This window comes from Heterocephalus glaber, unplaced genomic scaffold, assembly GCF_053883595.1.
Source record: "Heterocephalus glaber isolate CG9 unplaced genomic scaffold, H.glaber_assembly_v1.0 deba00001610, whole genome shotgun sequence".
Lineage (NCBI taxonomy): Eukaryota > Metazoa > Chordata > Mammalia > Rodentia > Bathyergidae > Heterocephalus > Heterocephalus glaber.
In genome coordinates, this window is record NW_028258381.1 from 26,363,062 (window position 1) to 26,852,530 (window position 489,469).

The window sequence follows — 489,469 nt, forward strand, 5'->3', positions numbered from 1 at the left end:
TTTATTAATACTCAAATACAAACTAAACAAGTACAAGTTGTCTCTTTTTATCTTTTGGGTTTTTTCTTTTTTATATTTTTTATGTATACACGTTGGCAGTGCATAATGATTACATTCATAGTGGGGAATCTGTACATGTGCATAATACTTCTTAATTCTTTTATTTTGTCCCCTTCTCCTCCCATGCCTCCCTGTTCTTGCTCCCCTCCCCTACTGCAAAAGTTCTATTTCCATTTTTTTTTAATCAAGTCTCTTTTTTAAAAAAATCCCTTTTGTCTACCATTGGTGAGAACTGGTGAAAGGAGCACAGCAGTTTGCTGCCTTCTCTAGGTGTAAACTCATATAATCTTTTTAATGAATTAATTTTTAAATCAGTAATCATGAAAATGTTCACAGCCTTGGGCCTGGTAATTCTTCCAAGAATCTATGCTTAGAAAATAAATAAACTGAGACGCATTTGAAACTCTGAGCACAGACTACATTCATCACCCTACCCCATCCTGTCCCTGTCACTGGGCTGAGCTCTCCTAGCTGCCCCCACCCCCTCCCCAGAACCCACACTCTTTTCAAACACACTGAAGGAATCCAGATGTTCTCCTGACCCCCACATGGTCTAACCTCATGTCTAGCCCTTGCTCCTTTAACCTGAGGGTTATTAGCAGGTCTCTGCCTGCGTTTTCTTTGTTTTGGTTTTTGGTTGTTGTTTTTTGTTTTTGTTTTTTGGTTTTTTTGCTTATTTTGTGTGCACATTGCTCCTCTTCCATTTAGGCTGAGGCATGTGTTTGCTTTTTTCCCAATTCATTTTCATCTCCCAGAAATGCGTGTGGCTTTGGTGGGCACACTGCAGCCTTCGCAAGTGTCAGCACCAGTGAGATGTTGCCTCTTGGCTTTCTATCTATCGGTCATTTTAATGGGGATCTGGAAGGACAGGAATTAGACACTTGTGCTGACATCACAGTCTTAACCCAGCAGTCCTGGGATTTTTGTCTAAAACAGAAAAACCAGAGACACAGAAAAGCAAAGAAGGAGGAGGGAGGGAGAAAGCAGAGGAGGAAAGAAAGACACATTTGTGTAGTCTACTTCATAATTATAGACAACTCATTGCAAGTTCATTTATGAATGTGAATTATTTTAAACAGTTTCCCATTTGCTTTAATACTAATGAACAGGGATTTGGTGGGGAAGTATTAGGAGCAGAAAAGAAAATAACTGTAGAACAACAGACTTCTTGAGGAAGACTCAATTAGATGGAATTCTATAGTTCAGAGAGTGGAGCTGGCTGGCTGTTTAGGACTTCCAGGATCTAATCAAGATCACTGGCATCTAGAGAAGCCACAAAGTAAGTGAAATCCATCAGAAAGTAGAAAGAGGATGAGAAAATCTAATTTTGTTCTCTCTGCAATTTTGCCTAAAAATCCAGAGGTGACAATGGCCTCCTTTGCATTCCCTGAGTACCCTGCTCACCCTGATGAATGGCATTGAGGTGTTTACCAACACAAAACCCATTTCCTCATGAAATTTTTAGTTTAGTTGGTCATTTAGAAAGTGAATCTTGGATAGACAAATGCCTTCCCAGGAAGGAACCAATTTGACAGAATACAACAACAGTTTTGCAGTGGCAGAATCAGCATCCCCAACACCATTTAGATCATACTGAACAGAACAGTTGTAGTGATTGTATTTATCTCCATTCAAAGTCTAAATATCTCTTCTTTTCCATGTTCAGTGTGCTACATGCTTTAAATTGAGGTGATCTTGATCCAATATGGTACATCTAAGTAAATACACCCATGCAGAAACGAAAACTCCAGGGTATATATTGCTATTATTTTCAAATCATTGAACACCTTCACAAAATTGCCATTCAATTCCAGAAAGTTTCTTGTCATAACTTTAATGGGATTTGTGTGTGTGTGTGTGTGTGTGTGTGTGTGTGTGTGTGTAAAATACACCTTAAAACCAGGGTGATTGTAACAGGGAAATGCTTGAGAAAAGAAAAAGCTGATCAAGAAAATTTTGGTGATGTTTAACAGCTGTTTCATGGGTACATATCTGTTATATTTTTTAGAGCACAATTAAATGTGATTTTAATAATCATTTGGTATTTAAATAATATTCAATGATTGTCATAAGGAATTTTAATTAAATGCACATTTTCTTCTAAAATATGAAGCGTTATCACTGTGAAAAGACCTTTTCTCTTCTAAGTACATTTTTTAAAAGTAATGTTCCCTGTGATTCAGTAAAGAAAAAATTCTTCTGTAATATTATTTACCCTTCCACACTAATCCAGCATTTGATGAGTCTTGAGGAAATGAAAGGCAAGAATTTTAACTGAGTGTTCTCATAATCTCCTAATGAGGATAATGAAAGCAGCTCACAGAAGGATGTGTTTAAGATAAAACATACTTCAAGTAAACAGCACCTAAGGGCTGGGGAGTTAGCTCAATTGTTCCACTGCTGCCTCGCAAGTGCAAGGTCCTGAGTTCCATCTCCAGTACCAAAAAAAAAAGCAAAACACCACATAAGAAGCAGAAGTTACTTCCATCATCTATTTGGGGCATTTCCTGCATGCCATGTTCGTGGATGTGGTGGAAAGCTATGTTGGCATTCCATCTTCTTTACCTTTGTTTTAGTTTTTTTTAGAAAACTTTATATCTCATGCTCTCCACCTCCCCACCCCCGGCACTCAAAAGCTAAGAACTTGGATCTAACATAAAAGCAAGTTTGTAAATACAGTATAACTGTTCAACACACCATCCACCCTTTCCCCAGTTTCCAGAACATTTCAGTGTTGTATATTCACAAAATTTGCATTTAAATGACCTCTTTACTTTCTATAATTTTCTACAATTATTTTTAAAGTATCATTTTTCTGATGTTTCTTTTTTAACTTCTGTTGTCAGGCTGTCCACCTATTCTTATCTCTGCCTTCAAAATGTCTGTTTCAGGTGAATACAGGCTATGACAGACCCAGGATCTAAGAATTACTGTTCATAAACTAAAAACCTGAGAAAGTCAATGATGTTTTAGCAATAAAAAACTAGGTTGGACACCTGAGCGAGGTCTTGGGTCGCAGGGAACCTACCCCATCCAGCTCGCGTGCCCACGGCAGCGATCCACTTAGCTGCACGGGCACCTGCAGGACCCTCCCCCCATCTCGGTCCTCTGGCCTCATGGCTGTACCACCACCTAGCTCCACACTACAAAGACACAGGGGACACCAGACCACCAAATCCCCGTACTGGGTAAGTTGGAGGGATCATCACCTCCCATCGGAACCTAGACTATCTTCAGGGAAAGGGCAGCTGGAACCTACAGTAGAGCCTTGCAGCGTTCAACCCTAGAGGAGGACAGGGAGCTCAGCTTGGGACTTGCAGCCAGAAATCTGCCTGTATTGCACAGGTCTGCAACTGGCTTGCTGAGACTCATTGACTTATAGCTGCACACTGCTGCCCATAATGTCTATTGTGACAGCAGAGACATACCCTGAAGGAGACCCTTCATTTTCATTTTTATTTTTTCTTTCCAAAATTAGTATTATTGGTTTGTTTCTTCTCTTATTTTTAATTTTTTTTACTTTTTGAAAACTTTTGTGTTTCTCTTCTTTTTTTTTCTTCTTCTTCTTTCTTTTCTCTTTCCATTCCCTCTCTCTCAAACACACTCTTTTGCTGTCCCAGATTGTTCTTCATCTCCCTTTGTGTTTCTGTTCTGGCCCTAATTCAGATTTCTTCTTTATTTTTCTTTTCTTCTCTTTTTCCTTCTCTTTCCTGTGTTCTCTGGCCTCACTGTTAACCTTCCCCTATCCTTCTACCTACTATCCCTCCCTCCACAACTCCTTCTAACTCCCCATCCTGAAGGGTAAAGTTGTTACATTGAAGAGTTTATTCACTATAAACATATGTTGGGTTGGTCCTCGATTTTGATTTAATTCCCACAGTTAAAAATGATAGATTAATAACTACCACAAAATGTCATTTTCTAAGATGTACTTGATGCTATGGTGTTGCTGATTGTATCACTTGGGCTAAAGTGTTGTTATTGATCTAGTCAGTGGTCCTCCCTGGTATAATGAAAATGAAATGCTCTCAGAGCCATTAGAGTCTCAAAACCTAAAGACCAGCTATATCTGGAAGACTCCTCTGAGAAGCAACCATTCCATAAGGGTTCTAATTACAAGCAACAAAGATACTTGCAATAAGTAATTTGAAGTATCAACCCAGGAATTAAACCAAGGACAGTACCAAAAACAAAAATGAGAAGACATTTAAGCAAGGCACAAACCCAGACTTCCACCCCACCAAGGGTAAACTCTGGGGGAAACTAGGTGGAAAAGTCCTATAATCAACCACCTGGACACCCTGAACTGATAGCACAGGAAGTAACAAAACAGATTCATGAGGCTCTAGAAAAATTCAAAGCATAAATAAACTCCAGGTTAACTACAGAGATGGCCAGCAGAATGAAAGACATAATTAGAGGCTCTAGAACAGAAACAGATAATAAAAAAAAAAAAGATGATCTCAGAAACAAGTTGGAAGCCATGAATGCCCAGCATAAGAAAGAAATGGAAACAAAGATCACCCAACATAAGAAAGAAATGGAATCCATGAAGCAGATTCAAACAGATATTCAGGAGATTGAAAGCTCCATTGAAATTATCCACAGCAGATTAAGGGAATCTGAAGATAGACTATCAGATATAGAAGACAGGATCACGGTTAAGGATTGTGAAAACAGAGATTTCTTAAAAATAGTAAGGGACCATGAGAAATCAATAGAGCAGCTGCTAGATGATGCAAAGAAGAATAACATAAGACTGATAGGAGTCCACAAAAAAACAGGAGAAAGTAAAATTGACATTAAAAAAGCTGATCACAGAAGTAAGAGTAGAAAACTTCCCAGACAGAGGTGGAGAATTGGACACATAGATAAGTGAGGCATATAGAACTCCAAGTAGCCATGATCAAAAAAAAAATCTACACCTAGACATATAATAGTCAAGATCCCAGAAACCCAACAGAAGAACAAAATCCTACAAGCAGTTAGAGAAAAGAAACAAATCACCTACAAAGGAAAGCCCATTAGAATCACAGCAGACTTCTCAACACAAACCTTCAAGTCAAGGAGAGCCTGGAGTGAAGTATTTCAAGCCCTAAAAGAAAACAACTTAAAACCTAGACTGTTGCATCCTGCAAAATTATCTTTCAAAATTGTTGGGGAAATTAGATACTTCCATAACAAAGAACACCTGAGAAATTTCATGAACACCAAACCAGCACTAAAAGCAATTTTAAACAATATCCTAGAAAAAAACAGTGAAGGTCACAACTCCATGAGGACCAACAGGGGAAAGCCACCAGGAAAGGTAAGAAAAAAAAGGGATAGAGGGAAAAATAAATAAAAGAGCCAACAAAAGTAAAACATCATGACAAGGATGAATCAATATCTATCAATTATAACCATCAGTGTTAATGGACTCAATTCACCAATCAAAAGAAAAAGACTGGCAGAATGGATTAAGAAGCAAAATCCAACAATATGCTGTATACAAGAAACATGCCAAACTCAAAAAGAAATTCATAGACTGAAAGTAAAAGGATGGAAAACAGTTCTCCACACAACAGGAACCCAGAAAAAAGCAGGGGTAATAATCTTATTTGCAGACAAAGTAGATTTCAAATGAAAAGTACTTAAGAGAGACAAAGATGGTCACTACCTCCCTGTGAAGGGAACAATCCAAGAGGAAGAGATGACAATCATAAATATATATGCACCAAATACAAATGCTCCCAACTATATGAAACAAATATTGATGGACATGAAAAACCAAATAAGCACTAGCACAATTGTAGTGGGGAACCTCAATACCCCACTATCACATATAGACTGATCATCTAGACAAAAAATTAAGAAGCAAATTCTAGAACTGAACCAAGCTATTGAACAAATGGACTTAATAGATGTTTACGGAGTGTTCCACCCCACAAAATCAGAATACACATTCTTTTCAGCTGTACATAGGTCAGTCCCCAGAATAGACCACATGCTAGGTCATAGGACAAGTCTAAGTAAATGTAAAAGAATTGAAGTTACCCCTTGTATATGATCAGACCATAGTGAAATAAAATTGGAAGTCAATAACATAACAAACTGAAAACCCCCCACAAACACATGGAAACTGAATAACACCCTCCTGAACAATCAGTGGGTCACAAAGGAAACTAAAGATGAAATTAAACAGTTCCTACAAGTAAATGATAATGCCAGTACAACATACAGGAATCCATGGAACACAATGAAAGCAGTTCTACACAGGAAATACATAGCAGTGAATGGCCATATTAGGAAAACAGAGAGAACTCAAATAAATAACCTAATGCAGAACCTCAAGCTCCTAGAAAAAGAAGAGCATAACAAATCCAAAGCTCATACAAGAGAAGAAATTATAAAGATCAGAGCAGAAATCAATGCAGTGGAGACTAAGAGAACAATACAAAAAAATCAATGAATCAAAGAGTTGCTTTTTCAAAAGAATAAATAAAATCGATAAACCTTTAGCCAACCTTATGAAAAAAAGTAAAGAAAAGGCACAAATCCATGCAATTAAGAATGAAAAATGTGAAGTCAGAACAGATCCATCAGAAATCCAGAGGATCATCAATACCTACTTCAAGAACCTGTACTCTAATAAAATGGAAAACACAGAAGAAATGGACAGATCCCTAGATATATATGAATTGCCAAAGTTAAATGAAGAAGATATAGAAATTCTAAACACCCCAATTACAATGAGTGAAATTGAAAACATAATAAAAAATTTACCAACAAGGAAAAGCCCAGGACCTGATGGCTTCACTGCTGAGTTCTATAAGACAGTTAAAGAAGAACTATTGCCATTACTCTTTAAACTCATCAAGGAAATTGAAAGGGAAGCAAGGCTTCCAAATTCATTCCTGGAAGCAAGTGTTACTTTGATTCCAAAACCAGGGAAAGATACAACCCAAAAAGAGAACTACAGGCCAATCTCCCTAATGAACATAGATGCAAAAATCCTCAACGAGATACTGGCAAACAGACAGAGGGTCATCACGAAAATCATACACCCTGACCAAGTTGGATTTATCCCAGGGATGCAAGGATGATTCAACATTCATAAATCAATAAATGTAATACACTATATTAACAGAGTCAAGGACCAAAACCATGTGATCATCTCAATAGATGCAGAAAAGGCATTCGACAAAATCCAACACCCATGCATGATAAAAACCCTACAGAAAACGGGGATAGAAGGTCTTTATCCCAACCTGATTAAGGATATCTATAAAAAACCAACAGCCAACATCATACTAAATAGTCAAAAAGTGAAAACTTTCACGCTAAAATCAGGAACAAGACAAGGATGCCCACTATCGCCATTCCTCTTCAATATAGTTCTGGAAACATTAGCCACAGCAATTAGACAAGAGAAAGAAATAAAAGGAACAAAGATAGGAAAGGAAGAAGTGAAACTGTCATTATTTGCTGACAATATTATACTTTACATAGAAGACCCAAAAAACTCTGCCAAAAGACTTCTAGACTTAATTGACAGATTCAGTAGAGTAGCTGGATACAAGGTCAACACTCAAAAAACAATAGCCTTCTTGTACACAAATAACAGACTCACTGAGAGAGAAATTCGGGAAACAATTCCTTTTCCAATAGCTTGCAAAAAAATGAAATATCTAGAAATCAATCTAACAAAGGAAGCAAAAGACCTCTACACTGAAAACTACAGCACTGAGAAAAAATAGATCGAAGAGGATATAAGAAAATGGAAAGACATCCCTTGCTCCTGGGTAAGAAGAACCAATATAGTGCAAATGACCATACTTCCAAAACTACTATATAGATTTATTGCAATCCCGATTGAGATTCCAATAATATACTTCACAGAACTAGAGAAAACAATCCAAAAATTCATTTGGAACCAGAAGAGACCTAGAATAGCAAAAGCAATTCTAGGCAACAGAGACATGGCAGGGGGTACCACAATCCCCAATTGAAAACTATACTACAAAGCTACTGTGATAAAAACAGCATGGTACTGGCAAAAGAACAGACCTGCGGATCAGTGGAATAGATTAGAAGATGCAGAAACAACTTCAGACATACTCAGCCACCTCATCTTTGACAAAGGAGCCAACCACCATCATTGGAGGAAATATAGGCTATTTAATAAATGGTGTTGAAAAAACTGGATTTCAACCTGCCAAAGATTAAGACTAGACCCATACCTATCACCATCCACTAAACTAATATCAAAGTGGTTTAAAGATCTAAATATTAAAACAGAAACACTGAACTTGTTGGAAGATAAGTTAGGTAGAACTCTTGAAGACATTGACATAGGAAAAGATTTTATGAACAAAACCTCAGCAGCACGGGAACTAGCACAAAGAATCAACAACTGGGATCTCTTCCTATTAAAAAGCTTCTGCACTGCAAGAGAAACCACCAACAGAGCTAAGAGACAACCTACAATGTGGGGAAAAAATTTTAGCAGCTATACCTCAGACAAAGGACTACTATCTAGAATATATAAAGAACTGGAAAAAACCAGACCCCCCAAATTCAAAGACCCAATTCAAAACTGGGCATCTGAAATGAACAGACATTTCTCAGACAAAGAAGTAAAAGCAGAAAATAAATATATGAAAAAATGTTCAACATCACTGGTCATTAGAGAGATGCAGATGAAAACAACACTAAGCTTCCACCTCACCCCAGAAAGAATGGCTGCTATCAAGAAATCAACCAATAACAAATGCTGGCGGGGTTGTGGGGAGAAAGGAACCCTTCTCATTGCTGGTGAGAGTGCAGACTGGTGCAACCACTGTGGAAATCAGTATTGAGATACCTCAAAGAACTAGGACTAGACGTCCCATTTGACCCAGCTATTCCCCCTGCTGGGTATCTTCCCCAAAGAATTAAAAGAATCATACCACAGTGATGTATGTGCACCCTTGTTTATAGAGGCACAGCTTGTAATAGCTAAAGCTTGGAAACAGCCCAAGTGCCCACCACCTGGAAACTGGATAAAGAAGATGTGGGTTTTTTATAAAATGGAGTACTACTCAGCCATAAAGAATGAGAAACTAGAGTCATTTATAGCTAAATGGATGCATATTGAGGCCATACTGTTAAGGGAAATAAACAGGACACGTGTGTAAATACTGAATAGTTTCTCTCATATGAGAAACTGAAAGTGTAAATAAGGGTTAAAATGATTAAAATGAATAATTGATAATTTGAAATAGGAAGAAAAGTCCAAAGGAGTAGGGGTGATGGGAGGGGAAGGGGGAAGAAAAGAAAGGAAAGTAAAAATTATGAGAAAAGAAAAGAAATGGAAATGAAATCTATATAAATAGGAAAGGATGGAGGGGGTGAAGGGCACACAGATAATGGGGGAAAAATAAGAACCAAGATACATCATGTACAGGTACAAACACCCAATGATAAATGTAAACATATTGTACACCTAAAATGTACCAATAAAAGAACTTAAGAATAAAAAAATAAATAAATATATAAAAATTTAAAAACATTAAAAAACTAAAATGTGCAACTCTTCCCTTTCAACTAATATTAGAGATTCCAACATTTTTCTTTTAGTCTGTGTGCTTGCTTTTCATGTTCTTGAGTTTCTAAGAACCTCTGGTTAACCCATGTTAACCACATTTCAGCTCAGTTTAAGGTAAAAGACAGATTGTCACATAGGGAGTGAGTCTGCTTATTTCTTAAAACAAGGGTTAACTTAAGAAAAGGAAACCACTGGGTAGTTATTCTGGACATACTAACAAGTTTCTCCCAAACATATTTAAGCTTTAAAAGCCACCAAGAGGTCACCTTGGTTTCTAGTATTTTTGGTCATTTTTTACTAGCACAGAAAGCAGTATATTTTATTATAAGGGTTGGAGAAATTGTATAGAGCATAATTGATGTTATGGTTTAAACTTGGAATGTCTATCAAAAGTCTCATGTGTTTGGAAGAGGGCCTTTTGGAAAGTGATTGGATCATAAGGATGCTATATTCATCAGTGGATTGATCTATTGATAAATTCGTAACTTATTGTGCTATTGTAGGCAGGGCCTGGTTAAAGGAGGTGGGTCACTGGCTTGTGTTTAGGTGTCCCCCTAAAGTTTCATGTGGATGAGGCGGGACTTTCTCTTTCAGAGGTAGTTGAATCTGGAATGTGTAATTCTGGGCTTAAGGCCATGTGATTAAACCACTACATGTGAGTAAATAGTTTGGCAACCACCCTAATTCTGGTAGACTGAATAAGATAAAAGAAGCAGAAAGATGTGTTAAAGTCTCTTTTTACCATTGCTGCCCTGTGCACGCCATGTTGTTTCTCTTCTGGGATGCTTGTTTGATATTCCAGCCTCTGAGCCAGCCGATTATGGACTGAAACCTCTTCAAACTGTAAGCCAAATAAACCCCTTCACCTCCAAATTGGGGTGTTGGGTATTTTATTTCAGCAAGGAGAGAAAAGTAACTAACACACTGGGGATACCTGGAAGGTGTGTTCTTGTCCCTGGATACTCCTTTTTCTCTTTGCTTCCTGGCTGCCACAGGCTGAGCAACTTTCCTTTGCCATGCCCTCCCCCTATGCTGTTTCTGCCTTGGAACCAGGCAACCATGGACTGAACCCTCTGAAATTTAGTCAAAGTAAACTTGTCCTCCTTTAAGTTGAGTGCTAAGTGTTTTGCCCCAGTAAGGGGAAGGTAACTAAAATAGGAAATCAGTGGGTTTCTAATATTTCTGGTCATCTTTAGCAATAAAAAGACAGCATATTTTATTATAAGAATTGGAGTAATTATATAAACTATAATTTAGTTTACAGCCATCAAGTTTTAACCCTTGTCTTACTTTCCTCATCACTGGGTCACAATAACCAACACTAACCAGCTAAATTGAAGAAGTGGAAGCCAGACCCTTCAAAAAAACGTCGGATGGATGGAAGAATCCACTGAGACCTTATGTGACATTGGCATTTATACACTCATCTCCACATGCTCTCCTTGATCGGATCAACAGCATTTACAGGGTCAGTGAAAGGGTAGATAGCCAGTGCTTCCGAAAGTACCATTAATCTTACCGAGTGAAAAAGTGCATCTCAAATGATGGATTTTTCTGGAAACTGTCATGGAGAACCATTGAGGTGATTCTCACTGGAGAAATGAACACAATACAGGAGGCCAGGAAAGGAATGGAATTAATATAAATCAACATGAAGGAGCCACAAGGAAAAAAAAGAAATGGAGACAGTATCAATGGGATAAAAAACATGGAAATTTTTAAGGAACAAGTATTATGGAACAAATATTAATGCAAATGGAAAAATCAAACCCAGGACATGACTTTTTAAAATAATGTTTGATACACTAAGTAGTGGATTTCAACAGTGTTCGTTAGATGGTTTGGAATCCATGTCAGAATCTAAGACAGGGATCCAGCCAAGAGAAGAGCAGGTTTCACTCACACACCAGGGTAACTAATTTTTTTTAAATTTCCCGTTGAACTTCTTAATAGGATTTCATTTGAGGAAGGACCTCCTCTGCTTAAAAAAATGGTAAAAATGAAAAAAGAAAAGGCAAGATTCTGTCTTTTTTAATGAAATATGAATTTCTAATCAAAGCTATTATATGAAAACCTTATCTGGCATTGTTATTGCAAAATCCCTTTTAAACACAATAACTCTAAATTCTCTATGGAGAGCTATTTTTAGGTGCTAAGAACGGATATGGGAAAATGGAGTTAGGATATTCTTTAAAAAGCCCAGATTCACTACGATAGTGGTGTGAAGGTATATTACAATGGCTAAAAAATATACTTCAGGCTATGGTTCCAATATGGTCTATCCCTTCCTCCCCTTTCAAATTCATACTGAAATTTGATTGTCAATGTAATGGTGTTGACACGCAGTGGGTTAAAAGTAAAAGGGGCTTTAGGCTGGTTGGAGAGAATAATGTCTTTTTCAAGGGATTAGTTTAATTCTCCAGGAAGTGAGTGAATTCTCATTCTCTCAGGATAAAACAGTTGCCATGCAAGTGGGCTGTTATAAATGGCAGGTACCTCTTGAATTTTGTCCCTTTCAAACACAGTAACCCTTCCACTTTTCCACCATAAGTTGAAGCAACATGGAGCCCTCACCAAACACCAATCTACCATCAAAGCCATACATTTGGACTTCTCAGCCACCAGAACCATAAGCCAAAATAAGCTCCTGTGCTTTTTAAATTATCCAGCATCAGATGTTCTCTTATACAAACAGCAAACAGACTAAAATACCTGGGAAGAAAAATGAACTTCATTAAAAAAGAAGAAAACATAAAAATTGACTCACATTTCTTCCCCATGCAATGCAGTGAAAGAACTGGTCAGTATAACTAAAATAGGAAATTCTAAGAGGCAAGTGAGGAAGGAGATTATGACTCCAAATTGAATATAATGACATCTGAGGTACTCAAAAGGAGATTTTGGGTGAACAATTGGATGTTATGTCTCTGAAACTTGGAATTGGAATTCTCATAGCATATTCATAGTCACATAGCATAATCCACCCATATAAAGTATACAGTCATTACCACAATCAATTTTAGAACATTCTCATCACCACAAACACAAACTGAACAGCCAATTTCTTCCTCAATTTCCAGGTTATCTGTGGTCTCCCACCCGCTTCTGACCTTCATGATTTCTAATAAGAAATCAGATGTTTATCTTATTGTGACTTCTTTGTACACGATGATTTCAAAATTCTGTGTCTGGTTTGTGACAGTGTATGATGTATTTAGCTGTTCATCTCTTTGATTTTTTTTTCTACTTGGAGTTCATTGAGCTACTTGGATACATGAATGTCTTATCAAATTTGGTAAATTGTAGGCCATTATTTCTTTAATTATTCTTTTGGCTCTTTCCTTCTTTCTTCCCCTTTTGGGTTTCACATTATGTGTTTATTGGCACTCTTTATTCATTTTCCTCATTCTCTTTTCTTTCTGTACTTCAGACTGGGTAATATCATTTGGCCTATCCTCAAATATTCTGATTCTTGCTTTTGACAATTCAAATGCCACTGGACCTCTTTAGTGAATTTTAATTTCCATTATTTTTTCAACTCCAGTTATCCTTTTTTATTATTTGTATCTTTTTATTGATATCCTGTGTTTGAGGAGACACAATTCTTATGTGTTTGAGGGGTTGGAAGGTTGTTGTTTTTTGGTTGTATTGGAGATTATACACAAGGCATTCACACTGACCCACATTCCTTGCCTTTTTTTAGAATTAATTTTTATTTTAAAACAGTGTTTCACTAAGTTACTGAGTTCCTCAGGCTGGGCTTGAACTTGTGATCTTCCTGCTTCAGCCTCTCAGAGTACTGGGATTACAGATATGCACTGCCACACCCAGCTTCCTTTACTTCTTCAGACATGGTTTGCTTTTATCTTTCTTAAAACAGCTAACTTAAAGCCTGTCTAGTAATTTCAATACTTGGTGTTCCTCAGGGACTGCTTCTATTGGTTGTTTTCCTGTATAAAGTTGATGCTTCCTTTATCTTTCCATGTTACATATTTTTGTTGGAAAGTTGGACATTTTAAAAATATGGCAGCTCTGGAAATCAGATTCTTCTTTCTCTCCAGTTTGTTGTTCTTGCTATTTATTGTTGTTTTTGCTCTTCATTTGTGTGTGTGTGTGTGTGTGTGTGACAGACAGAGATAGAGAGACAAAGAGAGATGTCTCTGAAGTAATTCTGTAAATTCTACATTTTTTATTGTGTATGACACTGAAATTCCTCTTGGTTACTTTACTGATAAATTAATGATAGGGAAGGAATCTCCTTAAATACCTGGAAGCAATAGTTCTCCCACATAGGACCCACATGTGTAAATACCGAATACTTTCTCTAGTGTGAGAAACTGAAAGTGTAAATAAGGATTAAAATGATTAAAACAAATAATTGATAATTTGAAATAGGAAAAGATCCAAAGGTGTAGGGATGGTGGGAGGGGAAGGGGAAAGGAAAGAAGGGAAAGGAAAAATTATGAGACAAGAAAATAAACGGAAATAGAATCTATGTAAATAGGAAGGGTGGAGGGGGTGAAGGGTGCACAGGTAATGGGGGAAAAATAAGAACCAAGATACATCATGTTCAGGTACAAACACCCAATGATAAATGTAAAAGTATTGTATACCTAAAATGTACCAATAAAAGAATTTTTTAAAAATGTATGCTGATCAGTTTCGGCAAATCTCCCATGGAGAAAATTGTGGAAGTGAGGGATTTCTGAGTTAGGTCAAATTCAAACAAGCCTTGCATTGTGAAGTTTTCTGGGAATAAACTATATTAGTCAGCTTCATGTTACTATAGCAAAAATACCTGGCACAGACTACTCATGAAGTAAAGGGAGATTTATTTTGGGCAATGATTCTGGAAGTTTGAGTCTAAAATCAGGTGGCCCCATTTGTTTGGGTCTCTGAAGGTGGTAATTATGGCAAGGGTGTGTATTACAGCAACCGTTAACAGCAAGAGCTAGGCATCAAGGAGAAATGAGAGGCTAGGATTTCATAGTCTCCGTCAGGAAAATGCCCCAGTAATCTAAGAAACCTCTTACTAGGCACACCTCTTAGAGGACTACAGGACCTGTCCCAATAGCACCATTTAAGGGACCAAACTCTTAACACTCGGGCCTTTGCGAGACATTCAACCAGATTCAACATTCAACAGCACAATCATACAGGTCAAATAATGCCCTCTGGGAATCAGTTTTTGAAAACTCTCTAACTCCTTTCTGACCCCTCCAGTATCTGCTAGGCTGCTGGTTTTCCAATGTTCTGAAGAAAAGTTGGTTTTAATAATTTCAACCAATTTTCTCCTGATTTTATTTAAAAAAGAAGATTTTCAGAGATCCTCACTCTGCCACTTTTACAACATCTTCCAAATCTCTCTTTAAATCATGAAACCCTTCGGGCACATTTAACAATGGAATTTTTTCACAAACATGGAATATTTAGATTTTAATTCTATGCATCGCACTCTCATATTTGTCTAACAACTGAAACAACTGACTGTAAAGACTTACAATGGATTTAAATGATTCTAAATGGAGTTTATATTGGCAAGTGCTCCTGTGATCTCGTCCAAAAGAGACCGAATTATTCAGAGAGCAAAACTACATAATCATAAAATGAATCACATTTATTACCAGTCCTCAAATATTTTGTAGGATAAATGGTAATAAATAAAAAGTGCAAGTGTAAAATAACTATGATAGGGGCCAGGGATTTAGCTCAGTGGTTCTGCCGCCTGCCTCACAAGCGCAAGGTCCCGAGTTTGATCCCGGGACCAAAAAAAAAACCTATGATCCATAGGATGTCTTATAATCTAATTTCACAGTTAATTTATTATTAGGAAATTATAAATAACATGGTTTTTACAAAGAGATTCAAGTCTGATAATAAAGGTTATTGTGCACTTTGTAAAATAAGCTGAATCCCGATTATTTAATTTGCCGTATCTAAGGTTCAGGATCCAGTGGATTTTCATGGTTGTCTTCCTCTTCATAATTATATACCAAAGCTGCTATGTAAAGATAATTTAACATTTTTCTAGTTTAACATTTGACCCTGGATTTTAATTAAATTGTTCATTTTATAACACTATGACCACTGATTTGGCATCTTTCTTATCCGCACAAAACTTCTCTAAGATGTTTTAATTTTTATTCCACAAAAACATATCTCACCCTCTTTTCCTATGCTAAACCCTATGGTAAGGTTCACCTGTGAAATAGTAATTTTAAAATATAGTATTAAGTCAGAGATAAAAACGTCTTATATAACAAAGAGTATTACAACTCTCTTTAACAAGGTATATTAGCACCTTGCAGCCTTCCCACCTAAATAGCTCTCCCCTTTCAAGCTTCCCAAGGCTTGATATTTTCCTTCCTATGGAAGTGTAGCATCAGCAGGGCTCATGCATGGGCACTGACAGGGGAACCCACCCTGGGAGAAGGAGAGCAATGGCAACCCTGTCTCCCTCAGGCCAGGCCTTGCCCCAGACATTTATTCACATTCACTCACTCATTCCTTGCAAGTATACAGTCTAGGTTGGTATGGATTATCTTCTTTTTAACTATTGCTAAAAGAGGTTATGCAAAGCTGTAAGTTCAGTAAATGTTGGGGACAAAATAAAAACCAGTAACTTTTGACTTCATACTCTCCTAAGATGCCACGCATGTTTGAGCATTAATCTCCCAAAGGCAATGAAGTAGAGGAAGGAGCATCTGCACTTGTTGAGGCCTCATCATGCCACGTACTAGTCAGCGCTGACATGTATTATTTCACTTTCTCTTTCCACCAATATTGTGAAGAATCAGAAATACGCAAAGAAGTTAACTTGGTAAAGTCATGCTTTTAGAAAATGCCTGTAAATGATGATCAACCCGTACTTATTAAAGAAAAGATGAATGAAAGTAAGAGAAACTGGTACTGATCCTGTTACATTGCCTGGTGTATGTCTGCCCTTCTAGGTGACATACAGGCACAGAGCTACATTATAGCTGACTCCTCACCAGCAAACTTTTTTTTGCCTGTGAAAGAACCAGACCCTGAAAGAATTTGATTCTTGCTTTGATAGGGAAAAGGGATAAGGAGAGGAAGAATACTGCCGTGGCCAGAGCAAGAAGCTGGGCTAAGAGCCTAAAAAGCCCTAGGAGATGAGGACAGGGAATGTGGCAGGCAAAGATCATGCTTTCCTCCTACCTCTAGCGCCTCCAGTCTCTTATGAGTCCTAAATTCAAGTGATAAGTTCACAATAATCTCTTCTATATTCATGATCTGAAAAGATTAAAGCTTCCAGAAAAGTTGGGAAGATAATTTCAAATATTCATCTCACAACTCTCTGGGAGCAAATGAATTTTCTTTTGCTGGCCTTGAAGACCCGAAAAATAAATTAAAAGATGCAATATTTTGGAGGATTCTTCATTGTTTGGCTGCTTTTCAAATGCTGAGAAAGGAAACAACACTCCTGACTATTTAATTAAAAGTGTGTCCAAAAACAATGCTCTACTGTGTGGGAGGAGCCTTCTCGGATTGTTAATGAGTGGGACAAAGTCAGGGCAGACTGGCACTTTCACAGATGTTTCAGTCACCGCCAGTCACCTGCCTCCAGCTCCTCCCCTAATCTCCAGGGCACAAATAGTCCCTGAAAGGGCAGTTATTTGATTTACCTATAAAATCAATCTGGAAGAAATTGTTAGAATTTAAAACGATTGATTTTGGAGCAATACTAATTTTTCAGTAAGTAAAAATATAGACTAGGGTAATGAATACAAAATAAGATGGGGGGGGGAAGCCAACAGAGAATCAGAGACAAGGCCCTTCTAAGTCCATATGTGATTTTCAAATGGTAGGACTTCCCTTTTCAAAACCGAATAATATTCCATTGCATGCATAAAGCACATTTTCTTTATCCATTCATACTTTGATGGATATTTAAGTTGTTTCCACACTTTATTGTGAATAATACTGCAATGAATGTAGGAATGTTGATATCTGAGTCCTGATTTTATATCTAAGAGAATATTATGTTAAGTTAAATATATCAGACACAAAGACAAATAATGCATGATCTCATTTTTATGTGGAATCTAAAATAATCAAACTCATAGAAGCAGAAAATAAAACATGGTGTAATGGGGAGGGTATAAAGGAAATAGGAAGAAGTTAGTCAAAGTGTACAAAGTTTCATTTAAATTAAATGAACACATTCTGATAATTTACTGTGTAGCATGGTAATTAGGCTCAATAAAAATGGATTGTGTACTTGAAATTTGCTAAAACAGTAGATTTTAAGTGTCCATATCACAAAAGAAATGGTATGCAAGACAATGAATACAGATGTTCTTATTTATGGTAATGTTTCATAATATATATGTCAATCAAAATACTACACTATATACTTTAAACACAAACAATTTTATTTTTCCATTAAACCTCAATAAAGTTGGAAAAATAATCTTAAAATAAGAAAGATCTATGTCTTGAAAATAAAGCAAAACCCTACTTTAACACATTAGGAAAAAAATTTAAGCTACTCTAAAATCTTCAGAAAGGGGAGGGGTGCAACAATAAGAATAACAACAACAGGAATTAGAATAGCAAAGACTTTATGATAAAAACATAGACTTTTAGACAAAAAAAAAAAAAAAAGTCTTAAGAGATGTTAGTTTCAAATCCAAAATTCCATGGCCAGCACAACAGTCTAGCCTATCTATATACTCTGAAAAGTGTACTGTGGATGTGCTGTGTAAAAATGAAACTGGAATCTAACAAAGAAAATTATGGAATCTAAGGCAGTGTGGATCAGTGCTAGAAATGAAATAAAATGAAATGAAATCTGTGGATAATAGCTGTTCAATCCATCAAAACTGGCAAAAAAGACTAAAGTCTTTGAAAACCACTTCAAGAAGAAATTTACTTTAAGTAGCTGAGAGATCAAAGTAGTATGTTAAAAGTTTAACAAGAAATGGTTCACTGATAAGGACTGCTTTCTCTTCAAGACACAGGCAATTTGAGTATGTTTGTTGTGTGTGAGTGAGTGTATGTGTGTTTCTCAGAATAGCAAGAGAATGACAGAATAGTTCTGGGGAATCCATGTTAGGATTAGCTTAATCTGCAAATTTTATAATATCCTTTAAGAATTGTAAAACCTACTGATTTAAAATGGATTTAAAATACAAAGAATGTGAAATGACAGTGCAAAACACAAAAGCAAGCAGGACAAGAAGCTAATAAGAATTTCTATGTAGACACATAGGAAATGGTGAATATTTATTGAGTACTCACAGTTTATTTTTAGTCACCTTGTGAGCAGTTTTTCAGCCATTTACAGTTTAATCCTCACAATAATATTAGAAAGTGATTACAATTATCCCAATTTTACTTATGAAGAGATTAAATAACTTGCCCCAGGTCACTAAACCCTAAATAGCAGAATCAGGCTACACATATAAGGCTGCTTATTATTATTAAAAGTTCTGGGCTCTTTTTTCTCCATTCCACCCACATGAGGGATTTATAAATCTAAGTTTTCACCAGTGAGGTTTCAATTATGACACAGGAAAAGTACAAGAATCATCTCATACATTTCTCTAAAGACCCAAGATCAGTATAGCTGAACTACGGCTCTTTCCTCAGGAAAAGGGAATATTTCCCTTCTTTCTTTGCAACAATAAAATATCATTGATGATTCTTATCCATGTTCCTCAAGAAAAACTTCATAAAATCAGAGAAGTTCCCCTCCCCAAAAGCAATTAAAATACCCAAGGGGGTTAGATGGGCTGTTATACAGACTTTAAAAAATAAAATTATTGCATTAAAAATCGTAATTGCCATAAACTAGAAGATTCTTTAGACATATTATAGATCTTGAAATGTTTTTAAAAGGGAACATTTAGAAAAATTAATACTAAAAATACAGAAGAAAAACAATCCCTTTTTCAAATGGACAAATGGTATAAAAATGTTTCCAAGGACATACAAGTGGCAAATAAGCTCATGAAAAAGTGTTCAACATCATTAATTATGAGGGAAATGCAAATTTAAGCTAACAGGAGCTACCATTTCACATCCACTCTGATGGTTATAATAGAAGTGACAGACACAAAGTGATGGTGAACCTATGGCACAGGTACTACAGTGGGCTGTTTGTTATCATTGAAAGTTACACCATCACTGGACAATAACAAGTATTGATGATGATATACAGAGATAGGGAACCTCATACATTGTTGGTGGGAATGTCAAACGGTTTACTCACTTTGAAAAGCAGTTTGTTATTTCCTCCAAAATATCAACAAAGAGTTGCCATATGACTCAGCAATTTCATTTTCAGATCTATGTCAGTATGAAATGAAATATGTCCACAAAGAAATTTGGCAGGAATACATACTACTAGTAGCATTATCATAATAACCAAAGAGTGAAAAGAACTCAAGGTGTCACTGATGGATGAATGACTAAAATGTGGTATGTTCATGGAAGGTAATATCTGGCAATAGTAACAAGTGAACTACTGATATATGTTATAACGTGGACGTACCTCGAAAACATTATTCTAAGTTAAGGAAACCAGACACAAATGACAATATATTGTATGATTGATTGCATTTATATGAAGCAGAGAAAAGCATGTTGACTAAGGAAACAGGATACATGCAGGCTTGGGCCACCCTCGGGGCAATGAGTGGGAAGACAGCACACCCCCACCCAGCCATACATGGCATGAATGGAATGAATGAAGTGAAACAGAGGAGACTGCACCAGGTCTGGAAGGGGCCAAATGTACAAGGGATAAGGAGCAGCTTGGGCTATCTCTGGCTGAGGGCACCACAGCAACTGAGAGAGCCATGCAGAGACAGACATGGTAACCCAACATGGGCAGGCCACCAAGGGACATCCAGAAAGCTGCTGGCAAAAGACTGGCCCAAACCCCACATCCAGTACCAAGACCAGCCCCACACCTACCACTAATCCTACTACAGACTTGGTAGCACAAATTTCAGTTCTGGCTCAAACACTACCACAGAACTGGGAGTGCCAGAGGGATTTTTTTGTTCTTTCTTTTTCTTCCTTTCTCTCTTTGTTTGTTTCATTTTCATGTATCTGTCTGGTTTTTGTTGTTGATGATGTTGGTTAGGTTTTTACTTTTATTGCTTGCTTGCTTGCTTGCTTGTCTTGTTTCTCTATTTCTTCAATTATTTTTCTTGATTTTTTGATATTCTCAGGTGAGTGAACATTTTAACTAGTCTTTCTGGTTCATTTCAATATTCTTTTGCTTTCTCCTTCATTCTTTCTCTGCAGTCTTCTGTTTCCCAAAACTTGAGTGATCATCCTTTGTCCTTCAACCTTGCTTCTATTATACTCCTTTTCATTTATCTCTCTGTTTTGTCCTATATACCTCTTAGATACCCCAACACACAGGGTAAAATCATTCCACTAAGGGGAAACTCAATGCATAAAAGTTCCTAGTTTATGTTGGATTTTGTTATATAACTATAGATCTTGCTCCTATGGTTAAAGGTATCAAATTAAGAGATAGCACAATTTCTCGGTTTGTAGGCTGTGCTTGGTGCTCTTGTTATTGCTAATTGTACTACATTAACCAGGATGCAATACTTGTTGTAATCAGTTATTCTCCCTTGTGTGACACCACTGTGACTGTCTGGGTTCATAATCATCACCATAGTCCAGTACCAAAGGACTGGGTGCTGAGCCAAATATCAACTTCTCATCTCTAATAAATTGGCAAGTTAGAATCTTGAGACAGACAAAAAAAACCCAAGAATCAGCTACACCTAGAAGGCATCTCTGAGGAATAGAACTTTCCAAGGGTAACCTCACTACTATTGACACAGCTACCTACCATAAGAAATTTATAAGCATCAAGACAGAAAAAAATTAAAACAAAAAATAGAAAATGACAAGACACAGAAGCAAAATGCAACCCCAGGCCTCCAGCCCACCCAGGACAAGTCCAGGGCACAATGAGATAGAGGAAATCATAAGCCATCCACCTGAATGTTCTAAAATAATAGCAGCAGCAGAAAAAAAAAAGATGCATGAGCATATAGAGAAAATCAGATCAGAAATAATTTCTCAAGTAAAAAAGAGAGGACCATAAAAATAAAGGACTTTCTCAGTAAGTATAGAGTGGGCACAGATTTCAAAAAAAAAAAAAAAGAGGAGCTTAAGAGAACAGTTGAAACCTTGAATGTTCAACATAGGAAAGAAATGGAATCCATTAAGTAGATACCCAGGAAATTGAAAACTCCATTGAAAGTATACACAATCATTTGAACTAAGGTGAGGACAGAATATCAGACCTAGAAGACAGAATTGTGGTTAACAACCATAAAAAAGAAAGATATCTTGAAAATAGAAAGGAACTATGAAAAATCAATTCAACAGGTGCAAAATAATGCAAAGAAAAACAACATAAGATTGATTAGAGTCAATGAGAAAGCAAGGGCCAACACAAATGTAATACAAAACTTGTTCAGAGAAGTAATGACAGAAAACTTCCCGAACATGGAAAAAGAATTTGACATACAAATCAGTGAGGCATATAGAAATCCCATTATCCATGACCAAAATAAATCTACACCAAGGCATGTAATACTCAAGATTCCAGAAAATCAGCACGAGAATGGAATATTAAAAGCTGTTAGAGAAAAGACACAAAACATCTATAAAGAAAAGCTCATCAGAGTCATAGCAAACATCTCAACACAAACCCTTAAGGCAAGAAGAGCTTGGCAGGAAGTATTTCAAGTTCTGAAAGAAAATAATCTCCAACCCAGACCAATATACCCTGCAAAACTATCTTTCAAAATCAATAGAGAAAGGGCCGGGGATTTAGTTCAGTGGTTTTGCTGCCTGCTGCACAAGCACAAGGACCCGAGTTGGATCCCTGGTACCAACCAAAAAAATATATATATATCAATAGAGAAATAAAATACTTCCATGACAAGGAACACCTGAAGAGATTCATGGCATCAAACCAGCTCTACAAAATGCTCTGAAGGATATTATAGAAAGACAAAGCCCACAATTCCAAAAACACTAATAGAAAGAAGCCACAAGGCAAGGCAAGCAATTAAACAGAGGGGAAAGTTAGGGAGCCAACAACAGGAAAACAATATGACAAGAATAAACCAATACCTATCAGTTATAACCATTAATGTAAATGGTCTCAATTCACCAATCAATAGAAACAGCCTGGCAGAATGGATCAAGAAACAAAATCCAACAATTTGCTGCATACAGGAAACACATTTGACTTAAAATGAAGTTAACTGACTGAAAGTCAAAGGATGAAGAACAATACTTCAGGTGATAGGACCCCAGAAAAAAGCAGGGTTAGCTATTCTAGTTGCAGACAAAGTGAACTTCAAGCCAAGACTGATCAAGAGAGACAAAGAAGGTCACTATATATTTGTAAAGAGAAAACTCCAAGAAGACATAACAATCATAAACATATATATATATCACCAAATACTGTTCCACTCAACTGTATAAAACAAATATTAACATATATGAAAAATTAAATGATTACCAATACAATTGTAAAGGGGGAACCTCCATACTGCACTTTCACAAATAGATCAACTAGACAAAAAAATCAACAAATATCAGAACTGAACTGAACTAAACCTGTGAACAAATGGAGTTTGTAGGTGTCTACAGAATGTTCCATCCCACAACATCAGAATACACATTCTTCTCAGCTGCTCATGGGATGTTTTCCAAAATAGACCACACACTAGCTCATAGAATATGCTTAAGTAAATGCAAATGAATTGAAATTATCCCATGTATATTATCAGACCATAGTGCAATAAAATTGGAAATCAATGGCAAAAGAAACCACAAAAACTTCATAAACACATGGAAATTAACACATTCCAGAACAACCAATGGGTCACAGATTAAAGTAAAGAACAAATTAGACAGTTTCTAAAATTAAAAGATAATACTGATACAACATACCAAAACTTATAGGATGCAATGAAGGCAGTCCTATGAGGGAAATTTGCAATGGTGAACTCACATCAGGAAAACAGAGCAAGCTCAAATAAACAACCTAATGTTGAACCTCAAACTTCTAGAAAAAGAAGTCAAGCCTAAAGCTCATATGAGGGAGGAGATTATAAAGATCAGAGCAAAAATGAATGCAATGGAGACTAAGAGAACAATACAAAGAATCAATGAATCAAAGACTTGATTCTTTGAAAGATTAAATAAAATTGATACATCCTTACCAACCTTATAAGAAAAAGGAAAGAAAAAACACAAATGTGTACAATTAGGAATGAAATGAGTGAAATCCCAATGGATCCTGTAGATATCCAGATTATCAATACCTACTTTGAAAACCTGTGCTCAAATAGGATCGAAAACACAGAAGAAAAGGACAGATTCCTAGATACATATGAATTGTCAAAGTTGAAGCAAGAAGATATAAAAATGCTGAATAACCCAATATCAGTCAATGAAATTGAAGATGCAATTAAAAACCAACCAACAATACAAGCCCACGTTCTGACAGATTCACTGCTGAATTCTACAAGAAATTTAGAAAAGATCTAATGCCACTACTCCTTAAACTACACAATGAAATTGAAAGAGAAGCAATTCTTCCAAAGTCATTCCTGAAAGCAAAAGCAGAGAAGGACCCAACCGAAAAACAGAACCACAGATCAGTCTCCTTAATGAACATAGACTCAGAAATCCTCAATAAGATATTAGCAAACAGAATGTAGCAAATCATCAAGAAGATTATATACCAAGACTGTGTAGGATTCATCCCAAGGATGCAGGGATGGTTCTACACACACAAATCAATAAATGTAATATACCATTTGAACAGAACCAAGGACAAAAATCACATGATCATCTCAATAGATGCAGAAAAAGCATTGGACAAAGTCCAATACCCACTTATGATAAAAACCTAATAAAATTGGAATAGATGGTCTGCATCTCAATCATGACAAACCAACAGCCAACATCATACTAAATAGTCAAAATGAAATTTTTCACTCTAAAATTTGGAAGACAAGGATGTCCACTATCACCACTCCTATTCATTATAGCTTTAGAAACATTAGCCAGAGCAATTAGACAAGAGAAAGAAAAAGAATAAAGATAGGAAATTTACAGATGACATGATACTCTACACAGAAGACCCCAAAACCTCCACCAAAGGATTTCTTGATTTAATAACAAAATTCAATAGTGTAGCTGGATACAAAGTCAACACTCAAAAATCAACAGCATTCCTGTACACAAATCATAAATTTACTGAGATAGATATTAGGGAAATCACACCTTTCACAATAGCATCAAAAAAATGAAATACTTGAGAATCAATTTAACAATGAAAGTACAAGAACTTCACATTGAAAACTACAGTACTCTGAAAAAGGAGATTGAAGAAGATATGTGAAAATGGAAAGACATCCCTTGCTCTTGGGTAGGAAGAACCAACATTGTAAATATTTCCATACTCCTAAAATTGTTATATAGATTTAATGCAATGCCAATGAAAATACCAGTAGCATATCTCACAGAACTAGAGAAAACATTCCTAAAGTTCATTTGGAACCAGCAGAGGTCCAGAATAGCAAAAAAAAAAAGCATGGTATTGGCCAAAAAAACCCAAACAGGATCAAAGGAGCAGATTAGAAGATGCAGAAACAACTCCAAACACAATCAGCCACCTTATCTTTGACAAAGGGGCCAAACATGTTCACTGGAAGAAAGGTCATCTCTTTAAAATGTGGAAAACCTGGCTTTCCAAATGCCAAAGACTAAAAGTAAACCCATGTCTCTTGCCATGCACTAAACTAAAATCAAAATGGATCAAGGATCTAAATATTAAAACAGAAACACTAAATCTACAGGAAGAGAGAATAGATGGAACTCTTCAAAACATAGGTAAAGGCAAAGACTTTATGAACAAAACCCCAATTGTAAGGGAAATATTACAAGGAATCAACAACTGGAATCTCATCTTAAAAAACTTTTCCACAGCAAAAGAAATCACCAAAAGAGCCAAGAGACAACAAACAGAGTGGGAAAAACCTTTTGCCAGCTGTTCCTCAGGCAAAAGACTGATATTTAGAACATATAAAGAACTGAAAAAAATCAACCCCTCCAAATTTAAACACCCAATCCAAAAATGGGTATCTGAGATAGACACTTCTCAGATGAAGAAATACAAACAGCAAATAAATATATGAAAATAATTGTTCAACATCACTGTTCATTGGAGAGATGCAAATATAAACAACCCTGAATTTCCATCTCACTCCAGAACGAATGGATACTATCAAGAAATCAATCAACAACAAATGCTGTCAGGGCTGTGAGGAAAAGGGAACCCTTCTCTACTGTTGGCAAGAGTGTAGACTGGTATAACCACTGTGGAAATCAGTGTGGAGATTCCTAAAAAAACTAGGACAAGTGGTTCCATTTGACCAAGATGTCCCCTTTCTCAGTATCTTCCCAAAAGAAGTAAAAGCATCATAAAACAGTGATATATGCACACCCATGTTCATAGCAGCACAGTTTGTAAATCTTGGAAACAACCCAAATGCCCATCAACCAATTAATGGATAAAGAAGATGTTGAGTTTTCTTTTTATATAATGGAATATGACTCAGCCATGAAGAAGGATAAACTTGAGACATTTATAGGTTAATGGATGCACCTAGAGATCATACTCTTAAATGAAATATGTCAGACACATTTGTATAAATATCACATTGTTTCTCTGGTGTGAGAAACTAAAAGTGTAAAAAAGGACCAAAATTTATAATACATAATGTGAAATAGGAAGAAAAAGTTCAAATGGGAAGGGACACTAGGAAGGGGGGAGAGGGAAAGAAATAAATGGAAAAGGGAAGAAATGAGAAAAAAAGATAAAATAGAAACAAAACTTTTGTAAATAAGGAGGGGAAGAAAGGCAGACAGGAAGGGAGAGGAATGGGAAAAAAATAAGAAATAAGATACATCACGTACAGATATAAATTCCATGTGATGATGTGATCATTATGTACATCAAAATTGTACCAATAAACTTAATTAAACATAAAAAGAGAAAGAAGTCAATTGCCTTTCTAGACACCAACAATAAACAAGTAAAACTTGAAATTAAAAACACAATATTATTTACATGAGCACCTCTGCAAAATAAAATACTTGGGCATAAATCTAGCAAAGTCTGTGAATAACTTATACAAAGAAAGCTACTGAATCCTGATGAAAGTAACCAAGAAGTACTAAATAAATGAGAGATATTCCATGTCCACAATACAAAGTCTCAACAATGTGAGGATAGTTCTTCTCAACTTGATCTACAGAATTGAGGCGATCTCAGTCAAAATCCCAACAACTTGTAGAGATATCATCACACTAATTCTAAAATCTATATGGAGAAGCAAAAGATCCAGAATGAAAGGTCAGAAGACTGACACTACTTGACTTCAAGGCTTACTACAAAGCTACAGTAATCAAAAATGTGGGATATTGGTAAAATAGCTAAACACAACCATGGAAAAGAAGAGAGAGCTCAAAAATAGTAATGCATAAATATGTTCAACTGATCTTTGACAAAGGAACAAAAAGATCATATTTTCAATAAATGATGCTGGAAAAACTGGACAACCACATGCATAAAAAAGAATCTGTTCACAATGGTCAAGATATGAACTCAACCTTAGTGTATGCCAGTGGATAACTGAATAATAAAAATGTGGTGTATATATAGAGAACAGAATGCTATTCAGCCTTACAAAGAAAGAAATCTTGTCATTGTAATAACATGAATGTACTTGGAAGACATTATTGAAGTGAAGTAAGCCAGGTACAGAAAGACAAATACCATATGATCTCACTTACATGTGCAATTTAAAAACAACAAACTTATGGAAGCAGAGAATTGTGTTTATAGAAGCAGATAATTTATAGTAGCAGAATCAAAATGGTGGTTCTCAGGGGCTAGGAATAGGAGGTAGACTGGGGAGATGTTGATTAAAGGGTACAAATTTTCAGTTAGAAGAAATAATTTCCAAAGCCCCACTGTAACACGTGGTGACTAGAGTTAATCACAACATATTGTATTCTCAACAAGTACTAAAATAATAGATGGTAAGTGCTACCTCTATAAAAGTATAAATGAGATAATGCATGTTAATTAGCTTGATTTAACTGTTCCATAATGTATACATGTCAAAATATCAAGTAGTACATGTAAACATATACAAATTTTTGTCGTTTTAAAAATAAAGAGAATCAAAACACAGACTTTACAATCTTCTCTAAAACCAATTCAAAATGGATCACAGAAGTAACTGTACAATACAAAACTGTGAAATTCCTAGATGACATATGAGAAAATCCACATGACCCTGGGCTTGTCAATGATGTTTTACATTCAATATCAAGGGCATGATCCATGAAAGAAAGAATTTATAATCTGGACTTCATTAAAATTAAAAATTTCTTCTTTGTAAAAGAACTATCAAGAATTAAAAAGATCAGACAAGCACTTGCAGAAAATATTTGCAAAGGCCTGAGAACTCTAAAAGTATTTATATGCAGATTTTACAGCACAATGAAAACTATCACAGTGCACATAATGCAAAGGAAATATTTTCTCCACATTGATGACACTCTTTATCCCTCCAAAAACAAAACTCCCACAAACATATATCCCTCCAAATTTTTATGTGGGTGGAAAATCAGTTGTTAAGTATGTTTTTAAGAAGTCATGGCAATATTATTTAATAAGGTTAGGAGATGAGCAATTGTTTGTTCAATGAAGGTTTAAGTAGCATAGCTTACCAAAGCTTCTCACCACAGAGCATTTTATGTGTGCACCCCAGCTGGAAGTAAAAATGCACACAAAAGAGAAAAAAAAAAAAACCCACAGAGCTGTTAAGCTGAGACAAGGGAGTAGCAAGGAAAGCAGTCTGGATGATTTTTTTCCCCCTCTTTTCCACATAAAGATACCATTTGGTTGAATAAACAGTGCATTCTTTGCACTTAAATAAACTTAATTTTTAAACAGCAGAGAGAAAGGGGGAAATGAAACTAAACCAAACATAAAACAAAACCAGACAGAAATCACTAAGAAAGGGATCTCAAATTCTCATTTTAATTAAGACAACACTCAACAATAGGAAGCTGGGAAGAATGTTGATGCAAAATGCAACATCTTTTTCTTCAAATTTAATTTATCAGTTTACAAGGATGCCACTCAGGTACCTATATACATGGAAAGGACAATCATAGACCCAAGTGGCTTGATGCAACAAGGGAACGTTTTATGGCCTAGGACTTGTGGTGGTTTCTTACAGAATCCCTAAAAACAATGTGTGCTTCCTGTCTCACTCATAACTAGGACCCAGGAGGTTATAAAAACAAACACACATTCTTTGAGTCCAAACAAACTTCTTTGAAGTATCTCCTGGCACATGAACTGCACCTCTGTTCCCTTCTGCCAAGAGGGCAAAAGAAGATTACTGGAAGAACTCCTCAGCATGGGGAGAGACTTTCTTGCATAATTTAGAAATCCACAGCTGCCTGGAGGGCTGTCTATTATTCTAATCTTGCCAAAGCCTCAGCTGCTTCTCAATCACTGGCCAAAAGGTAAACCTTCTTCAAAATGTTCAAATGATTGGATTAATCTTCATTTATTCAATCTTTGTTGATTTATCACCTCCTTTAGCAGAGAATCAGAACAAGCTACTAGTACAGTCTGCCACTTTTACCTTATGGGGATGTAACTTTCAAAACCTAGACTGTAGGAAAGAAACAGAAAATGTGAGCAACCTGAAGATAGGAGAGGAAAGCACAAAGATCTTCATGACTACCCCAATCCCTATTGAAGTGAGGGGCTAAACAGAGAGCAAGTGTTGGCCCAGGAAAAGCAGCGATCTGAGTTCTCCATTTCAGCTATATGTACTTCTTTGTATTATACCTTTCAGTGTTGGCTAAATCGAAAAGTCATATAAACCGGGATCTATCTAAAGAACAGAGAAATATGTGAGAGGTTTCTTTCTAGAAATACAGACTTGGTTGCCATCTCTCTCTGCACCTACCTTTCTCTTTTTCATATACAGCACTAAAAAAGAGAGGAAGAGATAAGGATTTTGTTAAATTAAGAAACATGTTTTATATTTTTTAACAGTAATGCCCACTAGAGGACTAGATTGTGTGAACCAACTTTCTGGCTGAAATAACTAGAAAAGCATTTCAGAACAAGTTTAAAAATATCCATGAGCCAGCAAGATTGTGAAAAACTATCATGCCAGGATCCAAGAGAGGGTGAACACCTAGGAAGGTAAGCCCAGTAGTGGAAGCATTTTTCCCCTGGGACCATTTTCTAAAAAGGGAGGGAATGGCTTGAAGCTTAAATAGCATTTTTAAGAGCTTGGCAGCATTAGCAAAACAGAGATTGCCATCTAGGGCAAAACAGAGATTGTAATCTTTTTTTAAAATTAATTTTATTGGTACATTTTAGGTATGCAATATAATGACATTCATCATTGGAAATTTGCACCTTCACATAATCTCTCTTGGTTCTTATTTTCCCCCCTTGCCCTGCCCTCCTTTCAACCCCTCCATCCCTCCCTATTTACGAAGACTTTGTTTCCATTTTTTCATTTTCTCATATTAATTCCATTCCCCTTTTTCCTTTCCCCTACTCCTCCCATTTCCCCCTCCCCTTTGCCCTTTTTCTTCCTATTTCATGTTATCTATTATAACTTTTAGTCCTTATTTACACTTTCAGTTTCTCACACTAGAGAAACTATTCGGTATTTACATGTGTGTCCTATTTATTTCACTTAAGAGTATCACTTCAATGTGCATCCATTTAGATATAAATATTTCTAATTTCTCATTGTTTATGGCTGAGAAGTATTCCATTTTATTAAAAAACCACATTTTCTTTATCCAGTGTCCAGATGATGGGAAATTGAGCTGTTTCTAAGCTTTAGCCATTAGAGATTGCAATCTTGAGCAATGAGATGGCTCAGGAAAACTCCCGATGCTTTTCTTGGGAAGTCAAAACTTTGTCCTAGAAGTAAGAATGAACTGATAGAGTTGGGTTTTTACAGGAGATTCAGCTCAGCCTGGAAATGCCATGGAGTTTGTGTGGCCCTGTTTTCTTATAATACAGGCTTTCTAGAGCTATGATAGCCTCACATGTTTGGCGAGATAAATATAAATTCTGCATGGGGAAGAATAGGCTCATTCTGTGAGGAACTACCCTCTCCCACCTTTGACTGTACCCAGTGGATAGATCAGACTGAGGACCTGGAGTGTAGTGAAAATGAGACTTTATTTCTCAATCTTGCAAGAGCAGCTTCAAGACTAACAGGCTGGTAGGGACACCTGAGGTGATTATAGCAAGCAATGTCCCCTGGCACACAAGTACCTTCCAACAGTTCCTCATTGGCTGAGTACTATGAGGGGTACAACCCTCCAGGACATTACCTAGATTTTATTAGGATATACTCTTGGCCCACTCCTTCTGCAAACATTTTGTGGGTTTAAAGGCAAATGATTAAGCCACAGTGGGTAACATATAGGCAGTACTTTTCCAATCAGAATTAGCATAGTGAAGCCACACATTATTGATATTTTAGCTCTTCCCTTTTTGATTAGGGACCTTTTGGAAGCATGATCTTGGTCACATCTGCAGGCAAGTAGGCAAATTTGTCAACTAGTAGCTTTCTACTCAGAGTTAAAGACTTTGTCTTGAAAATGGACCACTTTAAGTTTCTATTTCTGTAGACAATGTTGAAAATACATTGTCCAATATCATTAAAAGCAACCAAACATACAAGAAGAAAAAATACTGTAAAAGAAAGGAAGCAGGAAAAATAAATTGATAGATGATCGGTATGCTGGAGTTATGCAAACCAGACTTTGGGATAATTCTATGTACAAGGAAATAAAAGTAGCATGATCTGTTCATTACATTTGTCTTGAAAAGACACTTTTTATATTAAAACTGCTATCTCCCAGGAAGGTCTGCAAGAGGTCTGGTTACCTTAGAAAGGACAATATTGATGTTTTACATATGACATCAAGGACATGACCCATGAAATAAAGCCACTGATTTCAAAAGCACTATGGAACTACACGCAGTATGAAATTGTAGGCCCATCATAGTAACAAGCTGGAAACTAGGGAAATGAGAAAGCTTTAAAATTTCCAAGGAAAGTGAGAGATGACTTCCTGTGAATAGAGTGACACTTTCATTGATGCCTAATGTCTAAGCAGAAACAAGATCCAAAAGCAATAGCAATACATACTTGAACTCAAAGAGGATGATCTCCAGGACATTAGCCATCTAAATCTGAGACTCTTAATACAGTCCTCTAAAATTAAACAGAATAACAAGGAGAGCAAAATAAACCATCTCTCGTTTTATCCACTGTCTCAAAAAAGAAACAGAGGCTTCTGAAAACATAAAAATTCCATATGAGTTGGAAAACAAAGCCTTCAAATCCAGAGGCATCAGCTCCAGTTTGTGCAGTGAAACACCTCAAAGGACCAGAGGAAGTAATAAAAATTCAGTAAAATGAGAAAGGGCATTATGATGTCAACAGTGATGGGTAACTACTCCAAATGTGGAATGGTGAAATAACTCGGAATGGAGAAATACCCAAAAGTCACATGTGGTGGCTGAAGAGGCCAGGAGACTGATGCAGGAGGATCACAAGTTTGAACCCAGCCTGGGCAACCTAGCCCTTAATGAGACCGTGTCACAAAATAAAAAAATAAATTAAGGCTGGGAATGCAGCTCAATGCAAAAGCCCTGGGTTCAATTCCGATTATAGAAAAGTAAAGAAAGAGAAGGAAGTGAGGATCTACAAAAGGAAAAAAATTTTTTTTAAATACTCAACTTCAGAAGATATATGTACCAATAGTCTCCCAACCAAAAATGGGAACTACACTTTTCAAAGTTGCACTTTGCATATTATATAACCAAAAGAAAAGTGTTATTTTGAAACCTAGAAAGCCACCCAAATCTAGATCAGCTGACCACTATTTGTTCATTTCTTTTTAAAAAAACATTTCAAAATAAAGAGAAAACAGCAAACAACATCCACAAAAGTTAACAAGAAAACAGAAAAAAATAAACGAAATGTTTCAGCTGATAAAAATTCTCACCACAAAAAAGCCATAGAATGACACCTCATTCTATGAAATAAATATCATTAAGCAATCATTTCCAGAGTGTTTTAAAGTTCTCTTGAGAAAATTTTAAAAACAGAAATGAGAGGGGGAAAAACATAAATAAAAGTTTACAAAACTCAGGAAGAAAACTTTAAAAGTGCCAAATTTTCTGAAAAATTAAATAAAATTAGAAGATGTCAGAGGAACAATAGATTCAGTTAAAATATAATAAGGGAAATCAAGGAGAAGATTGACAACAACCAAATAAAAATAATTGCACAAGGAAATAGGATTGAAGTGAAAGAACTGAATATGAAACCCAGGGAAAATGAAAACAATAGAATTAAAAAGTATTTTAAATGACAAAACTTAAATTTTTCAGAACTAAAAGAATATGATATTGAAAGAGCTGAACACATGCTTGGAAAACTTAACCTGGAATGGTGGTCTCTGAGATATATCATAATAACATTATTAGATTTAAGAGAAAAGTGATTCTGCACCCATGGACAAAAAAACCAAGTGTCTTAGAAAAGACAGGTAAGTTAGCAAGACATTATAAGAGAACCATACAGTACAAGGCAAGACAGTACCAGACCAGTATTTTGGAAAAAGAAGGAAGTGGAAATAAAGGATTTTGTGTCTAACCTAGATCTCCTTAAAATACCAAAGCTGCTTCACATATGCAGTTTTAGGACATATTGAACTCACGACTCATTTCTAAAGAACCAATTAGAGAATCAGCTTCATGTAATCAAGAATAGACAAACTTGAGCAAAGGATTGTTGGTGACAATTGAATATACCTAATTCTAAGACTAAAAAGAAAGGAGGGGACAAGGAAAGATACTATAAAGATTTTTGTAAGTTAGAGCAAATGATTAAAGAAAACTAACAATTTTAAATGATAGCCTTAGTACAATCAAAATTAAAGAATTAACTTATAAGATATGTCAAACAAGAATGGAAATAATAAAAGTAGAATGAATGGCACAAAATAGGGAATTAATATAAATAATGAATAAACCAAAGTACTATAGCATTGAAGAAAAAAAGTCAATATAGACATAGACAAACTATCAGAAAATTTATTTAAGATGTGAAGGGAAGGGGGAGGTATAGAGAAGGAGAGGGGAAAGGGATGAAAAAAGAACTAAGATGTGTTACATACATGTACTGACTCCCCACAAGGAATGTAATCATTATGTACTGCAAAACGTGCACTAGTGAAAATAAAAATCGGGGGAAAAAAGAGAAAAGGAAAAATATACAAAATAACAAATGACAAGGAAGGAGTGAGTGTTAAAAGATATGAAATTCTCACAAATCAATGGGACTTCTTTGCACAAATATATGCAAATAAATTTGAAACCCAAGATGGATGAGGTGCATAAATTCCTAGGAGAATACAATATTCCTGTAGAAATAGAAAGTATAAACTTACCAATTTTCACCATGTTTGAAAAGTTAACAAATAACCTTCTATTAAAATTCGAGGCAAGATAATTCCCCAGAGTTCTCATTTCTAGGAATTCATTCTGAAAATATGCTTAGACAAATACAAAACATCTAAATGTCTGATCAAAAAAGAGTAGTCAAATGAAATCATCAGACATCCACACAACAAAATTCCATGAAACTGTTTTAAAAAGAACAGGGCATATCTATGTGCACTTATCTGGACTTGTGACTTTGTTTTATTTTGTTTTTCAAGATATATTAAATGAAAAAAATTGATGTACCAGAGAACATAACATATTGCCTCTTAGGTTAACAAAAATGGATTTCTACAATGAAATAAGAAGTTTTGATTTTTGAATTGGGTGAATATTTGCATATTAAACATAAATGTAAATTGAAAAGAATAGAAAAAAGCAAAACCTAAAACTCTATAAATAGAATTTAACAGATTATGTATTGCATAACATGGAATCGTGAGAAAACACACTATTTTGAGTATATTTTACATGGCAAGAGAGGAATAAAGTTACTGATCCTGGATTATCTGTCTGGCACAGTGTAATCACAAGGAACTTAAAGGATGAGGGGAAGCAGAAATCAGCTGTATCAGAACGAACTGATGTGAGGAAGGCTTGACCAGCCTTTGCTGGCACTATAAGAATGGAAGAGGCCACAAGCCAAGGCTACTGGAAGCTCCTGTGTGCCGAGAAAGGAGAGGAAGGAGACTCTCCCTACAGCCTTCAGTGAGGGCTGCAGCTCTGGGAATACCTTAGTATTGGCCTGGTGAGATCTATTTCACACTCTTCACCTTCAGAACCATAATTTTTTTTTTAAATTGAGTTTCTTAAGCCACTAAATGTGTGATAATTTTCTACAGTAGCAATAGAAAATTAATACAGTCTCCATATATAAGTATCATTCCATAGTGAAAGGGGCCACAGCTTACTGGAGAAACGTCTGATGCCCACAGCTAGACAGGGGCAGTTTAAGGTAAGCCGGAAGATTGTGCTGGTGCAGAGTGGGAACTTGTGAAAGAGGAAGTGTGGCATGTCACATGGACACAAGTTTGAAGGAGTGCCTGTTGACCAAGCACGAGACACTTGACACCTGACAAAATAAATACGGATATGAATGGTGTATAATATGAAAGATAGTAAGAGTATTGATGAGTTCATAGAGCTGGTAAAAAAAATAGAGAAAAGCGTTAACTAATAAATGTAGAGGTAGTGACAGGATCAGAAAATTACTTTTAACAATCCCAGTGGCAAAAAACCCCACAACAATTTAAGTCAATAGCTGCTAAAACAACTTAGTGAAAACTTTAAGGAAGAGAATATTGGTATGATCTCAAATAACCACCTATATATCCCACAGATTACTTATTAATGACATAGGGAAATAGTCCTGACAAGGAAAACAGCATATAATATCAGTTTTCTGATCAAAATGTTTACTCTAAATCTGATCATAAGGAAATAATTAGGCCAACTCAGATTTGGGGACATTTTATAAGACAAACAGTCTAGATTCCTCAGCAATGTACATACCATGCAAGAGAAAAATATGAGAAAGACTGTCTTGGATTGATGGAGACTGAAAAGGTGTGTAACTAAAGGGAATACATGGAATACAGCATCCTTGATTGGATCTTGGACTTTAAACACACACACAAACACCCTCCGATGGACGTGTTTGAGAAAATTAGGAAGTATTGAGTATTATATAACATTAACCCATAATAGTCAATTTCTGGGGAATGATAAAAGATTGTGATTAAACTGGGGAATGTCCTGCTTCTCATAAAATAATCATGCTGAAGTAAGTGAAACATATGTGAAGACCTGTTATAGTATTCTTTCTGAAGGGTGAAATTTCTTCCAAAGAAAAAACTAGTTTAAAAAGGAAGAATAATCAATACCCTAGAATTCTTGACCCAGAATGAATCGTCTTTAAGATTGAATGTGGCCGGGAATTTAGCTCAGTGGTTTGGCCTCCGGCTGCGCAAGCTCAAGGACCCGAGTTCTATCCCCAGTACCAAAAAAAAAGATTGAATGTGCTGCTTAAATCTTTTCGACATAAAACCACCCTGATAAAAATCCAAATGAAGGCGAAAAGTCTAAACAGATTTCTCAAGCTTGTGAAGTTCTCTCTGATGCCAAGAAAAGGGAATTATATGAGAAAGGAGGAGAACAGGCAATTAAGGAGGGTGGAGCAGGTGGCTGTTTTGGCTCCCCCATGGATATCTTTGATATGTTTTTTGGAGGAGGAGGAAGGATGCAGACAGAAAAGAGAGGTAAAAATGTGATATATCAGCTCTCGGTTACCTTAGAAGATTTATATAATGGTGCAACAAGGAAACTGGCTCTGCAAAAGAACGTGATTTGTGACAAATGTGAAGGCTGAGGTGGTAAGAAAGGAGCTGTAGAGTGCTGTCCCAACTCCCGAGGTACTGCAATGCAAATAAGAATTCATCAGATAGGACCTGGAATGGTGCAGCAAATTCAGTCTGTGTGCATGGAGTGACAGGGCCATGGAGAATGCATCAGTCCTAAAGATAGATGTAAAAGCTACAACAGAAGGAAGATAGAGAGAAGAAGATTGTAGAAGTTCACATTGACAAAGGCATAAAAGATGGCCAGAAGATAACTTTCCATGGTGAAGGAGACTAAGAACCAGGACTGCAGCCAGGAGATACTATCATTGTGTTAGATCAGAAGGACCATGCTGTTTCCATTCGATGAGGAGAAGGCCTTTTCATGTGTATGGATATACAGCGGGTTCAAGCACCGTGTGGCTTCCAAAAGCCAATATCCACTCTTGACAGCCGAACCATAGTCATCATCTCTCATCCAGGTCAGATTGTCAAGCATGGGGACATCAAGTGTGTGCTAAATGAAGGCATGGCAATTTATTGTAGACCATATGAAAAAGGTCATCTAATTATTGAATTTAAGGTAAACTTTTCTGAAAATGACTTTCTCTCTCCTGATAAACTCTCTTTGCTAGAAGAACTCCTACCCAAGAGGAAGGAAGTAGAAGAGATGGATGACATGGATCAGGTAGAACTTGTGAACTTTGATCCAAATCAGGAAAGACGGCGCCATTATAATGGAGAAGCCTATGAGGATGACTCACATCATCCCAGGGGTGGTGTTCAGTGTCAGACCTCTTAATGAGGCAGTGAATAATACTCACTGCTGGCATTTTGTGTGCAGTAATGAACACACGAAGGACTATTATCATCATTTGCTCACTACTTACTATTGTTTTTGTTTCAATATTCAATTGTAGTAGTGTTTTAAAAGTTAAATGAAGAATAAATGCAAATATAAAAGCTCCAACTTTGCCCTGTATGATGACTTCAGTGTGCAAGATGAAGTTTAATGCCTGTAAAAAGTACCTAACCCTGTTGTCTGGTAAGCCACACGTTGTAATTGATTGCAGTTGTATACATGGACAAGCTTAGACTGAAATGCTAGGTATATATGTTGACATTAGTGTATGACCCTTCCTTGTTAAGTGATGGATTAACACTGTATTTAACTGGCAATACGAAAAAGGAAACAGTTTGCAGAATTGTTGTTCTGTCTAGTTAATTTGTATTAAGTGGGCCTCATTGTGATGCCTCTGCATTCTATTGCCTCAACTATTACTCGAACATGGCATAAAATATAATTTAGCCTGTGGTATCAGTAATAGAAATGATACCTTTCTGCAGAAGGGGTTTATCATAATAACACTGCTTCTTAAGGGCTTGCATTTCTAGGATTGCATTCCCTTCTATTGTGCCATCTTTTTAAATATATGCATAAAACTATGTTGACCAGTCCTGGTTATATTCTTTTCCCTTCTCTTTGGACCATGATAAGCCCTTGAGTAGTGACTTCAGAGCTTTGAAATAAAAGGGTAACTTTGAAATTCAAGTGAAGAGACTACATGGAAAGCTAATTTGCATGTGTAATATGAGAAAGTGTTCCTTAGGTGTGTTACAGGTTTACTTTAACCCATTCGACTTACGCTCCAAAGTAACTGTAATTTAATGGTAATAGTACAGCAAATTTTGATGAATAGCTTTACTTGTGTGTTTAAGTCATGGTCACATGCTTAAATCTGGGTATCAGAATTTAAGCAATTATTGAAATGTACGAATATCTCCTTAATATACTGATTACAAAGCAAAAAGAATAAATTAAATAATTAAAATAACTGAATTATTATAATACCTAAATGTACAAAATCTATGAGACATCAATTTTATTATATAATTAACCACCCCAAAGTTTAACAGTTCAAAACAAGCCAAGGCATTTGCTCAAGGTTCAACCCCTTGGTTTAAGCCATTACCTGCTTTCTTTTGCTTGTGGCTTGCTGCAGTGTGGCTAAGTGTCATTCATGAAGCTATACCTGGTATCCTGACAAAGGCTGCTGGTTCAAGCAACCTTCTGCATAGGGCTGGCAGTGGGTGTTGGAAGAACAGCGGAAGAGGTGGCCCTTTCTGCAATGTGTTCTGTCTTCCAAAGCCAAGCCAGAGCTTCTGGACATGGCAATGGGAATATTCCAGCAAGCAGGAGCAGAAGTGCAAGGCTTCTTGTGACCTGGGCTATCACTTATGCCACGTTCATTTCCATCAAGACAAGTCACAAGGCCAGCTCTGTCCTGGGAGTGCAGATAAATAGACCCTTCCTCCTGACAGGAGGAGTGAATCTTGCAAAATAGCATTTATAGTATATATCATATACATGGTAAAATGTTAGAAACTTTCCCTTTAAATTTTAGAAGGGTCCACACTATCCCTCCTTATTTAATTTTATTAGGGACATGCTAGCTAGTTTTGTAAGTCAAGAAAGTTTTATGGAAGATGTAAAGGTTTGTTAAGAAAAAGTGATTGTTATTATTTACATAGAGCACATGTGAAATAACCTAAAGAATCTACAAAGAAATTATTAGAAATAATACTTCAGATGTATATATAAAGCATAATTATACTTCTTCATGTCTGCAACAAACAGCAGTTAAATTTATAACATTGTCTCTAATAACATCATTTTTAAATAATGTATAATACCACTGCAATAATATTAAAATGATCAAACATCTAAAAATATATATAACAGGAAATGTACAAAATTCTGAGCAAAAACCTAACAAGAAAACAAAATGTATTTCAATAGATACAACAAACTATAAAGCATCTGCACAAGAGAATATTATTTAGCAATTAAAAATGAGCTGTCAAACCACAAAGAGATATGAAAAATCCTTAAATGCATTTGGAGTAATGAAAGAAACTAATCTGAAAGGCCACTATCTGACACCAATTGTGTGACACCAGGAAACAGCAGATGACAAAAACACTGTCAGTTGTCTAGATCTTGGAGAGGTGGAGGAGTGATGAATATGTGAAGTACACGAGAAACTGAAGGAAGTGAATCTTTTCTGTACCATAATGTAATTTTGGACATCTGACATTATGCATTTGTCAAAACTCATAAAACTATAGAAGAAAAACAGGAAACTTCAGTGAAACTCTGGATTTTAGTTAATAATGATATATTAACAATGATTCATTAATTGCCACAAATGTAATATACTAACTCAAGATGCTAGTGTTAGAAGATATTGTATATGTAGATGTTGGGTGTTAATATGGCAATTCTCTGTACTAGCTGCTCAATTTCTCTGTAAGGCTAAATCTTCTGTAAAAATGAAGTTATTCATTTAAAAGGAAATTTTGAGAAAGAAATAAAGGTAAGCTAAGTAAATATTAATGAATTAAGACTAAATTATAGATTCAGTGCAATGCCAATAAAACCCAACAGTTGGTCTTGTTTGGAAAGAGTTTGTTATTCTGGTTTAATTTGGTTTTATTTTTGTGGTACTTTACAATCTGGTTCTAGAATTTGAGTAAAAATACAAAGGGTCAAAGTAGCTGAGATGATATTCAAATAGAAGAACATTCAACCCTATACCAAGTCTTTCTTTGATCTGTAGTAATTGAAGCAGTATGGTTTTTGCCAAAACAAATTAAAAAATGAAAAGAAACAGTCTAAAAACAGACATATATATATATACACACACACACACACACACACACACACACACATATATGTATACTTAATTGAGAGCAAAGCACTACAAAGTAATAAAAGACAAAGGTTCTTTTCAGTCAATAGTGCTAGGAGAAAATGAAAATCCACGTGGAAATGAAATGCAGTCCCTACCTCACACTATAATGAATACCAGTTCCAAATACAATTGCATGCCTAAAGTAGAGCTTTTAGAACTTCTAGACAATAGTATTTAGCTTAATGTCTATACATCCTTAAAGAGTCCACAGGTAAAATTCAGAAAAGTTGGGGCTGGGAATTTAGCTCAGTGGTGCCACACCTGCCTCACAAGCACAAGGTTCTGAGTTCGAACACCAGTACCCCAAAACAAAATTTCAGAAAAGTCATAAACTGGTTGCGAAAAAATTGGATGTTTATTTTTACTAACTTATAAACTAAATTTAGCATTTCCTTTAATTATGACCATTGACTTTAAACCACAGTAGTAACCAAATGACAACCACAGCAATCACAGGTATTTTCATGTCACTCTAGTGCTGCTGGAGATCTCTTAATCACTTCTGCTCATCCCCACTTCAAAATTATTATAGTTATTAAAAGTCTTTGACATTATTAAAATTGGAAATATATTACACTGCAGCCAAGACATTTCACTTTTGATTAATATTCAATAGAAATGTTGCTCCAAGAGACATGTAGAAGAATGATGATAGAAGCATCATTTATAATGTCCCCAAACTGTAAACTTAATTATCCATTAGCAGTAGATATACAAAATGTAATTCATTCATATACTAGCATTCTGTACAGTAGTGAAAAGGAGTAAACCCAGCTACATGGGCAGCATTGATGAATTTCACAAACGTGATGTTGAGCAAAAGAAAATGCATACAGGATACTATATTAATCCATTTATATAAAGTTCAATTTATGTAAAGCTAAGCTGCAGTGCTTTGAAGGGAACGAAATGCAGAGAAATGATTATCACAGTAGTCAAGATCCTGGAGTAGTGACTAGGCAGGTGCCCCAGGGTAGTGCTGTATGACTTCTCCCTTTGGGCATATCACTGATCGGCATTTTTTCTATTTTGTGTAAATTAAATTGGAAAAAATAGCAGCAGATTGAAAGACTTAGAAATTTGTCTCACAATGAAGATATAATAAACAGCTATATGTGCTTTTGATACAGTAAAGTTCAAGCAGTATAAAATAGTACCTGGTAGCCCGGTATGGTGTACACAACTGTAATCCCAGAAAGTGGGTCATAATTTCAAGGCCTTTCTGGGAAACTTCGTAGCTTAGTGAGATCCTGTCTCAAAATAAAGAAGGGCTGGAGATGTAGCCCATTGTGAAGGCCCTGGGTACGACTGATAGTATCACAGGAAGAAAAGAAAAGGGGAAAAGAAAGAAAGAAAACAAAAATCTCTCTCACTAAAGATGACCACGGGTAACATTTCCTGTTTGGGCTTTCCAAGTTTTTCTATGCATGCATAAGCAGATGGAGATAAATAGATTAGATAGATGAAACATAGTGTATGATAGAGAAATGGCTGGTTGGTTGGATAGATAGATAGATAGATAGATAGATAGATAGATAGATAGATAGATAGATGACAGATAAATGATGGATAAAAGAAAGGCAGAAAGCAATGAAGGGAGCAAAGGAGGGAGAAAAGGAAGATACAGAGGCAGGAAGAGAAAAAGGAAGGAAGGAAGACTAAAGGAAGAGATGAGATAGAGAGATCCTAAAAAAGAAATATACTATACAGAGAGAAACATACTGCATTCATAGTGTTCTGTCATATCCTTTTCATTGCATTAAATATCTTGAAAGCATTCCCTCATAATGACATATTAAACTATCATGTTCTTTTCAACAACAGTATTATCCCTGTATAAATGAGCTATAATTTCTTCTTCATTATTGATGAATTTTGCATTCAGTCATTTGGCAATACAAATAATTCTGCAATGAACATCTTTAAATGAGTTGCACCAATTCATGGGAACATAGAGAGGTCAGTTTCTGGGCAAACATTGCCAAGGCATATCGATAGCTACTGATCTTGAAAGTTTTGAGTCTGTTTATGTCCTACCAACAGTCCATTAAGAAACTTGTTTTCCAGCATTCTCATTAATAGTCTATGTTATTTAATGCTTTGATCTTTGTCAATTGAATATATAAAAATGGCCCTGTAATTTAAATTTATATTTCCTTTGTTAAAAGTTGTTAGTGTCTTTTCATATCTTTACAAACATTGCTATTTCCTTTTCTGTGAACTGTTCATTTATAGCCTTTGTTCCCTTATATTTGCAATAGATAATACATTTTCTTGGTTCAGAAGTCATAATTTCCAAAAGAGACACAGTACAATTTCTCTCCCATCCCATCTTTCCACTACCCTATGCCCTTCACTCACAAGCGACCAATTCCATTACTTTCACATGTACCCTTCCAAAGACATCTATGCGTGAGCATGCAATAATTTGTATATATATGTTTGTGTAGTATGTGTATGTTTCCCTTTTTTCCCCAAAATGATAGCTCAGTGTACGCATTCTTGTCTACATAAGCCAAGAATTTACAAAGACTTTTGAGGCTTTCTCCAATCACACTTGGTCAAGGAGAAGCATGTGATAGATATAATGATTCCTATCAACTACATACAACAAAGAGGCTATAGGGCAGACAGCGGGGAGAAACCAGGCAAAGGAGGTCTGTTTTTAATACATGTTTCTCCTAAGACTTCCCTGAAGCTATTTCTTCCCACCAGAAACCACAGGACGGGATAAACAGCCTCTCCCAAAGTGCTGAGAAAAGCCAACCGCAGATGTATGGCAGTGTCCTGAACTCAACCAGAGGGGCTCAACATAGATGTAGGAGAACAGACAGCAACAGGATAAGGATGGGCCATCCTAGGGTATGGGGGTAGCATGCCCAGGCTGGCCACAAACTGGAAGCAGAACTATGAGCCATAAAAACAGCCACCAGCCCTCTGCCTGGGCTTGGCTGATGCAATGCCAAGCTTGCAGAGGCCACAGAAACAGGATAGGCATTGTGGGAGGGGGACAAGGACTTCACTGAGAGCATGCAGACGAAGTGACTCAGGCACTGAGGGTGGGGCTGAGTCGCACACTGGGAGCCCAACAGAGACTGAGACATGGCTGTAGGCACTGCGATTAACCAGTAGAGATTAGTGATTAAACAAGATCTTACCTGCACTCTGCATATTTTAATTAGCTATGTGTATGTTTAAATTAATTAGGAAATAGATTTGTATGCTTCTCACTCATAGGAGTTCTGCTTAACTTAACTCCCAGTCTTGTTTCCAGTATCCCTACCCATCAGTCATTGGAGGACTAAGTCTCTAAACTAACATCCAAACTGACTGTCCAGTTGTGGTTAGCAATACTTCTGTGGGGCCAACTTTATACGAGTTCATTCACCCTTCATACATTGATCAGTATCAAGCTCCTTCTATGCTCCAGGCAAAGGGGCAGGAACTTGGAGCCTGACAAGTAAAGTAGGCACAGTTCCTACTCTCATGGAATCCAATCTGTTATGGTAAAAGAGACAGGGAACTAAGGCAGATCATTAAAATTCAGCACAAAAAGTTCTGCTGTAAAAATATTTTTTTAAGAGTGGGAAGAATTTATTGAGAGAAAGAAAGCTTCTGTCTAATAGACACAGAAGGGGGACCAGAAAGTGGGTTGCTGGCCCACCCCACTTTTCAAAGATGTTTTATACAGCAAAGCCATGTGGTGAAGTGGGTACAAAGTGGGACAACACTATAAGACCCAATGGAAATTTACAAGGTGGGCATGAGGTGGGACAAAACCATGACCAACTAATAAGATTACAAGTACAGTCACCCAGGTAATATTGATTAAATGGGGATCAAATGGGAAGAGAAGTCACATACAAGGAATTTCCCATTTAGAATATCAGTCACTGCTATTTATCTCTAGGGGAAGTAGTACTTCTTTTCCTTTTTATAATGCTAACCAGTGAATGTGCCTCAGTTGTTCTCCATGTTGGTTCCTTGCTGTGTTGGCTCCTGGAGAGCTGGCACCTTAAGGCAGGCCCTGTCTACCTGCCAACAAGATATCTAATTAACTTATCTATCTATAATATTCCCCCCTCTGAAGAAGGACCCCTAACTGCTGTCGGGGGCCAAAAGGTGAAGACAGTTCTGCCTCTTCCAGCTGAAGAGGGTCATAGTTGTGATCAGCAGTTAGAGTTACTCTACAGTCTATCTAAAGGACCTCAATAGGTTCCAGGCATTGTCATCTTGTAGCCGTGTGGCTTTAAGTCTGGAGGAGACAAAGACAAAGAAACAGTTAATACATGGGCCAAATTATAAGGTCAGCAGGAGTGCTATGAATATAGCCAACAAGGGTCTCCACCAGGAGAAACTAGTAATAGCCTCACACAAAAAGGATAAGGAGAAGGTCCAGGGGACTTCAAAATTGAACATAGGAGTCATATTGTATAGTTTAGCAGTTATGAGCTGCTTACAAGGTCGATCTGGTGAATCCCGGTAAAAGAAGTCTCACACATGTGTCATTGGTTCCATTTGTATGACTGCTTGGAGTTTGGCAGACTTTAGGCAAGAATAAGCAAAAACTTTTAAGAGATTGGAGCGTGTATAATCTAAGCATGAGCACACTAGAATGGAAGGGGAGGTTGGGAAGAAAGTCACACTTAGAAATTGAAATAGTGACAGTAACCTGCTGACTCTTAGATTCTTTTATTGATAAGAGGTTATCTATAAGTCTGATACTTTGTCATAAGTCTCTCTAGTTGCAGCTGTAGGAAGATGAGACAATTTGAAGAACAAATTTCACTAATAAATATAAAACTCTAGCTGAGCTCTTATAGATTTTACCATAGTTTTTTTTTCTAATGATCCATAATCATGGTCGGCTGCTGGTAGAGCTGGAAACTGCCAGAAGGGGTCAACGACTGGAGCCCCTTTTTACATCTAGCTTTATTACTATGGCATTATTTTATACCTCTTTTGGTTATTCTTTTCTGCTGGGTCTTTAAGACCAAGTTAAAGTGAGACCTGTCAATCAGTATGAACCTCTTGCTACCTATCAAGGTCAGTTAAGTCTCCTCAGACATTACTTTGGAATCATGCATAGAGCCTCTCAGCTCCTCTGTCAGTGTCAGCCGTCAGGATGGGTCATGGCCTTGCTTGACCACGTTACTTTCAGTGAAAGCATGAGAGACTTTTCTCTCTTGGTGACACACCTTTGGCACATGGTACATTTGTCCTCTGATGCCCAGCAATCTCCCTGCTTAGGAGGTTGAGTGACTTACCAAAGATGTAGGATCCTATAGGAAAGGAACCTTTGTGTCCTGGATCTTTGTTGACCTTGAGGGGCCAGGGCCAAAATATTGGCTGTCCTCTTAGCCCAGTTACCTTTTTAGTTTTGGTCTCCAAATTTTAGTTGTTGAACACCCAGAAGAGAAGATCAGTGACATAAGTATTTTAGTAGGAGCAGTGAGCTTAACTATTATAATAGTTAAGACATCAAGCACTTTTGAAGTATAAAGCACAGTTAGAGGGCTGTTATTTTTTACCAACCATGGTTGTTTTAGTAGCTGAATCCCTGTAGAATGTTAAAAGACAACAGTTACATATTATAGAGAAATTTAAGACCAAGAGCCACACATAGTATTTTAGCATGACAATCACGATGACATTGTCTTTGTAACATTTACATGTCTATCTTAGTACAGAATAGTCTTTCAGCCAAACACCTTCATCTGATTGCAAGACATTAAATGACATAAAGAAAACTCTTATTTGTTATCCTTTAGTTGGATGCCATCTAAAGAGAACATACATATAAAAAATAAAAATAAAGAGAACATACATATTGGCCTATAAATGTCTCTTAGGAGTTCATAATGTCTAGCCTCTAATTTTAGTGTGACATTGTTCTGACTGTTTGGTGACTGAGCATCCCTAAGTGTGGTGACACATATAACATATATCACATAAGTTTTTAAGATAACTATTATTTGACTGGTTTTCTCATGCTGGCTTGACATGAACCTCTTATCACAAGTAGCTGGAGTGTAAGAGAAAGGCAGACACCTGAGTCAAAAAAGATCATTACCAAAAACAGTACCTTAGAAGACCTGTACACCCAGAAGGCATGAATGATATTTAGTGCACCATGAAATAACAATGAATATCAGTTACGTGAAACCTCTTGTCATTTAATTTTGGTTTGTACCAAGAACATTTTAAATAAAACTTTATTGTTTTTTCACAGAAAACTTGGCCCATGACCAATGTATACCTATCACAATGATATGTTTAGCAATGCATTTCCCACAAAGCTATGGAAATTACTGGAATCCCCTTTGTGAACAAAGGCTGGAATAAATTTTTTCCAGCCAGCTACTCCTTTATTTACCAAGGGGAGTCCTGTCCCATAGTTTTCCTAAGCCCAAGAGTCTTTAATTATCTTAACAGATTTTTAGATGACCTGTGAGAGCCAGATCATAACAATTAACACATTATTTTGACCAATGATAGAGTCCCAAGTTATACATAGACAACAATATGTACTGTATTTGTAAAACCAGTTGACATTATTTGGATCATCTGGCAACCTGGGGGAATCATGTCTTTAATTACATTTATCTATAAGCCAACTTGAGTTACATGTAAACATCTTAAAAAATCCAAAATGCCAAAAGAAAGAAGCTCAAACATAATAGCTGTACATGATGTAACAAATTGAACAGACAGACACACATAAGACAACTTGTTTATAAACCAGAGTGCACTCAGATGTATTTGGCCAAGTTGAATTATAATAACTTTTATAATTTTTAGGTTTATAATGATAAAAAGACTACTCAGAACTTAGTAGATCAATTAATAGAGATCTCTTGTAATAAGAATCAAAAGGAATAAGAATCTTCTACACCTATGAAAGCAAAGACCACTTTCAGATGGGCCCTAAGCTGATGATTTGTCTTAATAGAATACCCAGCTACACAGGCTTCTCATGGTTGCCTTTATAGCCACCGTTGTTTAAAGCCACATGTAATTGTTCCCTCTAAAGGGACAAATTGTTAAAGGTAATTTTAACTATTGCCAGTGGGGGTCCACCCAGTCCAGGTTTACATGTAGAAGAGACTAGGTGACACTCTTTGGAGCTAAGTATGAATTCCAAGCAGTGAGGGAAGAAGGCCTGCCAAGGCTCCATCATGCTGTGCTGCAGATGCCTACTTATGACAGTTTTTTTTATTTAGAAAAGAAACAAAGGAAAAGAAGGCATCCCCATCTATCCCTCTTGTTCTGTGCCCAGTCTAAGGTGCCCCTTAGATTTTATCTCATCCAGTGCCAGTGGCGGCTGACTAGAGGTACAAAGAAGTGGCCAGAGCTGGGTTAGCTCTTCTTATCATTCTCTAGTTTTCCCTGAGGGCTGAAAGACAGATAAATCTGAACTAAAACTTTCACATTTATCTTTTGAGAGTTTCAAGATTAAACCTAGACCAGTTTTCTATATTGCCCAGTGATAAATGAAGGTTGTTTTACTCTGGAAGGATTCCAGGGAGGGGAAACTCACCATTCTGGAAGATTTGTCTTGAAATCCAGCAGCCACAGAAAAGGGAAGTACCTTGAATCAAACTGCATTATTTCTCAGGAGCAGGGCAGTGGAGAAGGGACAGAAGAGTGCCTATAAGTATAGCACAAGAACTAAATCTTAACCATCTCAGGTGTAGAACAATTAAGATCAGGAGCTTTTCCAGAGTGGATCTGCCATCCTTAGCAAAACATGTCTCCAGAGACAAAAGCTGTGATTGACTCCCACTGCATTGCCAAGCAGAAAAATCAAACCAATAATCAAAGAACCCGAATGGCTGCTTTTTCCCTCTTGAAAGAGAATGAAAGTGTTTTAACTATATTGTTTAGGGCTCACCCTTTTAATGAATTACTCTGACTCTATAATATCAAATTTATGATTGAAATACCCTACAAGCTGTTGAGCAGCTCCCTGATGTTGTAGAAACACTCCCAAAGCCATGTCTCACCTTTTATTAACATACAATCTGAAATAGTGTCCTGTAGTTAGGCACTTAGAAGTGCTTGTTTGAACTTCTAGAGTGCGGTCTGGGAATGAGGTTCCCAGGTGTCTGTCTCTTGGGTTTTTCTATAAGCTAATAGAGGGGTCCCATAATCTCACTATATTCTGCTATCTGAAGGCCACAAAAGCCTCTAATTTCCAGGAATCTCCTTAACTGCTTTAGAGTCTTGGGCTGTGGAAAGGAAAGAATTGGTTTAATTCTTTCTTCCCCCAGTCTTTGGGTTCCCTTAGATGTAATAAGGCCTAAATATTTTACCTCAAGGCTTCAAAGTTGTGCCTTAGATCTAGAAATATTATAACCCCTGTCTGTTAGAAAATTCAGCAGAGCAGATGTCTTGGCTAGAAAGCTCTTCTGAGGGGGCACATGACAGCATACCATCTACATATTGCAAGACTGTGACTTGGGAAAAACTATAGTATTTCCTTTTATCAAATCAGGATGTAGGGATGTCCTATTTTTCCTGATAAATAGTTGGCAATTTAAAATAATTGAAGGACTTAGTTCTCATGTTTCTTAGACCTTCAAGAATACATGCCTGAAAATGTCTTCTATTTAATTTCCTATCTGATTGGCAAGCCAGTGGGGGTCATGTATAGGAACTGCTTGTGTGCTAGTAGAAACCAGTTCTTCCCCTGGATGCCTGTCTTTTGAGCTTCAAAAATTAAGATAATATTGGTCTCTACATGTAGCAGCAGCTTGTAATACTACTTGACTCTCATTAGAAATCAATATTTAATTTTTTTATTTATATACTAATTGGTACATTTTAGGTATACAATACATTTACATTTATCATTGGGTGTTTGTACCTGTACATGATGTACCTTAGTTCTTATTTTTCCCCCATTACTTATGCACCCTTCAACCCCACCACCCTTCTCTATTTACATAGACTTTTTTTTTTTTCTTCCTCATAATTTTTCCTTTCCTTTCTCCCCTTTCCCCTTCCCCTTCCACCACCCCTACCCCTTTGGACCTTTTCCTATTTCAAATTATCAATTATTCATTTTAATCATTTTCATCCTTATTTACACTTTCAGTTTCTCACACTAGAGCTACTATTCAGTATTTACACGTGTGTCCTATTTATTTCACTTAAGAGTATGGCCTCAATATGCATTAATTTAGCTATCAATGACTCTAGTTTCTCATTCTTTATGACTGAGTAGTGCTTCATTTTATTTTAAAAAACCACATCTTCTTTATCCAGTTTCCAGTTGATGGGCACTTGGGCTGTTTTCAAACCTTAGCTATTACAAACTGTGTCGCTATAAACACAGGTGCACATGTATCACTATGGTATGATTCTTTTAATTCTTTGGGGAAGATACCCAGTAAGGGAATAGCTGGGTCAAATGGGACCTCTAGTCCTAGTTCTTTGGGGTATCTCTATACAGATTTAAATAGTGGTTGCACCAGTCTGCACCCCCACCAACAGTGGAGAAGGGTTCCTTTCTCTCCACACCCCATCCAGCATTTGTTATGGGTTGATTTCTTGATAACCACCATTCTTTGTGGGGTGAGGTGGAATCTAGGTATTGTTTTCATCTGCATCTCTCAAATGACAAGTGATGTTGAACATTTTTTCATATATTTATTTGCCATTTTTACTTCTTTGTCTGAGAAATGTCTATTCATTTTGGATGCCCATTTTTGAATTGGGTCTTTGAATTTGGGGGGTCTGATTTTTTTCAATTCTTTATATATTCTAGATAGTAGAGCTTTGTCTGAGGTACAGCTGCTAAAAATTTCTTCCCATATTGTAGGTTGTCTCTTAGCTCTGTTGGTAGTTTCTCCTGCAGTGCAGAAGCTTTTTAATAAGATGAGATTCCAGTTGTTGATTCTTTGTGTTAGCTCCCATGCTACTGAAGTTTTGTTCATAAAGTCTTTTCCAATGCCAATGTCATCAAGAGTTCTACCTAACTTATCTTCCTGCAAGTTTAGTGTTTCTATCTTGATATTTAGCTCTTTAATCCACTTGGATCTTAGTTTAGTGCATGGTGATAGGTATGGGTCTAGTTTTAATCTTTGGCAGGTTGAAATCCAGTTTATCCAACACCATTTATTGAACAGGCTATCTTTTCTCTAATGAGGGCAATTGGCTCCTTTGTCAAAGATGAGGTGGCTGAGTATGTCTGGAATTGTTTCTGCATCTTCTAATCTATTCCGCTGATCTTAGGGTCTTTTCTTTGCCAGTACTATACTGTTTTTATCACAGTAGCTTTGTAGTATAGTTTCAAGTTGGGGATTATGATACCCCCAGCCATGTCTCTGTTGCCTAGAATTGCTTTTGCTGTTCTCTGCTTTTCTAGGTTTCTTCTGCTTCCAAATGAATTTTTGGATTGTTTTCTCTAGTTCTGTGAAGTATATTGTTGGAATTTCAATCAGCATTGCATTAAATCTATATAGTAGTTTTGGAAGTATGGCAATTTTCACTATATTGATTCTTCCTCCCAGGAACAAGGGATATCTTTCCATTTTCTTATATCCTCTTCGATCTCCTTCTTCAGAGTGCTGTAGTTTTCAGTGTAGAGGTCTTTTGCTTCCTTTGTTAGATTGATTCCTAGATATTTCATTTTTTAAGATGCTATTGTAAAAGAAATTATTTCCCGAATTTCTCTCTCAATGGGTCTGCTATTTGCGTATAAGAAGGCTATTGTTTTTTGAGTGTTGACCTTATATCCAGCTACTCTACTGAATCTGTCAATTAAGTCTAGAAGTCTTTTGGCAGAGTTTTTTGGGTCTTCTATGTAAAGTATAATATTGTCAGCAAATAATGACAGTTTCACTTCTTCCTTTCCTATCTTTGTTCCTTTTATTTCTTTCTCTTGTCTAATTGCTGTGGCTAATGTTTCCAGAACTATATTGAAGAGGAATGGCGATAGTGGGCATCCTTGTCTTGTTCCTGATTTTAGCGTGAAGGATTTCACTTTTTGACTATTTAGTATGATGTTGGCTGTTGGTTTTTTATAGATATCCTTAATCAGGTTGGGATAAAGACCTTCTATCCCCGTTTTCTGTAGGGTTTTTATCATGCATGGGTGTTGGATTTTGTCGAATGCCTTTTCTGCATCTATTGAGATGATCACATGGTTTTGGTCCTTGACTCTGTTAATATAGTGTATTACATTTATTGATTTATGAATGTTGAATCATCCTTGCATCCCTGGGATAAATCCAACTTGGTCAGGGTGTATGATTTTCGTGATGACCCTCTGTCTGTTTGCCAGTATCTCGTTGAGGATTTTTGCATCTATGTTCATTAGGGAGATTGGCCTGTAGTTCTCTTTTTGGGTTGTATCTTTCCCTGGTTTTGGAATCAAAGTAACACTTGCTTCCAGGAATGAATTTGAAAGCCTTGCTTCCCTTTCAATTTCCTTCATGAGTTTAAAGAGTAATGGCAATAGTTCTTCTTTAACTGTCTTATAGAACTCAGCAGTGAAGCCATCAGGTCCTGGGCTTTTCTTTGTTGGTAAATTTTTTATTATGTTTTCAATTTCACTCATTGTAATTGGGGTGTTTAGAATTTCTATATCTTCTTCATTTAACTTTGGCAATTCATATATATCTAGGGATCTGTCCATTTCTTCTGTGTTTTCCATTTTATTAGAGTACAGGTTCTTGAAGTAGGTATTGGTGATCCTCTGGATTTCTGATGGATCTGTTCTGACTTCACATTTTTTCATTCTTAATTGCATGGATTTGCACCTTTTCTTTACTTTTTTTTCATAAGTTTGGCTAAAGGTTTATCGATTTTATTTATTCTTTCAAAAAACCAACTCTTTGATTCATTCACTTTTTGTATCATTCTCTTAGTCTCCATTGCATTGATTTCTGCTCTGATCTTTATAATTTCCTCCCTTGTGTGGGCTTTGGGTTTGTTATTCTCTTCTTTTTCTAGAAGTTTGAGGTTCAGCATTAGGTTATTTATCTGAGTTCTCTCTGTTTTCCTAATATGGGCATTCATTGCTATGAATTTCCCAAGTAGAACTGCCTTCATTTTGTCCCATAGATTCCTATATGTTGTACCGGCATTGTCATTTACTTGTAGAAACTGTCTAATTTCTTCTTTAATTTCCTCTGTGACCCACTGGTTGTTCAGGAGGGTGTTATTCAATTTCCAGGTGTTTGTGGAAGTTTTACAGTTTCTGATGTTATTGATCTCCAATTCTATTGCACTATGGTCTGATAATATACAGGGCATAATTTCAATTATTTTACATTGACTTAGACATGTCCTATGAGCTAGCATGTGGTCTATTTTGGAGAATGACCGATGTGCAGCTGAAAAGAATGTGTATTCTGATTTTGTGGGGTGGAACACTCTGTAAATATCTATTAAGTTCATTTGTTCAATAGCTTGGTTCAGTTCTAGAATTTCGTTGTCAATTTTTTGTCTAGATGATCTGTCTATTTGTGATAGTGGGGTATTGAGTTCCCCCACTACAACTGTACTAGTGCTTATTTGGTTTTTCATGGCCATTAATATTTGTTTCATATAGTTGGGGGCATTCGTATTTGGTCCATAAATATTTAGGATTGTCATCTCTTCCTCTTGTATTGTTCCCTTCACAAGGATGTAGTGACCATCTTTGTCTCTCTTAATTAGTTTTGGTTTGAAATTGACTTTGTCTGCAAATAAGATTGCTACCCCTGCTTTTTTCTGGGTTCCTGTGGTGTGGAGAACTGTTTTCCATCCTTTTACTTTCAGTCTATGAATTTCCTTTTTAGTTAGGTGTGTTTCTTGTATACAGCATATTGCTGGGTTTTACTTCTTAATCCATTCTGTCAGTCTGTTTCTTTTGATTGGTGAATTGAGGCCATGAACATTGATAGTTATAATTGAAAGATATTGACTCATTCTTGCCATGATGTTTTATTGTTGGCTCTTTTCTTATTTTTCCCCCTTTCCCTTTAGTTCCTTACCTCACGTGGTGTCTTCTCTCTGTTGGGCCTCATGGAGTTGTGACCTTCATTGTCTTTTTCTAGGATATTGCATAAAATTGTTTGGAGTGCTGGTTTAGTGTTCATGAAATTTCTCAGGTGTTCTTTGTCATGAAAGTATCTAATTTCCCCATCGATTTTCAAAGAAAATTTTACTGGATACAACTCTCTAGGTTGGAAGTTATTTTATTTTAGGGCTTGAAATACTTAACTCCAGGCTCTCCTTGACTTGAGGGTTTGTGTTGAAAAATCTGCCATGATTCTGATGAGCTTTCCTTTGTATGTGATTTGTTTCTTTTTTCTAACTGCCTGTAGAATTTTGTTCTTCTGTTGGGTTTCTGGAATCTTGACTATTATATGTCTAGGTGTAGATTTATTTTTATCATGGCTGGGTGTAGTTCTATATGCCTCACTTATCTGTGTGTCCAATTCTCTACCTCTGTCTGGGAAGTTTTCTACTATTACTACTGTGAACGGATTTTTTATGTTAATTGTACTTTCTCCTATTTTTTCGTGGACTCCTATCAGTCTTATGTTATTCTTCTTTGCATCATCTAGCAGCTGTTGGATTGCTTTCTCATGGTCCCTTACTATCTTTAAGAAGTCTCTGTTTTCATGGTCCTTAACTGTGATCCTGTATTCTATATCTGATATTCTGTCTTCAGATTCTCTTAGTCTGCTCTGCATGCTTTCAGTGGAATTTTTAATCTCCTGAATATCTGTTTGAGTCTGTTTCATGGATTCCATTTCTTATGTTGGGCGATCATGGTTTCCATTTCTCTCTTATGCTGTGCATTCCTGGCTTCCAGCATGTTTCTGATCTCATCTATTTTCTTGTCTGTTTCTGCTCTAGAGCCTCTAATCATGTCTTTCACTCTACTCACCATCTCTGTATTTATCTGGGAGATTATTTCTGCTTTGAATTTTTCTAGAGCCTCTTGTATCTGCTTTGTTACTTCCTGTGCTATCAGTTCAGGGTGTCCAGGTGGTTGATTATCAGACTTTTCCACCTCATTTCCCCCAGAATTTCCTTTTTGTGGCATGGTAGCCTGCATTTGTGCCTTGCTTAAATGTCTTCTCATTTTTGTTTTTGGTACTGTCATTGGTTTAATTCCTGGGTTGATATTTCAAAATTGCTTAATGCAGGTATCTTTGTTGCTTGTGTTTAAAACCCTTGTGGAATGATTGCTTTTCAGAGGTGTTTTCCAGATATGGTTTGTGTTTAGGTTTTGAGGCTGTAATGACTCTGAGGCTATTTTATTTTCCTTATACCAGGAAGGAAAACTGATTAGGTCAATCACAACATGTTAGGCCAAATGTTACAATCAGCAATACCATAGCCTCAAGCACAGTTTAGAAAATGACAATTTGTGTTAGTTATTAATCTATCACATTTAACTATGTGAAGTATAATCCCCTGTGCCTCTTTAGTGTGGGACCAGGTAGTAGAAGAGCTGGAAGCTGGGGGGGAAGGGGTTGTTGGAATTGGGCCTTGTAAGCAGAGCACCAGATGAAGGTGGGGCTCCAAGCTGCTCCTGGGACCTCACCGTGCCATGGGCAGGAACCGGAACACAGCTGAGGATCTTCACATTGCTTGGCTAGGGCTGGGAACCACTACCCTTAGGAGTTACATGACCGCCTTGGGAGAAGCCCGCATGGGGACTGGGTGCATAGCAGCTGATGGCCCGCAGGTTCCCGGCGCATCACTGTGCTCGGCCTTGGCTGACCTCCTCAATATTTGATTTTAGAGCAACATTACATCTTTCTCATCTACTCCATAAGTCTTGAGTAAGTCCTCTAAAGACTTCATTGTACATATCAGAGTCATCTGAAAACTTTATTAGGTCTCATTTGATCCATCCTAGATCACTGAGAGAAAAGGATACATGAACACAGGCAGTCCCATATTTGCCATTTACTTCCTGCAAGGGATGTTGTCTTTGAGAGAACTGAACAACTTAGCTAAGGATGGATATAGCCTCATAGAGATTAATTATGGCTGACCTAGAAACTCCACCCTCAGCACCTGGTGGTTTAGGGCAAGCAGTAGCCTCAGGCTTAGAGGTACTGAAGGTTTTAAGGGTGAGGTGTCTCATTTTTCTATGCCCCAAATTTACATTTGAACACAAGCAAGAATTACTTCTTAATGTAAAGAAAATCTCAACAAAAGATGATTTTGACCATTTTCTCTCTTTTACAGTATAATTCTAATTGTGAAATAGTATCATAGTACTTTCCTCTGTGTATGTGGCTTTAGGAGGTAGGCACAACACACGTGGGTGTAGAGAAATACTAAATTGCTCCTTAATATATTCCAAAGAAGTGACAGGTTCACATATAGAGTCCCAATTTGAAATAAGAGAAACAAATATGTCATCCTATAAGTCTCTGCTTGATTCCTGTGCCCCCTAGGGTGTCCCCAGGGCATCCCCCAAGGTTTATTCCACCCCAGGGTAGGGAGCTACCATCTGGAGAGAGAACCAGAAAATAAAACTGGACTGGACTATCTACCCTTTACCAGCGCATGATCTTATCTTCCTCAAGGAACTCATATCCTTACTCTAGTAGGTACTCTCAAAGCGCAAGTTAGAATTGACTTCAGCTATAAGAATCATGTTTAGAGAAGGAAGTATTGCTAGCAAACCAAGAGATTTAAACCACTGCTATCTAGTTCCTTGAAAGAGAGAGGGGAAAATAAGTCAACAGTCAAATTAGGGCCCTTTTCCTGCAAAAGAGATCACCTCCAAAGATGGTAAGTCAGAGATTCTGCCCTGGGCCCTAGGGCAGAGAAAGCTACAAGAAATTTCTGTTGTCTATCCAGTCATTTAGGCAACTTTTATTAGCAGCAAGACAAGGCTACTCCTTTAAGGTCCATTTTAAATTCACTAAGTATTTGAAACTCATAGGACCTCCTAGCAGCCACAATCTACATAGTTAAGGCACTCTTATCAACTTCCTATGCACTCATGAATGAAGAGAAGGGCTGGCTAAGATAGTTCCATATTCTAGTTAAGGAGGAAAAACACAAATACAAGTTACCGATTGCGATTGCTATTTTCCCTAGTGTAAGACAAAACAGTTGTTGCCAGTTGCCTTAGTCTGACTTTCTGGAAGGAGGAGTGGTCTGACTACAAGGGATTTTCAAATGAACTTCCAAAAGTTGGAGAAAAATTTAAGTGGAGTTTTTAACTCACTAGCAGAGAGAAAAGGTCCAAATAAAGCTCAATCTTGTTAAACATCCCAAAAAATTACCATACAGCGTTTTATAAGTTGACAATCAATGTTCCAAAGTCCATAACCTATCAGAAAAGACATTTTTCTCCTCTACACACATAAATGATGAAGACCATGCCTAGATGGGAGAAAAGGTTCAGGTATTTTTACTCTATCAAAGATTTGCTTTGTACATTTGTCTAGAGGTCTTACTAGTAGTAGAGAAAGCAGTCCAAACCTGTAGCTCAACTCTTAACGGAGGCTTAAGAAAGGGCTCTGACAGCATCATTTCAGATCACTCTGAGACAGAGGATATCTGATGATCACTGACAGGGTTCCCTTTTCACCTCACTGAGGAGTCCAGATAGGGACAAGATATGGAGATTTTCTGCTGATTACCCAGATGGGCTGTCAGGAGCTAGTTTCTTCTGAGGGACCTTTGAGTATCTGCCAGAGAGTAGCCCTGGTCATAACCCCTCAGTTGTCACCTCAATTTCCACTAGTTCCAGGCAATCAGAGATCTGTCTCTGAAAGGAACCCAATTGCCTATCTGGTCAACTTTCCATCTGCCACTGGTGTCAATTGGAGTGGGGATTTACCAGAGGCTGCCATAAAAACATTAACCGAGTTCCATAGAAGTACAGAGGCATAAGCCACCAAATCTGTCCAGAGTTGTCAGGAAAAGATTCCCAGAGGAAATGACATCTGAACTAAGAGAATTTATGGCAGTTTTCTAGGCAAAGAAGTGAAGGAAGGCATTCCTGACTCCAAGAACAGTGTGCTTAGAATTGCAGAGGCAGAGCTGGCATAACATTTCCAGGGAAGAATTAGAAGCTCATTGTCACTGAGGCACAGGAATATGGACCAAAAAAAAGGTGAAAGGAAAAAGTAAGACTCAACTTGCTAAAACATTTGGGAAACCCACAACTCCAGGCCTATGGATCTGAATGAGAGGAGCTAGTCACCTAGTAACCAATTAGGAAGGTAACGTAGTGAGCCAAGAACCATGAGAGCCACAGTACAGTCCAACCAGGACCTAGCTGCAATAGGATTTTGCAAGCCATTGGATTTTACAGGACAGTACCAAGAAGAAATGATCCCTTCCATCCTTACCCTATACTAGTGCTTCTCAACAAAGATCAAGCAGGGCAACATTGTCAAAGTAAGAGAGTGCTACAGGCATCTAGGGCATAGAAGCCAAAGATTCTGTGAAACATTCTCTCATACACAGAACAGCCACACAACAGGGAAGTATCCAGTCCAAATGCTAACCATGCCAAGGTTTCAAAAGCTGGCTTACATATAGGACAAATATTTTACCCAAAAATGTATCTCACATTGCAGGCACTAATGAATAATAGTTATATCATTTTAAAATCCAACAAATGTATAATAATCAATTTTATTGGCTTACTTCTTCAATTTTCCTATCATTTGTTCACTGCTTCTCTCTCTTCAACTTCCTGAACTACAATTTCACCACCTACTTCCACTATACAGCACCCTCTTAAGTTCTTGGCCTCATTCCCCTTGACTCCCATAATAACACCTGGCATTTGCGTTTGGCATGCTCTCACTTGAATTTTATAATTTTATCCTCACAACAGTCCTGTGAAGTAAACAGGATAGGTACAGTTTGCTTGTGAGGAACCCAGAATCACATGGCCAGCAAGCCTTTCATCTGTAATGACCCCTAAGTCCCACTCCCCACCTCCAACTCCAACACTAGAGCAAGCACCCTTCATACTTTTTAGTTGGGGGCTAAAAATGCCATAAAACTCTGATCAATGTGTGAGCAAGTTCAATATTCAATGTACATATATATTTAATGATTTTTATTTATACATTTGCTATGTGCCACATCTTTTATAGCTAAGAATGACTCTCAATTTCAGTTTCCCTTCACACCTAAAGTCACTGATGCTTTCTGCACTAACCATTGTTGTGCAGAGAATGACTAATGAGTACCTCCTCAAACCCAGGGAGATCTTGGTGGCCATGATTGACTTCCCTGGTATTGTCAATGAGTCCAGAACCATACACCCGAACCAAGTTGGACCAGTCCGGGTCCATTCGCTGAGAGTTTGACATTGAGAATACAAAGAGGATTTAGTTCTACCCAAGTAGCTGGACTCACAACATGTAAACTTAGGAACTACTGGCTATCTAGTTCTATCTATTTCTAACAGGTGGACAAACATGAAAACAGCAGAATTAGTTTGTAAAAACAAGATAATGAAGCAGGTGGCTCAAAATAAAAAAATGGATATTTATATTCAAAGAACCAAGTTGAACCCATTCTTTACACCATATACAAACATTTACTCAAAGTGGATTATACATTTAAATGTAAATTCTAAAATAATTTTTACAGTTATTAGAGGAAAACATAGACATAATGTTTGTGACCTTGAAATGGGTGACATATTGTTGCATATGACAACAGAACAAACAAAAAAGACAAATAGATAAACTGTACTTCACCAAATTTAGACTTTTGTGCTTTAGTGGATCTTAGAAAGTTTAAAAAAATAACCTACAGAAGGAAATAAAATATTTGTAAATGATATTTGATAATGGAATTGCATTTGGGATATATCAAGCGTTTACTAACATAGTAATAAAAATATAACCAAAATGAAAAATAAGTAAACCATCTTAACAGAAAATATTCTTTGTCTCCTACAATATATCTATGGAAACAAATCAATTACCAAAATTAAAAATCCCAGGAAATAAGATCAAGGATATACAATTGACCAGAAAGGTCAGGAAAGAAAATTATATTGGAGACTGGTTAAAATCACAATAGACTACAACATCACACCCATTAGAATGGCTATAATAAAAAAAATAATAACAAGCATCGGCAAAGATATAGAGAAATTAGAATTTTGGTGAGAATGTAAAATGCCTCAGCCACTGTGAAAAACAATTTGGAGGTTCCTTAATATGTTAAATATGGAGTCACCATATGTGACCATTAATCCTGATATGTAAACTTCTTTGGATTAAGAAACACCTAGCAGATTAGTAGCGCACATGCCTGAATGTGTCTGGGTGGGTTGAGGAAGCATGGCCTTGGGTATTATATATGATCCCTTACCCCATCCTCTCTGGAGCTGTCCCCCTGCTCTGCTCCCCAGCCACTTTAAACTAAGAAGCTTTGCTCTTCCATGCCTTTCCATCTGCCTTGGAGCCAGCTGACTGGACTAAATTCCCCCAAGCCATGAGAAAATTTAAGCCTTCCCCCTTTTAAATTGTAGATATTGAGTATTCTGTCTCAACAATGAGAAAGCTAATACAAAAAATTGGTACCAGAGATGTGGGGTCATTGCTGTCACCATATATGACCATATGGTTTAGAAGCTTTTAGAAATGGTTTATGGGAAGTTTGCAAAAGTTTGTAAAAGCAGACTACAGAAGCCCTGGGATTGTGTAAATAGAGACTGACAGGTGATTTGGGTCAAAATTCAGAAGCCCAGGATGCTGACAGGAATGTGGACAGTAAAGGCCAGGCTCAAGAGATTTCAGTTGGGAATAAGGATTCCATTGATAATTGTACTAGAAGGCATATGTGCTACCCTCTAGCAGAAAATTTTTTATATTTTGTGCAGGTACTGAGACTTTGAAGGAGACTGATATTAAAAATGGTAGACTAATCTGGTGGAGAAAATTTCAAGACAACTCCAAATTCAGGCTGTGGCTGAGTACTGCTGACTCCTCTTATCCAGATTTATAATGAGAATCAAGGGCAAAAGGCGAAGCATAAAAAAAATCTTTACAACTTAAATTTGGACTCGGAAGTACCCATGTGTAAATTTGGGGTGCAAAGAAGTAGGGCTGCTAAAGAGATTAGTGCTATTTAAAAGATCAAGTTCTTTGTACAGACAAGAAGAAAGATACCTTGAATCTTCCATTCAAGAAGAGAGTCCTTTGGACACCTGCTCAAGAAGGATCTCCTAGGGAACTGGTTTTCCAGAATTTATTTCACCAGGCTCAGCATTTCATGCACTCAGAGGCCAATGCAGCCACGGTCTACCTACAGAAGAGCTTGGCATCATCACATGATGGTGATTGTACTACCATGCAGAATGCAATGGTTGTGGGATCAGGAGTGTTTCTGCCCAGATTTCAAAGGGAGGCCTAAGTGACCAGGCAAGGAAGCCCTGAGAAAACAAGCTGTGAGAATGAAATCAAAGATACAGTGGAGAATCCAGGAAGTCAGAGATGCCAAGAATAGGGAATGTCTGCCAAGGAAATCTGTAGGCCATGAATGGAGCCATCTCAAGAGAGGTTGTAGGGTCTGAAGCCAGCAAGCCCATGGGGTAGGGCTGCCCAAGACCTTTGGAACTCACATTTTACCACTGTGTGCCCTGGAGCCCACATATGGAGATACAAGACTCAGTGCTTACCCTGCTGGGTTTCAATCTTGCTTTAGTCCAATTCTTTCCTATCCCCACATTCTTCCCTTTTGGAATGGGAATATTTATCAAATACCATTGCACTTTGGGATTATGTGGCTTGATTTTGGGTTCTATAGAAGCTCACAGCTAAGTGTTTGCTATGAGTGTCTGAAGAGACAGGGGCTTGGACTTTTGAAAAATGATGGAACTATTGGGACTTTGGGGAAGTCACAATTATTGCATTTCCAGTTTTATCCAAGATAGTTTTATTATTTCAGGTGATATTATGAACTTTCTATCATCTTTATTTGGAGATTAGGTATGGTTTAAGGAGATGCATTTGGATGTGCAGTTCACAAGGGATGGAATCTGACAAGGTGATTGTTAATCAAACTTCATTTGGTCAAGAAGTGCCTAGCAGATTAGTAGAGTACACTCTTGGTTGTGTCAGCATTGGTCAAGGAGGCATAACCTTGGATACTGCATATGGTCTCTCGCCTCTTCCTCTCTAGTGCTGTTCCCCTGCTCTTCTCCTTGACCACTATTAACTAAGTAGCTTTGCTTCTCCATGTCATTAAAGCCAACTGAAAATAGATTTAATTTCCGCAAACTGTGAGCTAAATCAAACATTTTCTTCTTTAAATTGTGAGTGTTGGGTATGGTGTCTCAACAGCTGGAGTGCTGATGAATATACTATATTATTCAGAAATTCAATCACTAGGTGTATATCCAAGAGAAATGGAAGCATATGTCAACCCCAAAACTTTTACCCAAATGTCATAGCAGAATTATTTGCAATAGCCAAAATATATAAAAACCCAAATGTCCATACACTGATGAATAGATGTAAATGTGGCATATTCATAGAGTAGAATGTTTTTACCAATAAAAAGATAAAAAAAGTATGGATAAATTCTATGATGGAAAATAAGCTTTAAAATATGGCGAGAGAATTCAAATAGAAATCACATGATTCCATTTGTTTGAAATATCCAGAACAGGCAAATCTATAGAGACGGAAAGCAGGTTATGGACCATCAAGAGTGGATGGGGTTTGAAGGAAAATGGGAAGTAACTGATCTTAAGCATATGGAGCTTCTTTGGGGAATGATGAAAACGTTCTGAAATTGACATTGGTAATGATGAACAAATACTATTGAATTACAAACTCAAAATGGATCAATTTTATGGCATGTAGGTGATACATAATAAATCTTATGAAAATTGCACCTTAATGGAGTCCTAGGTTTTGGCCCATTCCTGAGGCCCAGCTATACTCAGTCCTTAAGATTTGTGAGACATTGCTGCATGCTAATAATTAAGTTCCCCTTTTTGGGCATAGCTTTCTCAAGTGGATCTATATTATTTGCTAACAAAAGTATGTGCCAAACAGGATCATATGCTAAATATGAACGTTTTTCACTCCAAAGAAATACAGTAAATATTACACTTTTTTCTGTAGCTGAGCTGCTCCAAATTCAGCCTTTAACTTCAGCTTTTGTTTTCCCTACTTACCCCATAGAGTTGTGAAAATCCAGTGAGATACTAGATATGAAAGCTTTTACTGTAGACTCAGAGAAATATCCCAATGCATGATATCACCTAGTTCCTGGGATTCTTAATTTTAATGATACGTCTTTTTTTTCCCCCTTAGGTGTATTATGCAAAGCAAAGAATGCTTTCATCTAACAAACAAGATGCACATTCTTCTGTAAATTGATGACTCCATTTGTTAAAGGGATATCCTAAGATCTGAGATAAAAAATCAGAGTCTTCTAACCTTAGAGGAACTTATGATGTTCACAACAGAACCACATTTAGAGCTTAGTAGAGAGGCCACACCAGGCTCCAAGAGATCCCTGACTGAGACCATCAGAGAGAATCAGCAATGGGTCTTTTCCAGTGGTGTACAGTACTAACGGGACCACCCAGGACTGTCCCTCTTTTGTTTGAAGGTCTTTAGGCTTTTAGGTTTCATTAGGATAAGTGTAGCTTTCAAACTTTTTGGTATGCTTCATCAAGGCACTTCACTTCTGGCCCAGAAATCGAGCCCCTCATCACACCTGGATTTTCATGTACCTTGTGCATCATGGTAATAGTTGACTAGGCATTTCCTGTCTGCGTCGAGTTCATTCACACTATCACACTTCTGCATACGTAGTAGCTTCCCCTAGACTCACATGCAAGAATGAAGCTGCTCCAGGTTTATTGCTCATGTGAATTTTCCCTAATTTCCTCACTGGTTGTGACCCTTTTTTCTACACTTCCATCATGCCTTGTGCAAATCTCCGCTGTAACACATACCATATTGTTTTGTAATTATCAGCAAGAATACCAAACCTTCTAGATGGTGAGATTCCTTCTCCAACTCTCCTTCACCAGGGACCTGGACAGGGACGGCCTGGTGTTCCAGTCAAGTGTACCATTTCTGAGGAATGGATGTTGGGCCAGAGCTTGGCCAGAGAGTTAGTTTCAAAGCCAGTATGCACCTGTGTAAAACAGTGACTATGTAAAATACTTGGGCTGGGGATTTAGCTCAGTGCTTCCATACCTGCCTTGCAAGTGCAAAGGCCTGAGTTCGATCCCCAGTACCAAAAAAATAAATAAATTAAATAAAATACTTGGTACCCATGCAATACTTATATACTTTGAGTGTCAGCGCCGGAATTGATTACTCAAGTCAGCTTGGGTAGGAAAAGCTACAATCTTGTGATTAACTAAGTGTTCAAAGAGAAGTCAAAGGTTTAGAAATAAAGTCAATGATCGGAGCCAGGAGTGGTGGCTCACAGCTGTAATCTCAGCACTCTGGGAGTCTGAGGCAGGAAGATCACAACTTGAAGCCCAGACTGGGCAACTGGGTATCTTAGTAACATTCTGTCTCAAAATTTTTTAAAAAAATTAAAGGGCTGGAATGTTGCTCAGTGAAAAGCCCTAGGTTCATTTCCCAACCCAGTACTGTAGAAAAATTAAAATAAGATAAAATTAAACACAAGAATGGAGCAAAACACCAAAGGGGCAAGCACCAAAGTAAGAGGGTCCAAGTAGAGAGAACATGAGGGAAACAGAGCACAGGCTTTGGGTTTCAGTCCCAACTCCAAACACCCTTCTGTTTATATAACATCTGTTTACAAAAGTCAGCCTCTCAGCTTTCTAACTGTAAATTGCTGAAACAATAATTTTAAAATCTATTTTCCAGAATTGTGGAAAAGAAACATCTTATCTTCTGTAGAAAGGTATCAGCCATGTAAGGACAGAGGAATTGTCTCTCTTATTTACCAAATGATTCTAGAACATGTCAAAGAACAAAATAGGTTCTCAACAACAAAAAGTAGCTATCAATTATTGCCCCATGATGGCTCTGTGTCTCGCATATACTGCTATCCATGTGCTTCTCAGGTGTATTCACATTAATTTGTTTTTTTTCTCTCCAGCAGGCTGTGAGTTGTTTGAGGGTAGGGACTTTATCCCAATTACTTCACATCATATTTGTCTTTCCCATCTATAATGGTCCATAAGGAAATAGTGAATGATTTCTGTGAATTTATTGAATAGACTTTGGGTGAGATCAAGCAGAAATGGCATGAGTAAAGTTTCGGTGGCAGAGCAACCAAGAAAATACAGAAGTTACAATTGTAATAGACTTTCCACGCCTGGAATGCCAAGGAAGAAATGGGAAGTATCTGTACTCTGTCTTTACTCGAACTTAAAGGATAAGTGGGAATTCTCCATGGAAACAAGATAAGGAAAAGAATCAAGGGCAGAAGGAACAGTAGTATGCATAAAAATGTGAACAAATACAAGATTAGTGTTTGTGATGTATTTAAGGGAGTGAGGGGAACAAGTTTGTGGTCAGGAGAGAGATTGCTAAGGACTTAAGACTTAACAGCTGAATCAGGTGTTTAAGCAGAGAAGCAGAAAAATTGCTATGAAAGGAAGACCAGTATGGAAAACAGAGTAAAAAAATAAGATATAAAATGGGAAGCCGGGTTACAGTACTCTTTCAGAGAGGTGAAGAAGGCCAGAGCAAAGCTAGAGGAGTAGACATAAAGATGATGGGGCCAACAGGAAAATTCTCTGATTCAGTAAAGTAGGGCTGTGTTTATAAGCACAGATTTTTGACAATGGCAATGAAGATAATAGAAAATTGTCTTATTTAATGAAGACCATCCTTTTTGAATAGTTACTATCAGGACCATTTTAATTGAGGTAGATCTCATATGGTAGAACATACTCTTTTTATTGAACAGTTCCATTAATTTCAAAAAATGTGGACGCCACAATCAATGCCCAACAGTTTCGTCATCTCATAAAACTCCCTCTACACTTCCTCTTGTTAGTTCTTATCCCCACTCCCAGTCCCCCACTCCCAGTCCCACCAATGTTCTCTGTCTCTGTAGTTTTGCTACTTCCAGAATGAAATACAAATGGAATGTAACTTTTGAATCTGGCTTCTTTCACTTATTGTACGTATTTGATATTCTTCCATGTTGTTACAGGTATAAATAGCTCCATACTTGGCCCAGTAGTATTACATTGTATAAACACATCATTTGTATCAATTGTCTTTCCCATTGCCAAGACATAATACCCTATATCAGTGATAGTGAACTTTCTAGAGCTTTCAATGATACAAACAGCCTACTGTGGCATGAGTGCCATAGATTCACCACCATTGCCCTATACTCACAATTTAAAGGAGGAGAGGTTTATTATGGCTCAAGTTTCAGGAAATACAGTCCATGGCTAGTTTGTTTCTAGGCAGGAGCATCATGACAGAAGGGCATGATGGAGCAAAGCTGCTCAGCTCATGCTGGCAAAGAAGCAGAACATAGGGAAAGAACACTAGCAGGAGAGCAACCCTCTGAAGTCACACCCCCAGTGACCTACCTCCAACTAGGCCCTACCTTCTAATAGCACATTCAGCTATGAACATAAGTGCATTAATCCGTTTATGAGTATATGGCCCTATGATCTAATCACCTCTCTGAGAGTCTCTTAATTCAGACCATTAAGCTTAACTAGCACAGTCTGTTTGCTTGTCTATATACCTGTTTAAAGACATCTAGGCTATTTCCAGTATTTGATTATTACAAATAAATAGTCAATCCTATATATGTTTAGGGTTTTTTCTGTGAACATAAGTTTTATTTCTCTTAGGTAAATACTAAGTGGTGAAATTGCTGGATGGTATGGCAAAGATACCTCTGAGCTTATAAGAAACTGTCACATCATTTTTCAAAGTGATAGTAGCATTTATATTGTCACCAACAATGAATGAGAATTCCAGTTGTTCCCTGATTCTCTCTCCAACTCAGTACTGTTAGCATGTTCCTCCCCCCAACTCTTGTTTAAATTTAGTTGATTGGTTTTAACCATTCTGATAGTATATATGGTTTTAATTTGCATTTCCCTCATAATGTGGAAAATTGTGTGCTAATTTACTATTCATATATTTTCTTGAATAAAATGTCTACCACAATTTCATTTTTGTTTAAAATTGTGTTATTTTCTTATTATTGAGTTTTCAGAGTTTTCCTTACATATTCTGGCTCCAAGTCCTGTCAGATATGTGCTTTGCAACATAGCTGTGCATTGCTTGACCACAGGGGCACATTCTGAGAATTGTGTTGTTAGGTAGTTTTGAAGTTGTGTGACCACCAAGGAGTGTCCTTACATAAACATAGACGGTGTGTGCCAATCACTCAACATGGCCTCTTGATCCAACAAAGAGATAGCAAACACAAGATGGATGAGGCTACTGCTGGTGTCACCCAGCATATTGTTTAGACTTAACTCTTTTTTAAAATATATAAGTGGAAGGGATATACTATAAAATACCAGCAAAACATAGAGTAGATACATTGATCAATAACAGTTCTCTATTACCAAGCTGTATATGATTGTTGGTGTCATACTTTATACAACTGGTAATGTGGTACATTTGTTTACACCAGCACACTAAAAACAGATGTGGGCTGTTGCACTATGGTGTTACTACAGTTCCCACGTCAGGAGGCCATAGGATAATGTCAGTTCCACTGTGTTTTAAAGGACCACTGTCATACATGAGGTCTGCCATTAGCTAAAATATCAATATGCAAGCATGACTCTATTCTTTCCTTGTCTGTGGTCTGTTTTCCAATCTTTTAACTATGCCTTCCAGAAAATAGAAGTGTTTATTATTAATGAAGTTCAATTTATCATTTTTTTCTTCTACAGATTGCAATCTTGCTCTCATAAACTAAGAAATCTTTGCCCAATTCAAGGTTACAAAGACTTTGTCCTACATTTTACTCTTGATGTTTTTATAGTTTTAGATTTTATATGTATGTTTTAGCTAACTTCAGTTTATTTTTATAGTTTTAAGTTAATTTTAGTTAATTCTTGTATATAGTGCCTGATAGTAGGTTTATAACTACAACCTAGTAAATGAAAATTTGTAGTTCTAGTCCCAACACTTTATCTACAAACTAAAGAAGAAAATTCTTCCTCTCCAAACTTGCTGCAAACAGATCAAAAGTAGAAGAAATAACATGTGGCTAGATCTCAGATAACCTACAGAAATACTTTAAAGGATTCTAAAACAGTAGAAGATTAGATTTCCTAAACATTTCATTGTTTATCTAGAGTAAATAATCAGTAAGCTATGCTTTATCATTATAGTTTGTTTTTATGATTCCTATAAAAACATACTAGTATAATACTTCGCTTAAGATGACTCTTTAGTTTGTTTTTTTAACCTCCAATTTAAGAGTTAGAGTCTAGTGGTAAGTTTATCTTTCATATGTCCCTATGCCTTTCCCAGATAAATTATTGGTAATTAAATTAAAGGCCAGACATTCCTCACAAAAATCAAATGTGGTTTGCTCCTCTGACCCCAAGTTCTTAACCCTGGTCATACGTTAATTAAGAGGGTTGCTGGTTGATTTTATTAGCAAAGTGGTTAATGTTTTTGATAAATAATTCTCACCCTTTAAGCTAGATTGCAAAGTAGATAACGGTGATGGGTTTGTATACACAGTCAACAATAACGTCTGAGGTGTCCTTTTTGGTGTTTTCTTTTTATTTTTTTACAAGATCGAACTAAGTGCTTTCAAATAGATGAGGTGATATTTGACCCTCAGGCTGAATTTTTATGTTGTATATTTGGACCAGTATTCACAGTTGAGGATGCTGTCTAAAACATGTGGCTGAATTTATTGGACTGAGCATGGCAAGGGCTTTTAATTAGCATTGCCATTAACAGAGCTAAGACTAAGGGCAGACAACAAGGTAACTAGCATTCCTATCTATGAGGGAGAGACAAACACTAGCATGACCTTAGACCAGGCTAGAAATAGAAAGAAGTAGAGAAAAATCTTATTGCATAGGGTTCTTCTCATAGAGAAAATTGTGTGTGATTGGAGGAAATTTAATGGACCACTTCAAAGGTGTCCAGGAACTAAATCCCCAGGAAAGGAGAAAGGTCCAGTGATAATGGGCTATAAACTGTCCTTTAAGACCAGGAAGTCAGACACTTCATCTTATTTCCTGGGAGGGGCATGCGTATGAGATCTTCGGTCCTTCCCAATGACACCCACAGCTACCCTCAGCCTCCCCAAAGTGGCCACCCAGTACTCCATTTTTAAAATGTCATACTAATGTCATACTAAATGTCATACCACCCCCCGATTATTACCCTACCTGAAGGCTCACATATCTGCGTCTGTGTTCCAACCCCAGATTTGTAGATGACATTGCTAACACCTCAATCTAGGCAGCAGACTTTGGGGAGAAGTAATAAAAACATTCTGTCATTCAAGTTCAATGGTTTGAACTTGACCTCATCCCTGAACCTTCATATTTTTTAAGGCATTAGTGAGAAGAAATGTTGAATTTAAAACCAAGGGGTGACATTGGCCGGTTTGTTGATTCTAGAGTTCTATTGTTATTGGAAGAGAGGAAAAGGAGTCTACTTCCAGCATCCCAAAAGTGATTCTCTTTAAGGGGCAGATCTGTATGCAATTGTAAGAGCTGGTCTAAAAGAATAAGTGGAATAAATGAGGAACTGTTCTCACCCTGCTATAAATTATTATTAAAATTATACTCATCTCGCCAAGCTCTGGGGACTTGAGGAGGAAGTTAACATTGCCCTAGTTTACAGGGTGGGAAATGCTGTGTTCTAGAGGACATCTCTCAGGAATCGCTGCCAAATCTCTCCCACTAAAACCCCAAAGTCCCCCAGCTCTGAGGGAGAGAAAAGTTGATGTGTTTATCCTTGCCCCAAGCCCTGCAGCACCAGAGGAAAAATGACTCCTTAAGTTATGTGGATCTTTGAGCCAGGTCCCCACTACTGTAATAAAAACCTGTGATAATAGAATTGTAAAGAGAAAGGTTATTTGGGCTTATGGTTTTGGTAGTTTGGGTCCATGATCAATTGCCCCACTGTTTTTGTCCCTTAGTGAGGTGGCATGTAATGGTGGAAGCACATAACTGAATAAACTTGTTCACGTCATGGCAGGGAAATGAAAAGAAGAGGAAGGAGCTGGAATCTCATGATCCCCTTCAGGGTGCAAGGGTGCACCCCCAGTGACCAGAAGATCTCCCACTAGGCCCCACCTCTTAAAGTTTCTACCACTTCCCAATGGCACCAAATTGGAGATCAAGCCTTTAACACATAAGCCTTTCGGGGGCACTCCTGACCGCCCCCCCCAATAAAGGTGGACCAGGACATTCAGTAAGGAAACTGAGAGGTCTAATGAGTGGAGGGCTACAGAGTTCTTCCCGGACAGATATTTCCTGAAACCATTTAGTACTGGCTTCAGACTTGGGGTTTCAATTAGATTCCAATCTACATCCTATCATATTTGATAATCTTGGCAGTAGGAATTTTGAAATACTTCTTTGTGTTTTAGGTTGGCTAAATTTCCTGTGAAGAACTTGGAGAAATACACATGACAATGTTAAGAATGACTATGACCCAAGTCATTGGGTAAGGGGACAATCATTCTTAGAATAGAAGCCATCTTGTATTTGTTGTCCATGTTTCTTTTAATTCTGTGAGGCAATGTAAACCATGTGCTCATATTGTATTTAAATGAATCATTCCCATGACAAGAATCTGAAGGTATTGCCAACCCCTGACCGTCGAACTGTCTGTGCGCTACCACAGAAAGCAACTTTTGGGGTGTGCAGCCCGTGGGGTCCAGATAGGGCTTCAGCAAATGCATGCTTCCTGATGCCTTTTGGTTTTGTTTTTTGCCCCTGTGGGTACTGTTTAAGAGAAAATGGGTAACATTTGCTACTCTTGCCCCACACCAACCCCTACAAACACCCATAAAGCAGGCTCTGAAGATAATGCTGTGGATCACTGGGTTGAGAGGTATAAAAGAACATGAAGGGATTTAGTGAGCCTGTGAGCCAATATCCCACCCTGCGAAATCCACCAGGTCACAACTAAGAACTCGTGATTATGAAATACTATTGTACTGGGCAGGAGCCAGAGTACCCAAACCTCTTCTTCTGTAGCACCATTAAATGCATGAGAATCAAAAGAAGGCAATTTCCCAGCTATAATCAGCCCTTCATTACAAGCTAGTTCTGAGGGTAATTAGTCTCTTCCTCAGAACTATTTCCTCTCCTTACATCAGCCCTGCCTTACATCTTCGCTATGAGTTACCCTCCAGGAAGCACAGAGCTCCTCCCCTTCACCCCCTCCATCAAGAGATCTCTACATTTCTGAACTTCTTTGCTTGTGATAACAGCCATGATTTACTTCTGTCTTTTTCAAACTGTCCTTTAAGTGCCAATTGTTGAAGAACAGAGTTCTGCTTCTAAACACATCCGCTAATGGACATAAATCTGTAAGCAGTTTTTGGAAGTGATTAGGAAGGAAGATGTTTAATTTGTTGCAGTGGCAATGAGGCAGAAGATAGAGAGGCCTGTTAGGAAAGCCGTCCAGCCAGCTGCTCAACACCGCCACTGTAATGGGCTCCACATGTTCCAAGAGATAGGTCTTAGTGGATGAGAACTAGAAAGTAGATTTGTCAGTTTTCCAAAGTGTATCAAACTCAGGGAAAATAACTCAGCTAATGAAATACACACACACATATGCACACCCCCCAAAAAATGGTTGTAAAACCAGAATTTCTGCTCACTATTTTATAGGGTAAAGGGGAACATCCAAGTAGACGCACATGTTTCCCTGAGCTACCAGAACATTTTCTCCTCTTCAGAGAATCCTCCCAGGAAGATGAATGATAAAAGACTGCTAGTTAATGCAGTGCCTGATGAAGTGTGTGTTTAGACTGGCACTCTTGTGAGCTTTGGCATGCTGATTAAGCTCTCTGGAGATACAGCCCTGGAACCTATGCTTTAGCCAACCCTTCCCCTGATCAGTATGCCCACAGAAGCTTGGCATTCACCGGCTTACTGGGCATAGAACTGAAACAAGAAGAGGTACACAGAGGACACATTCATCTAACAAGCACTAGAGAGTCCCTCCTCTGTGGGATCACAGAGATTAAAACATTCTTCTCCTAAAGCAACTCACCTTACTAGGAGAAAAAGTGTGAAAGGATCTAAATCCAACAGAGTGGTATGATCAAGCTAGTACATGCTTCTATTAGAACACCTGGGACAGAAATTTGGTCTTAGTTTAGAAAAAAAAATTTAATGAAAAACAGAGTCCCTATGGAGATAGAAGATAACACCTGAAAGACCTCTCATGAAAAATTTCTCCACCAGTCAGCTTTCCATTACCATAACAAATACCTGAGATAATCAATTTATAAAGAGGAAAGATTTTTTTTTGGCTCAGAGCTTTGGAGGGTCCAGTCTGTGTCAGTGGGCTCTGCTTCTTTTGGGCCTGTGGCAGCACCTTGTACAGGATGGAGCCAGCTGCTCACACCATGGCCAATTTCATGCATGAAATTGAGAAGGCTGAGGTCTTACTGTCCCTTTTGAGGGCACACCTCAAATAACCGGAAGACCTCCCAATGGGTCCCGACTCTTAAAGTTTCCACCAGCTCCAAAAAGAGTCAAGCTCAAGACCAAGCCTTAATACATGGGTCTTAAGGAGACACTTAAGAAGGAATCTACGCCTAGGAGTGGTGGCACATGCCTGTAATCCCTACACTTTGGTAGGCTGAGGCAGGAGGGCTGCAAGTTGGAGTGCAGCCTGGGCAACGAAGTAATTTAGTTGTCTCAAAAATAAAACTACAAAAGAGCTGAAGATGTAGATCAGTGGAAAGGCCCTGGGTTCAATTCCCTAGTACCACACACACACAAAAAAAAAACTATATCAGGAGAATATGATTAAAGAGATAGATAAGATGGGACTGGTGTTTATAACAAAGTAGAGGTCCTGGGTTCCATCCCCAGTGCTGTAATTTAAAAAATTATATACCAATGGATATTAAGTAAAATTGGTAGCAACATAAATACCCAGCAATTTTTTTAAAAGTTAAGTCATTCAAATTGAAATTGATAAGTGCATTTTGTTTTGTTAAGATATGGATTCTTCCAGTCATAAAATATTAAGCAAAAGCCCAACATGTAAAGCAGCTAAATGTGTGAAGCTGTTCTGTCTGAAAACAAAGTGAGGGGTCCTCAGCTCCTTCCTCTGCCACCTATGGGACCCTCTGCAGGAACTCTGGTCAGCCTGGTGTTGGTGGCTGTGTCAAAACAATTATGGTAAAAGGAAATGGAGCACTATGGGAGAATCTTCACTCTGTGCTCTTATGTGAAAGGAGAGGGATAAACCTGGGCAGTATCTTTTCAAGGCCATCTTCCAAGGTCATCCTTGGAGGAGGCAGACAGCACATCCCTAGCCCCAGAGAGTGGACAAAGGCAAGTGTTTGGGGCTTAGGATGAGAGGGGACATGCAGGTTCTGGTAGTCAAAAGAGCACTCCTCAAGTCCTTCTGGGAGGGAAAGGGCAGGCCTGGCATGCCTAGGGTCATGAGCACCATTAGCCCAGTCCTGACTCATTCCATCATGGAATTCACAAGGAATTCACAAGTACTGGAATTCTACATGTGACCCTACCTTAAGGTTGCTTTGAAGGTATATCTGTAGGAGTAGGTGCAGAGAACATGTTTCATGTAACCCTTGGTTGGCTTGACTTTGAACTTTCAATATGGAGGTCTATGGAGTGTGGGCCTCCTTTTATATTCTTACTCAGGTCTTGTAAATATTGACGGCTGACTGGCTGACTTAGTTTTTTTTAACTTGGCTTCTCCACATATTTGTTGCTGAGGTTTTATTTATTTGTTTTGGTTTGTAGTTTTGATTTCATTTTTGTGGTAATAAAGCATTGACTATAGGGCCTCATACCTATTGGGCAAGTGCTCTTCCACTGAACAACAATATTTGGGTAAATATTTAACCTGTATGTGTGTATGCTTCTGCATGTGTGTACATGTGTGGGTTAGTACTGGGATTAAACTCAGAGCCTTCTTACTGAGCTATATCCCCAGCCCTCTTATTTTTTATTTTAAGTCACTAAGTTGCCCAAGCTGGGCTCAAACTTGTGATCATTCTGCCTTAGTCTCCCAGAGTGAATATTTAACCCTTTATCTGAAAATTTCTGAATAATTACAGTTAAGTTGTCTTCTTAAAAAAAAAAAAAAAAAACATGGCTCGATGTTGTTCTTTATACTACTAATCTGATAAATTTTTTTTATCTTACTCAGGGTATTTATTTATTTAGTTTTATTTTCATGGCCAATGATTGTTCTTATATGTTATTTTCTTCTATGCTTTTTATTTCTTATGCTTACTTGCTTCTTTTTACTTTCTTTGTTTTTTAATATACTTGTTTATCCTTCCCTGACAACTCCAAAGGTATACATCCTATTTTAATCCTACTTCATATTATCTTTAAGTTTAAAAATATCCTTATTCCTTCATCAAAATTATGAAGTACATTCTGATACCCTATTGCTTGAAAAAGAAACTTATTCCAGTTTTATTTCCTTCATTTTCTTTCCTTGTTAATATGAAATGAGATTTTTCAAACCCAATTATTAGTATTTTCATTTTGCAGAATCCTTTTCAGAAAATTACTTTTGCCATTAGAATAAGATTCTACAAAAATATTTAGTCTTTCTACCAAAGTATGTTGTTCTTGAAATCTTAATTTGATTAAATCTTCAGGAAGGAGAGTATAGCTCAAGTAACTTTTTATTGCAATTTTAGTTGAGATGATTATAGATTCATATGCACTTGTAAGAAATAAAAGAGAGACCCTGTGGACTTTTTACTCAATTTCTCCCAATGTAACATCTTGCAAAACCATAGTACAATATTACAACCAAGACACTGACCTTGAAGCCATCTCCAGATCTTAATTAGAATTCCCCAGTTTTGCTTGTACCCATTCATTTGTGTCTGCCTGTATGTTTAGATGTATGCATGTTTACCTCATGTGTCAACCTACATATCTACCACCACAATACATCTACAAGGCAGTTTCCCCACTGCAAAGACCCCTCATCTGGCCCTTTTCTGATCACACACTCCCTCCCTACTCCTTGTCTCTAACCATTCACTAACCCTTGGCAAGGACTAGTCTGTTTTCCATTTCTTTTTGCATTTCCAGAATGTTCTACAAATAGAATCACATAGTAGATTACTTTCAGATTTTTGCATCACCATAACTTTCCAGAGATTTATTGAAGTTGCGTGCATTAACAGTTTGCTCTTTTTATGTGGGCAAATCAAACCCCAGTTCTTGTGAATGCTAAACACACACCCTACCACTGAGCCAGATCCCCAGCCCTAGTCTGTTCTTTTCTAGTGCTGAATACTATTCCATGGTATGGCTATATTTCCTTTTAAACAAGTATCTTTTGAAGGACTTAGGCTGTTTCCAGTTTGGGGTTCTTTGTAATAATGAGCTGTGGAGATTCATGCACAGGTTCTTTATGCAAATAAGTTTTCATTTCTCTGGGATAAATGCCCAGAATGTAATTGCTAGCTCATACGACAACTGCACTTTAGTTTTATAAGAAACTGCCAAACTGTTTTCCAAAGTCGCCATACTACTTTACTCAAACAATTATAGGAAGAAAGAAATGAATTTATTTTATATTTTCTGGGATCTTACTTATAAAGTCTTGGTGTTGCTTCACATATATGATAAAATGGCTGGGAAAATAAATATACTTTTTCCTTGATGATTTTTTTCTTAAAATTCTACAAAATTTTTTCCAGGATCTTCTCATAGTTTATGCTTCAGAGAAATGTGTTTCTAGCCTAATTATTGTTTCTTTCCAGGCAACCACTCTATCTTGTTTCAATACTTTATATATTGTCTTTTTTTAAGAAAGTTATCATGTAATTTCTGTTTTGCTTTTTGTGGTATTGGAAATTGACATCAGGGCAGTTGCATTGATGTATATTCCCAGACCTTCTTTATTTCTTAGTTGGAGAGAGCTAAGTTGCTCAGGCTGGACTCTAGCTTGTGATCCTTCTGCCTCAGCCTCCCAGAGTATTGGCATTATAGACGTGTGCTATCATCCCCTGTTTATATGTGGTATAGTTTTAAGTTTCTTTTCAACAATGTTTTATGAAATGTTGTACTTTATCTCTTGCACTCCAGATTTAGACTTTTATTTTGGCTCAGAACAGTCAATTGTGGTTTCATTACTGTGTTGTTCTGAACTCTCCGACTCTTTGTCCACCCTGTTTACTACCTACACCCTCATCATTTTCTATTTGTTCTTTCCTTTTGTATTCTGAGAGAGTGTCTCAGTTTCTTTGTCTGCTCCAGTGATGCTTCTTTCCACAGAGTCAGTCCAACTTTTGATCACTTTCAGCTGGATTTAAATTCTGCTATGCAATTTTAATTCTATTTCAAACTTTCCATATCTCCCCTAATTCCCATTTCACATCATTTTCTTGTCCTAACCACAGAAAATGGTCTCCTTACACCTCTCTGCACCTGCTTCCAAGACCATGGCTTTTCATATTCAAGGTCATTGAGAATCTCTTTTTAAACTATTCTTACAATAAATCATATTCAAAGACATGACTTTTCCTGAATTTTCCAAGTGACATTCTTTCTCTTGTACTGCAGGATTTTAAAATATTTTTTGATTGCAGAATCATTCACATAACATAAAATTCGCTATATTCCCCTTTTTAGGTATTAACAATGTTGAATGGAACCACTGCCTACTTTCAGAACATTGTTAGTACCTCAAAAAGAAACCATGTACCTGCTCAGCAGCCACTTTTAATTCTCCCCCACCACCTGGCAACTCCTAATCTGCACTCTGTTTCTACATATTTGCCAATTCTGGATGTTACATATGAATACTATCATACAATAAATGGTCATTTGTGTTTAGCTTCTTTCACTTAGCATAACATTTTGCAATTTTTTAATAACAGGTTTTATGTTGAATGAAATTTGGGTTCACAGCAAAATTTGGCAGAAGATACCAATATTTCTCATATATAGTAGTCCCCCATATCCATGGGGTATATGTTCCAAGATTCCAGTGGATGCTTGAAAGCATTGATAGTACTCAACTCCCTCTGTATATCCTTATTGTTTTCTATATGTAAATATCTATGATAAGCCTTCACCTTTTCAATTAAAGAATGCACTTCACATCTTCTCTTGGGCATATTCAAAGTGCCAGCATCACTACTGGCAATTTGTGCTTTGGAGCAATTATTAAGTAAAATAAAGGTTATTTGAGCAAAAACACTGTAATAACACAGCTGTGGCTCTGATACACAAGATGGTTAAGCGGATAACAGGAGGGCAGCATAGACAGCAAGGATATGTTCGACTAAGTGATAACTTATTTCCCAGGAGAGATGGAGCAGGAGGGCAGGAGATTTCATCATGCTACTTGGAATGGTACACAATTTTAAGACTTATGTATTGCTTATTTCTGGAATTTTCTGCTCAACATTTTTAACTGTGGTTTCCACAGGTAATGGAAACTCCAGAAAGACAAACCATAGATAAGAAGAAACTCCTGTACTCCCCATCCCCATGAATGTAGAGCCCCTCCATTATCAACATCAGGCACCAGACTGGCAAATTTGTTGGAACTGATGGGCCTATACTGACATAATGTTATCACCCAGACTCCATAGTTTTTAACAGGGTTTGCTCTTGACATTGTACTTTTTAGGGGTCTGAACAAATGTGAAATGACACAACCATGACTATAGTGTTACACAGCTTAGTTCACCATCCTAATAAGCCTCTGTGCTCTGCCTGTCGAAGTGTTTCTTTATTATTAAATCTTTGATTTGATCACTGTTCTCTCCAACATGAATTAACTTGGTCACTGTGCTTGTCAAAAGATAGCGTAGCTGCTCATGGACAGTTAATGAGTACTAGTCAACTGCATGAACGAATGAATAAAATGTTAACTATTAGCCCTGCCTATGTATTGGGAATTTGGTGAGCACCATTTGAAAACAGGTGGGTCAAAATGTTTTACAAAATGAAGGATATCATTAAAATGTATAGTATTGTTATTATTAATATTAGTAAAATAGTAATCTAAAACTGATGACATAAGCAAAAAAGTCTTTTTGTTTTTGTTTTTGTTTTTGGTCCATCTAAAGCAAAGGCTCAAAATCCATGCAAGTCTTTCCAATGTATTTTCATAAACAAGTCACAGTTTTAAAACATTTTACATACAAAGGTCCATACATACTTAGAATGTTTTAAAACATGAGAGTTCTTTACAAGAGAGTAGATTTTGGTTCAGATCAGAAGTAGTACTTTAGAAGTCTGGCCAAGATAGACTGGAGAAGTGAAAATTGATAAGCTGACAGTAGGAAAAAGGAATGAGGAAAAAAATCTATTCAAACTCTGGATTCATGAAATAGAATATGATTATATAATTCAGATGCAAGTATTCTACTCTTAGAAAACCCTATGGGTATCATTTTATTACAGTGTTTTGCAACAACTAATATTAATAGTGATGATGAAGACCACTTAATTGGTATGAGTATATTCTGGATAAAAGGCAAGGAACTGATTAGTAAACATCTTCAGAATCATTTTCACTAAAAATTATTTTTTAAAATGTGCTTTGAAGAACAATTCTCAATTTGTGGTAGAGGGATATTACATAATTCTGTATCTCATTCCTCAAGGTCAGGTTTTCTATGCCCTCAAGATTGGTGATGAGTGTATGTCTACTGGCTGCAGGCCTCCTAAACTGAGGACATTGCATTCAGTGTTTTTCAAAGCATAGTCCTTAAGGTCCTGCCAACATGCCTGAAAGTCTGTGTGTGAATTCTTTTAGTTGGGTAATTCATAATCCCATAGATCTTTATCACTTACAGCTATTTATTTATAGCTTACTAATTGAGATATTAAATAAAGCTAAAATTTGATATCCATAGATTAAACCAGCAAGTTCACTGAACATAGCAAAGATTCTAAGCTAGTATTTTCCTAAAAAATACGGCCATCACAAGAGGGTCTGACTTCACTAATATCTTACTGCACATACACACGTAGATTATAAAATTTACAATCAGGGAGGGCACTTTATTAGTTTGTCATTTTTGCTGTCTTGAATCAGCTGTACTTTTTAATTGCTGCCATTTTTGCTTTTCAAAATATAAATTACTCTTTAAGCTGTTATTAATTCATTGTGTTGTGGGTTGACTAGTTAATCCTACAGCATGGTGAGACATAGTAGCTTCAAGATTTCTGACATAAAACTTCCAAGTACTGAGCTTCAACACATGTGTGTATTATATTTCAAACATGACTCATTCTCTACTCCTAAAACATATATAGAAAATCATCCCTATTTTGCTTTGTACAATGCCTATCTATTTGCAGTATTTATACTATCAAGTTAACTATAAAGAAATTACTGGACTATTTTTTAGGTTTATAGAGCATAATTTCATAAAATAAAGCTGCCTAGAAGATAATGATTTTCCTCTGTACTGTAAATAATTTGTGAATTTATCTTTTTCTAATTCTTTGTTACCCAAAAGTTATTTTCTACTCAAAATTGGTAATGGGAGTTAAGAGTCTAGGGGGGATTTTTTCCCCCATCAGAGAACTAATGTTGGGATACAGAGGGCAAGAGTCTTTAAGAAAAACAGGGAGTCCTGAAGGGATAATCCTCTAAATTATCCAAATCATATTGTTCTCCAGAATGAATCATCTTGTGCAGATGCCAGATAACTGAAGTAGTGCTGTACATGGAGACCCATCCAAAATACTTTGCCTGTGAGCTTCATAAACAAGCTGTCAACAAACATGTGTGATTCTGTTTGCCTGCAAAGGGAATCTCCTGACTCCTCTGCCTGGTCATCTGACTCTGCAGAGAACTTACTTCTGGACAATTTTAATCAGACCGAGCTTCTCTGTTGGCCAAAAGAGTGTAAGAGTTTTCATTCCCTGGAATGTGCTGTTCTGCCCTTGGCACAGAATGCTCCAAGCAGCTTGCTTCCCACCTCTGGGCTCGATTCATGCCTTGCCTCTGCTCCCCAGACCCTTCATAGGAGTCTCTCTCAGGCAGCCTGCTCTCTCTTGCAGTCTTCAGCTGCAGCACACTACTTTCTGCCTCATTTTTGTCTCTCAATCTTGTCTCTTAACAAAACAAAACATCTTTGACTCATAAGCTTCATTTCAGCTTGCAGGCTACCTTCAGGATCATTAACTTTTTAATCCATTTTCATACCGCTGGTGGAAAGTCTGGTTCATGGACAGAGCTTCCTGGAAGGGGCACTAGTGTTCTGGGACTAAGCCAAAGAGCCACACAATCCTATGGCTGATTCTTTGAAAATATGAGTCATGGGCATCTACCATTCTCCACCTGCTGTGGTTCAGATTTCGTTTGAGTGTGTCCCCAAGTTTCATGTGCTGGATGCTTGGTCCCCAGAGTGGTGGTGACAGGAAGTAGTGAATATTTAAGAGATGGGACATAATGGAATGTAATTAAGTCACTGAAAGCATGGCCCTGAGAAATGATGAGTGTAGCTCTTATGGGACCCTCATTAGCTGCTATAAGAGCAGGTTGTTGTAAAAACAGGAAGCTTGGTCCCTTAATATCTCTGGCTTCCTGTGTCACCATGTGGTAGCCTCTGCACATGTTCCTGCCATCGTGATAATCACCTGTCACAGTGCCCTCACCAGAGGCTAAACAGATGAGGCTGTCCAATCTTGAACTTTCAGCCTCCAAAACTGTATGCAAAATACAACTCTTTTCTTTATAAAGTATCCATCTTCTGATATTTTGTTATAGCAACAGAAAACAGACTAATACACTATCCTATTAAATTTGTCCTGGATATACTTACTGTACCACTGCTAGTCTGCCCCTATTCCTAACGAGCTTCAAGAAGAACAGTAGAAATATATCACAGGAAGGGGCATCCATATAGTAAAGAGATGACCACTAGTTTTATAGTTCAGTCAAATCATGGCTCTGAGTCAGGAGTCAGAGCTTGGGGGAAAAGAGAGGAGATGAAATATCTTGCTTCCTTACTTCTACCAATTTTTTGAGCAGGCATGCTGTATCTTGGTAAAGTAATAGAGGAGTGAGCTACTAATTTTCACTCTCAAATCCATCTCCATTAACTTTGTAGTTTGTGAAAAATCCTCAAAAATTATGTTGGATAATTGTTTTGAGATACATTTGTGTATTTCTTTATGATTTTAAAAAGTTTAGTGATAAGTTAAGAAAGGTCAGACACCATTATTTTAAAAAACAAAAGCATATTCAACTAAGCACTTATATTGAAATTAGGGACCTCTAATTTTTTATTTCACAGTTCTTTTGCAACATCCAGAAAATAAAAACATTAAAGCAGCTCTAAAAAATAAAGATCACAAGAAACCTTTGGAAAGTCCTTAGAGGAATTCTTAAAAATTCTTACCAAGAATATTTAGTTAGAACTGGATTGAGAACGAGTTTCTACATGCTGTATCCTTTGAAATATATGAATACATTTCACAAAGTGGGTATGAAGAAGTTTTAAATACCTCCTGCTATCTGTTCCTGGATGGGGCATCCATGATCTAAAACTGAAAAAGAAAATGAAAGCCTGTATAGCCATCACTAACAAGATAGTGATTGAGGGCACGCATATTTATTCTCACCAAACCCATTCACCAGTCCACTCATTCTTAGCATTCTCAGTCTGCACTAGTCCACAGGTTCTATCTTAATGGTGAAGAAGGTCTGTTCCGTGGGCCTGGTTTCCTGAGCATTTGTAGGGGAGCTGTTTCTAGTTCAGCTCTGGTACTAAGCTGAAGATCCATCCCAGCCTACAGTTCATTCTCTGATAATATCATAGGCATCTACATAAACCTAGCCTGGAAAGTGGACTCTTCCTGTGTGTGTTCTTTGGCACAAGTAAAAAGCAGAAAAGAATAAATTTTATCCATAAGTACACAGTTCCTTTCTCATAAAATGTTACAGACAGGATCCAAGGTAAGAAGAGCCCTAGGAGATTGCACCAGTATATCTATTGAAGAAAACCTCTATTTATATAAAATACAGGTGTTCCCTAATACTGGGAGGATTGGGCAGAGAACAGGTTCCCAGTTGAATCCAGAAGACACAAACAAGATAAATGCCTATTAGAACAAGGAACAAATGGAGTACATGGACCTCCAACACTTTCCATTGAGAGAAATTCTCACTGACTCAAGGGCAGGTGCATGGGGCCAAAGATCTGGGTGAAGGTCACTGAAAGAGAAGATGCCCACCCTCACTGGATGGGATCTGTGGTGGAAGCTCAGCACCACAAGGAAAAAGAGGAGTAGCTGGGAGCATTGAAATAATAGTACACCTCTGAAGATTATTTTTGACAACAAATACAAAAACATTTCAAAGGGCTGCTTGGTATTCTCAATAAGATATGGGAATTGAAAGCTCCAGGGAAAAGAATAGGTTGGGTAGGAAAAGATCAAAGATAAAGAAAAGATGTAAAACCAACAGCCTGAGAAGCAGAGAGGCAAATTAAAAGTAAAGCAATGTTAATTAAGAAAAAGTATAAGTACATATACATATATTATATGTCATATAACTGTGTAAAGAAGAGTAAAGCAAGGTAAGTTAAAATACTAATGACAGTATTAAGGTTAATCTCATTCTTCCCACTTTTCTGCATTATCTGTATTTTCTGAAGTAAACACTTTCATAAATAGGAGAAATAAAAGAAATGAATATAACGCTACTGTGTTTTAATTATAAAAGCAATATAATAATGTAATAGAAAAACAATGATAGGAAAGATGTATGATTCAACCACACTATTGGCATTTTGGGAATGCTCTTCTTTCTTTTATATTTACATGTTATATGTATTTTATAATGCTATGCATACATTTTCTGTCACATTTTTAACGTACGTTATTTAGAGATTTCTGTTCATTTTATTTTGCTGCATAAACTATAAGAGTGTTGGTGAAATAGATGCAAATCGTGTCGCCAAAACATTAGCCAACAACGTGCTTCATGATTCTCTTAAAGATGGACATTTATCTGACTTTCAAATTTTCAAATTATGAGTAATGGTGAAATAAACACCTTCGCCTAAGTTATCTTTTGACTCTTTTTGATTATTTAACATAGATTCCCTAACAACACTTGTTATATATTAGATACTAATATCTTTTTCATTTTGCAGGAGAGAAAATTTAAGTAGCTTGCCCCAAGTCTCACCATTGGTGAGAGGTAGAATCACGTTCACACCAGGAAGCCTGCAGGATCAGCTCTCATTGCCCTCTAGATTTCAAAAAAACACTGGTTCTTGACAGATTAGCATTTCTTGGTAGCCATGCCTCACAGTTCACATTTCATAGATCATACTAGCTGTTGATTGTGTAAGTTATATTTTGAATGATTTTACAAACAAGGAGGACAAATGTACCAAATTTTTGTCCTAATTTCTGCATACTACACAATGACATTTCTTTCTTCACTGATGATTAATAACACTGTCTAAATATAAAGCCATGCTTTTTAATTGGGGAGTAAATAGGCTCATTCCTGTTTCCAGATTATAGACTCCTACAAGGAGGATCTATTCAAAACAGTAATCAAAGCAAAAAAAAATAATCCCAGCTCCAAAGAGCCTAAACCAAAGATTAAATTTATCCAAGATTAAAATTAATGCATTAAAAGCAATCTATGTGCCATGTGAATGCAGTGTTCTAGGTATAACACAGTAGACTAAAAAGCTTCTTCCAAAAGTCTCAGGAAAGAAATACAGGGAATTAAATGCGCACAAGTGTTGGCATCAACGCTGTAACTTGAAACTACAGGTTTCTACATAACAGTAATCATAACAGTGCTTCACATCTCCTAGATCACCTTCTATATAAATTGTACAGGTTCCCAAGGGGAAAAGGGAGAGAAAATATGTAAGAGATTACCAAAATGACTTCTTAGAGGGTAAGGCATAAAGTAACTGCTCTGTTTCTGCATAACATCCAGATTACAAAATACATATTTCACCCAAAGTGTTCATTTTCTGATTGTTGGACACCATGGCCTTCGAGTGACTTTATTTGCTATAAAAATGAAAGACTTTTACAGTTTGGGTTGAGGACAACTTCTCAAAGTAGACCCCGTTCATTGGCACCTACCTTCCTAGTAAGCCTCCCTTCCTAGCCCATCCAAATCGCCCCATGGAGCCTCGAAGTGGAACAAGATGGAAGGTGGGGCTCAGGGCAGGCACAGAGGCCCTGATAGGAGTTGGGTGAACAAAGGCAGACTCACTCATCTCCCTGGGGCACAGATCTGAGAGGCAGAGCAGGCAAGAGGGCTCAGCAACTTGACATCTCCATGCTTGTGCACAGATACTCTGTCTGCTTCCCAGTTGCCTCTTTGCCAATTTCATATTGTTGGTTATTTGCCTTGGATGCAATTTTTGGTTTTCAAGCACTTTTTGGACTTGACATTTCAGGTCCCATCATGCTCCCAGGACTGTTCCTCACCCTTTTCCCTAATACAGCAGCTGTATCTCCTCCCACTTGGAGCCCTGGCTCAGGGAACCAGCTGCTGAGCCTAAACTGAACTTTCACTTTCTGACTTGGCCTGGAAGGTCTGAAAACCAGGATCATGTGCACTGTAAGTTTTAGGCAGAATAAATAAGATCAAGGAGTTAGAAAAGTTCAGAATTCCAGAGTCCAATGGACAGCCCAAAAATATCTAAAAACTTTCTCCCAAAGTTTGTTGAACATATATATTTTTAGGACAACAGTATTTGCAAAAATGCAGAAGGCATCTGTGTTAGTCAGCTTTCAACTACTGGAATAAATACTGAGATAAATCAAGTTCAAAAAAGGAAAGGTTTATTTAGGCTCATGGTTTCAGAGGTTTCAGTCCATGGTCAGTAGGCCTCACTGCTTTAGGGCCCTGGGCAAGGCAGCATATGTAGGAGCATGTGGCAGGGGAAGCTGCTCACCTTATGGCAGCCTGGAATCAAAAGGAGAAAGAAAAACAGACAACACCAGGATTCCACCACCCTCTCAAAAGCCAAGTCCCCAGGGACCTATGTCCCCCAACTAATACCCAATTCTTAAAGGTTCAATCATCTCTCAAAGGCAGCACACTAAGGAACAGGTTTTTAACACCTGAGTCAGAGGAGAAGAGGAGGAGATTCCAGATCCAACCTGTAAGCAGGTATCAAATCACAGTAACACATTTCAAGACATGATGGCTTTTACTGAAAGAGTAGAAAGAGAGAAGAACTATGAAATAGAACTGAGAGTCCTGTTAGCACTCCTGTGTTTCCTTTATCTGATTTTTAAAATGGTCATAACACTAACAATATCTTCCTGGTACATAGAGTTATGTGATTGAGTAACTATGTGCAAAAAACTTAGAATAATATCTGGTACAAAGTATGAGTTTTAGCTATACAGTAGATAGGGCAATAGGTAATAGAGGTATGGCCAACCGTTGTCACTTAAGTATTGTTCAGTGACTACTTTGTATGGGTATTCCCCATGATATTAAGAGTTTTTACAGGAAACCAAGTGATTTATGTTTCCCTTGGACTCACAAGTATAAGGTTTTTGCAGTAAATCCAGAAGAAACTCACCAATATTTCTCAAAGCAACTTAATATATGTGCTTCTTTGCATACTCTTTTATTTTTGTCCTACATGTCTTTATGGCCTCACTGGAATTCAAGGCCAGGACATTGCTTTTCAAATTCATGCTGTTGCACAATTTTTTATTTGGTTTAGGCTTTTTCATTGTTTGGATGGAAAACAGAATATTCTAACTCAATTTTTGAGAGAAAAAAGGAAGTAAACAAAGACAATAGGCAAACAAATGAGAAGGAAGTTTGGGCTTGTATATATGCGATTCAGTGACAACATATATAGTAAGAATAAATCATCAAGGGTGCTTTGATTTTATTCCAGAAGTAGCAGTCTCTACCATGGTCCTTGAGAGAAATTTAAAAGAAAGCCAGGCCCGCAGATACTGGATATGTATCCAGGGAATGAAATTAGGGCTGTGGAGTCCTTGGTTTGGGAAGCCCAGAGCCGCCCAACACCAAAAAGAAATTTGTACGAACAAATTCCACAGAGGAAAATACCTTAATAATGATAAAAAGCAAATGGTAACATGCAATGCATTTATCCTGTGTGCCAGGCTTTGTGCCAATGCCACCTCAATGCAAGGATGAGAAAGCATCTTTGAACACAAATCCCTGTACTTTTCCTTTCTTCTTCTTGTACAGCTCCCACAGAACCTAAAGGAGAATGAGGACAGTGGAAACACAGACAGAAAGAAATAGTCAATGTTCAGTGCTCGCTTCCAAAATAAGCGCTGGATCCCAGCTCAGAAACAATACTCTTGAAAGCCAAAGTTTTTGAAATGCAAGAGGAAGGTTGTTCAGAGAAGAAAAGGCTATTAAGAACCAAAAAGAGAGGGCCTTGGAGGAAAGAGGGCAGAGCATCTGTGCCAGGGAAGAGGTTGAAAAGAAGGTGGGAGAAGACCAAACTCCCACGCTCCCCCAAGCCAGATGGCACAGATGACATTCAGCCAGACTTCAGGCTGGAACATTCAACCAGAAGAGCAGGAGGAGCCCGCAAAGGGGCCAGCTGTGCAGCCCAACCAAGGCCACAGACCACAGTGACTCAGTAGCACAATGTGTGTGGGAGGTGAGTGACAGCTGTCCCTGAGGGCTGCCAGGAGGGAGGGTCCTGCTGAAATGGGACACCTGTACTGGGACACTCCTGACCCCATCTACTTGGACAGCTCTCTCAGCAGTCCACCTTGTGGCAGTTAAGAGAGTGGCTCCCCCATCCTGTCAGCAAGTCAGCTAACCTATGGGTCTTAGAAGCAAAGCTCCTTAGAAGAACCCATGGGAGTAAGGAAGTGGGACAGGATAAGATGGAGAAGAGGGGCAGGAGCAGCTCAAGTGTACCCCTAGGGAGATGCCATCCCTCACTGGCTGGCAGCTCCAGAAGACACCATAAGGAAGATGGCCAGGAGATAGGATTTAGTGAAAAACCATACAGCTTGAATTTACCAAAATTAAAGAAAGTCATGAGTCTTCCTGGGAAGTGTGCATTGTGTGCCAACAATATCTACAAATTAAATCTATCTTGGAGAACCTTTAGGATTTCAAAGATTAAAATAAAATGTTAAAATCTAACAGAGAGGAGAAATCAAGTATTTAAGTACTTATAGGTACAACAGATTTCTTACAAGCAACAACTGAGGCCAAACATCTAGGAAGTAATATCTTTAAAGTGCTGAGAAGAGAGAAAAAAAAAAAAAGAAAAGAAAACTATTAATCTTGAATTCTGTATTTCACTAAACTACTATTTAGGAAAGAGAACAAAATAAGGTCATCTTCAATTCAAAGATTCAGTTCAGTTCAGTTCAGACTACTATCCCTGGGCTCTTTCTGAAAGAAGTATAAAAGGATGGACTTCAGCAAAATAAAAAATAAACCAAAGGAAAAAAGATGATAAAAGCAGCAGTGACCGACAAATCTAGCTCACATAGCAGTAAGTTTGATCATTCACCAAAAATATAAAAACAATATAAATCTGACCCAATTTTTATATTAATCAAAAAGTTAAAACTAAAATTCAAAGTAATGGTACTAAACATCGTACAAGAGAATTTGAAATACAGTTATAGTGCTAAAATACTTGGATTTTCTCAGAAAACACAGAAAGCAAATTACTTTACTTACTGTTAGAATATATTAAGTATTTGTGGTAAAAACTAAAAGATAACTTTTAATAGGAAGACAAGTTATGATTGAAATTAGCAAGATGAGTAAATTTCATTAATCAAAAGAAATAGAAAAATAAACGGAAGCAAGGAGAAAAACAAATAAAAAATAAAACGTGGAAATCACTCTGAATATATCAATAATTAAAATGAATATAAATAAATTTTTTTTCTTGGTACCGGGGAACGAACTCAGGACCTTGCACTTGTGAGGCAGGCAGTGGAACCACTGAGCTAAACCCCTGGCCCAGTATAAATAAATTTGACTCATCCATCAAAGACACACTATTTATTTGGGATGGGAAAACAGAAGCAAGATCTAGATATGTTCATATATGTCTTACATAAAACACACTAAAAGCAAATAATTAAAATCCATATTAGTGAGATAATAAAAGATACCCTGGAAAAATACATACAAAAAGAAAACTAACTAGAAAAAACCTTTGTATTGATATTGAATAGTATAATCAAAATGAGAAATTCTAAGATAAAGAGATACTCTACAAAAATGATTAAAAAACCAATTTTCTAAGAAAATTCAGTAATCATTAATCTGAATGCTCTTAAAAACAGAATCTCAAGGTATATAAGGGAGAATTATGAAAACAGCAATCCCACAATCAAAGTAGAAGATTTTAAGTTATCTCCTTCAGAGGGTGATACATCAAAAAGACAAAAAGATTAGTGAGATTATAATCAATTGGAGAAAATGTGATTTAAAATCTTGACTCTGAAAAAAAAGAACATTCATTTCTTTTGGAAACATACACAAAACTGATCAATTTTAAAGCCACCAATGAAAGTTCATGAATTTCCAGGAATTAACATTCATGGCTAAGATTTTTTTATCAGAAGCAATTAAATAAGATCTGAACAGTTAAAAGAGAGGTAAAAGTAGTTTGTAAACGAAATCTAATTTTATTTTATTTTATTTATTTATTTATTTATTTTTGGTATCAGGGATCAAACTCGGGCCCTTGTGCTTGCACAGCAGGCGGCGAAACCACTGAGCTAAATCCCCGGGCCCTTAAATCTAATTTTAAATAAGCCATGAATTAAAGAAGAAATTACAGTTAAAATTGCAAAATACCTACAACTAACTGTAATCCAAGTGCTACAAAGCAAATCTTGAGCCATGTTCTAAAGCAATACTGACAGAGAAAATTTTATCCTTACATATACGTACACAGGAAAATATAAAAATGAAAATAAATGACCTACGTGTTCAATCCAGGAAGTTAGAAAAAGAATAGAATAAGTCCAAAGAAGGCAAAAAGAACAAATAATGATGATAAAAGTTTATTTTTTAAAAAAAACATAAAACAACAAATAAAAGACTATCAACAGAAATTTCTAATGAAATAATTAACAAGATCCAATTATCAAGAAAAATAGAGAAGTTAAAAATAGAAGGAATAAGAGAGAAAACCATGGAAGTAAAATCTTCGCTCTCCCCTCAAAAGTATCAGGCCTTGATGGTTTCACCATTATTTCACCAAATCTTCATGAAATGATCCTTAATACTTCCTATGTTATTCATATTGCTTCTACGAATTATGAAAGAGTGACAGTTTCATTTCTGGAGCCATTTTAACCAAGATGCTAATATTTAACAAAAAGAATGCAAGGAGGGAAAATTAGACCAACACGTTTAAAAGTCAGACTGGTCACACATTTAACTCTGGTTCCTCTCAAAACCTCACTAAAATGTGAGGAAAGAAATGTTTCCAAGTCATTAATCCACAAGAGTAAAAGGAGCAAGGAAAGACTCAGCAGACAAAAGAAACTGCCAAAGTGACACAGTTCTGGAGAGGTTAACTTGGCATCAACACAGTTGCCTGCAGTCGTCTTGAGGCCCTGCTAAACACAGCACATCTGGCTGGAAACCCTGGACTTCCCTCATCTGGGCACAGTCAGGGCCCTTCATGGCCCCTGTTCTATCCCCTGAAGGAAACCAAAGCTCCTGACAAAGGCGTCTAAATACTCCACAGTAGTCTGTTGGCTTAACCCATGGACATTTCTTTCTCAAAGATCTGGAGGCTGGAAAGTCTCTGATCAAGGTGCTGGCTGATTCACTTCTACTGAGGCCCTCTTCTTGCTAGGCAGTGGCCTTCTCACTGTGTCCTCTCATGGGGCGGTGACACTAATCCCATGAGAGGGGTCCCACTCTCGTGACCTATCTCCTAAAGGCCCCATCTCCATGCTAGCATCACTTTGGGGGTTAGGACTTCAACATATGAATTTGGGAGCGGGGTACAAATATTTAATTCACAAAATGTATTTCCCAAAAAAGAAAACTAAAGAACACATACAACTCACCTTCCCCTGATTTGAATTAAACTCAGAAGTCCTCAGATGCAAACTGGTTGTAGAAAATGAGCCTTTGCCATCTGAAATGAATATTATCAGATTCCTTACTCCTTCTTTACTTTATCTTGTGTTTTAGCTTACAGACTGGCAAAGAACTGGGTTGGACTGTGTCCATGCCCCAGAGTTCTATGTAACGCAGAACTTCAGAGCAATAACTTAAGAGTATCTGGAGAAAGAAATATCTAAGCAGCAAAGCATTCAGGATGCTGTGTGGCTACTTCTAACCACTCATATTAAACCATGACAGGGAAAAAGTGACTTAAAGACAATTTATGAGCAATGAGAGAAGATTTGGAAAACTCTCAGCCCGGCCATGTGTAGACTGAAAGAGCATTTTCAGGAGAAACCAAAAGCGTGGTCAGGGGACCTTTTGCTAAAAGGATCAGTGTGGACCGAGGGACAAACAAGGGCATGGGAGAAGCCCAGAAAGCATCATGGAGATCTCGGAGGCTGCTCTCAGCGGAGGCCCAGAGCTGCTGGAGGGAAAAATGGTTTCAGGGGACAGACCAAGGGCACTGTCCACAGGCTCCCTGTGTGGAGCCACCTCCAAGCTCTGCTCCCCGCATCCCAGCACAGTGCTCTTCCACCGCTCAAAAAAGAAAAAAAAAAAAAAAAAAACCCAGGTGTGACTCAACCCTCTGCTCTGGAAGGTGCAAATGGTAAATCATGGTGGTGATGTCTTCAAGGCGCTAATTCTGCAGACAGACAGCATTCAAGGGCTATGAAGGCATGGCCTCTCCACTTAGATGTGAAAGGACAGACTTGAGCAGTGCAGGGCCACACAGAGACTTGGATCAGGAGTGGAGCCACCCAGAGCATGCCCACCTGGTAATACCTGGTGGAGCTGCAGGGGAACCACCACTAGGATCCCAGAACTGTAGCGAATCTACGATTGTGAAGTTACAGTGTGCAGTGCTAGCCAGGGAGAGCTGTAGCCATATGACTCCAGCTTTTGAGAGAGCTGATGCTTAGGCTGAGGCTTGCAAGCTGGGAGATATGGCTTCTCAAGGCTTTAGGGACCCAACCCCACACCACTGCGCACAGGAAGCAGGACTTGGAGTCATCAGGATTATTCCAGAGCTTGAAGACTTGGCATGGTTCTCCTTGTTGAGCTTCGTATTTACTTAGTGTCTTCTTTCTTGGGTTACTTCTTTCTCTTTCCCTATCTCCCTTCTGGAATGGGTGTGTCTCTCCTATGCATTTTGGCCCTAGGTAATTTGTTTGGTTTCACAGGCTCATTGTTGGGGTGAATCTACCAAGGCATGCTTTGAGTCTTCCCCATATCTGATTCAGATGACACTTGGGCTTTGCTTTTGAATTGGTGTTGGAACAAGTTAATGCCCTAGGACTACTAGAATGGAATGGTTGTATTTTGTATGTGGAGAGGACATGAATTCTAGGAGCCAAGGACAGAATGCTATTGTTTAAATGTGTCTGTCCCCCAGAATTTCTGTGTTGGATACTCTATCCCCAGAGTGGTAACTAGGATTAGATAAGAGCATGAGGCAGAGGCCCAGAGAGGGTATTAGTGGCTTCTTAAGATTAAAGAGGAGAGACAGAAGCTAGCACAATTGCTATCTGGCCACTTGGTAATGCAGCTAGAAAGCCCTGCCAGGTACCACCACCACACAATTGGAAGACCCAGCCTGCAGAAACTCGGGCCACATAAACCTCTCCTCTTTATAAATTATCTAGTCTCAAGTACACTGTAAAGGCAACAGAAAAATGGACTGAAACACCTGACAAGGTACTGCTATGTCAACAAAGAAACACTGGCTCTTGTCTCCTGCCAGCCTGTACAAAATGTAGAGAAAACAGAATCCTGCCTTGGTATAAAGATAAATAAAATATGGATTATATTGTAGAAATAACTTATCAGTCATGTTAAGGAAGATTCTTAGGAATAGATAAAACAACAGAATGGCATTTGACTTTAGCTAAAGATTACTTCCCTTGTGTGAATTTGTTTAGTTTAATTCATAAAACCCCACTGTTATTATTTATACTGTTATTATTTTTAGTGTCATAAAAATGTTTTTGCAGTACAGAGGACTGAACTCAGTATCTTCACAATGAGCTACATCCCTAGCCCTTTTTAAATTTTTAATACAAGATAGAAGGGTCTCACTAAATCACTAAGTTGTCCAGGCTGGACTTAAGCTTGCAATCCTCCTGCTTCAGTCACACAGAATGCTGGGATTATAGGTTTACACCACCACACCATAAATAACTTTTAAACATTTTGAAGCCACTGAGAATTCTTCCCAAGAAATTCTGAATTCATCCAATGACCAATTAGACAACAAAGACTGTAAGCTCAAGATGCCAGTATCAGCTCAGAATACAGCTCACTTTTCCATTCATTCAATGGAATGAAATGAAAGAATATCTTCTATCCCTATCCTGAAAGAATATCTTCTCAAAACCAAACCTCTTAGCAGGGCATGTACAATTAGACATGCCTCATTCTCTAGCCTGTAGCTTGCTGAATAGTGAAACCTGGTAAAAAAAAATGCTCAAATGTGTTCATTATCAGGGAAATGCAAATCAAAACTGCAGGTACCACCATGCACTCACTAGCATGACTGCAAACCCAAAGACAGACAACACTGAGTGTGCATGATGATATGGAGACACTGCAGCAATCAGACACTGGTGATATGACCACCTCTTTGGAAAGGTGTATATCAGTTTCTTAGAAGGTAGAATGTGATTTACCATACAACTATGAAATTATTAAGAATCTAACCAAAAGAAATTAAAACATATATCCACTCACAGCCATATGTGTGAATGTTCATAGCAGCATTCTTCACATAGCTGAAAGCTGGGGAAAAAAAGTCGAATGTCCTTCAGTTCATTATCACATAAACAAAATGTGGGGCATCCACACGATGGAACACTATTTAACAATGAAAAGGAATAAATATGCTACAACATGGGTAAACCATATTTAAGTAAATTAAGCCAGATGTAAAAATCTACAAACTACATGATTTCATGTACATAAAGTGTCCTGAAGGAACAAGTGCAGCTCAAAAGAGCAGGGATTGAAGTAGGAATGAGGGACTTTTATGAGATCATGGAAATGGTAAAATGCTTTTGTAATGATGGCTACACAGCTACAAGTTAATAAAATATTAATAAAGCATGTACCCACAATGGGTAAATATTATAGTATGCAAATTATCCCCTCATAAACCATTTAAAACATAGTAAGGCTGAAAATGCTAGAAGAGAAGGTGACAGGAGGAGCAAATTAGGCAGAGAGGTAAGGAAAATCATTTTCCTTTTCACTTTTTTTTTCAATGCTTGGGATCCAACCCAGGTTCTTGCACATGCAGCAAGCACTGGAGCACAGACTGAGCTACATCCCCAGCTCAAGATATTTAATTTTTTTTATATGAAAGAAGACAGATTTTGCTGTGTGACTTGGCAGTGCAGAAGAAGGAACACTAGAAGCCAGGGGGAATGAGTAGCTCTCCAGCTGGAAGGAAGCTTGTGTCCAGGAATCTTTGGGTACAAGCGAAACTAGCGGCACGCATTGGTAGGAAAGGCAGTGGAAAGGTAACGTGAGATAAGTATGGATGTAGCTTTCCCTTTGAGGACATATTTCAGATTTTGCTTCAAGAACAATAGGAAATCATTGAAAGATTTTAAACAAAACAACAATGGGATCATATCTGGGTTTTAGGGAAATCACTCTTGTTAACTCTAGAGATAAAGGATCAGCCAACTTTTTCTGTAGGAAAACATGCCAGGCTCTGCAGGCCACGTGGTCTTTGTTGCAACAACTCAGAAATAGTTGGCTGACCCTTGATCTCTAACAGGAAGAGTGACTTTCCTAAGCCCCAGACATGTGGAGCAAAACATGCCACAGAAAATATGAGGTTCCTGGGTTCTAATAGAGTTTATTGACAGAAGCAAAGAGTGGTCAGTGTTTAGACCTCAGGGGTTCCATAATGTGCCAAGGAGAGCAAGCAGATGAAAGGCTGTAGCACTGGTCAAAGCATAAAGTTATAAGGTACTAGGTTTAAGTAGACCATGAGTCAGTCAGTTACTTAATACTGAGGGCTTATGTTGTACCCAGCACCCTGGTAAGTGACATAACACTGAGAATGGATGGATTTAAGAGGTACTTTGAAAAAAAAAGTTGAAACAACTTGCTGTTTGCTTAGATAAAGGAGGTTTTAGATGAGAGGAATAATGTTAAATTAATTTGAGCCACTATGATAAAAACAGCATGGTACTGGCAAAGAAACAGACCTGAGGATCAGTGGAATAGATTAGAAGGTGCAGAAACAACTCCAGACACACTCAGCTACCTCATCTTTGACAAAGGAGCCAACCATCCTCACTGGAGGAAAGATAGCCTCTTTAATAAATGGCATTGGAAAATCTGGATTTCAATTTGCCAAAGATTAAAACTAGACCCCTATCTTTCACCATGCACTAAATTATAATCGAAGTGGATTAGAGATCTAAATAGTAAAACAGAAACACTAAACTTGCTGGAAGATAAGTTAGGTAGAACTCTTGAAGACATCGGCATAGGAAAAGACTTTATGAACGATACTTCAGTAGCACTGGAACTAGCACAAAGAATCAACAACTGGGATCTCATCTTATTAAAAAGCTTCTGCCCTGGAAGAGAAACCACCAACAGAGCTAAGATACAACCTACAGTGAGGGAAAAAAATTTTATCAGCTGTTCCTCAGACAAAGGACTACTATATAGAATATATAAAGAACTCAAAAAAATCAGACCCCCCAAATATCTTGATTTTTACCCAATTCAAAAATGGGCACCTGAAATTAACAGACATTTCTCAGACAAAGAAGTAAAAGCAGCAAATAAACATGAAAAAATGTTCAACATCACTGGTCATTTGAAAGATGTGGATGAAAACAACACTGAGATTCCACCTCACCCCAGAAAGAATGGCTGCTATCAGGAAATCAACCAATAACAAATGCTGGTGGGGTTGCCGAGAGAAAAGAACCCTTCTCCATTGTTGGTGGGGGTGCAGACTGGTGCAACCACTGTGGAAATCAATATGGAGATACCTCAAAGAACTAGGACTAGAGGTCCCATTTGACCGAATTATTCCCCTGCTGGGTATCTTCCCAAAAGAATTAAAAGAGTCATACCACAGTGATATATGCACACCCATGTTTATAGCAGCACAGTTTGTAATAGCTAAAACTTGGAAACAGCCCAAATGCCCATCAACTGGAGATTGGATAAAGAAAATGTGTTTGTTTAAAAAATAAAATGGAGTGCTACTCAGCCATAAAGAACAAGAAACTAAAGACATTTAGAGCTAAATGGATGCACATTGAGGCCATACCCTTAAATGAAATAAATAGGACACACATGTGTAAATACTGAATAATTTCTCTGGTATAAAAATCCAAAAGTCTAAATAAGGATCAAAAGGTGTAATTGATAATGTAAAATAGGAAGAAAAGATCTAAAGGAGTAGGGGAAGTGTGAAGGATTGGGGAAAGGAAAGAAGGGAAAGTTAAAATTATGAGAAAAGGAAAAAACGGAAACAAAGTCCTTGTAAATAGGGAAGGGTGGAGGAGTGAAGGGAGGGCAGGGAAATGGGGAAAAAATAAGAGCCAAGATGCATCATGTAAAGATCCCATCATGTACAAAATCCCAATGATGAATGTAACTGTATTGTATACCTAAGATGCACCAATATACTTAATGGATAAAATTTAAATTAATTTGAAATCATGAACTTGAGTGACAGGAAAATTCAGAAAACTGGCTAATGTAAAGGTGCAGGAGAAAAGATATTACATTCTGGTTGATTTTTGCTGAATTTGGGTTCCTGACATGTTGGTTTGGATCCATTAGCAGGCATTGGGTGTTCGTTTTATTTTATTTTGTTTGGATTGGTTTTTTTGTACTGGAGGTTGAATCCAGGGCCTTCACACTGAGTTACAACCCCAGCTCTTTTCTTACTTCATCTTTTAAAACAGGATCTGGATAAGTCCCTAAATTGTCCAGGCTGGGCTGGAATTTGTAATCCTCCTGTTTCAGCCTCCGAGGGCTGGGATTACAGGTGTGTGCCACCACACTCTGCTAAACTGATGGATTTTTAAAGGGAGTGTGAAGACAGAAAAGAAAGGACTCAAGGAATTTCCCTCTGCAATTAAGCTGTCTTGCTATGAACCCAAGGGCAAGAGGAGGAAGGCCAATGGAACTGAACATAGAGCAAAGCACTTCCCTAGGTGCAGCAGGAGAGCGCAGTCACTGGAAAGCCATCCAGAGCTTCTTACATAAAACTTGTTTCTCCTTCAAATGCCTTCTCTTTTTCCATCGTGGCTCCCTGGTTTGGGCCATTGGCATCTCCTACATGGATCTGACCATGTCATCTTAGCTGACCTCTGAGCTTCCAGCCTTCTGTGCCCATCTGACCCCAGATGCCCTTCTCCACCTTCCCCTTCACTTCATGGGTTAAGAGGAAACTTCTAAGCAGGACAGGTACTTCTCCCTCAGGAACTCTCAACTATGATCCAGCCCATCCTAAATCATCCAGTTTGTGATCATCACTAGGAATTTGTTACTAATAATTAAATTGTGAAGATTGTGAAAATTTGCCCTTTCAATTAATAGGAAAGGTTTAAAACTATCTCCATAAATCTCACTCTCCCTTATTCCAATATGCTGTGCTTTCTGACTAGGAAGGGAATGTTCGTGAAATTTGGCATCAGACATGGGGTTAAAGGAAGGGACAATGAAGAGAACACTGATGGAGACCATGTACTGAAATACACAGCATTCCACTCCTAGCCATTCCCAAACTCAGAATTATTTATCTGTTACTCCTACTCTGAGTGTCTGAAGAGCATGCACTCATGTCTTTTATCTCTGCCCTGAGTAGTTTCAAATGCCTAATAAAAACAGAAAGGATTCTTTTCTTCCTCATGTTAAATGAAGTCAGAGATCATGGGGCTTCTCAGGGAGGCTGCTTGTGATGCCTTCCAGAAGAAGGAACCAGATTTTTGCCTCTGTATGTGTGTGTGTGTATGTGGCGTTTGTGTGTGTGTATGTGTGTGTGGTAATTGTGTATGTATGTAACTGAGGATTTAATCCAGGCCCTAAGCACTGAGATAGATCCCTAGGTTTCTCTTTATTTTTCCTTTCTGAGTTTTGAGACATACTCTCAGTAAGTTGCCTAGGGTGGGCTCAAACTTCTGATCTTCTTGCCTCACCCTCCCAGGTGCTAGGATTACAGAAGTGTACCGCCACACTTGGCTAAGGGAAAAGCCCATACGGTGAGGTTTGGCTGTGGATAGAGAAGGGAATGATTGTTTAGGAAATGGAGACAGCAGTTGTAGGCCATGATTTCAATGATGTTGGCAATAATAGGGAGGAGAAAGCTAGAACAGTGTGTAGAAAAGAAAATAAATCAGAAGGATGTTTTGGGTTTTCCTATTTTTTTATCTTTCTCCTCAGTCTGGCTGTTTTCTAAACATGTGACCGAAACCGTTCTGCCTGAGGTATGCTCCACCGAGCTTGGCTACATGACTTATTTTCTCAAATCCCACTAAAATGGCACTACCATTTACCTACTTGCTCAAAACAGACACCTGAGAATCATAATTCCCTCCTTTTTCCTCACCTTACCCACACACCCAATTTTTAACCAATCCCAGTTTATACACTTTCAAAATGTGTCACCATTCATCACTGTCCCTACACTTCCACTGCGACCATCTGGATGAATCCACCACTGTCTCTCACCCTGAGCTCTCAGCTTCCCTGACTTCCAACCCCTTCTGCAGGCACAAAGCTTGAGCATATTCCACACTGCTCAGAATCTCTGCTCAGCAATATCAGGCTCACACCAGTCTTGACTTCATGTCCTCCCTCTGGAAGTACAACCAACTCGTTTCTCTATTTGTCACAGATACCCAGTTCCCTGCCCTTCCACACTGGATTTTACACATGGGATTTTCTTACACATGGGTCCTACACATGGGATTTTCTTAGTCCAGAATTAATTCTCAGCTCCTGCCCGTGTTCTTGACAACTCTTACTCCATATGCATGTCCCAGCTAAAATGTCAAACAGCCATTCCCTGTCACCTTTCAAACCAAACTAAGTAATTCCATGACACCATTACATTCTTTTTCAGTGTCCTGTATTTTCCTCCCTGGCACTTGTCACAATTCTCTCCATGCTTATTCGTTCACCACCTTTCTTCCTTACTAGACTGTAAGCTCCATGGACGTAGGAACCTAGCTCAGGGGTTGTGCATAATGAGTGCTATAATGAATGTTTGTTAAATGAATGGATAAAGAAGTAAATATGGAGAGATTGTTTGCAAATAGAAGAAATAAAACCCTTGGAGCTTAAAGACTTCAACAATAAAACCCATATCTAAATAAGTGATGTTCCACTTATGGATTGGGCCATAGTAACCATGGCTCACATTTACTGAACACTGAGGACAGGCTTAAAGCACTTAATGAGCTTACAGATGGGAGAGCCAGGGATGTTAACGAATGTACCCCAAAGACACAAAGCTGGGAAGAAGAGAAACTGGGTCTTAAGCCAAGGCAGTCTGGCTCCAGAGGCTTTATGCTTAGATGTTATTCAGTGCAGAGCTTCCCAGATGTGCTACCAGAAGCTGTTACCTGGAGCTGGTAGCTCCTGAGCTGTGAGCAACCTCCTGCAGGGCTCCTCAGAGGGTGGTGGGTCAGGTCTGATGCCCCCTTCTCCCACCAGCAGGAGCGGGAAGTCTGATGTCTGCTGCTCATATGAGCATGTGCCCAGCACCCCAATCTTGGCTGCAGAACAAGTCCTTGTGCTTGGCCAATGAGGTTCCCTGAAGGCACAGAGAAGTTGTCTGGTGCTCCCAGAGCAGCCCAAGGTGTTGATGGTTGTACAGTGCCACAGAGGATGCAGGACAGGAAGCTGTCTTCATATGCAAAAGGTGATGAAAAATTACAGTGAACAATTAAATTAAAATATTTATCATAATAGCCGGATGTGGTGATGTACACACACCTGTAATCCCAGTGCTCAGGAGGCTGAGGCAGAGGATCACCACAAGTTCAAGGCCAGGCTGGTCTACCTAGTGGGATCCTGTCTCACAGCGATATCTGTGCACCCTTGTTTATAGCGGCACAGTTTGTAATAGCTAAAACTTGGAAACAGCCCAAGTACCCATCAACTGGAGACTGGATCAAGATGTGGTTTTTCTATAAAATGGAGTACTACTCAGTCATAAAGAATGAGAAACTAGGGATATTTAGAGCTAAGTGGATGCACATTGAGGCCATCCTCTTCAGTGAAATAAATAGGACACACCTGTGGAAATACCGAATAGTTTCTCTGGTGTCAAAAACTAAAAGTGTAAATAAGGCTCAAATGGTATAATTGAGAATGTGAGATAAGAAGAAAAGGTCTAACGGAGTAGGGGAAGTGGGAGGGGTAGGGGCAAGAAAAGAAGGAAAAGGAAAAAAATGGAAACAAAATCTTTGTAAATAGGGAAGGGTGGAGGAGTGAAGGGAGGGCAGGGGAATGGGGGAAAAGTAAGAACTAAGATACATCATGTAAAGGTACAAGATCCCAATGATGACTGTAACTGTATTTTATAACTAAAATGTACCAATAAACTTAATGGAAACAAACAAAAAAAATCTATCACAGTAAAAGATACATTATCATGAATCTCTCTCACAATACTCTCCCTATCTTTGAACATATTTAATCTCATCATTCTTGCCTCTCCAAAGTAGTTCCAGAAGCCCTCTTTCAGGAGTGCCTTTACCCGGGGTCAACAAAAATATGTTGAATGCTGCTGCTGAATGCCATCCAACAGAAAGGCAGGCTCGTAAAAACATCACACTCTGTCTTCATCCACCTTAGTCACCAGATTTGGCACCACGTGACTTCTGCTCTTCCGCAAAGTCAAAATGATAGTGAAAAGGAAGCATTGCGAATCAGTTCAGGACATGGAGGCAGCCAGGACAGCAGAACTGAAGACACTCACAAAAGAGGACTCCCTTAATAGCTTCATAAAGTGTCAAGAACAATGAGATGAGTGTGCTTCAAGTGACAAGGGAGAATTTTGAGGGGGGTTAATGGTAATGTGTCTTTTACTACAATTTATTTTTAAATTTACACACACACTGTATTTTTTGTCACATCTTGTAATTGAGGACATCTGCCCAGTTGTGTTGGACATGTTCTAGGTGTAGCTCAGCTAGCTACAAGGTGACAACCTTAATACTGCACATGAATTCTGCTAATGTGAGATCCATCATTATCTTAAAATGCTTTATTTAAAACTGTTTGATTGCTTTGGAAATCCCTTCTTATTTCCTCTTTTGTCAGTGAAAGAAAAAGAAGAGCTTTTGGGCACTTCAATATAATTTCAACTTTTGTACATTTTGAATGGTTGTGAAATAAAATGTCTAAAATGTTCTATTACCTGTCTGTGTGAACAGTTTCTCATTGATGGCGACTATAAAGACTTTAGAGAAATGAGTATTAAAATATTTTAATTGGAAACTCTTTGTAGCCATATGAAGCATAAAATCTATTATATAAAAGTTACGTTCCTGGAGGAAGGCTCAAGTTTTTCACCAAAAATATTGAAAGGATATTTTGTAGAACTTTGATATAAATTTTATATTTGTATCTTCAGTACTTTTAATTTTATCTTTCTTGTCATAATTACATAATGTAAGGAAAATGTGCTGGGGCAGCAGCACGTAATTATAATCCCAGGAACTCCAAAGGATAAGGCAGGAGAAGTTTTAGGCAAGTCTGGTAAACTTGGTAAGACCTTGTCTCAAAATAAAGAACAAAAATATAATAAAAGGAAAAGAAGAGAGACAAAGGAAATGTAACTATTTTTTCACCTAGCACAAAGAAGAGGCACCAATCCTATCCCCCTTACTGTAAACATGAGTTTGTCAAAATCTTTTCATTTGTTTCTTAATTAACTCACTTGTGCCTTAATTAATCTCTGTCGATCTATCTATATAATTTTTCTCTACATTTGGATTGCTGAAGATGTTGCATTTTTGTTCATTTGTTCTGGTGGTTTGTTACCACTGTTTTTGCTTCTCTCTTTCAAAAAGTGAAATTAGCAAGGAGAAAAGAAGTGGACCACATTACAGAGAATACTGATTTTCCACCCATACAAAGACAAGTCCTGGGAAAGCCTTCACAAACTTCAATACCCACAGAGGGTCACTTGGGAAAGGAAGAATAGACGTAGGAAGAAGAAAACCTTTGTTTTTAAATAAAATTGTATGTATGCCTATGTGGATAAACTTGTATAGGAGTTAGGAAGAAGAAAAAGGAAGACTGGAACTAACATTTATTAAATATTTCCTGTCCTCAGGGTCTTCACTGGGACACTATGAATGTTAACTCACCCAGTCTTCAAGCACTTGGTGGAGTAGACAGAATTACCACATTACAGACGGTCACACTATAACATATAAGAATGAAATCACAACCTTAAGCCATGAACAAATTTTGAAATTGGATCTTTCTAACTCAAGCCTCTCCCCCCCGCTTTGCTTCCAACTAAGAAAGGGTAATCAACCTACAGGCCAATGGCCCTCCACCTATTTTTGTAAAGCTATAAGCTAGGAAGTAGGAGTGGTCGTTATACTGTATATTTTTTCACTTCTTAAATTTTTTATTTTATTCTTCCTGATTCTGCTGTAATTTAATTTTCAGATTGTTCACTTCTCTGCAGTACTTAAAAGTAAACAGGCTCATATCATCCATAAATACTTATGTGACATTGTACTATTTACAGAAATAGTAAAGCAGTATCTCTAATAAAGTAAAGCAGTGTCTCTAACTGGGAAGTACTTTCTCCTCCCTCCTTCCTTCTCCCTTTCCCTCCTTTTTCTCCCTCCCTTCTTTATTTATCTTTCTTTTCTTTACCTACCATGCCACTGTTGGATCCATAACAATGGACAAGAATTCCTTGCTGTCTTCTACTACATAGTGTACATTCAGAGTTCTTTGATTATCTCTTTTTTTAGGTGGTTGAGAAAAAGCAAAGGAGGAATAATTTTTGTAATGCATAAAAATTATGAAAATTATATGAAATTCAAGTCACAGTCTTCTTAAATATTTACCAGAACACAGCCCTCCCCCATTCTTTTGTATATAACATCTGATTAAGTTCAGACTGTATGACTTGGAAGGTTTTAAATATTTCCTACAGACTGAGCACTGCTAATCCAAAAATCCAAAATCCGAATTGCTCTAAAGTTAGAATTTTTTTTTGGTACCGGGGATTTAACTCGGGACCTTGTACTTGTGAGACAGGTAGTAGACAAAAAAGTTTTGAGCACTGTTATAATTCCACAGTTGAAAATTTCCCCACCATGAAACTTTTGTTTCGTGCACAAAATTATGGAAAATACCATATAAAATCACCTTCAGGCTATATGTAGAAGATGTAAATGAAACACTAATAAATTTCATGTTTAGAGTTGGGTCCTATCTCCATGATATCTCATAAAGTAGGCACAGATATCCCAATCTGAAAAAAATCCAAAGTCCAAATCACTTCTGGAAGTCTCAAGCATTTCAGACAAGGAATACTCAATTTAGATATAGTCTTCTATAGAAACACTTTGTCAATTCCTGTAAAAAGGAGTAAGTATTTTGCTTAAGGAAGTTTATTAAGGATAAAAAGAAATCATTTTTTCCCTTAAAAATTCTCTTAACTAAGAAGGATAAGATCATTAGCTGATGTCAAATTAATATCTTATTAGAGTAAGTATATTAATCTCTGGCCCAATGGATCATGAGATAACATTTCTGCCTTTTATACATGTTTCTACCCTTTTCTTTTCCGTATTTACTTGTGGTGATTCGCAGGCTACTACTGAAGAGGAACTTAGCAGAAGGACAGGACAGAGACAGTTCTTTCTTGGCTTTGCTTCTAACTAAATTAAGCAAATCCCTTAATCTTCTTTGATTTAAATTTTCTTATCTCCAAATTGTGGGCTGGACAAGATAATCCCTATCGTCCCTTACAGTAATAAAATTGTAGGCCTCTTTGACTTGGAACGTAATTTTTGAAATGTTAATAATCACTGTGGTTTATAGCAGTTATGGTTTTGCATTTATGGCAGATCAGTGACCGTATTTATGATTTATTTTACTCCAGATCCTTAGTCTGTGTCTCAACTGCCGTTATGGCTGTATCCCTATAGGAAAGTACAAGCAACTTTATGAGGATTTGGTTCTCAGGAAGATTTCCAGGGACGCACCAAGGGGAAACTATATAAACCAAAAAAAAAAAAAAAAAAAAAAAAAAAAAAAGAAAAAAAGAAAGAAAGAAAGAAAGAGGACTCAAAAGTACCCCGGTATGATTGTTAAATGGTCACTTATTTTTTTAAATTTAATAATGTACTTCTGGTAATTAACAAGAATGTCGAATCCCTTTTCTAGAATATTCTGTCTGTTGACCACTCTGTTCTTAGTGGAACATATTGCCAATGGAACCGCTGGTCTGTTCTGAGGGGTGCTTCTCAGGAAAGCTCAAAAGCAGAATTGCAATTCTCCCTAGGGTGAGTTCATTTTATTCTGCATTGCCACTGTGTTGCTCTTTCCAAACAGACTTAGAATGCCTGCAAAAAAGCCTGCAAAAAGAAATTCTCATCCAAGGAGTCTACCAGAGCTGAGGCTCCTGAGCAGAAGATGCTACTCCTATCTTTCCTGAGGAAGAAGCCAAGTTTTAAGAAACTTGAAAGTTTTCTGTATTCCTTGCCCAAGATAACATCAGAGATTTCTAATTCCTATTCTATGGGTTTTATGTCAACCAAGCATAATATTAAGTACAGTACTAGGTGAGGTATCACACTCTTTCTATATGGAAATAGAATACCAAGTGGAAATCTGAGGATGGGCTGAAAAGAAGTAGAATATTTTACACTCTTGCTTCTCCCTTTTCTTTCTTTCTTTGAGATCTTGGGACATTCACAGCTGGGTGAGACTTATAATCTCTCAATACACAAGAAGATGACTATTCTGTGTTACAGTCAGAAGTTCTTAATCTCCAGGCATGGTGGTGCATGCCTGTTATCCCAGGACTCTGGGAGATCAAGGCAGGAGGATCACAAGTTTAAGACAGCCTGGGCAACTTAGCAACATGGTGAGATCTGTCTCAAAATAAAAAATAAAAAAGGGCCAGGCTGTAGCTCAGTCCAAAGGCCTTGGGTTCAATTTCCAATATTGGAAAAGAAAAACAAAAAGGTTTTAGTCAACAGGAAGCCTTCACACCGATGAGTCCACGTCAGTTCTGGTAGACTTTGGTGGCAAACTTAAACCACCTCCAGCCCCACGCAGCTGGAGACTGGAGAAAGGACACCACTGGATGAAGAAGGAAGATTAAAAGATTCTTCTTCTCTCTTTCTTCCTCTCACCTCAAAACACCTTGCCAACATTTGTCTCAAAATGAAATGACACAAAACAATGTAAGCAACTGCATCTGCCCACAAACTCCGAGAAGCCAGACATTCATTAGGCCTGCCCCTGTACAACCAGCTTAATGGAATCCATCAAGATTTATAGTGCAAATAATTTCAGACTAAATTAGCCAAAACATTAATGTTCAAACCACTGGTCCAAGAAATGGACATTCCAAATTTCCAGATGCATTTTTCTTGCTAACATTCCAAGTCCAGCACTCTTGTTTTAGTTTCCATAATTATATTCCTGGAATAGACCAAATGTTAAGTAATATGTCTGCTCACAACTGGAAGGGCCTCATGGCATATGGCATGTTAAAAAAAAAAAAGTGGAAGTGGAAGGGATGGTTGAAGGACAGAGATGTTATGTGGAAAATCATCCTGCTGGATGGTTGTTCAATCAAATAGAAACACATACAGCCAGAGATTCCCATTTTGTGTTGCTACCAACTCAAACTCTCTTTCCTTACATGAATTCATCTCTAACTCTGAAATTTCTACCCAAACACTCTTCACCCCATGTCTACTAACTTCAATCTCATGTTCCCAAGAATCCACTTTGAGGCACTGATAGGTCCACTATTTCCCTGAGAGTCAAAGTCAACTCTTTATCACAAGCTATGGCATCATATTCTCTAACCCTTGATGCTGAAAGTGGTATCTGCAGCATCACCTGGGTAACCGCTGGCTTGTTACAACCTTGGGGGGTGATGATATGCAGTACTGGGACCCCAGAAACCGGGATGTAGAGTTTAAAGTTTGTAGACACCACATTTACCCTGGCTCCTTCACCCTCTCCCAGCATCTACAAGAGTTCCCGCTACATATTACATGCTCAACACATTTTTCTTCAGGAAGACACATCACCACATCTAATATTGTTTTAATCCACAGCTAGCTTAACCTCTCTTAGCACTTGAACAGTGGCTTCATTCTTTCCCAACCTTCCTCTTTTGCTTTCCTTCACTCCGTTGCAGCTTTGCTCTGTTGGTCTTATTCAGTGAATCATTAGCCCACCACATAAGTGCAGTCATTGCGCAAGATTATGTAGTATTGTCTTCTTCTTTGGATCTGTATGTTCCTCTTGGTGAATCCATCCTTTCTAACTCTTTTTTCCACACAGACTTCAAACTAAAAATACCAAACAGACACATATTTTCTCTGTCCCGCCACCCACAGCTTTTCATCACATCCACATGCTCTTCAGGACTGTGCCCTACAATAGATTTGAACCACTGCCACCATATCACCAGTATGAGAAAGTAACAATTACCTGGTACTCTCCTTTCCCCTAACAAATTAACTAAACCAAATCTTAACACTTACCTCTGGGTTTATCAGATCCATCCCATGGGATCTGGGAAATAACTGTGAGGTACAGAGTCATTATCTCTCCAGTGTCTGAAGCTGTAACAGTATGCCTGCTTGGTATCTACGGTTATGTCTTCTGCAATGTGATTGGACAGAACCAGTCCTAAGCAAGGCACTCTGGCCAACACCAGGATAAATCTAGAGCTGGAGATGAAGAGAGGATCCTCATAGAGATTCTTTGATGGTCATCTCTATTCTCCCTCCCTGGAGCTTGCTCTTATTTTATCCTTCTATGGAACAACACATTTTGACTTAAACCACTGCAGATCTGTGACTTGAAAATGGAGTCCCATGAACCCCAGCTCTCTGAAAGACCTCAGCAGCAACCACCATGTTTAGAGGCCAATGATTATAGACTGGCTTGCTTGGGGCACTGGCACATGAAAGACTTTTGTAAGATGCCCAGAAACCCTCCCAGAAAGTTTTAAGAATTTCATAAACTTTTGTCAGATAGTCCCAGCAGAGTCTTTAAAAATCACTCTACTATTTATAAGACTAACTCCCAAGGACTAAAATACTTATCAACTGTTGATGATAAGATTTTATCAGTTTTGGGCATCAAAATATTATCTAGGGAGGGAAACATAACATTTGGAATTCCCATAGGTACAGGAGTCTTGGGTCCAATGTAGTCAGTTTGGCCATATGTGCAGACAGTGCTCCAAGACGCCCTTGTCCAGTAGAGCTCATACAATTCCAAGTAAAGAAACAAAAGAGAAGCAAGAAGTCACCCATATGAGTTTATTCATAAACTGAGATACTCTTTCATATTGAATAAGTTGAGAGAAACTAAAAACTGGGGAGACTGAACAGCAGTGTTTGGGTGAATCCCACGAGAGGGTCAAGAGCAGACTGGCATCTGGTCTGGCAGTGTGGCTGCCTAGTCCCTCGTGAGGAGGAATGGCATGGTGTTCCCCAATCCCCGGCACCTGGGGTCATCATGGCTGAACAGGTGAGCCACCTGGGTGGAAGCTGGCAAGGGGGGTGCTGAGGATGACAGGAGGGGCCCAGTACGAGGAAGTGGCCATAAACAGCTCTTTAGTGAGAGCTCTTCTGCCCAGTCTGTCACCTACCAAACTTGAACTGAGAGCACTCTATCCAGATCTCCAAGGCCTCCATGCCACATAAGCCCACCAGCTCCTATTTGAGCAGAATAATATCCACATTCATTGTCCCGTAGTCCGTCTCCCATTGTGGCACTTTATTCATGTATATAATTCATTTTTTAAATGTTTATTAAGATCCTGCCCTGGAACTCTCCAGGTACGATTAAGGTGAGAGAAGGGGGTAAAAAGATGAGTTTGTATGCCAGGCATGGAATAAGTATCATCTTATTTAATTCTTTTTTTTTTTTTTTTTTGGTACTGGGGATCGAACTTGGGACCTTGTACTTGCAAGGCAAGCTACAGAACCACTGAGCTAAATCCCCAGCCCTCATCTTATTTAATTCTAAATTTTAATAAATTATTTTATAAATTAGTTCTCAGGATTCCATTTTACTTAGAAACTGCAGATCAGAGGAGTTGTGTAGCTTGCTCAAAAATATACGGCCAAGAGGGGGTAAAACTAGCTGGGTACTGTGGTGCATGCCTGTAATCCCAGCACTCTGGGAGGCTGAAGGAGGAGGATAAAAGTTCAAGCCCCGCCTGGGCAACTTAGCAACTTAGTGAGACCTTCTCTCAAAGTTTAAAGAATAAACAAGGGCTAGAGATGTAGCTCAGTGTGAAGGCCCTAACTTCAATCCCCAGTACTGAAAGGGAGCAGGGCAGAAGTAACACAACATTGACTGTAGTTCTTTGCACCCAATCCTTGCCACCAAAGCTGAGCTGAATCTTAAGGGTAGAGGAGCTTCAGAGTTGAGTGCACTACATACTTTCCATCCATGGCTTCTGTCACTAGGATCTTCTGCAAGTGGGGCGAGAAGAGGAAGGCTCAGTCCAGCAGGAGCCAGTAAAGCCCTTTGTGAAGCCTCAGGAGAAGCCAGCTGTTCGGGGTGGCAAGTGGGGAATGACAGACCTCTTTGCCCATTCCCCCCAAAGCATGGTATAGTTCACAATATTTTTTTAAAAGGCTCCAACCCCCCCAAACTTTTCCCTTAGTAGGTGACCTAGTATGAAAGGTGCCTTGTCCTGGGCTTTGGGAAATACACAGGAATTTAATTAGTGCCCACGTCTCTCTTATTTGGGCAAGCTTGAATGGATTCTTCATGGCTGGGCTCCTTTTTGGGAAGACTTTAACCTTGATGGCTATCTACCTGGCACCTTTCCAGTCAACACCATGATTATTTAACATTTTAAAAAAAGAAAGATGCTTTATAATGACTTTCTGATGCACCCTTCTGATAAGACCAGAATTAGGATAATCCAGGCTAACTAACCACTTTTGGCCTTAATTGCCTGGCCCATATAAAGATAATTTACTCAATTCTGCACTTCATTTTTCATGGATAGATGAAGTCTGACTGTAGTTGCTCAGGCACTATTAATTCAAGTTAACAAGCAACTAAGACTGCAATAAATTTGTATTTCAGGTTCAACTTTGATTTCACTTAAAAATTTTCATAAATACGTGTCTGTTTTTGTGTCTCTCTTTGAAAGGCACTCTGCAGGTAGAAACCACATGTAACTGTATATATTCATGCTCTAAAACATCTAATATTGATAGACTGTAAGTAGTTAGCAGAAGGGATATTTTTATTTGGTACTTTGGTGAATAAGTAGAGTGGATGTTTCTCTAGCTACTATCTTGAGAAATTAAACAATGTTTAATTTCCCATTGGGAAATACTCAATGTTTTTGAGTATTACATGAAGCTTTAAGGAAAAAATAACAAAAGTGATGTGTGATTCTTAATTTTCACCCAGGAGTAGAATTAGGAACTAAGTATATACTGACTCTTCATTATTATAACATGCCTTTTAAACAAGAATCTTGAAACCCTTTTTTAGCATTACTTAAGGCTATGAGATTAATTTCATGTATCCAGTGGATGAACAAAGCCAATATTGACCTTCTGTTCCTAGAATCCGACAAGCTCTGCCTACTTCAAAGCCTATAGCTGAGCTGCTTCCTTTACTTAGACCTTTCTTCCCACACTGTCTGCCTCATTGCTGCCCTTCATTCCGGGATCTCAACCTCAGTTACCTCCTCCTATCCTAAATGTGATATTGGACATCCTACCTACCATTGGTCCCCAATTCTGAGATATGTCCTGTATGACCCTGTCCTTTTCCTTTATGGTGCTTATTCCAACTCATGTGTGCATGTATGTTGAAGGTGTGAATGTCCAGGTATGTGTATTCATGTTTGTCTTCCCTCTAAACTGTGTAAAGATAGGAAATGTCACTATGTGTCACCACCACATGTCCAGAACATGTGCAGCCTGTCACACACACCATGTGCTCCATATCCAGTTGTTGAATGAACATGTGATTAAATTGAGAATTGCTCTGAGTCCCTCACATTGGAGTGGGTCAGAACTAGGAAGATGGCCCCGTCTTGTCACCAAGTACTCTCCCATCCTTCAAGCCACAGTGACTTGTGACTTGGTGTTAAAGAAAACCTAGTGGGGCTCCGGGCCAGAGGCTTTTGATCTTCGCTTTTTTTTTCTGAGTGGCAAATCAGTAAATGACTTCTGAAATGGTATTGGGCACTGAGGAGTAACAAGTTATCCAGAGTTGGCAAGTTGCTTCTTTGGGGACACAATTTTGCTTCAATGAGCTCTTTGAGGAATGGAACTTGACATAGTTTTGTGATGCTGTATATTTCAGTAGAAAAACCATTCAAAATGAGTCACCCTTTCATAGATTAGGTAGAACAGAGACTTAAATCCCCACATCTCCTGTGCCTTGCTTACTAAGTATGAAAAGCTGCAAATGGCGACATGGATTCAGTTGGCATAGAGAATAGGGAAAGGGAACTTTTGCTTTTCTTGGGATTTACTCACCAGGCAGTGGGCTCATCTCTTCATATTTACCATGTCATGTTCTTTGCACAGTCACTGTGAGATGGACATCCTCACTTCCAACGGACAGGTGGGGAATATGAGTGAATTGATTTGGCAAAGGTACAGAGCGAGCAATGACAGAGAAAAGATTTAAATCCAGGTCTTTTCTTTCCTGAACACTTCTAATCAATATTAAAACCCAAAAAAAGTGAGATTCTTTGTCATTATTACACAAAGTAGAACCATATGCTATGCATTATGGATAGATGGATAAGTAGATAGGCAGATGACTCTCATCTTCCTCCTTATTTGTAGAACATGTACTCTCTTCTCAGCCATACTGGACCATGAAAGAGGTGGGACAATGGCAAAGGTATAAAAACACTCACTGGTCTGAGCTCTCCACTTGCAATCATGTACTACAGGGTTCCTGTGTCCCACTGTTCTTCTCTAGAATATTCATTTTCGTGTTCATTAACATTCTCTCCATGCCACTGTATTAGTCAGCTTTCCTATGGCTGAGATACAATACCCAACATCCACAGCTTAAAGTAGTAGAGGTTTAATTTGGCTCAGAGTTTCAGACCTTTCAGTCCATGGTCAGCTGGATCCAAGGTAGAAGCATCATGGCAGAAGGGAGTGATAGAGAAAAAATGCTTAGTTCATGGTGGCCAGGAAGCAGAGCAGGGAAACAGCTCCAGAGAGGAAGAGGCAAGAGACGCTATATAGTACCCAAGGATACATCTCCATGACAATCCAGACACATGGGAAAAGGTGCTTCACCAATCCCCAGGCATTTCTTATTCCAATCAAGTTGGCATATCATGATTAATGGTCACAGTCTCGGGGAACACGGCTCTCTCTACCAGTCTTGCTGGTCCTGGCCAGCTCTGTTGTTGATCTGGGCGTGTGCCCCATTGTTTTCCAGTCATTGTTCCTGTTCACTTCTCATGCTGAGCTCAGAGCTCCTTGTCTGAATCCTGTAGCTCTTCACTTTGGGGGGGCACCTCTTCCCAGGAGTGTGAAAGTTACCAAGCACACAGCCACTGCTTCTTGCCTTGTCTTGAAATATCCTAACTCTTCATTATATCCCCAGGTGTGTGGTCTCCATCTTGTCCACTTCTTAAGTAACAAAATAGAGGAAGTTCTGGTCAGAAGAATTCCTCATTGGGATTTCTCAACTTGTTTGGAAAGAACACACTGACTTGTTGCTGGGGGTGCATGAGAGGAGGTGGAAAGACAGAGATTCAGAAAACAGATAAATTCATGTAAGAAGTTCTGAACTTCCTTCTCAGGAAGGAGGACTCTGCTAACTGGAAATGTTCTGTGTTGTGACACCCTGGCATGTCACAATACTTCCTCACTTTGGTGGTCTGGGAGGCTGAGACAGGATCAAAATTTCAAGCCTAGCATGTAATCTGGCAAGACTCTGTCAAAAAAAAAATAAATGGCAGGGGATGGATGTAGCTCAGTGCAAAGGCTCTGGGTTCAACAAAATGAAACAAAGACATCCCACTTTACCTTGGTGGAGCAGAAGTGAATTGCTCTGCCAGAGACAAGAGAAGTTCCTGGTGCTAGACCTCAAGTAAAAAAGCAGAGTGGGGAAAAAAAAATAACCTAGTGGAGGTTATTTTATATAGCTGGAAAAGAGTCGAAGAGAAACATTCTGGTGGAGGATGCTGGGACTGTTGGCTATGTTGAGTTTGTTTAATACCTCCTCCTCTGCTTTCCGCACTAAAACCCTCAGTTGGGGTGCAGTGGATTTGAAGGGCAGAGATAGCCAAGGCAGGAGATGTAGGAGGAAAGTGGGCTGTGTAGAGCACGGAGGCTGCATGTGGAGGAAGTGGAGACCCGCACAGACCATGACTGCAAGGGAAGTCCAAGCTCCCTCTGGGGGTGCTCAGAATTTACTCAGGCACACTAAATGACATGCACTGCCAGATGACTTTTGTCCCATGGGCCACTGCTCATCACCACAGCTTTAACGGAGCTCAGAGACAGGCCGGGGTGGGTGATCTCAGGGACATGGGGCTCCAAGAGTCCAGGGACACACGTGTGTCACACCAATAAGCTCTCAGAGAGGCAAGGAGAAAACGCTGGTCCCTCAAGTGCTTTGTACGAGACCCAGAGAGAAAATGACTTTATTTTCAAAAGAAAAGGATGGAGAGAATCATCCCCGGGCTGGCCAAATCTTCAGTAAAATCTCCCAGCTCGGCCCTTGCCCACGGCACCTGGGGTTTCCTGTGCAGCAGGCCAGGGTCCCAGTGTGTCAATGTCACGCACCAGCCGCAGCCTCTGAAATGTGCTGCAAACCAAAGAGAAGCTTTTAGATCTTCCTAACTTGTGGTATTGGCTGAGGTCCAGGCCAATTATAGCTACATCTCCAAGGTGAAGAGGGACACAGCAGACATCTGGGTTCCATTTATAATCCCAGCGCTCCAGGAGGATGGAAGGACTTGTGCACGGGTGCTGAGTGTGGAGCCCCTTGAAGGCCCTGTGTGGAAGGCTCTTAAAGGCCCTTTCTTGGCTGTCAGCCACCCAGTGGCAGGGCAGCTCAGGTCTGGCCACTCTACCTGGCCCGCAGGAGTGCTCCCTACCCTGCAGCCGATCAAAGGTATCCCAGTACCTTCCCTGCATGCTTATATGCAGGATCTGGGCAACCTGCAAATCCAAGAAATCAGCAGGAAACCTAAAGAGTCGTGCTCAGGTATGGACCTGGTGCTGCCCATGGGCAGTCATGGCTCTGAGTGTGAATGTGGAAGACAGCACCCAGGAAACTGGGGGGGAGTTGGGGAGCCCTGCAATTGTCTTGTCCAATCTGAGTGGAATTTTCATGGATACCTCCTTGATCTTAGGTTCAATTAGGTTCTATTAGTTCTGAATGCAGTCTGGACACTAGGAGATAGAAATGGAGAATAAGGGCGATTGGCCTCCCATCTTCTCTCAAGGTTTTGGTCCTCTGGTCACAGGAGAGGGATAGAATGGGGAAAGGGAAAGGAAGACAGAGAAGTGGGGAATGAAAATGGAAGAAAGCATGGGAAAGAAAGAAGAGTTGGGGAGGGAAGTGATAGAGATAGAGATAAAGAGAAGAGAAGAGAGAGAGAGAGAGAGAGAGAGAGAGAGAGAGTCCCCATGATAAGTGTTAAGTCCAAGGAGCAAGGGCATCTTTCTGTTCACATACATGTGGGGTACACTGTGACTTCTGGGCACTGAGGACCCCTGAGAATGCAGTGGGCAGAAGGCATTACCCCATGGAGAAGTGAAGGAATCCAGAAGTCTGCATTACAGAAGGGGACCAGCCTCCAAGAAGAGAGTCTTGGCATTCATAGAAAACACAGGTTGGGCTTTACCTAAGACTTGTGTCATGAAGGGCAATGTTAATTGTCTGCCTATATGCAGCTGTCCTTCTGGACTGGCCAAGAGGAATATGCATCTTTTTGGACAAGGTGATTCACCTTCGGGAATGCACACTAGGAGATAATTCTGTGGCTATAACAAAATACCCGAGGCTGAGTACTTTATAAAGGAAAGAAGTTTACTTAGCTCTCAGTTGTAGAAGCTGGAAGTCCCAGATCAGAAAGTCTTATCAGTTTGGATTCTGGTGAGGGCCTCATATTGAGAGCAACTGCTTGGGTGAGACAGGAAACCAGAGGCAGGGAAGAGGTCAGCCTTGCTTTTTTCTAGTAACTGGCCCTTTGGGGACAAGTGGGGTTCTAAGAGAAGTACCTTCCAAGGGCACCCCTCTCCTGCCAGTGACCTAAACACCTCCTAGGCTCCACATGGTCAAGATTTCACACCTCAACATTGCCAGTCTGGCAACCATGCCTCGAACCCATCAGCTTCTTGGGGAACAGTGCTATTCTGGGGTGAACTGTGTCCCGCAAGGAGGTACATCACAGCTCTAATCCCAGGGACCTCAGAACATGATCTTCCTTGGAAACAGAGTTAAGATAAATTCATGCCAGAGTAGAATGGTCCTCCAACCCAATATGACTTGTGCCTTATTGGAGGAGACAGACAAGGGAGAGGCGACCTGGTGACTAGGGGTCAGGCTACAGAGAAGCAGCCCCAAACCAAGGGTCACCAAGGACTTACAGCCATCAGCAGCAGCCAGTAGGTATCAAGGAAAAATTTTTCTCTACAGATTTCAGAAGGAATGTGGCTCTGTGTGACACCTTAATTCTGGACTTCCAGCCTCCAGAGAAGCAAGACATGAAATGTCTGTTGTTCGAGACGCCTAGTTGGTGTGGTTTGTTAGGGCAGCCCTTAGGGAACTAATAAGAGTACCTTCAAATTTCCTACTTCATTGTTGACAAGAAGGGGGGAAAAACATAATCCATTTGCTTGTGAAAAATATTGGTGCTAATAGACAGTAAGTGAATTTCTGATGGTGGAATTTCAGATTTCAAGAAGGGTATCTCTGAGTGCCTGCTTGCCATGACCACTGAAAGGCCAAGTTTAGGTAGACTTTGAGACTGTTAGAGATAGCTCAGGAGTCTCTGAAGAAAGATGGCAGTGAAGAGAGTAATCTCTCTTCCATATATGTACATATATACAGTATTATATATATATATTTATTTACTCACTTGAGAAAGAGCTCTGTAGTTAACACAGACTGAAAGTCACTAGGTCTTGGCAGTATTTAACTCACACTAAAGGCAATATTTTGGTTCCTCTATCATTTCTGCAAAATGTGCTCATTACCATCCATGTTTACCCCTAAAGCATAGAGCTGGACATTTCCACCAAGAATCTCAGGTGAGGAAATCTGAACACAAAGCAGAAGACAGCATTATTTTTCCTCCTTTGCTTTTAGCTACTCTGATGGGCACAGGGGAAAGATTAGCTGTCTTTCTTTGTGCAAGTCTTTTTAGAATAGAAAAATCAAGATCTTTGTGTCTCAAAATGTGCTAGAAGACCGAAGAAAGTAAAAATATCTAGTTTATTCTACTTGTGGATTTATTGGCTGTCCTTTTTACTTATTTATTTTTTGCCATCGAGTGAACAGCGAGTATGATTTGCACTCATGAGATCCATACAGAAACACTCTTGAATATAAAAAAGAGAAGAGAAAAGAAAAAAAAAAAGGCTGATGCTGAAGAAGTAGCTTGCAATTGCAAAAGCAATTCCTCCTCCACCTTTATAGGTATGATCTCACTGGAAATCCGTAGCTATCCTGGGACACATGAGACCGGGTATCCCTGACAGATACTCTGGCCTCAGAGTATAAAGAGGCTGTGAGAATCCTACCAGCCTGAGGCCAGCAATGAGGGAGCTGGGGATAACCAGCCTTCTCAGACTCCTGATTTCTGTGACAAATGAGTAGTGTTTTGGTTTTTCCTTCTACAAAGTGGCGAGGTAGAGAGCAATCTTAAAAGGTCAACAAGTATTTCTGCTACTTCTACCATAAAAACTTCAGTCACTCTCAGCTTTTGTCCTGTCTTTGTGATAAGCAACAAGTCCCAGGAAACACTGAATGCCACCTTCAATTCCCTTAAAAAATTCTCCTGCTAAGCATTTGAATCTCAAAATGCTCTTCGAATCATAATAGCTAATCACTCATCCACCCACTCTCTTCCTCCGGTGGAGACACGCTGTGACTCCCCACCAGCGTGCCCTGAGCTCCAAGCTCCCTGGGCTGGGTGGGGGGCAGACTCCCAAGCCCGGGATTCTGGAAGGTCCCAGGGGCGGAGGGTGTCTTTCCTTTCCTTTGTTTCCCCTTGAGATCTCATTTTTCTAGTTACAGGTCCAGCACGATGGCTCCACCGAAAAGGACCAGATGAATGTGGACTGGTCTGTTTAAAAAAAAGAAAAAAGAGAAAAAAAAAAAAATATATATATATATATCCCCCCCCCCCCCCCCGCTCTGGGCCTCTGAAAGTAAATTAAGGAGAGACACTTTGTAGCCTAAGGAAAAGCACCACGTCCAGGCTCCAAGCCCGGGGTCTTTGTTTTTGCGTCTAAATGAGTGGCTCGCAGGGACAGCAGGCTGTGTTGTAAGAGCCCCGCTTCCAGGATTCCACCCCGAGGACAGGAGTGTAGCCTGCAGGAGTCCCCTGAACTTCCAAAGCAGCATCTGCGCGCGGACTTGCTTGGTCGGTCCGACGAAACAAGGACAGCAGGAGCTAAGGTTGGTGTGTGTGCGCGTGTGTGTGTGATCTCAGAAGCCTGTGAAGAAGGGGAGTCCAACTCCACAGCGAGAGAGAGGGAAGAGCTGAGGCCAGGGAGGGGGAGACGGGCGCACCGCACCGGCGCTCGCGGGCCGGGAGGGCGCGGCTGACATCAAGCCGGGCCCCTTCCCCTGCCGGGTGGGTGGGGCCTGGCGCGGCCGGCGGGCGGGCGGGCGCGGGGTCACGGAGGGGAAGAGGAGGAGCGGGCACGGATGTGTCTGTGTGAGCACCGGGGAAGGGCGTGGGCGTGGGCGGGGGGGGGAGTGCACGCGTGGCTGGGGCGCCCGGGCCGCCCCGGACCCCGGCCTCCTCGCGCCCGTGTCGCCCCTTGGATCCGCTCCCGGGACGGGGACCCGCCGGGCGCGGCCTACGAAGAGCGAGAAAGCAAAAGTAAGGCGAGAGCGGCGCTCCAAGTTTTCCCAACTTCGCCCCCTGTGGCGGCGGCGGCGGCAGCGGCAGCGGCAGCGGCGTCCTCCTGCTCCGCGCTTCGCCTCCGAGCTGGAGAGTGGCCGCGAGACGGGGCGAGACGGGGCGGGACGGGGCGGGGCGGGCGGCGGGGGAGGAGGCGGAGGAGGCGGAGGAGGAGGGGGGAAGAGGGGGAGAGGAGTCCGGCCACATCGGTTAAAACTTGGGGGAGGAGGAATGCGGGGAGGAGGAGGAAGAGGAGGCGGAGAGGCGCGGAGAAGCGCGCGGGAGGGGAGCGCGCAGCGGGGACAACTTCTGCACCCCGTGAGTAGCGCGGGCGGCGCGGGTCAGGGCGGGGGGCGCCCGGCGGGATGAGACCTCACTCCGGAAAGTGGATCGGAAGCCCGCAGGGGCGGGCGGGGGGGGGGGTCCTTTCTTTCTCTTCTCCCCTCCCTCCTGTGGCGGAACCAAATCAGAACTGTCACTCAGGGCCTGTGAGTCAGAAGGGATCGGATTACAGGATCCCCTGCAACTGATGCCCGAGCTGCAGGAACGGGCGGGAGCGGGCTGGGCACACTCGCGCTCGCGCACCCAGCCGCCTCCTGCGCGCCCCGCCGCCCGAGCCCCCGCACCATGCCCGCGGCGGGCGCACCCCGCGCCCAGCCCCACCGCTCGCGGTAGCCGCAGTCGCCCGTTGGCCCGCGCCCGGGACCGGGTCTATGGGACGCTCGGGGACTTGACAGCCGCCGCAGCGCCGCAGGTACGTCCCGCCCGAAGTTCTTTGTTTTGCTGCCCCGCAGCCGGGTCCCGCGGCCGCGTCCCTGGCCTCCAGGTCCAGAGGTAGTCCCCAGCCGGGGCGCAGGATGGGACGAAAATGGCTGTCACCAGGCGCCCAGATGGAGAGAGCCTCCGTAAAGGTGGCAGCAAGTCTTTCATTCTCTTCCCTCCCTCTTGGAGGTCCCTTCCCAAGCGTCTGCCTCTCCCGCCGTCCAGACAGACTGCAGAATTGCACATCCCGCAGCAGGCGCGAAGTTCGCATTGGTGGCCACTGCGCCCCTCGCCTCCACTCCTCAAAGAGTTAAAAAGAGCTCTTGGAGACCCCGGGCCCCGGGCTCACTCCTCTGCTCTCCAGGGTCCGGGGCGGGGCGCGCACGGCCCTCGGACGCGCGGAGGAGGCGGCGGCGGCGAGGTGGGGACGCGCTAGGACCGTCGCTGCGGGCACTTTTGCAGCCGGGGCTTCTCTTCCGAGGGCGGGGGTGTGGTGTGAGCGGATGCAGAGACGCGCCTCCGTCTTCAGAGAGGAAAAGTGAAAGTTGCACCATCTGTGTATGATTTGGGATTCTCTTTTATTTCTTTTCCTTTCTAGGAGCACCACACACACACACACACACACACACACACACACACACACGCACACACACCCCGCACGAACAAAGTAGCCGTGGCCTTTGCAGCAATCGTTTGAGCGGTTGCCTTCACATAGAGCGGAATGGGGAATGCATCTCTGCAGGGATAGAGACTTTCTAGAGTTGCAGCACGGAAAATGAGCGGGAGGAGGTGGAGAGGGACCAAATATTGATCCCCGAATTTGGAGAGTTTGTGAAGCGACTTATAAGCAGATTGCTGGATGCAGACGCTCCACTCCATCCCCGGCTTGGCTTTTTATCCTTTTGTGAACTTTGTGCTCACGTGCCCTTTTCTGTAAGATGCCATCCCCCAGGAGGCAGAGGACCTGGGCTTCCCGAGCGGACTCTGTGTGCAGAGACTGTAGAGGTTTCTTCCGCTGCTGTTCCGATCCCGCCCCCAAGTTCCTATCTCCCTGGTGTAGACTGCCGGATAGATTCTGGCCTTGGGTACAGTGCTCATGGCCCTCCGCCAGTTTATATGTACATATATTTATGTAAAACATTTTCTCCCAGCTCTCTGCCAGCTGTTCCACATTTTCCAGCTGCCACATCAGTTTGAAATGATGGACTGTCCGAGTCTCCTAGTAAAAAAGCCCTTTCCTTAGAGACCCGGGGGGCCGGCCCCAGCACACACATGGGCAGTGCCATTAGTATATTTGTTCTAAAAACACTTTAGGCTCTCCTCTCCCTCTTCTCCCCAGTTAGTCTTTGCAGAGCACAGAAACGACACTCGGCTGAAAATTTCAAGTAATGGGGCTTGTCCCTCCTAAATGTGATTTTAGCGGAGGTCTTTTTTTTTTTCTTTTTCAGATCCTTGAAATATGTGTCTGGTGGAAATAAATTAACTTCAGAAAAGAGTTGTGGCTGAGTGCGTTGGGTATGGCTGGTGGGGGGCCTTGCCGTGGTCATCTGAAATGATCTCATTCCAGTGTATTGAAGGCAGGGACGATTCCTCCTCTCCTTGGCACACTTTTTGTGTGGTTTGACTTCTTCCCGTGTTATAGACCAAAGTCTTCAAGAATTGGCCTAAAGTATTAATTTTGGGTATTTATGTAATTGCTCTGTAATTTGAATAGGTGCCTTATTGATTGATTCCTGTAATTATTTCATTTAGGTTTTAAATTAAAAATTAATAATAGTCTGACAGTTTCTTAATTATATGTGTCAAGATTATTTTGAAGGAGGAAAATGCTATGTTTTAAAGTAGTGGAAATAACTCCCAAATTTCTTCATTTTTCTAAAGCAGTGCAGAATTTCATTTGAGGGGATTTATTAAAGCAATGGTGATTGCTTTTAGCAAAGGGAACTGTGTGAAGTATCCTTAGAATTTATTTATGTTAGGAAATAGCTGTTCTTAACGTGATACACAAATACATGGCCAGTTAGATGATAGTCAGACCTAAAACAAACATGAAATAACATTTAAATTAGTTGGAATAGCATATTTATACAGAGCAGAGAGTTTATTTTATGCTAAAAGCTATTTAATTAGAAACTCTCTGCCTAAGGGGAGATCCTTTCAGGAAATATAATTCTTAAAGTCAGCCTAGGGAAGCTTTGGTTTAAGATGCGTGAATGAGTTCAATGTGAGACCTGTCTAGTGAAATTTCACACAAGCAGAAACACTTTAAAAGGTATAGATTGCACTATTGCTAATAGGCTGGTGGCTTTGGCCCTGATGCCTACCAATTCCTTGTGCTTTTAAGATGCTTGTGTTCCTTGATTGAACCCTGATACACACATTTTTATTGTCTGTGTCTCATTTGCAGAGGACCACAGACAGAAATGAGAAAATTCAGCACTGATGAAAAATGGCCCTGTTCAGTTATTTCATTACTTATTTAATGAAAGAATCGTTAATTTATCAATTTGATGCCCCAGCCTAAAAGTTGGACTTGCCTTTGTTTCTTCACCAGTGAAATTTCCTTAATTACCTGTATGCTGTCTAGGTTTCAGACTTCCTCTGGGCTGGCCTTTTAGAGGTCCTTGCTCCTATGTAAGGTATCCTGCTTCTTGAGATCCCCTCCCCCCTAAGCTGAGCGCAGAGTTTGGGAGTTTATGAAAGGAAACAATGTCATGATCCTCTTTGCCTGCACCCACATGGAGACAGCAATGCAGTAAGAAAAACCAGTCTTGAAGGAGAAGTGAATCAATGAGTCATGAAATGTTCAAGAAAACCTTAGTAATGGAATGTTAATGCTTTTAGACTACAGTAGATTATCTTAAAAGTCAGATTTTTCTTCTTTATGCAATTGTTGTAAATCCCCAGCTAAAGAAGTCTTTGAAGGAGGTTTTAAGTTCGGCTGGCATTCGTATTCTCGGGTCATCTGGTGTGTTTTAGAAGATTCAAGAAATTTTCTGCGAACTTAACATCAGGAGAGGCAATTAAACGGCTGAAATGACTACAGAAGAAACAAATACATATATATTTGTTGAGCAAACGATTCTACTCTAATAATGATTTCAGGTTGTCTTCTCATTAATGCCTGGCAGAAGCTGACACCCTTCACTTCACGTTGTCATTTTTCTAGATGAAAATTGATCTGTTCTAGTTTCAAAGCAAATAAAGGGAGACAGAATAAACAACAACAGGGGCAGGAGTACTGCTGCAAACTTTTTCAAGTACTTTCAGTGTATTTTTCATCTTTACTTTTATTTGATGGGCCTGTGAAATAGAGCTGTAGACTGGCGAAGACTTTAAATGAAATTTCACACTTTGATGATTTTTTTTTAACTTTGATATATTGACAGCAAAAGGAGCTGCAAAGCTTTTATATAACTTGAGCAGTAACGCCAAGCAGCAGTCAAATGTCTCCCTGCATTTGTGTTTAACTGCAGAAGAAAAACATGTCCATGGGCAGTGGAGGTTCTTATCAACCCCCTAATCCCAGATCCCAGTAAACCTGGAGGGCATGCCTCAGATCTCACTGAAATCACTGTGGACTCTCACAGTTTGCAGATTAAATATGCTATGTGTTCCTGGCTCCAACAACAGTTTTATGAGCTCTCTAAGCTTCCTGTTTTAAGATCCTTTTCTTAAGTTTTTAGGACGTGCTGAAGGCGATGCTGTGTGGAGTAACTGGCACTTGTTAATTTAGAGACACTTTAGATATTTCGTTCTCTCTTTAAGAATTGCCAAAATTATTATTTCTAAATGGAAAGGCTAATTAATGCCAGGAAGAGGGGAGAAAAGCTGTTTGAAAGAAATCGAATGTTAAATGTGTTTGTAAGTGCATTTGATTGCAAACTTTTACATGGTGTCTCTTGTTTTATGGCATTTTCCTTTGCCCAACCCCTGAAAATTAGACTTTTTCTATTTGTAATTCTAAATATATTATATTTTAGTGCCAAATTTTTAAGTTACTCATTACCACTGTATTTTTTTGTCGTTGTTTCTCCCCCCCGACACACTTCTTTAATGTGAATGTGTTTTTTGTTCTGGGTGTGTATATTTCAACCCGACAAAATGTCTCAGAAAATCTATGGCTTTCTAAAGGAGCTGAATGAAAAAGCCATTACATAGTTAATAAGGTAGCACTGGAACATTTCAGCCCCCTCCTGAAAGGCAATATTGTGTTGAGTTCTACATCTGTGGTATCTATAGCTGTGTCCTTGTATATGGTGCTTTTACAGTTTGCGTAAGAGTTATAATTAAAAAAGAAAATACTTACATCATTGTCCGGCAACATGTCATATCATTCCCAAGAGAACCGCAGCCAATTTTGTGCTTAAAGGTTATTCAATGAATGAAATCGTGAAAGCCCATTTGTCAAAGTACTGTATGGTTTCTGTTAGTTTTCAAGCCCCAAATTCATTGTCTGCTTGGGCCCCGCCATTAGTCATCAGTGTATTAGTGCTGCCTACAGGCCAGGCTGCCCAGCACTTCTTCACACCATTATAGCTTTGAAAGCATACTCTGTCGACTTGTAGAATTACTGCTCCGATTTCCGCTTGGCTGGGTTTGAGGTAAGTCCCCTCCCTGCCTTCTAGTTGACTGTAATCCTTGCTTTCTTTTAAAGCTCCTTTCCAGAGATTTAGGGGAAAACTTTCTTAAGGGCTGTGTTGGTATCACACTGTGGTTTTGTTGTGGCATGCACTGTACATATAAATTGTACCTGCAGTAAATTGGATTGATTGCTGGCCTGAAAGAGCTGGAGGGGCTTTTCTTTTCTTTACATTTTCTTTTCGGTGGGGGGGGGCAGGAGTGTGGAGAGGGGGCTCGAGAGTTAACATTTTACAAGCATCTTAATTGTGTATAGTGTAATCAGATGCCTTGGAGTTAAATTAATTAAATAATGGGGATAAGTGCAGTTTTTAAGAAGTCTCCATCAGTATGACTTCACAGTGGAGTATGACATTATAGTTGCTCATTTTCACGTGGAAATTTGTAGACTTAGCTGCTTCAACTTTGTTTTTTGAAGATTTCATAAAATGCCTAACAAGACTCCAAAGTACTTTACAAACTATCAATTTTTTTTTGACCAAAAAAGATGGAAATCTCACCATTTAGATGAAAGATAAGTTTCAGATTTCATTAATGAGGGAATGGGCTGGTTAAGCACTGTTATTGATTTCATTTCATGATATTTTTAAAAAAGAATTAATTCATTTTCAAGAAAGTAGTATGTAGAGAAACTTCATCCAGTAGCTTAAGAATGAAGCATTAATGACTCAGATGTATGGAAACCTGGAATCTGGTGCATCATACCAGCCATCCAGGACTATGTCTGCTGTTTGAACTATGGATGTTAAAAAGAAATTCCACACCACAGTCTCCCTGGGACGGGGGTGTGTAGTGTGGCATGGATTGGATTGGCGTTTTGAACATGCAAAGGGTCAAAATTAAGACAGCGGGAGAATGGTGTCTGTGAGTAAGCTAAGTTGATAGGATAAGTGGGCCGTGGGCCATTTTTACAAAATAAGCCTTCATTTAAAAATCCTTAAATTCTGAAAAAGAGGCTATTACAATTGCATGTATGATTTGAGAGTCAAAAGTTTAAAATCAGGAGGATAAAGGAGGGTGAATAGTACTTCACAAAAAGTATGTTGAGTACCTTTGTATTTTCTGTAGCAGATTTTAGCCTCCAACAGGTACTGGTCTAATATTTCTAACGGTTTAAAATTCCAGTACTACTCAGAACAGACAGCCCTTCCCTTTAAGGGTCATTGTAAACACAGGCAGGATTCTAGGAATCCAAAGTTATATAAGTGCTATAAGAATAATTTGACAGAAAAATTTCTGAAAATATGTGAAAACTTTTAATTCCTATAAACTCAGTGAAGAGAGACAAGGGACACATTTGATCGGTTGTGATGTTTTTGTGAGATATGTGGGTTTAAGGGGAATATGGTTTTCATGAGCTTAACTGATCTATGAACTGATAACTGACTTACAGATCTAGGTTTCTGTCTGAGGATTGTCTGTATCCAGCTAACCTTCAGAAAGTGGGGTGTCACTGTGTTCTGAGGTGTGGTTCAGCCTTTCATGGTACCTGCCATGCAGCTTGCTTCCTGAAAGTGTTGCAGGACCTGGAAATGGTAATGAATGAATGTTAAATAGAGACCTCATACCCCCCTAAAATGTTTGCCATTAAGTACTTCTGGCAGCTGAGAAAAAGTAGCTCATGATATTTTCTTTTAAATACACAAGGCAGAAAAATAAAATGAGCATCCAAAGCTGTCATTTGTGATTTTACCTGTAATAGCAATGATTACTCTTATGTCCAATAGGCTTTTCAGTGGTTGAAGTTAGATGTATGGATTTCTTAAAAGTTCACGTGTAGGTAATTTATGGAAACCAATTTCACTTAATTTCATAGCAAGGCAATGATTTCCTCCCAGAATAATTCCATTTGGGGATGTCTGTTTTGAACACTGCTTGTCTGCCATCAGAAACATAGCAAAGAAAGATTGAAGATAATAGGTGAAAGATTCGGGGACCCCTCTGCCACCAGTGGCACCTTGTACAGACAGCAGGTTTTTTTTTTTTTTCAGTTAAGGCTTTAGGCTTTCCTGCCCATAGGGGAAAATAATCCTATATAAAGGTAAAAATAATTGTGCATTAAAAATACTGTAGTTAAAAATTCATGAAGATTTCATTAAGAACTTATGAAGGTGGGCGTCTTTTCCTGCAGAGAGAGGAAGGCAATGCAGACAGGAAGGGAAAAGAAGCCTTAGAAGTCTTGGGAACTGTTAAGTGTGTCACAGAGGTTATGCATACCTAATTGATTTTCAGTTCAGTAAGATATTTTGCATACGAGGAGCCATCAACCACATCACAAACCTGTGAGGTTTTTTGCAGTGCACAATTTCGTGAAATCCACTGAGATGATTTCAGGTTCCTGCAGTTTGCTACTTGAACCTCAAGATTATTTCTTCCTTCCCAAACTGATCAAAAAGTTACAATTAGAATTAGCTTTGTGGTTCTTGATTTTGTAAAAAATAAAATGTCTTCCTAAAAGATTTATTTTCTTTAAGAAATGAGTAATAGCTACAGAGAGGTAGGCATTTTTATAGGAATTTTACCCCCAAAAAATGTTTAACAGGAATTTTAACACAATAGGAGCTCCAGGAGAAGTATTCTGAAGTAGCAGCTGATCTGGTAGTAGTAAAGGATGAGAGAAATGTCACTCTTCAGTAATACAAGGGAGGCTGCATTATAAATTCTACCAGGCTGGTTTGTTTTAGAATTTTACAACATGAGCACATTAGGGAGACCATTCAGCTGATCAATCTCCAGGCAGATGTGCATAAATGCGATTTCTCTGAGGAAAGCCTCACTCCTCTGGAGCAGTAGTTCCCTGAACTACCCAGAGTAATTTCTCACTTCAGGCGTAATCATGGTGCTGCAAATAGCCTTGTTTCCCCTGTTGCAAAGTCTCCTGTTTTTTGCCTCTCATGGCCATAGCTGTTCTAACCCATCAGAAGCACATCAGGTTATCACTAATCAGGCTTTCTAACTTTTCTAACTTAGTTTTTAAAAATCTTTAAAGGTATTAAAAAATACACTCAAAGACTTACTGCCCAACTTCGGGCCAACTCCGGAAAAAAAAAAACCAACCCCAAAAACAAACAAAAAAAATCCCAACTGGAAGTCCTGCAGCTGTGTTTCATCCTAGATTCCATTCAGTTCAAACATAACCTTAAACGTTGGCTTTAGCACTGGTACTCTCTTTGGGAAAAAATGTAAGTGTTTAAACAATAAAGGAATCCTGCTTGCCTGTGGGTCAGAGGCTTTGAGGCAGAGACCTGCAAGGAGTGAGAAAGGGTGATTTTTGCATGTGTTTCCAGAATTTTAATTTTTCATGGTCTCTATTTACCACCACTGCATAAAGCCACTGTGGTGCTACAGGTTAAACTCTGAAACTTCACGGAGGGCTTCCCAGGGAGAAAGACAATGAGGCCCTGTATCTGTGCTTTGGCCACCTTTCGCTCTTTATGGCTGCTAATGAAGAAAACCACATTTGGGGGCCAGTTTAATGGTGAATGGATTTTGTGAGTGAAACACACACCCTTTGGTTTCCTGGAGCCTTTTCAAGTGTTCCCAATGTTTCTTTATAGTGATGAGCGCACGCGCGCGCTCGCACACACACACACACACACACACACACAAACACGGTGCTTCATTGCAAAGTTGCATCCAGCTAGTTAAAACAGCTGTATGAATACCACTAGGGCCAACTCTGCTGGACATTTTGGTGGGCCACCCAGAGAGAGACATTGCAAATGCCCACGAATATTCCAGAGGAGTAGGATAATGGGTCTGATCCAGACTGGTAAGGGCTGCATCTCTACCCTGCACAGGCCCGGAGCCCCGCCTTCTCCTGGGTGTTTTCCCCTTTCCCGCGGCGGCTTGGCCGGCAGACTTGCATTGTCTCCAGAGGCAGCTTGCAGATCAAAGTGGGTCCCTGAGAGAGCACCGCCTCTGCCCCCAGACACAGTCCTTTCTGAGAAATTCCCGGCGCACTGTGGAGGCCCGGGGCAGGAGCACGCGGTGTGGACGTCCTCGCGCTGATGTAATGATGATGGATGCGGCGGCGACACTGCGGCACTTCTAATGAATTGGCCTCTCGGAGCGGGGCGCGGGGAGCAGCCAGGACGCAGGCGCAGGGAAGAGTGCTGAAGGGTGTGAAAAACGTGTCTTGCACCGGCCTGAAATGCCGGGACAGGAAAGCTTGGAGTGGGACAGCTTTCAGGCCACGTGGACTAGAGCCACGCAGCCTGACCAACATCATGATCGTAATAAATGGGTCACTTCTTTCCTTTGTGAAGATGAAAGTTCCCCTTTTGGACTGTGTATCCTTCCCCCATCGCCTCTCTAAGTAGCAGCCCCCAAAAGAAGGATTTGAGGCTATTGAAAATGTAGGTCCCCCTTAGGAATCCTCCAATTTGGTAAATACTGTATTGCCCCCCTCCCCCACTCCCTCGCTCACTTTCAGATGCGACTCAGTGCTGTACCCTCACTTGGTCAGCGGCTCCAGGAAGCTTTCTGTACTCTGTTTTATAGGAGGTTGGTGCAGGTTCAGATTTATAATTTAGAAAGAAAAGACCCACCTGCAGGCAGGTTGCTATAGGGAGAGAGATTAGATTTAAAGAGAGTCGAATTAATTGTGCACTGGGTTTTGGCCGCGGGAAAATCACTAAAGGTTTAGAGGTAGTTGAATGGGGAAAGCCTGTGCTGTTTTCTGGAAGGAATATTCATTCCTTCCCTTTTACCTGTGTGTGAAACCTCAAGCCTTAGAAAGCCACGTAGCAAGAAAGCAGTTTTCCTTGTTTTTGTTTGTTTTTCTTCCCCAAGTACTCAGGCTGCTGGGACTCAAACTCAAGGAGCACATCAGCACATCTTGCATGTAATGTTTCAGCAGTGAAGGGATTCAAGGGGGACAGTATGGCATTTTAAGGAAGGAAACTGTATCGATGGGGGAAAAAGTCTCATTTTGCTCACATCCAAAAAGCAGTGGCAAGTTTTCCTCAGAGAAAAGTCCTTGAAGTGAAGCAGAAGTTAAAATTTTTCCTTGTGACCGAAGTTCTAAATAAGTCAGATGTTATTATTTCCCAAACCCCTGCACTCTAGGGCTCCTGTACTTTAGGGGCGGGGACTCCATGAGGAATGTTTGCTGGTCAGTTCTGACCTAGGGCTTTAACGATCAGCTCTCTTCTGAGTTTCAAACCCTCTTCCTGTCCTGTGAAACCTGTCACCTCAGCTAGAAGCAGCCACCCCTTTCTGCCCTGTGGTTCTTCCTGCACAACTTGATGGGGTATGGGTGTCCAGAATGTTAAACCTTTCTCGATAATTGGCAGGGACAAATTTATGTTTTATCGGTAAAATAAGCTGATAGAAATCATAGGGATATACCGGAAGCAGATGTCTGCGTTGGCAGGTTGCCATTTTTATAACCACGTTCTACTATCAACCACACTTTTAAATAATTAGTTACTAACTAATGAGATCCAAAAATAAGTTGTCAAAAAGAAGAAGAGGGTAGACTCTTTGGTGACCAAGGGCCTACTTTTTTTTAAAAATCCATTTCATAGAGGGGTAAGAATTAGTATTCACTAAGACTACTAATTAATGCGATTGCAGGCAGCGCCTGGAGCTTTACCTCTTCTTGTTGAAGCCTTTCCCTACTCACATGACTTTGGGAGGGTTGCATTGCTTTCTTACAGTGAAGTCCTTTGCCTTGGGGGAAAACCCAACAACTCTACAAAACCCGAATTTGTCAAGGAACTTCTGTGACTTGTCTTTTGACTACTGTTAATTAGTTTCCTCTGCTAAAAAGAAGACTTAGTTTTCACTAGGAATCTCATCTCTTAATGAGATTTTCTGGTGCATTTGTATGCTTCTGTGTGAAGTTTTAACTTAACCAGCTACCCAAATTCAACTGGTAAATGCTACCCAGATACATAAAACTGGATAGTATAGTAAGTGCCTATTTATTTCAAGTGGTTAAAAATGGAGTGTTTTGGTTAAGTATTCCTTTTAATTTTTGTTTTTGTTTTTGGTGGTGCTGGGAATTGAACCCAGGGCCTTCATATTGAGCTATATCCCCAGCCCATTTTTAATTTTGAGACAAAGTCTTGCTAAATTGCCCAGGCTGGGATTTAAAACTTGCAGTCCTCCTGCCTTGGTTCCCCAGAGTGCTAGGATTATAGCTAAGTACCACCACACCTGGCCAAAAGATTTAGTTTTTATATACTTTGCCAGTTTTCAGAGAAAATCCAAATATAAAATATAATGTATGTAGATAACTCAGTAGGCCTAAAACTCAAGACACTGTAGACTCATAGAGCCACAGGGTCCTGGATGTAATAGATTATTTTCTCAGTCACAGCCTTCTGTGTACTAGTTGCTGGGAAGAAAGAAATCTTGTCCACAGTCTGGAGCGGGGGATGGAAGTTCAGTGAAGACCTATCTAGATGAAGACCTGACTATCCTTGTGGTGGATGCTGAGGGAAATTTGGGAAGGCTGTGAATTCATTATTTTGGAGTGCACTTTATTCATTAGTCTATCCAGTCAACACAGACGTCCATGAGACCCTCCTGCCTGGTATATAGTAGTGAGCAAAACCTAACAAACATAGAACAGTTGTTGGAAAGCGTTAGCAAGCCTGGCAATGAGTACTGCTTATTAAAATACAGGTTCCCAGGTGCCACTCCCGGAACATAAGCATGGCCTCAGAAATTTGACTCAGGAGCCAGAATGCCTAGCAAGCAGGCACTCAAGCACCCCTGGTCCCAGTGGTTCCCAGGCCACTCTGAGAAAGTGATGTGGAGTCATTGTGTTCTTGTGGCATATCACAAGAGTTACTTAAAGCAGCGTTGGGGAGCATTAAAAACCAGGTCCCTCCTGAGATTTTTTTAAGCTTTATCTGGATTCATGGAAAAGCTTTGGAGGGTCTGTGATCTGCCAGAAATTAAATGTACATTTTGGTGTTTAAGGTTGTTTTCTGGAAGAAGGTCCATCAATTCGCACGCATTCTGAAAGAGGATGCACTCTCCCTCCTTCATTGTGAAGGATTAAACGCTACTGTCTGATTCTGTCATTTGACGATAGTGCATGGGAGGCTCGGCAACAGGTCGCCTGAGTTAGTGTGCTGGACAGCTCCAGGGCCACTGTTCAGGTGGCCCTGGTCTGGGGTTGGACACACTTCCAGCCCTGCTAAGGACATCTGCATTCTTCTCCCTTTGTCAATGCCTTTAAGGGATGTTTCTGAATTTGGAGTGGATCTTACAATTGATATGTAAATTTTACTTGGTGCTTTTTCTTTCTTTTTATTCCCCAAAAGCTGTTCTTAAATAACTTGTGTGTTTTACACTGAATGACACTGGATAATCTCAGAAAAGAATTGGAAGTTAGTGGAAAGGCTGATGCCCACATTACCATGCGACTTTTGTTTCTTAAGACTTCTGTTTACTTGAAATCCAGGTCAAGGGGAGTTTATTGTACCTTAAAGAATTTGCAGTTCCCTTGCAAATAGAAGTTAAAGGTGACTAAACTTATTTCATCTGGTATTTTAACTCTTTTAGCTGGTGAAGCAGTTGCTTGCTTATCTTATTTTAGGAATCATTGTTTTTATTGAATACTACAGAATCTACTAAATGCCAAAAAATGAGTAGTTAAGATCCATAAAATGCCCAACATGGTGTTGCAATCTAGATAGCTTGAAGAAAATATGCCAGAGAGGGGACTGTTCATCTTTTCTTGTATTCTTTGTAGGTGTAGAACAGGACTGTAGAAAGGAACATGGACTAAAAAGAGTGAAAATTGATGAATGACGAGTTAGGGCGATTATCCCATGAATGAAGCCAGTGAAAGATGGGCGGACTGAGCTTGCCTTTAGTGGAGTTTTCAGGTTTCCTTAGTGACCCCTGCCTTTGCTGTTGGTGATCTTTCCTGGCTTTTCCTTGTGGAATTGGAGGCACGTTATTCTATTACCTTGTTTCAGAAATGGAACCCACATAAATTGAAGGGTTTGCCTGTTTTAAAATACGGTTTACCTGAATGACTTTGGATGAAGAAGCATATTGCAGCTCAGATATCTTAGTGAAAGAAGCAAACATCATTGGTTGCTTAGCTTAAGTTATTCCCTAATTCAGAACTTTGAGTAAAAGGAGTGGATGTGAGTGATTGTGGAATGCTCTTTGAAATGTCTAAGCAAAACCACTTCTCTGTTTTAGAAGTTTTCCTAATGTCCCTTCCTATACAGTTGGCTACCCAAAGAGATAGTTGAACACGTGGGTTAAAAGATTAATGTGACACTTGGGTTTCACATTATGGATGAAGTTGAGAATGGAGGTATTTGGACCATTTGATGGCCTGTGCCTCGGCAGAACTTAGGAAAATGTCCACATTATAGAATTCAGCTGTTTTCCTTTTGGGTGTGTGGGTAACATTTGCCTGGCTGGTTAATACATCTTGGAGACTTTTTCTTTTCCCATAAAACCTGTGGAGAAACATGGTTGAGATTTGAATTTTTGCTGAAACTTTGGTCTCTTACTTGACCGGCATAGGGGCTTCTGGGTGAGGTCATCTTTTCCTACTCTTACTGGAAGTTGATGGTGCTGTGGTGTTTTGTAGGTGTTCCCCCTAGAAAAGAGCTGAAGTAATGAGAAGACACCATGGAGGCTCAGTCCCACAACTCCTCTGCAACCACTGAGAAGAAGAAAGTTGAGAATTCCATTGTGAAATGCTCCTCCAGAACAGATGTTAGCGAGAAAGCGGTGGCCTCCAGCACTACTTCCAACGGTGAGCAGCCACCCCACAGCCAAAACTGCAGTTATCTTTACATCCCCCGCCTTCCTTAGGAATTGAGGTTTCCTCCCTGGACCAGTGCTTGTTCTAGGAGAGGCTGAGGGAAACACATGGGGCCGAGGATGAAGGGGGCTGCGGAATGGGCAGTCTTCAGTAATCTCCATTTTGGCACTAAACCTACACGTTTTCTTCCAGATTTTCTAATTTGAGATGTAAATGTGATAGGTTATTTATTATAGGAAGTTCCTGTTTTGGCATTTTAGAAATCAACTTGATTAGTCTGGCAAGAGTTCAAAATGCTTTGCATTTCACACGGAAGTTCTATACTCTTTGGAATAATTAGCTTTTACAAAAGATGCACAAGTTGTCTTTGTTAAAATTAGTGGCAAAGCTCCTCCCCCCAAACTTTAGGTAGTCTGCTCTAAAAGATTTTAAAATATAACAGCTGAACCCTACGGTAGCATTAGGATCTGAGATTGGTTTCATGGTTAGCTTACACAAATTGAATTTACTTAATTGTTTTCAGAGACAACATAGACTTTCCTTTTCTATGTGCTGCATTTGTACATTCTAAGCAATGTACAGAGGCATTTTGGTTCGAGAATGGGGTAGTAGTCAGTTCCAGAGCCCCCGGTGGTATAAACAGACTGGATGAGTTAGTGGTAACCTTTGTGTCTTTGCTGGGAGACGGTTAGTGCCTTTGACTTTTGTAGCTTGCACAGCCATCCTGGCCTCCCCAGCTTTCAGTCCACTTTTTCCACCATCCAGCTGGCTAGTTCTTGAGTGCTGTGTGGCTGGGCTCACTGATTTGCATGAGCCAACCTGCTCCCTTCCTCCTCTCTCCCCATGGGCTTATCATTTATTTATTCAAGGAAAGGTTGTACTAGGACGATTTACAGCTTTCTTAAATGTAGAGTTGGAGACTTGAAATCGGCTTTGCAGGGGAGTTGCAGCCCAGAACTTTGGCCTCAGAAGGCAGGGATTCTTGAGGAGTCTGGGTGCCCCTCTGTGACCGCCCACACCTGCCCAGTCTGTCCTTCTGGCTGCCCTCCCCCGCTGATGTCATGAGCGGTGATCCTGGCTGTGGCAGCCAGAGAGGGACCTGGCTGTCAGATCTGCTGGCTGATGAGTCCAGATTGGCGTTTGTCCTTAGGGAGATAGATTTATGTTTGGGTTGAAATAGTGAGTTTACATATAAGTATGCAAAAATGTATCTGCATTACTCTGTTTGTGGTATTTCAACTCAAATATGAAAGTCAATGTGGTGGCTCATGCCTGTCATCCCACCACTCTGGGAGGCTAAGGCAGGAGGATCACAGGTTCAAGACTAGCCTGAGCAACTTAACAAGACCCTTTCTCAAAATAAAATAAAAGGGTCTGGGGATATAGCTCAGTGTGAAGGCCCTGGGTTCAGTCCCTACCACTGCAAAAACAAACCACCCTCAGCACCAGAGCCAGAATATTTCCATTATTTTTCCAATGTGGTCACAGGAGGTGTATTTTCCCTTAAAAAAAACATGTCATCGTGGTTTCTTTTTTCTGAAATTTGTGAAAATTAAGCCAATTTATTGCGTTGGAAGTAGAATCAATGCATGCAGTATTGGTTATTTGGTCATTTTCATAGTAATTTTGCAAGAATAAGTGCTTTCTGCACATTACGTTGGAGGCAACATCAACTTTGGGCTGTCTTTAGGGTGTGTGTGAGCAGGTGTGTGAGAGCATGTGAGCATGTATGTGTGGTGTGTTGGGAATATGTGTGTGTGTGTGGGTGTGCGAGGGAGGGAGGAAGCCAGAACCGTGCTGCTGGGAGAAGGTGCCACTGTAACATGTGGAGTCGGCAGAAGCCCCATTCTAGCCACCAACTTGCAGTCACCCCCTCCTCCTTCCTTAGGAGGGTGCGGCTGCCACCCCAGGACTTGTGCCTAGGGGGTTTGCTACTCTTGCTCTGGGTCCTGAGCCACCCTCTGACCTCAGGACCCCTTAGGACAGTGTGAAGGGTGACTGGGAACAGAATTAACCTGACCAAGTGGAGCAGTGATCAGGAATCCTGGAGAGAAAATGAGCCAAAGAAGGAGCAGTTGTTATTTACAAAAGTTAATCCTACAATGGCATGAGTGTGGAGGCCCCCATCTGCCATCCTAGCACTCTGGGAAGCTAAGGCAAGTTCGAGCCCAGCCCGGGCAACTTAATGACTTAGAGAGACCCTGACTCAAGATAAAATACAGAAAAGACTGAGGATGGAGCCCTGTACGAAGGCCTTGGGTTCCATCAGTGAATCGTATGGTTTGGAGTAATCACAGATCTGTTTCCTAAACCCTTCTCCACTGGCTCTGTGCCCTTGAAGCCCACATCCCCTCCTACGTGTGTACAGATCCTGTCCCATTTGGGGTCAAAAGGCCCGAGTGAGAGCTCTCCAGAATCATCTGAGCTCTGACCGTTACCAAACACGATGGAAATGGTGTTTTTAAAACATGGATTTCCACACAACAGGAGGAGTCTAGAAAAACAAACACATTTAAAGACAGGCAAAAGTAAAGGCGAGGAAAACAAACTCTTCTTTGTTTAAGTGAATGTTAGTAACTATGATCTTTTTTTACAGAGTTCTCTGCAGTTTGCATCTAACTAGCTTAATGCCTCCTCCAGGCCCAGGTGGTAGTAAGGGCATGGATGGTGGCACTGCAGCCTCTTGGTGCTCTCTGCCTGGTCCTGCTTGTCCCAGTGCGCTCTGCACTGGTCATGCAGGCCAGTGCATGGCTTCAATCCTGTGCCCTATTTGGGTTTAGAGTTTGTAGCCTGCAGGCCTTCAGAGATCAGTGCACCGAGTGTGTGCTGGCTGGAGGCTGCCATCCTTATGGCTGTCATCCATCTGTCTGTCTTTCTACAAATATTTCAGAAATGTACGGAGACCTGCATGGAAGCTATTCACAGACGGGAATATACCATCAATGGGATGCTGTAACAGGTAGTACTGATTGCTCCTGTTTTCACAGACTTCTGAAAGTTTCTTTCCAAAGCTCTGCCATCGATTCATAACTGGGCAGTTAAAGAATGAGTTCAAGTCGGGCATTACTGCTCACACCCGTCATCCTGATGCCTTGGGGGGCTGAAGCAGGAGAATCACAAGCTGGAGCCCAACCTGGGTAACTTAGCAAGATCTGCCTCAGTATAAAAAAATAGTAAAAAGAAGGGTGGGGATGTAGCTTAGTATGGAGGCACTGGGTTCCCTAGTACTGTAAGTTAAAAAATTAATAAAATATAAACAAAATATAAATAAAGAGTTCAGTATCAATAGTCAGATGAATGTCATATATACATCTTGTCCCCCATTCAACATTTTATGATTGAAATCAAACTAAAATGTTTTGTTATTAGTGAAGTTATTGGTGAAGTTGACTTAATTAACTCTTCCAACCATCATGTGCTGTAATTCGTTCTTGATTGTGAGACTCCCAGCCAAAGCACGCACATTCCACAGCATGCCCTCACAGGTCTGTTTTCTTGCTTTTCTTGCTGGGTCTCTGCTTCTAGAATAACATTCATATAGAGTTTTGTTTAAACACAACATACATATGCTTCAGAAACCTCTAACACTATTGTAAACAGGCATTTGCTCTATAAGATTGAGATTTAAAATAAACACAAGTAAAAAACTGTGTTCTAGATGTTGTATGCGAACAAAGGCCACAGATGATTTTTGTAACATTGCACGGCTTCTATCTACATATAAAGCCTTTGATAGTTTTTACACGGGAGCCATGATATGTCTATGGTTTAATGGGTCCGTAGTTCAGTTTTAAGTTTCAGTGTTATTTATGAAATGGAAATGACAGAGGAGTTTTCTGAACATTTTAAAGTGCACTTGTGATTTAAGTGATCACTTTTGACATCAGTAAAGTGGTGACTTTCCCATATAAAGTGTACATTCAGATATTAGTTCTCATTGTGTGTTTAATCTGTTAATCTGGTAAGATTATAAGACACCTTAATAAATGTGTGTTTCTGGTGTCTGTTACCTTCTAGGTTAGATGTTGTGTTTCCTAAATAATATGAGTTTTAAATTTATATCTATTCATGATTTACACATTCTCATTATCCCATACAATTTCTATTGCTTGCAAATGTTGACACTTCAATTTGAAGCGTTTGTCTCATTCTTGGCTTTTTTTTTTTTTTCTGAAGGAGTAATGTGATAGTTCTTATGAACCCACTATTTTGATGTTAAAAAAAACTCACCATAAATGATGTAACTGTTGTCCTGAGGATCTTTTCTCGGATCTGAAAGTTGTTCTACCTGAAGGTGGTAGAAAGATGAGATTATTATCCTACTGGTGATGCAAGACAAAACTGAAGTTGATAGATGAATAATAAATAGAAAGGAAATTCCCTGTTCACTTTGACTGTTTCAAAAGGAAGAGCTTGGTTCTCTGCTGAAAAATTGGTGGAGGTCTGTAAAGGGAGAGAGCTGTGGTCAGTAAATACTTCAGGAGATTTGTCTTCTCTTTTCACTTTTGGTCACTTCCTGGCCAAGCCAGCGTCCATCCCATAGGTGTTAACTATGTCTTTGGTCCCCTGACTGAGGGGAACATGGTTCTGAATTGTGTGCAAAGTTTGAAATTCTTTGCTGCTCCATCTTCCATGAGCTCTTGATTTCTTGACCCTCTCGGTGTTGAATCCTTGTGCCTAATTCTCCTCAGAAACGGGCAGACAGTTTGCACCACATTCCCCCCTTTAGGTGTTCAACTCCTCTTTTCCTGGCCACGTAGCATTTTCTGGCACATGACAGAGGGTGGAAGGGACTGTGAGATAAAATGGGGTGACATTATAGGGTTCTGTTTAGGAACATGCGTGGGTTTGGGGATCTGAAAGTCGGATTGAGTTGTGGTACTGCCAAGGATTGTTGATGAGGGTGTGGGCGGTTAGCTTCTCAGTGCCTCAGTTTCCTCATCTGTTAGCAGGATGATAATTAGACCTCCTTCCCAGGGCCCATCTTGGGAGGATGAAATCCCACAATGCCTGCACTGTGCAGTAAGCACATACCGTGCAAGAGCTCTGCAGTGACCAGTGTTGGGATTAAAACAAAGCATGCTGATGAGTTTCAATGTTATGAATCCCAAAACAAAAGGATTGTGTTTTCTTGAAAATACACATAGGTTTTCAAATTAAGGGAAAAATGTTTGGCAAAAATAATGATGGATTTGTTGGACTCAGATGTTTGAAAAATAGTTCAAGATGTTTCACAAATCCCAAATGTGACCAAACTTGCTCATCTTAAAGGAAGACAGACTTGAAAAAACCCAAAGTTTCTGTACCCTTCATCTAAATGCCTCCTTAAATCAGAAAATAAGGAGGGATAATTTTAAGAAAATGTATTTAGATTTCTTTGGCCTTGAAAACTAACATTGTGCTGATTATATGTTGTGGATTGGAAACAGCTTATATACATCTTCCCTTTTCTTGATTTTTTTTTTTTTTTCACCATTTCCGTTCAGGTTTTGTTGCCCATTTGAGTGGTTGGTGCTGTGTCAGAGTTAGATTTTATTTTATGTTTTAAAGAGTTTCATCTTTTAAAACCAACTCACTCCTGATGAATAACCTGATTCACATAGTAACTCCAGCTGTCTTGGGATCTGGACTCCTGGACCTTCGACCCCTGGCTACCACTGTGCTCTTTATTTTGGTTAAGTATATCACCTTTCCTATGGTCATCCAGGCTTGAAACCACAGTGTCACCTCTGACCCCTTCCTCTCATGCTTCCTGTGTCCTGCTGGTTTTGAGGTCCTCCTAGATTTTCCTCTGTAATTACGTACCCATGTGCCCCTCCACCCCCAGAATAGCAGTATACCAAGTCCTCACTCCTTGGAGCCTAGACCATGAGAGTGGCCTTCTCTCCTCTCCTCTTGCTCTTGGCTTTTTCTCTTCTCATGCACTGCATGTGCTTCTACCAAATTAATGTCATTATAAATCTAGCGATGCCACATTCCTGCTCTAGGATCTTCAGTGACTCCTAGCTTCCTAAAGATGAAGGCTCAAAGCCTTTCACTTTCACTTAACATTTAAATGTCTTCTGAAATCTGACTTCAGTCTGACTTTCCAACTTGATATGATACTCTTTTGTCCCATCCTATAAATGGGAAGGTTCTTTACTTTTGTGCCTTGTTCTTCTATAAAGTGACTATTTTGCTAATATCATTGTGTGTTTCTGTGCTTTTCAAATGTCTGTCTGTCTCTCTCTCCATATGGTCTCATATCCTTTTTGGGAACTACCTAGTAAAACTTGATTTTATTTAATTTTGTTTTTTAAATTGCTATAATTAATAAACTTTGTACTATAGAGAAGTTCTAGATTGATAGGAATATTGAGCTGCAAGTTCAGTGTTCCTCCTCCCGTTTTTGCTCTTCCTAACTTTAGCCAGCATGGGCATCTTGCTGTTAACTCAAGTTCACACAAGGCCACTCTGTGTCACACAGGTCTGTGGATTGGGGCAAATGGGTAATGCCACATCCACCATTGAACTGTCCTATAGAATAGTGTCGCTGCCCTTAGAATCCCCTGTGCTGAACCTATTTATCTTTTCTACCTCTCATATCAGTTAATTTTTATGTTTTCATTGAACTTGAGAATTGCACCTGGTTTACTTACCATCCCCTCTATATCTTGCCCCACTTCTGTGCAGCATCTGTGGAATCAGTCTACAAAGTCCAACCCAGACCTGCCTGACTTGGGGACAGTGTGACGGGCCACATATAACATAGTACCCAGTAGTGTGTAGCCGGAAGCCAGGGTTTGAATGCTAGCCTTGCCAAGAAATTGTTGTGTGATCTTCGGCTAATTATTAACCTCTCTGTCTCTGGCACCCTGAGTCCCCGAACATGTTAGCTATTGTTAATTACAGTGACAGGCTCTTCTGGATATAGTTTGACAGGATGTAATTCATTGATATGTTTCACTCCCCTCCTTTTAGCATAGCATCATGTGTTTTTAATCTCCAAATGGATAAACTTTAATCTGATGGAGAGAAGTAGAAGATATTCACTAACAGAAATCCTGACACATGGTGATCAGGTCAGTAGATGATAGAAACTGGGAGGGATCAGGGCTCCGTACCTCACATCACTGGGCCTGGAGTTGGTACAAGTTCAGATTTAACAAGTCAAATGATTTTTGGGTTCACTTCTCATTCATAGGCACTGAAATCATCAGTTGAGCTCTAACTTTGTATGAGGTGCTTATTTAAAGGCAAGGCTTGGTCCATCCCTTGCATAGAGCTATTGGATTTCTCCTCCAAAAGAACAGTTTCTGGTGCTCAGGTAAATCAGGATTAAATATTGCTTCCGTTTTGCCGCAGTTCTGTAAAATGGGGAGTGGAAAGAAGGCGCCCTGTGTTGTGTTCTGTTGCAAAAAGTTGCTGGGCCCCTTTGATTACTCATGATCCAGTGGTTGGGGTATTTCCAATGTCCAGAGACAAACTGATCAGAATCAGAGACAGCCACTGTGTAGTGGAAGCTCGAGGGACGAAACTGGTAATGGCAGAAAAATCTCCTTCTGGGGAAGAAGTGTCTGGGGCTTTCCCTCCCTTGACACTCTGACCCCCATTGCTTCTCCAGGCAGCCTCAGGAGACCGGGTCTTTGGCAAAAGTGAAAGACCTCCCCGTATTTTATGTACATGGAAATATTTGCAGATCCATCTGCTTTAGTTTACTTTTATTTAAACAATTTGCATACAGTAAAATTCACTCTCAGTGGTGTGCAGTTCTATGAGTTCTGACAGATCCGTAAGGTCATGTAGTCACCAACACAGCCCAGACAGAACAGTGCCAGCACGCCCCAAAATTCCAACAAAGCTTTGTGCTTCAAATGCAGCTTAGCACTCAGAGTGCATCGTGAGCCACTCTAGTGATAATAGAAAGCGAAGAAACTACAGTAGCTGCTTGACGTGATATTTATTTCAGGCTTTCAAAAAAATCCATAATTTTTTAGGTTCTGTGAGCAATACTTAGCATTCGTGTTTTTTCCTCTTCTGTTTAAATATCTCATGTTGAATTTGTAATATGATGAAAATGTTCTTGAGGCTGCTCACAAATATACACCCCACTGTCTCTGCTAGTTTGAGTGTTGTTTTTTTTCTGTGTCCAGAGAGTGTACATTTTAGGCTAATTTAAAATTCCATTTTATGTTTAAAACTATAAGCAGCCACAGTAACAGGGGCATTTTGTTGTTGCTTTGTTACTTTGAATTAACTGCATGAGAAAATTAGAATCTGAGCATGTCGTGCAGCTATAACCTAAAGGAAACACGCAGCGCTTTGCTAAATCCAGCCAGTATGCTTCTTCCTCTCGCTTCTCGCTCTCTCTGTCCCTCTGTCCCTCTCTCCCCCCACCCCCCTTTCTTTCTGACTGCCTGTCTTTTTTGGAAGCCTCTATTCCTTTTCTCCTTTGCCTTCGTAGATGGGATTTTGTCTCAGGTAAGGAAATTTGTTATATGAAAGTTATCCCTAGTACAACCCAAGCTAGAATGCTATTTTTTTCCTGTCTTGCACTTTTTTACTTTTTCTTCCACCCTTTCCTCTTCTTGGTCTCTTCCTTCCTTCCTTCCTTCTTCTTCTTCTTTTTTTCCCTTTCGCTGTAGAAAGTTGAGTTCCATCCCAATTATTAAATCTTAGGAGACCATTCCCACATGGTTTCGTAAATGGTAGCTTCATCCCTGCTCTTTCATCTCCCGCTCTGCTCTCCGCCTTGACAGCTGAAAAGGTCTGACTGTGCCACACAATGGTTTGATTGGTTTCTCTGGGGGAGACTTTCCCCTGCCTCATCATGCGCCAGGCAGGTGGACCAGAAAGTCTCTTGATTCTTTTGTTGCCTCTCAAAGTCCGAGGTCTTTGACTGAATAAATCCGCCGTCATGGGATAATTTGCTAAAAGGAGCCTGAAAGATGTGAGAGAAAAGCCTCTCGACTTGGGTGCTGCATTAATGAAATAACGGGGCCTTGGAGTTTGCAATTGAAAAATCACCAGGAATGCAATGGGTGGAGACGGATTTCTTTTCTTTCCCATAATAAACTTTTAGTCCTGTCATTGAAAGCATGCCTGTCCTTCGTGGCCTGCAGGCCTGAGTGTTTGCATTTGTCCCCTGTTTAAGGGTACAGCCCTGCCCGGCTGAAAGGCTTTGGGGTGCTGTGTCTAGTTAGTCATTAGATTATTGCTAGTGGGTGGAAGGAATTCCATATGACAGAACTAAGGTTGAGTTAACACAGGACGAAAAGTAATTTACAGATAGGCTGTCCCCAGCCATCTTCGTAGGCCCTGATAAGGTTTCATTTCAGAATGGATAGGCGACATTTCCACTTACGGGCCCATTCTGCGACACCTGTGATAACAGCTTCTGGATCCTAATTGAAATTGGTCTCAAAATGGATTTTCACTTTTCTCTGTCTGTGGAAAATATTGAATGGACTCAGAGCTGCCACAGAGAACCCCAGACCTTGGGAAATGGAGCGGGAAGCTGGGGTCATCTTTCATAACAGTGTCGATGGTATGACAGTTTTGTTATCTGTCTTATTAATGAAATCATTGATCACCTGATGAGGGAGATAATAAACTACATTCTGCCAGTCTTCCCGAAGCTCAATTAGAATGGGGTTACAAGAAAGAAAAGGAGGACCACAAACAGCAATAGCAGCAAAGTGGTGAAGATCAGTTAGAAGTTTTCATTCCCCAAAGTGACCGTTCCCCATCAGGACCTGGCGTGGTGATTTCAGGCCCAGTGTCTGAACACTGTCCAAGTCAGCATTCCCTCAAGACTTTCTCTTGACCCATATAGAGTTCCTAGCAGTTCCATTAAGTAAAATTTTAAAAATCAAGTGAAATCCATTTTAAAATATGACTTGTTTCACGAAGTGAAATCCAGAAGTAGAAGTGGAAGTTCTGCATTGTAGAAGTGCTTAGTAATGGGGAGAATGGAAAAAAGAATTCCGCAGCCACTTTCTCTGCCTCCATGAGAAGGGATTTGGCTGGTGGGTGCACTGGGGAGGAAGACCAAACCAGTGGGTTCATAACCTGAGTTCTTTGAAAGAAAGTAGCTTAATGCCTTTTCCTCTCTTAATACTCTTTGGGAATCCTGGTCAGAGGGGAATTCGGTTTGGATTTAATGAGGTGGCTCTATTGTCTGGGGCCGGCTGGACCTGGAATGTGCTCTCTATCCTCTGAAGGGAGGGGAAGAAGGGACGATGGTGACTTCTCCTATTTCATGGGGAATTGTAGTCCTAGGTGTGTCTCCATTCTCAGTGCCAGCCAGGATCAATCCAGTCCCCTCTGAGCTTGAAAGAGGAGCTGTGATCAAAGGCACTAATGATGTCGCTGATCTGTGGTGATTGATTAGGAACAGAAGTTCTAGAGAATTCAGCCTTTCCTTATAATTTCAAATTCATTTGTGTTACTATGAATATAGCCTGTGCTTAATTAGCAAAATTGCTAAAATGAATAATACTGAAAATATTATATTTTTCCTTTCTCCCTCTTTCCTCCTTTACTCTCTTGTCAGTGCTGGGGATCAAACCCATGGCCTCCTGCATGCTAGGCAAGTGCACTACCACTTAGCAATACCCTTGGCTTTATTGCCGTTTTTAAGCTTATTGCAACAATGATCATATTTTATAATCAACCTCCCTTCATTAGAGAAATTATTCTCTATGTAAACTGGGTGAAGTATTTTCGAATTCTACGTATAAATTGGGAGATACATGTGGGAGCAAAGATATTTACGTTGTTTCCAAAGCAGTTTAATCATATACAATTCACTGCATGTAAGGTAATCATTACACGTACTTAAGGGTTTTATTAATTTGGAAATTTGTTTCTGCAGATTTAAAAATCCTGCATTGTTTTGACGGAGCAAACTAACATTTCTCCCTTGCCATTCAAGAGGATGACTTATTTTTGTGTGCTAACTTATCTTTGAAAACAAAAACAAATCTGTTTCATGCCAAGAGGTGACAAGTCTTATAACTGGAGAAGATGCAACTTGAAAAGAAATAATACTTGAAAAAGAAAACCGTGAGAGAGTGAGCCGTCCCTTTCTGGTACAGTTACCATTTGTACTGTAGCCGTTGGCTTAGATCCACTTAGAGTAGGGACTGATTGCAAAAGCATAGGAAAAAATTCTGTTTTGGAAGGCACTGCATCCCAAGGAAGAAAAGTTGAATGGAAAATGGAGAATGTAAATTTCTTTGAAGGTTACTGTTATCTTTTATGGTTTGCTGTAGGTTGTCAAGGACTCTTGGCTCATGCTGCTTCTAGCTGATTCCTTTTGCAGAAAACTTCATTTTGAGGGCTGCTTTTGGAGTAGGACTGAAAAATGTGTTTATAGACCAGGATGAGTATAAAGAGAAGAGACTTTACCAAGGAGGCTTGGGGAGAAGATGGTGTGGGAATTATGAATACTAATCTTTAATAGATGTCCCCTTTTGTGTCCCCTTTAATAGACTCCCCCTTTTGTGGAATGATTTTTGTTCTCTTGGCAACAATAAAAATAATTGATGATCCTTGCCAATAACTAAAAGAGAACATCTAGAAAGAATAGAACAATGGTGTGCTTGAAATAATGAAACTTCCAGCAATGTAGATATTTTCAGGTAAAATGTGGATCTGATGTTCAATTAAACATTTCTTCCAAGTATTTAGAAACTAGAAAACACACAGTGGCCCATTTCATATTAAATTTAAATCAAATCTATCTTTAAAAAATTCTGAGGTTCCTATCTAGGCTTATTTTCAAATCCTGGCAAGTTTCAGAGCAGTAGAAAAGTTCCTTTCCTATAAATGTTGACAGCAGTTCCTGTGTAGGCTAACAGTGTTTTATAAACAGAGTTTACTTAGCAAAAACCATATGTATGCCCAGTGAAATAATCTCACATTTATTTATGTTTTGATTTATAGAAAACACGTGCCCTTTGACAAAGCCTTAGGGCTCTTTTCCACAATTAAATGGAATCATGTTTGAAAAAATAGCTACCATTCTTAATGGGAAACTTTTTCACATAAATTCAAGGCGCTTTCTTTGATCAGTTTTCCACAAAATCAGAGTACTATGTTTTCATCCATTAGTTTGACCCCAAGAGCAAGGTGAAGTGGGGAAAAAAGTTCTATCTACCTGTCATGGCTTGTGTCCAGATGTCCCCCTCAAAGCCTCATTCAGTCATAGGTGGGGTTTTTTGGAGGCGGCTGGACCTAAACTGTGTGATGCTGGGATTAAGGAAGGATGTGATGCTGGGATTGATTCATAGTGTGATGCTACGATTAAGGCTGCCCCACCCGAAGTTTGAGGGATATAAGGGACACAAAGAATGTTGCTGCTTGTCCTTTGCTGCTTGCTCCTTTTGTTGCTTCCTGCCTTTCGTGCTATGAACTGTTTTTTCTCATCTGTGATGCCCCTCTGTCATGCCACCCTGCCTTGTAGCCAGCCAACTATGAACTAAAACCTTTACAAACTGTGAACCAAATAAACCTTACCTCCTTTTACATTGGGTGTCAGGTATTTTGTCTCAGCAACTAGAAGAATAAACACCATCCATCTATCTATCTGTCTAATCTACCTGCCTGCTTTCCTATCTACCTATGTGTATTCACACACACACACACACACACACACACACACACAGGAGCTTATAGACAGTGGTTGAATATTAAAATCCACAGATCAACAAGGCTACGTAATATGGGAGTGACAGTGCAAAAAGATGTCTGTGGTTGCTTCTCCATGCAGGTGTTGGTGCTGGTTTAGCAGGAAATAGTACTCCTGCTTAGCTTGGTGTTTTTAGACCGAGGAGAACATGGTCTTAAACGTACCTGTTTCCAGGCCTTCATTTTGAAAGCTGCAAAGTATTTCCATGTTGATTCTCTGCATCAACAGTTAATCATAAGGAAAGGGATAAAAAGGTAATTTGTGTATCTTTTTTTTTTTTTTTTTTAAGAAACATACTTTTCTTTAAAAATACATTCCTTTTGTTTAGGTTCAGGGTTGGGAGTGAGGTGTAGAGAAGAAAAACTCTTCCTTAATAAAGAAGTGGGTACATTAGCTGGGGTCAGGTTACAAAATACTGTTTCCTTGCTATTCTAGGCTAGATTTATGACATCAGTGTGCTGGAGGGTGCAGGGGACAAGGAGAAAGTCACTGTTTATTGAACATAGAAACTTCATAATACTGATGATCCAAGCCTACAGATGAAGCCTATGTGTAAAGGATAGTGTAGTTTATATATCTTATCTTAACTTGTAATTTTTCAGAAAAACAAAGAGAATGGTTAATCTTTTATAGAAACGCCATCTCACCAAGGTAGTGTCAATTTTCTGCGCTCTAGAAAGCTCAGTTCCTCTCTCCTCACAGTCATAAACTAGACCCCCGCTCCCTGGAGGCAAGTAAATAAGTGTATCTTGAGAAGAACAAGTTAACATAACCTCAGTTTAAAAAAGGAAATTTAGAATTCTCTTTAAATTAAACAATGTAGCTGGGTGTGGTGGCACACGCCTGTAATCCCAGCACTTGGGAGACGGAGGCAGGAGGATCACTGTAAGTTAGAGGCCAGCCTGGGCTACATAGTGAGTTCAAGGCCAGCCTGAACTATACAGTGAGACCCTGTCTCAAAATCAATCAACCATCCAATCAATCAATAATAAATTAAACTGTAAATCCCATATGTGGGTCCATCTTGGGTTAAAAACTACCAAAGATTTTATTTAGGCCAAAATGTTGAGTCCAAAACAGTTCCCGGTGTTTGGAGGGTTAGCCTGTACATAGATGTTAGCTTTAGGTGCCAGTCCCAGGAGATTTTTGCCCAGTTTTGGCCGAAGTGCTGCTGATTGCAGGTAGTTGCCGCCACACAGTTGATTCTCTGAAATCTGACCAGGAGCTGGTGTCATCCCTGAAGGACCCTGGCTTCCTGGACTACCTCTCCTGGTGTCTGCGCGTGTGGCTGCCAGGAAGTGCACAGCAACTTGTGTGTGCCTAACACCTCCCAGACCATGTTCATCTCCAACATCTCCACGGAGTGCTTCACACAGTCTATTTGGCATCTGGCTTTATGTAGTTATATTTCATCATGGCTTCACTTAAAGCTTTTGCAAATTTCTTTGATGCTAATTTAGTTGCTTTAAACTTTTTGAAGTGGAAAAAAGAAACAAAACCAAGAGTACAATAAACTTTGATTACCAGACCCCTAAACACTGAACCTCTCAAGCAACCCATATTTGTAATTTATTCTTTGAGTGTGGAATTTATAGGCCGGGGGGAGAGCACTGTTGTTGGAAAGCAAGGCTGTAGTGTTGAGGCCCGGCCAAGGGAAGAGTCTAGGCTCTGCTCTTCATAAGGATACTTGGAGAAGATGGGACATCTTCTAAAGAAGATGAGGTGGCTCATTATATAGCAGTTATTAAAATCACATTCTTTCACTCTCTTTCTCTGGTCATTGTCCAGTTGGCCATCTTCAGAGAGCTATTTTCCATGTCATGGACCAATCTTCTCCATCTTGGGCCTCGTGGCTCTGATATTTTTTCAGTGAATTCTCCATCATTGGACATTCACATTTTTCTTCTTTCCACTTACAAATAGCAGTGTGATGGAAATCCTTTGAAACAATTCTATGTGCTTTGAATTCGTCTTACCAAATTGTTAGCTCCAAGAACCACAGCAACTTGTGCTTCCATCAACCTTGATGTGAATGTTCATTTTTGGAAGTGATGATCAATATTTGCGAAATATTTTTAAAGAAGATATGATAGGTGAAAGTCTCCCTTCGTCCTTTACATTTTTAATTGACTTACAATACGCAAAAAAGTGCATGTGGTGCAAGTGAGCAGCTTGATGGATTTTCCCAACATGAAAGTTTGCTTTTTCCCAAAGCAAACAGTGCCCAGATGGAGAGGGAAACACAACCCCTCATTGGTGGGCAGCTGGGTGGTTGCCAGTGACTGGCTGTTAGGAATACTGACTGTCAGGTGGCTGTCTTTTGGTGGCTCTGAGAACACAGTTATGTGGGGCACAGCCTTAAGAGTGGAATTACAACTTCAGTTCCACTTGTTTAGCTTCATAGGCACTAGCAGTTCTTCTAAATGGTTGTGCAGGCTTGCTTTTCATTCTTGTCCACATATATTTTCTATATTTTTGTTTTAGCTCTTCTATTGGCAGTGCAGTGATGTGCAATTGTATTGGCTATGCAGTGAGGTGCAATTATGGTTTTAATTTGTCCTTGAGGGGTGAAAACTTAGACATCTTATTGGCTGGTTGGATGTTCTCTTTTGTGAAGTGTCTTATTAAAGTCTTTTTTTTTTAAGTTGTAGTTTTGGGGGTAGATGATTATTTGCCAGATGTTCTGTCACTGATTTGAAATGTATTTTTGTCTGCATTTTATCTTAATACCTATTTTAGTTTCTTTTTTGGATCTGTTTTATCCTGTGGATTCTTCTATCTGTTCTTTTGCCAGTACTAGGTTCTTTAAGCTGCTGTACATCGAATATGTTTTATCTGGTAGTGGATATTACTTTTTGTTATTTTCTCTTTTCAAATGGTTCATGGGTCTTACTCGTTTCTTTTTCTTATACATGAACTTTAGGAACATCTTTTTAGAATTATATAGTTTATGAATTTTTATATATCTAGTAAAAATATAAAAACTAGGATGGATACAGTCAATTTTTTTTTCTGATACAGTCAATTTTAACAGTAGTTGGAAAGTGAAAAAAGAATAAGATTTTGAGGTTTCAACTATATCTATACCATTTTATTTTCTTGAAAGAGAAAAAGTTTTAAACATTGGACAAAATATGAACATATATTAAGTCTGGGGGTGAGTTATCCGGATGTTGCTTATGTTACTCTTTGAAATATGTCAATGCTTAAAAGGTACCTCTTTGGGATTTTGTTTGGAATTATATTAAGCTAATGTATTCAGGCTTTATTGTAAGTGTACTCGCTGCAGGAAACAGTCTTAGTTGTTTATCTGCCACATTCTTACAAGGCTACTTTCTTCCCAGGAATACATCAAAGCCACACAAATGCACACTGGCTTTGGTGTCCACATTCTGCGTTCATCTTCAGAAGTGTTTCTTTTTAAAAACCTGTCACTTATAAGAAAATACAGAGGAAATAACAGCTGGCAAGACCTACCGGGTGTTTGCTATATTTTCACCTTTTATACTATAATATGTTCTGGAAGCAATTTAGGTTTATTTTTGTCTCATCTGTCTTGAATTGAAAGTTGCAGGTACATCACTAAGTACTTTTGTTAATGTAAATACTTCTTGTATCCTCTCAGGAAAAATAGGATTCTCCAGGTTCTCTGCATCCATCTGCATTATTATCAAGTCACAGTAGCTGCCCTTTATAGTCTTTGATAGTGTATCTATTACTTGGTAGCTTTTTCTTCTGAAGTTTACCAGTGCCAGGGTCGGGGATTAGGAGTGTATCCAGGCTGGCTGTTTCATATCAGAGTTACATTGATAGCAGTGACTAGGGCAAAGGACTACTGGGGCTCTGACTTTTGGACCTTAAGTTATCCTAACTCCGAGTTGACTTTATTGCACAAATAACTTAGGGACACTAGACTGAAGATGGATTTTCTTTTCTTTTTTTTTTTTTGTACCGGGGATTGAACTCGGGTCCTTTCACTTGTGCAGCAGGCGGCGAAACCACTGAGCTAAATCTCTGGCCCTGAGGATGGATTTTCCTTGGCCAAGTTGAAGAGAGATATGTGAAGGATATGGTCTCAGTTCTGAATGTCATGTTTTCCCATCATGTGAAACTCTTACAACAAGCATCTTTCGGAATTCTAAGTAGCAGGATGTACATCCCTCTGAAGGCAGGAAGTGTTGCCCTCTCTGGTGTAATTCCAATAGTTACTTGGAGCCTCAACTTCTTACCCTTGAAAGCTTGCCCACAGCTTACTCTTGAGAGCTTTTGGAAATAATTGAGAGACATGACTCTTGTTTGTTCTCCAAATTTCAGATCATCCACCTTTGAGTGGGTTGGCCTTTTGTCTAGTGAGATATGAATTATTATTATTATTGGCCATGCTAGTAAGTACAAAAGATTTGCCAGCCCACTGAGAAATTCAAACTTCCTTCTTTCCTTGCAGGAGTGTCTTGGGGAAATCATGCATACAATAGAACTTTTCATGTCTAGACCCTGTCCAGGGGATTTCTGTCTAATAAGAACCGTTTCTTTTTTTCCTTAACATACTTAAATGGAACAAAACTCAGGAAGAGGTTGTGAAGAGAGTGCAGGGAAAGAAAATATAGCAAACCTTGGATCATCATATTTTCCCAGCTTCTTTGCTCCCAACTCCATGAAATTTTAAGTGCAAGGATCTTTTCTTCCCGTGTGCTGCCGTAGTCAACAGACACTGTTGAGGCTCTGCTTAGTGCCAGACACTAATATTTGATCCTGTTGATTAATAAAATATGGGGCTTGCTCTAAATATACTAATAATTGGATGAGTAAACAACCAGATTATAGGGCCGGGGATTTAGCTCAGTGGTTTCACTGCCTGCTGACCCGAGTTTGATCCCCGGTACCAAAAACAAAAACAAAAACAACCAGATTATAATATACCTATTAAATGTAATATAAATCTACCGAGTCAGGGAAAGTCTTATGGAAGAGGTACTATACAAGATAGCTCCTTTACATGACATGGTAAAAGCAGGAGAAGGCTGGCTCCAAGGCAGGAGCATCACGATGAAAGGACTTGGTGGAGCAAAGATGCTTAGTTCCTGGTGGCTGGGAAGCAGAATAGGGGAACAGTGCCACAGAGGAAGGGGTCGGGGACCAGATAAAGATCCTAAAGTCACCTACCCATGACCCACCTAGACACACTCAGAAGTGTGTTTTACTGATCCCTTGGGTGGCTCCCAAGTCAATTAAGTTGACACAAACTTAACTGCCAGAGCATAGGTTGAGATAGAGTGGTTGGTTGACATTATGAAGGGGACCAGGTCGGGGAGCCCTATTAAGACAGTGCTGAAGAGTCTGGACTTTTTAGCTGAGTGGGAAGAAGGAGTGATAGGATGTCATCTGGCCCCAGTGGGAAGAATAGGTTGCTGTGGAGAGAATGGACACACAGAGGTTGCAGAGGGCCTGGTGGAGAAGTGAAGGGCAAGAGGAGACCATGTCAAATCGACGTGTCTAGGAGACGGCTGTTCTGCCATATTCATTGCAGCATTGTCCACAACAGTTGAGACAGGGAACTAATCTCAGTGTCCATCACTAGATGCATGGGTAAAAAAATGTGGTCTAGATACAGAATGGAATAATATTCAGCTACAAGCAAGGAAATCTGTCATTTGTGGATGGCCCTGGAGGACATTCTATTAAGTGAAATACGCCAGGCACAGGAAGGTAAGGTCTGTGTAATTTCACTCTTCTCAAAATGTTGATTTCCTAGTAGTGTGGAGTGGTGGTTACCAGGGGCTGTGGCACTTGGGGGAAGGCTGGGGAGATGTTCACCACAGAATGCAAAATTGTGAATGGATAAGAGCATCAAGAGATTGCTTGTTCAGCCTGTGATTATGGTTAATGATGATATTTAATATTCTTGAGCAATGCTGAGAGTGGATGTTAAATGTTCTCACCACACAAAAGACTGTATGAGGCAATGCGTATTTTAATTAGCTGTATGTAACCTTTCCACAAGGATATATATTGCAAAGCATCCTATTGTGCATATTATTTTATCTGCCAATTTAAAATGAGCAAATAATGATGGTGTGGTGGTGCATGCCTGTAATCCCAGCACTCTGGGAGGCTGAGGCAGGAGGATCCCAAGTTTGAAACCAACGTGGGAAGCTTGTGACTTAGCGAAACCCTATTTTAAGATAAAACACTTTACAAAGGGCTGGGAATGTAGCTCAGGGCAAAGGCTCTGGGTTTAGTTTCCACTATTGCCAAAAAAAAAGAAAAGAAAAGAAAAAATAAAATCAGGGGGCAAGAGGAAAGTCTCTGCTGAACATCACAGCATCTTACCAGGTGGCCTTCACAGTGAAGGCCACCTCTTGAGGCCCAGGGGCGAAGGTGCCTTATACTTTATGCCTTCCCAGGTTGGCAGGGAACTAGATTTCTCCACCTCTGCTCGTATCGTTGCCAAGTCCCTTTCATTAATCCTCTTTAGTTCCTAAAAGGGAATAAAGGTGACCAGGTCAGAGGCAAGCCCAGAGAGGCAATGAGATTGTGGATGCAGAAATGGTGGGACCCTGAGGGGTCGTCGGATGTAGAGGAAGAGTCATGGGAGGAAGTGAGGCTGGGGTGGGAGGAAGCAGTTTTGTTTAAGCATTTTCGACATTGACTTCAGTGTCTGACTGCAGCTCAGAGACAGTGGGGGTTGAAGATGAAGATTGGGGATTCAGCCCTGAGGCAAGGGGTCCTCCAGGTGGACCCAAAGGGGGATTTGGTGAGCAGGAGCTGCTGGGGGAGGGGGGAAAACAGCTGCAGGGGAGCCCCCGGAGGAGCTGGAGCCAGAGGCCCAGTGCCTTGAGAGGCCGAGGTTTGAGGAGGTGGAAAATCATAGTTTTTTTAGACTGGAAAAGAGGGTGGAAAGTTGAGGGTGGGGACAGGGCATGGGATTTGGCTCTGGAGATTTGGAGAACTTTTTGGGAGTCAACAGAACCATGGGCTCCAGAGGGAGACCCTGTGGGTGGATCTTGGGACTGTGGGCGCCTGGGCAGGGAGGTAGGAAGTGCAAACAGTTCTTGAAGAGATAAAAGGGAGGGAAATGGGGGTGCATGCAGGGATGACAGGGTCTGAGTCTGGCTGCAGTTGGAGGGCAGAGGAGGATGAGAGCACAGGGTTCAAAAACAGAGACATTCACAGAGAGGTGATCAGCCGCCCCTCAGTTCTGCCATAAGCCCCGCCCCGGGTGATCCAGTGTGCACCAGGCTGTGAGTGCCTGCAAAAGGAGAGCAGGCAGGCATCAAGAACTCATAGGAAGGGACTGGGTGCCCAGGAAAGGGAGCCTGTCATCTGAGAAAGGCGGGAAACCTTGGGTGAATTTATAAATGAAAACCAGAAAATGGGCTGACCACGGTGGTGCACATTTGTCATCTTCCCACTCTGGGAGGCTGAGGAAGGAGGATTACAAACAAGTTGGAGCCCTGCCTGGGAAGCTTAGTGAAACCTTATCTCAAAATAAAAATATAAAAAGGGGCTGAGGATGTAGCTCTGCAGAGGCCCTGGGTTCAATCCTCAGTATTGGAAAACAATTCAGAAGTGAAGAGGAGGACAATGAAGATTCTGCTCTGGGGTTGGGGGTGGGAATAGCTCAGTAGAACACTTGCCTAGCATGCACCAGGCCTGGGGTTCCGCCCGCAGTGCACGAAACAGGGGCACTCAGAGGTCGTGCTTCCTCTTCTGTCTTTCTGGGGAGGCCTGAGAGTAGCAGGAGCGGGTTGAGGAATTGTGAATGTGTGAGCTGTTTATGCAAGGAATAGAAAGAGAGCTCAATGCATGCAAGTGGGACTGACTGTCCAGGAATGTCAGTGCCCAGTTGGGTCAGGCACCAGCATTTTATGATCACACCAGTGAAACCTCTCTTGGTGGCTTCCAGCAGAGCAGAGAACAGGAGGCCAAACTAGGGCTAGGGGTGGGGGCCTTGGGGTCTGGAGGGCACTGGTGGAGGGGAGTGTGTCTGTCCTGTCCCCCTCGCCTAGTGATGCACGTGTTTGTGCAGGAACATTTGTGCATGGAGCTGTGTGGAGATGAGCCCTAGAAGCCTGCCTTCATCTGCAGTGATGCCGACCGATCCTAGACAAAAAATGACTGCAGTACTGGGGACTGCCCTGAAGGAATTACTCACCTTTGGTGGAATTACTGCTGTCTGGCAGGGTTTGAGAACTAAGATGTTTGGCAAGGCCATGGAATGCGCTACTTTGGGCTGTGTGTGTGTGTGTGTGTGTGTGTGTGTGTGTGTGTGTGTGTGTGAGAGAATGGGTGCAGGTATGTGATTCTGTGAATTTTAGATGAAGTCAGATTTGGGAGAGAACGCTGACCGAAGATGGGTCAATGCGTTTATCTTTGGAATTCTATTATTATCTGATCTACTACAAGTTTCAAATATTATTATTATTATTATTCTTTTAAAAAATTGTCCCCCAGCCCTGCTGGCTCTTTTCTATAGTGTGTGTATGTGTCTGTGTGTGGTCATCTGTATCATGACTGGTGGCCACCCATGAGCTTTGAGTCTTAGAACGAGAAGCTTACTCTGCCTCTAAGCTGTGGCGTAACAATTTCTACCTCCTGCATTGTCCACCACAGTTTTGGACACTTATTTACCCACTGATACTAAATACTACAATGGGTATGACTTTGTTCAAATCTTAGATCATGCCTCCCAGAAAGGGTTCCTGCATTTGTGTTTTAGTCTCCTGTGTCTTCCGATAAGACCATCAGTAATGGATCCAGATAGAAATGCCTAGTTTTTTCCTGAAAAGCCTGGGATAAGGGAGACTCTTCTTTCTCGCTCGTGACTTGCCCGTAGTCCCAGGAAGTCACAAGAGAGCCAAAGTAAGACCCAAAGCCTGATGTTCCTCTATCACCGGAGTATCCAGGCCAGCTTGTCTAGAACTAGACAAGTCCTTTCAGTCATAAGAAAGTAGTTCTTTCTAGCTTTATTTCTAAGTGTTATTATCAGTCTGTCACCATTATTTAAAAAAAATACCACATGTGGTCCTTGGGAATTTTTTTTTAATTTAATAATTTAAAAAATGCAGCTAATGGTAATTTTTAATTGGCTAGCAAGTTTTAGAAATAAATTTGGCTGGTGACAATGTGGAATAAGAGAAGTGTTGACTTAACCTTTCGGGACCAAAGCATGGTGAATGAGACACAGTTGACTTTGACAGAGTTAGGGGAGTCTTTCAATCCCTTCCAGGCCCTTCCATCCTAAATTGGTGTGATTCCTGAAGAGGCAAGAGGATGCTGAAGTGATACCGAATTAGCGTCACAATCTGGGCCCTGCTGGGTTGGGAACAGTGGCAGGGCACATGAGCATGCATGAGCTGTGCATGGACGGGCCCAAGCTGTGACCATGTGGTTGTCTTTCTCCCTGCTTGGGAAAGGTCACTGCCCAGACCCGGCATCCCCCAGCTCCCAAGCCCGTTAACGAGCTAATGCCCATTGAAATTCACCACTTTTAAGATCCCTTGGGTGTAGAAATGGGTCATTGGAGAGCCACTCGTCTAGTGAGTACTGCCAGGTGCCTTAGATTCATTATCATTTGTCTTAATCACCCACAATTTAAAGGAGAAAAGGTTTACTTTGGCTCATATTTCAGTCCGTAGCTGGCTGCAAGGCAGCTTGGCATGATGGAAGTGCACGTGGAGGAGAGCTGCTCATGGCATGGTGGGAAGGAAGCAGAGATGAGAAGGGAGAGCCAGGAGCAAGGGAGATAAACGGTCTAGGCCATGCCCCCAGTGACCCACCTCTTCTGACCAGACCCAACTCCTAATAACAAGTCAGCTGCAAACCCCATAATCCAGTCATCTTCCAGGCTCCGCCTGTGAGCACATGAGGCCTGCAGGACATCTCGATATAAACCATGACACCATTGTGGTTGCCAACATTAAATGGCAAATGTCAATCTCCCCTCCCTTGTCCTTTCCCTCCTTTTTCTTACCCTTTCTCCTTTCTACTCTCATTTCTCTAGTTTTTACCAGAGACTAAGAGCACCAATGCATGGTCAGAGAAATTTTTAGAGAGCCATTGCCTCCTAGAGCTGGGGAAGACTTCATAGACCCTGGAACCCACATCCCTTCGGGGATGTCTGAATCCATTGGGAAGAGCCTTCAAACGCACCGCTCTGGCCCCTGCTTAGAAGCGGGGAAGTGCTTGGGAGGTGTCCCATAACATTTCCAGGGAATTCCAAGTGTTAGAAGGTCCTTCCTTGGCTGCAGTGGAAGTGCCCTTCTCTAGAACATCAGCACTGTGTGCCTCCTCCTGCTGCGTTGCTTTCCAAAGCTCTAAAATCATGGACACTGGGAACTAGATGATCCTTTGGCCTTCCAATTCCATCCAAGTTAGCGCTCAGTCCTTTTCCTTGGTACTGCACTTGGAGATTTTTAAATAAGGTCCCAAGGTTTCTTTCTTTCTTCTTACATTTCTTCTCAGTTGGGTTGGCTTTGGGTGTTCACTCTCTACCTGGGCCTAGACATGGGTCACTGTATGAGGTCCCTTCCCTCCCCTTACCTCCCCTCTCTTTTCCTTCCCTTCCATCTTCTCTCTTTCTTTCTTTTTTTTTTCTTCTTTTTTTTTTTTTTGTACTGGGGAATGGAACTCAGGTCCTCGTGCTTGCACAGCAGGTGACGAAATCACTAAGCTAAATCTCCAGGCTTTATCTCTCTTTCTTTATCCTCTCCCTCCATCCTCCCTTCCTTCCATTCTTTTTGGCAATACTAGGCATTGAACCCAGGACCTTCACACTGAGCTATATCCCCATCCTTTTACAATTTTTTTTCATTTTGCAACAGAGTCTTGCTAAGTTGCCCGGGCTGGGTTTGAACTTGTAATCCTGCTGCCTCAGTTTCCCAGAGTGAGAAAACTACAGACATGCACCACCCTGCCCAGCCTGAGATTCCTTCTGAAAGTACAAGCTAGCCGTGTGGCATGGTGGTTGTATAGGTGGGCAGACCACTACCATTAGTGCATGAGATTGAATTAGGTTGGAGAAGCCATGTTTTGTAGCTCATTCATTCTTCATAGCTTGGAAAAGTATCTCTCGATACCTGCTTTATCTGCTGGCAAGTCACATTTATGCCAGTTGGTACAGATAATGACTTGAGCTGCAATATTTTGGCTCTAGATGTAGGTCCTCACATTTATCCTTATTAAAGTCCTTCTTCCAAGCCTCGGTGTGACCTCACAGGAGGAAGTTGATAGGATAGAGTTTCTCAAGAACTCACCGCCTTGCCCCCGTCCACAGCTAACGGAGGAGGACACACAGGCTCACGTGCACATGTGTGATCTTCTGTTCCTGTCTCTTCTGCTTTTGCATGATGATCATGACATAAAAACTCACTTTAACACCCCCACCCCACCAAGCTGCTCACTTAAGTTGTTGTGTCCATCACAATAAAACCGTTGGACATCTGAGGTGGACTCCTTCCATGGCTAATGCTGGGCCTTTCTGGGTGTGACAGTGGACTCGAAGTGGGAAGTGACATTATCTACCCCCTCTGTGTGGAGGTAAATCATAGTTCCGATGGCTTTTCACATGCTTACTGTAAACTTATTAGGAATGGTCATTTTGCCCGATTCCTTTTATGTACCTTGCATACTAACTAATGTCTGTGTATTAACAGTGGAAAGTTTTCATTTGCTCCCAAGTAGGCTAGAGGCCTGAAAATCATTTTCAGAAATTTTAGAAATGTTAGTAACTCAGCTTTGTGGTGAGTCTCTAAAACCACATCTAACATCTGGATCAAACTTGGTGCAGTTTCAAAGTCGTGCTGCCTCTTGCATGTCTAACTGGCATTTTTTCTAGCTCTGTTCCTAGTATTTACAGTGTGTCCTTTTGTTTCTGATTATTGACTAACTCTTCATAGATGCCATTTGTTATCTATCATCATAGTAAATGTAGGGCTAAAAAAATGCTTTGTCATTCTAGTTGGCAGTGAGATTGTCCCCAGCCTCTTCCTTACTGCAGAAAAGAGAAGAAACTTTCTCAAAGAGGTTTGAGACTCCCATACTATGCATCTGTGACACCACTGATTGCATTCTGTTGCATTCTTTCCAAATCACAACCATCTACCATGCTTTCTGCAGGAGAATTCATCTGGGGTATGTGTGTGTTTTAAAGGGTATCAAAGTCATACCCCAGGGAAGTAGTGACTTTTAGGGATTTTAGATCCTAAATCAGTCCCTTGAGGGAATTCAGCAGTCTCGACATCTTTCAAAAAGCTCCAGCCATTTTCCTCAAAGGCCTTCATTCCAGGTCCTGCCAAACCTCCCTGAGATGACGTAGAGGACCTTGAGGCATAAACAGAACTTGTTCTGGCCTGCGAGCACAGCACTGCCATCCTACCACAGCCCTGGAGCTCAGCATCCCCAGCACTGGCTCCCCGCTGAGGTCTCAGGGAATGCTGCAGGCAGTGATGCAGCTGGGACAGATCCCATCACAGAGTCACCGTCCTGCCCTTGTGTCCCTGGCTCCTTCTCTCAGGTCCAGGCTCAGCTACTGGCCCAGGCCCCTTGTAGGTTGTAGGTAAAAAATGGATAGCTCGGGGCAGCTATCCTGTTGTTTACATCTGTCTCCCCTCAGGACACATGAGCAGTGTTGCTCTCCTGTCTGTCGCACTGGACTGAGTGCTTGGAACGGGCTGGGAGAGTGCATGGGCTCAGTGTAGGTTTGCTGAATGAATGTCTAAAATGACCGCAACACCTAGAAGGATTTAGGATAATTTCCCCTCCCTTTAAAGAAGAAAATACTGCAGATTGCTCGTGGGTTAAGATGGGCCTCACTCAATTTGCAGAGTAGGTATAGATACATGTGCCATTTATTTTCAAGAGCTACTCCTATAATTTTCCAAAATCGCTGTTCTCTGCTATCCACCTCTAGTCCATCTTTACTGTTGTCAATTGGTTTCCTTCAAAATATTAATATAGCTGGGCATGGTGGTGTATGACTGTAATCTCAGCACTCTGGGAGGCAGAGGCAGGGAGATGGAAAGGTCCAGTTCTGCCCCATAAAAGAGGGTGGCAGACTGGAGATGTAGCTCAGTGTGAAGGCCTTGAGTTCAATCCCCAGTACTGAAAGGCACATATACATTATGGGGCTTGGTGCACACCTGTAATCCCAGTACTGTGAAAGCCCAAGGCAAGAAGTTTGCAAGTTCAAGCCTAGTTTGGGCAACTTAGTGACTTAGTGAGCTCCTGTTTCCAAATAAGATTTCTTTTAAAAGCCTGAGACTTGGCTCAGTTCAAAGGCCCTGAATTCAATCTGCAGTACTGTAACAAAACCAAGAAACAAAAATCCCTTCTAGTAACCTTCCTGAAGATTATGTGGAGCAAGCACTTTCTACAAGTATGGATTGCATGCTCAGGGATTTGCACAGTTCTGTGACACCCAGGGAGAGGGTTTCTTTCAGTCCAGAGTACAGTGGGCAGTCACTCATCTTGCGCCCAGGATAGTGAAGACTGAAGTCTCTTCAAGGCACGTGAGGAGTGAACTTGGTTGGTGGTGACCAGGACACTGCAGAGTGGTGACTTCCTGTGTAATTCCGGGCCCACTCTTTCTCTGTATACTGGTTAAGGGGACTGTAGTCCAGAAGCAGGATATTTGTTTTTGCTTTGAAGTTTTATAATGATGAATAATTCAGTGAGCATTTGAGCATATGGCTTCAAGGCTATGCAGTGGTCACATGCCTCTGTTCTCTCATGAGTCAGTAGTTTTAACTTTGCTTGTGTTAGTTAGAGAATAAAATTAAGAAAAGGGAGCTTGCATGATAGTGCAAGCCTGTAATCCTAACTAGTCAAGAGGCTGAGGCTAGAAGATCACAAGTTCAACTGTAGCCTATGCAACTTAGTAAGACTCTGTCTGAAAATAAAATTTTTTAATTAAATAACTTTATTATCAAACACACACGTACAAAAACTTAAAACCATTCAAAGAAGAACAATGCAAGGGGAAAAAACTACAATAATAAAATTTAAAAAAATAAAATTTTAAAGAAGCCGGAGATGTGGCTCAGTGGTAGGGATCTCGTCTAACATGCGTTAAGTCTTCACGATCTACGCTTAGCTCTCCAGGGATGTTGCCATTAAACAAGGAGCCATGTTAACAACTACTCCGTTTTTAGGTCTTACCTAATACACCAGTATCAGAGAAACAAAGGGTTCAGTGCCTGGTGCACACACACACACACACACACACACACACACACTCACTCTCCTCCAACTCAAGATCCCTGCATTCTTTAACAATGGATCCTTGTTTTAGGACTTTGCCTCAGTTGAGGGATCTTCCTTACTTGGTATCACCTTGCTTTTTTATGTGCAAAATGAGTCTGTTGTAAAACTTACCAACATGTTTTAGAAAAAACTTGGAATTTTCACGTGAAAACCAGTATCATCTTCGTCAGGTCCACACATTGGGGCTAAGGTTAAAGTGTAGTGTTAACTTGGAGTGATGAAGATGTTCACCTCTTTAAAATCTGTGTAAATCAAATTTTAATACTAAGTTGAATGTCGGAGGATGCTTTTATGTAAGGTTTTTTATTGTTGCACTTAAGTGTGGATTTTTGAAAGGTCTTTCATGGGAGGCACACTTTCTGCAATGAGGTGTTAATCTGGACTCATTTGTGGGAAGATAAACTATTAGCTTCTTGTGTATCTACAATCTCCCATCCTGATACTCTCATTTAATGTTGGTGAAAGTCATTAGTTAAACCTGTAAGAAAGTCTGACATGTTCTAGCATCGAAATCCGTGTTTCCTTTCTGCTGAGAGATTTATAGAATATCTACAGTTCAATGTAAATCTCTTGAAAATATTCCTTACATTTTTTAAGATCATGAAAATATCTTTAATTATAACTAAATGAATGAAGTCAACATTATTTTCAGAGGCATCTTGGTGAGCTCCCTTAGTTATGTACTTAGTTATGGATATTGGTGAGGACAAGAGAGACCGTTTTTGCTTTTCTAACCCATTCACTTTTTGTATTTTAACTTTGTTTAGTTTAATAGAGATGTTTTGCCTGGACACCTGGCATTAAATTCATGTGTGGAAAATGATCAAAAAAGGAAATACTTTCAATTGTAGCATGACAGTTAGAGCCAAGATACATAGAAGCTGACATACTGTGTCTGTCCACTTGGCTCAGCTGTCCTGTGAGAGGAAGACAACATCCCAGATTTATTGAATACATGCTAATCCATCCATTCATTATCTCTCTATCCATCCATCTATCCATTATCCATCTACCCACACACCCATTAATTTATTTCTTTAGTAAATTTTTTTTTAAAAAATGATCTGACTAGCAAACAGTGCACTAAGTACTGAGTTATATAATTCATTTGTTTAAAAGTCTGGTGCTGAAGTCTGATTATTAAATGAACTACACTAATAAACTGTGGTGATTACTGTGATACAGCAATCCTGGGGTATCCTGGCACTGATCTAGGCAGCAGGGGACACTGTCTGGAAGAAGATATAATCAAGATAAAACCTATAAAACAAAAGAATTGGAGAAAGCAAGGTAAAAATAGAGTTGAGGAAGTAGGTATGGAGGGAAGCTATTTTCCAGACAGGGGACCGTTGGTGAGATTTCCCAGAGGTGAAAAGAATCTTTGTATATCAAACACTAGAATCACCTTAGAAGCTAGAGAATAGGGTGAAAACTTTGATAGAAGTCATTAAATATGATCTAATGCAAAGTCCTGTTACCTTTTATTCTAAGGGAAGCAGTGAAGGTGTTCAAGCACTGTATCAAGGTAATACAGTTATATTTGGGTTTTGTCAGTCTAGCTGTGGTGTGTACAGTAGATTAGAAGGGGCAGCACAGAAGGTAGGAAGATCTGTTAGAATGCTCCTGCAGTAACTCAGGTGTACACTGATAGTGCTTTAGGCTTGATTGTTGTCATCAGGAATTAGAGAATTGAACGCATTAGAAGCATTTTAGTTTGAGCTTGACAGAGTGTAATAAGACTATGGGAGGAACGGAGGGAGAGCCCAAAGTGCTAAGCAGTTCTCTACTTGGGCTTTGTGAATAGTGTGTTAACTTTCCATTTTTGTGGTAAAGTGGCTGAGATGAATTAGTTTAAAGGAGGAAATGTTTATTTTGGCTCACAGTTTTGGAGGTTTCAGTCCATGGTCAATTGGCCTCCTTGCTTTGAGCTTGTGTACGTCATAGTGGGCATGAGTGGTGGTAAAGGAAGCCCATTTCCTAACAGCCAGGATTCAGAAGAAAAACTTGAGACCCATATGACACAGTCCCCTTTGAGGGTATGCCCTCAGGGATCTAAAACATCCCACTGGGCTCCAGCTGTTTAAGAGGTGGTTTCACCACGTCCCAGTAGTGCAAAGTTGAAGACCAAGCCTTTAGCACATAGGCACTGGAGCCCATTCTAGATTCACACCATGGCAGGTAGATGGCGGTGCCATCTGTTGAGGCAGAAGTAGAGCAGATTTAGTAACAACAATGGATCTTGATTTCACAGGGTTAGTTTGACAGCATCCAAGTTGTTGGATACAAAGTTCAGAAACTGAAGAGACCTGGGTTGGAAATGTTGATGGTAATTGGGAAAAAATACAGACTTAGAAGCAAAGCAAGAAAAGATAAATGTAGGCTGGAACCCCTGAGCCAAGAAATAGAAGAAAGTTGGCCAACAGAATACGATGGGTCTCCTTAAGACTGGAAGCTTCAAAGCTTGGGCTTATCCTTTCTGATGGTAAATATTGATGATTCTATTTCCTTTAATTAATTCTTCCCTAAGTTTGTTATCCTCATCTTGTTATTGCATAGACAAGAACACATCTATAAAGAGATTGATCAGTCCTGAGACACGTGAGGCTGGGTGTAGCTCAGTGGTAGACACGTATTTGCTTAGCATATGGGGGGCTTTGGCTTGATCTCCAGGGAAACCTGCCCCCATACATATATTGAGGGGAGCCCAGAGAGGGCAGGGAGTTCAGTTCTTCCTCCAAAGAGTTTGTTGTACTAAATTGATGCTGGCTGGAAATAGGGCAAAAGATTGTCCTTTATTCATTTTTAAAATGCAAAAAATAGTACTATTATCATAGGCAAGAAGTAAGAAGAAACAACAAATCCACAGGGAACATAAACACCCACTTCAATTCTTTGCTATTTTTATATTTCTGGAACGAGAAGGAGGGAGTAAGTTTTGAGGGGACAGGGAGAGGGAGAATTTAGCTGTAACTCTTTTATTCCCTTAAAATTAACAGAAGCAAATACGGGAACTTGAGTAGGTTTTTTAAAATCTGGATTGCAGGTAACATGGATAATTATCATAACATGCCTAGTATTTTTTTTAACGTGTTGGAAACTTTTCTTAACCAAGTCCTTTGAAAGAAATGAAAATAAGATGGGATGGTGTACATGCTGACTGTCTGGGTATTAGTTTAGTAGTCAAGGACAACAAGGTAATGCTAGATTAAGAGAGGACCACATTCAGAAACCCAGCCTTCGCAGGGTGTAGGTGTTCAGGTAGTTCTCTGTAAAAGTTGCAAACCCCCCAAACTGCTGTAGTTTGCTCTGTGCAGGGTGTGTGTGTGTGTGTGTGTGTGTGTATGTGTGTGTGTGGTGTGTCCCACCTGAGAGCTAATGAGTTCTTTGTGGGGCCTTTGATTTTGTCTCACCTTTTGCTATCAATAGAATTCCCGAGTAACTTGAGTCAGGGCTTTTTTTCCCCCTTGGATCTCCTAAATCAAAGGTTTTCCCCTCCAAAGGTAGGCAGAAAGGTCTTTCTGGAGGTTGGGTGTTCACAAGCAGGAGAAAGGGGTGAGAGACCCTTTGGGTTGAGATAGAAGCTTCCTCCAGGGATTTTTTTTAAGCCCCCTTTGAATGGGCTCATTGTTTATAAGAATAGCTCCTTAATGGAAAAACAAAAAGGCCCAGGGTCTATAATGCTCTCTCTGCTTCTCTTTGTGGCCTCATTGTTTATTTGATTTATCAAGTCTCAAGCAGTTGCGCTGCCCCCAGTGACCTTCTTTTAGCTGTTTCTCTGGGGTATCCATTTACTTTATTTAGAAACATAATATTTAAAAAAGCTGGAGCTCAGTCAAAAAATCATCACCTTTTTGATGTGGCTGTTTTCTCCCCTTTTTTGAAACCTTAAACTTGCTGAGGACCATGAAAGCTGAATTGCAAGTCCCTTAATCAGCAAGTCTTTCTGGGTGCTGGGCTCCAGGGCCTGTGGTCTGCAGGCCTGCTGGGCAGGTGGCCTCAAGTCTTGCTCACTCCCAAGCCTCGCTGCACAGAATTAGAAGACACGAGGCTGTATAATTTGGCACTGAGTGGTATAGAAAAGAAAAAGGTGATGGCAGAGGTGGGGCTGGAACTGGGAGTCGGGAGACCTCGAGGAGCAGGTTAGCCCTGGAGTGGCACCGCAAGGAGAGGCCAGGGTGGTGTTTATGTGAAGAGATGACAAGTAATAAGAATGCAGATTGACATTTCTTTGCATTTTAATACAGCCCTTGAATTATTGCTGAGCCTTGCTTGGCTCCGTTAAAACATTCTCAAGATATTGGGCCGGGGATTTAGCTCAGTGGTTTCGCTGCCTGCTGCGCAAGTGCAAGGACCCGAGTTCGATCCCCAGTACCAAAAAAAAAACATTCTCAGTATGAGATCACTTTTTTAATATTTGTTTTTCTATGTACCACTCTTCTCTCTCTCATTCTTCTGTACCACTTTTAGCTTTTTGAGATAAAGACTCTGAACTCCATAGTTTGAAGACCAAAGGGTACATGTCAAATATAATTTCATCTCTTTAACAGACGAGCAGCCAGGGCAGGTGGTACATGCCTGTAATCACAGCACTTGGGAGGCTGAGGCAGGAGGATCACTGTGAGTTCAAGGCCAGCCTGGGCAACATAGTAATGAGTTAAAGGCAGCCTAGAATATATAGCAAGACCCTGTTTTAAAAAACAAAACAAAACACCAAAAATACCCCAAACAAACAAACTAACACCCTCCCCCCAGAAAAACCATATGGGATCTTTCCTTCAGACTCTTCACCTACCTCTTCCTGTAAGGCCTTGTTGATCCTGTTGTACTTTATCTTTCGCTATACCAAGCTACCACCAAAGGTATACCTGGAGCTCTGTTAGGAAACTGGTCATAGGGAAGAGGAGCTGCCTATCCAAGCCCAGGTGAGGAGAGTACAGTGACTCGAATGTAAAAGAACATTTTGATTCATATTATCGCAATATCCAGCTGGCTGTTCACTTTTCCCTACTGCATGAACTTCAGAATCACAGTATTGAACTCTTCTTCCCCCGAGGCGAAACACAACATCCAGGAACAGTGATGCTACCTCCACAGACTGTGACTGGAATTGCATTATATCTGTTTGTTATTTTGAATCTAATTGATGTTTTTGTAAAGTACATCGTTCTTATTGTGAAATATGGTACATAGACTGTATTCAAATAGGATGTTGTGACTTTTGGTCATAGCTATAATCCCAGCACTCGGGAGGCTGAGGCAGAAGGATTGCTGTGAGTTCGAGGCCAGCCTGGACTACATAGGGAGACCCAGTCTCCAAAACAAAAACAAAAACAAATGCTGTTTCTTTTTAAACTGGTAATTGCTAGTAAATTGAAAAGCTATTGATTTCTGGATATTTATTTTCAAATTCACAGCTGTACTAAATGTTGTGTTTCTTCTAATAATTTCTCTGTTACATTTTTTGTGCTTTCTCAGTTAGATATAAAGCCAATGGCCAATAGTAATATTTTTTCCCTTCTAATTGATGTATGCTGGGTTTCTGTTTTATATAACATTGAACTGTCTTCAACTTTTTGGATAATAGTGATTAGTACTGATGATAATCATCTTGGCTGTAACTTTAATATTATTTTAATCAGGTTAAAGAAGTGATTTTCTAGTTGGATTTGGTCTTTTCTAAAGAGCAAAAAATGAGTGTTAAAACTTTTGAAACACTTTTTTATTATCTTTTTGTGACATATGGTTGGTTTTTGTCCTTTGGCTGGTTGATGACTTTCGCATGTGTTCTCATATTCCTAATCCTGTGTATAAAATCTACTTGATTCTAGACTTTTGGGGGTCACTTGGTGTACTACAACTGTGTTTAGGAGCTTAGTATTTTTTTTTTTTTTTGGTACTGGGGATTGAACTCGGTCCTTGTGCTTGCGAGGCAGGTGGCAGAACCACTGAGCTAAATCCCCAGCCAGAAGCTTAGTATTTTTGCTGTGTGTCTGCACAGTTTTGATTCTTAGTTGTCCTTTTCATCCTTACAATATTAATTTTTTTTTTTTTGGTACTGGGGATTGAACTCGGGTCCTTGCGCTTGTGGGGCAGGCAGCGGAACCACTGAGCTAAATCCCTGGCCCCACAATATTAATTTTTGATGGTAGGATTGCGTTCCTTTTTGAAGTGATTGGAATTTTTTCCAAATGTTTTAATCCAGACAGGTTTTCATCCTAGGGAACCGTCTATATCTTGCAAGTTTGAATAAACTCATACAAAAATACCAGCATCTAAGCCTGGAGTCTTGGTTGAAAATAATTTGGAAGCCTTTTCAGTTTCTTCCATTAATTGCTGGGTTATTTATATTTTCTACTTAAGTCAGTTTTGTTCCTTTATATTTAATGAGGATCATAAAATTTTTTGTGTGGAATTTTAGTGGCTTCATTAGGAAAAAGCCTAACAAATAACACTTCCTTGAGCTGAGGATGTAACTCAGTTTGCCTAGCACGGGTGAGGCCCTGGGTTAATCCCCCAGTACCACAAACAAAACAAAACAAAACAAAACAAAAACAAAAACAAAACACAACACTTCCTTATCTATGTTTATACTCCCTTCTCTTTTTGTGCTTGTATTTTCTGTCCTTTTAGTTTTATGCAGACTTGCCAGAAATGTTTTCATTTATTGTTCCCTCTGCTCTGCTGACCACCTGCTTAGGAATATATTTATAAATGCTAATGGTTTTCCTTTTGCCAGTTCATCATTTGTTTTTGCTATTATCACTTCTTCCTGTTTGTAGCTTTTCAACTTCTTAGATGTAGAATGTGAGTCCCCACCTTGGATTGTTTAATAGTAAGGTGGTATTCATGCCACCACATCTTGTTACTGTACACAATGACCACTGGTGATGTTATTTGCAAATGTAAATGCTTTTAAAATTTTATCCTGTAGGTTTGCAAACCATGAAGTTCTGTGTGTGCGCCAATGTGTGTGTGTGCACTTGCACATGTGTGTGTTTGTATCTACCCTAGAATGCATGTATTGCTTGGCCATGAATGTTCAGTATAGGACATACTTGAATCTATTATAATGTAAGATAATATTATGTGATAGCTTTTGAAAAGACTCCAACAGTAAGTTGAATCAGGCATGCTTCTTATAATCCAAGAAAGGAAATGGTTCATGTTGTTAATAATCAGTGGGGAGCAAGAGAGACTTCTGTTATCCTTGCTAATTTACTCCAGTACTCTGTAAAATTTGGGGAAAAAGATTTTCACTTGTGTGTCATCAGGTCTTAGTTGCTGTGTTTTTGAGCCTATTTCCTCTTCTTTATTCTTCAAAGCCATTAGACTACAAAGTGGGTGTTCTTAGTAATCCTTTACATGCTTGAGAAAATGTGTTAAAATATCTGAACCTTCCATGTTTTAAATTTCCCACCAATTGTTTTATTTTGGTTTTGGCTGATTGTAGCATGTCCTGGTTAGCTTATGGAGACCAAAAGACTTTCACTTTTAAGAGGGTATGACTAGTACTCGATACAGGAAGGAGCTCTGGAATTGTCACTATCAATTAGAATGCTCATCTTAGTGGTTTTGTGTCTGTTTCTACATTGTTCTTACACACAGTAACTCTGCACTGTTATGGTTTAGATCTAAAATACCCTGCCTCCCATATTCTCATGGAGGCTCTATACTCATCAGTGGATTCACTCACTGATTAGTTCAGTAGCCGAATGTGCTCTAAGGCGGTGGAGCCTAGTTGGAGGTGATCAGTGGAGTGTGACCTGGAAGGTACATTCTTATCCCTGGCCCTTCCTTCCCTTCTCTCTCTCTGGTTCTTGGACCATGGGATGATCACCTTTTCCTTCACCTGGTCCCTCTCCCAACCTGTTCCTGTGTTGAAGCCAGCAAGCTATAGACTGGAACTGTGGGTATTGAGTATTTTGTCTCAGTGATGAGAAAATAACAAGTACCCACTCTGTGAAATTGTGTTTTCAAGTTGTAGGCATTACTTAATCTCTTGGTTGATGATTATTCTGTTTCTTGCCAAACATCCCATTGGTTTGTTGGACTAAAACTAATGGATCTAACTTATTTTACCAATCTTTGTTGTTGTGTAGTTAGGATATTTGTAGTAGATTCTATTTTTAAAGAAATATTAAGTTCATAGAAAAACTGAATGGGAGGTAGAGAAACTGCCCATATACTGCTTACCCCACACATGTATGCCTTCCTCTGTTATCAGCTTCCCCAGCCAGAGTAGTACACCACTTGTTACAGTTGGTGGGCCTACATCAGCATATCGTTATTGCCGAAGTCCACAGTTTACATTAGGGTTCACTCTTGGTCTGATATGTACCAGGAGTTTTGATATATGGTATCATAGCATAGTGTATGGCATTATAGTATCCCAGAGAGTACTTTCACTGCCCTTAAATTGGCCTGCACTCTTCCTATTCATCCCTCCTTCTGTCTACTCATCTCTCCCAACTTTTGGCAACCACTGACATCCATAGTTTTGCTTTTTCAGGTTTTCATGTAATTGGAACCACACAGTGTATGGGCTTTTCAGCTTGGCTTCTTTCACTTGATGATGATATGCACTAAAGTTTCCTCCATGTTTCTTTGTGGCCCTCATAGCTCATTTCTTTGTAGCATGGGGAAATATTTTATTGTCTAGATAGACCACTGTTTATTACCCATTCACTGATTGAAGGCCGTATTGGTTACTTCTAAGCATTGGCAATTATGAATAATATTTAGAAGGCTAAATCAGCTTACCCTCCATCAGCAATGTGTATGTTTTTATTATGAGCTTTTACAAGACAGTGAATGAGAACATAGAGATTTTTCTACCTAGGTATTGAGGTTGCTGTAAGAGATTACCACAAACTGGGTCGCTTAAAACAACAACAGAAATTTATTCTTTTACATTTCTGGAAGCCGGAAGTCTGAAATCAAGCTGTTGGCAGGCCCTGTTCCTCTGAAGGCTGTAGGGCAGAGCTGTTCCTTTTCTCCTGCACCTTGGTGGTTACACTCGCCCTTGGCCCTGGCTGGTAGACAGATTATGCAGTCTCTGCCTTGATTGTCACCTGCCGTTGTCCCCTTCTGTGTGTCTGTGTGTGTATGCCAGCCATCTGATCCGGACAGCACTGATTGGATTAGGGTATGCCTTTCCATTGTGACCTCATCTGAACTAACCCTCTCCAAAGACCCTATTTCCAGGTAAGCTCTCTTTCACAGGTTTCAGGCAGCCATGAATTTTGAGGAGAGGAGCACTATTCAGTCTAGTAGAGTTGCTTTAACTTTCCTGTTGTGGTTATTCAATTTTCAAAAATATAATGAAACTCTTATTTAAAAAGTAACAATACCAAACAGTGGCTATAGGAAGGATTGCTTAACCGATTTTACCTTTCCCCCTGACTTTAGGTTGGTATCATCTTCAACGCTAAACTTGATAAGCTTGCTCTTAATTTCTTCTTTGTTAGTAATTCATAATTAAATAGCCACATTGTAGATTAATTACACTTTATTCTCACATGTTAAAAAAAAAGAAAATGTGTTAAGGATTTGCTTACTTATGAGATGAATAGCTTTATTTTTCATTTTACTGCTAATTCTGCTCCTAAGGATAATCTTCAATGCTACTGCATCATTTTTATTCTAGATAGCTCAGAAATACGTAAATGTTCACTTGAGGCTTTTAATCTCAAAATGAGGTGTGGTAGCTTTCAAATGCTGATCTGGTGTAGAGATAGAAGTGAAGTCAATTTGGACTAATGGAAAATTGAGATGTTTAGATCTAGGACTTATTATTTTCAAAGATGATGCTTATCTAGGCTTATTAAGTAAGTTGGACTCTAATGGCTGAACGAAATGCAGGACGTTGAGTATACCTTCGTAGCTGGGTTACACTGATGGGTCCCCCTGTTGTCCCAGAGCGGGGAGGTGTCACTTCACTGCGGCTTCCTCTGGGTGGCCATGCAGTTTCCCAGGTTTCCTCTTCTGTGTCTGCTTGTTAGCTTTTACTGTTGCCTGGAAAACGTCAAAACGCATTAAAGTACTTTTGTTTCCACCCAGCAGAATCAAGAACGTTAGTGTCTTTCCCATAAATCTCTTTGGAGTGCCTTGTGTAGAAGCTGTGCTGGCCACGGGGAATGAAAACCAGGATGGAGAGGACAGATTTTAAGGAATTCAGACTTTGGGTAAAACAGAACACAGTACCTAAAAATTCAGTTATAATGCCATGAATTGAGTAGTGTGGTTAAGCAGCTTGACAAGTACTTGGAGGAGGTGGAAGAGGGAAAGATCAATTGTGTGATTGGAGGCGGGTTGTCAGGGAAAGGTGTTAAGGGGGGAAGATGGGCCGGGGCTTGTTTCTGATAGGAGCATGAACCTCAGGTTTGTGCGGATGCTCCTCCGTTCTGGTGGGCTGAGCCACATTTTCAGGCTGAATTTCCCACCTGGGATTGCTGATGATATGCTCAGGCTTGCTTGATCATTTGTTTAATGCATGATGACACTGAGGCTAAGTTCTCAGGCCCTGCTCCGGTTAGGCCTGCTCTACACCAGGGTTGCTGAAGTCACTGCTGTAGCCTGGAGAGGGAGCTGAGTATGGGACACTGTGACTGGGGGGACGGTCTGCTCCAGAAAGCAAATCCTGAATTCTGCTGCCAGGGCCTGTTTTGTTTATTTTTACTTTTAAATGACAATCCTTCATCCTTGACACTAAGAGCGCTTGTGGGCTGGGGAGTTGCTGGTTGGCCGAGCTCTTGTACCCCGTGGAAGCACATTCGTAGTGTGCAGGATTTCACAAGGGAAGCTGTGGCCCCTCTGGGCAGCTCCAGAATGTCACGAATGAAGTGTTTGGACATTTGGACTTCCTGAGAACCGCGGGACAGAAGCTGCAGCTTTTCTGCAGAATAGGAGGATTGCATGAGAAATAGCTCTGAGCATCTTGCCATGATTATAAGAAAATGTGGCCCAAGAGTGTGAGGCTCCAGCGCTGGCTTTAAAGGTTTCTGTGTGTTTCTCAATTTTCTCTGATGGATATGAATGATAAGGGGTAAGAAATGAGGGCTTTGGGGAACAGAGGGGAATGGAAACAGATTTTAGATGGTCCCTGAACTCCTTCCTATGAATATGCCTGGAGTCTGATGGACTCGGGAAACAAGTCCAAAACCTTAACAGTAAGGGGGATGCCCAGGTGGGATGGGAGCCAGGATTCACCTGCACAAGTTCTTGTACGTGGCAGGTTGCCCTGGCCAGCAGTAGCCTCTGAGACCAAGGTCGATGTGTGGCATATTTGCTAGGAGTGCCCTTGAGGTCTGCTCCTGGGAAGGGAGAGGAGGGAGTGGCACTGGGCACAGGAGATGCCCAGATGCAGCACTGGCTGTGAGCCAGTGTCTGTTGACCCGGCTGCTTTGCAGCTGGAGTGCCCATAAGATGGATTGAGATGCTGCATTGAGGTGGTCAGGCCTTTGTACCCCTGCAGAGATGGGTTCTCAAGTGAGGGCAGCCTCGGGCCTGTCATGACCTTGAGCAAAGCAGCTGTGTGTGGCCCGAGCTGACTGTTGGAGGGCATTCGCCAGCCACTGGTGAGGCAAGCAGTGGTTCACTAAAGGGCATCACGATGTCCACTACAATCTGCACCACATGGCTTCATTCATTCATTCATTCATGGAATCCATGAAGTGCACTTACCAAAGCCAGGCCCTGGTCTAGATCCTGTGGATAGAGCCTTGAATGAATCAGACCCAGACAAGGTTCCGGCACTGCGGAGAAGCCAGCCAGTGAACAAGGGAAGCTGGATGCCAAGTGTTCCAGAGCAGAAACAGGATGACAGGAGCCTGGAGGAGCAGAAGGAAATGAGGTCCAGGCCAGGAGTTTGGATTTTATTCAAAGTATGGTGGGAGTTAAGGAGGGATTTGAAGGCAAGAAGATGCTCTTCTCTGAAAGAGAGGGTGCTTCAGGGAGAGGCTTAGACAGCCATTCTACCCCGAGTGTTTGACGAGAGTGCCTCACTTCATCCTTAACGATCTTATCCAGGATATCTGCTGTTATTTCCGTTTTGTACTTTATGAGGGACCTGAGGCACAGAAAGGTGAAATGACTTGTCTGCGACAGGTGACAGAGCTGGGGACCCAGATGAAGAGGTCAGGCTTCCAGCTCTCTTCAGAGCCCGTGTGCAGGAAAGACGTGGTGGTGGTGGGCAGAGAGGAGGGACTCGGGCTCTGTGGGAGGTAAGGAAAAGAGAGAAGAATCCAGGATGACTCACAGTTTCTTGATTTTGACAGATACGCAAAATAAATATAGCTAGAAAATAGTATACCATGTGTGATTTTCTTAATTTGGGGCCTGTGTAGGGGAAGAGAGAAATCTTCAGGCTGTTCCAAATCCTCCAGTGACCCGGAAGGAAACTAAACTCCTGGAAAGAACATGGATTTCTGACCAGGAACTCCTTTGTCCCTGCTGTCCCCAGAAAAAAACTCATGACTTCAGGGCTGGATAGGCCTAAACCCATGCTGTGGGACTGGCTCGGGTAAGGTGATGACCAAGTACCGCAGGTCCCTTTGCCTTCACCCCCTCCCCAAAGAACAGCCTGTTCAGGAGAGATAATTAGCATCCAGCCTGTTGCCGCGTGTCCTAGTGCCAGCTGCCAGCACACAGTGCAAGGTAATTACAGACATTGGCACCGCCGGTGTGGTGGTGTTTATACCCCCACAAGGATGGCGAAGCTGATGTTCCACAGGGATTTGTTTGGGGCTTTGTTTGCCAGCAATTTAATTCCGATGCAGAGAATCTGTTCTTCATTCGATGTGGGGCTTTATCTTCCACTGATTGTGGGAAGGTTGGTTAATAACCTTGGCTGGTAGGGAGTGAAATGGGAGTTCCTTTTGGAGAAACTATTGAGGGAGAAAGTTTGTTTGTTTGTTTTGCCTAGGGAGTGTGTCTTTAGAAAACAATTATTATTACTGTTTTAAAGCAAAGACCATAAAGCAGGGTCTTTGGGATGTTTTGGAGTTTAGACAGCAAGATAAGAAAGGAAAAGAAAGATAAGCAAGATAAGCCTGATTATGTTTCATTGTCATTTTTTCCTTAGTGTTGTTCTGTCAAATATGGTAGCCAGTAACATATTTGTCTACCTAGATTCAAATGTAAATGAAGTTGCATAAAATTAAGTCTTAAAATCCCCAGTCATACTATCCATATTTTAAGTGCTGACTAGTCACATGGGGTGGCCGGCTAGCATGTTGGACAGAACAGATGCAGAACATTTCAAACCTCACAAAAAAATTCTTCAGGACAGTGCCGTTCAGAGCCATGGACTCCGAGATGCCTGGATTGTTGGCATTGCATTGAAGATTGGGGTGCCCCAAGAAAGAAGGAGTTCTTACAGAAAAACAGAGTCACCCCATTTAAAGGACCACTCTGATGTCCTGCACTCTGAAGGTGGGAGTCTTTAGTTTTGTGGCCTAGCCAGTAACCAGAATACCAGTTCCTGGAATGTTGAGTACCTGGATTTTTCTGGCTGGTTTGTGCTTGTTTTTGTTTATTAAGATGTAGAGGGCCCCATTTCTCTGCCCAAGCACTTTATCTTGAGCCTTTATCTGTGTGCTGTTATCTGTTTTGCAAATGGGTATGATCATCTCAGAGGAATGCAGTGTGGGGGAATGGAATGTTTTCATTATACTTTGAAATCGCAGTGAAAGATACTTGTGGTGGTATATTAAAAGAACTATATGAACCAGCCTTTGGAAGGTTTACCTCCACTTGGAATTTAAATCCTGTTGCCTCTTAGGATCTGAATTTCATTTGGACCTTCATTTTGTTAGATAGGTAATAATATTTTTAGTGTTGGTGAAAGATAAGATGCTCTAATATAATTGTTAGAAAATCATTGCGTTCTAGGTCACTGGAGTCAGTAAACTACAGCTTAAGTGCCAAATCCAGCCTACTATCTGTTGGTGTAAATAGAATTTTATTGCAACATCGCCACAACCATTTTTAATGTTTACTGATTTATTTTTTTGTGGTACTAGAGATCGAACCCAGGAGAGATTTACCATCAGCTACTATCCCAGTCCTTTAAAAAAATGTTTCGGAGGCAAGGTCTTGATAAGTTGTCCAGGCAGCCTTCAAATTTGCGATCTTCCTGCCTCAGCCTCTTTGAGGAGGTCGGAGTACAAGCATGTGCCACTTGGCCCGGCCCATTCTCTTATTATTGTCTGTGGCTGCTTTAGCTCTATGATTGCAAAATCGTAGAATTGCAACAGAATGACCTGCACAACTGAATATATTCAAAGGCTCTGGCCCTTGACAGAGGAACTTGCCACTCTCTGCTCCAGAGAACAGCAAATGATAAGACTCCCTTTCTAGGAAGAAAATGCCCATGCAGGCCCCGGCTTGCAAAAGGCTTTTAGAAGTTGCATGAGATTTCCCTGTGCTTCTTAAAATTTTGAGGCTATATAAGTAGTTGACAATTGAAAAAGTTATACATTATGTTTCTTTGGACCTCAAAGCTAGAATAGCTTCCCCAGCTTTTTTACTTTCCCGTAATTTCTGGAAGAGTGGTTCGTATTTTCTGCCATTTTTTTGTATCCCTTCTTCCTCTTTATTTCTCAGCAGATAGCCTTACTTTCTATTTTTATTAAGTAATTGGAAACTGATAGGAGGGAAGCTCTTTTATGCTCATTACTACGTTTGGTGGACATAGTGATTACATTCATCGTGGGGACTTGGTACATGTAAATAGCACGCATCTTAGTTCTTTTTACACTCCCTTCCCCTTCCCTTTCCCTCCATCTCTAGATCCATTTACCATTTGCATAGGATTGTATGTCTCTATTTTGCATTATCTTTTATTTTGCTCTTTATTTATACTTTGGGTTTCTCATATAAAAGAAACCATATGATGTTTAAGCTCATGTATCTGATTTATTTCCTTTAGTGTATGGTCTCAAGGTGCATCCATTTTCTTACAAATGACTCAAGTGTGTCCTTCTTTATGGCAGGGTAGCACTCCATTGTGTGTAATACCACATTTTCTTTATTTATTCTTCTGTTGATGGGCATAAAGGCTGCTTCCCAGATTTAGCTATTATGAATCATGCTGCTGTGAACACAGATATACATACATTACAGTGGCATGATGTCTTTAACTCTTTCAAGAATATACCTAGGAGGGGAGTATCTGGGTCAAATGGAATTTCTAGTTTTAGTTGTCTGAGGAATTTCCACACTGATTTTTATAGCAGTTGTACTATTTTATACTCACGCCAATAATGTAGAAGGGTTCCTTCTCCCCACAGCCAGCACTTATGATTTGATTTCTTGATGATGCCCATGACATCTCCACCCCTGTCCCTGGTCACCTCCTGTCTCGGTGCCCACACACAGGTCCCTGTAGATCAGATCAACCTCCTTGTGACTGTCTCAAGCCAGATGCACCCTGGGAATCATCCTCAGGCCATCATGCCCCACCCCTGCCACTTCCTGCTTCTTTCTGGTCTTTCTTCTAGGTGGCTCCATCAGCACACATATCACCATCCTCTGAGAGAAAGTAGAGCTCCGTGTCCTCTTCTCTCCTGCTGTGGCCGGTCCCTGCTCTGTCCCGCTGTTCTGCAGCTGCCCTTCACATCCTCCATTTTGGATCCCCTTCTAGCTTTTGCCCTGGTCCCTGCTCCCTGGAAACTGCTTTGTCAAGCCCTCCAATGACACTGCCATTGCTTCGGCCAGTGATCAGCGTTCGGTGCCCAGGAGCAGACTGGACGTGGCTCTGTGCTCCTTCCTCGCGGTGCAAGACGAGTGCCTTTTGTCCTTTTGTTCCTCAGTCATTGCTCTGCCCTGCCAGAGTCCGCTGTCCCTTCATGGGCGACTCTTCTCTTCCCCATTATGTGAGTGCTGTGGTGCCCAGAGTTCAGTCCTGGGCTTACTGCTTTCTCTGCTGACTTTGGTGACAGCCCAGGTTTATGGACTGAAGTGTCATTGCTTTGCTTGCAGCTCCCATTTTATTCTTCTAGTCCGATCTCTCCCTCCCACTTGTGTGTCAGTCCTCAGCTGTGCCACATACATTTCTGCTTTGATACTGGATAGGCATCTTTTTCTAGTGGTTTGGTTTTGTTTTATCTGAGACCAGGTCTACTCTTGGCCTCAAGGGATCCTTCTGCCTTGTAGCTGGAACTACAGTCATGCACCAGTGCACAGGGCTCTCATAGACATCTTGAAGATGACATGGTCAAACCGAGTTGATCTCCAACCTCCTTCAGATCTTTGTACCTCTTCTAGTCTAGTTGATGGCCAGGGTATCTTTCCAGGTGTTCAGGCCCTAGATTTTGGAACTCTAGTCCTTTTTGTCTCTCCTATCTCTTCTCTGTTTTTCTCTTTCTTTTACAGAGAGAGAGAGAGAGAGAGAGAGAGAGAGAGAGAGAGAGAGAGAGAGAGAGAGATAGAGAGAGAGAGAATGCGCTCCCAAGTCTAACTTACCAGGAAGTTGCCTCCCAATGCTGAGTTCATGTTCCTGTTTCTGATTTCTTATATAAATTCCCTAAAGTAGAATTGCTAGATCAAAAAATACTCACATTTTTAGGGCTCAGTACATATTGAGAAAGGCCAAATCAACTTACCCTTTCACTAGCAATGTGGGCACACAGGTACTGGCCCTGGTATACAGTAGGAGCTTAATATATATTTGCCTAATGATTAAAGAGGCCCCAGTCTGTTCTGATGGAGTCTTTCTGTGTGTTATGTAGGAGTCTGTCTCTTTTCTTCCTGACAGGGGACAATGAGTCTCTTGAGATCACAAGCCAGATCTCAGTTTTCTTTGGCATTTCCGTAGGTGGTGTGGCTGGGCTGTCTTTTGAAAGCACACATTTCAGAGTGGTCAGTACAATGGCTCTGTCCGGTCTCTGCCTAAGGGACTTGCACAGTGACTGAGGAATTCAGCACCTGCACCTTGGTGGCCTGAAGTTTGCTGTCACTGATGGGACTGTAAACTGGGGTCCCAGCAGAAGCACAGCCAATGTCTTCCACGTGGTCAGTGCTTTGAGGGATGCACATTTGCATCCTGTCTTCTTGGAAACTGTATGCTCCAGGGACAGCCATCCTGTGGGCTGCTTCTGCTGTGGCGTCTGGTACGAGCTGCCTTGGACCAGCATCCTCCCCGCTGGGCCACAGCTGGGCTGCCCCTTGGGACCAGAGGCAGTGCATCTGTCAGCCTCCGAATCTCGCTGAGTGCTCAGCAAGCAGATGCTGAGGGCCATGAAGACGGAGCTGTCTTCCCTGCCGTCTTCGCTGTGGTCACTCTGAGCAGCCCAGGGAGGGAAGGGATGTTTATGGAGGTGTGAATGCCTTGATCCTCCAGCCTGTGTCGTGGGGAGGACCGTGTCCGGTAGGTATAGTGCGCATTCAAGGGGTGATCCAACAATAAGCTGAATGTTAAAATGAAAACAGTTTATTATAATAAAAGACACATTGCCATGAATCCTCCTCACGATACTCTTCCTTGCTTCAAGCACACTTATCTCATTATTCTGACTGCTTTCCGGAGCAGGTCTGGAAGTCCTCTTTCCTAAGTGTCTTTACAAGGTGTAGTAAAAAATACAGTGCATGCTGCTGCTGAGCACCATTGAAAAGAAAAGCAGGCTTGTAAAACATAACGGTGTGTCCTCACCCACCTGATTCACTGGATCTGGCATCAGTGAATTCTGGCTCTTCCTCAGAGTCAAAATGACCATATTTTGAATCAGTTTAGGACACTAAAGCAGCCAGAACAGTGAAACTAGAGATATTGTACTCACTAAAGAGGACTTCCAGAACTGCTTCAGAAAGTGGCAAGAAGATGGGATGTGTGTGTTCAAATTGAAGGGGAGCGTTTTTAGGGAAATTCATGGCAATGTGTCTTTTACTTTGATATATTTTTAAAAATTTAAACACACTTTGTGTGTTTTGATCACACCATGTACTTGTCTGTGTTTTATATGGTCACAGCCTTCCCTTGCTTGTCTCTACTGACTGATCCATGCTTTTAGCATGGATTCCCCCTGCTGTTGTCTTCCTTCCTCATATTTCTTTAAAAAGCTGCTTATCAATGATCCTCCTTCCATCAAATTCATCAGTTTCCTTACCTGCAGACTGCTGATCCTTTACCTTTCCTCCTTTTTTATTTGACCTTCCGATTTCACTTCCTGAAGGAATAGTCATCACGGGTCCTCACCATCTGCATGGACTTTGAGTGCCCAGAAGAGTCTGGCTGCACTGAGCTACATCTTCGGCTTTTTGTAAAATTTTGAGACTGGATCTTGCTAGGTTACCAACTTGCTCAGGCTGGACTCACTCAATCTTGGCCATCCTCCTGTTTCAGCCTTCCAGAAAACTGGGATCACAGTTCACTTCCATACCTGGCAGGCTGGTGGCTTGAGATTCTGTTTTCTACTGAACAGCTTGGCTGCTGCCTGAGGGGTGAGACTCCTCCTGGGCTGGGCCCTTCCTTGGGTCCCAGGGTTGCCTGATTTCCTAGGAACCATGCTCAGGCAGTGCTGGGCTGAGGACTGGGCTGGGATCCCAGCTCTTAATCTGTTTCCCTTTCTCCAGCTGTGGCCCAAAGGAAGTGCCACTGCTAGTTGCAGATTGAAGTATGGGAGCTCCTCTGAGGAAGTGCTTGGGGAAATGGGATTTGATCTTGTATTTCTCTGTAGCGTTGGGATGAAGAAGCTGAGACACATGAAAGATGGGAGGCAGCTGCTACACCCTGGCCCCCTCTGAACAGCTTGTTTTCTTGCCTTTCTTCCTAGGAGCAAGAGATCTGGGCCAGGCACCTGGGGACAGGACAGGGAGCAAGGAGGGAGCAAGAAGCCCAGGATTTCTGTGCCCTCTGGACCTGGGCAGGATTTTCAGGACCTTCCGGCCAAGTGCTGTGCAGACTGGTAGCAGGGACATTCTGTATGCTTTGGCTCGACCCAGCAGCCTTTGGGCTTCTCGATGGATCTTTGAGGCTATCTTTGGGTCAGCACCAGAGTACGTGGGTTAGAAGTAATGGGGTCAGAGCCAGTGTTTAGCCAAAGTGAAATAGGACTTCATGACAAGCTGGCCCAGCCTTCTGCCCCTTGTCAGTCACCGTCACCCTTGTGTGACTGCCTCCTCCCATCATCCTGTCTGGGACTTGGGGTCCAGCTGACATATTCAGACTTTGGACAAATAAGAGGGTGGTTGCAGAGCCTGGAGTTTCCCGAGTTACCTGTGTGGGCTGTGGGATCCCATAGGCCCAGGCTGAATGTCTTTCTTTTTCTTGAGGGCTCCTAGGGGTTGAACGCAGGGCCTTTGCACGGAGCTACATGCCCATCCCTTTTTATATTCCCAGGGTCTCACTAAATTGCCCAAGGTAGATTTGCACTTGCAGTCCTCCTGCTTCAGCCTCCCAGAGTGCTGGAATTACAGGTGTATACCACAATGCCTGGACCAAGCTTAATTTCTGATTCTGCTCTGGGACCTCAGGAGACTTTCTTACCTTCTCTGAGCTTTGGTTTTTCTTACTGGGAACATGGGAATAATAATCAAGTGATAAGAATTTAAAGGAATCAAAGATATAAAGGGATTTGTGGTTTGATCTCCAGTAGCTGTTGCTGTTATGTATCACAGAATGCAAACTGGAGTCTACTTACTCCCATAGAGCAGTTTCTGGGTTTTTAACAGTATTTCTGCTTTTGTGCATAAGTTTGTGGAACTTAACTCATTTTCAGAGTCCTGGGGGAGAGGAGCATTGGCTTCCTCAGCTCCCCGGGGAGCTGCGTGTAGGCTGCAGGTGTCTCAGAGCATCGGCCCAGAGCATTTCCTTCACGTTGGCTGTCAGTGTCACCAGCAAAATGACAATGTGAGAAGCATTTATCACTGTGCTGGTAACAGATGCACAGGCTGACCAAGTATCACTTTTTTTTGTTGTTTTTTAGGGTTTTTTGGTGGTACTGGGTATCAAACCCATGGCCTTTGCAGACAGCTACATCCCCTGTTCTTTTTACATTTTTTTTTTGTACCGGGGATCGAACTCTGGATCTTGCGGTTGCGCAGCAGGCGTCGGAACCAAATTCCCGGCCCTTCTTTTTACATTCTTAAAGTTTGAGACAGGGTCTTGCTAAGTTATTAAGTTGCCCAGGCAGCTCTCAAACTTGCTATCCTCCTGCCTCAGCTTCCCCAGTGGCTAGGATGACAGGCGTGCACCCCCTCCCACTCTGTGGTGTGCTTTTGATCCGCTCCTCTCAGGGTTTCTCAGAGAATAACGGACTCCAGAGTTGCACAGGACTTCAGAGCTGGGTCAGAGGTGCTGCTGAGCACTGACATCTTAGAGCCCCCTCTAGTGCATCCTCCCTTAATCCTCCTGCCAGCCCTCTGCTTCGTCCCTTGCTGCATACAGGATGCGGGGGACTTCAGTGACTCGGGAGCCCTGTGTAGTGGTGAAGCCCGGCCTTGAACCCTGGCAGCCAGACGCTGGCCCGGCGTCACCCTCTGTGCAGCCCTGGGGGGTGGCCGGGAGCAGAGTTCATCAGAACGCGCTGTGATCGCGGGATGAAAGGGGAGGTCTGTGAACCTGTGAATATCCTTTTGTGAACCCAGAGCGCGCCTGTTTGCTCTGCGTGTCGGGGACGAGCCACCGTGCGCCCTGCTCCTGGCCCAGCTGATTTATGAGGATTCGCTCAGCTCCATCAGCTGGCGAACAACACGGAGCTTTGAACGTTTCCAGGGGAGGAAATGAGTCTGCGGGCGCGAGGAGGAGGCGGGCGGGCGGAGTCTGTGGGGGCTGGCTGGAGGCGAATTAGTGCAGCCTGGAGAGGTTTGGACGTGCAGTGCTCACAGAGCTTGACCCACTTTCCAGCCAGAGTTCCCGGGGAATGAGAGATGAGCAGCAGGGTTAGAATTTGCAGGTCAGTTCCCTATTTCATGGAAATAAAAATTGTCCAAAGAAATTTTTATTTCGGGGGGAGGCTACCTGTTTTGGGTGGAATAAATCAGACAGATGGAAAAGAAGAATATAAGGTTACATTTGATTTTTTAAGGAATTGAACCTAAGGCCTTCAGATTGAGCTACATCCCCTGCCCCTTTTCAGTTTTTAGAAAGGGTCCCACTACATTGCTAAGTTGCCCAGGCTGGGCATGAACTTGTGATCCTCCTGCCTCAGCCTCCCAGAGGGCTGGGATCATAGGTGTGTGTCGTCACCATTCTCAGCTGCCATTTGAGATTTTTGAGCAATTAGAATGGTTACATTTTATATTCTAACATTTATACCTAATACATCTTAGCGAGTCTTTTATCCCATAGAATACATGAAACAATGCTGCATTTAATTTTTTTAAGTCAAATACCATAGGGAATCTATTCTCCATAGACTTCTTTGAAAAAACATAATTATGAGGTCTTTGTACAGTTGATATAGCGGGACAAGAGTTTTATACTCCTTCATCAGCTTTGCAGAAACAAAAGCCCATGGAAGGGGCCAGGTGTGTGCCCCGCATATGACGACTAAAAGCTGCAGTGACCCGGAGGCCTGAAAGGACAAGCCCTCCTTTTGCTGTCTGGCTCTCCCAACTTTTACTTTTCTTCCTTGTCTCCCACGGTCACCTGTCCTTTGGAGGGAACAGGGACCTTCCTGAGCCCAGCAGCTGTATTTCATTGTCCAGTGCAGTCTTCGAGCTTCCTCTGCTTTGGGGGAATGAGTTTGTGAAGGCTTCCAGTCTGCAGTTTCCTAGTTGGTCCTTTGGAAGACCTGCTGGGGATGCAAGTAAGGACAGGAGCACAGAGCTGGGCATGGTGGTGCACACCTGTAATCCTTGCATCCAGGAGACTGAGGCAGGAGGATCACCATGAGTTGGAGGCCAGCCTGGGCTACGTAGTGGGTTCAAGGGCAGCCTGGACTACATAGCAAGATTCTGTTTTTTAAAAAGAAAAAGTAAAAGTGAAAGGGGTGTGAGAAAATACAGGGAAAAGTGGCAGGAGAATGTTGTACTGCTGACTTGCTTCTGCCTTAGAATAAATGGGCATCTGACCGCTGAAAGCCAAGTAGACTGCCCTGCTGTTGCCTAGCTCTGTGTGCTCATCACTGCTGCAGGGTTGACTGCAGAGTGAGAAAGTAATGTTAATGCAAGTTTTAAAAATTAGTCTTCGAGAAATTAGGGCCAGACCTGGGCTTTAGAAATTAGCCCCTGAATGTTGCTTGGGCTGTGAGAGAGGAAGAAGAGAGGGAAAGGATCTGTGTGTGTGTGGCTGGGGGTGGCTTTTATTTTATTGGGGGGCTGCTTCTTGTAGAATAGCACCCCCCAGTGTCTGTCCACCACAGCGTGCTCAGCCTGCCTGGTGCCCCATCTCTCCAGATCAGCCAGGCACACGTGTGTCACCCGCACCCACACTGCCCTTGCGCTGCCCTCCTCGGGTCCGGGTGCACCGGCAGTGGCTGCGCTCCTCCTCCTCCAGGGCTCAGTGGTCCTGCGCCTTCTCACCACTGTGCCCTGGAGAGAAGATGTTGAGGAACAGATGCTTCATCTCTGGAGCCTCAGTTTCTGCAGCTGTGAGATGTGCATGGCTATGCCAATGAGATTGCATGGAAGGGGAACGGCGGGCTCTTTTCTGTTTGTGTGCGGTAGTGGAGATTAAACCCAGGGCCTTCACACTGAACTGCACCCCCAGCCCTATTGTATTTTTTGAGACAGGATCTCGCTAAGTTGCTAAGTTGCCCAGGCTGGGTTGGAAGTTGCAGTGCTCCTACCTCGGCCTGCCAGAGTGCTGGGATTAAGTTGTTTTCACTTTCTGATGTGACCATCTAATTCTGCTCTTGGCAGCAAAGCCAGTGGCCCATGCCCTCCACCTCTGGGGGTCCTCGGTGGACACCACCTGAGATCATCCTCCATCTCCTCCACTGTAGGTTTCAGTGGGGCAGGCAGGGCAAGAGGTGATAGGGCCTTGGTCAAAGAGGAGGTGTTTGAGCTTGCCATGTGTGGGTGAATCCTGCAGGAGTCCCTCCCTGCCTTTGGAGCTGCAGACACTGTTATTCTTAGAGGCGGTGTGAGGACACAGTGTTCAGTTTTTCCAGGTAACAGGACCTCCACCCCACCCCCACCCCCGCCAAAAGCACCACTGAAAAGCATAAGGAAAACAGGTAAAAGCAGGTCATGCCACGAGCTTGGATTTTTTCTCTTTTCTGCTGTATCGTCAGCTTCCCTTATGGATAATAAATGCCGAATGGTTTTCTGCAGTGACAGAGGGGATTTTCACAGGATCAGTTGCCTTAACTTGGATGCGCCCTTGGAAGGCGGCTTTGGGAACAGTCTGAACTTGAGCAAGTTGAGAGACGCTCTGGCCCCCCGAGCCTTTGCATCTTTTCCTCCCCACATTTTCTGTGCCCTGTAGCATTCGATTCTGGTTTTCTAATAACACAAGCAATCCTCAGTCAATGTAGAAAATTTGAAAGATGTTGAAAAACATTGCAAACAAAAATAAAAATCACCCTTTAAAAAATATTTTGTGGTGCTGGGGACTGAACCCAGGGCCTTTGTACAGGGCTGGCTTTTTTTGAGACCAAGTCTCTTAAGTTTCCCAGGCTGGTCTGAACTTGTGATCCTCCTACCTCAGCCTCCCAGAGTGAAGGAACTGCAGGAATGTGCCTTCACGTCTGGTAGAGATGGTTAATATTTTTTGTACTTTTCCTTCTAGTCTTTCTTTACACACATTGCTTAAACATAATGCCATGGGAACTGGCATTTTAATATGCTCCTTCCCTGCTTAAATTCATTATCTCCTACTCAAGTCTCTTCCTAGGAAAGGTTTTTTAAGATCTTGACATTTTCACTTGGGACAGAGGTTCTTCCTCTTACAGAAAGCAGAATATGCATCTGGTAAATCCTGTGGCATGATTACTTACACAATAGAAAGAGCCGCCAGAATCCCATCTCATCCAGACTTTTGAACAATCTTGAAAAATTTTCAGTCAAGATGGCTTTTGAGTCTCGCGCTTCTTAGAGGCTCAGGAGAGAAGCAGGGCAGAGTGAGCCGCTCATACAATTCCTAGGGCTACCTAGACTTGGGAGAGCTGGGAAATGGTGTGCGTGCACAAGAGAAGGCATTGCGCCATTGTGACAGGGCCCTGTAACTGCACGCAGAGCGATTAATAAGTAACTGTGGACTGCAGAGAGAAGCAACAGCTGGGGCCTGCCAGGTAATACTGTGTCTGAGGACTTAGGGTTAAACTGGGCAGGAGCTCTCTCAATGCCTAATTCTGTTCCCACCCTGCAAGAGATTAAGGAAAGAACATAAATGCTCAAGCAGAAACTTGATTGTGGCAGCCATAGCTGCGGGGAGAGTGCTGGCATCCTTTACTTACCACTAAATGGTATTTCACAACCACTCGGAGCTTTCTTAAAAAGTCAGTACGCTTTCTAGAAGAACTACAATATTTCATCTTGAAACAGCTCTGAGAAAAAGCACATTTATTTTCTAAAGTGACCGTTCCTGGATTTTTTTTTAATTTTAGAGAAATATGAGAAAATGCAGCAAATAGAAGGAAATACAACATGGAGGTAACCACTGCTGCTGACACTTTGGTGTCTGCTTCTGATCCTTCTTCCTCTCTTTCTTTGCTTTTGCCTGTCCTTGGTTGGGCTTGTGGGTGTTACTAGTTGCCTGTGCTTGGTCACTTAGGAATTTGAGCTCCTGGTTACAAGTAATGTTGCAGTGAAACCCTTGTAGTTGAGTTTCCGCGCAGAACATGAATGAATTCTTTGGGGAAGCCCAAGGGCGTGGTCAGGTGGTCCACCCGTGAGACTTGTCACACCTGTCACCTACCTGATGTTCACGGATGCGCTGCTCACAGTAGCCCACGCTACATGTCCCAACCCTGACACTCCGTCAGGTGATATCCAGGCTAGTGGTCTCAGGTGTCCATGGAATTTGTTTCCTGATGTAACCAAGTAAAACTAGGTTTCACTTTCCTATTGCACATTTAGATTTCTTCTTCAGTGACTTAGCTGTTCCTTATCTTTCCCTGCCTGCCGCCCACTCTGATATTTCTTTCTTTTTTTTTTTTTTTTTTTTGCAGTAACATTTTGTTATAGGTACCAAATGTTTGAATATGGTTGTGTTGGGCTGTCTAAAATACACAGCTGTAAATTTTATATTCAAGAAAATAACGACACTCTCGAACACAACAGACAAATCCAAAGCAGGTGTTCAGGAACTGTCTGTTTTTAGACTTGACATACTGTTGTTTGTTTGTTTGTTTGTTTGTTTATTTATGGCAGTACTGGGGATTGAATCCAGGGCTTTCACCCTGAGCTACATATTCAGCCCATTTAAAAAAAAATTTTTTTTTACTTTAAGAAAGTGTCTTAATAATCCAAGTTTCTCCAATTTAGTATCTCCTACCTCAGCCTTCCAAAATTCTGGGATTACACAAGTGTACCACCCCACTCTGCACCACACACCCTTTTCTTACTGAAGTAAATATGTCAGTAGGAAAGTGAACATATCATAAATTCTAGAGTTAGTTGTGGAGGATATTTGTGAAACTCAAACCAGCCTGTCATTCGCATCTTCCAGCCTCCCTTGATCTCTGACCTTTAATGGCATCCATTCATTCTGGCTGTTCATGGTCTTTGTGTCTGTTGTATGTTTTATGTCTGGCTTCTTCTCTTTTATTTCACTTTATGCTTACAAGTTAATCCACATTATGTGTAGTTGTTGGCATTCATTTTTCTTGCTATATAATATTCCTCTATGTGACTATATTGGAATTTATCAGTTTATCCTACTGCTGGTGAGCATTTGGCAGTTTCAATTTTTGGGTTACAGAGAATCCTTCTGTGAGTATCCTAGTACATGTCTTTTGGTATTTGGTGTGGGGAGTACAGCTGACATTTTAAAAACCTTCATGAACTGCAAGATGAAGAACAGTACAGTTTACAATGGATGATGCTTTTTTTCTGTCTTTCCTTGGCATTGCTTTTGTTGTGGGAGTAATGAAGTTCTCCTAACAAGCTGCTGGGTTATGATTTAAATTGTAGATAACGACTTTTGCCTTCAGGCTGGGCTCTCATTTTTAAATGAAGAATTGCTTCTTACATCCTGTCATTTTCTTCTTGATTTACCCTATGAAATAGAAGGCTCAAGTTGTCCTAGGAGGAAGGAGTTGATTAACTTATTGGTCTTACAGGCAACCTCCTTGGGTTTACTAGTTTAATGAAAACCATATCTTTGGGGTAAAAATTTGGATTTTGCCAATGTATGTGCCTGAGATGTACCTGATCTGGATCGTACTGCTGTGTGATCTTTTGGTAGAATTAAACAAGAGGCATTAAAAATATTTATAGCTGCCTCTTACCAGCTTTATGTCTGATTTCTTTTTCCTCTCTAGATGCTTTGGCTGACACGGGTTTGAAGTTCTGCCATAGTCACTTATCAGCCTGTGGCGGGAAACGCAGTCCTCACCAGAGTCAAGATGAAAGGCTGGTGGTTTAAAAAAAAAAAAAATCATGTGCTACATTAAAATACCTTACCTTTCGGAGGAATTGCTGGGGTTACCTTTACCCCCCTTCCTGGCCCTTTCTTTTTCTCCCTGCATTTGTAGTGAAAAAGCAAAATTCTTAAATTCGGATTCTTTCCTCCTTCAGTATTTGGGCATCCACTTAAAAGTTATCAATATTCCCCCAGTGCATCTAAACTGATAACTCCAGGACTCTGGAAGGGGCCAAGTATTTGCTGGCGCATTTCCAGTTTGATGGGCATCTCTGCAAACTAAGAATCACTTTGTACTTATCTCATATACATGGGCTAAATGTTTATCTCCACGGCAGCTCCCGCAGGTCCAGAACAGATGAAAAATTGGTGTGAAGGAGAGGAAGTCTGTAGTATAGTGGTTCCTGTCCATTTTCCATGCCCTTCATCTGTTTATTTTACTTCTTATTGCTTTGATGTCCTTTAACATTTTATCTGTCATTAAGGCACATTATCTTTCAGTTAATGAATAGCAATATCATGTTCCCAAATGATAATCTGGCAACAGTTAACAAGGGGAGGAAAAAAAAAAAAAAAAAAAAAAAAAGGAACCAATGCTGGTCACGTGCTGGCCTAGGAGGTCCCTCTCAGCCCCGTTTGTTTCCCTTTCTCTATTTGGAACTCTGCACTTTCACTTCTGGCATCTTCTTTATTGGGGCTTCATTGCCAGGGCCCATGTGGACACCCCACTGTTCTTTCCTTTTGGGATTGATCCTGATAATCAGAAAGGTCCTTATTTCCAGTTACTGCTACCCCTGGAAAATAACAACCGTAGTCAACCTGTCACTCAGTATCCCAGAGTCTGAAGTCCCACCTCACCAGCATCCGTAATGATTTCATGCCTCTAATGCTTGCCTGTTGTGTGCCAGGCCTAAGAGATACCACTGTGAACGAAGGCCAGCCTGTCCCCAAGAAGCTGTGTTTACTGGTGGAGACTTGCATGAACAGCTGACCAGCAAACTGTGAGGGAGCCTGGCCTGGGCCTTGGGTTGGAATCTGAGCAGGCTCTGAGGATTAAGATGATTCCTTCCTCTTTCCTTCAGAGCCCTGATCCAGGAAAAGCAAGTGGGAGCTGGTCTTGGAGGTTCTGGGCCTCAAGGAAGGTTTGTGACCAGAAATGTGATGTGTGCTTCTAGAAGACATTTAAGGGGGACAGTGTAAGAACGCTATCACTTTAACATTGTTTATTTTTAGTACTCTAGGAAGAGTGGGGTTTTTTTTGGTACTGGGGAACGAACTTGGGTTCTTGTGCTTGTGGAGCAGGCAGCAGAACCACTGAACTAAATCCCTGGCCTCAGGAAGAGTGTTTTTGAGCCCTTGAGGTCAAAGACAGATACAGATGAGGTGCTGGACTTGAGCATCTACATCACAGTGTTTTGGGGTTTCCTCTGTAGATATGTTACCAGGCTTTTGGTGTGCTTCTAGAGGTGATTTCTGAGTTCTTTCTGTCCCAAACAAAAATTGAATGAAATGAGCATGAACTGTGGTAGTTTCACATTTATTAAAGATGGGAAAAACAGGGAACAAGCTTGGGCCAAATAAAAGTAGGAAAAAGGGAGAAAAAAATAATTAAAAAAAATACATAATATAGGGTAGGGTGGGCTATTGCGAAGAGATAGCACAGCGAAAGCGCTGAATGGCCACGGTCACTTCACTTTTTTATATTTCCCACGCTAGCGTCACGTGAATTTCATCCTATCAAAAACCGGCTCGAGTTCTTGTGAGAAGTCCACATGGCTTTGGGAATGATTCTGCGCATGTGTAGGGGGAATTTCCTCACACTTCTTTTCTCAGCCAGTTTTAGCCAAGCCATATCTTCCTGTCTCAGTTCAAGCCTTCTTTTATGAGGCTCAGTTCTATATTTCGACTGACTTTTTCAGAACATTAATGTGCTCAGGTGACAGAATCAGCTCGTTCTTTTTTGAGGGCCTTTTTAGGTGTTCCTTTCTATAGTCAGCCTCACAGGGCCCATAGCACAAGCCTTGGATCTCCAGCAGCCAGTCTTTAGTGAGGCCAGGCCAGGGCATCAGCACTGTGTGCTGATTTAGTGCCACAGTAAACTGTGTGCCCCATCATGTCTTTGTAGCCTGATCGGTGAAATTAAGCTAATCCCTTAACTCTGTTTTCAAGTATTCATGTGGAAAGTGAGCCGCATATTTGGCTTTCAGGAATACGTGTTTCTGGGGAAGATATTTTTAAAAGTTATTAAATAAAAATCTTCTCAGCCCCTGTGGAAACCCTGGTACCTTTAAATAGGAACATGGCCAGACAGTTCTCAATGACTAAGGGAGTATTTTACCAAAACTTTTGGTGTTTTCTGTGGTTTTTATAGGACAGGTAATCTAAAGTCACGGATTTTCAGTGTTCTTGCACAATTTGCCAGAGAACACATGCATTGAATAATGATTTAAAAGTCTCTTTCCTTCATTATGATTTCAGCATTGCTTTCTCTTGCAACCAAAAGAAAGTTCCCTGAATGAGAGTTTTCATTACATGAAAGCAAAACTTCTCTTTAGATTTATTAAATGGATTAAAACACAGGCATATATAATAATGTGTATTTAAACACTAGTTTGAAACTAATTTGTGAAAGGCATGTGTATTTGTACAGGGAAGGAATTTTTAGTGGTTATTTTCCTGCTTATGCCAATGAAGTCAGAGCTTATATTTTGACACACTTTGATATTTTTTCTGCAACAATAAATTTCACATCTGTGTAGGTAGGCCCTTGAAAAAGGTAAAAAGAAAAATAACAAAAACCTGTAAATGAATATTTTGAAGTCCTTCAGATTTAAGTGATAGAAAAAGACTGGTAAGCCAAAGATCAATTGAACAGAGTGGAGAGACACCAAAGCTTCAACACACCGGAATTCATCAGATTGGTTGGAGAACAGTCCTTGGATAAATGATGGGAAACTTCATGGGGCAGAAGGAGAGACACAGGGGTCATGAGATTTCCATTTTCCCTAGGGTCCTGATGTGTAAAGAAGAGAGATGGCTTATCGGATGCAGGAGGTGTTGGGTCCAACAATAACTAGTTTTCAAAGAGAGAGACAACTTAGCTGTTGGAGAAAAGGCAAGTGAGAGAGGTAGCTACAGAGCAGAGCCAGTGGAGATGGGATGGTGTTCTTCAACAGCAGGTGGACGAGTGTGACAGTCAGGTATGAAGGAAGCGTGCTCTGATTTGTACAGAGGAAGGGCACCGTGCAAGGAAAAAGAGGTGTCTAGACAAGCATGTCGTTTCCATTCTGAGTAGTTGATGAGGCCCTGGACAAGGAAGACAGTGTCTTGAATATGACAGAAAGAGGTCAGGATGGCAAAGACTTAATATTTGGATGGCAGATCTACAATGAAGATGATTGTTACTTGACAGGAAAACACCAGTTTGTGGTGCTGATTAAAAGGTTAAGTTGAAAATGTGAGAAAGCATTTCCTGTTCTTTCTCCTGTACCCTGCTCCCTAAGACTCCGGAGCCATTAACACCCAGGAAGTGAACAAAGATGAGTTTTCCTGAGGCAGGAGGGCTTTGAGAGGCTGAGCTGCTTCAGAGCCCGGGGAGGTAGCTTCTGTGACCAAGAGGGACCGAAGTTGTAGTTGGTGATATTCTGCAGATACATTGATACACTGGTTTTAGAAGGCCTGTTGCATTGCTAGATGGACTGTAGTAGGATTATTCTTGGTGGGGGAAAGGGATGCCTGCATATCACAGTGTAGAGAGTTAATAAAATTGTTAGGCACAATAAAATAGCATGGATTATTTGTTTTAGTTGCTGTCTGTGCCAGCTCAGCTTGAGGATGTTAGTAGAACTGGACCGGACAATGAGATTAGGGTGGAAGAATTCTTATTTGAATCCCTTGGCAGCAAGGAATGTGATGTGAAATTTATTATTATTCCTCTAAACCTAAACCTTTTCTGCCAAGAAATGTAAATTTCCATTTGTGTCAACAAGACATGAATTAAAGAATAAAAAGTCAAAAAAATAAAAAAACAAAAAAAAGCAACCAGATGTTTTTAACTTCAAAGATGCAACATTTTGGAGTATCAGAGTGATTATTGATACTGTGTTATTCTCTCGAATGTGTCCCTGGGGTGTGGGGTGAGGTTGAGCTTGGCCTACTTCATTGAAAATTTGAATTTGAAACTTTCCCAGATTGGGTGTTGTCCAGACCTCCCCTAAGAAAGTCATCCTGGTCTGTACCCACACACTCAGTACCTGAGGAGGAAGACTCCTTTCTTCTCTCTAACCTTCTCCCTTTCTACTTACCCTGCTCACCCTATAACTGGGTCCCCTTCTCTGGTAGTTCCATGTCTAAATAGATCAATCATAAGGGCCCTGGCAGCAACCTTGGTTTTCCTCTTTGTAGAAGGTCAGGTTTTGTCTGGGACTTCCCGAGTCCTTGGCATAGATATGTCCGTATGAGCTGAGCCCAAAGAAGGATCGCCTTGGGCCAGTTTCCACCATCTGCATTGACTCAGGCTGCCTGAAACTCCGTGGATCTACTAGTTCACACAAAGTTCAGAGACGTTCCTTCTGACCCTGACTGCCTTTGCTTCTGTATCTGATCAGGGGATTACTAATTTGGTGGGAACAGGAAGTCTCAGTGCTATATTCTTGGATATATCTCTCTGTTCCCTTTTAACAAAAGTATATGCCAGGCCACATCATACAGTTGTCAGGTTTAGAATCATGGGGAACTGATTTGATCCCTGACTTAGCAGCTTTGTGACTCTGGAGGAGTGAATTTCTCTAAGCCTTTCCCTTTCTATAGAAAAGGCTATTTTTACACACTTCACAGTTACTGAGTTGGGAAACATTAATGTGAAGTATTCTGGAAATGGTAGTTGCTTTATTTTTGTGTATATTTTCCAGATGTGTTTCCAAGTTTGACTCTGAAATGAGTGTTCTTAGCATGACTGGGCTAGGCATATCAGAGGGATAGCACACTTTTCTGAAAAACTCCAGTGTTATAGTTTGGATCATAAATGTCCCCTAAAGGCCCATGTGTTAAAGATTTTGTTCCTTGGGATGGTATTTTTGGGAGATGGTGGATGTTTTAAGAAGTGGAGCCTTGTGGGAAATCTTTAGGTCATTGGAGGCAGAGTGAACTGGGGACTCCAGCACCTTCCACTCTTTTTCTCTCTTGCTTCCTGGGCATGTGGTAGGTATAGTAAAACCTTGGTTTGCAAGGATAATTCATTCTGGAAGCATGCTTGTAATCCAAAGCACTTGTGTATAAAAGCCAATTTCCCCTTAAATAATTGAAACTCAGATGATTCCACAACCCCAAAATATTCATATAAAAATGATTATAATATTATAATACAAAATAATCAAGAAAATAACAAAATATAAATAAAAATAAGCAAATTAACCTGCATTTACCTTTGGAAACCTTCCTAGCTAGTGTCAGGGAGACAAGAGAGAGGAGGGTTATTGTGTAGGATGACTTTCATTGTCACTATTGGAATCACTGCTCTCTATCGGCTCAATGGAATCTTTTTCTTTCCCTGCAACTTCAATGAGAAACCTATCCAATGATACTTGCTTTGCCTCCTATTTAGGATTGCATGAAAATGTGACACTGCATTGTGGTGAACAGATTCACACTGTTTAGAGCCTTATTTGGATGGTGCTTTTCTACAACATTTTGCACTATTTTCCACATTTCCCTAATCTCATTTGAAGTGAGGGATTCCTCTGCTTTTTTCTCCTTCTTCTCTGCAGACCAGGTCTCTTCCATAAGGTCTTGCTATTGAAAGACAATTACCCATGATCCTATAGAAGAAGGGGAGGGGGAGGAAGAGGGAAGAACCATTGGCTCATTTGTGATCATGTGACATTTGGTGTCATGTACTCCTCGTATTGCAGGATGTCACTTGTTTATCGAGTTAAAATTTATTAGAGATGTTTGCTCATCTTGCGGAACACTCACAGAACAAGTTACTCGCAATCCAAGATTTTGCTATAGTTTTTTTCCACCACATGGTCCCACCATAATGTGTGGCCTCACTGCTCGCAAAGCAGTTGGCCAACTAGTCAGCTCTAAGACAGTGAGCCAGAATGTGCCTTTTCTCTTTGTAATTGATTGTCTCAGGTACTTTAGTATAGTGATGAAAAGCTGACTAATACAATCAGCTAGTAAACAGTTTTGGGTTTGCACAGGCTGCATGGACTGTGACACTACCTATCTTTGCAGTTGCAGCTCAAGAGCAGCTGTCGATGTGAAAATGAGTGAGCCTGATTGTATCCTAATAAAACTGTACTATGGACACTGAAATTTGAATTTAATCTAATTTTATGTGTCATAAAATATTTTTGATTGTTTTTCAGCCATTAAAAAATGTAAAATGCAATCTTAGTTCTTAAATCATACAAACAACTATCAGGTTAACAACTGTCCAAAGAGAATTTGCTTGATCATTTTTAATAAATGTTGCTTAAGGAGGAACATAGAATGGGTTGCTTGGGAAAATTAAAATGTCTCATGTCATTGTAGAAAACTAAATAGAGAAAATACTGATATCTTCAAGAGAAATTTGAAGAATTAGATGTGCTTGTGTGATGAATTTTGATTTTGAGCTTGACCCGAGGTTCATCAGAGAGGTAGGTAAAAGAGATGTCTACAGTGATACCTCGGTCCATGGACTTTATTCTTTCCATGATTCTGGTCACAGACCAAATTGGATGAGAACTGAATCAAAAGGTCAACATTGAACTTAACCATTGAATTTGATTCGATTCTCTTCCAATTCAGTTTGGAATCAGAATCATGGAAAGAATTAAGTTCATGAACTGATATACACTATAATCATAACGACAGGCTATTAAGAGGACTCTTTCCTGCATTCATGAAAACAGGAGCTCTTTTCTCCTTGATTCTTGGTGAAGGTGTAACTGGTTTGTTCCTTTAGAGGAGCATCTGGGATAAGTTGGGTGGAGTGGAGTTGTGATGTTGCATTTATGTAAGGGGAAGCAGTGGCCTAGGTGAATTCTATGAGTTGCCTAAGGTGGAACCTTTTTGGGACCAGAGCTAGGTCTGGGAAATCAGGCTTCTAGCCCCCTAACTGGGCACTTCCGTATTTCTACCTTGTTTTGCATTAGACAGTATCTAGCATTCATAAATGCCAGCTTATAAAAATTCTTTTCATCTACTATTACATTTAACCCCCAGAAAACCCCACAAAGCAAGAGTGTCAAGTTTTATCATCTGCCTTTTATAGAGGAGGCAACTAACAATCTGATACATTGTAAGGTACCCTGAGCTGAACGCCAATTAAGTGCTAGAGGCAAATCTCTAAGCTAGATTTTCTAACTCCTTTTATTATACTATTCTGCCTTATTATACTACATGGGCATTGATGTCATTAATACTTAAACATTTAAAAATAAATTGAAAAAAGAATAACATCCTGCTATGGTTTCAGCTCTTGGCAGTGATTTTTAAGTGGAGGTTTGTGTTATGAGAATTTTTGCTTTCAAAATACTGCATGTGCCTCCTGTAAAAGGGTGAATGAAATGATTTTATTTTTGGTAAGTGGCCCATGTAAGTTTATTATTTATTTATTTTGGTCCTTTTTTTGCTCCAACTCCTTTGGCTCAATGGAGCAGTGCTGCACTTCTATGGCATATGCCGTCATTAAAAGAAATTGAAAAGACGCTTGTTAGTTTTCATATTGCACGGATAGAAATATCTCTGGTACTTTTAGGAAGAGTTACAATTCCTAATAGTGCATTTTGAGAAGTAGTCTGGATTTGTTCTTGATTTTGAAAAAGAGAAAACTTTCTTAAATTTGCTGAAATTTGGTAATCACCTTTCGCTGGAGAGGGTTGCAGTATGACTCTGATTTTACTGATTTATTCGACATTCCTTTCCTGCTTGAGGGAGAGGGGATTATACTCTTGGGCCGCTTGAAGTCTCTTTCATTTATTATTGGTAAATAATCTCAGCAAAACTGCTTCCAAGTGCAATTTTTTTCCTTTTTTTTTTATAAATGATATGCTTCTTTAACTATTGGACATATGCCCTTTTCAGTAAACTACTTGGGTCTTTCATTGTTGAAGCTAAACACAAACCAAATACTCAGATTGTTTTTTTGCGTCTAAGCCTGCAGCAGTCCCTCAGGAGACAGTGTTAAATATTCCTTTGGGAAATGGCACTTTGGAACCTGGAGACACTATCAAAAGATATGTTGTGGTAAGAAAAGGATGGAGAGAAAGTAACAAGAAATAATTCAGCTTGAGCATGGGAGATGTCATTTGTACTGCAAGATGCTAAACCTGTCCAAGACCCAATGTGGCAACAACAGTAGTGGAAGAATAAGAAATTTAGAGAAATTTCTGAACTGCTTTTCATAACTTTGTTTTGAAGTTCACACCTAAGTTCATTGAAGTTAAAGCCTGAAGTCGCCTTTCCTGATTGCCTTTGTAGGAGTAGGTAGAATAATTGGAGTAATGAGAATAATCTTCATGGATACTTGTAGAGAAATCACAAGCATATTGATCTTTTACAGGTTTTAGATTTTCTTCGCAGAAGATACTTTGTGGGGGCCACAGGGATGAATTGTAAATTGCCATCCATGAGGAAGTCATACCTAACTGATCACTTACTCACCTGAAGGATGATGCCTTAGTCTGTTTTCTGTAACAGGATTCTTAAGACTAGATAATTTGGGCCAGGGATTTAGCTCAGTGGTGCCGCTGCCTGCCTTACAAGCGCGAGGTCGGGTTCGATCCCTGGTACAAAAAAAAGAAAAAAGAAAAAGACAATATATTTTTTTTAAAAAAATAAATGCTTATTTAGCTCACCAAGGCCAATATCAGGGCACTGGCATCAGCTCAGCATCTGCTGAGGAGTTTCTTGCTGTGTTGCAACTTGGTGTAGGGCATCGCATGGTGATACAGAGTAAGCTTGCCAGAGAGCTCACATTTTAGAGCAAAGCTACTCTCATAATAACCCATTCACTCATCACTCCAAGGGATGGTTCATCCATTGATAAGGGCAGAAGCCTTTTGATCCAGTGGCCTCCCAGAGATCCTACCTGTCAACATTGCTGTGCTGGGAATCAAGTTTCCACCACGCAGACTTTTGGGGCACACATTGACCCCACAGCAAATGACTTTAAACATTTTGCTTAACCCTCGTTAAGCCGCAGGACTTGTACCTGAATAAGTGGGAGATGATACTGCATACCCAACAGACCAGTGAGGACTGAGGAGGATTAACATATCTGGAGCACCTAGAGCTCCTGGCATTAAGTACGTGCTCAATAAATATGACCAAATTAGGGTTTCTATTGCATTTTTCTCTTTTATAGCTTTCAGGGGTGGCCTGGTGAAGGCTGAGTTCACAAGTTTGCCAGGAGAGACATTAGAACATTTATGGTACTGGTGTGAAAGGCATTTGTATATAGATGTAGAATAATTAAAATGATAACTTTTGTATGTATGTGTATGTGTGTGTGTTGGTGGAGATTGAACTCAGGGCCTTTGCACTGAACTACATCCCCAGCCCTTTTTAAACAATTTTTATTTTTAGACAGAGTCTTGCTGAGTCACAAAGTTGCCCAAACAAGGTTTGAACTTGCAGTTCTCTTGTCTCAGGCTCCTAGAGTGATGGGATTACAGTTGTACATCACCATACCCATATGATAATTTTAAATAAGCTGTTACGTGAAAATCTCCATAAAGCCTATACCAATGTGGACTATACCGATATTATTGGTATGTGTAAAACTAGCCTATTTCTTAACTTTATCCTGTAGATTTAGAAGGTAGAATAAATAGTTTAAAGCAAGACTTCAGCATATAAACTTGTGGAGAAGTTTTCAATTTGTGTGCACTTCGTTTGGATTTCTTTAGAGAATTATAAGGGTCACACTTCAAATAGAATTAAAATGAAAAGTCAAACAAATTAATTTTATCTGTATTCTAAAAGGATTGGGAAATAAAAAAACATAAAGAAGCAATCCGTAGAAATATTTTCATGTTATTTTGGAACATTTCCTTAATTGTTTTTTTTTAAACTGAAATTTTCTATAAGAGACAACACAAAAAATAGGGAGACAGTACAATGGATATTCATGAACCCATTACCCAGTTTAAAAATAATATCAGTGTTCTCTCATGCTTGCTTTATTTCCCTATTATTTTTTAACATAAGAATTTAGTTCAGAAATTTCAGAAATGATTCTGTATTTTTTGTCTTTCCTCCTTTCTCCAAAAATTGAATACTTAAAAAAGTTTAGAGGCTTAGTAGCTTCGTGAATAAGTGGATGCTAGATTCTAATCTTAGCTTTCCTATTTTCAAATTGTGATTTCGTAGACAGTTATGTCTCAGGTTTTTGTGTCTGTAAAATTAGGATTATAATCATACTAACTCCATCGAATTGTCTCACAGGTGCTTACAACAGTACCTGGTACTAAGTAAAGGTAGGTGTAATGAGTGTATCTCTTACTTTACTATGTTCATTAAGAACCATGAAAGAACTATAGGTATTTACAGTCATAATGTTGCACTATAATAAAAAAATCAGATATTTATTTTAACTTATTTTCCTTATTATAAATAACACTGTGAGGTGTATCCTTGAACATAAATCATTGTCTTTGCTGTTTTTCCTTAATACTATATCCTAGAAATCCAATTGCTTGAGACACCTGGCCAATTATGGAACTATTTATACTTTTTTTTTTTGTTAAAGGGATCGAACTCAAGTCCTTGTGCTTGTGCAGCAGTTGGCGAAACCACTGAGCTAAATCCCGGGCCCTATTTATACTTTTAATACTGAGTGACTTTCAGTCTCTCCCCATATCCCCTCTAAGACTCAGTATTATGTCTTTTATAATTTTACTGTAGTGTTCCTTACTGTTCTCAGATTTCAAGCCTTATACCTAATGTGTGTATGATCCTTGAAGGCAAGGGTGGCAGTTTGCAGCTGGCCACCAGTTGGACCACATCCAGCCCACTACCTACTCATTATTATTGTTATTACTGAAATGAATTTTATTGTATGTATTAAAGACATACAACAGAATGTTATGGAATTTATACAGATGATAAAATGTGATCCATCATCTCACGTAGTTACTGGTTCTGTTAGGAACGTTCCCATTGCTGGGAAAAAAAATACCGCTGAGGCTCACAGTTTGAAGGAAGAGAGGTATATTCTGGCTCACAGCTTTTGAAGGATTCAGTCCAAGGTTGGTTGGAGTCAAGACAGAAATGGCTTGGCAAAAGGGCATAGTGGAGGAAAGCTGGCCAGCTCACGGCAGCCAGGAAACAGAGACGGGAGGAGCTAGCGACAAGAACACACCCATCCAGGTCACGTTCTAGTGACTGCCTCCAACCAGGCCTCACCTCCTGACAGCACAGTTGCCTCCTGAATCCAGTGAGTGAATCCATCATTGAGCACAGTGTCTCCATGGTCTAATCAACTTCCAAAGCCCCACTCTGTATACATGAGACTTTGGAGGGACATTCTAGATCTAAACCATAAAACCAGGTATTTTTTTGTTTTTGTGGCAGGAACAACTGGAATCTACTAATTCAGAATGGTCCCACATAGAGTACAGTTTTATAAATGTGGTCCTTATCTTACATATTGGATCTCTAGATTTATTCATCCTGCGTGTCTGCCACTTTGTATCTGCTACCCTCCTTGGTATAATACAGGAACTAAGAATGGTTCTTAACGTTTTTAAATGTGACATGCGAAAATTACATAACATCCAAATTTCAGTGTTCATAAAGTTTTATTGGAACACAGCCATGCTTGTTGACGTCCATCTTGTCTCTGGGTGCTGTCACCCCACACTGGCAGAGGTGAGTGATTGTGAGATTTGCAAGGCCCATTCTTTAGAGCCATGACCAAAATTCAAGTCAAACGTATTTTATATTTCTTGGCACCAAGAAGGGAGGTCTGATAGCCAAGTATTTAAGTATAGGCTTTAGTCAGATCGCCTGGCCTCCAAGTTCCACCCAGACCCAGTGGCAGGACCTGGCCAAGTCACTTCCTTCTGTTCTGAGTAATGAGGTTAAGGGCAGTGCCTTCCTATGAGGTATACTGAAGATTAGGACAGGTGAGGCACTTCTCTGCACCTCATTGGTATGTGCTTACTAGATTTTAGTTGTCAGGCTTTTGAAAATGACTGGCAGGAAGAATGAGCGGCCTGAAATTATTGGTATTTTAGAATGATAGATGAATTTGATCTCCAATTTATTTCCTTAATTGTTTTTATTGCTGCTTATCTGAAATAAATTACATTCCCCCTGGCTTCCAGACGTTAAGTTCTTCTGAGTGTTCCTGGAAAGCTGGAACAAAGGTCTGCCTTCCAGTCTCACTGTGGAGGTTGCTATTATCACTGTCCCTAGCCTGTCTCTGTCCTGCCCAGCTGGCCTGGTGTCTGGCCCTAGCAGAGGAGACCTGCTGCTGTGCCCAAGCCGCCTGCCTTGTCTGTGACCATGAGATTAATTGGCCCTTCCTCTTCCTTGGTAGGTAGTGTCTAAGTCATTACCTCTACTACCTGAGAGTTTTCTAAAGTTGTAGACTTTGGTGGCTAAGTAGGAGCTGATTGCCTAGGGAAAATTGTGAAGAATGAAAATGTAGTCTTTGGTCTTTGCATTTGGAATTCTCAAATGCATATTTCATAGCGCAGGTCACAGTGGACTATAGCCTGAGGGGGTCTCTGTTGTAGAAACCTGAGCTATGGACAGCACCTGGCCTTCGTCCAGCAGCTGATCAGCAGAGGCAATTCCTGCTTACTGTCCCTCAGGGTGACCTCCAGCTCATTTGGGTACAATAATGGTATTATCTTGGTATTTAAATGTACTCTCTAGGAGGGTCTGATTTCTGCAATGGAATCAGTATGGTCTGTAAAATTTTATTAAAAATATAATACCACCATATGCTCCGGCTTTCTCATTAAGTAGTCATCTAAAGACAAAAACATGCAACATAAACACACCAGCTGAAACCAGTTAAGTGTGTGTTCATTTCTGAAATTAAAAAAAAAAACAGTAGAAAGGTTCAGAAACGGGACTTCACTGTGGAGGGGGAAGGGTGGGACCTGGGAACCATTATTTGAACAAGCTGCAGGTAGGAGCTGCTACCTACAGAGGCTTCCGGCCTGCAAGGAAAGCCAGGCTCTAAATCCTGTTGCCACTCAGGGTCTGAGCTGGAACTCCAGAGTGAGAGGGTCCTGCCTATCTGGGGGCGCAGCCAGCTGGGAGGAAGCAACTGGGACTCCCAGGTCTTGCCAACAAGCTTTTCATTGTTTTCGTTAAGTGGTTGGCTGTGGATCTCATTATGGAATCTTAACTGCTCAGGTCTCTGTGTGCAAAATTAGGAGAGACCCTGCAGTTCTTTGCTTAAGAAAGGCCTGAACTAGGTGGGCCTGGCAGCACAGGCCTATAATCTCAGCACACTTTGGACACTGAGGCAGGAGGAGCAGAAGATTGAGCACAGCCTGGACTCTTAGGAACTAAGCAAGAGTCTGTGTCAAAATAAATAAATAAAAGGGTCAAAATAAATAAATAAAAGGGCTGGGGATGTACTTTAGTGTGAAGGCCCTGGGTTCAATCCCTAGAACTTCAAACAAAACAAAACAACCCCCCCCCCATTAAGACAAAATAAAAACAAACGAGAAAAGGCCTAAAGTGAGTTCTCAAAGAATTCTGCGATACCTGTGTGTTCAGAACACTGTTCTTCAGGGATAGGCATAACTGTGCTATTAAGAAGAAGGGACAATTTTTGACCCTCCTGGGAATTTCTTGTATACTGTATAAGCAGCAGCTAGCCAACTGTTGGCAGACTAACAGAAGAAGTTTGTGAGATTGTAGAATTCTTAATCTAAGCGAGTGTCTACAGAATCTCATGGAAAATAAGGAAGAGCTCCCCTTTCCTTTTCAAGAGGAGCCCCCCAGGGCACTGTGTATCTTCCTTTCCCAGATCCCCTCGGGAGGGGGCTTGCTTGGCCTGTGCTACCTTTCAAGAGGTTGAAGATTGGTTAGTACCCTTGGATTTGCACTTAGAGACCTATTGAGTGTAGAGTCCTTACAGATCTTGGAGATCTTGCCACCAACCTTCAGGATTTTACCCCCTGTGAGGTTGTGGTTTAGGTCTCTATTCTCTTGGTTCAGGGGCCTGAGGAAAATGAAGGGGAACTCCAGGCCACAGGGGTTGCTCGCTTGCGGAGGCCTCGGGCAAGCTGGGCATGTCATCTGCTCCTCTTGTTCTCATCTTTTCCCAGTTCATGGAGCTGCAGGCTCTGCTTGCCATCAAAGCTCTGTGTTGCAGTAGGGTAACAGCCTTTTCAGAGTTTGCATTTCAGTTTATCTGCATTCTCATCTTGCTCTATCTGCCTGCTCCCTTCCATCCCAGGGACCTCTTTTGAAGTTGAGTGGAGGTCTGTAAACTAAGCAGTCTGGCTGTGAGGTGGGAATCTAAGCCTTGGGTTGAGCAGGAACCTGCTTTTGGAAGCGAATCATTCCAAGAATGACCAGTGAGGTGTTGGTCAGCCCAGACCAGGTTTATGTCCTTGGCAAGCAGATCATGCCAACTGCTGAAATAAGGAAGAAGTCACTGCTGTGTTTCGGATGGAGGGCATTTTCCACTTTCTCCCCTTTCACCCTGGAGCACCCATCCTGGTCCATGATGGTGGAAGAGGGAGCTCCCTATCACCTTGGGGGAGGATTGTCACTGGAAGCTTCTCCCAAGCTGCCCATCCTGGGGCAGCCCCCTTTTGAGCTGCAGGCCTGGCCACACCGTGTAAAGGCTGCAGACAAAGCCAGCACTCCCTCTTGATCCATCTGAGCCCCTCCCTCTGCCATCCATCATTGTCAATGGGAGATGGATGTGTGGCTGCACAAGGGCAGCGTCTGACCCCAAGGGGATGGGCGGTTCTCATAGTGAAGGCATTGTTTGTTCAGACTCTTTGGAAGCCAAACTCCAGGCATTCTAGGAGCAGGGCTCAGGCAGGACTGCAGTCCAGGTGGAGAGAGGGAATATTCTGCCCGGAAAGGCCCCAGGAACTTTATTCCCCCTGCCTAACACAATTCTACCCTGCTCATGCGCTCAGCCCCTTCTCTCTTCCATTTCTGGTCTCTCTGTGGTCAAAGTCATAGGGAGATTCTGAAGCAGGGAGGCAAGGACTTGGATTACCTGGTTTTTATTCTGAGAGCATCAAAATGTAAATGACCAAAGAAATAAACGCTGATAAGATAGAAGAAATGCATAATAGGGGAAATATGAACTAATGCCCTTTCCAAACACAGTGGGGCTGTTCCCTGGGAGGAAAGCAGAAACCGATGCTCTGAGCCTTGTGCATGACAGCAGGGCAGGGCTGGAGCTCCAAAAGCACAGAAAACTTCAGTACCGCACAAAAGCCACCACCGAGCTTCTGCAAGTGGGGATTGGACTGACCAGCAGCGCAGAGTGAGGCCCGTGTGCGTCCCCACGCCTGGGAGGGAGAGGATGGTGCCGGTGCCTTTGGGCCACACTGGCCCAGTCTCAGCATAGATTTGTCCTTTGGGCCTTGCTCAGTGTTTCTCAGAAGCGAGCTGAGGTTGAGAGAATCTCAACGGATCAGCATCTAAGTTTTGAAAAATTTTATACCTGACAATGCACTTTTTTCCCCCTTGCCTTTATTGGTGGTGCACATCCAGGTATTACTGCAAAAAACCCATCCCAGGACCAGACCTCTTGTTAACAAGACTGTGTGGATTGGAGTTTCCTCTGCATCATTTACTCACTTGGGACTCTCGACTTGCTATCTGGAACCTGGGCCTAATACCTTGTCCCGCTGCCATCTCTCAGGGGCAAGAGATCGAATGAGATGGATGCCCTCAGTGGTGGTAAAAGATTATTTATTAAAGAAGGGTGAGGCGTTTTCTGGTGAAGAGTCAGCACTAGGCTTGTGCATATTTATTGAGCCTCAGCCTGTGTTTTAGTTCATTTCAAGGTGACTTTATTTTATCATTGATATCAAAATTACAAGGCCTCATAAACTTGGACCTTTAGGATGGAAACATTATTTTCTTATTAAAATCCCATTCACCTAGAAAGCTGAGTATCAACTTTTTTCTTCCTCCCCCCTTAATATTTTGTTTCCCCCTCCCCAGCCCCCTCCTGCCCTCCTTTTTTGGCTCAGTGCAATCTGAGTACCACTTTTCTGGGAAAGCCTGATATTCTGACTTGAGTTTTGTAATTTAATGATGGAGAATTTCCTTAGTAAACCAAATTTAGAGTCCTAGAATGCTTATCTTATATCCAGACCTTGAACATAAAAGGCATTTTCTACCCGCAATTGTTCATTTAATGAGCAATTGCAGAGTGCAGGTCGGTTGAGGGATTGAGCTATATGCACTATTATTGCAAGAAGTATTCCGAAATACCAGAAATAGGACGTAAGCTCTGATCAGGGAGACTACGAGCACAATTACCTTCTTTTCAAATCCTTCTGTGACACTGCGGGAGGAAAAAGGACTTTGAAACTTGAAAGGAAAGAGCTTGCTTTCAACCTCAAAAGCTAGGAGGAAGGGCTCTGAAATTTGCTCAGAATTCCCAATTCACCATTAGCCTGTTTCTTCCTTTAGCCTCAAGGCATTCTCTGCTTTTTGAAAAGATGTTAAGAAATTCAGTCACAATAGAGAGCCTAGTTTTGAACATGTTTCACTCGGTCCATTGAGGTCTGGGCTCCAGCCTTTGTGTGGGGTGAATTGAGCTGAGAGGGTAGCTGGTTGGAGGGAGGCGAATGAGGAGTGCAGTCGCAAATTCTGGCAAGGAAAAAAAGCTCACCCCTTCCTTTATTTTACAATATGCATTCCTGTACAATCCTGCTAGTGGCAATATGTGGAGCCCAGCCTGTCCCTAAGTCAATACGGAGTACTTGGTTTATAGCAACTCTTGTGAAGTTTGTCTTGTAATTGAAGCTGCTGTTGACCTTGCTTGGGGACCATTTGTAGAACCATTTATTTAGCATAAACTGAAATAATAAACCCTCCTTCTCCGGGGCTGATTGTGATAGGGTGACATTAGTTTGATTTAATGATTAGCCGCCTGACCCTTCTGCTGGAGAGAGCCGCTTGAATAGGGAGAGTTCACTCCGAAGCACTCGCAGAGAATACTAATGAGCTTGTTAAATTTAGCATGGCTCCAACCACTTTTAATTCCTCTAATGGGAGCCTGGGAGGAGAGGGAGAAGCAGAGAGAGAGAGAGAGGCTGAGATGAGGTGCATACTCCTAGAGGGTCTGCACAGCTACAGAAAGAGCCCCAAGAGAAGTTTGCAGAAAGTAGCTAGCCAGAGCTTGGGCACTGAGTTGTAAGTATGATCTGCTCTCTTACCCTTGTGGCTTCCAGGTCTGGGGCAAGACAGGAGTAATGGTATTAAAATGGGATTGTAACGGGGGGTGGGGGGGTGGAGGGGTGTCAGCCTAGCATCGATGTTAAGGGAAAGGGTGGCGAACACGTGTGCCATGAGCACCTCATTAGCCAGTTTATTTAAGTGACAGGAGGTGTCCCTACTTAGCGATGCCTGGCAGCATTTGGTTTTTACATTGGAAGAATTGTTTGAAACTTTTCTCTGAAGTCCTGTGCAAAAAAGAACTTGCCTCCTCAGTTGCAATGACAGACTGCACAGGCGTTTAGAAGCCAGCATGTAGGAGTGTATGTTTGAGTCTTTCATCGTGCAACAGGATTACTTTGTCCAGACCTTTTCGATCAACATCTCTAAGCACTGTCTGCAATGAAGCGGCTTTTAATTTTTCTGAGTTGCTGGCACCAAGGGTGCCTGAATCCATGTCTGTTGCTTTTGGATGAGTTTGGAAAATCTGGGGCAGCTCCTAAAACGTGATGCTTTGGGCAGCTGTCCCTTTGCGGGCAGAAGTTTGTTCACTTGCACTTGAACAAGGATATACAGAAAAGAGGAGGTAAAAAGTGGGATTGTGATGATGGTATTTCAAGCCCATTTTTTTCCTGGAAGTTTTTAGTGAATTGCACGTTTCGGTTTGACCTCCGGGTTTGCAGCTGTTAAGCAGAGAAGCTCGAACAGTTGCCCTGTGTTTGGCTGTTAAAGTCCATTGGCAGATGCTCTTGGAGCAGTGGGCTGTTTGCTTACATTTTTGCAGCCGACTTCTGCTTGTTGCCATGGTGGACACTATGTTTCTGTCAATAACTTGGCCTGGCTTAGCCTGTCTGCACTGATTCTCAAACTGTCTTGAACAGCTCGGCTCAGCTGAACAAGATGAGACAGCTTTCGTCTTTTTGGCTTGCTGCATTGGTTGCTGAATTCATAAGAGCAGCAGGAGTATAGTTTGCAAAATTTCTGTCTCCCTGTATGCCCAGTGCTTTCAAGACTGGTAGCTGTTTGTATTCAGAAGCATGCATACTGTCAGGTTTTTATCTTGAGTGCATCAAAAGCAACTCTGCACAAGGTAAACTTCATGCAGTCCTTGTCTGCTGGAATTTTCTTTTTGAGGGGAGCGTTAGATAGAAATGTCATAGCACCAACTACTGTAAAATGGACTGATGAATGTTTCTACCTTAAAAAACATTCTCGCCTGCATTTCATTTTACTAAAGGGAATAACTTACTTTCTGTATGAAATATTTGAACTTTGGTTACTTCTTGTTATAACTTTAATATTCGCACAGGTTGGGATAACTCTGGTGGAGAGATCATGTGGCTAGCAGGCACTCCCATTTCCACCCCTTCTCCCATGTCTCCTACTTCCTTCTCCCAAGGAGGTTGGGGGAAGGGTTGGAAAGGAAGGGGAAGGCTCTCTGGTCAGACTGTACTGATTATTCAATTATTGTTGAAGTTGAATTCAAATACTTACTTACATAGAAAGATATCGTTTCAAAGAAACTTGAGTTTATTTTTGGGATGCAGTTTTAAGAGAAGAAAAGTTAATTTCTTCTAGGAAGATTAAGTCAAGGAAATCCTGTTTTAAACCTGGAACAGATTAGTAAAGCTTGGTTATTCATCTTTCCCAGAGAATGCTAATTATGTGTCAGAGCCAGGAAGGGTTTCCTAGCTCCCAGATGAAGGTCCATTCTACAGAACTTGCAGCTCTGCTCGAAGTTCGCTTCAGGTTGGAATTTCAAACAAAGGTTTTACACAGAGTGCAAATTAGTGGAAAATATGACTTGGTACATTTGTAGGTAATAGAAATTTTTATAAAACTGACATAAGTTTTAGTGTTTTTGACACTTGTTTGCATTTATGTAACTGCAAAGCTCCATTCCTGTTGTCTGCAACTTCACTGCTAATGAAGTACGGGGTGAACCTCTGCCTAAATGTGTTAGAAGGGAAAGTAAAAATGTAGGGATTTTTTAATGTAGTTTGTTTTAAAATTACCAAAAGCACAATTTGAATTGCTTTTGGAAAGATTAATGTGAAAATGTGGGGTTAGGCCAACTTTTATGTTTTTTTAGTTGTTGCTTGATAGATTAAACTTGTAATGTATGCCTTAATTATAAGGTTTTAGGTGAGGATCTGCACAAAACAATACTAAAATAATATTTCACAGTTACCTTAGAGTAGTCAGCAAATTAAGCATAAAGACCTAAGTATACCTCATTTCTGTTCTGCTTTGCAAGCCATTTGCTAGGCTAAAAATTCACTGCTTGTTTTTCAAGTCCTGCACATGAGCAAAAAGACTGAAGTTGTTACTGGCTTTAGGTAGCTCAAGTCCTCAGTCGACACAAGATAGTATTTGTTATTTTTAGTCTATATTTTTATGGGCTGTCTGTGTGTGTGGCTCTACTTTCTTCTGAATTTGAAACTATTAAGGCCCAGTTTTTCTGGTTTGGGGAGGCTTTTAGCTGGTCATCTCTGCTTTGATGTTTAGCCTGACGATAAGATTACCTGGGGTAAGGTGTGTTCAAACCTGAAATGGACAACAATATTATTATACGGATCCTCCACATATAGTTTTTGGTTTTTATTTTGAGGTGAGGACTGTGAAACCAGTCTTGAAGCAGATGTTTAAAGTGATACCTGGACATCCTTGTGTCCATTAGCCCTTACTGCCAGAGCATAGCCTGTCGGTTAAATGCAGAGCTTGCTTGGAAGTACAGAGTTTAAAGTGTGTGCATGACTAGTTCAGATGAACTGGGCCACGTGCCCTAGGCTTACCTATCAGATTTGGTTGAATTTTATGGATTGGTCACATTTGCAAAAAGCCATAGTGGATAGACCAGAAGTTCTTACAGATCAAAGGGAGCTGAAGAATTAGAGAGCTGGATAGCAACTCTCCATGGAGTTTTGTCCATGTGTTTCTTACCTGTTTGAAGAAATGTGTGGACAGGTACCAACATCACTGGAACCTTCCTCCTTTGCCCCCAAGAGTCCCAAGCCCAGACTTCTGGTCTCATTTCCTTTTCCTGTTGGTGTCCTGGTGTTGTGAATGAGCAGAAGGAGGAAGCACCCCTCAGGAGGTTCTGTAGGTTTGCACCATTGGCATCTTTATCCCTTGACACCAATGGGATTTCCATTTCATTTCTGCCTCTGTTACATCTCTGTGGGATATAAGTCTGACTACCAAAAAACAAAAAACAAAACAAAACTGCACAGAAACTCCTGGACCACTTTCTGATAGGTCATCCTCTGAGGAACAAAGCAAAGGCTGGGCACTCCCCAGAGCCACCAACAGCCCCACCGGGCAACTGGACTTCTCATCATCCCAGAGACTCTGTTTCCTCAGGGTGGACAAAGGGCAGCGTGACACACATGTGCTGAGGCTGGAGAGACTTTCAGCCCCACGTGGGACCTGTGGGACCTGAGGGATATTGGGATATCCATGTGGAAAGCTCCCTTGACTCCCTTGTCAGCCCTGAGCCTGAAAATGGTTTGGCCACCCCCTGGGTCTTGGCCTAATAGGTTCATTTCCTGCTTCATCCCTCCCTGTGTGTTCTGGACCTTCACTCACAGGCACGTTTGTCTTACAGATATCCCATCATAGGTGTGTAGCATTCACAGTTACCAGAAAGGGGAAAGAGGCTTCTCTTTTGGGGCAAGCAGAGAGAGAGAGACTGAACTGATGATTGAGGGATCTTTTTTCTTTATTGCTCCTTAATATGGCTTTTCAAATCTTTCATTCTCCTTCTTTCTTTAGAGGATGAAAGTCCTGGACAGATCTATCACCGAGAGAGAAGAAACGCCATCACAATGCAGCCACAGAGTGTTCAGGGGCTCAGCAAAATCAGCGAGGAGCCTTCAACGTCCAGCGACGAAAGGGCCTCGCTGATCAAGAAGGAGATCCATGGGTCCCTCCCACATCTGGCAGAGCCCTCCGTTCCTTACCGCGGGACCGTGTTCGCCATGGACCCAAGGAATGGTTACATGGAGCCTCACTACCGTAAGTGCTTCCTGCCTCTGGGCATCTGCTCAGGAGCCGTGGGGAAGGCTGTGAGGGGTGTGTGTGTGAGTGTGTGTGTGTGCACGCGCGCGCTCGCTCACGTGCACGCACACGTGTGCTCCTATGAATTACTGGTCTTGTACAATCTATAAAAATGCTTAACTTTCTTTCCACCTTTTTTTTCCTACTTCTACTCCTTGTCCATTCTTCTTCTTAGAGAGAGACATTTTCTTACCTGCAGAAGCCATTTCAGCCCCACCCCCTTTTCATTTCAGGCCCTTTTAGGGGTGGCCTTCAGAAAGGTGAATGGTCGTCCATTCATCTTAAATGCACGTGGACCTTCCCTGAGAACCGGAACCAGATTGGCTCCGTTCAAGGAAATGCTGCAGGAGAAAAATGGGTTGGTAGGGAAGTAATTAAAGCAAGCTGCATTAACAGTCTTTAATGACAGCTGTTTTCATTTTTAATGGTTTTTGATTTAATGATTTTGGCTATTCCTGTATTTAGTGGTTTGATAAAACAAACCTCTTTTAGCTACTCAGTGCTAAATTGATTAACATGGAAGAATTTTTTCTCTCACCAGAGGCTTTGGAAGCTCCTTTTCCAGCCCTAACAAAGTTGAAGAAACTGACCAGGACTTCTGAGCACAAGTATACAATAGTTTTCTCCAAAGAAAGGATCCAAGGGAAAGCATTCAGTTTATTTCTGGCCTGTTTCTAGTTTTAAAAAAATACAGTTTGGTTGTGGGATAATGAAGTTCATATTGAGGTGCCAAAGCACGCAGCTCTTAATTACAGATGTCTCACCTTGCCAGGATTCAGACTTGCCATTTAACCTTCCTGGCTCCAATTCCAGATGATCCATTGAGGTCCAGAGAGGGCGACTGGTTTGTGTTTCCCTTTTTCCACATCATTCAGAAATTTTAGTGTTTTAAGGCAAAAGGTCATTAGCCAGATGACTGATCAGTGAGGACAGCTGATTAGTGCATGTTTTTTTGCTCAAGAAAAGTGCCCAGGATAAAAGCTAATTTCATCCCTTCATTAGTTGGCTTGCAGCGAAAGGGAATGCACACCCATCAGATCAAAGGGCCTCGTCGTAGCAACCCTAAGTCTCAGCAACTGCCTCTCTCCCCCTACCAGATTATATTGTTTGGAAAATATGGGAGATACGTTATGTTTTAAGTAGCAGGGGTGGTTTTTTTTTTTTTGGTTTTTTGTTTTGGTACCAGAGATTGAACTCTAGAACTTGTGTTTACGAGGCAGGTGGCTGCACCACTGAGCTAAATCCCCAGCCCTGGAAGGGTGTTTTTTAAAGAAGTGTCAGAAGTATGGAAGCAAAGGTCTTGTGGATTGTTCTAAGGTTTGTTTTTTTTTTAACAGCTACTGCTTCTTTATTTGAAAAGTGCTTATCAGTCTTATTGCTGCAGAGGTTGTTTCTATAGACATGGAAATAAGGAGGAGACATCCGGGCCATGGACTCTTCCTTATTTCATTTAGGGTTTTTGTTGTTGTTGTTGTTTTCTTTTGTTTTGTTGTTTTTCTTTTTTTTTAAGAATGAAGATTTAAAAATAGTGTTGATGGCTTTTTCTCTAAGCACATTCTGAAGTTTCCTACGCTATATTTTCATTTGTGAGTCTCTTTTAAAATCAGGGCTTTTCACTTCCTTTCTACTTGTATTTACATACCCTGCTAGCACACTTACTGTTTTTCTTTTTAATCAAGTCTAGCTGCTTGCCCACAAGCTCTCTGTATTGTTTCTGCCCTTCTGTGTGAGCACAAACTTTTCCCATCGCACACTGATGTTTTGTTTTCTTTTCCAGATGCCCACTAATTAGTGAGGTATTTAATTAGTCAGGACAGCTGATGAGTACATCTCTTTTGGCTGCAGGTAGTGGGCAGAGAACCGTTAACTTTATCTGTGCATACAATTGGCAGCGTGATCTTGGTTCATTTGTTTTAACGGTTTCCGGCTCAGTCCTCTACAGGTCACCAGAGTGGCTGACTCTCTCTCCACCTGGAACCCTCCTCCTCTTTAGTGGTCTGTTGTGACTCACCTCCTGGGTGGAATATCAACTAACACTGGGCACTGGAGAGCTGGTAGTGGAATTTGAACTCATTTATCGTTTTGAGGGCACAGCACCCTTAAATGGTAGTACTTCAGTTTTCCCCAGTATATTGTTTAAGTCAGTATTAAGATTATGTGGTAACTTATAAACAATGTAAGCTGTCTGTAACCAAATGGCAAGTGCGATTTTTTGCCTACTATCAATGTACTTCCTGAATTGACCTTAATAAACTGGATCGTTATGTGGTTAATAGGAGCAGGAGTCCTGCACATTGCACAGATTGGCTCAGGATGCAGGTAATTTGGGTTCAAGTTCCAGTTTTTCACTTACTACCTGAGTGACCCTAGCCAAATGTGCTGACCACTCTAAGAATCATTTCCTGTCCCTTGAATAAGGGTCCTGGGCATGACTGTCTTCGCCCTGGTGTTCTTGTGTAATTTGGGACAGTGCAAATGAAGTCTTCAGTAAAATCTGTGGCACATAGTAAGCGCCCTAGAATTACTGCGGTGTTCTCTTCCTCCTGCTTTCTCCCCTTCCTTTGTTTTTTCTTTTCCATCACCACCATCACCAGTGCCACCATCATCAGGTGGTTAGTTCATGCTCTAAACCAAGTGATTTCTGAGCGTGTGCCAGTGATGACTGGTTCAGTGTAGCCTGGCTTTCTGCTGTCTCCCATAAACACAGATTAGCAAACAAGCAGGTTGGAAACCTAAGGAAAAGACTTGGGGTTGTTAGAATTCTGCCCTCTGACTTTTGCAGAGATCATCCTTCCTTGTGGAACTTGAGGAGAGTGATTATAATTGTTTTCTATTTTGTAAGCAAAAACATCATAAAGCTTATAAATATGTGTGAGAAGTCTTATCATTTTCAGTGCTTCGCAGAAAGTGTTTTATGTAACAAATGCAAACGATAAACATAGAAAATAGAAAGGTGCAGTATTACTTATATCAAATAATGTAAAGATAGCTAAAACTAAGCTTTTAGATTCAGATGGAATATGACTTGACTTTTTTTTTTTTAGAGGTTATAACCTCTAAAAAAGATTGTTTAATCTTATACCAGTATCACAAGCATTTTTTTTAGGTACTTGGTGATAAAATCTACTTACTTCATATGGATTTAATTAGCCAAGCAAAGCTAATGACTGATGTGAGCTGAAGGTGATCAATTTCCTAAGAATTTTTTTTTTTTTTTAGTGTATTTGAAAAATACTCTCTGTTTAAAAGTCATCAAATTCTGATCAAATCTGTCCTGGTCTGTGAGACTGACCACAGCCGATGTGCACTGCAGATCTTCAGACATTCAAGGTAGAGAAACATCCCCTCCCTCGAGTTGTTTGCCAGCTCAGTTAGAAGAAAAGACTCCTCTAGCCCTGTGTCCCTGACTCTGTGAGCTCGCGCCGTGATTCCTTCATTTCTCTGTGGTTGGAAAATGTAGACTTTTCAAGATGCCTAATTTGTGCTTCTATATATACTGACTTTGTATTTCTAAAGTGTGGGTAGGCTTCCTGTAAGACCGGAAAAAGAGAGAAAAAAAATCCCCTTTTATTTTTCTCCTTCAGAAGGACATCTGTAAGATTTTTATTGCTCAAGATTTTTGTTATACTTGGGTATGCAATGTTGCATCTTCACAAATTGCAGTTAGGCAGAATTCAGTATATTTTAGGTTTTTCGGGTTTAATTTAAAAAAAAAGAGAAAAGAAACAAAAAAGAAAACTGAAGGGATAGTGGGCACTTCAAACATCTGCCACATATGTTCGGAATAAAATCCTCAGAGGGGCACGGGGGTGTTCTCATGAAGGGTCGCTGTGTGTGGACAGGCTGTATATCAAGGCAAGAAAGCAGAGGAGCCTGAGGCATAGCTCAGACTTGGGGTGGGCTGTAGAACCACTAGTGGTTTATAACTCCGGAGACTGTTTAGGGGCCTGCATTTGGGGGCCTGATACGCTTCTCTTGCAGTCAGGGAGAGCGAACCCCCATCTCCTGCCCAAAGATTTCTCAGTGGCTTTTTCTACTCCTGCTCCATCTGTAGCCAGGTATTTCAAACTCTCATCATACCCTGCTTTCAGTTACTGCTATGCATTTATTGTTTTATAAACTTGCAAAGGCAGGTGACATAATAGTTAAAGCATTCCTGTACCCTGATCGACACTTAACTTTTATTCTCTTCCCGTGTACAGAAATCACGTGCTTTAGTGTCTTCCCTCTTACTGTGAAGAGTCTAGTTTTCAAGCTGTCCCTGCAGGGATCTTTGTGTGAAGTTCCTCGTATCCCCTAGTCCTGTCATTCAAGGCCTCTGCTGGTTTGGTTAAAGGGGGCCAGAAACGATGCCTGCCTTTCCAAAAGCTCAGGTCCCTTTTACAGTTTTATGGCTGTGTGAAGACTGTTTTGCTTCTGCCCCCAACTGCTCCCAAGCAGTAATTCCTTATGGAAAATGTGATTCATTCCTCCATGCAAATGCTTTGATTGAAAACACACCACTGATATTCTTCCTTATGTTCCCCAGCTCAAATGACAGAACTATTAGTTGCTAATTAGCAAAACCTGAGGAATTAGCTGAAAGAAAAGAAACTGAATTTTTAATTGGCTTGCATTTATTTTCAGTGGAAAGCTGTTGTGCTGAGCCCACTTGGATCCTTGTGGGCTAAAAAAATGCACATTTTTTTTCTCCTACCTGTCTGTCTTTTTATTAGGTGACGTTCTACACCCCTTAGAAATACATCTTGTGAGTGAGTAGAAGAGGATGTGAATTTTACATATTTAATAGGTGCACCTGCTCACATTTCTGTTACCATCCCAGTGTCATCTTGAGACTGTGAGAGACAAAAATGCCCACAAGGCACAAGTGAAGAGTTTGGCGTGGACCAAACTGCAAAGGCAGTGACAGTTCCCTGAGCACATAGTTCCATCTCATCCAGACTGTCTGGACCTCTGGAGAACCACTGATGGGCCAAGCAGGAATTGTTTTTTCCTTTGAATACTAGAGTGTCTCTCTAGGAACTCTGATGTTGGGTCAGACTCTAGGGCTTTGCTAAGCATTTTGCTTGGCCAACTCTTAGTCTTGAAATGTGCGGGGAGGTGGGATGGGGTGAGGAGGTGGCACACAAGCCTCTGGACCTTTGCAAAACTATTATTGTGAGTTTAAGAATAGTTTTTTGCTTGTCTTTGTCTTAAAAATTCAATGTAGTGACCTGGCTTTCTTTCATCAGCCCAGAGGTAATGTTTTAAGACTAGAAACAAGCCAGGCATGGTAACATACGCGTAAAATCCCAGAGCTCTTGGCACCTGAGGCAGGAGGATTACAAGTGTAACCCCAGCCTGGACAACTTAATAACTTGCGGAGACCCTATCTCAGAATAAAAAATAATAAAGGGGCTGGGGATGTAGCTCAGTACAAAGTGCCTGGGTTCAATCTCCAGTACTGAAAAAAACCAAAACCCTAAAAATAGAAACAGACACAGGGAGCTGCTTTGGTGGGTCTTTAAAGAGCTCCACTGCATGCAGACTTTGAATATAGTAGAAATGTAGTGTTAATCCTTGGGTTCCAGATTTGAGCTCTTCTCTTGCTAATGAGTCCTGACTAATCCTGTGTCCAGTATGATTGTGATTCTGGGTATTTCAGTCTTGGGAGACAGTGAGTGGATCTGGGACCCACATCACTGGGACAAGTACTGAAACATTTAGAAAAATCTGTTATTGAGTTTATCCCTGAATTTTGGGGATATAGTCAGTGGAGAGGGCTGGGGGAAGCTTGAAGGCCACCCCAGTGAGACAGAGAAAGAGAGGTGAAGGAGACCCTGTTTTCCAGGAAGATCATGTAACCTGTTGGCAGGCTGCTCCTACCTTTTTTCTGGGACTCCCAGTGTCGGTCCCCTTGTCCCCTTCTCAGGCAGACTTGACTCCCTTTGGCCAAAGCCCAAGTGCTCTGCTCATGTGGTTGCCTCTCATGGACTGGTCCTTTCCTTCCTCCCTCACCTTCATGTTCCCCTTCTTCTTCACGGCCTATGTAAAGTACCATCTTTCAAAGATGCTTTCCTGTTCTGGGAGCTGAGGGCTTGTGTCGTTCCCATATGGACACATCGCTGCTGCTACCCTGTGCCATCCCTGTGCAGCTGCCAGGTCTGCTTGAGCACAATGCCGTGAGCCCCAGGGCAGTGTTTGGATTTCATGTCCTCTAGAATCCCTGGGCCTGGCTTGCAGGGAGGAGGCTCCCTTATGCTGCCATGCTGTAGGTTGCCTGAGCATGTCCACACCAGAGAAGATATTTTAGATGGTCTTCATCTGCCTCCTGCCCAGCACAGGTGGCTTTGGGGCAGTCAGAAGAGATGAGGTGCTTCTACAGACCTCTCCTACCAGGCATGACTGAAAACTATGATGTGTGTTTAAATAAAAATTCATTACAGTAGAGACACATTGCCACAAATCCCCCTCACTTCAGACACACTTACCTCATGGTTCTTGCTACTTTTTAAAGGTGTTCTGAAAGTCCTGTTTCTTGAGTGTCTTTTTATAAGATGTGATAAAAATATGGTGAATTCTGCTGCTGAGCACCATCCAACAGAAAGGCCGGCTTATAAAAACATAATGGTATATCCTCTTCCACCTCATTCACCAGATCTGGCATTGTGTGGCTTTTGGCTCTTCCCCAGATTCAAAATGACTATGAAAGGGGAACATTTTGAATCAATTCAGGACATCGAGGCAGCCAGGACAGCACAACTAAAGACATTGGTAATTAGTCACTGTGCGTAACCTCTGATCTGAACTCAGCCATCTAGTCTTTTCTGAGTGTAGACAAGACGCAAAATACAATCGATACAGTTGTACATTTATATGTGGTACATTTTTAAATCATCAGAACTATTTGCCTCCAGACACGTGCTGCCGTTAAAGTTTCTGGGATTCTCCTGAGAGTTGTACTGTGTGTCCCTGTAGGATAAGTTCACAGTTTACTCATAGAACTAGAAGAGGACTCCCTGTGCATATCCTGTGGGATTCACATGGGCGTGGCACCTTACCCATGACTCCCTCTAAAATGGGACAGAGAGGTATTTTTCCTGTAGTTAAGGTTTGTTTGCCCCTTTCCACATTTTCGGTGGTTTATCTTCTCCGGACCGTTCTTGCTTCTGGTGGCATCGTCCTAACTTGTCAGTGACCCTCTAAAATATGCAGTCTATATTTGGGACCTTTCATCAACAACTCAATTTAGGATCAAGAATCCAGTTGTTGGAAGATTCTGCATAGCTGGGCGTGTGGTAGTGCATACCTGGGAGGCTGGCGGGTAAAGGATGCGGTTGTAGCTCAGCGTGATGCCTTGGGTTGAATCCTCAGTACAGCAAAGCAAAAAAAAAAAAAAATTGATTCTAATTGGGACCCACCAAAATGGCACCTTTTAATAGTTCCTTTTGGTTTCTTTTCCTCCCTCTTTCCTGTTTTCCCTCCCTCCACTTCTTCCTGGAGCAGGCATGGAAGTGCAGCAACTCTTGCCACGTCTTCACAGCCACCCGTCTCCTAACAGCTTTCCCTCCCGTTTCCTAATGGAGGCAACACTATCTCAGGCCCACCTCCTTTTTCTTGTATAATTAAAGAATGTTACCTTTGATGTCTCTTGAAAATTGCGTTGCCCATCCTCCTTTTGATTTCTTTTTTTTTTTTTGGTACTGGGGATTGAACTCGGGTCCTCAGCTTGCGAGGCAGGCGCCAGAACCACTGAGCTAAATCCCCGGCCCTCGATTTCTTGATCTCGTATCTGTAAATTTGCGCTGTGCCTTCGTACTTCTTAGCGGAAGGGCTTGATTTTCTCTCTTTGTGCCTTTTGCAGTTTGGATTGGTACGGAGTAACCCATCTGACTTTTGCCGCTCACCCTGCTACCCCTCTGTGCAGATACAGCTCGGAGTCTCATGGTGTCTTTTAAAAGCATCCAACGTCCTTGGTTCTTTTAAGTGTTTCAGTTTGGGTCTCTGCTTTGGTCTCTCCTAAAGTGGGTGGTTCTTAGCTTCCTGTCTTCCCTTCATCTGGGGGTGTTTTTGATGAGTTTCTTCTTTTAAGAGTCCACTTGATTTACTGCACTATTCATTCTTTTACTGTTGTTCTTCCCATCATTCATTTGTTAACTGAGGCCCTGCTTTCTGAATTGCCCAAGTGCTCAACCAAATAAGCAAGTCCCTGCTTTTGTGGCTCAGCTTAGTGGGATGCAGGGACAAGTAGGTTAAGCCCAGAGACACAGGCAAGCAACACAAAGGAGGTCTCAGATAGACAGAGTGCCGGGTCCTTGGGTTGAAAAGTGTTCCACTCCACCAGGACCCTGCAGAAGGCTTCCTAGAGGAGGAGACAGGGAAACTCAGCTCTGTGACTCAGAGCTGAGCAGGGTATTCCGGGAGGAGAGGAGTATTTGCCAAGACCAAAGGAAGACCTGACCCTGTGGGATCCAAGAGGAATCTTCGTGGGTGGAAGTGGGTTTCAGGAGCGGAGTGGCAGGAGACAGGCCAGGAGAGGCACAGCCAGTGTCCATGGGGACCTGCAAAGTCCAGATGATTCCTAATACCTGTCTTTCGGCTTTGGGGTTTTTTAAATTTTGTTTTGTTTTTGGTACTGGGGATTGAGCCGGGGGCCTTCACACTGTGCTGTATCCCCAGGCCTTTTTATTTTTTCTTTTGAGGGAGGGTCTCGCTGCTTTGCTAGTTGCCGAGGCTGGGCTCAAACTTTCGATCCTCCTACCCAGCTTCCCAGAGTGCTAGCATACAGCTGGCTTTTGGAATATTTAAGCAGACCATAGGTAGCTATTTTTCCCATCACTTCCTCAGAGCTTTCCATGTCTCAGAGAGTCCGTTCACCTCCACCTTTGGGTTTGCCAGTGTGGTTCCTACCACTGGGCTCCCCTCTCGGTCTTCCTTGCTTGGCTGCTGCATCCTTGATCTTCCAAGATATGCTGATGGATCCTCTGTTTAGTGGGCCATATTTTCCCTTGAAAACAGTGGAACCCATCTCTACTTCTATATTAGGGAACCCCCAAGCACCACAGTACTTGGATTACAAACTATAGTTGGGGAACAAGGGCAACGAATGTGGCTTCATTTCTAGTGAACTAAGAGCCTTCTGTACAAGGACAGGTTTGAACTTCAAAATGTAATATTCACCATGAAAAACCTCAGAGCTCTCTGAGTTTTTATTTTGTTGGAAAACTCTCAGGTCCTCCTGTACCAGTCAAGCCAGAGAAATAGTGCCAGGGACCTGTGCTGAGGATGGAGGCAGGGGTCAGAGAGAAGAGTGAGATTCACTTGGAAACCAGGTGATGAAGCCCACGCAGAGGGAAAAAAAAGAACAAAGACCTGCATTAGTGGAAAGAGCTGCAATCCCAGGTTTGGACCCTGGAGGAAAAGGCAGTGTACTCTCAGTGGGGGGCTGCAGCCCAATCAGTAGACATTGTGTGGGTACAAGGGAGCCCATTCTAGGAAGCTGAGTGTTTACCTTGTCCACTGGCAGGACCCCAATCTGCATCCTGATTGTGCTTCTGAACTGTGAGTGGAAAAATGGAGGCGCCTGTTTCCTAGGTAATGTCAAGAGGAGCAGAGAGATGCTCGCAGGGGTGCTAAGAAACAAACACCCTCTCTTCCTCTGCTTTTCCTCCAAGGAATAAGCCTGCTTTCTGATGGGCAAGATGTCAGGTGTCCTTTCTGTGCTCCTGTTTTCCCCTGAGTAAGGAATATCGTGCCTTCCCGTCTCCATAGGGGCAGGAGAGGGTGACACAGTATGTGGTTTCTTGTAGCCTCACTTGGTTCCTGTCAGAGGCTCTGCCATCACCTCTAACTCCATGTCTTGGTCCCAGCTTGCAGCTTGTGCCTCTTCAGCCCTGGCTTCAGCCACTCTGCTACTAGAGTCCACCTTCCAGCCACAGGGGCTCCTCTCCAGTCCTTGAAGGGGTTGGGTCTTGGTTCGCCGCCCTGCCTTTGTGAATGTCCCTCTCTGTGTAGATGACTTTGTCCACTGCTCTTTACCACTGGGCCTAGTTGAGATGTTCTCTCCTCTGGAAGGCCTTCTGCTCTGACCAAATGGGTTGACTCTTTGGATCCAGCATGCAGTTTGCATCTAAATGTAATGTCTGTATGTATGTGTGGCGCTACATTTTCCTAGAGCTTCTATCTTTATTATTAGTGATTTAAACATAGTGTCTGTCAACCACACTGCTGTAGATTGATGATACGGAGAGACATTGAACAATTGGAGGCACCTGAATGCCTCCTGAGGACCCGGCCCTTCCAGTGACAACGCTGATGTGACCTGTTGCAGATCTCACCTCACTGGGTGCACAGGGCCTGATACTTACTCTCATTTCAAAAGCTCCATGCATTTTTGGAGAGCTTGCCATGACTTAGGTACTATTCTGTTCCCAGGGTGCCAAGACAAATTAGGTCCTTGGTCTCAAGGCCAACATTCTCGTTGGAGGAAACATACACCCAACACCAAGCCAGGCTGCAATACGAAAATAGCAGGGGTTACCTGTATTAGTCAGTTTTCCTGTCGCTGGGGCGCAATACCTGATACCCACGACTTAAAGGAGGAGGAGTTTAATTTGGCTCATGTTTTCAGTTCATGGTGGCTGGTTCCAAGGCAGGAACATCATGGCGGAAGGGTGTAGTAGAGTAAAGCTGCTTATTTTGTGGTGGCCAGGAAGCAGAGCAAGGGAACAGTGTCAGAGAAGAATGGATGAGGGACCAGACGTAGACCCCAAGTCCATTCTTTCATGACCCACCCAGACACACCCAGAAGGGTGCTCCACCAGTCCCTTGGATGGATCCCGGAGCCAATTAGGTTGACATCCACCCTGCTCACCACAGTACCCCAAGAGTGATACAGAAGGCCATGTGCTAGAGAAGACTCCAGCAGAGGGGTGCTCTTGGATTGGGTGGTGAGGGAGGGAGGGCCTTGCTCTGGAGGTGTCTTTTCAGCCAACCAAAACCCAGCCATGGCAAGATCTGCAGGGAGAGCCCAGGACTTGGAGAGCTTTGCTGTGGGCATCCTGGGAGCAGAAAGAAGCCTATGTGGGCCAGGCCAGGAGGTAGGATCATTGGGGGCATAGGGTTGGCAAATGGAGGGAGTGATGCCATTCAACTTTTGTCTCAGGACCATCACTCTGGCTCATGCAGAGTGGCTCTCATGAAGTGGCAGGACATGGGAAGGATTTAGGGGGCTGCTGTGGGAGGTGGCTAGGAAATTATCCCTCTCCTTTGGCTGTAGCCAGCAGACATGGAGCCTTCTCTGCACCATGTTTTGTGCTGTGGGCTTTGCTCTTGACCTCGTTAAATCCTCATGACATCCTCATGAGAGGTTGTCACGATCTTCCCCTCTGACTTATGAGGAAACTGAGGCCTAAGTGGCTAAAGAGGTTGCCTCTTTGTAGCAGGTTTGAGCCACAGGCAGACCCTCTGGCTCCAGAGCACAATTATTTGGCTTGTGCCTCCTAAGTGACAGGACCCCAGAATGACAGTCTTTTCTGTACAAGGGCCAGGTGTGCACTCAGCTGGCAAGAGGAGCCTTGGAAACACCATCCCAAAGCCCAAGGGGTGGAAATGCTAAGTTCGTATGGGCAAGAGCTCAGGGTAGGGCTGCAGTCATCTCTGGGAGGGCGAGTCCTGCTCCCACATGGGGTGTTGTTCAGTAGCATCCATGCAGGCAGGTCTAACTGGTCACTGCCACCTGTGCACTCACGTGGGAGCATCCTCCACTTGGGAGAGGACCAGAAGTTTCTGGTTGATCAACATTTCCCCCCAAATTGGAAGTTCCTTATAATTTAGTTGTGAGAAGCTCTTGGGCCCCCAGTGCCCGCACTGGGGAGATATTCAGGAAGCAGTAGCAGTACAACTACATGCAGAGTACTCAGTGCTATCAAGCGCTGGGGTGAGGACCTCATGATATGATCACCTTGGAGTTCCACACAAACCCATTTAGCATTTAAATGAGCCAAGATGGAGAAGATCATGCTGCCTTCCCAGGCTGCTAGTTTTGGTGAGGGCTCCAGGACCAGGTTTAGGGGAAGGAGAGAGGCCCTAGGTGCATCATGAAGTGTAATCGAAAATAAAGTTGCTGCCAAGTGCCGTCCAGCAGAAAGCAGGCTCTTAAAAGCATTACTGTGTGTCCTTTTCATCAGACCCGGCACTTGCAACTCCTGGCTCTTCCCGAAAGTCAAAAAGACCATGAAAGGGAAATGTTTTGAATCGATTAAGGACATCAAGGGAGCCATGACATCAGAACTAAAGACACTCATGAAAGAGGACTTGCAGAACTGCTTCAGAAAGTGGCAAGAACAATGGGATAAATGTGTTCAAAGCAACAGGGAGGATTTGGAGAGGGATCCATGGCAATGTGTCTTTTACTATAATACATTAACAACTTTTTTAAATTCACCATATTTTTGATCATAGTGCATAAACAATTTGTTGTCTCCTGCCTTTGGTGTCTCAAGATACAAAAGGAAAGAATCTTAAGCATGATTAAGGGGCTGGAGGAATGATTTATGAGAAAAGATGAAAAGGACTGAGTATGGATAACAGGGCAGTGCAGGCTGAGGACAGAATGGCAATGCGTAGGGATTACTGGAAGAAGCAGCAGCTAAGGAGGGAGGAGTTTGACACCGACAGCTCCACATCGGGAATCTGTGCAGATGATCCAGCTGAGTGGGAAATCCCTTTCTGACGCAGAGATCCGCAGGCAGGACTAACTAAAGACAGGTGTGAGATACCAGCTCCTATCTGTATGAAGTTCTGTTTCAGGGGACTTGATTTGACCCAAGATCTATCTAGGTGTGTGCAATAAAGACACGGTGTAACAATGCTCCTTCTGTACTGTATCAGGAAAATAAGAAAAGTTAATGTCGAGACTGTGATCCCCTGAGAACCCTGTAAGTACAATAGTCTAAAAATTATGGAAAATTGTTCCAAGGCTTGGAGAGAAAGCAGAGGATGACTTCTTAGATATTTTTATTGGTTTCTTTGACGTTAATTCAGCTCCACACACAGTAGAATAAAAGATAGGAACCTGGCTCTTGATTTTATATTTTGGGAAGAGAAAGCATAAACCAGCATATGCAAACAATTAAGCCACATATTGACAAGTATAAAATAGCAAGATGAAAGGCTGGGCCCAGATCTAGCCAGGGTGATTTCTGATTCCAAGGCGGTTTTTACAGTAGAGCTTTGATTCCATGGCAAATTTAAATCCAGTATGAAATTTCTCCTAATTAACATTCCCTTCTTCTTTCCAAATATCAAATTTATGGACTCTAAGAAATTGACATAACACATATGCCGATGCTGCCTTTTCTTTCTGCCTGATCCATCCTGGCTGCTATTAACTTTAATATCTGACTTTCATTAATTTATGAGGAGTTCTGAACTGCAATCTGAAGTGCTCCCCCGAATTTTAGATTTTTGGGGCAGATTTCATGTGAGATCATTCTGAGCCTTGCTAACATTTCAGCCAAGCATGGGGGGTTATTAACCTTCTGTGACCTCTCAGGGATGTCGCTGGCCCTGGCTGTGGGATTCTCAGGGTGGCGCCAGGTAGTCTTTATCACCCTCGTCATTGCTGATTTTTCTGTTTCTCTTCCCTGATGAATTCAACCTGAGCATCCTTAGCAGGCCCAGTTTGGCACCCAAGTCCCTACCCCTGCAGTCCAGTTCATTCACAAGCAGTGGATTTACTGGGTGTTCATGGGCTTGTGCTCTAATCTCCAGGACCTAAAAGTTTTAGGGAGCATTTAAAAACTTATCTGTGAAGGCTGCTGGAGAATGTTTTTGTTTTGTTTTGTTTTGTTTTGTTTTGTTTCTCTTCTGCGTCTTGGGATGCTCGCGGTAATAAGGAACTGATCTTGGTTGTGGAGTGTGCAGAGATTAGTCATCCGTAGTAGATTTTCCTTTGCGTGCCTGGTTATTGGACGTTAATATTTCACATGGGTGACCATGTGTTCTCATGTGTGGGAGCTCAGCCATTGGACCGCAGGACTCAGTCGGGATGGATGTGAGTGACCGTCCCTGTCCCTTGAGACTGCCTGCCCCACCCTCAGAAAAAGAGTTCAGAGTCCCACTTTATAGCTCCTTTCGGGAAATCTGCTCCAATAAGATACTTTTTAAAAACTTTTTTCCTTTTGGTAGCAGCCTTATTCTTTTGATGCCATGCACACTCCTGCTGCTAATCTTCAGGTTTTCTGAAGCAGCCCTCACATCCTGAGCCGCCAGGTGAGCAGGTGACTCTAAGACACAAAGGCTTTTCTGCTGCTTTCGGTCCAGCATTTTAAGATTCTCATTAGGAACTCTGATGTTACGGCTGTGATCGGCCTCTCTTCTCAGAAGAGTGGAGATCCTAGGGGGTGACAGTGTCATGTCCAAGCAGGTGCTGCCCTCGTGGTCCTGACCCATGTATACCTGGAGAGGACTCGGCACCCTTACGAGTGAGACTGTTGCCCTGGCCGATTGAGTGTTACAAGCTTGTGAACTTGGAGGCTTAGGCAACACGGATGTGTGAGCATGTTGTATTCTCCCTTGTCGTTATTCATTTGTAATCACATCCGAGACCGAGGTAGAATATTTATTTCAGCGTTCCATGCACTGTTCTGATGCCAACCTAATTTTGCTAAGAGCCAGGGTAGAAACGGAAACATTTAGAAACGTGTAGCTTTGTTTTCTTTTCCCCTAAGATAGGCGGATGGTATTGAGGGGATATGTCTTTGTGGATATTTTATTTGTAGTTTTAAATAATTCTATTTCTTAAATATTCCAAAAAAAAGTATTTCAGTGCAGGCATGGTGTGCATGCCTGTCATCCCACCAGTGTGGGAGGCTGAAGCAGGAGGATGACAACTTCAAGCCCAGCCCGGGGAACTTAGCGACTTGATACCCGGAATTGGGTGTGTTGTGGGGAAGCCACTTTCTGTTCCCCAAACACATGTGTAGAAGCTGCATTTTTTTCTTATGCTGTGATTATTTAATTATCCTGCTATCAGTTTGTTATTTCTCCAAGGAACAATCCAGAATGAAACACACCTTGAAGCTCTCTTTCTAATGCAACAATTTATCATATCTTTAATAAAGTTATAATTTACAAGTAACACATGCTCATTTGGGAAATCATAAATACTGATGACTTTAGGATAGAAATCTGCAGTGGCTTTTTTTTTTTTTTGTTTCTCCTATCCCAGTTCCAAGAACATTTGTCACTCTTGCTATTTTGTTCTTTTAGTGACAACCATGACAACTTCAGAACCTGTACGTTTATTTTCTGACTTGATCAACCCCAGATATTTTGTACTCAATATAATTTATTGACTCTCCAATATGAAAGGTTCACCTTTACTTTTCTAATGCTATGCCCTCCTGTCCTTTTAGAATTGAAATAAAGTTCTTTGTGTATTGACTACATTCATTACTTTAAAGAGTGTCTTAAGCCCTTATTTCTTCATCAACTTTCCATAGTAACTTTTGATTTTCCTGTTTAAAGATGAGGATATTAGGTCCCCTTCCTCCATCCAACCCACTTGCTGGGGTTCAGCTTTTCTATAATAGTGTCAAGGTTGTGACTATTTTCATGGTATCTTAAAATCAGAAGCACATCTCTGCTAAACTTTGTCCATAGATGGATTTTAAATATTGAGTGTTAAGAAATGACCTCTAGCATTATGGCTGTGGCGTTTGTCTTCTGCATTGACCAGTAGAGAGTCAGGATCACATTTACCTGCCTGAATCCCTAAATCACTCAATAGTGATATAGCTAGTGTTAAGGCCAAGGGGCTTATCTATTCTTGCTCTTCCTGAATTGCTTACTAACCATCATGTTATTTTTGGTAGTTCTTTGAGCTTTTCATTTATTATTTATCATTACAGTATCTTTATTCTTTCCTCCAAACTCCCATGCATATCTTTTGCCCTAAGTGGAGCACACACATCCTTCCTAGGGATTTCATTCTCCTCAGCAGTTGGCTCCAGGAGACTGCAGACATTCCTTGGTGACTTAGGAAGGAACCGCTATTTCCTAGGTCTTTTGATTTTGCCATTGTTGGTTTAAAAATTTTTTAAATTTTATTTTCCTAGGAAAATAAATACATCCAATAACTTTCCAACAACAGAGCTGGCACTTTCCGAGTCTTTGAATGTGGGGAAATATCTTTGTTCTGCCCTTGCTATTTGTTGCTTGGTAGTTTATCCAGAATTCTAACTTAAAAAGCCTTTCCTGAGATTTTTTGGAGGCGTTGCTACATTTTCTGCTGTGGGAAATCTGATACCTGTTTGGTTTATTATATTCCTGTGTAGATGACTTATTTTCTCATTGAAATTTTGGGGTCTTTTTGCCCTGCATGGTTTGAAAACATGTCCCTAGATGTGTTTTTGATTCAGCTGAACTTTATCCTATTTCATACACTCTTCTCATCCCTGGATGGACTATTCCAATCTGATCATGTGTTCTTTATCTCTTGGGATGATTTCTCTTCTACTGAAACTTTAATAGTTTCACCCACTGAATTTTCTCTGTTCTTTTTTTTCTAGAATTCTTAGTCGAATGTTAGACCTCCTGAGTGACTTCGCTGAGTCGCTTATCTTTTCTCGCACATTCTCCTTTTCTTTTGATTCTATGTTCTAGGAAATTTACTTAACTTTATCTTTAAGAGCTTTTGATGATATTTTAATTTCAGCTGCTGTATTTTTTAATTTGTAAGAGCTCTAAAAATTCTTGCTCTGTTTCTTAGCATCTGCTCTTGCCTTTGGTGTCTGATGCTTTCTCAAAATCTCTGAAGTTTCTTTTAGGGTTCATTTTTCCTGCTAACTTTGGCCATGCTGTTCTTGTTTGTGTCCTTCCTCTCCCCCTAAGCCTGGTGACTGTTGGGTATCATTCATACTGGAACCACGGGGAGGGAAGGGATCTTCTGCTCAGGCATACGCAGGCTTGCTTTCCCTGGAGCAAGCATTCTGACCACATGTATGAACAGACAGGACTTCCTGTAGGGGAAAAAGGCAGGGCCTCCATCCTCCAGAATGATGACGATTTGGTTCTGTAAGAACTCACATGGCTGGCATCCCCTGTTGGAGCCCATGCAGACCTGCTGGCACCAACTCTGGAAGTTTGGGCTCCTGTGGCTGTCATGGTTGAGTACATTTGAGTGGTAGGCTGGGAAGGAGAAGATACTAAAGCCTTCCTGTCACCAAAACAATTCATTCCATATTTTGAAGGCAGATGTCAAGATGTTGCTCAGAAGTGCCAGCTACCCAGTCTCTTGTGCTGTGGGGCAGAGACAGGCTACACCTCTGGGTAGACTCCCACCTCTTTCTTTGCCCTCTTCAAGAATATTCTAGGCCAGTGGTGGCAAACCTATGGCATACGTGCCACAGTGGGCTATTCATATCACTGAGAGATCTAAAAGGTTCTTCACTGTTCTAGGCTGTTGCTTCTCTACGTCTTATCCACTTATAATTCCAATGTTACCCACTTTGTATCTATCTTGAAGAAATGAATCTAAATTTGTTGTGCTGATTTTGTTGCATTGACTGTGCTAAACATATGGACTTCAGAGACTGTGTGGACTCAAATTCTGCTTCTGGTGTGTGGCCGTGGGCAACTTCCGTAGCCTTTCCAAGCCTCTGTCTTGTCATCTCTACAACAAAGCTGCTAAGAGCACCTGCTTCTTGGATTATTAGAGGATCAATAAAATAAGGTCCTTAGAAGTATCTAGGGCAGAGTAGGTGCTTAGACATTTTATTATTATTTTTGGGTGTGTGTTTTTGTCATTACTCCAGTCCCTACTTTCATCTTTTTATTTCAAAGAGATCTTAAGAAGGACAGGTGAGAAATGTTCTTGCCCAGACTGCCATCTCGATGTGGAAGTGATCAAGTACATGTGCTGCATTGTTGGTACCTGGAAAGAAGCCTGGAGTCAGTTAAACTTTGGATGGAGGTCCAGCTCTCCCACCTTCTAGCAGAGTGACCTTCAAACAGGCCTGATTTCTGTTTCGTGTTGCTGTCACACAATGCCTGACGCTGGGTGCTCTAGAATGAAAAGATACATACTCAGCTTACAGTCCTGGAGGCTCAAGGGTCCAGTGCTGGTGTCCTGGCCAGGCTTCCTGGCTGCATCACAGTCTGTTAGAGACAGGGAGTGGCCTTGTTTTATGACAACCCACTCTTGTGAGAGCCGATGAGCTCTGGAGACCAGCATTAATCCCTTCCTAGGGCTGTGCCTCTGTGACCCGTGACCTTGTCTGAGGTCCCATCTCTTAAAAGATTCCACTTTCTCAACACTGCCACCATGGGACCAAGCTTCCAGTACAAGAGGCTTGGAGGGACACAGGCAAACCAAAGCCAAGCCATAGCAGGCCACATTGCAGTTTAGTGACAGGGAGTAGATGAGATAATGCTGAAACCTGGGTCTCCCGACTTCCACCTTGGCTCTTGTGCCTTGGTCCTTTCCCAAAGGGCCAGTCCTGACGCACCGGGAGAGAGTGGCTTGGTCCCTGGTTGATGATCCTGCCTCTTCTGATGCCATTGAAACCTTTTTTATAATTTCCTTTCCTTTCAGCCATTAGAGTAGATTTTATTCTCTTTAGGATTTTATGAATCGGAGAGACCTAAAATCAAGGAATTTAAACTTAAGCTCAACCTAGATATGAACTAGACATGGTAATCATCTCATATTTTACAGAATAACATACAACTTCCTAGAGGTGACCACCATCCTAGCCAAAAGTGTTTTAAAAGTCTTACTTCTTGCTATTTCCAGTAGCAAGGGCTGAAGGGCTGGATACTCATTTCCTGAGAAAAATGTCCCCTGCTTTATTTTTTTACACAAGTAGATTAAAAACAACTCACAGGTGGTAGTATTCAACACAAATGGATGGTGCTTCTTCAGAAATTCACTCCAAAGAATTAAAGTCTGGCTAACATCATAGCAAATAATTAAAGTGGGCAATTTCCTCAAATTATACCTTCAATTGAGTGCCTTTTTAGGGTAGACTTGCTGCTTAGGAAGATTTTTCGTCTAACATCTGTATATGTAAGTGTCTGTTTTCTTTGATCTTATTTCTTTGTTGCGTGCTAAATATATTTTTAGATAATTGGTGAATGCACCCTACTTTAAATTTGTTTGTTTATTTTAAGGTACTGGGAATTGAATGCAGGGCTGTCACACCTAGCTACCTCTCTAGTTTCCCTTCCCTCCTTTTTGAGACAGGTTCTCACTAAGTTGCCCAGGCTGGGCTGGAATTTGGGATTCTCCTGTCTCAGCCTCTCACAGTTCTGCAGGGTTTTTGTTTGTTTGTTTGTTTTTTTAACATGGTTTATTTTAATGGCCATTGCAAAATATTTTTTTTTTAAAAAAACAGAAACATGAGCTTGGAGAAATCAATAACACTGTATAAAACTTAAATTGTTTTTAAATTGGGAAAGCTATTTTTAGCCTGTCCTGAATGTTCCTGGGGTTTAAAGACCTTAAGTTGTCTGCTCGGTTTCGGAAACTGGCTGTGTTCAGATGACATGGGGGGATGTGGGGAGGGTGCGCCTAAGTAGAAGGCATTGGAGCCTGCGACAGTTGGGCAAGTCGAGTCCCACTGAGAAGGAGGAGCCAGAGAGGTTTGTGAGCCCCAGCTGCAGGCTGACTGACGCCTCAGCGGGAATGCAGGCCAGTGCGCTCCTGTTTAAACCACGCAGCCCTGCGCAGCTCGGACCGCTCTGCAGAATCCTGAGGTACGTCTGCCTTGGCTTGGCCAGAAGGGCACAGTGAGGCTGCTCCATGGTCCCCAGCAGAAGAGGCTCCTTAGTAGAAGGGCTGCGTGCTGTGGGGAGCCACGCCAGAGTGGGAAGGTGGGCGGTCCACCAGAGTCAAAGGCGTGGCTGCAAGGTGGTGTACAGAAGGAGGTGGGGGAGCCCGGAGTTGGCTAGGCCAGGCTGGGAGAAGGAGTGGAGGGAGGTGTGGGCAGATCCAAGGCTGGCCCAGGATCAGCCCGGGGTGTGTTCACTTTTTTGGGTTGGAGGCAGCTCTGTAAACCAGAACCAAGGTGGTCACGGACTCCCAGCCTTTTCTGCTTACCTTCTTCTGAGTGAGAGAATTTTGGGACCCGGACCACAAGAAAGTTATGACAGCAGCTGGTTTACTTCAGGAGAGGCACGTACATGTTTGAAGCTTCAGAATATTATACAGAAGGAACATGTAACTGTGACACAGGAGAAGGAATTCAGACGACTTCCTGCGGTCAGCATATTGCTGACTTTATTTCCCCTTTCACGTTGGCCACCAGGAAACTCAGATTGAAATTTATTGCTCAGTGCTTCCAGATCTGTTAGATACATGGCCTGTATGATTTTCCATGTCACTTTCTCTAGTTCTTGACCATTATTCTTAGATGCTTCTCTGTCCAGGCTTTTATATAGTTAGCATTTTCTCTCTTATGAGTTTTAGTATTCTGGGTGCCACTTTTAGTGAAATGAGACAAAGGATTAAAGCAGTACTCTTAATCAGTTGGTAAGGAGCATGAAGATTTCAGTAGGTGTGAGAGAGAGTCACGGAAGCGTCCTTAAAGCAGTATGTGGAGACAGTGTGACAGCAGAAGTAGGCTGCTGAGAAATCTTGTGCTCCATGACTGCAGTGGTGGCAGCTTTCATGCCCCTGAATGGCGACCTTTTCGAGAACTGCAGGCTTCGCCCAGCCTTCGCCCAGCCTTCCAGGATGATCCGGAAATGTCAGCTGCTGCCAGCTCCCCAGCTAGGCTCCGGAGGGAATCATTTTGGTATTTCAAGTTTTAAACTCTTCTCACCGACACTGTGTGTGTGTTTTGTATATCTCTCCCATGAAATGTTTTAAACCTTTGAAGTTGAACCAATTTGGGGGACCTTTTGCTTGTTTTATCCTTCTCTTTCCAAGACATGCAGTGTGGTGAGTGGGTAAGCCTGCGTTAATATTTTAGTCTCTGTATTCCTCCTGTTAAAAAATGTGATTCTTAATCAAGTTGCCCCCATCACTCCCTGTGTTTTCAAGTTATCTCCGATACGCAGCTTTCCTCTCTTGGCCCCAGCTCTGCGGAACCCCATTGTAAAGCACTTCCACATCCATGCTGTCTAGTTAGACTCTCACAAATAAGAGGCTTGTCTCCCGAGGATGGCTCTGTATTGCGGGCGAGTCTAATCCTCTGCGTTGTTTTTCTTTGCTCTCAAATGGCTGGGGACAGTGAGTCAGAAGTGAGAACTCCCTTTGTTTCATGTCGTGTGCGTGGCAGGGGGAGAATGTCGAGGGGCAGAAAATGAAGAAAGACATAAAAGGATCTCAGCTCAAGGAGGTCAGATCCATCAGAGGCTTAGCGTTGTCTTCAAAGATGCCTGGGACAGGTGGCAGTTCAAGACAATCCCAGGCACGGCGTCCACTGGCGCGGAGATAAGGGATTGCTGCAGAAGCCTGCTATCTGCTGCCCGGTGGCTTTGATGTAACTCTGCTTTCGGGACTTTGGGGAGCGGTGACTGCCTTCCTGCGTGGTCGGCTGCTGTTGCTCAGCCTTTTAAGGGCTCATTACAGTGCTCCTGGAGGATTAATCCTCTTTAAGGTTTACATGCCATGGTTTTGTCCAGGGCTCGGCCAGGGACCTCGGAGCCACCTGCACGAGGCACCACAGCTGCCCCTACTTTGTCTCTTCCTCCCCAGGTTTTAGGTACTGAAAAGCATCTGTCAGAAAGAGGGCTGTCTTCGGCCTGAGCAGTTTGCTGGAGGCCCCTGCTGCCCTGGGCCCGGTACCTTTAGTGCCAAATGGGTAGCATCTCTATTTTGTGTTCCTCCTGCTCATCAGGATTTTTTTAGATCACCATCACTCTATTCCCACCTCTGATGCTTCTTGGTTCCAGCTTCTTTGTTCAATCCTTGGGGCCCCTTGCACTTACAAACATGCTGTTTGTCAGCAGAGACTCAGTAGGTGCCTCAAGGAAACTAGTTGCATAAGTTGCATATCTCTGGAACACTTAGTTGAAAAGATATGCTATTTTTTGTGTGTGGTACTAGGGGTCCAACCCAGGACTTTCACACCAAGCCATACCCCCAGTTCCTTAGCTCCCTGTTTGTTCACTTTTTATTATGAGACAACATCTTGTTAAGTTGCTCAGGCTGGGCTGAAACTTTCCATGCTCTTGCCTCAGTCTCTCATAGTGCTGGGGTTACAGGCATATACCACCATGCCTGGCTTAAAAGATATATTCTTTCAATGAGTAAACCAAGTGGCTAGTTTTCTTTTTTCCCCTTTCAGTAGTGGAGATTGAATCCAGGTCCTTGTGTGTACTAAGTAAATGCTCTATCACTGAGCTAAACCTAGAAATCTAGATTTGCTATTTTAAATACTATCAGGAATAAAAGAGCTACAAATTTAATTTGTGGCTTGACACACCAGCAACGACAATAGATACAGCAACAACTGAAAGGAAACTCTCTCCTGAATTTCATAAGTAAACTTCATGCCAGCACTTTGGACATTGGGTGAATACAGCATTTCACTGCTTCTTCAGAACTCTCAAGTGACCTTGTGGGTGGGCAGGTGATGGACCTCCGAGACCGGCCCTGGATTTGGTCCTCCTATGCCACCCTCAGCTTTTTGGTCTTGGGGATGGGGTGGTTCTGTGAATTACTGGTTGGACCTGGAAGCCTTTTATCCTTCACTCTAGTACATGATGACTTTAGTTGTCAGTGACCAAAAGGTAATTAACATCCACCAACTGCCTATACTCAGCCTGTGTTTGTCTGGATTTTTTGAAAGAGGAACGTTTGTTTTATGGCTTGTATCTAGATGTCCCTTCAAAGCCTCCTGTGGTCATAGGTGGGGAATTTCCAAAGTGGCTAGTTAGAGTGTCATGCTGAGAGTAAGGGTGTGATGCTGGGATTAAGGCTGTGGATAATGGAAGTCCCACCCTGAGTGTGGGTGGCACCAACAAATAGGCTTACTGCCTGCATGCACTATAAGAGGGAGAGAGGGAACGCCGGTCTGGGGCTTGCTGCTTGTAGCCTTCTGCCTGCTCTGCCATGGACTGTTTCTCCTGTGATACTCCTCTGCCATGCCTCCCTGCCTTGGAACCAGCCAACAGTGGACTGAAACTTCTACAAACTGAGCCATAATAAACCTTTCCTCCTTTAACTTTGAGTGTTGGGTATTTTTGTCTCAGCAATGAGAAAGTAACTAAGACAACTTAGTATTGAAACAGGTCTCACTGCTGGTTATAGGTTGGACAGTAAATATCAGCTCTGTGTTAATTTTGTGCAGGTCAGAGTCTTTCCAAACATGAAACAATCCTTCAGATAGCAACAGTGAAGGAAGATGTTGTCCTAAGGGCCACCTATCATCCTAGAACTGTTCTACAAGGGGTTGTTTCATTGTGTGTTTAGGTGGATTGAAACTTATCCAATTATCAAAAGGGGAATCGTCCTCTGGGATGGTGTTTTCTTGGGATGACTCCCTCTCCGCCATGAGTGAGTGTTTAATGGAAGGCAGGATGGGGGAGGAGGCATGACAGGAGGCAGGGGTCACAGAGAGAATGATGACTTGATTGATGGTGTGGGGGACTTTGCCTCTGAGGCTGACTCTTAAAACTGATATCAAAACCAAGCTTGGGGTGGTGTGTAGCTGTGTAGACTTCCTGGTTCTACCTCAGGACTCCTGAATAAGGATTTTTCGATTTGGGGTTCTGTCTAACCACCCCCCCCACATGCTTGGGATTGAACCTAGGGCTTTCACAATGAGCTACATCCCTAGCTTTTTAAAAATTTTGTGCTTTGAGATAGGTTGCCAAATGTGGGCTCAAACTTTTGATCCTTCTGCCTCAGCCTCCCAGAGTGCTGGGATTACAGCCATTTGCAAACATGTGATTTTAATAAGTTTTTATACAGCAGTGCATGAGAACCAGTGCTTTTAAAGGTCAGATGTCAGCCTCTCTTTTTTTTAAATTCCCAAATGATAAACACTTAGGTTTCTGCCTAAAAACATCCTATAAATTTGTTCATCTGAATATTGCCCTATTTGATCTGAATTTGAATAACGCGTTTCTTTTGAGTTATTTAAATATAAATTTGAATGTGATGGAATCAGTCTACTTTTCCTACCTAAGTAGGTAAGGAAATTGGATACCAAATTAGCTGATGTTATAGAGAATATTTATTTTATTATCTTGCAGGTACTACGCCAAAACTGATTATTAACAGACAGTAAGGATGATTTGTCTAACTTTGCTTCTGTATGTCTGAATTTCTGTGTTTAAGGAATAGAAATGTACTGGTTCTCCCTTGTCAGAAGGGTATGTTCTGACACGGCAGGGGAGTCTGATGCCCCAGATCACGTAGGACTGTATATGTCCCGTTTTCTGTACATACGTAACTAGTATGTACAGTTACATACATAACTATGATAAAGCCTAGCTTATAAATCAGGCACAGTAAGAGATCAATAACTAATAAATAACTAAAACAAAACAATTCTAAGAATATATTATAGTAAAAGTTACATGAAGTTATATGGGTGCTTTTTTGTTCAAAACACCTTACTGTATTTTAACCTGGTCACCGAAAAGAGAGGCCTTTGTGGCTTCTCTTTGGCATGGCCGAGTCAGCTGCCTTGTAACACATGTGCTTTGGAGCCAGTATTAAGTAAAATCAGAGTTTCTTGAGCACCAGCACCATGATACCAGGACAGTTGGCCTGATAACTGCGAGGGTGAGTGGCTCATGCGCAGGTAGCCCATTCTGGGTGTGCACACTGGATGGGGGAAGCGTCTCGTTTTCAGACTGTGCGAGATTTCATCGTGCTATTCAGAGTGGCATGCAATTTAAAGCTTACTGTTTATTTCTGGGATATTTCCCGATTAATATTTTACCAGGTAACTGCTAGTCATTGAAATTCCTAAAAGCAAAACCATGGATAAAGAGAGGCTACTGTGTATGTCTTTCTGCATCTTAATGCATATGCATTTTGGTGTGCGTTGTCAACAAAAGTGCAGAATTTACGCAGCATGACGTTTGCTGGCATAACCACCAAATTTATTAATTATTTTTCTGTTGTTATTTTTTTGGTCAAGACTAATGTTTTCAAAGCAAGGTCTTAATGCTGAAGTGAGTACATTCACTATTTAGAAATGTTGCCTGAGCTCGAATCTTTCCAGAAAGATGAAATTACAGCCTTGCTTACTGAAAAAATGTTTGGCCTGGTCTGTCCAGTGGTCCCCTAAAAGTGAAAGCTGCTAAGCTGAGAGATGAGTTATGTATCCATCAGATATGTACATTTATAATAAATGTCACTAATGGCCCTGCCAGCTGATTTTCCTTGATAGGAATGCTAACATTTTGTTAACATTTGTAATAACCACAGGAAATCAGTCAGAGCGTGGAGAATAGTACAAAAATTTGACGTTGTACAGATTTTGTATTTCATATCAAATTTTGTCCATTGTGTTTGTAAATCTATAAGAAACTTTTATGTGTTTTAATGAACATATTCCACAGCCAGTCATTTCCTACCCTCCTGTGGTTCTAGAAATAAACTGATCAGAGAAGTGAACTGTCTTTCTGATTCCTCATTGGTACATCTGAGATTAGTAAGACAGGGTTTCCTCTGACAGTTTTAATAACTGATTATCTTTTAAAATATGCCTATTTTATTCATGCTTCTGATAAATAAAAGGTGAGTGCTGATGGCTTGGTTGTTTTAGAGGAAAAGCAGGTGTGATTTTGGAATCAGAAAGATTAGGATTCTCTTCCCCATTTGCTGGCCAAGTTACCTTGTATAACGCACTTGCTGCCTCAGTTTGTCTGACACCATGGACCTGCTGGGGCTTCTGTGAGACAGAGGAGGTCTGGGTACCTGGCTGTCATTGGCAAATGGTAGGTACTTGGGCCCCCAGAGTCATAATCAAGCGATTGAAGTGGCATACTTCAGGTACAGACAGTCTCATTTCCTGGCCCAGAAGTATCACTTCTGTCCAATTTGTTGTCTTGCATGTGGGCTTTGTGGGTCTTCTCTAATACAAATCAAAAGATTTGATTTTAAGTGAGCAGGCGGTGATGGTTTTATAATTGGACTTTTTAAGTTAAAAAAAGAGAGAGTGTGTGGTATCTGATTTTCTTGCCTGGCTTATTTTTATTGAATAGCATTTTTCATTTCAATATTCCTCCGTGGTCACTAATTCCTTTGTCTTCATGTCACAGACATCGGGTGATAAGTCCGTTTTGAAGATACAGGTGCTGATGTCAGGAAGTATGGGACTAAGAGGAGAGGGGACAGACTGCTGTCTGTCCCCATCACCAGTGACTGCTTGGGACCTTTGTTTTTTAAGATCTGGGGCTGATTAATGGCAGATGGAAAAATCAAGATAATCAGAGTTGGCACACTCAGTTTTTCTTAGCCTTCAGAGAATGGAGATGCACCTACAGCTTCTATGATTGCACTGATTTTACCTGAAAGATAGTTGTTTTTAAGCAACAGTAGCAAGTATCCAGTGAGTCCCTGTGGCCTCCCTTACGTGCCACCAGGGACTGTAGTGGAATCCCCTCCCCACCTGCTTGTGAGCCTCTTGTTGGTGGACAAGCGGGAAGTGAGCATGGGAGGTCTTCACTGTTTAAAGGAACAAATATTCAAGCTGGAAGTTGTCACCTTTCAGCCTGGCAGACCCTTCCAGATCCTAAGGGGACATCATGTGGAAGGAAAAGACCAGTGTGTACAAGGGCCAGTGTGGAAGAGGTGGGAGGTCTTGGGAGTCCTACATGGAGGTTGTATTGTCAACCACATATTTAAGTGGGTGTAAATGTCATTTGTTGGCTAAAGTAATACACATTGGTATTTCATTTCTATGTGAGGGGAAAAAGATGGAGTGAATCTTTATTGGCTATATAAAAATTTTTTGTTGCCTTTCATCTTCATTGCATCAAACTTGCCTACTTACCTGCTTTACCAGCAGCTCTCAAAGTGGGATCCACAAATCAGCAGCATCTGCATCCCCAAGGAGCTTGCTAGACGTTTGTACTGTGGAGCCTGCCTCACACCTACTGAACCGGAAACTCTAGGGCAGAGGCCAACAGTGTTGTTAAGCTTTTCAGGGGAGGCTTACACAGCTGAAGTTGGAGACCCTTGTATTGGAGGGTTCTGTCCAAGGATTTGGGTCTGTTGGTAAGATGGGCACAGATGTGGATGAAGAGCTGATGTCAAAGGGTTTGCAGTCTGCACTGTAAGAGCAACCAGAGACATTCCATAGGAAAAAGGGTGATTGTCCATCTGCAAATTACGGATTCACGGAAACTTATGAATTTTTTTTTTAAAGTTAAGCTTTACAAGATGAAGTCAGAACAACAGATCTTGAGCCATTTTTCCCATTCCATTCCAAGTTAAACAAGAAGCACTGGCTATTCAGAGTCTGTGTCCAATTTCGGCTTCTTCCTTACATCGTCTGAAATACTGTTTGGGCTCCTTAATTTAAAGAAATGAAAAGAGCCAAACCCTATATTCCACTCTACAAGGCATCAAGGAGAAAAGGTAATAAACAGTACCTCACCGATGTACTTTAAGAAATACTGTTTCAGTGCATCTCACCATGGAAAGCAAACACATGCAATTACTTGCAAATTTCTTCAGTGTTTGTGCTTATAAATCTCTGCCTAAACCTTCCCAGCTGGGAGTTCGGTTAGTCTTTCTGCTGTGGAACTAGGGCTTTGTTCTCCTGTTCAGCCTCAGCACAGTCTGGAATAATTCAGAAATGTATTAGAGAGATTGCTGCTCCCCAAAGCATAAGGAAATAACCTTCACTCCTGGCCTTAGGGAAATCAGCCCAATCAGAGTTCGGGCAGATTTCTCGATTAAACAAAGAACTAACTGTGCACAAATTGTACCTTGACAATTTGTAAGGGGTCCACCTTAGAAATTTCTTGCAGGTGGAAAGCTGATATTTTTTAATCAGGGCAGTGGCACTGCTCAAGTCAAAAATGTCACCAGCATTTTCCCACTGTTGCATAATTAGCATCACCTCCAAATTAAATTTAAAGTTACATTCATCAGAAGTCCTGGGCTTGTGACCCACAGTGCTTGGGTTGTCAAGCACCGATAGAAACAACTCCTTCTGTCGGTGTGTGGGGTCAGAATGCGTGTGCATGCGTGCGTGTGTGTGTATGTGTGTGTGTGTCCCCGTGTCCATGTGTCCGTCAGTGTGTGTGGATGGCTCAATTCATCTGGAACACATCCCAGGGAGCTTTGGGCTGTCAAGTTTTATTTCAGCAAATTTCACTCTGGGAACCAAAAAGGGGGTGGAAGTTATTGCACTTAATGTTGTTGTGACTTTACTTGCTCCCAGTCAAATTATTCTGACATCAAAGTCAGGAGCGTGTGTTGCTGTGGACAGATGTTGTGTGGAGTGGGCCTTTTGGGGTGGGATTTAAGAGATTGCTGCTGATTCTAAGAGATGCTTATGCAAAACCGCCATCCACAGGACATGTTTTAGAGAAATGACAGGTTTTTCTCTGGGAAATCTGGGGAGGTTGGAAGTACCCATCTAAGAGCAGTACTTCTATGTTTTAATGCAGGAAGGGGGCCAGACACACCTCATTTTTCACACCCAATGCAAGGACATTCCCAAGTCCCTGCACCGAGTTCCTTACCACAGGTCTAGTTACCTCACTCTGGTGTAAATTGGGCGGCTTCACATCCTGGCATAGCAGAACAATCAAGGATGCTAGGAAGTATGGTTTGGGTTGGTAAATAGTATTGAGTTTGGCTTTGGGGTGAAGAAACTGTAGAGCAACATCGATCTCATAGAATTTTGAGATCCCTTAGGTGCATCAAAACCCAGTTTGAGAAAAATACTTAGCAGGGGAACTTAGTCCACCCTTGGACTAGGGTGAATTTTAGGAGGCTGAGGCAGGAGGATTGAAAGTTTCAGCCCAGCCCGGGCAGTTATGTCACTTAATAAGCCCTTGTTTCAAAAAATAAAATGAATGGGAAGGTAGCTCAGTGCAGCAGCCCTGGGTTCAACCCCCAGTACCAATGAGAGAGAAGGAGAGGGAAGAAAGAAAAGCATGCCTTCTCTTGCCTTACAAAATGGTTTCCTCACGCGCTTTTTGCTTTCTGTTTTGGTTCACATAGAAATGCAGGCACAGGACACACAGGTTGGCAGAGTCCCTTCCCTCTCCAAGTCTAAGGAACGAGTAGTCAGAAAACCAGACCTGATTCTCACCTGTCTGGCTGGTGTGCTGTGTCCTGTCCCTTCCTTCCTCTGCCCCATCCTTGTCATTTGTCCGAGAGGGACTTTCAGGCCAGCCCCGCCTGCCCCAAGAGCAGGTGGAAGGACCCTTGTGTTTCTTCTTACAGGAAGAAACTCCGGAAATGTTCTTCCTTTTAGAGATCCAGTGGAACTATGTCACAGTGTGGGTTTTGATGTTTCTCGGTCAAAATAGTGATCATTTTGGTTGGCCCCTGTCCTTTGGACTTCAGGAACACTTAAATAGGGATGTCACTCTATGCTTACAGGGTAAAAGGAGCAAGATAAGCTGGTGTGTAGTTAATTGTGGGACTCCCAATAATACCCAACTAATAAAACCCTGTATTACAATTAAAAATTTTTTAAAAAGGGCTGGGGATGTAATTCAGTGCAAAAGCCTTGGGGTTCAATTTCCAGTACCACAAAAATCAGATAAGTAAATAAACAAATAAGAAAGAAAAGAGAACAAAGCCAATTTGGTGGAAGAAGGCCGATTTCTGACTCTGCCACTTTCTGCCGTGTGACCTTGGGCAGTTGCTTCATTTATTTCCTCTAAACTGCACAGCCCTTACCTGGAGGCTGGGGATAAGTATATTCTCTTCCTAAACCTGCTGTGAATAGTTAGTGAAATAGGAAATGTAAAAACCCCTTAGGCCTTAGGTAGGGCTAGGCACTCAAGACTGCAGTCAGCAGAAGTTCTAGGTAACATTCATGGAGAAACTTAAAAAATAGTTGAAAGATGAAAAATCCCTTGGTGGTATCTTATTGTGATTATTAAGTTTTAAAGGAAGAAGAATATTTGCAAACCTGTGGTTGGTATTTTGAGCTTCTTTTAAAAAAATAAATCAGTATGAATGGCAAATTCATCTTATCTTTCCCTCGGTGGTGCATTTGACAGGACCTTGTGACAGCGCTGGCCCATCGTATATATTCTGATAACTGCGCTTGCAGGGTTAGATAAGGAACTTTACTGTTGAAGTGGACATTTAATTAACTGCCGCCCTTTGTGGAAATAGCGGCAGCCAGGCAAGGGCAGTGTCTCCCGGACCATGGAATCATGGTGGCATGCAGGGCAGGAAAGGCCTGCCTGGGGTTTCTTTTAAAATGGCATTTCAGTGTGCCCCAGCTCCTCATCCATCACCTAAATCTAAGCTCCACTGTAAGTTGCCATGTATGGCTGCTGAAATCACACCCTTGACCAGCAGGACTTGCTTGTACCCTGGAAGCTTCAGCCTCAGACATCATTTCTTTCTTTTGCCAGTAAAAGTAGGCAAAAATCAAGTCACAGCTATTTTCAGTAATGGGTCCTGGTCTTTATTAAAGCTGGAGTTTCCCATGACTCTGGCATCCACTTCCCTGAGTCAGAATCGCACCCGTCGGCTGGGAACGCTCAGTGTTGGTCATTTTCCGTAAAACTGAGTTATGGCAATTAGTGTCTAAAAGACTTGTCATTCTCCAAACTGTTACTAAAAGGCATCTGGTACTCAGTTCTGCGCCGTGTAAAACTACCTGTCAGAGAGCTGATGGGGTTATAAACAAAGGCCTGGCGCCATATAAGGCTGCACCTAGGTGGTGGGAAGGATAACATTGCTTAAAAAGGCTTTTGTGGGAGTGGAGCTGTTCCCTTGTGTTGCTGTCGTTCCTCTTTTTCCTTGTGCAAGTTGTCTCTCTTCTTCCTGCTCCTCTCTCCTGTCCTTCTGAGCAATATAGTGAAGTCCTGGCAACCTGCATTGTCGGCACACTCATTTCAAAATGTCAGCGCCAAAAATTAACATTAGATTAAAGAATTAGGACTCCCCACCAAAATAGGAACTCGGGCAGGTTAGGCATTCACCCACCATTTAAAGTGTGTGCCAGGTTGGACGTGGTGGTGCAGGCCTGTGATCCTAGCACTCTGGGAGGCTGAGGCAGAAGGGTCACAAGTTTGAGCCCAGCCCGGGCAACTTAGGAACTTAGCAAGACACTGTTTGAAAAATAAAAATGAAAAATAAAAGATTGGGGATGTAGCTGCATTGCAAAAGCCCTGGGTTCAGTTCCCAGTCAAGAAAGAAAGAAAGAAAGAAGGAAGAAAAGGAGGGAGGAAAGAAAGAAGTAGAAAGGAAGAGTGTTGGGATGTATAGTCCTAAAGGAAAGGCAGGTCTGTCTCCCCCTGTGGTCTTCCCTTGTGGATTCTGAATGCACGTAAAAGGGAAAAAGTGAGGAATCAATAGCTTGGTAGATTGGCGACGCGGATGACCTTGGATTCATCTCATTAAATTATGGGATGTGAGAAAGGATGGAGCTTTAACTATCCATTTTTATTCATTCTTTTAGGGCTTTGGTGTCTTTTGCATTAATATTCCCCAAAACATATGGCCAGATGACCTCCATAATTGCAATGTGAAACTGAATGTGGTTTGGGACTTTTTTGACCAAATCTAATGGGGCCACCCACCATCTCTACAAGATGATCTCTTGGGAAGTTTTATGAATGAATTGAAGAAAGATCCCTACATATTTAGGAAGGTAATAGAAAGTTTTGGTTTGAGTTTTGTGTAAAACTAAAACTTGGACCCGAACCTTTGAATATTAATGAAAATTTTTTGGTTTATTTAGCTCATTCACCCAGTTTCAAAGGCACAGCATTTCTTAGCATAAGTGTAGTTTTCCTATTGTTTATCTTGGTCCTTCCTGCTGTTTCCTTGGTGAATTTTAACCACCACACACATTGGATCATACCAGATTAATCCACATAAGCTTATGTGCTGCTATTCAAGATTTAGAAGTTTTAATTGAGCACTTACATAGAATTTCAGTTGGACACGTCCCTCGAAAGCCTAGACCTTAAAAACTGCTCTTCTCCTTATTTGAATTAGAGTTTTCCATAAACCTGATATGTTTGGGATCTGGTAGTTTGTGTCAAGACAAGTTTTACAGAATTTTATGTTTCATGGAAAGGATTTTTTGGTGGTTGCACCTTGTGCTTTGGAAATGTTCCTGGTAGCTTGAGATTACCCTGCATGTAGATATCTGCCATACTTCCTTCCTTGGGACTTTGGAGTGAAAACCCAAGACAGCCCCCAGCAATCTTCGTTGCAGTCTTATTTTTAATGTAGTCGTGGGTAGGGATGACAGTTGTTAGCACTTGCCACCAACCCAAGATTATATAATGTGCTATGAAAATAAAAATCACAACGCCAACTGCTTCCCACTCTCAGGTGGGATAAGGAATCATTTGGGGCCTAACATTTTTTATTGATACTTGTGACCACTATAATATGATTCCACTCAGGGAAATTTTTGTTTCTCGTTGCCACGCAACTCGCTGGTCCGCTCTCTGTTGCCTGTGAGCTCGGCTCTGTGAAGATATCAGCTCTCACCTGCAGGGAACTCAGGGCAGAATCTGGGTACCACACGGGGCTTAATAGCAACCATGGGGCCTGTGGGAGCTAATACTGCATACATCACCAGAACCGTCAGGTGCCTGATAGAAAAGAAGAGAGATGATTTATGTAGCATTCTGTTCTGGAGAGATGAAAACACAGGATGATTTGAAGTGTGTGAAAATGTAGCAAAATGATTTGGAGCTCACAAGGATCGAAGGGCTCACTTTTTTTTTGTCTCTGGTCGTGTCTGTTCCCTTCTTCTTTTTCGTTTCCTCATTATTGCAAGGGCTCTGACTGTGGTTTACTATTTCCACCCCTCCCCAGTATACCCATATGTTCACATCTGCACGGGTGGATTTCTGCAAAGACTCTTTGCTAAAACGTGACCCAGGGGTCCTTGGGCCTCCACAGCACTGTGTGGATGTGTCACTTACACAATGGCTGAGGAACGCCTTTATTCTCCCGTAAGCCTCTCTTTTCACTTGCTGTCTCTTCTCTGTTAGCCAGGCAGGAATCCATGATCTCAGTTTCCTCATCTAGGAAATGGGGATAACCACTGTATGTTCTTCCCAGAGGTCACATGTTTATAACCCTTAGGCTTTCTGGCAGTCAACAAATTCCATGATCATCATCATCATCATCATCATCATCATCACTGTTATTATGTAATAGAATGTTACACAGTTGGATTTGAAATATATTTTGCGGTCATATAATCAAATAAAGCTAAGTAGGCCACAAAGAATTGAACCTCAATTTTGTCCCCTTAACAGTGAAGCTACCTTGTTGGCTTCTTGCACATGACAATAGCATCCTCAGTCTCGTGGTGTCCAGATATGACAATGAATGAGGATAATCCATTGGAGAAAAAAACTTCATGATATCTCTATAGTCCCCGGATGCCATTTGGATCACACTGTTAGTCTTGGGTTAAAGTTTTCCCAATCAGTGTTTGAAGCTGTCCTTGGCATCTGGGACAAGCTCTTTTCCTTTGCAGGCTCTGTGGTCATCCTTGGGGGCTCTATTTTCCATTGTTCCTGCTCAGGCTTATATTTCCTGGAGCTCCAGGGCATTACAAGCCAGAGATGGGCACTGGGATGGTCACACTCTGGGTCTTATCTTGTATTCTTCATCTGGGTATACTGCCTATAGTAGGTCATTGTGTCAGCCAGCTTTCCACTATTGTAACAAATACCTGAAAGGACCAACTTATGAGGTGAAAAGGTTTACTTTGACTTATGGTTTCAAAGGATTCAGTCCACACTCACTTGGGTCCATCGCCTTTGCGGCGGTGGTGCCAGAGGACATCATGGTGGGGAGGATGTGTTGGAGCAAGTTGCTCATATCATGGTGAATCAGAAGCAAAGAGAAGAAGAGGAAGAGGCTGATACCCCACAGTCCCCTTCAAGGGCCCATACCCAGCGACATAAGAACTCCCAGGAGGTCCTACCTGTTAAAGGTTCCCCTCCTTTCAGTGGCCATAGGCCTTGGGGAACATTCCAGATCAAACCTGGGCACTTATCCAGATAGGCTCTTTCTTGGCTTCCCAGTCTGCCCATTGTGTTCATGCTCTTTCAAGCCTATACCTGAAATGGTCTCCGTTTGCTTTCTGTGGTCATTTTCCTAGACTAAGGCGTAAGAGCAGAGAAATGAGCAGAGCTGTGTGGACTGGCCCCATAGAAATGGTGCTGAACTTTAAGGATACTTGGTGCTGTAGAAGAATAGTTCTGTTGCCATGTGTAATGCAACATTGGTTATTGCAGAAATTCCCTACCCTCTTTATGTCTCCTTTCCTGCCCTTTGCCTGTGGAAAATGATGGTTCTTTGAAATTTTTGCCTTCATTCCGTTCCTGGGGCCATGTTTGTGATTGTGTTACTGTAACAATTTCAGGTTTTCTGTTGTGTATAACCTATTTCCTGCCTTGTTAATCTTCTCAAAAGGCCCATGAGATTAACCTGTTGCTCCCAGACTGTGGCTCTCCATTGATAGTCTCCACTGCCTGCAGCCTGGCACCTAGTGGAACCCCCAGCTGTCATCAGGTCACTCACTGTGCCACCCCCTGGTTGGGTCTCCTGCTTGATGCTGGCCGTTATCCGCCTGTGAAATGCCCTCTGATTCTCACACTGTGCACAGTTACCCTGCCTTGTGTTTTAGGCCTCAGTCCAAGCTTCCTCGTCCCTGGAGCTTTTCCTGCAAACCTGGATAATAGTTGGTAGACTAGTCATTACATCTTATTCCTGCCAACTCTGTAGTAACTTTTGTTTTATATTCTTTTGGAGATAGTCTTGCTATGTTACCCAGGCTGGGCTCAAACTTGTGACCCTTCTGCTTCAGACTCCCAGTGTGATGGGTTTACAGGTGTGTGCCACCACACTCAGAAACAAAGTGCTTTTTATTTAGCTTGGGAAATAGAAGATTTGGGGTAGGGCATGGTTAGGGGTGTGTAAATATTTAATGAGCCATCACCTGGAAAAATAGTTAGATGGAATGCAGGTGGCTGCCCAGTACAGAGCTAAGATGATTGTTGGGCAAAAGTTAGGGAGGCAGGTTTGGCATGTAGAAGCAATAGGAGATCTTGTGTGTACAGCACTGGAAAAGCAAATGAATGGCTTCTTCAGCCCCCAGGTTCTCGGACACAGGGCTTGAGTATTTCAGTTCAAGCTGGATGACTGTGGGAACAGAGATAGGAGACACTAAACATGAAGGATTTTTGCAAGGCAGAGTTATGGTAGATAAGCAAGTGACTTAAGATGCCGTCCAGCCTCCCAACACCATAATTCCATGGCTAAATTACTTTGGTGAAGTTTCTTTTCTTCTTTTCTTTGGTACCAGGGATCAAATTTGGGACTTTGAGCTTGCAAGACAGGTGGCAGTACCACTGAGCTAAATCCCTGGCCTGATGAAGTTTCTTCTCTCTCTCTCCCCAAGTCAGTTTTTTTTTTTTTTTGCTCAAGTTAAGGAAGTCTTATCATGGGCAATTTCTTACCCTCCTGCTTTGAAATGGTCAGCCTTGTGGCCAAGATTTATCTAGATGCTGTCGAAGGAGACAGAGTCTCTGTATGGAGTTGTACAGGCTGCTCACTGCCCAACTGACCCAGCTAAGAGGGCTAAACTGGAGCATGTGCCCTGCTGGCCAGGCTGTGTGCCCACCTAGAGGAAGGCTCCATTTTTCTAATTTGCAGAAAGACATTATCAGCTCACCAAGCCGGAGGAGGCAGAGTTTTCTAATCGGTTAGAATCAGTCTGTTCTGACTCAATCTGAAGATGCTAGACATGATAACATTTCCTTCCTGGTTCATCAGGAGTGACACAGTAAAGCCCAGACACATCTGGGAATTGATTAGTGAGCTGTACAAACATCGTGCTAGCCATTGTGCTGTGGCCACTAATACTGCAGAGCTTCCTTAAGCATGCAGATATTTTCTCTAACTCTCTAGGCTTTCGGATCCTTGGAAGCCTTGGGGCATTGGCTGAAGTTTATCCCTTTTCCTTCGAGTATCTGGCACAGTGTGGACTCTTCCCTGGTGCGTTCTCCTCTGACCTAGAAGATTCCTCTGGACCACCCTCTCTTAGGAGCAGTGAATGTAGTGGGAAAGCAGCAGAAGATTCATGAATGCTAGGGCCAGTCAGTGCCTCTGGGCTCCCAGGCTTACTCTACCTAAACTGGCGAGTTGTGCCTGTGACGGAGAAGAACAAGAAAGAGCCCAGGACATCACAGGCAGGATTGGTTAACAGAGCAACAATAAACAAAATGACAACAAAATCCATCTCAGGTTCTTCCATGGAGCAGCTGGTCTTTGAACTGGCATCTAGAGATGCAGGGTTGCTGTGTCTTTGCAGAAGGTCTCCAGGGACAGAGTCTTTGCGCCTTCTCCTGATGTTCCTCCCTTCTCCGAATGTGGAAGAAACATGCCATGACTCTCTATTTATAAAACCCCTGGAAAAGAGCCACCTTCTCTGTACTTCTCTCTGCTGCTCTTGTCCCTGGTCCCTTCACCTCCATTCAGGTGCCCTTCCAGGCAGCAAGGAATAGGAACCTACTTCCTTCTGCCTTCTGAGCAGCCTCACCTCTCTCCTACCCTGACCTGTCTCTTATGCCCAGACACCCTCAGCCTTCTGATTTGTGAGCGTGCTACTGGGGATTGAACCACAGCCTTCAAATCGAGCTACATCCCCAGCCATTTTTATTGTTTGAGATGGAGACTCCCTGGTCACTAAGTTGCCCAGGCTGGGCTTGAACTTATGATCTTCCTGCCTCAGTTTCTCAGAGTGCTGGTATCACAGGCGTGCACCACAGTGCCCAGAGTAGTTACCAGATTTTTAAGTGCAAAATAAAAAATTACTATATAGAAGAAAAAAATGAAGATGCTGAACACTTAGTTGTCCAAGTACGGACACGGGGCCCTTGATAGGTTGGGATGCTAGAAAACAGAAAAATGATTTCCAAAGCATCATCTGTCATGACCATTGTTTCACTATAGAAAGGAGACTTTCACACCATAAATGGGAAGCAGAGATTATTAGGCAGAGGCTGTTCTTTTAAAGTAATTTTAGCTATATGAAACATTTACTACTTTTATCCTTATTTTCCTCATTTTTCCTCTGCTCATTCAATTTAATTACAGATTTTCAACCAGAGTCTGGCGGCCTTTGCTGCAAAAGCTTCCCAAAGAATACAAGAGAAACGAAGCCACCAGGAAGCCGCCAGATGACTAGGCCAGGCTGTCCTTGGTCAGAGGCCATAAGACCCACTGTGACTGGGGATCCTACTGCTCCAGCTGCTGTGACCTCAGAGCCAGCAGCCTGAGGGTCACAGAAAGTTTTATGGGCACTGTCCAACACTGAGTTGTGCTAGTGTTCCTGAGGTGTGCATTGGACTCAGCTTGTGAGCTGGGATAGAGCCCAGTCCTGGTTAAAGTGCCCAGCACCTATGAGCATGCCCAGCCTTTTGATTCTTTTCCTCTAAAGTGCATCTATCAGACATTTATGGTTAGCTGTCTGGACACAGCAAGCTGTAGCAGGAAAGTGCTCCTTGGACAGGGAGGCGAGCTGTTCAGTAGCTATTCAGACTGCGCACCAGAAGTGCTGCAAGATGGGCTCAGGAAGGTGCATGCTTCTGCCTGCTTGCCTGGCTCTTCCTCCTCTGCCTCATTTGGCTGTTAAATCTTTCAGTCTGGCTCGCTGAAAACCAGATACACGAAAAGCGTGAGAGGCTAAAGAAGGCTCATCGTGGAGGTATGTCCTGAGAAATCCGGTTTCCCAGTGGGGTCCCTTGGTCCCTTGGGTGAGCCGATGGATGCACCGTGGGTGTGACCTCACAGCTTCTCATAAAAATTAGTCTTCTGAGAGTGTAGACATGGAGGGATCACTTAAGATGACACTTTCTTACAGAAAATTAATATCGGTTCAACAGATGTGTGCTGGGAACAGTCACTCTCAACACTAGCACTGGATATACGGTTTATTAAGACCCAGCCCTAAGTGGAAGGACTACACCTAGCAAATTATGTTTGTTTGCTGAAGGGGAGCTAAGAGTGTTCCTTTCTAATTCAGATAGATATTTTCTGAAGAGATTTTCTAATTTACTCAGGTGAATTTTATTATCTTTTAAACATTTCTTACCATTTTCTTTCTCCTTCTCCAATCTCCTCATATCTATACCACTGATTTTCTTTCTACTCCTTTTCATCTGTCAATTTTCTCTTTCTGCTGGCATTTTTCTTGGCACGGAGTTTTTTTTTTTTCCTTTAAAATAATAAACCTAACTAATGCTTCTCAGAAACAAGAGTCTTTCTGAAGAAAGTAATTTGAGGGATAAAAATGTAATCCAGTTTCCTATCTACATGTGAAATATGAAGCAGAAAAAAAGCAACCATTTACCGTCTGATTATCTATTTACATTGAAGTGAATTTAATGCCCTCTTCAAACTGCCTTCCTGAATTCAGGGCATGTAGGTGGCAGAAACATGCCAGACTGAGTTAAAAACATAGTGCTTCAAGTCTGGTCTCGAAAGACTCAAGGCAGGTTATTTATCCTTTTTTAAAGTTCACCTTTCTTATTTATAAGATTAAGATAGAATTTCACAGTATGGAATTTTTAGGTCATCTTCATTAAACTTGGGTATTTCATACTTATCTAGGAATCTGTCTATTTCTTCTGTGTTTTCCATCTTACTGGTTTATAGGTTCTCGAAGTAGGTATTGATGATCCTCTGGATTTCTGCTGGGTCCATTATAATTTCATCCATTTCTTTCCTAATTGCATGGATGTGGGCCTTTTATTTCCTTTTCATGATAAGGTTGACTAAGGGTTTGTAAATTTTGTTTATTCCTTCGAAGAACCAACTCTTGGATTCATTGATTTTTTTGTATCATTCTCTTAGTCTCCATTGCATTGATTTCTCCTCTGATCTTTATAATTTCCTCCCTTGTATGAGCTTTGGGGTTGTCCTGCTCTTCGTTTTCTAGAAGCTTGAGGTTCAGCATCAGGTTGTTTAATTGGCCTTGCTCTGTTTCCTAATATGAGTATTCACTGCTATGAATTTCCCTGGTAAGACTGCTTTCATTGTGTCCCATAGATTCCGATATGTTGTATTGTCATTGTCATTTAATTGAAGGAACTGTCTGATTTCTTTTTTAATTTCCTCTGTGACCCATTGGTTATTCAGAAGTGTGTTGTTCAATTTCCATGTGTTTATGAAATTTTTCCAGTTTCTTTTGCTGTGGATCTCCAATTTCATTGCAGTATGGTCTGATAATATACAGGGGATAACTTCAATTCCTTTGCACTTACTTAAACATGTTCTATGTGTGAGTATGTGGTCTATTTTGGAGAATGACCCATGTGCAGCTGAGAAGAATGTGTATTCTGATTTTGTGGGGTGAAACACTCTGTAAACATGTTAAGTTCATTTATTCAAGAGTTTGATTGAGTTCTAATATTTCGTTGTTTATTTGTTGTCTAGTTGATCTATCTATTTGTGAGAGTGGGGTATTAAGGTCCCCCACTACTATTGTATTAGTACTTATATGATTTTTTCATGTCTGTTAGTGTTTGCTTTATATAGTTGGTCACACTAGTGTTTGGTGTATATATATATTAATGATTGTCATCTCTTCTTCTTGGATTGTTCCCTTTACAAGGATATAGTGTCCTTCTTTGTCTCTCTTAATCAGTGTTGGTTTGAAATCCACTTGATCTGCAAAGAGGATAGCTACTACGGCTTTTGTTCGGGTTCCTGTGGCACAGAGTATTGTTTTCCACCCTTTAACTTTCAGTCTTTGAGTTTCTTTTTGAATTAAATGTGGTTCTTGTATGCAGCATATTGTTAGATTTTGCTTCTTGACCCATTCTGCCAGTCTATTTCTTCTGATTGGTGAATAGAGTCCATTGACATTAACATATCAATCAAAGAAATTGAAAACGTAACTAAAAAATTACCAACTAAGAAAAGCCCAGATCCTGATGGCTTCACTGCTGAATTCTCTAAGACATTTAGAGAGGAGTTACTGCTACTACTGTTTAAACTCTTCAATGAAATTGAAAGGGAAGCAATACTCTTGAATATATTCCTGGAAGCAAGCGTCATCTTGATCCCAAAGCAGAGAAAAACCCAACTGAAAAAGAGAACTATAGGCCAATCTCACTAATGAACATAGATGCAAAAATCCTCAATAAGATACTGGCAAATAGAATGCAGAAGATCATCAATCAGAAGATCATACACCCTGACCAAGTGGGATTCATCCCAGGGATCCAGGGATGGTTCAACATATGCAAATCAATCAATGTAATACACTATATCAATAGAGCCAAGGACAAAAAAACATATGATTATCTCAATAGATGCAGAAAAAGCATGTGAAAAAATCCAACACGCATTTATGATAAACACCCTACAAAAAATTGTAATAGACAGTCTCTACCTCAATCTGATAAAAGCCATCTATGAAAAACCAACAGCCAATATCATTCTAAATAGTCAAAAACTGATATCCTTCACACTAAAATCAGGAACAAGACAAGGATGTCCACTATCACCACTCCTGTTCAATATAGTTTTGGAAACATTAGCCACAGCAATTAGACAAGAGAAAGAAATAAAAGGAATAAAGATAGGAAATAAAGAAGTCAAATTGTCATTATTTGCAGATGACATGATACTGGATATAGAAGACCCTAAGAACTCCACCAAAAGTCTTCTAGACTTAATAACCAAATTCAGTCAAGTAGCTGGATACAAGGTCAGCATACAAAAATCAATAGCTTTCCTCTACACAAACAACAGACTCACTGAGAGAGAAATAGGGCAAACAGTTCCTTTCACAATAGCATCCAAAAATCTGAAATATGTAGGAATCAACCTAACAAAAGAAATCAAAGACCTCGTCTCTGAAAACAATAGCACTCTGAAAAGAGTGATTGAAGATGATATCAGAAAATGGAAAGACATCCCTTGCTCCTGGGTAGGAAGAATCAACATAGTGAAAATGGCCATACTTCCAAAACTGCTCTATAGATTCAATGCAATCCCAATTGAAATTCTAGCAGCATACTTTATGGACCTTGAGAAAACAATCCAAAAATTCATTTGGAAGAAGAAGAGACCTAGAATAGCAAAAGCAATTCTAGGCAACAGAGATATGGCAGGAGGTATTACAACCCCCAACTTGAAACTATACTGCAAAGCTACTGTGATAAAAACAGCATGGTACTGGCAAAGAAACAGACCTGAGGACCAGTGGAACAGATCAGAAGATGCAGAAACAACTCCAGACACACTCAGCCACCTCATCTTTGACAAAGGAGCCAAGCACCCTCACTGGAGGAAAGATAGCCTCTTTAATAAATGGTGCTGGAAAAATCGTATTTCAACTTGTCAGATATTAAAACTAGACCTATATCTCTCACCATGCACTAAACTAAAATCTAAATGGATTAAAGATCTAAATATTACAACAGAAACACTGAACCTGCTGGAACTGAGGTTAGGTAGAACTCTTGAAGACACTGATGTAGGAAAAGATTTTATGAACAAAATCTCAGTTGCCCGTGAACTAGCACAAACAATCAACAAGTGAGATCTCTTCTTACTAAAAAGCTTCCACACAGCAAGAGAAACCACCAACAGAGTAAAGAGACAACCCACAATGTGGGAAAAAATTTTCACCTTGCTGCTCCTCAGACAAAGGTCTACTATCTAGAATCTATAAAGAACTTAAAAACTTCAAGCCTCCCAAATTTAAAGACCCAATCCCAAAATGGACATCTGAAATGAACAGACATTTCTCAGACAAAGAAATAGAAATAGCAAATAGACATATGAAAAAATGTTCAACATCTCTGGTCATTCGAGAGATGCAAATGAAAACAACACTGACATTCCACCTCACACCAGAAAGAATGGCTGCTATCATGAAATCAAGGAATAACAAATGCTGGCGGGGCTGTGGGGAAAGAGGAACACTGATCCACTGCTGGTGGGAGTGTCCACTGGAGCAACCACTGTGGAAATCAGTATGGAGATACCTCAAAGAACTAGGACTAGAAGTCCCATTTGACCCTGCTGGGTATCTTCCCCAAAGAATAAAAAGAATCATACCACAGTGATGTATGTGCACCTGTGTTCACAGCAGCAGTTTGTAATAGCTAAAGCTTGGAAGCAGCCCAAATGCCCATCAACTGGAGACTGGATAAAGAAAATGTGTTTTTAAAAAATAAAATGGAGTACTACTCAGCCATAAAAAGGAGAAATTAGAGACATTTACAACTAAATAGATGCACATTGAGCTGATACTCTTAAGTGAAATAAATAGGAAACACATGTGTAAATACCGAATAGCTTCTCTAGTGAAAGATACTCAAAGTGTAAATAAGGACTAAAAGGTGTAATAGATAATGTGGAATAGGAAGAAAAGGGGAAGGGGAAGTGGGAGGGGTAGGGGAAAGGAAAGAAGGGAATGGAATTAATATGAGAAAATGAAAAAAATGGAAGTAAAGTCTTTCTAAATAGGGAGGGATGGGGGGGGTGGAAGGGAGGGCAGAGGAAGGGGGAAAAATAAGAACCAAGATTATGTAAAGGTGCAAATTTCCAATGATGAATGTTATTATATTGTATACCTGAAATGTACCAATAAAAGTAATAAAAAGAAAAAAATAAAGAATTTCACAGTACGTCTTTGGAAAAATTCAGGTTAGAGTTGTTAAAGTTCCCCGCAATATCTGTGTCTTAGCCTGTTAGGACAGTTACCCCAAAACACCACAGATGGTTTATAAACAATTAAAATTTACTGTTTGCAGTTCTAGTGGCCAAGAAGTTGAGCATCCCCTCTCTGCTCTTGCATTGCTTGCTGTGTCCTCACATGGTGGATGGATGGAAGGCCACCAATCCCTCTAGGGAATCTTTTATATCAGCCCCCATTTTTGAGGGCCCCTTCAAAACTACCTCACTCCAAATATCATCTTGTTGGGAAGTAGGATTTCACACATCACTATTGAGGGACACAAACATTCAATGTGTAGCAATCTTGAAGATTTCAATGTTTCCTTGAAACCACCCATCTTTTAAACATCTAGAAGCCAGAATTTGCACTTGAGAAATGTATATTTTTTAAATGATAGTTAATAATCTCACACTCAGTACCCATGGTAATCTCAGGAATGGTTCATTAATTCAGTAAATATTTGGGAATGCCTACTATATGCTAGATTCTTTTGCTGGGTCTGTGGGACTCAAAGATTAACAAGACACATTCTCTGTCTTGTATGTTTATCCATGTTGGCAATGAGAAGTGGAAAGTGTAAGAATGACATATTCAAAGGGCTGGAGTATGCAGATGTCAGACCAACTCTTAGAATGGAGGGGACATTTTGCCTGAGTATGAAAGGATGTTGGGTACTGAGTATGTCCAGGTAAGTTTTATGTGACATATTGTCATCTTTTTGGACATCAGTATTTGATTTAGATGTAAAGTTGACATAAAAGATGTTAAGTTCATGGTGTTGCTGAGTATGATAGATTTTTAATTAGTGGCTTGGCCGATTTGGCATCATTTTATTATAGAGTGCTTTTATCTCCTTCAAGTAGAATTAATAAATATCCTCTATAGTTGATGTCTAGGGGACGAAACCAAGTGTGTAGCCCTCACAGTTATTATTGGGAACAATAAAAATTACTGTGGTTTGGATAAGTGTTTCCCAAAGGCCCTTCTGGTAAAAGCCTCATTGCCTGACTGTGGTGTTTTTGTAAGGCCTGGGCACTAGTGGAGTGCAATTAGGTCATTGGGAGCACACCCTTGAAGAGGACATTGGGATTCCCAACTCCTTTGTCTTTCCCTTTGGTTCCTTGCCACCATGAAGTGAGGAGCTTCTCGTACAATGTGTTCCCACCACAATGTCCTGCCTTACCACAGGCCCTAAAGCAATAGGCCAGTGGATCTTGCACTGAAACTACTAAAATGCTTATAGTTGGCTTACACGACACAACATTTTCCTCTATTTAAGTTGATTTATCAGAGGCATTTTTTCCCAAGAATAAAAATCTAACACAAGGGTGCACAGTAAATATTAGAAAGTTAACCAGCTAGTCATGTGACACTAGCACTGTGTCAGCATCATTATACCTATGATGATCTCTTTTTATTACCTCTGCTCTTAATTATGGTTCAGGGTAATGCTTTTTCAAATCATAGTGTTTTTATTTCTACATTTTTTCTTTTAATGCCATTGTGTCTCTGCATCTTGATGGGCAGATTTAGAGCCCCAAGCTGTCCCTGGATGATCTTGGATAAGTTATTTAATCTCTTTGTGCCTCAGTATCCACAGCTGAGAAATAAGGATTCAAAAATTTGTGTCATTAGAATGCATGAAGGACTGTGTGAGATCATGCATGTAGAGGAGAGAACTTGGCTGGAGTGTAATAGTTGAAAAAAATGGACTTGCAGAGGGGTTCCCCAATTATGTTGCAGAACCAATTATCTTGGCTCCCCAGTTACCATATTGTGCTGCTATCAGAACTTGGATCAAAGCCACACTATTCTGGCTCCCAGCTCTGCTTTCATTTTAATGGGATGCATTTGATGTTTCCAACATTTCACTGGATAAGTTAGAGATTACATAAGAAATTCAACTGTTTATGGCACTATAGGAGGATTTAAGAATATGTCTACAGATTTTTAATACTCCTGTCCTCAGAAGGTGGGGTTTCATTCTGCTTCCTTTAAGCATGGACTTAATGTTTTACTCCTGACAAATAGAATACTGTAAAAGTGATGGGATGTCCCTCCTAAAATGAGGTTATAAAAAGACTGCGACTTCGTTTGAGTGCTTCTCCTTCCTTCTTCTGTGTCACCCACCCTGGGAGTTCATCAGGACACTCAGGTGGCCTCTGGAGTGGTTAGTGTGGTAGGGAACAGAGGTTGGAAACTTAACCTTCTCAGCCAGCCTTGAGATGACTGTGGCTTCCTGAGGGAGCCTGAGCCAAATCCACCCCCACTAAACTGCCTGCAGATTCTTGACCCTGAGAGACTGTGAGATAATAAATGTTTATTGCCTTCAGCTGCTCCATGGGAGGTCATCTGTAATGAATGCAGTTGAGGAATGGAGTTCGGAGCCTTTTAATTTTAAAATCTGATGCACATTATAATATACCTCCATTAGGCATCTCTAACTGTTGTAGCCAGGTCGCAGCTCTAGGTACATATATTCAGGTGGTTTTAAGGACGAAACTTTCAAAGGACTCCATTTGACTTCTAGGCAAGCCAGAGCAGGATTGCTGTACACCTGGAGTTTAGTTCAGCACTTCTGAGTCTTAGATGATTCACTGCCTTAGCGAAAACATTTAGAATCACAGACATTCTAATCCTAGGCCTAGGAAGAAAAGGTGGCCTCATGTTCCTCACGAGGCCCTGAAGTCCAGGAAGCTAAGTAACTGTCCTCAGAGGCTGCAGCTGGTCAGTAGCTGGGCATTGAGGCTTCCTCTTTCATCAGCCAGGAGTATTTGGTTATAAGCAAGAGAGACTGAGTCCACCTCTTTTGCCAGTAGCAATGGCTGGGATGAAAAGAGGGACATGAAATTGTCCAAAAATCTAGATAAGTAGTTGGCTGTTAGAACCAGGTGCTCTGTCTGTCCTTCAGCGTGAGACTCATGGTGTTTTGATTTACTCCCTAAACCTAGTTGACTACTTACCAAGTACACCTACTTACCAAGCCTAAGTGCCATAGTAGAGAAATTAATTCTTCAAGGAAATCAGAGTTCTATAGGAAGAGGAAATAAATGCTTCACAGGCCGAGGAGGAAATGAGATAGGCACAGGGTCTGGTGCTCGTGCCTCTCTCAGATTTTTCTGAGAACTTTCATTTTCTTCGCTTCCTGTAAATATTCACCAGGACTCCAACTTACCGGAGTAGACAACATGGCCTTCCTTCTACAAGTTGGCGGTGCATAATGGCCTTCCTAAAGCAGGGTTGTAGGGGAGCCCAGGGAGATGTGTTTGCTTGGGTTTCCATAACAGGGTCCACAAACTGTGTGGCTTAATCCCACAGAAATGTGTTACCTCAATTCAGGAGTCTCCAAGGCCATAATCAAGGTGTGGTCAGGGCTGTCATCCCCCTGAAACCTTTAGAGAAGGATCCTTTGCCCCTTCCAGCTTCTAGAAGCCCCAGGTATTTCTTGGCTTGTGAGATCATCACTCTGTCCCTGCCTATGTTTTCCTGTGGATCTCTCTGTCCACATTTCCCCCTTCTATGAAAGACAGTAGGCATATTGATTTGGGGCCTATTGTAATACCCTGGCCTAACCTGATTACTTCCTCAAAGACCTTATTTCCAAATGTGATCACATTCCCATATGGCAGAGGTTAGGGCTTCCGCCTCTATATTCAGGGGACACAATTCAACCCGTTCCCCAGGTGACCACATATCCTCCCTCTGCTGTGTAGGTGAGCACAAGCCATTGGCTTTCCCAGCCACTGAGTGCTTTATTTGTGCTTCAGCTCCACAGGGCTGTTCCCAGAGCTTTGCTTTTAGCAGCGTGAGAAAACACTTGGTGGGCCCTGGTTTGGGTTGACTTGGCACGTGTGCTACCTATTGGCTTGAGAAAGCTGCCCCTGTTTAGGCGTGATGAGAACGAGACAGATTTTAAACACATCCTCTAGTGAGTTCTTCATTACAGAGGCATGTTGATGTTGGTTAAAAGAGAAGAAAGCAGATTAGCACTCAAGTGGATATCCTGCTCTTGGAGAGAAAAGACTGGTATCAGCAGGCTTCTGCAGAAACTTCTAGTGTCAGACTGTCCTTGGAAAGAGGGCTTCGTTTTAAATTTTGAAATATATGTTGTTTGTATGAAAGTTTCAAGTTACAGAAGAAAACCAATCTAGTAAATAACATGTGGTTGCTATAAACTTAAAAACTCAAGTATGCTCTATTGTCCTGTATATTGATTGATTGAGCCATGGATTTCTTGGTAGATTGATTTTCTGTTTTGAAAACAACATGGGAGATTGTGTTGAATTCAAAGGAAGTCATCACTGGAGGTTAGCATTACCACAGAGTGTGAAGTCTGGGCTTGTGTTTGTAATTCCTAATCCTAAATATTGGCCGTAAACTAATCAGATACGTCAAGTTACTGTTGACACAACAACTGGTTTCTCTGAAAATGGCATGTTTCAGGGATCCCCTCTGTGGATAATTTGAAAGCCAGCTGTCTAGTCCATTTTCTGCTGTCACAGAATATTGGGCTTGGTGAGTTCGCAAACAATAGAAGTTTGTTTGGCTCGTGATTCTGGTTCTGGAAAGTCCACGATCCGGGGCCCACAGGTGTTGATGTCAAATACGGTGGAAAGTGAACATGAATGAAGAAGAGAGAAAGGGCAAGAGGCCTTGTGATTCCAGCACTCTGGGGGGTGAGGGGCCGGGGCTGAGGTAGCCTGGGCAACGTAGTGGATTAGAGAAATCCTGTCTCAAAAAAATTTTTTTTTCAAAAGGGCTAAAGGTGTAGCTCTGTGTGAAGGCCCTTGATTTTGGTCCCTAGTGCTATTTAAAAAAAAAAAGAAGAAGCCAAATTTATCACAGACCCACTCTAAATAACTAATCCACTCCCGAAGTGACAGCATTGCCCTGCTCATGATGCAGTCACATCTTAAAGGCCACACCTCTTGACACTGTTACGGTGCGCAGCTCAATTTCAACATGAGTTTTAGAGGGGAGATTCAAACCAGAGTACAGGGTCCCTGAAGGGTCTGGCACAGCCTTTCCACTCTGTAGATTATGCTCCTTGAGGTCACCACCCTCTCCTCGGGGTAGGGAATGAGGCAGGGGACAGAGCCATGCTCAGAGGCAGATCTGTCCCTGGTGAACGGCCAGCCGTCGCTCATCCTTTCACGGGTGTTCCGGTTGTCCCGGTATGTGAGTCCCCGGATCACTCAGTGTCACCCCTTCTATCCACCCACCTGTCAGTTTGTCAGGGTTCCAGCCTTCCTACAGGTAGAGAATGATTAGGAAGTGGGTGGTGGGGGCCGGGGATTAACTCAGTGGTTCCGCTGCCTGCGTGGATAGTTTACAATCTGATTTGTTAGAGAATTGGGAAGATTTTTGGTTTGGGTAAAAAGCACAGGTAAAAACGGCCCAGGTTGGGGCATAGCTCAGTGGTAGACTGCTTGCCTAGCAGGTTCAAGGCCCTGGGCTGGATCTCCAGTACTGCAAAACAGCAAGAAGAAAGTGAAGAATCACTGTGGTTCCATAGGACAGGGTAGAAGTCATTCTAAATAGACCCATTGTTTTCTGGTTTATAGACCACTGTTCCATATGTGGTCTTACTTGGACTTGGAGTCCTGAAATGCCCTGTGTGTGGCTATGGCAGTATGTACCTGAGAAGCAGATGAGTAGAGACCTGGACCATGTATCCCAGGTTATCCTGGGAGCTCCCTTTGCTGGATGTCACATGGAGACCTCTCCATTTCGTGGATGAGGTACTTGAAAAGCTCCAGAGGCCTCCTTCGGTAAATGGCTGAGTTGGGGTCAAACTTTGGTTCCTCCTTCCCATTTGTCTGAATCTTTCTTTAGTGCACTGCAAAGGGGAGTGACAAGGGGAAAATGAACATCTTTTGGCACGTCCATACCAGTCCCAGCTTTCTGATTGTCATGCAGGGAGCAGTGAAAGACACACAAGCTTTAGGGCCCTGAGGTTCTGAGTTTAGATCCTTCCAGTCTCAGGATCAGCTGAGAGACTGTGGGCCTGTTTCCTACGCTCTCTGACCATCAGTCTCCTGACCTGCAAGGAGATCACATTACGCACCTTGTGAAATGCTATGGGATTTGAATAAGGTCTATAAAGTTCTCAGAAGAGTGCTAGGCACATAGTAAGTGTTCAATAGATGGTTTTCCTTCCCTTGCATGTCTGATGTAGAAACTATGACGCGTGTCCACTAGGGGTGTCCTGGGAGGACATGGCAGGAGTGGAACTGAAGGCCTTTACCCAAAAGTTGTAATGAAAGGTGTGTGGAGTCATCAAGACCATTTCTATGAAATTACATCATTACCTCAAGATAACATGATATTTTCCAAAGGTTAATTTTTCTTCTTTCAGATCTGCCTGGAGGCTTGAGAGATACGTTCTAAAAATTTAGATCAACAAATGCAGCTTGTAAAATAGTCCAAGAGGGGAGGTTCCAGGCATCCCTGCGGACATGTGAGCCTGGGGGTCCCTGGCCAGAGAAAGGAGGGAGGGGCGCGCCCTGGGGTGTGCTCTGGGCGACTCCTCTCTTTTCCTGCTGTTTAATTGGAAGCTGGGCAAGGGCCTGTGAAGCCTGCCCTGTCTGGGTCTGATTCCTGCTGAGCCATGTCTCACATCTCCCACCCTGGGATTCCCCATCTTCCAGGGGGAGCAACTATCTCTAATAGGGTGGCTGTGACAGATACCGTGGGAATTCTGATTTTGGGATAATGAGCTGTCATATGTCATTTCACTTAAACACAATAATACAAATATTTTGATCAAACATTTTCTCCAGCTGTTGAGTGAAAGCAATAAAAGCAGCGGGGAGCGCCAGAGAATTCACTGTTTCTGAAACGCTTTCCCCTTTCAAAGCTGTTGCCTGTTAACTCTTTCTGTCTCTTGTCTGTCTCTCCTCCCTCCCTTTCCTTTCCTGGACTCTCTGATTTTTCACAGCATACTGAGTCCAGGGGGAGTGAATAAAGACACTAAATTTGGGAGTGTGAAGCCAGTAAAACTGACCACACCTTTTATTAGTGCCTTGTCCCAACCCAACTTGTAAAACCCAGCTTAATCTGATCTTTGCGGCCAATCCCCAAGGCCCCACACCAGCCTGGGGTGCAGACCTGCTGAGCCTAACTTGATCCTATGGCCTCCGACGATCATACATCCAACTTTTAGGCAAGTCTTTTGAGCCTATCTTGGTACCTGGTCCTTGAACCTTCCTCCTGCTTGGAGTGGGTTTTGATGGTTAGTGTCTTGTCCTGCTTCTTCTCCTTGCCCTGACCTGGCTTCTGCAACCTCTGCCTTTCTTTTTGCTGGGTAGAGAGGGATGTGGTCCCATGGTGAACATCCCAGCTGAAGGCAGGCCTGGGAAGGGTCAGGTCTGCAGGGACCCCACCCCAGGATGCATTCTTCTGGTGGTCATTATCTGGATTGCAGAGGTTTGCTTGCTAGTGGAAACCAGGGTACAAGCATTCTGAATGCATCCTTAAAGCTTAAACTGCTAGGGGAAACCGCCCACAACCCTTTAAAAGGGCGGCCTCTGACTACCATGCCACCAGGGCTATCATTTGGCACATTAGCTGCAGTTCATGGGTGGGAGCAGATCAGATGCATGGACTTCCTTTAAAGCCAGTCACTTCCAGTATTCTCTCTCCCTTCTCTTCTGTTTGGAGGAGCAGAATCCTGAGCTAACTTGCATCTCCTTCTGAGTCTCAGGGACGCTGGTCCCCTGGACTCCTTTCTCATTATGTCCTTGAGCCCCAGCTGTGATCAGCACCATCACATCTTCTACCCCGTGCTCCAGTGTCTTCCACTGTGAACAGAACCTTGTCCCGCAGACCCGCTGTCCCTTCTCCGTGCACAGCCTGACTTCCCTGAGCATGCCAGTGTCCCCTCCCGGCCCTCCTTCCTGCTTTTGCACCCCACAGGGGCCCGGGCTGTCACCCCAGTGGCCTCTTCACATTATGCTTGAAGCCGTCTCGTCCCTTGGGCTCCTTGGTCACTGTTCCCCACTGCTTCTGCTGTGTCTCTTTTTCCTCCTCTTACAGCCTGCCTCTGCACATCACTCATTTCAGGCTTCTCTGCAGGTGTCATTCTGCACCCTGTGCCTTGGCTGATGTCACTCACTCCCTGTCATCCCCATTGGCCCTGTGACAGAATCCTCACATTGAATTCCAGCCGTGGCCCTGGACTTCTAGACCGGTATCTGTTGCTCTGCAGATGTCCCCTAGCTGGAGCCTGGGGACCAGGGTTCCCTCAGGCTCCATGCATCCGGAACTGAACCACTCCTGTGCCCCAGCTCTGGGGACAGGGTTGACACTCCCCTGGGTCAGAGCCTCGGGAGTCGGCCCAGCCTTCTTTCTTTTTCTGTACTCCATGTCCTGTGTCCATTGTTTGTTCACCCTGAAACTCCTTCCACTCCATCCACCCCTACTTCCATCTCCCTTCCTGCATTTCTTTACATCTCCTGCTTCCCACCCAAATGTCACCACCTCCAGGTGTTCTCTCTTTTTCCAAAAGGCACTGCAGTCCCTGCATGAACCCTCGCAGTGGGCTGCCACAGCCTGTGACACCCTCTGTGACCTGCTCTCATTTTCTTCCAGGACTTGTAGGGAAGCAGTTCCCCAAGCATGGACCCCACAGCACCAGCTGCTGGGAACTCACCGGAAGTGCAGTTTGTAAGACATGCCCCCCTTGGGTCCACTGAGCAGAGGCTGTGGGGTGGAGGGCAGCAATTTGCAAATTTTTTTCTTTGCAGTGCTGTGGCTCGAACCCAAGGCCTAGAGCAGGTGTGTGAACATTATGACTTGACTGCAGAGATACTTTTCGTGACTGCTACACCGTGCTCTGGCGTGGACTGGGTAGGCAACCACAGAGATGTGTGGAGGGCAGTGTTAGCCAGGGCTCCCTGTCTGCCACATACACTCGGTCCAGGGGAAACCCACATGTTTCAGACGTCACACACGCTTGTGCAGCTTGGCCAGTAGAACACAACAGTACCGATGATTGTATTCCAGCTATCTTACCCGTGCGCCTGTGAAGATGGGCACTTACTATTGTTAAGCAGACATGTGAGCTTTCTTCTTTAATTATTACACGTGGGCCTATGTTACTTCATTTTAATGTGATAATAAAAATATAAAAATGAAGGAAGTGGATCATTTATATACATTAACCAATCATATGCTTTTGTATACAGCCCAACACAATTCTCTTCACCCACTGCGGCCCAAGCCAGCCGTAGGGTTGGGTCCCTATGGCCCAGACCCCTGCACAAACTGCACCACTGAGCTACCCTGGCTCACAGTCTGTAGGGTAACAAGAGTTCCAGATGTTTTGGAGACCTGGGCCCCCATGACCTGCTGAGGGTCACTGAGCTGGACATTTCCTCTGAGCAGGCCTCTGTCTGCTGCCTCCCTCACACCCCTCGAGTCTCAGCACAGCCTTTCTGTGGGCCTTGGGGCCCTCTGACCCTTCCCCTTGCCTCTGCAAGCCTGTCCTCCGCAGTGCCCTCTTTTATCCCAGGACACCTTCCGGCTGTTGTCATCGCTGGTCAGGACCACATGCTCCCTCCCTCTTGGAACAGCCCTGCCTCTTAGACTCAGGATTCAACCACTTCTTGAATCTTGAGGTACCAGGACCCTGGCAGCCTGGAGAACGGTTCCTGAATCTGACTGTCTCGTCTAAACTAAGAGTCAGAGTAGCTAAAGAGCTAAGCGCAGTTATTTGCTATGGAAGCAGTGATTTGGTTCAAGAGGAGTTAGTAACATCATAAACACTGCTGTGGCTCCTTCATGAAACGTCCTTGAAGGCCCAGGCACTGCTGGGCCACTGGGCCTTTTCCCCTAACTATAACTCTCCACCGTGTTTCTGTTTTCCTGAACAGAACAGTGCAGGCTGACTTGATTTTTGGTACCTTTCTGCATTGAAGAATGGAGTAATATCCTGAGCTGTGAGTCCTGAGTTTATTGGGAAGGTGACTGTTTCACGATTTTTACCTCTTTAGGGCCTCTGGCTTTGGAAAGGAAAATAGATTTTATTCTGTGGGCACAAAGATTTCTCTTAAAGCTCCCATCGAGGACCTTTCCCTTACTCTTAAGACTCAACATGATTGTGTGTGTTTTTCTTTTGTAGATTTATTACATTAGCATTTAATTACTCTTCATGACAGTATTAAATTTCATGAGTGATTTATAGTTTTAATAGAGACGTGTATGATTTATTGCAGTTGGCATTTGAGGTTTGCCAAATTCGTAAGAGCCATGAGTGCTGGAATTGCTTAATCTGACCCTGTCCAGCACAACCACAGCATGGATGAAACCCCAAATTCAAGTTATAATAGGGACAGTGGCACTGCCCACCCCAATTTTATTGGCATTAACTGTCAGCTCCTGAGATGTGCAGTGGTGGTGGTGGGTACATGTGTGTTCTTAAATAGATAAGAGTGACGCCTTCTGTTTTCTTAAAACTAGGAGCCTCAAGTAGTTTCCTGGGTCTTGGGTGGACAGTTGTGACCCGGCCCCTATTGGTCACCAGAGGAGCTGCCCTGGTGAGTCTCTGGGTATTACTGGAGATGCATTGACCTAGAGGAAGCTGGTGCCAGGCATGGTACAGGGGTTACAAGAGCAGGCAGTGCCTGAGTGTGCACTGGACAGAGTCTGGTTTGGGTGCTGTCCCACAGATGGCTTCAGGCTTCAGTGGGCTTCCAGCTCTGCTGCCACCCAGGTCTCTGCAAAGAGAAGCCGACGTGCTTATCTGCCCATCATTTGTCCCCCCCCCCCCCCCCGAGTGTTTTCAGCGCACCTCCATCCTTGGAAAAGCATTGATTCCCTGCTGCTGAGCTGGAATCCTGAAAAGACTGCAGGCTTTGCACACTCCTCTGGTTCCTGATTTGAACTTTCTATCCCTGGATTCACCTGTTGATCTGGCCCAAGTGTTTTTCCCAGATGCATCCAGCTGTTGCTAAACATGACTATTGTTTCAATGAGCCGTTGTCTCGTTATTTTAAACAGAGATGGGAGCTAGAGGGTAGCAGCTTACTTTCCTGTTTTCTCAAATGACTTGATCGACTTGCACTTCTAGGGGGAAAAAAAAACAACGTGTGTTGTAGGGCTGTGCCTTCTCCCTCTTGGTGGTGTGGATAATCCTCTAGGGCCCTTGGCCCAGGGGCAGATAATCTCTCCGGGGTTATCTGTTAATTACCAGTGAATGTGTGAAGTATTTGTGAAAAGGCTTTTGAAGAGAGCTCCACGCGCTGCTGCCGCTGCCGCCAGCCTGCCCAAAGGCCCCAGCTTCCCCTGCAGAGGGTGTGCAGAAGCTTGGTTCCCCTCAAGTGCTAGTGGTGTTCTCTTGCTAAATTGTTTGCCTTTCTAATGAAGTGAACTGTTTGTTTGACTCCACAGAGGAAGGTATTTAACCAGCCACTAAAGTAAACTTTGGAGACATTCAAATAAGCTATGCATATCTGCTTTGTGAAGGGAAGGAAAATAGTTTGGCCTCCCTCACCTCCGGGAAGAGTCGTTAAGGAACTGTTTAAATAATAAACTGAGCCTAGGAGCGGATATTGCTGCAGCCCCATCTGGGGCTTTTGTGCTCTCTGGGCTGGCCAGGGAATTCCTCTGCACTGCCACAAGGGGAAGAGAGAGCTGCTCCATGCGTGCACTTAGTAATTGTGATTTATTTATGTGTAGAGGGACTTCTGCTTCATTCATTCTTGATTGAAACAGCCCAGTTATCCCACAGGATGGTTAGCAAGTGGTCATGTGACTTTGTTAGTCAGGACAAAGGCCCTACTTGCAGCAAGTGCCATCCGGGGCTTCTGGCTGAGTCCTGTTGGTCCAGCTGGGGGCTCTTGCCTGGGGAGCTGATCCTAGGTGCTTTGGAGTATCGTCTGAGGTAGCAGGGTGTCAGGACATGCAAGTCTAAAGTAAAGCCCCATAGAGATGGGGTTCTCTTCTAGTCCAGGGCCTAGGATGCACTTGGGGTATGAATGCCAGTGGTATGTAACCATGAAGATGCCTTAATTTCGGCAGTACTAGGGTTTGAACCCAGAGCTTTTGCACTGAGCTATATTCCCAGCCCCCCCCATATATGTGTGTGTATATATATATATTTTTTTGTATGTATTTTTTAATTTCTTATTTTGAGATAAGGTCTCACTAAGTTGCCCAAGCTGGACTCGAACTTGGAATTCTCAGTGGTGCCTTTCAAAGCAGCTTTGAGCGTCTGTTGTAGAGGAGGGTGAGGCAGGCAAAACTGGAAACAGACAATTTTTTTTTTTTTTGTACCAGGGATCAGACTAGCACCTTGCACTGGCGAGGCAGGCGGCAGAACCTCTGAGCTAAATCTCTGGCCCTGGAAACAGATTGTTTTGTGAGATGTATAGTTTTACTCAGAACTACTGCATTGTTTGTGAAGCCCAGGGTAAAAAAACAAAATGGGACCTTTGTTCAAAAATTATTAAGAATTTCCATATGGGAGAACATTAACTCAAGCTTGGGCCCTTTAGAGGACTGGCCAGGGCTTTCGGTCCCCGCCTGCAAAGCCATAACTCTGGACAAGTTATGTCCGTCCCTTCCTCCCTAAGTGGCTTTCCCTTCTTAGCTTCTTTCATCCCTGTTTTCTCTTTTTAAGATAGGGACCTGAATACTGCCTCCTGTTGTCCTGGCGTGTAAATAAGAGCACAGAGAAGTGTTGAGTATGGTCCTTGGGACACAGGAGCGCTCACTAAATGATAGCCATGCACTGTTGAAATCTATCCGTGGCTGCACAGTTTTTCTGTCCCCAGGTGGTTGAGTGGAGGAGAGTAAGTAGATGGTTACTCCGAAGTTCAGGAGCCAGAGTCAGGGGCCGGCCTTAGGACTTACTTAAGGACAAAGACATGGAGAAGCCTTCTTGTGGGCATGATCCAGGAGGGCGTGAGGACCAGGGCTAGATGGCCTGAGCCCTCAGCCCTGTGAGGAGTTGCAGATCCCTGTGGAAAAGCGTTGAGTCTCCCGGTAACTGGTATTGGAGGGAGAAGAACTTAGAAATAGCAGTAAGTTTTTACATGCGCATACTGTGGGATTTATGGACCGTTTTCATGGGCATCATTCGGTGCTTTGCACAACTTTGAATAATAAACAGTTCGAGGTCTTATTTGCCTTATTTTACGGATGAAAAAAATCTGTATCATTGATATATGGGGAAGAGATGTAACTCCCAAACCTATTAGATATCTGAAACATGAGTTTGTGCTCTCTAAAATCGAAGAATGAATTGTAGGAACAATGGAGGTTAAGAGTAGGAAAAATTTATTGAGAGAAAGAAAGCTTCTGTCTAAGAGAGACAGAAGAGGGACTGGAAAGTGGGTTGCCTGCCCACCCCACTTTTCAAAGATGTTTTATACAGCAAAGTCATGTGGTGAGGTGGGTACAAAGTGGGAGAAAACTATAAGACCCAATGGAAATTTACAAGGTAAGCATGAGGTGGGACAAAATCATGACCGACCAATAAGATTACAGGTACAGTCACCCAGGTAATATTGATTAAATGGGGATCCAATGGGGGAGCAAGTCTCATAGCAAGGGTACAAGCAACTGAGCAAGGATTTTCAGTGGAAAGGGGTGGGTCAGGGATCTTTCTTGGAAGATCTTTACCCCCCCATTGATACCTATTTAGAATATCAGTCACTGTTATTCATCCTACCTGGGTGTGTAGTTTCTCTCCTTTTACAATTCTGGCCTTCTGCAAATGTGTCTTGATTGTCTTCCCTGTTGGCTCCTCCTGGGCTGGCCCTAACTGCCTATATATATATATAATTAACTTACCTATCGGCAATAATATGACTGTAGTTGTTATTGTAATTTGTTTCTCTTGACAACTATAAGATATAGTTTAAGATGGGGAGTGTTTCCAGCTGCTGAGGGGTTCCATGCTTAGCAGATGGGGGGCCACAGCAGCAGCACCCAGCTCCAGGCCACAGCACGCATCCTTCAGAGTGCTGAATGTTTGGTTTTCTTCTGCTTTTGGAGAAGGGGATACCTGGTAGAAAGCATAGCTTCTCTGAGATTCATACTGAGAGCATGGTAAATTTTACACAACTATGTATTGGTGCCAGATGACCAATGCGACACCACCAGTTGGTCTCTTGCCCAGGATCAGTTATAAAACCTCTGCTTTGTTCTAAATGCAGGGAGGTCTCCTGTCACCATACTTTAGTTGTTAGTAACATTTGCAAACAGCAGAGGAGTGGGGGGAGCAGTCTCGATCTATAGAAATGTGTGTCCACTCCACCCTGACCAGTGGCAGCTCACTGAGGAGATACAGGTTGGTGTCATTTTTGAGAGTGAGGCCATTGTCACCAGGAGCAGAGGGGGGTGTGCAGTAGTCCCTAAGGCTCTAGAAGTGCAGCTAGAAGTACAGACTCCAGAAGTAGCCAAGTTGTCTGTCCCTAAATGCCTGAGGGGGCAAATGGACGTCAGCGAGTTTAGATGCCTACCTAGTATAGTTGGTGAAGACCAGGGCCCGTATGACTGGCCCAGAAAGCAAGGGTCACCTGGGGGAGAGGAAGGATGCAGATGGAGATCATGTAGACAGCGTGTGGGGCAGGGCCCTGGCAGAGGTGCCTTGGGAGAGCTGGCTAGCGAGGTCACCCACTGGGTGACATCAGGGAAGTGGCAGGAGAGCCCAAACCTCAGGAGACACAAGCAGTAGACAACCAAAGCCCTCTGCTCTTTCACCGAAGTCCCAGTGTCATTGTCTGTCCAGCAAGAAGACTCCATAAAGCTCCTGATGAGCAGACTAAAGGGTTTGCTGACACCCTGAATTGGTCACCCCTACAACCCCAGTGCTCAACCAGAATGTCGGCTGTTGGAATTCCTCTGGGGTTTCTGAATGTTTTTGTTCACTGGGACTGTAGGAAACACACAAGGAAAGGATAGGAAACGAGTGGCCTCTGGCCCCAGTGGGCATAGTGGCCTGGGGCCCAGGGCGAGGGGCTTCGAAGACAACCAGGCATGCCCTGGGAGCAGGAGCTGTAAAAGGCAGCAGGTCAGAGGTGCTCTGAAATTTACCCCATGTTCTACAGTTCAGCTGAGAAGCCGGGATGTTGGTGCAGGCCTGTCTGTCATCCCAGCACTCTACACTTGATCTTCGCCAAAAGGCCAAGAAGTTGATTGTCATCTCAGCGCTCTAGGCGGCTGAGGCAGAAGGATTGAAATTTGCAGCCTATCCTGGGAAATATAGCAAGACCCTGTCTCAAAATAAAAATTAAAAGAGAGGCTGGGGATGTAGTTCAGGACGAAAGCCCTGGGTTCAGTCCCCCGGACTGACGAAACAACAAACAGTTAAGCTAAGAGTCAAGATGGGTTAGCAGGTGAGACAGCAGGGAAGGATAAACTGAGAGACAGAAGTCACAACCAAGAGAGAAGAAGTTAAAACCAAGAGAGAGGAAGTCACAGCTGGGACGCTAGGGACTTGTGAACCAGCATGCAGGCAGCTGTGGGCTCCGAGTCTGCACTTTTGGGAAAATGAATGTAGAGTGGGTAAGTGGAAAAGCATTTTAGAATCCCTCAGATGCTGCTATGCGCTATAAGCCCACATGGCCAATGTCTTCAAGGACGTGTGGAAAATGTGTGACTTGTGGCTAATACAGGATTGCAGGGAAGGGAAAAAAAGAAGAAAAATAGAAAATGTTTTCCTACTTACATTCCCTTGAGCCAAGATCTGTGAAGAGGACTTTTTCCCCTATGCAGTAGGGAATTCTCTCTCCTCTCTCTTATTTCCTGTTCATTCTTACAAGGGAACCACTTCGTGTGCTTTATTATTTTACAATCGTGATGAAAGAAGTACTTAAAATAAACTCTTTGCTTTAAAGCTTTGTGTGTTCCTGCAAACAATGATGCTTCCTAGACAGTAGAGTTCAGAGTTGAAGGGCAAGAAAGTAGAGCCTTTTAATGCTCACAGTGTGCAATAAACATGCTGGAATTTCAATGGACTCCAAAGGGTAACAATAATAGCATTAAGAACAGGCTGGCGCCTTTGATGTTATTGACAAAAAAACGGCGGGGAGGCAAGGGCAAAGGGGCCCCCGTCATTTCTGTCAGGAGCTTTTAAACTTTTGACCTCCAACCTTTTGTGTCAAAGAGCTTTCTCCTTATGGGCATTAGCAGCCGGCCCAAGACTCCAGAATTCACTGGTGCAACCACATGTCCTTGGTGGGAAAGGACTTGGGGAGTCTCGGACGGGCCCCAGAGTGGGGGTGTCATCGTTTGCCCTGTTGTAGGGTTTGTAAGATGCCCACAGCCTCCGCAGACTCCTAGGTGAACTTCCAAGCGCTGGGATTTGGGCGGTCGGCCCTGTCTGTGCAGGCTCTAAACACAGGGAGCTTGTAGAAATCTGCCTGGAATTCCAGAGAGAAGGCGGCCTATCCTCTGGGTTCCTGCATCTTGCCTGTACTAGAGGCCCATTAGGTAGTGTCCTGTGGTGCCCAGGAAGGAAGACTGGCCTGGGATACTGCTGCCATTGCATAGCCTCAGTTTACCCTTCTTCCTTCTCCCCAACTCTTCACCTTTTCTATGATAAATCCTTACTGTGTTCCCTCTGGGTATCCAGTGATGTGAGCCTCTTCCGCTGTCCCAGGCCAGGAAGCCAGGAGGGAAGGCAGGCAACTGTGGTCTGACCTTGTGTACTGGGCGAGATGGTTCAGGATGCTGTCCTCAGTATGGCAGGACACAGTGGCCTGCTTGACCCTTTGCCGCACTCACTGTTTGGTGTCTGCAAGGCATTCTGTGTGCAGGTGAGTACTCCAGGACAGACACAAGGGCTTGGGGGCCAGGGGCCAGGAAGGCAGCAAGGACAGGGTGCAGTGTGCACAAGGAGCTTGCAGTTGTCCTGGCTCACGCGTGCTCTACACAAGGGAGGGAGGAGCACATGGTCTTGGGGGACCTCCAGGGAGCATGGCGATGACTCTTACGGGAGAGACGTGGTTGTAAAGGAACTCATTTTCCACTGAGCCACACACAAGCCGCTGCCAGAGGAGCACTTGGTGTCAGGCAGCACGCATTCTGGAGGAGCTGGGTTACTGGGGACAGGACAGAATGTAATGGTGCAGAGGTTGGGCTGGACTGGGCAGACTGTCTTGGGCACTACAGATTTGAGGGGAAGAGAGTCCAGGGTTTTAGGCATGTAAATCTGGGGAGTACATTAGTCCCCCTTATCCGTGGAGGATACTTTCCAAGACCCCAGTGAATGGCTGATACTGGGGATAGTACTAAACCCTTCAGAAGCTGTTTTTCCTTTACGTGCACACATACCCATGATCAGATTAAATTTATGAATTAGAGTCGGGCATGGTGATGCACACCTGTAATCCCAGCACTCTACGAGGCTGAAGAAGGAGGGTCACAAGTTTGAGCCCAGCCTGGGCAACTTAGCGACTTAGCGAGAGCCTGCCTCAAAATAAAAAATAAAAATAGAACTAGGGATACACCTCTGTGTAAGGGTCCTAGGTTCAGTCTCTAGTACCACAAAACAATTTTTTAAAAATGATAAAGGAGGCACAGTCAGATGAACAATAATGATTAATAATAAAATAGACAATTATAACAGTATACTGTAACCCAAGTTGTGTGACTGCATTCTCCAGATAGCTTCCAGTACTGCATTATATTTTCAGACTCCAGCTCACTGTGGGTAACTAAAACTACAGATGAGAAGGAAGTCCTATGGAGTTTATGTAAGAAATTATAAGCCTGACCTCTGACAGTGGTGTAACGACAGATGCACATGAGCGTCCAGGAGTGGCAGCTCTGTGGTCGAAATGACCCTGAGCTCCTGTAATCCCAGCAGACAGAGAGGCTGAGGCAGGAGGATCTTGAATTTGAGCCCAGCCTGGGCAACTTAGTAATTCAGTGAGACTCTGTCTCAAAATAAAAAATAAAAAGAGGCTGTGATTGTAGCTCAGTGGGAAGACCCTAATTTCACTACCCCGTACCATAAAAATAAAAATTTAAAGAAGTATTCTGTGAATTGTGTTTATCCTCATAATTATTTTTGCTGTTACTGTTTTTGGTTTTGGTTTTTTTGGTACTGGGGATCGAACTTGGACCTTGTGCTTGCGAGGCAGGCAGCAGAACCACTGAGCTAAATCCCCGGCCAGTCACTCATTTCTTATTGCTACAAAGTTGTCAACCTGCGAACTCCAGACACTGCTGGCTTTCCACTTTGGAAGGGGTGTTGGAGTGGGCATCTTGGAGTGGCGGCATCATTTTCCTTGTGGAGCTTGAAGACAAAGGTCAGTGCTCATGGCCTGAGCCTCATCTCCGGCCCTCTCTGAGCAGGCTTTGGTGTGTGTTTCTGAGAGCTTGTGGGGCTCTTGTTTTAGAAACAGGATTTGGGGGCAAAACTGGACACCATGTCAGTGCCGGATTTCTGTCCCTCACAGCAAAGGATCACTGTTGAGTGCTCTCTCTGGTCTGCTCTGGTATTGGGTAGAAAGAGCATCCGGCTGGCATTAATCATAAAGCTTCAGCTTGATGGAACTTGGAGTAGATCACTTAGCCCATCTGACCAGATGATGGAATTTCCCCTCTTTAGTTCTCAGAATTGTTTTGGTAATAGGAAATAAAAAGAGGTACAACCGAGGGGCACATTAATAAAGCTTTGGAAATGCTGATTTGATGGTTGTCATGAGGATTCCATGAGAAAATATATGCGTTTTAAAAAATGTAAAGCACTGTGTACTTTGCTTTACATTTCACTACCTGTTCCTGCTAGTTTTACAGCACACACACAAAAAATGTTTGTTCTGGAATGAGTTGGCTTATTTTGGATCGAGTATACATCTAGACCTCACCTTGGCTGATCATCGGTTTACTAATTAAACTAAGCAACTTCTGAGTCCATTGACTCCAAGGTTGTTGGACTTGAGATACCAGATGCTTTGTAAGGAACTATTTCATCCCCTGCTTTCATTTCATAAGCATCAAGAATCCCAGTATAAGTCCGGTGCAGTTGCACATGCTTGTAGTCCCAGCACTGAGAAGCTGAGGCAGGAGGATTGCAACTTCAGTGGAGCCTGGGCAATTTAGGGACTTTCTCAAAATTAAAGAAAAATAATAATTTGTAAAGGATTGGGGATGTGGCTAAGTGCTAAGCTCTGGTTTTGATTGCCAGCACTGCCAAAAAAAAAAAAAAATCCCAATTATATCTTTAGACCTATGAATCTGACTTTTGAATCATTCTGTACAAAACTGCGGTTACTGTATAAAAGAATTTATCCCTGGGCTGGGGATTTAGCTTAGTGGTGCTGCCGCCTGCCTCGCAAGCGATCCCCTGGGTACCCAAGCGAGTTCGGTCCCCAGTAGCGACCCCCCCCCCCCCGAAAAAAAGAATTTATCCCTAGTAACTGATTTCTGCCTTCCAATTTCCAAGCATATTTATTGTTACTAGAATTATACTACCAGCATATTTATTTCAAAGTAAATGGATCTGTCACTTTTGGTGTACTGGTTCTTCATGTTTTCCTGGGATTACCCGCAGAGTTCTGCAGTTTAGACAGAACGGCTGTGAGCCTTCTCTTCTTTCTCTTTGCAGCCTTCCTCGCTGGTTGTTTTTTTCTTTTATCCTGAGGCAAAAGCTAGAAGTAACAACAGTGTCACAGGACACATTCTGGAGACTGGAGATGAAAGACTTTGATTGGTTGGCCTATGGGAGATGTGGTTTGCTTTCTGCCATTGGAGATCCAGGAGATGTGGTCTTTAGATGAGAAATGTGAAGGTTTGCTGACAAAGAAGCTAGAAGTTTCCAGAAAAGGGAGAGACCAAGTTTTGGTTCACTACTCAGAACACATTTGAGGTAGTGAACAGAGATTTCTTTTGTTAATTCACTTGCAAAGGGCCATTTATCACTTTCTTACAGAAACCCATAATTATGCTTGTTAAAGAGCATAGCGCAGATTCGACTATTAAAAGGAACATGAATTGTGGTGTGACCAGAGTGTAGCTGTGGGTAGCACTTAGGTCTGAAATATTAATTAAATTAATTTCACATACATGCGTGGTGGGTAATGCCCGTCAAAGTTTATGTAAGAGCAGCCAGGACTGTCAGATAGTTACCAGAAGTAAACATTTATTGTGTTTTGGAAACAGCAGGCTGAGTGTGTGCTGCCCACCTATAATCCTAGCACTCTGAGTGGCTGAGGCAGAAGGATCAAAAATTTGTGTTTAGCCTGGGCAACTTTTGAGACCTTGTCTCAAAATTAAAAAGAAAACAAAAAGAATTTTTTTAAATGACTGAGAATGTAGCTCAGAGAAAAGGCTAGGTTCAATTCTCACTGCAAAAAACCAAAACAGAACAGTATGGTTTTGTTGTTAATTTTCTGTGTAAATTTGTGTATGTTCTGCTTAATTTATAAGATAAATTTATAAACAGTAAGTGATTATTGCTCTGATTTGTTAGATCTTTTTCACGTGTTATCTTTCTTACTTTAAATTCATTTCTGCTTTATAGGTTTTACTAAAATCAGATTTTTGTTTTGCTTGCTTTTTGAGACAGGGTCTTGCTATGTAGTTCAGGCTGACCTTGAACTCACTATGTAGCCTAGGCTGGCCTTGAACTCCTGGCGATTCTCCTGCCTCAGCCTTCCAAGGGCTGGGATTACAGGCGTGCAACACCATGCCCAGCTGATGTTTTTCTTTATTAATTATTAGTATGAACACTTTTACCCTAAGGGATTATTTTTGAGGCATGCAGACATACAAGAAAGGCTAGCATTTTAAGTATTTTACACACAGCATTATCACTCAAATAATAGATATCCATATGGAAAAAAATGATGTGTGTTTTTTTCTGACATATAAAAATTTTTGAAAATTAATTTCCGGTGGTACTCTAGCACAAAGCTTATCAAAAGTTCTCAATGTAGGGCCAGGTAGTAAAAATGTCAGGCATTGTGGCCCCCAGGTGGTGTCTCAGCTGGGCTGCCCTGCCACTGTTGTTCGATTGCACACATGAGCATGGCGGGATCCCGTGACACTGCATTTTCCACAGCTGAACCATGTGTAGTAGTCTGCAGATCCTTCCTGTAGCACATGCTCCCCAGTTAAGGCTTCTGCTCTGGAGTAAAATGACAAAGTAGCAACTTTTTAAGAATGCAAGTCATCTAGATTTCTAGAACAGCAGTCTGTAATGTTTTTGGAAGAGAATTTTTTAAAGGGACAGGACAGATGGTTTCGATTTTGGGGTGGTTGAAAGGAACATGCAGTCTAGATCCAGCTCCTGTGAAGTTGACCAGCTGACCACAGGGTCCATGCTCCAGTGAGTGTCCAGTGCCCTGCTGATCTGACAGGAGGCAGAGCTCAGGTGGTAATGTGAGCAATGCCCAGCGGCTGTAAATCCAGATGAAGCGTGCCTGGGGGAGTTAGCAACCCAGGTTTTAGAGGATGCCAGAACCAGTCTCTTAAATCTAGGTCACCTTGTGGAGGTTCATACAAAAAAGTTGCTCTGTACTTCTGACTCTGGAGGTTTGCAGCTCCACAGGATATGCAGGTAAGACCAGAGCGAGGATTCCCAATGCCCCACTGGGTGCTGTGTGGGACGAGGCTGTGGGTGTGCAGAGTATGTCCATAGCTGTCCCTCAGTGGTTCCTTTGATTCCACTCACAGCAAACTGTGGGGCCACAAACTGCCTTGCTTGAGGCTTGTGGCTCTAATCCAGCCCTCTGGTCACATATCTTTGGGTGTCGTCGGGCCAGATCAGCTTCCTTCTGACACTGTGCTGTCCACAGTAGGGACAGCAAGGGGGTTATTAGGGAGTCAGCCCACCTGACCATGTCTCCCTAGGGCCACTGAGCCCCGGGAAGGGTTTTGGAGGCACTGTAGTGATGACTGGAAATGACTGGAGCCTGGGCTGGCTCTCCCCAATCTGATGTGAGTGGTTTTCTTGGCATGGGACAGGGGGGCCTCCCTCTCCCTCTCTCTCTCTCTCCATTTTTTTTTTCTGGTACTGGGGATTGAACTTAGGACCTTGTGCTTGTGGGGCCCGCACAGTGCCATTGAGCGAAATCCCTGGCCCTTTGAGACTTCATTTCATATAAGATTTGTTTTAGTCACTTTACCGTCAGTGGGGCAAAATACCTGACATCCACTACTTAAAGGAGGCGAGGTTTATTTTGGCTCATGGTTTCAGCCCATGGTCAGAAGATTCCAAAGCAGAAACTGGATGGCAGAGGAGCTGGTGGAGGAAAAGGTGCTCAACCCACGGGCATCCAGGAAGCAGAGAGAGAAGGGAAAATCTGGGGAAGGATATATACTCTTCCAGGCCACGCCCACTCTCCCAGTGACCCACCTCTTCTAATCAGGCCCCACCTCCTAACAGCACATTTAGCTCTGTGCTCTTCAGTGGATAATCCACTGGTGAGCATAGCACTCCCAGGATCCAGCCCTCTTCTACACATATGAGAATTTTGGGGGACACATCAGATTCAAACCATAGCAAGATAAATAACTGTTCAGGTTTTAGTATAGTGGCTGTTGTACTCAGGACCCTATGGGTGTTTGTTTTTGTTTTTGTTTTTGAGACAAGGTCTTGCTATGTAGATCAGGTTGGCCTTTAACTCCCTATGTAGCCCAGGCTGGCCACAAACTCACAGCAATCCTCCTGCCTCAGCCTCTAGAGTTGCTGGGGTTACAGGTATGCACCACTATACCTGGCCCTATGGGCGTTTTTAGTGATATATTGTCAGTGAGTGGAGCTGATGCTAACAAGAGGAAAATATTCTCTGGCTCCAGTCTAGAAAAAAACCCCAGGCAGTGTACAGACTGCTCCAGGAAGCAGATCAGCTGGGAGGCCTGGCACCCAGGAGATGGCTCCAGTGTGTCCCTCCTGAGCTGTCCCTGGGCATGGTCAGACCATTCAAGTATCACTGGGTGAATTACTCCTCCAGGGCACTAACTGAGCCCACTTTGATTTCTCTTTTTTAATGTACAATTTTTGTATGTAAATTTCAAACCTCAAAAGATAGTTTCCCAAGGATAGCATCCAAGAGATCTCATAGCCTGAGGATACTAAAACCATTTCTTGATAGAAAGATGCAATGGCAAATAAACCTCCAAGTGTCCTTTTTGATTATTTTCTGGCTACAGGTTTTATGATCAATGCAGTTGGTTGTGAAGAGACCTAAAAAACAAATAAACAAAAAAAAAACAATGCCTCTCGCCCCTAATGAGACCCTTAATGCTGAATGTGATGATGGCCAGTGTGAGACTGAATACTGACAACTCTACCCAGCCTAAATATTTCATTGTGCATTTCACTTTAAACACGTATCAAGCTGGTTACCTATGTACAGGGTTTAAAGACTATGGCAGGCAAGGCTTGGGTATATGAACTCTTCAAATCCCTGTTTTGTATAAGAGGACTCTGGTACAATAGTCAAGCCTCCTGGAAGTCTGTAATAAATCATCTTTGCAACCATAAGCATGTACAGTTGACTGCTCACCACCGCCCTGCAGACCCACCCTACCTGGTGGAATTTTAATTCCCTCAGGAAAATTGATCCCACCAGTTGGGCACATTATTCTCCCTGTCTTCCATTTAGCCTGTTAGTTTGCTGACAGTAGAGTACACAGCACTTAGCAGCTGGTTTGTGGAACCATCAGTCAGGAAATTGTATGATAAATAGGAGGTAGCCAGGTTTCGTGGCACTTCCTTCTGCTTCAGCAGTTTTCTCTTGACTTTGGAGAAGTCATCATGGGGTGTTTTGTCAAGGGCCAGATCAAGAGATTGCCGTGGTACGGTGACTTATTACACATACACTTGAATTATGATGCACTGTGTAAATAATAAACCACTGTGAGGAGGATAATTATGGTGGCTGCTGACGACTGGGGCCTCTTCTTGTCATATGGGTTTTCTTGAACAGTTTTTTGGGTCTGTGATGGAATATGCTGCTGACCCACAGAGAAGGGATGAGCCAGGATGCGAGGCAGTTGCCAAGCTTTGAAGATTGCAGAGCATCTTTAGAGAAGCAGGTCAGGACCCATGTCACGTGAAGCCATGTATGTTAAAGGACCCCCAGCTCATGCTGGGTTTTACTCTAGCTAAATTTAGCGCTTTAAGCTACAAGCACATCTTAAATTGAAAGAGGCGTGTTCCATTGCCTTTTCCCCAAAAAACAGCTTCAGAGGTGTGATTTCCACTAATAAGCAACACAGGCTATAATTGTTATGTAGATTTCATCAGTCCTGAAAAGTTATTTTAAACTTAATCAAGAGGAAAACATAGAAACTGTGAAACACATAAACTAAAACCAGATGGGTGCATTCATTTTCTGTTCTTTATTTAAACCTAATTCCAGAATGCAGAATTCATAAATTTTCTCAGGACGTAATAAACACTTTGTATAAACAGTGTAACGAGATGCGCCACATGCTTTTCAGTCAGAATTAACTTTTAAACTCTCAAAAGACTATAGACTCATCAGTTGAGAAATAGCTACTAAATGCCCTAGGATTTGTGTCTTATATCTTCCCTTCAAATATTTTTTGCAGTGCTTGGTCATTTTCTCTTTCATTCTGAAAGGAGATGAAAGTGAATCTGACTCCTGGAAGAATAATTTCTTGAAAATGAAAAGGTGGCAGAGCGTTTGCAATGTCAGTGATAGGGCTGTAGGTTTTCCCAAGGGGAAGAGTTTTTTGTACTGCTCTGGTACATGCTTTCGATTTTATACGATTAACTGGTTGGTCTTCGTCTGGGTGCATGTAGCCACAGCCACTTCATTATAAATATGCATATAAAAGATAATGCCTATTGTTTCTGGGATATGGGAAACATATATTAAATGTGGAATAGATTGACACATTTTATTTCTCTGCATGTGTGTGTGCATGCGTGTGCATGTGTGTGATGTGGGTTTGTACTTCTTTTTCATGGTTCCTAGCTACACAAATGAGAAAACCAGGTACAGTGAACATGCATTTAACCTGGTGGAGAGAATTTAATAAATACAACCAAGAGCCAAAAAAGTAAAGAAGTAAAACTTTGTATCTCCTAACTCTTAGTTATTACAATGTCCCTGGAAAGAGCCATGTAAGGGGATGTGTGAGAAGCCCTTAGGAGGTAAATTGTACTTTATTAATGCTTAAGTTGCACACAGTTCTTGAAAGCTTATTTTTCTGATTTCCAAGAGCAGATGGCATATGTTAAGTGAGACAACTGCAGGAGGCAAGTAGGTTTGCATCCAGAGCCACAGGTAAAAGGTATGGAAAGGAGCTAAGAGCCACCCCAGTGTACTTGATGGCCATGGTGTGTTTGTTGTATTTGTATCTCCTTACCCCAGATTTGGTTCTAAATAGTGGCTTTTTTTCCGAATTTAAGATCAAGAAACATTCACTGAGTATGCAGCAGACATTCAAACTAGAGTCAAAGGTCACTCTCAATTTTATGATGTCTTGAAGATGAATAATTTTCATCAGAAATAGTTAAATCAAACAGAATGTTTGGGCTCCCCAGGGGGTGGTTTTTAATCATCAGGATCACTGAGTGGGACGCAAGAATGAATTTCCCAGCCTTGCTGGGTAAGCTGTTAGGTTAAACTTTGGAACTTAGCAAATCAACTTAATATTTGCACTACAAAAGAACCGACTTCCATGTCATTCAAATCTTAATGGATGAACTTAATTGATGTTATTGATTTTTTTACATGGACTCTCTGACATGTCTGAAGTGTGATAAGTGATCAGGTAGTTAGTATGCCCCTCACCTGTTGAATTTCCAGCATTGTCACAGTGACCGTGATTTGTTTACTACCCAAATGATTCCTTCCCTCCTTTTATGCCACTCACTCCCTCCCTGCCCCACCTTGTAACAGTACATGAAGAGTAAGTGACATTTTCAGTACAATATTCCTGTTGGAATTTTTTTTTTTTTTATACTGGGGATTGAACCCAGGGTCTCTGCACTGAGCTATACCCCAGCCCTTTTTTATTGTTTATTTTTTTTTTGGTACTGGGGATCGAACTCAGGACCTTGTGCTTGTGAGGCAGGTGGTGGAACCACTGAGCCCCGGCCCTTTATTTTTGATTTCCAGACAAGGTGAGGCTGAGTCACCCAGGCTAGGCTCCATCATGCAGTCCTCCTGCCTCATCCTCCCCGAGTGTTGGGATTGTTGGCATGTATCACCATGCTGGCTTATTTTCTAGATTCTAGATCTGGTAAAATACATGCTGGTAGGACTACTGCTTCAGGCTTCTCCCTGGTGGGCCACACAGCTTCTACTCATCAATTTTTCATTTGTTATTTTATTTTTTCTCCACAACTGTAGTCTTGGATTGTCATAGGAAGGCAACAAGGACAGAGCTTAAAACCAGGGAAGTCATATATTACAAGTTTTAAAAAAGTGTTTATTGTGGGTCCACACTTATCAAAGAAAAATTGGAAAATAGAAATGTGTAGGGGAGGAAATCTCAGCTGTCTGAAGCCAAGAGGTAGAGATGTGATAGTCATCCAGAGACACCTCACAGTAGGGTGAGTGGCTACTGACCTCAGGGGTGCAGTCCACATCCTACCCTGTGTTGGCTCAGCCTTCCAGGCCCCCAGCCTGGTTCTGTGCCTTCTTTCTGTGTCCCCAGAGCCTTTCTAGTACTGTGACAAAGTCTTCAGACCTTTGGAAGCAATGCTGGGCCTTTCTGAGGCTTGTTTTGGGCAGGCAGTGTTCCAGGAAGGGCAACAGCTGAAGAATACCTTTTTGCCCATTTGTTGTTAGTATAGCTTTCTTAGCTGGGGAGCCAAACCTCCAGGTTTTGGCTTCCTTGATTTTGTTTATTGGAACATGAGGAAAAGTTTAATGTATTTACAGATTATCAGCCATAGTCCTAAATGTAAAATCTGTTAAAACTCTCTTCAAGCTGGTCTCAAGAGGGGATGCTTATAATCCCAGACCGAGGCAGGAGAATCACAAGTTCAAGGCCAGACTGGGCAACTTAGCAAGATCCTATGTCAAAATACAAAATAAAAGGGCCATGGATATATTCAGTGGTAGGAAGGCCCTGGATTCGATCCCCGGTACTGCGAACAAAATAAAACAAAACTTTTTATTTGGGCAGTGAATCACTATTTTTTTACATAAAGTTTATTTTTTTATTTACAAGAGATAGTAGGCATAAGTTACTAGGAATAAATGGGAGCAAAAGAGCTACTTAAAGGCAAAAGACCCACATGGGAGGACCAGAGGAAGAGCAGGAGGGAATGGTAGGGCCACCCTGGCAGGAATTCTTTCGATTTGCTCTAAAATCTCCCTTGTTGAGCCTGAGTGGATCTATTCATCTTTGTCAGACTTAGCTTTCTCCTGACCAAGGAATAAATTTGTTGCCCTGACAAGGTGTGAGGGTACACACCAGTAGTTTTAGCACTTCAGGAGGCTGAGGCAGGAGGATTACAAGTTCAAGCCCATCCCAGGCAACTTAGCGATTTAGTGACACCTGTTTCAGAATTTAAAAAAAAAAAGAGCTGGGTTATAGCTCTGTGTGAAGATCCTGGATTCAATCCTTTCTACCCCGAGGGAGGGAGGGAAATTGCTGTCTTGTGTTTGGGATAATGGAGGCCCAACCCAGGCCAAGAAATTTAAATTTAGAAAAAATTAAAATGTGTGTATGTATTTATTTACATACACATAGAGTCTAGCAGAAACTTTAGAAAAGGCACCCTTAAAAACACCAAGGGCAGGGCTGGGGATTTAGCTCAGTGGTTCTGTGCAAGCACAAGGTCCTGAGTTCGATCCCCAGTACCAAAACAAACAAACAAACAAACAAAAACACCAAGGGCATGGGAGACATGAAATTAGCACTTATGTTACAATGGCGTTGCCTGAAATTTACTAGGCAATATGATTGTTTCCTTCTGGTTTCGAGGCTTTCCTTGTCCTTCCCTTTGGGCAGTAACCTGTCTTCCAGAGTAGGGTGCTACACTAGGCCTCTCCGCTTTCCAGTCTCTGCTGAAACTGCATCCTAAGTTCTGCTTTCTCCAGAGCAGTTTTGTATGATCTACCCTGGCATACATCTGCTGGTGCCTTGATGAACTTCACTTGTAGCTTTCAAGAGTTTGTCCCCAAATTCCGGAAGCAGATTCAGGGTTAGTGGTGAAGAACCCGGCAGTGTTGCCCCATGAGTTGCAAAGCTGTTTCACAGTGTTCGTTTTATACAAGGTGGACTTTCTTTCTGTTTCAGACCCTCCTCATCTATTTCCTGCCTTCCATCCTCCTGTCCCAATTGATGCCAGACATCACGAAGGCCGTTACCATTATGACCCATCTCCTATTCCTCCGTTGCATGTGTAAGTATTAAAACTTTACCTATTAATAAAATGGAGCAAAATACCGGCTTTGATGGTCTTGGGACCTTTTGAAAATGGGACATCTACTGAGGTTTGAAGATGTGATAGAAGTATAAGATTTACCTCTGAGACACAGCGAGCCTGTCTTCCTGGATTCACTGAAGCAGATCCCTGCTGCTTCCTGAGGAATGCCTGTCACCCAAGGTAGCCGGCAAAGATTCCCTCTGTATTTTGCTGACGTGTGTTCTGTGGGCTGTAAATACAAAATTAAAAAGTAGAAACTTAGCAGAAGATTACTACTTAAGATATGTATTTGTTGGAAGTAGGTTTGAAGTTTGTCATGCTACAATTTTTTGTTATGTGAAGGTTGAGCCCTGGGGATCCCAGTGAATCATAATGAAATTTTTGTATGGTGAATTTTCATGGCCCCCATGCTACGTACAACAAAAGTCACTTGATTGATGGGAGTGTCAGCCAAACAAAACGGCACATGTGGCGGGACCCAGGGTTTACACAAAGATAAAAAGAGAGAATGGTGGTGATAACATCCATTAGGAGAGGAAACAGAATATCTCCTGGAAATAAATATCATCTTCCTTGGTTTGAAGGAAAAGAGAAACAGTGGATTTGCAAACTAAAACAGTATTCTGTCCAAAGAACTGTCATATACAATAATAATTGGAGCCACTCTCTGGGAGGAGCTGTCCCATGCTAATGGCCTTGAAATACACATTTAGTCATATGTAATAATCACCCTTCATTCTGAGACAGTAAAGTTAGAAAAGCACAAATAATACTTTGAAGAATAATGCTGGTTATTTAGATGGTAGATTGCATCTCCATGGCTATTAGTTACAGCTGTGTAATTACACATTATGCCGAAGAAAAATGAAGTTGTTTTAAAACAAGTCCTCCTCTGTGAACAGAATTAATTGATATTAACAGTCCTAACTACATGCCCAAGTACACATATAATATTTTACCCATAGTTTTTTGGATCCATCTTCCATTACTGAATTGTAATTTCAACGCAGATTTGCCTGGAGGTAAGTAATAAATCTGTGTTGCAGACTTCTATGAGCATTAAAGGAGAAGTGGGTATTTATAGAGAGAGAATGCAAAAACTTGTGACTTATTCTTTGACTTTTCACTGGAACACAAGTAAGTATTTGGAGGGTTCTGAAGCATGCTAAAAATACACTCACATAAAAACCAAGAGGCCAATTTAAGATCCCTATACAAAGGGAAGGAAATTCCAAATTCAGTCTGCAACATGACATGTAATTCACCCCATGATGCAGAGCTTTTATGACACAAATGGGACCACATGGACCTCAGATGAGGATCTGCCCCACGGCAGAGGGGGCGTGGCGACAAGGATGGCTAATTCCTCCCAGATTTGAGTCTCTGGGACGAAGTAATGTAAATCAGATTTTCTGTGGAATTTTAGAGTTCCTCACTCTTTCCAAAATCATTTTCTAGAGAAAGTTTTTAAAATGAAATTTAAAAATAAGTTGGAACTGTTTCCTCTAGGTTCATGATAGTTTGGCTTGTAATTAAATTAAAATAGGAAAATCATTCATTCATTTCATTCATCAGTGACAATCCCAAGTCTTGGTTCTTTGGCAGGATGTGATAACAGCAGACCTTCCTGTTGACCCTACTGTGTGTTCTGGGCACTGCTGTATGTTCTTCATGTTCTTCACCACAGCTGCTGAATCTGCTTTAGGAATTTTTAGAGGAACTCGAGATTTTTATGTTTTATACCACTTCTGACTTTTACAGCCAAGCTTTGAGATACTTTAGCAACAATTGACTAAATAGTTCGTTAGCAGTCAAATATATAACTGTCAGATTTGGAGTGTAAGGCAGTAAGTAATCCTGAGCCTCAACACAGAAGTCCTCAGGGGTTAACATGGGGAGCTCATGGGTCTGCAGCCTCCTGGCACTACTGGACTTCTGACTCATTCTTGCGGGACCCTGGGGGTACACTGAGCTTATAAAGTCGTCTCCAAGGAGTGGGGCAAGTCATACCTCCTACCTCTATAACATACGGTCTCTCTGCATTGCCCTTACTGGTGAGCCTTCTCACATGGTGAATTCCTGCTTATATTTTCCCTTCTTTCCTTTCTTTCCCCTTCCCCTCCCACTTCCCCTACCCCTTTGGACCTTTTCTTCCTATTTCAAATTATCAATTATTCATTTTAATCCTTATTTATGCTTTCATTTTCTCACACTAGAGAAACTATTCAGTATTTACACATGTGTATCCTATTTACTTCCCTTAAGAGTATGGCCTCAGTATGCATCCATTTAGCTATAAATATCTCTAGTTTCTTGTTCTTTATGGCTGAGTAGTACTCCATTTTATAAAAAAAAAACCCCACATCTTCTTTATCCAGTTTCCAGTTGATGGGCACTTGGGCTGTTTCCAAGCTTTAGCTATTACGAACTGTGCTGCTATAAACATGGGTGCACATATATCGCTGTGGTATGATTCTTTAAATTCTTTGGGGAAGATACCCAGCAGGGGAATAGCTGGGTCAAATGGGACCTCTAGCCCTAGTTCTTTGAGGTATCTCCATAGTGACTTCCACAGTGGTTGCACCAGTCTGCACCCCCACCAACAATGGAGAAGGGTTCCTTTCTCTCCACACCCCCGCCAGCATTTGTTATTGATTGATTTCTTGATAGCAGCCACTCTTTCTGGGGTGAGGTGAAATCTCAGTGTTGTTTTCATCTGCATCTCTTGAATGACCAGATGTTGAACATTTTTTCATATATTTATTTGCTGCTTTTACTTCTTTGAGAAATGTCTGTTCATCTCAGATGCCCATTTTTGAAGTGGGTCTTTGAATTTGGGGGGGTCTGATTTTTTTCAGTTCTTTATGTATTCTATAGCGATTTATTTTTAATAGTCGCTGTCCTTGATAGTTTAGTGGGCTCTGCCAGTGCTCGGACAGGTGCTTTGTAAAAGGCTTGGTGGACAGTCACGCAGGTGCAGTCTGAGAGCCATCAGAGCATGTCAGTTCCCCTCCACTTTGTCACCCTCTTGTGCTGTGGTGGAAACTTCTCCTTGGTGTGTTGGTTTCATGACATGGAAATGAAGGTTCTTTGCCTTAGCCACTTCTTGAAATTACAGGAAGAGTTCAATAAAATGAAGTTCATGGAAGTATTTGGAGAAGCATGGAGATCTTATCAGATGCTGAAGGTTAGCAGATGGAGCAGCTACCCTGAGTTTCTCTCCTAGCTTACCTTAGTGATGAGCTTTTGCACCTTCAGAAAGGTGATAAGTAGATGCCTGTGATCATATTGGAAGTAGAAGTTGATGCTGGCAAATATGACTCAGTTTATTGAAATCTTCCAAGCACATCTTTGCTGTGGGGTAAAGCAGTAACTGGGAAAAAATAAAGTGATTTCATCTAAAACTTGAATTCCAAAATGCTTACCATATAATTGTCCTATTGAAAATGAGATCAAGTGAGCTTACTTGGCTTTAGAGTGAATAATTTTAATTATAAGAAGACATAATTTGGGGATATTCGCATTATTTTGTCTACACGATTGTTCTTCTGTAGCCAACTTTTGGAAATAAATTATCAGTCATTGGGAAACCAGGATTTGTGCTGATGGAAATGCCAACAGATCTCTGTTTATAGAAGGATGGCAGGCTCTTCGATAATTATGCTATCATAGCCCATCATTAAAGATTCTATTGAAAGAGGTTTATAAATTGCTCCCCTTTTTAGATAAACCACCCTATATTAAGGCATCAACGATATGGTGCAGAATTAAATTAAAATCTCATAAAATGAAATATGTTCTGTATTAGCTGTTTGACACTTAATTTGCCTCTGAATGAGTAGAGGAAATCACAAATTAACCTGCCTTTGTTTTTCCAACCATGGCTTATTAGGTGTTAGAACAACTGCAATTATAGCCTAATAATAACCACTAAGCCTTATAAATATGTACGGAAATACCTCAGCTCTTGTTAAAGAGCCCAGTTTGTTAAATGGAAAGCCTTTAGCTACCCTGCTCACTCTGTAGCGTTAGCTACGATTTATGATTAGGCAGTGTAGATGGAGTATAGTAACTTAAATTGATTCAAATGTGGTACTGGAAATAATATCAGAATTTATTAGTATTTCCTGTAACTCAAAATGACGAATATAGATTTAACACATGTAAATAGGTATCATCTCTCCCTGCATCTCATTGCAGTTGTCTTATAAAATATAGGATTCTGCATTGTGTTTATTTAATTCAAACAAGGGATATGGGGAATCTTTGCTTATCTTCTGAGTTATTCTCCATTGAATTCACTGGGACTTATGCTCAGCATACAGTTGGAGTCTCTTTCTCTCTCAGAGCATTTGTTATGACCACAAATTCCAAGTTAAGTCATGTAGCAAAAAATACAATGTTTTAGATAAAATAGAAGAGTCTACTTAATTATATTCCTGAGATTCTTTGGAGCATTAATGATAAAACCTGATACTCATTTATGTCAATTTTTACTCGATCTTTTACGTATTTCTTCCCTTGCATCATGAATATCCGGGGTATGTACTTGCATACCTGAGGTGGTATTCTGGTATTATATAGATATTAATGATGTTCTCTAGACTGACAGTGACTACCAGTTTTAAACATTTCATTTAGATTCTTAGACAACCAATATATTACATCCTCTTACCCCAGAATACATTTATATTTTTAAGTGACTTCTTTCCATAATAATGAAGAAAGGACTATTTCTTGCATTTTTGGTGTTTTCCTTTGTTTTTAGTGTTAGAACTAACACTAAGCATTCTGAGAGTTGACATGGTGTCTTTGTGGAAACCCAATGTACGAAGTAATTTTAAATCCCAATTTGATTTCATTTCTTCTGGATTTATCAGTGGGGGTGTATGGGGGTGGAGAGAGAAAGAGACTGATTGATTCGAGGGATGGTATCTATTCTTTTTTTGTTTGTTTGTTTTTTGGTACTGGGCCTCCAACTCGGGTCCTTGCACTTGCGAAGCAGGCAGCGAAACCACTGAGCTAAATCCCCGGCCCCAGTGGTATCTATTCTTTACACACAGCCTTTTTGAATCAAAGTTTTCTCATTCATAGACTGAGATGAACTGGGTTTTGGATGATCCCTTTGGTTCATCCTGAGGTCTGCAGTTCATTTTTCAAAGTGGGGTCCTTAGTTCCTAATCCACTGTAATACTTCAGGCCCTGTAGTCGCCTTGCCAGGTGCTGGGGGTGGGACAGGACAATTTGCACACTGCATGCCAAGTGAGCATACGCAGAGGCCTTGTACATCCTCATCCACTTCACTCCTTCATTTTTAGAAAACCAGCTTTATCTTTTCTGTCTTGCGGGAAATGACTGCTCGAGGTCTGTTCTTTTCCTTCCCTCACTGTGACTCATTCCAGGGCTGCTTGGCATACTGGAATCACACCTGCTAAGTAAGGTGAACTGTCTTCCCATGAAAAGCGGTCCCCTCCCGCTGCCCGGAGAGAATGCAGTATATAGGAGATCACTGATATTCGCTGTGAAATAGAGTGCATGGGTGATAGCTAGGCCTCTGCTCCAGTGATTAGACTGCCTTTTAGGAATGAGAGGAGGGAGATGAGCAGCAAGTTTGGAGAATGACTACATTCATTACTTCCCAGAGAGAGAAAGCTCTAACAAAAGATACCCCATTATTATTGTAAATGCTTGGTGAAAGAAATAGTAAGTGGATGACCAGGGCTGCGACTGAGTCTCCCTGTCTCCTTGGATTCAGCCTTCCCTGAGTGGGAAGTGTGTTTATTGAGAGCTCCTATAATATTTATCCAGAAGAAACCTCTAGCTTAGCCACTTCTTAAAACTTAGGGTGGGCAGAATAATGATTTCATTGCTTTACTTTCAGGGAAACCTCCAGTAATGTATGGAAATTTAGCAAAATCTCACCATGGTATTGGGGGCATAACTAATTTGGAATATCTTAAAGCATACTTTAAAATTAACAAAGTAAAGTTTATCTTCCTCTGGTGTTTGAGGCATACCACAAGCATCACTGAGACTGGTCAAGTGTAATGGCATATCAGATTACATCAAATACTGTAGCTGATATTGATACCTCCTTCCAAAAACAAAAATAAAATGGGAAAAAGAAAGGAATGAACTGGATTATAATTAAATATCTCAGGGTAAAGGCAGTCTGCATTTCTTTGCATTTGCTATGGCAGGGCTATGCCATGCAGGTGACTACTAAATAAGTTTAGGATTCTTTTTGTTTGTTTTTTGGCACCGGGGATCGAACTCGGGTCCTTGCGCTTGCACAGCAGGTGGCAAAACCACTGAGCTAAATCCTGGGCCCTAAATAAGTTTAGTTTTTAATGATAAATGTTAGGCTACTGCTACTGCCCTCATTTTTCTTTTATCTTTGTTTACTTTGGTTAGAATAAGTCATCTCATCCCAACAAACCTAGCACATTCAGGAATAAAAACAACAACAAAACCACAACAACAAAACCAGCAACAAAAGCTCAATTGCTGAGATTCTACTGGAAGTACCTATTGCAGAGGCAGTAGCTATACTGCCAAACTGATTTCCTGATATCCAGCCAGTTAGTATTGTAGGGATTTGTTGTCATCTTACATGACCGGGTACTATTTCCTTTATATCTTAAGCTGCTTCCTAGGCTCTTTACAGAGAAATAAATTTTATGAAGTTAGCAGTCTTAAATGGACAACTTAAGAAGAGTGTCCAAGGCCAGGGATTTAGCTCAGTGGTTCTGCCACCTGCCTCACAAGTGCAAGGTCCCGAGTTCGATCCCTGGTACTAAAAAGAAAAACATCTAAAATTTTCGGGCCAGGGATTTAACTCAGTGGTTTCGCCGCCTGCTGTGCAGCAAGTGCAAGGACCCGAGTTCGATCCCCGGTACCAAAAAAAAAAAAAAAAAAGGAAGCATGTCCGAATTTCAAAGCTAAGGAAAAAAAGAAATGTATAAACAGTTCACATGAAAAACTAAATAATGAACATAGCTAATGTTGAATACTTACTCTTGGCTAGGCATAATTTTAGAGGCTTTCCATAATTATCTACTATAATACTTAGAACAACCCTATGATGGGCCTCAGTTTAAAGCTACAGGCATCTTGACATGGAGAACTCACCTGACTTAGGAAGACATGGTGCCTTTATTTTAAGCCAGACAGCAGGAACTCCACCCCTTGCCTATGACCTTAACGTTCTGCTAGTGGAAATAAATACCACCCACTCTGCAGCTTGGTTTTGTATCTACTAGAAGAGCACAGTTAATTCTAACAACACCTTCCTGGGAGTGTTCAGTGTCATTGGGTGTCATCATCTTCCACAAATGGCCCTGAAGAGCCATTAAAAGCCACACTCGGGCCTGTTGAACTACTGGGTTTGTCTGTAGCCAGAAAACATGTATCAGTGCTTACTGCTGCAGAACTTATGATGCTAAATGAGACAGTGACATAGCCAGCCACAGGTGCACTTTGATATACTGTGATTGATTAACTCCTTGGATTGTGCCACAGCACTTAATTACATTTGAGAAGAATATATTAAAACATGGCCAATACCACAAGTTTAAATATTGCATGGCTTCTCCTCTATGATAAACTTAAACTACAAATAAAGAACAAAATAAAGATAGATAATAGGAAACTATGATAGACCTCTTTCCAGTTGGAAGGGGACCTAGAGATGAGGAAAGGGGAATACAAAGAATTAAGTTGGGGGCTGGTGATTTAGCTCAGTGGCGCTGCGCCTGCCTTGCTGGCACAAGGTCCTGAGTTCGATCCCCTGTATGGAGGGGGGAGAATTAAGTTGTATTATGTACAGATAACAACTCCCCATGATGAAGGCATGTAATCATTATGTGTTGTAAACATGTACTAATAAAAATAAAACTTGTAAGTCATGGGTAAATAGTGACTGCTGGTTTGGCAGTATACCTAATAGAATGTCTATGCCAAGGACAGATCCCAGTGTCTACCTGGAACCTTCTTCATTTTCTACATTTCTCTGCTCAGATGTCTCCGTATCGGAAGGTTCTACTTTGAATGATCATCTGGAATAGTTTGTAGCCAGGGGACAAATGTTTTTGTCAATAAAGTTTTATTGGAACACAGTGACACCAGCTGTTTTCTATCATCCATGACAGCTCAACAATATAATGGCAGTGTAAGCCATGATAAAGTGAACATGAAGCCAGCAGCCTAAAATATAAAGCTTGCTAACCTCTGATCTCAAGATGTTATAAGCATGTACTAATTTTCACAAAACAAACATCACTATTTTGTATTGTAAACATACATTTCAAATGAAGAAATAAACTCAGAATCAAGCATCTAAGCCACATCTAGATTCTCGATTCGACACCTTCAGAAAGTGCGATAATAAAATAATAATAAAAATTTATTATTTTAAGCTAAAAATAAACATTAAAAATTATAATAGATTAACACCCTCTCTCAAGCCTCACTTTTGGCCCTGTTTTCTACTTTATTTTTCTTTCTTTTTTTCTAACCAGTGCCATGCATCATATTTTATGTTTTCAGGCTTTTCTGCTACTTTTCCTAAGACAGTTCATTCATTGTTTGTCATCTCAGTTCAAAAATCTAAAATAAGTTATTGTTTGGTTACGTTTCTAGCAATTAACAGAAAAAGAAAACAAAGTTTGTTCAGTTTTCAAGAACTCCCTTAAAAAAAAAAATCTCCCTTAAACTGTCTCCCCGAATAGTCCTTACTGTAGGTATGAACAAGTGGTTGAGTTTCACTTCCTGCACTTTGAAAATTTTGATAAGCTGGCAGCCTAAATCGAATCAACTGATACACGTTTCACTCTGCAGTAAGAACTGAACACGATGCACACTGAGGCGATACTCTTAAGTGAAATAAATAGGACACACGTGTAAATACAGAATAGTTTCTCTAGTGTGAGAAACTGAAAGTGTAAATAAGGACTAAAAGCTACAATAGATAATGTGAAATAGGAAGAAAAGGGGCAAAGGGGAAGGAAGTGGGAGGGCTAGGGGAAAGGAAAGAAGGGAATAGAATTAATATGAGAAAATGAAAAAATGGGGACAAAGTCTTTGTAAATAGGGAGGGATGGAGGGGTTGAAGGCAGGGCAGGGGAAGGGGGAAAAATAAGAACCAAGAGAGATTACGTAAAGGTGCAAATTTCCAATGATGAATGTCATTATATTGTATACCTAAAATGTACCAATAAAATCAAATTTTTTTAAAAAAGAACTGAACCCGAAATAAACAAATTGTACTCAAAAGCCGTAATTCTTCCTTTTTGTTTTGCAGTATTGCTAATGACTGCAATATTGAATTCAGTCCTGGGTAGCAGAAAAAGTGGGCGCTAATTATAGTGCATATTCAGAGAGGCTGAGCCCCAGCGTCTTGGATAAAATTCCTGTGTTCATTGTGCTGGGCTCCACAGCAAGGTCCCAGAGCAGATCCTGACCCAGGCTTTCGCATCCACTGAACCGGAAGCCAAAGCCATCTCTATAGAGGCCGCCGTCAAACCTGTTGCAGGGGCCTGGGAGGTACTGGACTGTAACCGACTGTTTTCTTTGACTACAATGCTTCCACTCATGTTAAGTCTGGCTTCAAAGAAACAGAAATTTATTGCCATCATTTTGTTTTATTTTTCAAAATATGCATTTGAGAAAATTGAACTCCAGGGGAAGACCCGTGAAGGTGAGTTTTACAGGATAACTCTTGCCCCAGGCCAAGCCACCTGCAGTGCCTCCCATTTGGCCCTCTCCCCTGCACTTAGGTAACAGAGCCCCCTTTCACTAAACAAAGATATGCAGTTTCCTATAGCCAGCCCAACAGCAAGCTGAGTTCATTTCAAGCAGAGTTTCCCAAGCAAACAAAGGCCCAGAGCACAGGGCTGCCTGTCATTCATTCTTATTGCTGCGTCCTTTCCCCCCAGGGAAATGCAGCTATCAAAAAATACAATGTCAGTAAATATGTTTCCAGGGACACCTCTTTACCTCTTGGATGTGCCCAGGCACACTAAAAGGAAGCAAATAGCAGAAGAGAGGTGGGTTTTGAAACTTGCTCATCCAACAAGCCCTTACAAAGGTAGGGGTATATTTTCACAATACTCTGGGAGTAAGTATACTGAACAAATTTGGGGCTGAAGGACAAGAAGCTGTTGACCATTTTTAGTTTTGCTGTGATCTTTGTACAAGGTGTACCAGGATAGTAATGGATATCACTACGGTACAGTTGGCTAAAAGTTAACATCGGATAGTTGATTGACCCTTGTTGCTTCCTGCTCTGATCCAGCCAAGTTGGCGAGATTGCATTTATTTTTATAATGCTGATGTTAAACATCAAGTGCAATGCTAGATCTAGAGGCTTTCCTCTGCTTGCTCTGTGTCTACACCACGCACACACTGGAGGAAGAAAGAATTCAGGACAGGGACCGCCTTAGGGCACGAGTGTGCATTTATTTCCAATAAAGAAGTAAGTGAAAGTGTAAAGCCAAAGGCTGCGTAAAGACCTGATAATCTGGATTAGGCAGCATCTCACATGTGTAAGAGTGACAGATGTTTTAAAACTTCCCTATGCAACTGCAGGGAGGTGACAGATTCAGGTAGCACATGGCCCCAGTCACTCCTGGTAGCGATGGTCAGTCTGCCTGTGGGATGCCTTGCAGTGCATGAAATGATCTTCCTGCTTGATGAGGTTAATGTGCGTTTCTCACTACCTAGGAATGAGTTAGACACCAGAAAAGAACCAATAATGCTTGGGGCCGGGGATTTAGCTCAGTGGTTTCGCCGCCTGCTGTGCAAGCGCAAGGACCCGAGTTCAATCCCCGGTATCCAAAAAAAAAAAAAGAACCAGTAATGCTCCTGGAAAGGCATTCAGATAGTATCCAACTCTTGCAAATTTCTTTTTAGTATAAGGTATCTTTATCATGGAGGGGGTAGAAAGAACAAAGCACTGTGGGTTAAATGATTACCTTCATTTGCAAAACAAATCACCAAAGCACGTTGCTTGGATATGATTTACATTTTTAAGACAGCCCTGAAGGAAGCATTCCCAGTTAACTAAAATTCTTGTTTCCATTCAAAGAAACACCTGGCTCCTGCTTAGAGCCACATCCCCACATTCTCAGCTTGCACTGGTTTCAACATACGCCTTCCATGTCCGATAAAGCTTATGGCTGAGATGCAAGTTTATAGTTGTACATCAGAACAAAGGCAATCAGACCCTTAACAGTCACTTTGATTTTTCATATTTTATTTGCCAGGGGTTTGACAGATTAATATTAGAATTATGTGGGATTATATTACTGTTGAAGTAACACGTTGCATTATTTGTTGAAAGCATTTCATGTTGCTTTATATGTCTTCATAATATTACTGGACACATACAGGTGCACTCACTACACTCATTGTATATTCCCTGTGGTAATTTCTTGGTCTTAGAGTTAGCCAAGACTGTACAGTCTTCATCAGGAATAGAGGAAAAGAGAAGATCCGGCCTTTTTTTTTTTTTCCGGGTACTGGGGATGGAACTCAGGACCTTGCGGTTGTAAGACAGGTGTGGTGCCACTGAGATAAATCCCCTGTGCAAAGTATTTTAATCGTGTGTTAATCATTCACATCTGGGCACCTCTCATTTCAGCTATCAGATCTGCAGTGTTACATGTAAGCATTAGATTGAAGGAAGAATAATTCATCTCCGAATTTCCGAGAAATAGTGAGGCTGGGCTATAAACAGGGATACCACCTGCTGCAAAAAGTTGCTCTAAGCCTGGTGGAGGGGATCTGTCCAGATGAAAAGTTACAGTGCTGTGGATGACTTGGAGTGTCTGTGAGAGACTCCTTGGCTATTCCAAGAGTGGCTTTCATTTTCCTGAATGTGCGTGGTGGGTGGCTGGATTGGATTTATGTGGCTCGCATACTTCCAAAGGCCTTCCTGTGAGCTGAAGGACAATTGGAAGGTACAAGGTACATTACAGCCGGGCATGGTGGTGCACACTTGTACTCTTAGCACTCTGAGAGGTTGAAGCAGGAGGATCTCAAGTTCAAGCCCAGCCTGGGCTACTTAGACCTTGTCTCAAAATAAAAAAGACCTTGGGTTCAATCCCACTCCCACCACCAAAAAAAAAAAAAAAGTACATTACACTATATTTGATTTGTTCTAACCTCCCATCTTTCCCCAGTTTTTAGCCCAAGCAGACAAAGGACTTTTTAGTTGTGCAGGTTATTTTTCATCGTCTCTGGGTTTGTGGGGATGAGCTGAGAGGGAAGTTGACTGGAAGAAATGAAAGACAGAGCCCACCCTCCCCCCAGGGGATGAGGAGGAGCCTCCTTCCTTGGTCTGTTTGCTCTGCAGGGGCTTTTTTGATGGGTCTTTGTTGGAGGCACCCACTGAAGTCTCAGTGTACTCAAGCTTTAGAAAAGGCGATTGGCCCGCCTTTGTTTTCTTTGTTGAACTGTTTATTTTGCTTTCTTCCCACGAGGTTCCTTGGCCGGGCTCTGACCACGCTTTTCTGCATGAATTGCATTCCTAGGAGCCACAAGTCCCCTAATTTTTCCAGCCCATTTGATTCCGGCTTGTGTGATTAGTCCATGGTTTCAATCTGCCGTGGATCTCTGCCAGGCAGAGAACTCGCCAAGTGCCCCTAACGTGGGGACCTAAGGACATTTTCTAACCCCATTAGTGAAGAGAGTCATGCTTCATTCCAGTTTAATAATGTGGCTACTCTTGAGTCATTACTAGCTTTACAGTCAGGGAAGGAGCTACTTTGGTTTCGGTTGAGTGTGAGTGAGACAGGTGAAGGGGGGTAGCTAGGTTATTATGTCCCCTGTCCAGCTTAGAGGCACAGATCCTGTGTAGGGTGGAGGGGAGCCCACACATTCCACTTACGTTAATTTTATATGTTAAAGGCATCTCATAATTTCTTATTTCTGAACTTTTAGAACTTCACATCTAAATCATAATTTCATCATTTACACAAAGTGTGTTGTCCTCGTAGAACTAGTGAGCAAAAAAAAATTATTCAGATATTCTTAATCTTAGCAGTTCTTTTTTTGACATGTGCTGTGAAATTTATAACCGGGACAGAGATAAATAATTGACAAACTTTAAAATGAAGTTGTTTTACCCAGACATAGTGGTGCACGCCTGTCATCCTGGCACTGTGGGAGGCTGAGGCAGGAAAATCACAAGTTCAAGCCCAGCCTGGGCAATTTAGCAACCTAGTGAGACCCTGACTCAAAATAATAATGAGAAAATTTTAAATGGCTGGGGATGGAGCTAAGTGCAAAGGCCCTAGATTTAATTCCTAGTGCTGAAAAACAATTTTAACCTCTGTTAATATAGAGTAAATATTTGATTTTTAAATACATTATATCCTCATTTTAGGTACTGGTAAAGCACTGTCATGAAACTCAACAAAAATCAGCTGTCTTAAGGGCAAAATTTTATAAGGAATATTTATAAGGCTATTTGCAAGTGTGTGTGTGTGTGTGTGTGTGTGTGTGTGAATCTGGACTTTAACAAGGAGGTGAAATGCATTTTGCCTAACTGGCAACTCGCATTCATGGTTAATGCACCTGGAATTGCTTTAATGTGGAACTTCCTAAGACAGGAATGTCAGCAATAATGGAATATAGTAATGGAAATCATACAGTTAAAGACCTACTGTGACACACAAAAAAAATCTTCCTTCAAGAAAAGAGGAAGTTCCAGGCAGTGCGCCAGGTGGGGCATGTTTTTGGTTTCTTTGGAATCTTCTTGCTAGGCCTGATTTGAACTGGGCTCTTGGCATCTGATCTTTGTGATTTCTTAGAATGGCTGAGTATCTCAGGGCACTGGCTTTCTGCCAGGTTTCAGGGTCTCCACCAGCATGCCCTTTGGCAATAAAGGCTGTTCCCCACACAGGAGGATTTATGAGGAAGATGAGAGTTAAATGTCCTTGGCTAGAAGAAGCTTTTCTTGCTTGGAGAGGGCTCTGGAAACAAACCCCAGAGTTATGCAGTGAAAGGTTCCTCATGAGTGAGCCTGGAATTGAGTTTTGCTAGGTAATCGCTTCATACCCAGTATGACGCTGGCTACATCAGTCCATGATAATGCCTTTTTCTTGGGTATCAAAGTGTAATCCCAGGAAGTTCACACATAAAACCATTGGCACATGGCTTCTGGTGACCTTCTTCTTAAAACCTGCTAACCAGCTGTTTTCCTGGTAAATACAGGCCTTGGTCAGGTTTGTTTGGGATCTGCCACAAGTTAGATAGATCCTCCAACACTTTCCCTAAACTCAGTGAGCCCTGCTTCCATGGGTGAAGTAGTACAGTTAGAGCAAATGATCACTGGGCTCCCGTTTAGTTCCTAACAGTGCATGGGTTCAAGGTGTTTAGATTTGCTCATTGTTTGGTCCTTGTGTGTGGACCCTGAGATTGGAATTTTGTGAAAACACCATGGCTCTAAGCCATGTGTGAGCCCACTGCTATTTCCTGAGCCATGAAGCTTCTTGCTCCCTCTTCCTTGCAGGAAGGCCTGGAGAGAAAGCCACGCCCAAAGCTGGCCATGGTGTCCCTCCCTTCTTCCTTGTTCTCTCCCAGTGACACTTAGGGCCACCTAGAGTCGCCATGGTACTACCTGTACAAGTTGAGCGTTTACTCAAATAAGGTCCTTTGGCAATGAAATGGTAGCTGGGAAACTACACTGCCCCATTTTATTGAAAGCCTCAACAATGTTAAAAATATAAGCATGTGGAAGAATATTTTATGTACTGGCATTTGACTTGGGATTTTCCTTTGTGTTTAAAAACATAGATTTAGTGTAGGTTTGAAGCTAGTCCAGACATTTACTGTCAGAAATAATCCATCCAAGTTTACTTTCATCATCAATCTCATTTTATATCAAGGAGATACACACACATATGGATACATATATATGTGCATATATATATTCACTTAACACAGTGTCATAGCATGGGTGTTTGACAAATGGAAGAATTGCCTAATATGTATCTATTCCTGTATTTAAATGACCAATTTTAACTTGTAGATCATTTTTTTTCACCTTTTAATAACTCTAAAATTGACAAATATTTTACATTCTGTAGCATTTTACAGTAATTTGTTGCTGAAGTAGAAGTCATGAGGAAGTTTCAGAAATAAAACTTTTTTTTTGTTACTGGGGATTGAACTCAGGTCCTTGCACTTACAAGGCAGGCGGCGGAACCACTGAGCTAAATCCTTGGCATAAATAAAACTCTTAATGAAATGATTTTGTTTATATTTCCCTTTTCATGCATGAATCATGGAGTGACAAGAAATAAAAATTCAGTGCCTGAATAATGCTAAAAGAGCTCTTTTAATAATTTAAGTATAAAATGAAGACAGAGAAGTATTGTCTTTCTCCCTGGCATCTAATGTCACATCTTCAGATCAGTTTCATTTTAGAGCCGATGAAATACTGAGATCATGTATTTTTTTCATGTATGTATTATATGTGTGTACATATGTATTCATAAAAAGGGATCCATAGAAAAAGAATTCACATTTCCCAAAATGTTACAATAATAGACCTAGTTGCAGGACTGTGAAGTTAAAATGAAAAGAGAATGTCTTCAAAATGCTATTGCTGCCTAGATCCTAGAAAATGCAAAACGAGGGCATCTCCAGCCTGGAATGGTATAAAGAAGGAAAGCATGTGTCGCGTGTTGGTTCTGCTGGGGTATTTGTGCAGATGCATAGCACAGACCCTGAGAGGGTAAGACTTCATGATTAATGGTGTTTATTCTTGACAGAAGCCTCTTTTATTTATCTGCAATACAGTTTAGTGATTTTATCAGGGCCCTGAATGAAAAATATTCAGTCATACCAATATTGCAGTGTAAATTGAGTAGAGTCACTTTTTATTATATCTTTCCGCCTTATCATCTGCACAGTAATTTTCTAGCAGAGGTTTGATATGGAAAGGCTGGATTTAGCTGTACTTGACACAAAGCCTCTTCAATTTCCCCTAAAAGTTCACGCTGCTCTTAGAAATGTGTGTGTGTGTGACTGTGTGTGACTCTGTGTGTGTGTGTGTGTCTGTGTGTATGTGTCTAATATATAAACTCTCTCTTATCCAAGCAATTTCGGGATTTGAAAGAATAAAGATAAAATGCACAAACCCGGATAGGAGAAATGTTAATATAAAAATACCTAATAGCTGTGAACTTGCCGGCGAAAGCTCCTTTGGTGTTTGAGCTTGGGGCTCAGTACTGAACCTTTTGCTTGGCCACGAATCCCACTTTCTTCTAATCAATCACCAGCCAAATCCAATCAGCATAAAGCTGGAGCCTATCATTGCTCCTGGGAATGATATCAAAGCTGAGTTCTGCAGAGGCCCAGAGAAGACAAGAATCTGTGATGAGGGCAGTGCTGCTCTAGAGCAATGGAGAGAGAGCAAAAAGAGGCTGTGGGTAGAAGACTCAAGGAATGCTCCACTAGATTTTAACCAAGAGTTTGTTCAAGCTCTGGACTTTAGAACATTAATTGTTAAAGTTCTAATCAATGGCAGATCAGAACAAATGATTTGAATTCTAGAAGTCGGTGAATTTTAGGATTGTCAGGGACTTTAAACCTAGTGGATGGACTAGAGATTAGGTAGTCTAAATCTTTTAATTTTTATAGATGAAATAAGTGAAGCTCAAAAAAGCTGTTTCCAATAAGCCTCTGGTCCTGTGCACAGGTTTTCCAAGAGTAATATGAACATGAAATCCCCGCACATCATTTCTACAGCTCCAATCCATTGGAATATCTCCTCACTTGTGGTACCTGGAGACTTGTTTCTCTATGAACAAGGAGGTCCTGAGCTCCTGGACAAGTGGTCGGTTCATTTTCAGTCTTCCATAATGTTGTTCTCTATGTGCTGAGCAGGGTTCTCTAAAGCCATGGAAACAAAACCCCTAAGAAAATTGTCTTCTTGAGTGGAAGTTAGGGCCTCTCCTGTGTTGAGTAACATAGAGAAAATGTTCTCTAGTAGAATAGATAGACTCCTTCTCCATATTTAAATTATTTTTGAAAAGGCGATAACCCTGAAAGGAATAAAATCCTAGAATATGAAGAAGTGTGTTGAGAATGCAGAATCTTAGTCCACAAGTAGTAGAATCCACAAGCTTTCTTTCCAGCTAACTCCAAAGAGCCTGCCACTTAAGTAGGGCCCACCTTCTTCACCTCTGTTGACCCAGAGGAGCTGGGAAATCCTGAAGATTTCTTTCTAAAGGGCAGATATTGAGATCATTAATATTAGTTCCTTGTTGGACATCCCTACTCTCTTAATTAAAACAAGGATAATTTAAAGAATGAAGGAATCCAGAAATCAGATGTATCCTGAGGGAATACAAGAATCATGAGGGAAAATCCAGAAAACAATTTGGTTCCTAGTTAATGAGAATAATTACAGTGATGATGTAGAAAAGGCCACACACTAGCTACCAAAAGATGCACCTGACCCAGTGATCCAGCCTTCAGTTGACTAAGGATTTATTCTGTCTGATTCTTGATGGAGCCTTACATTCACCTGGCTCAGAAATTCCAGGAATATCCTGCTGTTGGTACAACTATCTTCCAGAACACCTGAAACTGAACTCACCAAGAAACAAGGATTAATTTGTTGGAATCCAACTTTATGTTTCTAATTAATTATTTCCACCCATTAGCTGCTGCCTCTTGCAGGGAGGGTTCTCACTTAAATCAGATCCTGGCTTGGTGTGTCCAAGAGTTTAAGAATACCTGTGTAGTTTAAGTTATTTAAATTTCCAGTGAGTGATACATGCATAGGAGGATTGTGTTTTATTTAAAAAACATTCTAATTGAATCTCTTTTGTGTACTTTAGGGTCATTTTTCCCTACAGTTAGTGGGTATCAGAGCTCAGACTCAAGAGTTTCTATAAAAGGAAGTGAAGATGGATGGGATTCTGTTAGACACAGAAATGTCGCACTGCCAGGGCTTTTCTAGACTAAGTTCATCTTCAGTGGGACTTAGTTGTCTGATGATACACTCTATCGCCAGTACTGTTTCAACTTTTTAAATTTTTGATGTGTATTTTCTTTTGGAAAGGATGTTATTTTGCTTATTTGAGTGCTGTTTTGGGGAGGATTGGTATTTCATCAAATTCCGGAAAATAGGATCCATAGAATTAGTGAAAAATTGATAGAAGAATCCCAGAGATCAAACTTACTTGAAATTTTTGTTTTCTGTATCTTTAAAGAATAAAATATTTTCTTTTTTTTAATGAAAATGAAGTTCCTGAACTAAAATTTCAGGATAGCTGTACTTTGAATTTACTTTGGGGAAAACAACACATCAGATTTCCTAAGGTGAAATCAAATGAACTCACCTGTTTGTTTTGTTAGAATTAAGAGTGAGATGGGGCAGCTGAACTTACCATAGCTCAGAACAGCTCATCCCCTCTGAGGTCCCAGAGGCAAGTCGTTCCACAGGGAGGCAGTGACAGCGAGGTGACTCTGGCCTTTGCCCACCTGTAGCTCTGTGGCAATAGCAGCCACAAGAATGAAGATGTTGATGGTAAGGGCCCACATTCACTTACACCATGTGACAGATACTAGGCTAAATGCTTTCTGTGTACAGTCATCCCCCTCCCCCTTTACTGGTTTCACTTTCCGAGATTCCGAAATATTAAATGCTTGGGAGACTTGGGCAAGAGGATGGCAAGTTTGTGGTCAGCCTGAGCAACGTAGCAACTTGGTGAGACCCTGTCCCAAAGTTAAAAAATAAATAAATTCAAGAGGACTGGCAATGTAGACTGAGGCCCCTGGCTTTAGTCTCCGGTACAGCAGTAAACAGACAATTAAATAGAACATTTCAGAAATGAACAGTTCTCAAGTTTTAAACAACTCTCATTATATTTTTATAATTGATTTTATTGTTTTTGCCTGAGTCACTTTCTTCGTCTCTGGGACACAGTGCCCAACATCCACAATTTAAAGGAGAGAGACTTATTTTGGATCACAGTTTTAATCCATGATCTACTAGCTCCAGTGCAGAAAAAAAATGGCAGAGGAGCCAGGGAGGAAAAGGTGCCCAACCCATGGCAGCCAGGAAACTGAGAGAGGAGGGAGAGCCAGGGACAGGAATACACCCTTCAGGTCACGTCACAGTTACCATCTCCAACGGGGCTGCTCCTCCTAACTAAACATTTAGCTCTGGACTCATCCATGGATGAATCCACCAGTGAGTGCAGCAGCCTCATGATCTAATCACCTCCCAAAAGACAAGCCAGGTGGGGATGGGGGGGAAGCAGAAGTACACATGAACTTTGGTCCTAGACAACTGCAGCTGTTTTCTCTTCAGAGTGGTGTCTCTGGACTTCACACAAGTAAACCTAACATCAGTTCTTCTAGTAATTGGTTACTATATTTATACTAATAAAACTATATATATAACAGTACAACACATGTGTATATGGTATATTAAGATCTATATTTCATATATTAATTTTGTTGGTGATCAATCATAAAAATTGTGTAACAATTTTTAAGTTTTATACAAACTCACAGTAGTAATAATAATATAAATGGGCAAAGAGGAAATAGAAGCAAATTTTTCCTCTTATTACATATTGCTAAAAACAAGGATACTTTTGTATGAAGTATTTGAATTACATTTCCATGACACCACAGGCTGCTAAAATGAAAATACTCAGAACAGATCTATCTGTCATCTATCTATCATCTATCTGTCATTTACTTATTTATGACACTGAGGATTGAACTCAAGGCTTTGCAGTGGGTTCCATCCCCAGCTTTTCTGAACCAGGGTTTCACTAAATGGCTAAGTAACACAGGTTGGGCTTCATCTTTCCATTCTCTTGCCTCAGCTTCCCAGAATGCTGTGATTATAGGTACATGCCCCATACCTTGAAGAAATGATGTTATTTAAAACAGGGCTTCTCAGTTCTGATGATGATGCATACCCATCATCTTGGGAAGTGCAGGTAGGAGGGTTGCAAGTTTGAGGCCAGCTTTGGCCACTTTGCAAGATGCTGCCTCAAAATAAAATAGAAAAAAAGTGCTGGGGATGTAGACCGTTGGAAGAATGCTCCTGGTTTTAATCTCCGGCACCTCCAGAACAGGGTTTTTCAGCTCTTACTTGAATCAAGTATGCTTTCTTTCCCACTAGTTTTCCCTTTTCTGCCTTTGGTTCTAAAGTGTTAGGAGGTACATATTGAGTTTCTCTATGTAAAGGTTAATTGAGGGAGGAAGTGGACCATATTGTTGATGTGGCCATCTAGCTCCAAGTACTTCTTTGAACCCATAATATGTTCATTAAAAGCTTTTAAAAAATAATGATATGGGCAACCCATAAGGTCAACATTGAACCTAACCACTGAATTTGATTCATTTCTCATCCAGTTTGGTTCGAGGACCAAAATTGTGGAAAGAATTAAGTTCGTGAACTGAGGTGCCACTGTACTTTACATGTTGTAGTTGATCTAATGGATTTTCTTTTGATTCTTTGTCCTTTAAATTTTAACCTATTAATATAAAGATATTTACAGTGAATATTTTTGGTAAGTTCCTCTTGAAGTTCTTCTCTTGGAAGAATAAAATCAATTTTAATTATAAATAATTACCCTGCTTTTTATAATACAGTAGTTATGTAATTTTTTCCATTAGGCAGAAGGACAGGACTATATTGTGACTATATGCTTGGCTTCTCCATTCACAGGAAGCTCCTCTGATTAGCTTAGCAGTAGCTTCCCCGGCCCCAAAGGTAATTTACAGAAGCCCACCTTCCATTACTTACTTTGAATTTAGACCGATGTGTCAGCTAGAATATCTTGGTTTAATAGCAGTAAACATGATCATATTATTTAGGGTACTTTTTAATAGGGTCTGTATTTTATAAATTTTGAAAAATACAAATTGGCTTTCTGAATTTAATAGAAAGGATTAAGACTCCTGTGAAAAGCCTCCGTATGTTTGGCACACATACTATTTGTTTATCCCTCTTTAAAAAAACGATTAATGAATGATATAAGGGTTACATGAAATATGCTCAGATAACTCAGTGGATTAGAATGAAGTAAACCATGAAACAAGAATTGAAATAGAACATTAATGTACACTGGAAGCCTACCGTATACTCTCTTACCCACCCAAAGGTGCATGTTCTCTTAATGCCAAAGTCAAATTTTTTGTTTTCATTTCAAAGTTGACTTTTATCTGTTATTAAACTCTGTGGATCAGTGGGATCATATAGCATGTTATATTATTTTGCTGGGCTTCTGTTAACACTATGTTTGTGAGATTTCCCATGCTGTCATAGCTATCGGAGAGGAAAGGAGGAAAATAAATTCCTGACTCCTCGGCCCCACTGCCAGTTCCTGCCAACACGTGCCATTCCTGGAAACACAGTTGGAATGAGCAGCTGATTTAGCCTGTAGAGACTCCCCTCTAGGCACATTGTGGCTGTGGGGGAAAGAGGTACAAATGAAAAGTTGCCATGGGAATATCTGCATCCCAGGGTTACCTGGTGATCCCAGGGCCAAGGTCATTGAGGAGCCCAAGTTGAACAGGAGAAGAGAGGAAGTGCAGGATCCTGCAAACTTCTGTTTGTGTCTAAAGTATGAATTGTGACCATTTCAGCTGTTTGTTTCCTCTGCTATATGGAAAGCAAATTTCGTTGTACAAATTTGGGTTTATTAAAACTGTGCTTCTAAAGAATAATTAATTAATAATACACTCTGAGGGGTAACTCCCCTTTGATCTCTCTACCATTTGAATATGAAGAAGAGTATTTATTCTATAAAGAATAAAATTAAACAGAAAATAAACCTGTTGCATTAAAAAACCCACACGCTAGTCTTCCAGTTGTTGGAGCACTCCTTCACGGAAATAAGGAATGTGTGTACATTCCTAGCATTCCAAGTAATGTGAAAGTAAACTGTAATAATCTGGTATGTAAACCTTGCTTAATGCTCTCATAATGGGTAATGCAAATGATTAAATACTGTGATTTTAATCTTGGCATTTTAGTAACCCAATAAGATAGATGAAAAGGCAGTAACAAATTAGATTATATAATGATATTTCAGTCTAACTAAGGAGTCCAGTTAGTCTCTGCAGTGTGCATTTTTGCTTTTAAGTTTATCACACTATATTGTTTAAAAATGCCATAATGCTCTTTCCATTGTCCTCTATTTTCATGAACTTATTAAAAAATTAATCTTAAGTCCAAATGGGACCACAAACAAAAACAACTTGATACTGTTTTATTGTCTTTTGAGGAAACATCCAAATGCCTCTACCTTCTTTCTTGTCTGAAATAATGCTTCGTGTTCAGTTTCTCAGTTCTACTGGGCTATCAGAAACCAAATGGCAGCTACCCCTAAGGTGTTCTTGGCCTTGAGTGTAAGGCACATGGTTAGAAACAATACAGGGAACAGTGTCCCTATGTGGGGACTTAAGTGCCCTGAGATCCAGAGGTAAAGGGCAAAGGCTCATCTTCTATGCCCAGCCTTGACAGCCCACGTCTCTACAATTTGGGAATCCTTGTTCCCAGATGTTTGCATGACTTTCTTTGGAGGGGCCTCAGGTTTATTTCTAGAATCTTTTGCTACGGCCTTAATAGCATGGAATGCTTGCTTTTCTGTTCTTTGGGTTTTTTTAGACCGGTTCTAAGTTTTGATGTTTTCCCCAGAAAGTTTATTTGTTGTCTGGTTTTTTCCTCACCACAGTTTGTGCCTGTCTTCTACTCTTGAGCACATATAGACCCAGAGCAGAGAGGATAGACAGCCACACACACAGACCCATGTAACCTTCAGTTCTAGCCCAGTGTGTATCATCTAAAAATATAAATGGAGAGAGATACCTGTAATTTTTCCCTTAGTGCTACTTTAATTCTCAAATGAAAATTGTTTTCAACAAGCTTGACAAATATTTGTCAGGTCAAGTTTATGATCGTTGTATGTGTCATTTATATGGAAAATTTGGTGGCTACCTTCCCCACACCCCCTTCTATTTCTGTAGATTTCACCTCTCCCTTCATTGTAATCTTGAATGGTTACTCCACACAACAGTGGACACACATCTGCTTGTTAAATTTAAGGAGCTTAACCTTTCCTCTCAGATTTTGCTTTACAGTTAAAAACATAATAACTAACAAATAATGCAGCTGCCATGAATTTGAACATTAATCTGTTAGGTAATGTTTAAAGCAGCTTTAGCGAAAGACTCTAATTTATATAGAGTTCATCAGTGTCAGATGGCTGTTTGAGTCATTGTAGTTCAAGGTCGGATGCTCAGTATTGTTGGCTTAGAAACTCATTTTTGTCAGCACTAGAGACACATCATGTTAACTCAACTCACAAGAGCCTGAGGTGCAAACATAATGAATGTTAGAAACTTTCAGTGAGAAATCACAGAGCCAGGAGAATGGGACACCAGCCACTGCTCTGGTAAGAAACCAAATTGCCATGCAGACATTTGTTTGCTGAATTTGGAATTAGAAAAGGAGTTCTGTTGGCTGGTTTCACAAAATTATTTATTGAATTCACTGCACAGCAGGCCCCCAGTTCCTGCCTTTGCACACATGGGTTCCAGCCCTCAAAGAGGCACGGGAGGAAGCTAGTATTGTTCCCATCTGTGTATAAGGAAACATGCCCGAGTTAGGGTGTCAGAGCCCGAATATAAATCCTGTTCCTTGGAAGTCCTTGCATTTAATTACTGTGTTCAGTTCTCAGCAGCGTTGTGTGGCTTTGACTTTTTAAAGAGAACCTTGGGAAATCCAAGGATGTGCTTCCAACATGCTCTCAGGGACAGGAACAGAGCAGACTCAGAACTTCAGATTTGCTCTGCAAAGAACTTACACAGGGATACTTAGAACCGCTTTATTCATAACTGCCAACACTTGGAAGCAGCCGAGTTTTCCTTCCTAAGGTAGGTGAATGGATAAGCTAACTGGTACATCTAGACAGTGAACATTACTCAGTGCTATAAAGAAACCAGCTTTGAAGTCATGAAGTGAATGCATATTCTAAATGAAAGAAGCTGATCTGAAAAGGTGATATATTTTATGATTCCAACTATATGCTATTCTGGAAAACACAAAAATATGAAGATAGTGAAAAGATTAGTGCCTTTCAGGAGTTAGGGTGGTGGAGCAAGGAGGGGAGAGCTGCAGGTCTGATGCTTCAAGGTGGCGTGTTTGGACTCAGCTTGGGCAACCCAGTGATTTAGCAAGACCCTGTCTCAAACTAAAAAATAAAAGAGGGCTGGGAATTTAGCTGAAGGAGAAGGTTTGGGGTTCAAAGTCCAGTACTGCAAACGAAAATGAACAAAATGTTCTCCAAGTAAGAAAATCTTCCACATCCCCTCCCCCACCACATTTCAACCTTTTTTATTTCCTACTGAGAGAAAATATGTTATCTGATCTTTGGCTTCATTTATTCCGGTGCCTGTGCAGTGTGTGTGTGCACTTTGTGGAGCTGTTTTCTACTAAGATTCTATTCTGCCAGGGTGATGGGCCAGGAGGAGAAAACACATTTGCCCGCCCTTTTCTTTCACTCCTGAAGCCCGTGGCCGGAGAAGAATGTGCTCCTCTCACTTGATCTGTCTCTATCAGGGCCTCTCCTTTGTACAGCCATGCCCTTCATGAATGAGGGGAGCAGACAGCAGGAGTGCTTAACCTGTCACAGCCAGTTTACTGGATTATCTACCCCAAACACCTTCTGTGCCAGGGCTACACAGACTGGCCATTCTACACAGGGGTGCCCTGGGGACTTCAGGTGGCCAAGTCATGAGTACGTGAAAGAGTACAGGGAGCATGTCTCCAGGACATTGCGGTAGCAAGGTGCATTTTGACATTTATTTGCATTCACCCAAAGCTTACATTCTACCTTAGCTCATTATAACCAAGACCTCATTCCTCGCCAATTTTCAAACCCGGGGACTACTTAGTTGCTGGTTGCTTGTTAAACATGGTTAATCAGAGTGCCACATGAAAATGGGCATAAGCAGGAAGCTGATTCCAGGCACTGCCTCATGGAGAAGAGAAGTGGCCCTCGTACCAGGACAACCTAAACCTATAAAGTGGTTTTCATTCACCACTGCGAGACCCTTGAACGTCAAATGTGCATATAGATGTGGATATAGAGAGAGACTGATTTCACATTTCTTATAGACTTGTGATTTGTCTTCTCGAATATTTATGGGCACCCCTGCCATGAGCATACCTAGATATTGAGACCGGATAAATTTGGGGGTGTTTCTTTGCAGTACCATGATGATAAGAGGTAAGTTTTAAATTGTGTCATTATTGTCTGAGTCGAATGGAAAAATCTAACCCTAATAACCACTTGAAGTTCAAATACCTGTTATTTAGAATTTCTTCTCATTGGGTCATCCAATGGCTCATCTTTATTTGAAATGCAATAAAATTTCTCAAAGGTCCCTTTTCTTTACCCAGGTAATTAAGTGGTGGTGTCCTACCTGCATTACATCGCCCTGATTTTAATTTAATACTACTGCAAAAGTATATGCCTTATCCTTTTTTTTTTCAAAGACACCTTAAAACTGCATGTGTTTCCTTTCGTGGACAACCGCTAACTATGGACATGTTCAGCTCACACGTACCTCTTGTTTCTGTGTTTCTCTATACCCAGGCCTTCTGCCTTATCCAGTAGCCCAACATATTCGGACCTGCCCTTCATTAGAATTTCCCCGCACCGGAACCCTGCCGCAGCGTCTGAGTCTCCCTTCAGCCCTCCGCACCCCTACATCAACCCTTACATGGACTACATCCGCTCCCTGCACAGCAGCCCATCCCTTTCCATGATCTCAGCAGCCCGGGGGTTGAGCCCCACAGATGGTGAGTCCCAGACCTGCTCCTACCGCTTCCTCCCTGCACAGCACCTGGGACATAGTACAGGAAGTGATCAGAAAATAATACGGTAAATGTTTACATCTTAAAAAGTTACCGCAGTAAACACACATTACCATTCATTCCCTTCAACCTCTTTTTGAACACACTTAACCCATTGTTCTTGCCACTTTCTGAAGCAGTTCTCAAAGTCCTCTTTCTTCAGTGTCTCTTCATGGCTGCTTCAATGTTCTGAATTGATTCAAAATTTTTATCACAGTTTCTGCCTAATGAAAACATTATAGTGTGCCCTCACCCACCTTATTCACTGGACCTGGTTCCTCGTGATTCTGACTCTTCTCCAGAGTCAATGGGACCATGAAAGTAAACAATTGGAATTGATTCATCAAGGCAGCCACAGCAGTCCAAGTAAAGACAATCAGGAAAGAGGACTTCCAGAACTGCTTCAGAAAGTGGCACCGATGATGGATAAATATTTAAAGGAAGGGGGAGTATTTTGAGGGGGATTCATAGCAATTTTTCTTTTATTGTAATTTTTTATTTAGATGTACACCAAAGATTTTTAACTATATTTCATATAAAGTAGATCTAGTGTTTAGTGCATTCCGCATGCCAGACACCAAACCAAGAGTTTTAAGGGCATGATTTTATTCCAGGATCTCAACATTTCTGTATGGATGGTGTTATTACCTCTGTTTCCAAGTAGAAATAGCAGAGGAATAGCAGAAGGATCGCTTACGAACTATTAAGTGGCAGAGATGGAACCCAAATCCAGATCTTCCTGTCTCCCCTGTCCTTGCTCTTCACTGTTGTTCTCTTTTGCTACTTCACATGTGATTACTGGCTATATAGCTGTTTCTGCATGTGTATGAGTAACTGGAGTGTTGTCATCACCTTCTGGTGAATGCGTTTTTGTTCTGTATGTTGAAGAGACTCATTTATACAGAGGTGTTTATGAGAGCAATGTTTCACAAACTAATGTGCACACATAAAATATGATACAATATGGTTCTGCATTGAGTGGGACCTGAGATTCTGCACTTCTAAAACCCTTTTAGGTGATGCCAGTGGCTGGTTGGTCTATGGGCTATGCTTTGAGTTGCAAGGTCCAAAAAACCACGATGGTCCAGACCTGCTGGACCATCTAGTTTCTAAAAACTAGAACAAGTGTCAAAAAAGAAATGAACTCAGGCTTTATTTCTATTATACTTGATGTTCCTTTTAGGGTCTAGGGGATTAAATTCGTGTTGATTCTGTTAGCTTCTTGATTAATTACATGTTGCATGGCTTTTTTTAATTGGAGCCCTGTAGTTCCTGAACTGTCAAGGAATATCCCATCCCTTCAGTTCAGGAAAAATATTTCCCATCTCTTGAATGCAAATGCAAATCCACCTACCCATAATTGCTGGACTCTCAGTTAGAATCTGAAATTGCATAATCCTTCTCAATTGCAGATAGCAAATTATGAGTTTCATACAAAGATCTAAGTCACTGGTGATTGTTTTGGAGCAACAAGAAACACGATGCCCTTCTTCACTAAGCAGCATTTCTTGTGATCCCTGTGCACCATCCTCCTTGTGCTCCGGGCTGAGTGCTCCCTAGAATTACAGTGCATGATGGGAAGCTACATCAAGTTACTTGGGAAGCAGTTGCTCTGTTGCATTTCCAGGGATAATTCTTCTCCACCAGCAGCTGCTGGCTCTTTTGTTTTCTCCTGACTGAAGGCAGTAAATAAACTTGGAAAGTCCTCAAGGGATAAGTTTTGCTATTTGAGCAAGATTCACATTTTGAGGGGGTGGGTACTGGGGATCGAACTCGGGATCCTGTGCTTGCGAGGCAGGTGACACACCACTGAGCTAAATCCCCTGCCCAAAATTCACATTTTAAAACATAACATAAAACTCTAAGAGAGTCAAATGTGGGTTAATTTTACTGCTTGTTATTTGATTTTTCAGTAGAAGAAATGAGGGTCATCTTTAGGAGGGCTTAGGAGCTGGAGGAAATGAGTAACAGAGGGAGCTGGTAGAGGTAGTCTGAGAAGCTAGGAATTATGCCTAGCTTACAGAAATGGGAATGGGGTAAAGTGGTACCTGTGTGAGGTGTGATCAAAACACAGTGAATGTTTAAGTAAAAATTTAAAAATGTATTTCAGTAATTTTGTTGTTCTTGCTGCTTTCTGGAGCAGTACTGAAAGTCCTCTTTCTTGAATGTGTTCATGAAGTAAGATAAAAAATATGTGAGTGCTGCTGCCAAGTTCCATCAAAGGAAAGGTAGGCTCATTAAAACATTATAGAATGTCTTCATCCAACTTACTAACAGGATCTAGCCCTGTGCTATCTCTGGTTCTTCTTCAGAGTCAAAATGACCACAAAAGATAAGCGTTTTGAATCCATTCAGGATATCGGAGCAGCTAGGAGAGTGCAACTAAAGACACTAGAAAAGGAGACTTCTAGAAATGCTTCAGAAAGTGGCAAGAACGATGGGCTAAGAGTGTTCAAAGCAAAGGGTGGTATTTTGAGGGGGGAATAGCTCAAACAATTTATCTTTTATTGTAATAAAAATTTAAAACTTAAACATACCCTATAGTTTTCAATCATGCCTTGTAGTTGCTGTACTGAAAGCAACATTCATCTTCTGCTTTTCACAGCATTTGGTGAGTAGGAATAAAACATTCTTTGGTTGATCTAGCTCCCTTTTCCTACCTCCTAAGACTCCAGTTAATACCCTAGCACATAATAGTACTAATATTTTCCTCTTGTTTTCTAAAGGTTTTTATTATTTCTATCTTTACCATGTATCATGCATAGAAAGTATATGGGCACACATATAGCACCCACCAAGCTATTGACCAACTGCTGGTGTTCCTTAAATCATTGTAAAAGTGATGGTTACTGATCAAATGCTGTGTATATAGCAAAGCACTTCACATGCATGGGTTGACTTTTTGCTCCTGAAAACCTCATGGAACCTGTTTGACTCCAGATCTCCACGAATCTGGAGGCCACCCTCAGGACTGCTACAATATCTTGCTGCTTTTGCACATAAATTGGCAAGGGGAAACCGATTATTATCCCACTTATGGAAGGCTTACTCTTGCCAGTAAATTGCTCCAGATTGATAGGTATATTTTCTTTTTGATTTTTTGTAATGAAAAAAAAAGAGGGAAAGAGAGCTTTTAAATTATGGAACACAAAATTGCAGCTTATCATTCCCTTGTATGTCATTAAAGTCGCACTGCCTTTTTCTTCTCTCCTGTAAACCCTGACTCCTCACGTTAGTGAGCGTTAACTCAGACACCCCTGTCATGAGCTTAGGGAAGTATTTTAAGTATGTCTGGAAAGATCACAGTTGTCTGAGTCGTCTACTGTTGTAAGAAATGTGAACATACAGTGATTTGGTATAAAAACCACTTTACTTTTGGGTTTGGGTTTAGACTTGGCTGTATACACTCCCCATGTGCTGCATAACAACATTTTGGTCAACATCGCAGGAGCAGCAGAGACCCCTAAGCTTATATTGCATAGTGACATTGTTGCCAGCTTAGTTTAAGTACATACTGTGATGTTTCAGCATGGACAGAATCACCTAATGAAGCATTTCTCAGAATGTATCCTCTTCCTAGGGAATGCATGACTATATATATATATATATATATATATATATATATATATATATATTTTGGTACTGGGGATCGAACTCAGGACCTTGTGCTTGCAAGGCAGGTGGTGGCACCACTGAGCTAAATCCCTGGCCCAACCCTATGTATTTTAATTCATTTCCATTTTTGTTGGTATAAATACACTAACAGCAAAACTTGGCAATGTTGTTTTATTTTTTTTCTATTCCTTCACATTTACTTTCAAAAAATATATTTAAAAGGGAGGATAGAGGGGAAGGGGGTATAAAAATGATCCAGGTGCCATAAGTGTATGTGCCAGTTTCCTGAGGTGAATGCGATTATTATGTATCACAAATATGTACTACTAATAAAACATTTTTTAAAAATAAAAGTTATTTAATGTCATTGAAAGCATTTTGAAAAAAAGGAACTTGACTGTAAGGAACCACAAAATAAATAGTGTTGGAGGCATGCATGAGAAGTAGACTTGGAAAGCTTCCAGAAAAGTGTCCAGTTGACCTTCTTCTGGTTGTCACCACACCCCTGTCTTGTCCCCAGCCCCCCATGCTGGAGTCAGCCCCGCGGAGTACTATCACCAGATGGCCCTGCTGACTGGACAGCGCAGCCCCTATGCCGACATCCTTCCCTCTGCGGCCACTGGTGCAGGGGCCATCCACATGGAATACCTTCACGCCATGGACAGTAAGTGAGGGCACTGCTTCCTGCAGCCCTGGGGAGGGGCGGGTGCTAACTCACGTACTAGAGGGGAAGATGCAAAGGTTAAGTAACAGTCTACCTCTTTGGTGCAGAGGAGGGGAATCCTCTGTACTTAGTGCTCTGTTCCCTTGGTGTCTGAGGAAGCTTCTACAGACCTGACCTGCCTGGGCCTGTTTGACTCAAGGATACCTGTGACCTGGAAATGTATTATGCTGCCCGGATTTTTTCAATAGAAAAATAAGAGAAAGGATTTGACACATTGTCTTAGTTACTTTTCTTGTTACTGAGATAAAATACCCACCACACATAGTTAAGGGAGGAAAGGGTTTAGCTCATAGTTTGTAGAGGTTTCAACCCTAATCAGCTGGCTCCAAAGCACGGTGGCATTGTAGAGGAGAAACAGTTCATGGTGGGCAGAAGGTAGCGAAGCAACAAAGAGGGAGAAGATAAGCCTCTTTCTGTCCCTTATATTGTACTAGGCTACTGAGATTAGGGTGGAGCCAAACCAATCAGTGGACTGATCAGTTATCACACACCCTTAATCCCAGCATCATACACTCTAGATTCAGCCAGCTCTGAAAAAACTCCACCCAGGACCTCATGAGGCTTTAGGGGGACATCTAGACCCAAACCATAACACACATGGATGGACTTGGCTCTGTAACTCTTTGGTTTCATGTGTTTATTTTTGTGCCTTAAAAAATAAGTGAAATAAAGAATGCCAGGTGTGGTGGTGCACTCCTGTAATTCCAGCACTAAAGAGAGGCTGAAGCAGAAGGATCACAGGTTCAGGCCCAACCTGAGCAACTTAGTGACTTAGACCCTGTCTCAAAATGAAAAATACAAAAAGGGGTTGGAGATGTAGTTCAGTGCTCTGGGCTCGCTCCTCAGTACCACAGGGAAAAAAAAAAGTCAAGAAAGAAACACAAAAAAAGGTGTTACTTTTTTTACATTAAATGATTTATTTTGCCCCATAATCTTTGTATTAAAAAATTATATTTCACTAAGGCCTTTTGTAGCTACTGAGTGTTTGGGAGGCTCAGAATAGCTACATGAAAAATATAAGAATCATTTCCAATCTACTTTAAGAAGATAGCAGTGGAAGAAAATGGGGTCATTTGACGTGTATGTCACTTATTTGGGAGTCTTTAAGGCATAGGGTGACTCCTTTGGATCACAAATGAGCCTATGATTATTGCTGTTCAGAGCATCTCAGAGGTCTTCTCTCTCCAGAAATGACCTTCTCAGTACATGTCCTTTGGCACAGTCCTAAGTAGTGAACCCAGAGTATCACCCGAGTCACGCATCTGCAAAAGCCCCTCGCTCTGAATTTGATAGTGCAACTTTGCGTTGGGCATCCACCTGGAGCTTTGTTTCTCTTAGTTCCTGTGCTTATCTTACATGTTTGCATCTACCCTCCATTGGGATTCTTCTGTGACAAAGGCGTACGTTTGTCAACTGGATAGTTCAGTTCTCTGGTAATAAAAGAGAGCAGGTGATCGGTCCACACTGGGGTACTATCGACAGTGTTAGTGTCTTTTCCACCCAGAACAGCCTTGCCGTACCTCGCAGGAACATGTGCTTGTATTGGTAAAAGAAATGTGTTATATCTTCTGCTGAGGTTGTGTTGTTCAGTAGTGAAGAGAGCACACATTTCAGATTCATCATAACCACATTTCAATTAGTGATTGTTGAGGGGGAAAAGTTCAGTGTTATTATGCAAATCAGTTATTTAAAATCTGCAAATAAAGAATTAAAATAAGAGAGATTCCTTGGAAGGTCAGCCCATGGTACTTTCCCTATTTGATGAGGATGTGTTTAGTCAGGCAGTGGTGGTTTTTATCTAAATAAAGGATGACGCTACCCTTTTACTTTGTAAAAACTAATTAAAGGAATTTTAATTTGCCCGAATATATGGTAAATTGATTGTCATTAAGTAGGAATTTAGATGTCCTGTCATTCATCACATAAAAAGAAACCTCCTTTTCCTTTGTCAGAATTTTTTTATTAGACTACAGAAACAAAACAATGAACAGAAAGCCAGATTGGAACTCCCTGTGTTGGAACAATAGGAAATCTCTGGCTTCTGTTTCAGAAAGAAGTGGCCTGATCAGTCTGCTTCTTTTGAAAATGCTCACCTTGTGTTTCTACAACTTCCTTCATCGAAAATCCCAAATCAGTGTCCCCCAGTACTCCACTGATGTTCTTTTTTTCCTCTTGATTATGTGGAGTTGAGAAGGATGGGGAAGTCTTTCAAGTTCTAGATTCCTTTCCTCTAAAATAACTGCAGTAGCACTTAGTTAGACAGAGTGTAAGACAGTAATGGCAAACCCTTTAGCACTTTCAGTGATGGAAACAGCCCCCTGTGGCAACCGTGCCATAGGTTGGCCACCACTGGCGTAAGATAAAGAGTACTATAAATTTAAGTCACATCCAACAGAGAATGGAAATCTCAGTCTTAAGTCCCTACATCGGCACCTGCAGTAGCAGATGCAAACTGGGACCCAGCTGGTCACTCCAGTCCCTTGTCATGGGTCCCTGGGACTCTCACTGGTTGATACCACCGTGGGCACCTGACTTGTAGATGTGCTAACCGTGGGCACATTTGGGTTTCAGTGAGATGAAAGTAGAATATTTTCATGTAGTGAGTTAGAATAAACAAGTTTGTCTGTGGTTCTAATTACATCTCTTGGGGTTGGGGTTAGAGTGACTTTAAAGGACACATGAGTATGTCATCTCTGTGAGAAACATCTTAAAGGTTAGGGTGCCTGAAATGCACAGTATTTTTTTTTTGTTTTGAGACAGGGTCTTGCTCTGTAGTTCAGGCTGTCCTTGAGCTCACTATACAGGCTGGCCTCAAACTCAAAATCCTCCTGCCTCAGCCTTCTGAGTGCTGGGATTACAGGCATGTACCACCATGCCTGGCTCACACACTATTTATATTGGCAAAAACCAACTTCAATAAGAGCCAGTGTTGGAGGGAAAGCCATGAGCAGTTGTTCCAACCAGGTCATACATGACCCTGAGGGTTCCATGGACAAATAGAAAAGGTCTTGCTTGGGCCCTGAGCTCAGGCTTTGCATGACATGTGGGAGATGAAAGCTTCTAGTATTTCACTGGATCTTATCTCCTGTTACTGGTGTTCAGGAATGATCTCTGTCCAGCATGTTTTGCTGCTTCCATTTGTAAATCCCACTGCAATAGTCTATTGTCAAAGATTACATGGAATTTAACAGTAAATCTGCTTTGTCTTTGGAACTGTTTAAGAGTGGTGTGTGTTTCTTCGTTAAAATTTATGATGAAATTAGTGTTTCATAGTGAGTAAATGGGAAATATTATGTTTAAGGCAGATGCCATAATATAAGTAAGCAGCTGATTTAAACATTAACAGATGTATACATTGTTGGGATTACTGTTTTGTATGAACATACCCTAAATTAGGCTAGTAATGAAATATTCTAAATGAAGGAACTTATTTTAAATATGCCTTAACTCAGTACTCTTGGAGACTTAAGACAGAAGGAGAGCAAGTTTGAGCCCACCTTGGGCAACTTAATGACTTAGCAAAACCCTGTTTCAAAATAAAAAAGGACTAGGGATATAGCTCAGTGAAAAGGCCCTGGTTCAATTCCCAATACTGCCAAATAAGTGCTTGGAAGAAAATTTGAGTAGGTACCACATTTGCCATTCAAATTGGTTTTCTGGTTTCATACATGGATATTAGTTTCAGTCTTTGGTTACAATATTAACTATGAAGGTTTTCATATTAATCTATTCTGTTTCATTAAATTATCTTGAGGCATGTTGATTATCTTACGTCAAGATCAATATCTGCTGAAGAAAATATTCCCGGTGAATTTTCTGGAAACCAAATGCCTGGAGTTTGTTCTGTAAAGAAAGTTTAATTCCACTTCTGTTTTCTGGATACTGCAAAAGTGCCACATTCCTGTAAGCAGGTGTATCCATGCTGTGAAGCAGGAAGCCCTTAGTTTGTGCTTACAGCTGTTCCTGTTTGGTCTTGCCACTTTCCCAGTGGATTATGTTCTCATTCTTTCATTAAACTTTGGTTCTATGATTCTGTAATGTAAATGCAGCCTTCAGAAAGGCAGGAGTGTCCCAATGGGTTACATTCAACTTTATACCCTGAGATTCTGGTCTTAATACCTACCAAATTTGAATGGAAATGGACATTTAATTTTTAACTCCACAGGCAGAAAACATTGTGTTAAATTGGCATGTGTCTAAGTTGAGTTACCTATCTCCAGCTTAGGGTTCCATTGGTGGACTCTTCTTGAAGGCTGAAAATCCTAGTAACTATATTATCTTCTGTTAGTTCTGAATGGAGAAGCAGGATCCAGAGAAGAATCAGTACTTTATAAGCACATGGAATCTCTTTATTGTGCTTGTGGGCCCCACCTTGCAAAATCTATCAGCAAACAATGCCCCAGTTCTGGAAGTGTTTGTTGGAATTTATGATCTTAGATCATGGGAAATTTAGGGCTGTGGTCCCATCCTGCTGCTGTTGAGCCGGAAGAGCTTATGGTGGGGGCTGTCCTGTGCCCCGTAATGCGTTTAGCAGAACCCTGTCCCCCACCCTCTAGATGCCAGTAGCACTCCCTAAGTGGTGACAAATCAAATGTCTCCAGATGTTGTCAGATATCCCCTGAGGTCAAAGTCACCCCCAATTGAGAGCCATTGATTTAGGGTAATGGATTTATAAATTGTTTGAGGGATGCTTTAAGTATGCCAGGCAGATAACTGCAGATGTCATGGGGGAAAGGAGGGAATTGCTAAGCTGGATCTTTTATTTTAGGATGCTTTAATTCACTTTTTACTTTGGCTCATTGCCTTATAATGGTGTGTGTGGAGTGGGGAGGGTGCTGGGTGGGTTGCCACTGTAGGAGCCACTGTCTTTGTCGCTTGTGGTGAATTAATGATGGGAATATCTAAGCAGCCGTCAGATTCATAAATCACTAGAAATGAGAGGGATAACACATAAAAGTCTCTCCCTTTTGTTTAGCAATTTATCATTTTGCCTGCACATTAATAAACAGAGCTTCCCCGAGGTAAGCCCCCGGAAGATAAATATTTCTCTCTAATTTCCTCAATTGTAGCCTGTAGGTCCCTGGGGAAGGAGAGGTGGCTTGTCACCACGTTGCTGGCTTCTTATCCCGCACTTCTTTTGCATGGGTGAGTGGCAGTCAATAACAGGTATAGAGTTTGGTTGCAGGTAATCAGGTTCTGTTTTGTCTCTCTAACAGGCACCAGATTCCCCAGCCCTAGGCTGTCAGCCAGGCCGAGCCGGAAACGCACACTGTCCATATCACCACTGTCAGATCATAGCTTTGACCTTCAGACCATGATAAGAACATCTCCCAACTCCCTGGTCACAATCCTGAATAATTCCCGTAGCAGCTCTTCAGCGAGTGGTTCCTATGGCCACTTATCTGCAAGTGCAATCAGGTATGTATTTCCCAAATCCAGGATGTATTTTTCTAATAAAATGTCAGCACCTGGTGCATCGGTGGTGATGCATTCACCAAGTACTGACTCCCTAAAGAAAAATAAGATGTGTGCCACTGCACCTAGAGCAGGGTGCAGGTCAAATAGCATGACAGTGCATTACAGAGTGAATTACACTTACTGGGCCCAAAATGTATTTCACATACATCAGTCAGTGGCCTGTACACAGAAATACAGTTATTCAGCTACGATGAAATCCACCACCCCCACCACCCCGTACTGGGAATTGAACTGAGGGCCTTTGCACCTAGCTACATCTTTTTTTATTTTTTATTTTGAGACAGGGTCTCACCAAGTTGGTTAAGTTGCCCCAGCCCAGGCTGGGCTCAAGCTTTCAATCTGCCTGCCTCAGCTTCCTGGGGTGCTGGTGTTACAGGTGTGTTCCACCACACCCAGCTGAAATCCACTTCTCAGAGACAAGGAGTGTGACAAATCTTTATATCTAGGCTTTCTCTTACTAACAGTAGTTCTGTAGAGCAAAACTGACTTCATTTCTGGTTGTGTGACATGTGTATATGACAGGACAAAAATTAAAAGGCCAGTCATGACCAGAAGTCTTGTTCTACAGGTGATCAGAGGAAGTGATCAGTTGGGAGGGAGGAAGAAAAAGCTGTGATTTGAATATAATGAAGAATAAATGAGGAGGCCAGAGTGGGCTTGTCCCTGATCAATTGTCAGAGGAAATCTGGCCACAGAATTACATATTTTTAGTTAATTTAAAAGATCTCAACTTTGTACACCCCCCCACACCCATACCGGCAATTGAACTCAGGACCTTGCACTTTTGAGGTGGGCAAGGTACCACTAAGATAAATCCACAGCCTTCAACTTTGTAGCTTTGCTAAATAATCAAAGCATTTTGATCCTTCCTTATGTGAAAGTAACGCATGTAAACATGATCATAATATAATATGAAATTTTTGTTAATGATCAAACTTGGACTGATACCAGTAAGTACAGTATTAAAATAAGCCTAATTCAGAATTTTAAGTGTATTTAAATTGCTTTTATCAGCTCATCCTTTCTTGTTTTAGCTGAGCTAGATCAAAAATCACAGAGATAGAATTTAAATAGTATTCTAATTAATGAATTCAGCATCCCTGGTTATAACTTCCAGTTTTCCTAAAAATTTAACCAGAGATTTAGCAATATTTTAAAATTATTTGTGAACCACAAATTATTCCTTGCATTAAAAGCACAAAGTAACTGGGTGTAGTGGTACACACTAATAATCCCAGCAACTCATGAGGCTGAGGCACGAGGATTGCAAGTTCAAGGCCAGCCTGGAATACATAGTGAGCCCCTGTCTCAAAAACTTAAAAACAAAGAAAGTATAGATTAAAGGCTGTTTTCACTAGCCTTCCTTTTGATAGAGGCAATAAGTTTTTGTGTTTATTTCTAGGAATGGACAAGAGCTTTATTTGTAAATTGATAGATCTTCCCTGGTTGGTATACATATAGGATTAGGGTAACCTCAAGAGCTGAGAAAAGGAAAAGAGATTGTATCAGTAGTAACATAGTCATATTTGCTAGAAAGAGTGAATCCCGTTGTTCTTCCATCATGTCCTGCATTATAGTTTTGATTCTTTTCTAGTTCAGTTATCAGCAATGCTCCTTGGCAGGCAAGTTAATGTTTAAATGTTATAAATTTCCATTTTCACATGATGCCATGTTCAACTGCCGTGCTTCAATTTTTTCGTACAGTTAATAAGGTTTGTAAACAGAGTGAAGCAGGTAATCGTTCTTTGTACTTACATGACAATAGCAATACAGAGAGAGGGTTCTGGGGTGTTTCCAAGATCAGCCACGTAGTCACAAGTGGAGGCTTTGGAGTTGCATGTGGGTAGAGTCAGAGTCCAGCTCTGCCTCCAGTCAGCTGTGTAAACCTCCCTTACCCTCTGTTCTGAAGTTCAGGGTTTACTTTGAAAGCTGCAGCTAAGACACACAGTGAACAGGAAAGTGACACAGTTTGTTAAAGCCCTTCTGGACCTTCAGCGGTGGGGTGTGATCCATTCATGTGGAGGAAGTCCCATGAGAGCTCATCTGGGCCTGTCCTTCTCAGAGAGGACCTACAGGGGCCTGGCTGGCTGCACCAGTGAGCGCCCCTGCTCTCTGGCCCACGTCCTGGCTGTTCTTAAACTTTAGGCAAATATTCCTGGGTCCTGGGTCAGAGAGCCTTGAACTATACCTCACTTTGCTGAACATGTGCAGTTTCTGTGTGGCCCATGGTGATTTTCACACAGATGATGTTCACACAGAATCACTTGGTGAGCAGTTGTTTCTCAGCCGTCTTCTAAGTTTTCTTCACTGTTGCTCTCTGCTCAGCTACCTTGACTTTGTCCACATCTCAGGGACTGTGTTGTAATGTGGCACATAAATGGCCATGGTGCTCTCTTTCTTTGTTCTTAAACCAGCAGCTTCATGGTTTCTTCACTGTTGCCCAGGTAAGCTTTGCTAGTGCTTGAGAGACCGTCAGTATCCGGACTTGGAATGGCCATTTTCCCTCCTACCTCCAGGACAGACCTCTTCTCATCAGAAGTGGAAGAAGAGATTCTCTGTGGAGACCTATGATAGTCAGGTGACCTAGCATGGTCATCTGTTCATTTTCTTTCTTAACTCTGAGCCTTTCCATTGCATATTCTCTCTTGCAGTAAGTAAATCTCACTCTTTAATATATATCCATTGTATGTTAGAATAATGCGTCCCTCCTAATAATAGAAGGTAATCTAGATAAACCAAGATGTGATCAGCTGGCTACATAACATTATAATTATAATAATTTTTATTACCAATAACACCACCACTTGCTGGGCCTGTAGCTAGAGCAATGTCAGTGCTTTGCTTTTCCCTATTTGAAGTTTAATTTTGTAAGATGTAAAAATTGACTTCAGAAATTGGTAAGTAGTAAGAGGAGTGGGTAGCAGGGAAAGGAAAGAAGCAAAAAGACTTCTGAAAGGGCAGCTACCTTTCTCAAGAGGGAAAGACACAAGCGAAAATGTGGACAGCAGTTACATTTGATCTCTGTTGCATTAATTCACAAGGCAGACTCAAGGCACACTTGCCATTTCCTCTCAGAGCAGGTTTGGAAGGCAAGTAATGTTATTCTTGTTTCAGGCACAAGCATTGTCCTTCTTTGCAAGACGAAGTATGCCAATCCTTTGCCTGTTTATTTACTCCAGATATTAAGTCCTCGATTTGCATTTGGCATTGGCACTGAGTAAGAAAATGATATCATTTAAGTTAAGGAGGTTATTAAATTTTAAAGATAGACATACAGATTTCTTTTTTTAAAATATATATATTTATTGGTACATTTTAGGTATAAAATACATTTACATTTATCATTGGGTGTTTGTACCAGAACATGATGTATCTTAGTTTTTATTTTTTCTCCCATTACCTGTGCACCCTTCACTCCTTCCACTCTTCCCTATTTATACAGAGTTTGATTCCATTTTTTTTTCATAATTTTTTCTTTCCCTTCTTCAGATTTCTAAAACGTGCTGGAGCTACCTGCTTCACATTTGTGCATTGTTTACATGTTATTGTCAGAGACCAATTAGAATATTTATTACCATTGAAATCTCTGTATTGCTCTTTAAGGAGTTTGCTGTTTCCCTCCAGTAGAACACAGCTGGAGAAAGCTCCCATCCCACCTCTGCAACACTTGTGTCCTCTCACATTGACACCATAAAACAAATAGTTCTCAAATTAATAAATTAAGTTGGTTTTGGTTTTTTTTTTTTTTTTTTGGTACTGGGGATCGAACTCAGGTCCTTGCGCTTGCGCAGCAGGCGGTGGAACCACTAAGCTAAATCCCTGGCTCAAATGAATAAATTAAGGACCCCCCTTATGAGTAATCAGAATGACAATTACTACTATTATTAAAGGATGTTTCTGCTTTGTAGATGGATAATCTTGGTGTTCTGAAAGTTAGTCTATATGAATGTTATATTCCCATATATTGATACATAGAGATACATGGATATGTAGAGAATATATATCCATATAAGGATTATGGATATATAGAGAATAAAAGGATCAGTACAAAATAAAGGGTTAAACAGGCAAATGTCTATCCTGATATTATGTATAGTTTTTAGACTTTTCAGTACATTTACATAATATTTCAGACTGCTCTAAAATACCATATAGAACTATTTATAAAGCCCATTGGCATGCTAAAACATTGTACTTAGTTTTCAAACACATTTTCCAGGTATACATCACAAGTCCTTTTTTATCTGATACCTCATATAACTCAATAAATGACTATGCCCATGGGAAAGTATATTAGAAATATTTCATATCTTGAAAAGTTGTAAGTTCCCCACCACTCTGAAGATTCAAATCTAAGTCTATATGATTCACATTATCGAATAACCTGCGGTGCTTGTTCCATTTAGTTAAGGCTAATGTTATCAGTAGGCAATCTCTCATATTCAATTAAATATAATTTACCCCTACTTATAGTGTTAAGGTTTGTGCTCTTAAAAGTCTCATATAATCAGAGGTAGGGCTTTTGAAAGGTGATTGGATCATCCAGGTGCTCTACTCATCAGTGGATTGATTCATTGATCAGATCATAGCTGATTTTGCTATTAAGGAGCAGGACCTTGTTGGAGATGGGCACTGGGGATGTTACCTGGAGGGGTGTATTCCTGTCCTTAGTTCCTCTCTTCTCTCTTCCCACTTTCTAACTGCCACAGGCTAAGCATCTTTCTTGTATCATGTTCTTCCATGGTGCTGCTTCTGCCTTAGGATCAATCAACCATGGACTAAACCCTCTGAAGTCATGAATCAAAATAGACCTTCCTCTTAATTTGAAAGTACAAATACTTTCCTATAGATACTGAGCTACCATTGGAAGAAAAGGTGTTTCAAATGATTCTCATCTTTCTATAGTCTTTCAGCAAATGTAAATACAGTGGAGCCTTGAATAACCCTGTCATTTCAAAGCCATCAGGTATAGCTTTCACACTTTCAGTGTAATGGCTGAAATGAAGATGATTTCCTCTCCTTAGTAATTTTATGTCTGATATGGGCAGGAAAGATATCTGAGTGAAAATGACATTTCCTATTCCATGCTACCCTCTGAGTTGGCTGCCAAGATCTACGACTTCACAAGTCAGTACAGGTTTTGCTGTTGCCAGAGCTCAGCCTGATGACCAGAGAGCAATGGTGTTTTCCGTTTTGTGCACCATCAACCCTCTGTGACAGTGGAGTCCTGGATTAAGGATGTCCTAGGCAGGTCCATAGATGCTGCCTGAAGGGCGGGAGGAACCAGTTTTACCTCCACAGTTCCTTAGCTCCCTTTCTTCCATTTATTCATCTCCCATATAGTTAGCTGGGTTTTATTATATGCTATTCACTGTGCTGGGCATGGTGGCCACAAAACTGAGACAGGACTCTCACCTTTATGGTGCTTCAGGAAAGGAAAAGCTTCCAAGCAGATGTGAATGAAAAAGTCCATGAACAAATCTGTGAGGATTCTGGTCAGTGCTATAGAAAAAATGACCCAGATGCCAAGAAAGAATAATACAGAGTCTTGTTCAGGTGGGCTAGTAGCAGGCTGAGACCAGGAGGAGGAGGAGGAGGAGCCACCATGGGAGAGCTTTTGACAGCTTCCTGAGAAGAATGAGCAGGTGCAGACCCTGGGTGAGAAGAGTAGGATGTTCACAGCACTGCCAGTTACCAGAGGACAGTAAGCAAAAGACATCAACCAGAAGAAACAGTTGGAGACGTGGGATAATGCTGCAGTGTCTGGGACCGGGGATCCAAGAGCAATGGAAGCCCAGGAGCCTCTCTGTGAGTCTGTTTAATTTTATGGATGGGAAACTGATGCTCAGAGAGGTGAATGAGTGGAGTCAGGTGCACTCAGCTGGGTATGAGGCAGAGCTCAGCCTCTGACCTTTCCTCTTCTGTTCCCCAGGCCATACTTCCTCCTCTCTTAGCAATCCTCAGATGAGAAGCATGGCTAAAACAATGAGGAGAAATGCTACTTACAGTGGAGAAATAATAATGATAGTTGATGATGTTTTGAAGAAATTGATTGTGCTTATACTGACATGATTTTTCTCACCATGACTACCTGGGTGACCAGTTACCTGATTTGAATCCTTTGAGCCAAACCTCTGTGAAAATCGTGTCATTGTTATTCATGGTCGTGGGGGTGGGGGATCTTACCTGTTTGGCTCTTGAATGGTAAATAGCTTTTAGTCTTTTACAACATTTCAGTGACAGAATGCCAAAGTTATTTTCTCCAGAGCTCTTCAGAGTGTGTATGCTGGAATGTAAGTGTTGAAATGTTTGTTTTGTGCTTGTGTGGGACTTTGTGTGTGTACTCTGCTTCTCAGGCTGGCTGGGTTTTTGAAAGTGGAAGCTTTATCTTGCTGCTGTCAAATAGAAGTACTTGGTGCATGTGCACACGCCTACACATACAGCAGTGGTCACTGTTGACCCACTCTCTGCAAAATAGCAAGAATTGTACTTCGAGTGGCAGCTGCTGAGCAGTCAATTCCATAGCTATAACCAGGCTGTGGATGCCCTGGGTTGCGACTGGGAAGTTTGGTTTTGAATAGAATGTGTCTCTACCTGTCCCCCATCCATCCCCCTCTCTCTTCTTGAAGTCCGCTTCTCAAGGTGGGGTGCCCTTATGTTAGCTTGGTGCTGCCTGACTTTACCTCCAATTCTAGTCCAGGGGAAATGGGCTACCACAGAGCAAATGGCACCATTGGATTCTTTATCCTGTAGAAAACTGGGTATATTGTACCATACATTTCCTAATCTCATTTCCCCGACTTAAAGTAATATGTCCTAATATGATCACATGGGTTTCTTTTAAGGGCGTTTCAACAATTCAAAACTGCATGAAATTTAGCAGCCAAGACAATTTGTTTACAAAAGTATTCATAGGTTGCCAGTAGGTACAGTTGACTTTACACTTAAAGCAAAGCATTTCCTAAGAATCCACAGGGGTCACCAGTTCTTCACTTTTCCCATTGCGGTTTAAGGCTACTGTCTACACCAGGCTCTGCTGTGGTTTGGTTCACTGAGAGATTCCAGAAAGGAATCCCGATACCCATGAGCCTCTGTGCTGAAGCAAATGTAGATTGAAGGTGTAGAGCACTTCCTGCTTAGTCACCCACATCCCTCAGACTAAGTGTGCATTCACATGCATGTGTGCGTGCATGCACACACCTTTAGCACTGTGATTATGCAAATGTGAGCTGTACTCCATGTCACATTTAAGGAAAACCAGTTATATTAGGGGAGGGTTCAATGCCCTCTGGATTGAAATCATTAAACAGTGAAATACTAGCTGTAAGTGTCCAGTGGCTGGGTGATCATAGCTTTTTTATTTTTTCTCATTTTTTTTTCATTTTTGCATAACATAACCATTATTAAATCTTGTGCTACAAAGGACAACAGTAAGCCGAGTCGTGCTACATTATATAAGGTATGGTTATTTAGGAGTTCCTCATATCCCCAATCTTCTTCCCTCCCATAGTATGCATAGAATTCCTGAAGTGCTTTTAAAACAGATTATGGACTTATCTCATGTGCTATTTCAGTTGAGTTTTATCCTTTGATTGGAATATTAATAACCTTGAAGTGCTCATATTTACATTAGGAATGAATACATGCTTAATGAGTGATTTTTCCACAACATGAACTTTTAGTGTCCCCCACCTATACATCGTGTCATGAATTAAATAAGAATTTGACTTACAGATTAATGCTAAGGATCTCTGTACAAATGTTGACTCACGTCACTTCCTTGTGGTAAAAGAAATTTTTATGAAAGTAAAGATAATTGTGCATTTTAATGTTTTATGTATTGGTTATAATTAATATATAACTTTCTGGTTACTAATTCTTTGGAAATTTGGAGTCGTATTTATTCTTTGGAAATGTAATTGGGACATGCAGAAATTACTCAGGTTAAACTTGTTGAGTTAATGAAGGAAAAGCAGTGTGCGATTTAATGACATTGGTTTCGTTGCTTTGTACCCTGCCTTCCTACTTAAGCTTCCGGTTTTTCCCACCTGGCAATTGTGGTTGAGATTTCCCACAGGAGACTTCCCTATTAGTGAGGAGCTACTGTAATATTTCCTGAAATATTAAGAAACAAGGCCCAATTTGCAAATTTGGGGAAGAGGGTGGGAACTGTTACTGGGATTTGAACCCAGGGCCTCACACATGCTATGCACACAAGCTATACCCCCAGACCTAGTTTGCATACTTTGATCAGACTATGAAAGAAGGCTGATAAAACTCTCTGATTGTAGAGGCAAGATAAATATATAGAACTTTCTTAAAGGCTTGCATTTTTTTGTTGTTGTTGTTACCGGGGATCGAACTCAGGACCTTGCGCTTTCGAGGCAGGCGGCGGAACCACTGAGCTCAATCCCTGGCCCAAGCCTTGCATTTTGAGAATTATGTTTTCAGTCTTTGGAAAACAGAAGAACTGCTTTTTACTTGGACAGCAGGTTGTTGATCACTTTGAACTTGGCTCATAGCTGACTGTGCGGGTGGAGCAGACTGTGAGCTGTTATCCGTGTGTGGATGTGCCCGGAACCCTGTCTCGGACTGGAAAGCCCCTTGAGCACACAGTCCAGTAACCATAAATCAGTTCTGCCTGCTCAGCAATCTAAGTCTACTTTTTAGTAAAATAAAGGGAAAATTAATGAATGAATTCACTTATTCTGGGTTGTTAATTGATGTTGTAGAAGAGAATTTCTCCAAGTGCGTCCCTAGGAACACCAATCTCTAGAGCCTTCTCTAAATCCTGCTGTCAAAGGTGTCCGGGCAGGACCTTGGGAATGCACCTCCATGTGCGACAGCTCCTCCTGGGCATGAGCCTTGGCATTTCTTTTCCTTCATGACATTTCTCATGGACCATGTGGCCTCAGGTGGCCTCATATGATCTCATGTGTCCTGTGATCATGCTAGCTCATGGCTTGGGAAGACACTTTCTTCCTGCTGATCTTATTGATGAAATAGACATTAACAATTATGTCCCATTTTTGTAAATGTACCTTGTGGTTCTCTTGGGTACCAAGTCTGAAAGAATGGACTGCGTCCTTCAGAGGAGATATTGGAGAGTTATAAAAATTTTCAACAATATTAATATTTTCTATTTCTAGAATATTGTGGAATGAATATATGAACTGTGAAGAGTTTAATTTTCAGGGCTTCTGAAGGTAGAATTTACTTTTCCTTTCTTTTTTGTCTGTTATTCATTCATTCATTTTGTGATACTGGAGACTGAACCCAGAGGGCCTCTACTGCTGAGCTACATCTCTGAGAATTTTTGTTTCTAATTTTGAGACGGGATCTCACTAAGTTTCTCAGGCTGCCCTCCAAATTGTGATCCTCCTGCCTTAGCCTCTCAAGTTCCTGGAATTACAAGCATGTACCACCACACCTGGCTCTTTTTAAATTCTGTTCTTTGTAAGCACCAAAGTCTCTGATGAGCTACTTAAGTGGCTTGGAAAAAAAATGAATGTAGACACTAACTGTGATAAAATACTATTTTATAGACATGTTGTGTAATTATAGTTTTTGGAGGAAACTTTCAAAAAATTCAGTTTTTTTGAAGTGATTTTCTGAGGGATAGGTAGACTAATGGCCCCCAAGGATGTCCATGTCCCAGTCCCCAGAACCTGTGAATATGTTACCTTGCATGCTAAAAGAAGTTTTGCAGCAGTGATTAAACTCTAGCTCTTGAGATGAGGAGATCATCCTGGATTATCTGGCCTGAGGGTAATCACAAGAGCCCTTATAAGAGGCAAGCAGGAGGGCCACACTTAGTCAGGAGACAAACAGATCTCAGAGCCTTTGGGAACTGCAAGCCAGCCAATCATTTTAGACCTCTGGCTTCTAGAACTGTAGGATGATAAACATGTATGCTGTTTGAAGCCACTAAGTGGACAGTCATGTGTTGCAGCAGCAATGGGAAATTAATACACTGATGAGGGATTTCAGTCACTTGTGGGCTGAAGATGAGTGGCTGCTGTGTGCAGCTCCGGCGCCCAGCTCATCTGGACCTGACCTTCTGGAAGGACAGAGAGAATCTGATTTCAGAGAATGCTGATTGCTGCTGTGTGAGTAGGACCCTCCAAAAGACGACAGTAAGGAAAGGGCAGGAAGGTACAGATGAGACTCCTTTTCTTTGGGAGGTTGGTCCAAGAAGGCCTCATCAGGTGACGTTTGATCTGGCACCTGAATACAGAAAAGAAGCAGCTATCCTGAGCTCTGGGAGCAAAGGGTTTCCGGCAGGCAGGGGACACAGGAAGTGTCAAAATGCAGAGTGACCAGCACTGAGCCAGGAGGCAAGAGCTTCTCAGGATGTGGAACTCCTCTGTGCTATGACCCTGCCCACTCAGATTTAGAGTTTACGGGGCACAAAGACCTGGATTTTCTTACTCCCAACCCCAGAGGTGCTCAAGAGATTCTTTTCGTGCATTGTTCTCACCCAGGAGGGTTGAGGATGCATGTTGGAGGCATCAGTTAATAGAAAGGGCATCTGTCTGTCCTTCCTGACATCCTGTATGGTGGGGGACTCACAGCCTGTCCCCTGCTGCTTCCTTAGTAAACTTCGTTCCAGAACTCAGTAGGCAGCATCCTGAGCCAGCTTGATTCCCAGGGCCCTTCACACAGCCTGTGATGGAGCGAGGACCTTTCTACTCCCTCCCTTACATTGCAAACAGGTTTTTCAGTGTGGAGCTGGGCAGCCCTGGTCTGCAGCAGCAGGGCAAGGCCAGCCCTCCTGGGACCTCTGTGTGCCCAGTTTTTTGCAGGCAGAGAAGAGAGTATTTCTCTTGTTGGATCATTATGAATAAGCCATGCAGCCCCGAAATTGACAGGGCTATTTCTGCTCCCTCATAGCCCCCACCATCAGATAGTTGATGTGTATATTATTTTATCTGGATTTCTCAACAGAATAGCATTTCCAAAAGAGGACATTGCCAAAACATGGTGAAAACCTTCCCAGCCCCCCCCCCCCCCACCTGTGCTTCCTGGAGACTCAGGACAGGGGCCTAAGGAACTGCTGTGGGAGTACTAGCTTTGCTCTGTCTTCCCTCCTGCATCTTTAAAAACATGCACCTACCTTGTCTGACTCTTAACATTTGTGAATTGCTTATAAATAAGCATTTTCTGTCTTGTAAAATGTTTTCTTTAATAGTCTTAATTCCTACTCAGGTACTGGCTTTTAAAGCCCTCATATCTCATGCCCCCCAGAATTAGAAGTGCCAGTGACCTTCTCTGTCCCCTTCCCCAGCTTGGTGGCCAGGTTAGGCCCCTGGACTCTGTAAAAGTATGCGGAGGTCCAAGCAGAGTCTGTAAGACCTTGTAATTATATGCGAAGTGGGGTCTTTTGGTTTTCATTTCTTTAATGAATAGAATATAGAATAAGGTAGTTACACTTAGTAATATCCATTCACCTAAAGAAAAGGGGGGTGTTAAATCATTGCGTTTTTTGATGAATGGCTTGTACACCGAAAAATAAATTGGACAAACTGGCATAGAGCTCAGTGAACATGAAATCAGCTATTAGAAGAAAGCTTGTGAACAAATTCTGAGGCAGATATGCATCTTTTGATTAATGCCCTATCAATCATCCACACAGCTACCTTAGCTAAGTTTTGGTGTAATCATTCATGGTTGCTTTCGGAAAATGTGGCAGAAACTATAGCGCTGCAGAGTCAGAATATTATTACTGATTCTCCCTAACTTACTATGAACAATGACTGTTTTCAACCTTAGTTCTGCTTTCTTTTATTAAAGAAATACAATGCAGAATGAAAGAAGAGTTCCTCAAAGCCTGGTGGAATTTGCCTAGGGTATTCTTAATGATATTCAGTCTTAAATGGGCAAGCCATTGTACTGGAAGGTTCTCTGTAGGAATAATAGTAATATAACCCCATTGAAGCTGCCTTTTATGGATTGTAGTCAAATAGGCAGAAATGTAGAGCCACATTAATGAACAGAGTATATCTCTGGAATTATTACTTAAAGTTGTTGAAATAGTCTGAATTTTGTGCTTATAATTATTTTATTCTCAGTTAATGGGCTTAAACAGCAATAGTAATTAACCCACCAGATTGAAAATTTGCCTGCGCTCTACCTTTGACATTAGGAAAAACTCTGATTCTTTCTGTGTATTACACAGCATGATAAGAAGCAATCTATGTATAATTTCTTTCACTGATATTTTTATTAAAAAGAAATTTCCATGAATGCAATTATTAGTTTTCCATGCATTTTAAGCCACTGGCAAAGTCGTCAAAAGCACGTCATTCTTTTAAAATCATTGGGTTCCTAGTCTGTGTTGCACAAAGAACAATTTGGTGCTGCCTACTACTTGGGAAATCTTCAGGTAATAGCAGTGCTTCCTCTGAACTTACTGTAGCCTGGGAAATACTGCAGCGTAATAAAGTGGTGACAGGCATTAGCATACATAATGGGCTGTAATAGACATTTAATGCTGTGGAGCTGGAGGGGGGAGCTGTGGTCTCCCATCGGGATATTCCTCCATCGAAGCCCATTGATCACTGATTTCAGTAGGGATAGGTTAATCCATCAGCTTCTGTAACCAGATGGCGCTGATGGAAATTCTTTAGGTGGCATTCTGGATGAACCAAGCTTTCCATCTTTACAAACAAATGAGTGATATGACAAGCATGGTGCTCAAAACACATTTAACCAATTGATTTTCCTTCTCCTTGTAATAAGATCTGGAGACATATGAAAGCCTGTGGTGTGAGCTAAGATTAAAGGAATTGTTTTGTGCCCGGGAACATGTGGAACTCAGAGCCCATAAAAGTACTATAAAGCATGTAGTCACCCATTCTCTTTCTTATATCAAGTTTGTTATTGCAATAAATAGTTATTATTGAGCTGATGCCTTTTACTTCCGCTTTGCAGAATCTTATCTCAGGTCTGTGGGTGTGTGTGTGCGCACACGGGTGGCTGTCCTCAGTAGTCATCTTACTCTTGGAAATTTTCAAGATGTTTGGATATAATTGTTTCTCCCTTCCCAGTTAAACAAACAGACCCAATATGATTTGGGTTGGTAACATTGTTGGTATAAAGCAGCAAATATTATATATCTTTGATAGTCTCTGAGATCAATGTAAGTGATGGTTGTTTATTTTTTATCTCCCACATACAGCCCTGCCTTGAGCTTCACCTATCCATCTGCACCTGTCTCTCTCCACATGCATCAACAGATCTTAAGCCGACAGCAAAGCTTAGGCTCAGCCTTTGGACACAGCCCTCCACTCATCCACCCAGCCCCAACTTTTCCAACACAGAGGCCTATTCCAGGGATCCCCACAGTTCTGAACCCCGTCCAAGTCAGCTCTGGCCCTTCCGAGTCTTCACAGGTGAGAAAGACAGCTCTGTGAGCTGGCTTGTCTTGGTCCACCAGGAAGGGCCTTGCCACCATATCTCCACTAGAACTACAGTACCTTGGTGTTCTCAGGGCTTCCTACTGGTATCCTGTCCTCCTGCACAAGGTCCATTCTTCAGTTCTGGTAAAATGTCCTGTGTCCGTGGCCATCATTAGACAAGAGCATCTTCCACCGGATCATTTTCTCACGGGTGGAAAACAGGCTTATGATCAGGCCTTATTGGGACCTGGCACCGTCTATAAACCACATATTCTGTAAAGACTGTGGATGATTGGGTCACTCTCATCAGGTTCCTGTCCACTCCCTCTGCTGGACCCAGGTTGCTACTGAGCATCATGCAAGACTCTAGAGTAAGAACGAAGCTGTGAAGCTGTGCCACTCCCTCTGTTCTCATTGCCACTCCAATATGTTTTAAACACAAATCTGGATGCTCTCACTAAAGAGTTCCACAAATGGTTCCTTGTGGCCTCACAATGAATGGGAGTACAGTGTTGGAGCCATTTAAAGCCTAGCGCCCCAGCTCTATTCTAGCTGTTAAAACCCTCAGAGAGTTTATTTATACTCATGAATGAAAAATGAGGAGCAGCCTCACGACTGTGTCCTCCAGCTCTGATCACATATCTCTGTTTCTAGGAGGTTGGGGCACTCTCAGTCGTTGCTGTATGGCCAAGTAAGCCTGATGTCTTGAGTTGCAGGTCTTCATTATGGTCCCATTCATTGATCAAAACCTAACTTTTGTCTTTGGCTGCACAGCAGAACAAGCCCACAAGTGAGTCTGCAGTGAGCAGCACTGGTGACCCAATGCACAACAAGCGATCCAAGATCAAGCCTGATGAAGACCTCCCCAGCCCAGGGGCACGGGGGCAGCAGGTAGGAACCCTCAGGCTGTGCAACCAGTGCTTCTACCCCTCCTTGGCTGGGGTCTCCTCACACTTCAAATTCTTTCACAGCATTTTCTCACCCATGGCCTTTTCAGCCCTGGCCATACCCAGTGTGATGGATGCAGGGCCATGGATAGAGTGACTATTGTTTCTCTAGCTCCGAAGCAAACAGGAACAATTTATGAAGCTGTTCGTGATGGTTTAGACCGCTTAGGAGTTTAGGCTGCTAGTTCATAGAGTTTGGCCCTAAGAGTCTGATCTGGCCCTAAGCTTAAACTGGAGCAGAGCAAGTAGTGTTCTGTACGCTGATCTTTTTTTTCTTTCTTTGCTATTTCTCACTTGTGTGGAGAGCTGGGAAGGATGGGGTGCAGTGAACCTAATGCTATTTAGGTTCTGGACTCAGCTGCTCACCTTCAGGATCTGTGCTCACCTGAAGAATGTGCACACAATGCCATCTCGTGAGTGCTCTGGGTATCTTGCTCCTGATACAGGAAGTGGCTCGGTGAATGTTAATTCTCCAAAATAGGTGCTAGACAAGTGTCTAGACAGCTGTGTAATCTCAACCTTGGATTCCACGAGACATCCATGGAATCTCATCCACGGCCTCAGCTCAGGTTGCTTCAGCCCAAACTTGAGGCTGCTTTAGCTAAAATTTCCTTTTCAGTGAAAACTGTAGCAATGGAATGAACTGGTAATATGGATTTGGAAATCCATCCTCCTTCTGAATTTTGCTTGAAAACCATCTTCCTGGTCTCACCTTAATGTGTAAATACAGTTTTGATCACCCGACCCTAGATTAGAACTCAAATCTATACACCTAATTATTTTCCAGAATTCTAGAAATTCTTGGTATTACATTGGTCCAAAGCTTCCATAGAAGACTAGAAAGGTGGGGTAGGGAGGGAAAGCACTTGGCTTAGCAAGCAGGGGCCCTGCATTCAATGACCAGCACTGCAAAACACAAACAGACAAAGAAAATCTGAAGAAGACTAGAAAGGACTATAGGACTATGCCCTGCAGCGTTAGAGGGTCCTGGGCCTCAGACCAGGAGTATTCTTGGAGACTGGAGGCTGAACCAGGAAGATAGTATCCCCAAGTAGTCTACAAAGTGCCTCCAACAGCAGGGAAAGCAGAATTGTTAGCACTCATGAATCATTTCTCTGAATTATAAATATAAGTATAGACAAATCAGTACACTGAAAAGTATTAAAACAACTAAACAAGTTAGAAGGACCTGTCTTTGGCCATATTTAGTTACTTCTTTTATGGGTTTTGTTTTTTGTTTGGGCTTTTTAAAAAGATCACATTTTAGTGTATTTTCAGCTTTATATTTATGGCAGCAAAGTTCAACTTTTTTTTTTTTTTAGTACCAGGGATCGAACTCAGAAACTTGCTCCTGCAAGGCAGGCACCAGAACCACTGAGCTAAATCCCTGGTCCTAGTCTTCAGCTTTTTAATCATCATTACTACTTGGGTTTTTGCTTTGAATCACAGGTTTAAAAAAAATCTCAGAAGGCATGTTTGGGAAATCTGAAAATTGTTTGTTTTTTTTTTGCGGTGCCGGGGATCGAACTTTGGACCTTGCACTTGCACGGCAAGTGCCGGAACCACTGAGCTAAATCCCTGGCTGAAATCTGAAAATTGTACCCAGATGACTGCAGGTGCTTGCCTTCTTCCATTTACAAAACCCAGCTGGGTGACCTGAGCTCTGTTTTATTTTTGCTGAAAAACTGCATTAGGAGGAAGGCAAATCTAAATCAGGTTGCTACTTTCTCTTCTTCTCTTGCTTCCCAACATGCCTTATTTCCCCCCTCTGTATTCCTTTCCTCCACCCCCTGCCTCTCAGGAACAGCCGGAAGGAACAACCCTAGTCAAGGAGGAAGGGGAGAAAGATGAAAGCAAACAGGAGCCTGAAGTCATCTATGAGACAAACTGCCACTGGGAAGGCTGCACGAGGGAGTTCGACACCCAGGACCAGCTGGTGCATGTAAGTGACCGGCGCTCGGGGCCTTGGCATCAGCTGTGTGACCTTTTCTGTGGAGGTCAGCTTCTCTGACCCTGGCTGGGTCAGGTTTCTTCGCGAGCAGTACTGCAGACTAGAGAGCACTTTATGACTTTCTGAGCATAAAGAAAACTCTGAGCCACAGTGCTTGACCTGTTCAGTCAGCTAAAGCTTAGTGTAAAATTCAATAAAGTCTTCAATAGAGAGTGTAATGACTCTGATCCTGTAAGCCTATTTTGAGTTAGCGAAAACACTATTTTGAGTTAGCGACTTTGATGGTTACTGAGTAATAGTAAGCTGGACATGAATTATTATTAACCTTTTATCCAAGTTTGATTCCCCTTCCAAGACCCAGTAACAATACAAAAAATTGTAGGAATGAGGAGAGAGGTTCCTTTTTATTTTTTTCCTCCTACGAACAGTCCAAGGAATTTCCCATTATTCTATAGAGCAATTACTACTCTCTATAAAGTTATGTAGATACTTGGGGTAAACCATTACCATAATTTTTGATTTGAGGGCAACTCCCGTGGGATTAATAGCTTCATGGAAAAAAATGATATGTGTTTTTAGATGTGTTTAATGATGTACTTTTGAAAACCACTCGTTGGTCAGATTGAGAACCACACTTTCTTTTACCAAGCCTGGTCCGGCTGTCTTTCTCTAGCTGTCCTTTCTGTTGTTCCAGATAATACAAGTCACCCCCAGCCCTGCCTTACCTCTTAGCTGGTGCATTGTAGGTCCTGGTACTTTCTCCAAGGCCAGTGTAGTCTCCCTGGCTGGTAGAACCAAGGGAAGCTGGCACAGAAGGGCATTCAGTGCATCCAGAGTAAAAAGAGACAGGCTCAGACAACTTCTCTGCTGAGGTGCATGGTCCTATGAAAGCATTAAGGAAGGTTTCACCAAATAGGGCAGTTTCTTAAGCTTTTAATAGGATGGAAAATCTGTCAGAGCAGCCTTTGCTGTGATTGCCTGTCACACACATTCATTCCCCCTCTCTCTCTCTCCCTCTCTCTCCCTCTCTGTCATTGTCCATTCTTTTATAGTAATTTTGTATTTTTAGATGGTCCCTATGTCTTGATAACTCTTTTCCATTTGGATTAAACATGAAAATTATAAAGTTTCTCTTGCATGCTTCCTAGGTTTCGTGAGTTTTGAAGTGTCTTTTGCAGCTTAGCCCAGACTGTATAATACATCTCTTCATACAGCAGGCACACAGCAGTGTTATGTACAGTTTGCTGGGTTGTGAGAATTGTTATATGCAGAATGTTTTGAGGATTTACCATGATATCACCAGGGTCCACACTCCCATTTCTTTATTAATCATATCTCTTTGTAATTGTATATGAGGAATTATAGGTTTCCAGGCACAGAAGAAAAAAGAAAACAGAAATTCAAATGTTTTAAATTAAGGTATATTTAAAAATTTTTCCATGAACATAATTTGATTTTTTTTTGTCTTTAATTTGATGCAAGTATTATTTTTAAACCAAGCCAGGCTTAATGGGCCTTTCTTCTTGCTGACTACTTTAATGGAAACCACAAAAACATAGTAAGACTATGGGGCAAGGAGAGTCGGAAATTTTTTTTAATATGAAGAAATACTCTCAAAGAATAGCAAGCATATGCCATGAGTATTCTTGGTGATATAATTAGTGAACAATGGAAATAAAAATTGTTGGTGTCAAAGCTTCTGTCTGACAAAAGGTGATTGCAGGGCTACTTTCTTTAAAGCATCTCTCCCAGGGGCCATGGGTGTGGTTCCATGGTAAAAGGTGTGCTTAGCACCTGCAAGGCCTTGAGTTCCATTCCCAGGATTGAAAAAAAAAAATTCTTCTGAGGGAAGAATAAATTTTTGGAGGCTGAGTCATTATAGTTTCCGAGGAGTGCTGCGTTACTGGTTCCACCATTAACGGATGAGGGATAAAATGGGAGCTTTGTCTAAGTCCAGGCTTCTAATGAGTTGAGCGCATCATGACCAGGTTTAAGGTAACATTTTTAGAGTGTGAGAGCAACTTAAACTTTGCCCTACCTCAGTGATGTGAAAGCATTTATGATAGTGAATATTGCAGGTATTTTTCTTTCATCTCAGAGGCAAGAGGTCCCTGCGGCATTTTCATAGAGAATTCTGAATAATTTTTAAGGGAAGGCTGCTTAAGCCAACACCTGAATGATCACCATGTTTTTCTGTCTTAAGAAAAATCATCTTTTTAAAAAATATGAATGCACACATATAAGGTAGCATTTTTCCCCCAAAATCAGCTAGAAGAAATGTCAGGATTAGAAGAAAATCCAATGCGTTAACCTTTCTGATATTAATTTTGTGCTAAATGATGAGTAAGTACATTTAATTAAATGAATTAAAAATCATAATTTAAAACAACATAAAGGCACTAGTTCATATCACTTTTATTCTGGCTTTTTATAAGTGTCTTAAGTGTAGAAATCCCAGATTTGTACATTGAAATGATTTCATATTACAGGATATACATGGATCTTCCTGCTCTTGGCTCTTGGGCATATTTGGTAGTGTTAGCAGTGGCCTGGTATGGAAGCGGGGTGCTTTCTGTTTTGTTGACTGAAGGAAGAGCTACTTCAAGTCCACCTAATTACTTTGGTGGCAGATGGGATAAATACCAGCTGCAAAGCCCATGTTTTTAGGGATGGAGAGAGGCATTAACCGTTTCTGCTCCTGTGGCTTCCTTGGGCAAGAGGTTTTGTGAATTAGTCGAATTTTCGTGCCACATACAACCAAGAGGCAAGGTGTTAAACCATTCTGTGCTCTGCCTTATTTATAGCCATGACCCATTCTTTTTTCCCCCTCTTACAGTTAATAGAAAGATTCATGATTCTTCATGGTTGTCTATCTAGTGTCTGACAGTCCTGACTGCCTGCTAAAGCAGGTCACTATCTATAATTGATATCCTTCCGTGGAATAGGGTGCTGGCTGCAATTGAAGGGCTTTGCTGAATGCTCTTAAATCCTGACAAGTTCTCCCCTTGTTCTGGTTCAGTCACTGAGCTACACGGTTGGAATTCTGGAGTTATTTGAACTTGGTGCAAAAGGGAGACATGTGTTTCACATTAGCAAATCACAGAGTTGAAGAGAATTAGGAACTTGTCTGACTTCGCCCGCCAGGTAGTTTCATTTCCAGTATAATGTGCTCCGTGGACTCTTGAAAACATTACCTCCTCCATTACTGTCTGAACAGATGGGCTAAATGTGATCTCTCCCTTCTTTTCCCCTTGATTTCAAACCTTTGCCCTGTTGCAGCAGGTCTTTGTTTTAGGCTTACTGCTGGGTTCTTTATCACTGGGATGTTCAATTACTTTCTCTCTTTTTTAATTTTATTTATTTATTTATTTATTTATTTATTTATTTATTTATTTATTTATTTATTTATTTATTTGGTACCAGGGATCGAACTTGGGTCCTTGAGCTTGTGCAGCAGGCGGCGAAACCACTGAGCTAAATCCCCGGCCCTACTTTCTCTTTTTAGCAGTATAATTATTACTACTCTCAAGCTAGTGTTAAATTGGCCTTATATTTACTTTTAGGACCAGAAGCTAAGAAAGTAGATGTATATTTTTATTAACTGAGTTTTGTTGAGCTTTATTCCTGTCTTGGTGTCAGTTAAAACAGGATGGGATAAGAGAGCAAGAAGGGGTATATTGTGCAAAAATTAATTTTATGTACACAGTATTGGATTGACCAAGTTTATTATTGATTTGTCAAAATGCAACCATTTTCTCTTCCCCTGACCCCTGAAAGATGAACATTCTAATGTCTCAAAATAAGTTGAAAGTCCACATTTTTGCTTAATATCAAGTTAACCAGATTCTTTGTTGTGCTTTATGTTAATAAAGACATCAATGTTAAATTTAATGTGTTTCTGAAAGTTTCAAAGTTAGTATCAATTTCAGAGTGTGTTTGGCTTTGGTTTTGCTATTCTTCTATTTCACTTAACTTGTGTTACTATGTAAAGCAGCTCAGCCCGGCTTCTTGCATGGAGGAGAGGCACTTCCTGGCCTTGCTGAGGTCCATTTCTCTCTTGTTTTAATTTTGTCCAGTGTAAGTTCTATGTACGACTGTTTGAAGGTTGAGGAGTCTGAAATATTCATATCATGCTGCACAAGTTCATCTCAGGTTCTCTGAACCTTGCACACTTCAATTGTGAATGACATCTTGTCTCCACCAATGTTTTGTGAGGCTCTCTGGAATAAATGTGAAGAATGTGCAGCTCAGAGTAGAGTCACCACCACTGTGTGGTTGGTTATGCTTGAAAACATCACTGCTGAGATCTGAAGGAATAAAAACAATGAGATCACCATACCTTTTTTTCTCTTTTCCACCTGTTTGCTGTATCCTCACAACTCTTTGCCCTCAATTCCAAGCATTCCACCCTTTATTTCTGTTTAAGAAATAACACATATAAAAAATCTTCCCAGTGGTCTTTTAAACGTCAAATTACTTTTCAACAGTTTTATTCCCCAGCATGATCTCTTGCAGAATGGCTCTGTGGAGGGCCTGGCCAGTACACCGGGCAGTGTTGACTTCTCCCTATGGGGATGAACTGCACAGAATATGGAGTGTATTCCTCATAGTAGCACCCAGCTTCAACTGGGTGGCATTTCAGTCTTTGTAATCCCCCATTTGTATCTTTTAAGCATGGTGTCAAAAATTCTCCTTTTTGTGGAGTGATTAACCACCTACTTGGATTTTAAATGCTTTCATATGCTGCAAATTTTGATCTCTGAAAGCATGCTGAAGTTTCCTTTATCCAAAGAATACAGTTATAATCACCTTTCCTGCCTCTTAGAAACATTCTCTTCTATACATCAGCAGCATGAGAACGAAGGACTTTCTTTTTAATGTCATAGAGATTTAGGTATAAAGAAAGCACATCTAATTTGTGAAGAATTGATGTATCCGTAGAAACACAAGAGAGTGAGGGTGTGAAGACATTATTTTCATATTAATACCATGATCTTAAATTTGCATTTTAAATGTTTTCCATCTCATTTCGATCCCTTTGCCAAAGTTGTATAGTAAGTCCTTACCTAGGAGAAAATTGGGTTTAAAATGTGATGGAGGTCTCAGATATGAGGCAGAAATTAGTTTTGTGTGCACATAAAACCTAAAACGAATGAGTGAAGATTTTGATCTTATTTGCCTCTACATGAAGTTGCTAGTTAATTTAGTTACTCTAATTATTTGGAGACATGGCATGTAAAATATAGGCAAAGAATGACAAACTTCAAAGCTATCCTTTGACAGTTTTGCCTTAAGGATCATGTTCTTTGTGAAACTGCTGACTAAATTGCACCTGCAAAAACTGTTCTCACAAAAAGACACTCTACAGAGAGGATGGAGGGCCAGGGTGTGAGGGCTGTGTGGTCCCAGCTCCAGCGCCCTCAGGCCCAGCTGGAGTTCTGAGTGGCAGCCCCATCTCCGCCCTGACTCTTGGGGTGACCTCCTCCGAACCATCTGAACCTTTGGAACGTTATTTTCTCACTTATCATACTGTGAAACAGCCGTGAAAATAAACGCTGTCCCCGATGTCCAAGGCCACGCGGAGATCACATGCAGTAGGCCTAATGAGAAACAGACAGGGGGTCTGAACGAGGTCACTCCGTCTTGAGTTGTTTTATGTGTTTGTTTTTTGCCAGGGAGAGTGGGGGAGGAGAGTGGAGTTGGGCAGACGTCTTTGTGGCTTCTGGGGTGTTAGCTTGAAGGCTTATTTTATGGTAATCGTTGCTCAATTGGGATGTAGACGTGACTGAAGCCAGCAGACCACCTTCTCCTGCCTGGTGTGTATCTGATGGCTCAGGCAAGGCGTTTCAACTCCTTGAACCTCAGTTTTTTGTCAAACCAAGTGAAGGTGTTGAATAGGAAAATCCTTAGGACAAGGAGGGCCAAAGGGTCTCATCCCAAATGCCACATTGGCTGGCAGCCACCTGGAATGCTGTGTGAGTTCTCTCTCCCTCTTCATCCTGGGAATGAGACTGGTGGGATCATAGTCAGATGGGGCCTAGGAAGAGGTAATATATGATATGACCAAAATATACAGACAGTGTTTAATAAAAGACACATTGTAGGGGAAGTGGGAGGGGAAGGGGAAAGGAAAGAAGGGAAAGGAAAAATGATGAGAAAAGAAAAAAATGGAAACAAAGTCTTTGTAAATAGGGAAGGGTGGAGGGGGTGAGGGGTGCACAGGGAATGGGGAAAAACATAAGAACCAAGATAAACATCATGTACAAGTTCAAGCACCCAATAAGTGTAAATGTATCATATACCTAAAATGTGCCAATAAAATAATTTAAGAAAAAAAAAGACACATTGTCATTAATCTCCTTCAGAATGATCCCCCTCACTTCAAACACACTGATCCCATTCGTCTTGCCACTTTCTGAAGCAGTTCTGGAAGTCATCTTTCGTGAATGTCTGTACAAGTTGGGATCAAAAATATGGTGAACACTGCTGCTGAGTGCCATCCAATGGAAAAGGCAGACTCATAACAACATTACCGAGTGTTTTCATCTACCTTATTCACTGAATCTGGCACTGTGAAACTTCTGGCTCTTTCCAAAGTCAAAATGATCATGAAAGGAAATGTTTTGAATTAATTCAGGACATGGAGGCAGCTAAAGCAGTGCAACTAAAGACTCTCATGAAAGAGGAATTCCAGAAGTGCTTCAGAAAGTGGCAAGAACAATGGGGTATGTTTGAGGCGACAGGGAGGATTTTGAGGGGAGATTAATGGCAATGTGTCTTTTAATGTAAGACATGTTTTAGAAATTTAAAGTCACCATTGTTTGTTATCACATCTCATTAGTTATTTCCACTGGTTTATCCACTGTATGTCTGCTGAAATAGTTCATCAAAATCTTTACTTGAGTCACTGATTCTGCCATTTGGGGAGAATTTTCCTGTTGAAAGTTTGCTGATTGATTCAGAATGATCCTGAAGATAAGATTCGGGATTGTGCCAATAATTCAGCTTCTAGAATGCTGGGGGTGGACACTCCTTATACAAGAGGTCCCCACGGTCACTCTGAGCAAAGCTGCACAGGTCATTTAAAGAAACTTGCTTATAGTAGGTGTTGCTGCATATTCCTCATGTTGATTAGGAAAACTGGGAGCTGACCCTAGCAGAACAGCCTTTTGTGCAACAGCTCTTTACTAGAAGACGTGCAAAGCCATGGCAGCACCCAAAGGACTGGACATAGTGTAGTACTCACAGCCCTACCACTGGCTGAGCCCATAACAGCATGACTTGGACCCTCAAAGACTGCTCAATCCAGGTGGATGAGGGAGATAGGGAAGGAAAAGCATAGTGAACAGGATGAAGCAGGACAGAATAATGCCCTGCTAGTGTAGTTCAAGCTCCGGCCCTGGCTCTGGCTTGGGGTGGGGTGGTGCCTGAGAGATACTCAGAATAACCCTGGAAATGAGTGAGGTCAGAGCACATCATACAGGTAGACTCTGCTGCAATCATAAGAAGAAAGAACATCTGATCTGAGAGAATACTTTGCTTTTGACTGTTGTCCTGCAGTAGCACTGTGAGTTTCAAAGCCGAGAGACCCGGGCTTCAAGTTCTGAACACATCCCATTACCTTTCTGACCTTCAGTTTCTTCTTCTTGTAAAATAGGCAGTGTTGACCTCATTAAATGGCTGGGGAAATTAGCTACAAAACTAATACTGCAAAAGGTTAGTGATTCTCCTTATAAAAGGCAAACATGTGAAAGTACTTAGAGGTTCCTCTGCGACACCCCCTTGTCAGAAGCATGGTTTTGATTGGTATTCAGACGGTGTTCAGGTGAGCACATTAATGTGAAATTGATGATTGCTTGAAGGTGGTGTCTAGAGTCCCAGTTCAGAAAACCCTCAGACAGAAGAAGACTGCAGCATCCCTGTGGCACCCCTTGCTCTTGCGGCATTGAGATTCATAGTCTCGTCCTCTTCCCGTGTACTGGAGTTCTGACAGGCTTCTGGAGACCATTCAGCAATGAGCCTAAGCCTCCGTCCTGACCTCAGCTCCCTGGGGTGAGCCATTCTCTGTGGCAGGGCCTGTGCTGTGCGTTGTGTTTCCCAGCCTTCACCTGACCCACTGGAGGCCAGCTGTATCCACCCCTCATTGTGACAATCAAAAATGTCTCCATGGGGCCAGGGATTTAGCTCAGTGGTTCCGCCGCCTGCCTCACAAGCACAAAGACCCGAGTTCAATCCCCAGTACCAAAAAAAAAGTCTCCATATTGCCAACTGTCATACATATAATTTCCATAATATCTTTTATTTGTGAATAAAAGAAAATAACTCTCATACTTCCACCTACTTTAGAATGTCTAGGTTAAAAAGGAAAGATAATTTGATTTAAAAGCCTCTAACAAAAGGCTGTTCAAATGTATACGTGGTGTGTGTGTGTGTGTGTGTGTGTGTGTGTGTGTGTGTGTACATCGGCAGAGTTTAGTTTAGAAACCACGGTTGCCAAGGGTGGCCACACAGTAGGTCTCTGCAAGGCCCATAACCATCCGAGCCCTTTTTCTGGTTGGAGAAACCCTGTTGTTTTTTTTCTTTACTGCCCAAGGGAAGTCACTCAGACTCCAACTTGTGAGAAGCAGGGCTGGAGATCAGGCACTTGATTTGACATAAAACAGAACTCCAGGAACAGAAAGCAATTTCAAGTTTCTAATGCAAGGACTTTTTGAAGATTCAGGGACATTTAGGCTTTTGTGGGATTAGCCAAATACTGCCATGGGTGAATTGTTTCTCTAGAGTGACTAATGTCAGCCAGAAAGCTGTGAGTTTTTATCTTCAAAAGACTACGTATAGGCCAAGGCCTTCAACTGAAACCACCCCACCCAGTCCCTGGTGAGTGGGGCTTGGGGAGATCTGTGGACTGTGTGTTCTGAGATCTGTTTTATTCTTACATCAGTCAAACACTGTGTCTAACTTTGAGTGAGTCACCCTACAACTTCAATCTCAGTTTCTCATCTATAAATAGATGATTTCCTCAAGGAATTTTTAAAATTTGTTTTTTGTTTGTGAGGACAGAGTGAGATTGTGTAATGGAAGTGCTGAGTGAACTGGAGAATATTATTCAAACATGAGGGAAAATGGAATCTCTGGGAAGTAGTACTGATAAACTCAGTTAGGGTTGGAGATGTAGTTCAGTGGCAGAATGCTTACCTAGCAAGCTTGAACTTCTGGTTTCAATCCCTAGCATAAATAAATAAGTAAATAACTGACTGCAGAATGGAAAGATTAAGAAGACTTTATGAAAATTATACAAGAGTAACAAGCATGTTACTGATCCTCTATAGCACATTACCACCACCTTGTGGCTGCCTCACAAATTGCAGGAATACTCTGTCTAGAAGTAAATAGCCTAGTGCGTGTCAGACCTGGGGAAGTGGGGTCAACGGCACTGGGGAGAACAAGACAGGATACACTCATCTTTATGTCTGTCTCTTGGGGAGACGAGACCCAACAAGACAGGTTTGCAGGAACACTGTAGGTGTAGGAGCAGGAAGGGAGACAACACATCAGGTGAAGGTGTAGAAGAAGGAAGGAAAGAAAGGGAAAGGAGCTCTATTGGATTTAGACGAGATCTTGAATAAACAGATGGATTTAGGGAGAGGAAGACCTTGTAGGGACGTGTTGGGTATTCTATGTTGAGAAGACAACAGGAGTCAATAGCTTAGGAGAATTTTATCTATGATAATGGCTATTATGGAGCTGTTGATATTTCCTTGGATTAGCAATATAATTACATAATAATTCACTTTATATTTTTTGGTCGACCAGTGGCAAGTCATGCCACATGGCAGAGCCAAAAAGCATGTCTGCCTGGAAGGTAGGTGGGTAGTCGGGGTGAGAGTAGCATCTTGCTTCTGTAATCTGAGGCTCATTGTGTAAGGGTCCTAAGATTCTGCTGTCCCTCTTTAAGTGCTTACCAGCGCTTGAGGAAGAGGATTATCTCTGATACTTTATGGAAGATGCTTACCTACTACACTGCTAGTCAAGTTTTTAGGACCAGTAAGTAATGGTGTTTCTAGGATTATTACCATTTTTCTTTTCCTAGTGTTTTGTTTTTTTGGTGCACCTTGTTTTCTAGCTATGAATGCGTAAGCTTGAGTTCCAAAAGTGTCTTCCTGATCAGGATAACAAAACTCCACCAGATGTCTTCTGCTCCATCCCCTTGAGTGGGCATCTCTAACATCACTTGCCTGTGTGTCATGTCCCCAGAGAAGTCCTGAACAGGCAGGAGAGTTTTGGCTCAAGAGAAGTGTGCAGTTCTACTGACTTTTCCTGAAGGTAGCAAAAGTCCTCAGACCTTTCTCTGGTATACTTTTCACTACAAGATAAAGTAGCCATGCTGCAAACGAGGCACTGCATTCCTCCTTGTGTTTAGTAGAGATAAACTTCAGTGGAGCCTCAGCACTGAGCCATTTGGCTTCTGGCAGCAGCTTTAATTGGTAAAATGCAGATTTTTTTTTTCTTGATCAAGAAGGGATTATTCCTGTTATCACTCCAGAGCATCTTATTTCAAGATGAAAAGCCTTTACGGAATTACAGATGCCAGTGCTTGTACAAAGCTTTTTTGGCGATTGACAACTCAAAGAGAAAGTATGATTTATTAGCCTGTAATGGCTAACCCTGAGCAATGGTCTAGGTCCTCCTGATTTGTGAAATTGCTTAATGTGCACCACCTTTTTATGCCACCTAAGCCCCACATTACGAAAATAAATGTGGAGTCTACATTACATGAAATGGTGCAGGAAGGAACAAACAAAAGGAGGCGGGGGGGAGCAAAGAGGTAGCCTCTAAAATCCATCTTGGTGGTGCCTTTTACAGTACTTGGGCTGATAAGCCGGCAGAGGAAAGATTAATAACAAGGCTTGTCGCTATCAGTACCTGCTTGTCGATTCTCTGTAACAGGGCTGTCTGTTCAGCATGGAAATTATTGATTAAATAAAAATTGCTATTAGATTGTGATGTGATCCATAATCACAAACAATGGTGGACATTCCTCTTTTAGATCCTCAGCCATGCATCAAGTTGTTTCTTTTTTTCCCTTGCCGTAATTTATATTGCGCTGACACTTGGGTTATTTGGTTTATCCTTCCTGTGTACAGAGGCAGCAACCATGTGACCTGCAGAGGTGGAGGAGGGAGGGAGGGGACAAGGACAGCCCAGGGTAGGGGTCTGGCCGCCGAGTGCCCTGAGCTACAGTGGTAGCGTGGTGCTTTAATGCACATTACATAGAGTGTGCCACGTCCACCTTTTAAATGTGCACTGTTGAGCCAGGTATGCTGGTGCACACTTGTAATCCCACGATGGAAGACTGAGGCAGAGGCAGGAGGATTGCAAGTTCCAGCCCAGCCTGGGGAGCTTAGCAACTTAGGGAGGCCTTGTCTCAAAATCAAAAAGGCTGGAGAAGGGCCTCAGTGTGAAGGCCTTGGCTTCAATCCCCAATGTTGCAAAAATAAAAAATTAAAGAAGTGTACAATTCCACAGCAGTTCCCACATTCATGGTGCTCTGCAAACATCAGTTCCACTAGTTGCACAACCTTTCTGTCATCCTACATGGAAATGTGTACCCACTGAACAGGCCCCTGTTGTCCCACTCTCCTAGTGCCTGCCAACCACTAATCTGCTTTCTAGCTCTGCAAGTTTGTCTGTTCTGGATATTTTCTGTGCGTGGAACCATATGACATGTGACCTTTTACATCTGCCTTCTTTTGCTTAGCGTACTGTTTTCAAGTTCATTCATGCTGTGGCATGTATCAGTGCTTTGTTCCTTTTTATGGCCAAGCAATATTCCACTGTATGGTTTTAGCATAGTGTGCTTACTCATGCATTTAAGTTGGAATGAGCATTAGTGTTGTTTCTACCTTGTGGCTGTTGTGTCACTCTGAACAATCATGGGCAAGTTTTTGTTTGAACACCTGTTTCCAGCTCTCTGGGTGTAGCCCTCAGGGTATGATGGCTGGGTCTCCTGTTAATCTTGTGTTTAACTTGCTGAGGAACTGCCAAGTCTGCTACAGGTTTTAAGCTGTCCTCTGCATGCTCTTCCTTCCTAGGGAGTGCCACACCTCCACCTTCACTAGCCTCTTGGAAGCACTTCTGGTCCAGGCTCCCTAGCCCTGCAGTTCCCCTGGGCCATGGTGTCACTGTGGCTTTGTAGACTGTCACAATGCTGCCCTCTGTAGGCTGGAGGATCACTCGGGAGCCCAGTGATCATAGCCACTTTTCTCCAAACAGGGTGGGACTGTTTTGAGCAGATGCAAAGACCTAGTATTCAAAATCTGAGGTCCAGTGGGCTTCGACAAGTAAGAGAGAGCCTGTCAGTTGATGGAACTTTATTGCTAAGTGGCAATTCTGAGGAATGCGGATGTGGTGCCCTGTGAGGAGGAATGAGCACATCTGTGGTGCTGGCTGGTTTGAGCGTCCTCTTCATTGGACAGTGTGGTTGGGTTCCCTCCTAGCAAGTACAATGAGGGACAGAAGGGAGAGAAACCCACTTCAGGTCATGGACGGGTTAGGGTGTGGTGTGTCACCTATTAATTGGTTCACTTATCACAAAGCATATTGTTTGTTTGTTTGCAGCACTGGGGATTGAACCCAGGGCCTTCCCACTGAGCTACATCTCCAGCCCTTTTTAAAAAATATTTTTTGAGACAAGGTCTTAATGAGGCTCTACTTTGCCCAGGCTGGGCTGAAACTTGCGATCCTCTTGCCTTCTGTTGTTTTAAATGGTTGTTTGAGGCACACAAGGAAGGTTTGGCCTTCAGCCTGCATTCACTATTCAGCTTTTGCATTCTACTGTTTCCCATTCCACCCACCTCACCTCTTCCCCTAGCAAAGACAGCCTCCTCCCTCCATTTCACCCTAAGCTGCCTTGGGTTCACTTTTTTGTCTGCATAATTGTTGCATGTTGGATATCCTTGACAATACATGTAACTCTTTATCCCCAAGCTCAGATTTGGCAAAGCCCAAGTGACAATCAGAAGCCTGTCTAGGACTCAGCATGAACTCTGGAACATGCGTATTGTCCTGTGCCATTAAAACTGAAATCCTGGACCCTGCATTCACCCCACCCAGCTTAAAACAGAGAAAGGCAACGATGGGCCTTCTAGGTTGGATGGGCAATAGGTCAGCCCCATGGAGCCTCACATGGTTTCAGCTACAGAAGTGCAGCCCTAAGTCAGAACCCAGACTTGTTGGTGTGTCTGCTGAATAATAAGTGAACTTGGAGAAGGTCGTGGAGGAGTGGAGGGTCACACAAGAAGGGGACTCTGAGCAATCGCAAAATATCTAAGCAAGCAAGAACAAACATGAAAAATGCAGGTCCCAGTGAAACTGTTCAGTCAAGTAAGATGTAAATCATTTATACAAAAGATGGGAAGTATAAGACATAATAAAAAAGCATAGTGAATGTTTAAATAAAAATTTTAAAATTTATCACAGTAAAAGACATTGACATTGGTCCCCCACACAATCTTTCCCCTTGTTTCAAACATACATATTCTATCATTCTTGCCACTTTGGGAAGCAGTTCTGGAAGCTCTTTTTCCTGAGTGTATTTTCATGGCCGACTCAATATCCTGAATCAGTTCAAACCATTTACAACTATTTCAGTGAAATAAAAAACATTACTGTGTTTCCTCATTCACTTTATTCACTGGATCTGGCACAATGTGATCTCTGGCTCTTCTCCAAAGTCAAAATCACCATGAAAGGTAAAGGTTTTCGATCTATTCAGGATATGAAGGCAGCCAGGACAGCACGACTAAAGACATTCAGGAAAGAGGACTCCAGAACTGCTTCAGCAAGTGGTGAGAATAATGGGGTGAGTGTCTTCCAAGTGAGAGAGAGGCTGTCAAGGGAGATTCATGACAATGTGTCCTGTACTGTAGTAAGATTTTTAAAAAATTTAAACACACACTGTATTTTGTGATCATATTTTGTGCATATTGGAAATAAGCGATAATGATATGGACTGGTCAGAGCACATCCAGGCTGCTGGGAGTGTTGACTCATGCTCAAGGCCACAGAGGGGCTCAGAGGGACTCAGGAAAGAACAGACTCGATTCTTGGAACTGATGGTTTAGAATTGACAGATGAGGGTGAAAGCCAGCAGCTCGCATCCTGCTGGATGCTTGTCTGTTGTGTCTGAGTGAACATTCACTCTTTCATGTTTTCATTCATTTGGAACAAGGCACTAATGTACATCCGTAACACCCATGAGACCTGTTCTCCTGGGATTTCCCTTCTGGAATGGGAACAACAGGAAGATGAGCAGGAGTGCCTGTCCCACCGAGCAGGGAGTAAGACCAGGAAGGCACGAAGGGGACACAAAGCCAGCTGAGTGGCAGCATCTCTGGAGCAGATAGGATTCTCTGACCCTGGAGAATGGAAGTTTCTTACCAATGTCACCAGGAACTGATATCAAAAATCTTTAATCAATTATAAAGAAATAGGTGAGGTTCTGGGAGATAAAAAGTGGTGAATGTCATTCTGTACTATGGATGGCACGAGAAAATGCATGCCCAAAATTCTAAGGATGGGTTTCAAGTCACTTCTAAAGAAAATGATACACTTTAGTTGTTAAAGTGTGTTATCTTGTAAAAGGAAGTGGCAATGACCAGGACCCTCTGAGGTTCACCAACAAAAAGTCACACTAGACCTGGTTGGTGCTTTCTTTGTCAGTACCATTAGACTGATTAGTCAAGAAAGGGCAGTAAACATGGTGTGCTGGGACTTTAGCAAAAGCATTCAATCAGCAACTATGGCCAAGGCAGAGAAATATGGTAGTGTAAAACAGCTGTTAAGAGATACAGTCATTGGATGGATGATAAGTATGGCTTGGTGCCAGCCAAGGAGGGAAGTGTTTCCTGCAGTGTGTTCCTGGGGTTGGGCCCCAGCTCTCATTTGGTTAATGATTTGGTGTGTTTATCTCTGGGGGGATGAAGTTCTGGAAGACAATTATCATCCAAGGTGTTTATGAGGAATTTTCATATCCAGTCAATGACAGAATCACGATTCTCAAAGATTCTCAAAATCAGAACATTGAAATAGCTCCAAGGAGATTAAAATTATGATAATAAGATAAAGCCTTTAATTCATGAGAAGATCACTACTATTAGGAAATGAGATTTGCCACCACAGCTAGCGAATGTGATTCTTAACTAGAGAAACAGAAGTATACTCTTAGAATAATGCCCAAGCCATTTTTAGAAAATAGCCTTTAGCTTGGTACTCCACATTCTAAAAATAAACTGACCTGTAGCATGGATCATTCAGAGAATGACCAAACATGCCTTGGTAGTAGTGACTGATAGACTTGGGGAAGAGAGGTTTCAGGGATTGAAGTGGACATGATAACTGCCTCCCAGGATTTGAAGGAGGTTGGCTTTCTTATGGAAGTTAGATTTGGCTTTTATTTAATGTGTGTGGTGTGATTGAAAAACATGGTGAAAAAAGGAAAAACATGGTGAATGTTTAAATTTTTTTAAAAAATTATTGCAGTAAAAGACACATTGCCATTAATCCCCTTCTAGATACTCCCCCTTGCTTCATACACACTTGTCTCATTGTTGTTGCCACTTTCTGAAGCAGTTCTGGAAGTCATCTTTCTGGAGGGTCTTTACCTGCACTGTGCTCACCCCCTTTGTGTCCTGAATTGATTCAAGCTATTTGCCTTTCATGGTCATTTTGATGTTGAGGGAGACCCAGAAGTGACACAATGTCAAATCTGGTGACTAAGGTGGGTGAGGACACAGTGTCTTGTTTTACGATCCTGCCATTCTTTTGGATTGTACTCAGCAGCAGCATTCACCAAATTTTTTGATCAAACCGCATAAAGACTGGAAAGAGAACCTCTAGAACTGCTTCAGAAAGCAGCAAGAACCATGGGGGAGCAAAGAGGGAGCATTTTGAGGGGGATTCATGGCAATGTGTCTTTTTACTATAATAATTTTTTTTTTAATTCACACACCCTATATTTGATCAGTCCTTGTATGGACCATAGGTCTACAGCATGGAAACCATAGGGAGATGGTTTTAGGTTTTCGGTAAGGAAAACTGAACAGTGAGAGCTAGCCACAATGCTGCCCTGGGAGAAGGGAGTTCCAGGCTTGGAATTTGAGATACATACCTTGACGTCCTGGCTGTGAGAGACTGCACAAGTACTGCCCAGCATCTGAGGGGCTGCTGGAGTAGATGAACTCCCAGTTCCACTCAACCTCGGGTGAAATTATTTTCTTCTGCAGCAGTTTCTTGCAAGGCATTTACATGCCTGTGCTCTAAGGAGGAGCAGATTGGCATTTGTTCTCAACGAAGAATACTGATGTCATCTCAGTTTATAACACGTCCAGCTCTCCATCCTATCTAGTTCAAAGTTTCCCTTTCCTATTTTCAGAGTTAGGTTATAAAGTATGTTCCTAATGAGTAGATTGACCTGCTGTTTGAAAAGACAAAGCTCTGCATCTCTGGGTAAGAACTTGGGTGCTGTGAAACCTTGTATCGCAGAGCTGCCTCCGTTCCAAAAACTTCTTGGATTTTTTTTTTCTCATTTCATTGATGAGACTTGCCTTGCTGTGGATATTAGAAATGAGTCTTATGTGCTAAGTATTTTTGATCCTGCATTTTCTTCTGAAATATTTTTAGAAGTACTGGTTTTAAGCCCAGGGAGATGTAAATAAACCACTTTTAGAATACCAGAAGAGGGAGTTTCTTCAGTAAATACTTTCTGTCCTGGGCTTGTACTGTGGGTAAGTAGACTAAGTCCTACACAACTTGAAGGATAAACTTAGCCTGATTGAGTTTTTAAAAATCACCTTTGTTTTTCAGACTATGAAATATATTTCTGTCTTGCTTTGTATTAACACGTGAGAGATTATATAATAACCTTCTTACTTTGCTGAATTTGTTCTGATCCTTTCTGTTGAGTGACAAAATACAGTTATTCCTGGGTTCTCCTCCCTCCATCCTTCCTTCTTTCCTATTCCTGACCAGACCCCACCTCCTAATAGCACAATCTGCTATAGATTCATCCGTGGATTAATTACTCATGAGCCACTCACCTTCCAAAAGCCCCACCTCTGAACACAGAAGCCTTGTGGGGGCTGTTCTGATCTCAGTCATTACAAGAGTCTGTGAGATAGCCTGGATTTTCATGCCACTGAATGGATGGCTTCTTTCCTCTTCTTGGTATAACCCTAAATAGGATGTTTTCTGTCCTGTTTGGTTTGTATCTTTCTCTGGGGCCGTCCCGGTTACCTATGTGCTCGTTGCTCCTTGATGATTGGTTAACACCACAGTGCAGCCCAGGTATCACCTGCATCACAGTCACTGCTTGTTTCTGAGCCTCATGCAGGACCTGGTGGAGAGATGGAAAATCTGCATTTGTAACAAGCACCAGGATAACTCTGTGCGTGTAGAAATCTTGAGAGCCACTTCCCTTGATTGGCCTTTGAAATATGGGCAACATCAGAGGCCATGTGCACTGTGAGAACTTGAATCAAATCCTGTAGATGCAGTAGAGCTTCAGTCCAGCAAGATTGCCCTTGCAGCTCCAGGGTCTCTCACCTACTTTTTTAAGTAGAGAGGAAGCTGCATTCTAGTTCAGAATCTACTGCCAGCATAATTTCCTAAACTTTTTTTGCATCTTTTTTGCAGTGTTGGGGATGGAACCCAGGGCCTCCCACCTGCTAGTCAAGAGCTCTACCACTAAGCCACACCCCCCAGCTAGGGAAGAGATACTCAAATTAGGAATAAGTGGTAAAAGAACTAGATTTTTGCGGTAGGAAGCCTTACTTGGTTTGGTTCTGAGAGTTGTAACATCATTTTACTTACAGAGATCATACTGAACTCGGGACTTTGACAGAAAATTGCTTTGATTTATCCAATGCTCACTCCCCAAATCTCTCAGCTGATTCTGTCTTTAGACTTTGGAACTAGAGATGATTAGAAGAAGGAAAGGGCACTTGAACAGGAAGCCAGAGCAGTGGTGGGAAAATAAGTACCCTTGGGCTTCACCCCCTTCCCACCCTCCAGCCCTTGGGACTGGTTCCCTGACGGGACAGGTGGGGGCAGTGGTGTTCAACAGCTGGCCCTTTGTCTAGGAGGCAGGTATTGATTGCTTCTTGATGCATGTGTGTAAAAGAACAGCTCTGTCACCAGTCTGTGAGCCCACAGGACTTAGAGGAGGCCAGTTCCAGACATGGCTCTGATTCACAGCTGCATCTGCACACTGGAGCCATTGGAACATGACCTGTGGGCGCAGCTGGGGGCCTATGGAAGTTCTCAGTGCTTCTCCTTGGGGTGACTTCTTGGCCATTAGGCACATGAGCCCTCATGTGTGTCACAGAAATAACCAGCGCAGCAGGTTATTCATACATTCCTCCCACTAAGGGCTTGTAATGCAGTGGATAATTACAGAGGATGGCATGGGCTTCGGGCTGCAGCATTGGATTTTGGTTTCAAAGCTCCCTCGCTTCACCGGAGCTCTTCATTCCATCACCCTCGTGACTCTTGCAGACCTGTAATTTGGCTCTTGGGATTAAGCGCTTTGTCTGTACTCATAAAGTGCTCTAAAGCTGCCGGCCTCCATACATGCATTTAACTCAAAGAGTCAGTTGGCTCCAATGTGCTGGAAGTTTCTTCCAGATTTTTAAATTGCAGGGCAGTGTAAAGTTTAAGGGGATTTGGAGGGTAATTAAACATATGCAATTAATGAAGTGTATGATGGCCCTTCCTATTAATTTTTACAACCCAAATACTGTTTTCCTTGCATATTCTTTCCAGCCCCCGGGCCCCTTTACTGTCACTCAGACATCAAGGCTGTGCCCTCTGTAGGACCTTGGCCCTTGCCTGGCCTCTGCTGGGCTCTGTCTTCTCACAGAACCCACAGATCCCCACTCCGCTGGCTGCTGAAGTTTTCATCCTATCCAGGGGCTCCCCTGGACAGTTTGTAGAAATGGACACCAATGTGCCCACCACGGCCCTGACCTGGCTCTTGATCTTATTTATTTATTTATTTGCTTACATAGCTCACAGCCTAAAACATTACATTTAGAAAAATCATTGTATTGTCTGCCTTCTACCGCAAACCTATATGCACCATGAAATTAACATTTTTATTTATTGCTGTATTCCTAGGACCAGAGTAGGCTGGCATATAGTAGACATATTGTATTTATTGTTGAATGAATATTGATTTTTCTCCTTAATACAATGGCTAGAAATGTACATGTGGCCGAGTTCAGGGTGAAGAATGATTTTTTTTTCTTTTATTACTGGAGATTGAACCCAGGGCCTTTGCACTGAGCTACATCCCCAACCTGCCCCCTTTTTCTTTGAGACAGTGTCTTGCTAAGTCTTCAGGTTGTCCAGGATGGTCTTGAACTTGCAGTCCTCCTTGTCTACTTTCCAAAGTGCTAGAGTTACAGGTATGCACCACCGTGCTCCTGTGAGGAGTGATGTTTTAATCAGTTAAGCATTGTGCTGCCCATTCATCTGTCCCATATATAGATAAACCTAATGGTGCTTTGCCACTGAGCTATGTCCTCAGCTCCCTCCTTTTAAACTTTAAAACATGTCTCCCTAAATTGCTTAGGTGGCGCTTGCACTTTCAGTTCCCTTGCCTCAGCCTCCCCAGGTGCTGTGATTGCAGGCTTGGGTCACCATTCACAGCCATCCGTCCAGTCTTCACGTAGATGAGACTTGTAGAAAACAGTGAGCATCACGTTAACATACAGAGGAGCCCTTACAGAGACCACAGTGACAAAGCATTAAATGAGGAGAAAGCACCAAGGATTAGTAGAACAGGGAAACATTAAAGATCAGAAAATTATTAAAGAAAAATGAAAACAAATAATTCATAATGCCTTCAAAAGCAGCAAAACCAAAGGCAACTTTTATCAGAGCTTTAGTATTTGTGGAAGAGTTTCTCTTCTTAATCTGTTTTTTTTAAGTAAGACTATGCTGTGTTGGCATATGAATTATATTTAGCATCTTGCATTCATCGTATGGTTTTCCATAATCATTTAATCATTTTTTGTCATTTAGAGATTGACCCGACATTTTTTCACTATTACAAATAATAAACAGCTTTGCCTCAGAGTCATTTCGTTCCTAATTTGGATTGTTCCCTTCAGATTTAATCTTTAAAGCAAAATAACTGAGTTAAACAAATGTTAGAATGAATTTAACTAAACTTAAAGGGATATACCATTGGGATTTTGCCTGAAATTTTATTTAAGCTTTAATTTGGAAAGAATCTACGCTCTTTAAAAATTCAGTTTTCTCATGTAACAATGGGTATATTTTTTTCATTTACTGAACTTTCTAGTTTGATACCTTTTTTTTTTTAAACACCTTATATTTTTTTCTTTGTTCTTTTCTAAATATTTTTCCCTCACTGGTCGTTGTTTTCAATAGAGAAGGCTCTGAGTTTTTTGCTTGTCTATTTTTGTTTTGTATGCAGTCAGTTTCCTAAATACGGTTAATGTTTTGAATGGTTTTATATTTTATTATCTTAGATTTTTAAAATACTTGTATACATCTATCATCTACAGGTAATAATAATTTTACCTTCTTTGGAACAGATACATATTTTGTATCTGTCTCATGGTACTGGATAGATTTCTTGAAAGTGTTAGGTAATTCTGTTGTAGCTGTAAGCCCCATTTTGTATCTGGTTTTACTGTTTACTGTTGAGTTTGTTCATTGTTCATTTAAAATGGATAATATTGGGGCATGTGAATGGAGTGCCCTTCTATTTCTAAGAAAGTTCCAGTCTAAAAATTTTATCTCAAATGATTATTGTTACTTCATTAACGTTTTACCACCTAAAGAGATTACCATGTGATAGAATGCATTCCTAGGTCTTAAATCATCTTTTCATCCCTAGAATTTGTCAGGTAAATTATTCTTCTGATGGTTTCTAGGTTCAAGTTGTCCTTGTCTATTTATAATTTTTAGATTTTATGATAGATATTTATATCTTCTTTGTTTCTTTTTGTACTGGTTTGATATCAGAATCATGGCTAATTTTTAAAAATATTCTGTATCAATTCTATTTTTACTATCTTCAGAGTGGCCTTACAAAGCCCAGTAATCTCTGTTTCTCAAGTATTTGCAATAATGTACCCATAAAGTTTTTGAGTCAAAAGCTTTTTGAGGGCTGGGGATTTAGCTCAATGGTGCCTGCCTCGCAAGCGCAAGGTCCCAAGTTCGATCCCTGGTACCAAAAAATGAAGCTTTTTGAGTATAAAATCTTTTAATAACTGTCTTTTAAATTTATTTTTTGTAATTTGAGACATATTTAAGTTAATTTGAATTATTTTTGTTTTTCTAGAAAATTCGCCATTTCATTATTTTCAATTTATTATGAATTTTGTGTTTATTTACACTCTTTTGTAATGCTACCCATACTCTTCATTGTATTATCGTCTTTGTTTTATTTATTGCCATTTATATTTTTCCCCGTTTGCTTCAGTATGTCAGTGGTTCATCTTTTCCAGGAAAGAGTGTCCAAAATTATTAATTCTACTAGGTGGAAAAATGAATTCTTCTCTTTTATTTCTGGTTTTCTTGGGCTTATTTATTTATTTGCATGTTTTTCTCCTATAGCTTTTAGAATGAAAAGCTTGGTGTTTTTTCTTTTTAAATAATAAATGCATTTAAAGATTTTCTCATGAACTTTAATTCAGTTTTGTCTCATACATTCTGATAGTCTTCATTCTTTTGACATTTCAGAATAGGCTATATTTATGGTTTTATGGTTTCTTCAGTAGATAATAGGTCAACTTACTCACCAGCAAATACTTGTAGAGCTGCTGCTGTATGGCAAGCCCTGTCCTTGGTTCTGGAGGTTCATGAACAAACTGTCTTTGTCCCTGTCCCTAGGAAGCTTGCATTCCATTGATAACCCAGCCCGTGGGATTCATGATAGCAGCTAACGCTTCATTTGTGTTCATAGATTGTGCACCACACTGTGTTCTAACATCATTTACTAGGTTTTTAGCTCACTTTACAGTTGATGGAACCAAGTCACTGAGGGTGTAAGTAACTTGTCCTTCTGTCACACTGCCAGAAAGTGGCAGGGTCAACCTGGCTTCTTAATCACAGTGCCAACAGGTGCACCACGACTTCATATAGCCCCTAAACATGGAATTGTGCTGGTTAATATTTAAGATTATGTCACTGTTTTATAATTTTATCTTGTCAGTAGAGGAGTGGATGTTTTATTGAGGTTACTTTCATGGTGTGATATGTGTTCCTTTCTTGAAAAACAGAGACTCAGGAAATAAAGATTAGTATAAATTATTCATCAACCTCCTGATGCTATTCTGATTCTTTTTTTTCTATACTTAATTCTTTATCTATTTATCCTATCATAAACTGGCATAATTAAATTAAATCTTACGTAGTTATGTTTCTTCCTCTATTCTTCCTAATTTTAACAGGTTTTACAATAAATATTTTTATGCTCTTTCAATATTAAGGTAGTTTGTCCTTAGTGATTACACTTCTATTAAGAGAAAACTCTTGATCCTCCACCTATCTTTTTGTCCTAAAGTCTAAGTTGTTTACTATCAAGATTATTATCACTAATAATTCTACCTGCTCATTTTATAAAGCAATTCTTTGTTTTTGGTGAATCTTTTACAAGGTCTATAATTGTGTCTGTCACCATCAGAAAGACTTTGTCTTATAGTTGGTAGGTTTGAATTATTTTTGTTTCAAATGTGAATTTTATGTGCTCTCAGCTCTTTATTTGTGTGTGTTTTAGTATTTTCCTTGTTTTTACCATAGTCAATTGAAAGTAAACATAGTGTTTTAAATGTTAATATGTTTGCCTATCCATTTGTTAAATGCATGCTGTGTAATTTCTAATTATAGAAAAATAGTTTCCATACCCTAAATCCCACACACATTATTTTGCAAGATAAATAATTTATCATTCAAACGGATTCTTTCCCATTTAGTCTCTGCATAATGAAGAACAGTGATTACTAATGGTTGGGAAGGGTAGACAAGGGACACTGAATTTGATCACTGAATGCTGTATGGATGCCTTGAAATATCACACTGAAATAAAATGAAAAGATGGGGAAAAATTCTCTCCCTTCTTTCTTCCTACCTTTGTCAATTTATAGATTGAATTTTTACCTTTACCATATGAATTCTGCTTGTGTTTTATATGTTTACTTTTATAACAGCCCTTTTCACTTTTTCAAATGTTTATTTGACATCCTGTCATTCAATGGCTTCTTTTTTTTCCTGCAATCTTCTTTTTCCCTTCTTTTGTCAACAGAAAAACTCAAAAAAGTGCTGCCTTTCCCCATTAGTAAGAACTTCAATGAGTCAAGAATTTTTGTGGAAAAGAACCTTCATTTTCTCATATCATATAGTTTTATGTTTCTAACGTGTTCTGCACTGGCTCAATAGCATGTTGCTCAGTGTGAAAACTGAAGTAAATTAAGCCGATCACTTCTTGCTGAAGAATTTCTTCAAGCCTTTCAGGTGTCACTGTGTCCTGACTCTTCGAGAGGATGTAGTGAACTTGGCCTCTGAGAATCCTATGATTCCAGAATCCTGTTTCTGATTGGCATATGGCAAAATCATCTTGTGCTTTCCTCTTTGGAAGGATACTTTCATATTTTAGTTCTCTTTTTTTTGTCTTGAAAATCTTTCATGATGTCAAATATATGTCGGCCTTTTTACATGGAGCACAGGTCTGGTTTATGCTAAGAAAGCTTAATTTTGTCTGTCCTTTTTTCTTTTGGGACACATGTGGCTTTTACTCTGCACCTTGATCTGATCTGATTCATTTCCTTGCTATCCATTCCAGTCCCTCCTACTGGTACGCAGCTTAAACCTGCTTCCTTTCTCCCTCAGCCTCTGCCTACCTGCTTCTCCACTACACTGCTTTTGCATGATTTTTTTTGTTATTGTTTCTTTCTTTTTTTTTTTTTTGTTGGCTTGTGGCTTCTTTTATCTGAGAACAATAGACAGATATTTCTACTTTTTAAAAATCATTTTCCAATTTATTGCTTATACACTCTGTTATTACTGTCTGACAGTCCTTACCTCTGTTCAGCTGGAGAAGCATATTCATGGACATCCTGTGAGGTGGGTGGGTTTTGAGGGTAGCTGCCGGCATGGAAGGTGTGGTACTGATCCTATTTGGTGGTGGCAGATTTATCATCTGAACTCACACAGTTTTTTCAATTTTTTTTTTTCCCTCAGTACTGCAGGTTGAACCCAAAGCCTTTCCACTAATGTAGGGGACAGGGGAAGGGGACGTTACCAGAACCACTGCAGTGAGTCCTAGTCTCCTGGGAGCCACGGCAGCACACGGCGAATTACAGGAAAGGTAGAAAAATGAGACTGAGAAGAAGCTGAGCTTTGGGTCTGATCAGTGCTGCTCTGGGCGGCAAAGACAAAAGCCCCCAGTTTACTGCACCTTTTATTCCGTACCTCGTAACAAATGACTTGCAGAGCATTCAGTACATCGGGAGAAACAAATGTAACAAATGACTTGCAGAGAGTTCAGTAGTTCACATTGGGATGAACAAGGTGTAACAAAAGGCTTGCAGAGAGTTCAGTACATCTCGGGTAAACAAGATGTTAACAGTCCAAGAACAAGGAGGAACTGAGCAGATGTTTGTTCTCCCAGGATGTTTCTTGTCCTGGAGAATCACAGCATCACTGGATCACTGAAGTCTCAGTTGTGACCGGAGGCCAAACTGGAGTTATTCTGTAGCTGGGCTGTAGGCAAGAGAACTAGGCTAACCAAATGATTTTTCCCTAGAATTATGTAGCATTGCTCCCAACACACTAAAGCTACGATCCTCAACTGTTTTTTTTTTTTTTCCTTGGTTTTTATTTTGAGAAAGACTCTAAGTCACAAAGTTCCCCAGGCTGGGCTGTGAACTTATGATCCTTCTGCCTCACTTCCTAGAATGCTGGGATTATAGGTGTGTACCACCACACCAGGCTTATTAGTTCATACTTACTAGTTTATTTAACATTATCTTTATAGAGTTCTGAATTCCAATTCACATAGTCAAAAAGAAAATCACTATAAAGTGGTAAGAGGCCTATGTTGAAAAAAATCTCTCTCTTTTCATTGTCCCACTTCTGCCTAATTCTCACTTCCCTGTGCAAATTACCTGTTTATAGTATCCATATCTTTCTGGAATAATTCCTTTTTGGCTGCACAAGGGAAAACAAACATAAATTCTAGCCTCCTTCGCTTTTTTACCATAAGAGCTTCCTTTCTGTGCTTTCTGTAGTTAGCACCAGAAGCAGAGGAGTGTGCTTGCTCTGAGCCTGAGCAATTTTCTGTGACTGGCAGGCGTGGAGGAAGCTCCTTTCTTACTCCCGTCTAGACAGGGCAGCATCCTCTGCTTAGCTCTTGTTGGTGCCCTGTGTCACCATGAGGGTCCCTGGATGTGGGACTTTCCGCTGCAGGGCTGAATGAGGCACCCACTGTATTGCTGACCCTCTCTTCTTTGTGTTGCTGCAGAGCTGTAGGGCTGGGAATGCTCCATGGACACGGAAGCAACATGACCCATTAAAAACCTTTATGGCATTTGACACTGCCACCAATCTGACATTGAAGAGTATAATCAGTAGTAGTTCCTTCCACTAAATGGGTTATGGACTCTTTGGGGGTGTTGTCAAATGCGCATGTCCCCAGCTGTGTACTGGATACCTGCGGCAGGACCTCATATCCATCAGCAGCACATGGCCGGAGGTGGAGTGGTCCTTCATTGTCGTTTCAGAACCGTGAATGTGGGTTCTTTGGAGACACCGTGCCTAGAATATGGAGAAGAGGGGACCCCCTGAAGGCAAGAAGAGCCACTCTAGATAGAAGACTTTCAAGGAGTTGTAGTTAAAGGGAGTGGACATTTGCCTAATGTAGTCATGGCAGCCATAGGACCCAGAGCCAGTGGGATGCAGTTCTGGTAATCACAGCCCTTTCTGTCTCTGTGGAAGACTGTGGAGATCTGGTTTAGATGTTTCTAGAATGTCGCATAACATAGTGATCATGCACTGCTGCTCGATTGAGTGACACATCAGTCTGCAGTGTGAGCTTTCAGAGCTGCTATTCTCTAACATGAAGGCAGCTCTTGGAGGTCATTTTCATGATAATCCAAATGGTTCCAGTAATTTTCCAGGATCATTTTTGCCATCCAAGTTGACACTAACTTCCTGTCATTCAGTTTTGCCCAATGGAAAGTGAAGAACATGGTTTAGTGCCATCTCTCCAACAAGAAACCCCACTCATCTCCTTAGGAATAGAAGAATGATTTCCTTTACATACTAAGGAAATTTCTGAGTCTTCGAATATCTCAGTACTAAATGAAACCTTGGATTTTCACTTGGACAAGGTTTAAATTCATGTCCTCATCTTGTCCTCAGAGACTGAAAAGCCACGTGAGAGAAAATGCAGAAAAGTAAATAGGACATTGAAGTAGTCCAAGGCGAAAAATCATACTTTTAGCAGAAGAGAAAGAAACAACATAGTTGAAAATGTTAAGTTCATATTTACTTCCCAGCTTTGCCTAACAAAGAAGTGTTTTGACTGTTGATGTCCGAAGTTGATGGATAATTTTCTGAGTAATGTTGAGATGAAAATATCCATAGTTTAAGTGTTAGGTCTACTGTGTAAGTCTACTTTGTATGGAGCCAGTATTATGTTAACACCACCAGAGACTCTGCCAATAAAATTAAGTACTCTATTGAAATACTTTAATTCAGTATGTTACCTTCTTGCTGAGAGTAATGACATTTGTACTTTATAGTCTGATGAGAGGTGTTGAAGTTCAAAGTGAAATTTAGTCATGAAGTTTTAAAGAAAGGAAAAATTATATAACTGGTGGCCGTGGATGGGGGCCAGTTCATGCTTCATTACCTATTTGTGTGACATAACCCAGGTCCTGCCAGTGTGAATCTTGGGTTTGAATGGATTTTACAGATTTTCTAGACACACCGGATAAGAAGGAGTGAAAGAGCTATTTTTAAAAAATAGTCTAAAGCAAATACAGTGTTCTCTGACACATGCCTGGAATTTGCGCTTGTGGTGTGAACACCTGAGAAGAGGTGCCATATACGGATTGCCTCAGCCATCTCCATTTACTTGTAAAATAAATGAAGTCAGCACTTGGCTCCTCTAATCCCAAATGACCATTTCCCATCATTCCTGTTTCCAAGCATTACCCTAGAATGACCCAGTGGAACCAGCTTAATGACAACAAGTGAGCAAAAAGATTCCTAATCCTTTTCCCTCACACACACAAAAAAATTTTAAATGAAAAAGAAAAGTTAAAACATCTCTGTATTCACCAGGCATACAAGAGATGTCTGCTTCCTTAGAGCACAAAATTCCCTCTGAATTATAGCAAGAAAACACCAGCAATTGAGTTAGGCTGAGGACGTCTTTTTGGTGGATATGCATGGATGGACAGTCCAGCGCTGGCTACTGTGAAATATGAGGAAGCAGATTATTAGGGCACGTTCTGTATTTCTTGTTCCACCGAGTGATGGTTCCTAAGCACCTGCTGAGTGGAAGTCAAGGTGAAGTCCCGAGGGGGACCAGGATAATGAGATGAAGTCCCTCTGCTCAGGAAGCCGCCTAGAAAAGGTCAAAGCTGTGTTCATGCAAAACAAATCTAAGTGGAATGCATAGCAGAAGGCATCACTGGAGAAATTTTAACATTCTTAACATCCAGTTACCACACCTGCTCATTCTTTCCTACTAAATTTGTTTCATTGTACACTTTTTCCCCCTCTTGCTTCTCTTGTCTTATGATACAAAGAGATTAGTGGCTCTGGTACTCAGATCTGGAATAATCGTTGTCTTCTGCCCACATTGGCAACAGCATTCATTTTAATAAAATGTGAATATCAGAATAGTCTTGGTCACAGACAAGCTGAGTGTGAAAGAGTCAGCCTGCAAAGTAGACGAAATCCAGCCACCACATAGTGACTTGTAAGGATAATGTAAAATTCTTTCCATAAAAAATGTTACAGGCTGAAAAAAAGTAGCTGAACTTCTCTCAAAATGTCAACTTTCTTTACCAACCTTCCAACTCATCAGCCAGGGATGCCAGTGTTTCCTGGAAGATGGTGCCCTAGGGTTAGATCATATCATGTATGGAAACATCAAGGAAAGAAAAATAAAGCCCTGGATAAAAGAATATATACTTTATATAGTTGTAAAAGGAAAATGCTGAACGCACACACCACTCAAGGCTGAGATTATGGGAATGTATCTCCCAACACTCTTCCCTTATGAAGAAATAAAAATCCCAGTTCTTCTGCCCATTGTTTTATAGCCACCCTGACTTGCACAGGAAATCAGGGAGGAATTATAAAACACTCCCTCAGAGAGCCCCTTTTCGCCTTTCCACACTTGCCACATACAGATGTATCAAATCAAATCAGAACAAGATGTGATCTTACTGAGAAAGAATCCCTGTAATATCAGGACCCCCCCCCCCCCGCCAACGTTCCCCCAAGCGTGCATAAAATCAGGAGACCTAAAGTGGAATATTGAAGAGAGCCTTTAAGGCCAAGAAAGCAAGCTGCCTTTACCTTCCTTGTATCATATTATATGTACATATTACAATTATGTCAGCGATTAAAAGCACTGTCATGCCACATTAGGAACTGTTTTCATGTTTAGGATTAGATAACTCGCCCCTACTCCCCTTCAGATTCCTTTTATGTCCTGAGGCCAAATCCTTTCTCTGGGGTCAGGAATGTAATAAGGTAGGTTTTTCTCTTTCTGAGATATTGTATCTGTCTCGCTGTGTTTAAATTGATGCAGAAAGCTCTTCAGAGCAAAATACAGTATTTTCTTTGTATGTGAGCCAGCAGTTGACTAACCCATAGGGAATTCTCTGTGTTGAGCATTTTAAAGGTAAAGTTTGTGTCGATTCGCTCTGCTGATGTTCAGCAAAGATCCCCAGGGAAGTGGATTAGCTGTGGCCCTGAGAAGAGAGGCCTTCTCTCCCTCTTCTCATGTGGTCTTGCAGAGGGGAATAAGTGCTCTAACCAACAGCTTCTAAGTGATAAAATAATTCAGGGAAGTCACCCAGCTCATTTTAATAATAATGATTCAAGACCAAAATAAAGAGGAATTATAGTTTATGTAAATTGATGTGTATTAAGTGAAAGGCATTTAACTACCATAAAGGAATTTCCTAAAAACAAAGGTTCCTGCCCATCAGATCCATGAAGTCTTAACCCATCTGTCCTGGGAGTTGAACTATAGGCCTCAGACCCCATAAACAGCAAATACCACACTTGAACCACAGAGGAAATTCTCTTAGATCTGATGGTTTTTTTCCAGACCACCAGTTACCATTGCCATCCAAAGATGATCTATTTAACCCTTGTAAAGTTAGTTCTTGGTTTTGATAGTACCCCAGATTCTAGGATCCTAAATGCATATGTGTGTATGTCTGTCTGCCCCTGTGTGGATGCTGTATTCCTTGGTTTCCTGTTATTAGAATGAAATACATGAGGCAGGCTACTTTTTAGGAAAAGAGGTTGATTTGGCTCACAGTTTGGGCCTACAAAGCTCCACACAGCATTGCACAGTTCCGGTGAGGGTTCCCCGTGGCCACATCAACTCATGGTGGAGGTGCATGTGTATCTATCTGTGTCCTGTGCTCCCTTCCTCTCCTTATAAAGCCACCAGGACTCATTGATGGAGGCTCTGCTCTCTGCTAGTGATCAAATCAATTATAATCTCTTTCCAAAGTCCCAGCCTTGAAACATCATAGTTTCCATCCTGTGAATACAGTTAATTATATGATTTTGGGGATTAAACTTTTCCATGAGTTGGGGGGATCATATTCAAACCATAACAGATGCATATGGGACCCTCCCTCCCTTCCTTTTCTTCCTTCCTTTCTTTTTTATGGGTACACATTACCCCGTGTTGTCTGTGCTTTTTCTGTAGTATTTTATTAAAAGGGACTTGGAAATTTTCTCTCCTGGCAAGCCCCTTGACTCAAAGGAAAAGACTCACTTGATCTGGAATTTACCGTATTTTCCTCTCAGTCTTAGCTCCATGATAGGTAGAAAGTTGGTTTCTGTCCTTATCAGAGTCATGAGCTCACGGTGCCTTCCTGAGATTCTGAGCCTCTCTGTCCATCAGCAAACCCTCCTGTGGGGGATAAAGTACCAGCAAGAATCAGCCAAAGGAAGATGTTCCACAAGCAGGTCAGGCAGAATTGAGGTTGAACAACGGCCCAGTGTGGGTACAGCCTACATGGGAGATCCCTGGGAGCAGATGAGCTGGGAATGGTGACGACACTGATCCATCATGGATGGTAAAGTCCTGGGTTTAGATGGCCTAGTACCAGGGTACCCATCTCCGCTGCTTCCTGATGAACTGTTGTCTTGGTGCTTACGTTGTGATTGTGCTGCCTGAAGATTGAAACATAGCAACATCATTTTGCAGCAAAATTAAATAACAAATAACCCACTTTTACTTTAAATATCCAGGTGACAATATTTAGACCAAATGTTGCCTTTTGGTTACCTTTAGTCTGGTGTATTTTGTCAGTGCATTCATTATTTTTTTCCCTGGAGAGTGCTGAAATTCACAAACTTTTAACCAGTTGCTGTGGTATTATAACCACACTGTATTAATATTGTGTTCATACGCAATGTGGAGACCATTATGAAAGCCACAGATATTTTGGAAGCAAATGCTTGAAGGGTCAAAGGAAAGCCTTAAATGAAACTTTTTAAAAGTTGAATGTTTCCGCACTATATACTGGCCAAATATTCCTAAGAAAGTGTGCTTATAAAAATAAGTTTTATGGAATCAAGTCCTAAATTAAAAGCATATTTTTAGGAATAAATTAGCAAGTCTTGAGGAATAAATTTCTTACTTTGGTGGGGAGGTAAAAGGCAAAGCAAAAAACAAACAACCAAAAAAGAAATGGCTTAAATTCAAGAGAAGTTCCTTTTCCCTAAGAGTGACTTCATCAAGCGAAGAAAAGTGCTTCCTTCAGGGCAGGCTGTCTGCCCAATTCTCCTTTGGAAGGACCACAAATCATTCTCTGTTCACACACACTCCTGCATGCACGAGCACATATGCACATCCCTATTTGTTTTTTTCAGATTGCTGAGCTTCAACCTGTGTTTCTCTGTAAAATGGCTTCCTTCTTTATTTCTCCAAGGGAAACCCTATAGGCCAACCTTGCTTCCTTGTTTTGGTCTCTTCAAACACTTTAGTCATGGTAGGGGGCAAAATTTCCATTACATTAATGAGATTTCCACAAGCAGATTAAAGAGGAAATATGCCCTTCAGTCCTTTCTTACTTAACAGCATTGCACTGGGAAGAAATTTCTGTATAAACCATCCATGAGAACAATAGCCAGGGGCCCAAATTCCAGTGAGATAAGAGTGTAGCTTAGTCACAAGAAACTTGCTCTTTTTTTTTCTTCTGTCCTTCATCTGAAGCTTTATTGAATTATTTCAAGATAAATCTATTTTAAAATGTCAGATTATTTGTTTTCTGAAGCCAGGGACATAAGACCCTGAGTTGGGATTACCATTTCAATGTTGGAGCCTTATTCTAAGTCGTGTCAACAGTGTCGTGGTGGACAAAAATAAATTTTACAATTCTCTTCATTTGTAATGAACAGGAACCAACTAAGGTAACTCTGAATTATGTCATTACTAACTCAAAAGTTCAATCTACAATTGCAGTAGTAAAGGAGGCTCTCCTGAATGGGCCCCAATGGCATCTGTGACTCTGGGTTGATCAAATTGTTAGAAGTAGAACCATCACAGGAAGTTGCTTCCCTTTCCTGTGGCTTGTGGTTCTCCAAACACAAATATAAGACAGACAGTGGATTGGAAATGTATCGTGATCTATCTCCAGTACACATTTCTAATAACATTTTCCTCCAGCAAATATTGATTGAGTTCCTACTGTACACTGAGTGTTGTTCCAGACACTGGGAACACATCATTAAACAGAGTTGATAAAAAGCCCTACTTCTGTGAAATTCATATTCTAATGGGGGTCAGGGGAAGCAGAAAATAAATATTCAGCAATTTCTGTAAGTACATTTTGATGTGTTAGAAGTGATGAGGGTTGTAGAAAAAAGAAAAGAATGGCAGGTTAGAGGGATTGGTCTGTAAGTGGGGTCTTCAGGATCAGGATCAAGTGGGGTGATGAACCTCAATAAAGAGGAGATGTCTGAAGGAGGTCATGAAGGAGGTCAAGTTGCCTTAGCTTAGTGACTTTCATCCTCAACGTGACCCAGGTGTCTGCTACTGAGGACCTCCTTGTTTCCCTGTCTTAGGGGTGTTTTTCTTTCTTTTTTTTTTTTGGTACTGGGGATCAAACTCGGGTCCTTGCGCTTGCGCAGCAGGCGGTGAAACCACTGAGCTAAATCCCCAGCCCAGGGGTGTTTTTCTTTAAGGCACTAGCTCTGCTCTTTCTCCGTGGAAAGTCAGGTGAGTCCCCTGGTCCATGGAATCCTCTGGGTCCCTCTCATTCCACATCCTTTCTTGCCAGGTGCTATGTTAACAGTTGATCTCCCTGCTCCAGCTCTGCAAAATCCATGGCTGTTACACAGGCTGAATTTTGCACTCAGCGTGGGAGAAACAGAGTTCTCACCACAGCAAACAGCTTAAAAATTGAGATCTATGGATTTGTCTGCAGTTTCTCGTTCCCTTCTGGCACGGACACGCCAAATGGGCAACCTTCTTTTCTTAAGCTCACATTCTCCACCATCCTGCTGGATGTTTTCTCTTTTTCCTACCTGATTCCTCAAAACTTACTGGAACTGATAAGCTACTAGGGGCAGAGAACTTAATCTCTCCATTCCTGAACCTCTTCCGTGGATGCTGTACCAGAGGCTCCTCCAGATATTCCCTGTGGGATGATGCGACCCTGTCCACTGCTGCTTTCTGTCTCCTTTGCTCTCTACTTACCTTTTTGTTTCACTGATACTCATCCTTTCTAATTGGTATTCCTTTTTATCCTCTGTACAGTGTCCATAACTCAAGGATTTTCAAATTAGATTTTCTGAATTTGGTAGTCATTGTAAATGCTGGGGAGGGGGTAGGGACCGAAGTTTAACACAGGGCCGGGAAGGAAAGGAATGGGATCATACTCTTCCTTCAGCTAAGTCTTTCTTAGATGCTTACATATTTTTTTAGTCACGCTAGGCATCAAACCTAGGGTCCGTATGCATGCTGGACATGTGCCCCACCCCTGAGCTACACCCCATTCCAAACACTTAAATCTTTATGTCCAAGCTTGTGTTCCCCACTGGATCTCTTTTCAGAGATATCCTAGAGGCATCTCCTGTGTCCTGTCCTACACAAAACCATAACTCCTTCCAGTTCTGTCAGGCCTCCAGCGCTGTTATTTTCTCAAAATCTTTCAAGCCAAAAAGTTCAGTGTCTATCACTACTCTTGCTTCATCTGAGTCCTCATCCACATGTTATACCAAAATGTCTCCCAAATCTGGGTCTGCTCTCCATCCTCGTGGCTGCTGCCTTGGTGTAAGCCAATAGCTCTCTTAGATGAGTATTGTGGCGCCCTAAATGGATTTGTTTCTCTGTCTTTTCTCGGTTCCTCTGTGACACAACTAGAGTTCTCTTTTGTAAGCTCTGATCTCATCACTGCCTTGCTTAAAGCCTTCTCTTGATTGCCTGGAATCTGGGTACCTTAGAGTATATTCAGGACTCCTCGGAGCTTCCCAAGCCTTTCAACATACTGTGCTCTTTTTTGATCCTGACCCTCTTATTTTTTTCCCTCCTTCTACAATACACTTCTCTCTTCCTTCTGGATTTAGCTCATGTCCTCTGTTTATGAGGTCTTCCCTTCTTTCCCCTTTTATTACTATCTATCCCATTGAATTTTAACTACTTGTTTCTTCCTTTTTATTTTTTTGGTACCAGGAATCGAACTCTGGACCTTGCGCTTTTGAGGCAGGAGGCGGAACCACTTCACTACTTGTTTCTTGTTCACCTCATTTTGACTCTTATCTGGGTACAATGTCTTACTCATATTTGCTTTGTCCACAATACACAAGTAATTAGTCTGTACAGCAAAAGTCTGAACCTGCGCTCTTACTATGATCTAGGAAATTACAAATTAGTTGTGGCACAATATTACTGTTTACTCATGCTGTGTAAGAAATTTATTCCTGTCTACTTAGATGTACCCGCAACAACAGATGTAGACATTTAGGAAGGTACGGGACACCACGGAAGCTGGTAAAAGTTGATTGGAAAATGGTAGAGTTAATACTTTTCCAGGTTGAAAATCTTGCTATAGCAGAGATGTCCCCTGACTCCCTTCCCATCTCGATTTGCCACAACAAACCTGAACAGCCCAGGGCAATGGACCTGTGAGTTTCTGTGATGTGAAAACACCAGAGAAGAAAGCAACCCGTGCATTCTCCCAAGTAGCTTACTGTTTAATTGCAAAGCAAAGGTGTCCGTGATGGGAAGGCTAATTTTTAAACAATATTCCTTTCTACATTCATGAAGCCAGTCTTGGATAAGATTCAGTGGACATGTCTCACGCCGTCTTGCATCTCCAGTGTTTAGCACAGTAAATGTCACATCCTGAATAAGCTCTGAGTTCATAGTGAATGAATGAGTCAGCTCAACAAGGGCTGTGGGCAGATTTCCAAATGGATAATTTTGCCTGCTTGCCTGCCTCCTTTCTTTCTTCCAGTTGTTCCTGAAATCTGCCTGTGTTTCTATCATCGGCAGTCACTACCCTCCTTTTTACACACACACACACACACACACACACACACACTCACTCACCTGATCCCATATAACTGCTGAAAGAAGGTTTTCCCAGTGCTTTTTGTGTAAGATCGGCTTTTAGTAACATGATTGGCAGATCTTCAGGGAGAGGCATGGCCAGGGATGTAGTCTGGACGTGGCTGGTACCAGGTTAACTTTTCTGCCTCCTCTGTTCAAAGGAAAGATTCTTGACTTTTCTCCAAATATTAAAAATAGATTATCTGAATCAATTTGAAATCTAGATACATTCCATTCCATGTAATTATTTTAAGAAATATTTTAGTCATCAAAAGTATGATATCAAAATACAGTGATACTTTGATTCATGAACTTAATTTGTTTTATGATTTAGGGGAAGATAGGACATTTATGTTTGTGTGGGGAAGATGGCCGCAGTTGTGTTTGTGTGAGGAAGATGGCCACGGTTGTGTTTGTCACCCGATGTGGAGTTTGTGAATGGGTGCAAAATTTCGTCGAATGCTTTTGTTTGAGAACCGAATTGTTTGTGAACCGAAGCGATCGTGAACTGAGGTGTTTCTGTATGGAAACCAGTATGCAGATTCAAGGACTGATTGTTTTAATGTTTAGAATCAGAATTTAGTAACAGGGAGGGAGGCTGGTTGCTTTTATAGAACAACAAAAGCAAAGACGACCTATTACAAGTGAGATCTCCTTTTTCACTCACATTTAAATTTTGAATTTTCTCATGACACTGTATGTTCAGGCCTTTTACAAAGAGTAATGCATGTATGTTCAGCCACCCTGCAGACTGCTGAGATTATAAAAATTAGGAAGTCATTAAAGGCTAACATTTTGTGTACTTTCAGATCATGGAACCCTTGAGTGTCTTGCATTTCAAACAGGAAAAGTTTGTGTTTACCTTAGCAATCAGGGACACTTAAAAAAAAACCTTCCCCGTTCTTTTTAGGGATAGTCTTTGCACGTGCAGGTGTGGGGTGTGTGGGTGTGTGTGTGTGTGTATATTAAGCACCTTAAAGTTAGAAGTCCAACATGTGCTATTAAAAATATATTTAATCTCTCCAACCTACCTTTCAGAGTTTTATTAACAAAGTAAGAATGCTTTCAACAGTAGATTGAAGAAAGTAACTGCAGTACAGACACCGGTACACAGGGAAACTTTTTACGCTCCTTCTGCTCCTGGCGGAAATCTAAGTGTACAACGTGGGAGGATTTTAATGCTCTGGGACACATTTGGGCTTCTGAAATCTTTCCCTTGGAGATATGTGCAAAATTGCTAAGGATGGTAATGCTTTCCAGATATGTTGGATTCGTGGGAATGATCCACGCATACGAATGATGAATCCACCTGGTCCTTGGGAGAGATTGGGTTTTCTGGCCACTTTTCTGACCCCACTGGGCTGGCCATTCGGCTCAGTGTAGGAGCCAGTGGAGAGCCAGGAAGCAGCCTGGTCCTGCATCTCCTTTCGAGTTGGTGTCTGGGTCAGGAACCTTGGTACCATAACGTTATCCACATTGGTTCACGGCAAGGACATGAATAGGTCTTTTTGCAGATTGGATTTGCAAATTATTTGATTTCATGACTGCACAGTTAAAATTATGCTGCATGTCTATGTTTTCTTTTGCTTCTTATTTCTGGAATTTTTATTTGCTTAACTCTGTGTGTCTTTCTCTTTGGTAACCAAGCCACCAGTCAGTTTGTTTAAGAAGAGTTTGTGTTTGTCATTTTGGCTGAAGCCAAGTTGGTAAATAAAGGGACAGAATGATAAAAATTAAATGTGCCCGGCCACTTGTAGAAATGATGCCAACTTTTTAAAATATTTTACCCGTTTATGTAAAATCTCAGTGGATTTTTATAATGGTCCTTCCAGAAAAAAGAACTCTGCAATTGTCTTTAACAGTCACCTAATTAAACTACATGAGAACGCTTAAAGAGAAGAGTCACATGTGTGTTTCAGCAAAATAAATAATTCAGAAAACAAAACTGTAAGAGAAAAAGCATTTTTATAATCTCTACAAGGAATCAGAGGCCCTTGCTGTACTTTCAAGCGTCAAACAGTTTTCTTTTTACCTAAGTAATATAACTAACACGAACAAATATTAGTGGTATCTGCATTTTGCTTCTTAACAATGTCCAAAACTAAAGTTTTATTAAATAGTAGGCCATCCTAATGTGGTCAGTACACTATTATTCTACCTGAATCAGATCCTAAAACACAAGCACTCCTTGGGGTGGAGGAGCAGGACCAGATAGATAAGTTATACATTTACATCTAATTACTTTATAATTCAAAGTAGCAGCAAATTGAAATATACATTCTAAATTTAGTGATTGAATTTTGCACAAGTTTTAGTGACTTTTAATAGAAAGCATCTCCTCTGTGTGTGTGTGTGTGTGTGTGTGTGTGTAATGGGAATTGTAACTAACATGTAACCTTGTGTTTTCACAGAAAGTCACGTGTCAGGCCCAGGCCCAGCCTTCTTCTTTCTGAAGAAGGAGAAATGCCCTTTTGGGGAAAGTCACATCCCATCTTGTTTCAACCACTTTTCCTGTTCCCCTACAGCCTCTTCAGGTTCCATCACCAAATTCACATTTGTGGGTTTGGGGAGAAAGATGTAACACCTTTTGAGATACAAAACATACACCATGTAATTCACCTATTCAAAGTGTACAACAGTTCGGCCTATTTGCTATATCCCCAGGGTTGGACAACCTCCACAATGAATTCTACATTTTGTCACCCCAGGCAGAAGCCCTATATCCTTCAGGTGTAATTCCTTAATTTCTCCATTCAGCCACAGTGATAGGTAACCATAGATTTGCTTTCTTTCTCTAGACTGGCCCATTCTGGACATTAATATAAATACTTAGTCTTTGTCCTTTTCTCACTGGCTTCTTTCACTTACCATGCTGTCAGGGTCCGTCCGTGGTATGACATGTGCCTGTACTTCATTCATTTTAATATGCTGCTGTTTCTAAATGTGAGTGATAATAGATTCAGCTTAACATGGTTGGTTAGGGAGATAAGGGGTTGGCAGTTGTATTTTAAGTTGGTTAATTTCTGTTCTCTAAATTCTGCATTAGACAGCCTTTCATTCAAACAAGACATTTGTCTTGTTAAAGAACTTTGTCTTTCTTACACATAAAAGAAAATAATTCTGTTACACTTTTGTGTCTAGAATTCAGATAGCTATCAGAGGGGCTCCATTTATTTATTTCTAATGAAGAAGTATTTCTTTCGTTTTTCTCCTGCTCTCATACTTAATGTGCACAAATTGGACATAGAAAATCGTTTTATTTCTATAAACAAAATGCTATTTTGTACCCGAAGACTTGAGTCCCTTTTATGTATTTATGTATGATTTTATAGTTACATCAAAAGAGCAGAAAAATGCTTCAGTATTTTTATTAACCAGCTTTAACTAAAGCCGTCATTCTGTGCAGTCTCTTGGAAGATCCCTCCCACAGCAAGCTGCTATAGCTTTTTAAATAATCTGTTAGGAAGATTGATGGGCGCCACCAAAACGAATTGAAATTATTTTATTTATCTAAAATTAAAGTGCATTTTGAGATATAAGTCCTATTTCAGTCCTGATAGTCCGTGATTCTTGCTTTTTTTTTTTTTCCTCTTTCTGTCTGGTGCAGTCTTTAGGAATCCAATCACAGTGTGTCCCTAATATAATCCATGTCATGACAGTTGTAAAACTTTAAAAAAAAAATATTGTGTGTATCAAATAAACAAAACAAGACGTAAGCCTTATTTCAAATGGAAAGTATTGAGGGATTCTTATGGAGCGGTTTCTTTTAGGTAAAGTATTTCAACTTTAATGTTCTAATGTAAATTAAATTTCAATAGATTCTGAGTCATTTTTCTTTTTCTCCCTTTTAGAAATATCTCTAGACCTCCAAGTAAAGAGATTGTAATAGGTTTGCACAATCAAAAAACAAATTGAAAAATTGACATTTCTTAAGATTGTTTACTTCTTTACGTCTGTCTTAATGCCAAAATAGAAAGCTTTCTTAACACACTTCTTCACCAGACCCTAGAAGTTTCAAGTGATTGTTTTCTGTTAAATGTATTCACATACTCAAGCCCCATTTAGGAGCTAAGTGGGTGGCAATGTGAAAAGACTCAGAAAAAAAATCAAACATACCCAGTTTGACATGCTGAGAAGGAACTCTTTCTTTTTATTTCTTCCCTTTTAAAAATATGGTTGTGGTATCAAATGATGGCCTGTTGGAGGGATCTGGATGCACAGAAGGACAGCCTAGGTGTGAGTCAGAGACAGAGCAGAGAGCAAGCATTTCAGCCTCAGCCAGCGCCTCTTAACCAGCAAACCCGCAGGCCCATTGGCTTGGATATTTATATGTGAAAGACGCTACTCTCTTGGGCCTTATTTACTTTTCTGTTAAAGCAGCAAAACTCTCTCTGTGTGCATGGGGGTGGTATTTGCATTCAGATGCTCTTATATACTTGAATACTATTCTGAGGACTAGAATTCTTGCCTTCATATGGTACTTTTTTTTGGAGGGGTATGGGTGGTCGAACTCAGGACCTTGTGCTTGCGAGGCAGGCGGGCAGAACCACTGAGCTAAATCCCCAGCCCCCATATGTACTTTGTGCTATGAAAAACTTGGCTGGATAATTTGCAGTCACCTTTTGAGTTGGTGGGAAAGTTCTGTGCTTTTTGGCAAACAGTAGATATGTAATGTACAAGGTATGATCAAAAAACACTTGTGAATGTTTAACTTTTTAAAAATTATTACAGTAAAAGACACACTGCCATTCAATCCCCCTCAGTTTCTTCCCCCTCTTTCCAAACACACTTATCCCATTGTTCTTGCCCCTTTCTGAAGCAGTTCTGCAAGTCCTCTTTCCTGCATGTCTTTAGTTGTGCTGTCCTGGCTGCCACAATGTCCTTAATTGATTCAAACTGTTTACCTTTCATAGTGATTTTGACTGTGGGGAAAAGCCAGAAGTCCTACCATGCCAGATCCAGCACACAAGGTGGATGAGGACACACAGTCGTGTTTTATGAGCCTGCCTTTCTGTTGGATGGCATTTGGCAGCAGCATTCCTGGAATTTTTTATTCCACCTCATATAGATACTCAGAAAAGAAGACTTCCAGAAGTGCTTCAGAAAGTGGCGGGAATAATGGGATAAAAGTATATTCAAAGCAAGGGGTAGTCTTTTAAGGGAGATTCACGACAATGTGTCTTTTACTGTAATTATTTTTAAAAATTTAAGCATTCGCTGTATATTTCCACCATACCTTATATATGTGCAGGGAATATCCACAGGGAAGCTGTGGGATATTGTGTTTCCTGTTCACTCTTTTCGGGTGTGTTTAAATGGGCGTTTCTCATGATGGTCCTGGAGGGAATTTGCCTTCTTGATTTAGGGAGCAGGTGGATGTCAAGGGTGAGCACACTTGGGAGGCAGCCAGCGTTCATGGGTTAGTGAATTACCCAAGGCAGAGTTCGGACGCAGATGAGCAGCACATTGGAGCCACACTGGAAGGAAGGAAGTCACCTAGACTGGAGGCTGCTTACCGATTCAGGATTCAGAGGGCTGTGTATTCCGAGTGGGAATCAAGAGTCTCGCCAACGGATAGCGAGGCGGAGAGGCAGAAAGAAAGCAGAAGTGAGCTTCCAGGCTGCGCGAGCCGCTTGAATAGCAGCTTTATTTACTGCGCTTTTGGCCGGGAGCATGGAAGGACCTCGTGTGTGCGTCTTGTCTGAAGGTTAGGAAAGCCGCCTGCTCTGAGCTCATGGTGAAATAACGCAGGAAGAAGAAAAGACCCTGATTAGCTCAGTGAAGTCTATTGTGGGCTTTCATTCTGCAGCTCGTGAAAGAAGAGCATCACTCTCCCTTCTCCTGGGGTCTTTCTTCCTGCCCCTCTCCAAGCTGCCAAGGTTGACAATCAAGGCCCAGCTTTCCAAAGAGAATCCCTTAATATAGAGTTATCCCCCGCCTCCTCGACTGCCAAGCCCACTGGAGCTTTCTCCCGCATTCCTCGGCGTGCCCTGAGCTGGGGGGAGTTGGAAGAGATGCCAAAGCAGGGTCTTGGCTCATTTTGCTGCAGACATGATCACAGTTGGGAAATAACTTGGTTTGCTCTGGTTTGCTTCAGCAGCCATCAGTTTCCAGAGGCAAATGCTTATAGCCACAGTAAGCATCGTAGGTGACTCAGACTTTACAGGGGGATTGCTGGTCCCCAGTGTCCCTGTCCTGTTTATTCACACAGTGAGACTTCTGAGTGGCCCCATGAGTTGCCAAACAACAGCGTAATTTACGACATCTATCTCTTTCTGGCTCTCAGGGCCTCTGGCGAATTGCATGTCTTTGTGTTGGATTAGTTTGGAATTTAATCATGCGTTATTTTCCCTCCAGTTCAATTATTTATGTATTTGCTTAACGTTTTCACTGTTAGGAAGTCAAATTTTAGTGAAACCACAAATAAACTCAGGCCTGTTGGGTTGTGGGACCAACTACCTACAGGATCAATCTGTCTTCTGAATGTGAAAAATTCGCTGTGTGTTACTCTTCTTACCTTGGATTTTGGTGAGAAAGAGTGTTTTCCACGCAGTCCTGAAAATGATGTAGACAGTACGGTATCTGACCTAACTCCCTCCCCTTTTTAACCCAGGTTCCTGAATTTTACTCCTTTCTGGGGCTGTTTCTTCTCTAGCAATATATCTCCTTCTAATTTCAGTTTCTCAGGTTCGAGAGCTAACCTGACAAATATTAGTACAAGAACGAAGTGAAATCAGTTATTCTGGGGATGAACCACATCTAGCCCTTTGCTTGCTTTTGTACAGCCCCTGAGCTTAGCTGTGAGCTGAGAATAGTTTTCATGATTTTAAACCGTTTTTTAAAAATGTTAAGGAATGATGGGCTGGGGATTTAGCTCCGTGGTGCCGACGTCTGCCTCCCAAGTGCAAGGTCCCGAGTTCGATCACCAGTACCCCCCCCAATTAAAGGAATGTTTCATGACATGTGAAAATTTTCCGTATCTCTAAATGAACAGCTACTTGTGTTGATTTATATACTGTCTACAGCTGTCTACGAAGGACTTTGGACCACAGAGCCTAAATATTTACTGTATGGTCTCATACAGAAAATATTGGCCCTACCGAACCTTCTCGGGTGATCTCACTGAGAAGCCAGTGCAGTTTTTTGTTTTTTTAAGGAAAGCATATATTTAGAACATGTAGATATATTAAGTCTCTGATTTCTCAGGATTTTAATTTTCACTTAAAATGTAACTCTTGGGAATATAAGTTTAAAACACATTTGAACCACCTAAATAGTCAGAAAGATGGGGCATTAAAGATAAGCAGGATGGACCCTGTCCCACCCCTCCAAGGTCCTACAGTTTCCTTTACAGAAAAGTAACTGCTGATCTCAGTGTAAGTTTGAATTCAAGAATAGTTTTGGAAAATGATAAAAGCATATCAGTTGGAATTCAGGGCTACTCCAACAGCATGAAAAGGAAAATCCCCGTGACGGTACCCTTGCTGAAAGGGAAACTGCTTGGAGTGTCCCGCACAGATTCCTCCCTACCCTCCCCCATGGACAGGGGTTCCCTGCATCAGATTCCCACACGTGGTACACAAAGCTCAGTGAGGTATAAATGTGAAGTGCTTTGGATCTCTGCCCAACTGCCCTCATGAGCAGGTGCCCGCTCTCCCTTCCTGCCACACACACACACACACACACACACACACATACACACCCCACTGCTGGCAGATCCTGGGCACTTGTGTTGCTAAAGTAAGTCCAGTTTAGGCCTCTAATGTCATGTCCAATGCACAGCCCACCCCTCCCTATCACCCAGGAGGGAGGGAGTCTTTTCTCTGACACTTCCCTGAAGGAGCCAGGGCCCAGGTCCTCTGCCCTAGAGGCCAGCTCCCCCACCGTGAGTGTTGGCCCTCACGGGAGGACAAGGCCAGGATCTCTTACCTCACTGGCCATTACTGGCACTTCCCCCCACCTTGGTCATGCACTTCCCCTAAGAAGCACCAGGTTCCCTGATGTCCTCCATCACGGGAACAGGCATTCAAGGGTGGGCTTTCTAGATGGTATGATTGAAAAACACAGTGAAGGTTTAAATTTTTTAAAATACGTATTACAGTAAAAGACACATTCCCATTAAATCCCCTCTGCAAAATACTCTGCTTGCTTTTAAAAAAATGTATCCCATGGTTCTTGCCATTTTCTGAAGCAGTTCTGGAAGTCCTCTTTCATGTATGTTGTCAATTATGCTGTTGTGGCTGCCTTAATGGATTCAAAACATTTACCTTTCATGGTCATTGGCTCTTTGTGGAAAAGCCAGAAGTCTCATGGTGGCAAATCTGGTGAATAAGGTGAATGAGAATGTCGCGTTCGCCTTTGACCAGCAATGACGACGCAACACCAACGCTCTTCTTCTAGCAGTTTATTCAGGAAAACTTAACATTCTTTTTCTTCTACCCCAGGGGAGCACCCGTCCCTAGAATAAGTACCCCTGAACCAACCAATCACGGATAGTCATGTGGCGAATGCGGATAGGTACACGTAAGAGGGGGCAGAGCATCAGACACATCACAGCCAAATAAGGAGTTGTTTATCATAAAGAGCTCTCGCCGTCGGGATGGCGGAAGGCGGAAACCAGCGCCATCTTTAAGGCGCGGCACACGCAGCTCTCCACATGAGAACACCCCTCCATGTCTTTAGGAACCTGCCTTGCTGTTGGATGGCACTTGGCAGTCCCTTCACTGAATTGTTAATCCTACCGTGTAAAGACACTCAGGAAAGAGGACTTTCAGAATTGCTTCAGAAAGTGCCAAAAAAGATGGGATTGCTGTGTTCAAAGTGAGAGGAAGTATTTTGAATGGGATTCATAACAATTTATCTTTTACTATAATAAATATTTATGTAAATACCATGTTTTTTTTTAGTACCTGGGATCGAACTCAGGACCTTGCATGCTAAATCCCCAGCCTGCTCACCCTGTATTTCAATGGCACCTGTGATTCTGGGTAGCAGTGGCCCCAGGCCGCACTGTAGGGCGCCTCGCCCAGCACGCTGCACTTTAGGTGAGCCCTGGCAAGCTGGCCCAAACTAGGCCACCTCAGCAGCAGCGTCCACAGGACTCCTGAGAAGTGGGTGCCTCTCACCACATGCCAAACAGTGGCAGAGCCCGAGGCCACCAGGTCTGCCTGGCCAGTTCTCTCCAGCCATTTTTGGGGCTCACACTCATCCTCAGCGCCCCCTGCCTTCCATCTGCAGATGTGTCCCTTTTTCCTCCACTCCCACCTTACCTGACACCTGTCTGGTCTCCGTTCAGCTTCTGGGTCTCCATTCAGCTTCCGGGTCCTGCTTTAAGTGCAGGTTCAATTGCAAAGCCACCCTGAGTCCTGAGGCTCTATCCTGACTCAGGAGCCCCTGCTATATACCTCTTTATAAAACCCATGATTTCCCTTCATGATGATTATCACAGCTATAATTATACAGCAGTTTTAGTCATTATCTGTTTTCCTCCAGTGGACTGTAATTTCCTTAGGGCAGGAATTATGTCCGTCTTACTCCCTAGAGCAGGACCTGGTGAGGGTGTTGCTCAGCATATCCTCAGAAGTGCATTTGAGAAAAGAAATGTTGCAGCTGAATGAAGTGGACAGGCCTGTAATCCTGGAACTCTGGGAGGCTGAGGCAGGAGGATGGGAAGTTTGAGCTCAGCTTGGGCAATGTATTGACATAGCCAGACCTTCTCTCAAAATCAAAAGTTAAAAAGGGTGAGGGAGAGAGGGACTGGGGAAGCATCCCAGTGTGAAGGACCGAGGTTCAATCCCCAGTTCGAGAGAGAAAAAAGAGGAATGAGGAAGAGGACAGAAGGAAGAAATGTTGCAATTGAGTGCATTTTTTTCCCCATCTAGCAAGAGAAGGCTCATCTTTGGGTATTTTTAGAAAATTTTTGAATTCTTGAGTGTTTACTATTTTAAAATAGTGAAATACTAGGGGTTAAATTTTTATTAAGTACCAGGTGAAATGAAGTTGCATCAGGATAAAAGCATCCAGTGTAGCTTCTGTTGCCCAGTGAAAGTTTACTCTACTGTATGGGTCAAATCAGTTCAACAAATATTTACTGAGTATCTGCAAAGAACCAGAACACTCTGGCTGAGAATAGGAAATTAAAGACATCTATGACGAAAAGACTTCTAGGACTTGGCTCAGCACAAATTGTGATTCTGTTTTCTAATTTTCATTCTTTCCTTCTTCCTCCTTTCCTTCTTTCTCCCGTCTTTCCTTCCTCCTCAAGAGCAACTTTTACGGAGTGGTTTTGTGCCATCATTTGTTTTTCTCCCTGCAAAAGAGAATCCACAGAAGTCCTCCCACCGTGTGGACTTAATTTCAAAGCTTCGGCTTCAGCACACATTTAGGACTAGGTGGGGCACTTGAGACCCCAGGGCACTGGCTATAAAGCTGTACCGGAAGGACAGATTTAAGGATCATGTGCTGTCGCTGCTCAACACATCTGTTCTCTTTACAGACATGAGTGCACCGCCATGGCTTCTAAGAAGCTCTGCCCCATGAGGGGCAGTTGGTTGTGATAGGAACCCACGTTTGCAGGCTACAAGTTTGTCGTACATTAACGTACCTGAGTGATTCTTTCGGGGCCCCTGTCGTTTACGCTTCCCACGGGATCACCGTGGTCCCCCTGCCTGCTGTGATATGCCAACCACTGTTTTCTGTTCATCCTGCTTTCTGAGAGCCATTCAAGGAGAGGGAAGCGAATGATGATTTGTTTTCTTTGCTCTCACCCAGTTTTAAGCTCCCGAAACAGCACGAAAAAACTTATTTTTGTATAAACTTCTTTTCCTGAAGCAGTCAGCCACCTAGTGGAGAAAGCGGGAAAGGTAGGCTCTGATGGTAGAATTTTGCCCTTAGGTCCTGGAGACCCCTCCCTCTGGAGCCAGAGTCTTTAGCTGGCAAGTAATTAGATGTTATGTCACAGCCGCGGAATGCAGAGGACCGAAGGGAGCGTTCAGTGACTGGTCGGGTTTTTTTAATTGATGTGTTTCTCTGTGTTTGAGAAAGTTCTCCCAACCGCCTTAAATTAAGGCAAACAAAATGCAGGATTACCAGAGAATCAAAACAGGATATAAATCCCCCGATAGTCAAGAACTGGACATTTAAATACTGTGCTTGGCTTACTGAGATTGACCTGCTTGTGATGCAGAGGAATATCTTCCTCTTCCCCTGCACGATGGATATCTCCTTTCTCCTGTTAGAAGGGCACTTGTCATGTTCGTCCAGGAAACCAAGTACAGTGTGGTTGGTTCTAAAGTCCTGAATTGATGAAGAATTTGAGAATGTTCAGCTTCCTTCTAAAATCTGAATTAACAGTATGTTAAATCTGGAAATGACCTTAGAAACTAGGGAGCTCATTCCTTGTTTTTTGTTTGCTTTTTATTTTTGTTTTTGTTTATTAGGGTTGGGGATTGAACCTAGGGTCTTCCCACTAAGCTACAACCCCAGCCCCGTTTTCTTTTTAATTTTAAGACAAGGCCTCCTTAAATCATTCAGTTGCCCAGGCTGGGCTCAGACTTAGCCTTCCAGAATCCTGGGATTACCGCCATGCATCTCCAAGCCTGGCTTCATTCCTTTACTCTGTGCATGAAAAGAACAAAAGCCCTGAGAGGCTGGATAGATCACTTGTTGACTAGATCACTTGCTGACTGCAGCATACTTCTCTCCTTTGGTAGCCAGCTCTTCTTTCTGTGATTCTTACCAAGAGAAAATTACTTCAAGCCTGAACTACAGTTTAATTTGAAAGGTGCTTTCAGTTTTCTTATTACTTATGACTTGTTACAGATGTATATGTGCATACCTGTGCACCATATATGTCAGAGCTGCAGAACACCTTTGCCATCCTTTACCTGTGATCCTCCCCACACCCGCTTGGCAGATGAGAATTAACAGAGGCCCAGAGGAGTCAAAAATGGCTCACCTTATTTCACAGTTAGCTGGGTGCAAAACTCAGAATTGAATGCAGCTCTTCAGATGCCCATCCTAGTACTTCTTCTGGGACATCAGGGTTCCTCTCCATAGCGTCCTCTCACTCCTGCTGGCCAGGAAGCATGCAAACCCAGTCAGCAAGAGTAAATTTGACCAGGCAATCTACTAACTAGAATTTCTCAAAATCTGTACTTTGGTCAGGTCATTCATTTAATGGTTAGGACTTAAGATTAGGCCATGTATTTTAGTTCCTTCCATTCCCTTGAAATGAGTACTCCTTCCCTCTCTTTTCCCCCAGCATATCAATAATGACCATATCCACGGCGAGAAGAAGGAGTTTGTGTGCCGGTGGCTTGATTGCTCCAGGGAGCAGAAACCCTTCAAAGCCCAGTACATGTTGGTGGTGCATATGAGGAGACATACGGGCGAGAAGCCTCACAAATGCACTGTGAGTACAAACGTGGGCGCCAGCCCTGGGCTCCCTTGGCACCCATGGGTGTTGGGCTTCACCTGTGGGTCCTTTCTTGTACCCTTCAGGGTCCAATTTAGAGCAAGCATGGCTGGATGGCATCCAGAAGAAGGATGGGGTGCCGTCTAGTGGTAGATGCCCTTGTTTATTTTACATTTTTTTTGGTATCGGGGATCGAACTTGGGACCTTGCACTTTAGAGGCAGGCGGTGTCACAACTGAGCTAAATCCCTGGCTCTGCCCTTATTTTTTAGCTTACCCTAGTTAGACAGGACAACTGCAAGAGTGGTGAGCAGGCCGCAGGTCCCAGCACCAGGAACTGTTCATGGCTACCACCTTTGCCCCAGCTCAGCAGCTTATTGCAGTAGATGATCCAGAAGGCAAAGGGATGTGCCAGCCTCCTACTTCTGTTTGTTGACTTCTTTTTTTTGGTACCGGGGATCGAACTCAGGTCCTTGCGCTTGCGCAGCAGGCGATGAAACCATTGAGCTAAATCCCTAGCCCCTGTTGACTTTTTAAAAACCTGACTTCTGCACAGGTTGAGCACCCCCAATTAAAGAAGTCTAGCCAAGCAAGGTGGTGAAGGCTTATAAAATCCCAACACTCTGGAGTCTGAGGCAGGAGGATCAAAAGTTTGAGCTTACCTTGAGCAACTTAGTGAAAGAAGAAAAAAAAAGATAAAGAAAGGTTGGAGATGTGGGATGTAGCTCAGGACAAAGCTGTGGGTTTGATTCCCATTACTTAAAAAAAAAAAAAGAAGGAAAAGCTGCAAAATCTGAGACTTTTGAGTGCTGACCTGATTCTATAAGTGGAAAATCCCACACCAGGTATCCTGTGACAGTCAAAAATATTAAAAATATTACATGAAGTTACTCTCAAGCTATCTATATAAGGTATATAGGAAACATAAAGGCGTTTCATGATTAGATCTGGGTTCCTTCCCAGGGATATCTCATTATATATATGCAAAATATTCTGTAAGTTGAAAAAATTCAAGATGCTTCTGATCCCAAATGTTCTGGTTGAAGGAACTCAACCTGTGTCTACTCACAAAGGTTTCCTTTCTGGCCTGCCCAGGGGGCCAGGGCTGCCAGAGGCTGAGCCTTCTCCTAGCCAGGTGCCCGCTAAGCACCCTGGGCACTGCTTGGCCCTGGTACTTTACATCTTAAAGGCCCTTCACAAACGTGATCAAATCCCCTGTCTTTGTATGGACACAAAGCCATATTAATGAACTTTGTGCTGAATCTGAAATCAGTGGGAATTTGAGGCGATCAATGAGCAGATAATGAAACCCATTGTCCACAATGAGTGAACTATTAAAAAAAAAAAAAAAAACTTCAGGACTTTTACTAGCCCTGAAAAATGCTTTATCTTGAACGGCCCAAGCCACATCTGAATCCCAATTCATGCAGAGTTTAGTGGAGTTTTTGTTCAGTGGTTTTCAAAAGCTGCTGACCCTTTCGATGTGAAGTTTTTATGCCCTTGGGCAGCGGGTTAGGCCTAAGTGGTGGCAGGGGCTATTGTGTGGAGTAATCCAGATTTACCTGTTGTCCACAGTTTGAAGGTTGCACAAAAGCCTACTCAAGACTAGAAAACTTGAAAACACACTTGAGATCTCACACTGGAGAGAAACCGTATGTCTGTGAGCATGAAGGTTGCAACAAGGCGTTCTCAAATGCCTCCGATCGTGCCAAGCACCAAAACAGAACACATTCCAACGAGGTAAGCATCCTCCCTGGGCCATGTCCCTGGAAAGGAAAGGATCTTCTGTTTTATTATTTTGTTGGCCCTTTCCCAGTATGAGTGGGCTCTGACCCTGCAGGCAAAGGCTTGAGCCTCAGAGGTAGGGCTGAAAATTAGGCCTCCTTTGGAGAGTAATTCAGATGGAAAGGGAATTTCCTAAAACTCCCTGTGAATTTGGTTTCATGTTATTGGGAAGCGCCACCTACTGGTCAGAGGAGAGGCGTACTGACTTGGAATCCCATCCACTTGTGCTGCCCAGAAGAGCATAAATCCAAGCGCAGGCACAGTGGACAGCCGCAGCACACTGGCAGGTGGCAGCTCACTCAGAAACACCCTCTTGCATTTGCTTTGGCCAAGTGGCATCTTCAAACGCATTATATCAAGAAAGAGTTTTTACAGAGCAGTCAGCCATGGCTTAAAAAGCGCTTCCAGACATTCTCCATTCTAAAGGACCTTGGAGGATATTCTAGAAACCCAGTAAATACTGAAGGTAATCTTTGGAGGAAAGCTTCATGGCAGTGAATGGTTTCTGTGGTGTTGCTGTTCTGTTGAAGTAGTTATGTCCCACAAATTGCAGGGAAGCACAAGAATGAAAAGAACTCCCAATTCATTTTGCTGATACTTTTTTTTGCCTCCAGACCCCCAACTTCGTGCGTGTCTGGCTCCAGCGCTGGCTTGTCTGGAAAGCCTTCGCTTGAGGGAATCAACAAAGTAACGCCAAGGATTCCAGTATTTGGGGTACAAATTGGATGGTTAAACAGTTTCACACCACTCTTCCGTTCAGCTCTGCAGATTCTGTCCTCTGCTTGAAACGGGCTAGAGGAGGAGCAGTTGGTGCACATAAGACCTTGGAGAGTCCCTCATGATCTCTCCAAGATGCCACCTGAACTCATGCATGCTCTTGCAGATAGAGCTGGGGAAAGAGCACCTGGTAAAAACAAAGCAAGCCATTGCACTCAGGGTCCTTTGACTGTAAGATAGTGAAGATGGTCCTCACTCAAACAGAGCAAAACTGTGTCTAACCGGATGAACCACACTGGCCACAAAGCACACTCAGACCTGCAAGTCTAGGTACACAAGCTCTTTTTGAAAAGGTCCTGGTGGAATACGGTAGTAGGAGTCATTTGGAATGTATCAATATTGACTGACTGAAGACATTTCAGAGGAGATGACAGATTCAGATTTTTATGTAAAAAATGCCTTTCCTGTGTGCAATAGCTATAGTTCCATCCTTTGCACTTGTTTGTACAAAATTTTAAGGAGTCTAAAATAGGCAAATCCATAGAGACAGAAGGTAGATAAGCATTTGCCAGCAGCCAGGGAAGGAAGGAACAGGGGTGAGTGCTGTTGGATATGAGGTTTCATTTTGGGGTGATAAAATGTTCTGGAATTAGATACTGGTGATGATTGCACAACATTAAGAAGGTACAAAGTGCTGCTGAATTGTGCAATTTAATAGCCTTACTTTGCTTTTCAAGTTTTTCAAATTTTTAAGGGGCTTGATTAACTTCACTTACAATATAATTACTATATGGCGTGTATTTAAGTCACTAAAAGGGGATATTCATTCTTCTAGATTGTAGGCCAACCTTCTCTCTTGTTGTGGAGAAATTCAAATAATGGACAAATTAGGATTATCAGTGCCCACATATAAGTCCTTACTGAGCTTTTTATCTTTTTGTGGACTTGAAATATGTGCATGTGTCTGCTTGAATGAAGCGTATTGCAGTTGAGCTTGTGATCTCTTGTGAGGTAAAAATCAGTGTTACATGAGGATTGAATATCTTATGAGTTCAAAAGATATCTTGGTCAATACCGTTTTTCACCAAGATTGAGGAACTTTCTCAAATTGCTAACCTTGATCATAAGCACATCATTAAAATTTTACTCACAAACATGTAAGTCATTTTTATACACATGTTCTGTACACAAGGTTTCAGCCTTGCACTATGAAACCATGGACAGTTTCAGATACACAAGTTAAGTTTGTCCAGGAAATCCAGAGTTGCATAACCACACCATCCTAGATAAATCAAGGGATTGGCCTCACTTACTTGCTGTCTTATTTGCACCTTCCTTTATTGACTGGGCAACTGTTGATAGATAGCTAGTCGTGCACCAGCTCTTTGCCATCCTGGCTGTGGCTAGAACATAATGGCATGGGCCAGGAAGGGAACCTAACCCTAACCCTTTGGAGGAAGCTGCTCTGGCATTTCTCCATCTCCTAGGCTGTCCCTGCCTCTCTAGGGCCACTGGAATGAAGCAGTGGCCGGTGACAATACCTGCTACTTCAGAAACCCTGTTAGACTGTCATGCTGACGTGTGTGATGTGGTCCTCTGCTGGACCTTTGCTTGGGACAATTCTTGTTTGCATCCTTTTGCACTTATTTTGTCTCCCAGAATCTTATCCTCCTTTCAGTGCCCAACTAAAATGCCTCCTCCTGATAAAAGCTCATTTACTGAGTGCTTCCGTGTGTCGAGCAGCATTTCTGGATGTGATCTTACTTGACACTTGGCATAACCCCAGAAGCTGAGCATTCAACTCAGATACCAAAATTTAATAACTGATCCCTCCCAGGACCATCCCAAATGAAAGCTGATTCTTCCTCTGCCAACACCCTCAGCAGTCACGCTTTATATTGTAGATAATTAAATGCTCTTATATTTTCCCTCCCAGAAAGTAAGATTTTATATACAAAATACAAGGATTACATTAAGGATTTTTATATTCATTGAGATTAAATCCCATCATATACAATTTTGTGCTCGCAAGCTCTTCCATGGATTGGGATCACTAACTGTTTATTGAAAAAAAATATTTGGAAAAATTCTACAAAATCAAAAGACTTAGCAACTGCTTTCATAGAGCCTAAGTGCAGCGAGTCAGTGGTGACAATCATGTCAAAAGTTGAATACCCAGGCGACTCATGTAAGTCTCACATCTGTCTTGGCCTATAATTATATTTCATTGGAATCACTGGGCCAACAAAATTTGAAAGCCAAGCTACATAATAGAATTAATGTGTTTTGCTGTGAAGTATAGATTTCCTGAACAGAACTGTGTTCCTGTGGATTTCTGTAGGCAGATAATGTATGTGTTCACATGCAAAGGCACATAGGTACTGGTGTACCTGTCTGTGTGTGCTGTGGGTCTTGAGCATGCAGGTGCTGGCCAACCTCTCTGTGCTCATGACACAGCACTCTAGGCTAATGTAGGCTATTCACATGCATATATTTATAGGAAAAGGAGCCCTTCAGAATGCCCTGCAGCTCCACCCCTGGAGTGTCCTCTCCTCTCCCCGTGGCCACCAACTGCCCCATACATTCCTTTCTGCTTGTTGAGGGAAGGACCTGACACAACAATGTCCTGAGCACACATAGGTCAGATTAAGGACTCTGTAATGATACTAAACATCCAGAACCATTCTTTGTCCCTAATGCATAGAATTTGATGTGCTCATTTTGTTACACACAGACACACACACACATACACATGCACGCACGCACACACACACACACACACACACACGCATGCCCATGCTGCAAATTGCACAAGTTTCTGAGTAGACATAATTCAACTTAATGGGATTCAGTTCTGCCCAAAGGAATCTCAGATTTGGAGGTGAAGTCTTCCAGGATAATTTTCAGAATCTTTGCTTCACTGCATTAGGACATTTCGCATTTTAGGTTACACTCAGTCTGTTCTGGGGCTTTTACTGAAAAAGCGTCTTTTAGACATATATTCCATAAGGCAGGACATATTTTAAAATATAGTAGAGACATTACATGAATCTTGCTTTTTATGAGGATTGCTTACCAAATAGCTCATCTTCTGGTATGCATAGATACAGATGTACACAGTCATCTCTTATATCTGCAAGAAATTATTTTCAGGACCCCTAAAGAACCAAAACCCAAGAATACTTGAGTCCTTTATATAAAACGGTATAGTATTTGCACATAATCTACACACACCCTTCTGTAAACTTTAGATCATCTAGACTGTAGATTACTCATATCTAGTGCAACGTCAATGCTATGTAAATAGTTGTCATACTTATTGTTTAGGGAATAATGACAAAGTCTACATACAGAACTCAGTACAGTTGCAGTTTTTGAAAATATTTACAACTGGTGGTGGGTCAAATAACCCTTGGATAGAAAGGGCCAACTTTACTCATGAGCACCTATGAGTGTATTATTTTGGAAGGCAAGTGAACAAAACCACAATTTTGATGTTGGTTATGAGCAGAGGCCAGCAGTCCTATGATTTGAGTAAATACTCAGCGACAGCTGTATCTGGAGGCTTGCTCACTACACTTATAGAAAATAAAATTAGCCTGAAAGAATTTATAGATCTAGAGACTTGGGAAAAGAGCACAGATCAAAAATCCTGGTTTCTAGCACACTTTCCACCAGCTCTGAGCAGTGTATGCCATGCATTCATGGACACTGTGGGGTTATTTTGAGCCCTGAATACCCCCGCATACACTTGGAATGCTACCCAGAGAAACACATTTTAGTGGCATCTCACATGGCAGAGGCTATAGGCAATTTTTCTATTATGCCTGTGTGCAAATAGCACATTTGCGAAGTGCCGAGTGACATTAGATCAAAGAAGCAGTATATCCCTATGAAATGTCTTTACACACCCTCTCCTGAAAGGTGTGCAGCATTCTCCTGATTAGATGATGGGGTCTTTTAAGTCTCTATCCATCATCATCATCATCATCATCATCATCATCATCATCATCATCATCATCATCATCACAGTATCCTCAAGTATCTGTTGAGCACCTAACTTTCACGGCACTGGGACACTTCTTCCCACTCAGAGCACAAATGCTTCCAAGAACATAAAGGCAGTTTACACCTTCTTAGCTTCCTGGAGCACTCTCTAAAATAATCATCTATTAAACTAGATTCTGTGGACCCTGAACAACATCTAAATGGCCTTATTAAGCTGTTAGCTCCTAGAGGTATTTGAATACCTCCAAGCTTTGTAAAAGTGTTTTGAAAGAATTAAAAACGTAATGAGCATAGGGCTGGGGCATAATCACTTCTGTAATCTGTTGTCTCACTCTTGTGGCATTTGGCAGAAACCATATGTGTGCAAAATCCCAGGCTGCACCAAGCGCTACACGGACCCCAGCTCCCTCCGGAAACATGTGAAGACTGTGCATGGCCCTGAGGCGCACGTCACCAAGAAGCAGCGAGGGGACATGCACCCCCGGCCCCCACCCCCCAGGGATTCTGGCAGTCATTCCCAGTCCAGGTCCCCTGGCCGGCCGACTCAGGGAGCCCTCGGGGATCAGAAAGACCTCAGTACCCCTACCTCAAAGCGGGAGGAATGCCTCCAGGTGAAGACAGTCAAAGCTGAGAAGCCCATGGTATGTCATTCGCTCTCCTGATTTTCCACAGCCAGCCTGGGGTCATTTAAAAGAGCTCAGCAGGGATTTAGAGGGACCAGATGCTCCTATCCTTACTGCATCCAGGCCACCGTGATTCAAGGGGGTCCTACACAGTTGATCCATGTAGGATAGCTCCACCCTGAAAAGAACTGCCAGGTTTCCTAATTCATTTTAAAATTGATCAGTGTGCCCATCATGTGTAGAAAATCATTCACGGAGTCTTCCCATAAACAGGTTTTCTGCCTTCTTTGCCTGGTAACCCCAAGATAAATAAGCTACAGTCCTTATTCTTTAGGGGTTTACATACAGTCCAGTGGGATAGATGAAAAATGCTCACCAAGCAGGTTGATAGGGGCTTAAAGAGGCCTGTGTGAAGTACGTTCGAGAGAGATGTGATTGACCGAGCTCTCAGGGCAGAGGCAATGAGGACAGGAGTCCAGCAGATGAGGGAGGAGGGCAGGCAGAGAGGCCCCTGCCCAGGCGCCTGACCTATGGAGGAGCTGTGGAGGGGAAGGGGGGGGGTTACTGGTGACAGGGAAAGGCACAGCGGGGTGGAATTTCAGACACAGCTCCAGTGTCAGATTCAGCACTATAAAACTGGAGACCATTTGTGCATTTGTGCCTGAGCCCACGAGGTAGAAGACAAAGAAGGATTTCTAAAAATTCTTAATAGGCTAACACTGATTTGGTTGGGGTTATGCTACTCTTCCCAGCTGCTTGTGAACTGAACTTGATGATTTTGTTTTGTGGATATGCTCTGATCAAACACCTAAAGATTTCAGAGGACAATGAGAGAAATTAAAGGAATCAATACTAGAGGAGATGGAGTCCATTTCTATTTGATCATGTGTACAACACATTTAACTAAGTGAGCATGTTGGGACTCAGTTGGTCACTCTGACCTGTAGAGGGAATGTACCAGATAGGATTTGCATGCTTAGATTTCTGGGCACACAGAAATGCTTGGAGAGGCAGATTTATACTTGGTTTAAGGAAATCAGAGCAGTCTAGCCCAGGGACCGGCATTGTTCGAATTCCTGAGTGATGACATCCGGGTGAAGAGGCCTCTGTGGATTGGAAGTCTGGCACAGGCCCCTCTGGACTGGCTGGGTGGGGAACTGCATTTTAATAATTTACTGGGTTTGTCTTTGAACTCTTCTGAGTCTTACAAAGTGACATGAATTCTAGCCAGAAATAATGCAAATAAGCCGTCCAGCGTCACCATTAGATCTCAATGTGTAGCTGTACTTTGCTTTTATAAAGCATCTTAATCAATATTTATATATTACGACTGATCCCTGTATTTTTAAATTAATCAGTTCTTAAGCTGCATTTCATATATTTTTGGAGGTGACCATGTATCTATTTCCTAAAATAAAGTCATCCTGTATAGTAGTCATGCAGAACATTCAACAGTTTATTCTCAAGTGTAGAACGAAAGAAGGGAAAATGAAAGTGTGGTCTCCTAGATTATGTCACGGAGAGACGATGACTTATCTTCTCGCAACATGCTAAGCACCCAAAGTCTCTCGTGCCTTTAATGTGTATCCCTAGCTCAAGAAAATGTATTCTCTTCTTTCCTGATGCCCATTGTTCAAGAAGAAAATTGATAGGAATAAAAATTTATAGTGATTTGACTCACTGGCAGTTGGGGCACCCCAACTGAGATGTCTGAAATATTTTCTAAAGTAATCATATCGTAGAAATAAAGAGCTAAAGGGAAACTACAGAGCTCGAGACTTAGGCCTCATGTTTTCCTGAAATTGAAGCTCCCTGAGGTTATAATGTAACCCCATCTCCACGTAGACCATAATGTGTGTTTATGTACTCACACATTTAAATATAAGTAGAGAGCTTCATAGACTTTACTAGTGACCATGAAATTTACATTCCTAATATTCTTTCTTTAAAAACATGTCTTTAATTTGATCATCATGCTATAAATTAAATTCTTTCTTCTTTTTTCTTATTGCAACATCTCTTCTCTCTAATGCTTCTAAATGTCTTGTTCTCACTTCCTAAGGACAGTGGGTAATAAGGTGAGGGAATTTTGTCTTCTGTGTTCTTTTTGTTCTGTTTTGTTTGCGTTTTAACATTCAACATTTTTTGTTTCATTTCATTTTCTTTAGTTTTTGTGGCTTTGTGACATCTTTGGTAGTGAACATCACTTGGCCATGTTTGAAATATAAAAGCAATGTGTTTTGAATGTTCAGCATGTGGAAAATGTGGCAGTAGATGATGAAATTCATTGTTCTCTTTGTTTAGGTTTTCATAATAGATCACACTGGGATCGACCAAGCAGACGTTGTCAAATTTTGTTAAATTACTAGTATAAATTCATTCTTAGACCAGATATTCTCCACCTTCTTTGAGGAAACTCTAGATATATTTTTTGTTAACAATGTAATCTCTGTTTAAATGTGTGAGCTCATGAAGTTTTCTAATTGTAGGTACATGTGTACCTTCTTATACTCAATACGGAAGTATATGTCTGCACTTGTGTGTATACTCATCCACACAAATTCACACTCACACACATTCTGAATTGACAGTCCAGGAGTGTAAGACATCCCAAGCTCTGGAAACTCTGAATGCCTCAGGAAGGAGAAAGTAGCCTGCAATTTAGGGCTCTACTGAGGCAAAATATTCAGCTTCCCAAATTCAAGATTTGCCTGTCTTCCTTTGCTCTGCTTGGTTGCCCAGGATGAAGTTAGCATCCCATGGGGCCCTCACTTAGAAAATGTTCATTGCTTGGATATGTGCACCGTGACAGCAGAAAAGGTATAAAGGGCTCCAGAAAGAAGCCTTATCTCATAGACCCCTTCCGGGCAGCCTTGTGCATCCCACCTGAGATTCACTGTACTGTCTCCCTGAGTGGTGAACTTCCTGGAAGTATTCTTTCTGCTGCGTCCTTGGCTCCAGTTTTTGTAGTATCAGTAGAGAAAGTCCCAGCCGGTCACCCCCTGCATTTTGTGACTTGGGGCAGCCATAAACTTCCCTGGACATTGTTTTCTTATCCTTGTAAAAGGATTTGTCTGTTTATCAACCAGGCGATCACTGGAATTTTAGGTAGAATGGTTAGTTAAATCCTGTTCCAACTGTCCTCGAAATTGCAGACTCTTTTGTAGAGTGCTCCCCAGACACTGGGATAGCCAGGCTTTCTTCCATCCCCTATTTCCAGGAGTCCTGGAGTGGGAGCCCTGATCTAGAACCAGAGACTATGTTCAGTTCCCATTAGTGGCAGACTTTTCTTACAGAGCCCCCTCAGCTGTGGGTATGGGGACCATTTCTCAGTTCTCCTGGAGAAATGCTAGGGGCACACTAAGGCGAAGGGTAAAACTATTCCAGAGATCCAGGGCATTGCATCTCCAGAAATGGCAGAAGCAAAGTGACCTTTTACCTCTTACCCTCCCTTGATCTTCAAGCTGGTTGAGGTTGCACAGCAGCAGGAATATCTAGGAGGAAGAAAAGGTTACAGAGAGCTTGGGTACCAGCACTGGGGAGCCTAGAGAGGACCTTGTTGGAGAGAAGGTGATGTGTTCTATGGAATATATTTTACATTTATGTTTTAGACCCCATAAAATGAGCCCTAAGATTAAAACACCTAGATAGTAATAATTGTTAGTGCCTTGTCGGCTAATTATTACTATTACTGTGGTCTTTTTATACTTGCATGCTCCCTGAACTTCACATTAATTCCCCACAGCAGTACTTAAGTTAAAAGATGCCCATTTTACAGATAAGAAAACTCAGGTTTCGAGTGGCTAAGTAATTTGCTCAAAGGTGAAAGTCCTGGAGCTGGGATTGAAAAAGAGGAAGTGTATTTGCAGAGTTGATTACTTGGGACAGGATTCCATGGCTGCTCACGTGCTGGTCACCTCACATCTAGCATCTTCTGCTGTCCATTGCCTCCCCCTGTACATTGGCCTGGTGGCCTCATCAGTCATTCTGGTCCCAAAGGCCACCGCCATCCACCAGAGCCTGGGTCTTGATAGGCATGATCTGTCATCGTGAGCGCCCTCCCTTCACCCTTCCCGGTGACGTTTCTTTCCTTTCCCTTGATGCCCGCAGACATCTCAGCCAAGCCCTGGTGGTCAGTCTTCATGCAGCAGCGAACAGTCCCCCATCAGCAGCTATTCCCACAGTGGGCTCGAGCTTCCTCTGACCGATGGAGGAAGTGCTGCAGACCTCAGTGCCATCGATGAAACCCCGATCATGGACTCGACCATTTCCACCGCCACCACAGCCCTTGCTTTGCAAACCAGGAGGAATCCAGCAGGGACCAAATGGATGGAGCACGTCAAACTAGAAAGGCTGAAGCAAGTGAATGGAATGCTTCCGCGACTGAACCCCATTCTACCCCCCAAAGCCCCTGCGGTCTCTCCTCTCATAGGAAATGGTGAGTCCCCATAGGATCACGTGCCTGCTTAGCTTTCTTTTTTTTTTTCTGGTACCGGGGATCAGACTCAGGTCCTTGCACTTGCGCAGCAGGCGGTGAAACCACTGAGCTAAATCCCCAGCCCAGCTTTTGTTTTTTTTTCTGTTCCTTCACATGGGTCCAGAACCTCTCAGAATGTTTCTTCGCTTTTCCACCAGTCCCAACAGTGTAACATAAACCCACCCATGCTGAAATTGAGCACACTTGAGTTGCCTTTCTGGAGAGTTCAGAGAGACAGTAACAGAATAATTCTTGGAGTTTGCCACTTGTAGTTTGCCAAGTCGAAGGAAAGGACAGCAACCTTTCCCAGAGATCAGTCTTTGCTTCTGACATGGTACTGGGGGAGTCAGTGACCTGAAGCACAATATCTGTATCCCGTTCTAAAGGTGCTGCTCTCTGCCACCTGTTCATGGGCTGTGAAATAAACAGGAAGCCCTGTCTGTGCATGTGAAACACAGGAGCCCTTCTGCATAGAACTGGGGCACTGAGTATATGTCCCAAGAGTCCTTTTTTGTCCTTGCACTGTGCCTGTGCAGGAGCTTAACTAAATTGACAGAGCAGTTGACATTCCTTTGTTTAAGCCAGGGGTCAGCACAATACAGCCTGGAATCCATATGCAGCCTGCCACTTGTTTTTGTAAAGAAAATATCATTGCATCTGCTGCAGCCATTCATTCCTTCTCTGTTGTCTGTGACCGCTGGGGCTCAGGACTGCAGAGCTGAATGGTTGTATCAGCAACCACAGAGGCCTGGGAAGACGAAAGTGGCTTCTGCCTGGCACCTTGCACACCTGGTTTAAGGCACCGTCGGGTTCACAACCTCTCTCCCTCTCTTCCCTGCCCACTTCCTCTGCAGGCACACAGTCCAGTAACAACTGCAGTTCGGGCGGGCCTGTGACTCTTATCCCAAACAGAGGCGACTTCTCCGGGGTGGACCTCACCATGCTGAACACGCTCACCCGGAGGGATAGCAACACCAGCACCATTAGCTCAGCCTACCTGAGCAGCCGCCGCTCCTCGGGCATCTCCCCGTGCTTCTCCAGCCGCAGGTCCAGCGAGGCATCGCAAGCCGAGGGCCGGCCCCAGAATGTGAGCGTGGCTGACTCCTATGACCCCATCTCCACTGACGCCTCACGAAGGTCCAGCGAAGCCAGCCAGGGCGATGGGCTGCCCAGCCTGCTCAGCCTCACACCTGCCCAGCAGTACCGCCTCAAGGCCAAGTATGCCGCGGCCACGGGAGGACCACCACCCACGCCGTTGCCACACATGGAGAGGCTGAGCCTGAAGACCAGGATGGCCCTGCTTGGAGACAGCCGGGAGTCCGGGGTGACCTTGCCTCCCGTGCCCCCTCCCCGGAGATGCAGCGATGGGGGTGCCCACAGTTATGGCCGGCGCCACCTGCTCCCACATGACGCCCTGGGGAACAGTGTAAGGAGGGCCAGCGATCCAGTGAGGACGGCCTCAGACAGCCTGCCACCACCCAGGGTCCCACGCTTCAGCAGCCTCAACAGCTTCAGTCCTCCATCTGCCGAAAAGCGGAGTCTGGTGCTGCAGAACTACACTCGGCCTGAAGGCAGCCAGCCCCATCCCTTCCACGCGTCCCCCTGTCCTCCCAGCATCACGGAGAATGTCACCCTGGAGTCCCTGACCGTGGACGCTGATGCCAACTTGAACGATGAGGATTTCTTGCCTGATGACGTGGTGCAGTATTTAAATTCCCAGAACCAAGCAGGGTACGGGCAGCACTTGCAGAGTGCTATCTCAGAGGACAGCAAAGGACCCCACAGGCTGGGCGACTTTGACCCACCTGGGCTGCCAGACAACCAGTTCCATTCCCTGGAGCAGACGGGCACAGAAGGCAGCAAAAGTGACCTGCCCATTCAATGGAACGAAGTGAGCTCGGGAAGCGCCGACCTGCCCTCCTCCAAGCTGAAATGCGGCCAGCGCTCTGCAGGGCAGCAGGCTCGGGGCTTCGGGCTGTACAGCAGCATGGTGGTTCCCCCACAGAACCCTTGGAGGGCTGGCCTGGGCCTGGCTGGGGGATATCAGGGCCTCACGGACAATGGCAGCACCTTCAGTAGTGGCCCGGAGCATCTGGCCATCCCTGGTGACACCAGCACCAGTCCCGGGGGAAATCCCTTCCACGCACAGCCCTATAAGGCCCAGCAGTATGTAAATTGTCTGGCCAGGCAGCCAGCTGCCCCTGGGTCACTAGACAGTGCCTCCGGCACTGGGGTTCAAGGGTCCAAGCTGAAGAGTGCCACCATGCAAGGGAATGGGGGTCCCCTGGATTTTGATGTGCCGGTGGCACCAAATGAGTCAACTCGCATCACAGTGAGCGGCATGCAGACCCCAGACCCGATGGGACAGGGCTGCCTCCCTCACCAGCTCCTTGGGGATGGCGTGCAGCAGCACCAGGGGGCAGGCCGCGCCGGGCAGCAGGTGCTCCAGCAGGTCAGTGCTACCTCACACATCAGCTCCTACCAAGGGCCAGAGGGCTGCCTGCCCGGGACCCATGGCGTCAGCTGCCAGCCGTCAGGCCTGGTAGGGGTCAGGGGCTACCAGCCCTGTGCCGGCTATGGGGGCAGCCGGCGGCAGGCTGTGCCAAGGGCCAGCCTCACACTGCAGCAAGGACAACTCAGTGACAGGAGTCAGACCTGCAGGGTGAACGGCATCAAGACAGAGATGCCTGGGCAGCCCTCGCAGCTCTGTGCAAATGTGCAGAATTACTCTGGTCAGTTCTATGACCAAACCATGGGCTTCAGTCTGCAAGACACGAAAGCTGGCTCGTTCTCCATGTCTGGGGCCAGCTGCCTGCTACAGGAGGCCGGTGCCGAAAACTCTGAGTTACTCTCCCCAGGTGCTAACCAGGTGACAAGTACCGTGGACAGCCTCGACAGCCATGACCTTGAAGGGGTGCAGATCGATTTCGATGCCATCATAGATGACGGGGACCACGCCAGCCTGATGTCAGGGGCCCTGAGCCCGAGTATCATTCAGAACCTTTCCCATAGCTCCTCCCGCCTCACCACGCCTCGAGCCTCCCTCCCGTTCCCAGCTCTGCCAGTGAGCACCACCAACATGGCGATCGGGGACATGAGCTCTTTGCTGACCTCCCTTGCGGAAGAAAGCAAATTCCTTGCGGTTATGCAATAGGCATTAGGCAAGAAGGACTGCAAACAGATGTAAAGCTGTAGGAGTTGAAAGATTGAACTGACTTCATTTTGGCTGGGTTTTTATGTGTGTGGCTTTTTTTTTTTTTAGTTCTGTATGTATTTTAGCAATCTCATCTCACTTAACTGGGATGTGTTTCAAGTATATTCCTTTTATGCAAAAGGACTCTGAAAACCCCTAAGGTATTCTAGGGAGAAACTGTCTTCCATTTCAGTTTTGAATCAGTATTGTTACACTAAAACCACCCTCTTTTCTTTTTTTAACTGTAAACCCACCCTTTTTTTAGTAAACCTATATAAATGCATTATGTGCAGGTTCTTTCTTTTAGAAGAGAGGTCAAATTTGAAAGGGTTTGACACGGTTCTCTATTACTCCAAGGAACTAGGAGTTGTGCTTGTGACCACAGGGTTACATGTCCAGGCTTTTAGTAATTTTCCTTTACATATGCTCAATGTCTTGGGTGTGTGTGTGTGTGTGTGTGTGTGTGTGTGTGTGTTTTGAATTCCCACATTGGGCACAAGAATCAGAATATGGATAGTGAGTTTGAGAATCGTTTCAGGATGGACAGATGGATTTTATGTGCTCCCATCCGCAGTGTAATTCAGGGCGTACTCTCGACAGTGGCACAGAAGTGGACAGTTGGGGCTCTTGCAAATGAAATCCTTAGCTCATTCTTGGTGTTTTCAGTTCTTCGTGTCTGTAAGTGTGCTTTGGGTGGGTTTGTCGATAAAATCAGTTCTCAGTTATCTCTCTTCCTTCATTCTGTACCTTGATGAATATTTGGGGCTACTTAGCACTGCAATGAGGGGGGACAGGCAGTTGATGACAGTCATGTTGCTACTTTTATCTGTTCTACTAAGAAGTTAGATAGATGATAGATTGAAGCAACTGGGTAGAATTAGTTTGGGGAATATTTGTGGGTTGGCTGTATTGATTAGTTTCATCTCTTTCCCATCTGACCTCAATAACTGAGAATTGATTATCTGTAGCTCTCTCTCTATAGGTATTTAAACAACCCCACAACTGGCTATACATTAATGTTTATTAATTCCAGTATCGTGAAGGAGCCTGTCTATTCTAAGTGGCTTATTTTAAGGGATCTTTAAAACTTAGTTGTAAAAGGAAAAGCTCATATACATTGATATTGAGACTAAATCGGTTCAACCAATTCTAGCATTTAAGAACAGGAAGGAAGATATTTAGTAGCTGTGCAGGTACCATTGTTTACATTCTATCCACTGAGCTCTGCATGCATTTAGGAGTTCAGTGTTACACACAGTTCTTAATATGGACTGGTATCTGTGCTTCTGTTTTAGGTGGAAACATTCAAAGATTCAAGAAGTACAGCTACTTCCCATGTGCAGTTAATACACACGAAAGCCATGCTGTGTGTGCACAAAGAGTACATGGATTATCCAGCACACTACTTTAAACATGTGTAAACTATTAAAGTATTAATACTCAAACTATATGCAGTATTCAACCCCTGTTAATCCTTGGAGTTCAATTTATCCAGTGATTCATGATCCAGTTGTGTGGGTTTTTCCCCCTTAATTCCCACCGTTTAATTTACTAGTAGACAAAAGTCAAGTGAAAGAAAGTGCTACAGAAAGACTACTAGCAGCAGCCCATTTTTCTCATGTTTACTTTCTCCAGTTTGAGCCAAGAATCGCAGCATGGAAGTAAAGTTGCCATGCAGGACTCTGTGGCTAAGACTGTGAGGTTTGCTTTCAACTCGATTCTCCTGGCTCCAGCAGAGTTACTCTGCGAATCTTCCTCTGCACCCTGCCGTCTTCCCCAGGGAGCCCCTTTTAAATCAAAGGATGTAACCCATTTGGAATAGTTCACAAGCAAAAGGCAGCACTGATCTGAGCTCCTGAGAGTAGAATCTCTACCACTTTTCATCTAAAAAGCAAGACTTTTCGTCTCTTCTTCAAAACATGTCACCTCTCCATAGTATCAGCCCTGCACCCCTGAATGTCATTGTCCCAAGTATCTCGAGCTCCTGGCTCTCACATGCTGTTGGATTTGGCCCAAGCTCTTTCTTACCCTGGGTTTTCCCCTCTGGTTTCAGGTTATCCTCCAGGTTTGTCTCTTTCTTTAATTTTTCTTTCTCATCCTTGTTTACCTTGCTGCTGCCCTTTGGATTGCAGGAGACACTTTTCAACTCGATACTGCCTTTTCTCAATGTGGACATTTCAGAAGGAAACAAGAAAGGAGGGAGGGAAGAAGAAAGTGAACTTTCCCTGGATTTCAGCGATCTGCATGGCCATGCATTGGAAGTAAAGTCTTTTGAGGTCACTTAGGAGTACCCATGGGGACATGGGATCTCTGTACACCTGCTGCCTCCTATCATGAGACCCACCCATGGCCTCCAGCCTTCTCTCCAGTTCTCTGACCTATGCATTTAGGAAACTACATAGCACTGACTCACTACGGTCACTGTTTACTCTTTAATAAAAGATGCAGGCTCATACATGGTACTCTTGTTTAACATCTGTTAAACTTGTTTTTATCTTTGCAGCCATTTTTATTTTTATAAAGAATGGATTAAACCACCCCCTGCCCCTCACACATTGGCTCGTCATCTTGAGCCACTGAGTTTTGATTCTTGCGATATATGTGCCTTATTTTATGTTAATCTTGTCAATGAGCGGGACCAGTTGGTGTCACCCAGCCGACACTTGCAGGCCGTGTGCCTGGCGTCTGGCGAGGAGAGGGAGGGCGTGCAGGATCGGAGCCATCTGAGCTGTCCGTATCCTGGTTTCCTGTGTTGCTTTGAACTGATAGGAGGATGTTCTTTTCTGACAAGCTACCCTTGTGGATCCTGCAAATGTGTAAGATAAAATAAAGTTCCTTTTTTTTACCTTTTTTAGATTAAAAAAAAAAAATGTGTAATCCTTTTTAAAAAGAAACACATGTAAATACATTTAAGTATTGTAGGCATAGTGTTTGGATGTGACCAGGCCGGACCTTCCTTGGAGAAACCTGCAGCCCCCGATGCTGTGTGCCCAGCTCCACGCTGGGGAGCTGCAGCCCAGACACACGTGAACTTGACTTTGGCTTTCAGAACCACTTAGTCCTTTTGTAACAAAGAAGAAAGAAAAACAATGTTTCTTACAATGTCAATAAAAACTCTTTGTACTGAAATTTCACTTGGATTGTGTATTTAATTCGTAGCTGGACAGAGAAAGTATTTTCTTTGGAAAAGTCCAAGGCCTATATTTGGGTCCATAGCCCCCCTCATGCAAACTGGGGAGTTTTGCCCTGGGACCTGGGTTCCACCTCCCCCAGATGGAGACTAAGCTGCTAAGATGCAGCACTTGTGGTATTGTGAGATGTGTACTTCACACATGCAAGAAGGTAGGGGTGTGCCATTGTAATAGTCATTATCCTCTGTCTTTTTGTTTTGGGGTTGCTTTTTATTATTACTTTTGTTTTGGAGGCAGTACTGAGGATTTAACTAGGGGATTCCTGCATGTTCGTGTCTCTCTCTCTCTCTCTGTCTCTCTCTCCCTCCCTCCCCCTCTCTGTGTGTGTGTCTTCCTGTGTTTCCCAGTGGCCTTGATCTTAGATAGAGCCTGGGTTGGCCTCGATCTTGGTGATACTGGTTCCTCAGCTTCCTGAGTGCTGGAGTGCACAAGTATGTGCAACCACACCTGGCTCTGATTATTGTTATTTTCATCCCTTTTTCAAACTAATAAGAAGGTAGTCACAGAGTTTAAGATCTAACAACCTAAGAACCTTTCATGTATATTAACCTGTCACTTTACAGATAACCTACCTAGAACACTGGAAGAAAATCTGTGATAAAGACTTACTTTAATGTTGTGTTTAATGATCAACCAACTACCTCACCTAGGTCAGAAATATTAGTTGTTTTGTTTGCTTTTCTGTGTATGTTAGTCACTTTTCCCATTGCTTGACACAATATTGGACACTCACAGTGTAAAGGAGGAGAGGTTTAATTTGGCTCATGGTTTCAGGTGATTCAGTCCATGGCTCCAAGACAGAAACATGTCAGAAGAGTGTGGTAGAGCAAAGAAGCTTAGTTCATGGTGACCAAGAAGCAGTGAGGAACAGTGCCAGAAAGGAAGGAGCAAGGGACCAGACTATACCCTAAGGCCATACCTCAATGACACCCAGGCACACCAAGGAGCATGCTTTACTAACCTACTCAGCATTTCTTAATCCAATGAAGTTGACATACCAGAATTAAGGATCATGCCATGTTACCTTGCAGTGTTATTTAGAACATCATAAATGACTCCGGACCAGGTTCCTTTCTTTTCCTCTTTGTCAACACATCTCATCTTTGGAGCCACCTTCTTAGGTGGATGTTGTGGCTGAGAAGGGTGAGGGTCCAGTCTGGGCATCTCAGAGTCACAGGAGAGGTGGGGCCCTTGTGCAGGAACACATGCACACGTGCACATGCAGGTGCACACAGGTGCATCTGCTCCCTTCTTCTGGAGGCCTTAATGTCCTATGCACAACAAATGCTTGCTTTCCTGTCACCTCACAGGGTTCCTCCAATCATAAGAATGCTTTCCTGACTCGGGAAAGAATTTCCTCCTATCCATCCAGAATGCTTTGTTTTCACACCAAGATCCCTCATGGAAGGTGTCTAAATGAATTCAGAAAAAAATAAGAAAATACAAATTTATATGCTGCCTCAAGTATAAATTGTCAGTTCCCAAAGATGCTTGTCTAATAGTGTGTCAAGCTGAAAGAAATCAAGAGAAATGAAGCTACTAAAAAGAAAAGCGGAATAACGGATGTCCCCAGGAATGAGGCATAGAATGTAGATGCCTTTAATCCCCTTGAGCTGGTGGTGGGTATGGCTCATGGCTTTGCTTTAGAAAATGCCTCTGGTGGTGGAAAGGGGAAAGAAACAACGAGAAAGCTGCAGTGTATCTGACAGTTCATAAAAAATCAATTTTTTAGTAATTTTTGGAATTCAAAAACATAATATAATAGAAGGTTAAAATGACCCACTACTAAATATTCCTCTTTTCTCCCTCTAAGGTTTTCTAGCCATTTATTGATTGATTCATGGGCTGATTGACTGCAGTTTCTCCTTCAGTGTAACTTCAGAGCATATGTCCAACTCCAAACACAACTTGGGCTCATCTTTCCTTTAATATTAGTTTTATTTTTCAAAATTCAATTTTACCCACACAGATCTTGTTTATGCCTTCTCTGTCTAGGTAGTCAAACTCTTTTACAGTTTTTAGAAATAATAATAGAATCTAAATGGTTTTGTTTTCTTTCCGAACATTTTTGGCCATAGTCACCCAACAGAAGTATGGGATCTCAGGTCTTACTGATTTTCTCCCCTCTGAGTCTTCACCTCCTGCACCTCCATCTTTCCCAGCACTAAGCTACTGGTAGGTTATGATGGTTTCTGGAGTATCTGGGCTGTGGAACAAACAGTGCTGACAGGATCCCTTAATCCACCCATTCTGCCATATCTTATCCCATCACATTTCTTTATGACTGGAGATAGAAGATGAAGAAAACACAGTGTGCTGTCAGCCCCTCCCCGCTGGGGACAGACAGACATACAAACACAAAGGTGGCATGTAGTGACAGAGGACGTTCAAGGCAAAGTTCAGCTCCAGACATGGCCTGTCAGAAGTGCTTGCTGCAGGGACCCTTAGACTTGGTAGTATTGGCATTTTGGGGTGGCTGTTTGTTTAGGACCCTACTGTGTGTACTCTAGGATAGTCAATACTCTAGAGATGGCTGGCATCCCTCCAGGTTATGATGCCCAAAACATCTCCAGCTACTGCCGAATGTCCACTAAGGAAAAATTCCCTCTGGATTGAAAACTCCACTTTATGGAATGTAAATACACAGATGTACTGCAGGCAGGGACCCAGGGAGGGATTCTGGACTTGGGAGGCTTTGGTCTTCAGGTGATAGGGAAGGGTAAGAGCACCATTGCTGGACATAGGAGTAGGATGGAAAGAAGACTGAGGAACCCCAATCTCAGGGACCAAGAGACAGGCAATGGACATTGAGAAAGATGAGTGAAGAAGAGAGGAGGGAGTTGAGAAAGGAGGACAATGGGAACTTAGTGGTCTCTTGCTAGCAGCCTGCCACATTTCATAGCACTCAAGATGCCAGCCGTAGGGAGATGCAGGTTACTTCTCCATGCTCCTACTATGAAGGAAAAGCCCAGCCAGTTAAACCATGGCACGATGCTTTTATGCTCTAGGAGATACATCACAATCTCAGTAGTCACCAATGAGGAGAGATGTGTGCCTCAGAGGGGATGACATATGTTATTTCCTAATGAAAGAGAAGAAATAGTAGGTCAAGGACAGGGAGGGAGGTGGAAAGGCTGAATTTTTCTTACAGTTGTCTCCTCCCCCTCCCCCTTCCCTTCCTCCTCCTCCCTTCTACTCTTCATCTTCCTCCTTTTCTTTTTTCCCTCCTCCTCTTCTCCTTTTCCTTTGTCTTCCTTTTCCTTGTTGCTCTCTTCTCTTTCCTTCCTCCTCTCCCTTCCCCCACCCCCACAGTGTGTGCAAGGGACTTGACTGTGTCAATCAGCCAACAGGAAAGAAGCAGAGGAGAGGAAAGGTTGGTGCTGCAGTGCTCAGAGCAGGCACAGGAACTACCGGGATCCATGATACAGAACATCCAGGAGATGAGGGCAGGTAGCAGAGACCAGGACAGGTGTACATGTGCTACAACAGGAACAGGTCATGCAACAGAGAGAATGCAAGAGAGACTTAGATCTATGAGGACAGAGCCGAAGGCGTGCAGGACAGGGGCTGCAGAAGGCACAGAGTGCTGTCCCTGTGCCTCCCCACCCTGGCCCCTACAAAGGAAAACGTGAGCACTGTAGTGGGGCCCTCATACCACCAGCAGTGAACACAGCAAGTAAGCCAGAAACTGCATAGAATTCCTAGTTAACCCTGTCTAAAGGCTATTGTTATATATGTTTTTTAGATTCCAGGGAGACATTAATAAAGCCACATCCTGGGTCTCTCCACGCCCACCCTCCCACAGCTCTGGGCGCTCAGCTCACACTTGCCTCTTGTTCCCACATCCTTCCTCCACCTTAAGGCTTCCCTGGCTGTGGCTGAGTAAGTTAAGAGAGAGGTGGCATGGCCAGTGTGCCAACCACACCAGATGGGGCCTTGTGAATGTGCCCCTAGCCTTGCCTGCAGCTTCCCTCCAGGATAGAGGACTTCTGGTTTACCAAGATGGCGCAGGGGAGCATGTGTGGACTATGGGTTTTCCCAAACTGCTTATGTCTCACCAGGGTACTTTTTCATTGCCCTATCTAAAGAAAGGTTCTCAAACGAGAGACAATGACTACCTGATCACATCCTCACTTTGGTAAAAGATCGAACCTTGGAATGAGAGTGGAAAGAGGGGTACCCCAGCAATCACACCCATCCTGGTTCCAGGTGCTAGAGTAATCGAAATAAACCCAAATATAAGGGGTAATAAAAAAATACAGTATGTATTTAAAAAGTTCTTTCAGTAAAAGACAGGTTGCCATGAATTCCCCTCAAAGTACTCCTTCTCACTTTAAACATACCACCATCCTTGCGACTCTCGAAGCAGTTCTGGACATTCTCTTTCATGAGTGTCTTTATGTGTTCAGAAATGCAGTGAATGCTGCTGCCCAATGCCATCCAACAGAAAGGCTCCTAAAACATGACAGTGTATCCCCATCTACCTGAGTCACTGGATCTGGCACTGTCCCACTTCTGGCTCTTCTCCAAAGTCAAAATGGCGATGAAAGGTTGGGAGTTTGAATGGATTCAGGACATGGAGACACCCAGGCTAGCACAAGTAAAGACACTCACAAAAGAGGGGGTTCCAGAACTGCTTCAGAAAGTGGCCAGAAGGATGGGGTAGGTGTGTTTGAAGTGAGGAGAAGTTATTTTGAGGGAGATTCATGGCAATGTTTGTATTGTAATAATTTTTTAAAATTTCAACATACACAGTATTTTCAATCATGTTTTGTATGCATTTTGTTGTATTTATGAGCCAGGCCATCACTCTTGGCATTTTACTAACACCCTGCCTGACAACTGAAGAGCTTATGTAACAGAGGGCTCCCTTTTCTGGGATCACAAGGCAGGAGAGGCGGGAAAGGGCCAAGAGTGCCTGTGGTTTCCTTGCTTCCCTACCTGCAAGAATCTGCTCCCTGAGGGCCCCTAAGGAGTAGGGGAAGAGAAAGTGCTTGCTTGTTCCAAGGAGCAGTGCACAGCCCATTTAGAATACTGCTCTGCTCTGGATGAGTGCTCTTCCCCTGCAGCTGGGAAGCCTCCTGCACTGAGAAATTCCAGGGGTCAACATGATCTATGCTCAGAAGTTGGTCTCCAGCTCCGGGTAGCTGGCAGACACAAGCCTCCAGCACTTCAGGGCTTGCAGAGCCAAATGCACTGCGGAGGTGTGATTCACTGAGTTCCCAGAGGAAGGGGACGAAGCCAGCTGGCACAGGATTACTGAACAGCCAGGCCAAGGAATTCTGTTGCTGTTTGGATAGAGACAAGCATTCAGCTACCTCCCTTCTCCTCCTCCTGGCTGGGGCGGGGAGCTGGACACCAGCCAGGGCCTGGGGGGAAGGAAACAAGGAACAGATTGGCTTCACTTAGGATGGAGAGAAGAGGTCTTTGGCTGCTGTCTCTGGTGACTGAAGGCAAGAAATACTTGTAAGTCCATTTGAAGATGATTCTGATGCAAACCCCCCACCAAAAAAAAAATTTACCCTGAATACACTCAAGGAATTATTTTAATAAGCAGCAAACTTGTTAAGCAAGAAAAATAATATTGGCTGAAAAATGAACAAAATGATATGATATATGATATATATCATAGCTCAAGGATGATCTATGTGCCCAGAGTGAGATGTCTTTTCCCCATACCTTGGGTACCTCAACATCTCTGGGTGATAAGTTACAGATTTATTGCTCAACTGTTCTTAACCATGCTGCTCTTAGAAAATTCTTTGGGCCATGAACTCAGGCCCCATGACACCTCCCATTTGACCCTCATTCTTCCAAAGATGAAGTCATGAAACATCATGATAAACATTTCCATTGAAGTTCATGCGCAGAACAAAAACAAAGGATCCTATCCAAGCTTCTTCCCCCATAAGCTGAGATCAGTGTGTCACTTGAACTGAGCTAACAGCACTCTTTGTCACCTGCCACTGACTTTCTCTCATTCTCCTTCAAAGCAGAGGGTAGAAGAGCATGTCACTGACCTACAAGGAGAAAGGTCAAGGAGCAAACTTCCCTTAGGTGGCCCTGACCTTTCTCCACTTCCTGTGCACTTTGAAATAATTTGTCCTCCCAGTGTTGTTCCTGAATATCCATCAGCTTTCACCACTGTCATGATTCCAGCTTGTCTGAATTGCATTCTGAGGCTACCCTAAATCAAAGCCAAAGGAAGACTTTGAAAAAAAGCTGATTGTCATCCAGCCTTACCAGTCATATGCAGCCCAATCCTTGCTTTGTTCAGCCGAAGGGTTTTTCCTCCTAAGAAGGAATGCAAAGAGGAAGAAGCCAAAGGGCTGCTCTGACACCAGCCCCAACTTGTGTCCTGCCATCCATCTGGACAACAGTGTGACCCCACAAATTAAAATAATCTTCCACAAGACTGACCCACATTAAGATGCCAAGTCTGGGGTGGTGATCCATAGGCCATTCACACTTCTTAGCAACTGGCTACAAATTCAGGAGTTCCCATGACTCCCTCAGGTTGATAACTCTCTAGAGTTATTCACGGAACCTAATAAATAACTATCCTTATGTTTACAAACATTATAAACACTACAAGTAAGGAGCAGTCAAATATAATGGGGATGTAGTACAGTGGAACCATGCCTACCTCAGAAGCACAAGGTCCTGAGTTCAATCCCCAGTACAAAAAAAGAAAAAGAAAGAGAGGACCAGTCAAATAAATTTGAGCCCATTTCTGGCTATGTCAGTGGGTCATGGAGGCATGACTTTGGGTACCATGTCCCTCCCTGGGCCCTTCCTCTCTGGCATTATTCCACTGCTCTGCTTCCTGGCCACCATAAACTAAGCAGCTTTGCTCCACCACAAGCTTCTGCCATGATATTCTTGCCTTGGAGCCAGCTGACCATGCACTGCATCCTCTGAGACTGTGAGCCAGATTAAACTTCAAGTTGTGGGTGTCAGGTATTGTGTGCCCACAAAAGGAAAGCTAATTTATACAGAGAAAATGCATAGGGTGAGATCTGGGAAAGCCCTAAACTCAGTTTCCAGGCCCCCTCTTTGTGGAGTCAGGTTGCAGCACCTTGGGGTACCTCACTGTGTTCACCAGCCAGGAACCTCCAGGAGTCTTAGCATCCAGAGGTTTTATTGGGGTTTTATTTTGTAGGCACAATTGATTAAATCACTGGCCACATAAGTGAACTCCATCTCTAACTCCTTCCTCTCCCTGGAGGTCAGGCTTCCTCACTATGAAACTCTCCAATCCCATGGCGACCTCTATCTTGAAACTATGTAGGGGCCCAGTGTGAGTCATCTCATTAGTATTATAAACTCAGGTGAGATCTGAAGATCTCTTACTAACAAAGGTACTGCAATCACTGGGGAAACCCCAAGAGTTTTAGAGTCTCTCTTCCAGCAGCTAGAGACAAATTCATTATACCACGGAAGGCTTCTCCTTGGAAACAAACTTGGCCAGAACTGAGAGAGGAGAATGGATGAGAGAGAGAATGTTGCTTGGAGCTATGGGGTGCAGCTCTCTGGAGAAGACCCAATGGTTGCTGGCATCTGCAGAGGGTCAACACCCTCCTCAGCAGCGGGATAATGAGATTTACTTACTCCTTGAGATTCAGAATTCTCATCTAGGAAACAGCATTTGAGATGGCAGTTACTAAACGCCTGGCATACACTGCTATCAGAAGGTGCTCAGTGCAAGTCTTTATTTCTGCTATTTATTTCCCCTTACTCTAGAAGTGATTGTGCACAAATAGAGTATGGAGAAAGTGGTCCACATGAAACAGAAAAGCAGAGGACTCCTGGAGCCAGAAGCCCTAACAAAGCTACCAGCATTTAGGCTCATCCTCACCATTCAGTCTCCCTGCAGGTCTGCTCTTGAACTTGCATTTTAAGAGGTAAGAACCGAGCCGGGTGTGGATGGGGGTGGGGTGCACATCTGTAATCCCAGCACTCTGGGAGGCAGAGGCAGGAGGACTGCAAGTTTGGCCCAGCTTGAGGAATTTAGTGACTTAGCCAGATTCTATCTCACAAATAAAAATGAATAAAAAGAAAAGGGCTGGGGATGTAGGCCAGTGCAGAGGGTCTGGGTTCAAATCCCCAGAACTACAAAAAGAGGTGAGAACAGCACACTATAGAGATATCTTCAATCAGATGTAGCTTATGGAAATAAAAAAGTTCAAAGAAGTCAATCCCATAGATGATATTTTATTCTAATGCCCAAGGTATATTTGGTTCCTGATAAATAATAATTCTAGGACTTAGATTTCTTAATTCAAAACTAACAAGAGTCAATGACTTCTGGAAGGTGTTTTACTATCCCAGCCAGATGTGTATCTGTTCTTACCCAGTGCAGATGCACTCTGCAGCAGTCTGCACTTTGTCCATGCCCCGCTCAGCCTGTGTCCCACTTTCTGTCACCACAGAAGGAATTGTTAATCCCTATTTCACTCCATGGAACATAACAACAAACTCTTCCTCAGTTATTTAATTGGGGTGGTTTTGAAAATGCACAATCACTTAACACTTATGTATCATAAAGTTTGGTTTTGGATGCTTCAAGTATTTTCAACATAGGATTCATTATCTTCTCCAGAATTCAAGAATATTATCCAGTTGCAAGTCTGGTTATAAGAAATACAGAGCTTTGTGCAACCACTGCCATTCTTAATATTTTGGTGTGTTAACTTTCAGTCTTTTTCTTGAAGCATTTTCCCCAAATAGCATTAGTTTTCTTTTCATAGTATAAATATATAATCCTTGTGAAACTAGAGGAAAGTAGCATAAATAAATAAGTGTTACCTGACATTCAATCACCAGAAATAAATGGTTTATATTGTGTGATGAAGTTTTGGGTCTTCAATTACAAATAACATTTAATGAGTATTTTTTTCCATGTCATGAAGAATTCTTCAAAGCCGTGTGGGTGATATATCTTCAGATTTGGGCTTACGGTGACTCCTGCTTTGCTTTTGTTGATCAGGACTGCTTTGGCTATTCTGGATCTCTTCTGGCTCCAAATGAATTTTGGAATTGTTTTTTCTAGTTCTGTGATGAATGTTGTTGATATTTCCATTGGGATTGCATTAAATCTATATATAAGTTTTTATAATATAGGCATTTTGACAGTATTTCCTATGCCCATCCTGGAATAGTGGATAATGCTACAGTGATAAAAATATATGGTACTGGCACAAAAACAGACATGCAGATCAACAGAACAGAAGTGAAGATGCAGAGACAACCTCAGGAACATTTAGCAATCTGATCTTCCACAAAAGGACCCAAAACACAGGCTGGGGAAGAGATAGCCTTTTAACAAACAGTGGAAGAGGGGAGTTATCCACATGCAGAAAAATGAATCTAGAACTGTATCTCTCACCTTGTACTAAAATCAAATCAAAATAAATCAAAGACATAGATATTAAAACAGAAACACAAAATTTACTTAAAGATAAAACAGGTAATACTATTTTAACACATATGCATGGGCAAGGGCTTTCTGAATGGAACCCCAATTGAATTGCTTAAGAAATACTGGTAACATCAAGAATCAACAAAATTAAAAGCTTCTGTACATCAAAGAAAGCAAACAATAGAGTGAAGAGACAATCTACAGGACAGGAAAAATTTCTGGTTGCTTCTCCTCAGACAGAGGACTAATATCTAGACTATATAAAGAACTAAAAAAATTAGATCCCCCAAATAAAAGGTCCAATCAAAAATGGGCAATTGAAATAATAAATATTTCTCAAAAGAAGTACAAATGGCCAATGCTTACATAAAAAAATGTTCAACAACTTCGGCTAGTAGAGAAATGCAAATCAAAACAACACTGAGTTCCCACCTAATTCTGGCAAGAACAGCTACTATCAAGAACATAGAAAACAACAAATGCTGGTGAGCTTGTGAGAAGAAGGGGAATCCTACATTGTTAGTGGTAATATAAAGTAATAGATACAACTACTATGGAAATCAGTATGGAGATTCTTCAAAAAAATCCTAAAACTAGAAATTCCACTTGACACAGCTATGCCCCTTGTGGGTATCTTCTTGATAAAGTTAGACATTATGTTACAGTGGTACGTACATACCTATGTTTACAGCACCATGTCTCATAATAGCTAAATCTTGGAAGCAGCTTATATACTCATCAACAGATGAATGGACAATGAAAATCTGGCTGTTATGGCTTGTGTCTAGATGTTCCCCCAAAGCCTCCTGCAGTAATAGGTGGGTTTTTTTCAAAAAAATAGAGGAGCTGAGGAACAAGATGGAATCCCGACCTAAGAAACAAATTGAATCCATAAAACAGATGCAAACAGATTTCCAGGAGATTAAAAACTCCATTGAAAATCTATGCAGCAGAATGAGCCAATGTGAAGACAGAATTTCAGATATAGAAGATAAGATTGCAATAGTGACCAGGAAAAGAAAAAATTCTTTAAAATACTAAGGGACCACGAGAAATCAATCCAGCAGCTGCTAGACGATGCAAGGAAAAATAACATAAGACTGATTGGAGTCAATGAAGAAACAGGAGAGAGTGCAGATGACATAAAAAAATGGTTCACAGAAGTGATGGCAGAAAACTTCCCAAACAGGGCAAAAGAATTTGACATACAGATAAGCGAGGTATATAGGACTCCAACTAGCCTTGATCAAAAAAAATCTACACATAGGCATATAATTGTTAAGATTCCAGAAATCCAGCAGAAGAACAAAATTCTACAGGTAGCTAGAGAAAAGAAACAAGTCACATACAAAGGAAAGCCCATCAGAACCACGGCAGACTTCTCAGTGCAAACCCCCAAGGCAAGAAGAGCTTGGAGTGACGTGTTTCAAGCCCTAAAAGAAAACAACTTCCAATCCAGATTGATGTACCCTGCAAAACTATCTTTCAAAATTGATGGTGAAACAAGATACTTTCATGACAAAGAGCACCTTAGGAACTTCATGAATACCAAACCAGCACTCCAAAAAATTTTAGACAAAAATCCTAGGAAAAGACTACTCTATATATGATACTGTATATAGAAGATCCCAAGAACTCTACCAAAAGTCTTATAGACTTGATAACCAAATTCAGTAAAGTAGCTGGATACAAGGTTAACACACAAAAACCAGTGGCTTTCCTTTACACGAACAACAGAGTCACTGAGAGAGAAATAGGTCAAACAATTCCTTTCACAATCGCATCCAAAAAATGAAATACTTAGGAATCAACTTAACAAAAGAAATCAAAGACCTCTTCTCTGAAAATTATAGCACTTTGAAAAAAGATATTGAAGGGGATATCAGAAAATGGACAGACATCCCCTGCTCCTGGGTAGGAAGGATCAACATAGTGAAAATGGCTATACTTCCAAAATTGGTATATAGATTCAATGCAATCCCAATTGAAATCCCAGCAGCATACTTCGTAGACCTAAAGAAAACAATCCAAAAATTCATTTGGAACAAGAAGAGACCCAGAATCACAAAAGCAATATTAGGTAATAGACATGGCAGGGGGTATTACAACCCCCAACTTGAAACCCTACTACAAAGCTACTGTGATAAAAAACAGCATGGTACTGGCAAAGAAACAGACCTGAAGACCAGTGGAACAGATTAGAAGATGCAGAAACAGCTCCAGACACACTCAACCACCTCATCTTTGAGAAAGGAGGCAAACACCCTCACTGGAGGAAAGATAGTCTCTTTAATAAATGGTGCTGGAAAAATTGAGTTTCATCTTGCCAAAGACTAAAACTAGACCTATATCTCTCACCATGTACTAATCTAAAATCTAAATGGATTAAAGATCTAAATATTACAACAGAAACACTGAACTGGCTGGAACAGAGGTTGGGTAGAACCCTTGAAGACATTGGTGTAGAAAAAGATTTTATGAACAAAACCTCAGTCACCTGTGAACTAGCACAAACAATCAACAAGTGGGATCTCTTCTTACTAAAAAGCTTCTGCACAGCAAGAGAAACCACCAGCAGTGTGAAGAGACCACTCACAATGTGGGAAAAAATTTTCACCAGCTGTCCCTTAGACAAAGGTCTACTATCGTGAATCTATAAAGAACTTAAAAAAATCAGACCTCTCAAATTTAAAGACCCAATCCAAAAATGGGCAACTGAAATGAACAGACATTTCTCACACAAAGAAGTAGACATGGCAAATAAACATATGAAAAAATGTTCAACATCACTGGTCATTCGAGAGATGCAAATGAAAACAATGCTGAGATTCCACCTCACTCCAGAAAGAATGGCTGCTATCATAAAATCAACCAACAACAAATGCTGGTGGGGAAAGAGGAACCCTGCTCCACTGCTGATGGGAGTGTAGACTGGTGCAACCACTGTGGAAATCAGTATGGAGATAGCTCAAAGAACTAGGACTGGAAGTCCCATTTGACCCAGCTATTCCCCTGCTGGGTTATCTTCCTCAAAGAATTAAAAGAATCATACCACAGTGATATATGTGCACCCATGTTCATAGCAGCACAGTTTGTAATAGCTAAAACTTGGAAACAGCCTAAATGCCCATCAAATGGAGACTGGATTAAGAAAATGTGGTTTTTTAAAATAAAATGGAGTACTACTCAGCCATCAAAAATGAGAAATTAGAGACATTTATTGCTAAATGTATGCACATTGAGACAATATTCTTAAGTGAAATGAACAGGACACACATGTGTAAATACCAAATAGTTTAGGGGCAAAGTGGAGGGGGAAGTGGGAGGGGTAGGGGAAAGGAAAGAGCGGAACGGAATTAATCTGAGAAAACAAAAAAATGGAAACAAAGTCTTTGTAAATAGGGAGGGATGGAGGGGTAGAAGGGAGGGTAGGGGAAGGGGGTAAAATAAGAACCAAGAGAGTATGTAAAGGTGCGTATCTCCGATGATGAATGTCATTATGTTGTACACCTAAAATGTACCAATAAAAGTGTATACAAAAAAAAGATATTTAGGCTTATTAATAGACTTTTTGGGGCCAAACTAAAAAATTATACTAAAGAAAGCATATAAAATGTGTGAAATAGTATATTCAGAAGCTTTGCTGTCCATTACAGAATGCTGGAGTATATCAGTTTACAATTACGCATGTTCTAGTTTTCTATGTAAAACAAAGATTACCAATTATAAAATTAATTATAATAAATATGTGTAAATGAAACTACTAGAAATCATAAGGATGACAGAAAATGGCATTCTTTCAAAACTCTACAATCAATGTAGGATTTATTTTTGTTAAAAGAAAAAGAGAAAGCAATGTTGTCCTAATGTGAACCAATGGGGAGTTCCAGAATAACAAGGAGAGAACAAAATCTGAATGGATACTGGAAGCTGTAGAAGGTTTGTGAAAAAATCGTTTTGTATTATGTTGTCAAAGCTGGCTCGGGTGGGATGGGATTGTTTATTACAGTGTTGAATTGGAAATCTAAAGTTTTCTTTTCTGTGTGTTAAAACAGTACAGTTTTCTTGGCTTATCAGTCTGCTCTTTTTTTTTTTTTCTACTGGGGATCAAACTTGGGACCTTGTACTTGTGAGGCAGGCAGCGGAACCACTGAGCTAAATCCCTGACCTTCGGTCTGCTCTTAATAAAATATTTGAGAAGGTTTTCCTTCCTTGTCTAAGTGTAGTAATTTCATCTCACCCACTTTGACTTAACCATGTCCTTGGTTAATTGAGAGAATGAGAACAAGACTTCTCACTTGCTCAAAGAGCCAAGCTTTTCTTTCTTTTACAGTCATAATACCTCTTAGATTTACTTTTAAATCTTTTATTGTCACTTCAATTAAATAGATAACTAAATATTATTTCACAGTGATTTATGATCCTATTTAAACAAATATTCAACCCTTTGGACATTTTGCTACAAATACGTTGAATATTTATTTTATTTTTATTATCTACCTATCCATCTATGTATACTGATTTTGATTTTCTGAGATAGGGTCTTGCTGCCCATTGCAAGCTGACCTTGAACTCAAAGCCACCTTCCTCCCTCAGCCTCCCAATGCTGGGGTCACAAGTGTGAGCCACCACATCTGGCAAATGTAGTATGTTAAATATTTTAAAATACAAATATATTAATATTGATATTTGCTTTCCTAATAACCCCTAAATGAAATATTTATTTCAGACTGACTTTCAGATTTCCCAAAGAACCTCTGAAAAAATCTTAAAGGAGGTGTTATTTCACCCTGGGAAAAGAGAAGTGTTAAAATTAATTGCAAAACATTGATTACACCGGTGAAACTGTTAGAAACATTGCCAGATGAGAGATGGATAACCGTCCTTGGTGATATTTGCATGGGTAGAGGTTATGAATATAAACATTTCCAGGTTATACAGTTAGTTCCCAAAGTTTGTCACAGCCGTGTGTGCCTGGGATATGTCCTGGAGTAAGATTATACCCACGGCCCAGTTTGTATTTGAAATGTTAGATGTCCCCAGAATGACCCAATTTCCTTGTCAATTGTGGATGTTTATAAAAACTCTCATTAGTCCTTTAATCGTGGCCATTGGAAGGTTCTGTCCACAGTAGCTGCTGTCTCACTCTGTCGGTCCCTGGAAACCTTCATCGTTACCCACAAGGCAGAGGTGCTCTCTGTCATAGAGGGAGCTTCTGAGAGTCCAAGGCGGGAATCACAGAAACTACTCTGGGGCCCAGGGCTCGAGGGCGATGCCTCAGCAGCTTTAAGATTGTACCATCAGCCTGAGTGAGGTTTCTAGAATCTGGTGCAGAAGCTGAGGAGTTGCAGTTCTGCCAGCGCAAGAGCAGGCCAAACACGAATTCCTTACAGGAAATTGAGTGTGAAAATGAAGGATGACCACAATTTTTATGGCTTTGTTTGGAATATTGCTGGTTCTTTAAAATTCTATTTTTGAGGACCATAAGAGACTCTTTCTCTTCTCTTAACTAATAATAATTTATTAGATTATACTCTATAAATAAAAGTTAAACATTTATCATTCCTCTCTTCTTATCTGACCCCTGTGGAATCCAGGGCCCTGACAAAGTAGTCCTGTTTTCACAGTAGTATAATTATGTGTGCAGGTTCACCAAGAATCTTTTCCTGTCATCGGACATAACTGGAGACACTGGGTGTACAACCAAGGCCTTGATGAGAATGTCGTATTTGAGAGTGAAGTACGTAGAATCAGATGGGACCAGTTTTAAGAAACTATGGTTGACACTATGGAGACAATACCTACAAAACTCTCTTGGCTGAACTGGGTGGTCTGCCTTACAGGAGACTTAGGAAGGCCCGGAAAGGCACAAGCAGAGTAAGGTACTGTGGAGGTCTCGAGGGGAGAGGAATTTACCCAAATCCATAGGTGCTGCAGATCCTGGCTGGGCTTCCTAGCCTGGAGTGGCTTTTTGAAGTTCAATCTGAGATTCTTTATGAAAATCCCAGAAAAGCAAACTTCAAAAGACCTGTGTGGTCAGTTACCATTTTTACTAAGTTTATGTAAATACGCTGGCGGCCTATCTCGTGAGACCAGACTTAGTTTGTAACAATAATAACCATACTTTGATTATCTTTGATCTGAGAAGGAGGGGATTGTGAAGAGAAGTCTTGTAGGTCAAAAGAATGCTAGAACACATCTCTATGAGTTATCAGATTCTAGTCTTGCTCCTTGTCTTTGAGCTTTCATTATGTGTCATAAATGGCACTGGATCCTGCCATTTATAATACTTTCTGTTTTTGCTAAAATTCACATTCTCCTAGATGCCTCCCATAGCTGGCTACAACCCTGCAAGTTCATGTTTCCTAATTCTCCCAAATGCCAGACTTGGTGTCTTTGAGAGCTAAAACCTGACTTTTCCAGGTCATTTAGGGACTCGCTATCATCCTGTCTCCAAGAAAAAGATCAAGAATAGAAACAGCCTTGTGAGCCAAAGCCAGGCAATGCCACAGTTTGTATTAGGCATGATCAAAACCTACAGTGAATATTCAAATCTTGAAGTGCTCACTACAGTAAAAGACACACGGTCACAGACCCCATGTAAATATTCCCCCTGGCTTTTGTCTTTCTGAAGCAGTTCTGCAAGTCCCTTTCCTCAGTGTCTTTGATTGTGTGGTTGTGGCAGCCTCGATGTCCCGAATCGATTCAAAACAGGTACCTTTCATGGTCGTTTTGACTTTGGAGACAAGCCATGAGTCGCACAGTGCCAGCTCTGGTGAATAAGGAGGATGAGTGAGGATACAGCGTCATGCTTTTCAAAGCCACCCTTTCCACTGGATGGTGCTTGGCAGCAGCATTCAGCAACGTTTTAAAAAATCAAAATTCATCAAGGCACTCAGGAAAGAGAAGTTTCAGAACTGCGTCAGAAAGTAGCAAGAATGGTGGGGTAAGTGCGTTCAGAGGGAGGAGCAGTATTCTGAGGGGATTCGTGGCACTTTGTACTGCAATAAGTTCAGAAACAATTTAAACATTCACCCTGGGTGTCAGTCACCGGGCTGCATATGGACAGTCTCTCTGTCTCAGGCGCTGTCTCATGGGCCACTCCCAGCCTTTGCCAGCAGCAACCCTTCCTCCTCCACACTCTGCTCCAGGAAATCCCCAGGCCCAGAGCTGGCTCCTTGTAATCAAAGACAAGAGAACAGCGCACTGGGAATGGCACTAAATGCCCTGCTCTCTCTCGTGTCACTGCCTAAGCTCTGTTCCAACACAGTGTTTACAACTGCCTGCCTCCCATCAGAAATTGACTTTAGTGTCCACTCTTTAACAGCAATCTTTTTCTTTCTTTACTCTGATCCAGGTTCCTCTTTCCCTTTGCACACATGGTCCCCTCCCAATTTCTGGCATAGCAATCACCCCGAAAATGATGCTAAGGAGGTTTATTAGATCTGTCACCCAGGGAAGCCCTAGCCAAGGTGGTAGATAAACTTTATTTTTTTTAAAGTTTTTTTTTCCTTTAAGAGTTAACACTATAAAATTCTTTTGATAAACTTTAATCTCCTGCTAATCCAGAGTTGCTCTTTCCTGAGCGCTCTTGTTCATATCTGAACAGACTTTCTCTTTGGTTCCATTCATCCGGTTGCTGACATTTGATTGGGAGGCCCCAGCCCTGCAGCCATAAAACGGTAGGGGAAAGGGTTTGCAGCCAACGGTCGAGTTTGGAGTTTACACATCAGAAAACTGTGACGAAGCTCACACCCACGGTGAGGTACAGAAGAGGTAGCAAAAGCTGCTAAGTGCATGGCAGCTATTCATAAAACACTCAGAAAGGGAAGGATTTGGTGCTGCTGAGGCTGCGCATTGAAGGTGAAGCCCGGGACACGGTTTGGTCAAATTCTGCAGGTGCTACAGCTCTGCGGGAGACAGACAGTGCCGAGAGCAGCTGATGAATGAGCTCAGCACGCTTGCTGTGAGCATGAGACAAACGGCCCAGGAAGAGTGCGAGTTTCAGATTCTGCAGCACTGGTGTGTGAACCAAGGCTGGTGTGAACCACACTTGCTGAGTGTCTCTGAGCCAGTTACCTAAGGTTACCTAAGCTTACCCCAAACCCAACAGCAAGTTGAGAGGTCGTGTGTCTTCCCTGAAGCTACGTCGGTAGCACTGGGCTGGGGTTGTGCAGCGCTGGCACAGGAACCCAGACCTTCTAGGTGATGGGAAGCAGTGACCTGTATTCCTTACGCTGCTGCCCAGTGCCCACCAGGGGCGCACAGGGCTCTGCCTATGGCTTCCCGGCAGGGGGCGCTCTGCCCCACACCCGCTTCTGCAGTCCTGGTGGCCGGCAGAGGAAAGAGGTGGGTGATGGCCATGCTGGTACAGGCAAAAGGTCCCGCTGTCGTCATTCTCACTCCTTAGGTCAGAGTCCTAACTGGAAACCTCCTGCTCTGTGTTTCTTTCTGGCTACACTAGGTCTCCACCTCGAGTTTGGGCAGTGGTTGGAGGATGGGCTGAGATCCTGGCAGAGGGGTTGGTCTGGCTCCTGGATCACCCAGGATTGTGTGTTTGGGGGATCCTGAGTCCCTTAGCGTCTGCCTCTGATTGTAGCCTTCAGCCCTGTTACGGACGATTAGAAGGGCTGAAGACGCTGAGGAGCCTTACTTGGTGTACAGGGGATAATGGAAAAAATTATGGTTTAAATTTTTAAAAATTGATCACATTATAAGACATATTGCCACGAATCCCTCTCAAAATGCTCTTCCTTATTTCAGACACACCGATCCCATCATTCTTGCCACTTTCTGCTGGAGTTCTGGAAGTCCTCTTTCCTGAGTGTCTTTATATAGTGTGATTAAAAAATACAGTGAATGCTGCCACCAAGTGCCAGCCAGTGGAAAGGCAAGCTGGTAAGAATATTACAGTGTGTCCTCATCCACCATATTCACACACACGGTACCCTGGGACTTCTGGCCCTTCCCCAAAGTCAAAATGACCAGGGAAGGTAAACGTTTTGAATTGATTCAGGACATCGAGGCAGCCATGACAGAGTAACTAAAAACCCTCATGGAAAAGGACTTCCGTCCCCTGGAGAGAGTGGTTTTTCCTCAGCCCCAACTGCAAAATTCCCGGGAGAAGGTCCGGGAATGGTTCCTCCAAGTCTGGATGTTGGGACCAGCCAGCCGCAGGTGTGGGTTTGACTCATGCAGATGGAGGTGACTGCCAGGTCCGCCCCATGTGAGGGCAGAGTCCCCCGGAGCCAGTGAGCACCCTGGAACCACTTCGGGCTGGGAAGTGAGGGTAAACGGGGTCTCTCAGAGGGAGGTGTCCTCTGAAAACCACAGGAGGGAGGCTCCTTGGACCCCAACTGCCTCCAGGTGAGCTGATGAAGTAGCCATAGGCAAAGATCGGAGCCAGCCCCAGGGCTGCTTCTCTCTCTGGAGGTAGTGTCACAGAAGGGCCCGTCTAATATTTCTTAGAAGTTTGAATCCTGGGCCTCCAGTCTCAACCTCTCCACTCCCAGCATTGCAAGTTACGGTGTGTATTTGAGAACTTCAACAGAACCCTTGAGCTTTGGGTGCATGTATTTATGTTTCCAGAGTGGCCAAAACAGTTCCTGGCACTGGGATTCCATGATAGAGAGACAGCTACCAAGTCCACCAACTCTACAACGTGAGTCATCATTATTATCCCCCTTTTGAAAATGGGAAAGAGGGAGAGGGAAGAAGGGAGAGAGAGAACAAGGTACCTGCCTGGATTCCCTCTTCCAGCAATTTCAGAGTGGGGGTTGTCAGATCGTCTCCTTTACTTCTCCATGTTTCCTGTTTGGGACAGGAAGATGTGGTCATAATTGGTCACAGAGGAACACGGTGCTGAAGTCCCATTCACTCTCCCAGTTCCCGGGCAGGAAATGTGTGGTTTTCTCAGGGACAGCGATTTGCTGTCCCCTTCCCCCAGGACTTAATTTAGCTTCGGGACCACAGTGCTCTGTAATCGAGCAAGATGGCTGAGGCTCTGGGAGCAAGCAGCGGGCAGGCCTGTGAATGCTGCCAGGTACCAGATGAGGGTCACGTGTTAGGATTAACTGTGCAGATGTCGGGCCAGGGTTCCAGGACGCAAGTTAGATGTTGGGATAGGGTAGCCAACCTTCAGAAGCAGTGGAAGAGGCAGGTGAAGGGAGCTGGGTGTGTTTGGAAAGAGCACCCGGATGAAGGAGCAGGAAGGTAAGGTGACCTGGCAGGAGTGCATGGGCAACTGCAGGTGGTAGGGCTGTGCTTTTAGAGAGCGTTTTATTTATTTATTTAATTTTAATTTTGGTGGATCGAACCTGGGCCTTCTCCCCGAGCTATATTCCTAGCCCTTTATATTTAAAAATTTTGAGACAGGGTCTTGGTAAGTTGCTCTAGGAGACTGGAGTTTGCAACCCTCCTGCCTCAGCTTCCACAGAATGCTGGAATGAAAGGCTTCACCACCACCCCCAGGATGAAGAACATTTTTTTAAGGGGAGAGAGGAAGGAAGTCCAAGGAAGCCAGAGCTGCCTCGTCCAGACACCCTGGCTGCTGTGGAGAGGGAGCCCCACACAGTGAGAACAGGCCTGGCCTTGTGCAGTCTTGGGCATAACCGCAGCGCCTGTACCGTCCAAGTGAGAAAAACTCCTGACCTTCTGTTTTCTGTAGTTTCCGTGTCTATGAGACGAGGGAAAGCCAAGCATATTTCTAAAACATTCAGTTATTCCACACAAGCTCAAGACCTGACATCGCCCCTGTCGCTGGTCCAGCAAGGACCGTGGCTTCCTTCTGCGTACTGCTGCTGCCACCGCGTGGCGGAGACGGGGAATTGCACCTGCTGTCTCCAGTTGCTGTCTGGGAGGGTTTCGGCAGGAATCCCCTGGATCCGCCTCCAGGCGGGACATTTTCGTTTTACTTCGGTGTAACAAGGGAATTGGACGCCAGGTGAAAAAGAGTGTCTTTGGAGACGAGCTCAAACAGTTTAAATACGCGAGCGATTGTACATTTTAGAATCAGTATGGAATTCCTGTAGAGAACGTTTCTTGCTGTCGTGGCTTCCTTGGATCTGAGCCAGACACTGTTTAAAATTATTATTAAATATAAATGAACAGGAGGGAATCCTGGGCAGCAGAAGCAACGTGCATGTGCGCTGACCGCTGAGCTATTACCTACTGCACCCATCCAAGCCCTGCTAATCCAGTCAAGCATCTTCCAGCAATTCAGCAGGTCCCAGGGTGTCCCGCTGTGTGTGTAATTTTGTTTCTCTTTTCAAACAGGGGTGTGCTTTATTTTCAAAGGCCCAACAGGAGGCCTTCCACCTGGGTTTTCATGGAAGGCGCTGCATGAGTTCCTGGGTTCCCTGTGACCCCGTTTCCTCATCTGTACAAGAGGCCAAGCTGTCCCTGGCAGAGGGGAGTAAAGGTCAAATGAGGTGTCCTAGCCCTTTATTCTACTCCACCCCATTTGTAAAAAAACAGTGCAGCTCACTGCCAAGTTTCATTTCATTTTCAGAGACTGAGAACTGCTGTACTTTGTAAATGGAAATAGCACCACTAAAAACAACGTGAACAGAAGATGCCTTTCGTTTTCCAAGACAATGACTGTACTAGAGCAATGCAGAAATGTATTTCATGGCAAACTTGGACTGTGACCCTCGAGTTATCTGGGGGTAAATACTGCAGCTGCAAATGTCTCCCTGAGGACGCTTGGGGCCAAGCAGAAATGGGTATGAATCGTGGGGTGGGGACCCCTGGATCCATGCCCAGGGAGCCAATGGAAATAGGGGTGCCCAGGGACCGGACGCTGGGATCTGAGGGGCAGAAGGGGAGAGAGCTTGAGGGGGGTGTCCAGGGCCGTCCGCCTGGTCAGTGGCAGAGCTGGGATGGGTGAACGGCAGCCCTAGGCTCCCTCAGAGGACAGCAGGGTGGGCGCAGGGTTCCTGATTCTGAGGGGAGGAGTCCTCTTCTGGGAGCCTGGATGGGGGGACAGGGACCAGAGCCAGACAAGGGCACGGGCAAGGGGTGTGACAGCTTCATGCTCTTGATGGGAGGGGTGGGGTCACGGCCTGAGCAGGATGTGCTGAACGCCGGGTAGCACCCTGTCCGTGTGCAAATATCCAGGAGCTTGGAATTTGCTCGCCTGTGCTGGGACGCCTATATTTGGGGTTCTGATGGCCTCGATCCATTTCCTAAGCAGAAATGATTTCCTTGTTGGTGAAAGGAAGGACAAAGACAGAAGAGCGTAACAGAGTGGCCCAGAGGGTACTCGGGGTCCTTGGGCACCCGGTGTCCATTCACGGTTAAAGTTCTGTGACTCTGATTCTGTACCATCCAGGCAGTAAATGCAGTTTCCCTGCCACGAGAATCGCTCAGACCGCAACTGGTGTGAGCATTAGGTGAGCGAATTCGGTTTATCACTGCCGGCGCGTCCTCGTGGAGAGAGAGGCAACAGAGGCTATGACTTCAAAACCAGCTTTTCTGGAAAACACTGCTTGTAGACCGTCCGCAACCTGATGAGAAACCGCGATCACACACCTCCCCCTGGTGTTCCCCAGAGTTTACTGCACCCTGGCAGCTCCGCCGCGTCTTCCCTTATAAACCTCCTCCTTCCCTTCCGCGCTTTCGGGTCTCAAGTGCTGTTTACCGACATTTGGACATTTGCACACTTGGCTACACTCACAGAGGGAAAATATCAAGGGAGAGAGAAGGGTGCTCAGGTCTCCTCGCTGCCCTCTCCTTGATCTACTGCAGCCCACCTGGGAGGAGGTTTGTGTGCTGGTTACAAAGCACACAGCTTTCATATCAGGGCGTGGTGGTTCAGCATCGGCCAGGGCTGAGGTAGGAGGATCAGGAGTTGAAGCCCAGCCTGGGCAAATGAGGAACTCAGGTCAAACCCTGTCTCAAAAACTAAAAAAGAAGGGTTGGGGAGTTGTCTCTGTCTGATGGTCTTGGGTTCAATCCCTTGAACTGAAAAAAAAAAAAAAAAAAAAAAAAAGCAGTCACAAATCAATAAAGTGGATATGAAAAAAAGCATGGTTTTTGTAGACAGATCAAGCCCACATAATAGCAGTGTGAACAGAGTGGGCGGATCAATCAGGCTTCGTAGGACTCCAGAGTCGACACCCAAATGATCTCCATCCTTAGCAGCTGGGAGGTGGGTGAGGACTTTGGGCACAGGGGCCGTCTCAGTTTTAAGAGCTTCAAGAAAACCAAGCACTGAAACAAAACAAAAGGACAAAACTTTCAGGTCTTAGTTACTTTCTCATTGCTGGAACACAATACCCAACACCACAACTTCAAGGAGGAGAGGCTTATTTTGGCTCATGGGTTCAGTCCATGGTCCACTGGCTCCTAGGCAGAACCAGCATGGTGGAGGGGTCTGGCAGAGGAAAGCTGCTCAGGTCGTGGTGGTCATGAAACAGAGAGGTAGGGAGGGAGATATATTCTCCTAGGTTGAGTCCTCATCAATCTGCCTCTCCGGACCGTACCCCACCTCCTAACACCACGGTCAACTATGGATTACTCACCAGAGAATTGATCCATCGACATGTATAACTCCCATGTGACCCAATCACCTCCAACACCCGATCTGTGAATACCTGAGACTTTTGGGGGAACAGTCGAGACGTAAACCATAACTTCACTAGAAGCAAGAATTGGGGACACTTAACCATTGTTCCATGAGGGAAGGTATGAGCCCAAAATGAAATAACATGGATAAATTATTTAGTGTAGTGTCTGCCACACGAGAAGCAATAAATGAGTGTTATTAGGGTTCCAAAGGAACCTTTCTGATCGGGGGCATCACCAGGTTTGGGGACAGGGTGCAGGAGGTAAGTGATGCTCTATGGGAGGGATTGTACAGACCAGCAGTCCAATGGAAATAGAATGAAAAACATAGATTCAAGCCAAAAATGTAATTTTTAATTTTCTAGTGGACTCATTAAAGAAGTTTAAAGAAACAAAGTTAATTTTATGGTACTTTTTATATCCTATACATCTAAAATATTTGCAGTAAGTAGTCAATGGCAAAATTGTGTTCTTGAAATCTTTTACTTTTTTTATGGTGGGTGTATTGGATAATGCAGCTCTAAAACGTGTTCCTGAGCTCTAAAAAATGTGGGAGAAAGAAAGACAAGACACTGATTTGGTGCCTCAGTCCTGTGCATAAGCTGGGGTTTATCTCACTGGATCCTGTGTGTTTCACTCCAGGAGATGTTAAATCAGGGTTACCAGGGGAGGTTCTGAGATGGGAGTGGGTCACTGGTGGAAACAAAGTGGCAAGTGCAGATTTAGGAGTTCAGTGATGCGTGGCGTGGGGTGTCCTCCTGATGTCTGAACTGTGTATTGTTAAATCACTGGTGTCTTCAATTAAGATAGCAGTCACAGGAAAATAAAATTTTAGAGGAAACGTTTTTGACAATTGCATTTGAGGTACTCCTAGGACATCATGGTGTCCTAGTGATTAGTGAGAGGGATGAGGCTTGGATATATCCATTTAGGAACTAACAACATTTTATAGGTTGTTAAGACTAAGAATACAAAAGCTGTATCTCAGGCCAGGTCTAGAGTCTGAAGCAGGGATCTGTAACCTAGGACACGCCTGTCAACCTGCAGCCAAAGTCCACCATGGAGCAGAGATTATTCCTCATTGCAATGAGAGAGAACAAGTATCATGGAAAATTGTGGGGTGTGTTCATAAGAAAGTTTTAGAAAGGGTTTATTACAGGTACTTGGGCTTTTGTGGGATGAATTTGAAAAAAGTTTAAGAAAGCAGAGTTCAATCTGGGTTGAGTACTATCAACCCACAGGTCCATCAACTGACAAATGGATAAAAATGTGGTTTATCCATACAAATGAATATTATTTTTCCATAAAAGAAATGATGTATTGATGAATGCTACAAGAATAATGAACTCGAAAAACTCTGCAATAGCTGAAGAACTACAGTCACATACACCAAGAAAGAATTTATTGTATATATAAGATTGATTTATGGGAAAAATTCAGAATGGGAAAACCCAAACAGAAAGGAGATAAGTAGTTGCTTAGTGATGGAGAAATGGGCAGATCAGTGGTGACAGATAAGATGCAGAGGGCTTCTTTTTATAAATGATAAAATTTTTCTAAAATTGATTGTTATAATGGTCTCAGAACTCTGAATATACTAAAACTACTGAGTTGAACATTTCAAAGAGGTGAGTTGTGTGTAATGCAAAATATTCCTCAGTAAAAGTAATACAAGATACCTCAAGAAAATAATAAAAAAGAAAGTAGGGTCAATTCTATGGTTGATATCTAAAGACATCCTCTGTACAAATGAGAGATGAGAACAGGGATGTAGGTATAGCCCATAGAGGTGTAATTAGAGTGCAGTCATATTTATGGAGAGGGGCTGGGCAGTGCTTGTTAGTGACATCGTGTCCTTGTTTCTGTCTGTGCTTGCAACAATATGGTAGACTGGCTTTGTCTTCCAGCAGTGAGCCTGGCTCCACTGGTTGTAGGAATCCCCAGGTGCTGGGGCTGCTTTGCTTTTTCAGACATCAGTTCCCTGCATTGTGATGAGGTCACTTCAGTGGACTTACATTTCCCAAGCTTGTGTGCAATATTTCGGGTGGCCAGTGTGAGTTCTGCAGTAAGAAAATCCGCAGAACCCATAAGAAGTAGGCTCTCACCAGACAAGGTTATAAATCATGGGTCTGAATTAAAAAGTGGAAAAGACTAAAAATGCAACTGTAACTCCAGAGATATTAGGAGCAGTTGGCAAAAGAGGAAAGTGGGGAGAGAAAGATGAGAGAAACCAAGAGTGATCAGTTATTACCTGAAGACCCCGGAGGAGGCTTTCAAGATGGTGGCGCTGTGAGGACCATGGAAAGGTTAAGACTAAACTGAAGTCATTCAACAGTCAGCTCTTGAGGCTGAGCCACTGAAGAAAAAACTATCATGGGAGCTATTTCTGTCAGAACGTAGGCATTCATTCATTCCCAGAAGAGTTTAGTCATGGACCTGCAGCAGGGAATATCTAGGCTTTGAGGATGCCTTGGGTATGAGAGGCTGTCAGGACACAGGGGTCTGTGGTCTCTATGAGTTATTAAGAAAGCAAGCGAGAGTCTGCGAGCCTTCCCCAGGTCTGCTATCCCCAAACCAGCTCCCTGATTCATCCCTCTGTGTGCTCTGGGGACTGGAAATGAGTGAAAAATTTTTTAATTCCCCACTGCATGTTTTCAGAGACTTTCACCAAGGAAACAGGAAGTTGCTCACCTCATCAGCCTGTGTCTCTGGTTTATGAATGTACTCTCTCCTCTCAGCTGGGAAGAGTTTGCTCACTGCTCTGCTGCAGCTGGAAAAAGCCAGAGATGACTTTTCCTGAAATATAGTGGGCTCTTCCTGTTCCTCCTCACTGTGACACGGGTCCCTGCTTCTACCTGCATCCAACTCCCACGGGGAATGTGTGGATGGGAAGAGGGGTGGTGGGATGATTAGTCACCCTCATGACTGTAGCTGGAACATTTCGTCACCAGCTCAAGGGCTCCCACTATGGTTAGAGATCCAGATTCCAGGTGGGAATCTATTCCTTAAACTCAGGATATGAGAAAGATTCTGCAGAAATAGTCACGGTGGTAGCTAATATTGAATGAATATTTGCTATTTTCCAAGTAAGTAGTTGACAAATACTAGCTCATTTAATCTATACAATTCTATTCTATAAGTGCAGTTATTATTGTCATTGTACAAATGAGACTGAGGCATGGATAATTTAAGTATTCATACTACTGTACTTATTATCTGTTCCACAGATATTGTAAAACTGTTTAATAAGAAATGCCATTACTGTAAATATTCTGCTGCTATCTGTTCAATAAATGCTATTATCATGCCCATTTTATAGAAAAGAAAGTGAGACACAGGGAATTTTATTGACTTGCCCAACATCACACAGCAGAAGCGCTAACAAAAAGGTAGCTGCTGTCCTTTGGCATCCAGATCTTACTTGTCACAGTAGGACCATGTTGACCTTTACTAACTTTTGCACCAAATACCGGAGGTTCAAAATAAATCATGAGTGCCTCTGGTCAGCTGATCCATGGCTGGATGGAGAAAAGATACCATTTGTAATCTAAAGAGAGCTCCTGCATGTTCGAGGAGCTAAAAGATTGTGGTCCTGGGGAGAGGGTATAGGGGCAAGGTTCATAGGATGGATAGGCTGGGAGAGAGGCTGAATTTGCAGAGTTCTAATTTGATTCATGGTTGTACAGACCTTGAAAGGTAGACAGCATTGAGGAGGCCAGAGTTGCCCACTGGAACCCATAGGTTCTTCACAACTGGGCTCAGAGTCCATGGTGGAGAAGACAGTGAATACCGTTGACTCTTTGGTTTTCCTCATTTTTCTGACACCCCTGGGCTTATGGGCCCCCAGGTCGAGGTCCCCTCAACTGTGCAATTCTTCCTATTGTTCTGCAGCTCTTGGGAAAATATTCAGTGTTATCAAACTGCAGGATCTAAAAAACATTTTATATTAGATCAAGGAAGTTGTCTTCCTGGGCCACTGACTCTATCAGTATTAAAACATGATTAGTCAGAGGCATCCCGCCTCCCCAAGCAGAGTCATCCTGTTATCTGGGATGGGTGATGGTCCTGGGGAGTGTGGGTTGCAGGACATCATCAAAGCACCCTCTCATCCTGTTATCTTCCTTTTGCTCTGCGTAGCATGTCTCCGTGTGAGTGGAAGGGGGGTGGCAACCATTCCAGTGAATTTTCCATTCTATTTTTTGATCTGTTGAGTGTTACAATTATATAAACCTTAGCTCAGCATCTAAAAGCTGTTAATAAACCTGTCAGACATAATAATAATACTGACAGCTAAGTGTGTGTGTGTGTGTGTGTGTGTGTGTGTGTGTGTGTGTGTGATGATGCAGAAATATGCATGGACTCAGGTTTGGTCTGAAAGTCCTGTGAGTCTAATACTGACTGAGGTATCAGGATATGAGTATAGGTGCCTGAAACAGACACCTTTTGGAAACAGACGACTTGGGGAAAAACATACACACATAACATATATGGAACGTGTGTGTCGCATAGATAACATATGTGACATATATGTAAGCTGCTATGGAAATGTAGAGAAAAAGTCAATAGCTTGTCAAGATCACCCAGCAGAGTGACATATTTTCCTAAGCACAGTACCAGTCCACTTCTACCTGTTAATCCAGGTGGACAGGTGTGACAGAGGCCAAGGGGAGTGTGACAGGAGAGATATTTGATATAGAAAATTTTGATTTGAAAGCTTCTACCCAGAACCATGTGGAATTCTGGGTGTCATTTTCAGCTCACTTAAGTTTCTCCAATCAAGGTAATACTCTTTTTCTTGCTTGTATCATGAAATTTTGAGTAATAGCAGATGAAACCAGGTTAGGACAGAGCTTGGTAAATGTGAAGCAGTGGGGGTATTATGACCCCCTGGAAACCTCTAATTCTGCCTCCATGAATGCCCAGCCTAGATTAAGACCACAGTGTAACTGTCATAATAGCAAGAGACCTGTTATCGTGCAGTGAAATTATCATAAATTTATGTGTGCCTATTCCAAAATCCTCAAAATATAGAAATTCTAAATTAACAAAAGCAGAAAATGATGGAAAGCCAATGAAGAATTTAACATAATCCTATCAGTAATTGATAGTTAAAGCCTACAAATTACTAGTTAAGAGGGAGAATTTTTTTTTTTTTTGGTACTGGGGCTCGAACTCCGGTCCTTGCATTTGCCCAGCAGGCAGCAAAACCACTGAGCTAAATCCCTGGCCCAACACTTAGGACTTTTAAATAGTGTCTCTTTATCTTTAAGTGAATGTTGCTTGGGCTGTTTATTCTTTTGAACATATGTTTTCCCCTATTTTTCACTCCTATGCACGCTTTATGACTTATGTCTTCCATGTGTCTACTGAGGAGTCACTGAGCTGGTCTAAGGGCGTCTGCTGTGGGTATGATTACAGACGGATGTGTCTCCTGGGAGCATCCCAGCTTGACCAGTGTCTTCCTCCACCGCCTTTGAACAGTCATCAGCAGAAAATTTAGTCACCCTGATGGTCACAGAGCATCAGCTTGTGGCCTCGGGTTCAGAGGCACTCACTCCAGCTTTCTTAAGAGAAAAGCTTCCACCTGGGACCCTGGCTGGCTTTGGAGCGAGATGCACAAGTTCGATTGTTATCTGAGCTATTCGGAAGTCTTCCTGAGAGATAGTGCCAGGAATGTCGTGGAAGAAACCCGAAGATGACGGACATGCACCAGGGCCTCTAATGCTGTCACCGCTTCTGAGGCACTTAGCCTTTTACGGTATTTCCCAAAGACAGCGTAATTGAGCTATCACAATGGGCCAGGGCAGATGGAGCTTTGACCCAAGCCCATCATCCTAGGCATCCATATTTCCTGTCTCCACTGTCGCAGTGATGTAGAAAAGTCAATATGCTGCCCAGAAAGCATGGCTGCTATCATGGAATCAACCAATAACGAATGCTGGTGGGGTTGTGGGAAGAAAGGAACCCTTCTTCATTGTTGATGGGAGTGCAGACTGGTGCAAACACTTTTGAAATCAATATGGAGATACCTTAAACAACTAGGATTGGAAGTCCCATTTGACCCAGCTATTCCTCTACTGAGTATCTTCCCAAGAGAATTAAAAGAATCATACCACAGTGATATATGCACACCCATGTTTATAGTGGCACGGTTTGTAATAGCTAAAGCTTGGAAACAGCTCAGTTGCCCATCAACTGAAGACTGGATAAAGAAGATGTGGTTTTTTTCCCCCCCTAAAATGGAGTACTACACATCCATAAAGAATGAGAAACTGAAGACATTTATAGCTAAGTGGATGCACATTGAGGCCATACTCTTAAGTGAAATAAATAGGACACACATATGTAATACCAAATAGTTTCTCTGATGTGAAAAACTAAAAGTGTAAATAAGAATAAAAATGTATAATTGATATTGTGAAATAGGAAGAAAATGTCTAAGGGGAATTGGGAGGGGAAGGAGAAAGGAAAGAAGGGAAAAGAAAAAAGATGAGAAAAGGAAAAACATGGAAACGAAGTCTTTATAAATAGGGAAGGGTGGAGAGGGTTAAGGGAGTGCCGGCGAATGGGGAAAAAATAAGAACCAAGAGAGATTATGTAAAGGCACAAGATCCCAATGAGGAATATAACTGTATTGTATACTTAAAATGTACCAATAAAATTAATGAAAAAAAAAAAGAAATACTAAAGGAAAATTTTCAAACTGAAGAATGAAAAACTAGTAAGAAGAAACATCAGAAAGTATAAAAGTCACTTGTAAGAGTAAGTATAAAGGGCTGGGGATTTAGCTCAGTGGTTTCGCCGCCTGCTGCGAAAGCGCAAGGACCTGAGTTCGATCCCCGATATCAAAAAAAAAAAAAAGAGTAAGTATAAAGACAAATTCAGGATGCTCTTATCCTATAAATATGGTGTAAAAATAATTTATATCTTTAATGTGAAGACTAAAAATAATAATAAAAATGATATTAACTAAACCACTATATTAAGAGGTAGGGAATATGGAAAGACACAAAATGAACATCAAAAATTTAAAATGTGGAGAGAAATGGAGTACAAGTTTACAGTTTTATATTAGTTTCTTTTCCTTTCTTTTCTGTTTCTTTTTCTATTTTCATAATCAATGGTAAGTGACTGTCATTTTGTAATAACTTTTATAAATTAAGTTTATTGGTACATTTTAGGTACACAATATAATGACATTCATCATTGGGAATTTGTACCTTTACATGATATATTATAATAGCTTTTTATAATCAAAAGGTTTTTGATTAAGCCTCCTAAGAGTCACCACAAAGCTATTCTAGAAGGCAAATAGCAAAAATAATACGCAAGCAAGGAATGAAGGCATGAAAGAAGGCTACAAGGAAGGGAGGAAGAAAGAAAGAACTAGAAAAAAAGTAACAAAATGGAAGTAACAAACCTTAGATAACTACCTTAGATGTAAAAAATAAAAGAGAGGAAAAAAATCCCAGATAACCCAACACTAATAAACAGTAAGACTGAATAAATACTAAAATACCTCTTCTCAAAGAGAAGCTGATGATCAGAAGGTATCACTGCAAAATTCTACCATACATTTAAAGAAAAAATAATATTAATTCTTCTTGAGTTATCTAAAAAATTGAAGCAGAGGAAGTCCTTCCAAATTCATTCTTTGAAGCTATCATTATCACGATACCAAAACCAGATAAGGACACACCAAAAAAAAAAAAAGTCCAAGAAGTATCCTAGATGAACATTGACACAAATATCCTGAACAAAATACTAACACACCAAGCCCAATAGCACATTGAAATGATTATTCAGCATGATCAAATGAGATTCATCCCGGGGATACAAAGATGCGTCAACATATACAAATCAATAAAAATGATGAACAGCAACAGAATGAAGGAAAAAAATCACATAATTGTCTCCAGACATGTAGAAAAGGCTCTCGATAAAATTTTACATCACCTTCATGATTAAAACTCTCCAGAATTTTCTATAGAGTGAAAACACTTCAACATAATAAAGGCCATAGATAGAAAGGCAACAACTATCAGTGTCTAGAATGGGGAGTGCAGAAAGCTTTTGTTCTAAGATCTGGAACAAGACAAGGATAAGTAATAATGTCATTTTACTGAACATAGTGCTTGAAGGACCTATTCAGAGCAAGCAGCCCGGAGAAGGAAAAAGAGGGCATCTAAACTGAAAAGGAGGAAGTCAAAGTATCAGTTTGAAAATAAAAAGTTCTTATGTATAGAAAACTCTAAAGACATTCTTTTTTTTTTTTTTTGGTACTGGGGATCAAAATCTGAGACTTGTGTGTAGAAAACTCTAAAAAATATTACAACTAATAAATGAATTTGGCAAGTTTTAGTGTAAAAATCAAAATACAAAAATCTAGTGCTGTTATATTGCCAATAGTGAATAATCTGCAAAAGACATTGAGAAGGTAATGCCATTTAAAAAAAGTATAGCTATTAAAAGTATCAGGTTTAAATTTAAATGAAAAAGTGAAAGATCTTTACAGTGAAAACTTTAAGATATTGATAAAATAAGTTGAGGAAGACACACAGAAAAAAAATGGAAAGATATCCCAACTCATGGACTGAAATAATCAGCATTGTTAAAATATCAATACTACCCCAAGTGATCTATAGATTCAATGCAATTCTTATCAATTATATCTTGAACAAAACTAGGAAAACAATTCATTTGGAACCACAAAAAGACCAAAATAGTTAATTCAAACTTGAACAAAACAGAACAAAACAGGAACCATTGTCATACCTGGCTTCAATATACACTACAGTGTAGTAATCAAACAGCATGGTATTACCATAAGGATAGATATATAGACAGAACAGAGAGCCTAGAAACAAATCCATAAATCTATAACCAGCTGCTCTTCACAAACAGTATACGAAGTCATACAGGAGAAAGAGCAGTGTCCCAGTAAATGATGCCAGGAAAATCAGCTATCTGTATGCAGACCTATGAAACTACACCCCTGTTTCCCTCCATATATAAATGTCAACTCAAAATGGATTCAAGACTTAATATAAGATCTGAAACTATGAAATTACTAGCAAATAAAATAGGGGAAATGCTTCAGGACTTTGCAATGGGCAAGGATTTTTAAAAAATTGATTCCAAAACACAAGAAATGAAGCAAAAATGAGCAAATGAGATTATCCCCAAACTAATGAGCTTCGCACAGCAATGGAAACAACAGAGAGAAGAGACAACCTATAAAATGGGAGAAAATATTTGCAATCTATACATCTTGCAAGAAGTTAATATCTAGGACATATAAAGAACTCAAATCAATTGCAAAAGAACAAATAATCTATTTTTTTCTTTTTGATACTGGGGATTGAACCCAGAACCTTGTGCTTGTGAGGCAGGTGCAGTGCCACTGAGCTAAATCTGATTTTAAAATGGGCAATAGATCTAAGTAGACATTTCTAAAAGATGAAATACAAGTGCTCAACATCACTAATCATCAGAGAAATGCAAATCAAAGCCACAATGAAGTACCACTTCACTCCATCAGAGTGACTGTTATGAAAAAGAAATAAATAACAAGTGGTAGTGAGGATGTGAAGAAAGAGAATTTCTATACACTATTGGTAGGAATGTAAATTAGTAAGAGTCATTATGGGACAACAGTATGGAGGTTCTAAAAATATTAAAAATAGATTTATCATATTATCCAGCAATCTCATTGTTGGATATACAGTATATCTAAAGGAAATGAAGTAAATATTGAAGAGACACTACACTACCATGTTTATTGCAATGATATTCACAATAGCCACAAAATGGAAAATAAACCCTATCTATGTGCTGATAAATGGATAACAAAAATGTGATAAATATGTTATAGATATAGGGATACTAGAATAAAAGATTCAATACATATATACAATGGAATATTATTCAGCCATAAAAAGAATGGAAGTCCTGTTATTTGTATCAACATGGGTAGAGGTGGAGGACATTTTGTTAAGTGAAATAATCTAGGTACAAGAAGAAAACTACTGCAGGATTTCACTCATATGTAGAATCTAAAAAAATTGATCTTGTGGAAGTTGAGAGTAGAATAGGGTTACAGAGGCTGGGGAGGTTAGGGGTGTGTGTGGGATGGGGAAATGTTGATTGCTAGATATTAAATTATAGCTAGATAAGAGAAATAATTTCTGTCCTTATCACATAGTAGAGTGACTATAGATAATAATGTACTGTATATTTCAAAAGAGCTAAAAAAAAAAGATTTGGAATGGTTTTCACCACAAAAAAATGATAAATGTTTGAGAACATATATTTGCCCTGATTTGAGCATTATACAATGCATACGTGTATGGACTCATCACATGGTACCCCATAAATATGCATTTATATATATTATATTTGTCTTTGGCAGTGCAGGGGGTGGAACCCATGTTAGGCAAACATTCTGAGTTGCACTGAGCTACATCCACTGAGCTACATCTCCAGCCCAATAAGTGTAATCTTTACATGTTAATTAGAAAAATTGAAAATGAAAACAAAAACCACCCAACAATTCTGCAAGATCTTTCCCAGTCTCATCAGAATTAGCATTTCCATCCCTTGAATTCGGTAAAATTACAATATATTGTAATTATCTACTTCCAAGTCCATTTCTCCAAGGAGAGTTTCAGAGCTTTTTGAGGGCAAGAAATAACTGTCTCTAGATGTCAAACTTTCAAATCATTGCCTGTCAAAAGTTGTCATGAAATGTTTTTTTGGATGAATTTTCAATGACATAAAGAATTCATTATGGTTTAAAACTAATCTCTCCTTTGAAGTTTTTATCCTGGATCGCCCTCCGCTGACAGTTGGAGCTGCTTTGATTTGGTATTGTCCAATTTTTTTTTTTTTTTTTTTTTGCTCTCCCAGAAGGTTGCAATCATAGCCTGCAAAAAGGGACAAGAAGAGAAAGCAGCTCTGCACTCTCATTATATGGACTCTGTGACATCCTTTTACAAATGACAGGGTTCAGCAAGTTCTCAGCCATATCCAGCAATGGCACTTCCTCTGCTGCGTTTTGAAGCCAACCCAGGAAAGACAAGCTGTCTGTATTTGGTTGGTTAACACTTAACTCGTCAAAAATATGTTTTATAACACATAGTCCAGGTCCAAGAGGTCTTGCAAGATTTCCAAAGCTTTTCCCACACTCTTTTTCTTCTCACCCTCAAAAAAAGAAACAGTATTTTGCCAAAAACAAATTATCCCAATTCTCAAAAAGGACTGTTCTTGCATAGGAATCTTCAAGCCACAAGAGTTCATTTTAGGCCTAATCTTGGCCAATACTGCCTCCGTGGAGTTTGCACGTAGTATCTAATTTGCTTCCTGTACTACCTCCTCCCCCTGACCCCCAGGCCTGTTGGCCTTGAGTCAGAGTGGGCTGGAGGTGGCCCACTTGTGGGGAAGAGTGATTTGGGAAAAGTTTGGGATTTACATACCATGCTTCCCAAGCCAGCTGAGGTCAGAAGCTGTGACAGGGAAGGGAAAGATTCTTTCCTTTTTAAAGCAAAACTTGGCTGGACTTTACCTCCAATTTTACCTTGTCACCAAGTTGAACTGGACTGAAGGACCAGAGAGGAGACAAAACTCAAATGAAGAACTTCCTATTTATTAATGACTGAAGCAATTTCCTGTAAATTCTGAGGTGAGATACTTCTTGTTTGAGCAAGGAAATGGCTTTAAAATGGTTTTGTTGGAAGGAAATAAAAATTTGATGTAAAACTGTCTAAGGAAGAACACACACACACACACACATGAATTGGAAATGTATATAACTTGTAGAAATCCAAAAAGCGATTTAACCATCTCAAATATATTTTAAGTATTATAACTTGGATTCTAAATACTTCTTTTTCTCTAAAGAAGGTCCAGCAGGGAAATACATTGTGTTTTGGCCATTCTCACCCACCATGCCAGCCCTTTTGACAATGTCAGAAAACATTTTCTGGAACATTCCATGAGCCTCCGGTAATTTGATCTCTTCTTACCAGAGTCATTGTACCAACTGCTGTCAGGGAACTTGATCTCAAGTGCAGACTTGAGAGGTCATACTGGCCTAGTATTAGTAACTTTTAATTGTTCCTCACTTAATATGTCTTACCTTAAGCCTGGGGCTCATCACACTTAGTTGTGTCTCACACAGCGTTCCACATGCAGCTAATCTCCATTCTTGACAACAAAGATACAGAAAACAGCTTACCACAAGACTACTAACAAGTCAAGTTAGTATAGCTAAAACAGCAAAGGAAGGAATAGTAAAGGGAAATATACAGGGATGTTTACAGACAGAGATGACAAGTATAGTACCTAAATGAAGCCCTCCTTAAACAGGCTAAACGGCAAAGACTGGTGGGAGAATCAGTGAGCTGAAAGACATACCAGACCTCACCTAGAACAAACTCACCTAGAAAGCATCACGAACAGATGGAGAAAAGATGTTAAGAGACTGGGGAAAGAGAAGATTCCACATTTATTGATCTAGTAGGAGTTCTTACAAGAACTATTATATGGAGAGAGTTAGGGGGAGGTAAGTTTGAAAAGACTGAGGTTGATGAAGTCCCAGAATTGAAGGGGGTGTACAAATTACTGAGACTGAAGGACCATGGCTTTAAGAACGTAAACAGAGATACATTTTTAAAAAAATCATACATATAGATATTATAATAAAGCTATAGAATCACTAAAAAGAAAAATTCTAGCAACAGAGAGGGAAGACACTATCTAAAAAAGAAGAAAAATTGGACTAAGAGAAAGCTGTGCATCAGCAAAATGGAACCAATGAATGAAAAGAAAGCTTCTTAATACAAAGAGAAAGTAACTGTCATTTTAGAATTCTACACCCTATGGCATCGTAAATGTGACAGAGAAAGGCGTTCTGAAAAAAGACTGAGATAATTCGACTTTTGACTGAATGTACTTTAGCAAGAAGTTAATGTAATTCAAAGGAGATGTCTAGGTAAACTGGAAAAAGACTTTAAAAGTAGAAATTACATTTCCTATAAAAAGAAAGTCACATTAGATAGGAGGCAAACACACTCTTGGGAAAATTTATTAGAAATTTTGGTTTCATTTTTCTCCTATCATTGTTTAAACATTTTGTCTATGATGACCAGAACTGAGTGAGAATTTACTCCTCTCTTAGCACACTGACTAACTGATTTTCAGCAGCTCTCCCAAGTAAGATTTTGGAATTAATGAAAATAGGATGTTTTGTGTCAAGGTACGCCCTGAAGGGCTTATTTAAATTCTGTAAATATCTTAACAGAATCCATTTATGGTGAAATTCTGGTTCTTCTTTTTTTGTTTCTGTGTTCTAAATTTTATAATCTACTTGTAAGCCCTGCAAGGATTATTTCAGGGATCATTTATTCATTAACAGGATGTAGAAAAAGCATGAATAAGCAAAGCTATTTCAAGTCTCTGGATATTGGCAAGTGGCTCAGCTTCTATGAACTATAGTACTTTTCATCTGGAAAATGCAGACCATAATCATTTCCTCTCTGAGTTATAATGGTGACTAAGGGGACTACTATAAGTGCACTTCTCAGCTACATGTCATATCAGAAAAGATAACAGTGGGGCCAGGGATTTATCTCGTGGTTCCACTGCCTGCCTCGCAAGCAGAAGGTCCTGAGTTCGATCCTGGGTACCCCCCCCCACCCCGCAAAAAAAAATTAGAAAATGGCCGGAGATTTAGCTCAGTGGTTTTTTCTTCTGCTGTGCAAGCACAAGGACCCGAGTTCAATCCCTGGTACCAGAAAAAAAAATTAGAAAAGATAACAGTGCCCAGCAGGAGAGTTGTTCCCTGGGATATAGAAGTATGATAGCTTCAACTTGACCTTTGTATGAATGAACAGCAGCTCCCCGTCCTATCCACCCCTTTCAGACACCTGAGATTTCAGCTCAGCAGGATTGGATGGATCACAGGGCACCTCTGTTGACTCTCTATGGAGCTAATCCTTAATGCACAGTCATGGAATCTACCAAAGGAAGGAAGATCTCTTCTGCAGTGAGCGTGGTCAGACAATTTCTGGTCATGGGCACTATTCATCCTAACCTGAGAATCTCATCCTTTCAAATGTATCATAGAAGTGTGGCTGTCCTTTTTCTGGTCAGTGAAGTTCCTCCATAGTGTCTGTGGCTCATAAAAATACCACACATGTTCCTCTCACAAGAAGTATTGTTCACTCAGTGCCCTCAGTTGTACTTTGGCTAAGCTGATGATTAATATAAGCATCTTAGCTTTTTGAGCAGAAGCAAGTTAGATAACATATAGGGGAAGACATTCTCCTGGACCATGTTTTTGCACCATGAAAATGGCCAGCACCATGGAGAAACTATCTGGAACCCAAATAGTCCTGTAGGTGTGATGTATAAATGGTATTGGAAGGGTTCATTTGCCTCTTTTCTTGCTTCATGATGACAAAAACCCCACATTTTTTATGTGATGCCAAAGGAAATGAAGGAAAAAGGACAGAGGGAATGAAAGGAAGAACCCAGTGTATATTTTGTGCAGTTTGTGTTGGGTGCTCTGCTCCCATTTTACAGGTGATGAATCAGCCACTGGAAGAGGTCATGCAACTTTCTTAATGCTATATATCCAGCACTTTAAAAACAACATTTAAACACTCTCTAGTAGCACCCAAAGTCCTCCAAGAAGGAGGCACAATGCTGTGTCGCCTGGGAATCCTTCACTGATGGACGCCTGGTGAGAGTTAGTATTTTACAGTGACCTTGAGATCACCTTTGCCATTCTTCCCCTGCAGACAAAGGGCTCATCTCCCCACATCTGCAGTCCTCATGATGGTGGGAGCAATGGCCAGCACACACTGATTTGTGTGCTGAGCATGAGTCTATGACTTTGTGCGGACTCCAGCAACACAAAGAGCTATTCCATGGAGCAGGGAGTGGACAGCACAGGATGATTAGGAAAAGTCTGCCAGAGATATCCTGGTGGAATGATGTGGCCAGCTGTGTGGCTCTGGAGAAGTTCAGTCTGGGTTTGGGGGAGAGACAAGTGCTTCAGAGCATTAGGGTATAGAGGTGAAAGGGATGTTGGATTTTATCCAGTCTTATACAGCATCACCTGTTTCTTAGGGCCCTGGTCCCACAAGATACTCAGTGATAAGAAATCTCCAGTCAATGTTTGGAAAATGCTGAAAAGTACATTCCCCTAGGAAAGTATACCATAGCAAAGTGCAGTTCAATGCATTTAGGAAATCGTATGGTAAAGACTCACGTTAACTGGGATTTTCCAAATACAGTGTGACCAGTGACCATGCCTTGTCATCGCACAGAGCTAATGTTCTAGAGAACTCACTTTGACAATCAAAAGTCTCATCTCTATGTATCACCAAGGGTAAACAGGCTTCCAAGTGTGGAGAGAAACAGAGCTAAAGACCTTAATGCTGACGTCAGTGTACTTTACAGAGTAGCCTTTACCACTTTGTATGTTAAAAAAGAAGATGATATATAATTATTATCTTTGTAATGTAATTCAATATTATTTATCTTATTACTATTTACTCATCAAAGCATTAAACCATATACTTGAGAAAGACATTCAACAATTAAAAGATTTTTAAAAACTACCTTTCGTTCCAGTAGCAACTCCCATTCCTGCACATATTCCAGATACCAACGTTTCAGTTGAGAAATTTGTTCTCTCAGCTTACAATTTTAGCATAGATAGTTCTATATTTACTTTATATATAGATCTACGTTTGTGATGTGAAAGTTATTAATTAAACCTGATGTTTCAGGAACCGTGTGAAGGGCTTTGTATACATTGCTCAATTAATTTTAATGACAGGTCTATGAGTCAGTTGACATTACTGCCGCATTTAAAATTGAAGAAGCTGAGTCTGGAGCGAGGTCAGGAAACCAGCCCAAGTCACAGAGTTCATGGGTGAGGAAGCTCAGTTAGGGACCCTGGTCTTGCTGACTCCAAAACTTATAATCTTAACCACTGTGTTTTCATAACATTCAGGAAACTGTGTGGATTTAGAAGATTCCCCACTGACATCTCCAAGTGTTCCAAATCATCAGCCCCTATTAGGAAAAGTAAGTGATTCAACAGCTAAGGAATTCATACTAAGGCAATGAGAACATTTTGAGTAAATCTCCAGCCTTATATTTATTCTACGGCTCTCTATAAATCATGAAGCTTTAAGAAAGAGGCAGGACTCGGTAAAGTCAGATTTGAAAATGTTCACAGAGCTCAGAGTCACATCATCAGGTTGGGGCTGTGACTTAGCATGCATGTGTCACCACTTGAGTAAGATGGGCCGTCGGGGAGGACAAGACAGAGGAGACGGTGGGGCCCACAGACACCCATGCAGCCCTCTGTTCTCTTTCCCTCTGGTCTTGGTAAACTCTTATGGAATGTGGTGGGAAAACACTAGATTCCTGAAGTTCCCCTGACTGCTGAGACAGAGATCTTTGAACTAACACTTGCTAAGAAACCATAATTCACCATGACGCAACCTCTGCCATAATTGCATTTGTCAATTTCATTAAAAAATTTTTTTTCCCCTAAGTGAAATTGCCTCAGAATACTGGAAAGCCATCATACTTTCCATGGGTAGAATTTATGAGCTATGACAATAATTTATCGAGTTATAGGTAGAAGCATCAGTTCACCTTTAAGGAAAACTGATCTCGGAATAATAAAATCTTCCATTTGCTAAGTGCTCTTTCACCTAGAAGCTATGGCAACATCTATTTGCTCTTTCTTCCCAGAAAACCAGAAAGTGGCAGGGCTGCCAATAGGAACCTTTTTAAAATCCTCCCTCCTTCCCTCCCTCCCTCTCTTCCTCCCTTTCTTCCTCTCTCACATATTTATTGAGTGTCTATTTTGTGCCATGCTCTGCCAGCACACTGATAAACAGGTAGGCAAGTTCTCTGCCCTCCTGAAGCTTGTATTCTACCGAGGTGGTTGGCAATGGAGCAATAAGTAATTAAATGATGAAACAATAATTGAAGAATCCTAAGTAATATTCAGAGAAATAGCTGGCTGTAAGACAAAGGGCCTGGCAACTATTTCAGATGAGGTGGTCAAGGAAGCCCTCTCTGATCAGACAGACAGGAACTATTCCTGAAATGATTGGGGAAGAAACATAAATTAGAGATAATAAAAGTAAGGTTCAGAGAGACTGAGTCACTCAAAGATCATACAGTTAGCCCTATGATGGACTTGGATTTTCACCTTAATTTTCTGAGTCTGAGACCGGTGCTATTGTCTTCTCTCTCTTCCTTTCTTTTCTTTTCCTCTCTCCTTCCCTTTCACTTCTTTTTCATTATTGTGTATTAAACCGAGGGACTTTGGACTGAGCTACATCCCCATCCCCAGTCCTTTTAAATTTTGAGGCAGAGTCATGCTAAGTTGCTAAGTTGCCCAGGCTGGGCTTGAACTTGTGATTCTCCTGCCTTAGTCTGCCAAATGGCTGGAATCACAGGTGTGCACTACTGTGCTTGGCCAATCAGTGCTACTGGTTTTACTCACCATCTACCCCAACAGTGGATGTGGCAGAATATGTAAATAATGCTCTCCACAGCTTTTGCACCCTGGGAGTTCATTATCATCCACATATATATATATATATATATATATATATATATATATATATATATATATATATGTTATTTTTTCCATCTAGAATTTTTACAAGATCTTTTTGATTGTTCACAGGAAAAGAGCCAATTAATGTGTGTGCATTTAACAAAATCATTTGGTTCTGGGACTTGAAACTAGGACAGTTACAAAAATATCATGCCAAAACTCCTCATCTAAATGATAGTTATCATGAGCCAAAAAGTGTTTAATTCACTTTTATTGATATGTGATTTATAGACCATAAAATTGACCGTGTTAAAAGGGATATCTTAGTATTTCTTAGTATACTTAGAGGTTGTGTGACCATCACCGTTATCTACTTCTGGAACAGTGTTATCATTCCCCAAGGAAACCTATACCCATCAGCAGACTCCCCCTTTCTTCATTTATCCAGCCACTGGCAATTGCTAGTCTACTTGATTTCTATGTGGACTTAGCTATTTTGAGCATTTCATATGAGCAAAACAAAACAATATGTGGCCTTTTGTGTCTGGCATCATTTACTGAATATAATGTTTTCAAGATTCATCCACGTTGTAGCAGGTATCAGCACTATGTCCCTTTTTGTGGATGAATAATATTCCACAGTAATGATACATCTTACTTGCTTGTTACTTCAAGAGTTTATGGGCCATTGGGGCTATTGGAAATTCTGGTGCCATGAATATTTGTGAACAAGTTTTTCTGTGGAAATATGTTTCATTTCTTTTGGGTTTATACCAAGGGATGGGATTGCTGTGTCAAACAATAACTTTCTATTCAACTTTTTGAAAAACTCCCCAAGAGTTCTGGACAGCAGCTGCACCATGTAACATTCTTGCTAAGAAGGATTCCAAAATTTCTTCACATCCTCACTAACACTTCTTATTTTTGTTTTGTTTCGTTTGTTTGTTTTTAAGTGTAGTTATTACTGTGGGTACAAAGTGCTATCTCAAAGTATGATTTGCATTTTCCAGTGATTAATCATGTTGCACTTCTTTTCATGTGCTTCTCGGGCATCTATACATTTTCACTGGAGAAATGTCTATTCAAGACTTTTGCCCATTTAAAAAAAATTCGTTGTTTTTCTTTCCTTTTGCTGGAACAAAGTATTTGACATCCACAATTTAAAGGAAGAGAAGTTTATTTGGTTTATGGTTTCAGAAATTTAGTCCATGGTCTTCTGGCGCCAAGGCAGAAATATCCCAGCTGAATGGCATGGAGAAGCAAACATATTTACCTCTTGGAGGGTAGAAACTGAGCCTGGGGATCAGCCACAGAGAGGAGGGAGCCAGGAGCTAGATATAGTAGGGGTCCCCAAACCACAGCCCATGCATGGGCACCGGACTTTGGCTTGTTAAGAACCAGGCTGCACAGCAGGAAGCGAACAGTGAGGGCCAGCCGAGTGACCAAAGCCCCTCTGCCTCCTATTAGACCAGTGGGACATTTGCTTTTCATAGAAGCACAAACCCTGCTGTTCACTGTGCATGTGAGGGATATAGGGATATAGCTCCATTGAATAATCTCAGACTTCACCCTCACCCCTGCTCCACTGGCTGTGGAAAAATTGTCTTCCAGGAAAGTGGTCCCTGGTGCCAAAAAGGTTGGGAACCACTGAGATACAGTACGCAAAGTCACACTTCTATGACCCACCCAGACATACCCCAAAGTGTGCTTTACTATTCTTTTAGGCAACTCCCAAGCCAGTCAAGTTGACAGTTTAGCTTAATCATTACATCTGCACATCATTCCATCTTCTCCTCACTTTATCTAACAATAGCACTTTCCTTTCCCATCTATGAGTTTCTAGATAATCCACCTTAATTCGATCCCCAGGGCCCTGTCCCCTCATTGACCAGAATGGGCTCATGACCCACATTAGATCATTTAAAATCCATGGGTTGGAGGTTAAAGATCTCTGTCCTGTTGGCAGAGCTCTGAGTATGTAACAACTGAACTTTATTCTTCAGATTCCCCTCATTCCAAGAAGTCCTTGGGCTATAGGGGAGAATGGTGTCTGCAAGCAGAGAAGCAGAGCTGAGGGGCTCAGAGTTGTGGCAGTATGAAGACCCCTGTTCCATCTGCCCACAGTTATACCCCTGCTTTCTTTGTTATGTGAGCTAATAAAGTCCTTTTTAGGCTTGATTGAGGTGGAGTGAGATTTCTGTTACTTCCTGACTAATGCAGTTTGGACATGGCTTATCAAAGACGTTACCAGTAAGTATCACACAGGGAGTCTTTGTAATCATCTGTGGGAAGAAATGCAAGGGAAATATAACAACTGGATCAAATTTGGGAAAACACAGACTAACACCTCTTGACAAACAGGATAAAAATGTTTGAGTTTATGGGAAAGAGACTTGCAGGGGAAAGATTCATTCCAAAGTCATTGCAATGAATGGAAGATGACAATGAATCACACCACATGAATCTGTGATCTGACATGACAAGGGAGATGGCCTTTGAGGTGTGGAATAGATGATAGACAAAGGTATCATGATGCATAAGTCATCCCTGTGGTGTATAATCTGCAGAGCTCACCATGGAGACGTTGTCAGAATCAGCTGGTATGTGACACTGGGGACATGACTGGCTTGTCTCTATTTCTTTTCTTTTTTGGTACCAGGGGTTGAACTTGGGACCTTGCACTTGTGAGGCAGGCAGTGGCACCACTAAGCTAAATTCCTGGCTCTCTCTTTTCTGTGTCACCTCTCTGTACCTTCTCTGTTCTTTCCCCATCCTTTCCTAACAGTCTACCTTTGGTCCTTGTAGATTGTGTCAATATTTGAAATTTCTATAAGGGAGATTTGAAATTCTAAACAAACAAATGATGTGTCATTTGTAAATTACACAGACGGTAAGCTCTGTCTTGGTCACCATCTTCTGCTAAGACCTGAGATCAATTTCTGATCTGTAGTCTTGCCACTCCTTAGAGTCCCTTATTTTTCCTTCTTGAGGTTGTAGTTCAGGTGTATGGAGGCTCTTCATCAGTGAGCTCTGTCTCTGAAGTAGGTAAGTAAATCAAAGGACAAGGAAGAGAAAAATTTTAAGACACTAGTCATTAAGCTGTTATATTTTAACTTGCAAATGATTTAAGGAAAGATGCTAGGGCTTGAATAAACTAAAATAAATCTTATGAAAGTGTTAAGTATTCTTGTAGCACTCTTTGCATAATCTGTGCTTCGTAGCTGACCTTCATTTCAATCTGGGAGGAACTCTCAGTCATCTCTACTTAATCCAATGTGTTCCAGTGTCTGCAACTGGACTCGTTCCTGTGGAAAGACCAGGTGGGCCAAATCTACGTTGTTCTCATGGTGTATTAGGTATCTACCATTATGTAAGAAATTAACCCAGAAGTACATGGCTTAGAACATCAAGCATTTATTATCTCATAGTTTCTGTGGGACATCAATCTGAGTGTGGCTTAGCTGGGTGACCCAGTTTCTCATCAGGTTGCTATCAAGATATCTCCTAGGACTACAATCATCTGAAGACTTGAGTGAGGCTGATGGGTTTGGCTCCACACTCACCTATGTGGCTGTTGTCTAGAGGCCTCAGTTCTCCAAGTGAATGATTCAAAAGAAAGAGCAAGATGAAAACTGAAATAGCTTCTGGTTTGTCATTAGAAGCCACACTACTTTATTTCTGTCCTGTCCTATGTCTTAGCAGCAGCTCACTTTTAAGGGGGAGAGGAATCATAGAAATTTGTGGAAATATTTTTAAAACATTAAAGTAATCGATATTAAAGATACTTATACTGCAAACACAAATATGGTAAACAATATTAATGGAAGAGAATACAAGCATAACAATATAATAATATTTGATTCGAGTAGTCTAGTTATCTATAGCTAAGCTTAATGGTCAACTTGATTGGCTTTGGAGTCACCTAGGACAGTGATGGTGAACTTAGAGCATTCATGCCAGGGTGGGCTGTTTGCTATTATTGAAAGCTTGAAAAGCTTAGGAAAAACCTAGGAAATTAGTAAAACTGTGTGTCTCTGGGTGTGTCATTAAGTCATGAACTTGGGTACTATATATGGCCCCTGGCACCTTCCTGGGAGTGTTCTCCTGCTCTACTTCCTGGCTGCTACAAACTAAAAAGTTTTACTCTGCTACACCCTCCTGCCATGATGTTTCTGCCTTGAAGCCAACTGATCATGGACTGAACTCTCGGAAACCGTGAGCCAAATAAACTTCTTGCTTAAGTGTGGGTGTCAGAGTTTGTCCCAACAATGGATGTAGTCTATATGCATAGCTTTTTCTCTCAGTCATTTTAAGGAGTTATTTCATGGAAGTAACGTATATTTACATATTTGAAACAATTAAGCTATGTCAAATATTATAATAAAATAGTGTTCTCACTCCATGCCTCACCAGACCGTAGTCAAAAGCTCAAGATCAAATACTTCCCTTGTGTTGATTCCTTATATAAGTTAACTCCTTTTCTTCAAATAAGGGGTCTTTCCTGGTATTTATTGGTTCATCAAGTTGCGATCTTTTCTGTTGGCTAATTATTATCATAGCCATGGATTTAGGCTCTTTGTTATCACCTCCGCAGGATTCCTCTATCCTTCCTATGTATTGTAAAGACCTTTTAGCCAACCTAACCATGACTGCTGGCTACTCATTTAAATAAAATGTGGATTAAAGCAGGTAATCATAAATAATTACACATAAATTTCCTGGTTATTTTATCTTAGCAGAAAACATATGATCTTTTGAAATAAGGCCAAGAACTTCTTCAATGTAAACCTTGCAAAGAACAAAACCAGAACACATCTTTAACAATTAACTTTCAATTTTGGTTTCTTTAAAGTAGTACAAGAAATTAAAAACATTTGCAAAGCAAACTGAATATGGGACACTTCTGGAGTTGGACTTTTTTCTCTCCAGTCGTTAACAATTATCTTTCTGATTTTTAACAATATTTTTAGTGATTTGTAATTATCAGGCCTTTCTACATAGCTTTCTCAAAAACAAAGAACTCTTTGTCACATCCTTATTCCATTATGTTTTGTAGTATGAAACAAAATCAAGTAATTACCATGACAGTGGAACTTGAGTAACCAGGTTTGGGACAAAATGCACAGACTTTTAGCAGGGATCACCAGGGTCCCCAGGTGCACAGTGTTGAGTTTGGGCCCCTACACCTGCTCCCAGCATCATAGCGTGCATTTATTGGACACAGTGTGCAGACTACCTTCTCAGTTTTCATAAATATGAACTTATTTAAAACTCTTAACAGTCTTATCCGCAAGTCCTATTACTGTCAGAAAACTTATGTGAAATTCGGGAACAGCCAAAATGAGTTCCTGAATTTCTTTTCAGTGCAGCACTGGGATTTGGTTTTCTGTTGACTGTGTCAGGGAAGAGGTTAATTTATCTGTTTCTCTCTGTTAGAGCTGAAAGGCAAATAATTCATGTTTGATAAAAGAAATAACCTCAAAAGCTATGATTTATGCCTGTGCTGGGTGTTACCATGATTGTGCTTAACACAGTACAGTAATCTTATCCTAATATTCTAATAATTAAATGGCACCTGGGTGACTACTGACATGCTCTTGGAGCTGGTTTAGCATCTTACTGTTTTACTCATTAATGCATGAGTTGAATATATCTGACACATATTCCTTGTATATTCGTATGGGAATAATGATTTTATGTTTGAGGAAAATGTATATTAACATCCCATATTACACATGGTGATAATCTTGCCAAAAGCCTCATCTCCAAATACCATATCATATTGGGGCTTGGATTTCAACATATGAATTCTGGAGGGACAAAACTAATCTATCGCAATGGGCTTTGGTATTATTTCCAGTGTTTAGATTATAAAGTGACTATAAATAATTATATACAGTGTTTTGTGAGAATATATGTTTTCATTTCTCTCAAGTAAATGCCTAAGAGTAAGATTGCTGGATCAGATGCTACATGTATATTTTACTTTATAAGAAACTGCAAAACTATTTCCAACATGGCTGTAGCCTTTTTCATTCTCACTAGCAATAGGTACAAAAATTTCAGTTGTTCTGCATTTTTACCAACAGTTGGTGCTATGATCCCAATGTTTGTTTATTTCCCTCCAAAATTCATATTTTGAAATGCCAGCCCCTAAGTAATGATATTGGGAGATGAGAGTTAGAGCCTTTTAAAAAGAGGTCCCAGGGGGATCCCAGACACCCTTCTTATCATGTGAAGACATCACCACAAAGCACCACAAAGTGGATACTCACCAGACATCAAAACTGCTGGTGCTTTGATCTTGGTTTCTGGTGGCTTGTTATAGAAGCCCAAATAGGCTAAGATACTTGGTATTATCCGATTAACTGCTTGATTCATAGCAATTGTAATAGATTTGTAGTTGTATCTCATTGTACTTTTAATGATCAATGCTTTCTTTTTCTGTCTCTTCCAGTTTCCACATTCCAAAGCATTCTTTTTTCCCCACATTTTCTTTTATTTATCAATTAGGTTTTCTTACATCCTAAGAAGTTCAATGGCCCTTTAAAGCCCTTCCTATAAAAACAAAGAAACAAATGTTTCTTGGGATCCTCTTTTAAACTTGAACCTCATCAAAACATTTCTCTATTTTTCTGAAATAATTTTCTGAAGACCCGTGCTTCCTTTAGAGATTATTTATGATGCCAAAGAGGATTTAATAAAAGATGAAAAAGATACTATTAGTTGCCTGTTAGAGTCTTAGTATTCCGTTGAGTATACAGATATTTCTCATATCTATGAGACAGTTAAACAAGAATGCTTCGCGGTACAGGAAGACAAAGAAGGTGAGACACACATACCTGGCTCTTTCCAGCTTCTAACTCAGAGGTCCTTAGCCTCAGCTTCACATCGGGATTACTTGGAAAACCATAAAAGCCGTGCTGATGTGGAGGCCCACCTGCAGAGATGAGGATGGTGTTCATTTGGGTTAGAGACTTGGGCACGGCACTGACTGAATTCTCCACACGTTTTAATGTGGCCCCAAAATAAAAAAACAACACTCTAATTGTGCCATGTATTTCAGTGGCTCCCAGAATTCAGCAACACCAAGGTACAAATATTGAAATGTCAATGAAGTTCCACCATCTTACTGTCATTATTGCTTTGTTAAAAATATATTTTACCATCAAAGATATAGGAAGTACAAGATTAAGGAGTAAAGTGATAGTTTTTATATGAAATATATTAAACTTTAAAAATATCCCTTCAATTGACATCATACTATTTTATCTCTTATTGCATTATAAATAATTGTCAGTTTTTTAAAGAAGTCATCACAAACTCCTGGAGAAACATTTGAGAACTTTTGGAATCAGGTACAGTAGGGATTACTTTCTCAAATGAGAAGGACCATGATATTTTTCTGAATGTGTTGGTTTGCCTTTTCCTCCTCCATCTCTCTGAGTCTTTGGGAAAAAAGGGGCCATCCATCATTCCTTCCTTTTCCTTGTCAGGATCAAAATCTTGCAGCTACCTGGAAGTGGGCGGCAAGCACATGTTGATTCTGAGTGCAAATAGCCTGTTGTAAAATTTTAGGGGTTTTGTATGCTTTTTATCATGCTTTTTTTTGAAGCGAAGACACACATTCCTAACTGGCCCATTTGCATGTAAGCATGGTAAAAATCTGCACAAATACCAGTATATGTGTGGCTAAATTCATAAAGAAGCTGAAGGGTAGGCTGTCTTGCTATTCCCATTTTCTTGGTTTTCTGCATATTTCCTCCTGCAGTGAATTTTGATATGATGACATAATCAGGAGACAGTGGGTGACCCTTTGGGATGTAGAACACAAAAAAATTCCTCATAGTTTCTGTGTTTCATCTTAAATAGTGACCCTGGGTCTGTGGGCAGTGTATGCCAGTAAGTTAAAAGAGAATCAGTACTTAAAAGGCAAATATCTTGGGGAGAACATAAAAGAGAAACAATTATGGTTTCTTTGATCTCAATTTCCTGTCAAAGCAACAGCTCAGATTTCATTTCATTGCTTCTTCCCCAAGTCCCTTCCCCATTAAGTGTGCAATGATGACCATTTCCAGTTTCTCAGAAGCCTCGGCTTGGCACCGTCATGCTGATCTTCATTGGACTGAGAAGTAAAGATAATAGGTTTTCTTGTGTAATGAGAATCATCAAGAATGTTTACAAAATGTTGCCTCAATGAATTTTTGTCTTCAGAAATGAAAATAGCAAAGCATTTTGCTTTCTACCTGTGTCAAACACATTAAATCACCTTTTACTATTTTCTAAATCGTCAGTGAACACCAAATGAAAAATATCCAGGCAAATTACTTGAAAAATTTGAAAAATTCAGGCTAATCTGAAATGGGAGTGGGAAGTCTCACCAATCAAACTGTTCCTCGAACATAATTAGAATAAGCTCCCTGAATAGGTGCTTATTTTTTTAGCCACAAAAGTTTTGGGGTATCGTGAACTTGATTGCAAAGAGATACGACTGAAGATTCAGTTAATTAACTATTCTTGGAGAGAATAGCTAAATACTTTTCCTAGGAAGAAAATATTATTTTAAATTTTGGAATACAATTATCTAAGAAGAAATGTAATTATCAAGCCTAATCTTAGAAAGGCTTCTGATCACATCCCTGGTGAATTCCTGGGTGGTATGGAAAGAGTAAAGCTGTCAGATGTCTGGGCAATGAAGACAGTCATTCTAGCCACCCTGAATGTGTTCACAGCTCTGACTTAAGGCCATCAGGTTTTCTGTCTACACCCTCTACTGCTTTTGGGTCCTCCCTTGAGTCCCCCACAAGCTCTGAATTTGACCATGTAACTCAATTTATAGTTTACCGTACCTTTAATCATACTTCTAGAATGATAATAAAAATGCCTTCCTGAGGGTTCTCCTCATTCAGTCAAAAGAATTATTCATATCAAAGGGCATTGAGGAGTCTAAGGTAGATCATATTGAAAATGGGCGGGGAGAATTTTATAACAACGTAGCCACTACATCCATTCATGTCAGATACTTATTGTTAGAGTGTAAGGGGGAAAACCTCTTTCTTTTCACCATATTTGCCCTTCAATGGGAATAACGAAGATTGGTTTCCATACTGACTCAGGGAAACGAGGTCACATAATCAGTTACCCTGTTAGTTTTCCATTCCATTTCAGGGAGTAGCTCCCCAAAATACACGCAGTCATCATGGCTCTAGGGAATAGTCCCTCTAAATTGATTGACAGGTAGTGTGGAAGAGGGGAAAAGGGGGTGGGGATTTAGAAGACTGGTCTGTGTTGCTGCTGGTATGAAGGGCCGGGGTTGGGCATGACATTATTGGAGACTGTTTGGGGAGGGTGACAGGTGCTGCCAACTTTTATTCCATGGGTTTGAATTTTTTTAAAGAGAACCTGAAAGTATTATTTTCCTTATTCTTTGCTAGTAATTTTCTTTAACTCCAGCGTTCTGTTCCTGTGAGCACACAGCACAGTGGGTATTAATGCCTACACATACAAAAATATGATGACATTCAAATCATTCCATTCCAAGGCTCCCACTTTTCATTTTCTTGTAGATGTAAGGATCCCTAAGATTTACGGGGAGCTTCTCTGATCTACAATACACAGGCTTGTGTGAAAGCCTGTCTACTGTCCACAGTAAAGTGCTTACCTCCGGAATATTGCTTGTGCATTCTTGGGTGGGTTGTTCTTTCTCTGAGAAGCAATGACTTTTGATTTCATGGGGGAACAGCTGTCTAGTAGCTACAAGACACTGGAACCATTTCATTCTAGGAATTAAAACAACAGATTAATATTCCCCCAAATATCTCTCCTTCTCATGTGGATTTGTGCACCACTCAATCAGAGGAGCAAAATCAAACAAAATAGTTTCTTGTCTCTCTCCTTTAAGTGTGAAATTTAAATCGCAGTCTTCCAGTACCGGAAACTGTAGACATCATCCAAGTCATATATGGCTATAAATGCAGAACAGAGGAGGGTGCAGACTGAAGATAGGCAGAGATCTGACAAAGCCTTCTCAATCAAAATGCATCTCACCTTGTAGAGAGATTCTGATGCTTTGACTTATTGTCCCTATAGGTTATTTACCTTAAGTCTTTAAGAACTGCTATATCTTTTTAGATCATCAGAGGTAATAGTTACTGTTAAGATCCCTTCAGAGTGTCCTTTGGTTGAGTTAGATCCCAGACCAACATTTAAAGCTGATATTCTAGGACTGAGGTTGAGAAGGGAGACGTGACTGCTGTGTCCAGAGACACTCCTGAATATATTTCTGTATTGAGGGAAATAAAGAGATAAGTCTGCTTGGTCTTAAACTAATTTGGGGGGAACATTTAGAAAATACCGATACGAACTCCCCAAATATTTAAAAATGCCTCTGAGCTCCATTTAAGTCATTGAGATCTCTATCTCTGTCCTCTTTCTCTCCCTCCCTCTTCTATGGCATCCCTCTCTCCCTTCCTTCTCTTTGTTTACCCATCTGCCTTTCTGAACTATTTTTATCTTATGCATAGGTAATCATAACATTAGCTTTATTCTCTGACATTACACATTATTTCCAACACCATGGGGATGAGGTATACATTATTTAACCCTATTCTTGAATGTTTATTTCATGCCTATGCATTAACTATTACGGACGACACTTCATTTTCTATCCTTCTGGCTAGTGTTTAGAAAAAGCTGAGTAAAGACTACAACATTTAAAACTTGTGTTATAGTTGTCAAAATTGTCAACTCATGTACAAATAGGTTTTATTAATTTTTATTCTGCCTTGTGGAATTTAAGTTTTCCATTATTCTGAAATCTTTTAAAAAATCCTTTCTGTTTGGAGTTTACTAAAACAGAATAGCTTTACTGAACCCTGTTGATATTATGCTTTTTCTTTTCTTCCTTAAATTCTTTTATTGGTACATTTTAGGTATATAATATAATGACATTCATCATTGGAAATTTGCACCTTTACATAATCTCTCTTGGTTCTTATTTTTCTCCCTTTCCCTGCCCTCCTTTCAACCCCTCCATCCCTTCCTAGTTACAAAGACTTTGTTTCCATTTTTCCATTTTCTGATATTAATTCCATTCCCTTCTTTCCTTTCCCCTACCCTTACCCCTCCCACTTCCCCTTACTCTTTGCCCCTTTTGCTTCCTATTTCACAGTATTTATTATACCTTTTAGTCCTTCTTTACAGTCTCAGTTTCTTACGCCAGAGAAACTATTCAGTATTTTTACATGTGTGTCCTACTTATTTCACTTAAGAGTATCACCTCAGTGTGCACTCATTTAGCTATAAATGTCTCTAATTTCTCATTTTTATGGCTGAGTAGTATTCCATTTTATTAAAGAAACCCACATTTTCTTTATTCAGTCTCCAGTTAATGGGCATCTGGGCTGCTTCCAAGTTTTAGCTATTACAAAATGTGCTGCTATGAACATGGGTGCACATACATTACTGTGGTATGATTCTTTTAATTCTTTGGGAAAGATACGAGCAGCAGAATAGCTGGGTCAAATGGGACTTCCAGTCCTAGTTCTTTGAGGTATCTCCATACTGATTTCCACAGTGGTTGTACCAGTCTACACTCCCACCAGCAATGGAGCAGGGTTCCTCTTTCCCCACAGCCCCACCAGCATTTGTTATTGGTTGATTTCATTGATAGCAGCCATTCTTTCTGGCTTGAGATGGAATCTTAGCATTGTTTTCATTTGCATCTCTCGAATGACCAGTGATGTTGAATATTTTTTTCATATATTTATTTGCTATTTCCACTTCTTTGTCTGAGAAATGTCTGTTCATGTCAGATGCCCATTTTCGGATTTGGTCTTTAAATTTGGGAGGTCTGATCTTTTTAAGTTCTTTATAGATTGGAGATAGTAGGCCTTTGTCTGAGGAAGAGCAGGTGAAGATTTTTTTCCCCAGATTGTGGGCTGTCTCTTCACACTGCTGGTGGTTTCTCTTGCTGTGCAGAACCTTTTTAATAAGAAGAGATCCCACTTGTTGATTGTTTGTGCTAGTTGACGGACAACTGAGGTTTTGCTCATAAAATATTTTCCTATACCAATGTCTCCAAGAGTTCTACCTAACTTCTGTTCCAGTCGGTTCAGTGTTTCTATTTTAATATTTAGATCTTTAATCCATTTGGATTTTAGTTTAGTGCATGGTGAGAGATATAGGTCTAGTTTTAATCTTTGGCATGTTGAAGCCCAATTTTTCCAGCACCATTTATTAAAGAGGCTATCTTTCCTCCAGTGAGGGTGTTTGGCTCCTTTATCGAACATGAGATGGCTGAGTGTGTCTGGCATTGTTTCTGCATCTTCTAATCTGTTCTACTGGTCCTCAAGTCTGTTTCTTTGCCAGTACCGTGCTGTTTTTATCACAGTAGCTTTGTAGTATAGTTGCAAGTTGGGGATTGTGATACTCTCTGTCATATCTCTGTTACCTAGAATTGCTTTTGTGATTCTGGGTCTCTTCTTGTTCCAAATGAATTTTTGGATTGTTTTCTCAAGGTCCATAAAGTATGCTGCTAGGGTTTCAATTGGGATTGTATTGAATCTATAGAGCAGTTTTGGAAGTATGGGCATTTTCACTATACTGATTGTTCCTACCCAGGAGCAGGGGATGTCTTTCCATTTTTTGATATCGTCTTCAATCTCTCTTTTCAGAGTCCCATAGTTTTCAGAGAAGAGGTCTTTGATTTCTTTTGTTAGGTTGATTCCTAGGTATTTCAGATTTTTGGATGCTATTGTGAAAGTAATTGTTTGCCCTATTTCTCTCTCAGTGAGTCTGTCATTCGTGTAGAGGAAAGCTATTGATTTTTGTGTATTGACCTTGTATCTAGCTGTTCTATTGAATTTGATTATTAAGTCTAGAAGACTTTTGGTGGAGTTCTTGGGGTCTTCTATATCCGGTATCATGTCATCTGCAAGTAATAACAATTTGACTTCTTCATTTCCTATCTTTATTCCTTTTATTTCTTTCTCTTGTCTAATTGCTATGGTCAATGTTTCTAAAGCTATATTGAACAAGAGTGGTGATATCCTTGTCTTGTTCCTGATTTTAGTGTGAAGGATTTCAGTTTTTGACCACTTAGTATGATACTGACTGTTGGTTTTTCACAGATGGCTTTTATCAGATTGAGGTAGAGACTGTCTATTCCAATTGTTTGTAGGGTTTTTTAAAATCATAAATGCATGTTGGATTTTGTCAAATGCTTTTTCTGCATCTATGGAGATAATCATAATGGTTTTTGTCCTTGGCTCTATTGATATAGTGACTGATTTGCATATATTGAAACATCCCTGCATCCCTGGGATGAATCCCACTTAGTCAGGGTATATGATCTTCTTGATGATCTTCTGCATTCTATTTGCCAGTATCTTAGTAAGGATTTTTGCATCTATGTTCATTAGTGAGATTGGCCTATAGTTCTCCTTTTCGGTTGGGTCTTTCTCTGCTTTGGGGATCAAAGTGATGCTTGCTTCCAGGAATGAATTTGGGGGTATTGCTTCCCTTTCAATTTCATTGAAGAGTTTAAACAGCTGTGGCAGTAGTTCCTCTCTAAATGTCTTGTAGAATTCAGCAGTGAAACCGTCAGGACCTGGGCTTTTCTTAGTTGGTAAGTTCTTATTTATGTTTTCAATTTCATTGGTTGATATTGGGTTGTTTAGAATTTTTAGGTCTTCTTTGTTCAAGTTTGCTAATTCATATGTATCTAGGAATCTGTGCATTTCTTCTGTGTTTTCCATCTTATTGGCGTATAGGTTCTGGAAGTAGGTATTGATGATCCTCTGGATTTCTGCTGAGTCTGTTGTAATTTCACCCTTTTCATTCCTAATTGCATGGATTTGGGTCTTTTCATTCCTTTTTCTGATAAGGTTGGCTAAGGGTTTGTCACTTTTGTTTATTCTTTTGAAGAACCAACTCTTGGCTTCATTAATTTTTTGTATCATTCTCTTAGCCTCCATTGAATTGATTTCTGCTCTCATCTTTATAATTTTCTCCCAAGTATGAGCTTTGGATTTGTCCTGCTCTTCTTTTTCTAGAAGCTTGAAGTTCAGCATTAGGTTGTTTAATTGGGCTTGCTCTGTTTTCCTAATATGCGTATTCACTGCTATGAACTTCCCTCATAAGACTGCTTTCATTGTGTCCCACAGATTCCAATATGTTGTATTGTCATTGTCATTTAATTAAAGGAACTCTTTGATTTTTTCTTTAATTTCTTCTGTGACCCATTAGTTATTCAGATGTGTGTTGTTCAATTTCCACATGTTTAGGAAATTTTCCCAGTTTCTTTTGCTATGAATTTCCAATTTCATCACACTATAGTCTGATAATATACAGGGGATAACTTCAATTCCTTTGCACTTACTTAAACATGTTCTATGAGAGAGTATGTGGTCTATTTTGGAGAATGGCCTGTGTGCAGCTGGAAAGAACTTATATATTCTGATATTGTTGGGTGGAACACTATAAACATCTGTTAAGTTCATTTGTTCAATAGTTCGATTGAGTTCTGTATTTCATTACTTATTTTTTGTCTAGTTGATCTATCTATTTGTGACAATGGGGTATTGAGGTCCCCCACTACTATTGTATTAGTGCATAAATAACTTTTCATGTCCATTAGTATTGTTTTATCTAGTTGAGTGGACTAGTGTTTGGTGTATAGATATTTATGATTTTCATCACTTCCTGTTGGATTATTCCCTTTACAAGGACATAGTGTCCTTCTTCGTCTCTCTTAATCAACGTTGGTTTGAAATCTACTTGATCTGCAGAGAGGATAGCTATTCCTGCTTTTTTTGGGTTCCCATCTGATGGAGTATTGATTTCCACTCTTTAACTTTCAGTCTATGAGTTTCCTTTTGAATGAAGTGTGTTTCTTGTATGCAGCATATTGTTGGATTTTGCTTCTTGACCCATTCTGCCAATCTATTTCTTTTGATTGGTGAATTGAGACCATTAACATTGATGATTGTAACTGATATGTGTTGACTTATCATTGTCATGACTTTTTCTTTTTGCTGGATTCTCCCCCTTTACATTTAATTTCTTGTCACACCCTATGGGTTCATTCTGCTGTGCTTCCTGGGGTTGTGATCCTCATTGTCTGTTCCTAAGATATTGTCTAAAATTTTTTGGAGTGCTCATTTGGTATTCATGAAGTTCCTAAAGTACTCTATGTCATGAAAGTATCTTATCTCTCCATCAATTTTGAAGGATAGTTTTGCAGGGTACATCAATCTGGGTTGGAAGCTATTTTCCTTTAGGGCTTGGAATACATCACTCCAAACTCTTCTTGCCTTGAGGGTTTGTATTGAGAAGTCTACTGTGATTCTGATGGGTTTTCCTTTGTATGTGATTTGTTTCTTTTCTCCAACTGCTTGTAGAACTTTATTCTTCTGTTGGGTTTCTGGAATCTTAACAATTATATGCCCATGTGTAGATTTTTTTTGATCAAGGCTATTTAGAGTCCTATATGGCTCACTTATATGTATGTCAAGTTCTTTTCCCCTTCTTGGAAAGTTTTATGCCATTACTTCTGTGAACAGTTTTTTATGTCATCTGCATGCTCTCCTGTTTCTCTGTTGACTCCAATCAGTCTTATGTTATTCTTCTTTGCATCTTCTAGCAGCTGCTGGATTGGCTTCTCATGGTCGCTTATAATTTTGAGGCAATTTTTCTTTTTCCTTTTCACTAATTGCAATCTTATCTTCTATATCTGAAATTCTGTCCTCACATTGGGTCATTTTGCTGTGTAGACTTTCAATGGAGTTTTTCATGTCCTGGAAATCTGTTTACATCTGTTTTATGGATTCCATTTGTTTCCTATGATGGAATCCTAGGCTCCTCAGCTCTTCTCTAGATTTGTTAATCATGTCTTTCACTATGAGCAAAGTCTCTGCTGTTATGTGGAAAATTATTTCTAATTTCATTTTTTCCAGGTCCTCTTTTTTGCCAGTTCAGGGAGTCCAGGTGGTTGAGTATCAGAGTGTTCCATCTCATTTCCCTTTGGGGTTCCTGTAGGTGATGTGGAAGTTTGGTTTTGAGACTTGTTTACATTTCTTCTCCTTTCCACGGAGGTGTGGTGTTGTTGGTGCCCACATGGCTCACCTCCTCTGAGCTGGGAGTGTGTGGACCAGCAGCCCAGAAGCCCCTTCCTCTGGGCTGGGTGCAGTGGAACCAATATTATGCTTTTTCAAAAAGTAAAGCATTTCAAGTACCAGGAGAACAATAAATAAATTTGAAAATCTGATTTTTGGTGAAACAAAGACAACTAAACACAGATGCTGAAATATTTGAAAGGGCTGCTGAAAGCAGACATGGTCCATTGTCAGAAGATAGATGGAAGGTAAGAAAAAAGTACCAAAAGGAGTGGCTAATGGGACTACAAATTTTAGAATTAACAAAAAGCTAAGTTTTCCTAAATGAGATTGGCCATAGTGGGAACGTGAGTATGCACTGCTGGCTGCTGCTGCCTTTGCCTGTCCACTTGTCCCTGAGAGTCAGAGCAGGCAGGGCTGTTTGAAGATTGCATGGACATGGCTTATTTGCTGGAAGAAGTTTACCTCTGTAGCTTTAGAGAAGAAAAAGTGGTATGGTGATCAATTTCAGGGAAATCAGCTTCCCATGGATCAAATATAAAAATTAATATAAATTTGTTCTCATGGATGATGCTGAAATGCAAGAGCTTGAGAATGAATGGAAAAGAAACCCAAGCAGATCAAGGAAGTTGCAGAAAAATCAAACCTAACACAGAAATGCTGGTAAAGTCAGAATGTACACAATGTGCCTTGCTCAAACCACAGTGCTGGAAGTGGAAACAGAAGTGAGAAACCTGAGTAAAATGGCATGAAAATAGATAGTCACAACAGGTTGGAGGAGATCATACAGCCAGAGAAGCCTGCAAGGGAAGAATCGGACACATACACTTAATTGGAAGTCCTGAAGAAGAAAATGGAAAAGTGGAACAGGATTAATACTTAAGTTTTGATTCAAAATATCATAAAATAAGAGGATATGCATTTACATATTGAAGTAGCATTCTGTGTCTCAGGGAAAACTGACCCATCTCAGAAGCATAGAATATTTACTGGGTTTCAAAAGTGCTTTAAACAGCTCACTCTGGCCCACTTCCTATAAGATTATTTAGGATATGGGCTGGGGATTTAGCTCAGTGGTGCTGCCAACTGCCTCGCAAGCACAAGGTCCTGAGTTCGATCCCTGATATCAAAGGAAAATAAAAGATTATTTAGGATGGGAGAAATAAGTCATCTCCATTAGAAGATAAAGAAGCAATCAAATATGTTATCAAGCAGGGGCTGGAGAAGGAGCTCAGTGGCAGAGTGCTGGCCTAGGGTGCTCAAGGTCTTGGGTTGGATCCTCAGAACTACAAAAAAAAGCTTTTGAAGTGAGGCATTGTACTTAGAAATTTTATAGTCAATGAAACTCTTGTGTTTATTATAAAAAAGATAGTGTCTAGCACAGAAATGTTCAGACAATGTCAATCCTGAGGAAAATCTATAGCAAAAGTACTGGGAGTTATAATTGAATCAATTTATTTGTAGAACTAACATGAACATGAACATGGAAATTAATTACATAAAAGGAAAACGTAAGGGAGATAGTCATACAATGTAGAAATGGTATAAATAAAATCTATCAATGCAAAAGAATAAAGAAAGCATTAGTAAATGGAATCTAACAATATGCCCTAAACATAGTATACTATGATCAGATGGTGTTTATTCCAGAAATTCAAGGGCAATTCAATGTTAGAATGGCTAATACTACATATCATATTAATAGCTTTGTGGAGAAAAACCATATGATTATCTTTAGAGGTACTAAAAGGTTATTTTACAAAATTAAATAGCTTTCTTTTCTTCCCAAGTACTTAATCATTTAAATATTCAAACATAAATTTGGAAGCATTTTATAATGAACCTTCGTATATCCACTACCTACTATTAAATTTTACTCTACTTTCTTCATCATGTATCTATCCATTTTTCTATCCTTGATCCACATTCATCCAACTTATTTTTTTATATACTTCAAAGTAAATTGCAGACAACAGGATAATGGTCCAGAAGTACCTTAGTACAATATTCATTCTATTTGTTTGTTTGTTTGTTTTTTAGTGCTGGGGTTTAAACCCAGGGGCTTGGACATGCAAGGCAAGTGTTCTACCACTATGCTACATCCTCAGCTCATAATACTCATTCTTGATAGGAACCATTAATGAAGAAGCACAGATGAATACTTCTTTTGCAGGATAAAAATACAGCTGTCTGCTGTAGTTTAGATCTGAAATGTGCCCCATGTGTGAAAGGATTTATCCTGAGCTTGATGCCATTGGAAGGTTGTGGAAATTTTAAGAAATAGGGCTTACTGGGAGTTTTTAGGCCACTTGAGGGCTGTGGATTTGAAGGGGATTGTGGGACTCTACTCCCAGTCTCTTTCCTTTTTTGCACTTCCTGGCCATGAAGGAAGTGGCATTGCTTCTGCTGTTATGTGCTGGCCTGAAGCATCAGAACTAATTAGTCATGGGCTAGAACACCCAAGACTGTGAGCCAGAACAAAACTTTATACTCTATAAATTTGTTTCTCTCAGGCATTTATTACAGTGACAGAAAGTTGATTATGACACTTTCTCAACAAGAAACCAACCCTTTGCTTCAGGGGAAAACATGAACAGTATTCCTTGTAAAGTCAGAGGTGAGATACGAGTTACCACATATTTCTCTACAAATAAGAAAAGAAAAAATAAGAGATATATAAGGTAGAAAGAAGAAAGGGAAATTATTGTTATTTGCAGATGATAACACAATGTACCAGGGAAACTCAAAAGAATTGCTGGAAAATCATCCTAAAGAACAACAGAATTTGATAATGAGATAAAAATTAATATAGGACAGTTAGTTGCTTTTGTATTTATTCAGAGAAACTACTTACAATCTGTTATAAATAAAATAACTGCAACTGTTAAAGTAAAATACTTGATACCTACTATTGGATTACAATAAGTATATGAACAATTTTATTTTTTGAAATGAAACATATTGACAGTACATTTCATGCAAAAAAATTATAAAAGAAGATATTTAGGAACTTCTGAAGAGAAAAGACTAATACTGGTTGACCAGATAAGTAAAAATATTTTTTAAACCCTTATGATTAAAATAAGAAGGTGATTTTCAGCAAACAATAGAACAGTGAGCCAGGCAAAGATATTCAGAAGGAAAGAAAAAACATCCAACATTCACTGCTGAACGAAAGTGGCATCTCATTTTAGTTGAGAAAATATGAATTGTTGAATGACTAGTTTTGAGACTATAGGCTACTCCCTGGAGTCAGAGCTCATGCCTACCCAAGACAAATCTCTTTGAGAATCTGAGATTTATTTGCTTAAAACAAAACAAAACAAAATTATTAGAGGAGACCATAGAAGAATTATTATATATCTTTAGATTTAGAAAGACTTTGTTATGACATAAACTTCAGAAGTCCCAGAAGAGACTGATCCTTCAACCCCATGAAACAAAAGAACTTCTGCACGGATGAGATTTATCCTAAGTAAAGCCAAAAGGAGAATGGGCAGATTGGCATCTCACATTACAGACCAGCATTTCCTTCCCTCCTCATGCGTAAAGAGTTCTACAAGAAAACAAAGCCACAACAACTGCCAATAAAATGGGCAAATATGGTGACAGAACTTTGTAAACTAAACTTTATCATAGGTATATAAGTAAAAGAAAAACCATAGTATATACAGGATTGGAAATGATTTGTAGTTTCAGGCCTCCCCTAGGGGTCTTGGAAACTATCCCTGTGGTTAAGGAGGGACTACAGTACTCTGATTTGGTTTTCTTGCTCTGTAAATCTTTGAATATGGTTTCCTAGTTTTCCAAACGATTTTTATTTACCTTACTCATGTGTTTGGGAAGGGACAGGTAATGATGCTTGCAGGGCAGAGGAGAGAGGGGAAGAGAGACATGGAGGACCTGTGTCCCCACCCTGCTAGGTTCCTTTGCAAGGGCATAGAGATTAGCAGAGCTGTTCTCAAAGTGCATTTTGGGAGGATTTGGGCATAAGCATCATCTCCCTGGATGAAGTGATAAAGGGTGGAGGAATTTCGGAGGAAGCCATTCTCCCATCCCAGTGTAATCCAGTCCTGAGCTGAGCCAGCTGGAGGGCTGGAGGCTGCAGTTGCTGAGTGTTGACAGCCAGAGCTGAGAGAGAAAATCAGGGGGCTGTTGCATGAAGCAGCAGCAGATGACATGGAGGGGCCATGTCTAAGGTGTCATTCGGGGGCTCCCAGAGCTAACTGCAGACACAAAAGAAGCTTCTCACTGCAAGTGGTGCCATGGGTGTGGAGGTGCTGGTGGTGTCAGGATGCAGGGGAACTTGGAGCCCTCTAAATTTGGGCATAAAAATGAATCTGTTCCACGTCAACATGCAGTGACCAGACCAGCTTTGTGATATTAGTTCACATAGGTAGAAATAATTCTTAATCGAAATATAATTTCAGCTCTATCCACAGACCAGAGGTATTTTTGAGACAAAATTGTCCTCTCAAAAAAGAATCTCCTAAATTAGACAGTCCTGTGGGATCGACCAGTTCTCAGCTTGCGCGGGGCACTTGTAGTTGCCTGCAGTGCTTTGACTTCTCAACTAGCCTGCTGGCAGGGTACCTCTGGCTCCCCTCTGCCTGGAGTCCCCACTCCACCCATCCCTCAACCCAGAAAATTCCTACTCATGCTTTAGGACTAAGGCTAGTTCCTTTGAAAAACACGTCTTTCCCTTTCATGTACACATATGGAATTTTAATTTCTTCTCTGTGCTCCTCAAACAGGCTCTTTCTACTTTGGTGCAGCAGTTATTGGGTAGCATCACACATCTTGGTGCAAAGCTGTCTCCTTTGTGGGCTTCTGGTGGTCAACGTCAGGTGGTACCAGGTGTTGTTCCTAGCCTGGCATGCGCTGTTAGGTACATAGTTGCAGTATGGTATGAAGTGTGCTCACAAATGGTTGATGCTTTCTCTATAGGATCCAGTGATAGTGACACTGGCCTCCAGAGGAAAGTGGAAAACTCTTTTCCCTGTTTGTGTCTTGACCCTCTCTTCTACACAGGCCTCATCCCAAAAGCCGGTGTGCTAAAATGGGTGGGTGGAGACTAATTGGTCTTGGTTCTGGGCTTTGAGTTAGTTCTCTTTGTGTCACTTCCTTTCCCTTCCCTTCCTCCCTTCCCCTTCCCTTCCTCCCTTCCTCCTTATCTTCCTCTTGTTCCTCTTCCTCCACTTATTCCTTCTTCTCTTCTCCTTCGTCTGTCTCTGTCTGTTGATCTCTCTGCCTCCTCCAACCTCATGGCTTCCATAAGCCTTGTGTGGTGAGGAGACCTAGCTGCTCTCCTGGGTAACTGCCTTGCTCCATGGAAGTCTGGGTTAGGTGGCACAGAACAGCTCTTGTGTCAGCTTGGGGAGGCCACCTCTATTTCTGAGATCTGCCTTAGAGGTGACATTTCCATGGTGAGAGGGAGTGGGCCAAGGAGGACAAAGACCTAAGAAAAAAGACAAAAGAAACCTTCCCAGATCAGGCCCAGGCTCACAGAGGATCATGGTGAGTTTTAGTTAAGGTGGATCTCCCAACAAGACTGGAAGGGCTGGAATAATGCTCAACTCCTGTCACTTCCTATCGGGTGGCTGGGTTGAGGTCTTAATCTTCCTATGCCTTCATTTTCTCATCTATAAAAAGGATGCCACTCACCTAAAGATAAGGTAATGAAGATTTTATTAGTTAACTATGAAAGTGTGATGTCTGGTTAGAAGCTTTATAGATAGGAAAGATTCAACAGTGCATTAGTTAGGGTGCTCTACAGAACAAAATCCATAGAAAAGATATGTGTAATTATGCAAGGGGATTTATTAACTGGGCTCATATGATCAGAGGCAGGAGAGCCCACTGGGACCCTCTGTGCATCAGAGAGCCAGGGAGTCCAGTAGCTGCTCAGCTTAAGCAGATGGAAGCTGCAGAGCAAGATGGATCAAGGATACAGCATGGGTCCAAGTTGAAAGGCCTGGAAGCACCCTGGAGAGTTGTCAGTGTGAATCTGTGTCGGAAGGCTGAAGAAAATGGAGACCAATATCCAAAGGCCATGGCCAAGATGAGCTCTCCCAGAATAGGAGCACTTCCTTCTTTCCCTTCTTATTCTGTCCAGACTATGAGAAGCTATTGGTTGGAAGCCATTTACATCCTCACTTTTCACTTCCAGCCCAGAGTCCCCCATTTATTCTGGGTGGGGGATGTCTGGTCTACAGGGAGTGCTCACCTCTCTAGGCTGCTCACTAGGGTCCAGGTCCTCCAGGATAGCAGAAAGCTGATTGGGCCGCTCCACTTGGGCTCTGCCTGGGAAAGCACTTTCGTTTGATTCTCTGTCTAGGGTTCACCTTCTAAATACAGCAGAACTTTCTTATCTTGGGACTCCTTACAATTGGAGGCTAGAGTTTTTGATTAGGTTGTAACCTGGCTCCTGTCTGGTCATGAGACATTTGGTGTGTTAAGGATATTATTGCTCTCCTTAACTGACAAGGGAATCCACTTCCAGCTGCCAGGAGTTGAGGCTGCTCCCTTCTCTTCCCTCTTTCCACCAGCTGAATATGACTGCTTCACAGGGATCCTCCCATTCTTTTCCCTTTACTCCCACTCTCCCATTCATTCTTCTGTGGATTGTCCAATGATTATTAACCCTAAGAAAGGGCAGTGATTCTAGCTGTGTGTTAAGATCAGAGAGGGGAAGGGGACATACTGTTTTTCATTTGTGAGAAGAGAGTAAGAATGTAGTCTGTTATTTGGCTGCACATTGTTTTTGAGGGGAAATCCTTGAAAAATAAGAGTGAAACCTTAGGAAAGGGGATTATTTGCATTTTCAGAAAAAAATGCAATGGGTTTTTCTTGGTTGGGGTACCTATAAGCACAGGTGGCCCACAGCACTTGGATACTTAATTAGCTGCAGCTTCTACAACAAAGACTTTAAGTTCAGAAGGAGAACACAAGAAACCTATCTTTGCTTCTTTCAGACCTCTCGTCCCTCTATCAATGCTTAGGAGAGCCTCACTCTCAACCTGGAGCCCCAGTATTAGAAATGGAGCTAACCGAATACTTGGAATATATAATTCTGAGTGTGAAAAATATGGCCAACTGTGTTCCCATATGTATGAGAGGTGATTGGAAGCCATGGTGAATGTTTAAAAACACATTACAGTAAAAGACTCATTGCCACGGGTACACCCTCAAAGTCCATCCCCTCACTTCAAACATGCTCTCCCATGGTTCTTGCAACTTCTGAAGCAGTTCTGGAAGTCCTCTTTTGTGGGAGTCCCTTGTTGTGCTCTCATGAGTGCCTCAATGTCCTGAATTGATTCAAAACCTTTATCTTTCATAGTCATTTTGGCTTGGGGGAAGAGTCAGATGGTGCCAGATGCAGTGAGTAAAGGGGATGAGACATACTGTAATGTTTTTATTTGGCAGAAATTGCTGTAAACATTTTGAATTGATTCAGGGCATTGAAGCAGCCAGGAAAAGACACTTGCAAAAGAGGACTTCTAGTACTGCATCAGACAGTGACAAGAGTGAGGAGATAAGTGTGTTCAAAGTGAGGGGGGATATTTTAAGGAGGATTCATGGCAATGTGTCCTTACTGTAATAAATATTTTACTTAAACATTCATTGTATATATTTTGATCACCCTCATTTTGAGATGACATATGGCATGGGAAAATTAATAAATGATGTGATTTTTACCTAAAAATATGCTTCAAATATGTTAACAAGATAAGACAAGCACCCAGAGAGAATGCTAAGGAAAGAAAGGAACTCCTAGATTAGTGGCAGTGAACTTAGGGTACTCGTGTTGCAGTGGGCTGTTTGTTATCAATGAAAGCTCTAAAAGATTCACCTTCACTGACTTAGATGTTTGGTTATCACAAAAGAGAATTCTAAATCTGCTCACTTTTCTGGGTCTATCAATAAGACCCATTGATGATCATCAGTAAGAGGAACTTTGAAAACTGAAGGCCAGTGTAGGTGTTGCAGTTTCTATTGCCTGGGGAACCCCATTACAGAGGAGGTGAGGGACAGGCCTGCTCCTGAAGCCCAGGCAGAGAAAGGAAGAGGAAAAGGCCTTATGGTATAGGTGGCAGTAAAGTGGTTGCTAGAGGCAGCCGTGTGTGATCAGGAGAGATATGGGCTCTCTGTACATCCAGCCTCTGAGATCGGCATTCATAGCTTCATTTTACAGGTATAGACCCTAGGGATAAGGTGCACAGTCTGTCAAAAGATGCGGTTAGTGCTTGCATGTTGGTAATCCCAGCACTGTGGAAGACTGAAGCGGAAGGAGCACAGGTTTAAGCTCAGCATGGGCAACTTAGTGACTTGGTGAGACTGTGTGGAGATAATAAAATACAATAAAATACAATAAAATAAAAGAGGGCTGAGGCGGTAACAGTGTGAAGGCTCTGGGATCAATTTTCCCCCTACCCCAGCCAAGATGTACTTAGTGACAAATCAGGTCAATTGCTCTTTCCCTGTCGCTGATCAGAACAAAATTTGAACTTTCAAGGTCGAAGTCTCGGACAAGGCCAATTAGCTCCAGGCCTCAAATTTGTCTCCTGAAACATACGTAGTTTGCCTCCTTCAGTGAAGGGTCAGCAACAGGAAGGGCAGAAAAGGCCTGAGGTTGTGGCTTAGGGGTAGGTTGGGGAGGTCTGGGGTCCAGCAGACCAGACTGATGATTGGTGAACTGCGTGCCTGATTTTCAGCCTTATTGCTGAAACGATTTTAGAGAAAAAAAAGGACCCAAACAGCAAGATAAATTAAATTAAAACAAGTGAAGAAATAAACCAAATGGAAGGTAGAAATAGGAGAGAAAGATGAATCCAGAAGTGAGGCTCTTGCATAAAACGCATAACGTAATTTCCTGGGCATTTGCTAGGGATGGACCAGACATTTGGCTCTGCACCATGTGAGCAGGAAACAAACTCAGTTATAAAATCTGCAATATCCATAAAGGACAGAAAGGACCCTGGGATGGCAGCACTGGATAACTGGATCCAGAGGGTCTTAGTCCCTCAAAACCAAAGAATCCCTGGGAACAAATTTGCTTCATCTCAGTGGTAGCTTCTCTGTCTTCTGAGCTCACCCTTGGAGCTGAAAAGTAATCAATCCAGCCTGTTGCCCTAATAAAGCCTTTTCTTGTTGCCTATCAAGGGGTTGGGTTGGAGCTGTATTGGGGCCACAGAGCCAGTAAACCTGAGCTGAAGCAGAAGAGCCACATACACCAAGGACAGCCTGCCTGGTTCTTCTGAGCTGGAGAGAGGCAGTTGGCCAGGTCGGCTGGAGGATCCCAGGCCATTCCCACTAGGGCCCTTGGGGGCCAGCTGTGCCTGCAGTCCTGTGAGTGAGTATTCCAGGCTCTTCTTGCGGAAACTGCCCCAAACCAGAAGGCCCAGAGCCAAGGGGTGGCTGCTCTGCAACACCCATTCCTGGACAGTTAGTTGCCTGCAGAGCTGCACTGCAGGAGAGGAACATTTGCCAAGGAGCCAGGGCCAGAGCAAATGAGGGCCCCACCCAGAAGCTAAGGCAAACACATCAGGAGCAATTTAGGATCTGCACCTGCAAAACATGAAGTGTTCGGTTGAAAGTGTTTTGTGATCAGAAAAAGATGACTTAACTGCCTGCCTTTAATTTCATCTTGGAAGCTCTGTGGATGCAATGCTAGGATTTGAGGTAGAGAGTAGAGGGGAGGATTTTATTCTGTTCTCTCCACTCTTTTCTTTTTATTCACTCTCCTCCAGTTTGTAAACACACACACACACACATACACACACACACATACACACACACACACAGAGAGAGAGCCTTTGGTGGCTTAAGTGGAAATAGAGACCTCTGGAAGCCACTGAGGTTGGAAGCATTCATAGGGATCACCACAAAGAAGTTCCTGCTGCATTGGAGGGACCCACTGGAAGCTGCCTGCATATCCTCCTAAAGAGCTGTCACTTCTCATTTCTCACCAGCAGAGGCAGCTTCCCCTCCTCCATGGCCCAAAGCACTCAGCCCCTGACACAGGGGTTGGGTTTCACCAGATCTGAGTCATTCCTCACAAGGCTGCATTCACTGACAGGTCCCTAAAGCCTTGGACAGGATGAGGCTGCAGGTCTGGGAGTGAAATGCAGATACCAAAGCACCAAGGCTGGAAGCTGCTGACTATGTGGTGGGGTAGTGGGCAGGAGAGACCCAAAAAGGGCTGGGTTCTGGAATACTCCTTCTGTGCTTCAGAGCCTACAGGGCCGTGTTATCCCTGCCACAGACGGGTGGTTTTTAAATTCAGATCTTCAGCCATACATAGGGAAGGAAGTGGGTGTGTGCTCAGAGCACCCCCCCCCCCCCCCGGTCACATCCAGGTAGCCAGATCCTATATTTTGGTGCAATATGTACTGTATGTCCCTAGTGGAATACACCTTCAGCAAAAGCACAAACTGAAGATTTGGGGCAAGAGTTTATTTCCACTTAGCAGCAACCTCACAGGATCTGTCATATTTAACTGTGACCTACGAAGCTCTGGCATTTTTTCTCGCCTCCAGATGCAGTTCCTTCTGCCTGAACAATCCTCTTTCCCATTTGGCTGATTCAAATTCATTCTCCAGGGTTTGATTTAAATATCTGCTTTCTCAAGAGGGATTTTCTAATGGTTCTACTATCAATTGCCCGACCCTTCTCCTGGTTCCTTTGGCACCCTCTACCCTGCTGTCCCTTGTCATTATTTATTTAGTCATTCCTAAATTCTCTGATGGCAGGTAACACATTTATATTGTCCTACTATGTTTCTACAATCTAATAGAGGACTAAACTAATAATAGGTACTTCCTACATATTTCCTGAATAAATGAGGGAATGGATTAAATGCAATAGGTTCATATCAGCCTCTGGCAATAATGGTATACAAATGTATAGGGTAATAGAGATCTACTATCATCTATCAAGAGATTAAGATTTATTTGAAAGAATTGGCTTACATGTGATTGTAAGGGCTGGCAAATCTGAAATCTACAGGACTGGACCACAGGCTGGAGACCCTAGGGAAGAGCTGATGTCCAAGGTCAAGACTGAACGCAGTTTGCAATGGAATTCCATGTTCCTTCGGGGGCAGGGGGGATCATTGACTGATTTGATGAGGCTCACCCATAGTGTGCAGGTTCATCTACTTTATTCAAAATCTACTAATTTAAAATGTAGCTCCTTCTAAAAAACACTTCCTAGCAACATCTAGACAGGTGTTTGACCCACCAGTCATAAACTTCATATGAACATTTCATCAGTGACAGACTGTGTGTGTGGTGCTGGTATAGTAGGATTATACAGGCTAGTGGGATTGATGTTATCTTAGCCTGGGTGCATACATGCTATGATGTGGCATGTGCACCTGATGAAATTGCCTAACAACACACCTCAGGACATATCCTCATCTTTATCTGATGCTCAGTTGTGTCTGGGAACTGTAGTCCAGGAAACCTGATACATAAAGAATTCTCCATCACAGAAGAGGGTCTAGGTGAGTTACTTAAGGTCACCCATCCTCTGTGCCCTTCACCTTGGCGGGATAATGTGAGGCCCACCTTGCAGACTTGTGGTGAGGGTTTAGAGCAGACCATGTCTAACAAGCAGCCATGAGTGCCCAGCTCATGGCAGACCACAGTCTTGCCCTCTTTGCTCTGTCTTATTCCAATGATGCTGATGCCCAAAAGGAAAGCCCACACAACAGCAGTGATTCTGAGTGCAGGACTTCTGCTCCTACTCCATCTGTCTCACTTAGGGGATTTCCTTGAAGGATGAGGCCCTATTTTCTGTTCCTAGAGGCTGGCTGTGTGTGGGTCCTTCATGGTATTACTATACCTGTGGACAAGGTGTACAGGGAATGTGAGTTTGCTGAGGTCACAGTCACATATGGGCTCCTGAGAGGGAGGAGGGGAAAGCTCACACTGGATTTGAACTCTGTGCTGCTGGAGTTTTTCAGGACTCTGGTTCCACACAAGATCTGGAATCACAGATGTCCAGGAAACAAGATTTTATTCCTATCAAGCACCCACGGGGCTTCCTCTTTGTCCACAGACATTACGAGCATGTGTGTGGATGTGCCTCTGTGTGTTTGGCCTTGGTTCTAACTTCCTTGAAATGGAGATAATTTTGTGTGATAAAAAAATGCTTATTTCTTTGATAAATGCAAGACCCATGGACCTCCTTCTATTTTAAGTAATATTAGCTTTTTTTTTCTTTTGTTTTTGTAAAAAAGGAATTAAAAATATTGCCCATCCTGTGTGTGGCCTGAACACAACCTTCAAAACATCTTAAAGGTTATCCATCAAGGTTTTCAGGAGGAAATATACTGTTCTTAATTATTCTTATCTTATTATTATATATGCTCTGTGGATTTACTTTTTAACCTATAATCTTATGCCAAAAGAGGCCCTTTTAAGGTTTATTTCTATTTGTAGACTGAAACAGAAACAAAATATACGGGACTGTGTTTACTATTTTAAATTCTGCTCTCTATTACTTTTCCTTTCAACTTGAAAAGAACTTTTGTGTTGTACGGCAGTGTCTGGCCTGGGGTCATTGGCTCTCCTTACAAGGCGGGTGGGGACAGCCCAAGAGAGCTCCTGGCCAGCAGTGGCCATATATTTCTTCCATAATCCTGTGTGCGTGGGAGAAGTATCAGGCAAAGGTATAAATAAAATGTTCTGACTCCACATATGGTATTTTGGGTTTACAAATCCTTCATAAACTTTTTCTGTCCCTATCAGCAGTTTTATTCATTATGGGACATCCAGCAAGTCTCCTTTTGGGATTATCTGAGGAGCAGAGAAGACTTCCTGTACAAGAAGCATGCTTGGTGTGTGATTTTTGTGTAAAGATGGAGTGCCTGGGAGAGAATGAGCCCGTACAGCCCACTGCAGTTTTTCGGTGGGGTTTCCTCCTCACTTGGCTTTCAGGTTCTCAATACACAGATCCTGCGGTAGTGTGGACTTCATGACAGGAAAGTGCTTTTCACTTTCCTGCAGGGTACCTGGGTCATGTCTATGGGCTGGTTGACATGCTGCTCCTTCCTGTCTGCATTCAGCTTGTATTTTCACTGACTTGAGGGTCCAGAGGAGGAAATCAAGGCCAAATGATATAACTTCCAAAGTTTAAAACTGAAATATTTTCACTGTACTTTTGTAACTTGAAATCATGTGCATTTTTCCATCTCTGTGTGAGAGTGGCCTCTGGCTTGGTTGTGGAAAAAGGACTAAATAGCCAATGGATGGGTTTGTCTCAGGAGGCTGAGCATTTAGACACCTCTCACTGGGTGGCTTCACTCAGAAGGATAAAGAGAAAGATCCCACACTGACGGGGTAGCATAGGATGCTATCAATGTACCTAATGTAACTCAGAGCCCTGGTCCCACACCTCTACTGTGCAAGTTCCGTGTTCCACACCTGGAATTGCCTGTAGAGGGATGCACTGGATAAAGGGAGAGGGCAAGTGCCAGGATAGAGGATGCCACATTATTTTCTTGTCTACTTCTACCTCTAGTCTTCATCAGACCATCCTGATTGTACCTGCTAATGGCCATTCAGATCTATCAATTGCAGTACAGTAGCACTTCCTCGAGTCAGCCATTGTCAGAACTATTTATGTAGCTTTTTATTGGCATCCTCAACTGCAGTCAAGCCTGTGAACCGGCAGAAAAGCACCCACTCATAGGCAATCAATGCACCAGCTCCCGCTATCACCTGTCTGCTGCACAGGTCCCTTCCAGGAGCTGGGAGGAACCATTGCAATATGTTCCCATGATTGTGTATTCTTGAAAAATGTATTAAAAATGAGATATATTTAGCCACTGTTGGTTAGAACTTTCTTCTTTCTGTGTTAACTTCCCCTCTGTGTTCCTAGTGTCGTGGTGGTTGTATTGTCACGAGCGCTTTGGCTCCAGCTAAAGGGAAGTTGGCTTGAGGATGAGTTTGGTTTGGGTTAACTGGGGGATATTTCTGTGGTTGATAGTCATTTCCAAGTGCAATTCACTTACTGCTAGCCATTCAGGGGTAGGAATGGCTTCTAGGAACACTCCCACCAGCCCTGTACTTAGACACCCAGCCCTGTGACAGGAAGGAGAGGGCGCGACGTGATGTCAATGTGTCCTATAGCATCTGACACCAGATATCCTTGCAGGGTCAAGGAATGCAAAGTTGAAAGTGCACAAAGCAGGTAGCTGGTTAGTGGGAAATTCTTCCAAAGCTAGATATATGAAACCGTGGGCAGAAGACAATTGGTCTGAGGAGAAGTCTCTCCTTTCAGGAATATCATTTGGCATTGTATGCATAAAATCACAAAGCCATTGAATGTCTTCTTTTCTTTTGATGAGAATTCCTCAAAATGGTTATTAGAATTCCCATGTTTTAATCTCTTCATGTGGTATTTGTTCTAAAATTGTATTTTGTTGAGGTTTATTTTCTTTTTCTCAATAACTGTTCATAAAAATAAATGATAGTAAGAAATAGGAAGATAGACCTAATGGGAAGGGGACCAGAGATGGAAGAAGCAGAAAGGGAGGGCAGAAGAAGGGGATGAAAAAAGCATAAGATGTGTTATGTCCATGTACCAAATCCCCGGTGAATGTAATCAACACAGGCTGCAAACATGTACAAGTAAACATTAACAAATAATTGTTCACCTTTGCATCTATTTGCATATTCTTAGCTTTGAGTTCCTTTTGTTTAAAGAGAACTCCCCAAATTGTGTAATCTTCAGACCTCAAACTATTTGCATGAGTCAGAGACAGTTACCCACACTGTAGTCTAGCTGGTCTTTTGAAAGCAGAGTGTAGAAGGTGACCATGCTTTGCTTTGAACCGTTTGATGACTTTTTCCCCCTCATGGACTGTCACTTGCTCCTCCTCCCCGTCCTGTCTGATGCACAGAGATTGCTCAGCCAGGAGCACCTGGAACGCATGGCCTCTTCATTTGCCCCATTGCTTTGCCCATGGGTTTCTTTCTCATCCCAACGACTACTTCAATATCTGTTTGGTTGTTTGATAAACTTCCATTTGTCCTTCAAAATATAGGAAGGTAGAAAATCATGCAGGTGAGGTGGAAACCACCTGGGACTAGCGTTGGCACAGCGTGGTATGAAGGGATTGATGTGATCACTACCAGTCTTTGTAAGTTAGGCTGGGGCAGGGCACAGCAATCAGTGGGAAAAATTGGTCATGCTTCCCTGGTGCCCAATTCCCAGCTTGACACAGAGTAGGTACCAAGTGAAGGCTTTGGGAGAAGTGCAGGAAGCTTCCCAGCACGGGTCCAGCCCCAGCACTCTGCAGCAGGAGACGTAGACTCTGGCCTGTGGATTTCCTTTAATTCTGGCCTTCTGGTTTCACCATCCTTTATGCCCTGTGGGGTTCTTCTGTTACAGTGACTGGCTGGTCTGGATATGGGACATCTCCACCACCCTTTTTCTCATACACAATTCCAGGTATTTCTGCTTTGCCCCATTGCAAGGATGGGACTGTGGGGATTCCCTGGGAAAAGGCATTTTCTTCTTCTTTATTCTTCATTTTTCAAGTTGTCCCACTTTCCTGCACTTCATTCTTAATTAGTGCCTGCCAAGGAAGTGCTATCTATAAACAGACTTCATCTTAGATTTGTGACCAAAGGATGCAAACTACGTATGCCAAATCAGTGCAGTCAGGGTAGTTGTAGCTATTCTTTGATTTCACAGGATGGTATTATTAGCAGCAACATTTATGATAATAAAGCAAAGGCCAATTATCATTTACAACATTTACCAAAAGCCACTTTCAAGCAACCACTTTCTTCATTATTTAGTATGAGGTTTAATTAGTCACAGCACTGCTATACTAAATTAAAGTCGAAGTTTTATGAAAATCTACAGATGATTTCCCCTCTTTATTTCCTTCTTATCATCTTCTCTTTGGGAGTGTGTCATCCAATCCTTCTCTTTAGTTCAGGGATTTACTTGTGAGAAAGATCATGCTGAGTTGCGATCCTCCCACTACCCCCTTAGAATGCACATGATGTATCAAGAAAAGATATGAGGAGACCCTGGGAATTTCCAGACCAAAGAAAGTAAGCATTAAATCTATCCCTCTTCAAGCATGCTCTTGGACAGCTTTAGAGAGGTCTCTAGTGATTAGAATTTTGGGGAGTAATGAACACAGTTTCCTTTGTATCCCCAAAGTTACGCATTTTATTTCTTCTTCTACAGATCCAACTAGCTAAGGGGGAGCTTCCACCACATTCATTGGCTTGACAGTGAGACAAGTGGAACTCTTCTGAGCCCTGACGGCAGCAAGTGTGATAAGTAAATCCACTCTTCAATTGTACAGTCACAGTTTGACTTCATTTAGAGGGGGAGAAGCAGGAGCCTTAAAGATGAGGTCTGACAGGTACCTGTTCTCCAAGACAGAAGGACTTCACCTTTTATAGCGGTCCTCTTTCTGTTTCTATAACTGAATGCTACAGACTGGTGATTTATAAAGATAATTTTATAATTTTATAGTTCTGGAGGTTGGGAAGTCCAAGGTTGAGAAAGTGCACCTGGTTGGCAGGATTCTCTGTGGAGTCCCAGTATGGCACAGGGGGTCCCATGGCGAGATACTGCAAGCTAGCTGGAGAGAGCTTGCTTTCACAGCAAATCCGCTCTCATGATAGCACATTAATCTATGAGCCCATGAACTGATTCATCTATTCATAAAGACAGAGCCTTTGTGACCCAGCCACCCCTTAAGCCATAATGAAGGGACATTAAAACTATAGCGTTGTTGTTCTTTCACCTGGGCCATGAGGAGTGAATGAGAAGCAAGCCTGCCCCCCAATATCATTCCTCCAGGTCCAGAGCTTTGCAAATGAGATGAGGTTGAAAGTTCATCTCCCTGACAGGCACTGTGTTCAGTCTGCTTGAGAAGTCCTCAGGTTTCCCAGGCTTCCTTAACTCCCTACCAGGTGAAGAGGGCTTTGTGGCCCTGAAGGCCTGATGCGAGATAGACCACATCTTCCCCAATGCAATCTCACCCCGCTGGACTTGATGCCAAAGTCAAGGACCAGATAAACATAGAAACCCAGACATTTTTCAAGAGTGAAATGCTTTCAAGGACATTTGTTGTTATTTCAATGAAACTGCAGTCCAATTCTAGCTCAACAAAATTCTGATCCTTCCTTTCTCCTGTAAGTAATAAGGGTTACAGTAAGATCAAGAGCACAACCCCAGAGTGTAAGATAAATGACAAGTCACCACGCCTTCTGGAGAATACAGAAAGGAGACTATTTATTTTATGCAAAAATAGTCATAACTCTTATATGTTTTCAGATCTATTTTATCCTAAAAGATAAGTGGCCTTATTTTTTTCTGGAAGATAATTAATAGTTTCTTATCTAGATTTCCCTTGTCCAAACTAAGCTGCTAGGCAGGGTAGAAGAAAAACATGGCATGTTTGGTATGTTAATTATAAGGTTATGACATTATGAACTGTAACTCAAATACAATGGTCTTAAATATTCAAAGTCTGTGCCCAAAATGAATCAGAGAAGGACAGAGTCACTGCAAACCCTTCAAAAAGTGACCATTCCCATTTGTATCTTATCTACCTTGTCTTTGGACAGAACCTTGCCTTAACTCTTACTGTTTTAAATTGGTCTTGGATATGTCAAGTGTGAAAAGATTGGGAGCAATGATGATATGGATATGTTGAATCTGAGATGTGTGAGGTGCTTTGAAAAGTCAACAAATATGCTGAACAAATAACAATGCTTTTGGTAACTGTCACGTTTCCTTAAGGCTGCATTGTTATCTCATCCATATCCTTGATTCTGAGAGGTTGACCAGCACAACCAGCCAGAGACATTTTCCCAAGACACCCCAGACAAGCTACCCTTAACTGGATAATTTCTTGCTAACAGCTACGAGGGGGAGGAAGGACTGAAAGGGGAGGAAGGACTGAAAGGGGTAGAAGGGAATTTTTCCTACTTCCAGATTTTGTGGTATCCTGGCTTGGACTTTAAGCCAGGGGCTCCTAGAATCGAGATGGATACCTTTTGTTTTTTACCTCTTGGACTAGCCCCTTTGGTACCAATGTCTTCCATCAAACCCGATGGTTTCATTTTCCTAGTAAATCTCACTGCTTCCAACAAATAGCATTTTTTAAATCTTGGAAAGAAGTTTGAAAGCAAATTTTCATATTGTATATCCAATATTTATTGTTTATATTCTTATACGCCCAAATTCTATTCTTATGCCTAGAGAAATCTGCCACAGCCCATTGCCCCATCCAAACTCCTCTCATCTTTCTTGTGACCAGTCACTGCATTTAAGCACCTATCTGGATGCCCAGGTCAGCCTGGAGGTCCCAGTTCATCTGTAGGGAACAAACTTACTCTCTCTCAATCCAGGCAGGTGGAGATGAGGGTGGGAGCTGGGGATTGGGGGTGGTGAGGGTTTCTATTCTCCAAAAACTTCTACAAAATCAACCGCCACTGTTCCAGATGCATTTTTCTCCTCTAGCGCCTTCTCTGACGCATTTCCCTGTCATACCACAACACGTTTCACCTCCTTCCCCCATCCTCCTTTTTCAGTTCACATCTATATGTATCTCAGAACTCTTTACCATGGCCCATGTCCCACCTGCACCCACCATGTGACCCCAAACTTCTGCAGAGCACCTTCAGAGCTGATCTGACTATGCTTTCAATGTAACACAGGCTGCATCTGATTGTTCCAAGTGGCTGGCTTTTGGAGAGCCCAGAATTATATTCTGTCAATCATTTTTTTCCCCTTAATTTTCAATCCCTTGTGTATTTTAAGAGGAAATTTAATCCCTCTGTTTCTGGTTCATTTATAACTGAAGTAACTCATCAGAACCTTTTGTTGTGAGACTTATTTGCTGTTCAAGAAGTTTTATGAACTTTTCCACAGGACTTTGAAAACAGTTTTCCTAGAGCCTGGAAGTAGTCTTTGGTCAGCTCTAAATCAATTTCAAGATGACACTATGATCCTAGTCCATGGACTACATGAGCTAAAAAGGTGATTGTTTTACCTCTAACATGCTGTTGTCCGAGAGCAACTTGGTCATCGCATTCCACAGGAAGATACTGAACTAGGAGAGAGTTTTTGTTCCTGGAGAGCAAAACCTTAGAATAGACAGCAGTTACTGGGTGAGAAGGGGCTGCAAGCCTTGAGAAAGTGGCTTTGGAATTCAAATCCCTTAGTTTAATCTCTGAATTGTTACAAACTTGAGGAATCTGGGAGCAGCTACCCCAGTTCCTGAGAAAAACTCATATAGACACATCATTAAAATGAGTCAGTAAGGGCTGGAGGGTGGCTAATGTGGGATTGTGTATGGAATTAAGTCTTTGGGGACAGAAGTCACTGCAGATGGAGATGTCTGTGCAGTGCTGTGCAGACAGTTGCAATGAGGGCTAAAGTTTCCATTCCCAGAAAGAGAGAGAAGTGACAATAGTTTTACCAGTTGTTACTGTGCTAGGCATGGGAAATGGCACACAGCCTCTAGTGTAACCCAGATGTTGAGCTGTCTAGACTATTCCTTGCCTAGGTGTATACAAGGGATTATTGACAGGAGGAAAGTTGGGGTAGCAAGTGTTTGTCTGCATGTTCTCTGGTGAAATCAATCTGCAATGGTGCTGAAAGGATATGCAGTCACAGCATCCCAAACAACCAGTCCTGAGGGCTCAGTCTTTGAAGAATCTGGATGAAAGAACCTGTGTTTGCCTTTATAGGTCTGATATGAGCCAGTATGTGCTCAAGTCCATTCTGCTTGGTCTTTACCCATGTTTCTTTAATGCTTAATTATTCGGAAGTCTTCTCTCCTCATTTACAATTTGTAACCCCATCCCACATCAAACTTGTGACATAATTTTGATTAGTTTTAATACAAAATGTATCTTCCATCTAAACAATATTGTTCAGAGGATATGGTGGGAATCACAGTGGAAAGATTACAGAAAGAAAAGCAAACTAACAGAGAAGTTTTATCTCAGGAGTCCAGCTATAGGCCCCGCCATCTCTAGTCCAATAAATGTTGGGATTTGGATCTTATGTGGAGTCAGACATGAGCCTTATTTCCAGGGAACAAAATCTGCCTACTGTGGCCAATATGATAAATTGAGGAGACGTTTGGAGAATCGAAGGAAGCAGCAGTCAGCACAGGCCCTGTCCTGGACACTTGAATCTCTGTTCCTTCCTTGCCACATTTAAAAACCCTATGTCTCCCTCCAGTCTAGCATAAGCCCATCTTTTCATGAAGCTTCCCTGAGCCCCACAGTCCATGTGGTGCCCTGTTCATTGCTTTGAATATTCACAGCACAAGAAGTGTTATGGATGTTTCTTTGTACACATGATCTCCTCATCACCAGTGTATGTCTGGTCTCCCCAATTACATGATCATATTTTCCAGATCTAGGACTGTGTCTGCACTGCTGTGGACTCCTCCCAGTGCCTAGAATAGAGCCTTCGTTAACTGACTCTACTGAAGCTCCTTGGGGCTCACTGAGCCTTTTGAACTATTGCTCCTCCAGGGGTCATGCTGAATAGTTTTTCAGTGAAATTTTTAGCTGAATAAGAAAATGTACTGCTGAGAAAGAAGGCCAGGAAAGGGTTACAGCAGAAGGGCATTGAGAAGCAACCTCAAAGGAGGGCCTGTCTTCAGGTATTTGTGATGGTGCTCTCCTAGTAGGGTACCTATTTCTGTACATTGTGAGTTAGGAGAACTCAATGTCTGTGGCAGAACAAAGGCAAGCTTGTGGCTTTAGATTCTTGTGGCAAGATAGCAAAACACAGCCTGGCTTGCCCTCATTCCTCCTCTCTTGGGAGCTTTCTTTTCTCTCATTTACTACATCTCACCCAAATGAGGTTGTAGATCAGCAACATGGTGGCTGTTAGATGATAGTGTCCCCCCTCTGTCATACACAGGAACTCAAGCCACTCCAACAAGGGACACTTATTAATCAGCATCACCAACAATTAAATAAAAATCACATATACTTAAATTTTAATTTTGTGGAATGATGTTTGGCCAATCTTAAGTCTACTATGATTTTAGGTCACTATCTCAGCCCCATGGTCGATATTTAATGATACATTCCTTTCAATATATTGTTTTGTGTGATTTGTATTATATTTGCAACTCACTGTTGCATACCTTGAATGTCAGGAATTGTTTCTGCCCAGCAAATGAGCAAAGGACTTGTGGTATGAAACCAAGGGAAAAGCAAATTTAGAAGACAGGTTCTCAAGAAAGTATGAGCAGCCAGTAGAATAGTTAACTGTCTCAAGTGTCACTTGGAGGTTAAAAAAAAAGGGGGAGAAAATTAAATGTTGGATTTGGAAATATGGGAAATATAGATGTGTTCATTTGGACTGAGGTAGAACTAGAGAATCTTTGGGGAGGAAACTAGATTAGTATTCTTTAAAGAGTGAATTAGAGGTAAGAAAGTGGACACTTGTACAGATAATGTTTAAAAGGATTAGCCCAGAAAGAAAATGGATAGGCTTGCAGGGCCTTTTCTGGCTTTGTACTCTTTTCTTATGAATCCAATTTCTCACCATGTTGCTGGAGTCACTTACTTTTTTCCCTCTTATTCAGTGTATTAATCAGCTTTCCACTGTTATGACCAAAATACTTGACATGTGCAACTTACAGTAAAGGTTTATTTTGGCTCATGGTTGCAGAGGTTTCAGTCCATGGTTGAGTGGCTCTAAGGTAGGAACATCATGGTGGAAGGATGTGGCAGAGGAAAGCTGCTCAAGTCATGGTAGCCAGGAAGCAGAAAGCAGGGGAAGATCCAGTAGAAAGACACTCCACCCCCCGCCCCCGCAGTGACCTACTTCTTACAACCAGGACCCACCTTCAAACACATTCAGCTGTGAACTCATCATGGATCAATCCATTGATGCAGTTAGTGCCTTCATGATCCAACCACCTTTCAAAATCCCCACCTCTGAACACAAGAGCCTTTTTGGGGCCATGGTTTTTGATCAAAATAATGACACCAGTAGAGTCACCAATGGTCCATCCCTCCAAATCATAGCTTTTTTTAAATTCTAAGGACTTGTGCTCTCCATACTAAATTAGACTCTGAACCTGCTTTTGCTTCGGCCCATCCAGGGGTCCCACTCAGTGATGTGCAAAACCATAAAGAGTTTCTGCCTTAAAAACAGAAAGATCCAGAGGAAATTTTAAAATGATCTTTTTTTCTAACTTAGTGTGCCTTTTTAAAATTAGTATATGTTTGTGATACATCAGGGGAATTGATATATATATTATACATGTTATCTTAATCATCTCCTCCCTTTCCTCCCCATCCTCCTGTTTTCTTTCATCCTCAGATCCCTTTCTCATTCTTTCATGGTCTACTTTCCTCTTTTCTATCATTCATCTTTAATTTTTCTCTTTGAGTTGTTTATGCTTTGGGTTTCTCACATGATGGAAACCATGTGATATTTAATCTTCTGTGTCTGATTTATTTCACATAGCATTAGGGCCTTAAGATGCATTCATTTTCTAGGAATGACTCAGTTTATCCTTCTTGATGGCTGTATAGTACTCTGTTTTGTATATGTACCACAATTTCTTTGTCTATTCATCTGTTGATGAGCATACAGGTTACTTGCAAGACTGAGCTATGATGAGTTGTTCTATAAACTTTGGAATGCATGTATCACTGTAATATGATGTCTTCATTGCTTGCTGGAAGATGCCCAGATCTTTTTCTTTAAAAGTTTTTCAATCAAATACAAACACATAACTCTCTATCTCCACTATTCCTCCCACACAAGGTAAAATTATTGAAAATATTATTCTCCTGCTATGTAGAGGTGACCAAAGACTGTCAGTTTCTGTTTGTGAAAAAAATAAAAACAAAACAGAGCAAGACAGAAAGGGAGAGAGAGGATGGAAAGCATAGGCTAGAAAGAGAGAGCCGAGAGCCAAAGACATCTCCCCATTGAATTATTCTGGTCTCCAGCTACATTTTTGGCAGGCTTGTTTAGAAGTGTTTTGCATCCTCAAATTCTTTTACAGGCTTAAAATTTATTGGACAAGACATAATAGCTACTTTTTTTTCTTGTGTATTTATTCTAAAACTTTTCCATTAACTTTAGGGTTTTCTGGATGTATGATAATACATATAAGAAAGGCTTTTTCTTCTTCCTTTGTAAAAATTCTACGTTAGTTTCCATTTCTTATCTAATTTGCATAGCGAAGTTCTCATAGCCATGTTAAATAACATAAGATTCTTATGTTATTCTTAAATGTTTATGAATTGTTATATTGCCTATTAATTAATTTATTTTTTTCATGTTATGGAACTGTCTGCTTATTCTTAGTATGATGTGGCTTTTTGGTTTATTTTAACATGAAGAATTAGTATTACATCATGAGGATTTAGTACAATGCTTACATGGGTTTCTCCTTGAACTTATTGTGATAAATTATGAATTGAGTTTCTTACCCTTAACAATATGTTCAACTTTCACACAAATATTTGTTTGTTGTTTGATTAATTGGATTTTTTAAAATTAAATTCTTTTATTGGTACATTGTAGGTATACAACACAATTACATTTCTCATTGGGAATTGTACCTTTACATAGTGCATCTTGGTTCTTGTTTTTTCCCCATTCCTAGCCCTCCCTTCACCCCCTCCACCCTTCCCTATTTACAAAGACTTTATTTCCATTTTTTCCATTTCTCAGCATTTTTCCTTTCCCTTCTTTCCTTTCCCCTGCCTCTCTCACTACCCCTACCCCTTTGGACCTTTTCTTCCTATTTTACATTAGCGATTATTCATTTTAATCATTGGTACATTTTAGGTATACAATATAATGACATTCATCATTGGAAATTTGCACCTTTATGTAATCTCTCTTGGTTCTTATTTTTCACCCTTGCCCAGCCCTCCCTTCAACCCCTCCAGTCCTCCCTATTTACAAAGACTTTGTTCCTATTTTTCCATTTTCTCATATTAATCCCATTCCCTTCTATCCTTTCCCCTAGCCCTCCCACTTCCTTCCCCTTTGCCCCTTTTCTTCCTATTTCACATTACCTATTATACATTTAGTCCTTATTTACACTTTCAGTTTCTCACACCAGAGAAACTATCTGGTATTTATTCATGTGTGTCCTATTTATTTCACTTAAGAATATCGCCTCAATGTGCATCCACTTAGCTATAAATGTCTCTAATTTCTCATTATTTATGGCTGAGTAGTACTCCATTTTATCAAAAAACCACATTTTCTTTATCCAGTCTCCAGTTCATGGGCATTTGGGCTGTTTCCAAGTTTTAGCTATTGCAAACTGTGCTGCTACAAACATGGGTGCACATATATCACTGTGGTATGATTCTTCTAATTTTGGGGGGAAGATCCCCAGCAGTGAAATAGTGGGGTCAAATGGGACTTCCAGTCCTAGTTCTTTGAGGTACCTCCATACTTATTTCCACAGTGGTTGCATCAGTCTATACTCCCACCAGCAGTGAAGCAGGGTCCCTCTTTCCCCACAGCCCCACCAGCATTTGTTGTTGGTTGATTTCATGATAGCAGCCATTCTTTCTGGAGTGAAGTGGAATCTCAGCATTGTTTTCATTTGCATCTCTCGAATGACCAGTGATGTTGAACATTTTTTCATGTATTTATTTGCTATTTCTACTTCTTTGTCTGAGAAATGTCTGTTCACTTCAGATGCCCATTTTTGGATTGGGTCTTTCAATTTGGGAGGTCTGATCTTTTTAAGTTCTTTATAGATTTGAGATAGTAGACCTTGGTCTGAGGAACAGCAGGTGAAGATTTTTTTTCCCACATTGTGGGCTGTCTCTTCACACTGCTGGTGGTTTCTCTTGCTGTGTAGAAGCCTTTTAATAAGAAGAGATCCCACTTGTTGATTGTTTGTGCTAGTTCCCGGGAAAATGAGGTTTTGTTCATAAAATCTTTTCCTACACCGATGTCTTCAAGGGTTCTACCTAACCTCTGTTCCAACTGGTTCAGAGTTTCTATTTTAATATTTAGATCTTTAATCCGTTTTGATTTTAGTTTAGTGCATGGTGAGAGATACAGGTCTAATTTTAATCTTTGGAAAGTTGAAGCCCAATTTTTCCAGCACCAGTTATTAAAGAGGCTATCTTTCCTCCAGTGAGTGTGTTTGGCTCCTTTTTAAAGATGAGATGGCTGAGTGTGTCTGGCGTTTTTGCTGCATCTTCTAATCTGTTCCACTGGTCCTCAAGTCTGTTTCTTTGCCAGTACCATGCTGTTTTTATCATAGTAGCTTTGTAGTATAGTTGCAGGTTGGGGATTGTAATACCCCCTGCCATGTCTCTGTTACCTAGAATTGCTTTTGCTATTCTGGCTCTTCTTGTTCCAAATGAATTTTTGCATTGTTTTCTCCAGGTCCATGAAGTATGCTGCTGGGATCTCAATTGGAATGACATTAAATCTATATAGCAGTTTTGGAAGTATGGCCATTTTCACTATATTAATCCTTTCTACCCAGGAGCAGGGGATGTCTGTCCATTTTCTGATATCATCTTCAATCTCTCTTTTCAGAGTGCCATAGTTTTCAGAGAAGAGGTCTTTGATTTCTTTTGTTAGGATGATTCCTAGGTATTTCAGTTTTTTGGAAGCTATTATGAAAGGGATTATTTGCCCTATTTCTCTCTCAGTGAGTCTGTCATTCGTGTAGAGGAAAGCTATTGATGTTTGTGTGTTGACCTTGTAGCCAGCTACTTGACTGAATTTGGTTATTAAGTCTAGAAGACTTTTGGTGGAGTTCTTGGGGTCTTCTATATGAGTCTCATGTCATCTGCAAATAATGACAATTTGACTTCTTCATTACCTATCTTTATTCCTTTTATTTCTTTCTCTTGTCTAATTGCTGTGGCTAATGTTTCCAGAACTATATTGAACACGACTGGTGATAGTGGATATCCTTGTCTTGTTCCTGATTTGTAGTGTGAAGGATTTCAGTTTTTGACCATTTAGTATGATATTGGCTGCTGGTTTTTCATAGATGGCTTCTATCAGTTTGAGGTAGAGACCATCTATTCCAATTTTTTGTAGGGTTTTTATCATAAATGCATGTTGGATTTTGTCAAATGCTTTTTCTGCATCTATGGAGATAATCATATGGTTTTTGTCCTTGGCTCTATTGATACAGTGTATTACATTGATTGACTTGCATATATTGAACCATCCCTGCATCCCTGGGATGAATCCCACTTGATCAGGGTGTATGATCTTCTTGATGATCTTCTGCATTCTATTTGCCAGTATCTTATGAAGGAGTTTTACATCTAAGTTCATTAGTGAGATTGGCCTATAGTTCTCTTTTTCAGTTGGGTCTTTCTCTGCTTTGGGGATCAAGATGATGCTTGCTTCCAGGAATGAATTTGGGAGTATTGCTTCCCTTTCAATTTCATTGAAGAGTTTAAACAGTAGTGGCAGCAGTTCCTTTCTAAATGTCTTGTAGAATTCAGCAGTGAAGCCATCAGGGCCAGGGCTTTTCTTAGTTGATAAGTTTTTAATTACATTTTCAATTTCATTGGTTGATATTGGGTTGTTCAGAATTTTTAGGTCTTCTTTATTCAACTTTGGTTATTCATATGTATCTAGGAATCTGTCCATTTCTTCTGTGTTTTCCATCTTATTGGCGTATAGGTTCTGGAAGTAGGTATTGATGATCCTCTGGATTTCTGGTGGGTCTGTTGTAATTTCACCCTTTTCATTCATAATTGCATGGATTTGGGCCTTTTCTTTCCTTTTTCTGGCAAGGTTGGCTAAGGGTTTGTCAATTTTGTTGATTCTTTCGAAGAACCAACTCTTGGCTTCATTGATTTTTTGTATCGATCTCTTAGTCTCCATTGCATTGATTTCTCCTCTGATCTTTATAATTTCCTTCCTTGTATGAGCTTTGGGGTTGTCCTGCTCTCCTTTTTCTAGAAGCTTGAGATTCAGTATCAGGTTGTTTAATTGGGCTCGTTCTGTTTTCCTAATATGAGTATTCACTGCTATGAATTTCCCTCATAAGACTGCTTTCATTGTGTCCCATAGATTCCGATATGTTGTATTGTCATTGTCATTTAATTGAAGGAACTGTCTGATTTCTTCTTTAATTTCCTCTGTGACCCATTGGTTATTCAGAAATGTGTTGTTCAATTTCCATTTGTTTATGAAATTTTTTGAGTTTCTTTTCTGTGGATCTCCAATTTCATCACACTGTGGTCTGATAATATACAGGGGATAACTTCAATTCCTTTGCACTTACTTAAACATGTTCTATGTGTGAGTATGTGGTCTATTTTGGAGAATGACCCATGTGCAGCTGAGAAGAATGTGTATTCTGATTTTGTGGGGTGGAAGACTCTGTAAGCATCTGTTAAGTTCATTTGTTCAAGAGTTCGACTGAGTTCTAGTATTTCATTACTTATTTTTAGTCTAGTTGATCTATCTATTTGTCACAGTGGGGTGTTGAGATCCCCCACTACAATTGTATTAGTGCATATATGGCTTTTCATGTCCATGTCCATTAGTATTTGTTTTATATAGCTGGGTGCACTAGTGTTTGGTGCATAGATATTTATGATTGTCATCTCTTCCTCTTGGATTCTTCCCTTTACAAGGATGTAGTGTCCTTCTTCATCTCTCTCAATCAGTGTTGGTTTGAAATCTACTTGGTCTGCAAAGAAGATAGCTACTTCTGCTTTTTTTCGGGTTCCTGTTGCATGGAGTATTGTTTTCCACCCTTTAACTTTCAGTCTATGAGTTTCCTTTTGAATGAAGTGTGTTTCTTGTATGCAGCATATTGTTGGATTTTACTTCTTGACCCATTCTGCCAGTCAGTTTCTTTTGATTGGTGAATTGAGACCATTAACATTGATGGTTATAACTGAAATGTATTGACTTGTCATTGCCATGACTTTTTCTTTTTGTTGGGTTCTCCCCCTTTATCTTTAATTTCTTGTCATGCCAGATGGATCCATTCTGCTTTGCTTCCTGGGGTTGTGATCCTCAATATCTGTTCCTAGGATATTGCGTAAAATTCTTTGGAGTGCTGGTTTGGTATTCACAAAGTTCCTAAGGTGCTCTTTGTCATGAAAGTATCTTATTTCTCCATCAATTTTGAAAGATAGTTTTGCAGGGTACATCAATCTGGGTTGAAGGCTGTTTTCTTTTAGGGCTTGGAATATGTCACTCCAAACTCTTCTTGCCTTGATGGTTTGTGCTGAGAAGTCTGCTGTGATTCTGATGGACTTTCCTTTGTATGTGATTTGTTTCTTTTCTCTGACTGCTTGGAGAAATTTGTTCTTCTGTTGTGTTCCTGGAATCTTGACAAATATATGTCTATGTGTAGATTTTTTTTGATCAAGGCAATTTGGAGTCCTATATGCCTCACTTATCTGTATGTCCAGTTCTTTTCCCCTGTTTGGGAAGTTTTCTACCATTATTTCTGTGAAGAGATTTTTTATGTCATCTCCACTCTCTCCTGTTTCCTCATTGAGCCCAATCAGTCTTATGTTATTTTTCTTTGCATCATCTAGCAGCTGCTGGATTGATTTCTCATGTTCCCTTATAATTTTGAAGCAATTTTTCTTTTCCTAGTCACTAATTGCAATCTTATCTTCTATATCTGAAATTCTGTCCTCACATTGGCTCATTCTGCTGTGTAGACTTTCAATGGAGTTTTTCATGTCCTGGAAATTTTTTTGCATCTGTTTTATGGACTCTGTTTGTTTTCTATGTTGGGATTCCATCATGTTCCTGAGCTTCTCTCTAGATTTATTAATCATGTCTTGCCCTAGGGGCACAATTTCTCCTGTTATCTGAGAAATTATTTCTGATTTCATTTTTTCCAGATCCCCTTTTGTTACCAGTTCAGTGGGTCCAGGTGGTTGAGTATCAGAGTGTTCCATCTCATTTCCCTTTGGGGTTGCTGTAGGTGATCTGGAAGTCTGGTTTTGAGACTTATTTACATGTTTTCTCATTTTGACTGGGGCGGGGGGCTGTTAGCACCTGCACAGATTACCTCCTCTGAACTGGGAGAGGTGGGACAGAGACCGGGAGCAGCGGTAGGGATGGTGACCCAAAAGCCCTTTCCTGTGGGCTGGGAGCAGCTGGAGGGATGGTGGCCTGGAAGCCCCTTCCTCTGGACCAGGAGCAATGGGACAGAAGGTGGCCCAGAAGCCCTTTCCTCTGGGCTGGGAGCAGCGGGAGGGATGGTGACCAGGAAGCCCCTTCCTCTGGACCAGGAGCAGTGGGATGGTGGCTCAGAAGCCCCTACCTCTGGGCAGGGAGCAGCTGGACTCAGTACCTTGGTCTGGTGGTCTGGTGTCCTCTGAGTCTTTGTAGTGTGGAACCAGGTGGCTGCCTGTTTGCAGTGGGGTGATTCCGTGTCTTCCACGTGACTCAGGACCTCGGTAGGGCATGCACAGACCTGCCTGTCTGCAGCGGGCTGATTCGGCATGTTCTGTGCGAGTCATGATTAATTGGATTTTAAAAATGTTTATGTAAGACAATTACCATCCATTTTACAAAGTACTGTTATATTTTCTTCCTTCTAATACACTGTCAAATTTTGATATAATAGCAGTGATAAAATGTAATACATTGCTTCTCATGTTTTTCTAAGTACTGTATTATATTAGTTAAGAAAGTATTGTCTAGTTGGTCCAAAAATCAACCCGTTTCTAAGAGGCCATGCCCAACAGGTTTATTCTCAATGGGCACACGTTTCCATGTGGTCTGGGGAGTGGTGTGCTAGAACTGCTTTACCCTGTCTCATGAGAACTGAATGTGTTTATCTCCTTCCAAATCTGCATTCACAGTATGATGTCACACTGCCTAAAATAAGCATATTTCCATTAATGAAACTGACAATCAGTACCAGTTAGAGCTCCTCCATCACCACCAGAAGCTGGCTGTTAACAGCTACCAGGGCATCCCTTCTCATTGGAGGGCTCTTCTGGACCAGTCCATGCAATGATTCAGGGATTCTGTTTCTTTTCATCACATGGTTCTGATCCCTCAGGCCCCTTCATGTTGAGCTCTCAAGGGAAAAAAGAGAAGGCATGGAAAGACCTCTAGGACCTTTTCCAGATCAGCCCAGAAGTGGCATCCTTCATTTCTGCTGGCATTCCATTGGTCAGAATTTGCCACATGGGCCCCTTTAGGTGGAATGAATATGTAAAATACCATCCTTCTATGGTGCATCTCCTTTGGGACATCTCATTCTGTCCACTGAGCTGGTTAGTCTGGCATCAGGACTAAATTTTCTCATTGCTATCATCTCCTATTTTATAGAGCTGTTTTCCTGTCTGTCTTTCCCTCCAGTATTTTATTTACCAACTTTGCTCACTGTTCTTCCACTTTATTTTAGAACTCATTGTCAAACTCCAAGAAAGACAACCTCATTTGTTCTTTATTTAAATTGCATTACGTTTATAGATTTGGGCTATAAAATTAACAAATTGAGGCATACATTATACTATTAGGTTAACTAATATTAAAAAATGACTTTTTAATTGTCAGAATTTAATTACTTAAACCACTTGTATTCTTTTAGCATTCTATTGAGACTGAATGGCTGCAATGTGATTTAGAACTTCTACATATAATTGACATACAGGATTGACTTCTAGTCCCAGTCTTTCTCCTCCCCTGCTCCCTTTTTATGTCACTGTCAGATTTTACTAGTAACATGAGAAACTTGAGAATGAGCCCACTTTTTTCTCTGTATGGTAAGACTTCAAATGGCTCTGAAAGTCTGTTTCTCGACCTGACATTGTTTGCCAACCTTTAAAATGTACAATACAATTTTTTTGATTATTCAAATTTTCTACTTCATTCTGAATCCATTAGTTCAGTAATTTTAATCTTAGAAAATTATTTATTCAATTATGATTTTCAAAATTATCATCACAGAACTGATCACAGAGTTCTGCCAGGGGAGGAGACAGGGAGGAAGCTACTTGGGAGGAATGCTTTCTGAGATCACGCAAAGTTGTATGTTTTGGTTGTGAGGGTGCTTGTGTGTTGTAAAATTTGTCCAAACTCATTGAAATGTGCATTTAAAATTATTGATTTTTATTGAAAACATACTGTATATCAATAAAGTTGGTTTCTTAAAAGTCTTTTTAACATTTGGCTATTTTCAACATATTAGTCACATATATAAGGTATAATTCTATGTTTCAAACTTACATTTGTGATAATAAGGAACTTTTTATCTTCTTTCATTTTACTTTACATTTTTTTTCATTCCATTTTCTCTGCTTTTAAGGTTTTGGGGCTACTTCTTTTGTTTCTAGCTCTTGTAACATACAGTGTTCTCTCTGATAACTTTTCCACTGGATAAGCACAAGGTATAAAATCAGTTTTCAATTCTGTGTCCTCTCACTCTCAATGTTAAGAATTAATCAGTGTAGCCAAGTCTGGGGCGTATGCCTAAAATCCTAGGGGGTACTCTTGGAGGCTGAGGCAGGAGGACTGCAAGCTTGAGCTCAGCCTGAACAACATTGCAACTTAGTGAGAACTTGCCTCAAAATAAAACAAAAAGCAACAAAACAGGGCTAGGGATATAGCTCAGTGTAAAGGCCCTGGGTTCAATCTCCCTTACTAAAAAAATATTAAGCAGTACCAACTGATCTCCTTGATGAGGAAAGTAAATATTTCAACCTCTTTCCATTCTCTCCCCCATCGCTGTCTTGTGTTAATGTACTGCAGAACCAGGGTAAGTACCTAATAAATATTTGAATAAGTGAAACATTATGAAAGAGAGGGCCATGGTGACTTAACCTTTATCAAACAGCATTCTACAGCACATGTTTCCATGGGCTCACCATCTTTGGATGGATGGTAGGTGGCTACTCATTGAAAGGGCAAGTTCACCATGTATGCTCATGAAACAAGTGCAGATTGTTTAAATGGCAAGACATGAGAAGTATCCCTACTACGTGCTCTCAGGCTGCTGCTTCTTATGGAAATTTTATCCTGTCTGACATTCACTGGAATGTCCCTTTCATAAACTGTAAATGAGAAAAAATCAGAACATCAGTAACTTTTAATATGTAATGTAAAACAGGACTCACACCTGAGTGACTTAGTTTTTGGAGATGCGAACTGAGTATATTTTGAGAGCCACCAGCCTCTCCCCGCGAATTGTATTTTGCATTGTAGAGAAGAAAGAAGTGATCCCTATCCCTATCCAGGATGAGGGGCTTTTGGTGCTGGAACCACAGAATTTTAGACCAACCAGGAAAATCCCAGGCAAGTAAGTTGTTTGCCCTAAGTATGTCTCTGATAAGTATAGCATTTTAACAACATACATGACAAGAAAGAGGCAAAGAGACCCAGCATTAAGATCAAGTTTTAGGTTGAGTATCTACTATAGCACAGTCACCATAGCAGGTAGCATTTGCATAGTGAGTAATTTTTTGATATTATGAGAGAACGTTTGGATAAATGGTCTGATTTTAATTATATTTATAGATTTTGAGTACCAGAGAGCTCACCTTTGCCATACTAGTTACCTATCCTTTCCCAAATGTTAGAGACCATGTTGAAACATACAGAAACTTTCTGACTCTGGCCTGCTGCCATCAGGAATACCACACATTTAACAAAAGTGCCAAGTCACTGGACCCGTGGGGTTAGCTCATTTCAAAAACGGAACTGGCTCTTCTACCAAGAACCAGAAAAATGTTGAAAACATAAAACAACAAAAATCTGTGGTGCGTTAGAAAAGCCAAAACTCTAACCCTGATATAAACCAGACTGCTCTCCTCCAGGCTTCTTTCTCTTTTTGCTTAATTAAGCTAACTGGAAAGGCAAGACTTTCATCAGAGCAAGACAGTAATCTTCTTACCCTAATCTCCAGGACAAAACAGAGAATCTGGTCTGGAATTGAATTTGAAATATTAAAGAAAAATGACTGTCAGCTTAATGCTGTCACTACCCCATGTTTATTTTTCTTTCTTTTATGTCTGATGTCAAGGAGGAAATAATATCATCTGCTGGAAATTTGAGCACGTTTGCATTTTGAGATAATTAGAATTAATGTTGGAAGGCCAAACTAGCAATGAACAATCCCTGTGCTTTTTATGTGTGTAAAACATTTTGTAATGACTTTTACTTAGTCTGGGAGCCTGGCCACAAGCCCTCCACATTCAAGTAGTAAAGTTCCTCTCTCAAAAGGGAAAATATATATTGTTGGAAATTAGAAATTTGGGCATTGGTAAAATAGGGCTCTGCATATTGCTTTGCTGATTTGGGTTTCTCCTGTATTTCTTCCTGTCATATCTTGGATAGCAATGCTTCTAGGACACATGCAAAGAATGTGCATCTCATAGACATTGCCAAGGGAATCTTTTAGAAGAAGGGTAGCAATGGATTTCCCTGAAGGACCTCTAAGCCCAGGGAACTCATTCTGAGAGATCATCTGTGAGATTCATTCAGGGAGGAGACCTAGCCACAATGGGTATCTGTTATGGGCTGGGCAGTAGTTGACAGGATGTTTGACTTTTCCATAAATTGTTTTGCCAACTGAACACATGGCCTTTGTGATTCATACATAAAAATCTCTTGCTTAAAATCTTCCAGGAGCCTCTCATTGCACACAGGGTAAAATGCAAACCTCCAAAGATCTTGGCATGAGGCTCAAGGCTTTCCTTGGACTGGGTCATCGTTAGCTCACTGGCTTTACCTTCCCAGTTCACGTCTTACATAGGGTCACAGACACACTTTCCCCCATTGAAGAACTACTTCCCTCCAAGAATAATCTAGCACTTTGCTTCACATAGAGGCTTACTCTAGTTCTTGAACGAATGAACTTCCAAATTCAATGTCAACCTCTGGATGGAATAAAGACTGCATTCTCTGTGTTTCCACAATTCCTGGGAAGTGCTTTCAGCACAGTGGTTTCCATCCAGGTATAATTTTGCCTCCCTGGAATATTTGACAGTATCTGGAGGTACATATGCTTATCAGCCTGGGAGAGTGTTACTTTCATGCAGTGGGTAAAGTCAGGGATAGTGGGAAAGATTCCACTATGTACATTATGCACACTATCCAACAAAGTGATCTCCAGACTCACATATCAATAGTACCAAGGCTGAGGAAACTGTTTAGCAGAACACTTGTTTTATTTTATTTTTCCGTTACTGGGGATGGAACCCAGGAGATTTGCACTGAACTACCTCCTCAGTCTTTTTTTTTATATTTTTATTTTGAGACAAAATCTCACTAAGTTGCTAAGCATAGGCTTGAAGATTTTATCCTTCAGCCTCAGCTTCCCAGTGTGCTGTGATTACAGGCATGAACCACCATACCTGGATCGGAATAATCATTAAAATCATTAAAATAATTATTTAAAATAATCATCTTGGGAAACATCTTTCTCTTCTTCTGGACATTGATGTTAGGGTCTCTACTTTATCACCACATTCACATTGATTGACACAATGTCTGGCATTTACAAGATGCTCCATAAAGGTTGAAGGAAGTGAATAAATGCAGCAAGGACCAGTGCATTGCAGAGTGCTGAAGAGTAATCATTGTCTAAGAAATTATGGAAAGTAAAGATATGACTTGTTTGTACATGTGACAAGCAGAGTTATAAACTCAAAGAAATTGCCCAGTTTCAAGGAAATAGCATCTTTCCATTTTTTTCCACTCCGTAGGGGCTTCTTTCCTATGGTTCATAACTTTGCCAGCAATAGTAGGTTGGCAAGTACCTTCTGCCTTGGAAGAAGTAGTTTCTACAATACTGCACTTTTCTCATCCCTTAAATATTCACAGTAAAAGTTGACATTCTGTTTTCATGCCAACTCTCAATAGCACAGTCTTTTTGTAATTGGTGTCAGCTACAGCATTTCAGAATGCCCCAGAAATAGGCCCCATTTGGGAGCTTTGGAAGTACTATTTTGATACCTCCTCTGTGTGTTTCCACTTGGACTCCAGCCATTTGTCAGGGGAACTGTTTGTAAAGGCAATTTGGAAGCCCACCCACATCATCCCAGTACCTCTTTTCCCTCACTGATAGTATTAGACTAAAATTGGTCTGATTTTGACTTGACCCACCCCTCTGACTAAATAACTCAAAAGCACAATGGATTAACTGAAGTGTATGTTCCTCAGAAGCCCGAGTAAGAACCTCCTCTTTGTATTGTAATTCCCCCATAGAATTACATTTTGCTTGAAAACAGTGTAAGAAAATTATGATCCTAGTTGGTGTTTATAATGATGAAAATGGGATAGGTACAATTTTCATTTAAATTTGTCCTCCCAGGAACAGCCAGGACATTTAGGAAAAATTATCTTGCTTTGCTAAATATTTGATGTGGGATTATCCTTAACAACCACATAAAGGCATGCACAATTCTCTTTAGATCCCCATGAGACCTAAATTCACTCCACAGGGTAACATTTTTTCCATCATTCCCTGAGAGACTTTTTACCCAATAGTCTTCATGAAAAGTGAATTTATTACATTGATAATTATGCATTGTACTTAATAAAGTAATTTATTAAGCTTAATGAACATGTTTCACAATAGACCTTTGTTTTATTTTTTTAAATTAATAGATAATTATTACATAATGTGATGTGCAAACAACAGATGGAAATTCAAAGAAACTTGAGATTCACATTATAGCCATGGAGCATCAATTGAGACCAACACACATAGAGAAGGAGTACACAGGGACCATGACAGGGGTGAGTTGATGGACATTATTTCACTGCAAGGCTTAGAAATATAAAGAAGATGTAAGTGTGAATTAAAAATCTTAGAGGCACTTCATCAAAGAAATAGAATTGTTGAATGTTTTTTCAAACAGTTCTGGATTCTCATGGTGTTTGGATTCTGTATTTTGGAACCCTTAGAACTGTCATATACTGGACTCATTTATTACATATCTTCTCTTTTTCTGATGTCATCAGACTTTGGATGACAGAAGCTGTGACTTTTATCTCTGTATCTTCAGAGTGGACACATCTCAGTGTCTCTGAGAAGATTTCAGCAGAAGTTTGTTGAAGAGAAAATGACAATAATTCATCATGTCATTTTCCCATATATACTGGGAAAAAGTGCCCACTCTAATGATGTCAAAAGAAAACTCGACAGTAAAGAATTTATTGTATCCTTTAGAGTCAAAAGGGGAGGCAAAGTTAATTGCCTGCAAGTTTGACTCAACACAATCAGATTTGTTTCACTCTACCAAAGTCCATTTGCTTTTGTCCTCTTCTACAGTCATGAAGAATGAAAATTTGACTTGTGTGCCCACTTAAAACAGTTTATTCTGTTTTCTTCTCCCATCCACATTCTTAAAATGACTAAATTCAAAATAATTTAAAAGCCGCATTAAAAATCAAATTGATTTCTGTAAGTCAAAGCCTTCATCTCTTTCTTCATGGCCTAATTCACAATTTCTTTAGAGCCTGGAATTTACTTGAGGGCAAACTCTACAAATATTCTGTATTTAAATGCAGTTTGTACTCGGAGGTCATTATTCATGCTCAGGAATTGCATTGAATTTACACATAAATCTTACTTGTCTAATTTACTAATTACTAAGGACTAATGTGGCGGCATCTTAGTAGGAAAAATATCTCAAACGCTTTTGCACACGTTTTGCATTTGGCATAACCTAAAACACATTTCCCCACAAAACTTTTTCCCTTAACTCTTAAGCCCCTGAGCATTTCCATGGAAACACAATACTTTTTATCTGGATTCATTTACACTCTCATTTACTCATCAGCATGGTGTTTTGTAAGAGATATTTAATATTCTCCAAGAGCCCTTTTTTCTCTCGCACATTTCAAAGTTTTTCCTGTAGGAAACACTGTGTTCCAAGCCATAAATTGAGTCTGAATCCAGAAAACAGGAGTTAGGGGAAGCCATAAATTCTAAATGAGTTCCAAGTGGTACTGATCTTAACTGCCCATGATATATATATATAATGTGGTTACTGAAGTGGGGCCTGAGTGCCCGAGTGAAGAGGACTTTTTAAATTTGGCAGTGTTCATTTTGCATCAGTGCAAAGACTTAGGAAAGTAGGACTTTCGTCCTCACTTTCTCCTTGTTGACTGAGGACAGCTTCTTTCTCAGGAAACAGGTGGCCTTACTGATGAGTCCTCTCTGGGAGTAATCAGCTTCCCATGGAGTGACTTTCCCCTCTTGGAAGTGACTAGCCAGCACCACAAGTAAGAAGCTTGAAATGGTGGCCAAAGGGTTCTTTCATTCGGGGCCCCTGGGCAATACAATAGCCTCCCTACCCCTTCCTGCAGCTCATTCACAGCCTGTAGCTAACTCTCTGGGTGGACTTGTTTTTACTGACGGTATTGGAATAATGCTAGAGAGGTATTTTAAAAGAAAATTTGTTGGAAGCATACCAATAACCTTCTTAGAAATCAAAGAAAATCTAGCTTCTTAAGACATATGGCCAAAAGGACAGTGTCAAGAGGACTTCTAGAAGCACAGTGCCTGGGTGAATTGGATCACAGATCACAGAACATGCAAGATAGATGATGCCTGATGGCACTAAACTAGTACAAACTATTAATTTCTCAACCATCTCATCCTTGATCTGTTCTTTTCATTCCTTTTCTCTTCAGTAGGGAAATGTGGCCTCCTTGTTTTCTTCAGCTTTAAATAGTATTTTGCTCTCATAATTATTTGCCTGAAGTGTTGACTATATTATTATTACTTACAGATTTCACATTAAAAGCATAATCTTACCTTCTGTTCATAGTGTCTTCCAAGCCTATGAGGTCTAAAATGATCAAACAATTTTTATAAGTAACTGTGTTAGCTTTTCATTGCGGTGACAAAACACTTGGTACAAGTAGCTAATAGGAGGAAAGGTTTACTGTGGCTCTTGGCTTCAGAGGTTTCAGTCCATGGTTAGTTGGTTCCATTGCTATCAGTCTGCAGAAAGGCAAAACAACATAGGGAAGAGCATGGTGGAGCAAAACTGCTCACCTCATGGCAGCCAGGAAAGCAGAGAGGATGAGGGCCATTGAAGAAGGGGCTAAGGATGAGATGGTCTCCCAGGTCACAGCCCGTGACCCATTTCCTTTAATTGGGCCCTCTCTCTAGATTCCAATACCTCTCAATAATGCCCTCAAATTATAAATCCATTACTGATTTAATCCATTGATGAAATTAGAGTCTTTATGATCCATTCACTTTCCAAAGCCCTAACTATAAACACATGAGTCTCTTGTTGGACCTGTTATTCTAAACCATAGGACTAACCCTGGGCATGAGAGACAGGCTTTTCTGGGCATCACCGTATGAGATCAAAAATTCTCTCCCAACTTGAATGCTTTATTTCGGATTTTTTCTCTGTTACAAACATATCATAATATCTGAGAAATCTGATTCCAAACAGATTTGATAGTTTCTTTCATTCACATATTTAGTTTTCAAATAAAAATTATTTAAAAAGTAATTTTAGTCAATACCTCCCACACATATAACTAATCAATAATGACTCATTAGCTAAAGTTATAAATTTCTCTGTTTACAATTTAACAGTATTCAAATATTACCAATGAAAAATGGATAGACTGTTTTGAACTAAATTCATTCATTTCAATTATGGTCAATTTCTGCTGGAGTTCCAGGTGGCCCAGTGGAGTTAAAGACCAGGTAAAACTTACTCCTTGTTACCCTAGACCTTATAAAAATCTTATCCTACATCTAAGAAGCAGATCTATATGAGGATTGCAAATAAAATGCAGCCTTAATAAAGGCAGATCCTCCAGCTCTGTTGTATATTGGTGAACTTGCCAACATGAATCCAATGTGCTCATTTTGAGGAGGTATCACGCCCATGGCTCTTAAGGTTGAAAAATCCTTGCAGAGAGGAAAGTCGCTAGTGTTTTCTCTTTTCTCTGATTTTACTGGGTCAAAAGAAAAACCTGTAAACAGAGCTTGCTTTAATCATCCGCCAAACACATGGATCCAAGGTTTTCCTTCAAGGCGGGATGGAGTCTTCTGGGGAGACCCAGGGAACAGTTTCATCCACAAAGAATGAAAATTGAACTTCAGCAAGTACCTTTTCCTTAGGTGTGCACATGTTCAACATTTTAAACCATCTCAAAGACAATGTTTGGGAGGAAAGAGGCATTGATGGCAAAAAAGGGGGGCACTGAGGTAATATAATATTTTATCTATTGTCAATAAGATGTTCCACATTCATACAAATTAACTTGGGTCTGAAAGAAATTGGACTGTGGTCAAATAAGAATTTGAACTTAAAATACATTACAACATGTTTCTAACCAATTATGGCTTTTTGCATAGCTTGAGAAAGATATTATGGGTAAGAAATTCTTATAGCTATAA

General features: G+C 41.4%; 1 protein-coding gene, 1 long non-coding RNA gene and 1 pseudogene across 8 annotated transcripts; all 3 read left to right on the top strand.

The window, feature by feature from the left end:
- The first annotated feature begins 36,426 nt into the window (after positions 1–36,426).
- LOC101725103 (dnaJ homolog subfamily A member 1 pseudogene) lies at positions 36,427–37,442 on the top strand (annotated as a pseudogene).
- A 78,376-nt stretch (positions 37,443–115,818) lies between these two features.
- Gli3 (GLI family zinc finger 3) lies at positions 115,819–393,348 on the top strand. 7 transcript variants are annotated; one of them, XM_021254541.2, is made up of 16 exons: positions 115,819–115,953; positions 129,953–130,120; positions 133,020–133,088; positions 204,685–204,927; positions 275,997–276,102; positions 301,773–301,978; positions 306,168–306,311; positions 311,588–311,789; positions 325,030–325,243; positions 326,024–326,140; positions 327,998–328,138; positions 375,265–375,414; positions 376,992–377,156; positions 382,277–382,567; positions 386,660–386,987; positions 387,881–393,348. In XM_021254541.2, the coding sequence occupies exons 2-16, from the start codon at positions 129,994–129,996 to the stop codon at positions 390,178–390,180; spliced, it is 4,803 nt and encodes a 1,600-aa protein (XP_021110200.1). In that variant the 5' UTR covers positions 115,819–115,953; positions 129,953–129,993; the 3' UTR covers positions 390,181–393,348. The 7 variants fall into 7 exon arrangements, with proteins under 7 accessions (XP_021110200.1, XP_012926005.1, XP_012926006.1 ...); XM_013070551.3 differs by lacking the exon at positions 115,819–115,953 and adding an exon at positions 116,159–116,292; XM_013070552.3 differs by lacking the exon at positions 115,819–115,953 and adding an exon at positions 116,159–116,292 and having other exon boundaries at positions 326,027–326,140.
- On the top strand, positions 116,349–127,884 carry LOC147822667 (uncharacterized). Its single transcript, XR_015445483.1, has 2 exons — positions 116,349–116,728; positions 118,185–127,884. It is a non-coding gene; the product is annotated as an uncharacterized LOC147822667 (long non-coding RNA).
- Positions 393,349–489,469: the final 96,121 nt, after the last annotated feature.

Excerpts from the sequence above, each read along its gene's own strand:
- Gli3 (XM_021254541.2), top strand. The coding sequence starts at position 129,994 with ATGGAGGCTCAGTCCCACAACTCCTCTGCAACCACTGAGAAGAAGAAA. Across the intron at positions 325,244-326,023 it reads GCCCTTCCGAGTCTTCACAG|CAGAACAAGCCCACAAGTGA; the intron begins GTGAGAAAGACA and ends TTGGCTGCACAG. Across the intron at positions 328,139-375,264 it reads CCCAGGACCAGCTGGTGCAT|CATATCAATAATGACCATAT; the intron begins GTAAGTGACCGG and ends CTTTTCCCCCAG.